The following is a 508,974-nucleotide window of genomic DNA, read 5'->3' as shown; positions in this document are numbered from 1 at the left end:
AACCTGCATTAGAGGAGAATTTAAGTGGATGTTTTCTTAAGGATAGCCTGTGGTAGCACAGGAGACCCGTGCAGACCTTACCTCATACTGTGCCTTCCTTATCCCTGCAGTAAGAAATCAGGACCCGGGTTTCAAATAAACCACCTCAATTCACTGCAGAGCCTGAAAACGCTTGGGAGATGGAGTCAAGATACAGCTTGTCTTTACAGAAACTGCAAATTTTTAGTCCTAGCAGGTTTGCCACCAAGTCTTATAACAAAAACCAACCCCCCCCAAAACCTCAGATGATTGAAACTGATGGTTATTTTCAGTGTTGTTTTCCTGCCGAGTTTCCGTTTAAATGTAGGCTTAATACAATTTTCCCCCATAAAACAAACTCACTGTCTGGAAAATAGGGAACCTCCTCATCCTGCTTTATTGCTTCAACCAGACCTTCTGGAGACAGTTCTTACTTTGCAAGAAAAACCATGTTAACGGTGACAAATAAGACCAAGATCAATGTTTTATTAAGGACAGACTCCTGCTACAACCTGCACAGATTATTTTAAATCATAGCCTTTGTGTCTAAATTACAATTTTCATTTGAATAGTATTTTTGGATAGAAAAAGGGATTTGTTCTCAGTATCTGGAATCCCTGTCGGGGTACCAAAAAATATAGCAGGAGCTGTTGAGAAAGTATGCATTCTTATATTAAAGCTATTATTCTGACCAGAGCTCTCATATGCAGCACAGTACATATACTCACAGCTATCTTTATTTCCATTTAGATATGTTCTGTAGCAAAAGCAGCTTTGTCCTTGTAGTCACCAGAGTAGCATTGAAGAACTTTTAAAGCAGGAGCAGAAAGAAAGGATTTAATTATTCTTACCTAGGCTGCATGTTCACATGTTTCTCCCTCGAGAAAACAAAAATTCTGCACACACAGTTGTTTGCAAACTAATGTTTTAGATACATTTCTGAGCAGAAGTTAATTTGCTTGCACGCTTACATCCAAACCCAAGCTTGGATATCTTTGAACAAAGAAGCATGCTTGATACATCTGTATTTGCAGCCTTCCAGTACCTGAAAGGGCTCCAAGAAAGCTGAGGAAGGACTTTTTACAAGGAATGTAGTGATAGCATGAGGGTAAATGGCTTAAAATTGGGAGGGGGAAAATTTAGTTTAGACATTAGGAAGAAATTCTTCATGAGGAGGGTGGGGAGGCCCTGGCTGCCCCATCCCTGGAGGGGTTCAAGGCCAGGTTGGATGGGGCTTGGAGCCCCTGATCCAGTGGGAGGTGGAGAACAACCTCCTCCACGGCACAGGGGTGGAACTGGACAAGCTTTAAGGTCCCTTCCAACATAAACCATTCTTTGATCTGAAATCATAGCAGATAAAGGTACGTGCACTTATGCAATATGGGAGGGTGAGCTGGTAGGGCAGCCTGCTCAGCAGGAAGCCAGTTAAGATAACACAGTAGTGAAAAGCAGCGTAGATTTCAGAGTGTACAACCAACAGATACTTATATTTCATCTGTTTTATAAAATGCATCTAGATCACAGCTAAAACATTAAGCATAGTGAACTGCTCTGACAGCTGCCAACATCAGCCTCTGTTCTCCTGCTGCAAGTGCACAACTTGCCCAAACAGCACGGCTGAGGGAGAACTGCCCACAGATCAGCTCTTGGCTTATTTTGGGAGATGTACAAAAAAAACCTCATCTGGGCTCTGCAAAAAATTCATCACCCTCAGGGACAGAACGCTTCATGTTATCTGTTGTACTGCTGCGCAGGTACCAGAACAGTGGAAAAGGCACAAATACAGGAAACAAAAGGACTTGTGGGATTTGGGGATGACTGCTGGAGAACAAGCCTTATGAGAGGCAGCTGAGGGACCTGGGGTTGCTTAGCCAGGAGAAAAGGAGGCTGAGGGGAGACCTTATCACTGGCTACAAATGCCTGAAAGGAGGTTGTAGCAAGGTGGGTGTTGGTCTCTTCTCCCAGGTGACAAGCAACAGGATGAGAGGCTGCAGGAGGCTGTTTCCTCTGGGTGCAGATGACAGCCACACCGTCCTGCTGAAAAGCTCAGTAGGTGTGTGAAACTTCATTTGAACTTGGAAGTGCTGAAACATCGCTCCAGATTCAAGGAAGATAATTTTAAAAGCCTGGTCGAGAATTCTATCAGAATATGGAAATTACATGCAAAAATTTGGTTTCTCTACAAAGTGACACATGCTCCAAGCTTCCTATTGACATGTTTTCTGTACCAAATTCCCTCTTGAGCTTGGAAAATTCAGAGCTCCCAGCTACAGGTTTCTGACTTCCATTCTGCTATACGTACTATATTGGTGCAGATTAGCACAGAAGAAAATGAACATTTCCACAAACCAGAAAGCTCATATTAAGGTCACGTAACAGGTATTTATGGTCTCATTACTATTTAGTACCTGGTAAATAACTGTGATATAACAACCACCAAAACCACATTCCTACGAGTTACAGTGTAGAAAGTGAATAACGGCATGGTTCAAATCTCCTCCATGGAAGCTCTGAAGAAAAGCCAGAAGAAGAGGGGGATGATGAAACACAGATCTGAAAGCACAGCACATCCCGCTGTCTCGCTGTGTGGAGATTAGTGGCCCACCATGGCCCAGTGGAATTGCTTCAGTTTTACACTGCACTAGGAGGAAGAGAGCAAGGAAAATTAAGAGGGAAAGTGCCATTTGGATTTGCGCAGTAGCGAGTAATATAACCCCAAAAGTTCATGAATTCAGGTTATAATTCCATCTTAGATTATGATCACATGAATAAATAGTTCCTTCTGGTCTCTCAGGGAATTAAAACATCTCCAGCCAGACTCAGAGGAATGAGATGCTCACTGTGGGCAGTGTGGGGGTGTTGCCAGCTCTGCTAGTTGTAATCTTCCTGAGCTCCTTCTCCTTCCACAGCACCCCCCGCCCCCATTTTCCCCTCCTCCTTTGCACATACAAGACAAACCTCCTTCATTTTCCCTCCACAATACCACATTGTTTTGCTGCTTATGCGGAAAGATGGAGCCAAGAGGCCAAAAGTTTAGCTTCATTCCACAGCAGAGAGATGGGGGAAAAGATAAATTTATGGCAAATGATGAAGCGTTATCCTGCAAACTGGAGAAGGTGCAAAGCAGAGCCATCTGGCAGCCTCTCCTTCCTCCCTCTGAATTGCTGTCACATTTCAAGATCTGCCTGTGTTTTTCCATCAAAAATCGGGAAGCCACAGGCCACGGTCTAGGAAATATCTATGGAGTAGGTGGAACGGGGGGGCAGGAAGCTTGAATCCTTACTTGATACTTTATTTTGTGTTGATTTACTTCCAATCTGCTGCTTCCACTTTTCCTCAGAGAGGCAGAGGAGATGGCAGCTGGTGGGCAGGCAGGCAACTGGTCCTTTAGCCACAGCCACCAACGCTGGAGGGGGAGGCAGGACTGGACCCCAAAATTTCCTTGAGGTCCTTCATTTCAGCAAGATCACGAGACCAATGCAGTCAGTCTACTGCAGGAGACCTCTCCTCTGAGGAAAAAGCAGCAGCTATGCTGACATTCAGCTCCATGTTACTGCATTTGAGTAAACAAGCTTCTGCAGAGAGACCGAGAGGAGCGTGAACATAAAATTCATCTCTTCTGATGAAAAGAGAATTTTCCTCTGTGTAGCTATGTGACTGTTCAGGCTCTGTCTGAGCAGAGTTCATGGATAAGCACAGGTACCCATGACAACGCGGTGCACACAGGCCTGGATGTTCTGCATGGGGACAGACGGGTTAGGACATCCACAATGAGGAGCATCTTCTAAGTGAGGGATGACAGCAAATCACTTCCATCTGTGATGTAAAGGAAAACCTTGCCATTTCATTCTACATACTTGATCTCCTTTAAGTACCTTCCCATTTGTCCTAAAAATAAAAGTTTTACTGTGAATATGCTGTTCTCACAGGTAAGTGGAAAAGGCTTGTTCCCTTAACAAGCAGGAAAAAGATATTGGCTATAGGAACATAAACAGGGCGACATTTGAACAGCCAAAAAAGCCCTGGGAAAGAAAAGAAAATAGAAAAATGATACATAGAGTGGCTCCAAGTTTACTTTTTTTTTTCTGTTCTCCAATCTTCTCATTTCTGTTGCCAATCCAATATTCTTGAATCTTAGGGGTAAAACCCTGGCTTAACAAGTAAAGCAAAATCACACCGTAATCGCAGTCCTCATCCAGTTATTTCACTCTGCTTGGCAATCATTCCCTTCCGTAGGTGACGGCTGCGATGTAGAACAGTACTCTGCAGTGAAAAATCAGGACATGATTATGCCCTAGTTTATGTTTTTCTTTACTTTCTTGTGCAACCACAAGAACTGTTGCATTGCAGCCTTTGGATAGGTCTGTGTGGGGACACAGCACATGAAGGCAGGTACTTCCACGCATTTGCTTATGAATCACAGAATGGTTTGGGTTGGAAGGGACCACGAGGACCATCCAGTTCCACCCCCCTGCAGCGAGCAGGGACAACTTCAACCGGACCAGGTTGCTCAGAGCCCCCTCCAACCTGGCCTTGAATGTTTCCAGGGATGGGGCATCTAACACCTCTCTGGACAACCTGTGGCAGTGTTTCCCCACCTTCAGCATAACAAATTTCTTCCTAATATCTAGTCTAAACTTCTCTTTTAATTTTAAACCATTCCCCCTTGTCCTATTGCTACAGGCCCTGCTAAAAAGCTTTTCCACCCCATCTTTTTTATAAGCTCCCTCCTGTAATCTTATTGAAAGGCTGCAACAGAGGATTTAATTCGTATCTTAGTTCTATAACTCTTCCACAGAAGAAGTGCTATTTTTATATTTGTAAACACAAACCACAAATTCTTGATCCAAACATCATGCTTAAGTGGGACTTGTTCTCATGTCGGAGACTGCATCACAACATGAAGAGAAAGAACGCGTCCTTTAAATGCTGTGGAAATATTGCGCATCACAACGGTGCACAAAATGCCACAGAAAGCACTTATGTCACTCTCATTCGTACCAAGGTCTTTGAATAGTTCTTCTATTACCATTTATTTGATTGAGGCAGTATTTACTGCAACATATGCATGCTGATTTTCAGGCAACTGCCTCAGTCTGATTTATGATGCAAGTTCTTTCTTTTTTTAAGCAATTCACGCAGGCTTTTCATTAAAGTAGAAGAGAATCCATAATGGATTCAATATGTAATGCAAAGATTAGCTTTGAAAATAGACTTATTTCTGCCTAAGTCATCAAATATTACATGTACATGAGTAAATTCTGAGAAAGCCAACTGAAATAAGAAGCTGCCTCTGAAGACGATACTCAGGGTGCTGGGTATTAGAGAGATTTTCTATTTGTTCAAGGTCTCCTTTCAACTTCTGCACTCAGACCTTCCTTCCCAAATCTGCATATTCTGCCTTTCCGTATCCTGCAGCCTCTTTGCCACCTCTGCTCCCTAAGAGTCCCTGACATCTCCTCCTTTCGGTGAGCTTGTCTCAGGAACGATGTGATATGTCTAAACAATATGCCTAAGGAGAGATACAAAATATGGCTTCCCAATATTTCCACAGCATCAAAACCGCTAACTAGGCAAACTCCTCCATCCTCATTTAGCAAAGCTTCCATTGAAGTTAACAGTTCAATAGTCAATGACTGATTTTGCCTGATTTGGCCTTAAATTCTGTGTATATTAAAATGGAAAGGAAAGCAAGGAGATGCTGTCAGTTAGCATCCCAGTATTTGGGTACAAAATTAAGATTCAAAGTCTTTCCTCAAATCAGAGCAGACATGAACTCTTAAGAACAGGGTAGAGCCTACCAGCAAAACATATAAATGACTTCTGAAAAGCTGTTTCTACTAATAATGAGCCATCAGTCCATATGCACAAGATTTTTAGGTTCTCAGGGGCATTACGGACTACTAACTAAATCAAATTGGGTGACACGGAGATGAAGAAACAGAAATATTCAAGGCATTAGCACAGTAAATGGAAGCGAATGGGAAGATGGTCACAGAAATGGGTGTTCAGAAAACAGTTTGCTAGGAAGGATCGGCCAAGGGCATAAAGTAAAACTGAACACTTCAGGAGTAAACCCAACAATAACACACATCTTTTTGTCTCTCCATCAACATGTGGCCAAATGAACAAATTCATTAAGAATCTGAGCAGCTTTGTATGTTCACCTGCAGATTTTCAAGGCCAAGACAACATGCACAGGTGAGACAATGCTAGTTAAGCATAGTTCTCAACATACAGCTACCAAGGACCAAAACATTGCTCCATTCCTGTTTGACAAAACTGATCTGACAACTTTGATTTATTTGGAATGAGGTGTATAATAAGTCACCTTCCTCTTTCCCATCTTTATTTTCAGCATATAGAGCTGCATAAGTGACTAGTGAATATATTCATCGGATGTTTTATTGGATCAATTCTTCAAAAATGCTTATAGACATCCAATGTTTTTCCTTTTCATTCTCTTGCTCATGTCACACCGCTACACTGAGAGTTACAGATGGCCAGGAGCATGGGCACCTGAGCCCTGGGGAGCGCTTGGCCGTCTTGGTTACAAACGGCAGCAGCACCACCTCTCCGTTACCAGCAAGGAAAAGACTTACAACACACTGGTGGCAACCCCAACTTCATTTATCAGGACCATTTCCCTCTTACCCTAGGGATACACACCCCCTGCAACAGTCTTGCAAGCAAGAAGCATATTTCCATACTGCCAGAGCCTCAAGTATTCTAGCGACAGAAATTTTAAGATGCTTAACACTTGGCATTTATTTTTAATGTTACCCTGTAAAATCAGAACCATTAAAATTCTTGCTGTAAAGATATTTCAGCAAAAGCTTTGCTGGTAAGATGAGAAGATGCCTGTTGGTTAATCCCCTGTATTTTGCTGTATTTTTCCTGTTGTTCCTATTGTGTTCCATTCTTTTGCTACTGGCTCAGTAAAACAGCATGATGCTACTAGATGCCTAAGTATGTTTGGGGGAAAAAGCAAGCCCCCTCCAAAACCCTGACTAACAGGATTGCTGTAAGCCCTGAGGAGCTGCAGCATCGCCTCTGCACGTAGGTGGCCTGAGCAAACTGCAGACACAAAGCACCAGGAACCTAAATGCTACTGCAGAGTTGAGGATCAAACTCAGTTCAAGTGTAAGCAAGTGTAACTACATCCAAATCAGTAGCTGTGCCTGCTTTTCGCAGTATGATTTTCTGCCAAACACATGTACCAGCAGCACATCCCTGCTGGCCAGCAAGGAGGGACTGCGCTGGGAAGCTCAGTTAGCCAAAACCTGCTGCTTTACAGACATTGTTGTTTAGCAGAATTGTTATTGCTTCTCTTCATTGTGGGCTACGAGGTCTGTACTGCTCGAGAAGGGCTCAAAATGACAAACTCTTACACAAAAACCATGTTTGCATGACACACTTGAACATCACCTTTCCTCTGCAGGCAGCAAGGCGAGGACCAGATCAGAGCTGGAAGTTCAGTAACAGGCAAGGTCCCCTGAGATTCCCCTCTGAAGCACTAACACAGCAGGTACTACAAGCAGAAGTTGCAGGATGCAGAAAATCAAGCAGCTGTACAAACCATACCAAAGCCCAGCTCAAAATTGGTGAAGGTCGTGCCATGCTCTTTTTCAAAGCTTTCTGTTTCGCATGGCAGAGATTACAGTGATGTTGGGTCAAACCCTGAAGCGGATCAAAGCTCAGAGCGACTGCTCTCACACAGACATCCTCCTTCAAACAGAGAAATCAGAGAAGGGGAGCAAGGGATAAAACATACTCCAAATTCCCACATTCACCCCCCAGTTACCGCTGAGCCAGAGGCACAGATTAAGTTGCCATGACACGCAGGGACCAACGGCATCACCAGACCAAGCAATCCAACGTCAGCCTTTGATACTGCTTAATCATAATGAAAGATGTTCAGCCTGTCTACCATGTGTCCCCCAATCAGAGATTCTCCACGCTTTTACAGCAGCCATACTCATCTTTCTTCCTAAAACAAATAATCCCTCAGTCTCATTGGAAACCACCAGTGACACTTGGTATTCCGATCACTCCACACAAGTCCACCTAGTATATAGTGTTTTAAATCCAAGTGCTGTTATGGCTATGCATTTTCACTAGCTCCACGCTACAACACGATAGCTCTATTCAGTAAGAAGTAAATCTAAATTTCAATCCTCAGCTGATGAGGGGTTTATAGGTATTTTTTCTTTTTTAGACTTTTATGCATCTTGAAACCATATCTGTCAAACCACGTTAACTAAACAATGGGATACTTAAACCACTCGCTGCAATTTCAAGCGGCTTTTTCTTCTTCCCACTGCACTGATTACAAACCTTTTTGATCTTAAATGGTGACAAAGGATCATTGAAAAAGTCCCCACTGTCTGGTAACGCCTGGAAACCACTATTTATCCCAGACAGTTTATCAATGTGTCATTTAGCTCAAGGAGATTATAAAAGGGGATGAAATACCAGCTCCAGAGGGACTTCCAGAAATCCTGGCAACACCCCCACACCCCAGCAAAAAAGGATCCTACCAAGATTTCTACTCTTCTACCGTATGGATGGAGCTGTGCAATGCACCCTTGTGATTGGCTGTGGGTGAAATCCCTGCCTCAGCATCCCCTGAGCATGAGGTGTGAACCAGACCAAGAAGGATCAAGGAGCACAAGGTACTTCAACAAAGGGAAGCAAAATACAGGGTCTGCTCTGAGGACCACTACCATCACCTGGAGTTTCTGTGAGGACCCCGTGTCCTTTGTGAACGTTTTACTGTATGTTTAAGCTGCAGTCACTGAAAAAAGCAGAAGGATAAATGTGAATCCAGGTCTGCCTAAGCTGCCAGGCCTAAATGGTGTCTAGATAAAAATTATAACTTCCTGTAATCCTGGAGACTCTTCTTACATCTAACTTCTCTCATTTACCATCATCCTGATCTCCTGCTTTTAGGTACTGCCCATACTTCCCCATTAGCCTCCCTAGCAAAGAGCAAACTTTTGTGTCACATAACACCTCGCTGTGATTTATAAAGCTATCTAACTTGTTTTCTTTCCAGCATTTCTCGTGTAACCTATTTGTCTTTTTATCACAGCATCTTATCTGCCCCTTATTTGCTGTAGCTATTTATCAAAGACTTACAATAATATCCATTCCTCTACTGTTATTGATGCGCGTGCCACCACAATCAAAATCCAGGCTTCGTCACAGACTGGCCACGCTGCTGCAATGCTGATGGAGCACAGGCTGTGACCCCACACCAGCGATCCCCTCCCAACTCCTCCTTATCAGCCTGTACGCACACACACACCTCGAGCGAAACCCCTGTTTGTTGTGCGTAACACGGAGCCCAGGGGGATGCCCCTTCGAGCCTCTGCACCCAGAGATCAGCAAGGCATCAGCTGGCAGGAGGTCGCTTTGCTTTTTGGAGACTGACTCACATCCTCCACCTTAGCTTGTCTGTTGCGAGTGAGTTATACTGGTATTTTGTTGTATGACAAAAGATTTACAAGGCTTAGATCATTCAGTATGTAGAGCCCTCCAGAGATGGGCTTAGTTTTATTACTCTACTGCCAATGCTAGTGCTGTGACACTTAGTTATTTCCAATCAAATATCGTGCTGCCCTGCATCACTCAGCAACAGCTTTCTGTGCTTGGTTTGGGGTCTAATTTGCTCATTAATATCAGCTGTAAAGAGGTAATGAAAAGCAAAATAGTGACAAAAATGTTGATGTTTAATATTCAATCAAGGTAATAGCAGAAACTGCTTTATAGTGTGCATGTACATTTGTGTATGTGTGAACACAACCAAGGGCAGAGAAATGTTTCAAGATGTGTGGTCAGTACTCCCATATCAGCTCTCCCAGAAAGAAGGGCTTTGTCCTGTGCCCTGGGAGCACAAAGCACAAACTCCTTCAGAGCCTTATTCTGCTGTTTAATACCGAAAGGTGTATAAAACTGAAATCCATCAGGCTGGATGTTCTCATGAAGAGATCTCTCAAGTCTTCTCTGAAGTAGAGAAGCCAGTTTTACCATCCTGAAGAAAGCCAAGAGGCCCATGTCAGTGGGCTGCCTAAAAAGCTCTATGCTTTCATCAGCCAGGAGGAGCCTTTAGGAGTCCCTTCCAATCCAAAGCATTCTATGATTTTATCCAAAAGCAGCGAGTTTTGATGTTTATTTTCAATGCAATTAAACTTACCACATCCTTTTATTTTTTAAAACAGTAAATAGGAAGAAATTTTACTGCAAATTCTGATTTATAACTTAACTCCTACTAGTCTTCTTCAGAACCAGCTAGTCTTGACCTTCTAACCCTGTCTTTGCAAGCATTCAACTCATCATTAGCAATCCAATTCTTATTTCCCAGATCTATCAGGCACAGAAAAAAAATCTTAAAATGGGCAAGTAACAAACATGAGCGGAATAATAAGAAAGAAAATGAGATGGAAGTGTTACAAGTAAAGAAAGCTCCAACAGAGGTGCAGAGAGAAAAGCACAGGGTGAGAGTATCAGCACTTTATCAGTTGTAAAGGCTTTATTAGTTTTTTTCCAGCTCAGGCACCAAGCAACAGAAAGGAGGCAGTGAAAGTAAAACAAAACCCAAGATTTGGGAATGGATCCTGCTCAGAAGAGTTAGGAAGGCCAGAGGAGGAAGAAAACAACATTTCCTAGAGATAGGGGATTATATTATGCCCTAGGGAAGACTCCTGTCCAGCTGCTAGGCAGGCTGAAGTCCTACCAAGGTTATGGCCACTCCAGGCAAACGCTCCCACAATGAGAAGGGGGATGTCAGGACCTGAAAGAGTGTCTCTTTAAATTGTCCACAAAAGCTTCCTCACACACTGGCTGAGCCCACAAAAATTGAGACAGAGAGATGTGGATGGCACAGTAAAAGGCAAGGTCAAGCTGCAACAAGGGGAAACAAAAGGCACTAGTCTATCTGCAGCAGAAAAGCAGTGGTATGCAGATGCTTCAGGTATCGAGTGACTTGACTGGAGAATACAATAAGCATGAAATCTGTAGTAAGGAGGGAGAATAATTTCTTCTTTTCTAAGTCAAATTCAAGTAGAAGCAGCCTTAGAAAAAGCCACTTTATATAAATTAACACAATTCTTGCATATATCACAATGAGTGGTCCAGCCAGAGGACTTGCATTGTCTGCAATTTCCTCCCAGCCGCGGTCCCTTGGCTCTGCCGTCCACGGCCGTGTGCGACAGAAGAGCTCTAGAGCACCTCGGCATGAAGACAAGGGCTGTCTGCGATATTCACCAGTTGCCTTCTGCCTCCTAAATGGTAAAATGAGGGCCAGATCATCTAATTAGTCTACCCTGACGTGGCACAGCCTTGGAACAAGGGATGGAAATGACTTTAAGACACACTTATTTCTGTATGATTGCTGAGTGACTCCAGACGAGCAGAAGCAAAGTCGGCAGCAAAGCCCCAGTGATCCCACCACAGGGTCTCCCCTCGATGTTCCCTGCTGGTCTGCATGATGTGGCTTTACAAAGCACCTGATCCTACCAAGGCAGAATTAACAAATTGCAGAGTAGGCTGGAACGAGGTCAGTGAAATCACAAAACAAACAATCAAGAAATTTGGTAAGTAACTGAATAAGCAGAGGAAAACCAGAAGCGTCATTCAGCAGCAGTAAATGCTGGTGATTTTGAGGCTTTCTTTTGAGCAATAATCACCTTCAAAAGGTCAATACTATGTAGATAGTTAATGATCAAGACCTGTAATGGAAGCAACTATCACCGTCTACATTAAGGGAAATAAAAAATAACCAGCACAGACCTGATGGTACTTGGGTAAGCTAGATCTTTGTAATTGCTTCAGCCAATCAGTCCCTGGGATAAATAATCTGTAGGTCATCACACAGAACCAGTCAGTTCCACCACTAGGAGTTCACCTTCAAGAAGTCACAGAGGAGGCACAGGACAGCTGGAAAATGACAGCACCCACGCTGAGCAAAGGGGAGGATGGCAGACTGAGGAATGAAAGGGCAGTCAAGAACGCTGGAACAAATAAACAAGTGATTTGTAAGGTCATGGAGGATGGGGAGGAGATGAACAGCACCACACATGAATCTGTCACATAAAAATAATGTCAAAACAATGCCATTTAATTCTGCAAGAAGGTAGCAGGGAGAAGGGTAAATGTCATACTTCACCCAGTAAGCCTCTGAAACTGCTTCCCCCGGTGTATTTATATAAGCTATGGATACACAACATAGGTGAAACTATCTAGGTGGATGCAGGAAAGACAGAGTGACTTAAGCCAGGGAGGAGTTATTGATTGTTTACTGTCAGAATGGAAGGATGCAGAAAACAAAGGTGTTCCTTGGGGATTTGTCCCCAGCCAGCTCTGCTCAATGCCATATTATAGTGACCTGGAAGGTAAGATATAGAGTATTCTCAGTACATTTGCAAATGACCTCCAGCCAGAAGGGACTGCAAATGTGTGAGAGGATAGGATCAGAATTGCAAATGGCCCCGACAAGCTGGGGAACCAGCAAAACCCAAACAATAGGGTGCATTTTAATTAGAGCATGCAAAAATATCTCACTGCAGAAATACAGGCTGGGGGAAAATTGATTAGTTGGAAGTTCTTTAGAAAAGGATCTAGCAATTATGGTAAATTGCACTGTGTGGGAATCAAGAACACCCTGATTTTGAAAGAGACAAACATACATGCATAAATAAGGGGATAGTCTGCAAGTCTACAGAGCAACAAGGCTTTAGGTGGGAAGGTTTAGCCAGCGTGGGCCGTCGCCCCTCAGGAGAGCCCTGGAGCACTCAGTAAGAGTCTGCAGGAGAGCGGTGGAAAAGGTCAAAGCCCAGGAGACAGACCACAAGGAAACTGTGAATGAGTATTTTTGTTTACCCTAACGTCCTGGTGCAAAGACACAAGGACTCAAATGCTTTCTTTGTCCCCAGCAGACAGACTGGGAAGCAGTGGGAACCCAGCAACTCAGGCCCTGCACTAAGAGAGAGGTCACAGAGCTGGCCAATAATGACCATGCGGAAGGGCCTTGTCTTCAAAGAGGAGGAAAACCCCAAACCACTCTGATAACCTGAAACCGGTTTAGCGGGTGCTCACACAACTACTTCAGACTTCAACTAATCCATCCTATGCTGAGAAGGGCACAGCCAAGACCAGCATACAATGATTGGGGAGTGATAACCACAAGTTCAAGGAGTGCCAGTCAACTTGGGGAAAATAATGAAAAACATATCCTACCTCAAGGATATAAAAAGCCATAATTTGTATGTTCAGGTGATTGCAATATTATTGCAGAGGTCACGACATTTAATATTCATAGATTGCCCTAGGCAAGGGCTTTAAGTGGTCAGAGAAGTCAGACTACCCAGCAATATAAGTTTATTTGCTCTTAATCAAATCTTAAGGAACAGACAAGCTTGTGTAATTGCACTTAAAATGCTCCCTTGCTGGACATCTATCCCGTTCAAACTCACCTCTTATTGTCTGTCCCTGTTTCCGGGGGATTGCTCTTGTGTTAGCTGCACAGAGCCTGCTCCAAAGCCGACAGAAGACAGCTTCTTAAAGCACAGGCAGTGGCAAGGAGCCCTTCATCACCATCCCAGACCCCCTAAACTCCTGCAAACAGTCAATAAGGTCGAACAGAGTGAGAGCCGTGGCTCTTTAGCTGACGCACACTACCACAGCCACCAGAACCCACCTCCACATCCAGCAAAACACAGCACCCTTGGCACAGCAGCCTGCTTGGATCCCACAGAGACATCACTAGTCTGGAGCTGCATTGAACCATCTAGACACAACCATAACGACTCAAACTCATTTCTAGCACAAACCCCACAAAGCCTGATTCACAATCACCTTGCTTTTTGCTGCTCATAGCCATAATGATAATATTCACTCCAAGAAACACCCACATCTTATTCTGACAGTGACACACAGCACCATAACATTAATGAATTAGCAGTAGGAGGAAGCTACTCATTTGGAGGAGCTTCTGGAGCAATAGAAAGCTGCAGGAAACCTGACCATTTTGTCTTTTGGCAGGTTCTGCTGCTGGCTTTAAATTAACACTGCAAGTGTTCTCACCTGGCTCTCTACGGGAGCTGGGGGAATGAACCTGAGCACACCTGCAATTGCATGTTAAAGTCACACAGACCTCAGGTTTCTGTCCCGGAACAAATCAGGTTTATTTTTAGGTCTTTGTCTCCACCTGAATCCAAAGCTCGAGCCACAGCATTGTAATGTTAAACCCACAAAGGTCAAAATCAGAAGAAAGTCATCACAGCAGCCCTTATGAAGTGAAACACATATTTTACAGAGCTCTGCTAGTAACTTTTTGTTCTGCTTCTCTGTTGCTTCACAATTCTCTGTGCACAGAGACTACTTTGACATTGGCTTTGTATTCTATGAACGCTGGCTAGGAACAACTTCTTCAACCTACACAAGCTTCTTAAAACTAAGATCTGTTCAGAAAGATCTTCATTCCTCCCATGTCCACTGAGCAGCTATTGGGAAAGGCTAATTGGGTTTGTTGGGCTTTCCTTACATCTTGAGTGCTTTGCCAGATAAAGGTGGATAAAAAATATCACAACAGCTAAGAAAATATATAAGTTATTACAGCTCCTATATCCTCATATATGAATATCATAATATGTGATGATCAGGAGGAAACTTTCAAATGTGGTAAAGCTTGTGGAAGTCTGAGAGCTTTTAAAAACTAAAATTAATAACTCATCCAACACACTTGCTACCATAGCCAAGAGCAATCTGGAAGCTAAAGTTAACAAAAACTCTCATCCGAAGTTATCCATGTCTCAGTCACTATCAAAACCTTGGAAGTATATGAGGTCTTCCAGGCAGCTCTAATTAGGAGCACTTTGGAGTCAGAGACAGAAATTAATTCCTCCTAATCTTGGTAGCACAGAACCCACGTTTTATTTGAGCTTTTTTCTTTAAGCATCACACTCTGCTGTTTCACCTACCAGCCTTGGGGTCCGCATTCCCAGACCCTGCTGTCCTTTGTGGTGCTCTTCTAGAGGCTGGCATTGACTAGAGATGTTCAGAGCAGCCCTCAGACTGTTTATACTCCCACCAAGAGACTTACTCAGTGTTAAGGAAGCAGAAAATGGAGCAGACATAGAGAGGGTTTCAGCTGTGTCTCCACTAGCAAGTTATTTGGTACAGCTGGAGTGGGTTCAGCAGATTCTGAGACCCTTCGCATCTCCAGCATGTGTGGGTCATTGGTTTAATTTGGATTAGATTTAGCGTGATCACTTAGAACACATCTTCCCCTTGCTCAGGAAATCAAAGTTTTCTGAAGAGAAAAAGCATTAGGTACACTCTAAAATAATCTCATGGTCGACAGCATGGGTCAGATCCCAGTGTCCCATTAAACACTAGAGATCATCAGAATGCTCACCTCAAAGCACGCCACTGCCCATACCTAAACCACTGTGTAGAAAATCTATCTTCCTCAATTCTCCTCTGTCCCAAACTACTGGAAAGCTTCTTAAGGTGATTTGGTTCATTTCGGGAGGAATCATAGAATCCTTTGATTGGAAAAGACCTATGAGATCACCAAGTCCAACTGTACATGTCCACCACTAAACCATCCCTGAGCAGCTCATCTACCCATCTTCTAAGTACCCAGGGATGGTGACTCAACCACCTCCCTGGGCACCTGAATGTTGCAGGTGCCTTAAAAATGGGGGTATTGAGCAAATCTAACAATCTCAGTTATGAAGCACCTTAATTATGCACCACTGCTCTGTGTTATGTAGGTCTAATTCACATTTGAAATGCATTCAGCTTCCAGCACAAACATTACATTCAATTACCACATGAGTTTTAAGAATGGTAATGTTGCCAGCTAGCAGAGTCTACCTGAGCTATTTCAGCCTGTTTGATTAAAGCAATACCACGTTTCCCTTCTCTATGCATTCCAAACTTCATCTGCCTGCTCTTAGTTACAAAGTTGAGATCTATAAAGGAAAAACACCTGAAGTTTACACAGAAAAGCTCCTTGCCTTATAATCTCAAGATACAAGAAGTAGAGTTCCAGTACAGTTACCCACCCCGCTGCAGTTATTCGGTGTTAAAACTCCCCGTGCACCAAGCAGAAAATTTGCCCCTAAGCAATTTTTAATTTTTTTTTTCCATTCTGCAACCTGCCAGAATACTAAACAGATTTTTAGGAAATTGCTCTCTGCGGTAAAAATTCACCATCTGATCTCCTAACAGAATTACGAGCCTCACACACAGAGGCTCTCTAATTAGGAGTGAGCAGGGGATTTTCTGGCAAAACATGTCTTGCCAGAAAACATCAATTAGTCAACTTCTCCCCCCACCAAAATAAAAGGAGAATTTATCTATTTCATTGAAAGTTTCCTTAGAGAAGAGCCTGAGTGCCAGCATGGACAGCGCAGGCTCCTTTCCCCATGCGCATCCCCCAGGAGAATCAGAATGGGAGGTTCCCAGGCTGGGGGTCTTCCAGCCTCCCCTTTTCCCATGTGCATTATTTACAGAATAATTCCCCATTTAGTGGCTCCAGGAGCCCACGGAGCAGCCCAGAGGTTCCAACACTCTTGAAGGAACAGCAGATTAGAAGGCTGTGTCCTCGTCTACCCTAATTGTAAACCATAGGCACTGTGTGCTTAACACTGGTGCACTGGAACGTGGCTTGGTCCCAGTGTTCCCACCTTAAATGGCAAATTCAGTGAACATATTGTAAGTCGCGGTGAGCTTTGGCTTGGTGCAGAGGGAAGCTCTGGGCTACGGCGAGGTATTTAAGGACAGTAAATAATACAGAATTGTCATTTCTTCTGCAAAACAGGAGGAAGGCTACCTGCCAATCTCTCCGTGCTGCAGCGCTATCAGCATCCCGCTCTCCTGACCAGAGTTTGGCCAATGCATCACAAACCAATTCCCGTGGCTGAAATTCATTAGAAGAGAGATATCTGGGTTCCTTCTTCCACAAGAAGGGGATTTTCTTCTGCAAACTGAGAGCTGATAAAAATTCCCTTTGTAAATAGCAAGGTTGCTTGAAATTTTTCTTTCTAATTTTCTTTTATGAATGTGTTGGGGGATTTGTGGGGGGAGTGTCTGAGGAGAGAATTACAGAACAGGGAATGGCAGAAGTAGGGCTTTTTTCTCCTGAAGAAGTCTGCTTTTTACAGGAAAGCTGAAAACATTTTAATTTTCTCCAGCTCTGAACTAAAAATATTTATTTTTTTGCAGCTATTTAAGGCTTCTATGAGAAATCAAAATTCTCCTTCACAATAATAATAATTTGACCAAAGCAGGGCAGTGTCTCCCAAGGGGATGAATAGCAGCCTGTTACAGCTGCGCTTCCCAGCCCTGCTCGGCACATTCTGCATATCAGAAAGAGAGAAAGATGTGAAGAGCTATTGATCACCGCTGCTTAAATGCACTGAAATTCTCAATTTAACAAAAGCAGAGGCCTGACACTGGGAAATTCTGTATGTCCCCGATAAAAAAGCACTATAAGAATGGCTTGTGGCCTTCCAGTACCTGAAGGGGGCTACAAGAAAGCTGGGGAGGAAATTTTTAGGAGGGCATGGAGTGATAAATGAGAGGGAATGACTTTAAATTGGAAGGGAGAAGATATAGGTTAGACATTATGAAGAAATTTTTCACAATGAGGGTGAGGAGGCCCTGGCCCAGGCTGCCCAGAGCAGGGGTGGCTGCCCCATCCCTGGAGGGGTTCAGGGCCAGGCTGGATGGGGCTTGGAGCCCCTGATCCCGTGGGAGGTGTCCCTGCCCATGGCAGGGGTGGGACTGGATGGACTTTGAGGTCCCTTCCACCCCAAACCATTCTGTGATTCTATGACTTCCTCACAGTGCCCTAGGTTTAGTTCTCTTCCCCAGAAACAAACCTGCCTCAGTCCTGGTGCAGATCAGAATCGGGGCCATCCAACATTAATGTTCGGCTTGGAAGATGTTTACCATGTCCATAAAGAACCCGATGGTGGCCACTGCACTCTGATGCTGAATCAAATGGGAGTTATACAGAGTCAGAGCAAGCCTGAAATAGTGCCTTGCTGGTAATCTAGCTATATTCTTTTAATTCTCTCTAAATCTCTGTGCTCCTGGAAATCCCACAAGAGTAAAATCTAAATGAATGACTCATAATGATAAATGTTGTTTATATAATTGGTAAATGATGCAGAGATAAGTGAGCACTACTAATTCCTACACAAACACACATAAAATATGGACAATGCCCCAAACATGTGCCCTCTGGAAGTCCAAATTTAGAAAGGTCCAAAGATTAGAATCGCAGTCCACTCCCATGATTTGCATCTCTTTCTGTCACACCAGCCCCTTCCATCGAAGCAACCCGATAAACCAACGGTCCCAAACAGGGACTGTGGATCAGGTATTTTCAAGAAAACACAAGAACCACATTTTTCACATTCCAAGTAAAAAGAGAAAGGGCAAGATAATTCGCCAGCAAGCTGACCTCTTATCAGGATCATAGGCAGTCCCATTACTGCTATGACAACTAGCTCCGCTGCGAGCCAAGTGCCTGGGAAAGGCCAGCCAAAAATCCATCAGTAAAAACTCATTTATCACAGCTAAAGCAAAAACCCGCGCTGCCATGCGAGGCCAGCAGCCACGGAGCCAGCCAGCCCTCCTCCACAAAGCCAGGCTGCAGAGCACGGGGCTGTGCAGCACAGCCAGCCCTTGGGGCTCATCGAGGAGCTGCACGCAGCCACGTTTCAATTCAAAACAAAGTCTGTTAAAGCAGAAATAATTAGCGCAGGCCATAGTCATTTGCAAAGCTCAGAGGTCAGTGCGCTGTCGCTGAGTCACCCTGAGCCTGCTATGCAGAGAGGACCCACAATGCATTGATTTTCATATTTTACCAAATGAACTTCAGGAATTCAGAAGATGGGTTGTTTGGTGGAGTGGGAAAGCCTATAAATAGTAGCAAGTGGGGTTTTTGAGCACATCTCAACTTTTTTTTTTTTCAACTCTGCACTCCAAGGAAGCTCAATGCATCCATATCTTTCTTTAAAAACATCTTTTTTAGGGACTTCAGTGCTGGTGGAGGCACCGGATTGACAGCTCTGGAGATTCATTCTGCTGTTTACCCACTGAACGCGTAATGCAGGCAGCACAACCTTCGCTGAGCCTGCCCTACCAGTGTGCCTTTGGCACTTATTAAAAAATTTAACACCCTCAAATATGTTGTATGCATTGCAAAGGGAAGCAGGGTAGAGCACCGCGTGTCTGAGCTGGCGGCAGCGACCCACTTTAGGGCAGTGCTAATCACACATGGACTCACACCCTATGGGCTTTCCACGCAATGTTCACCTGCGCTCACAGGCAGCGCGAGAGACGCAGAGATGTTCAGTATTACGGGTGTATTAAAGTTAGTGTCAATGCAGCGCCAAGCCCCAAGCAGGGTTTCGGAGCAGCACTTTGGTGGATGAGAAGCTCGACATGAGCCAGCAACGTGTGCTTGCAGCCCAGAAAGCCAAACGTAACCTGGGCTGCATCAGAAGTGTGACCTGCAGGGTGAGGGAGGGGATTCTGCCCCTCTACACCACTACAGTGAGACCTCACCTGGAGTCCTGCAGTCGCTTCTGGAGCTCTCAGCACAGGAAGGACACGGATCTGTTAGTTCAGAGGAGGCCATAAATATGATTTGAGGGCTCGAGCACCTCCCCTAAGAGGGCAGGCCAAGAGAGTTGGGGTTGTTCAACATGGAGAAGAGAAGGCTCTGGGGAGACCTTAGAGCAACTTCCAGTGCTGAAAGGGGCTCCAGGAAAGCCAGGGAAGGGGCTCTACAAGCCCCTTTGCACAGAAAAGTCTGGGGCGATGTTCCTGTCCTGCAGAAAGGCAATAACATTTATTTCCCTTTCGCACAGACATGGAGCAAGGGCGCAGAAGAGAAGTGATGGGCAGTGGCCTCCCAGGGCTGGGGGAGCAGATGCACGGCCACATCCCTGTCCCTCGTCCCCCCCAGAAATTCACTGTTCCCAGGACTGCTACTCAGGCCTCTTCCAGGATGTATCCCAGAGCTGAGTGGGAAGAAGGGCACAAAAGCCACACAAATTCAGTAGTCTTCATCTTCAGTAAGAAACCCACATTTAGCCTCTTAAAACTGGTGCCAGACAATTCGCCCGAGGAACCTGGTACAGAGCAAATTCTCAAATTCACCATTTCTTCAGCAGAAGACTGGCAGTCATTACAAAAGCAAGACAGTGATGTAGGAGCCAGCAGACAAGAGCAGGAGATTGAAGTCTGCTATTTAAATATCTTCGGTACACTGTGCAAGCAGATAAAAGCTCAGCTTCCTCAAATTGCTTTACTAACCACATTAACCTCCGGGACTCCCCTTTGTTTCCTGGGGTGAATGAGTAATAACTCAGGGACACAGCAGTAATGGCTGAGCTCACTTTCCAGTGAGCATCCTACGAGACGACTGGTACAGCGTGCCCTACATCTGAAGCTGTGGGTTTCAGAAATGATGTATTATTAGCGCTGCATCTGAAATAACCCAGTAATTGCTTAATGTTTTATATTTACATGGGCTGTACATCATGTTTGCTCTGAGAGAGGGAAGGAGAACTAAGCAGGAAAGGAGTTTGCAATAAACCTACAGTAAGCAATAAAGAGCTATAAACGGTAATCTGTCAATAGCATCGGCTTCGCTAAGGGCTTGATTCAGAAAAAGAGGAGCATTCTCAGCTCCCAACAGATCTAAAGGAGCTCAGATTGGATGTAGTACCGAGCAGGATTGAGCCCTTCCTGAAGGATGGGCTATTAAATTTAAACATACATAAAATCTTATTTGAAAGACCATATTCATTATTAATAAGAGGAAAGATGATCTTTCAGATAAGGCACTGCTGCACGGGGACTCTGCAGTGAGCTCCAGCTCTGCCACAGATTCCTTGCTTCATCTTGAGTGACTTTCTCAAGGTCCCCGTTCCTCACGTCTTCATCCTCACAATGGGGTAATCCCTTTCCTTCCCTCCCTATACTGGGCTGTGTTGCTCTTCTGTGACCCTGTGCGGTTCCTGAGTAAAAGCAGGCCCTGCAGCTCAGCTGTAAAGTAAAAAATCATAGAATGGTCTGGGGTGAAAGGGACCTTAAAACCCATCCAGTTCCACACCCTGCTGCGGGCAGGGACACCTCCCACTGGACCAGGGGCTCCAAGCCCCATCCAACCTGGCCTCGAACCCCTCCAGGGATGGGGCAGCCACCCCTGCTCTGGGCAGCCTGGGCCAGGGCCTCCCCACCCTCACAGCAAAACATTTCTCCCTAAGGTCTCATCTCAATCTCCCCTCTTTCAGCTGAAAACCGTGCCCCCTCATCCTATCCCTGCACTCTCTGATCAAGAGCCCCTCACCAACTTTCCTGGAGCCCCGTTCAGTACTGGAAGCTGCTCTAAGGTCTCCCCAGAGCCCTCTCTTCTCCAGAGGGAACAACCCCAACTCTCTCAGTGTGTTCTCGTACGGGAGGTGCTCCAACCCTCAGACCATCTTCATGGCCTCCTCTGGACTCTAGCAGATCCATGTCCTTCCTGTGCCGATATAACAAATAATGATTGGTAGTAATAAACTGTGAGTATTTCTTCTTTCTTTCCATCCTAATAGTTGTTTCCTACACCACCATACATCACAGGGATATTGAGTGACAGTGGATTGGATTTATGCAGTGGAAGAAAGGGGCAAGGACCCATTTTATTTCATCTGCGTAGTCAATGAATAATTTTGCAGAGTTCACCATATTCCCTAAGAAACTGAGACTAAACCAGCTTCTTGCTGGGTCTCCATTTTGTTCACTAAGATGTTTGGTCTCTTCTGAGTTTGCTGGCTACATTTAAGCTTCTGTCACCGGGGAAGGGAGAAGAATAGAGTCACGTATGCCAGCTTGCAGGTGTTCATCTGTTTGTAAAAACAAAAACTAATGCAGAATTTAATAGCAAAACTGTCTGCGCTGAGAAAGAACCACACCCTAGTGAGTAAGTAAGCAAGGACGTGTCCATGTTGGTGCAGCGTGGTGTGAATACAAACTCACAGTGGCAGTGGATACCCAAAGTCTGCAATCTACTTGTTGCCCAGGTCTTCAATTCATGTTTTATTGAACACAAAATGAAACAGCTCTTTGCTGTATAGACTGAAGAACACCCCTGATGTCAGCTACAATAGCTAAAAGATTTTAGGGTGGGAATTACATGTGCAGTGTGGGAGAAACCCACCAGAGAGAGGATTCTGCATGAACTAGCAGCTGGGGTGGAGGGTGGAAAGGAAGGTAAGAGGAGGAGCACAACCTCCCACCAACCACACGCTGCCATATGGTGCGCGGCACCGCACAGAGAAACTGGCAGGTATGAGGATGTAGAACTGGGAGCTATAAAATCTGTGAAGATATCACACAAGGATTACTGTGTTATACATATTGCAGGCAAAACAAAGTAAAAAAAAAAAGAAAGAAAGAAAAAGCCCAACCAAAGCTAATTCCCTCCATTTCCATACAGCTGTGTCTTGCAAGTGAAATACGAGATTCAGCCATTCCCGGCTTCTTGTGATTCCAAGCGAAAAGCTGCGTGAGAGGTAGAAAGGTTGTACAAGGGTAAACAGCAACCAGAGCAGGAGAAGCTGTGAGGAAGAGTCTGGGGCGGGAGGGGGCAAAGGGCTGAGATCCAAGATTATAAATCCCAGGTAGGTCTTGCATTACCGTGACAGTGGCCTCCTGAAGGGTTGTGGCTGAGCTCAGTGCCACCTGGTGCTGGGACCAGAGGGGCCTGTAGGTCCCAGCATCCCCACACTCCAGGCGGCGTGGGCAGCACATGGGGCCAGGGCTCAGTCAAGTGGCCCACGACTGATTCCTCGGTTCTGGCTCGCCTACTCAGGGATTATCTCAAGGTACAGACAACCATGCAAAATAAGTTTGTAAACCAAAATCACTTTGGTCCTGGTCTTCACAGGGATCTCCCACTGACGCGCTCTCCCCTGGCCTCTGCACCCCGCAACTGCTGGAGCCAACTAGCAGGGTGGGTGGCAGCAAGCCTCGGTGCGGCCCAAGGCTCTCCACAGGGACAAGCCACCAGCGACCCAGCGACCAGCGACCAGCCTACCAGACCACATCGACCTGTCCTTCATGCACATGGGCACTCTCTAGGCTAAAATCCAGCACAAGATATGCAGGACTTGGGTCATACAACATAGGAGTCACGGCCCTGACTTCCTTGACATCAGAAACCAGGATGGGGTGATAGACTTAGAGTGAAACAGAGCTCTCGCTTCCCCGTGTCTTCTCTACGCCTTTTCAATAATTCACACATAGGATGATTGTGTGAATACAGAAGAGCCAGGGGAGGTGACAGGACCCTCTTCTATGTGATCACATAAAACACTTCTACAGTGACAGCACTGTACACTGCAGAAGGTAAGAAAACCTGTGGGAGATGCCACCACACATGGATACTGAGAAAGCTTTATCAAAATTATGGGGAGAAAGAACTAATTAGCAGTGAGTAGTAGGAGCAGATGAACTCTTCAAAAGGTAAGACCTTACTTTTCTGTCTCTGGCACCTCAGTAACCAGCAGAAGGGAAAAGAAATAAAGAAAGTACATGAGGCTGATGAGAAATTATTTGAAAATTCATAGAGCAGGACTGGGCATTTAGTTACAGCGACTGAACAAGAAATGCGTTAGCTGCTCTGTCCTAGGAGTTGCTGCCCAGAGGGAAGCCTCTCGGACTCCAGCATGCCTTTACTAGGGTTTTCAGCCGGTTTGTAGCGCAGACAAGAACAGGGCAGCACCCCAGGGAACGGTATCCATATCCCTCCTTGCCAAGCTGTCAGTAGCTACAAATAGTATCCAGAGCTCAGGGAACGAGAGAGAGATCATACTAACCTAATAAATCCACCAAATTCAGTCTGAGCCCTACTACAGTATATCCAGTTACAAACCAACCCAACCAGCAGCAAACACAAAGCAAAGACCTCACTGATGCCAGGGGGAAAGAGCCAAGTCCCAAAGGGCATGTCCCAGAGACAAAGCATAGCATCACAGAATCACAGAATGGTTTGGGGTGGAAGGGACCTCAAAGCCCATCCAGTTCCACCCCTGCCCTGGGCAGGGACACCTCCCATGGGATCAGGGGCTCCAAGCCCCATCCAGCCTGGCCTTGAACCCCTCCAGGGATGGGGCAGCCATGGCTTCTCTGGGCAACCTGGGCCAGGGCCTCCCCACCCTCATCATGAAAATTTTTTCCTAATGACTAATCTAAATCTCTCCTCTTTCAGGTTAAAGCCATTCCCCCTTATCCTATCACATCATGTCCTTGTAAAAAGTCCCTCTCCAGGTTTCCTGGAGCCCCTTTCAGCACTGGAAGCTGCTCTAAGGTCTCCCTGGCACATTCTCTTTTCCAGGCTGAACAAACTCCCTCAGCCTGTCCTCATAGCAGAGGTGCTCCAGCCCCCATAGCTCAAACACCTCCTAGTGGGACAGTCAGCAGAAGCCTCTGCACACAACTCGAGGGGAAGCAAATCAGGATCCTTGTGGTGAGATAGAAATGGTGATGCTGAAAACATGCCCTCCCCGGAGACTTAAGACCCCTTTGCAGGGCTTCATGACAGTGATTATGTCTCTATGGACACATCCACAGACAGCACTACAAAAACTGAAGAATCTGGTTTAACAAAGAGAAAAATACTTTTCTGAAAAGACTTCATGCCCACCCCACACATAAAAGATGTGCAACAAGATACTATTAAAATAGCATGCGGGAAAATCTTCCTGTTGGTCAGCCCAGCCCACGGATCTGAGTAGCCTGAGAAGTCTGAATATATTTAATTTCTTATTTTCACCATGGAAACGCTCAACAAAACTGACCTTTTCAGTTTCAATAAAACTGGATTTTCCTGTAGGTCCCCTGTCAGCCACTGAAATAATAAGGGGAAGTGCTAAAACCCAGAGTTATGAAAAACCCAAAAAGAGGAAAATGGCACCTGAGCTCCTGGGCTGTATCCGACTGCCCTCCATCTGCCGGGAGACACGTCCTCTCCTCCAGACATTTCAGAAAACCCATCTGTGATTTTGGTGGTGCAAATCTGGAACATCGGCTGAGTTCCATGAAGTTAATGCTGGTTTGCTGGGTTCCACTCAGAGCAGGCGATGGCCATTACATCCCTGCTGACATGCTATGATTCTGGGATTCTACACTGCAGCTACTTTCACCTAAGACATCCCATTTATGGGGCATCTTTGGTACTGCTGTCTGTTCTGGTGTACTTACCCTTCCCCGTCAGGCTCTTCATTTCCCTATGCAGAGCTCCAACACAGTCTGCAGGCCCTGAGGGAGGAGATGCAGCTCCCTCTCCTCTCCAAAACACCACTTCCCTCTGGCCGGCCAGGGCCATGATGGGCTAAGGGTGCAGTGGAGGAATGGAGAAGGATGGGGGCCGATGTGGAGAGGGGCATGGATGGACATTCACAGAAGTACTTTAAACCCCCAGGTTTATGTTTTTTACCAAGGAATTTCGGCATGCCTGTCCTTCACAATACATCCAGTCTCCAGAGCAATAGCTTACAAAATATGGCTAGAAAAATATTGAAGATGTTTGTTTAGATGTGTGCTTTGTTAAGAATCCATCGTTTGGCAGCAGTTGAACAAATAAATTATTTCTCCCTTGCCTCTAACTTCCTCCAGTGGCCAGGCAGCCTGTCTTTGTTCAGGAAGGTATGCTCTAGCCTGATGAAATTCAAGCGTTCACATCTAAGTCAATGCTCCTAGAACCGGGAGGTTTTGAAGTCTCCTAATCTACATTTCACATGTCACGTTTTTAGTAAAATATAGATATAGGTAGACAAGATGTGAAACACAGCAGCTTTTCATAACCCTCTCAGATTCCAGGCAAACTGCATTGTTAACAACAGCTACAATCATCTTCCAGCGTGTCCCTCTCCTCCTGCGCCGCTCACTGTATTGGCTCAAAAGGCTTTATTTCCTCTCGAGACTCAAAATGAGTTAACATGCCAGGGGTACTTCATTCAGTTATTTCACACGTCAGACAGGCAACGACACCTGACTCGGAACAGGAGCCACTGCACACGCACCTGGGAGCGGGGTGAGGATCACTGTGTGGCTGTGGGTGCGGGGAGGCTGGGGATGTGGCCCTGCTCCAGCTGGCTCATGGGGTGCTGCACAACCGCTCTCCTGCCACCCTTCCCCATCCCTAACACACATGAGGATGCATTAAACCAGGCCTGCATTTTGCTCTGCTTTCAGTGAAATACTACACGGCTATGCAGGCAGGCTATTACAGGGACAAGATACGGCGATTACCCAGTATTAGCACTGACATTTCCACTTGAAGTGTGCTTTGAAGCAGGCTTCTGTGCATGCTGCCTCCTTGCCTAAAAGAAAGATGCAGAACCGGACCAAACCTTTTTTCTTGGCAGCTTTACAGTCCCTTTGGACTTCCCAAAATACAAAATCATGCAAGTAGTATCTGATCTCACATCACTTTTTTCCTTTTGCTTTTATGACAGAAGCTTTGGCTCTCTCCGCAGTGGAATTAATCCCTGGAGGCCCAGCCTCAGCTGAACTTCACTCAATATTTGTTGGCTGGGGCAGCAGCAGCAGTAGATGCTGCTCATTAGCAAGGCCACAGCTTTCGATGGTGCTACCCTGCTCTCCCTTGTACAGAGACATGAAAAGAGAAATAGCTGCCTTCTGCTCCCAGGTACCATGGACTGGTCACGGATGGAGCACTGCTCCATCCGGAGCCCTCCTGTCTCTTCCTGCTGCCTCCTGATGTCCAAGTGTCCCAGCCCTCTTCCAGTTGGGCACCTGCAGCTCTGGACTAAACCTGGCTGGAGCAGAAAGCTGCAGGAGGGGGAACCACCCTTTCAACTCCTGCTCCACCTGAGATGTCTTGAGCTTGGCCTCTGCCTCCATTTTTCTTGACAGACTGAGCAAAATTACCTCTTGTTGTTCTGAAGACTATTGAAAGTAAAAATCAACAAAAATTAACATCCTCTTCCTATTTCCCACTGTCATTTTTGCAACAGCTTTACAGCAAAATGGCTGAGGTAGTTGGCATGGTAATAGCTTTCACTAATATTGGATGAGGGTTTGAGAAACCTGATCAGTGGGAGGTGTCCCTGCCGATAGCCGGGGCATTGGAACTGGATCATCTCTAAGGCCCCTTCCAAACCAAATCACTCTATGATTCTGTGACTACCATTTCCTCAATTTCGTTATCGCATCACTGATTGTGAACGCCCAACGCTGCAGCAGCTCCTAGAGCTGCATGTGGGTTGAGGTCACTGGGCAGCACGGTTGTCACAGTTCCACGGGATGAGATGGTCCGTGCCCTGGAGAACATATAGCACAAGGGTGTAATGGCATCCTTGGGACTGCCAGGACATCTTCAGGGAGTTCTGGGTCCGGAGAGGCCTCAATAAAAGCAACTTTTTGCAGAGTTAATTCCTCGTGTTCCGTTCACCAGAATGAGTAGTATTATGTTCCCAGCCAAGAGCCATCTCCAGCAGCCACGTCTGCGTTGGTGAGCCAGCAGTGCCTTCAGCGGGGAAGCTATCAGGCTTTGTCAATACCGGGCAAATTACAGCGGTAAAGATTTTCATTATTTATTTCATACCCTTAAGCGTAAAGAATGTTACTGAAAACCCCTAGCAAAGCCAGCCGAAGAACGAAGGGAATAAAGGGAGCAAGTGAAAAGCTAATCCTGGAGCAGGGACAAGGACAAGCCCATCCACAAGCTCTGAATTAAAACATTTTTATTTTAGGCCTTTTATCTGTTGTTTTGTTCTATTTATCGGAGCTTTATCCCTTTGATCCTACTGTTGCATTTGCTAAAGGCAGTACGGATGATTGCACCTGCCTCGTCCCCTCCACTGGTGACATTCAGACGCCTCTGGGCCGTACGATCAGTGCAGCTACAGGGCAGGATGCTGGGTGGGAAGTGCATTAGGAGACTGCTCACCCTCTTGGAAATCCCACCTGGGACACATGCTAAACCCTGCGTCAGATGGAGAGACCAGGGCATTTTGCACAGATTGGGAATTTGGTTTAATTGTCACAGTTCACAGCTTGGGCAGGCAACCCCAGGCAGGAGCCTGCTGCTTCACACTCTGACAAGAAGCATAAGAAAACAACCCAGAGGTTTTTAAAATAAGCCTGGCACCCCAGGCAACGTCTGTGACAGGGAGAGGGAAGATCCCAGAGCTTCCATGTCCTAGCCCCATGCCAGGCTGCATGCACTCACAGAAAGGGGATTTGAGCAGCACCAGCCTCTCAGAGAGGCGCTAGCTCTGAACTCCCTACCAGCAATCTGGCAAGTGAGTCAGAGCTGATTTTGAGCCAAGTGCTTGTGATGGGGGAGAGGGGAAACCTCTTCACAGTTTGTTCTGCAGGAATGAAAGGTCTGATATGGTTCCTCATTTCAGCCCTGCTCGATAAACACATCATCTTCAGAAGGAGGCTTCTCCACACACTGAGCCAAATGCCCTGCTGGTGCCACCCCTCGGTCCCTGTGGTACCCAGGAGTGGATGTGGCCCCACTCTCCCAAAGGAAATGTGATGGCTGTTGCTTTCACAAGGCAACTTTACACGAAGCTGGGCTCAAAGGAACTGTGCAAAATCAAAGCTTGGCTCAAAGGAACTGTGCAAAATCAAAGCTTGCCTTGGGGACATTAAGCAGGCCCCTTTCTGCAAGTCATTAAAGCCCAAATTCTGAGGCAATAACCTTGTGCACCGCAGACAGTTTGTTTCGCGCTGCTGGCTCTTCAAATGACTTTAAATTACACATGCTCAAATAAAAAAGGATGGCAGTAAACAGGATGCTGTAACTAAAGATCACTCCTTAACAGGTAGCTGATGAGATGCCAGCCATACCATACAATGCCATAAAATCCAAACAGATTTTCCTAATACCTCTCCTTCACTTCCATTCAAGAAAAAGAAGGCTCCTATTTGCGGCTGGTCATGGAGAACTCTGAACACTGCTGGACCTCCCCTTTGGATCATTATTATTTATGTCATTTTCTAAGTACATTTCTTAAAAATCATCCATGGACATTTCTAAGTTTTTAAATCTATGCCAGTTTTCTCAGTGCCAGTGTTCCCATAGGAATTAAAGCAACTGAACACACAATCCTCACCCTCGCTGATCTGATTTGTTTTCAGAGACACAGCTCATTGTCCAGACAAAGACAACGACTCCAGACGTCTGCTCTACACCGAAACCTGTCCTTCTCACTCCTCTGTGTAGTCATCAGCTCTGCTCATTTGGTATCTGCTCCCTGGGTAAGATTACCATGCACGGCAGCGCGGATACAAAGAGAGAAGGCGAGGGCTGTTGTGACAACACATGGTTAGCATCAGCAAGGCAGTCTGATTCATGTAGGCTAAGACAAGCCCTGGGTCAGGAAGTCTGAGTCCCCAGTAAATTGAATTACAGCCACTAGCATGTGCTGGCGCAAACGCCCACACAAGGAGGCCCATCGCTAGGATTACGCTGTATTAAATGTCCCAGAAACACCACCTCACCTGTACAGAGGCCAAAGGGAGAGGCTCCCCAAGACCCATCACCACTGGGAGAACTGCTAGCAGTGTTTTGGCACCTCAGTGCCAGCTGTTGCTGGGAGCCCGAGCAGCCCATGCTTCTGCAGGTATGCACCTTGAAGGAGAGATTTCAAAAGAGCTCCAAAATAAAAGCTAAGCTGCTAGATCTATGTGCTGGCCCAGCGGCCACTGCTCTCGCTTGCCAGGCACGCGAAGCTGGCTCACTCAGACCTCACTGCAGCTTGCTGCCTTCTCTCCTTCAGCTACACTCCTTCATTAAGCATGCTAAGGAAATCAGACGCTTTCTTTTATAAATTAGGCTATTAGCTCTGATTCACTTTCTCTCTTCACTTAATGAAAAGCAAGTTTCTACAGCATGTCAAATAAATAGCCCATAAGTACAATATAGTCAAGTTCTTTTAACGTATTTCTTAGAAAACAGGGAGTTCTTGTGGTAGGTCCAGCTTCACGTTTATACTCGTCACAGTCCTCAGCAAAAGGACAACCAGCATCTTCACACTCTCGTAGAAAGAAGCACCACCTCCCTTGTGTTACCAGCTGCACCTGCTTTCAAAAGCACTCTGCCTTTTTTTTCATCAATTCACCTTTGGGCTCCCCTTCCCACCCCGCCGTTGCTCAGCCCATGAGGCAATGCTCTACCCTCATGTCTTGCTCTGGTTCCTGGAGAGTCTCAGTTTTTGGAAGGATGTGATTTCCCAGCATCCTTCATGCCTTCCCTTCTATATTCTAACATATGGTCTATCCCTTCATTCTTGCTCAGCACTTTTATCCCCTTTACTACTTTTTCCCCATTTTTCTATTGATCCATTTTTCTCTTCTCCCTCCTCCCTCCAGCTCTTTGCCTCCTTGCCCCATCCAACCGAAGCTTTCCAGCTAGATATCTTAACGGCTGCGGTGAGGGGAAGCAGTGTACCTGAATTCAAGTTGCATGATACAACTAAAGCTACACTATATACACACTTACAGAAACAACAATACATAACCTTAGTGTTCCCCTCTCCCTGTGCCAAATTCCCAAATCCAGAAGCCTCCCATTATCAAAACAATTTTAAATCAAGCTAAGGAGAGAAGTAAATGGAAAATAGATGGGGCATTTACTACACTCAGCTTCAAGAGCCGTACCACACACCTTTCATCAGGCTCAAGCTCTGCAGAGGTGTCTCTATTTGCCTGCATGTTCCTCACTCTTCCAAAGAAGATATGGACATCTTGTATTGCCAGATAAGCAATATATGTCACTCTTCCCTGCCTAAGATTAAAATGAGTATGTTAATTTATTTTCTATTACAGGCTGCAGCACAAATGAGAGAGGGAGATGGAGTGTGTTCTGCTCTCAGCTTTCTGCTCAGAACCACTCATCACCCCACAGACTCTACACACACCTGGCCGACCAGTCCCTTGCTTCCATGGCAAACTCTTAGATACATGTGTCAGTAAATAGCTACTACTCTTGAGATCACACAATTTTGTACTTTTTATACCTAGAGCAAGTGAATCTAAGCCTGCCTTCCACCCACATCCTTTTAGAACAGACCCCCGCTGGCTGGAGAGGGGAAGAGCCCATCAGGGTGACATCCGTTACGATCATAATCAATACAGTGCTGTCTGTGACATGAAAGCGCTTTAATTGAAAGTCATGTCAGAGAGTGCTGCCAAGAGATCATTTTTTCTGCCCTAAAGATGATCAGAATAGAAATGTTGAAAGTAGTTGTTCAGAGGGTGGAAGAGAACTGCCTAGAAGGAGATAATACTGTAAGTTTATACATTCTGTATATTTTCTTTCCATTTTATAGAGAATCATTTCTAAACTGGCTGCCACCCGAGCATGAATTATTACATCAGGCTTGGGAAGTTGTAGATACAGACAGAGACTAAACACACATACACTGCACTCATACATGCAGACAGGTAACTCTTTCTTGCACTGCTAAATGGATCCAGAGGAAGTAACAAAGAAAGGTGTTTCTCACATTTAAATTAAGTCAGAAAAGGGAAGTCGTCTTGCCAGTGAAAAGCTACAGAATATTTAGATATGTCTTCACACTCATGCATACATACAGGCACATATATCTGTACACACTGCGGGAAGAAAGGAAGGACAATGAGACAAGGGAAGAATCATCAAGATCTTCCTGCTGCCAGCAAAACACAATTCTTCTGTTAATAGGAAATAGCCAGTCCTTGTATACAAGCAGATCTCCCAAGATGCAGTCTAACACGTATCTCGTTTTCTATTTAGATGTACTCTTGGACTGCTGAATTATAGATTTAAAATACACAGAATCAGTGCAGGAAACTGGGGAGGAAGGCAGAAATAGGTTCCTCCTGAAGACTCAATTGAATTACTCTGAAAAGATTAATTAAAATTGAATTCTCTTTTGACACAAAATCTCCTGTCTGCTAGTTCTTGGTATACCTATTACCTCATTTCCATTAGAAGATATTATACTCTGTAATGAAATAAGCTCCAAGGGCCCTGTGGGATCAAACAAAAAGTTTACCAGTTTGTGACAGCAGCAGCAGAGAGGTTACAAAGCAAGCTGGCACGTTTAATGAAAAAGCGTTGACATATTATCACTGACTTCCTATCTGTGATCTTGATCACTGCTTTTTAAGGTACAGAAGGGCAAGTAATTGAGTGTTTTGTTAATTAGAAAACAGCTTGATTTGCAATGTGACAGCCTAGAGTCAGGTCATCATTCGGTCTCTCCAAAAATCTGGGGAGGGGAAGGGGTAGAAGGGAGTTCCTTCAACCTTTAGAGCAGCTTCATGACTAGAAGAGGGCTTATTAAAAAAGAAAGGCTAACGGCATGTCCAGCATAAGGGTGTGGTTTCGCCATCAGCAGCTGGGGAAGCCAGCCATCACCTGTATGAGGGACCAGTGTGAATGAATTAGACACAAAAGTGAGAGCATTTACATTGCAATTGGTGCTTTAAGTCATCCACACCATAAAATATTGCTTCATGCTTTACTATATCGCACTTGGAACCTAACAAGACATTTGCCATAGAACCCATCCAGAACAAAGGCGAGGCTGGATATCAAGGAGAATGTCAATGCATTGTTGAATTAATAGTAGCACAAAGAGTCACTGACCACTTCCACAATACAAAGAAAATAAGTCTGAGGGAACCCAGGCAAACATTTGTGTCTCTCTTCTTTCTGCATATTCTCCTTTTCTGGCACTTACAAAGACAGAATGAAATCCCCAGTACAGCAGCCTTTGCCCCAGAAGCTGGCACTCATATCAAGAGAAGGTTTTTGTGTTGGCTCTTTGGGGCACAGTAACAGCGCCCACAAAACAGGTACTTGCCACATCCTAAATCTGCACTTCCAGCTCCACAGCCAGCAGCCTCGTAATGCAAAGTTAAAATGTAAACACAAGCTGCTATTTTAGTGCAATCACACAAATGCAGCAGCTTGTGTTCTCTCTTTCTTTATTTCCAGAATGGACAGAATCAACCTTGAATCAAGCTACAGACATTCCTTTTTCTTTTTTCCTTCCTCTTTTTCCTTCTCCCTAAGTGCCCGGTCAATTAAATCTTCCTCACACAAGAAATTCTTACCCACCTCATTCCTACAATGACAGCTGACAGCATTCAGACTTGAGGATGCCAGAATCTGTTTTTCCCTAGATGGTAAAAATACAAATAGAAATCAAAATCAGGCAGGCTAATAAAGGATTATAAGAGCTGACAGTGCTTTGTGAATTTGAAAGGTTACATTGCTCAGTTCAAAACAAAACTAAAATCCTGATTCTGCCCTGAGATTTTGCCATCCCTTTTCATGGTGTTTAAAGATGCTCTTCCCTCGTCACATGGAGGGTTGCTCACAAAGGAGTTCACTGGTATCACCTTGCTCATCTAGTCCAGATGGCCCAAAGTGATGAAAATCCAGAAGTCTTCCAGGAAGTGACCTTGGAGATGCTTTTGTGATTCAAAATTCAGGGAAGACTGGAAGCCTGATTCAAGAAGCATCACCGCTTTAGCTCTAAAGAAAACCAGTGCACCTAGACAGCAGCTGATTTTTAAAGGACAACAGCAGACTTTCCACAGCTGACGAGACTTCTGCTACAGCATCCCACAGTCCCCGGGTTAGAAAGGAATAAGAGATATTTTGCATCATGTATGTCAATAGCCTGGATTTTTGCTTCTTACCCTTCAGATTCAGTTACCTCTAATGAGACATGATGATGATGCCTCTTCAGAAATGAAAACCGAGAGGGAAGAATCAGTGGAAAATACGTTTAGTTGTTTTTTCCCTAAACTGACCTGCTAGCCTGCCTCAGAGAAGTTGGCCAAACTAAGAGCCCAGGTCCTGCTGCCCTCACCCTCTGGGCATTAAGATCTAAGGAACTTCTGCCCAAACCACACCTGGGCCTGCAGAATAAAAATCAAATCAACAGGGTTTTGCAACACAAAGGCCACCCTCTCGCTTTTGTTGAGAACCACGTGAAATAAAGATGGATCATAATGTGAGTCATTTATCTCTCCTCTCTGATGCATTCACACACACGCCTACCACTGCAGGGGGATTGAGAGGAGTGACCTGAATCTCAAGCACCCTTGGGTTTGCAAACAAAACCCAACCACTGAGGTTATGCAAAGCCAGACCTAAATCTATGCCTTTCCCTTTACCCCTGTTAGTGAGGGGAAGGACAGGAGGAACAAGGAATGGTACCACATACTGAAACCACATATCATTTAGCGGCTCCCAGAGTAAGGCACTCCCATCTCAGGGAAGGATATTCAAGCAAGCAGACTAGGTGAAATCCCAGGGGATTGCATTATTTGTGCTTATATTAACTGTTCATTGAAAACAACCCAAAAGATGCAAAAGAATGGTAGAAGAACAAACAAGAAATATGGCTTCATTCAGGCTCAGCCCCTCCCCGCATGAACCACGAGCAAAATCAATCCTTCACATTTTATGTTATAGAGAGAAAAAAAATAGTAGAGCTGGAAATAGTAACATGAGAGGGAAAAGGGAGTAGCAGCAAAGGAAGAGAGGTGGAAGGGAGAGTTGGGCAGACGCAATTTTGTTTCCACAGTGGGTGTGTGGGATGGACGGCTCTCCAGGGCAAAGGAGCAGAAGGCAAGAGAGATTGAAGAAAGACAAGGTCCATGAGAAGGGCGCAGGAGCCAGGCCTTACCTGAGGATGGGAAGAGTGTTGTTTGTTACACATGGTAGTTATTTGCTTTGGTTGGTCCTCAGAAGGGTTCTTCAGGAGCAGCTTACACGCCTGCGCTGTGCTCCCTCTCTGCTGAGTCACATCACAACTTACAGAACGCGTAAAACCAAGACGAATGAGTGCACGTGTCAGGAGACCTGCCCCTGCTCCTGGCAGCCTAAGAAGGGACTTGTTGATGTCACCTGTGAAAGAGCAATGGAGTGATGCCACTAGGATCACTTTTACTGGTCAGCATTAAGCGTATTTTTCTCCAATTCATCCTTCCAGCATGATTCATTCCATGCATCCGCTTGGAACAACATGCTTAGGGTCATCCCAGCTGCTGCACAGCAAAGCCCCTCACTGTACTGATAGATTAAGGCTCCATTTCTTGCCCAAACATGGACACCAAGGAGCTGCGTACACGGTGCATACAAATTCTGTCCCTGAGTTTTACTGTGTCTGGCAATGACAAAGCAAATCCAGCCAGGACAGCCAAGTCATTCCTAAGAAGCCCAAGCCCAGTGCCAGAACTGGATAGCATTTGAATAAATCTTGTGGAGATCCTAAGTTAGAACAGCACAGCATTTCACTCACAACAAATTATGCCTTAGTGAGTGACACTGCCCAACAGAACCAACCCTTCAGGTTCCATGCTTCAACGGGCCATGAGAAATTATCCATCTCAATCACTGTTCTTCAAGGATGGACTAAACAGGATCAATAAAATACTTTGCCCCCCTCCTTGCACCCTTATATGTTGTTGTTTTGGGGAGCATCTCAACATACTTCCTTGAATATTCTGCTCAAACAAACCCTTCCAGCACCCAGCCAGCATGCTGAGGCCAAAAGCTACAGCTCCAGATCACTCCAGGTTATCAATGGAGTTATCAAAGAGCAGTTTGGAGGATGATTGTACTCTGAGTGTGGCAGGTCTCATTGTTCTCAGACTACATCAAATGCTTCTCAGACTTCCATACTTAACCCATATTGTTTGTTCTGGGCCTTTTGGCTATATTTTATGAAATAACTTATGTCCCCTGTCTCTGGAGGACAATTTGCTGCTGCTACCAAAGGAAGAACCCTATGATCTAATACACCTCTGCCAGCTCTGTCTGTCTTTTGAGGTTTCTCACTTTTCCAGAGATTTTTATTTTGTTCTCAGATAATAGTTTGTGCACCCAACAGTTTGTCCCAGTGATATTCCTTGGTCTGATAAAGATATTGCCTCTCCATACAAACCTTAGAATCATAGAATCATTAAGGTTGGAAAAGACCTGTAGGATCATCGAGTCCAACCAATGCCACCATGCCTACTAAATCACATCCCGAGGTGCCACGGATACATGCTTTCTGAACCCCTCTAGGGATGGAGACTCCATCGCTGCCCTGGGCAGCCTCTGCCAGTGCTTCACCACTCTCTCAGTAAATAAATGTTTCCTAATATCCAGTCTAACCCTCCCCTGGCTCAACTTGAGGCCATTTCCTATCACTTGTTAGTTGGGAAAAGAGACCCCTATCCATCCAGTTCCATCCCCTGCCATGGGCAGGGACACCTCCCTCTGGGTAAGGCTGCTCATAGCAGCCTATGACCCTGGCTGACACTGTCCCACTGCCAAACCTGCCAAGATCTCCCTCGCTGGCTGGCTGCAGCATAAGCAATTTTTAGGAAATTATCCTTAGAGGAAAGCTCTGTTTCCACAGTCAGGCATGGCTACTCTAAAGCAGTATCACTAAAACAATATCAGATCCTGGGACTGGTCATAGAGGAAATTTAACTCTAGCCTGAGCATCTACATAGTTCCAGGGAGCTGTTTGAACTGTGGTTTTACCAACCCATATGCACTTATATCCACTGGGCATCAAAAGGAAAGGAGCTTGCCATGCGGTTTACATATGGGGCTCAGTTCCAGGTGCGTTAGCATCCTGTTACGAGCTGCTTTTTGAGGGAAGGATCCAAAGGGAATGAAGGATTAGAGATCTGGGAGTAAATCTGGCCTAGATTTGCTTTAGACTTTCCCATAAGGCTCCTCATTTTCTGCTTTGCTGAGCTATTCTGGAGGTACCTCTCGGGAAGCTTTATTCACAAGGTCTCCCTTTGGGTCTCGGTGTTTTTCAACAGCACTGGGGGGGAGGAGCAGGGGGGAGAAAAGAGAGAGGAAAAGAAAAGAACATTCTTTTTTTTCTAGCCTGAGGACTTGCCTGATATCAGGAAACCCACCAGGCTGCAGATAAACATGTATGTAGAATTATGAAATTGTTTGGGTTGGAAGGGACCTCAAAGCCCATCCAGTTCCACCCCCTGCCGTGGGCAGGGACACCTCTCATTAGATCAGGTCGCTCCAAGCCCCATCCAACCTGGCCTCAAACACCTCCAGGGATGGGGCAGCCACCACCGATCTGGGCAACCTGGGCCAGCACCTCTCCACCCTCATTGGGAAGAATTTCTTCCTAATGTCTAATCTAAATCTGCTCCCTTCCAGTTTAAAGCCCCCTCATCCGAACACTGCATCCCTTGCAAAAAGTCCCTCCCCAGCTTTCCTGGAGCTCCTTTCAGTGCTGGAAGTTGCACTAAGGTCTCCCCTCTACCTTTTCCTCCTACAAACCTCAGCTGCCTTTGCTGCTTGTCAAGGAGGTTGATTTTGAACCATCCTTTCCAAAACTGGGAGGGACGTTTCCCGTGCTGGGCTTTATTAAGTTCCTGTGGCAGCTACTTCCAAGGCAGCTTTGTCATATAGTTCTTTGCAAGGCACTTTAAGAACGGCAGCGAGGCTTTGCAGATAAGGATTTGAATTGCAACCTTTACACTCCAAGTGTAATAGGAACATCAGGGAATTAAATAAAATTATATTTTTCCTAGATGTCTGCTTAAAAAAGGAAATTCAGGATTTTATGGATGCCCCAGAGACAAACTATTACATTTCATTCCTTGCCGTTCTTATTTGAGAACTGTCTGTTTGAGCACCTCAAATAGCACGGAATCATTCATAAAGAATGGGCGAGAGGGACTGTGGCCCATCAATATTTCAAGCTTGGTTATCAAATCAAGAGAAATGCATGAGTTCTGCTCCGGCTCAGCATTTGCAGGTTTGATGCTATTGTTTGACAGTTTAGGGGTTTTTCCCTCTGCATTTTCATTGCCTTCAATATTTTATATAATCCTCCAGTCGATGCTAGTGTAATACTTATTTTTTGACTTGGCTGCACTAACCAGTTTTCTCTTTTCTCTTTCAGCAGGGAGAAATTCGCACTCATTTGCTATTTGTGGGGTGATGACATAGTGTGAAGAAGCAGTAATGATGACTGACTGATAGAAGACACCATATGTTCTCTTCATTTTTCTCTGTGCTGTTTTCTGAGAGATGAATAAAGACTTGATATAAGATGAACTTTCCTCTAATATCGAATAAAAAAATCGTTGGCTTTTATTTTCTAAATAATTGGCAGGATGGGGAAATAATCTTTTTTCTAAAGCACTCAGATTATATTGCTATAAATATCAAGCTCCAAATCACTGAGATAAATAATTGCCAATCTTTTCCACCAGAAATATTTTACATGTGTCTAAGCACCAAAACTAAATTTACAATTAATTTCACCCTAATTCTTTTCCAGCCTTCCACAGCAAATATTCTGAAAATATCAGCTGTATTTGCTCTTGACTAAACAAAAGTAAACAATTCCTGCCAATCTTAAAAGAATTAAGATTATTTATAGGATTTTAAGCGGCAATTCATAATGTATGATAACTAGCAATCCTGATGATGAGCACAGCGCTGGTGTCACTGGGTCACAGCAACAACACTAGATTATATGCTGGGATGTAGGATGAGAGGAATGGCTTTAAATTGGATTTAGATTAGACATTAGGAAGAAATTCTTCCTGAGGAGGGTGGGGAGGCCCTGGCCCAGGCTGCCCAGAGCAGCGGTGGCTGCCCCATCCCTGGAGGGGCTCAAGGCCAGGCTGGATGGGGCTTGAAGCCCCTGATCCAGTGGGAGGTGTCCCTGCCCAGGGCAGGGGTGGGACTGGATGAGCTTTAAGGTTCCTTGCAACTTAAACCATTCCGTGATTCTACGGTTCTTTATACCCTGAGCGTATGTGCCGGTACAACTCAGAACACAGAAGATTCCCTTCACAAAATATTGCTTTAACATGTTTTAATCTCAAAACAATTAGAAATCTCATTTCATATGAACAGCTGAATGAAAATCTTCTATTGTTATAGCGTGCATTTACCAAATATATTCTTTTCTTACATATTTTTTTTTCATTCTGTTCTCTTATGTCATTCTGCTCCCTCAAAACCAGGATTTTTTGATTGTTACTCTTCCTCCCAGATCCAAAATAGCCACTAACTCGCACCAGACTACAGCCAGAGCCACACACGTATCTGCTCATATTATTAAGCAGTCAGAAGCAGAAACAAAGAAGTAAACAAAAGGGACTCACGTTGCCTTCTGTTCCATTGGAGACAGAGAGGGGAAAAATAAACCTCAGTCTTCCCAAACACAAAAATAAACCCTAGACATCATTGTTTCATCTTATTTTTCGCACTTCCAAGAATGTTTTGCAAGCAACAGAGACAAAAATTGATGAAAAATGTGAGTCCTAGAGGGAGTGGGGAGAGACCTCACTGTAACTGGACCCAGTGCCAGGTCTCTTATTGGGGCTTTGTTTTCAAGGTCACTCATTTAAAACATTTTTTGTAACACAACCCACATGAAGAACACAGAGCCACGTTCTACTCACCCCGCTCACAAGAGCAGCTACCACAGATGTAGCAGAGGAGTTTCCTGATGCCTTGTGAACAGGAGTTGGCCCTCTGAAGAGAGTATTCCTCTTCGCGGTCACCTGCCATAGCAACAGACATCGAGGAAGGTTTTACATTTAGAGTGGGTAACCTGATACACTTTCCCCAGTTAGATTTCTTTATTTTTGCCATTAAAGCCTGTGTGCCCTGCATCACAAAGAATATGTCAGAAGGCGCTCAAGTAAAACAACGATTGCCATTTCCATGTGTGTTATTCTTCCTTTGAACTCCACATGGCATGAATGCACCTCCCTATGGAAAGCTGTACCACTTGCACTTTTTTTCCTATGACAATGGAATGACACAGTCTGACCTCAAAACTCACAGTCAAACATTCCATGCACCAGCAAAGAGTTGGTTGGCTTGGAGACTACAGGATTGGGTCCTTAATCAATACTTTTAATTTAATAAATAACACCCACTTAGTCAGAACAATTGATTGCTAGGGAACAGACTAAGTATAACACATTTCTTTTGATTTAAACAAAGGATGAATGTCATTACTTACAAGACACACCTGGAATTGTTCTGAAGATTGTAGATAGGATCCATCTGGACACACGTTTAACAGCATATGCACACAGCGCCTTTGTGAGGGTGGATGGTGGGTACGTTAACATAATGCAGCAGGCTTTGTTTTTCAGTAACCCAGCTCCTGCTCCCTCCGCGCTGCCAAAGCTCAGCTCCACCATTCCCTGGCTGAAAGGGCAGCTCCCAGAACCCACCCCTTCCAAGGTGCGGAGTGGGTGCAGGGCACAGCATGCTTCCTTGATGCACAGGCTCTGGGGCACCACCTCATCTCACTCTGGTGTTTCTTAATTTCATCCACGGGCCACTTCATTACATCTTGCCATAGCCAAGCACTCCACAGAGGCTGTTCTTGGGGATTACAGTCATACCCTGGTTTTGCTGTTACTAGACCATTTATTCTGCCACACAGTTGTGCAGCAAAAGTCTCTTGGTGTTTTAGGGTGGAAAATAGCCAGCAGAGTGCAAGAAGCACCTTTTTGCAGTTACACCACAGTTCATGTTCCAGGCTCCAGACAAGTCACCTTGGTCCCCACCATGCCCTGCCTACATTGCATCTATTCCAATTCATTATTCAAGAGCATCATTGCGTTCTCAATTACTTCTACTGTTACCCCCTTCACAACCACCTTCTTTTGGGACTAAGTATGGAGCAGTGATCACCCCACCTAGTCTTCAAAACACATCTATTTTCATTAATGCTAGATGTCAGCCCAGAGGAGGACAGGACTGGAAGACACTAGGAACATACAATTATAGAACCATTAGGTTGGAAAAGACCTTCAAGATCATCAATTCCAACCATACTAAATCATATCCCTAAGCATTTCATCTTTTTAAACACCTCCAGGGATGGTGGATCAACAAACCTCCCTGGGCAGCCTGTTCCAGTGCTTGACAATGCTTTCTGTGAAGAGATTTTTCCTAATGTCCAATCTAAACTTCTCCTGGCGCAGCTTGCGGCCATTCCCTCTCATCCTATCACCTCACCCCTGGGAGAAGACATCAACAGTCCCCTCTCTGCAACCTCCTTTCAGGTAGTTGCAGACAGCAATGAGGTCTCCCCTCAGCATCTCCTTCTCCAGGCTCAACTCCCCGGCTCCCTCAGCTGCTCCTTGTTCTTCAGCCCCTTTCCCCGAGGCTGCTGGGTCCCTCCCGCACTCTGAGCAGCTTCCCTATCCTCTCCTCCTTTCCCTCTTCTCCCTTTCCCTCTCCCCCTTTACCTCTCCACCTTCCCCTTCCCTTCTCCCCCTTCCTTTCCCTTTTCCCTCTCCCATTCCTCCCTTCCATATCCCCCTTCCCCTCTCCCCCCTTTCCCTCTTCCTTCCCCTTTTCTCCTTCCCTCTCCCCCTTCCCCTCCCCATTTTCCCTCTCCAATTTCCCTTTTTCTCTCCTCCCTTCCCTCTCCCCCTTTTCTCTCTTCCCTTTCCCCCTTTCCCTCTCCCTTTTCCCTTTCCCCTTTCCTTCTCCTCCCTTCCCCCCTTCTCCCTTCCCCTCTCCCTTTTCCCTTTCCCCTTTCCTTCTCCTCCCTTCCCCCCTTCTCCCTTCCCCTCTCCCTTTTCCCTTCTCCTTTTCCTCTCCCTCCTTCCCCTCTCGTTTTCTCCTTCCCCTCTTGTTTTCTCCTTCCCCTCTCGTTTTCTCCTTCCCCTCTCGTTTTCTCCTTCCCCTCTCCCTTTTCCCTTCCCCTCTCCTTTTCTCCCTCTCCCTTTCCCCTTCCCCTCTCCTCCCCCTCTCCTTTTCTCCCTCTCCCTTTCCCCTCTCCCTTTCCCCTCTCCTTTTCTCCCTCTCCCTTTCCCCTTCCCCCTCCCTTTCCCCTTCCCCCTCCCTTTTCCCCTTCCCCTCTCCCTCTCCCTTTCCCCTCTCCCTCTCCCTCTCTCCCCCTCCCTTTCCCTTTCCCCTTTCCCCTTCCCCTCTCCCTCTCCCTTTCCCCTCTCCCTTTTCCCTTTCCCTTTTCCCTTTCCCCCTCTCCCTCTCTCCCCCTCCCTCTCCCTCTCTCCCCCTCCCTCTTCCTTTCCCCTTTCCCTTTCCCCTCTCCCTTTCCCTCACCCCCCTCTCCCCTCGGCTCCCGCCGCCCCCGCCCCGGCTGCCGTTCCCGCCGCCGCCCGCGCTGCCGCCGCCCCGTTCCGCGGGGATGGGGCCGCTCCGGGGCCCTCGGGGGCGGCTCCCCCTGCGCGGGGGGACGCGGGGCGCTGCGGGGCGGGGAGGGAGGGGGCCGGGGGCGGGGAGGGGGCGGCGGCTGCCGCCCGTCCCGCTCGGCTCTGCCCTCCCCTCCGTCCCCTCCCCGCGCGGCGCAGAGCGGGCGGCGGCGGCGCGGAGGATGCGCGGGGCGCGGCAGGTCAGTGGCGGCTCCGCGTCCCTCTCCCCGACTTCCACAAAGTGCCCCAACTTGCGCGCTGAACCCCTTAACGCCCCCCCCCCCCGCCCCCCGGCTTCGGGGACACCCCTCATTAGCAGCGCCGGTGACGGGGGGAGCTCGGACACGGGCTCCGGGGAGGGATGCGCCCGGGCAGAAGGCGGCGGCAGCCGGAGCGAAGTAGTTGGTGGCTCCGGGAGCGGGTCTGGCTGCGGCTGCGGGACCCAAAACACCGGGAGCCGGAGCGAAGCGGTCAAGGAATCGGCGGCTTCGGGAGCGGGGGGCGAGTTCCCCGGCAGCCGGCACCGAGACGCCGGCTCCGGGCGCGGGGCGAGCCCAGCGGAGCCGCCGGTGAAGCCCCCGTCCCCGCGGCGGGGTCCGGGCCGCCCCGGCTCGGGGAGCGGCTCTGGCTCGGGGTCGCGGCTGGAAATCACACGATGCGAAGCGAAGCGGTCGGTAAATGCCGTGTCCCCGGAGCGGGGTCCGCTGCGCCCCGGCCCCGGCGCTGCTGGAGGGAGGAGCGGGAGCCTGAACCGAGAATAACGGGATCTGATGCGAAGTAGTTGATAAATCCCTATTGCTCTGTAGTGGGGTTCGGATCATCCCAGACGCTGGCACCGGGACCCTGGTCCCAGGTGAGGATGGAGCCAGCAGCTCTGGGTACCAGTCTGGCTCTGGCTTCGGGACCGAAAATAACAGGATCCGAAGTGAAGTAGCTGATAAATCCTATCTGATAAATCCTATCTGCCTAGAGTGGGGGTCCAGTTCACTCTGTGAGCGAGCAGGATTGGGTATTAAGGCACTTTCCCGTCTCTGGAGTTGCTGTGTTGGGAGGCAGGGGCTGCTTTAGGTGCTGATCCCTTCCTGGCGCGCTGCTCGGGACGGTGATGCTGGCAACTGGGACCTGGCCACGCTGCCCTGCCTCTTGCTCAGCCCCTGATGTACAAAACCAAAACACAGCAAGGAACGATCGCGTCCAAGCACGTTGGCACCAGTGGGATGGTGATGGGCGACCGGACAGCGCAGGCACCTCGCCGACCGCCGGGATTCCCTGTGCTGGCTGTGGGAGTAGCCAGGAACAATGGGATACCCACTCGTAGCTGCGTCTGTTTTCTTTTTGAAGCTTTTTGAGGGGTTAGGAAAGCCCCTTGATACAGTTGTATTATAACATCACTTTCTGTCCGTGGCTGACTTGTGGTGTGCGCAGTTAACATGCTGTAAAAACCCAAAGATGCTCATTTTTTCATGTTAGATGCTTACCCCGAAATGCTTGTGTTTTATTGCAAGATTTAAAAGTTGTGGCTCTTCAGAGACCAGGCTGTGTGCGTGGTGCCAGAGGGGGGAGGAGGAGGGGCAGAAGCTTGAATGGTCTCCGAAGCGAAAATCAGAAATGCAGTTGTTAAATCCATGTTGTTTATTAATGACGCTCACCATTTGATGAGAAAGTGATCCCTAGTTTATCCCAAGAAGATTTTGTTGTGCCAGATGCCTGGCGTCTCATCAATTCCTTTCATGTCCCTGGGATTTTCTCTTTTCCAGGCGCAGGCCACAGCAGCTCTCTGTGTCGGGGATAACCGTTAAGCTCTTCTTTGGAATTCATGAGCTTCCAAATTAAACTTTTGCTGACACCTGCTACCTAGCCTGGTTGAGCAGGATGGCAGCATCACCCAGGCTATGGGAGCTCTGCCACCCGGTGAAGTAGATCTTGAACAAAAAGAGATGCAAAGCGCCCTGGCTGGGTCACACAGGGATTTGGGGAGCTCTGGGACAGTCCGGCTACTGGAAACGTAATCAAAATCTGCTTCTGAGGGAGCAACCTTTCCCACAGCAGTCACAGGCAGGACTTAAATCCATAGACTAGGCAACAACAGAGATTAATAATCATCATCATCAATTAGCTGATGGACTCAAACAGAACAAAATGAGGGTACACAAAAACCTGGCTCTGTCTCCCCCTCAAATCTACTCCCACCTTTATTTATCTGGTGTCAAAGATCTCTCCTGGGCGCTGGGTTCAGATGCCAAAAAATTTAGCAGGTGTCATAACATAAGGTCAAGACTTAATTATTTATATGGAGACATCAATCATCGTGTGAGATGATTTATTTATAAAGCACCAGAGCTGTAAAACGAGACAGTGAATTCTGATTTTCCGCTCGTTCCTGAAGGGGACCAGGAAGGTTTGAGCTGCGGCTGAGTGACCTTTGGAGCCTGCAGAAGTTTCTGCCTGGCCCCGCGTGGAGGAGGGCTGTGCTACGCCTTTTAAATCCTGTAACCAAAATGTCACTGGGGAAATCTCATGCATATTTGCTACATCTCAGTAATGAACATTTACTGATTATGGATTATCTGGAGAATTTAGTTTTTTAAACATTATTCAAATTTTTATGTTTATGTAAGCTAATAAGACTGAGGAGATTCAGTAACTACTCTTTGCCTTATGGTATTTGAAAAGTATGTCCGCTGGGCTTAGCTCGGCATCTTCCAGAATCACTTTTAAAATACTAAAATAGATTTTTTCTGCCTGAAAAAAAAAAAAAAAAACCAAAAAAGCAAACCCTATCTGTACTCAGTGTAATACTCTCTGCTCACAATTAATGCCAAAAATCAATTTGCTAACATGCTTTTTATGTTTCTGCTGATCACAAACAGGATGGCACAGTAAAAGCTTTTATTGCCATCTGATTAGTCCACAGTGGTGGTGAGTAAATAGCTTGGGCCAGCCTGGCTGTGAGACTCGAGTGCAGATACAGAGACGAGCACGGGGGCTGAGCACCAGGCACCGTCCTGCTCTCATTGTCACGCAGAGAAATTTTATCCACCCCATGAGCAGAACAGGAGGGGGCCGTAGGTTTCCCGATAGTTGGATGAAGTACAGGGAGACCTTCTCACTGTCCACAGCTGCCTGGAAGGAGGTTGTAGTGAGGTGGGTGCTGGGATCTTCTCCCAAGTGACAGGTAACAGGACGAGAGGGAATTGCCTCAAGTTGTGCCAGAGAAGTTCAGATTAGACATCAGGAAAAATTTCTCAGGCTCTAGCAGAGGCTGCCCGGGGAGGTGGTGGAGTCGCCATCCCTGGAGGGGTTTAATAGAAGAGTAGATGAGGTGCTCGGGGATGGTTCAGCAGTGGACAGGTACAGTTGGACTCTATGATCTCAAAGGTCTTTGCCAACCAAGCGGTTCTATGACTTTATAAAGTAATGAAGGCACACGTGGGATGTTCCTGAGCCTCCTCCTCTAGGTTTCTAATCAAGGGTTAATTGCAGCCAGGGACTCTCAGAGATTTGTCAGTTTATTTATCTGTTAATAGAAACAGTGCTGCCGATCTTATTTGCATTTCAGACAGGAGGTGATTGACTTTGATTTGTGTGAAACTGGTAAAAAAAAAGAAGGCAGAATACAGTAAAAAAAAGAGATGCAAAGGAGAGTTATGGTGAAGACAAGTAGAGCTAGGAGGGAAGGGTTCTTCTGCTCTCCTCTCATTATCTCATAAAACTCTGTGTAGCACAAACCCTTACCATCACAAAGGACTGTTCGAAGAACAAGGAGTATCCAGGGCAGCTCGTGATCCTTCTGAACTTCGTGGCAGGGCTCCATTTTGGCAGAAGCAAGTCAATAAGCTCTCCTGCACATCCATTATGCCATTCCCACTGATCTTAAAAGAGGACCATTTATCACTGTGTTTCAGTGGCAGAAATACTAAAATAATATTTCACTGGGTTTGTAAGAGGGTGTAAATTATGGGTAAAAGGATGGATGAGCTGGCAACGTCTGCAAAGAACAATTAAGACATTAAGAGTGGGGGGAAAATATTTTTAGACGTTAACTGATCAGAGAAAATTGGAATTTAGGACCCGATTCAGTTATGCGATGTTCCTCGAGCACCCTCTGGATCTTGCCCAGAGCATGTGAAAAATGAAAGATTAATGGTATTTCTTGTAGGCAAGACCAGTCAGCTGCTTGTGTGTTTTTACGGTATACTGGGTACATTTATAGCATTTAGTAATGCCAGCAATGTTCAATATAAAGAGTAACAGATGAACGTATCGTGAAACAAGGCACTGGCAAGGCAGGTGGGAAATGATTTCCAAAATATTGCAGCAACCAGGCTGGGAGAAGCGTAGTAAGGATGGTAAACATGATATAGTAGACCAAAGGGGCTTTAACCAAAGCCAGGGTTGAAGTCTCAAGTTGTGTTCCATCGATGCAAGGCTGAGCCCTACCCAGAAGCTGCGCAGAGGAGGAAAGCCAGGGCTCGGTCTGTGCAAGCCCCAGTGAGGATGGCTCCCACGCCGCTCCGTCCCCATCGCATCCAGAGGCAGAAGTGGTGATGAAATCACAGTTGAGTGCAAAGAGGAGAAAGGAGGGGAATGAGATTGTATTGGCTGAACTGCAAGAAACAAATGACAGATTTCCCTGCTCAGACAGATGATGCCTAACTAGGGCACGGAGCGAACCATGGAGGAAGGTGGCAGATTTCACGGATTAGTCATGGCAAAACCGGTGAATTTCACAGCTTGAAGTGAATTCATGTTAGAGGATGAAACAGCACAAAGTGATTAAGAGCTCTAACTGATAGAAGTAATAAGCATGTGAGCCTTAGTCATCGTACGGAAGCCAACATTTCTCCCCGGCGGTAGCTGAGCGGCAGGAGCAGCTCCTTCGTCTGCCGCTTCCTGTTTCTGATGCTGAGTAGGAACTGGTGGGGACCACCAAACGAGGCCCTATGGATGGTTCTGCGAGTTTTCCGTCTCTGGGAGGCCCAACCACAAAAGTCCAACGAGAGCTGGAGCAGCAACTCTGCAAGGAGATGTTCTGCAGGTGCTGTCTCCGCTCCCAGTGCCACCACCAAAACCTGGAGCCATGGCTTTAGTGGTGGAGCATGTGCCGTAAGAAGAGCAAGTCAGGGGCCAGTATGACCCCGCTGGTGAAGAGCAGAGCACGAGGATGGCTGAGAAAGGTTGGAACAGGGTGGGACGATGTTGGAGCACACTCCCTGCCACGCTGAGGACAACCTTCCTGGTCTGCAAGTGCAGCTTTTGGAACCTTTAGGTGCTGGCACGTGCCACCTCATGATAACCATGGCACAGCACGCATCCCTAATAGCAAGCGACCATGGAACAGCCCACTCAATGGCTTTCTTCCAAAAGCCACTCAATTTCCATTCTTTCAGGGGATAAAAACCAACGTCACGAGCCTCTCCCACAGGTGCTCTTACATGACTTCTGCTGGCAAAACATTTCAGTAGCTGTTACAGCGCGTTTTCAAGGAAAGCTCTGAGATTTGACACTGGAACCTTAACCTGCCGCTTGTAGCCTTGCTTAGAAAAAAAGGAACAATTCTGGAGAAAAACATCACCACTGTATCTTAATTCTTTTGTGTCAATGTTCGCTCTTCTATCATAGAAAATCCACAGAGCAAAATGCAAGACAAGGGAGTTAAAACCACCAGGACGTGCAGTGTAAACCTTCTGACTCTTCCCCTTCGCGGCAGCGTGGCAGCCAGCCTCCGCCTGTCCCCCAGCGTCGCCCTCCCAAGCAGAGGCTGCCAGGGAGGTTAACAAACCCCAGCGCTGGCAGACGGTGCTGAAGCTGCAGCGGAGTCATGAACCCTTCAGAGAGCAGAGTGTGCCAGCTTTCCTCTGTTTATTGAGGGTGTTCCAGCACAGTTGGGCCCGCTGAGTGCAGCTGTATTAATATCACGCAGGGAGAGGGGAAGCTGTTGAAGTTGCCAGGACCAAAGCCACAGAGGAATGTAATGGGCAGTGCCAGTTCCTTCAAATCCCACCTGGAAGCTGCTGGCCATCCACTGGAGGCAGCGGAGCACCTGCATCCCAGAATATCAAATGTGCATCGTCCGCACAGATCCCAGCTGAACCTTGGCTGGGCACCGCGCCGTCACCGCTCGGCTTCCTTACGACCTGCAGCGAGCGGGAGAGGATTTGAAATTGTACGCCACAGAAACTTCCTAAGAGGAATCGATCGCTCTTGAATGAGGATGGGAAAACAAAGTTTGAAAAGAATTAACATTTCTAAAGCATTTCTGCAGGGATGCACTTGGACTCAAGGCATTAGAAAGGACTGAGAAAAGGCAGGCTGGGGGGAGAAGCCTTCTTCTCCCAAACTGCTTTCAAAACCTGGCAGATTTAAGAACCCTTTCAGTAACATTTTGCGGATCAATGCTAATTTGATACGTTGGAGCTCAGCACTGTGCCAATTCACTGTCAAATTGGTATTAACCAGGCACTTTTCGAGCATGTTTATAGCTCAGGGTCCATTAGATATGCAGACCTGACAGTTATTGCACCTCCCTTCAAATGCTTAATCTGAAATGCCTACACACCATAAGTGGTCTTTCATTCTTCATCAGAAAGAAGCCTCACTTATTCAGAGATGTGAGCCCTTGCTGCGGGAGAAGGAACTGGAGGTTGTGCCCACGAGGAAGACAGAAGGCAGGGAGGGGGTCTGGTTTCTGTCCTCAGTACGGAATTGCTGCACAAACATCCTAAGATCTCCTAGGGCCTGGCCTTCCAACCCCTCTTCATACAGTAACCAACCTCAGGAAAGACAGTTAATGGAAGTAAACGCTGCTCATTGAGAGAGCGGTAATTACTCGTGTTGGGAAAAGTGGCAGGATCAGTTACATAAACATTTCTGAGTGGTTTTTGAAGTCTAATGCCTGCAATCTGACATCCACTTACAGCTTGGAGCTAAATAAAAGTTGCCTTATTCTTTAACAGTTGCTAATTTGAGCCAAAGCTGCAGGAGATCTTGGTTTTTAAAGTTGGGTCCCTTTAATACCTGCGCTGTAGTAGTTGGAGAAGTGTTGATTTCTCGTGCTATTCAGTGTGACCCTCAAGTGCAAAATTCTCCCTTCTGAGTTGGGAGAATCAAAGCAGTAGTTAGCTGGTGACTTGTATATTTAGATGACTTAACTTTAAGCACCTGTGTTTGAATATTTGATTTCATAGGCCTTCATTTTTATATCCTGAAATGGGGATAACTACTTAGCTCAAAGAAGATCAATTAATTTTTCTGTTGCTTTTAAGTTCTTTAATGGAAGATGTTACATAAATAATTATTTAATATACTTTTAACAGGATTTTTTTTTTGCATGAGCTCCTTGATCTCCTTAAAGCATATAAATCAGTATGAGCTGAATTAGTAAAATAAATTCAGAAATCTAAAGGGTGCATCAAGAGTTAGACTAGTGCGTAAGGGATAAAAACTGCATTGCTCTTTCATTTGGCAAAAAAACACAAAGACGGTTTTGTGAACCTTCAGACATCTCATTTCTTAGGGATCACAAAATCCATTTGTGAAAAGATCTATGAAACAAAGGAAGAAATTGTAAAAGTAGCATCCCAGTCAATAAACCATATGAATCTGCAGGCGCATGCACAGGAGGCTGCCATGAATCCCTTCTTTGTGTTGCAGTTCAGAAGAGCAGTTATTTTCTTCATTTTAGCAGATGCCAAAGGCTCAGAGAAAGGAGGACTCGCACAACGCAGCCCTTCCTTTCTTGCAGCATTAACGTATTTGCCTGGTTTCTCAAGTAGGAGAAGAGCTAATCCTGTCCTGATCGGCAGTGACCCAAACCCGTTCAGCTGGTGGCTGTCACAGCACTGGGGTGTGAGACAGCACATGACCAACTATCATTGCATCCTAGTGTCTCCCACTCCAGAACTTAGTCCATCCAACACCGATTGCCACATCCGCCACTTCTAGGGAACGTCCATTCCCTGCCATCTCCAGAGTTTTATGAAAACAAGGTTTTTCCCAGCTTTCCCCAAAAGTAGACTTTATCACACTTGCATCCAAATACCCAACTCTCCAACTCCAGAAGCCAGTATGTTACTTCTCTGGCTTTCTTTCACGACAGCTATTCAGCTCACATTGTTAGTATTTCTTGCTAATAGTACCTTCCCTGGTCACAAAGCCCTGCCAGAGAATCAGTTATAACTTACTTGCAAAAGGGCTCACAGCTCCTGGTTATAGCTGTACGATCCATCCTAACAAGCTGCTGTCCAATAAATCACTGCTCTCACCTGCCTTTACACAGCCCTCCCCAAAACCTCCAGCATCTCTTCACTGCTTTCCATCACCCAACATGGTGCCAAGATGGAAGGGTGGCAGCTGCCTCAGCACTTAATGCCAGTATTATTCCTTCGCAGACAAGGGGAAGGGATTTGCTTTCAAGCTGCCCCTCTTCCCACAGCAACTGTCCATAATATTATCTCACATCTTTAAATACAGGTCTTGGAGTTAATGGTGTGATAGCAAGATGCAGAGGGTTCGTATTTGTGATACAGATTATTTCTTTTTTTTTTTGCATTTTTTCAACATTTAAAATCTAAAGTAACTTTTGCATCATTAAAATCATTAATTCTTCCTTTTCTCATTGAAAACTCTATTTTTTAATGCTTTGGAATAGCACTGCCCATGTTGTTTTGTGTCTGCTGCAACTTCTGGAGGGCTCAGCATCTTCCCACAGCGTTAGATATTGTATGTGCACGTAACACGTGGGAGCCAAGGAGCCAGTAGCTCACATTAAGTTCTAATTCTGCTCCTTACCAAGGAGATCGGCAGCCCCAGTGGCAGTGTGTAAATAGTATCTACAAGTAATAAATCATCGCACTTACCTGCACTGTATCATTCTAAGTATGTTGCTGTTAGCCTCTTTTGCAGTGTTTGTACTTCAAAATCCTCAAATCAGCTGCTTGTTCAGTCTTTGGTTTTACCTGGGAGAAACGGGAGCTTAGGTTAATGCCAGGAGTTTATTTGAGGTCTCTGTTATCATATCAGCATGTCGCTAGCACAGAAACTCATCTGTTTTTCATAAAAATCTGATAGGGCTCTATCATCATCCTCATCGTCATTGGGGGCTGGTTGCAAGAGGATTCTCCCCACAATTGCAACCCGCTTCCGAGTCGTCACGGAAAGCCAGTTAGTGATATTTCAATCAGAGGGCTCTGAGAGCAAATTCCATTCAAGTTCTGTCTGAAAGGGAGGTTAGGTTTCATCCTGCTGCTTCGAGAATGATACGCTAAATGCAGCTTCCCATGGGCTTGGCTGCACTCCAGCGCTTTGTCATTTATAGCTCTCCTTCCCCATTCTGGTGTGACCTTGGGACCTAACTCTGAAGCTCCCCCGGCCGCCTGTGCTCGCTGTGAAGCTCCCCTGGCCGCATCCCCACCCCGCGATCGCAGCTCTCGGAAACCCAGGGGCAGCGGATCGCCAGCACGCGGGGAGTGCAGGGAGCCTCCTTTCCTCGCTTTTACTAATGGGAGCAAATCACAGAGCGTTGTTCTTAAATGACAGAAATTATTAGCTGACTTCAAAGCATGAAATGCATTTACAGAAGAGGTTTAAATTATATTGGCCAAAGGCACTTTCTGCAGAGATAGCCACAAACCAGCTCTCGTTGGAGATCTCCAAACAGCTGTTGTGCCCGATGTATTTAGAGTGGAAAAACAACTTGAAAGAGTATGTTAACATGTGATTGAAAAAAAAAGGAGTTTTAACGCAATTACTGATCTCATTGATAAAATACTGGGGTGCCTGATGCTTTACTGAGAAATGTGCGTGCCCGTGGCCAGGGGAACTGACAACCTAGATTGGAACACGTGCCATTTTTAACAGAAAAATGGTCTAACAGGGAAAAGTTATTGCCCCTTGAAGATTACATTCATTATAGATTGTAACAGAGATATGACTTTAGAATGACTGTAGTTCCCTTCAGTTAAATAGCTATTCAGAAATGGGATCATTTGAGCTTATGTCTGGAACTGTCGATTGTTTTAACGAAGTTATTGAATGAAGGCAACTTTGGGGAAGGCGCCGCAGACCCGTGCAGCTCTTTTGTCCCTTTATTCTTTCCAGATTTTTCAAGGACATACCTTCTGGAAATGCTTGTTTGCACATACCTATCTGATGCCTTAAGGATTTAAAATCAAAAGGGTGACTTTTGAAATAATTTTAAAAGTCTTCTATATTTCTTATTTCACTAGTAATTGTCAGCGGTTTTTAGCACAGCATGTGTTACAGATGCGGATTTAAAACAAAGAAAAGCAAAGTTGTCATTGTTTTTGGTCTTCAAAATCCTGCATCTGCTATTTTTAGTGACTGGCATTTACCTTAGTCAAACTTTCTCCGTAACCCATTCGTACCCAACTTTACACAGATCTCTTCTGAAATGCTACTTCTGTTATCTGCTCTGAAGACATAGGAGAATCATTACGTTAAATAGTTCTTTGTAAACATGGAATCAACAAACTCCCTCTGCAAGATGCTCATCACTATGTTACCACTGGCAAAACATTCATCAGCTGTCGGGATTGGTCTTAAAAGTGCTGACCTTCAACTGGAGAACTTCAGCAGAGATTCATCAGGCTTTTCCTTTTCAATAACACCACAACTAAAATAAAACCAGTAAAAGGGTACAGAATTGTTTCAGATACAACTGCACTGCTGCTTCTGGACAACATGAAATCACGGCAGGCTCACATTTAGCATCTCCTGTTTGCTTTTGCACAATGTGCTGCAGCTCCTGGTTCTTCCCCAGCCCAGCAAGCGTTGGTGGCAGCTGCCGAGCAGTCACACGGTGACGCTCTGTGGGTGCTTCATGGTAAAGAAAGCAACAAGAGGGGTGTCCAACAAAAAGCCCTCTCTTCTCTGGCAACGTAGGGGCAACGACCTCAAGGGAGCTTTGCGGAGAGACCCTTAGACGGCAGCAGGGGTGGGTGTGTGGGTACTTCTGCTGTGGTTCCCTGGAGAGAAAGGGCAACAGGCAGTATTTATGGAAGGTTATAAGAGGTTTCTCTGCTCTACATCAAATATTTATTTTGGCAGCAGCTCTATAACTGTGCTGCAAAACCACCCTGGGTATTGGTTGCTGTGTACCCAGGAGCTTGAGTAGATGCCAACCATCAGCGAATTGTGATAATCATGCATCATTTCACAGCGGGAGCCCCCTACCCATGGGTAGAACAACATCCCTGCTGTCATTTGTTATTGGCACACCTTACGAAGGGTGGGGCACGCGTTAGAAACACCTTTCTCTCACCTGTTAGAGAATTCGTATCAGCCTCAGACCTGGCTGACCCCATTCCCTTGTCTCTCCAGGGCAAAGGGAAGTAGTGGGGAGAGCTTTCCTGGTGGGCACTCACCACCAGAGCTCATAGGAACCTAAAAATATCGTTCATTTCCTCCAGGGAAAGTCCCACTCAGTTCTGGAAAGCTCATTCTTTCAATTAAGAACATTGAGAGTTGGCTTTTGAGGTGCTCTGAGCAGAGGCAGCAGTTTCTTCGAGCTTTTCATCATTGCAGAGTTTTTTATACGATTATCGGTATTACTCATGCAAACCTTCAGCTCGTCATCTTTAAATGACTTTGAGATTTCCTTCTATAATCCATCATATCAGCAGCCCTCTTGGCTGGACTTCCCTTCTGCTCCTTCCTGCAGTTCTCCCGACACCTCTGTCAGCAGGACAGAAAACCAAACTCTGTGAGAGGGGAAGACATGGAATTCATCCCTGTTTGGATGGGAAGTGGGGTGGGTTACACGATGGATGAAGCAAATATGTAAGATTAAGCAAGAGAGGAAGAGCTGAGCTAGTTCAAAGGAACAGCTCTGCCTTGTAGTTCTATGCAGCGCTGTAAGGCTTTACGTGGAGCCTAGCCTGTGAGACCAAGTACTCCTTCAGTCTGCTCCGGCTCTTGTGTGTCTGATTAAAGCCTCTCTCTCTCTTTCTTTTCCAGCCACCTCACTGGCTGCATAAACCTGACAGTTGTGCTACACCAGGCACTTCCCCTCCTTGGCTATTTGACTGTGCTTTCGTGTTCTTTTTTCCAGGGTTCTTCTCCCACCTATAATATCTCACCTAAACTTTTTCTTTCTTAGCTTCAGGCCATTGCTCCCTGGCCTACAATTTCCTTAGACTGTGAATAATTCCCTCCCTTTATTTCTGTTGTTACCTTGAAGGTATTTATAGACTGTGATCATGTTCCCCCCGAGCCATCTCTTTCACTGGACTCTATGAATTCAGCTTGCCCAGCCTCTTCACGTTACGTTCTCTAATCCATGTATCCTTGCCGTCCTTTGTTTTCATCATCTTCTCTTGAAGGTTGGTCACTAGAAATACACAGTGCTGTGGTTTTACACTGCTGTTATTTCTGTGGATTTCCACGCGCTCTCTCAGTGATCTGTATCTTCTTTCCCAGCAGGGCAATTGTTGGTTATATTGGTTTATTTTATGAAAAATCTCCCTCCTCTCCAAATTTAATTTGGCAAATGAAAACATACCAAATAACTCTATAATGTGCTGCCAAGTTATAAACAGAAAAGTACTGCCTACAGAAAGCAGAAGGCTAAAGAAGGAAGCTGACAGTAAAGACTCCTAAGGTCAGTTTTGGTTTGCATTAAAAGCCTTGCCTGAGTTAGGAGCAGGCGTCTGCGCAGGGCAGCTGCTGGGGAGGAGGAAGGGTTGTCTTCTGCACGGTGCCAGTGCCCCATGTAAGGGCCACTCTGCCATTTTGGAAAGTAAAATTAGCTACTTGTAGCCTGGTTTCATCTGTTTTATCACTGAAAGATGGATTTGTTCCCCATGGAAGATCATGGAGGATGATCCAAGGGCTGGAGCATCTCTGCTATGAGGACAAGCTGAGAGAGTTGGGCTTGTTCCCTCTGGAGAAGTGAAGGCTCTGGGGAGACCTTAGAGCAACTTTCAGTGCAGAAAGGGGCTCCAGGAAAGCTGGGGAGCAGCTCTTGATCAAGGAGTGCAGGGATAGGATGAGGGGGAATGGCTTTTAATTGCAAGAGGGGAGATTGAGATGAGATCTTAGGAAGAAATGTTTTGCTGTGAGGGTGGGGAGGCCCCGGCCCAGGCTGCCCAGAGCAGGGGTGGCTGCCCCATCCCTGGAGGGGTTCAAGGCCAGGCTGGATGGGGCTGGAGCCCCTGATCCAGTGGGAGGTGTCCCTGCTCATGGCAGGGGTGGGACTGGATGGCTTTAAGGTCCCTTCCAACCCAAACCATTCTATAGTTCTTTAATTCTATGGAGAATTCTAATTCTGGTTTTAAAAATTGTCATGAAATAAACAATTATTGGGAAGGAAATTAAATTGGTGGGAAGTAGAAATGCTCCACCTAGATGATTTTCATCTAATCTGGGTACTACGATTTGGCTGAACTGACTCTCCCTGTAACCTCTCAGCTCAGCCCCCCAGCTCAGCCCCCACAGGCCAGATCCCAGCCCCGCTGCCCCCACCAAACCCCACAGCTCAGCCAGGCTCTGGGCTCCACCATGCAGCGCTGCCTCTTTTCAGCTTGCTGCTTTTTCTAAAGTTTAGAACAAATCTACAAATGTGACAAATGTAAAAAGCAAAAAGCCTCAGGAAAAGGCTGACTCACGTCATGGAAAAGGAGACGACGCCTGGGAGTGAGACCTTCGCAAGGAGATAGAACTGCAGCTCCCCCAAAGCAACAAGAAGGCCGAGATGAAGGGAGAAGTTTGAATGTAAATTTGTGAAATTAGATTATATTAAGACTTCTAACAAAGTCAAAGTACCGGAAGATGGAAACAACTTCCTTCACCTTAGGGTGTGTGGCGCTGCAGGTGTGCCCAGGATTAGATTTCTGCACATGTCCCATTCACTCTGATGCCTGGGTAGAACCTGACACTAATAACGTCCTTTGTAAGACACTAATCTATCAAACTAACCAATACTACTTCAACTTATTCCTTGTACTGCCCCATCCCTTGGTGCCAGCCCTTTGGTTTTCCTTAGTTCTTTTTGTTGGAGATAACTGTCTCTTATTGTCCTGGGTTTATATGCATGTAGGGTCTCAGTTCTGAAAGATCATGAGAAATAAAGTACCCCTACCAATAATACTATGTTGAAAATAACTAATTCTTCGCTCTCAATTGGTTCATTGAAAAAAACTCCTCCAATAAGCAATAAGAGCAATGTGTCTTAGGACTGCTGTCTTACAGGACATGACAGATTTCCTAACATACTGTACAAATATTTATTCTCAGCAATACCTCTGCATCTTACTAGCACTTCACCTCACTCTGTTTCAGCAGAGCCAAGACAGGCTTCATATGACAGTACAACGCGGACTACTAACATCTGCAGGGCTCATTCCTGTAAGAAAAATTGAGCTCTCCAAATAATTAATTTTTTTATTCAGTGGTTGAACCAAAATTAGTGGGGAAAGAATTGCTTCAGGGATGTCCAACAGACAAGCAAGTGTTTCATTTTTCTCACTGAAGCAGGAATCTTCCAAATTAAAAATACCTTCCGATGCAAAGATCTTTATTTGCTTGCAGTATCACGGTATCAGGGAGTGGTTTGGGCTGGAAGGGACCTCAAAGCCCATCCAGTCCCCCCCTGCCCTGGGCAGGGACACCTCCCACTGGATCAGGGGCTCCAAGCCCCATCCAGGCCTTGAACCCCTCCAGGGATGGGGCAGCCACCCCTGCTCTGGGCAGCCTGGGCCAGAGCCTCCCCAGCCTCACAGCAAAATAGTTCTTCCTAATTTCTCATCTCAATGTCCCCTCTTTCATCTTCAAATATCAAATTGCAGCATTTGGGGGTTTTTAACTTTAATTTGTAAGATGTTGAGTCAGTTGCTACCCTCATTTAAAAAGAAACAAACACACAGTGCAATTTACAAACATTTTGTAAATTAAATCCTAGCAAGAATTACAAGAAGCTATAATGCCCTGCCTTTCAGAGAATCAGTGTTGTGTAATGGACACCGAAATGCACTCTGGAAGCTGCTGCCTCGGCCTTTCAGTTAATTATTAAATTAAAAATGTTTAAAACATGCATTGCAAGAGACTTTATTTTCATTTTCCCAGAAGAGACATTGACAGCTCCTGGATGATACCGCACTGAACTGTCCTCTTTAATGACATTTTCTTTTTAATAATCATTGATCCACAGAAATTTGTCAGTTCCTAAATAGGAGCTCATCACTCACATTGCTTGCAAGAGCTCCGTCAAGGGCCGAGGTGGCGCAGAGGATCTCCGGCTCTACACGTTTGCCCTGTCATCACATGATAGCTTGGATATGATTTAGATCCTAATTTTTTGTGGCTGTGCTAAACACAGTGTACCAAAACACCACGGCTCTCGTCCCTGTGCGCTGACAGCAGAAAGGAAAGGTAAAATACACAAAGGAGTCAGGCAAAGGCAGCACAACAGGCAACCACCAAGGGCAAGAAAGGGGGATCTGGGCTGTTGAGAGGCTCTGCTGAGGCATCAGACTTGGGGCAAAGGAGGGGGAAAGCGAGCAAGAGGAAGGTGTAAATTTGAGAGCAAGAGCTGAGACTTGAATGTAGGAGTGAGAAGGAGCCCTAGCATCTGTGCCCCAAGGGACTCCTAAGCGGAGGACAGGAGGCTGCCTGACCATGAAAGTCCCTGCCGAAGGACACCAAGAAGGACAGGGGAACAGTTTGCAGCAGTTCAGGGGCAGGGTGTTTTATGAGTTTCCCAAAGCCTGGACATCTTGGATCAATCAAGTCACAGCAAAGCCTTGCTTTTCCCTCACTGCCCTAGGTCTTGTTCTAGGCTCACCTTGAATGATACGGAAGCAAAGAACTGCTGGAAATTAAATTGTAACCTGTGGCATAAAAGCATGTGTGAAGCCCTGAAAAACCATTGCTGACCTTACAAAATGTCTGAGAGGCTCTGGTGCTAAGAAAAAAACGTAGCATCCAGCTTCATACGGAGCCTTGTGTTGGTTAATCCTCTTTACAACTTTAGGCAGAAAAAGAGATCAGCACTGTGTGACTTCTTTTCTGAGTCTGATAGGGACAAGAGATGTGGAAGAAAAGGACTCTCAGTCTTTTCCCCCAAGGCCCCCTGGAGTAGGGGAGGAGAATCCTTTAGGATAGATTTAGATGAAATATCAGGATGAAATTCGTTACTGTTAGGGTGGGGAGAGCTCTGCTGCACTTACTCCTTTTCCAGTGATTCCAACTCCATTTTCTCCTGTCCCTTCCCTCATCACCTTCTCTGAGGTGGCATCCTTGGGCAGGAGGAAGGCTGACAGTTCTTCCCTCCTTTTTGTCTCATAAGCTCTTCCCTGAATTGGTTCTCTACTACTGCACAAACAATAAAACCAGGCACCTGAGCATGGTTTATCTTAGTAATATTCCATTTCAGACCGTCAGGCTTCAGGTCAGCTGGTAATTTTGGGCGAGGTATCATCTGCAAAGACAACAAATGCAAGAAGCAATCTTTCTCCCAGCAAAGGATAAACCAGATGACCCAAGCGATTTTCTCTGTCACTACTGTCTATGTTTCTATTATGGAATAAACCGCTGGACAAGGAGGAGGATTTAACGTTTTGACTGCAGTGATGGATAGTATCAAAAAGCTCAGCTTAGTTCATCTCCTCACTGCCTTTAAGGGGCACTTATGTGTCCAGTATCTCTCTCTTCTGGGCAGAGGTGATCTACAGAACACAGCATATTCCCTTGAAGGGTATCATGGATTGCAAAGGTACTTGGCTTGGATGGCTCAGGTGTTGAATATCTGTATGAACTTAAGAGGCAAGTTTTGGCTCTCTTTCCTTATCTTCAGTCTGTCTGAGACCTATTTCAGTCCAGAACAAATTCCTAGGACTCGTGTACTGTCCCTACAGCTCTAGAAATGCTAAAATAGGGAGAGGAGAGGCCAGGTTCCAGCATTGCCCTTCCCTGGAAGCCTGAGGACTACCTCACACATGAAGCTTATTCAGAGACTGTCCATGACCTATCTCAGGCTAAGAAGATTAAATTCCTGATGCCAGAAGAGTCCTCCACCAAACAATCTGCTATTAAGATCCTATTTATTATATGGTAAAGGTCTTACAGATCTGTTGTTTTACTTTTCAGATGAGAATACCATTGTCCAGCTCTCACTGAGAGCCACCTACCTGCCTTCAGTCTTGTATATTCACTTATCTAGGCAACTGAAAAAAAAAATCTTTTCTGAGTAGGTTTAACAAAGGGAACCAAAATTAATTACGTTTATAGTTTATAAATATGAAGGTGACTCATGAGTGTTATTACTGCCCAGACTGAGAAATGTTGCTAAAGGGAACACAACATCTCAATCCTACAGCACCCTGTTTTTTTCTGCCCATAGTACCAGCGGGTGAACAACCATTTTCTGCTGTTAGCCCCTCAATTCTATTAAGAAATTCTTGAATATTATTTCCCTGCCTCTGTCTAGTTTTGTTTACTAGAGAGAAATGCTTCACTTAAAACCCCACTGTAGTCAGTGAGCGTCTCTAGCTGACACTGGATAACATTGTCATTATGATTTAGGGTTTTGCTGTTCGTGCTTTATTATTTTTGTATTTTGCAGAAGGTTTTAACTCTCATTTTATGTGTTTGTCGAATTGTTTAAAGTGAAGGGGCTCTCAGTCTCCATTGCCACACTAAAAGGCAATAGAGGAGAGCTTGCCGTTATTACCATGCAAGCGAGACAGTCTGAATAGTGTCTTTTAGCCAGATGTAAATCCACAATTATAAATCACCATGGGAAGAGGAATGGCAATCACTGCATTTTGATTTATTGCCACAATACTTTTTATATACAAACACAGACCAGAATAGGGAATTTAGGTGTATTTTCTATGTCTTTATGCAGTAAGCGTATCTCTTCAAAGCACCGTTTGTGCTAGAAGTCAAAAGACCCTCTCTGAATAAGAACTACTCACAAAAGAAAGAGTGCCAAGCTTATAGAATCACAGAATCGCTTGGTTGGAAAAGACCCTTGAGATCATTGAGTCCAACCATACCTGTCCACTGCCAAACCAGATCCCTGAGCACCTCATCTACCCGTCTTTTAAACCCCTCCAGGGACGGGGACTCCACCACCTCCCTGGAGCCTCTGCCAGTGCCCGAGCACCTTATGCAGAGCAGAGGGATAAAACTCCTCTGCTGTGCGATATAACTGGGTAGGGCTGTGATTGGGATGTGCACCACGTGTAGCTGTGGTCACAGAATGCAGAATAGTCCCCCCCAACATCAAAGAGAAGGGCTGTCCTGGGAGCCACGGGGCAATCAGAGTTTTAGTTCCTACTTTTCCACAGACTTCTGGGGTATTTTCTGCAAGTCATTTCATTTCATTGCGCCTAAGTTTCTTCAACTGTAAAATAAATCCTTCAAATACAATTGGATCAGCTTCATGCAGCAAATTACATCTGATGCTGAATCATGTCTTTTATCTCTCTGGCTGCTTATTTTTATTGTGAGCTCCTCAGGGCAAAGACTATCACTTGAAGTCTCATATATAATAAAAGTGTCTTTAGCACCGCAGATCCCATTCTCAGGGACTGGAGGCTTACTGTAATAAAAATAAACAAATGTGATCAGCCACTGGAATTAAAATAAAGCATCCAAACCAAAGAAAATCTATACTTATGACCCTCTGTCATTAATATACTGCCCCCCATTAGATGCACTGTTTCGGTGCATCCCTGGGCAGATGTAAAACACTGGCTACACTTCAGCCTTTGGACAACTGGAAATGTTAAAAGTGGTTTTCTTGTTACAGCAGAGCCATTTTAGAATAAAATAATGAAGACCAGAGGCTAGGAAATGAAGTACTCGACAGTTCAATGACCTTAGCAAGAGATGGGAAAGGAACATGAATATTCCAGAACCATTGTTTTCAATTGTAGGATGAGGTTGGCTAATCGAAACGTAACTGTGCTGAAGAAAAACCTAAAAAAGAATGGTTTGGGCAATACAGACACACAGGAGCTACCTGGAAAAGAGGGTTGAGAGCACAAAGAGGTATGCCTCTTCCTAGAAGGTTTTGTAGCATGGCCACATAGCATGGAAAGACTCATCAAGAAAATGCTTTCTTAGAAGACAGAAGAAAAAAATCTTGATCTTACTGAAAACATCATTTCCAGATACAGAATAGAGATATAATCCAAATAGAAACGTGACAGGGATGTGGTCTGCTGAGCAGTTTCAGAGCGTGTTTACCACCCTTCACCTGGTCAAAGAAACAAAAGAATGGCAGAGGGGGAAATATTTTCTGTCGTTAATGCCTAGAGTTGATAGCTCTGACCATTAATTACAAATAAATACAGAGGGGAGAATAGGCTCAGTAGGTTACAGAAACCCTCCCTGGTGGGAGGAGATGTGGGGATGCGGGGTCTGTCCCTTCAGTTTAAACACGACCTTCTTTGCTCAGGCAAAACTTAGTGTCTCCCCCCAGAGTTGGTTGCAAGTCCTGAGCCCAGGGTTGTGCCCTAATGAGAGGTTCACAATATGTTGCTCATTACTTTTCATACATATCATACTAATTTTGCTCACGGAAGAGGTTTCTGGGGTCAGCAAACACCTCATGATGCTCATTGCCCTTAATGGCATTAACACCTTGTGTGCCAGTCATTGCATTTCTGCTTTCTGTGCCTACCTTTTAAAGAACATTATTTTCCTCCAGAAAAACATTTCAGCTTTTGCAATCAGCGCTCATTTTTGTAAATTAAGGAAAGAATTGTGCCAAATTGTTCTCCTATTTTTCTCTCTCCCAGGGATATTTGCATGTAGCTTATGCTCCTGTCTGTGTATCTACTGCGTGCTTTACAGGAAGATGAAATCATTACACACAACACAAATTACTACACCTCTTTCAAAATCACACACTCTTAATTGGCATGGAAGCACTGAGATCACTGTAATACATGCAGTAAAACATCTCCGACTCATTTTTTTCTCCCAGGTTTAAAGGTCAACGAGAATATTTTTCTTTAATTTGACAGGCACACAAGAAATAATGCAAGACTCATTTATGGTCAGGTAATGCACAAAGAAATCTATAAATCAAGCTAAGGGGAATATTAGATCATGCTCATATCTGAACCCATCTGGCTTAGTTCACGAGAGAATCAATATGAGGCAGACAGCTCAGTATTACTTGTGATTTATGCTCGCGCATCTAACGGGAGAAACATTTGCAATTTTAAAGTCGCTTCATCTAAAACAGAAGGATATGAAAAAGAAACTAGATTTGGCTATTAGAACATATGCATTAGGTAAGTAATTTGATGACAGGTTGTAGCTGCTGGAGGAAAGGAATGAACCACTAGAACCGTACGCTTTATGACTCAGCACCTTGGTTTAGTGTTCTGAATTTCCTCTCCACAAGGTGTATTATTATAGAGCTGTTAAGAAGGAAAATTAGCAGATTTCGACATCTGATTTTTGTAGATGAACTGCAATTGATAGTTCTCAGGCATGGTGCTGTTAGAAAACACAGCCTATTGTAACATACGGCCTTCCTTCATTGCCTTCTTTCAAATACTACCTTCACCGATAAAATCCACACCTAGAAACATGTTGTGGCCAAATAGTAATCCTACCCCATCCCCTGTTATACCTGTAAGCTTTTGAGCCTTTTGTGAGCATCCAGGATTTACGCGAAAGCTTTCTGCCTAGATCATCCATCTCTCAACTAAATAAAATCTCCAGTTGGCCTTAAGTTCAGCCTCCCCAAGAGGCAGGAGGAGACGCGTCAGGCTGCCTCGCGGTACGAACGCACAGGGGTGGAGGCAGAAGAGGAGCGCGAGATCTCACAAAGCAATTAGGGTATGACAAACAGATACTGCAGGGGTGGGTGCCATAAAAGCCTCAGGGGAACTGGGGCAAGTAAAACATCCATTTCAGCTACAGTGATTTGTTTTACGTACAGTGCTAATATCCTTCATACAAATACCAAATGCAGCTTAATTTAAATCTAGAAAGGCATTTGGACCAAAGGGAGAGCCTGACATATTTTTTCTTGCAGCTAACGCATACAAGTAGAATCAATAATTTTCCCAGTATATGTTGATAAATTATTACATCAGACATTATTGATCGGGCCAAAGGAGGAGGAGGAGGTCAGAATAATGGCAGTCAGATGGCTGTGGTTAGAAATACTTGGGATACTCATTTGGAATAGGATGATAACAATAACAGTCTACGGGCTTTACAGTTATTGATTTAATAAATAGAATAAGCCTTGCTGATCCAAAACAAGGTTACTTGTATAGGCATTTCAGGGGCTTGTGCTACAGAAAGCCAGTCTTTATGTCTTCTGTACGTGTTTGAATTATATTTTGGTCCAGCACACTAAAAGAATTCATTTTAAACATCAATTCCTTTCAGCCATAATTTTCTACTGCATTTCGCTGCCGAGAACCCTTAGGCTTCGTTCTGGTAGTAGGCTTAGTACTCTTTCAAGTGTTTATTTAAAAGGTTTTCATATGTTTGTGTCATTATTAATAATGAATATGCTCATTAATTTACACATGCTTTACAAACACTGGGCAGGATCCAAGAGCCTCCCGTGTGAGAAGGGATGTGTTGGGACTACGATATTGACTCTTTCTTGGGTGTATCCTTTTAGCAGAGAATAAAACACCAGCATTGCGCCTCTCAACCCAAAATTCCAAGAAGCTTTCCAAACGGAGGAGGCCAGCCTGCCTGCTAGCAGAGATCCCATCACCATCCCAGGAAGGCAGCACCTTCGAGGTGTTGTTTGGCAACAGCCTGGCAGTGCAGAGCACTCAGGAGCTGCCCAGGCAGGGAGCAGAGGCTGCTGTATCACTCACAACACACAACAGAGAAAGAAAAAACATAGGTTTACCTGAGTAGGACATGGCCAGGTTACAAAATCCACAGCTTTCTCTCCTTTTGTGTTCTGGGAGACCCCCTAGTCTCTTTGTCTCTTCCCTCACTAGCTTTCCTATCCAGGCACTACTCCCTCACCTGAAGCTCAGTTTCCCCTTTACAATCTCAGCCTGCTTCTTCCACCCTTTTGCTGTTAGCGTGGTGTCCAGCAGCCTCTTCGCACTAACTCTCCCACACCGTGCACCCTCCAGCCCCCTTCTTGCCCTTCCCACCCCATCTGGGATGAGCTGAGCCCCTCCTGCCCCCCATGCTGGCTCTACCCCACAGCCTCACCAAGCGTGTCAGAGGGAGCAGCCACCCAGGGGCTGCAGCAAAGACGAGGAAACAACTTCATCCCATCCCTCATAAGGACTTTGAATGCTCTTGATAAGAGAGATACCACCCAGCTGCAGCTTGTAAGGATGGTGAGGACCAGAATCTCTTCCACCTGCTCTCTCACACCGTTTTCCTGGCACCCACAGGAGCAGGCTTGAGCGTTGCTCTGGGAAGGGTGATTTAACCGAGCATACAACATCAGTATTATTACCATAGCCCAGAATTATAAAAGAGAAGCAGAGCTCCACTACATCTCTGAGACACGGTGGGGGAGGTCACATCTTATTGGTTCCAAAAGTCCTTCTAAAATATGGGAACACAGGAAACGTGTATCTGCAGGTACAGCTCATAGAAAGTCAGAAATTCTTATCCCATTTCTTTCCACGCTTGAGATTTTTCTAAAGTTTCTCTCTAGCATGAGAAACCAAACGTGTTTTCCTCAAGTTCTTTAGAAATTCCTTGCTGTGGTTCAGGTGTAATGAATACCAACTGACTGTTGAGTTGACATGAGTGCCGAAGCCTGGGCCACGTGGGACAGCAGCACAGCGTGAGTAATGAAAGCATCCACATGTACTTCTCATTTGCTGTGAGTAGAAGGTGATCCTGAAAATGAATTCAGTATTTCTTCCCCATCATCCTTCACCAGGGCCAGCCCCTAGCCAGCTGTGTGTTTTCCCCTGGCAGCAGCGCGTCCAGCAGTCAGAGCAGCCGCACGGGAGTTAGATTGTTGGGGGACAAAAGTCATCTTCCAGACAGGTAGAAAATGATACAAGCTCCCAAGCGCGTGGCTGGATCTCTCGTAGCCACTCTGCGTTATTTAAAGGCACCACAGTATGGAACAACACGTTTGATTGGGCACCTCCGTACAGCAGCGTCACAGCCTCTCTGTCAGCTCACGCTTACCAATCTCCTTCGGACAGTAAATGCAACTGCTTCTTCTGGATAAGACCTATTCTGGTTGTTACCTGCTCTCTACTAAGATCTGAGCCATTGTTATCCCACACCAACTTCATAGGTTCTTTGGCCTTACCACCTTCTTTCATCCTAAACGTCACCAGAACGAGCAGCGCGAGAATGAAAAGGGCTGGGCTGGGGTGAAACGGGAGGGAAACACTCGTCCCCTGTTCCTGCACGTCCTGCAGGAGACTCTTGAGTTAGTGCAGTGGGATGTGGCACAGCCTTCTGCTCCTTTCTAATCAGCCTAAACTTCTCTGATGTGAGGCAGGGCTGTAAACTCTAAGAAGACAGAGGGTGCTCAGCAGGCCATTGCTAAACATCTCCTTTGCCTTCCAGGCGCTACATTCAGCTTGGGACATTTACGTGCAGTGGTAGTTTAGGATGAGATTAAGAAGTTCTTCATGCCTGGGATTATTCCCAAATGGGGGAAGTGGTTTCAGATCTCTGAGGAGCAATTGTAGCCTAAAGCAGAAAGGCAGTCGTCCTGAACAGGGTGAGGTGCCAAGCACTGAGCACTTTCAAGGCAACAGAGGGTACTTTGTTGTCCCTCAACCTAAATGAGCCATGGTTCCCCTAGCAGGGAGTCTGGAATTTGTACTATATTCAGGTGATAGTGTTATATATCTCTGTTAAAATGGCATATTATTCCCAATGCTGATATCTTTCTGGCCACAGAGGCTAAACTATTATTTCTTGTTCATACCTTTTTTTTCCCCTTGCAAAGCTCCACTTCTTTATTGCTTATTATTTAGAAAGTTTGTGTTATGTAAATAAAAGCTGCGACCTTTACCTTTCCACAGGCTGGAGCTAAGTTGGTGTAGAACTGTGCCAACAGAGAGTAGGAGCAAACAGGTTTAGAGCACATCTTAAAAATGCCATTTTCTTGCTTGTAATTTATTCTTCCTACCTCTAGTGTTCCTCTGCAGAGATATTTATAAAAATAGGTGTTCCAGGCACTGTATATCACAGGTTTATTTAGGACTGTTGTTGAAGATTTACACTGCTCAAAAGAGCAGTCATAGCAGATAATTCCATTTGCAAGCTTCAACAAAATGTTCCAGGGAAAGTGTTGCTATCACCGTGGAGAATTTTAATGATGGCAGAGTTTACAGACAACTTATTTGGCAAACAAGGCTGCAGCAGCAGACACCTCAGCGCGTTCTTTTGCCAGTGGTGCTTTTCCGATTGTCGCTGCTGCCTGTTAAACACACTTTGCATCTGCCTCCCAGCCCGCTCCAGAAACTTCCTTTATCCTGCAGTGCCAACCTTGCTCCTCATAAAACACCTACCAGGAACTCATCTAAATCGGTTGCTGAGTCCCTCACAGACCCAACTGGGGAAGTCGGTCATTCTGTTATAAAACTTCTTGTTATGTAAATGAAAGTTTTGGCTTTGCCACTGCAATAAGGAAAATTAATAATAACTTCATTAATAATGTGATGTGATGCAAGGTGACCATGGGAGAAGCTGGGTTAAGGTACCTCCTGCTTCTTGGGAGACGCCTCGTTAATTCACATCTCACTCACCGCAGGATTCGCTATTGCAATAAATTAATACAGTGCTTTAGTAACCTGTTACCAGCTGCTGGAGGGAGTGAGAAAAAGTGTTTGCAACAGTTTACAACTGTTCACCAGTGCCTGGAAAAGGGACTTTGAGCTGCTCCCTCTCATATCGTTCCTTTTCAGTCAATACACCACATCTTGGTGTTGCCAGTCTGACTCTGACACCCCTTCATTAGCACTAGAAAAGCCGATGAGCATAATCCTGTGTCTACTGCACTGGAAACCTTGCAAGATGCCACACTGCTCCCCAGTGAATTTTTTCCCTTTCTCTCATTGCTTTTATGTTGTCAGCTAGAACAAAAGGGGTTTCACTTAATTATCTGTGTATTTGCTGAAACCACTAACCTACATCCCAGCTCACGCAAAACAGTTGCTTCACTGAAGTTCTTGGCAGATTTACACACCTTCTGCTTGTAAGGATAAAAAAATCCATTCCCATTTTCAGATTTGCATATTCAATCTCCTCTTGTATAAAAAAATAAACATTTTACCTTTTTCATTATTCTCCGGTACCTAAGGAAGAGGAGGAGGAATCAGTAGCTGGAATATTAACTTGAACTGTGAAAGCCCAAGCTCAGCTTTTCCTTTTCCACAGATTTCCCACTTCTTCAAGTTTCTCTGCCTCAGCTTCTTATTTGTAAAGTGGGAGCAAGAACATTGTTTTCCCAGCTATAGATCGGGAAAGTCTCGGCTCTTACAGTGACAGGGACGGTGCAGGTGACTAAACAAACTGTACTGCACAAACAAAACACGGAGGGGCTTCATCTGATTTACTGTTTGGAAAATATATTTATCTCCCTGAATATGACTTTCTTTTGGTGCCATTCTCTTTTGATGGACTGTTCCTCAGCTAAATCCGTTTCCTCAGCTCAAAGACATTATTCCCAAATAATGTATCAGGCAGGACGAGATGGTGAGAAGCAATAACTGCTCTAGTCGTACCACCACCAAGCAGCAAATCATGGCCCTAGAGTTTCAAGAATCATTTCTTTTGCACAGCAGCATGTGACATAGTTGGAACTCAATTAACGTTTCCACTGATGTTGCACAGAGCTGTGACCTTGCATGCAATATCCAACCAGATCACATGCAAAGTCACAGCCACCTCACTGGCAGAGACAAACCCAATGTCACCGTCTCTGCACCCACCATGTTGTCCTCCCCCTTGATGGTAATTAAATGTGATTTTTCTCCTCCTGGGTAAAAAATGAAATGAATGCGAGACGTGGTGATTTTATTGTGGGTGTGGAAGGAGAGGGTTCACATGTCTCACTTCTTGCAGATAATTACTTGGTTTAATGAGGAAGTTTTGCTGAATTTGTAACCGTTGCTTCTGTGCCTTGTTTAATTATTTGCATATGGCATCATCAAGTTAAAAAGAGCGTGTGTGTACAGCACTTCTCATTCTTGTGTAGACATTAATGAAAGGAAGCACGAGGATAAGTTTCTCGCTAATGATGATGGAAAATTAGTTTCAAAACCCCAAAGGTGTCTTGAAAGATAAACCAATGATATATACAGGTCTAAGGAGAGAGATTCAGTACAAAATATTGCCAAGGCCCTTTTGGGCTCTTCCTCCCAGAGATCCTGTTCCTGTGTAGTTTTGTAGTTCCAGGGGAGGGTGACAAAGAGTAAATACAGAAGGATCTAAGGGACTGCCATGCACACAGCACGTAAGCGAGGCTGATAAACACAGCGCAGACAGGAGAACGAATGCCAGCCTGGCATATACAGGAAAGGTTACACGCCTGGAGACCCACAGCCAAAGACAGATTCACGGTGCTTTTTTTAAGTCTCAAGCTAGTGAAAAGTTGAGCGTCTGGAGAGGAGCAACGCTTTATGCATTAGTCATAACATTTTGAAGGGCGGCAAATCCACAGTCAGGGGTGCACAGAAGGAGAAAACCAGCTGCTAATTCTTTTCCTCCCTCATTGTGCAAGATGCAGTCTCCAGGTGCTCTGGGGCATCTCAGCAAAGCAACAAGAAGCCAGTTCAGAGAGGATCGCTCTCTACTTGCACGCTGTGCTCCCATATGGTCATTTGCAATCGTGTGTTTCTTCTCTGATAAGAGTTTGAGCTTCCTAGTGGGTTTCAGTGTGAAAGGAAGAGATGGTGTTCATCATTAGGACTTTGTGTTTGAGTCGGTGTAAGCAGCCGGTCAGGTACAGAATTCAAGTCCCATTTAACAGAGGGGGATCTGCTTGCCCAGCTCCACCCTTCCCTGCAGCTGAACTGGGAAGAGCTGTGGGAGTGAGGGTCAGACCATGCTGCTGACACAGCTCAGCTGTTTCACTGCCTCAGACACATCTTCATTCTGGAGGTTTATTTTCCTGATTGATGGATGCCTAATTCTTTCTTAAGAGTGCCCGAGTCCCTCTGCAGGTAAAAAAGTTTGTGGCAATAAGGCTGCTTTTCACAGCTACTTTTCAGAGCAGTTTAGAAATAGCCCAGGTATACTCAGCTTGACAATTCCTCCACCACACAGTCGCTACTCTTTGCTGAGGGTTACTGGTTGTCTCTGTTGTCTCCCAAGTCCCCTGGGTTATCGCTGTAATGTCCTTGACATTAAGACACTTTAGCAAGAAGTTGTTCACTATACATAGGCAGAATAGGAAAAAAGGGTGAGGCACAAAGCAGAAAAAGATAAATGGAGATGGCAAAGTAGCTACCACTAACGGTTCAAGCCAAAATAGCATTTTTTATGTTTGAATAGGTCTCTAAACGCAAATGCATCACGCCCATTATCCATCAGATGCACAGTTTACTTCTGTTAGGCTTGATGCTCTCGATTCATTCTGTTTTACTGATCTCTAATAATATTTTACACACAGTTATGGTATTGTAGTTACGGTATACTTATGCGGGGAACAAGCTCTTCAGTGCTTTCTTCACACAGTGTGCACTGGAAGTGTGTTTAAACCAGTGCTAATGGTTTGAAGAGGTCTCAGATCTTCCCGGTGTCGCAATGCAAGATTTAATAACACAGTCATAATGCTACTGAAAAGCAATGTAAAATTGATCTGTAAAAACAAATAATAAGAAAAGATTAACAAAAGCAACAGAGTGGGTTGGCTGTAAGCTGGGGAAGTCCAGAATGAAGCCTGAAACGGGGCACGTAACCCCTCTGTTACACCTGGGTATCTCAAGGATCTAACTGCGGTCCAGCCACTCTTGGGCACACACAGCAACATGGGGCAAAGCTGGGATTTTCACTGCAGTCACTGTGCACGAATTCCAGTCCTAGTTAGGGCTGCAGAGCTGAAACATCGCTATCTGGAACCACAGAAGTTCCTCTAAGGGCTTCTCCAGTTTGGTAGATTGAATTTACACAGCAACGTGTGACAGCCAGAGGGCACAGCATAAGCACAGCTTATTGCTAGTGAGGAGCCCACGCGCTGCTAATTGCAAGTCGGATAGAAATAATGGGCAGCCTGATTTGACTTAAGAAAATAGATTTCCTCAAATCCTATGCTGTTGTTCCTCTATTGGATTCACACAACCATGAGCTGTCATCTGATGAGGCTGCAGAACATACAGTCGTTACTAAAAGGTAGATTCAGGTCTTTGAATATTTTCCATCCCTCTGGAAAGAAAAGCACTAAGGAGCCAGGGGTTGCTTTCAGTGGACCTGTGCAAGACTTTTGATCCTAGCTTAGGGTGTCAGGAAGCATCCCCTGGGAGACACCGACCAGAGCGCTGATGGAGAATGCTAGAATTCATTACCTAAAACAAGGACAAGGGAAGAACTTAAGAAATAGAACTGAGCCAGGCTGGGATGTATGGTTATGAGCAGAACATGCTTTTGGTGTACCAGAGCCCCACCACCCGAGAGCTGACACGCTCCCTCCTGTTCCAGTAGACACCAGTGGGGAATCCCCAGCAGCAGAATGAGCCACCGGTCACAGTTGTTGAGACTGGAAGGCGCGCAGTCTGTTGTGTAACCAAAATTAGTCCAGCTAAAGAGTATGTAGTGACTGGGCAGCGTCTGGATCAGCCTAAGGGAAATGAACAGCAAGAATATCCTGCCTTCTTAAAAAAAAACTCACCAGCCTTTTCTGTGCCGAGAAGCGTTATGGCTTGGATTTACAGCCTCAGACTGATGCAGCTCCAGGCTTTTTTCTAGAGGCTGGAGTCCTTACGAGTACTTCGTATCGATATACCAAATATCACGCAATGTGTATGTATTATAAAATTACAATGCCATTCATGGTATTAGTTTTGGCAATATGGGATACAGAACTTGTGGAAAGCACCTCTTACATCACAAAGTTATGACGAACAAATAAATTTTCTGAAAGGGATCATTTTGTTAGAAAGCTGTTTTGGCAAAGAAAATTGACTTGCTCTAATCAAAGCCACAATGCTATTCCAACACGAAATAACAGAGAGGTGACTGTACCTTTATGGGCACTCGAGCATAAAACACTGAAACAAGATTACCTGCGAAATGAAGGAATGGAAGGGCGCTCGCTGTTACCTGGGTCAGGTAAAGAAGAATCCTGCGCTGTTTCATTTTACTGATTTCAAGTCTTTTAAATTCTTGAATGATGCTCTCCAGTATAATGAGGTTTAAAAATAGCAAGTGTCATAAACGCTTTCTGGATTTTATTTCATAATCAAAACAATTACCCCACTAGTCAAGGTTAAGTGCCTTAATATTATTAATCATTCATTACATGTGATTGAATTAAGGGCCAGCAGCACTCGCCCAGTCCTGCAGACACTGCGAGCTGCCTACTACCCTTTCTTAATAGAAGTAGCACAGCTTGTCCATCTCCAGGGACTCTTGCAAAACATTAGCTTTTGTAACATGACTGGAAAGTCACCAAGTTTGGGTTATTTTCAGTTTATGTGGGAGTAAGTTCCAGAAAAAGAGCTGGTTGGGGAATTCACCAGCAGAAGGATTTTCAGTAAGAAAATGCCCTTTTCACGGAACCAAGGTTTTCAATGTGGAAAAACAGCTTGGAAAAATACATTTTTCCCTGGGAGAATCACAAAGAAGGCTCTCCCAGCTGCTGCCTGCTACGCGCTCCTCAGTTCCACCTTCTGCAAAAAGTGGATTTAACATAAAATCACAGAATGGTTTAGGTTGGAAGGAACCTCAAAGCCCATCCAGTCCCACCCCTGCCATGGGCAGGGACACCTCCCACTGGATCAGGGGCTCCAAGCCCCATCCAGCCTGGCCCTGAACCCCTCCAGGGATGGGGCAGCCACCCCTGCTCTGGGCAGCCTGGGCCAGGGCCTCCCCACCCTCACAGCAAAACATTTCTGCCAAAGATGTCATCTCAACCTCCTCTCTTTCAGCTCAAAACCATTCCTCTTCACCCTGCCCCTGCACTCCCTGATCAAGAGCTGCTCCCCAGCTTTCCTGCAGCCCCTTTCAGTGCTGCGAGGCTGGGGGCTAACAAATCCCAGCTCTCTGCCCTCCTGGCCTGTCCGAGTAAGCAGTTAGCAAACAGGCCTTAACATCGTAGTTGAGATCAGAAGAAAAGCTCAAAACCTTCTACCAGCAGAGCTATGAAACGTTTCCTCCAGCCACAGCAGAGAAATATGGGTTGAATGGCACTTAAATAAATCCACATCTTACAGCATTCTAGGACATGAATATGTTAAAAGACGGGTAGGTGGTGTGCTTAGGGATATGGTTTAGTAGTGGACACGTACGGTTGGGCTTGATCTCAAGATTCTTTTCCAATCAAAGGAGTCTATGATTGTATGGTTTTATGTTTGTTTCTGTGCGTACTCACAGGAAACCGCAGTGTTGGGTTGAGCCCCCTGATCCAGCGGGAGGCGTCCCTGCTCATGGCAGGGGATGGAACTGGAGGGGCTTTAAGTCCCTTCCAACCCAAACCGCTCCATGATTCTGTGATTGACATCATTTTATAATTGCATGCGATGCACAAACAAAACAGAGGCCCAGGCAGCGAGCTGCAGTCTAACTAAATTCTTGATAGTTTTTAATAACAGAAGTTCAGCTTGTATGATATAAGAACTGCACATATAGGATGAACTATTAATTTACTATGCTTCAGTTGAGATTTTTAAGGTGGTCTTATTTTCCTTGAGTGCGTGGGTTTATCATTATCAGCCTGAAGACAACTAACACTCTTCAAGGTCTCCTGCTGAAAAGAAATTGAGCGTGCAAATACTCTTTCATCATAATCACACTGGCTGTACAGAGTAATTCATAAAAAAGCCAGAAAGATATTGAAATTCAATATTGTTTTAGTCCAAATCAATATTAATAATTGTTTGCATTTTTAAAGTGAAATTTACAATTGAAAATTGTACAGAGATCAACCCATAGCTGCTAACGCATCAAATTTTCCTATTAAAGCACAGTAATTTTACTTAAAAATGTTTCTTATCAAGCAGGAAAAGGCATTGATCTGTGAAAATGGCTATCTATTATTTATTTGCACAACATTAGAATGTGTTTTAATTATAAATGAGCTAAAAGGTCAGTAACTTATTTTATTTTTAAGGTCTTGATTTTAAATTTGGATAGCTTAGTACAAATATTTACGCAGTGTGGGCTTAGCAGTTTCTCTCAGTGGAAAGTGCACAGAGGGATTAGCCAAGGTGAATTCTCAGGAACTGGAGCAAAGGAGAGTCTCTGCTCCCGTCTGCTTCGTGGGAGAGTACGGTATCTGTGAAATGCTTCTTGAAAGGCTCTGAAGTGAAACCGTGAAGCGCTGCTGGATAGCACAGGAAATGCAAATAATCAGAATTAAGCAGCAGAGGATTTTGCCAGCATCAGCGCTGGGGCTGAGGTGGGGGGAAAGAAGCAGTGCGGCCAGCAGGGCGAGGGAGGGGATTCTCCCCCTCTACTCTGCTTTCCTGAGACCCCACCTGGAGTCCTGTGTCAGGTTCTGGAATCCCCAACATAAGAAGGAGATGGAACTGTTGGAGCAGAAGTAGAGGAGGCCACCAAGATGATCTGAGGGCTGGAGAACCTCTGCTGTGAGGACAGACTGAGAGAGTTGTAGCCAACTAAATCTGAAACTAAGCCGTCAGGCTAACTCAAACAATATCTGTGCCAAACCAGTGCAGAAAGGAGGAGAATTAGACATCCCTTAATTGCTCCGAGAGCTGCAGTGCTCAGCAGGTTGCAGGTGTGGAACAAGACCTACAGCATATGGCAGTACCCCTGGTCCGTAACTCTAGCCTTGACTTTTCACCGGTCACCTTTTGCGTTACAGCAGTATTTGCTTTTTTCTTTAACCAAGAATCTTCAGGCTTTGTGGAATTAAGATTTTATCAGTAGGGCTACTATGCTAGTAATATTACTAGTAGGAAATGCCCCCCTCAGATACACATTCTGCTCCTATGGGGTTTGTATTTTAAAGACAAATGCATGATCAAGCCTTTGGAAAAACAAAAAGCATGTAAAAATAGTAGCTCAATTTCATCTGTCACTAATAAAGTCATGATTAGCCTTTATCTGTGGTGTGAGAAAGCCAATATCAGCTATTGCTTTCATAAGAAATATCCTGAATGACTTCATGCAAATCACACAACTCCTCCCTGTACAACAGTGCATTTATATACAAAAAATCAATGCAATTACTTCTTTCCTTCAGACAAGTGCTGCAAGGGGCAAAGCTGAAGATTACGAGGCACAGATAATTGCAATGATGTGAACCATAAAACCAACCAGATAAAAACCCAAGGTAGACTTCAGTGTTTCTTATTGGTGCCAGGACAAATAAGGATGCTTCTCTGTGTGCAGAATGTGTTTGAAATCTGTCTTCCCAAGATTTATCTGGGCAAGTCATCTTTAGAATCATAGAATCCCTAGGTTGGAAAAGACCTCTTAGATCATCGAGTCCAGCCATTCCTATCTTTGCACATATTGAGTCTCAGCCTTCCTTTACGCTTGGAAACACACAACACACTACGGTCAAACCTCAATTCTTTTGGTACCTTTTACAGAGCCATTAAATGTGAGTGACTTTTGTAAACTAACTCTTAATTTCTCTGAGCTTCTGTCAGGTTCTTTAAATGTGAATACCTCAATTTCAGTAACAAATGCAAATATTTGTGTTTGTGGTAGCACAACGCCTCCCTTTTCCCCTCCCCGATCAGTGCCAACCCCCAGGAGAGATGGTGCAGGGACAATATAGTAATGCCAGCCCCGAGAGGCATCCCCCAGCATCCCAATAACCCTGCCTGCTACAGGGCTAAACCCAACAGGACAAGCTCCCTGTTTTATATTATCTCCACTGCGTGGTTGCCTGAGCCCAGTGCACCAGCACCGCCGAGCTGGTGTCTCACCAGTACATCCTGAGCATCGGTGCTGGAGGGGGAACACCAGAAACCCTTTGTCTTCCTCAGGAGGATTCCTCTGTGTCCCAAATACCTTGACAACTGTTCCATCTCCCGGAGCAGGCATCGTTATGCCTCTCCACCTTACCACAAAAACAGGGAGGAAAGGACAAGTTCTGAGGCTACGTCTGCCTTCCCCTCACTGAATGCAGAAGCTGAGGAGGGATGGAGTTACAAACGGAGTCTGATCGAGTCAATAGAGTATATCCATTCCTATAGAGTATTAATGTAACAACAGGAGTTTTCCCAGTGACATGTAATGATCTCCGATATTTACAGCACACGAGTGTGCCTGGCAGCTAGTTGCCTTATCTGTTCTTATCACAAATCTGACGAAAGGTGCTTAAAAATAATTGAATAACAGCAAACTGACTAATAATATTCTCCCACCGCACCGGCATTACAGAACTGATTTTAAAGAGAGTTCATGCCTATTGAGGATTCTCATTACAGCTCAATATTGAAAATTGCCTGTTTAAAAATCTGAGTAATTGCGCTGAAATCCATGTGTTTCCTCTGACTGCTCTGAAATTCTGGAGCATAGTAGCAAGCAGATAAGGAGGAACTAGAAGTGCATTGCATGTAGGTGCCCCGGTTCCTTACCTAGTGACCATCCTACTGGTGTTTCTGGTCCTCTGTGTAAATGGGGACCTGCAGTCCTTTCCCTGACAGCCTTGCACCTCCTTTCTCACGCTGTTCTACACTTACCGCAGCCACCACCTAATGAAACAGTCGCATTTCTGACCACGGGCCACGTCTCTGTCCTTGTGGCTCTCTTGGCAGCTACACACTCCTGCCTTTCCAAAAATGACTGTGCTGAAGCTGCAGGTGGTATCGCACCCCTTCCCCAACGCTGACGTGGCCAAAATCTGAACTTTTGGAAGCCAAGGAGTGCAAGGGTTGGGCAAATCCTCACCACTCTGCGTAAGCAGCGCTCCACTATAATGGTGATAAACACCCCCTCCTGCTGCCTTTGGACAGGCATCATCTACCCCCACGCTCAGCCTGCTTCCCTGGGCGATTCCTGCCCACATCACAGCTCTGCCTCTCTACGAGTCCACCAGCTTCCTCAGGTGCTCCCCTCCCTCACCATTACACAGAACTATTTCACTCCTCTTCAAGTGATGGCAAAGCCCCCAGGTATTCCTCTTCCCCAGACGCCTAAGAGAGATCTCAGTGGGCAGAAGATCTTCTCTTTGGTCCCAGGTGGCGTGTGAGCTGGAGGGGCTCAGTCCCAGCTATGCCTCTGCCCACCCAGCTGGCTAACCCTCCAGCACGCGGTGCAGCTTCTCTTTATATGCTGCAGTTACATGACAACTGAACTAAAAACAGAAATCCTATTTCCTTTTGTTTAGAAATTGCACTTCAAAATAAAATGCAAATATTTCTTTCTGTTTGCTTTGCAATACAGCCTGGGTAAAAAATTCCAGCTGGAAAGAAAATGTAAGAGGTATCTTAGAGAAGAAAAAAAAAATAGTATTCCAACTAGAACTAGTTACAGAATATTTCCTTTTCATTAGCTGCTGGGCTTCATCTGCCCAAATCAAGAACAAGAGGAGTGACTTATCTCTGACACACAGGCAGAGTCGAAGTGAGAAAGCACCTTCACTAACAGAGGTGATCTTTCAGTGGGGAGAAAGCATTTGTAAAATTTCAATAAGAAACAAAGTAGTGATCATGGCTGGAAGGATTCAGAGGCAGCAATAGGTGAAAATAGTGAGATGTACACCATTACAGAAGTTGCTGGAGTCAATAAAGGAACCTGCTCCACTGCCACAGCAAAATGTTCCATTTCAAGATTACGAGGGCTGTTTTCTTCTTCCTGAAGTAACCATAGTAGCATCACAATGTACTCGACACAGTGTGAGCCAGGAGCTTGTTTTCTTTCAGCTTTTGCAGAAATTTTGCTGTGTTTTGTTTCCTCAAGTGCAGAATTAAACCCACCCTCATTTGTGATAAACGTTTTTCATTCCTAGCTTACGGAGGCCATTCCAGTTCTCCTTTTTCTCTTGCTTGCTTATGACTCCCAGACAAAAAATCTCCACATCAAAGGAAATAACATTGAGAAATCACGAGTCTCCACACGGTGTTACAATGGACCATATTACATCAGGCACAAAATTAAGTCATGATGTTGGAGGACAGGATCCCAAATCTATATTTACATAAAGCTACTCAGAATTGTTGTTATGAAAACTTTTTTAAATTCCATAATGTCAAGAGATTTTTCATGTGGATAAAACTTTTGCCTAATGGCTAGGAATGTACTGTTCAAGTTTATATATATAAAATGTATTATGTATTTTTATATATATATATAAAATATAGAGAGAGAAGCAGATAAACTTTTATGCTCTCTCATCTTTTTCTCCTTACCACAACACACCTAAAACTGCACGGAAAAATTAATGTCTAAAGCAAACTCCATTTGCTTCAACTAACAGAAAGAAGGGAATATGTCTGGGGTGGTTACTTTTTGGTACCTCTGGAAGTCCAGCTGACTCCACGTGCATCATCTCTTCTGAACGAAGGCATTTTTGTTCAGGATAGCCAGGAAACCTATAGAAGAGAGAAATGAAGCACCTTCAGGATAACTGAAGAAGAGTATTTCAGGGATGTGCAACCACTTCTGTCACACAACGGTGCAATCATCTAAACAAACCTTTAAAGTGTGATAGTTGCTTTAAATAGAAGACAGATCAAGGCAAGTGGAAGGAGAGAGAGCATTTCAGGCAGGGCTCTAACTGGAACCAGTGGGCATCTAAAAGCTAAGAACTTTTCCACTGTATTTTACGACAGAGTTCACAGCATTCAGCCCAGTTTTTATATGAAATATTGTAAGTGGGACAATATCACTATAAATCCTGCTGCCAGGCAGAGCCTGGGAGAGCTGGGCTGCCTGTGCCTGAGATCTACCAGGCAAACTGCGCTGCTTCTGCTCTGGTGCGTCTGCTGGACGGGTTCATCATTGATGCTCCCTATTTACACTGTCACTGTACAACACCTGTGAGACGTTAATTTGAAACAAAGCAAAGAAGACCTTTTTAATTTCAAATACAAACTGCTTTAGAGATTATAGTTTCACTTAGGAATAGCATTCTAAGCCCTCGAGGATCTCAGAGAGGTGTGCGTATTAACTTGCTCCGGACCTGCTGCACTGCTGAGGAGATTAGTAACACATGACTCCTGCTACAATTTGCACCCAGAAAGATAGGAAAGAAATCTTCTTGACTTTGAAAGGATTATTTTGGTTGTTTACTGAGTGCTGTCCCTTTTGGTCTTGAATTGTACATGAAAGTGGAAAGTGCCTGCTTCCTATCGCAACACGTGATGGAAATGAGGGGACCGGCTTTAGCAGCTTTGCTGGGGGGTTGGAATAGGAAAAAGGGGTCATGTGCTATCACTGTGACTTCAGCTACATAAAACAATAACCTAGCTTTTTGCACCTATGCCAAAATATCGGCTGGAAACAGATTTGTCCTCTACAAATCTCCAGGAATTATGAAAGTTTTTGTTCTGTTGATACACCAGCAAGAATTTAGTGACAGAAAACCCAGCACCCAAACAAGAACATCTGGTGAATAGAAGCAGCCACAGGAATAATAGTTTCCTCCTACTTTCTACGCTACAGAAGCTAGAGGATTTGGGACATAATACTTGGGATTCATTTGCATTTCTTATTTCCAAGAAGAAGTGCTGACAGCTACAGAATAACATGACTTTTTATATTTCCACCTCTAGTACAGTGCCTGCATTTGTAACACTGCTATAAAAAGTTAGTTTTACCGGTGAATACAAATAATGTTTATAAATCCTTTTTTTCTTTTGTAAATGTGATGATAAGCCAGATCTAGAAGTCAGGAGCAAAGCAGAGAGTGGACACTCGAGTGATGGGAAAACTTAGTGCCCTGCGTTTGAAGGCATTTTATCTCTCTAAGTGCTTTTCAGCAAGGAAGCACATGCTTGGCTCAGCTTCAGATGAGAAGCAGCCGTTGTTCACACAACCCGTAGAAACACAGCTAATGTATCTAAGAGCGATCATTTCAGTAATAATAGCAAATCTTTTTCTAATATTCTTGTAGTAATACTATTCAATTTCTTTTTCTATTCAGCTAATTGCCTGCTGTCGCTATCCCGGTCTCTGGCTATATTACACAATCTAAGGAAAATTATCTTAATAATGCACAAAGTGTGTGCTCCATTGCTGCTCCTTTTCAGAACACACAAAACAAAACCGAGTACAAAACAAAAACCCATCACAGCTCCCAGCTGCCAACAACTCGCGGTTCAACCTCCTCAGATCAGAGCGTGGCCACCAGGTTAAGGGAGGGGATACCCCCTGCTCTGCTCTCCTGAGACCCCACCTGGAGTCCCGTGTCCAGTTCTGGAAACCCCAGCATAAGGAGGAGATGGAACTGTTGGAAAAGGTCCAGAGGAGGCCATGAAGATGATGCGAGGGCTGGAGCATCTCCCATACGAGGACAGGCTGAGAGAGTTGGGGTTGCTCAGCCTGGAGAAGAGAAGGCTCTGAGGAGACCTTAGAGCAGCTTCCAGTGCTGGAAGGGGCTCCAGGAAAGCTGGGGAGGGGCTTTTTACAAGGGCATGGGGTGACAGGACAAGGGGGAATGGCTTTAAATTGGAGGGGGGAAGATTTAGATTAGACATTAGGAAGAAATTCTTTGCTGTGAGGGTGGGGAGACCCTGGCCCAGGTTGCCCAGAGCAGGGGTGGCTGCCCCATCCCTGGAGGTGTCCAAGGCCAGGTTGAATGGGGCTGGGAGACCCTGATCCAGTGGGAGGTGTCCCTGCCCAGGGCAGGGGTGGGACTGGATGGGCATTAAGGTCCTTTCCAATCCAACCATTCTATGATTCATCTAGGGGATTGTTGAAATTTAACATCTAACTTTTACCGGGTTAAGATTGATTCATAAAAATAGTTATGCATTTAGAAACACCTCATGAACTGGCAATTCCACCAGTCAGTGCCTGCATTCAGCAAAGATAAAAGGCGGCGCGGAGGCCGTGTCCGTGCGGTGCCGTGTTTCTCCGTACAGCGAGGCAGGACCCTCCGCAGGGAGCTGCACAGCACCGTGGGGACATCCCAGTTTGGCAGAACCACAGCAGCAGGAGCTCGTGCCCCAGCCAATCTCTGCTGCTTTAATACTGGGCTATTCAGCAGCAAACAAAGCACCTGGTGAGAACGCACCTCTCCCTGCTTTTAAAGCTACCTGCATAGTGCTGCCCTCTTCGGAACAGGCAGCCTGCTATCAGCTAAAGGAATAGCAGCTAAAGCTTGCACAGCATGAGAAATGAAGCTTACCGTGTACATGTGAACCAGGCATTTACATTCATTCATAGGTGATTTGTAATTGTCCAATTTAGCAATCAGGAGGTGTTTGCAAACAACTTGGATGTTTTGTTGACTTGCTAATGTACATGGTAATGTAAACCTGATGCTGGCATTAGTTTGTGTTCCTTGATTCACTGGGATTTACGTCAGTGCCTTGCAGTGAAACCCAGAAAGGGAGAGTATAAAGGTGCCCTGCAGTGGGCAGGAGCTTCACGGGATCTCTGGCCCGCCTTGGTTCTTCCCTTTCTCTGGTGCCACAAAGGAAAAAAGTCTCTCCCGTCCTCATCTTGGCACAGACCCTTCCATCTTCAGGCTGATGTTGCTGTGCTGGTCACCAGTGAGCCAGGGGAGTGAAAGCACACAGGCACCCAATTGCCCACAGGGTCAGGTAGAGCAGCTTCTGCCAACGTCTCTTTGAGCAGCCAACAGAGAGCAATGAGGAGCTGTAGCCAGCTAGTCCTGTTTCTGTGTTCTTAAGTAAAATACTTGGTGCCTGAAATTGTTGCTGTAATATTCAGATATTTTCCACAAATATATTTGGATGTTTTGATTTCCTAAAACTGTCCACCTTTTCCCTTACAAGGATTGCTTTAATGATGCAACACCTATTCTCCTACCCAGTGCTATTACTTCTTCACCCCACCATTCCTAGGAGTACTATGGTGATTAATGAACATCTTTGAACTGGAAAGTGCTATCTGAGAGCTAATATTTGCATCTACACATAGTTCTGCTGCTTTCAAGGGCAGAGCATTCACATACGTTGTAATGGGAAAGCTCAGAAAAACATATATTGATACCTAAGAGTTTTATCCTCCACAGAAATGTATAAAGGAGGAATAAATAAAAAGTTAGATATTTCAATTCATTATTGCACGTTCTAGTGAACCGCTCTCCGTCTGTTTAATGAGTTCAGGGCAGCTGAAAATGGAGTTTAGATTGGAAGTTGCTTGCAACCTTATCTGCTTGCACTCTCAGTAATGCTAATAAGAATTATAACAGTACGTTATTGCCCATTGTGAGGAGCACAGTTGAAGAAGTGACTGCAAATCTGAAGTGTAAGTTGAAGGCTACGGATTTCTCCAAATTCTGCCTCCCAGACTGATCAGTCCAAAGCTCCCACATGCGTGGTGAAGCATTGCCTGAAGAAACCCTTAGCTGATGCTCCACTAAGGCTTTTTGTAGGGTTTTTTATTTTGTCTATCTTTAAAATTGTCATTAAAGCGTAAACATTTTTTTCCAATGTTTCCTTAGTGAGGATGCTTTGTTCACATTTATAAGTCAGTGCTAACTGCTTTCAGAGTTCCTCTGCTCCTGCAGCTCAACTAGGCCTGGGAGGGCTCCGGAAGCACACGCTCAGCAGGCAGAAAACAGCCCTTCCCATTCACCAGCTTTGCTCTCCTAGGACACGTTAATTAAAGTCAACTGATTGAAAAAATAATTACAGGAGAACAGGGAAGGGGGAAGCCTAGACCCATAATTTAAAGGTCTCTGAAGTCTGTGTTTTGCTGAGAGGTAATAATTCTGTTGCGGGGAAAGAGGTGCGCTCTCCTTGGACTCCCTCTCACCCTGTGCAAAGCTGTGTTAAGGCAACAGGCAGTAAGCACTCTGGCTTTGGAGTGCAAGTACTTTTTCTTTCAATGTCTGTCTTCATCTAACATTCTCTTGTGTCTCGAACAGTCCTGAAGACATTGCAGTGTCTCACCTGAAAGGTGATGTGATCCTGAACACAATTGTCTTATAGGATGTGGAATAAAGTAAACATTATAACTGTTAAAAACTGCTACTGTAGCATTTCTTCCACTAATTAAAAACTGGCTAGGGATCTTCTTTCTTGCTGCTGCCTTTACTTCAAACAAAACCAATTCAACAAATCAAAACCAAAGAAAATGGTTTAGCATTTTAAGCTAATAATAATTGTTTTAGAAACCCATATTTGCTCAAGGGTATAATTCATTCAAAAAATGACCTTAAAACTCAGCGTTAAGCAAATATAAACCCCTTGTTATTTGTGAGTGGATGTTTTTAAGCTGCTCTCTCTAATTATGATCAGGCATTTCTTGGCAGCTCTGTCTCCCACCAGCTGCCAGGGCATTCCCGGCAGAGAACGGCAGCGCCACGGCTGGGAGACCCTTCAGCTCCCTGCTCCGTCACAGCCTTTCTGATCCTCACCCCTGTGACCAGTTGCTGATCTCCAGCCTGAGCCCTTGTATTCAATCATTTCCTTCAGTAAGGGAACTGATTACAATTTTGGGAACCAGTTCTATTGCCTGTGCTCTTCTGGACTTTTCTTCGTATTACCAAAAAGAAGGACCAAGGTTGTGTGGCAAAAGCAACCATTTTTCCCAAACGGCACTTTTTAATGATATTCTTTATTATTTTTTCAATGCATTAAATCAGTGACATATAACTAAAGGCAAAGCGATGGGGCAGAAATTGACTGCATGACTGCAATTAACTGTACCAAATAAATGCTTGAGACATCAACTATTTGATCTGAACAGAGACTTAAGTCTACTAACTTGTATTGAAAAAATAAATGTTCTGTGTATTAAGTTATAGGGCTTTGGGTTTTTTACCTCTTGTAGATGTATTACGCCAGACTTCCAGATGAGAGGACGAGGCTATGAGTGAAGAGTGTCCTGGAGATCGCCTGCAGTTCTTTTCCTGGCTCAGAACTGCATTGATCTGAGAACAATAATTATGAGGCTGACGTGTATGTTCTCCTTCATCTTGCTGTTTGGAGCAGCAGGACTCGTTGTCTTCATTCACCTGCAGGATCCAGAAGAAATCGTTCATCAGCAGACACCAGGTTAGCATTCCTCTTTATATTTGACTGTCTGACTCGCTCATGTCCAACGTTTTGTACTTACACCATCACATTTTACATATTTCACATAGGTATACCTCAACAAAGGTATTTAAGTTTTTTTATAAAGGCTATTATGAAACTAGGTAACTATTTCTGTAAAGAAAAAAGAGAAGTTTGCTTAAGAAACAGTTTCAAGAAGCATTTGGCTCCTGAAAGAGAAGGAATTTCTAGTGGTGTCTCAAAAGCAGTGCAATTTCTTCACCTTTTTTCATTATTGGTGCTTCATCTTGACCAATCGTACCTCTGTTCTCTCCTTCACCAACTTCTTGAACACTGACTGCTGATTGTAGCACACTGTGAAGTGATTTCTGAGAGGGGTGCACCTGTAGAAGGGGATGCCTAAGCTTATTTAAATAAAAGCAGATTTGACCAGAGCTCCTACACCCAGCAGGGAAACCTGCTCCTTGACATCCTCGACTGCTGCGGGCAGGGTCCTGCACAGCAAAAAATGAACATCCCATGCTGCTGCCGAAGGGGTGTCATCAACTGCTCGATTCTCTCCTTCAATTACAATTTATGTTAGCAGAACCACACTACACCCTTGAGTAAAAGGTGCTCAATACAATTACTCTTATTTCTGTTTGGCTGATTTTCATGTGTGTTAAGTGCTTTCAGCTCCCAGTGGACTCGGGAACTCCTCACATCCCCTGCTTCTGAAAATGATACCCGTTATCACTAAATCCTATTAGGTGGCTTAAAGGACACAGGAAAATATATCCATTCATTTGATTAAAAAGAGAGGTGGGAATATCTCACCACTCCACAGTCTCCTGTGAAAACCAGTCATTCACAAGCAGCTTTTTTGGTGAGCTGGGAAGGAGCCTTCCCCTGCCCAGAGTGTTTGTAATGGAGATTGGATATTGCTATCATTTGCTTCTCTGATTGCTCCCTCAATAGAATTGAACAAATTCATGTGTCATTAAGCTACTTAGGACAAGAGATTCTGCATGGAGAAGTCTTATTGGATTAGCCTTGGCTTTTGTGTTTCTCATGTAGTTACTACACATTCGCCAGGCGCTGGAATCTCATCAGGAAAGCCGGAGAAAAGTCAGTAACATTCATTTTTCCACTGAAAAGCAGCGTAGGAGAATTTCACATTGTCCAAAAGGACATTTTTCACTGTTAGTACATCCAGTCATCTTTAATTTAAGAAAGTACAACTTATGAAACAAGATTAATAAAAATAGTTTGGTCCTTTAGTTTTATCTGTCTGTTCAGGAAATTGTTCTTGATTGTTTTAAGTCCTAGCAAGCCTGACGGCGAGACCTTGATGTACTACTTACACCAGTATAAAACCCACAGTCATAAAACCTTAAGTAATGCTTACATTACTTTCACTGAGCAAAGTACTCCTGACAGTTGCTGTTTGTGTTGATTTGTTACTATTCATTTATTCTTTCCCTGTGCCTCACATTGCTACCTAATTGTGATGCTGTACCGAGAAAGCAATATCAAAGTAATTTTCCACAACATTAGTTACAATTTTCTTCTGATCTTTCGAGTGAAACAATCCCATCCTGTTGGCTTCTGTGAGCATATAAACCTTGATTACATTTATCTGTTGGAAACCAATGCTTACAAAGTATATGTGCCCAGGATAGCGGGTGTAGAGCCTTTTTTGCTGATTGACAAACATGCTGTCTGTGTAGCTTTATTTATATAATGCACATCTCTCTGAGCAGATGTATTTAAGACAGACAGCCATTTAGGGTGGGCAAAACAGATTTCCCAAGCCAATATATTAAATTGAGTGGGTATTCCTGTCGTCGTTAAAGAGACAATAACTTCACTTATGACAGTTGTTTGCTGGGCGTCATGAAGAGTGCTTTGCTATGGAGAATGCAGGATAAAGCAGTGGCTGGGTTGAGAGGTGGTATCGATCATAGTCATCCAATGCACAGAAACACAATGCCTTGCTAATAATTCTCCTGTATAATTATATAAAACTTGGCTTCTGCAGTAATTGTGCCATTATTCTTAGACACAGTAAAGGATTTGGTTTGGGCAAGTCAAGCACATTTGCACACAGTGCACAGGAAAAAATTAATAGATATATTCCCATCCTAATGCTAATGACACTCGAATGTGTGAATCTCCTGTCTGTGACAGGATATTAAACACGCAAAAACTTTACAGTAACTAACCGTGCAGCCACTCTGCTGCTGCATTTGTCCTGGAACCCTAGAAGCAGCTGGGTTCGCAGGAGGCTCCCTCAGTACAGCAGTACGCTCTTTCTCTCTTGGGATTTACAGTGGAAGGGCTGATAGGGCTAACGAGCACCTTTACAGCCTTGGCCCGGGCCACTGCAGTTTATGAGATCACTGACAGCACAGAAATCTGGGATTTGTGGGAGCTGCAGTCGGGTGGGACGAGAGAGAGCAGCTTGGACACACAGCGTCAGCACGCGAGAGAGGAGCCTGGGGATGCCACCCATCCTGACAGCTCTCAGGCGGATTTCAAACACTGGCACAAACTTCTGAGCTGCAGACTTACCAGTCCATGGACCGGAGACAGGACTGTGGCCATGAAGAGCAGGGGGGCAGGTGAGGACATGAGTACAAGGACCACTCCTTCCAAGGTGCAGAGCACCTATAGCTCTACTACAGTGCCTGTAGCTGTACTGAAAGCCAGGTTTGCTATGGATCTTCATCAGAAGAGAAAGGGTATCTAAGATGGTATATACTTTTCTTATAGGAGGCTTTGCCAAATAAAAACCAGGGACAGTTTTAATAATTCTCTATGCCTCTATTCATGTCTCAAATTTCTCACCTGCAAGTGATTGCAGTTAGAACTTTTAAGATGAATATATATGGCCACACACTCATCTGGGAGCTGGTAAAAGGTGGAAAATGCATCTCAAAGGATGCATATTATGAAAGTTCTTAGAAAGTGAAAAGAAGGAGTAGAGTAGAAATGCAGTCTAACTGTATCAGATTTCGGTAGTTGGGTATGAATATAACCAAGTCTGAAGCTCATCTGACTGAGATCCTGCAGTGATTGCTCTCCTTACCTCATCTACCAATTCCTAACATCGTGCTGTCGGCTTCTTTGTTTTCTGCTTTACTAAGGGTGCGATGGGGAGGAGAGGGAGGGAGGAGAGACAATGGAAGGGCTGCCATGCGGATACCATTGCAAACCTGATGGCACAAGGGAGCCACGGTGCAGAAATTTTACTGTATATTGCAGTAGCCTTAGAGCAAATACCAATATTACAGCTATACTGAAATTTTCTTAATTGCCTATTCAGAGCACATATACCTTGTTACTCACAAATTACAGTCATGTGCACATCTCTGTGTTAGCTGAGCATTTCCATAATGCTATCCTAGTGCACAATGCACCGCTTGTTTGTCGTACTGGAAACTTTTCATATATACAATTGAAAATGAACTAGCATTGATATATAATTTCAGAAGTAATTTTCCTACAATTTGCAACTTACTTCTCTTTATAAACCGGGAGCCATTTAGTCGGTAACAGCATCAGCAGAAATCATGAACAAAAGGATCTGGTGACTGCAGTGGAGGCGAGGGGGCTCGCCGATAAGCTTTTCAAGAAGCAGCATACTGTTAGGCACATAAGGGTAGCTTCTACCAACTCAAGAGTGGATGAATCTTCCACACTCACATCCTCTGAGTCTTCTTTAGCCAAACTTCCCCCAGCAAAGAACCTCCCTGTCCACAGACCAGTTCCCAATGGTTTGCATTTACTGGGATGAAAGGAACATCATCTATTTCCTCATCTGCTGAGGAAAGGCAATTATAAGGGGAATGCAGTCTTATAGACATGATATTCCCTTTTCTGTTGCTTGAAATGCTTGTGTTTTAGCCTGACTGTGACTGTGAACCCGGTTACTGTGCACATTGGAACTTCACCAGTGTGCTGCTACAGGGGGATCAGATGCAGTCCAGATGGTGATAAAGGAACCCTACACCACACTGCCAGCACAATCCTATTCAAAAGAAATGCAGCCTAGTGCTGAAAGCAATTATGTCTAAGCTGTTTTGTCACGAGTAATATACAGAGATTGTCTCCTACAACACTTTCCCCTGCTTTCATGACAATACCATACCCTTGGCAGTCCTGTGAAAAATGGAGCATTTATTTATTCCATGGTATTGAGAGAGCACTACTTATTTTTTTCTTTCTTTTTTTCCTAACAGTTCCTCTTAACATGCTTTAGCAGTTAGAAAGCCGGTACTTTTTCCAGCCTAAAGCCCATTAAAGCAAATACAGCTCTTAAGCTATAGCATCACAGGCCAGCATTTATAGGACCAGTATTTCCTGTTGACCATCAGCAAATGCTTCACAGCCTTGGAGCACTTTGGTGTTTGACTGTGGAATTGGGATCCAAAGCTGCTGCAGTTTGTTCCCTGTCCTGCCTTGCTGCTCATAGATTGTGCTATATTGTGTTAAATCGAGTGATTCACCTGCTAAACGTTTCCGTTTCCTTTTATTATGGGGGTTCTCTGCAGGGAATTCAAGGTGCCCAAGGACTGCAGGATCCAACAACAAAAATGCAAGACCAAAGCATATTAACTGTGAGATTGTCACAAAATCAAGTGTGTTATTGGCGGCAGTATTTATCCCACCACACTGGTGCGTGTGCACACACATATCAGATGACTGAACCCATTTATTTGACAGCATAAAGTCTACGTCACCTAATCCCAAAAGTATTTATCAGCATAAACCCAGTGCTAAATCACTCCCACAAATTTCTCTCTTTTTCTGTGAGCATTTCTTCTCAGATACTGACTGGTTAAAAAAAGAAAAAAAAAAGCTTTGATATTTCTTTTAAAGCCTACTTTTAAAAACCTGTCAGAGGTTGACACTTCTTTGTTGTGCCTGGCAAAATAAAAAGTGACCTGCCATCTCAGAGCTGCAGTCAGTTACGGTGCTTGGCAACATATCACAGGCAAACCTCAGCCGCGCCGCGATATGTCAGGAGACTGGCCGAGTGGCAGCTTTGTGAAAGTACATTCCTAGGGAACAAGCCTGGATGCCTCTCCGGTTCTCCTGGAAATTTGCAGAGGCATTAAAGAAATGTGCAAAAGTTGGTCAGCAGACTCTCACTTCACCTCAAAACGTTGATTCTAAACACAAGGCTATATCGAATTCCTCATAGCAAATGCATTAGTACTAGAAAGACTCTTTCCATGCATCAGCTACCATTCATTTTGCTTCATTTTTAAAGCTTGATCCCACGTTCAGGAACTTAGGTCATTTTAAAATACTTTCTGGATTTTCTAAACTTTATGCCATTTTAAACGCATTTTATAATATATGTTTCCGTTTCTCAAAGTTATTAATGTTCCCCTAAAAGCTTAACCAAAACTTCCTCTCTCCAGCAATATCATCCTTTTTCACTTAGTAAACATTAATTTTCCTTTCATGATTCTAGTGGAGCTTGAAATTAAAGGCGGCTTTCTTCTCTATTACAGCTTGCTTTGTGTCTCCGCATCAAAACTGCCAGTTAACTTCTGCTTTAGCACCAGTCAGGAAAGCATAAAAAGCCAAATAATTGATCTCCTGTAGGCCCGACACAAGAGCAACTGCTTGTAGACATCTTTATCATTTTCTCCAAATGAATAATCTATCTGGTTTTGAAAGTAAGGGACCGGTTTGGGATCCATCACCACTTGACAGACTCAAGGTGATTAATTGATTTTGAATTTACTCTGTACCGGCCCCATCCAACGAGATGCTAGCTCGTGGCATCAGTGCCAAAGAGCACTGTGGGGTCAATGAAGTGGCTCGACTGTCAGCTCTGCTCCGGTGCCAGGAGTGCTCTGCTGCTCGAGAGCCAGAATATTCAGTATCGTGTAAAATTAAGTCCCTTTTTGGTCTCAGCCACTTCAGGACATCAGGGCAATTCAGACACGCTCCTTCCCGCTGTTTTGAGGATCGTCCTCCGCTGGCTGTTCATGCCTACAGAAATGAAACCTTTGGGGGCTTCTGGTCCTGCTTCTTAGTTGGAAACCATATATTTTCCCATAAAACTCTTTGCAGGGACTGGATGTCTGATGTTTTGCTCTTTGTAGAGCATTAGCCAAGAGATCAGTGTTTACAGCCCTCGGGTGTCCCTACACGAGGAAAGTGAAACGTGCTGTGCCACCGCGTACGTGCACGCACACAAGGAGAGCTACACGGGCTGGGAGGAAATGAAGGGACGTCGAATCCCTTTATGGAGCAGTGGGAACTCAACAGCCTCAGGAGGGGAAACAAAGCAGCTTGTAAATGAAATTCCTTATCCTTCAAGAAGGCGCCTGTGCTCCGGTGCCCTGTTCCTTCTCTTTCCTAATTCATTTACCTCTTTCCATTTGGCATAAAGATTGGCTGAGCTTTCGGTAAGGATGGCACAGATAACGCTTGGGATAAGCAAAGGGATATTTGGCTTTAGAATCATTTTAGGCTTGCATTCTCAGGAGTCTTTGGATGACCTACACCCGTGGCGGTCAGAGCGGCTGGCATGGGGGCAGAGACACACAAATACTTCTCAGGGCTAGGAAAACACAAGCCTCAACAGAGGAACCTGGGCGTTTGCCCAGTGAGATGGTGAGAGGGGAGGCTCCTTTTCTTGAGCTGTAGGCAGCGCACAATGGCCGAGATCCTACGTACCAGTTTCCAGCTTGTTGCAGGGTTTTTTCTTGATTTGTTTGACTTGACTTTATTTGTTAATAAAGTGCTGCACAGCTCAGTGCCCATAAGTCAAACCACAGGAGAAATTATAGACAGCAATCACTGCCGCTCTGTGTGAACCGAATGCAGCTTTAATTGGATCCTCCTAATTGTGCATGCAGCTGCTAGGAAAAACACGATGATGCTTATCTCACACAAGAAAATAAATTCCTCTCACTACTCCATTGTAAACAAATGAAATGGCATGTATTGAGCCACAAAAGGAAATGTATACACCTGCAGGTAGATACCTTGAATTTTATGCCATAGAAAGCAATTCTGTACTCATTGACACTTTAATGCAGTTCGTGGTAATTGTTTAAAAATTGTCCTAAAGACTTTGGTGGGAACTTCCACAGGGCTGGGACACCATTCACGTGCCCAAAATAAATATCGGCACCTCAGCCATCAAGTTCATGTAGATCCTATGAACAGCCAAGATTAAGAGTGGGAACCAATCAACTGATTGTTTATAAGCTGTTAAATTGAAACCTGCCCCTCCATTCTTTTAGCTCAAGAGACGTTATTACCTTGTAAACAGGAGTCATCCTTAAGTCACTACCTAATTAAAATTCCAATTATTCTGCATTAATGAGCTGCTCATTCTCATGCTATTGAAGGGAATTAAGTTACTTAAGAACGTACAAAGACAGGTATTGTTTAACACCCATATATTGATGGTGTGTTCCCTGCTGCTTGTTAAAAGGGCTGTGTCCCTGCCTATCCCAGTAGGTATTTCACCCATACCTGCAGAATGCTTCTTGGGATGACGTATTTTGTAGGAGAAAAACAAAATGAACAGACCTTAGCAAATGATTGTAACCCCAGTGTTAGGAAAGGGAAGTATGTAAATGGGAGAGAAACAAACAAAAAAAAAAGAATGGTAGGAAAGTAGGTTTGAGAAACAAAAGATGAGGTAACTTCCTTTTCTGTTCTTCACATTTGAAATTATTTAATGGAAGGAGATTTGAGGGTTTTTTTAGAAAAACATCCATAGAGACTAGTTCTGCTAGAGACTTTAAACAGTTTTTTAAAGGAAAATTTTAAAATATTATTAAAATCCAAATGTTGAATTAAATTATAATGTAACAGAAAATTTGCTGCAGTTTTCCGTATTAACAGACAGTGGGCCCAGAATCAGCATGATTGCAGTTCCCAGGGGTGCTAAAATGGAAACAAGGGAAGCAGTAAGGAAAACAAATATTTACTACTGTAAATTTACAGTGGGTAAGGAACTTAGAAAGAACATGTTACATTTTTTAAAGCATTAAATAATCCTAACGAACAATAATGATCTAATTATATTATACCTCTATGTACAAATCTTGGAGATATAACACATTCTTTACGTCTACACATTTGCACACCATGTTTTCCCTCGTGCTGGTTTCCAGAGATCCAATTATATATTCAGTATATTCTGATTGTTCTCTGCCTTTCCCTCTAAAGGCACTGGCTTCACTTCTTAATTGAGACCCAGTGGAGATAAGTTCACCACAACATAATTTAATGAACTATGGAAGAGTTACCTTTTACTGCATGAAGTATCAAGCTGCATGGCAGAGAAAGAATATCTCCTAGTGATGTTTCAATAGATAATTAACTAAGACGTCTCCTGAAATAATATCACCCACCCATGAACGCAGCCCTCTTCCCCTTTGAAACTGGACAAAACATGAAGCGAGTTAATAAGCCGAGGACACTTTTCCTAAAAGGAGTTTGGTGACACAATTTCCTCCATGAAATCACAGATAAGAAATCTTAGAGTAGAAATGAGTTAATCTTACTCTTTTTCCCCTTGAACTTCAAAGGCAGAGTTGTACTTGATTTACCCTTCACGTTAGTCTTGGACGTGCCATCACCACGGTCCCTGCCAAGTGCGAGGATGTTCCTTTTCACTCTGCGTGATGTTGCACAGATCAGCAGAGGTGCTCTCACCACACGCCGCTCTCAGCTCAGCGCCTCCTGCTTCTTTGGGCCTTTGGGGAGAAACCTCTGCAGCATCAAACCTGCTCTACTTTTTTGGTTATTTACTTATATTTTTGTGTAGGGGAAAAAAACCCTGACTTTCAAACATCTCGCGTGATGCAGCGTGGAGAGCAGGACTTTCAGCGAAAGCATCCTTCTGTCCCTTAATCTTTGTGCATTTTGGTTGCACTTTAATGTTAATTAGATTTCAAATTCCTCAAATTAGGGAGTGTGAGTCAATCACCGGCTCCTACAGAGTTCAGAAGGGTATATGTGTTTGTAAGCATTTTTACAGCATTCAGCCGCTTTGATCAAAGCCCTCCACAGCACCACAAACAGATACTCATTTGATTAGAATGAAAGAAGTTTCACAAGGAACTGCTGAGACAGCATTTCAAGAATTCTGAATATTTTAATATACATTAATTAAACGTTTCTGAGTTTCCGTCCTTTTAGCGAGCAACCATTCATGTTGTAAAAAGATTCAAGTGAAGGGCAAATTGTTAATATTCCGAGAGAAACCCTATTTGCAATGAGAGCAGCTCTAATTAACAAGACAAACCATCTTCTTGTAGCCATTTAGAGGAATCAGAAGCAAGCACAGCAACACCGGCCTCGGTAGCAGCAAAATATGTACCATCTCCTTCCTCAGCAGAGAAGGTGCCCAGAGTTAGGGGCTTACCTTGGGAGAAGGTAATTGTGTTCCCTCTCATTCACTTGGCTCCCTAAACAAAGCACTCATTAGAGCTGTTGCAGGTAATAACTTCATATTTTTAGCCTACTTGCATGAATCTGTCTCTATTACTTTTATCCAACAAGATGGGAAGTCCTGTGGCAGGCCTGGAGCGCATAGCCACGCTTTGCTGTCTCTCCGTACTATTTTAATTTACATTTTTTTAATGTCCCCTCTCTCACCCCAGCAGGCCTGGGCAGTGCCTAATGAGTTCATTGATTGATGTAGCTGGTTCCTTCTCTCTGCAACAGGTTTAATGATTGCACAAGTCTTTGGGTGAGATCAGGTCCTAAAGATGATAGGATTTTTATCCCTCAGCATAGAATTAGCAATAAAAGCAGACCTGAAGTCTCTCCATCCTCACAGACAGCTGCTGTGGTGTCAGGGTCAAATATAACTTGGACAAGACAGACAATACCAGCAGGATTCTCAGCAGGGGTGAAGGCAATACAAGTTGTTTCTTTAAATCAATATATTTATACTAATAAAGCTGAAACAGGGTAGATTGACATGAGATCTTAGGAAGAAATGTTTTGCTGTGAGGGTGGGGAGGCCCTGGTCCAGGCTGCCCAGAGCAGGGGTGGCTGCCCCATCCCTGGAGATGTTCAGGGCCAGGCTGGATGGGGCTTGGAGCCCCTGATCCAGTGGGAGGGGTCCCTGCCCAGGGCAGGGGTGGGACTGGATGGGCTCTGAGGTCCCTTCCAGCCCAAACCGTTCTATGATTCTAATATACTAAGGGGGAAGAGCAAAGGTTCCAACACATCCCAAACCAGAACGATGAATTCGGGATTAAACAAAATGATCTACACAAGAAGGTAATTGATAGTGCAGCAGGGAAAAAGCCCTCAGGTTGTTCTTTACCCAACTTTTTCCAGTTTAGCTACTAGTTCAAAATGTTGACCTAGTCCACTTTAGTGGCATTTCAAAGGAAACCTGGTCTCATGAAGTGAATTGTCACCCTCTTTTAGACATGGCATTAACTTCAATTTGCTCCCCTTCTCTGCTGAGCTCTTTTCTCTGCTTCTCATGAAGCAAGAGCACTGAATGGGTCTTCCGGAGACCTGATATGAAGTAGGAGGTGTAAAAAATATTATTTTTAAATAAAGAATTTTAGTACAGTAAAGATATAATCCTTTCCTCAAGCATTATAGTCCTAAACAAAGTAATTACTGCCCAAGAATGTCTTCTTTCTCCCTAAAACACATATAGCAAAACCCCACTCCAAGCCCAGCAACCATCAAATATCCTGCAGGTAACCTCCCACCACTGCCTGTTTTCCAAAGCCAAAAGCAAAACTCTGCATACACACATATATGAAAACTAATGAGCTCCAACACCCGACTGCAAAATGTTTAGCCAAAGCTTTATAGAGAAGCTTATAGTTTTTTAAGTGCCGCATAAATTTATCGAACCGAAAAGAGTATTAACATGATATGCTAATGAAATCGGCATTTAATAAGATATATATCCATTCAAATTCCCTGCACCTTTCTGTCAACACAGCATATTGCAAAAATGAGCCATCGAGACTGCAGTTTAATCTGATATAAAGTCAAATGATCCATGTTAACAAGACAATTAAATAACCGTTGGAAACTAAAGAAAAAATTATCAGAAGTTCACCAAATAGAAATGGGTTTGAATGATGTGAAAGCACAATTACACAGTATGCAGACTGAAAGTTGTTGCTGTGATTAGAATAATACGGGTGGTAAATTAGATATCAATTTTATTGTGAAAAAAGCATCCAGTTCAGGTGCTTCAAAAAAAGAAAGCAGAACTGCAGATTACACGCTGTTTATGTTGGCCTGTTTAAAATGACTGGAGGATGCATTACAAGGGAATTAGCATTTGGAAAGGGTATTTGAAGGCAGTAAAACTGAAAGTTATGGCAGCTGCTTTTCTGCTGGCCACGGCAAACAAAATGATGCACCATATATATATGTTACATAGGGGGCTGGTAGATACTGTTTCGCACCACAAAACATTGCCATGCGATGGGTACAAACCATGGGAATTAAACCTTATGCTCAAAATTCAACAGCTTTGAGCTAGTGATATTGCATCCCCACTGTCTGAAGATGTGATATTTTATACTAGAGGCGACACAGTCTTGTACAGCTCCCTCACAGGCACATCAGTCAACTCTGCTTTTGCAAAACCAGCCCAGATGTTGGATGCCAAACAGCACGGAGCAGATCTGTGAGCGCAGCTCTGGCTTCCCTGCTCCGGCCTCTTCACAATCACGTTAGTGCAGTAGCTGTCAGTAAGTCAGTGTGGTTTGTAAACACCTGGAAGTTAGTAGATTGCTTTTAAGGTAACTAAAACTAGGCTTACACCTAACAGACCTCAGTATAAAGAGGTCTGTATGTCCCCAGAATAATTTTAGAGGCTCACACGCTAGTTGAAACGACTGCTGTAAGGGTATCATTACCAGAAATGTACCTAAACTACGCATTTGGTTTGAACCACAATTCAGAAATGATCTCTCTAGAAGAAGATGGAAGTAAAACACAGCCCTTCCTGCATGTGTAATAGAAGGAGTGCCCTACACCAAACATAAATAACCACAGAGCTGAAAAGCTGTATTATCTCCCCGTGCCAGCGCAGGAGCAGGGTCAGCAGTACATGTGCCTGCACTTAATGGCCCTTTTTGCAGCCTCACTCAGCTTCAAGGGGGAGGAAAACCCAGCACAACATTTCTTCAGAAGGCACACAGCATTTGCTTTGTCTTTCTTCAGGGAACTTTTGAGAATGACTCTCCATGGAGGTCTTCTCTTCCCCTCCCCGTGATTACCCACACCACCATCCATCTCCCCGGAGCAAACATTTAACCCTCCTTGCAAATGTCAATCTCTCAGACCTCTTCTAACATTTATTTATGTATCAGAAACAACAGAAAGGGAAAGATATATCTGGGGAGATAACCAAAGCTTCACAATTACCAGTTTGGTTAAAACTCAGCTTCCCCCCCAAAGGATGCAGAAGCAGTTGTTTTAGTGCTAGTCACTCCATGTGTTTCCCCGCTACAGCTGGTAGCTTAAGTGGATGGTTCAGCCAGCGTTCCTGTGCCCAGACAGCAGTGCAAGCCCTCACGGAGCATCACTGGCTGGGGACAGCACCTAGCAATCCTACAGGCAAGGTAGAGCCTTCCCACATCCCCACCCGCATCCCCAGCGGTCAGTCTCAGCAGTCCCAGCGGCACCCCTGCCGTCAGCCTTCTGGGCACACAGATCTTGCCAGGATTGTTCCATCCACGCCTGCACATAAATAGCTAATTTGTTCAACAATTATGTTAGCTCCTAATGCAGGTGAAGATTCATATACGTTCAAGGGCTTTTAAAATAGCTTTAAAAAACTTGACTCAAAGCCCATTGAAGTCAGCAGGAACTTCTCCACTGACACGTTTTGGACTGTGTCCCGGGTATTTATCACTTCCCTCAGCCCCTGTGCTTCTATTGAGTTGAACTCTGCTTGCTGAAGACGATACTCTGCTTTTTTCTTATTACTAGTTAAAATTCACATTCACAGCAGCACTTTGAAGGAGCGGTTTTCCCCAGATGCTCCTGATGCTTATCCTCCTTTGTTAGAGAGAATGCTGCTTCATAGAACAGAGCCAGTAGCCTCTATTCAGACTCTGCCATGCTGCAAAGGATGATGTTGTCAGACAGACTGATCTTTCTCCAATAGCTTTTTCAGCACTTTTGTTATAAAGATGTTAAAGATAACATGGAAGAGAAAAGGAACAGATTTAGAGTTTGGGGATAACAAAATACAAAGCACATCAAAGAATCATAATACCAATACAAGTAATTGAAAGAGCTACAGAGAAAGTGTATCCTGGGCTTTGGGGAAGAATAAGGGAAACGAGTAATATAAGCTGCTGAAAAAATAAATAGTTTTTTGTGAAAAAAAGGATAAAACATTTTGAAGGATTGTTTTGTTTCACTGTTGTAATTGATATTTAATTGTGATAACTGGAAAGAGCATCAGTCCAAGAGAGCACACCTTCAGGAGCCTGAGCCCCCAACTCACAATTAAACTAGCCCAGGAAACTGTTAAGTGCAATAAAAGACCAGGTATAGCACGTATGTCATGACAGCAGAGATTCACAGAGTTCTAGCTCCGTAAAATAGAAATTATAAAGAATAGATTTTAAAATGCATCGATGTCAAGAGTCTTTAGTAACATTACACTATCGTAACATCATGGTGCAGCCTTTAAGGCCAGATTCTGCTTCAGGGTCAAGGTTTGTATGCAGACCCTCAGGCAGCATTTTCCAAAGCAACAACTACAGTCACATCTCCGTCTCCCACCACTAAGCTTCAGCTGGTAACTCTACAGGTAGCAGCTTTGTGCTAGTGCTAAATCCTCTGCAGAACTTCAGATACTGAAGAGCAGAAAATTGCATAGAGAAGAGCCATTAAACAAACAGAGGAAAAAGTGGAAGATTTATTATGCAATCTACACATTCAGCTTAGCAAGGGTGGAAGGGCTTCTTCCGATACAAGCATCAGCCTTCATGGCGATTGTTCTGTGCTCCAGCTAAACAGAAAGTACAGATTGCCCTTAGCTCATCTTCTTTTGGTTAGATTTCATATTTCTTGGAGTTAGCCTTTTGCCTTCCTATTACAAAGAAAGCCAAATCCCAACCAAACGAGAAGTCCTAAGACAGTAGCTACTAAATAAAAACTGAATTTCCTCATTGCTGAGTAACTGGACATGGTGATGGGCGGTTCCATGGCTGAATGCACTGCAGTGCGCAACCACGTTCCCTCGCATTCCCCCTGCTACATTTCTCTCTCCCTGCTACACCTAATGAACAAGTTTAAAAGGATCAAACCACCTTGTGGGTAATGTACCTGGTGGGCTTTCTCCAAGTATCTTTTTCTTGCTTTCTACCTTTGTAAACAAGTTAAAAATGCGGCAGAGAGGAAAATTGCTAGTGACACTTCAGACCTTTCTGGCTTTCCTGCATTACCACAGGTTGTAAAAAGCCACTCTGAACAGCACAGAAATGTAGTTATGCCAATTAAAAGGGCTAGAGTAATAATTTTGAGTAGCAGATGTCTAACTTGTCCTTTTCAAGTGAAACCTTCTAACACAATTTCTGTATTTTCCGGAATTTCAGCACCAAGTATTGTAGCTGACAAAAGACTTATAATTAAACACCTATCGTGGAAAATAGCATGTACTGGAGTGGAGGATTAGGTGATCTTATTCCTGTAATAGGATTTGCCTGCTAATTGTCACTGAAATGACAGCAGCCTCTGTTAATAAGAGCATAGGAATTGCCATAGCGACTCAGATCAGCAGCCCATCTATCTATTAAAATATCCTGTTATAACACTGGACAGCATGATATGACGTAGAGGAAGATGCAAGGTAATCCGCTATGGAATAAACTACTGTCCAGTAAAGTCTCTTCAATATTCTCATTAGCTCCTTTTACTTTGGCTAGGAAGCCAAATCTTTTTAATTTCTCTTTTTTAATTTTAATTTCTCTCCATAGAATAGAATTTGTTTCTCCATAGAATTCTCTTTCCATGACTCCTGAACAATCTCATAATTCAGATCTCTGGAGCGATGCCTCTCCTTGTTCTTCATTTGAATTTGCTTTCAGCATCACAGTCGTGCCCAGAGCACCTCATGGTGGTTGCATATTTAGAAACTGATGGGTTTCAAACATGGTGATGAGCTGCATAGAGAAGACGTTCCTACAGCCTGTTGCTGAAATAACTGAGCTTTGGGATGCATTCAAGAAACCTTGGAACTCAGAAAACAAAAGCAACAGTAGTGGAAACTGCAACTGAATTCAGTAGTAACTCCTACTGACTATAGGAAAGCAGCTCAAACCATTAGGGAGGGCTGTCAAGAAGGATGTGAGCAGCTTCCCTGGGCATATCGGTAGGATGAGATCCAGAAGGAACTAAGAACCACCTCTGCTGCACCAGTGGTCCTACCCTGTGCCAGGCAAGGAAAGAGGATATCGATGAGGGAGAGCAATGGACATGAGTGATGCTAGAAGAGCAGCACTCTGAGCATGTGTCTCATCGTGGCTCAAAATAACATCTGGGCTGTGTCACAGATCAGTCCATTCCTGACTTCACTTGTAAGCTGCAGTCATTTAATGATTGGGGAGCTTGTTTCTTTATACCCACAAAACCAAGCGATCATTCAGGAAACTCAGACCGCAACCCTTGCATTATTGTTACTGCTGCAAGAAGACAAAAGCTCTGCAAGCACTGCTGTATCAGGTAATTATATCGCAATACACTCCAGCTCTTTCAAATAATTAGTTAGTCAAACATCTGCTACAAATTAATATTGGGCCAAACTTGTCTCTTGGGTAACCCAATGGACTTCAGTACCATGAGGTGAGAGATGATCTGTTCCAACACATTTACTCTCTGCAGATAATTTTCTCGGGTTTAGAGCTTCTTCCTTGCATTGCTCTAGCTTGAAATCTTCTTGCAGTGCAGTTGCTATTTACTGACTTGTGCTGATGCATCCACTTTTTCTGGCTTAACTCGAGAAAATTCAAAATGCACACACTGCCAAGGAAACGAATTTATTCAATAAGCCCTGCAATGTCAACTCTTGCTAATTCTGTAATGCTGGAATAAATGAAGGCAGAAATTATGCTTGGCTTTCTAGTCATCAATAAAACCTTATAAATCTGTAAGGACTCATAAATTTCACTGTACAAAAACTGATACTAAGGCGACTCTTAACTTAGAAAATTCAAATTGCATTTTAACAAAACGGGAAACGAAGCTAATACGTATTGACTGCATTAACAATTCAGAAAAGAAATAAACAGCCTTTATAACGTTGCCATGTCTTTGAGGCATCGATTAAACTCTGCGGATGCCGGTCTGTCACTTCCGCAGCTATTCAGTAAGCCCAATGTTTGCCCATCGCTGTCTTTTGTCATCGCTCTGACTGTCCTCCTCCTGCTCAGGTTGGCAGCTATTTCAAAAAATGAACTGTCACCAGGGGATAATCAATTAATCAAGCATGAATTGCTTGACCGAGTCTTCTAATGACTGTTAGCATGTAAACACTTGTCAGACGCCTCGCAGACCAGAGGGTTTGTGTGGTTACAGTCGTATTGGGGAAGCTGACTGGCAGCAAAGCCCACGAGCACAGACCTATCTTATTGTGTTAATAATACACATCCCTTACAAGGATTTTGTTAAAATAGATTAGCTAAAACCATAATGATTTTATTGGTTTTACGGTCTTTTCCCCTTCTACGGAAATGAATCTTTGCAGGACAGAGCCGGTACCCTGCAGGAGCGTGGTGAGCGTTCATCGCCGCACGCCCGGTGTGAAAGGTTAATACATTTTCATGAACCATTTCCTCCACACACAAGAGCAATTTACACCCAACCACAGCGTTACAAAACTACATAGCAACACCCAAAAAATTCTAGTGCTGTTTCAGTGATAAACCTCGTTCTTAGGGATTACATTTGTCAAATTGATAGTCAACCTATGCAACAGTTCTCTGCGAAGATGCACATTTGTGTTGGTTTTGTAACAGGGGGTTAAATCACCGCGGCTGTTGTTTCCAGGAGAGCAGAGGGAAAATATTTCTGTAAGCAGCATTTATTGTCTGCTAAGCTACTGGATCCTAAGGCTAGCTAAAGTATCAATTTTGTTTCCTAAAATTAGTCTTGAACCTTTAAATGCATCATTTTCTTATCTAAGCTGGTGATCAGAATGGGTTAAAGACTTTTCTAGACAAACTAAAGCCTTTTATTTCCAAGGGAACTCGATTTCAAAAGCCAAACACTAGATTTTGCCCCTCAGAAGTTTTCTTTTTTTCTTCCTACTGAAACCTCCAACAAAACCCAGAGAAGAAAAAAATCAATACATTATTTCTGTACATACAAACACAAGCGTTTCACATATATGGAGAACAAGCCTTATGAGGAGCGGCTGAGGGAACTGGGGAGTTTAGCCTGGAGAAAAGGAGGCTGAGGGAGACCTCATCACTGTCTACAACTGCCTGAGAGGTGGGTTCTGGGCTCTTCTCCCAAATAACAAGTGATAGGATGAGAGGAAATGGCCTCAAGTTGCACCAGAGCAGGTTCAGATCAGACATCAGGAAAAATTTCTTCCCCCAAAGGGTTCTCAGGCCCTGCAGAGGCTGCCCGGGGAGGTGGTGGAGCCACCATCCCTGCAGGGATATAAAAGACAAGTAGATGAGGTGCTCAGGGGTGGTTCAGTAGTGAACAGGTATGGTTGGACTTGATGATCTCAAAGGTCTTTTCCAACCAAACAATTCAATGAAGTTCTATAAATACACATCTTTTTGAGGCACTTCCCCTCCTAAACAACGCCCACTGAACAAAATTGCACCTTTTAAACTGACAACACTTGTTTAGTTGCAGGATTATGGAATTAGGAGTCCAACTTCGGTGTGCTGGAGACTGGCTGGATAACACAGCCAAGCAGCAGTGAGATTTTGCATACAGAAAAGATTTTACAATATGGCCTTTTTAAAATTCAAAAAATCACAATTTATGGACAGGAACTCCCTTTTAATTTCTGTTTAAGTACTGCCTCTGCTCTGAGCGCATTTCTGAAAATGCCTGGAGCTCATGTAAACATGCAAAATGTCACTCTGTACCTCCGTGCCACATGTCAGCGCGTGCACGCCTGCAGGAAAGGGCGCCCGTAGGAACGGGACCATGGGATGGGTTCCCTTCTGGTACTGGCACACACGAGCGAGGCATATGGGAATGCGTGCAACCCACGGTACACACCCTTCGTTTGGCAGATCTGACATTTATGAACTTGGATTACACTGCTTCTCATGATAACAGATTCACGTTTCTGGATGACTTTATTAGAAGCATCCTGCCTGGAACGCTGCGGGACTGCTCCACAAGGCACCAGGAGGGTAGCAGCACGTCTCGTCTGCTTAGCATCGGATCTCTGTGAATCTGAGCAAATGACACACAGCAATCCTTCAAGGAAAATGCCATTTTAATTAAATCATAGAATCATAAAACGTTTTGGGTTGGAAAAGACCTTAAAGATCATGCAGTCCCACCCCTGCCATGGGCAGGGACACCTCCCACTGCATCAGGGGCTCCAAGCCCCATCCAGCCTGGCCTGGAACCCCTCCAGGGATGGGGCAGCCACCCCTGCTCTGGGCAGCCTGGGCCAGGGCCTCCCCACCCTCACAGCACGATCTTTCTAACCAAGATCTTATCTCAATCTCCCCTCTTTCAGCTTAAAACCATCACCCCTTGTTCTATTCCTGCGTTCCCTGATCAAGAGCCCCTCCCCAGCTTTCCTAGAGCCCCTTTCAGTGCTGGAAAAAATAAATAACTCCTATGTAGCAAATTCCGTTTATGAAAACAGCATGGAATCATGTGCATGGGGCTCCTTCAGGCACTAAGGACTCAAGTAGTGCTGCATGGGGATAAAAGCAAGGTTGTTTATAGGTATGGACATTCACAACCTAATTTAATAACTCTGATGAACTCTATCTAATGGCCACAGAGGCAAGTTTCCATATCCACGTGCTAGAGGATATGTAGAGGATAACTTATACGTAGTCTGCTACAATTTAGAAAACAAGAAAAAAAAATTTAAAAATCTGTTTTTACCTTGTGATCCTACCATCGCTTGTTAGTGACCTAATATCTTGAGCAGACTTCTGTGAAAATAATGTATTTTGCAACAGTAGTTCTGGGGCCAAGACTGGAGTTCCGTTTCGGAAGTTAATCCCAATGAGATCACTGTTCCTGCATTTTGGCTGGCCAAACCAATTTCATGAGTTTTCACTTCCAGTGCCGAGTCAGTTGTTTACAGAACTGTTACAAATGAAAAATAACTTTTTTTTTTTTCCCTGAGTTATAACAAGTCCCACTGAGTTCCTGCACCTGCCTCCCCCTCCTGGATTACAGCACTATCTCACTGAGGTGAGCTGCTCGAACCAGCCCAGATCCCAGCTTAAAACAATCTTGCAACCAAACTAAAGCAATAGCAGAATGGGCTTGCGGGTTAGTTTAAACTGGCATTAACTTAAGCCACAAATAAAGCTGCTTTGAGCCAAGATTACTGATTACGCCCCATGCAATCAAACAAAAACAAATGGATAAAGGGTAGTGGCATCTTAAAATGCCACCGTCTCTACTATTTATTATATTACCTGGCAACTCAGTCACTGTCCAGAGGCTTTAGAGATAAAACACTGCAGTGAGTACATGGATTAGTCCGTTGCAAAATGAAGCCGTATGGTTTTTTTATGCCTCCCAAATCACACCGTGTTATTAATGTAATATAAAAAGCATCAAAGAATGAAAGTGCTATCTGAGACAGCAAATACCAAGCTATATACATGCTTTTGAAAGCATAAGTTTAGCATTGGAAATATGCTTCCATTAGTTCTAATGCTAGTTACCCTACATATTTCTTTTTTGCTACATTGTTGTAATCGAATATTTACTTACATTATTTTATTCACTGCAAACACCTGAAATCAGTTTCCAGAAAGACATTATACTTATAAAACTCGGGCTTTATCAACTTTCAGGTTTCTGAAGCTTGAAGATAGATCAGCCAACGTGCAGCTATTTTGTTTTAATCAAAATTGATTTTTTAATATTATTGCCACTTCCCTAGATTTCCAGGAACCGCATGAGTGATAGTGCAAAGCAGCACGTTTTGTTCATTCCTTAGATTACAGTTGGTAATGCAAGTGCTTTCTCTGAACAGCCATGAAATTAAAATGTATGTGAAGTAGCAGCTATTTTCTCAAGAAAGAGAAATGTCTTTGGAGGAGAGGCAAGCAAGAAAATCCCACCCAGGCTGCATAAAATGCTCTCTACCTGTGCCCTCTTGAGTGTGCTCTTCAGAATAAAATGAAAAAGAGAAAGGAGGTATTCAAGCATGGCAAAAAGGTATCAGCAGAGCTATAGAGTTTAGTTTGCTTAACGTCAGAGAGCATGATTCTTGTTTATGCTTTTCCACTATAATTTATACCCTGGCAAAGTTCATGTAAATTGCTAGAAAGTATAGAGGGGCGTTAATGTGACCAAAACTAAGGCTCACACAACGCCATTTTTTTCATAGAGCAGCCTGGAATCTTCTGACATTACTTACAAGTTTTATGTAAGGAACAGGCATTTTTGCTGCTTCCCTGGGTTTAACAAAGTCAATAGAAGATACACAGAGATGTAAAGGATTGAAAAGCCATTCCCTAAATTTATGAAGCCAGAGATCTCCCCACGTGGGATTCTCAATCCATTCAAATTCCACGATGGCATTTCTGGGTTGATAATAACGGCTCTACAAGATCATCCAGGCTTTGCTCCCGAGCCCGTTTCAGTTTGCAATACCTGCACAGCTGCCAGAAGAAAAGTTTCAGATAGAAAGGCGAATTGTAGCAACTGCATTAAATCTGTGACTTGAGCGGAACCACAGTGCTGCGCACGAGCTCGTAATTCAGCCGGCTGCCTCTCTCCGATGCTCCTACCAGGCAACACTGCACATGATTTCCTGTCCCATCGAGGGGTTTCTCATTTCCAGGCGGCCCGTGGCCTGAACAGATGGATTCAGCAAACCCAGTTCAGCACTAGGGTTTAATGAAAGATGGCCAGATTAAACGTGCGTGAAAACTCCATTGCAGCAGTGCTGGGGAGGACCATCTATTTGCAGCGGCGTTCACTTTCATTTATGGAAGAGCAGGGACATTTCTGACACTCGCTGTGTTGATGCTCTAACGTTTTCCCTTAGCCTTTTACCAGAGGCACCTGGGGCTGGGAGCTCCCCCTCCTCCTGCTGCAGGTTCCAACCCAGCCCAACCCAACCCACCAGGGTGGTTATTCCCTGTCAGCCTCCTGCATTTTCTTCTCTAACAGTCTTGATCTTGGGCAATCTGAGGTGTGTTTCATAAGGTTTCAAACCTGGTTCCATACATTCGAAAGTGATTTATCCCCAGCGCATCGAGGATTACCCAACCCTGCAAGGATCTTTTTGGAAAGTCTTTGCCTGAAGCATTGATTCTGGGGACGCAGTCACGTGTTGTACACCTGAACCACGTGCCTCCTCCTGTGGAAACCACTGACACAATGTGAATATTTGCTTTATACTTAATTCGCTACAGAGTGATTTAACAAGGCCAAAAAAGCACCTCTGTGCAAGCAGACTAAGATTGCGAGAGACTGAAGCAAAGAAACCATACCTACACTTCTCCCTTCCTCCCTCATCACAGAAGCGTTTTCCCCTCTCTTATGGTATTGGTGTATATTTCAGCTTTTACTTTTCTGAAGCTTTTTTTAATTCAGTGTTTTCATTTTAAAATGCTGGCTGAAGATATACGGAACCTATAACATCTATAATTTGAAGGCTAATGGAGCTCACAGTATCAATTTACAAGATATTTCTTCATACTTTTGTATTTATTTGGTTAATCTTAACAAGAGTAGAGGGGTTTTGTCTATAGTCATCTCTAATTTTTTCCTGTTAATATGAAGGCAGAACGCTTATTTTGTGAAAAATAAAATAAGAACTACTCACAAAATTACCTGATTGCAGGAACAAGGGATTTGGGTAAAGGCCCATGAATTTAAACAAATTGTTTAAATCACGTTTAAAATACGGCAACTAGGAATCATTTTTAAATTACTATTACTATTATTATTAAAACCACCTTCCCCTGAGGCCGCCCCGCGCGCTATCGTGGAGCACAGAGCCAAGTGCCGGCTGCTTCCCTGTGCGCCGAGCGGGAATGCCAAGCGGGGGGAGTGCCAGGCTGGGGGAGCCCGGCAGAGGGAGGGGAGCACAGCTGCAGGAACGATGCACAGTCCTTATGGATTTGAGCTTCCCTCGCTGCTGCCTGAAAGCCTTGGCTTGTCAAGGAGCCAGGATTGGATGTCAAGGGAAAGCGGCAGCCCAGGCTGTCGGGAGGGCTGAGTCCAGCGATGCCAGCAGCAATCGCGATGAAATTCTGTCCCTCCAGCTACAGCCCAGTGGCTCCTGATGCCTCAGGCAGGCAGCGATGTCCCCAGACTCCATCAGCATGCCAGACTTTAATGTCAACTTTCTACTACTGCTCTTTGAGATAAATACAGCATGCTCCTTAATCCGACCAGTGGCTTAGCTGTGCTTTTTCGCTACCTACAGCTTACGGGATCAAGCTCTGGGTTGTTAAATGATCCCAGAGAAAGGTGTTTCAGGATTTTCCGACCTTCAGGATTTGCAAAAAGGCTATTGGTGATAAAGACAGTGAATGATCATATTTGTTCTGCTATTAAGTGGCCAAATAACCAATAAAACGTTATCCGAATTGGATCAATTCAATATGTTTCTGGTGCTGCTGAATGCCACCTCCCTATAGCTGGGTGGGTTGGTTGACAGATGGAATTCACCTCAGGTTCCGTGTTGGAGGTACCAGAGAGTGGAAACCCCTCAGCAGCAGAGCAGTACTGGAGAGGCCAGGCTGGATGGGGCTTGGAGCCCCTGATCCCATGGGATCCCAGGGCAGGGGTGGGACTGGATGGGCTTTAGGGTCCCTTCCAACCCAAACTATTCTATGATCAGATTTTCAGTTACTGTAAATCTGTCAAAGAAGTCCTTGCCCGAGGCTAAGGAGCTAGTTACCTGCTTGATTTCTTTGGTTAATTAAGTCTTCTACACAAAGTTGTGTCTTGCAGACAGCACTGCACTCATGCTGAAAAGCAATAAACCAGGAGAGCTATTTGTGTTAAGCATTTGTACTGCTTGTACTTTGGTTAAAGAAAGTGTAAATCTAGAAGAGGGATCATTGCTATCAAACAGGAAATTAGCTCAAGGATAGCTTATTTGTCAACTAAATATATACCTGTATCTTCCCTCTCCCCACACATAGCTATAAAAGGATGGAAATTATCCTCTTTGTGGGTTTTATTTGTTCTTCCTCTAAGTTAACACCTTTGTGTCTTTCTAAAAGGAACCCCTGGCACAGTTCTGGTTTGAACTTGTACCAGGAACCTTGAGGTTGCCGTGGTTTTTTTCATTTCAGATTTGCAATCCTTGCTACCCAGACCTCTCGATCAATGAGCAATTCCAAACGCAACACAGATTATAATATCGACTGATTTTTTTTGCTTGTTTTTTTCAGCAGTTCAATCCTTGCACAAATGCAATTTGACAGGCTCCCCTGCTTCCCAGTCTATGTGCTCAAGGCCAAAGGAAGAACTCCCTCACACTTTTTATCACATCATATCACATCACAACAATGTCACGCTGACTTAAAACTTTGGGTGGAAGACGTAAGCACCAGTAATGTGGAAGGTCTATCAGCAGCAGTAGGAGACCTTCTACAATCCTAAAATGAATTTAACTGGGGCCCCTAATTTTCATAAATGTCACCAGTGGTACAAAAGCAAAGCTTTCTGCTGTATTTAACAAACAGCACATGTCGACGTGCTGCCAGCCTTCACACGGGCCAGGGGACACGCAGTAAATCCTTACAGCTTTAGTGTTTACTTCACGGCTCCTTTGGAAACAACGGTGGCTAACTATGTTGATGGAAGTCTTGCCTGAGGTCCCCGAACAGTCATTAAACTCTTAGCCTTCTGTTCAATATAAAATGACGTGCTCGTTCTGCATTTCTTTCGCCGAGCTGCTATGGAGGAGCCATGTTTCGATTGATATGCCTGGCTCCAGCCCAAAAATGATTGCATTGCACTTTCCCGTCGCAGGCTGTCAGCTCACATTCAGAGAGCCATACAGGAGGCAATTGTCTGGTCACCAAAAATAGCTTCGGTGCATATTTAAGCCATTTCGATGTGGCAATATGAGAATTAATTTTCCCTTCTCCTTCTGGAACTTTATCATTTGCATGGCAGTGCTGTTCAGCGTGCACAGAATCATCGCAGCCCACAACATATTAATATTGCAGTTTGTTATCTCTTCAGATATTTTTAGCAGCCAACTGTCCTTGTGCGAAGCTCAGGGCTGCAGCAAGATGCTTGGGCATGTTCTGTGCGTGGTCAAGGACGGATCGTCACACATCTGCTCAGCAGGCTGCAACCTTCTCTATTATTAAAGTAATCTCAGAACTGCTACAGTAACACATGTAATCATCAGACGCAGGATGTCTTTTCCCACCTGCTCTCTATTTATTACCCTGTAGTTTTAACAGTAACTTGCATTTCCATGATAATACCTAGAAATGAGACTCACTGTAACAAAGCACAGAGTACTTTGTGATTCTTTTTTTTTTTTTTTTTGAGCTACTAGAGCATATTCGCAGCTTTTCACTACTATTTTTAGCGTTCGTTTAAGGACACAGAACTGTTAAATGATAAAACGTAATTGAACATCAATAAACTGGATTTACAGGCCGGAATCACATTTAATAACCAAGCAGGTAATAGATTCTATTGCTTTGTCTTGCTTTTTGAAAATGCACAGTTTTCCTATAGGAACCAAAGTATTCGAATCAAAGAATCACAGAATGGTTTGGGTTGGAAGGGACCTCAGAGCCCATCCAGTCCCACCTCCTGCCACCAGCAGCGCCACCTCCCACAGGATCAGGGGCTCCAAGCCCCATCCAGCCCTGGAAGCTGCTCTAAGGTCTCCCTGGAGCCTTCTCTTCTCCAGGCTGAACAACCCCAACTCTCTCAGCCTGGCCTCACAGCAGAGGTGCTCCAGAATACACAGTTTGGAAATGGATTTATGTCACATTTTACATGCTTAAAAGATCAGCAGTCCCCACCTGAAAGCTTTGCAGCTTTTTCGTGGCATAGTAAAGGGCTCAACAAGGTCTATAGTGTGTTGGCTGCTCATATACTCCCCTGCCAATATATTAACTATCTCATTTTTCTACCCTTTGAAAGCAGAACTTCTGCATTTTGGCAAGTATAGCACAGTGCATGGAGGTATTAAGGGATAAATTAATTTTCTTATTTCCCCCTTTCCTGTTCAACACAGAGAGCAAGACTATGAGTCGAAACCATCAACAAGCATTAATGTTCAGCTTTTGAATGTGTTGGGCATTCTCTCAGAAAACAAGGGAAATAACAATGTCACTGGAGGTGCTCCACAGGCTACCAACCTCCCGGGTTTCACCTTCAGGAACCAACCTTTCTGCAATTACGGATTGATTCATTCAGCTGGCTTGCCCCACTCCAACTAACTGTACTACACTCATGTTGTTCTCTGCGAAGAAAAGAGGAGATTCCAATTTTCTGAGAATACAGAAGGAAAATTCTCCTATTCCCCTTCAAAATGGAACCTAAATGATTCCGTGATTCCATGATCTGATCCCGATAAACAAGTGAAAAGCAATACGGCTGGAATTTTCCTCCTCAGGCAGAGGTGAGGGCCAGCTGATGCCCTCCTCAGTGACAAGTGGCTGCTAGAGCAGCAGGACAAGAAGCATTTGCACCAATTACTCTCAGCTCCAGACAGCACAGGTTTGCATCACCACTAAACCAGAGACTACAGCACATCTTTCAATTGATTGTGTTTAAACAGTGCTAAAGGACAAGGGATGAGAAAACAAGAATCAGAAAACAAATAATTTATAATCCATGCATTTCACAAAGCTGCTTTATTTTACGGTAGGAAGAGCAAAGTGCTGGATCCTACAGGTGTGAGACATTGTAGAGACTGTTATACATAGTCAAGGTTAGGTAAATATTTTACAAAAATGCTAATGAAGTATTTATTGCTCATTCAGCTTCAGCAATTTATTTCCAGGCAATTTCAGGGGGAGGTTGTTTTTCTTTCTTCAGTCCCTACTTACAGAACACACTCATGTTCACCATCTCACACAGTGTTTGATGTCTAAAAGTTTAAAATTAATATATTTTAGCAGAAAAAACAGATTAATGTCTTATGTCTGTAGTCATTATGTGATGCAACAAATACTACAAAACAGGTATAAAAGGAATTTAAAATCCTAATTCATACTATGCAAATCAAATAATAAGAAAGCGCATCCTGAGCAAATGCTGTTCTCAAGGAAAGAGACCCAGATGATCACTACTATTTCCTAATAATAATTTTATAATCATCCTATAATTCTGTAATATATTACAAAAAAAAAATCAGAGGCTCAGCATTAAACTATCGGTTCATACTACAAGCGGCATAGGACAAAGTATTTATAGAATTGCCTTAGCACAGTAGTTTTCAGGAAGGATTTGAAAACGTAATTAATTGGTTCATAAGTTATTAATAGAAGAACAGAGTTGGAAGGAATGGCTTTGTTTAAAACACCTTGACTTCACTGTAACCACATGTTAAAATCTCAGCGGGACTGCTTTTAAGAGGAAATGGGATAAAATCACATAATTAATTAACTTATAATTTATTCATTAAAAAAGAGTTGGAAGAGACAGCGTTGTTTAAAACATTGAGGCACCACTGCTACCAAATCTACAAGCTCAGGGAGGCAATCCAGTCCTCCTCTACCCAATGTGCAGACCAAGGACTGTGCCAGATTCTGGGCACCTCTCTGGGCACGTGCACACACGGGCTCTTGACACAGAAGAACTGATAACCAAAATCTGCATTTAAATGACAAAAAAGGCAGTGCTTGATGGAAAATGAAGACTGTGCTGTAGTACAAGCACAGGCAGATTGCCTCTCCCACCCCCCCGAAATTCCCAGGTTGTGAAAAACTTGCTAGAAGTCAGCAATAGGACCAACATGCAAATTGTGTCAGGGTCTTTGGGCTGAAAAAAAATGGGATGAGCACTTAAACCTAGCTAAAAACACACAGCATTTGGTAATTCAAGTTGATAATGGCCGACTGCAGGTCTGACTCTAGGAAGCTCTTCGATCCATGCTAAGCTTGAAGTAATTAGCTATGCTTACATGCTTAAACAAAGTTAGATGGATGACTTCTGAACTAAGCTGAGGCTCACTTTGAAAAGACAGATTTCTCAAAGCAGCCAGCAGTTTTGTTCCCTTCCGTTTCTCCATCCCTCATATTCCAACCTCATTGTTCGGTCTTATAAGGCAGATAAGAAGATAATACGGCAGCACATCCGAACACAGCCATTCACTGCTTAAAGTCACCACATCTCCTAAGCAACCCAATAAACAAAGGGGTTTGGGTGCTCAGCAACACTTGCTGGGGTGAAGCTGGTAATGAGGAGCGGCTGTTTGTATGGTGTGCTGGCTCAGTAATGAACAGGAAAAGATGAGAGCTCTTGCTTGGACTCATCTGCAGTAAAAACAGTCCAGGCTGCAGCCCTCAGCTAATTCCAAAAATCAGGTTCCATTGTTGAGAACAGTAAGAAGGCATCAGCCCCATCTGAAAGTCTAGCTCTGTCATTTCTTTTCCTGTGACAGCAGCACAAGTGTGACATGGCTAGTTCTGTATTAGACACCCGGAGGAACGCAGCCTGCTTGTGCTCTGCAGTTTGAGTGTGGATTGGGGAGCAGCTATGCCAGACAGAACATGTCCTGTGAAAAAGGGCAGTATTTACCGTGGCTCCTGACTTATGAGCAATGAATTCATGACTGATGGGCATCGCTTCAAACGAGTGTCATTTGTGCCTCCCTACAAGCTGATGGACTTGCCATGTACTGCCCAGAAAAGTGTTTAGTATGTATTTCTGTAAATACATACTGATGGAAATGGTGCTTGCTAGCAAGGACTCTCCTGTCCATGGCTTTTAGTGGTGAGTGAAGTGATCCTGTGCTTTTCTGTGCAGCACAGATGGAGCTCATCGCTGCACTGCAAAGCCTGCGCTCACACTCGTGTCAAAAGAAAAAGTTCAGCGAGGCTCGGTTTCACGTCCAACTGTGAAGGCAAATACCATAGTTACACATGTCCCAGAGCAGGAGAATCCAAGATCCAACAAAACAATCTCCAAATGCCATAGTTATACGTGTCCCAGGGCAGGAAAATCCACAAGAGCCAACAAAATCTCTGAGCATGATCTCCAAAGAGCTTTCCTAAACGTCAAAGTCACAGCCTTAGCAGAGTATCTATAATTAATGAAATCATTAAATTAGCTTTATATAGAGGCAATCCAAGACATTGCTCCCAGATAAATGGGTGATTAGTTTTAAATGACTAATCATGACCACAGTAATGACTGCAGACCAGAGCAGCTCCCACCCTGTGCCTCTGCCTGACCACAGCGAGGGCCCCACAGCCGCGGAGTGGGGCTACAGCACCTTCCAGCAGACCTGGAAAGAGAGACCCGGGAATGCTGGCTGGGTGAACGGAAGGCACAGCCCTAGTTCCATTCACACATTGCAGTTATTTTATGCTTTGTCTTCAGTTCAGTCCAAACCAAACTCTGTAACCCTAGCCAAACACTCCCTGAGACCTGGCATCCCTCTGGTGTAGGTGAATGTATTTGTACCGGAGCGCACTTTTATATCAGGTTTGACTTTCTCAGAGATTCATTTCCAGTCTTTTATTACCCATTGTCTATAAAACAGCACCTCGTAGTAACGTATGATGAACTTGCAGAGTTTCGCAGCAGGAGCTAAACAAAACGGTGTCACCAATGCACGTTAGTGCAGAGCAACCAGAACCACTCATATCAGACAAATGGATATTAAAGTTCCTCTTGTCTAAATAACTGAGACAAACTCATCTGCTGCATAAATCTCATTGGTATCAAGGGGTCAACATGCAGGCAGATACTGTATTAGGAACTAAATCTCAAAACAGCCAAGTTAAAACCTCTATAATAGGAGATCCTTACTGTTCAGAAAACACAACTGCCTGGCAATTACATCTTCTAAAATAATATGTTTTTTTCAAAACTAGCAAGCAGAAAGCTGAAGGGAAATACAGTTTTTAAAGCATTTAAATATTAGTGTACTTGCTGATTCAAAGGAAAGAGGAGTTGCCTGACAAAAGGATCCAGGTTGCCTAAGAAAAGCAACATTCAGAATAATAATAGGACAGGACAGGAGCAACGACTTTAAACTGAAAGAGGGGTGATTTAGATTACACAGAAGGAAGAAATTCTACACTATGGGGTGGGGAGGCACTGGCTTGGATTGCTCAGAGCAGTGGTGGCTGCCCCATCCCTGGAGGGGTTCAAGGCCAGGTTGGATGGGGCTTGGAGCCCCTGATCCCGTGGGAGGTGTCCCTGCACATGGCAGGGGTGGAATTGGATGGGCTTTGAGGTCCTTTCTGACCCAAACCATTCTGTGATTCCATAATGTAAATCTCTTCTCTGCTATGTGCTGCTTGCAGTATCGGGATAATTAGGTCCCTGTGTTTAATTTCCCCAGACAGCTGGGTCATTTGCCAAACGGAACCCTTCTGCTGTTTTCCACAGCCACCCAACCCTTCCCGTCAATTTTTTATGAAAGCGTACCCCAGGTACAGTGAGCCAAGAAAGGGTTAAGAAGAAAATCTGGTCTTCATACTTTTTTGATTTTGTGAGCATGAATCTCTTTCACGGAACAGCTGTCAAGTCAGCCAACGAAACAGGTCTGCTCAGGTCTCCTGATAATACCAACTGCTGTTGTTCATGTATCCTCAGTGACAGCAGCAAGATGAAAATCGAAATGAATCGCTCTACAAATGAGACACTTTTCTGCTTTGACTTTCCAAATGTGACAGTGGTGTTTGTTTTCTCAGTCAGCAACATTTAGAGATGTTAGACGGCTCTGGTATCAGAAAGTTGCTCAGAGGGCAGTTTCAAATAGAAAAAAAAAAAAAAAGGAGAAATCTGCATAACAGTCACTTGTACAATTATGTTTAAATTTCTGTCCATTAGTACTGCTTCCACTAAACTGACCTGCAAAAATATTCCTAGCAATACAAACTACTGCAGGCTTTGAGTGGCAGCTGCTATCATTCCACATCTCTCTGTAAAGTATTTACTCAATATCCTTACTGAGCTGCAGATACAAACATTGGTTTTCACCACAAGAGCCACTGATCAGCTTTCACTCCCCCGATGAGCTGCAATAGCACGGATGCAGAACCTTCCATCCGTCTGCTTGGGAGAAAAGTGTTTCTCAACAGATCACACATTACAGAGAAAAAAGATTTTTAAAAGCGTTCTTTCTTTAATATGAGTTTGAAATACGAATATTTGCCCTTCCATCCAGAGAGCTGACACCCTCCACATATAAATGAATTAAGCTTCTGCTGTATATGTGAAGCAAATATTTCTCTCCAGCTTTCACACAGAAAGAACCTAAGGCACAGGGTACCTGCTGGAACTCATCAGTTACTCTCTTGTTTACTGCACTGTGTAGCTAGAAACAGAAATTAAATTTGTAGAAGACGTTATTTTTTAAAAAAACAATGGCATTAAAACTCACAGCTCATCTGAAACACTGAAACATATTCTTATTTGTCCAAAGGAAACTTTTCTTTTAAAATATAATCAATACAACAATACCTAATACCAGAAGCACAGTCCAACATTCAGATTTCCCACAGTTTTGAGAGCAGAAGAACTTTAACACTTTTCCATTACACACATATATATATATAAAGGAGGAGGCTTCTAAAAGATGTGTTATGTATTGAGTTGAGCTGGCTCCAAAGGAACATAGCCCTCACAGGTTTATCTGCCTGGTGGTTACAGACATGCCTGTAGAACAGATCAGCTCGGGGCAGTACAGCACTAGCACAAAGAAAAACCTCTCACAGCAGCACGCTTTTGGAGCGTACAGAGGGATTTCATGTGTATCTACTCCAGTTACACAGCAATATCCCAAATCTCTCAAAATCTTTTTGGAGTTTTATTCTCAATCCACCGAGCCAGAATCTGTTCTCAGTCCGCAAACATCTCCAAAGTCCTCCCTGGTCAAATTATCAACCTTGAAACATCGTGCTCTGTCAAGCCACCCCAAATTCCTGACCATGCAGGTGCCAGCTGTGAGACATCCACAGAGCCCAATTATGATTTAATAATTAATACCAGTACTATGTGCTAACAGCACTTCCAGAGAGTCTTCAGGTGCTTTGCAAATACGACTCAAGCCTCCAACCACGCTACAAGTGGCCCCACGTTACCAATGAAGGATGCGATACTGAGTCTTTTGGTCACTTTATAGAGAAAATCTGTGGGAAAGCAAAAATACTGTCAAGAACCCCACAATCCCAGTTCCGTACCCTAGTACAAGGGGGTTCTAAGCTACTTTCTGATTATGTAGAAACAATTTTATCTTGAACCACGCAGGTAGATAAAGCAACAAGATCCACAAATTCTCCATCTTGAACCAGGTTATGTATGATAATGAGGTTATTTTGCAAGAATTTTTGTCACCTGGTCTTCTCTGAAACTGAGGGATATGTGAAGATGAGTACATCACTGTGTTTACCCAGCACTGCCCTGGAAGATCTTGTACTTTTGCTGCTAAACTTCAAATACGTTCTTTAAAATTGTCCATGCTGAGAATTTCTAGTTGGGGTAATTATTTTTTTTGTTTGTTTTTATTTCAAAATAAATTATCATAGAGCCAGAGAAGGGTTGAGGTTGGAAGGGACCTCAAAGCCCATCCAGTTCCACCTCCTGCCATGGGCAGGGACACCTCCCGCTGGATTGGGGGCTCCAAGCCCCATCCAACCTGGCCTTGAACCCCTCCAGGGATGGGGCAGCCACCCCTGCTCTGGGCAGCCTGGGCCAGGGCCTCCCCACCCTCACAGCAAAACATTTCTTCCTCATTTCTCATCTCAATCTCCCCTCTTTCAGCTTAAAACCATCCCCCCTCATCCCTACCCCTACACTCCCTGATCTTCAGCCCCTCTCCAGCTTTCCTGGAGCCCCTTTCTGTACTGGAAGGATGATCCAGCAGTTTTAAAAAATTAGCTGGGGGGAGGCAATTTTGCCAAGTCAACATTTCCAATTTTGGTTTCAGCTGAAATCAGGTGTATATTCTGCTGAACAAGGGGCATTGTTGCTAGTAAAGGGCTAGTGCTGGTGTTAAAAAGATTTGCCATTTACTCTCAGTGTTGAAAGGTACTCACACCTGACCCTCTGCTCCCAAAGACAATGTCCTGACATTTCTAAGCTGAAGACCTGAGGGTCAGCCTAAGCTCAGAACACTAACACTCAGACAATGTACAGGATAGTCAAGGATATAAAATCCTCATCAAATGATTGAGGACAGTGCTGCTAACATGTTTTCTCTTCTTGGTTTTAGTCCTAATGCTTTTGCATCACAAACCTCCCTCAGTCCATCTGTGGAGAATGCCAAAGCAGAAGTATGAACTATTTTGGTTAGACGCTCTCGATTCACTTATAAACAAGCACGAGGTAGCTCAATTAACAGCACCACGCTCCTGATAATGCGAGATACAGAACAAAGTAACAAGCGATCCGGAAGCGTACGCAAATGCTTTCAGCACTGATCAATCATTTCACGTCCCTTCCTAAAGAAAGAGAGCTGGTGCTACGCGGCACGGTGCCGGCACTCCCAACTGGCACCAAAATAATGAGCTAAACCTGCCGAGTCCCCAGCCCAGATGCTGCGGGAAAGGCTCACGTGGCCACTCTCGGGTGACTTCAACAAGTCACCCTACAGGCAGTATATGAAATTTAAATGGGAAGGTGGTTGATAGGTAACGCAACAGAGTTTAATTCTTGGAGTTTTGGCATCACTGAGCTAAAACAAAAAAAAATTAAGCAGGAGATCCCTTAGCTGGTAGTAACAGGATGCTGCTTTCCTCTGTGGCAAGCCATGACACGAGGACACACATCAAATGAGCAGGGAAACCACTAAAGATTTCAACCTATTGATATTAGGCCATTGCTTCCCCCCTCCAGATAATTTCCATATGCCTTCCTCTCCTTCCTAGAACCCCAAGCCTCATTTTTTTAAGCCTCCCATGTTCACCCTGGTACATCTGGTCCCTTTCCATCCGACCTCCCCACCTGAAAAGCAATCCCATCCATGGGATATCTCTGTGCTCCCCCCATCTGCTAAAGCAGTAGGGCCACAATTGCAAATTACTCCATTGTGCCCCAAAGCTGGCAGTCGAGGCTGCTTGCTGATACAGAGAATCTTCCCATCCTGGCCCTCCATGTGCAGTCTGGAGCTGAGGTGGAAGAGCAAGCCTGGCCAAAGCCAGCCTTTTCCTGCCAAAGGGATCCCCCTGAGCACATCAGGTTTGCCAGCAAGCCCTGTTCGAAGAGATCAGTGGCTTTCCATAACATTTTAAATGTATAAAGAAGTTGCTGCTGCAGAATTGAGTTGGGTTTGGGGCTGCAAAAAGGAGGAGATTGTCACATCTGTCAGGTTAATTTAAATCAGGTTGGTTAGTCAGAGCAGTTCAGTGGTTTGGAAAGTCAAAATAAGTCCTTAAGAGAAGAGTGGGGCCTCAGGGAAATCTAGGATACACACGCTTACCAGCGGGCTGTGCCATTTACTGTACCTGACGATATACAGGAGTGAAAGCCATGTGTGTCCCTGCAGTTTGCATGAGCCTGCACACATTAACGAATCAAACTTTAAAGCGAAAGTGAGGGGTCTTTTGTCCCCTAACACATTAGAACTGAATGGATTTAATCAGCAGGTTGATAAATAATACGCCTGCTTAATTAGCTTAATTGCCAGGGCATAGATTTTGTGGAGTGCGTTGCAGTGTCTCTGGACAATGGATGAAAGGCAGTTCCACAGTCCTAGAAGTGGCATTCCTGCCCTGACCCACGAGCTGTATGCAGAGGTATTTGCCACCATGAATTCCCTGCTGTGTGGTCCCTTTTCCGTGGCAGGATACCTCTTTGCTTTGTTGTAGCCTCTAAATTAATCGTACAGTTTTCATACTTGATAGTTTTTACACTGTTTTTATGTTTTGAACTAAGTATTTGAAGAATCCAAATCTGAAATATAATCTTATCATTTATGATGTATTTTGATATTATATTTAAGCAATGATGGAACAAGGTAACATTGACTTTTCCTCAGCATTTTACAGAACCCCAGGATGCTCTCTTTTGCTTTCTACCTGAGTATTTCTTTTCCAAGCCCAGTGTTTTTCTGCATGTAAAACTATAAAGAAGCAAGTCTTTCCAGGATTATAAAGCGGGTACATCACAGGGTTCAAGCACCAGCTTTTGATCTTTGCTCTCATACTTTGTTATAGCATTACTGCAGCCCCTAAATAACACATGGGTGAATTGCTGAACTGTAAACACACCATTTCTAAAGATTCTCTGTGACAAAGACAGCAGAACCCAAATTGCTGGGTAATTCAGCTTCTTCTAATAGCGCATAGCATAGAGCAAGCCACCAGATTGTCATCTCTTTCAGACCAGCATAAATAACTAGATATGAACTGTTGCAAGAGAGATAAGAATCTGATCCACAAAGTACACACAGTTATCCTTGTTCATTTTCTCTGCGCTAAGGGTGATAGAAGATCCTCTGAAGCAGCGTGCGCTGATAGTCAGGGAAATGTGCTAGCAAAGTGCTCATCCTAGCCTCCAGCCTGGCTAGAAGACATCTCCTAATGGGAGACCTTTTTCAGACTATCAGAGAGTCTCTGACAAGGGCTAAAATTGCCCACATAGCATTAAATTTGAAAGACATAAGGAAAGTTGTTCTAAATTCTGTACGTTACAGAAAATCAAAAACCATACACCACAGGTGAATCATGTATTGTTCGGAAGTCAAACACACAAGAAGGTGAGACAGGACAGCATGTGGTCACAGCCACATTCTCGTAAACCGCCCGTACCCTCTGAGGCAGCCTGTGTGATCCCTGCCCCTGCACTCAGTGTCAGCAGACGATCTCTTACTACTTTTGTTGAAGATGTGAGAGCACTTAACTAAATTCAAATATTGTCTTGGTATTTTGGTCCTGTGATAGATCCTACGTATGATTTCATTTAAAAAAAAAAAAAATGAGGCATTGATTGTATAGGTAGTCTATATAGTGCAGAAACATTTCTGATTGTGCAAGAAGCAGCGATTTGAGTGTAGACAAGAGTAGGAGACATTAACTTTTGTTGTTCTCCTGATTTTGTTTTGCTGTTGTCTTTTGCTTAGTTTTGACATACACCGTGTTAACTAAACTGTAGTGAAAAGTTATAAAGAAGCTGCTTTACATCACAGTCACCGCCCTTACCTCCCTCATAAAGGAGATTTCTCTGGGAAGCTTTGTTTCTCCTGCTTGCAGCTTCGCTGTTCTGTTGCTGCAGCAAAGTAGTCATATAGCAGTTGTTCTTCTGATAGGAGGCTGACTTCTGTCAGTCCACTGCACACCACGTTTTTCGCACTGTAAATTTAAGAGAAGGTAACCTCATTATGCAATCCTTCCGCGAACATTAGGAAAGCTATTAAAATTTGATGTGATCATTCATCACAAGCATATTTATTGCAAAAACTAGTACAACAGATGTGATTATGGTTTACAAGTCAGTGCTACAAGATAGAATGAGATGTTGGCATTTGTTGTTTGTCACACTTGGCTTAGAATTAATTCATATTAAATAATATTTTAAATGCATCGTTTTGTTTTTTCCACCGTGCTCCCAGATGGATACTTGTCTTCTCATAGCTCACTGCTTAAGTTCCGTAAACAGTTGTAACTTCTGATTGAAAATGGGTAAATTACCAAATAATGCCAAATATTACTGCTCCGCTTGTCAAACAGTTTGATGCAGAGAATTGTTTGTGCATTTTTCAGAGTGCAGGGTACATTGTACAAATCAGCCAGCTTTACAAGGAAATGTTCCTTCTGCCTCCACATTAGAAATTATGTGCTCTGAAATAGATTTATTTGTTTGTTTGTTTTTAAGAATTCCAGTCCACCCCTATGGTTTCATTTCAAACACGCAGTGTCAGTCAGACACACTCTGTTAGCCAAGAGCATTTGCCTGTCCTATGTCGTCTGTACAAACCCTTGTGTTCCATGTTTACATTCCAGACAGCATCTTCTAGACATAAATATTTGCTAATATCAAAACGCTAAATAAATCAATAATACATCAGACCTTGTGTGAACAGTAACAGAAGATGGGGTGTCCCAGCATTAACCAAGCCACATAATTGACAGTTAATCATTTCCTACCTAGCGATCTATAGATATGCTCATTTTTGCTTCCATCTAAATACCAGAATGCTCTACAGAGAGCAGCAGAAATACCTCTCCTACATTGTCATGCGTTGCAACTCTTGCGCTCAACTGATCCAATAACCTCATTCATCAGATACTATCAGAAATATGCAGCTTAATAAGAGTACCTCATAAGTTACCAGAACTAATTTCTAAGGGCCTAATTCTTACCTTTCATTCCCTATGGGAGCTGAACTATGATCTCTGTCAAATACAGGCAAATCAATATAATTTAGCTTTTTAAATCTTTGGTGGTACCCACAATCTGAGTAGTTCCCTATCCTACACGTGCTACTCAATTTCCATACATGTAGAGGTTTTTGAACAATGTCTTTAAAACCCTGATAAGGAATGAGTCCTGATACCAGACAGATGGAAAATAAAGTTTAAGGTTGTATGAATAACCTTGGTATTTAAGCTGCTGAGATAAAACAGAACAGCTACCTTTCAGTATGAAGCTATCTTTGAGAGCTGCCGAGTTCATTACAATCTCACTGCTTAGAGCTACAGAATCTACTGCTTAGAATCTACCCCCGTAGAACTACAGCAGGTAAGCTCCTGCTTTGACTTCTGACAATCACTGTAAAAAACGCACTTTTTTTTGTTACACCCCAAAAGACAACTTGAGGAGAAGAGAGGGCTGAGAAGACTCTCTGCCGTGGCAGATGTGGCATTCCTGTGGGATACAGATAACCTAAGATCCTGTCCTTGCACCAAATTAAACCCAACGGGGGGTGGTCTGAACTTTGCGCATCCTTGTCAGCCACATGCTTTCTGACTCGATGGGTATTTAATTCTTTTTGCAAAGGGACACTGTTGTTGTAGATGTGTTTGAGAGCAGGAGCCTGCATCTGCTGGACCTCAGAGGGCAAGTTAGCCCTGAGTATTCACACTGTTAGAAAAGAGACAGAGTAACCTTGGGAAGCTGAGCTTCTGACCAACCAATGTGTTCTCAAGGTATCATCCATTATCACAGGCATTAAAATATGTTTTGTCAGCTATCTAGAGTTCGCTTCTCTAGGAAAAGGCACAAACACCCTATACAAATAAAATTGTATCCATTCCCAAATCTGCCAGCTCCACAGCCGGTTGCTCACCCATGTGTGCAGCTCGAGGGGACCATTTCAGTTCACTCCAGCATCTCCCCTGCTTCTCCCAGTTGCCACCAGCTCCTGCATCACCTGCGGAGCGGCTGCCCCCAGGACACAGCCAGAGGCCGGCTCGGCAGGGCTGGGGGTCTTTGCCCTCACTGAGCAACCTTCCCTCTGCCTCGGGTAATTGCTGAGACACAGCTCTACTTCATCTGCCTTTGAAATTGCTAATAGCGTCTGTTTGCTTTAAAATGCCTGAGTTTGGAGGCAGGATGAAGGGCATGCTTCACTTTTATGGAAATGTTATTAAAAGCCTTTTCAAAAGATGCATCTGTGGTAAAAAAAAAGAAAGGGGAAGAGAGTTTTGTTAACAAAACAAAACCCCCTGAGACATGTTTTATTTGCCAAGCAATGTACACAAAAACCTGATTAATTTAAAGTTACATTCATATATTTTAAACAGTCTTAAATTATTCATTTCCATTTTAAAAAATATATCCAAGCACAATCGCCTCAGTAATAAATTTTTAAGGTAGTGGGACATTTTACATCATACTCTTCCCCAGAGACTTTTCTTTGCATCTTGGGTTGTTGATGAAGCCAGGAAGACTGGAATAGGAAGGACTGTGCAATGCCGAGTGAAACATTTCTGGGTCTGGAGTCACTGGGCACAAACACTGGAAGCAGTTGAAGAGGGAATTGGAGGGCCCGCGCGCTGTCGAGCTGGCACACACTTCAAGAACGAGGGCCAGTGTTGTTCGTGCGATTCCACGGGGACGCCCACGGCACGTTTACTACTGCTGGCAGCTGCTGCAGTCACTGCCTATCTAGAGTATAGAGCTTATTGGCAAAAGCAGAGAATTCAAACTCTTCTGCTGCGACCCCTGAGCGAGCCTTTGAAGCCCAGGGCTCATGTGTGCTCTCCTCCCTGCCAGTCTGGGCACTGAGATGATGTCCCCACTACTGCTTCCCAGAGAAACTGTTTAGACTGCTGCTGAAGAAAAGACCTTCCCTGCTTATGCTAAGAAGCACCTCACATATAAAGAGTCCTGTTGCCAGTTTTAGAATCCCCAACATAAGAAAGATATGGAACTGTTGGAATGAGTCCAGAGGAGGCCACGAAGACAATCCGAGGGCTGGAGCGCCTCTGCTCTGAGGACAGGCTGAGAGAGCTGGGGTTGTTCAGCCTGGAGAAGAGAAGGCTCTGGGGAGACCTTAGAGCAGCTTCCAGCACTGAAAGGGGCTCCAGGAAAGCTGGGGAGGGGCTTTTTACAAGGGCAGGGAGTGATAGGACAGGAGAGAACAGCTTTAAACTGGAAGGGAAAGATTTAGGTTAGCTATTGGGAAGAAATTCATGATGAGGGTGGGGAGGCCCTGGCCCAGGTTGCCCAGAGCAGGGGTGGCTGCCCCATCCCTGGAGGGGTTCAAGGCCAGGTTGGATGGAGCCCCTGATCCAGTGGGAGGTGTCCCTGCCTATGGCAAGGGGTGGAACTGGATGAGCTTTACGGTTCCTTCCATCCCAAACCATTCTATGATTCTCTGATTTCCTACCATTTTTGTGCACAAATCAAGCCACTCTTTCTCAGGGCACCATCTCTTGCCATTCCAAAATTTTCCAAAGCAAGTATTATAACAAAGCGAGCTACAAATCTGCACAGAATTGTTGATATAACGATGCACATACTGCTTTACTTCTCAAGCTGCAAATCCAGTGAAGTTTTACACACGGCTGATATACAGAAAAGCCTTCATAGGCTGAGATACATGTCAGCAAGTTCTTGCAATTTGTTTTCAAAGACTGGGGACAATAAAAAGCATCTAAAGCTGCTTCTCCCCAACTCCAGGGAGTGAGCAGAATGCACAATGAAGCACTGTCTGAATTGGTACTTGACATGGAGTACAGCTACCAAAGCTGAAGCTTTTGAGTTTTTGACAATTAGAGCTCTACCCTGCCATCCTTATACAGTGGAGCTGATGGGAGTTTTGCCTGAAATTGGTTCTGTGAAGCCAGCAATGTGAGACTGCCATGAATATTTTAAAGTAAAGGAGTTGGAATACTCTAATGATCTTATGTAAATCTAGTCTATGAATTTCATTGGAAATTTTTTTTAATGGGTCATTAAGCAGGGAAGAAAAGGTTGGAAAGCAGCCTGAGAAGGAGAACATTTTCAAAAGCCAGAATACTCCCTGCATTCTTCAGAGGTGTCCAATTAGCCCAGCTTGGGGAAGGCAAGGAAGAGCAAAGTGACAGAGCATCAAGTGTATGAGTAACTATAGGCAGACCCTCCAGTTTGTCAGGGGACAGCAGAAAGACAGTGAAATGCAGTTAGCAAGCTTAGATGCTAAATTTGAACCTTAGATGCAGTTAAGAGCACCTAAAGATACAGCATTTTTCTCCTTGTCATTAGTGCAAAATAACCACAATTCCTGCACAGATCCAGAATTAAGCAACTGCAAGAAGGTGGCGGGGGGTGCGATAGCATCGGTGGGAGGGCAAGCGCCTCATGGTTCCCTTCAGGCCATGGCTCCTGGCTCACCTGAAGCATTCACCACCATAGAGGCTGGGGCAGGAGACCTGTTTGATTACCTGTCGACTAATTCTGTTTTTCTTGTGAAGCAGCCCAAATATTTCATAAGGAATTGCTTTTAAAAAAAAAAAAAAAAAAAACCACAAACTTGTCCTTGGCAGCTGAAGGAGTTTTCATGCCTGATTTCTGTAGTCTTTATGTGGATGCATACCATAATTTGCAGTGTGGGAAGAGCGTATTTATGAATATTTTTGGTGAAGAAGTGATTAGGATAAAGCTATATATGCACAGTAGGCAAACAGTTCTACAATACGCGTCTGGCACAGCTCACTCATTAAATCTCATCAGTTTTCTGTTGACTTTTCTCTTGAAAATTTATTCCAAGACCAGCACTATGTCAGCAGCATCTATGCTGCATTACCAATTACTTATATGTACTTGGAACGTTGCAATTAATAAATACTTATTCAGCACATACCCAGGTAAAGGACTTTTCTTTGATATAAGGTCTTATTTAGCTGCCCAGCCCCATTCCTGTCCTGCAAAGGGGCTGCAGTCAGTTTTCTCCTAGGTTCATGAGTTTCAAGCCAAAGACTAATAGCACCTTGTGCCCAATTTTCATTTTAATTGCCACTATTGCTTGTTCAGGGTGATGGAAAGCCTCCGTAACGGGCATACATTCCAAACACCTTCCCACATACGGACACTAGAGAATATTTTTCTTCTCCTATCTCCTCTGCATCACCGTAGCACAACAGCCAAGTTCCTCACAACCTCCAAGACGCCACCTTTACCTCCATGAGGTAAAAAAGGGCCATTATCCTCATCTGATAGTGGGGAACTGAGGTTCTGTGAGGACGACTGTCCCCCCCAGGGCCACAGGGACAGCAGGGAGTGTGTAACACTATGTCAAGTTCACATTTAGCTTGTCAAGCAGCGGTCACAGAACCATTAGAAAAGACTGCCCAACAGCAGCAGTGCACAGATTTAGGAGCTCTCCCTCTATTTCTAGGGATCAGCAAATTTTTTAATGAAGCAGTCATCTGAAAGGCTTGGACCATTACAATGGATCAGCTATTACACACGCTGAATTAGCTGAATACTTGAATTAGCTTCAAAGCATTAGATGTCTTTGAAGCATGGATGCTAGTATAAATGCCAAATGTTTTTACAAGGAAAAAACCAAAAATAAGGTTTTACCCAGAGGTAGTGCTGATGCCAGAAATCCTGGGAAAAGACAAGTTTGGGTTTATGCGACAGGCAAATCTTCACAGCCTGCTTTGTCAGAAAATGATGACCCGCTGAAATTATTCATGCAATAAACAGATAAGATCTGGGACCATTCCAGTGTTTTAGTAAGACAAGAACAATGCCAAGTACAAACAGAAGTAAAGTTTGGAATAAACCATAACAGTCAAGCCTCCTGCAGATAGCAAACCCGATGATTAAGCCAGAAATCCATTAAGATAATTCTCCTTCCTGATAACGTACTTCGAGACACCACAAAGAACTCAAAACACACGGAAGGCAGCATTTATGCCGCCTTCAGCAGGGTGAGTAAAACAGAAGTTTCAGTGGCACGTTGGGAAGAGTAACTAAAACAGGTCAGGAAAAGTTAATCTAAACCACCAGTTACAGATCCGATGCTTGGGAATGTCATTCTCCACACTTCTGATCGAGGAACTCAAATCCTCTCTGCTTCTTTTCCGCATATCAAGCATCTGCCTTGGCCTCTAACAGAATGCTGTCCTAAACGAGGCTCGTAAAGCGAAACAGCCCTTCCCAGCCATGCATCAAGAGGTACACGTCTAACAGGAGATGGCAGTTGAATGCAAAATGACTTAACGTAGAGACAACCAATATGTTTCCTACATAAATACAAGGGTTGAAAATACCACACTGATTAGGACGCCCATCGCTTTGCATGCCATCAAGCATCAGAAGCTTTTCTGTCATTCTTGTTAGGAATTAGGGAGTAGAAAATAACTCTCAATGCCATTGATAGGGATGGAAAGCGTTGCCTGTATTTAGACATTACAATAATCTCCCTTTCACAATCCTTTAAACTAAAGGTCAGCACGTGTACTGAATATTTGTAAACTGGTTCATTAGTTGATTGTTTCTTCTTTCCCTCCCATATCAAGCTACACAAAGAACGACAAGAGAGGGAAAACTCACATAGGGCCAAGATATTATTGATCATAATCATAATGTTATAATGTCATCTCCTTACATTTACTACTGCACTAAATATTAATAAGAGTTAATTCTAAGTTATTGGCATTACTGCAGGAAGAAATTGGATATCATATATCTATGTAAATTCCACCTTTTCATCCTGCAAATACCAGTGCATGTTAAATATTTGAATTTTCACTGCATTAAAGGTTCTAAAGTTCAACGGTAATTAGTGCGATCAGGTGCCAAATGATTCAATCCCCAAGAGAGCAGTACCATAGAAGGAATTATGGCAAAATCCCAGGGACTGAATCTAGAGTATAATTAGTATAAAACTCACATTTTTGGCATGATACAATAATTAGATAATTCATTCTATGGACTCTGCAAAGCACCACCTATAAAGAAATTTTTAAAGCACTTTAATTTGACAAAAACTAGAGTAACATTATCTTATAATGCTGATGTTAACGTTTGAGGGAGAAAGGGGAAAGGGTGGCTGGTTGGGTAGATGTTACTGCAGCACAATTCAGAAATCAGAATTACACAACTGTAAGTGCTGTCTAATTTTCCTTAATATTTACTGTCACTTGCGTTTTCCTCCCACCAGACTCATTTCTATTTCACGTGTTTGATAACAATCAGGCTATCAGCAAGAGGCAGCGCTCCAGAACCAAGAGCGCACCTACCACTCACCAAAGGGAAATAACAAACCGGTGTGCAATAATTAGCAGCCATCAGTTCAAAACCTAATTTTAGATCCTTGCTTCTGGAAAGCCTGACAAACAGTTGTGATCTCACCCACACAAACAGCACTAAGGGATCAGTGAGACAACATAGTTAAGGCCTTGTATATTTGGAATTATATCCTTCTGGACATTATTTGATTCCAAAGCTAAATTCAAAGATCCCTAGTGCTTCCTCTCTTATTTAAAAAATGAATCTCTGAAAAAAAAAAAAATTTAATCCAAGCAATATCATTTCCTGGAATACACAACGGGCGCTGCTCTCACCATCTCTCAGCCGTGGCCCATCGCTTGGTGCGGGTGTTCACAGGGCTTTTTTACTCAGTTACCCATTTCCATGAAGCTGGTAAAAGCCTAATTATTGCCGAGATCCTTCTGCTCCTTCTACTTGATCCCAATGGTGGGTTCGACAATTATTAGGGGCATGAAAACACACACAGACATACATTACACTTGAATAAATCTTTTCTCCACGTAGAACTAAGTTTTTAAACCAAATGACTGTATGAGCCGTGCAGGGAAAGATTATGTAGGGAACTCTTGTTTGGTGAATATGAGTATCATGCAGCTGCTTGCTGCCAGGGTTATGACTGGAAACATAACTAACAGCTTTCTTCTGCCCCAATCCCACCTTTATTCAGCATCCCTCAGCCTTATTAGGGTAGTCCACCACGGGAATCAATGTGACACCTTTCAATCCTGCTCACTCCAAAGCACCTTAGAATTCAGCCATTCCCCCAGGTAGCCTCAAAAGGGAGATGTGATTGCACAAGGCTGATTAGTACTTAAAATGAACCAACGTGAACGTACTAGCTCTGCTGAAAGCAGATCTTTTTACGAGCGAGTTTCACAACACATTCATCAAATATGCTGTCTACACTGCAATTTGTTTGATTGATAATTTAATATCTTTTAGGGGCTTTTTGGGTTTGTTTTTTTTTTTTTTGTCCTCCTGAAAAAGGTTCACCACTTCTAATGAAGTACACTGTGCGTTTAATTAAATGTCAGGTTTGAACATCTCAGCTCAAGTCCTTTGGTGGAATGCAGTTGGCAATGCAGGGCATGTCAAATTGAATAGAGCCATAACAGTCCAGTGGAGGCAGAGCACTCCCAAATATGTTCTCCTGCTCCAAGGTTATCTCTTAGATTGTAGATTAGATGTTCATTTGCCTTGGCTTGTGTCAGGGAGTGCTGTCCCAGACTTTGAGAAGGACTTCTGTTCCCTCCAAGTGCAGACTGGGCTATATTTAAGGCTGAAATCTTGAACAAAACTAGATAACCTGGGGGAGAAAGGTATGAACTAGCCCGTGTTTGCTCCTCGCATTCAGATACTTTCCTACCACTGCAACACTTGAGCCGAGTCTCCCATTAAAATCTCTTGTCCTCCTCCCAGAGAAGGTTTATGTAAATCCTCATTACCGCATCACAGTTTCAATATTTACTGACACGCTGTAAATCCGTTGTGTACAAAGCAAAGCAGGATCCAATAATACAGAGGCAGTGCTTAATTATACGTTTATTAGAGCAGTAAAACTAATAATCCCCACTAAAATCTTTGAAAATTATCCAGTCATGATAGAGCAATCACTCTCCTTTCAGAGCAGGATAAAAACACAGCAAACAGACATGACTGTAGCACAAAGCTGAATCAGGCACAGTTACAGGGCCCCGTGCTGCCAGCCTCACACAATCAGCGTATTTAAAAACACGCATTAGAAAAGCAATTGAATAATTCAAGTTTTCAAGATTATTTCATTTCAATGGGTCTAACTCACAGGGAATGGATTCTAGAAGCTCATTTTACACACATAACTCCGATCCAAAGCCAGTAACACTTAGGAGAGCCTTTTTCTTTGTATCAGCTGCCTAAGGGTGAGGCCAATCCTGACAAGCCCCCTCTGTGGCAATTCATCAGGTTTCTGGCAAGATTTTTCTCATATGCAGAGTACATCCTTGTTCAGACAGAATAACATAAGGGCATTTCGCTTTTGGTTACTGTGCGCATGTCCTCTTGGCTACAGTGTCCCATAGTGCTTGAAAGAATGCAAGTTGCTCATGTATCATAAAAGAAAATGTATATTCATCCTAGGCTTTCCCTCTAAACTCTCTCTAATGGGGAGGAGAAAACTTAATAAAATGTGCATGTATTTTTCCATGTGGAGACAAAGCATCAATGTCTCTTTATCCGCTTGCGAGTTAAGAAGCTGTTCTTTAGTTTGTGGGATGTGGCTGTTGCTAAGACAACTGCGGTGCAGCCGCTTACAATGTCCGTGATCATGCACCACAAGCTGCAATTTACCCACAGGTTCCTCATTTATTAGAGCAGAGAAACAGCAGGACGGTTGCTGCACCGTGTCCCGCATGATGCAGCGAGGTGCGAGTGGCTGTCACTGGCTGCTCTGTGTCTAAAGTGATGCTGCATATGAAAGGAAACCAAAAACTGCAGTAAATGCTTTGTCAAAGCAAAGCGTAACCTCTAAACGTGGGGAAAAAAAAAAAAATGAAGGAAAGCCCTACCACTTTGCAGTTGCCTCAAATAAAATACCACTTTCCACGTTACAGACTTTTGAAGGTTGTACTAGATTTTGACACATGCCTTGTAGTGTGGTCTAAGCGTAAGAGTCCTTCAGAGCCTGAGGAAACAAGCGCAAACCAGCACAGTCTGGACCTTTACGCTTGGTCAGTCCATTGCAAGGCAAAGAACAGGCTCGTAATTAGGATTCTCACGCAGAGCAAACTGTACCTCATGTAGTGTTTGACCACTTAGGAGGACGAGCTGACATCAAGACTCCTTTGCTTTGTGGTTGGTCTGCTCCACGCTGTTTACTTTGAGAACACCTTCAGGATCAGTCACCGATGTTCCATTCCAGACTTGCCCCAGGGAGCACGCCTACAGAAAATCCTCACCTACTGCTAGCAGGTTTCTACAATGCACAAAGTTAATTTGGCCATCGTAGTCTTACATGTGCTGGCTAGGAAATGCAGTTCTCTTGGGGGCATTCCTAAAGCCTGCGTGTTATAACCCTATGTCCTCGCAAAAGGAAGCATTAAGTCACTTAAGGAAGCATTAAGTACGAGGAGCGGCTGAGAGAGCTGGGAGTGTTTAGCCTGGAGAAGAGGAGGCTGAGGGGAGACCTCATTGCTCTCTACAACTACCTGAAAGGAGGTTGTGGAGAGGAGGGAGCTGGGCTCTTCTCCCAAGTGACAGGGGACAGGACAAGAGGGAATGGCCTCAAGCTCCCCCAGGGGAGGTTTAGGCTGGACATTAGGAAAAAATTCTTCACAGAAAGGGTCACTGGGCACTGGCAGAGGCTGCCCAGGGAGGGGGTTGAGTCACCTTCCCTGGAGGGGTTTAAGGGACGGGTGGACGAGGTGCTGAGGGACATGGGTTAGTGATTGATGGGAATGGTTGGACTCGATGATCCGGTGGGTCTCTTCCAACCTGGTCATTCTATGATTCTACTATTACTATATATTGATAAGGTCAGAGAGACACATCCGCTACGGATGGGTCAGACTGAGCTGTCACCTACTTTCCCAAAGGCACCACTGGTAGAAATGCTGGGCCCCAGGCTGGAGAGAAAGTCAATGCAGCAGATGAGAAAAAGAAGAGCGCATGAACACAGACAGGCTACTACCTGCTGGAGGAGCTACCAGGGCAGCAGCACCTGCCACTGGAATTCAGTAAAGCACCTTGGCGGATCCGAATTTCAGGTTTAGAAACCTCCCAGCACTTGCAGTGCGCAATGGTGTCGTATCGCCACTGCAGTGACACTGAGATAGGCAGAAAAAAGCTGTTCCCTGTCTTGTTTTGTATATCCAGTCTTAATAGACATGCACCTTGTGTTCAGTAGCGTGTCAGTGCTGAGCAGTCCTGTCTGCATTACTACTGATAACAAGCGTCAGGGAGGGAGGAATTGAAAGACAACTACAGAAGATAACTATGAAATGCATGTCAAATATTCATTTCTTTGTAATCCAGTACTTCCATTTCTTTCTTAGAGTCTCACACATAATCAAGACATTTGTAAGTACAGGTTCCTACTCAGACTTTCATATGGACAGCAACTAAGCCAGTCATGTTATTCAAACAATGTTTCACACTCCGTGGTATATAGGTCTTTAAGATTTTTTTTTTCTACCTCCCTGTTTTGCTATGTATTTATTAGGTGCATAACTGTTTTAGTTTACTGCAATAAAATCCATTCTCCTTAAGGCACATTCTCTAATGAAAAAATAAAAAATGTTATTTTCTTCACAATGTGCTTGGAACAGCTTAGTATCAATTTTAAAGAAGTGTGACTAGCTTCTTAATGGCCTCTTATTTCAGTTATTTCTAGCTGCAACTAAGCCAGAAAAATGCTTTAAAATCATTCTTATTAAAGCATTTTGAGAAGTTTTTAGCAATGCCTGGATGCGCCACGAGTATAACATTTTAAATAACATACCTAAAAATAGAACTGTTTCTAGAAATCATACAAGAAATGTGCTGTAAGGGAAATAGCGTATGATAAAAGAGAACTCGAATACACATTCTTAGCTTCATAAAACCACTTGAGAATCCCAGCTTAGCGACAGGAAAGTTATGTATCCTAATCCTTACTTATGTTGCTTTAAAATTGGGCTGATCCTACAAGCTGCCCACGTTTGAATGCTCTGGTTAAGTCCATGATTGTTGCTAAAGGTTCAGCACTTTGGGGAAAATTCCTGTCTTGAATGACCCCAATTTCAGATTTAATTTGAGTATTATTTTCCATACTCACAGTGGAATCTGATATATCTGATTGAGTAACTAGCCCAGATTTTCCTGCAGTGATTCACATCTCCTAGGCTTCAACATATACTTTGACCCATCTTTCCATTCCCTGATTTCAACTTCATAACGGAGTTCCCCATTACTTAGAAGCGTATTAGTCCTATTTTGACTCTTTCAAACATAATTCAGTTAGAATCAGCTCTTAAAGTGATACAAATATGCAAATACAAGGAGTAATTCCTATTGCTCTGTTTTGTTTGCGAACAGTTCTAGTACCCAGTCATTCACTTCCCCACGCTTGTATTTCCCTGGCATCACTGTAGCTGAGCAACTTCTGCAGAAAATAGCCAGGCAAGTCTGCTGGGCTCCACAGATTACCTGGTTCTGTGAGGGAACCCAGTTCAAGGGAGAGAAAAACTGTATTTTTAGGTAGAGGAGAGTGGGTATTTGACACTGATTGAACTGTTCTCATCTAACCAACAGGAAATACCTACTTTAGTAATGCCTATTAGTAAATGAAAACCCAAGCATATCCCTGGGATTTCTGTTCCTTACATTCTCCCAGCAGCTTGTAAGATGATGCATTATGATGTCTGAGTATACTGAACACTGGCCAGAAGACTCTGAAATGCAGTCTTTACAATAGAATTTGCAACTGCTCAAGAGCATGGTCAAACTCTCCTTGAAATACAATGGAAGAGTGAAGACCATATCAAGCACACGTAGTAGGTCCTTCATTTTCCTCATAACAGTACCTATAAATAAGCAACTGTCAGCTCAAGGTCTGCCATAATGCCCCCACAAATAAGTTACTCACAACTAGTATAAAAATTTCTAGAGAACGTCTTATGTGTCTCCTAACTGCAGGAGTCATTCTTAAAAAGAATGACTGTTCCTTCTTCTACCTGGCTGGACAGCTGATGAAGATGGATTTTGGCATGATTTGTATTAATGATAGTCTATTTCTGCCAAAAGACCAAAGCTGAGTCCTGTCTGCACCTATCTTTTGAGATTATGGTATAGATCACTGTCTTTTTCCAGAGGAAGAAAAAAAAAAACCACCCCTAAATTCCCTTAGATGTGGGTATTCAGCTTTCTGTGCATCACTATTTTTTTTTTTCAATTTTAAGCACAGTGTGTCGTTTCTATTTATCAATAACTTTTTTTCCCTTCAAAGGTATTATATTTAAAAATCCATTCCAGAGTGTGATACCTAATTCAGTTTGATAAAACATGATGCATTAAGGTATTGCATTAAATCCTTACAAGCACCTTGTCTGTCATCAAAAAGGTACTGAACATCATGCTGGTGCATCCATCTTCTACTCAGTCAGAAAAGAAAGAGTTAATTCCAGTACAGAAGAATGAGGTTCCTTTCTCATTGACTCATTCTTTGGTTTAAACCAGCTCAAAAGTCGGTGCTTGGTTTCAAGAATTAACCCACAGTTTCTTTTTGGAAAGGCAACCCCTGTCAGCCTTACTCGTATGCATGTGAAAGGGGTCGTGAAAATTCATATCTGCTTGAGTCCCTGTAGGGTGATAATTATCACTCTTGGGTCAGCTGCAGAATTACTCAATACAAAAGTAAAAGGATGTGATAAATGTCAGTAACGGCTGGACCAGGAGTAGCTAGAAGTAAAATGAGATGAAATGGAGTAGACAGCCCCAAAAAGCAAGATTTCTTTTTATAACTATATAGATGAAAATTGTGTCTACACAATTTGTATTGAAGTGGTGTAATCATAAGTCAGTCAATAATTCAAGGAGGAAGACGTGTAGCACCTTTTTACACTTAAGTGTCTACAGTAAAACTCTATGACTAACAAAATCCAGATCATCAAAGAGCTTGTTATAAGTCTAAAACATTCCAAATAAAAACAGATTAGGTAAACTGCAACCCCCTAAGCACAGTTAAGGGTCTTCATAGTCCAGTAAATCACTCCACTAATGGATGAAATACAACAAAACTGCCTAAATAACTTTTCAACAACCATCACCAGTGAACTTTCAAAAAGAACAATTTTTAAAATGTTTTAATTAAAAAAAGAAATGGAAAGTATTCTTATAGAGCAATCGTAGGATTCTTTGTCTAACGTGCCTTCACTAATGAGGAAAGATAATTGAGTTAATTTTTATAAAAGTTCTTGTCATGTAATATTATTAAATTGGACCAGCTTTCAGTGGCCTCATAAACAATTTATTGGAACTGAATTCAAAGGCTGATGTTCTGAATTATAAGTACTATAAAATTTTGGAACAGAGGCACAGAGAACATTTCTCGCTCCTGCTATTATTTACTATGCAAAATTTGTATTTTGTGTTATTCATTTTTATATTACCAAGTTATACTTGTAAGAATATAGATTGTCATGAAATAACTGAAAAGGCAGCAAAAACTCAAGAACCGAAGAAATCTATTTTATGTTTGCAAAGAGGACATTAGAATCTGTGCTTATAACATTCAGAAAAGGTTACTTCTTCCAATTAGCAAACCATGAAATACCAAGTATTTGTTCAAATAAAGGACAATACAATTCTGTTTTTAAAATTGGGGGGTTTAATATTTAGCATCAGTAGTCAGGAACTTGCTAGTATGCTGAAATAAAAGAGGCATTCCTGGATTTAGTTAGGAAATACTGATAAAATAAACGAAATGCCAATAGATCAGCTCTCCTCAGTGCAAACCACACAGTAACGACTGAGACGAAGAAAGAAGCAGTCACATGGGATGAGAACCGTTTCTGAACTGATTATTCTCCCCTGCTTCTGAAGTTTACGTGTAATCAATGAAAAGGTTTAACTCACTTTTTTGGTGAGGTGTCCCTTTGTTATCTCTGCAACAGGGTAAGCGTTTTAACAGTAGCACAAGGTACTGCTTTCAGAAGAAATAACATTCAAAGATAAGAGCAGCTGACATATTGCACGAGGGTCGCACACCAGCGTACAGCAAAGGGAAGCCCAGCAGTACAGCTGCAGTTGTGTTTATTACAGATTCAACAGATTTCTGGTTTCCCCACAAGGATTCGGTGGTTTGGATCAGCCAAATTCTCCCCTCGCCTGCCCCAAAAGCAGCTGATGCCAATGGACTGGCCGCGTTCCATCCATCTCCTGAACTGCCCAGCTTCTCTGCCCTGATCTGGCCCACACAGACTTCATATTTCATCTGACCAAGTCTGGGAGTGCTATAAAAGCTATAACTAGGACTGTTTTATACAGAGTTGGGTTTTCCTATTAGAGCTTTGTGCAGCTGTAAGAGCATAAAACCACCATAATCTGGATATAGCTTTGCAATTTTTTCAAAAACTGCTTTAAAACCAGCTATTTTTCCCCTCCTTTGTGCGTTGTCATGTCATCCTGCCCTCACCTAGCGTATATTTTGGTGACTTTTTCCTAAAGAATTCCATGACCTTGATGAGTATTTTCCTTTTTTCCCCTTATCCTACTCTTTTTCTGTCTCCCTAAAAAGACTTTGCAGTTTAATTTCTTCAAAGAAGAAAATAATAACTGAAAGCAATTCTATAAGACTTGAATTATTTTTTCAAGAAGGTCAGATACTGAGCCTTATTTGTCCCTTGACCTTGGCTTTGTCCCTTTAGCTTAAGACCCGTAGCCCCATAAGCAAAGCAGTTGCCTTGCACACAGCACGTATGGGCCATTTTAAACAAGAATTGACACGGTCAGCAAACACATCCAGCTGAAATGAAAACAGTCTCTGAAAGGCACTAGTTACGGGAAGGACGGGAAGGGAGCAATTTCAGACAGCAGGAGCCAGAAGGAAGAGTGCTGTGACGGTACCTGCAAAAAGGGGGGATCTATAGCATGTTCATTTAGTAAAGCCCAGCACCCCACTGCTCCTGCAGTGCAGGGTTTAGACACAAAAGTAGAGCCCTGGCATGGAAGCTGCTTTCAGAAATGAAAACAGTGGTTTTCAAAGAAAATTGTTAGAAAGCAAAGCTAGCTTACAGCATTAAATAGCTTGGTTAGATGCTAGAGGTCTTTGATTCCTCCACTAAGCGTCCACACAGCCCGCACTGCCCAGCATCCAGGTACCAACACCACATGCACACAAACATCTGAGGGTACCAGCTTTGTAAAGACCTTGGAGAGGAGAGCTGTGATCAGACGACGATTAAACCCCTCCTAATGGCTTGGTAAGTAATAAAAAAGGTGCAGGAGAGACCCTGTGAACTGATTAAACAAGAAGGTGTCAGATGCAGCGCTGAGGATATGAGAGAAGGAGTTTACATGTCAGGCAAAGTATTTTAACTTTCTCCCCATACTCCTCTATCGAAGCAAAATCTGCAGCACAACTCCCCACAATTTAGCCTCCAGATCAACCTCAGAGCAAATGGGCTCACTGTGCTCTACTAAGAAATGGAAATTACTTTCTTCCCTACACTGGAAGTGATAAAATTTACCCATAATATGAATCATTTTACTGATTCAAAATCTCCTAGCCAGAAGTTTTTACTGATAGGATAAGGACAACTGTTTCTATTTAAGTAACAACTTTATAGCCTGTTATCAAAATTATGATTTATTTCATTTTACAAGCAAACAAACAGCACTCTGAAAGAGAAATGTTCTGTACAGGTCTGTCAAGCGCTGAGCTTTGGTAAGGTAGGGGAAACCAAGCAGTGAGAGTGCTGGGAAGGTGAAGTGAATACTGTGAGCTACCTAGGAGTGCCAGCCGGGCGCAGCCGAGTGATGCTCCTTAGGAGAAGTTCTGGTGCTTCCACTGCTCTCCCTTCCCTGCATCACAGCCCTGCAGAACAAACACCCAATTGGACACAACAGCAGAACTTGAGAAAGCAGGGGGAAAGTGGGTTTAAATGCCAGCTTTTCTATATCTGCAGCATTTGGTGCCAAGTGATAGATGGGATAGAAATCATTAGTCAGTCTTATGTCATTTTATTAGTTGTATTTCATGTTTTACTTTAATTCTAACATAGTCTCTGACATAACATTTCCCATTTAAGAGTAATGTATTTTTACTGTTCCTCCACAGTTCATTACAAAGAGCATTCAACAATTTGGTGTTGTATTACTGGCACTGATTTTCCCAAATCAGACTGCTTTTATGAAAGCCTTGCTTTTAATTTCCAGTAGGATGTAAATTAGGATAGATATTAGACTACAGTGAGCTCAAAAGCTTTCGTGACAATGGTCACAAAAAGCGCCAAGCTGATAAAACTGGGAATTGATATTCTGCATTTATCTGCATAAAAGAAGCAGCTGAGAAAACAGACTTGAACATCTCCCTCTCCCCTAACTCGGGCCTCACCTGCCATTCAAACCAGCCGCTCCAGAGGTGAGGGAAGGTGAGCAGCTCAAGTTTCTTCTGCTCTACCAAAACTGCATCCCAGCTGGAGTGACTCTACTTTGTTAGCAAAACTTACTAACAGCCAAAAGTTGAGGTAGAAATCAAAATATTAAATTCGGAATTCCCTCTCCCAGCATTATTTTAAATCAGTGCCCATTGAGAAATTGAGAAACAACGGCGAAGCAGCTGGGATACGCCTCTTTCAGGAGTAGCTGCAGAATGAAAAGACCTTCACTTGGGCATACGCAGTCAAGTTGTGATGCCACATGATCTTTTCTACTACAGCATTGACAAATTACATGAGAGGCACAACAGATTTAAATGAGGGAGCAACTAATTTACACTTTTTGAAGCAATTTTTGTTGCTCAGGTTTTATCTAGCTACACAACAACATTCTCAAAATACAGCTGAGGAAAGCTGGCATTTCTTCCACAAGTGAACCCACGTACCGCTCAGAGGGCATCTCAGACTACTTGCTACCCTTAGCAGATGGCAAATCACTGACAGCTTTAGATGTTCTAAATTAAATGAATCAAGATACCACTTGTTCCAAGTGAGTGGGTGGCTAATCACATTCACCTTGTGTATTGTTGACAGGTAATGTTGATTCTGGTAACAAGAAAACTGAGAATTTTGCAGGAGATGGGAATGTGTTTTAAATTCAGAACAAAAGGTCATTTTTCTACTCACAATCAACTCTTCCATTCTCCTATCAAACCACATTTGAAGTAAAGGAAAAATAGCATTTTAGAATGTACAAAAATCTGGGATTTTCCACAGTGAAGGTCAGGAAATCAATTGTTAAAAGGTTGCGTGCACCTAATTCTTTCTTTTACTCAGAACTACAACGTAGATCATCATCTCAGATTTCACTTTAGGCACCCCAATCTGCGTGTCAAAATTCACATGAAAATCTATTTCCATGTTCAATTACCATATGAAGCAGCATGGCACTCATTTGTACACATCTATTTCATTATTCTTATACTATTGATAGATATTTTAACTCGTATTGTTGGCCTCCATATGTAGGATAGGAACCCAAAGGCTGAATGAACAATTGTAAGATTTCAGTAAATCTGAAATAAAACCAAAAAAAAAAATCATTATTGTGTTTTTCATGTGTGTTCAGATACATGAAAAATGAAGCTATCTTCAGAGGATTCAAGGCCTGATTTAGGGCCTTGAACAGTCACCAAAGGAATCTGTGGCATGATCAATAGCATCAGGAGTGCAGCAGACTACTCTGCTAGTCAGAATTCTCTTAATTGGGCTCCCCTCAAGGAAAGCAATTCTGTTTCATGATACTAACTGACAATAGCTGCTGCTTGGGCATGACAGCAGTATCAAATATTCTGCTTAATGGCAACTTTTGGTCATCACTGAGAAGCAAAGTGGTGTTTTACCAGGTGTTGATTAGGCATGAAATGCTCATCTCTTGTCTTTTATCAAATAAGCTACCCTGAAAAGACTAAAAAATACAAAACAAGAAATGAAATGCAGTGAATATTTTATGAATTTACTTTAATTGATGTTGTATTTTGCCTTTTTAGACTTATCAACTGCCCATGAATTCTTCCCACCACATGCAAACGTTCTACATTCAAAGCGCCACAGAATAAATTACTTTCCCTTTAAGGGAGATAATGGCTCCTCTGTGGTGTCCCAATTAAGAGAATTCTCCTGTACTAATTTTACGCTTTCTAATTAAGGCTCAGTTATGGCTGTAGGAGGGTAGCCTGGACTCAGGTTGAGTGGCAAAGAATTTGAACCATCAAGGCTGGAGACATTCAGCCTTCGAGGTGGTAAGCAGCCTTAACATCCCCCTGGAGGCAGCGGCAGCGATGCTGCGGGTAGGGCAGACGTAGTACAGATGTTGAGCACGCTCTCCGGAGACAGCCCTCAGCCAACTGCCAAACCAGCGCACAGCGTCTTCGCTCACCATGAAGAGCAAACCCAGCTCCAGCAGCCCTTAGACAACCAAGTCCTTTCTGGCAGGTAGAACGCTGGGCACCTGGACCAAAAGCAGGGCTCTCAACCCTTTGAGATGAGGCCTTGAGGAAGGCATAATAACTCCTTACACAGACCAAACGCGTGAGGGACAAAAGCTCACAGATATTCCAGCAACCAACCGTTTTGTGGTAAGAGTCCACAAATGCAAAACACTCAGGGAAAAAAAAAAAGAGGAAAAGCAAGCACTCTCTTTGGAGTCACTGCAGTGTAAGGGTCTTAACACTTTGTCCGTCGCTGAAGGACTGTCCAAAAGAAGACATCTGCTTCGTGTTAAGAATAGAAACAGGTATTTATTGTGTCACTATACCTGAGACAAGGACAGACACTGAAGTAAAGCTTCCAAGGACTTCACTGGTTTGGAAATGCATCCCCGGGCAGCAGCCAACCGCAGCCAACAGTGACCTTGGTGCAACAGAAGGCTAATGTTTTCACAAGGATGAGCTAACTGTTCCTGAACAAGCTCTTCAGCGTATTGAAGCACAAATAGGCACCGATTTAAAGTCAGCCACATATGTCTTCAGCTCCAAACTATTTTCCTCAAGAGGGCAGATTTATGGGAGCCAATACAGAATGTCACTGACTACTTGGATTGGAGTTCTCCTTGTGCTTCCAGCAGCACTGAATATTATTGCTAGAGCACATTCGCACACATATATTGAGTGTATAGAGCTTTATACACACATGCATTAGTCACATCTGTTGTTACTGAGCCACAGACCAGCACATCCACATTCACAGATCTGTGAACCTTTCCAGAGGCAGCAAATGCATTTACTCATCTCTGGGACACTAAGGAGAGCTCTCAGAGATGAGAGCACACATTTCCCCAGCTCTCTCCACATCCCCAGCTCTCCACGTGCCTCTGCAACTGCCACAAGAGTCATTACTGAGTGCCTGACCAGCCTCCCGCTCCCACAAAACTCATTACCTCCTCTGGACAATCATTCCAGCAAAGAGCAGAAAATACTATAGGACTAAAGACAGACGAGAGTTGGTAAGACTACAAAGATTAGATGGGTTTGTTAGACTGGGAACAAAATCAGGTTTCCTGTTAGGAAAGAGAGAACAAAGAGGCACAATTCCAACCGTAATTCCAGCCCTTTCTGGAAAGGTTGTAATGGGTTTGGAGGAAAATGCCTTCCTCAACAAGATTTCTCCTGCTTCAGTTGAAATTCCACCAGGCAGTCTGGAAGCGTGCTAGAGACACCCAACGCATTAATTTTTATTTTATGTTATAAATAAACAATACTATGAAAGAGAGAAAAATGCAAACTGAAATGTCTGTGTTTACAGTGCACGTATAACAATTCGTGGGCAGAAATAGAGAAGCTGTCAAAGCACAGCGACACAGATGCACTTCTCTTGCTGTGACACCTTGCTTCATTTTATTTGAGCGTGATAGCAGGGAAGGAAAGCAGCACAGGGAGAGAAAACACACTAGTTATTACAGCTACAGCTCCAATGAAACCTCAAATAAAATAAAAATTTGAGCATCCAGGAATAGTAAGTCTCTTCTGTCTCCACACTGGAATAACATTAAAATGAGAACAAACCATAACGGCATTGTGTAACTATAAGCCTTGTCTCTGCTGCAACAGATTGAAAGGGTAGCTCACCTGCTAATGCTCTTGTTGCCCAGAAGTATGTTTTTCTTAGTCCTGACTCTAAGCCTCTACTTGGATGAAAAAAACTGGAGTTATGTAATTCCACTAATTAAAGATGGCCCATGACTCCACAGGTTTTTGCAGTGTTTTGTTTTGCTAGGAATCCAAAGGAAGGTATTCACATCTTGTAATCTGCCTCTCTCTTCCTTCAATACACAGAACGCCCAGTTTCCTAACAAAAATACCTGAATTGGCTACCAAAGGAAAGATAAAATGAGTCCTCACCAAAAAAAAACAAACCAAAACCAAACAACTATTTCTTGAAAGACAGAAATCCACAACTCAGAGTTGTGTTGGCAGCGTACATCTTTGGGAGTAGTACAGCAAGCACATAAATATCCAAAGGCAAAGAAGTGATATGACTGCTATCTATAAATACACAATATAGATTTTACCCCTAATCTCCATGCCTCTGCTGAAACTTTTGTGCTCTAGATATTAAGTTTTCCTTTTCACATTTTAAACCTGCTGGAACAGACCTTAGCTTGGTCCCCCAAGGGACTGCTAAAGGCACAGATTCCAATGATTCTGCGCATGAAGATCCAGCTGAAGGTTAGGATGCGATCTGGTGTGGGCAGTCAGCAACTGCAGGTTTTGCTTGTCTTTGCTGCAGAAGAATTTACATGTTACAAAATAACTGTGGGCTGGATCTTCAAAAGCATCTTATTGACTTTCAAGTCAATGCTACTTGTGGTCTTAAACTACTTAAGAGCTTTCAGAAATCCAACACAAGTCTGTAAATCACATTTGTTCTGTCCAGTTTGCCCAAGAGGCAGCACTTTCAAGTTTTCCCTGAGCCCCAGGATCAGTAAGCAGCACAACTAGTTTCTTTATCCTTCAATACTCATGGGTCACATACAGAAAGTGAAGACTGTCTGAATCGAGAAACCCGTAATACTCAAAACTGCTGAAACTCATGCTTCAGGTATGACAAATGACTACTTTAAATGTGCTTACTAGAAGTAAAAATTAGAAACAATTCTTTTTGAAAAATTTTTGTGTATCTCTACAACAGCAATATCATCAGACAAGTGGGAGATCCAGCTTTTAGAGCTCTTTCAGTCATTAGCACCACTCTCTATTAGCCTTTGCAATTAATATTTATATGCTCGTGGTTATTTTCACCCACTGGAAATATTTTTTCTGAGCTTGGTTTGCCTCTGGCCTCAAGGCTTGACTCTCCCAGGTGTTTTGACATTTACTGTCTCTAGAGAATTTCTCACAGCATAGAACGACCACTGTGCCAAGGACAGATTGATGAAGACAACCTACAGACAAGCAGTGCCCACCTGCTGAAAACACCCTGCTGGTCTCCAGACACTGGAAGCAAATCTGCTCTTACTGATCTCAGAGGTCAGGAATCCACCCGAGCTGTGTCAGAAACGCATTGAATTTCATTCAGTGACAAAATCATGCAACCTTTTCCATTAATTTCCAAGGAAGACAAAGGTACAATCAGAACTCATTCAAAGCTTTGAGCTTTTATAGTGTCAAAGGTAATGGAGAAGTAATTCAAAGACTTGCAATTCTGATGACCTTTTTGTCAGTCAGAAATACTGGCCATGAAACGCAATCGGCAGGATCAGAGAATTCCAGACAAGTTCAGAGACTGCCAAGACAGGCAACTAAATAAATACCCAACAGATGCCCACTGCAGCTCTGTGTTTCCCTGTGTTCACACAGTGCGTCCCGAGAGCACCATCCCTCTCGCACACAGCTCCTACCAGAGCACGCCTGGTTAAATCACATGCAGCTATTTGAAACACAGGGGCAAAATCCATTGCAACAGTAATACTTCAAAATGCCCTCTTAAAACTGGGCCAAAAGATATAAGATTACTTATTCCATCCAAATTCCTGTGGCTTCTATAGAACAAGAGAGGAATTGCACTCACTACATGGATTACTGGATTATAAATGGAAACTGATAACTGCAATTACACATGGCAGAAAACAAGCTCGCAGATACATCAGTATATTATGAGGCTTTCTTTGTATTTCCATCCCTCCTTTTCCTTGTAATGAAGAAGCTGTTACTGGCAGATGGAATTAAGCATGAGCTGCTTTGAATGCTTTTAGTCTGTCACTTGGCTTTATGCTCAAGAGCTGACACTGAAAGTAACTCCTTTCTAATAACTCCGCAGCATATTTCCCAAGTACTCCACTCTCTAATCAAAACCTGTGGGCATTTTCCAAATGAGGTCTGACAGACCTTAGCATCGCACCGGCCTCATTCAAGAAAGGCACCTACAATGCATCTCATTTCATCAGATCTATTTTTCAGTCTACATTTGAGCCCATTAACAAAATACGTGAACAGACACTGCCAAGTTTATCGGCATTCAGGAAAATAAATAAAATTCCCTGTTGTATTTCATTGCATTTTGACTCTTTCGCACACCTCTCACCTTGTATATTCATCAACCTTTCAACAGCTGCAGGGATCTACGGGCTCTGGAAGCAGTTCAGCTGGTACCAAGGATGCAGTTTACACTGCAGTGTTTTAACACTCTGACCTCTGCTCTTAGAAATGTATGTGCACCTGCAGCCATCTAAATACTGGATGTGTCATGCTGAACGTGAAGCTAGAACAGAATGATTTGTTTTCTCTCTGAAGTTTCACATTCACATGCAGCATCAACCTGGGCTGCAGGCTGCAAGAGTGGGGTTTCTTTCACTGCCCAGAAGCTGGTTTGGTGACCAGAAATATAAATGCATGGTCTATCACACCAGGTAATGAAATTTCACAACATCAAAGATGTCTTGAAATTCAAGAAAGCAAAGAGCTATCAGGTTATCCAAGCCACCGTCCTCTAAATACTGGGCTGTTCTTGGTAGTGTTTTTTTGAAAAGCAGCTTGTGAAAGAGCAAAGTGATGATTTTTTTCAGCACTTCCCTTGCAGCAGAGACAGGAATCTGTATCATCCCTGGCAAAGGGCACAGAAATAGCCAAGGTTCTTCACACTGCTGAGATCCAGAGCACAGAGGCAGCTCTGTCAGCAGCACAGACGCCAGGGACACCCCTGCAATATAGAGACAGAGGATGGCCAACCACATCCCAGGCTGCATCAAAAGTAGCGTGGCCAGCAGGACAAGGGAGAGGATTCTGTCCCTGTGCTCTCTTGAGACCCCACCTGGAGCCCTGCAACAAGAGTGCCACACTTTTTAGAGACTCTCTATACCATAGGTATCCTAAAATAACAACAGTATAGAAGTAATTTATTAGAATTTTCAGCCACTTGAGGCTTTCCAGAAAGAGAAAAAGAACAGACTGGAGATGCAGGTGCATTTCAGACTTCGGTGCCCAATTCCATAATTTTAACTTCAGCACCTTTCAAATCAAGCCTTTACTTTTCTCTTAAGGTGTGGCAGGTGGCCAGTTTGATCATTACCCGCGTGTGACACTCCTTTGTGCGTTCGCAGTATTGTCCTCTGATACAAATACAGAAGGAATTGTGGCTTAGAAATAAATGAACATTGTGCAGCATGGGGAGCTGATGTCAAAGCAGACTGAATAGGTTTTTATCTAATACTGAAGTCTGTGCTTCCTAAAGCTTCTAGCTCAAGGCATAGCAATTCAATGGCAAATTAACATAAAGTAGACTCAAAACAGACTTTGAAAATGAGCATTATATGCCTTCCACCACACAGACAAAAGAAATATCTTGCTGTAATACGTGAGATTTTCCAGCTCCGATACCCTGGTGGGAAACAAAAAAAAACCTCATGTACACACTGAGCACTATTAGAGCTCAGCTGCAGCACACCTGAGCAAGAAAGAACAAATACCTTTAGCAGGGGGTGAAATTTTGAAGAAAAAGCAACAGGATTGACACAGAGTTAAAAAATGGGTATGAAATGTATTGGTGATTCAGCAACGTAAACCCAACACGGCATGGGTAGAGACACTTGATCATGGTATCCAGGCTCAGGAAAGTGGTTAATGGATGCCCTGGTTGAGAGAACACGAATGGTGAGGGAGCTCAAAACACTTAAACAACTAAGTTAGCAGGAGAAAAAGCAAAATTACCAGTCAAGGGGAAACAGTATCTTCCATAGGAGTTCTGCAGTATGGTATTAATATAATTTACACTGCTGTAAACAAATGACAATCTGGTCTCCTGTCATATCCCCTTTACGCAGATCTGCTCACAGAATCCAAGGGTTCCTACCAAACCCTTGGTCTTTGAGATAAGACAGATGGATGCTGGAACAGTTCATAGAATGGTTTGGGTTGGAAAGGACCTTAAGGCTCGTCCAGTTCCACTCCCACTATCACAGGCAGGGACTCTTCCCACTGGACCAGGTTGCAGAAAGCCTCATCCAACCTGGCCCTGAACACCTCCAGGGATGGGGAACACCTAGGCTCGTGTGTGTTGGTTGCTGTTAGCCCGCACTGAACCTGGCATCACCAGAGCCATGCCTGCCCATCTCACAGCCCACCAGACCCCTTCCTCCTCTATCACTTCCTATAGCTTTTTGCTCATAGCATAAAGTTATGTTTGAACCTTGAAAGGGCAACAATAGTAAATCTGTGCTATTACTTTTGTGTGCGCTGTTGTGGTCACCAGTGTTTGCAGCACCTCTCTCCATTCACACCGTCCACACTCATCATTAACTGATCCAAGCAGCAGGTTTAAGCCAATAGTAAATGCCATCTCATAATATCCCTTTTAATAGGATCTGTTGCAATCTTCTCTTTAGGTCATTCTCTGCACACGCTACAATCCTTGCACTGATTATTCTGTCTTCGAAAAGGAGAAACTGCATGCATAGGTATCACACTATCAGCACACAACTGCTTATCTCTCATTCTAGATTTATTTCTAAGCTGACTGGCAGGTGTGGTACCTGCCCATAAATTACAGGGGATACATTTTTTTAAATAATCTTACTCCTTATTTGATTGCAAAATCTGCAAAATCATTTTGTTGCCCATAATTTTGAAGGTGGCTGCTGCTGACAGCACTTCCACCAGCCTGGCCAGCTGTATTCTAATTTAAAGTTACTCTGGAATCTCTAATCCCATATTTGAAATTCCTATTACTGAGGACTCTCATCACAATTGGCTTGGCAAGAAATGTGTTTACACAGCTCCGCTCTGTTAGTGCCAACCTAGTCCCAGACCCCATCAAAAGCTACCTTTACGCACACACAGATGTGCACTCACCCACAGTCAAATCATTATTACTTATAGTGTTCCTTGAACCAGTAGCTTTTTTTCTGCCAACGTTATAAAAATCAGGATTTCTTGGGTGTTATTAGATATTAACAGGAAAGCTAAAATGTTAAACCATTATTTTCTCATTCTTTCTTCTTCACCTGGACAGAGTCTCTTTACAGATTCTTTTTGATGAGTAAAAGCTAAAATAAACAGAACTCTAATCAAGCAGTTTTAACTTCATCCTTTCAAGCAGGAACACCACTATATAACTGCATTTGACACGATTTAGCCACTCCTAAAAATATCTCCTGCAGATATCTCACTTTTTTCCTTTCTTCACACACCCAGAGCTTCCACTCAGGCTGTTCATTCATTCACTACCTCCCTCTCTCCAGTATCACAGCTGAATATAAAAGATATTACATCTTTTCCAAACTGGCTGCCTGCATTTCATTTTTCAAACTCTTGATTAATCTCAACTCTCATGCTGGAAATAATTGAAAACATCCTTCCCGAACAAGATGAGTTCCAAGTTACAACAAACTAATTCATCCCTAATCTCATGCTTACCCTTTCCCTGAAGCTCATATTAAGCTGCCATACAGTACCTCAGTCTTTCTTGCATTTACAGATCACATCCACACCGCTCCAGGTAAAGGTCATTCTACAGGTTTGTGTCAGTCTTTTCCTACAGGAGCTTTTGCTCACAGCTGCTCCACTTTACTCTTAAAATCCAAAATCCACAGCCTTGATGTTTTTTCTTTGTCCTGTTTCTCTTTCCCTCTTTGGCATAATTTTCAAAGCATTTCACTGCAGAACTGCATGTCAAAACCACTTTAGCATCTATAGGGGTTCTGCAGGGGCAGCAGAAGGGTCAAGTCTTTCAGTCCTAACATTAATACCCTCACCGTCAGACATCTAAAACATAAAATATTCATGCATGTAGATAACACCATTAAAGAGTTTATTGCAAATGTTATGTCCGCCTCAAACATGCCTGCTTCTCCAATGACACAGGGGATCGATAGTTGGCTTGATAATCAGCTACAAACTCTATTCCAGGCTATTGGTATGCTGATTTCTTTCTGCCAGGACATTCAGCCCAGCAGGTGCCTGTACAGTATGCACTGAAAATTCTCCTCCAGTCCGTGCCACATTTAACAAAGGCCTTAAAGCAAAACCTTGCGAAGATCCTGTCCTTTGACAAACACATGGCTTGCATGACATACTCTATCCTCATTTAAAAGGCTCTCTATGAAGAACTAAATATTTACTGATCCATACAAGGTAACAGAGTCATTTTTGTCCTGAAGAATGAGAATCAATTCTTTTAGTACGGCATTTTACTCAGCTGGCATAGTTAACAGAAAACACTCTAACACAATCAGAGTGGGAATGAGTGAATTTCAAATGTCAGTCCATGCGCAGGCATATAACAACACACGCTTCTCCACCAGTGTGAAGGACTTGGGCTGGATGGCTGAAAGCTAAAGTGCTGGAGGGGAAAGGGGGTGGTGGGGTGGGGTGTTACAAAACCAGGAAACAAACACCTCATTTCAACACAAGCATCCTTTTTCCTGGCAAACAGTCAGAGAAGGATGCAAAGAAGAGTACACACTTCAACAGAATGTGAACTGACTCCCTTGATGTCAAGCATCAAATAAGGTTGTTTTAGTTAAGTATACTTTCACACAATAGATCTACTACTTTATGTACTTAAGAGTCTTCATAATATAGCACACTAGCTATAAGTTATTATTATAACCATGCCGAAGTGTCTAACTACCTGCATTAAAAAGGAAAAGAAAGACGCTAGGGAATTTGTTTTCCTGTTTAAACAAAACATTTGCTCAAACCAAAAGAGAGATCTATCACGTGGCAAACATACATAAGTAACTCATTTGCTAGGGAGATTTATATTTAACATCTAAATGTATTACTGGATGGGGAGCAGAGAAGAAAGGTCATCATTCATTAAGTAAAATGAGGAAGGAAGAATTCATCTGATTAAACATTAGCATATAAATACGATAGGAATCCTGAACTTCAATGCATTCCAAAAACAATCGCAAGTTCTTCAGGGTATAAGTCATGCCTAGGAGACATAATACAGCAGCAATCAGAGTGGCATAGATCCGCTAGCAGGAAGGAAATAGCACCAGCTTTGAGAAAAAGGTAGCTTTAACTTAAGTCCTTTCCAGAATTTTGTCATGTACCACTGAAATGCATCACAAGTTCCAGAGCCTGTTGAATATAATGCCTGGGAAGAGAAGGGTACAAACTCACAACTGAAGTACAAGTGAATTACAAAAGCTTTATGAGCTACTGCTCCCCATTTCAGCCGCCACAACTGGCTGTGCAGGCTTTCAATCCACTTCGGGGTGCTGCAAACCTCCGTAAGGATTGTTTCAGCAAATAGATTGCAGTTCACCATTGCCATGGCACGGAGCACATCCAAAGGCAGCGACAGCAGCTCAGCTGAAAGCAGGAACACAGGAAAGCACCACAACCTGGTCACATGCCACTGCAAGTCCGCCTGCTGAAGGGGGTTTGCTATGGAGCAATGTGAAAAATTTATCAAATGCTGCTGCTATGAGACAGAACTTCATAAAGGAAAATAACTTCCCTTACCCAAACCCACCTTCTACTTTATATCTAGTTGGTGACAGACTTAGCTGAAAATACAGTATATAATTGGTGCATACAAATCTCCGATAAGAAAATATTGCTATTACCTCAATATTCCTTTGATTTTTTTTTTTTACTGTTGTGAAAGGGGGCTGCATGTAAACCCTATTTTCACAAAATGTTCAGAAACAAATTCATTCTCGACCTCCATTATCTTACATCTCTGCAGTGAGCAAACTCATCCATAGACTTCTGAATCCTGCTTCCTAATAAGAGATTAGGCATCCCGACAATCCTCACAAGCAGCAAGAAATTGTTTGGGTTTCTTTATCCGCCATTCTCCAGCCCTCAGATTCATCCAACAAAACAAACAAACAAATCCATCTGATATAACTAAGCCTCTCCATAAATCCACCCCCACAATTATCTTAATGTAGAGATAAAGAAATAACTGCTCTGCACTTTATATTCACAGGTCCAGAGATTAAATGAACTCGGTGCATAAACAAGCTGTAGCTTTCTTACACGCTGCAAGCCAGATTCCTCTTCTGCTTAAGATATTGCCAGGGATATCAGCTATGGTAAAGTGAAGATAAATTAATAGGATTACAGGAAGTAATCAATCTTATAATTCACAGAAGAAGGAACCAGTAACAGAAATGTGTTGCCTTGGCTGTCGCTGATTAAGGACACTGTCAATACAATAAAGTGAATTGGAGAAACTGGGCTGATGCTGCTGCAAATAAAGCAAGAGTGCTGGGGAGGGCAATGGGCAAGAACACAGAGTCAGTATAACTACTCTGACAGCAACCCTAAAACTGAAGATTAAAGATAGGCAGCTGAAATCTAAATGCAGTATTCATTTCATATTGTCATTGTTAAAACAGAGCTCTCTCTGCTCAGCTCCCAGTCCCAACTCAGTGCTCGTTTGTTCCTGCAAAGAGTCCTCGGACGAGCAGTGTCAACGGGAACACCCTGCACAGCTCGGCACGAGGCTGCGGAACAGAAAGGCCCCATAGGAGCCTGCAGAAATTAAAGGTTGTTTTAAGGGGACATGACTAAAGAGGCTGACTGGCAGAAACTCAACTCAGTTTCCTGGATTCACTAGAACAAAAAGGTGGAAGTAACCCAATAACAGCTGTACATCCAGCCTCAAAGCTCAACATGCGGGTTTTGCTAGGATGTAACTTTTATCTTTACATAATTGGTAACATTTTTCTTCAGCAATTATATTTTTATTTAGATTAATTCCTTCAGAAATTAGAAGCTGGACAGCCTGTGCAAACTAGAGATTTTTATTTAAAATATTTGATACAACTGGGACAAAGCCAGAAAATGGATTGTCCCTAACTTTCAGGGCTTTGAGCCAAAGGTCTTTAAAACCTTCTCTATTTTTCATTTCATATTTGTCATTTATGAAACATCTTTCAAAGCCACAGTCACGTGGACATTTCAAGTTTCTGAAAATTACATTCCCAACATAAAATCACAACTGCGGACAAGAGCAAAGATGGAGCCGAATCTCACTTTTATGTTGGGAAGGACATTAGTTCTCATCAGCATTGTTCTAGAAAACAGTAATCTCTAATGACCTCGTTACCATACTGAATTTCCTCCCTTATTTGGTGGGATTTTACAAGTATAATGAAGTCTGCCCCATTACATAATGCAATTATCTTCAAGTAAATAATTATCTCCATGATTTACAAATTATGTGAGAGCATAATGAATAGTTCGGTCACTTGGGATTTAGAGCAAGCCATCATCACTAAAGATGATTAATACCCCAAACATGAAAATTGTGATGTTCTTGCATCAGTGTTGATAAAACATTGTCAGTCAAAATAGCAGTCACAACAACTAAAAAAAAAATGTATTTATTTCAGTATTTGTTAATCTATAGTGATTCAGTGGGATAATAACTACAAAAGCAAAGAGGGGACCTGCTATATTTTTCAAAATTTCGTAATTTAATAATCTCCAACTTCATCAATCATTGACCACATAGCACATCTACGTACCATGTGGTACATAGAGCCTACCACTGGCACTCAAACGTTACAGAGAGCAGAAAAAAGGAGTGATAGAAAACAAGAGTATTTTCTAGCTGACCCTCCACAGAAACATACTTCTGGGGAATTCCCTTTGTTCCACAGCACCACTCCTGTACTGAGCTCATTGCTTGTGCTGTCTCTGAACATTCTATAAAACAGAGGGGAGGAAAAAAAACCATGATAAGTTATTATTGTAAAGACCAGTTACAGAAGAGAAGATCTGCCTAAATGAGGAGTTGTTATATAGTCACTGATTGCTAGGACCAGGCATCCTAAAGATCTGGAGTGAGAAGTGAATCTCTTTGGCTCCTAGACACACCCTGTCAGAGCAAGCAGATCAGAAGAGGGAGTTTCAGGCAAGTTAGTAAGAATGCTAAAAGCTTTGGAAAGAAACAGAGGAAAATTCAGAGGTTTGGTTGTTCTTTTTCCTCCTTCATGTAGGAAAGAGGAGGACGTGAGACGAATGGTCGTAATGTAAAAGGCTCTTACCAAGAGGGAGTTTGATGAATTATTCTCTGTGTCTGCTGAGGAGAGGACAAGACATAATTGCCTTAATTTTCAGTGAAAAGAATTTAGATCGGGGAAAAAAACTCTATACATCAAAAGGTAATTATAATGGCACAGGTGGCTAAGTGAGGTTATGGAAACCTCATCACTCTTTATAGAGCTGGGTTAGGCAGACAGCTGTCAGGCATCGCAGACGTATGCCCCGTCCTCCCAGGAGCTGCTGTTCCTAAATTTTGTGAGCCTAGAAAAACTTTTCATACACCCTAGATTTCAGATTGCCCCTAAACCCACCATGTGACCCTTTATAAAGCATTTGGAAATTAAGAGAGTATCAAAGAGGGATGACCCCATGGACCTTCTCCCTGGCCCTTGCAGGCCCCTTTTTGCAATCTACATGAATTGAGGAGGAGGAGAGGAAAAAAAAGAGTAAGATTCCACAGCTTTAAAAATAGCGACTGATTAATTCTGTCTGGCTCTCTGGAGTGACGGCTGCAGAAGGGCTGCAGGCTCTCTGCCCTTACTCTGCACATTTTCAGCACAGGAAAGGAAACACATAAGATAGGAAACCTCTATTTTGCTCAGGTCACTCAAGGCCTCAGGTTTTTCGATCATCCTGCTAATATGCTGCCAACTGCTTTAAAATGTACCTCCATTTCACTAAGTTCCCCGTGCAACAGGCAGGAGCGCTTCCCTCAGCAGCAGCCAACGCTTGCATGACTTCTCCTTCCATCCTGTTCAGCCTTATTAAAGTAAGGTGCTTAGCTCTGTCTGGGAAAAGAAATGCCATGGAAAAAAGAATCCCCAGGATTTCCTCATGCCTTTAATGAGTAGATGAGCATTTAATGGGTCTAAGTCAATTTAAACTGGCTGGATGTTCTTCTAAACCTTAGCTCCTGGTGTTCCTTCTTAACTGAACACCATGGGAATAACAATGAAGTTGGAACTCCGTCACATCTTCTGGGTGTCCCAGTATCAGGGGCAGGGATGAGCCTGACAGGAATTTGTACTGCCTGCATAGAAGCGGTGGGATTTAAAATATAGCTTCAGGGATTGAATTAAATACATGTGAAATATGGTGTTAAACAACAGAAGGAACTGTACCAAGTACACCAGTCAGTCCAAACTGGTAGAAAAGGAGAGGTTTCATTTCCTTAGCAAATATAAATTTAACAATAATTTTTTTAAAAAGGAGGAAAAAACCAAAACAAACCACAGCCTGAAGCTCGCATCCAACTAGGAATTCAAAGTCAGACGTACAGGCAACAATTTATCTTGATACTCAGCAAGGAAAGGTATAAAAACAATTCTTTAAGTAACAGCCCAGCGAATAATGATATACATGGGCCTGCAAATGATGATGTGCAGGGATGGTAAAATGAAAAAATAAAGCCACATTCTTAATTCAGTTGCTATAATCCACAAACACTGGTAAAAATGTATAAAAAAAGATTGTAGTTTTTCATCCTTAAATAAAAATGACTAAAATCCACTTTACTGATTATCCACGGTCTGGAGGAAGCCATGCTTACGATGCACAGATAGGAAAGCTCGTTTGGAGCTAGTTGTAAGAACAGTGATTTGCACTTGTGTCTTTGGTAATAATCACAGCCACATGCTTACCCTGCCACACGTAATCTATCATCTCATTACTACTGCCCACCCACTGAATTTTAGTGGTGCTGAACTCTTGTCATTACCAAGGACACTGGAACTGGAAGGCGCTGTAAAAGCAAAAGACAGGACTATCAAACAGTATCAACAACGGCAGGTTATTTGATCTCTCTCCATCCCAGCCCCACTACCTCTTATGAATTGTTTTCATTAAGTAACTCAGAAACTTGAGGTTATTTCCAAATTTGTAGCTGTCAAATTAGACTCTGGTGCATCCACACTATGGCACCGGGAGAGAGAGCTGGAGGAGGAAGAGCAGAAACACTCCCCAGATGCCTGTCATTCACCCACTGCACTTGGAGTTTAGAGGAACATCAGAACATTTCCTCTCCTCTTCTCCATGAGGAGCTTTGCAAATCAGCCCCAGCCCCAGACTACGTTCATGTATTCCCACCTTCTTTTCATTGAACTGTCAAATGCTCAGGAAGGAGGAAAACTGCACAAATCACCTGTACTGAATTGCTGAGGAAAGCACAGTTTTTAACCTGTGAAAGAATAAGTGTTATGCCTGAGCTCAGCTAAAGGAGCTACTTAGGAACAGCAGCACCGAGTCTGTGTTTTCACAAATCCAAGCAAGCCCCACAGAATCAACTTGTTTTGCATCAGTAACTGTAGTTTTCGGTCTCTTCGTGCTGTGCCACGGGGTTTGGCCACCAGGGTCTGAACAAAGGCTGAGGTCCCTAGCCCAAATGCAGTCTGTAAGCCCAGCTCTTCTGACAGAGGACAACGGGCTGTGGTGCTTAGAAACATGGTTTAGTGGTGGATTCGGCAGGCTTAGCTTAACATATGAACTCAATGATCTTAAAGGTCTTTTCCAGCCTAAATGATTGCACGATGCTACGATTCTAAGCTCCATTGGGAGCTGTCCCAATACACTGCATAGCACACCAGTTCATTGGAACAAGGTTTCTAAGCTCTACCACTACCACCAGGTTTCTAAACACCCTTCAATTATAAGATAAAAGCAGAAGAAATAGAAATCTATTAGAAACAAACTAGGGCTATGCTGAATGCTGGTGGTCAGGGCTGGTCAGATTGCTGGTCAATGTAGCTTCCCCTCATGCACTGGCTTTACAATCCTCTTGCCCTCTGGGGTATGAATTCTCCTGATCTGACCCAACAGGCAACCGCAGATCCCCAGTTCTTTCCCTGATGCTCAGTGCTCTTTTTGTTAAACCAAGGTACAGTCTTACATACTGGAGCCTTTCATGTTGCTGGATCTTTAAGATACGAGCTCAGGGGTGAAAAAAAGGACAGAATAAGAGAAAGCAAAGACAATGCATATTCAAAACAGAGTGTATAGACTGATGGAAATGCACAAATTTACCTTAGTACCAAACAGTATCCATAAACCAACATTTCCTAAAGCATTACAAGCATCCTTAAAAAAAAATGAGCTATAAAAGGAAAAATAACAAATATACAGAGAACAGTTCTTGTAAAACAAAATTCTGGCAAGACTGGTCTATTATAAGCCTATTTAGTATCACTATAACAAACATCACACACAGGAGCACAACTGAAATTATGCTGTCCTGGTTTACAAGATGCATTTTTACACATTTAATCAGCTAGAGCTGAAAAGGGCACACACCAGGGATAGGAACCAACGCTGGTAGAAGAAGGTACAGAGGTTCTCCTTGTACTTCAGCAACGCAAGAGAAGCCCCCTGGGTTCTCCTCCAACTTAGAGAGAGTCTCAGAAAGCAACATAGCCCAGACACCCTATCCCAATACAGACGCTGAAGGAAGATGATGATTCTAACTTAGCCAACTTTACTAAATGATAATTAGTATTAACTATGCTGCTGAAGCTATTTTTTAGCTCAGCAGGAATCAGGAGAAGCCAACATCTACTGAACAGCAGTGAGGGTCAAATGCATGGAACAGAATTGCTGCCAAGGGAATCAAATTGGGAGCTATCTGCACATTTCTGTATCGTTTATTAAAACCCCTTTTTATTCCTATTTTAAACACACCCACAAGTGCCATTCTAGGGCAATAGCTGAAGATCTAGGAACATCTCATTTTATTTCCTTCTGAATATCTAGAAAAATGTGTGGGATTGAAAAACAAATCTGCCAGTGTTTTCCTCCTGTAGGACACCACGTCCTCACCTTTGGGCATTTGAATCTATATTTTCCTGAATTAGAAATCTGTTGCTGGATTAATCTTTCTTAGCTTTAGCTGGGTTGCTTCTTAGTGAAGTCACTATTTCACCTACAATCTATCAAATCCAATGGAATAATTTATTTCTCGTCTGTACCCATGGTTTTGTGTTGCTTGTGTCAAACTGTCAGGTTACGGTTCAGCATTTAACTCACTCTGAGAAAATTCTTTGCTGTCATCTGCAGTGACAAGTGGGTGCAGTTTTCATAATCATAAGCAAAAGCTGTAGCTGAGAAAATAGATGTGTGACTTCAAACCTACATAAGGAACATCTTGACATTTAAATCCAATTACCCTTTCTCCCTCCTGATCCAAATATGATACCCAGCTTGTGGGAAATTCTGCTAGACAAATATATCTTATTCTCCAGCTCCTGCGATCTTTCCAGCACCACTTCTGGCATCACACATTGCATTCTTTATCGGTCATTTTTGCACAATAAGGGGTTACAAGTGTGTAGTAATTGAGAGCAGATGCCAAGAAGTCCATACAAATTTTGTTTGGAAAGTCCTCCTAGAACAATGATCTTCTCCCCAGCTGAAGTCATTAATTACAAAACTGAATGAATTCTAAGGTAAGACAGACTACTGCTCTTTGTAATAAATTAAACTGTCAGTCACTCAAAGCACCCTTAATATCATACTATTTCCCCAAGCTCTTAAATTACAGGCTGAATTTCATTTATCAGCCTGCTGTATGTGAAAAAGGATTAATTAAACTCATTTCAGTATTACAGTAAGGCTCTATTTCTCTTAGCACTAAAAAATAATTGACTCCAAATGAATTGGAAAGCAGGTAAGTAATTGTAGTTATTATTCTGATGTAAATATTAGTTCTCTTTTGACATTTCAAAAGATTTAGTAGAGGCACTTTAGCGATAAGACAGATCATTACCCTGGCCAGGAAGAAGAGATAGCACAGGGAAAGTGAAATTACAATAATTAGCTTATATACCTAAAAATATCCCTATCATTTTTTATATAGTTATGTTCCTTACAGTACATTTTCATTAACTGTTGCTCCTGATTTATTGTATTAAGCATCCTGCAGTAAAGTCAATGCATTATGTCCTGTTGCTTTGGAAAGAATTCATTCGTAATACGAGTTCTCATTCTGGAAGAGGAATTGGTGGCAATTTTGTCTCTGAGACAGTTATGACACTGCCACTGCTATAAAATTTAAATCAACTGATTGCCACTGTGAATGGCTAATTGTGATGAAAAAAATGGTACTGACAGACACATTGAACAGCAAGAAATCACCTTTTAATTGGACAAATCAAACTAGCTCAGACAAGAAACTGCAGCACCTCCAGAATATACAAAAGGTTTGGCCATTAAGAATTGTGGGTAACATGAGATCACCAAAGCAGTTTTCTAAATATAGCATCTCCTAACACTTAGCTCGGGAGCAGGACCACACAGTCAGAATTAGCAGCTCAAAATTTAGTTTCCAAGTCTGCATTTTCATTTTGGGATAGGCAGACTGATTTCAGCAATTCTTTGTGCACTAAAGACTATTTTCCAAGACATCCTTGTAAAGAAAATGTGATAAAAAAAACCTGAACTCTACCCTGGTTTCAACTAGGAGAGAGTTCATTTTCTTCCTGGTAGCTGTTACAGTGCTGTGTTTTGTATTTAGCGTGCAAATGATGTTGATAGTACTCTGATGGCGTTAGTTGTTGCTAGGCAGTGCTTTCATTAAGTCAAGGTCTTTTCCCCTTCCCGTGCTGTGCCAGCAGGGAGGGGCTCCAGAAGCTGGGAGGGAGCTCAGCCAGGACAGCTGACCCAGACTGGTCAAGAGGAGATTCCATGCCACAGACCATTATGTTCAGTATATAAACTGGGAGGAGGGAGCTGAGGGAGGAGAACCACTGCTCAGGAACGGTCAGCAGGTGGTGAGCAATTGCACTGTGCACCACTTGTTTTGTACATTCTGTTGTTATTATTCTCACTCCCCTCTGCTGTCCTACTGAACTGTCTTTATCTCAACCCATGAGTTGTACTTTGTTCCATCCTCCTCCCCAGCCCAGCCAGGGGAGCAGGAGGAGGTGAGTGAGCATGGGGCTTAGTTGCCAGCTGGGGTTAAACCACAACAAGTCAAAGACTCTGAATCTGTTTTTTTCAAGTTTTACTTCTTTTCTCCTTTAACTTCTTAACTTCTCTACAGTTTTGATTCTCAGCCTCTCAATAGAAGATCACAAGAGAACTTCAGAGCAGTTTTAGCAATCTGGCCTCTTGAGCAGTGATTGAAATCTAGCATTTCATTCCCCAAGACGAATTGGGTCCTGGCTGTTTTGACTGAATTGTCAGTACAAGCTCAGCACTTACCAGACTATTAGAATGAAGTAGCAGCAGTTTAGACAGACTTTGCTCATTAGAGTTTCTCTCTTATTCTTTTTGCAGGCTAAAATAGGTAGTTTACCTCAAAGAACTTTAAATAAGTGTTTCTTCCCCAAGCACACAACATACATTCTCAGAGAAATTTAATACTGTCCCTAGTGCTTTCCATTCCACGACTGGTTTCTATCTGTTCTTTAAAGATGCCTTCTTTTCTTTCTTTTTTCTCCATTAATTAAAGAAACTTCTTCATCAGTTTAGATTAACACTTACTTTTGCACATCTTTGAAAGCAGAGAGCTGTAAAACAGATGCAGTTGAATATTTGGTACTGATAGGCTTTCTAGTAGACTGTGGATAACAGGAACAGGTGGATAAATGCAAGGTAGCTCTGCACTATCATAAAGATACCCGGGGTAAGTAGAACCAGAAAGGCATTTACATCAGTTAATTCAGGTAGTCAAACAGCAGCTGAAGTCTGGGCATGGAAGAATCTTGCACAATCAATGGTAAATGAACTTCAGCAACAAGAACATTCTTCTTCACCAAACTGTAAATATAAATGCCATGTTTTTCAATAGCTCAAAGTAGTCAAGACACAATTGAGACTAAGCAGATGAACGCCAATTAGTATGCTGGAGTGGGTAATTAGTTTATTTGCAGCTATACCATAAAGACCATTAGTATCAGAGAGGTTTGCATTTCCTCCTTAGAGGTTTGTTATGAAGTCGTGCATTTTCTAGATACTAAACCATTCTGTAACTAGATAATTAAGTTTGTTCATATTTTGTTGCACATTAAGGTATCAGATCAATGTGGCCATTGAAGCAAAGGGATTCTTTAAATAAAAACCAAATGTGTCTGTAATTTGGGTTTTTCCACTACCCGCCCTGCCTAACTTTCACCAACTGTTTCAAACGGGCACTGCGATATAGCGGTCATCAGACAGTTTAAAAACCTGGCAGGAGACAATTAAAATAGCTCCATCCTTGTTACCTAGTTGCCCCAGAATTGCCCCAGAATATGGAAATAGGCAAAAGGAGAAATAAAAATGGATTACAAACCAGAAGTGATAATTGCTGTAAGACAAATGAGCCATGACATTTGGGACGGATCACTTACAGTCCATGGAAAGTTCAATACTAAGTAAACCTTTGAAAAGGTCATTTAAAACTCTATAAAACCCCTCCTGTTTGTCAAAAGATAAGTATCCGCTCAAAAGTAGAAACCAAAGGATCAGAGAGATTTCAGAAACTTGTACATGAGTTTTATATAAACCTGCAGCACTGCTAGAAATCAGGTGTAGTTCTTATTATGAAGAAGGAATTGGGGGGAATAAATGTATAGCAATCCCAGAAAAAAAAATACCAAATATAGATTGCAAAAATAACATTAGCCAGATAGAGTTGCACTCATCATGCAGGCATACAAAGATTAATGCAAAGAGCAACACTTGAGATAAACCAGTCATCACTTAATCAAGGCCTCAGTGAAAGATGATGAAGGATATTTTTGGAAATAGTTTAATTTCTATTTGCTGAAGTTTGGCTGATTAAATAACTAGTTTCAATATTTTGTCCAATTACTGTTCACTGGCAGATGGAACAGTAGGAAGTGCAGGGTGAACTCTCTGACCACTTTGCCTCAAAACAATCATCTGTTTTCACAAGCTCTGCATAACTTTCACAGCCACACATCTCTTTTGAACACTTCAGCAATATCACACACAGCTGCACAAAGTCACAACACTTTGCTGCAGAAGGCACGCAAACTAAAAATCACAGTCTGTAAGCAAATCCCGAGACGTGTTCCTAGGGAAATAACTCAGTCCAGTAAGAATGTGCATATTTCATAGAGTAGGTAATATCTAAGACCCAAGCTTCTCAAACATCTGAGGAATATTGCATATCAGATGGAGTTACAGCAACAAAATGTAAAAGGAGATGGGAATAGGATTGCCTGGGAGGTCTGTTGCAGGAACGGGACAGGCAGGTTCTCCTCCTGGCTGAGCACAGACGGGCATCGGTGGGTTCAGGCAAAACCTGGAGCTTTGTGCTTCCATTTTCCCACTGTGCAGTTTGGGGAAATCCTCCCTCTCTAAGACAGTGGGATTTCTCAGACGGTGCTGTGTAATGCAAGAGCCTTCCCAGGCTGTATAGTACTGTTAGTGCTAGGGCAAACACATGGAAGCAGAAATGCAAACAATTGGATTTTATTTGAAGGAACAGTTAAGAAATGTGGAAAAGCACAGCCAAGGAAACACTTCGAGGCATCCCATGTGCAATAACTTCAGGCAAATATCCAGAATGAAATAAAGTAGGTAAGGTTCTTGCTGACCCTGAATGGCTCAGGCATTCATTCAACAGAAGCAGGCATAAGAGCGTTCTGGTTATTTAAATAAGTTATCATAAAATTGAAGTAATATTTGCATCCAATACAGATTCAAATTGAATCGGGTGAAAAGCACTCATTCACTTCTGCAGAATTAATATACAGACTATTCCATTAAACTGTATGGATAGTCATACATAAGCAAGACTGTAACAAGGTGGTACCGTTGATGCTTAAATTATACATAGAGTTTGAATTGTGAACTACTCAAAAACTTTAACATCATTAAAATGTAGAATTTTAGCAGGTAACAACTAGAATCTGTATCTATGTGCTGCTGTTCCTTTGTGTGTTTTCCATTGTGAATGATTCCCTAGCACGAGCTTCTGCCCGTGTGTGTGAGCAGGTGGTACCCAGTTGGCTGAAGCGCATCTTTTTGCCTCCTATGACACACAGCCATCAATTGCTGATACCAGCTGAAAAGAGAGGGTGCAGGTGAGATTGCACAGCACATTTCAAAACCAGTGTTACGTTAATGACATGGTTAAGGTTAACCACATTGTTTAAGATTTTCATTGCATAAAAGGTCTGGGAGAATCTTCAGACTGCAGTCAAAAGCAAAGGTTTAACAATGCCTGGCAGGCTTCTTTCTTTTGTAGTTACATTTTGTGATCTTCACTCTAGTGACACCTCATTACCCAAATAGTCTGTACTGCCAACTTGAAATATCATCAAGCTCGTGCTTATCGCGCTCTTTGATCTAATTGTTGTGTATGTGCACAGGAGGAGTGGGTGCTCTTTTATATTCAGCATTCAATTTTTTATCTCTCATCCCCCTTCTCGTCCTTCTATAGTAGGATTTATATATTTATATACACACACATAATATAATATAATATAATTAAAAGCCCTAATGAGAATTGAGCATGGCATCACGGGTACACTGTTCACATCTCAGCTCTGACCAAGCTGACAACAGATAACATGGCTCGTTATTACCCCAAAGAGGTTGGAAAGTGGAACAAAACAACCCCACTGCGTTATCTAGGGCCAATGCCTGCAGCTCTGCCACTGCTTAGGTTCTACCACTGAGTTCTGTGGGCGATGGGGCCAAGATAGCGCTACAGACCGAGCACCAAAACAGGGAATTCTGTTCTGTGAACTATTTCAACGCAGCTTCTTCAAATAGTGAAGGGAACAGAATAAAGTTAATTGGAGAGAAGAGACTGTACTGAAATATGCATAGCACAGAGAGATGAAAGAGGACAGAGTGCTACCAAAATTAAATCGTGAACAAAACAGGGCAGGCATGCTGATAAAGGGGTTAGGAGCTGGATAAAGAAGGGCATTAAGACCAGAGGGGAAAAAGCTGATCAGCTCTTAATATACAAGTAGATCTGAAATTATAAAGTAATTGTTTTAGGAAGTGAGAGAGACTTAAAACAGACACACAGTCACGATACTGAGTACAGAAAACCCTTTGAAAAGAAAAAAAATCTTTTTTATTGAGAGCTTTCTACAAAAAAAAGAACTAAGAATGGACTGAGGCTGTGATAGAGAAAAGAATTCAGAAATGGCAAAAGAAATCTGAGCAAAAGGAAAGCCACAGGAAAAGATCCAAATGTGCAACTTATTTAACATCAGCTACCCAGCATCTGCAATGTCACAGTATTGATGTTAGGTGTCCTGGAGCTTTCCCTTTCAGCTGAGGGGGAAATCAATTGAACCTCAAATAGCAAAATTTTGGCTCCGCAGAACATTGCTTTAGGCACCACTTAGAGGCAAAATTCTTGCAGAAAGGAAACAGCAGACAGTTAATTTAAATCATTATCACACTGAAATGAGTGAGGAAGCACAGCTTCAGAGAACAATCACCTCTTAAGTACTAGGGTTCAACTTACATTTTCTTTAGGATCCTTTATTCGCCTGTCCCTACCAACACCCACAAAGTCCCTAAACCCAGCCATATCTTGTAGCTCTGCTCAAAAATACTGTTCAAAGTAATTCATAAAAAAAAAAACCACCTTTCTAATTCTTTCCAGAATCACTGAAAGTGCAGAGCCCTTAATGTTTCCAAAGGAAGGCAAAGTGTTTTACTGCAGAGCTGTGAAAGGCAGCATTAAGCAGTACAAAATTTGAACAGGGTAGAAACGTGATGACCTGCTAAATTTCCAGGGTGTCACAGAATCACAGAATGATTCAGGTGGTTGAGCACCTCTGGAGGTCTCCTGTGCAAACTCCTGCTCAAAGCTGAGCAGGCTTCAAAGTTAGATCAGGCTGCCCTGGCCTATTGCGCCTCCATGAGAGATCATCACAGAGATGAAGAATAAGCAGATATTTCTAGGAGCCAATTTTCTTCTGTTGTCTCTGACAAAACAGAAATAGGGGTCTCTGAATTCTGCAAAGCAGCCTCACACATCAGAGAAGAAACAGACTTCACTGTTCATGGGGCAAATGCATTCGTTCCAAGTAGATGATGCTTCACGTGGATGAAGCGACAGCCCCGATGTGGCCAATGGCATAAATCTCTTGGATGAAGAACACGTGGGTCACAACGGCAGCAAACGGAGGCTGTTAGAGCCCTTCCTGCTATCAACTCATTTACAGCTATGCACCAGCTCAGGAGAACTGAGCATTGCTTTGTATTGGCATTTCTCTTTGGAAGAAGAAAGTGAAGTGCTCCTGACCCCAAAAGCTAAGTTTTGTAGAAACTGGTTCTCCTGCAGATTATTAATCCATTTCTTTTGCATAAAGCAATGTCCTCGTAGCTAGTATGACCTTCAGAGGAAGAAGAGAGGGCAGGAAGCTTCAGCCCCAGTCCCATCAAAATTTCAGGGATGTTTAAAGGCTACATGAACCACAACTAAGGCTGACCTCGGACACCAAGAGTTCTAGTGAACTGCAGACACAGTGAACCAACATTTTGCCCAGCATCAGAGTCCCAGAAACACAGAAGCAGCCTGGACTGCTCTTACCAGGCATGGGGGCAGGAGGGTGGTGGCTTTAGTGAGCACCCCAGCTCTCCACACTAAGTAGTCACTGTGCCACGCTGAGAAAAACAAAACAAGAACTTTGGCAAAGCAGTCACTATTTCCTTGAAAAAGATGTTAAAAATAGGCCTTATTGAACACAGTAAAAGCTGTGAGAGCGCCCTTTTTCCTCCATTTTTACCAAGACTTCCATTAAGTGATGCTGTCATGCAATTATTAGTGTTAAATGCCAGGCTACTGCTGTGCTTTGTTTAAAGGCCACTAATGCACATACTGGCAAACAGGCACTGGATCATTGTCAGTGCTGAGGAAGGCAAAGAGAACTTCAGTCTTAATCAAAACCGCACTAACTTTCTATTTACCACTGTTTTGATAGAGGTACACCTGGAGGTGTTCAAGGCCGGGTTGGATGGGGCTTGGAGCTCCTGATCCAGTGGGAGGTGTCCCTGCTCATGGCAGGGGGTAGAACTGGACGAGCTTTAAGGTCCTTTCCAACCCAAACCATTCTATGGTTCTATGATCACTAATAGCGTGGTCTGGATGGGACAGATGGCAGTGCACACCACTAGGGAAGATTCCTGCACCGAAGCGGGGGAGACTGAACAGCCGTCCTTTCTTCCCAGGCTACCACGCTGTATTAGTTCTCTCAAATGGTTTTGATCAGATAAGGCAGCACTACAGGAAAACTGTTGCTCACTCATCAATGCCTCTGAAAGACGACGACATAAACAAGCACCATTTAGGCTGTCAGAACAGTCACACCCCCATGTATTTTATTTAATGCAGTTTTATTAATCCACTTTAACAGTAAAGTGTAAACCTTTTGTTATAAGGGGAAAAGGAATGGGATACCAGAAGCTTTTCAAACTCCTACGAAGGCTACTGAGCATAGGACAATATTATGAAAACACTTATTTCAGAATTTCTACAAAAGAATTAAGCTGTTTCTAATGTGAAACACATTAAACTCTTCTGTTATTTAAAATTCAATGTGAAAGAAATATCTGCCTGAGGCAAAATAGTATAAACAGAGACGCTTCAAAATACTTGAGCATGAATCCAGGGCTCTCCTTACAGAAGGATTTGCATAATGGGCCTGTCCACGTTCCCTGCACAGAGCCCGAGGAAGCTGGCTGTGGGCTGGGATGCTTCCCCAGGCTGTGGAACAGGACAGCAGAGTCCTGATGTTCAGCATCTGCCACCTCCCGTTCTTGGCTCCTGTATTTGTTTGCCAGCTCTGCAAGAGGCCAACCAGCAGCAGAGCACAAAATAGCAACCTGTACCCCGCCTTTCCCACAGAAACATCACAACACACTCAGACCCTCTCCAGCAGCCAAGCTGTGGTGCTGGGCTTTAGTGCCCGTGGTTGACAGACCTGCTGGGTGCACACTGCTGCGTCCTGCTCCCACACTGACCAGAACAACCGCGCCAGCCTGGCTGTCTGAAAGGGGCAATTTGTCCTCATTGAGCTTCATTGTCAAAGCATCATTCTTGACTTAGATTTAAGGCTTGGACTACTTTAACTGGGACAAAATGACCCCGTTAAGTTACACAGTGTAACAGAAAAGCACAGATTGCTTTGTTAGGCTCACAAATGCTGACAAACACTAAATTTCACACGAAACGTCTACTGTGCAAGCTGTAGAAGCTTTAATTCTGCTTTGCCCTTTTCCTGATCAAAATGCAGTCTCTGAACCGATTTTACTGGGCAAGCAAGCAAAGCAAAATATTATATGGCAGTCCAAAGTTAAGAATCCCATAGCAAAGACAGGAATAAAACCTCAGCGTTGGATGTGCCTCCTATCGTAACCTCACCCTTGGAAGTCAAAGGCATGACATTCTTCTGAACCTTAGTCCTGTGAGCTCCAACCCATTGTACTTTTTGTGATCAGCCTTTGTAGCTTGCAAGAAAAGTTCTGAGGGTTTTTTTTCCAATAAAGTACAGAAAATAAACCATATTGCAAGTCTACATTTATTAACTTTCTTGAAATGACACACAAATCAAAATAATTCAGTTACAAGAACTCGGTTGACTGCCATCTTCAGCAGCTGCAAGATATAGCTATATTGTAAAATACATTAATTTGGGTTTGGAGTTTAATCGCGATCTATCATTCCCCATTTCAGTAGCATTTGGATACTACCCTAGATTTGTAATATTAATAACATCATAATCTTCATTAGTATGTAAATCTATACCATCTGACAAGCTCCTGTTCTCTTCCATGAGCTCCTTTGTCATTGTGGCCTCATGAATTTCATTATAAGCCTAGATTATTATCAAACACTGGAAAGGGGGTGGTGAGGAATAGAGAGAATGATGTGGAAATTATAATCTCTTGTTTTAATAACAAACCCAGTTTCACATCACAGTTTGTTCTTGCGCCAGATGCTGCTGAGAGAAAAGGAAGCAGAAGGGAGGAAATTCTTATTCACAGTAACCTTTCCTGCAGATGTCACTGGAGGGGTGGACTGGAGGGAGATGTTCCCCAACCCTATGTCTCATTTACATTTCAGATATCAGCCATGATCCTATGCGTATGGTTTTACAATTCATATCTTTACGGACACCAAAAGAAAATGAAACAAAACTAGTTTCTGCCATTCAAGAACTGGTGGCCATTTCTTCTCCAATCGAACCAAACAATCATCAGTTTTTATGTCATCATAATAATTGTATAAAATACCCAAATGCTAATATAAAAAATGTTTAGATTTAAAATGCAAACTAGTGATTCATAGCTACACATTAATTAAGCCACTTCCAGTTTCCCTGTTTTCCTACTGGGGGCTGTCAAAAATCAGAACTTTCGTCATACTGAAGTCACACTGACATGCTCAGAGTTCCCTTTGTTCTCCTCCTCATTAAGGAAAAACCTGTCATTAGGAGAATCTATTTAAAGCAAGGAGGGAAATGTGCTTGGATTTTGATTATGGCAATTAAAAAAAACCTGCTATTCAAAGATGGTGCTTTTTTATTTTTTAAATAACATTGCACATTAATCCAAGACATTTTACCAAGAAGATCATTAAATTAGGTGATAAAAGGTCACTTTTGTCTTTGAAGCTGAAATATGTAACTATTATTTCTTATCTGTATGGAATTAGAAGAGCTTCAATCTCATATATTTTAAAGGAACCATTATCGAATTCAGCAGACTTCATAAAACAAACAAATGCTTCACTTCCTGCCCTTATTTAATCCCAGCCAGACAATTTCTTCTGCTCTTTGAAAAGGAAGATTTCTTTCAACATTTGACAGTGCAATATCTTTTTGTTTTCAAATTGCATAGAGTGTGGTTGGGAAGCCGTAACCACCACCTTTTCAAAGCCCAAGAAATGGGACAGTTGTCAGGGATATATTTTAAGAAGAAGGCTCAGACAGAATAGGGTGGGTAAAGAAAAACAATGTTCTTATCTTTTTTTCTAAAGCCAGAAAACGACTAGCATGTAACTGAAAGAGGCCAAGTAGGACAGATCACAATGCAGAAGAAAGTACGATAACGCAAAATCTTAATTCTCTTTACCTCCTACAGATTTGAATGTTGGAAAATTATTTATACACCCCCCACACACAAATTTCTACTGACAATTCAGAGAGCTGAAAAATCCTATCATGAATTACATTTTCATGTGCTTTCAAAGTTTTGACTACTAATCCATCCTGCTGAAATTACATCAGTGCAGATCTGAGCAGAATTGCAAAGTACTATCAGTTTTTAGATGGCCCAACCAGAATATTTCCATCACTGACCTTCAAATCTGTATTTCCCACTAAAACCCAAATGATGTTGGTCTCACAACGTCAGGATGCTGCATACTCCCTCCTGGACAGATAAGACAGTTTTGATCAGAAGGAAAAGCACAAAATCCATGAGCAACATGTAATGAAAGAAACAGCCTGAAGGATAAAGACCATGCATGTACATGTATGCTTTATTTTCCCAAATCAACATGGAAACAGTTGCATGAAAGACATTTACAGGAGCTGCTGAACTTAAGCTCCTGAATTTCTCACCCGCTGTTTATGTAAAAGGCTCTCTACTGCGAAATAATAAGAGTGTTATAGAAACACATACTGGATTTCCTTCTCCGCCCCGCAGCAGCCATCGAAAGGCTTGCTGACCTCTTGTCAGTGCCAAGGAAGCCACAGTTTCAAGAAGGAACACGGCTGTATGTGACACTCACCACGTGCACACGAATCTGCAGAACCAGCAGTAATATCCTTAACAGAAAACACAGAGAACTGTGTTTCTGCTTCTTCCCTGCATCCCCAGGGCCCTTCCTGCATACCCTCAAGCTGGCCCACGCTCTCCCACCCAGCAGGGCCTTGGAAAGATAGGGCACAGCAGGTTCCAGCTACCCTGGCCAGCACTCCCAAAGCAACGCCCCAGCACTGGCCAGGGAGGATCATGTTCACAAAGAAGTTTGATTCTTCTCCCTCTGCCTTCTATCTTTCCAAGATGAGCCATTGCCTTCTTCCAGACTTAACCATCCCCAGTCGCATCCTCTGATAAGCCAGTCCAGCACTAATATGTTTTTGCCTGAGCTGTTTCAGCATCTAGGAAGTCCGACGATTCAGTTATGAAATCATATCAATAGAGATAAACGTAAAATAGGAAGCCTCCAAATTCAACTGCTACCCTGCATTCTAACTGCTCTAACGGGCTCTGAAGCTTGTGACCCATAGCACGTTAAATTTCCCAATATTTCTGCAAGATTAACTACAGAAACAAGGGTCTGAGTGTCAAGGAAGCACAAACAGGCACACAGTCTAGAGAAAGAAACTCAAAAGTTTAAATTTATATGATTTTCTTTCTGGCACTCGTTTCAGAGGTCCTATTTTCACCTTCCTAAGGCTCATACAGTTATACCTTAATAATCAAAAAGAGAGTAAGATAAACTACTTCTCAATGACAATGCATATTAATGAGGAACTGCAAAATACATTAGACTGTATTACCTTTCCGTATTCACATTTAAAAAGCATAAAAGGATTGGCCCTTCAGAAACAGAGCCCTTTCTAACAGGCTCTCTTCTGCGACCCTGGGTTAGAGAAGTCTCATCATTTCTTGTTGACTCCAAAACCAGAGCATGTCACCCTCTTACGAATATTGTTCTAAATAGCAGCAAGCCATTTGTTTTTCCTCTGTGCTTTAATTAAAGGGCATCTCGCAACAGATACTTAATAGCAGGCGATTTTTTTTTTTTTTGAGACCTAGTACACTGAGCTTGTCTTGCAGGGACTACATGTTAATAGACTGTAAAGACTGCAAAGTCCTAGTAGAGAGAATAATTATAAGTGACTTAATGTCAAAGAACTACTGAAAATCCCTTAAAAGAAGTAGCTTAGTAAAAGAGAGGAGGAATTGTAATTGTAGTTCTTTTACTTATTCCTAACCCAGGGAAACACCGTATTTGTTTAAAAGAAAGATAAGCCATACAGTAATCATACTTTAGTTAGTAAAACCAACTTATTTCTCATGTTATTGAAAAGAATGCTATCTAATCCCTGAGAAAATTTTGTGTTAAATTGGATTAATTAAAATGAATATCATTACTTTTACAAAGGATGTTTTATCCCATTTTTACATCCATTTCAATTCTTAATTAAAACAGATGCAATAAATGTATCAAATAAAAACAACTTAATACTTAAATCTGAAAAAAATGTTTCCTTTTCCCTATTAATGAATGGACCCAATAGGCTTATAAATAGTCAGTAATACATGGCCTGTCAAACGTCCACAGTTAATTATGGTATTTTAACTCTCCAAACCAGAAGCATTTTAGTCTCAGTCTCTGCTTTGAGAGCATATAGAGTAATGCTGACAGCTGCAGGATGCGTTCTACTTCAAAGGAAGCAAGAAACCAGTCTGGGATGCCTTTTCTCGTCCACCCCCTTGTGACCTCCTGCCATCCCGATAGCCATCCATGAAACCAGCCTGACACCACATTTGCAAGCTGACGGCTCCTATTTCACAGAGGGTTTCTGGAGATGTTATGGTAAAAGGCAATGAAAAATATAAGCCTTAAACAGAAACACTGTCAGGCTTTATCATGAACCAATTTCTCTTTTAGTTTGGGAATAAAAAGTAATACAGTGAAGGTTTTCCAGCCCTTTTGTTGTTTCTATTGCCTCCAAGTTTCTTCTCAGGCAGTAAGGTCTGTGGCCCAAGCTTTTGATTTTGTCCAGAAGTCCTACTTCTCCAGAAACAGGGGCAAACGTTTTAGAGTCGCTTACACTAAAACAAGTATAACAAAGTTCTGTGCAAAACCTCACCTCTTCAAAAAGCAGGAATAATGAAGTGCATCTGGAGCTTTACTCATAAGTCTTGAAAATGGCCACCTAAAGAGCTGCTACCAGAACTTTGGGAATGAAAGGACCCCACATCAAACTCCAGAAAAGCTGCTGGGGAATCCTTACCTCTGCTCGAGGATGAATATCAGCATGTCCAAAAGAATCAGCTCATTTTAGAGACCATAGTCCTTTCATTCAAACCAGGAAGAGTTTAAATGGGAATCTAAACCTAAAACACGGCTTGGGATTTTTGACTGAACAGTCAGACTTTTCTAATTTAAAAAAATAAAACCTTTCCAGTGCTATTTAAACCTATTTTAATAATCCAACTCTCAAAAGATTTTTTTTCAAGCATTTCCTCCTTTTAGGAGAGCACTTTGTTTAATAAGCAAGACATCAGTGAAAAATAAAATAAACCGCATTTCAAACCCAAGTTAATGCATACTTTAAACGGAAAAATCACTTCCTTAGACGTGCTTATAATCAGCTCAACAATATTACCCAACAGCTCTCCTTTAAACATTAATCATACTACAGTGCTTGCTTGCTCTCAGATTTTTGCTTCATGTAGGCTTTGTTCCCTTTTCCCCGCTACTTCCAGAAAATACAACACAGAGCACATAACTACATATCAATAAAGTAATTCTGCATTAAGGAGGGTGGGCTGGTTACACTTATGCAAAATCTTCAAGTACATCTTCCTTCTGTTGAAAGCAGATGTACATCTATCCTGGTTGGAAACAACAGCCCATTTTATCAAGAAAACATGAAATTTGGAGAAAAATGTAGTTAGAAATCACCTGGAAATACACAAAACACCAACTTCATCAACAATTCAAAGATAATGCTGCTTCTCTCTTCTCCACTTATGACAGCAAGTGAAAATGTCTTTAATTGTGCAATATTGACTCTTCCAATAAATAGACTTTAGAAAGCTTTTACGTCCACTTATTTTCCTCTTTCTCAGGAAGGTGGCATTTGTCTGAGTCATTACTAGTTTAGGTACAGCCACTACAACCATCTCTAAATCTAATTAATAAGGTATATGTGAAAAAATATTTACCAGAAGATGTCCATTTTCCAAAGTGTGTAACTACTCTATATAGTACTTTAGGAGCTTCCTCTCTCGGTTCATTGCAACTCTATGGATTTCTAATGATATTTGTGTGCTTCAGGAGAAATAATCCTGCAATTAGTGTTACCTAATGGGTACTTCAGAACTTGTCCTCCCATTGCAAAGCTCTATACACGTCCTCCAGATTCCTGCCTCAACCATATATTCTGAAAAACGTACCTTGAAAATTTCATTATTATTGACTGCTACCCACTTTCTGCAATGCACAGGGTGTCCTGCTGCCTCACAATCCTTCCTATTCTGAGTTGGGAAAAAATGTGGTTTTAATATCTTTCTTTGTCCTCATCTCAGTTTCATAGGCAATGAGGAAGAAAAGAAACAGGAGGCAAAGAAAAGGAGGGGGGGTGCTTGTCAAGTTGAGCTCCCAGGACTCCCCTTATACAATACAAAAATCTGAAATACATGTAACTCTTGCTGTTTCTTATATCTATAATTCATTTCATCAAGGCTTTCTTTCACATATCCATAAAGTGATTCAAACAACAGGCACGGTCTCAGTAAATACAGAGTTGGTTTTCATTTTATGCCTGGAACAACTAGGCTCGCAGATATGAAATGTTAGTTATTACATTTAACAGAGAACTATAGCCTTTCAAACATATAAAGTTATAGTAATCTCCAGCAAATGGGACTTTGGCCCTGACACAGGGTAAATCATTATGCAGTGCTACTTCCATAATAGCTTTAATTAAATCTCTTCTCTCTGTGGTCAGATTGGAGACCACAGAAGGACACAGTTGGCTGTCTGAGCCTTTTGGCTACGGCGGTACTAACAGTCAAAGCATCACACAAGCCAGTGTCAGTTTTTAATGTGCCTTGCTTCATTTCTACCCACAGTACAGCAGCAAGAGGCAAAACGAAACAACCAAGGTAACGCACATCTAACGCACTAATTCACTTGGTAGCTGGCCAAGTGAAAAGCACATCTTCAGAAACAGCAGAGCAATCCGGTGCTGCTAAGCGTGAAAAGCATCTTTTGGCTTAAAACGTGGTTAATACAGCTACCACCAGCTTGGATAGAGTGGGTCTTTCACCAGTGGGTTATGTTTGTAGACACTTCTATGTACTCAGATACTCAAAATTAATCTTTCTCTACTCATTTACAAGGCAAATTCCACAGGTTAAGACAGGTACAGCTCAGGTAGAAACAATGAAGATGGTGACAATGAACCAGATTTGGTTCATCTCCATGGCAGTCCTCCCCATCTGGGATCCAGTTCAGGACTCTGTAGTAGGTATGAGTTCAACAGCTCAAAAAAAAAATTTCTCTGGCCCAAATATTTTACACCTGAAGCAGAAAATGAGCCAAACAGCAAAAGAATCATTATTCCCACTTGCAGTAAGGAATGAATCACACAATATCCCACAGGGAATCTAGAGTAGGACTGAAACTCAAAGCTGGTAAGCCCAGCTTGCTCCATCAGCTACCTACAGAAGATGGTGCAGGCATGATACTACTGAAATTAAAAGGATTTTGACCCCACACAGAGTTAGAGGTATTCAGAACCCACAAAAAATAAGAACTACATAAGAAGGACTAAGCAAGACAGACAGAAAGAAAATGCATATGCTTTTAATGGAGGTTACAGGAATAGATTTTCCTTTTTTAACTATGCTGTGGAGCTCGGTAGGAAAGCTGATTTATCCTGTGAGTGCACAGCAGTCGCCCCCTGCTAGAGCTGCTGTTTAAGTTTAATTGGAATACACAGCACTTTTATATCACTGAGAACGTTTAAGGAAAGCAGAAAGACCCTTTCAGTTCAACACACTTATTTCTGGTGCGATCCTGATCCCTGAACCCAAGTGGAAATGTGAGCTGCTGAATTTTTTTGCTGCCTGTTTCCATCAGGAACCCAGAGGGAGAAGTCGCTGTTTGCAGAGGAGAAAAATGGGCCAAGACTGGCTAACCGGGGGCACTGGCAATGGGAAGTGGAGCCTTTCATCCACAGGTCACTGCTCTGAATCCAGAACAGCAATCAAAGTTACTGCCATCAAATGGAAGTTCAGTGGCCTAAGAGAAATCATTTCAGTGGCTTCAGATTCACACAGGCACTCACAGCAGAGAAAGTATCATTAGAATCAGCAAAACTGCACAGTCAGCAGCATGGAAGCTTCTAGTGTTTTCCTGCATTCGCAGAAACCAAACAGTGTCACTGAAAAAATCCTGGAATGCTTCTTTTGACCAAGGAAATTTATCGTAAAACTGAATACTTAATTTTACCTGCATTTCTATCATTATTTTTACTTTTATTTAGCCTCCTTTGGTAGCTTTCTTTGCCTTTCTCCATTCTGTACATCAGAAGATAAAAGTCTTCCAGAAATTACTTTTCCTTAGAAGTAATTCGCACGAAATACTGCAAAGTGAAAAATTGCAGCATCTTCAAAGGCCAGAGAAGGAGAAAATTCTTCTGAGGAAAATTGCATCAACTTTGCAGAGAAACAAGATTATAACCCAAGTAACCATCTTTCCGTGTGGATATATGAACTGCTTCATGCACATGGATAAGTCATTCTCTAGCCCGTAAGCAGCACAACACTGGCTGTCCCTCTGTTTCCATTCAGAGCACTGCACGTGAAAATCATAGCTGAAAATCTCTCTGTTATTATAACAAAACCTGCCAAAAATCATTGCTTTTTTTTTTTCTACCCTTTTGAACAAATCATCACAGAAAGGATCACTCAGCCCTTTCTATTTAATGGTATCACTTTCAGCAATTAATGATAAGCCCGGTGGCAGGACTCTGCTGTGATCTGTAAGTGAGACAGCAGCCTCCAGAATCACCATACAGAGTTAACACATGCTTGGTAACCAAGAAGCAACTAACCACATGGCCACCAAAACACTCAGGAAAGCTAAAGTCAAGATTGGATTCGGGCAGAGACATTCCTGTTGTATTTTGCATTCCGGTTAATATTTCTGGCTTTATCAATCACACGACGTAGGTGCAAATGTTACCGCAGAGGCCATGTAATTATTCAGAGTTTAACAGCTAAAGAGATGCTTGTGCTAAATAAATTTGTGCAGTTCCACTGTGAAAATTCAGCGTTCAATAGGTCTCATCACATCTTGTTGCCTGGCATGCCTGGATTGCTTTAATAGCATGTTCAGCTGCAGAACAAAACACGCAAGGGCAACAGTTCAACAGCCTTGATCAGTCCTTTTCTGCTCCGCAGGTACACGTAATGCTTCTGCAGTTAGAAAACTCATATATATAGACTCATGCTCACTGGATTTCTTTGTTGATGGAAAAAAAAATTTATTTATGATAACAGCTCTGCAAAGTACTCTGAGCATCGTGTAATTTAAAGCCATATGAGTTCCCAAATGTAAGACTTTTTTAAACAAATATTACTCCAAATATTACAAGATGCAAAGAGATTGTGGAAAAGCTGTCATTACGTGACAATAAAAATGCTATATTCACTGTGAAACTCCACATGCTTCACACTACAAAGCATTACACAACGGCATTAAAGATATGTAACACAGATAGTTAGAACTTAATTCAGAGGATGATAGACACCCAAGTCCGTAACAGTCACTCCAGGAAGCACCCGTTCAGGTGTATCCACAAAAGCATATAATAATGCCTTTCCTATTTAAAAATAGGAGAGAGACTACAAAAGAGTCAACCTCTAGTGAAGCATATGAATGGAAATCCCAAGGTCTCTTTCTGGAAGATAGAGAACTACTAAAGCAAGCTGGGATTTTGTGAAGGTTAGGCTTTACAATTCTGCCTTTTGATCATCTTGGAATAAGTGGCCCATTTATTTGGACTTTTTGGTCTCTTTCTGACATATTAGTTAGGTGCACAATGCAGTTTGACCTATAATTCTCAGCTCAGAGGCCAGGCATATCTCCCAGAGAGTGCTCTTCACATTTAGGTATGACTGTAGAACAATAGCTGGTTCTATTATATGAGCCAATTTTTAGCACTGTAGATAAAAGTCTGGTCCCAATGAAGCAAGTATCATGGCTTCGGCATAACAGATATTATCCCATATATTAGGTAATTACATTCCTGTAGTAAGGAAGAAACAAAAACTATCTCCATGAAGTACAAAAGCAATTATGTTAATTGCTATCCTATAATGCTTTAAGGGAATGCTATCCTTTCCCAAGCCCTCTGGTAGGTTTCCACAGCGATGACTCGTATACTGTACTCAGCTTCGTAGGGTGACTGTAAAAACCTACAGGAGATCACCAGCTTGGATACAGAAGAGACTGAAGTGGAGGCTTTTCTTTAATAAATTAAGATCTGCACAGATTTACACAACTATCCAGCATACCCCATGACCTGTGCTTTTACTTTCCAGACGCGAGGGGCCATGCCAAACTCTGTACCTGCCAATTTCTTTAATCACAAGAAGAAATCCAGTTTCCTAATACACAACTTGCACAAATTTTTCTATTTCTCTCCCATTCTATCCAGTCTGTTGCTTGTACTTGGAACCCTTTCAGTCTTGTTCCTCTGTGTGCATTATCCACTAAATATTATTCCTCCGTGATACCTACTGAATTAAGTAGCTTACATTAAGATAAACACCCAGCATAGAATCACAGAATGGCTTGGATTGGAAGGCAAAGTGTGAGCTGGGAGCATAATGTATGGCCACACAGCATGGAAGAGTTTACCAGATATTAAAGACAGGACTGTATCAGTAGCCTTACTAGCTCATTCTCCATGAAATTCTACTGGGTAAAAAATGAGAAAAAAGGAGAACGACAACAACAAAACAGGAAAAGAGCAAGCCTGTGCTCTAAGTAAATTCATTATTTCCATTTTCAAGTAAGCATGTTCCTGCATTCTCCAGGTCTCCAGAGCACAAACAATCCACAGCTAATGCTAGATTTCTCATAAAAGCAAGATCAATAATTGAGCTATAACTGTGATATGGTTTGAACACTATTCAAATTTCAGACTTGGTAATTACTTCAGATCACCCATCAATGGCTGTTCACTAGCTGCAAGTTTTCTCACACTGTCAGCACAGCAGGCTCCCTTCCTGAAAAAGAGGCTGCTTAAAAAACATTTGGCCACCCTTACATTAATGCGTGACTTAATTTTATCCTGTGGTAACAGAAAGAAAAAGAATTGGGCTACAGGTCAGGTGGAGTAGTGGCACCCGGAATTGTCCCCTGCTTTATGCTTAATATAAGAAATGGTAGAACTGCAGCAGCTGTACCTACAGTCACTTGCTAATAATTAAGTATTTATGATTTCATCTCCTTGCCAATTTTATACTGTGGCAAAGGAGGCAAACTGTACTAATCCGATACAAAAACCTATTGTTTGGAAAAATAAAGTCCCTCTTCAGGAGCTCTGCATAGATGCCTGAAATACTGTTCATTTCCCTCTCCAGCTCTGTTCAATATGTATTTGGGACTATACCGTTCCATTTAATCGTTGTCTCAAGTGTGATCCTGTTCTCCCTGCTGGTTGTAGAAAAGAGATTTTTTTTTTTTCCCATGCAGCATCGAAAGTTGAAAGGAGGTCATGACATTCTGGTGGGCTTTTTTATGGTTTATGAAACCTTCATTAAACTTTTAGAAGACACAGCCTTGAGTAGCTTGGGAGAAAGCAAAAGCCTCCAAGTGCTTCTGGGGAGCATCACCTGTAATTTATTCACTTTGAGTGCTTTTCATGGCACAGCTCAAGACAGATGCATGACATGATTCCAACATCTACAAACCCGAGGCATGAAGTAATTGAATCCATAACCAGAAGCTGGTAAATGGGTAGTCTTAGGAGTTATTCTTTAAGTGCTACATGGAGAACAGCTTGCTTCACAATCATTATTTTGCTGTAGTGCAGAAATCACGTAATGAGGGCTTCGTGCTGTTGGGATCCTAACCTTTGATTGTTAGAACATTTCAGTCATATTAAAAAAAAATATATACTGCAAGCAGATAGGGAGAAAAATAGTAATTGGAAGCTCAGCAGTGGGTTAAAGCCACAATTTATTTACCATTTCCCTCACATTAGATGAAACATTAATAGGATTATTAATAAGGATTCTGCATTCTGTTTGTGACACAGCAGTAATGTATCAAACTATGCTGCTGCCGGAAGCACGTGGGCATACTTTTCTTGGGGCTACAAAGAAATATTATCTATTCTAAAATTACTTTAAAAAAATTTAATGTTTACAGTTGCTTGAGTTAGGATGTGACCTTTAAAGCACAGAGGCAAAACCAATGCACCCATCCAATCCTATTGATTTCTCAGTTCCACAAGGTGAATGCATTAAGGAAACTGAATTACAAATTAAAACTCTGCACCGATTTATTCAAAATAAGGTGCTGATGAAAAGTAATTCTCTTTACAAGATGCTTTACTAATTTCCATTGTAATTGTTATCACCACTGTAGTCATCAGATCCCAGAAAAGCTGGTTCTGGTTTTGGTCATGAAGTTATAATTCAGAATTGTTTCAGCCTTTTGTGTGTTACTTTCCTATTTAATTTAGCTTAATTCTTTAGTATGTGACACTGAAAAAATAAACTAACCCAGTGGCACATGTGCCTGGAGCAATTTCAGAAATGGGAAGGGGAAAAGGGAATAGAGGGATGTCTTGTCCAAAGCCTTTGACCTCCACATGTGTGAGCATATTTTGTTGTGGCAGTATAGTACCTCCTAACAGTTCACTTCACATTGTTTGCCACTTGGACTTTAAAGAAAATTCACTGTTACAGGATAAAAATAACAAAAACATTCCTCTAAAAAATATCTCCAGTGGAATCAGTCAAATTGATTCAGGCTGCCGCTGTGGCAACTTTCCAGACAGATGCTGTGTGGCACTTATTTTTAAATTCCCTAGATAAAATAATTACAGAAAGTATTCATTTTAATACTTCATAGATTCACTGAAAGACAAGCTCATAAAAATAATTTGTGTGTATGACAATTAAGTATAAAAAATACCCTATAATTTTAAGCTATTCCCAGTTTATTTACTTGAAGTAGAAGTGTACTTTGGAACAGATTTTAATTTGTTACTTCTATATAGAGATACATATACACACATATACATTTTTTTTTTTCCAAGCAATGCACCTTAGGCCCATCTCAGAAAACTAACTTTTAACATGAACCCAGCTGCTGCAGATAATGATTAGATAAAAAGCCACGAAACAATAAGCAGGAAGAGTTCTGATCTCAGGTTAGGGATGAGAAAGAAGGAGCTTGCTTTGAAATAATTATTTTACTGCAGAGCAGAAATGCCATAATGAGAACTTCACGCTGCCAGAAGCTGTAACCCTTGATTGCTGGAATGCAGGTGTCACATTAAGAGTGACACATTGCCAGGAGACTGGCACAGCTGCAGTCATCGTAGACCTCACATCTGTGCTACGTTTGCCCACTTAAGGAGATTTTTAGTGCAAGTCTAGGCCAAGCTTAATGAAATTATTTTATATGCTTTATTACAGCAAGGGTGTTAAAAAAAAGTACATTAAAACTTATTATTCTGCTTGAAAACAGAAAAAAATTGAAAAGCTAGTACCTGTTGTTCTACCAAACCACCTTTAAGAAACTATCGCACAGAAGTACAGGTAGTTTAAATTGTTCTGCTAGAGTGATATACTATGAAAATAAACGCTTAAGCCAAACCACAAAACAGCTTTCAACATGACACTGACCCAGGAAAAACATGCTTAAGCACATCTTCAATGCAGATCACATTTCTACCTGAAATCCAACGTCTCTAGATGAAATCCTGCTCCTGCAAAACCCAGGCAGCCTTAGTCAAATCTCAGCGCTTCAGTGAGAGTGAAATAACGAACCTAATGTAACGATCCTAAGTGACGCTTGCAGGCCAACAGCATTATAGCTGCCAACAGGAAGAGCAACTGGCCCAGGGCTGAGCTGCAGGCGTTCAAAACAGAACAAAAGGGATTCCCCTTCATTGCTTATACCCAACAAAATGCCATCTTACACAGGAACTTGCTTGTAAACATTCACATTTCAGGAAGAGGGGAGAAACATACTGAAGTTTCACCAATCAGAATTTCATTAGTGTCAATATCCTCCTTATCACATTTGTAACAATTCTAAATATTTGGACATGCTTCTCTATCTTGAGGGTGAGACAACCTCTAGTTGTGAAAATAAATGCCTTTTTTTAAAAGGCCCAGTCAGAACCCACTTGAAATCAACTCACATTTACAATGAAGTCTTCCAATTACCTAGACAATTGTTTTTCTTTCCCTGTATTTACTCACCTAGAGTGAGTTAGTACTGCATGCAAAGCACATCATGCCCCATCACGATCATCTTTGTTTCACTAAAATTTGGCAATAACAGACAACCACTGAGTAAGTTAAACACCAACGCCTCTCAACATGAATGAGGAATTCCTGTGGTATTGCAAGCACACTACCATCCAGCAGAAAAAAAACCAAACAAATACATCAGCTGTAGCAGAACTGGATATAACTACATTAGTTTTCCAATAATTTGGGCTTGAACCATTAGTTGGTACCAACAAAAAAAGCTCATGAACCCAATCATTATGATTTTAATGGATATGCAGCCACTTCTATCAGTGCAGACTTCGCTCACCAAGCAGTTTCATATTTGCATGCCCCATTAAATACATACACTTACAATTTACAATTGCAGGGAAAAACTGATGTATTGTTAATGTTTCTTTTTTAAAAGAGCTTAACCTATAGCATCACATTGTGTCATGCATTGCCAAGTAAAGATAGCATTGTCAATCAGTCCTCATTTGATATGCAGCTACAAACAAAGGGGGTTCCAAGCACCAGGGCAAAGATGCTGGCACTGTGCAGCTGAGCTGCCTGCAGCTATTGCTGGGACAGGCTGTCAGTCACAGGAGTTTGTTAAAAATGCTGTAAAATGTGACAAGCTCCATTTAAGAGACTGTTTTCTACAATTAATGCTCCTGTTACTTTATTTCTCCTAGTTTAAGGGTAGAGAAGGCCGCCTGGGCAATGAGGATTAACAAAGATAGAGGGAAAAAATAAAGTTGCATTTCCAATGTTTTGTTATTAGGCCTTAGCGAAGAATTTAATAAGTTGATTTTTCTTATTAATGCAATTGAAAATTTAATGAGGTTCTTAATTTATGACTTCACTTATAAAACAATAACACAAGCAGCGCTCTAATTGCCTGAGTGTGTCTGAAGATGACAGTGTGTTTAGGCTTTCCCTTTAACATCTAATCTAAATATATTAACAAACAGCACAAAAATCATCGCAGTTGTTTGAAGACGGGACAGAATTAATTAATATTTGTGACAAAAGAAAACATGCTATTAAAGCATTATCCTTACAGTTTTATGCCACTTGGTGGTGGAGAATCACCAAGCTCTCACTTAATATTACTGAAGCTTTGTAGCACCCTTGAGAACTTGTTAAGAAAGATTATTCCCACTAAACCAATAATCAGAAACGAGATAGAGTTCATCACATCATGAAAATTTAGGGTCTGATCGAAGTCTTAGAAGGTACTGGATGCAGTCAGCTCTTAAATGTGCCTGGAGTTGTGAGCAGATGCTTCATCAGAAGCCAGAGCCTGTTCTCTGCCCTGTTGTGAGACACTGCAGCCCTTTCCTTGAGGGACACCCCCCACATTCCCAGAGCTCCTGGGGCTATGCAGTTACTAGGAAGGTCACCATGCTGGTCTGCTGCGGGTCAAAGCGTTACACAGCTTAGGGTCCCTGGGTCTAACACAGGGCAGCTCCCTGCAATGCCTTAAGCTCTACCCGATCAGCTGCAGAGCGAGCGATGCACAACAGCTCAGCTCACTCAGACCACACCACCTCACCAGCACAGATCCCCACTGCAGCAGACTGGGCACAAAGGGTATTTGCTGTATGAAACTGAGCTTTGGAGATTTATCTCCCCTTATCCTAAACAAAAGTTTTCCTGTCAATGGATACTAATTCTTAGATTTTTGTTTTTCCGGTTTTATTTTGACGGTTTGATGCTGTTTCATGACAGATCACTGTAGCGTTAACGCAAAATACTTGCATTACACAGAGGCTGACGCATTCCCCTAACTTTTTTATAATTGTCTGTACTGTTTTCAAAACAGAAGATACCCAAAGAAAATTAAAAGACCTCATACTGCATCAGTAGAATTGGTTTGGAGGTTTTTAAACATGCTATGCATCAATACCTGACAGTCATCAAAATCGTATTCTGTGAAATACCATTATAAGAGAAACTGAGTATTCCCAAAATCAGAGTTTCCTAATTTAATCTTGTATCTTCATTTCACTAATTTACATTCTAACCTTGAATCAAAATCCTGTTTTCGCTTGGATCTTGACTGCAAAAAGCAGTACATTTTTTTTATTTTGTCCTTGGAAAGACAGGGTTACTGCTCAATTCCATCTACCTTCACGCTTTGACACCTGGAACATCACTATTCATAAATGTGAGTTGTTCTTGTACCTGCCTGCCAGTCTTCCCATCAGGTGGTGGTAGAGGTGGGGCAGACCCAGAGCTTTCAGACAAGTTCATTCCAGTCCAACACAAATCAGCTACTTCGGTGACATCCATTAACTCCCACTTGTCCTATGACAACAGTTCTCTCTCCAATATGAAAGCTGGCAACTTTTTTTGCCACAGAGGTTTAGAAACTTTAAAATGGAACATGTTTCTGGACTTCCTGGCTGCTGTAAGAAGGCGTGCATCACTTTCAATCATACAGGCTGTGCTATCAGACAATTTATCACAAGAGTAAACTCCTTGCAAGTAATCTCAATAGCACAACATAGTTCCTACTTCAGGAGCCAGTGTACACACTTCAGATGCTTAATATGCATTTTTGTCACAACTAAATGATCTGGAAAGCTGCAGATTGTTAACTGATCATCTAACATTGCTTAATTTCCTACCAAGACAAGTGAATTGTTTATATCAGTCAATTTACTGATTTTTTAAATGTATTTTTTAAGATGGAGACTTCTAGTTTTTCCAGACACGCTCAGAGTTTGAGGAAGAAGAGGAAGAGAAGGAAGCCGTTTACGGACATCGGTATTCAAGCTGTCTTCCCCAGCCTGTCCCTTTCCCCTCCTCCTACCTCTAAGAAAACACAGAGGGAAGAACATGACCAGAAGTAGTTGCAGGGTCTAACAGTGCCATTTGTCACTGCCAAGATTCATCACTGATACAGGACTACAAGAAGGAACAGCTGAAAGGTTAAAGATTTATCTAGAACATCTGAAACGGTTATTAAACTGAGATTTATAGCAAAGTGCTTAGTGAAAATTAATGTTTACTGTCTTAGCTATTGTAATACTAGCAACAAATTTATTCCTTTCCCAGGAGCCACCAGGGACCCCTGCCCCTGGTCAGCAACGCCTAAGAGTGGGCACATATATTTAACATCGTGCATTCTGACTGCACTGGGCAGAAACTTTGAAGCAAAAGCACTATGTTCACAAGGGTGGAGCACTAAGTGCAGGGGCGAAGGTTTCTGGAGATACCTGCGAAAACGAAGTCTTAAGTGCCTCAATGTGCTTCACCGCTAGCTGAGACTAAGACCCTATGAGCAGTAAAGACCTTTTAAAAGCTAATAAAGGCAGCTTTATTGGTTCTGTAGAGCCATCATCAGCATTTTCCTTTCAATAGCTACCTAATGACATGCTTTTTAGAAGAGTTATAGGCTTGTAAAGATCAATGAAAAAATAACGGACCGTGAGCAGAAGTATTACCTTGCCTGACATCTTCATGCCCACGCGGTTCTGCTGGCTCACCTGAGGCTGCTGAGGGATGGAGGAACTACTGCACAAGCCAACAGTTAGGAGCTCAGCCACATACACCAGGCAGGTTTTTAGCTTCACTACATAAACCACTTATGAATTGCATAGAGTTCTAGAAGAATAGTGTTTGGTATTTTTAATATTATATTGCAAAATGAAGGCTTTCATGTACATAAGAAATAGCAGCTCCAACTGTACAATAAAAAAAGAAAGAAAAACATTACAGATTTCCACATTGTTCTTTTTGTAGTAACCGTACCTTCTCTGTTTTCTCTTTGAATTGGGACAAAGAAAATCAACTAGAATATTCTATTATTAAACGATGCTTAACAAGATTCAGGTTCTTAATGCTGTAACTTCCTGTCTAAAACATTACACATTTTATTTAACTTAAATTAACTTTTACTTGCAATTAAATCAGCAGTAATTTTATCAAAATATAGGATAAGACATGTTCATTACTACCTTTCTCTCAATTTCAGTAAAAGGGATCCAAAGAAAGGAATTTTTATTCAACAGTTATGAACCAGTAGCAACATCGTACACATCATGAACATCTGAACATTTATTTCCATTAAAGGAAACGTTAAATACAGATAATTAAAGCCACTTGAAACAAATGGGTTTCTTCAGTTAATGCAGTGCTTTTGTAATACTTTAGTCTAGTATTCAGTAATCCAGTAACAAGCGAGTTGAGGTTCCTCAGTCTGTGTGTAGTTTTAAAGGTAAGAGAAATCTCTATCTGGTTTCTAATTATTTGCAAGTTTTTTACTTAAGCAAAGCCAAACGCAGATAAGGGAAGGCAGAAAAATGTTCAAAACATCAGAAATCCTAATAGGCATTTGTCTCAAGATGTTTGTGTATATTTATTTTGGTTATTGTGATGCCTTTAGGGTGTTGAAAGAAAAGAAAGAGAACACAAAGAACAAGGAGGCAGCACAGTTCTATGGGGAATATCAGTGCATAGCAATAAAACAGACCAATTCCTTTCAGAGGCCTAGCAGAGGAGTGTGGTTTAAGCAAAGATACCTCAGCTGATTTTAGAGCTCTGTGACCTTAATAAGAATCTCTGCGTTATCTTGCTGACAAAGGAGAAATCATCACTAAGGATGACTGAAACGGCTTATTTTAAACAGTGGTAGTCACACAGCTTTTCAGCATATGACCAGAAAGTAGTATTTAAAAAAAAAAAAAAAAAAAAACCTCTTGATTTCATAGAAACCTAGAATCACTGTATCACTTTGTCCTCCCTCCAACGGAAAGGCCACTGAAGCTTTAGTGTCCCACTTGCACACTTTCTTGAACCATTTCAGGGTCCTAGGTGAGCTACCCTGGGTAGCCGACTCCACCACCACAGTCATAAGTTACATGAAGTGCTTGCGTGAGTCACTGGAACTCCTCTGGTTACCTGTATCACTCTTACAGGCTCCTAAATATAAATGTAGTGCTACGTTTTAAACCTGAGCTTTTGCTTTTTCATAAACCTGAGTGAAGTGTAATGTCCTTGTCAAAGTCATGCTATGAAGGCGATATGCAAATATTAAATATGAGAATGGAGAATAGCTGAAAGGTATTAAGTAGAAATTGCAAGCAACTGCTGACAGTGCCTGAAAGCTAATGATGCTAATTAACGATATTCCCAGAGATGGGTCCACAAAAGGAACAGGGAATGCAATAGCACAGGCTTGACTTTTCTGCTTTCTTATAGTCTATAAATTAAGACAAAAAATGGTACTCTAATTAGGATAGCTAAATAGCAAAGAGAATTTAAAGTAAACAAGTAGTGGTACCTTCCTCATAATAAATTCACAACCAGCTTCTCACATTCATTCAATTAAGCTTGCAATATAGAGGTACCATGCATTTCCCTTTCCTTTATCAGTTATCAAGGAAACAGAGCGAGTGTAAATTACACGATTGATTAGTCACAGAGGAGGAATCAGCATATTTTAGAGCATAAGAACATTATTTACAAACACAGTAGTATCCATCTTTAAGGGTCCACACACCTGTTCTAGTAGCACATCGCAGGTCAAAGAAGTATCTGGGGTTTTGAATTCCAAGTAATACAAGAAGCTTCTCTTCAAACAACGTATGATCTCAACAATGGAATGGAGGACAGATGAAAGAAAGCCTCATTACAAAGTCTGAATGTAAATCAATAACTTTCTGGACACAACTAACATCAGATTCAAACAATACTCAGCTAACAAAGTCACTGCAGATCCATAGGTGATAGGACTTGCCATGACAGCAGCACTAACTTGGTTTTGATTCAAAAGGAATTTAATTCTCCAACATACTACCATTTCTGCTTCTGCTTCTCTCGTTTGGACCTTAATGAGTCAAAAAAATTGCAGGGAAAGCTATATCAAAACAATTATTTCTCACCTGAATTTGTGTTTAAAATAATGAAAAAAAAACCCAGCAGTTTTAAGAGATGGTATTTCTTACTGGTACACTTAAACACATACAGCAAAACAGACGTGAGGCAAACTGTCCAAGGGGTACAATGTCTTCATGAGTGGGAAACAGCAGCAGGAGGATAGGCTTGGTATTTTGTCAGAGAAACATTGCATAGACTCAAACACTACACTCGGGTGACACCCACACGTAGAAACAGCAGGAACCGGCTCCTTATTGTGGTCTTCTGCTAAAGAACCCCTCACTGGAAAAGGCAGGGAAAGCTGTGCACAAAGGGCATTGTAATGTAGGCACATTACAATGTCAGGAGGGCTGTTACATCAAGAGTGTTGGCTACAAGGGAATTAATTAAGGAATCAAGAAGGGAGCAGTGACAACACGACAGCAGCCACAACCTGGCGAGCTCTGTGCTTCGGAATGATGCTCAGTTGGGATTTGTAGGTTTGGCTACTGGTACCACAAACAAACTGGGAATATCAAGTTCTTCGACAGTATGGAAGCCCAAGTGGCAAACATTAAAAGTCACTTAGTATGTGTGCTGAGCTCTGCTTTGGCTCCCCCATTTGTAATTTTTCTCTTGTTCAAACTGATGGATGAACTGAACGCTTTTAATTATTTCCAGGGTATGCCCTTCAGAACCGCACTGCTTTCCCCACATACAGTTCTTCTGCCCAGAGACTCCCTTACTTCATTAAGATGGAAAGTCATTTCACTCACAAAAAGCCAGAGTAATCATGCTTTAATCAACTGAAGTGCACACAAGCTGCCACCACCATAAGTGCCCCATGACACAAGTGCAGCACAACACCACATTGCCTGCTGCGTGCGGGATGGAGAAACAGCCAATTTGCCTGGCTTAGAAATACGAAGTTAACAGTTCCACTTAGATTCAATGCCTACCTCTCTGAAGGTGACTTGGATTGAAAAGCACAAGATCAATATGAAGTAATTCAGTTTGTGCACAATACTGGCACAAGAGAGGGGAAAACAAGGGTGAATGGCTATTTTTTTGAAAAATATTCTACATTGCCACAAGAACCGCTTAAAGAATGAGCCACATGTCAGAGTTCAAAGTTTCTCAAATAGATTGCATTTAAACTATTACAAATTGCATACTTGGCAATGGTAGGATTGAAACAAAAACCTAGGAACTCAGGAAGAGTGAGTTATCTGGTTTAAAAAGGAACTCAGAAGAGAAAGAAGGCCCACAGACATTTAAAAAAACCTGATCTTCAGTAGCTTGGCGAACTTCTTATGCCTTCCCAAAATGGGGAAAAACTTTCTTCACTCAAAGAGTCATGCTTAACTACTCAGAGCTCCAAAGGGCTACTTAGGAGACTGGGGAACAGCCACAGGAACACTCTGTCCATCTCCCTCTGTGCAAATGAACTAGCCATCCAACCTCTCTGTAAGGTTTTCGGCTCCTTTATGTCAGCAAAATGGACTTAGGGAATCAGGTCCTTTGCTACAGTTGGTTATGGGTAGCTGAGAACCCAACACATTGAGATGTACAGCAGCCTCTGAGCCTCAAAACCTTAGTCTTCAGTGGATAAACTACTGGGTTTGACTGCTCTCGTTTTAAGAGTGACAGACAGGTTCTTTGGTCAAATTGCAGGAGGCTTGAGATTTTCCTGCATGCAACCTGTCATCTTAGAGACTACACCAAGACTTATTTGTGTTATCTTTATCATTGCTACAATTAGCATGAAACAGATACGAAAACTACATCTCAGAAATCATGACTTCACAAGTCTGTAAACCACAGCGATGCGAGCCCTGTCAGTAAGCATTTAGCTTTGACAAGGGCTTGGCAGGGCATCATTTAACCCCAGCAGTCACTGTAAAAGTTTACTCATCTGTACGAAATGAGACTGCAGCTTTGCTGGGGACTCAAAGAGGTTTGATGATGTACATCCACTCTAGGTTTGCTTCTTTCTCTGTGTGCAATTTAAGATGTGCTACAGCTTTGCTGAGAATTCTCTGCTTTCCCTTATTAAGATTAGGTATTGTTTATTTAGTTTAGATGAAGAGGGAAGGGAGTGGCCCATAATCAAAAAAACTATAAATTTTAGATACAAAAAGGATATAAGCATAGCATACACTTAAAAGATATGCACATATGAAGTTTGTTCTAGTAATTAGGTCTCAATGTCAAAGTAAACCTCTTGCTAGAAAATGCTTTCATCTATTTAACAAGTATTCAAATATGTACACTACATCTATATTTTACATAGATGTATAAAATCTATGTGTAAAAACAAATAACAATGATAGCCATGTTTAAAACAATTAGATTACTTTAATTGCTTACAGATTTAATTTGCTCCTTAAACACCAGAGTAATTAGGATCAGAAAAAGGCAGTAGTTCAGCAGTGCACAAGCAGAGTTCAGTTTAAAGGACAAAAGAAACGGAAAAGATGATCTGACCGGAAGTTTGAAAAGGTTTTTCCTCAAAATAATAGTTTTTCATGCTAATCAGAATCCTGAGCAGCAGCCTATTATTCATTCTGCAATTATGTATGTGCTGTTGTCTTTGAGTAAAGACCCAAGACTAGAGCACATGCAGATAAAACGCTTGCTGCAGATCTTCATGCCCTTCCAGACTGCATTTCACAGATCGGTTTGGATGGAGCAAACAAGCACACACTGCCCACAGATGCCCGTTAAGGGATGGAGTTTCAGATGCAGAGCTGAAGTTATCATTTTTATTAAAAAATATTTCAGCTGTAGTGTAGTCTCAGAACACAAAACACCAGAGGCAAATCAAAATGAGGTCTTGAAGCAGAGAGAGGAGAAGGCAGGAGGCAAAGCTGTATGATATTACACAGGGAAGATGAAGGCCATTTTATTGTGTTGCTTGTAGCATTTTAACCAAAAAGAAAAGCCCACAATGGGTTTGAGTGTATGGTAGGGCTGGAGGAAGCATAAGGCTCGTATTTCATGAAAGACAACTAGACATAAAACACAGGCCAAGCTCAGCTCTGGAAAATCAGGGGTGCACAGGGGGAAGAGAAAGAACACCATGAAAACTGACATAAACGATGTACAATTGATAGAATGATTCTGCCTCTCAGCTATCCTCTCTGCCTGAGCACTGGTGAGATATCAGGCAGCTGGGCATTGTTGCACCTGGCCCCAAGCACTTACTGATCACTGCCCTCACCCGCGTGCCGCAGACCCTAGTGGGTTATTTCTGTTATCATTTCAGCAACACCATCCAAGAGCTGGTAGGTAACACAGCCAGAAATGATGTAGCATAACAATAAATTCAGGTTTTGATTAGTACAGTAGATGTGTGCAATGAAACTTCCGAGTTCACTGCACTTAAGAGGTTCTTTCCATGTAGCTTTATATCTGAAGTGACAGACTGTAGCATGAGACAGCTAAAAGAAGCCAACTTTAGAAGTCACAAAATCAGAAAACATTGAAGAGACTGGCAAGTGCTTCACCAAACATTTACATTAAACATGAATTGTTGTGATTACATCTTAGATCCAGTAAAAGAAGATTTTTTTAAAGTTACTCATCTCCTACTAGCATTTATTTTAAAATATTTAAAGCACATCAGATCAGTGCAAAGTATTAATCCCTCCAATAAGTTACCTTTATGAAACAATACAGCAAAAACCTATTAGTAGTCATAATTAAACACGAAAGAGACAAGTATCATATCTGCTCTTTGCACTTCTCAGAAGTTTAATAATTAGCATTCGTGGCAGAGACAAACCAACTTTAACAGGCAGCTACGCAAAGCGTGAGTTTGCTACAAGCTATAGCTGCTCCCCTTAGAAGCCAGGACAGACTATCACAGCTAAACAAATCTGGGGGAAAAAACCTAACCCTACCTTTTACATCACAATTTGGGCGCAGCAAATACTCCAACATTTGCATCTGATTCTGCCCAAAGTACTTGCTCAGTTTTCCGATTGGTGACCAAGTCTTTTCTCACCTCTATGTTTCCAGTTGTGAGAAGCTCAAAATGTTTTTAGAAATGGATTGGATTTGTAGACATTACATGACTTTATATTTTGGGGAAGGCTGCACAACCATTCCCCTATCTTACACTGGTAGGCATAACTATTTCACAGTAGTAGAACTATTTAAATATGTAAAATCCCATCTATGCATGTTGACAGTATTGCAGCCAAAGTAAATCGGTGACAGGGGACAAGGTAAGACTTAACACTACTCAATGCAGTTTAAAGAGCAGAACTGACCAATCCACAGCATCAAACTAAGTTTCTCAACAGTGTTAACTTGTCAAAGCTGTACCTGACACATGATTTCTGCCTGTAAGAAAAGGGAGCATAACAACATCCTGAATTTATAAGGAAAATAATATTTAATTTCAAGCTCTGCTGCAAGAAAGCCTAAAGTAAAAGTTAAGCAACAACTCCAACAAGCTGTATTAATGATGCCTTAGAGCAGAGGCCAAGCAACCAACGCAAATTGAGCTCAAGTGGCTTAAAATTATGCCTTTAGGGTTAGCAAAAAAGAAGACGTTACATCTGTGGACAAAGAGAACACTTTCATGGTTTAACCAGATCGCCCATGCTCTACTATCAACTCTTTCAAAGTCCTGGTGCTCATTTTTTGCTGTTCTTTGTGGACAGCAGTTCCCATACCTGCATTCTCTGTAATATGTTACACAGCAGTAGGATAAATGTGGTTCTTTAATTGATCACATTATGAAGCCTGGTGCAATAGAATCAGTTTAATCCTCCTGAACCCATACAAGGATGCTATAGATTAGCTCTATTTCTCTTTACAATGTTCCTTCCAACTTAATTTTGCAGCTAAGCATTTTTGAGAAACAGCTAGGAAAAGGCTTACAACTCCTTCTATAAAATGTCTGGAATTTATTTCTGATGAAGTAAACATAATATGCTCTTTGCTTTAATTGGCACAGAATCACAATATCGCCATCCACCTTAACTTGAGCTTATTGCTAACAAATTGCTGCAGTGCAATCAAAGCTCAAATACGAGCCAAGAGTAATGAGCGCTGCGAGATGAGCTCTGACAGCATAGAAACAACCACAGCAATTTTACTCAGACTCTACTACAAACACCAGCTTGTAAATCCGATTTTTAAAAAAACAAAACACAATTGATCACATAAGGTAGACTTGGCTGCTTTAGCTGCAATAAGGTGCAATGGGAACTACGTATTCCCAGTGTTTGAGCTTTCATAGCACCATGGAAATTAATCTGATGGGGCTGAGCTATCCGAGTAATGCTTTTACCTGTCATTGTCCTTGTCAGAAAGGCTGTGGATTCATAATGCAGACTTATTTAACTGTAGCCTTCAGGCAACTGAAGTTCTCAAGCAACAGCGACAGTGATGATAGCAGCTGTACAAGTTGAAAAGCCCCAACTAATTTCATAATTAAGAAGTGTTTGCCATTATACATTCCTGTCTTTATAGCTTATACTTAGAAGTGAAGAACAGTATAGAAATGCTACACATCTGATAAAGCTGCCCTCTAGGATTGTCACATCTTTATTATCATATTTTCAGGGAGACATCACTGTAGACACCAGAAGATGCATCAAAGCACAATTCTGTATTGTTTTGTCCCTCACACTCTACAAACTTCACCTCACTTACACAACTCCACTGCCTGTGCTGTTTTACACAGTAAAGGACAGTACTCAGCGCAAGCTGTTACTGTAATTAAGTTCTATACCATCCAATGCTGGGGAAGGGAGGAGAAACCACACAGCTTTAGGTAAGTACATAAAGAACAGCTTTTTTTAGAGCTCTGACCTGGGATCACAAACTTCAGCTGCTTCTCATTCTGCTACTGGCTGTTTAGCTGAGGTTAAGCATTCACTCATCTCTACCTCAGCTTCCCTGTCTGTGAAGGCGAGTAGATACATTCACTCCATAGTTATGACATCTGTAAATAAAGAGGCCTTCTAAGAATCATTTTTACTGTGAAATACACATTAATTATTATTAGTCATTGGTCTATTTATCATTGCATTAATAGAACTTGTTCCTGTTTTCCTTTCAGTTACTGAGAGGACATACTGTCATCAGTCCAACAAAAAAAGATGAAACTCATGCTTTTATTTTTACTAAATAATGATTTTCATTTCTTTCTTTGTTTAGGGATAAAATATAACATGGGATTCCAGCAACCAAAAAAAGTAAGTTTTCAGAAGGACATAAGGAAAATTGTTCCCATATTCTGAGTATGGATAAAGATGGCTTAGATAAAGCCACTAGACTGGAGATGAAGCACTTAAAAGGAAAGATGCATCAAAGCTTTGCCATGAAGTACAAGTTTCTCTGTTAAAATATGAATCTGATAAGCTATGCAACTTTAGTTTTATGAGTTCTTTCCTAGACTGGATACCACTGAAAGGCACTGTAAACTTTGCATATGTTAATATTCCATATGAAATCGTACGGATCAAATGAATGTCCTAAGAGGTACTGAAAAATATGCTAAAGACAAATACTGGTGGAATTCCTCCATCTAGTGGCTGTTGGCACCCTCACAGCAGCCGTGAACAGCTTCGGTGGGCTGCCACTATTCCATTGTTAAAGGACACATGGAAAATAGGCAAAGGACCAACTGTGCAGCCGCCAGCTGTTCCCCAAATGCCATCGCCTGCCGAAACCAGTGCAATGTGATTGACATCATCCCATCACTACAACTCCAGCCTGACCACCTGAGTGGAAGGCCACATCTTAAGTGCATAAGATTGAACTTCACCTGCCTTGTAAGGAGTAATTATTTAGAAATACAACTTGAATTTTACCTAGACAGGAACTTCAATAGATGTTTGGCTACTGGAAAGAGCCTCTGAAGATTAGAGCAGAGTACAACAATCACTCCCAACAACTGAATACCTGGTGTCTTGTATGACAAATTATCAGGTGGCATCCCAGTCTGCACCTCCATCCCACCCCTGCTACCAGAAGAGCGAGCAAAATGTTTTAGAAGCCCAAGATCTGCAACAACTTGCATAGTACTCTAAAAATTGTTTCATATTGAAATATTGCATTTCAGTTTTGTAAAACAGTTATCAATTTAAGCAAGTCGCCATCTCTCTTTTTCAGCTAAACAGACCTGTAAAATCACTATTACAATTAAGATTTCATCTACCACCTTGATAGAGCATGACCCTACTAATCCCCAGGCTGTACACTTTAAAACTCATCCAGTATCTTATTCCTAAAGCCAGTTTTAAGTACTATTAGAGAAAGTAAACACTGAAAATCAGAATCTTACAATTTATAAAACCTATAAACAAACATTAAGTGTTTTAAGTGAAAACTAAGCATTCTGCAACTACATCTGCCTCCCCTGTCAAAATGCTCCCTAGTGGTTCACGTGCCACTCGGCAGGCGCGTTCTCAAAACAGAGATGACATGTAGTTAAACTGTGTCCAGAACCTAATTTCAGACTTGGAGGCATAGACATGGAGACAGGGATTTAATTCAGCTGCTTTAAGAAGCAGGAGGTGATGCAGCGTATCTGGGCTGCGTGCCAGAAGAATCATTAACATATGATATCGACCTAATGAAAAAGGGCAGGTCCCAGAAGCCCCCTGCCCATAGACCCACTCTGCTAACTCCGTTTTCACTTGTCTGATCCCAGCCACAGCTCCCTTCCCACCCATGCCCTATGCTCATCCAGTCAGTCCTCAGGACACCCAGATACCTTTTGTGATATTTCAAAGACAGCATATCCAAGACTAAAGATTCTATCAAAGTCAGTATAGGCACCATCTAAGAGACAGTTAAACTCACACCTGAACTGGAATTTACCAGTTCAGGCTCATCTCAGCTTTTGGATTTCTGTAAGCATGGAACAGGATGGGAATTCCATGCCACAGCACCAGCGCAGCACCAAGGGCTCACAGCAATGTGTGGTTGTACAATTCTGCAGAACACCCAGTGCATAAACAGATCCCTATTAAGATGTACAAGCTGTTAACAGTGACGCTCTCTCAGTTACTAACATTTTTCATCTATTTTTCCTCAACAGGACTGTGTTTCCAGCAATAACCCGGATAGAGGATTAAGAAAGAATATTGCAGACAGTATAGCAAAACAAAGCGATTCATTACACCTACCTGAAAACATGCCCACTAACCTCCAAAGCACAGACAGAAGGCAAAGCAGCATCATGTTTGCCGTGAAAGATCAACAGAAAGGTGAAGAAATTAATTCCATCAGGCTCCATAAACGGAGGAGGAGATTTATTATTAAGAAGAGCCCAATTCTGATTTCCATGAACAGCTCCATTCTCAACCTGCCCACACTTAAACCCGAGGATAGAAACAGCAAGTGGAAAAGTCTCTATCAGATCCAAAGAGAAAGAAAGCGGATAATGAGGGAGACTTGTTCTAAATACAAGAGTAATAATAGAAGAATAATCACTCCTTATCACGTTTCTAGAATATTTGTAGAAGATAAATACAGAGTCCTATATTGCGAGGTACCAAAAGCCGGCTGCTCTAACTGGAAACGGGTGCTCATGGTTCTTAACGGGCTGGCTTCTTCCACAAAAGACATACAGCACAACACAGTGCACTATGGAAACTATTTAAAGAGGCTGGATGGGTTTGACCACAAAGGAATTTACCATAGGCTCAACAGTTACACAAAGATGCTTTTTATTCGTGAACCTTTTGAAAAGCTGGTATCTGCATTTCGGGACAAGTTTGAACATCCAAACAATTACTACCACCCGGTTTTTGGAAAAGCCATCATTTCCAGATACCGTGTCAATGCCACCAAAGAAGCATTAAGGACAGGCTCTGGGGTCAAATTTAAAGAGTTCATTCAGTATCTCCTGGATGTACACAGGCCAGTGGGTATGGATATCCACTGGGATCACGTCAATAGGCTTTGCAGCCCATGTTTAATAGACTACGACTTTGTTGGGAAATTCGAAAGTATGGAAGAAGACGCCAACTTTTTCTTGCACTTAATTGGCGCTCCGCAAAATTTAACTTTTCCCAAGTTTAAAGACAGGCACTCTGATGAAGAAAGAACTACCACTAAAATTACACAGCAGTACTTTGCACAGCTTTCTCCTTCTCAACGACAGCGAAGCTATGACTTTTACTATATGGATTATTTGATGTTTAACTATTCAAAACCTTTTGAAGATTTATATTGATTGGAGAGCTGGGACGCTCCCAGTCATATTGGTGGAATTGCATAACAAACCTAGGTGGCTGCTGTTTATATATACGTCTGTTAGCAAAAAAATGGTTGAGGAGCAGGAAAAAACCCAAACCAGAACATAAATGGCTAGTGATGTTTACATCTTCTCACCTTAATTGCCTCCTTTTTCAAATCATATTTTTTCTATAATTTCTCCACATTATATGTATGTACATATATGTATAATATAATATGTCAGGGCTCCCAAATAAAGCACATAATTTTCCATGCTGGTGTGGCCTGTGTTTGCACTGGAAGAGTGGTTTGATACTGGGGAAACACAGCTGAGGGTTCTACAGCAGAGTCAGTATTTCAAGCTCTTTACTATTTAGAAAATAAGTCTAAAAGGGACAGAGCAGCAAGAAAAAACAGAAATATTTACCATTACTTGAAACCCACAACAAGGGAAGCCACACACTAAAGAGGCACTACATATTTGAAGTTGGCCACAGATTGTCATTTACTGATATTTGTAACTTAGTTAGGGCAAAAATCTCTATCCCACTGCTCAGAAACACACCAGTAAACGCAACTAGTACTTATTGACCATGTGAGTGCAGTATGAAACCAGATGTTGCAATTCAGAGTGAGGATGAGTTCTCTCCCTTCAATATTTCCCTTATGGCACATTCATCTGCAAAAAGATAAAATGCAGGCGAACATTTGCATCTTTATAAATGTTATTAAGATTCTTTTAATCCTTTGCATTAACATAAATCTCTGGTTTAATCTTCATAGTCACCAGGAATATCAAATCTTTCCTTCATAATAACAAGCAAGAATAAATGAAACTTTCTGCCCAACAGGCTAGCTCTTTTCATTTGCTACAAACAGTTTGCACTTGTTTATTTCAGTAACAATTGGATCTGACTTCATACACAAGAAATATTCCAGGTGTCTTAGTTTAGTTGTTTGCTTTCTATACTTAATCTCTTGGGAGAATCAGATACTGGACCTTCCACTGGTTTGGTATATCTTCACACTGATTCTGTATATAGTACTCTTGTCTACACATCACCATTCACTTAAAATGACAACAACATTTAAATTGGCCATATTGGAAAAAAAAGTCTCAAAATACACCACAATGCCAAACTTGACCTCCTCAGTAATTTCTACAGTTTGTCTTTTACAACTAAGGATTCTGCTGCAACAGGCACAAAAAAAAAAAAAAAAAGCATACAAACACCTAAGAAGAAACACTTGCAGCTTCACATTTACAAATTCAGATCCAAAAAAGTTTACTCACACAAATAGTTTCAGGCATCACCACCACTGGTATTACAGTTTCCCCAGAAATATCCTATATCTTTTTCGGATTTTTTTACATTTTAACAAGGAAAAAGTTGTTTTAAAATACCTTTCACTGAAAGCTTTACTGACAAATACTTCACTCCTCATGTCTAACATCAGACTTTCATTTCTTGTTCAGAGAAAAATTATCTGCATTAAAAAGGTAACATGGCACTTACCTTGTTCCATGAGGCCACCAACCATTCCCAGTCTGCCCCAGGCTCCTCATCACCACCTTGCTGCTGCAGCTGACCACCTACTCCACCCCCTTAAATGCTTGTTGATCTGCACACCTGACTAGGGAACAGCCCTTGTATTCAAAGTAATTCTGCTAGCCTAGATCAGGTGTAACAGGCTGGGGGTACTCACCTGGGCTGCCTGGCCAATGGGTAAGTGTGGCAGACACCCTCGCTCAGCAGGTCACGTGGAGGAGAATCTAGGGGAAAAGGGTGCACGTTAATCACCTTCTAGTGCAGACAGAGGAGAACAGTGATGCTGATAGTGGTGGGATTTACTGGGGGGGTAGAGGCATAGTCAAGACCACCACTAGGAATTCGAGTCATGCTATCCTTAGCATTTAACAATATCAAGTGCTTTAAAAGGTGATGGCATTATAATTGTTACAATTGATTTTCAGTAGCTACGGAAATCACAGATAATCACCAACACAAGGAAAGGATATAATAAATACTGGAGCCTTCATAGTTGCTTCTTCAGACTAATCTAGCAAGCAGGTCAGTGTCCCAGGGCACGGTGTATTATCACTGCTGCTGCAGACCAGCACTGAATTTCCATTGAGTGAAGAATCTCAGCTCACCTTATTGCAGCACCGTTACAGCAGAAAAGAACACGCAGACCCACAGGTTAGTTATATGATGCCATCAGAGTAAAGCTGGAAATCATTTCTATTCAGACCTCTGCTAGTTTTAGAGAGCTCCAAGGGAAACATTGAAGAACTCAATTCTACAGCTGTATTCACACTGAAGCCCTGACTTCCTCCTTCCTCCTCCCTCACCTCAGTTCCTTTTCAGCTTAATCTACATGTTTATACTTGGCTGGTACAGTTACACACCAGTAAAGAGTTGATTGTATGAGTGAAAAACAATACCAAAAGCAACGTGGCGTTGTATTTTAAATACTAGTTCCTGGTTTCGTTGTACTATAATACAGATTAGTTGGGCCAACTCAAACAGTACCACATCATCTGGAATTACCAGATAAAAACTGACAAGGAGTTTCTTGTTGTTGTTTTGCTTAATAATTATTCCCTTATTACTGACACAAGTTGCTTTAAATCACAGAGCTGACAGACATTCTTTATCTGCCCCCTACAAGAGATCAAACAGATAACTGGGCATAGCCCAGCTAAACATTTGGAAGAGAAACATAACTGTGCAAATTTCTGCCTCATCTGTTCGTTTTCATTTCAGTGATACCAGAACAACAGCATCTGCATGCAGCAGGAGCTTGTTCCCAGAACACCCCACAAGAGACAAGGCAGAGCACAGCCTGCTCGAGCCGATGCTGCTTCAGGGGATTATTTTCAGGTTGGCATTGTTATTTGTGGTGACTTCAAAGCCTCAGCATGCACCTGCACACTCTTGAACAATGACTTGGGAAACATCCCAAGCTGCATATTTATAATTTTCGTCCCAAGACAACAGCTGCTGGTTAAGAAGGGCAAGCAATTTTCTTAGCTTTCATCAATGGAACCTAGCAAACCAGCCTGTAAACAAGCATCTCTAACAGCCTCCAGACTGCTGTAAGAACACCCTGGAGCCAAGTACAGGAGCGGGTGAGATTTCACAGGAGCTGTACCAGGGACAACCAATACATACCACTGGCAAGTCACTTTTGCCAGAACTACCCAGAATTAAACATGCACTTAGACTCAGAGTGGATTCAAGTTTTAAGAACAGCAGGCACTCACCTATACCACACTTCACTTAATCCTGAAATACGTGGAAGCTTTATACATAATGCATCGCTTAAGCAGTAAGGGTGAGACAGTACAGAATATAGTGGCACAGAATGGGAAAACTGACGTGATCAAGCCTTGCTCACTGCCATCAAGCTATTTGGTTAACGTATCATGAAGCAATTGATACACTTAGTTGGGACTCGTGCTCAAGAATTAGAATTTTTGAAGTTTGCTTAGTCTAATAGAAACATTCAGCCTGGTAAAAAATATTTTCTGGTCCGGTTTAGTTTTCTGGAAGTGTTCAAGGCCAGGTTGGTAGGGGTCCTGGGGAGCCTGATCCATGGCAGGGGGTTGAAAATGAATGGGCTTTAAGGTCCCTTCCATCCCATCCCTCCAGTGGGATGAGGACAGGAGTTGAAAAAGAAAAGATACAGCTCGTGGGCTGGGATAAACACAGTTGAACAGAGTAGCAAGGGAAGATAAAATACAACATACTAACAATAAAAAGAATATACAAAACAGATGATACACAATGCAAATCACTCACTGCCCAGGAACCAACTACCACACGTGCTCCCAATCTGGAATCCGTGAGCTCAGCCAGGAGCCGTGCCAAGGGGGCCTCAGCTCCCCACATATATATACTGAGCATCACATCATGGTATGGAACATCCCCTTGGCCAGTCTGTGCCAGCTGAATGGCTGTGTTCCTCCCCAGCTTCCTGTGAAAATTTACTCTTTCTCCACCAAAACCAGGTAATAACCCTCTCCCAGCTGAGACTAAGGCACATCCAGGAAGAAATGGGACTGCCCTGTCCAGCTAGCGCTCTGGTTTTAAACAGTTTGAATCTGCTCAGCACTTTTTAAATACATCTGTATTTGGACTAATTTGGACTAACTTTTGCAGGTTTAGCCCGCGGCATAAATATTACATGATGCAAAATAGACAGGTCTGCCAGTTTTCAAAAGCTCATAACATGGATTCACGTTCTTCCTGAGAGTGATTAAGACCTGCAGATACACTCAGCCTCACTAATCCAAGTCTGTGGAAGAAATGCTAATGCAAATTCAAGTATATACATCCGCACTTCACTTCTGCCTTCATTGACTGTTTGATTGGTAATTAAGGCATATATTTGGTTCCAGAGATATACGAAAAACTCAAATCCCAAAGGAAGCTGTCGAATCTGAGCCCAAGGTTATTAATCACACTGCCTCTAATTGTATATAAAGTATCTTTACTCCCTCAAAAATGATTTTTTTAAATATTATGGGATTTAAATATGTCACAATATTCTGGATATCTTGATTAGATCTCCTTTAATATACTGCCTCTGAATAATTCTTAATTTATTTAACACCACTATAAATCTCACAGAAATGAAGAACTCTTACTAATCATTAAGATTAGGCAGAATTTTTAGCCTGACTAGACTCGCAACAAAATTTGATAAGGGGATTTTTTTTCCTCAAACAGTGCTTTTTACTGTCTTCTTGTAATTAAAGTTTCAACCAAGGTCCCATTAGGCCAATACCGATCCCCCCTGTGAATCAGACAGACCCTCAAGTCTTCACATTTCAGAGTTAAGTCTCACTGGTAACCAGCATCCGGGAAGGTTTTGACTAAATCAAGCGAGAACTCACAAAGATTAAAAGCCTAAAGAATTTTATTCCTCACTGACATTTAAAAAATTTTCTACATCATTCCCCCAATTCAGCAAGATCACATGTCTGCTCAAAACACCGCACGGGCTACTTCGCAGCGTTGACTGCAAGGGAAGGTAAGTGACAGTGGCTTGAATTTCAAGTCAGGGAGCCAAAGTACATTAAAGCTCACTATGGATGCCCTCCCTTCATTCAGCGATCCCTCAAGACTAGGGCTTAAAAATCAGTACAGTGAAGTAAGGAAGGGACAGAACCTGTGCTGAGCAGAAAGCTACAGGGCAAAAGGAAAGGAAGGGCTATGCAGAATCCCTGGAAGTAGGAAGAACTGGCTTGGAGGCAGCACTATGGGATCTGCCTAAGGGAGAACACACTAAACTGGGCACCTGGGCCAGGACTGGTAATGCAGTGGAACCACTTTACATGCACTCCTCTCACCTACAGAAGCTGTAACAGGGATATTCTTGCGTCTTTTATGGCTTCTGTGTCCCTTACATCTTCATAGTTCTTCCACAAGTGTCTCTATGTTGGTAAAAGCTACCACATCCCTCCTGCCTCTGGCAAGAGCACTTCCAAATTTCCTTTTTCAAACTACAATCACACGTGTTCTGGGGCTTCATCCATTGGTCACTTTCTGATTCTGGCTTTCACAGTTTCTCCTCTGTGTTACCCTTGCAATTCCAATAAGAATGTCTCCCTTAGTCCCTCCCCATCCCCTTGATCTTGCAGACTTGTGCCAGTCTGCAAGATCCAATCCAGGCTGTCAGACTATCTCCTTCACAGTAATGACATTTTAGAACCAACTGGACTACTGGTCTACTAGATCAGCCAAATCAGCTTCCTCCATTCCTTATTTCATTCAGTTTCTCCACCTTACAGCTCATCTGTAGATATTTGCATACCTATAAATAAGCATATCTTTGCCATCTTCCAAGTCATGCTTATGTACCCTGAGGAAGCTCGACTTAAAATCCTTATTCCCAATACTTATTTCTCTCCACAAATTCTGAAGACTAGCCCCCAAATGAAAGAATGGGCTAGAAGAGAAGATCTACTAAAGCCTCAAACTCACAACACAAATGATCGCAGTCTTGTCTACCCATCAAGGGCTTTGACTGTATTAAAGACAGTTGTGCAGTCTGTCCAGAGCTGTGGATAGTCAATGCAAGAGAGGCTATTTGTTTAAGTAAGAAAGGGTTCCCCAGACCCAGGCAATGAAAGTCTTGCTGTTACCTTAAATATGCAAACCAGCTTGGTGCATGGCTTTTCTTTTAAGCTTTTGCCAAGCACAGCTCAAAATAAGCATTAGCTTTGATCAAAGACAGCTCTTAAGCAAGCATTAGAATAAAAAGGATGTTCTACCTTTTACCATACCATAACAGTGTGAGATCTTATTATATTTACTAGAAAACAGGAACAACCATGTATATGGCATTTGATCAGCTACAGAGTTCACCAATACCAGTTTTACGTGTTTGTTAGTTTTTTTCTGCTCCAAAGTACTGAAAAAACTAACATCATTGTAGCACAACCTGTCAAGACAAAGGGAAAGAAAATCAAAGCACCAAATGGAGAAGAGGCAGAAATCCACACATACCAGCTCTGCATTCAAAGTTACCTTCCTGCTTAGAGAAAGGTTTTCCCTTTCATTCCCTTCTGAAGCATTCAATATAACTCAGTGCCAAAGGCAAGATTTCATACTCAGAACAACTCGGATGCTCTATGGGAAGTCTTATGTAGCTTGTCCTAGCATATTTCTCTTGCATCCTACTGCCTGCTGGTAGCCTTAAAGAATAAGGACTTTTTATTACATGGGCAACCCGGTGACAGAAAGGTATAAACTATTCACGTAAAATGTCTTGCTGCAGTTTTAATATCTGCAGACTCCCATGTTCCAGGTTTGGGGAAGATAAGGTATCTTGCTGGAAAAAGAAAGATTTTAAGATGTAATTAAATTCCTTCACCAAAAGTATTTAAGTTACGACACTTCACGCTGCAGGTACTTAATAGACCTATGATCCAAGAAGAGCAATTTTTTTTTAGTACACTCTGTTCTTTCAAAAAGGAGTGAATGTAGGAAGATGCTGTCTTCATTCTCTTCTCTAGGCTAAACAAGTCCAACCCTCAGCCTGTCCTCACATGAGAGGTGCTCCAGCCCCCTGATCATCTCTGTGGCTTCCTCTGGACTCGCTCTAACAGCTCCATGTCCTTTCTGTGCTGAGGATTCCAGAGCTGGACACAGTACTCCAGGTGAGGTTCACGAGAACTGAGCAGAGGGGCAGAATCCCCTCCTTCACCCTGCTGCTTTGGATGCAGCCCAAGATACAATTGGCTCTCTGGGCTGCAAGTGCACATTGCTGCACATGACTCTAAAGAAGAGTCACTGTCCCCTGCCATGCCCCTCACCCCCAAGGACAGCAGTTCTTACACACCGCACAGCGTTTCACACTGAATGCCAGTGAAAACGTCAGAGAAGTTTCCTAATGGCCACCGATGGTGCAAGGCCACTTGAACAATGAATTTATTGTAAATAAGAAAATGGACGCACAAACTTAGTATTGAAGCTATTTGATCTGTCACTGATCCTTTGCACAATGCTGTAAATGGATGCATAGGAAGCCTGTCAGAGGTTTTTGTAACTTCAGAATCAGCACTTCTTACAAGACAGACAATCAACCACAACAGCGACACGGTACACTCCAGCAGAAAGTCACCTAGTAGTCAGCTCTGTGTTGGACCATGGACCATTTGGATATTTCCAAATACCACATAAATCCAGCTTAGAATGGTAAGAAAGAAGAACAAACCAAACCCCCATATTTCTCATAGGAGGTACCTACTCAGTCCCCCAGGATGCATCTCTCAAAATGCTTTACCATTGCTTACTGCAATCCTTTACCCTACTGTCATTCAAACTTATGAAACAAAAGGCGCCTGAAATACAACGAGGAAAATACATCTGATAAATTATTTATTTATCCATACAGAACTTACCACACTGTAAGACAGCTACTGCCTTAGCGTGCTGTCCTGTCATCTCCGCTTCATTCTTGCCATAGTCTCCAGTGTCTCTTCCCTTACATGGTTATGATACCAACAACTATTTGTAGCCCCCCAGCCACAGGCGACTTAAATATCTGTCTCGGAGGAGGTGGCCTTCTCCTTTGAAAACTGGAAACATTAGTTTGCATCTCAAGAAATAGTGATATCAAGTTTAAAAAGAAAGAGGAAAAACTTTACCCTTTATAATCTTCCCCAGTGGTTTCTAAAGATCTGGCAGCTGCCCAAGAGGGAAAAATTGTCCCAGTAATTGAGACTATGCTGCTGGAAAACATAATTTTTAAAACTGTTGATCTTCAGTGAAACACCATAGATCAGGATCTTTCTAACCAACAGCACTAGAACAACTCAAGAGGGTGGCTAAAGCCAGTGAACAGGGGTTTCCCCGTAATTACTGAAAAATTGAGCTAATTTCTTTTCACCCTGGATGGCTTCCACCTCTTGCCAGCAGCATTAATGTAGAACATGGATGCTGATAATGAGGAGAATAGCAACTGGAAGTGTTTAAGATTTAAAGGCTGATTTTAATGGTGTTCATGTGTAGAGTGCCATGGCATATAATTAATACAACTCTTTTTTACCAATTCAAAATATGTACTTCTTTACACAGAGCTGCAGTTCTGATGATATTTAGGGCAACACTTGGCCCTTCTGCATTCTCTCTTGTCTCAGATCATTATGTACTTTGGAAGAAATGATAGTAATGTGGCTTACTTTCATTTGGTGAGGTCTTTTACTTTTCAAAAACAATGTAGCCAGACCCTTAGGATGTTTTAGGTACTCAGCCCCCCATCTAATAAATAAGAAGACTGATTGGCAAAGTATTCAGTAGAAACGGACACATTAAATCTTTCCTACCTTTCTCTAAGCACTGCCTACTTGTCTTGTGCTGCTCTCACTCACAATTGCAATCACTCTCATTCAAGAAAACTAGCCTGGGTACGAAAAACAAAATTGGAGCAGAATGCACTAGCACAGAAAGCACAGAATTTTCCACATTTTGAAACACTCTTGGGCTGCTTACATTGAAATCTAGACAGTCTGATGTTCAGAGAGGTATTTGTAATAGCTATGCAGAAGTTATCAGGGCTTACCTGTCCCTGTCGCAACCCCTCCTCCCATACAAATGCTTTCAGATCTGCACAGTGACTGGCAGGTTCACTAAGCCCTTATCCTCTTCTGCAAATCAGTGCTTTGAATCACATAGTCTTCCTCCCTCCTAAGTTTTCTTGCAAAAAAAACACCAACAAAAAAAAAAAAAACCAAGCAAAAAAACCCCAAACCAATTGTAAGACCAAATTTTCAACATTCCCTATTTCTCCTCAAAACCAAAAACCACATCCCTGGGGAATATAAACCTGTTATAAAACACCAGTACCAAATCCCTAAACATCTAGTCCGTAGCAAGGCCAACAGGGAAAGGCTTCTAGAAGTCAGCTAGGAGCTTCACCTTTCCCATGGGCTTTTACTCAATTCCTTATTAAAAAAAAATTGCCTACAAATGTCTATTCTGTATCTTCTTTAAGTGATAACATTCCCACAAATAGAACAAGTTGATGGGGAAAACGCCTTCTCTAATTACTCACTACAAAAGCAAAGAGTCCAAACTGGAATTCACAATCAGCTTAAATAATAATCAGCCTAATGACTAGGCTGGCAAGACAGAGAGGAGCTTGAAGGAACAAAATAAGTGGCTGCAGGGTTATCACGGGGGAAGCTTTTGCTTATGAGCTAGAAGCTGTTGAAAAAACTCCTCTGAGAGATTGAACAGACTTGCAGCGAAGAACCACAGAGATCCAGCACCAAGTGAAGGAGTTATAAATAATTTTGTACGATGTACTTCCCATATACCAGCAGCCAGAGGATGCAACAACCCCTAAGAGACCAGAGAACTTTACAGACACCACCCCCATAGAAAAGGAAGCTGCAAACAATCATGCTCACATTTTTAACATATTGCAGCAGCACGAAAGACAAGGACTGTAGAATGAAGGCCTAGGTTGTGAAGATGTAACCTTTATGATTTACACAAACATTAAACCGTGAAGGTTACAAAAAAAGCAAAAAGAATGAGTTGCTGCTTCAAACAGATAGCAAGCATAGGTTTACATGGATTAAAAACAATTGGTTTCTGCATTGTAATGATCCATGGCTGTAAACACAGAGCCATATGCACATGCCTGACAATGCCTGTGGCATGGAGAAGCACTCACATCTCTGCCCCAACACAGATTGCTCTGTGTCTATTGCCTCTTGTAAGAGACACAGAACCTTTCTTTGCCATTTCTGGATTTACTGTATAGATGTAGTAAGATTTCCAGTTAACAAATATGTTGCAGCTATGAATCGGTAATTTTCATCTTTAAGAGGCTCCTGATGCAGTAGGGACTGAATTCTGAACAGACGAACACTCAAAAGGAGATCAGCTGTGGAAGCATTCCTGAACTTTGCATGCATATATAAATATACACATGCCAGTAAGGAAGCCCGGGGACCATGTTCAGCAGTGGTCTCCTGCATTCACTCACAAGGGATGAAGCAAACAAACTCTGGGGAAAAAGAGCGAGCAGCAGCTCAAGTATTTAATTTGCATGCCATGCTTTTTTAATTCTTCTCTAGCTTTGCCCTCCACATTAGGTAGATAGCTAACTGCACCACAACCTCTCCAGAACCCAGGCTTGAATTCTGCTCTGTTCCATCTTACTTCTCACCAGAGCACGCTACAAGTAAAACCCAGGCTTTCTCTTGCCAGCTGCAAACCACAAAAGATAGTTATATTCTATTTAGGCTGTTGTCCAAAGATACCAGCAAGACGTCTGCTTCTTTCATCTTGCTGTACCTCACACTTTATCATTTGAGCAAGCCCACAATACCAAGCCACAGCACGGCCACTTGGTGCTCTTCAGCAATGAAACCAGTCCTACTGCAAGCCAGTAAGAACAAGGAGAACCTTCTCTCTGCATGGTGTAATATAAATGAGAACTTGGGATTTCAGCCTCAGGACAGAGATGAGATGAAAACACAGATGACTGCAGAGCTACATGAGGGATCATTTAAACACTAGCCCTCTTCCAGGACTAGGCCAGAAGTAGGAACAGAGCAGAGGGAGGTAGATAAGGGGAGAGTGCACAAAAGTGCTCTCCAGAGAGCTGTCATGCTTAGATGACTGCCAGGAATTCCCAACAGACACAGCAGGCAACCATTTGGGAGAGCTCCTTTAATAAGTACAAAAAATGACCACAATTTCCAGATCATTGCCAGCACTGTGTATTTTCTGAACCCACGTACACGACTGGTTCATAACTGAGCAAACCCAGCGAGTCCCCAGCCCGTCAGCGATGGGTCGGCTTCCTGGGTGGATAGGGCTTAAGGGCAGGTACCGCGGCACAGCTGGAGCTCCGTGAGGGGCTGCGGGAGACATTTATTTCTCCTGACACTGTAACTTACTGTGTCAGTCACAATGTTATCTGGGTCACCGCTATAAGTTTATGCGGCATCAACAGCAGTAGCAGCTCTGCTGGCAGGCTTCCCTTCAGTACCTACAGTGATGTTGCATTAGCATCCAGTCCTGATCCCTGGAAAACTTCGATTACATCGACTAATCCAGGCGAAACTTCAGCCCAGGTTCCAGAAGAGAGAGGAGAGTTATCAGCAAGAGAGAGGAGAGTCATCAGTGAACAGCTGCATAATTAAACTGCATTCTGGCTGTCAGACATCCAGCACAGGGATCGTGCTGCGGATGCCAGCACGCCTTCCACAATAAACTTCACACATTGACTTGTTTCTTCTCCTCTCCCCTATAATTTGCCTCACAAACCGGCTGAGAAGCAGCAGAACGGCCACGCATTTTAACCTTCCCCCTCCTGCAGCCCCACACAGGTTGCGTGGGTGCTGCTGCCTCTAAATCCGCAGCAGAACCACCACAAGGCCCAGAGCGCCGGAGGGATGCGATGCTCCTGTGCCGTTTCCATGGCACTGCGGAGGCCTGCGGGCTGAAGCCCTGCTGTCTGCCTTCTCCCGCCCAGCTTGCAGAGAGAGAATAAACGTGCTTTCTCAGGGCTACATGGTTATTGCTTCTTTTTCCTTCAGAGCCCTCTCAACAGCTCTTTTCCATTGTGTTTGCCTCCTCTCCGCATTGCCGCTGTCATTAATTAGGCTGGCACTTCATGGAACTAACAATATTTGGGGCTCTCCCAATTAAGCAGGCTCGCAGCAGGTCGTCCCTGTCCCTGCAGAAGCTAGGCTAGCAGGCTGCATCCTCCACCATGACACTAGGAAAAGCTCATCTCTCAGGGTTTTTTTTCCAACATATATTTTTTCACCTACAGGAATTGGGTGCACACGGAATACAAAACCCAAACCATGTGAAAATGAGGCTTATGATTTTTGGATTTTTCTTTTCATTTAATTAAATTTTGGGGGTTGCTTGGGTCAAAAAAAAAAAGCCACAAAAAATCCCCACTGTATGACTTAGAGAAAAGTCTCAGAGTCGGTAATCAAGTGGTTACAAATGAGCCTGTGAAAACAAGCAACAGCCATCACAAACTCACCTGATGACCTTCACCCTCCCTGCTTCCCCCAAGGAGGGAAAAACTGTAACAAGCAAAAAACATTCTTTCAAGTACAAAATGCCCAACCCTTGGGAAAGGAAATAAACAGGCATTTGTGAAAGCGACCTCCTGCCCTGCTCTCTAGGATATTAAAACAGGAATAAAGGATCAGCGTCCAAATCGAGTTGTGATTAACACAGGATTCAGAGCTAGAGAGAAGGAATTTAGTTACAAGGAAAATTGGCTGCTCTTTCATCTGAACCTTTCTTCTTTTCAAGAAGATTCTACCTTAGAAGAAGGGAAAAAAAATGACAAAACTTTGTCATTCCCTTTTCTTTCCTGTGACAAGCTGTCACTTCTAGATATGGGAACTGTATCGCCATGCTGCTGAAGAGAATAAGTGGGGCATGATTTCTCCTCTCCTTTGATATGAACAAAGATTAAAGTAATAAAGAACTACGAAGATGAGAGTGAAGGAAAAGCAGAATTTTTCGAATAAGCAGAGCCAATGTTATTTTAGTAGGACATTCCATGAAGCAACAGTGGCATCCAGTGGTATATTTCAACAAGCAAGTTCCATAGCCTCTTTCACTAACTTTTAGCTTCCATCAGAATTTATTGATTTTCGTGACAGGTTCTCAAGGAGCCCTTCCTCCTCCGCCCCCAGCATACACGATCACAACAGCCACAGCACAGCCACAGCCACCAGTACCAGTAAAGGAGACCATAAAGCACAAATGCAAGCTCTCAGCTTTCTCAAAGGCTGTATGATTCATATCTGGAGAGTCAAAAACTTAAAACTGTTACTAAGAACATTGATACAAATACATTTTTAAATTATTCTCAGAAAAACAAAGGACATTTTTCTCCTGACGACCACAGGTGTGTAACAAATACTATCCTGTACTGTTCCCCTCCCCAGTCCCTCTCCATGTTTTATTTCTCTTCAAGGAAATATGTTAATTTTTTTTCTCATTTAATGACATTAGGATTGTTTTTGTTTTATTACATGCAAGTGCATACTCCGGGCAAAAATGAAAAGCTTAATTGTAAGAGTATACCACAGAATGAAGCCCATTCAGTGAACTTATTTCAGACTGAAATCACATTTGCAGTTAAGAAACCCCCCTGTGCTAGCACAAGCTCAGTATTATCACCAGTTATAATTTAGCAAGGAGAATTGTCTCCTCACCAACACAGAGCTGAGTACCAAAACTTGTCATTCCTGCTCTCAGATCAACCAAAACTCCTGGGATTGTTTTTTAGATTAGGTCTAGAGATCCTTTAAAATAATCAGGCCTTAAGTTCATTAAAAACTGTGACTTAGATACAAAACAGTTAAACTTGAGGATCTGCCCCTTTTTAATAGGACCATCTCTCTGTCTAAACACCCCACAATCATCTACAATAATATTACCAGGTTCCCTGAAGGAAAGCATAAGGCTTGTTTCCCTCACACCCAGTAAAATGCAAACCGAGCATCTCCTGAGGAAACAGAAGCCTGGTCTCCATCCATCCTTTGTGCGACACTGCAGTAACTGGGAGATTAACTGATATCCATCGATGTGGTTCCACAAGCATGGGAGCACCTACACAATCTGTCCCAGCAAATGCAGACAGAATGGGGTAATTCCTGTCACACTGATGAGGAGGAGGTAGATTGGGAAGGAAGTGTTCAACGCTGAACTAAACTACACTAGAATGTACCAGCAAACTCTTTCACACAGGCCTCCTTCTTTCACACAGGCTCATTTAGATCAGCAAGAGCTCTGACTAACAGAAGCTGCATTTCAGTGCTGCTAGCACAGCAGAGCAGTTCGCTCTGTGGAGCAAACCACGTATTTTATTCATCCTGATACTAAAATGTTACAGTTCAGAAACATCACCCAATTTGTGACAAACAATTAGGAGACCCAAAGGAACAGGTTACTCTTTCATGCAGATGTTAAGTACTCGATGCAGCTGACCAAGAAACCAACTACCTCAGATGGGTCTGTCCCATTTCAATGTTGCTCCATTCCAGCTGGGACTGAATGACTGAACTGCTGGATTTGTGGGTTTAGGTATTTACTTACCAACTAGTTTCCGTGCTTGAACTGGCCAGTTCCCAAAAAGCATCATTTCTGAGCAGGCAGGCAAAAATTTGCAGATGGAGTCTGCCTCCAAAGCAAGAAGAAGCCACTGTCAATAGCGATACAGAACTCTTTTATACGCTATTGTTCCAGCAAGTGATAAGCTATCATTAAAAATAGAAGAAAAAAAGCATAAAGAACAAGATAAGCTCAAGACCTATTGCCTTTTGATGAAGTGGAAAATCCCACATGACTGGGAAGGGGGTGGGAGGGGCAGTTATGCACAGGAGATGAGTCTGAACTACAAAGCAGAACTGTGATTGAACTTGCACCACAGTTAGGATAAAGCAGTCTCTCAGTAGCAAAGTCATAACACAGAAAAATCTCAGAGTGACACGGGATTATCAATACCATATGCAATGAAAGCTCAGAAGAATAAGACATTTTAAAGCAGAGCTGAAGGACTAAGATTAATTTTCTTATTTTCTTTCCCCTCTGCCTCTCAGCTGAACTAAGAGCTTCTGGAACATCCTTAATACAAAGGTTTTCCAATTAATTGCAGACTGGTTTTCCACAACATATTATAACATTTTGGCGATAAATATAATAAAGCAAGATCTCCACAGTTCTGAGCCCACACCATTTTCACGCAAGTTCTACTGGCTGTGTTACAGCAAGTTCTAACTCCAGCAACTTGACATCAAGCACGTTTTCCTCACACCTCTTCTACAGGGTTCTTCCCCTTTTTCTTCCCCCCTCATGCACGCAATATTACATTATTTCTGCACTCACATTATCCTACCAGCTGTAAGGGAACAGAAACCACATGAGGGCCCCAATCCCAGGCTCCTGCAATTGCAGGAGCATCTCCATTGCATCCTGCAATTGTGTCTCCAAGTCGGTATCAGACCTATATCTCCCAGACTAGCAAGCAGGACAACGCAGCAGTAGACAGTCCTGGTAATTTGGAACCCGTACCTGGACATAGCACTGCAGAAGACTCAGTAAAGAGTTCAACTTTCAAATTAAAAAACTGCTAGGAAATGTCATTTAAGGAGTTAGGATTATGTTTTCTGAAAAATTACTTGGCTCTTCAAACATAGTTAAGCCTGTACCATATTAATTTATTTTTAATGTAGATGAAGGGCTTGGAGAAGCTACTTAACAACATAAGCTTTCTCTGGTATCTCAGAAAGAGAGATCACTATTTGTTAAGAATATAATCGGCTTGCCACATTCACTGGTTTGGACAGTATGAACTACCAGATCTCAGCATAAGTCACTCATCCTTGTATCATCTCCAGCAGTGGCATACAGGTTTCCAAACATCGCAGAATGCATCTTCCTGTCAAACAAGCCCGTTTATCATTCACGGATCTCTTGCTCTCGATACCATCTTTCCACCAGGTGTCACACTTCCCCTTCATTTCTTGCCTAACCTTTACCTGGTCACTTCAAACCCCGTTAACATAAGCCTATCCGCGGATGGATTTGCTGCTTTACTAACCACTTCCAGTGTCTCTCCTTAATTAAATATTAGTTCTTCTATCTGATTTGCAGTAACAACACTGGAGTTAAACACCAAATCATGCCTTACCTGTGTAGCTATGTTCCAGGCCTTACACAGTAGCGCCTGCACTGTCATCACCAGGAAAAAAACCTGCATTGCCCTGTTACGGTCAAAAAACCCACACATTTGTATGCATCAACAGGTTATTTAAGGTCTCTTTCCCAATGCCCTGTTTTTAAATAGGGTCTTCTCTTAGTGGTTTTATTTTTCAGCCCTCCAATACTTACTCTAGAGAAAAAGAGAAAATATTCCATTTGCATTGGTTAAATACACAAAGTGGTAACGTTATTTTCAAACCCAAACACCTAAAACAGCATTAAATGAATGTTTTGTGGGATGATTTAACACTTGAAAAAATAGTTATTTGAAGTCATTAATATTTTAAGCATAAGAACAAAGTTCAGTTCAACCCTGCTACCTTCCAAGACGACTACTGGTTTGTTTCACTTTGAGAACGGTTTTCAAAGTGTTGTGTGAGGAGTAAACCATTAGCATTCACTGTCTTTAGAGCGTGCAACCCACCTTCTTCTAATCTAATAAATGCAATGTTAATATAGTATTCTAGAAAAATAATCCATGGAACACTATAACTTTGAACACAGCATTACCTCAGCTTCACTAGACTGCAACGGTTTCATTTGTAAGTTTGTACAGTTCCTTTCCTGTCCTTTGACAATGACCTATTTTTAGACACGCATCACACTGAGTGGGTATGTCACTTGATAGAATACCATCCTCAAGATTCAAGTCTATCAGAAATAAATATGTAAGACAAACTGGTACATACAAGTTGCCTCTGAGACCTGCTTTCAAGTCCATTCCAGAATGCAGTGAATGAAAATCATTTCAAATGAATGTCTGCTGGTCTCTGCCATGTTTCTTCTCCAAGAATTGCACATCACAACACAGCTGAGCATCACCAAACAGACAGCTCTAAGAAGGTACAGAGGGAGGAAGACCCAAAGGAAACCTTCCGCTAACCAGGTGACAACCCTTTCCTGCCTCTTCCTGCCCCTCAGAGGGGAAGGTACATATTGGGATTCGGTTGATGATTCTCCTATTAATTCTGCAGAAAGGAGACATTACCATCTAATAAAAAAAAAAACAAACCCAGAACAACAATCAGTATCAAGACAATCTACAAGAAGTATTATTCTGAGGAGACAATGAGTTTGAGGGGGTTTGTTTGGGCTTTTTGTTGGTTTTTTTTTAACTCTACCTCAGAAATATTGCCTAGCAACAATGGGAGAACCCTCCTAACAAAATGAATCATGCAGGTATTGGCTGTTTATTCCCATGAAGGGCTGTGTTTCCACCCTGTCAAATGACATCAAGGCCATGTTGCCAGAGGCATTGGGAGTTTTGACCTCTAAAAGGCAATTTTCTCACTGTCTGCTCAGAAATGTAACATTTTTCATATTGAAGGCTTTTATATCATATCTTGTAGGTTTCAGATCTATAAATAACATACCAAAAATCTCCTACATGATAAAGCCATAGCCATCATGTTTTGCTATTAACATTGTAAACATTAAATATCACAAAATTAGCACTCTATTAGCATCCCTATCAGGCACTACAAAAAAAAACACATTAAATTGCATGACTGAGTTTACTGTAGATGAACAGAGGCCAGAACTCGGTTCATACAAGTTCTGTATTTCAGAAAGAAATTATCCACTAGATCAGCAGACACTCCTGAAAGACTTTGGTCTTCCTCACTTAAGTAGTTCCTCCCTTGATTTCTTAATGGAACTGCTACAGTGAGGAGTTTTAAGGTATAGGATGTACACAGGTTCACAACAGCATGTGAACAGAAGAGCCAAGAACTGTTACTTGCACGGAATGTCACAACTGTGCTATAGTTCTCACCCATAAATGGCCATGTACATTTTCATCCTCCCTCCAATTAATTCTTATTAAAAGCTTCCTATGTTTTAACTGCAGCAGCTCTTTGGTCCTAAAATCATTGTTTCCCCAGCTGCTCTGCGAAGGATGAAATATCCTTCCATGCAGCTTGTGACAACTCAATTTGTCCAATAAACGTAGTTAACTACAGCTCCGTACACCTCTTGAACCGATACAAGGTTTTTCAAGTAAGGAGATAATGAGCAGCAGGACTCCCAGAAGACAACCAGCGCTGCTCTGCTGACTGCACTGTTAAATACCATCAGGGATTTTTTGTTTGCATGCTTTTTTCCTGTGTTAAAAGAGCCATCAAATCCATAGGAGGATCAGGATTTGGAAGCCATACAAAGGCGAGCAGTTGTCCCTGAAAATATCAGCGTTTTCACAAGATTGTTTTATACTGATACTGTCAGTCTTTTTCACAAAACTATTCTGCGCAGCACACAGAGGCTGGGGATACAGATATCAACACAAGTATTTGTGGTGCTTTCCCCAGACTGAAGATGTTTTAAGCTACACAAGGAGATGGCCAAGAAATTAAGTTTCTAAGACTACAAATCAACTTCCACAATCAGAGGCAATCTTTGTAAGAGGCATTTCTCAAATGAGATAGAAGCACTCAGTGGGGTTTTTTAAACAATCAGCAACTGTTCTCAAAATAATAGAAAGTAGTCTTGCATGATTAAGTAATCTTTTTCCTCAAAAGTACTCAAGAAAGATCATGTTTTGCTTCCAAACATCAACTGCAGATTAGCAAGCTTTCCCAGATACCTGTACACAGGAACAGGGGGTTTTGGCTACATTCTTCAACAAAGATAACTAATTCTTCGTGTATTTATGGAAGAAAAGTACAAAAACTCAAAAAGTACTCCTTGGAACATTTTTTTTATAACAGCAAAATATTAAAGTGCTTATTGTCCTATTTAGGAAGTTTACTCTGACATTTTCTTAGAACTAACTAGTAATTACCAATACTGTATATTTTCTATCCTAGGAATGCAGTATTTCTCTTCATCAAACAGAATTTTACTTATTACTCTGTTAATTTGTATAGACCACCAAGAATTCAAGAAATTGTAACATGCTTTCAGTATTCAACCACTTGAATTCAAGATCTATTTCTGGGAAGTCAGGTGTCACTAGTGTTAGCACAGTATTCCTTGAAGGAAAAAAAAAAAAAAAGAAACCCCAAAAGCTGAGAAAAGATTGCTGTGCTTTGCCATGCAGCGTGAAACTCCAGAGCTCACAGATATCGGGATGGCTAGATTTATTCAGTCACCATACACACCAAATCCAACTTCCAGATTACTTCCTTTCTATTTAGCTTGTTGGAAGAGAGCTTCTCCCTTATTATCAATCTCAAAAAGGAATTAATTCCAAAATAAAAATGTACACACACTCATATGTAAAAATCATGCCTTTTTAATCAAGTTATTTGCTTGAAGCACACTACTGCATACAAGTCAGGCACATCCTCACTACAAACTATTGTCAGTGCCCTGACAATGTTAAGTTTATAATACACGTATCTCTATATAGGTAAAGAAAACACCTTAGACACATCTGTATGTATCATCTTACCATTTCTCCTGAGAATTCCTAACAAAATTTTATCCCAGCATGTCGGCATATCCAAAATCTTAAGCCCGCCTCAAAATTTAGTCCTACAAGCTCAGTTAGAAGAGCGGCGTATGCCACTCCCTGAGAGCAAGGCCTGCAGCAGGAACCAGCACTGCTGCTCTTCCCAGGGATCTAGGGAGATGCTCTCCTACCGATGGATAAAAGCAGGTGTAAGCCCTACCTTTCCTGCTACGACGAGTCCAAGTGACAGGAGGAGGAGAGCAAGCATGGAGTATCTGATGAGGAGGGACTGCAACATGCAGGGAAGGAGCTCTACAGGAGGTTACTCAAGCTCTCGCTGGAACTGTATAAATATGATAGATTTCTTCTGTGGCACAACAGCAGAGTTAAGTACAACACAGGACCTAGGAAGATTAATAAGCAATTTTTAATTAACTGAACCCTAAAATATACCTTTGTTGCTACAATACTCCTGAGAGCCCCATAACACAGATTAGGCTGCCACACAGCCATTGATCAGCACCACGAATTCCTACCTCTGAGGGCCGCGCTCTCGAGTGTCTCCCCACACACCTCTTGCCACGCAGCCTCGCAGACGGCTGGGAGCTGGGGTCAGAAGCTGGCTGGGAGCTGGGATGGGTGGCTGGTTCAGATCTGAGGTCGGGCGCTGGCTGGGATCTGGGATGAGCAGCTGGCTTGGATCTGGGGTCCAAGGCTGGCTGGGATCTGGGATGAGCAGCTGGCTTGGATCTGGGGTCCAAGGCTGGCTGAGATCTGGGGTCCGAGGCTGGCTGGGATCTGGGATGAGCAGCTGGTTTGGATCTGGGGTCCGAGGCTGGCTGGGATCTGGGATGAGCAGCTGGTTTGGATCTGGGGTCCGAGGCTGCCTGGGATCTGGGATGAGTGGCTGATTTGGATCTGGGGTCCGAGGCTGCCTGGGATCTGGGATGAGTGGCTGATTTGGATCTGGGATCTGAGGTTGGCTGGGATCTGGGATGAGCGGCTGATTTGGATCTGGGGTCCGAGGCTGGCTGGGATCTGGGATGAGTGGCTGATTTGGATCTGGGGTCCGAGGCTGGCTGGGATCTGGGATGAGCGGCTGATTTGGATCTGGGATCTGAGGTTGGCTGGGATCTGGGATGAGCGGCTGATTTGGATCTGGGGTCTGAGGTTGGCTGGGATCTGGGGTTTGAGGCTGGCTGGGATCTGGGAGAAGCGGCTGGCTTGGATCTGGGGTCCAAGGCTGGCTGGGATCTGGGGTCTGAGGCCGGCTGGGATCTGGGGTCCAAGGCTGGCTGGGATCTGGGGTCCAAGGCCGGCTGGGATCTGGGGTCCGAGGCTGGCTGGGAACCAGTGTCAGTGGCAGTCTGGGACCTGGAATGCGCGGCCGTCTGGGAGTCGAGGCCAGGGGCTGGGGCAGTGGGGGTCAGCCGGGAGCCCCATCCCGCAGCCCCCCCCCCCTTCCCCGCGGTGCCCCCGCCCCGGGGCTCCATCCCCGCCGCCCCGGGAGCAGCCGCCGGTTTCCACGGCAACGGGAACGGCGGGAGATGCGGCCGCCCCGGGTCAGCCCGGCACCCCCGGCTCTGCCTACAGAACCGTGGAACAGAGCGCAGCACCGCTGGGTTGGAAAAGAGCTTTGAGATCATCGACTCCGACCGCACCTGCCCGCTGCTGAGCCCGTGTCACAGAATCATAGAACGAGTTGGGTTGGGAGGGACCTTAAAGCTCACCCACCGCCATCATATCGCACCGATCGCCTGCCCCTCAGCACCTCACCCACCCGCCTTGTGCACCCCTCCAGGGACGGGGACTCGCCACCTCCCTGGGCAGCCTCTTCAGGGCCTGAGAACCCTTTCTGTGAAGGAATTTTTCTCGATATCCAATCCAAACCTCCCCTTGAGGCCATTTCCTCTCATCCTATCCCTTCTTACTTGAGGGAAGAGCCCAGCACTCCCCTCACGGCAGCCTCCATTCCGGGAGCTGCAGAGAGCGATGAGGACTCCTCTCAGCCTCCTCTTCTCCAGACTAAACAACCGAGGGTCCCTCAGACACTCTCATAACATTCGTTCTCCACCCCCTTCCCCAACTCTGTTCCCTTCTCCAGACACACTCCAGACCCTCAATGTCCTTCTTGTAGTGAGGAACCCAAAATGGACACAAGATTCGAGGCGCAGCATCACCAGTGCCGAGTACAGGGAGACGATCCCTCCCCTGGTCCCGTCGGCCATGCTGTTTCTGATCCAAGCCAGGCCGGGGTTGGCCTTGTTGGCCACCTGGGCCACTGCTGGCTCGTGTTCAGCTGCTGTCAGCCAGCAGCCCCAGGTCTTTCTGTGCCAGGCAGCAGAGAATTCCTCCCGGCCCTCCCGTTATCCCAGCCCTCCAGTCACGCCGACCCTCCGGTTCCCCCCACCTGCCCTGTCTGGCCTTCCGCAACACAACGTGGGAGCCACAGCACTTACCCTGCGCTATTCACACTCTCAGCACCAGAAAGGGGCGAGAAAACACCCTGATATATATATATTAATTTAAAACTATTTTTCAGATTGCTTCAAAATTCAAATTAATTAAGATTAATTAAAAATTAAACTAAAAAAGCTCTGAAAGTGGTTTTTCTTCCACTTACATCTTTAATGTAGAAGCAACTCCAGTGGGGTTGGTATTTTTAGTTCCTTGTCGCATAACAAGAGAGACGGGGACTTGTTATTCCACCGTGGCGGAGCTGCCACGCGGGAGGACAATGTGGAAGGGGGTCTTCGTTTGGAGAAACGAAGGGCAAAACTTGTGTAGTGGGCCAAAGGCAGGACACAGAAGTGACACTGCAGCCAAAATGTCCTCTAAGAGCAGCCTCCAGTCCTTCCCCTAATCCAGAACTATTCCCTACCAGGTCCACCAAATGGAGAGAGACGAGGGGAAAAGAAAGGAGAGTGGCTTCCCTGCCTCTCCCTCCAGCGACCCTGGGAAAGCCACTGCAGCAGTCACCCACCCTGCTTCATCCTTCCCCTGATGCATGCAAGAAGAACCTTTAATCCACTTAGAAAAACTGCCCTTTTCATAGTCAAAACATCTGTGTTCACCACCATCGTTCTGGGAATATGGATGTAGATGCTCGTGAAAAGCAAGTAAACATCTGGCCCACCTGGGGGAAAAGTCTGCGTTTGCATTTCAGGCCTGGGACCGAAGAACGTAACTCTGCAAAGCAGTAAATGCAGAAGAAATATGGGATACTAGCGCAGACCCAAGTGTAATTTTTAGTCACAACCCTTATCATTTCATCATCTCACCAGAGTTGATGACACAATTGTTACAACCAATCATGTGGTGAACGCTGGCAGCCAAGTAAGAAACTGGTTCCTGGTGTGTTGGGCCACATAAAAGCATTGCTGCTCCAAAAATTCCCAGTATCGTCTGAAATGAGATGAAAGACTTGAACAGAAAAGTAGTGAAAGGAAGGGACTGGAGGGTCGTGTTGATATAGACGGGATTATGTGGCCTTGGACACCTTTATGTTCCTGCTGACTGAAGATCATTTCTGCTTGTTCAGTTAATTTACTCTTTTACTATTATATCACCAGTTCTTCTGAGGAAAATTACATGGTAACTCAGGAATATCTTGTGAGGAAATATAGGTGGTCTAGAAAACTAACTCCAAGATGAGGTCCTACAAGAAGAGCCACTTCTGAGCAAGTGGATGAGCAGCCAAGGCTGATCTCCTCAGCTACTGATAACACAGCGCATTCAGAAATAAGGGATTAATGTGCAACTGATGCTAGGACTTTTTGAATACCTTTGTTCACCAAAGAATCTCATGTCTGAAAATCTTCCTGCACTTTTTTCCAAGAAGATGTCTTGATGACAGAAAGCTTCACCGAATAACATTCAAAAACATACTAAACATGCACAATGTTCCTTTGCATAAAGCAGAATGAGTATAATGTTCCAAAAATGGACAAAACCGTAACTGTGTAATTGCTGCCACAAGCCATTTTAACAAGGGCACTATGCTGGGTCCAGTAGCATCAAATCATTTTTATTTCGAATTGTATTGAATTCATCTGTTTACAGATTCCTTCTGCGTGTTCCACATCTCAAAGGCTAATTGGAACCTAAACACCGGATGTAAAAATACAAATTTGAGATCCTTTAATAACCTTTCAAACTGAAGATGGACAACGAGGTGGCAAAAGCTGTGCCACTGTAATAAAACACTAGAACTAAAGGTTAAACAAGTGTTCAACAAAGACTTTTTTTCCTCTGTGCACCATTCCATATGTACTTTGTGATGAAAAATAAACCGCATATTTAAGGAGTTTCTTCCAACCAGGAAAAGGCGTCCCATTCTTCTCTGGGAAGAAATCCATAACAGAAACATGGAAAAATCCAAGCCTTAAGAAGTTAAGAGCACAAACCCGTGAAAAATGACACTGCAGCACATGCATCCTCAAAAATACAGAACAGGTAAGTGCAATTTCTACTACTTGGGAATGCTGTTTCTACCGCAGACATTTGGGGACGCTTGTTTTATTACCTTCACATCCTTGCACAACATCTGAGGTGATACCATGGATATTAAAAATTTTACAGGGCCAGGATTCTGAAATGTTGCTCTCACAGAATATTGGTCTCTGCTTTTTCAACCAAACACACCGTTTAGGTGAAGAAGCGTATGCCCCTGTGTCTGCCCGTAAGGATGCCAGGCAGGGGAAACGACAATCTCTGAATATCTGCATATCTGAAATCAGTGAAGCAAAGGAGAAGAGACCATCAGGGAGATTGCTAAGGTCCCTGATTCTCAGGCCCAGTGTAAATTAGAGCCCAGCTGGCAGTGGTACTCGGGAGACCATACGCTAGCCGAGGATGGCTGGAGCACAGCATGTTTCAACCATATGTCTGACATACTGCCTCCCTTCCAAGGGTCTCTGGCATAGCGAGATTTGGATAGGCTCTCGCTCAGCTGGCCAGGTTCAGAGCTCTCATCTTCTTTGTGCTAGAACAATGGCGCCGAGGCTGCTGCGAGCTCTCCTCCTCCAGCAGCCCAGGAGCAGCAGCACCGCTCGGCATCACCCATTTGGTAGGAGCATGTTTCCACCACGGCATGTGGTGGAAACGCTCCAGCTGAGCCTGCCTGCATCACAGGTGGGTAGGGATAACATCGAGGGGGGGTAGGATGCAGAAATCCTAGACTGCAACACTGTTATTGCTCCCCTTCCATACTATTAGCAGCAATGAGTTTTGTTCTGTGGTGCGTCTCATTTTGCGAGTTAGTCACAGTCCCACAAACTCCAACTCACTATTTATTTCATTCAACAGGGGAACATCATGACCCTAAATTAATTTTTTAGTTTCTCCCTTCCAGTTGTGGGGTTTTTTTGTCTATTATTTAGATATTTTGCAACATAAGTGTGTGCTTAATTCTATCTTCACATGCTGTTAGACTCAGCTTCTGTTTTAGCAGACAAGAAGTTATTCCCTTGGCTCCCAGAATTTATTTATCTACTCAGCTTGTTTTCTGGGGGTCACAACAGCTCGTACCACCTTTCATTTAGAGCAGATCTGAAAGTGGAGCAGTTGAAAATATTCCCTTCCCTGCCACTAATATTAGACTTTGGCTGGTCTTTCTTTGACTACCCTGTCCCTTTCTGGAATCTGTCTCTGGAGGGCCTCCATCTCTGGAAGAATTTGTTCCGTTTTCTTTTTCTTCCATTTTCATGTCATTGTCACGATGCTTTATTGAGCTGCTGCTCTCTCAGGTTCTGTCCCAGCCATGCATGATCCAGACCCCTCAGTCTGCTATTTGCCAAAGAAAAAGCATGCTGAAGTGCTGCTACGTAAATAAGAAGCAGTTCGTCTATGATTCTAGATGTGTCTGTGCCCAAAGATCCTAAAAACAGTAAATCATTTGCTACAAAAGGATCATTATGGCTCTTTTCTTCGTTCTCTGTATTCTGTTAAGTGATATTTTTGCAGTTTAACATATTCCAGACCTTTGCTGGCAGAAGCAATGCATATAACCTCCCTTAGAAGTGTATTCAGCTGGGAGCTGCCTGGCTACACAGAATTTTATACATCGTTCAGCTAAGTCAGCGATCCATATGCAAAAATCAAGCTCTCAGGGACACTGTGTGGATTTGTGACATTCTTCAGAGTACTTTGTGTCTCTAATAAACCAATGAATGGATTACACTCAGCCATAAAAATGTTTTTTTTCCTCTCTGTGACATATATAATATGGGTAAGCTGCATTTAATAAGTAGCTAAAAACTAACGCCAGGCACACTACTTAGACAGGTTAAAAATATTCCTCAGTATTGTAACCGCTTAAGAGGAGGTGCGAGAGCACACAACAAAATGGCAATATATAAAGCTGAATGCTAACATGGGACATCTTGATTAAGCAAATTTCATTCTGGAAACTCTTTTTGGCTTTTAACAGTTGAAAGCAGAAGAGACAGGCAAACCTTTCCTATCCTGTATTTCCTGACAGGATATTTCATCTTGGCCTTCCAGGGCAGATGATTTCTTTGTATCACGCTGTTGTCATGAGCTAGACGCTGGATAATGGATAGTTTTAAAAACAATCCATCTGTAGTTAGTCAATAAAGTAATGGTTTGTAAAGTCACTCAGCAGCAAGCTGTTTCTTGAAAAGAATAGAAGAGCATTCAAGGGAAAAGAGTGACAAGACTTGGTGATTTCCTAATGATCAGATTTTGTTCTTTGCACAGTCATGCTCACTGCTCCCAGGAACCCCCTTATCTGCCTACAAATGACAAACAATTATTTCACTTAATTAGCCAACCTTGGCTCGAGTTCCTGTTCCAGAATGATTGGCACTGCAACTGGCTTAAAAACTTGCTTCAACTGGAGATGCCCTTAATTCTTCCTCTTTATTATTCCTTAGATGTCAACTGACTGTAGCGAGTGTTGGGAATTCAAGGTACTTAATGTTTTCAGGTTTCTCACAAGAACAAACCTTTCCGGCAGCTCAACGCATTCGTAACATCAGCCTTCCACACCTTCTGCTTCCATCTCATTTTCAGTGACGGGAGCGATGGTGCTAGTCACAAGATCCACGGCCGCCTGCTCTCTGCATTCGGATGCGTTCCTCCCCGGTGCCCCTGTGGTCTAGGAGACAGGGCTAAACACAGTCACAGCCATGGAATCTTGCTGAAGGCAACAAAGTCACGTAGGCTCTGCTGACTGAAGGTGCGCCAGAGTCCATCTTTAGAAGCACCAATTTCTTACTTAAAACTTCTCTCCCTAAACAAAGTCCATCTAGACCACAGTGGTGTCTTAACCGTTGCGACCGGGAAGAGAATTAATCTACATATAGACATTGATTCCTGCATTTTAAAAGAATAAACTCCTGATCTTCATTTATCTGCTTTAAACATGTCATGAAATGATCCATTTTCTCTCTTATTTACTGTTTTATCATTAAAAGCATGGTGTGCTTTAGAGGGGAGGGTCAGGCAGTCCAAGGATTTCCTCCTGCATTTTTTGTAGTTGCTGGGAATATCGGTATCATCACCAAGGAGCGAGGATCAAGCCTCAGGTTAAGATATGTAATATAAGAAGTCCTGAGGTCAGGCTCAAACCTCAAGATAAGACACTTAAGGAAAACAGCAAGGACTAAGGGAGGACGAGGGCTACTAGATTAAATTCATACAAGGCCTTCAAGAACAATACCAGCTGGAAGCTGTTGTTACTCTAATTCATACAGCACAGTGTAGAAGAGGTTGGCGTTATTTTTCAATTCATGATACTTTTTTCACACAGTCAATAAATTTCAAATCTGATCATTTCAAAATATATTTGGAATATCTTTTTGATAGGAAATTTATATTCCTTCAAATCTGCTTCTTTACTGAATCTAGTCATTTTCTGTCCTGTAAAAGATACACAGTTTGTTGGCTTTGGAAAACACAAAATAAATGGGGGGAAATGAGCCGGTGTTCTTTATGGCTTCTCCTTCCCACTGTCTTAAGAGTGTCAATAAATGATTTACCTGCTCATAGAAAAAAAGATGGGAGCGAGCTATGGAACAATTAGATAAAAGAACAGCTTACAGAAGGATTCTGTCCAATTCAATTTTTAAGCACCCGCATAGAATACAAAGAACGGCCAGTAAGAAAAAAATCCAAAGTATTTATTTTGAAGTATTTATTATCTTAATAAACACATGCTGGGCGTTTGGCCAAGAACTTTTAAAACACCTATGATAAGTTATAACTTATCACTTTTAATTACAATATCCTGCAACCCAGCTCAGGAATCTTCTGCTGTAAATTTTATATTGCTTTCTAGGGAGGATAATAGAGTTGTTGAGAAAATAAGTTATGTTCCGTTCTAACAGTATTTGTTCTCTTTTGTTCACTACATGCTATTTAATATTTTCCTTTGTGCACGTCTTAATAGTTGAGCTTTAAGTGAAACTCTGAAAAACAACATTAGGATTCAATATACAGTGGAAGATTTTATTTTCGGGGTCACAAGTAGCATAGCGAGATTTCTCTCTTAAACAATGACACTTAGTATCTCTGTAGTTCTATGAATACTTTTGAAGTGTCATATTAAAACCAATCTCTTGGCCTTCAGGCAAAGAGAAGCAATTAGTCTTGGAGTTGTGAATAAATAAAAATCCATTTATATACCCGTCCTTGACACGTACCTTGCAAATCTTAGAAACTTCATCTAGTGGGAAAAGAAATGTTAAATCGCGAACACCAATACTAATCATATTGCAATGCTACTTCCTAAAACTGTTTAGTTTATATCATTCTTTTAAGTATTAATTCATATGTATATATTCATACATATTGAAACACGACAACAGAAAGGCGTTCACACACTTGAGTGAGAAGAAAGACCGGCACGAGCGCACACAGAGCTGTAACGCGTACCTTTATTACCCTCCGCGTTAAGCAAGGAAAAACTCAAAGCTCTCAAGCACGTTGTCCTTTTCTTAGGTACCATTAAAAGTTGTGTAGCACGCGCATGCCTTTCTCATCGCAAGTGCTACCATGTCTTTGCTTTAATCTGCAAGCAAACAAACCAACCTGATCTTCATCAGCCGTGCGCCCCACTGCCGTCCAGCACAACGAGATGGTACCTGTCGCAGACGTGTCAGGATGAGCCAGAAAACTATCCCTGCTTATCATTCAGCGTAATATTCTTAGATCTTCTCTCTCCTCTGCCAAAATGCAGAAGCAGCCTATTTTTACGATGCTCTGATTGCTGTCGGAGATTCTCTTATTTATTTTTCATTTAGCAGTCAGCAATTCGTTGAGGAAGTGCAAATTATGATGCCGAGTCACCCCAAATAGCCCCTAGAGAAAAGCTGAGTGGAACTCGGGCTGCGGGACAGGTAAACGAGTCTTGGTGGAGCTCATCCTCCCCGAATCCACCTGTTGATCCAAGTGCTGGGGACACGAGCCCGCAGAGGCCCCAGCCTTGCCCCGCAACCAGGTGAAGCTGCTGTCTGGGGACAAGCTCGTGTCCGGGGGTTCTTTTAGAATAAAACCCACCCATTTACACTGCGCTCCCACAAGCAAGAGGAGAATCCCAGCACGGAGGTCAGAGGTGACCCCGCCAAGGCGCACACCTGGGCCGCTGGGATGGTCAAGGAAAACAAATTTTAGTCTGTTCTGGATGCAAATCTCTCCGCTGACCTAGTTCTCATTCTCCTTTTCATTTCAGAAGCTCAGCTAAAAATCCATAAATTAAGGAAATTAACTGATGGAGCCTCCGGCATCTTTGTAAGCTATTTAAATCTTTAAATTTACAACATCTTCTGCATATATCAAGTAATTGAACTAACTGCAGGGATGTAACTTTAATGAGAAAATTTCCCTCTTCTCCTGTAGTTTGTACTCTAAAAAAAAAAAAAAAAAAGCTCCCCTTAGGAGGAAACTTTCTGTTTATTCCTGAAGTTTAAAAAAATAGAAAAGGGGGGGGGCGCCTCCCGCTGCCGCCGGGGTGGGGGGGGCTCCCCGGGCCGAGCTGCGGGGCAGGTTGCGTAAGGCCCCGCGCGGCCGCGCTCCGCCAGGGGGCGCTGCGGCTCCGCGGGGCGCGGGGGGATCCGCTCTTGGGGGGGGGGGGGCGCCTCCCCCCGGCTCTGACACCCGCGTCTCTAGCTGAAAGTTAAGGGAGGGCTTGATATTTTTGAACCCTCTTTTTTTTTGTGTTTTTTCTTTTCTCTGGGGGGGTTCCCTGCCCTCCCCCCCCACCCCGCGCCGCGCTCTCTAATTGAAATGGCGCTTTTGGCCGGGGGCGGGTGGCAGGGCGCTCCGCACTAGCACAATGCATGTCGATAGACGTCATTTGGTTTTAATGGCCTACAGGAAATTTGGCGTTTACAATGCGAGACATTAGCGAAGGGTGAAAGGGAGGGGGAGGGCTGGATGGGAGCCGGCAAGGTCCCCGGCCCCTCGGGGCGGCCCCCTCCGCGCACCCCGGGGCGCTGCAGGGGCGGAGGGGCTACCTTTCATTAGCATTATTATCATTATTTTCTCGAACTTGATCTAGTTTATCAACAAGTGCAGAGTGGGTGCTACCCTAATTGTCACAGAGGAGTCAAAGAGATGTGAGAAACGTGCCCTGTGTTACTTATTTGGGAGCTGAAAATTTATGCCTAGTTGAAAATGCCTGGGGAAATATTACATCAGACCAAATGACAATGATTAAAATCAGCTTTCCCCCCCCAACCCCCCCTCTTTTTTTCCTCCCTTCTTCTTTTCACTAAGTCTGTTGAAGGACGTGACAGTGGCTGATCCTCCCCAGCACCGTTATCCCCGGGCAGGGTCGGGGGCTGCGGGGCTCGCACCGGGGGGGGCTCTGCGGGCGCCCTCCGCAGCCTTATTGCATTCCCAGGGCTTCTATTTTATTTTATTCAAGGGGGGGGGGGAGAAGAATAAATCTGGAGACGTTCACCAAAAGGAGGGAAAAATATCCAATTTTCATCGCAAAATTAGCTCGGGCGAGAGCAAAGGGCTGAGCTAATTGTAGCCTAATCCTCTGCCCTGCAGGCGTTTGCAAAGCCCTGAGCAAGAATTCGCTTTTTTTCCTCCTCTTCTCCCTTCCCTCTGTTATTTAGAGACGGGATTATTGCCTTTCTTCTCATAACAGCCTCGGCAGTTTCATTTAAAGGCTTTGCCCCCCCCCCTCACGCACACACACATCCGCGCACCCACAAAATAAACAGAAAAGCAGCAAAAAGCCGAGCGAGGGGGAGCGAGCGAGAGGAGCTTTAAAAATAATAACAATCGCAGCAGGATCCGCGGAGCGAGGCTAGTGAGGAAAAAGCCCAAAAGCTGCGCCCATCCCCGCACGAACCCACCGGAGCCCAGAGCCAGAGGGGGGCTCCGCATCTCCGCGTTCTCAGAGGTAAGGAGCGAGCGTGCGGAGGAGCGAAGCGAAGCGATGCGCGTTCGCTCCTTCTTCTTTTTTTTTTTTTTTTTTTTTCGGAAAGTGCCTTTTTTTTTTTTTTTTTCAAACTAACTGCGGAGGAGAAGCGGCGGAGGGGTGTTTTTTTAAAGCGACAGGACGCGTTGGCAGCCTCCCTCTCTCTTTCTGTGTGTGTGTGTGCATGGTTTGTTTTGCTCCGCTCCAGCATGGGCAGCACCGGCGGAGCCCCCGGGGTGCCGCCCCGGCTCTGAGGACGCGGCCAGAGCCCCGAAGCCGGCGGACGCAGCGCGGTGGCTCCGCGGGCGCGCATGGTAACGCGGGGGGCGCCGGCACAAAGGGAAGGGAGGAGGGGGAAGGGGGGGTGGGGGGGGGAAGGCGGCGGGGAGCGGAGCTGTGAATGAAACTCTGGCGCCAGTGAGAGTGGAAGGGTTGGGGTAGACTTCAAACCACTCTAGGCTATAGTTTGCATTTCTGCTCCTGCATGCGATGTGCGCGCTCCTGCAAAATTAATGCATGAGCCTGGCTAATGCTCGACACCATTGGATGGTCAGGATCGGGAATTCGCGGCTGCCTTTTTTTTTCTTTGCCTCTTTTCTTGCGTTCATCTAAGACATCTCCTTTCTTGTTCTGTGGGAATAAGTAAAGGACGCCATGTTGTGCCTTTTTTTTTTTTTTTTTTTTTTTTTCCCTCCTCCTTTTGCTTGGGTTTCACCTCTGGGCAGACACCGTGTTCCCAGGGAAAGGCACCAAGTTGAGTGACCGGCTGGCTGCCTCGCCGGTGATTTCCCTGACCATGAGCAGGGAAAGGCGTTTGGGTGACGTGAAACTCGCTCTCAATGGGCTGGAGACCTCACGGGGGGGGGGGGGGGGGGGAGGCGGAGAGCAGGAAAAACCCTTTTTCTTTTTATTTTTTTTTTTCCTCCCCCCCCCGCTTTGGAGCTCCCCCCTTCCCCTTCAAAAGTTTTTGGGCACCGGCTCTTGTCACTCGCTTCAGTGAAGAAGCGGGTGAGGATGTTGACGGAGTTTGAATTGCGCGTGGGGCCTGGGGGGGGTGGGTGGGTGTTGCAGCCTCCCCCCCCCCACCCCAACCTTTGTCTTTAGGCCGGGATCGGGGCTCCCCGCCGCTCTTGGGGCTCTGGGTACAGACAAAGGTAATCGTCGAGCCCGTGGCTGCGACCCTCAGGCCGGGGGGAGCCCCGCAGCCCCCCCCGGCAGCGGGGACCCCGCTGCCGGGGGGGCTGCGGGGCTCCCCCCGGCCCCCCTAGGCCTCTCTCCCCCCCCCCCCCTCAGCGCCCTGGCAGCTCCTTATAAACCTGCCGTCTGCAGCCTGCGTGAAGGAATTCAACCGCGCGAGTGAATAACAGCATTAGTTTCAATTAATTTTTATCATAAACTTTAGAAACAAAGCGCTTTTACGTCCTTAATTAGCCCCGCTCCCCATCTGTAGCCTCTCTAAGTGCCTGCTCCTCGATTTAACTTCGTCTCTCCTTCAGAGCCGCCTCCTTTTTCGTTCTTTCCCCCCTTTTTTTTTTCTCGTTATCCCTTCCAGACTGCCGCCTGCTTCTTTTCCTGCAACCTTTCACCTCCCTCGTCCCTCTCTGTCTGCTCTGCGCGGTTTATTTCTCTCTATTTTCCCAACATCAACAGCAGTGTTGGTTACCATGGCCCCCAGCTATGTGCAGAGGTGGGAAAGCTTCATCCGCCCAAAACTTCTTAGACTTTTGAAGTCTTTCTTTTAGCAGGATCTGAAATGTATCATCTAGAGTGTGTATTAAATGAACAGTATTCCTGAAGGCTTTAGAGCAAGAAAGGCAACACCCTGGAAAATTCTGCAGTCTTTCAGCATTCTCTGCCCTAGGGTTATAGCCCTGGGCACGGAGCTGAATGGAGCTCTTACAACTGCCTTCTGTTTACCTTTTATGGTTAAAATAACAGCTTAGCAAAGAAGCAACTTCATGGAGAAACGATTCAGTGAAATCATCTCAAGCTGTAGCAGCATAGCTAGTTTAATCACCCCTAGAGAGCTGAACAACTGTGAGCACAATGGGACACAAAATCATTTTGTGTGTAAATGAGCATGGCATTGTGATTATTTCACTTTGCATGGGCAAATAGTTTTTACAAGCAGCACTTATGCAGTTAGCTTAGAAAGGCAGAAAAAGATAAGCTGGCTCTGAAAGATCTTGGTGTGTAATGTTTGAAAAACTAAATATTCAGATAATTTGGGAATCAGACTCTATTGATTTTGCCTTCAGCAGGTTCCTGTGTTACTTATTAGAGCGGGGTTATTGCCTGTGCCAGTGGTTGGGATGCTGTATCCTGTTGTAGGCAACTGAAGAGCAAGGATTATTTTACATGGTTTAATAAATGAAGTTTGTTAGTGTTTCTGCGATATTTACCCTTAAGGTTTTAATTTTCACATCAGTATTAGAAAATATGTGCATAAAGACTTTTACTGGATAAATACGTTTAGGATTTTGCTTTGTGCATAAAATAAGTGCATTACTCAGTGTGATGAATTTTAGCTGCGTTTTCCATTAAGAAGAGGAAAGAGCCATTAGAAATAGGGTTACGGTACCTTAAGAAATAGGGAGTATTTATTTTTTTGGAGCGATAGGAGTGTTTTCAGTGCCCTTTGTGTAGTGCTTAGCAATTACACCCCTTGATAATTTGCCCATACGAAAATGATTGAATTCCACAACTTCAATAAAAACGGTGGGTTCATTTTCTTAATACGAATCCTCTCCAGCCAGGGGAAAAGCCTGTGTTTTAATTCCCCCTCCTTCCCTTCCCCTCCCCCAAAAAGCCAGTGGCACCCTCAATAAGTAAGAAAAGCCATAAAAGTTTGAGAACTATTTTAGCTTTCCAGTGATTTTCTATAATTAAGTGTTTTTTCAACACATGCTCTAGCTGAGAGATGCCAAAAGCAGAGGATTGTTCAAAAGGTCCCTCCAGTGAATAGTATAAATTAAATATCTACTGTGTGAGTATGGCCTCAGTGAGAATCTCAGACTCTACAGATCAAGGAATTTACTCGTATACTAACATTAAACAAAATCCTAAGACAGCAGCAGTGTTTAAATATGCACAAATAGATTCAGATCACTTGATCTTGAGCTATCTGTGCATATTTTAAAATTGAAGTCTGTATTTCAAGACAAACGGTTAAATGGAAGGCGCGTTTACAGAGGACTGGAAGTGCTTTGATTTCATTTCGAAATTGTAACACAGGGTGCAGATAAGCCCTAATTAGGCACTTGTTTTGTGAAACTGCGTGAGATTTATTTCTAAGGCAGCTCTGTACCGTGCGAGGTCTGTACCTTCATCATCAGTGATAATAGTTGGGATCTGAACAAAGGCAGGGTTGACATTCAGCCTGGATCTCCTGACCCTTTCATTTAAGTGAAGGAGTAGAGAGTGAACATGAGTTTACAGTGCTCTTTGGTAAGAAAAAAAACCCCTTTGTCTGTGTTGGCAGACAGCTGAGGCACCCACGGATTAATAAACACACCGCTAAAATACTGTAGGTGCTTGCGTACTAAGTTGTTTTTAAAAGTTGCTTCTTTTATTTATGCTATATGACATGTTTACTGAAGATTGCCCGCGACAGGCTCTTGTGGGAAACTAGAAAGCATCGTCTTCAGTCATGAAAGGATTCAATCACTTTCCTTGAAGGTGGTGCTGTAGTAAAAATGTTAATGCCCAATTTTGCATCGGCTGACACAGGAGTCCTAGGACAGAGTTGGTGTTTGCTCCGTGTTCAGTGCAGATGTCCGTCCAGCCTCCGAAGAGGAAAGGATGTGGATTCATAATGGGGTGATGTATTTCTGTGCTGTAGATGCAGGGAAGTCTTAAGAACTAACCGAGATGAAATACAGTAAATGGAGATGTTGTGATGACTTTGTGAAGCTGTCCAGATCTAACAACATTTTTCAATCCCTTTCAATATACCTCAGTGGTTTTGGTTTTTTTTTTTTTTTTGCAAAGACTGTTGCTAATTGTATGTTCATCGAGTGGCGTAGCCGGGCGTCTTGTGGGGAATACTTGCTGCTAAGGGAAAGGCGAGACCAGCTTTAGATTTCTGAGAAACATTGCCAAAGTAATGTGGGAGAAATGGGAATTCACTTTGCAGTGCTGTGTGTGAAGTGCTTGTCAGATGTAAGGAAGAGGCTGAGTGCTTGGTAGCTCGCTTGCAGAACAGAATAGCGAGGAAATTAGATTATATTCAGAAATTTCTTTGGCTGTAATGTTTTGCATATGTTGCTTTACCCATGGGGGGAGGATGGATGGACATTCTCTTAAACTTTTATAAAAGGTTTTTTTCCATTTGACATGTCTACTGTCTCTACCAATTTAACTGAAATCAGCTTTGAGACACACGTTTCATGCAGAATAAGCTCTGCTTTTCTTACAGAAGAGAATTGAGGAATTCTCTTTTGCTATGGTTGTCCTGTTCAGTTTTCAGGCGTTTTGGTACTTTTTGTTTTGTACGTCAGCTGAAGATTTTGGGTCTTGAAATTTCACGAGTTTTCAGATATTTTTAGGGCAGCGAGCATGAGGTGGGTTGTTGGATTTGTAATTTCACATGCCATATTGTACAGTAATTGCTAACATGTCTTGTCATGAAAGTGTGGGTCAGTTTATGTATTTTCCTGTTTTTGGTGCTCCCAGGTATTAATTGCCTTCAGTTTGATGGCTTATTAATTTGTTGTGTCTAATATTCACAATTATTGAAAATAAACCAGAAAATTGATCTTAGTTTGATGTGAAATTTACTGCGTGTATAATCTAAATGCCTTAGGTACTGAGGAAGTCACTAATTTAGAGGTGTCTTGTTGCTGAGACAAACTTGCAAAAACCCCCTGAATCCCAATTCACAAATTGGTTATTCGTTTGTCAGGGGATATTTCACATCTAACACATAAGCCCGCGACCTTTAATTAGAATTTTGCAGTTTGTTTTATGCCCCTTGAGGCTGACACCTTGAAAAATTTTTATTTCTGGATTTCTTATTGCTAATAAGCATCTTTCTCTTCCCCTCTGGTACTTTGAAGAAAATGATGCAAATACACTTAATTACAGTGGTGGCAATAATTTGTTAGCCGAATATGTGATCAGGCAGATGCAAAAATGATCTGATTAGATCTCTGATCACACTGGAAAGAGAGGTAACGCACTGCTGCATTTAAGAGAAACTGTTCTTTTTTGCCTCCCCTTTGCAGGAGGGAAGAAGCATGTCCCGTCTGTCTCTAACACGGTCCCCGGTTTCTCCTTTGGCTGCTCAAGGAATTCCTCTCCCAGCTCAGCTCACCAAGTCGAACGCTCCCGTGCACATCGATGTAGGAGGACACATGTACACCAGCAGCCTGGCTACCCTGACGAAGTACCCAGACTCCAGGTAAGACCTTGGTGTTTTCGGGCTCGCTGCCTGCTTCTGGTCATGGCGTGGGAAGAGGTTTGTACCTGTGAGGAATATTTCAAGGCGAAATACGATTTATTATATATTCACCACTGATGAATTATTCAGTTTCTGATTTATACAGTAACTTCACTGGGGTTCTACAGTAAAAAAAAGCTTGTAAAATGTATGTGTTATTGAAGGATTCTGTTCTTTTTCTCTCTCGATGTCTGCTGATGCTTTTGAAGCACCTGTTGGTTTGCTGCCCTAGATTATTTCCAACCATACCAAGCAACTTCTTCCTTTCAGATTTAAGGGGGAAAAGGTTCATTTTTCGTTCCTTAAGGAAACAGAACGGCTCTGTTACACTGGGACTAGTGGTTGCTTCTGTCGGCGAGCCACATTCCTAATCTCAGAGTCAGCCACGTGCCTCGGTGTCAGCAGCCCTTTCCTTTGGTGCTGGCCAGCCTGTGTTGTCTGCCTGCACCTGCACCCTGCATTGATCCTGTGCCTGCTTCAGGGTGGCCTATTGGTGCTGGATGGGCCGGTGATGGCTGGCAAGATGTATTTAGATCTGGCCAGTATTATCTCTGAGTAGACTCCAGATGTGCCAAAGAACGAATAGATGTGGCGTGAGAGTACGTTTGTATATTATTTGCTTGGCTCCCGGTGCCCAGAGAGACCGGGAAGGATGGATGATTCTAGGCAGCGTGGAAGGGACCGCTGCGTTAAGGGTTAAAGCACATTCATTGGAGCAGTACGTTAAGACATACCTGATTTTGATTTACAGTTACAATCGCTAAATTCAGCTTTTTGTCATTCAGACTGCTTATTTTTCTGAAGGGTAAGTGCCTCCTGTGTAACCAAGGGAAGGTGAGGATGTGCATCGCCAGGGTGCCCAGTGGACTAGTCAAAGGAGGCACTGTTGGCTCAGAAGCAAACCAGAGCCCAGGCCAGCAGATTTCGTTGCCAGAGGTTTCGCTACCTGCATGGCCAGTGTTTCCATGAAGGATAGATTTATTTTTTTGGTATGACAACCAGTGTACAGTTCTAGTTTCATTGGAAGATTTTTCCTTTAAAAGAACTAGGGATTTTTGCACAGATTTGGCAGATTCCCAAGCGATGAATGACATTTATGGAAACACCTTGAAACGCCTCTGATGTCATAAAGCATATGGCTGTGATTTCATTCCAAGAAAAGGGAGCTCTGAAATTCTCTATGGAAATTATTGGAATGCCTGTATTTTATAGTCAGGCCAAACCAATATGATTTTTCTGGACAGTGTCTGTTCAGTGATGTCTGTGTGGTACTGCTTTAATCATAGAAAAGAAATCTGTTCAGTGGGGAGTGATTTATAACAGGGAAGCAGACAAATGCTTCATAGTATAAAATAAAACAGAGAAGATTCAGTGGTAGTGATAGAGTAGCACATCTGTTTCCACATTTTAAAATATCCCTGTTGACACTATTTTAAAAATATGCCCCATATCAGGCTTACTTAATAAAAGCTTCAGTTATGGAAGCCTTGGGAGAATATACATGAATTCACAGGTTTTATTTAAAGAGAAAAGATTACTGATCTAAACCCATATTTTTTCCTGTTTGATAAAGTGTATTTCTTTACTTTTCGTATTTTGTTTGATCAGAAAGTACAAAACTGACCAAAGCTCATATGCTGCCTGATGTTCTGCTGTGTTCTGCCTTCCGTTTGTGTCGCTGTGTTATCTCATAAGGCTCGAGTGCTTTTTCAGCTGCTCAAACATCAGTTCTTGCTGGAGTAAGAGCTTACAGGATGAGACCAGTAAATCACATATACTTTTATAGCAACAGATAACCTTTCACCAGCATCCCAAGTGGGACGTATTGCTACATACATTTTAAAGCTTGATGAAGGACGCACCTTAATTTATTGTTTTTTCCTTTTTTTGTTTTTTAAAGGTTTTTTTAATTAGTTTTCCCGCAGTGCTGTGTAGCAGGCGTGGTTGGTTACCCCACATTGAGTCTGTCCGGCTTTCATTCCTGGTTAATGCAAAGGAGGAGGCCCAGTCCTGTTAGGTCCTGAGCAAACTCAGCTCAACGTTGACTTCAGTGGGAGGGAAGAGCTCCCAGCAGCTTGCCAGATCAGGCCCAGCAGGAGCAAGTATGGGTATGACCAGTTCCTGCCTCTACCTGCTCTCCAGTCACCCCTTTGGTATGATACAAATTACACCTGACAGCAGGCAGCGTGATACATTTCTTATTGTAATTTGTTAGGATTGACTGTGCTCAGCCCACTCGTCCGGCTCTGCTTGGCTGTTCCCAGGTTACGTGGTTGGCTCTAGTTCAGGGAGAGAAGGATCCCATTTGGGAAGTCTCATGTAAGTGAACGGCTGGTGGTGTGAAGTCAGAGGCTGAATCTTGCGTTCTGTGATCCCAGAGTTCTTTCAGAGCAGCTTTGACGAAGTCTTTGATGTTGTTTATATTAGTGCAGCTGCTGTGAGAAGAGCATTTGTCCAGTGATTACATTTGCATAAGTAAAGGTTGCCAGGTTAGGCATTAAAGGGGGTAGACGCCCTCTTTCCAGTAAATTTTTTATGGGGACATAAATTCTCTCATTTAAAAAGGAGAAGATGTAAGCAGCGCACGACTGGTGTGACAAAGGGGAAGAAGGTTAAACAGCCGCTGTCAAAGATAGTTTCTAAACCACTCACGCTCACCGTGGGCACTGCTCTTACACACCTTTACAGCTGGCTTTTTGAGTGAAAAACCATACAGGAGAGAAAGCTGACCTTTCAGAGGGTGAAAGTCAAAAAGAATAAGAGATATAACAGAAATTGTCATCAACAAGAGAAAAACAATAGTAGTAATGGAATTATCTCAGAAATAATATTGTTAATCCCTCTTCCTGTAGTACTTTGAGGTTGCTTTTATGCATACCTAGAATTGCCATTACAGTTAACAAGCTCAGAGGTACAAGGAGATGATGTTGTCTTAGCTGGATCCAAGGCTCAATTTCAATAGTTCATTTTCAGCAAGTTCTCCTGCCAAAACTCCCGACTCTGGTAGCTGTGACTTACAGGGAGAAAGAAAGGACCACTTGTTGAATTCAGGCTAGTGATTCTTACCATCAAAATCTTATTTCTAGAGTAACTAGCTAGGATGACAAATTATTCATCTTTGAGAGCATTTCCTCTAGAAATTCCATTCATGTTTTCACCCAGAGGACCTCTAAAGCAGCCCCTTCTCACATTGACACTTGAATATGGGTTTATATGACAGGCTGGAAAGGGTGCAGAAGCTCTAGCACAGCTATGAAGTGAGTTGCAAATTGTGCTTATCCAAAGGAGTGAGACAATTCTTACAGTTAAAAACGAAACCCACACCAAAAGTCCCAGCTCCTAACGTGCAGCCAGGAACACCCAAAGATGTTGCCGGATTCTCCAGTCTTACTCCCATGGGACTCAGTGGTTTTTAATTCTGTTTTCCTCCAGCATCTCAATCACTCTAGTTGCTGGAGGTCAGCACTGGCAGGTGAGATCTGCTTCTCTCCCAGTTTCTGCAGGCACATCAGGCTGGACTCAGTTGAAGGGAATGCTCTTCTCCAAGTTTTAGGACTGCTCTGTTCCTGACAAGACACGATTGCTGACCACATGTAGCCAGATACGATGGTTTCTGAGATCTACCAGGCAGATTTTCCACATCATTCTTTGGACTAAGGGCTCTGTACTGGGTCCTGCTCTGCACTTCGTGGGAGGGAGCAGGGAAACACTTAATTTGGATTAGTTTAGGACGTACAATTCAGCATACCTGAGAACATCTCACATTTCTTGCTCCTATAGGATCAATCCAGTGTCACTGTTCTAATAACTGATTTGCTAATTTCCCATCAAATCTGTGTATTGTTGATGTTATTGCTTGGAAACAAGGTCCAATCAGCAAATTCTGTCACTTACCCCATGCTGGCAGTTACGACGTAAATCAGCCCTTAGACAAGGCTTGGACGCAGGACACATCACGTGGAGTGAAGACCAGATCTGTTCATAACCAGAGGTTGCTGGTGGCTGTGAAAATGCAGCACACTTGAGGGCAGGATCCTGATGTAGGGCAGGATCCTGATGTGGAGCAGAAGTGGTTCCAGGTCTCCTGGGCCAGCACAACTTCCACTGCGGCATCGGTAGCACCCGTCCTGGCTTGGGTGTCTCCCAAACGTCTCCAGCCACCACCATTTCATGCTGCTCACCCACCCCACACCTGTATGGTGCCTTCAGTCCCTCTCTCATCCCTGCCCATCTGCTAAACGAAGCCGTTTTAAGTACAGCGAAGGACGTAGGCAGGCGTGCTGCCGTGGCATGTTTTGCCTTTCATTAGGTACCACTCTTGCTGCTGAGGTCAGGTGTTAAGCGCCCTGTCTGTGGGGTGACACTGGGCTGTGACACTCGTGGGCTGTCAACTGCTGCGTGTCACCCAAAAGGCAAAGAGTTTCTGAGTCGGAGCCAGCGGCCAACATTCAGGCAAATCGCTACAAGATGCTCCTGCATGTGAGCTGCAGTGCAAAGCTCATTAATTTTAATAGGTATTGTGAACTTCAACCATACGCAGACTTTAAAGCAGAACACCCGAAGAGTCAGGAGCAAGTGTTTTTACTGTATGTTACAAATGCTCAGAGATGCAGGTGACGGGCGTGGCGCGTGAGCTCTGCGCACACCTAGCGACACGGCGCAGCGGTGTGGCAGGTCTGCAGCGCAGGGAGAACCTGCCAGGGCTCCCTGGGGCTCTACTGTTGTTTGAGGCGATCAGGTGTATGCTGCAGATGAGAAGTAAAAGAGGAGAAACACAGAGGTTTTGGTTATACATAGTGCCTTTTCTGCATTAACACAAGAATTTTTGTGGAGATTAAAATCATTTGGGGTTTCATTTCATGCATCTGTGGTTTAGAGAAAATCTTGTGAGTTTTTCTTATTTGGTTGCTGACTGGGCAAATCCCCTCTTCAGTTTTAAAGGGAATTTTGACCAGCACAACACTTAAGGAAAAAATCTTTTAAAAAGGGCCTTTTCCATCCTCTGTCTCTCCCTAGCCTGCACACAGACCTGCAGGTGCACTTAGTGGAGTGGGAGCTGGAGCAAGTGATGAAACCCTTGTTCCCAGGTTTCTGAATCAGATAGTGTGAGAGAATCCAGTCTTTCCCATCTGTGAAGCCAAGGATTGCTGTTTTGCACACGTGCTGCATGGCTGAGGTCACACAAGTCCATGCAGCGCTTCGGTGAGCTCTGGGAAAGGTGTGAAGCCTCAGTCCCTATGGGCAGGCGTGTGTTGCTGCAAGGATGATATCCCAGCTCCTGGGCAATGTGCAGGGCAGAGCGCAGCGGGTGGAGGCAAGGAACCCTTTCCCTGTGCAGACTCTAGGCCTCTAGGGAAAAGCAAAATAAGCTGTAACAGGGATGTAGTTATAGCTGGGAATGGTTATTGAGATACGCTGTCTCTAGCTTTCAGTAGTGGGGAAAAAAATCCCGGATTCAGGGTCCGGAGAGCCCATGGAAGTACACTGTGATAACCTGGCATTTTCAAGGCCTGTTGTTGCACAGCTGGAACGGTGGCTTTGGCCATAAAGGAGAACAGTCCCTGTAACCCTAGCCCTGAGCTTCACTGACCCGGGGAGACAGGAGAAAAGGGATTTATATGGGAAGTGATCCCTCAGACCTGTCTGTGTCCACCTTTCCAGGATCTCCTGCTGTCTGGCATGCAGGGAGCCACAACAGAGCTGGGCTGTCCGCTATGATAAAGGTGTTTACTCCACATGGGCTTCATAAGCGCTGCCTTGCCCAGCACAGCTGCTGCTCGGGGACTGCCCATGGGCTCTGGAGAGGAAAGCAGAGTTTTCCCTTCGGGAGTACAAATCTTCCTGTAATTGGGTGCTGATACTGGGCCTTTTTGATGAATGAATTATTTGTGTGTTTACTTGGAATAGCTGATGAAATGTACAAGAAAATATTGCCTGGCTGGTCTCTGATGAACAGTTTTTCAAAAACTGCGGTTTCTCTGTGTATATTTACAGCCTGGTTGTATGGAGTTCTAGGCGTGAATGGATATTACAGCATCTAGGATGGAGCAGACCTTGCTAGCCATGGAGAGAAGACAGCAAATCATACTCGTCTGACTTATAGAAAGAAAATTATGGCTGTGTTGCTGCACCTGGTATGGGCTGCTCAAAACCCCTAAATCTGAGAAAATTGCCCATCCCTATCCATATACTAGCTTTTTCAGCTCAGCCGGTCAAAGGGAAGAACAAGTATCTCTATGCAGCTTGTGCATCCCGGCTGTGGTCAGAAGGGGTGTCCCTTCCAGCCTCTGAGAGCAGTCCAGAAGAGCAGTGTTGAACAGTGGCTCCTGTACCTTTGGTGCAAACCTCAGCTGACCTTGTGTCCTTCTCTGCTCTTCCTTTCTTCTGCAATGATAACAGGACTGCAGTTGAGTTGCTTAGCGCACTAATAATTCCCACCCTTCCTGCATACAATGGGTTGAAACCTAGTCTAGTTTACAAAAAAAAAAAATCGGCTTTTTTTTTTTTTTTGGCTTAGCTCTCTCTACCAGCTTGCGAGGTTAAGCTGGTCAGGTGCTTTACAGTTTTGTTCCTTGCTTCTTTTGCTTACTGCTCACCTAACAGGGCACTTTGGTGCCAGCAGCACAAATTTAAGTATTTTCAGCAGTCATTTTCAGGGCAGTAACATGAAAAGCAGTAGCAGCATATTTTGAGAAGCCACTCCCATAGGATGCTGTGGAAGCAACCTGTCTCCTTTTATGTGCTGCTGGTGGAGGCTGCTTTCCTGCTGATGAGCGAGCTGTAAAGTGCTGTGCCCAGGTTCACAGCTGCAGCCACTTTACACTTCAAGCAAAGGGGAAGCTCCTTTATTGATTGCTCTGCACCCAGCTCCCTCATAGCTAGGAGAGAGTTATGTAAAGATGTGGATTCAGTAGCTTTGTGCTGGAAATCGCATCCGGAGGTCACAGATAACCACTATATGGTGGAGCAAAGGAGATGTTACCTCTTTTTATTGGTCTTTGAATACACGTCACTGCTATTTGGCCTTTTATTTATACATTTTTGATTTATAAAGACCCTGCAGTGGCAAGTAGATTTGGTCTGCTTAGGGGGATATTTCATGAAGTACTTACAAAGTTTATTAAACAGACTGCCTAGATTATGAAGCAAGGGGGTATCTGTTTTGTAAGGAACATGTTATGAAACGAATTTGTCTCTAGGCCTAATTTAATTATAATGATCCCACTGGTGGTTGTCGTAGGTGTCTTTCTGTGTATATATTGTGACCTACATGCTTGCGATCATTTATGAAATCTAAGATTTAAAAATACATTGGACCTTACTAATTCCTTGCCTGCTTTCACTGAAATAAATGGAGGTGGTTTGGATAGTGGTGTGTTGGGCCAAGTATCTCTTCCAGTGAAGTCAATGAGAGTTTTACCATAAGCTTAAATGGAAGCAAAATAGACTCCATTCCCCTAAAAAACTGCCCTAGTAATAAACCTGGCCAAAACAACCTCTTGTGGAAGCCTGTTGACCTCTGAGGAGTTCCATCAGCGATGTGTACTGATGTGATCTTTGGAGAGGAGTTAGGAGAACCTGAGCGGTGTAGGGAGATCCTTCTGCTGGGTGTCCGGAGGGCCTGGGCTCTGAAACAGCTGAAGGTGTAAAACTAGCAGGCAAATGGAGACAAAGCTACGTGCGCACGGGTGCGTGCGTGTGCCTTTCCTGGTAGGCAGCCTTCTCAAAGAGATGACTCTGCTGGTTTAGAAGGAGTTATCCCACGTTTGTACTCGGGTAACTGAAATCAGAATTAATCTGTTCATGGGTTAATAAAATCTTTAAGAACAAAGTGCATATTTAAATAGAAGAAATCGGCAGGCATGCAAACATGGGATTCATATGTGAAAGCATAAGGAAAGCTGGGTCTCTCGAGCCCAGAGAAGCAAAATGATGTGGAGGATGCCAGACTGTAGCTGACATGGGTCGTGCCCCGCGCTGCTGCCAGCTGCATAGGCTTTGCCGAGTTTCTCTGTTATGTGGAATGTAATGAAGTGATGAGTGTACCTAGTCCTTGCAGCACATCAGCCTGTTGCCTGGTGCTGTACTGACTCTGAATGCATGAAGTGGTGCCTGGAACAGGTAAGTATGGTCAATCACTCTCATCCCTGGTGTAACTCCGTTGCTAGTGAGTTACACTAGCTTGGTGGCTCTTCTATCCCAATTTGACAGCTTGGAGAAGCTGCAGAGCTGGAATTAAACTCCAATTATAAACTGGTATCTCCGTGCTCTGTCCACCAAGCTGCCTGCTCCTTTACTTTATCTACTGTGGCCAGCATGTATTTCAGTCATTTGGTGCTTAAAAGAAAACTGTCTCCTGTAAACATTTTAGAGGGGTCTGATTTGGAGTTGTACTTGATTTGCTCTCACTTGAAACTCTGCCAGGCGGGATGGCTGTTAGCTTCACGTGGGTGCACGATCGCGTTCCTTATTGATGCTGTCACTGTGCTGACTGCCTGCCTGTCAGAGCTGGGCAGCACGGCAGGCAGGCTGAGCCAGATGTATTCCTGTGTTCGCTCTACTGTGTTGATCTCACTCTCCTGCAGTATGGTATGCATTCAAAGGCTAAAATTGCTGCTTTTTTATCTGCTGAGGACTACATAAAGCACAGCCTGAAAGGAGTCCTGCACGTGGATGCTGGGAAGCTATTATGCAGCGTTTGCACCGTTACTCTCGGTCAGACTCAGGAGGGATCTGTTGGCAAGCACTGGAAACTGAGATTTGCACCGTAAAGCTGAAACGCTGAAGGAATCCCAGTCCAAAGGGCAGGCTCCCATTACGCCTCTCTCCTAATGGAGTGCAGATGCTGCCAGTGCTGCAGGTAATCCATTTAGATCTGGTAGATGCTTTTGCAGCAGCAAATCTCTCTTTTGAGAAATCAGACGGTGAAAACCAGGGACTCTTTATGCTCTCTGGTGTCACACTGTGTTACACCAACAAGTTGTACCAGTACAATATAAACCAAAGGCTGCAGCTTTGGTGTTTGGGGAACGTGGTGTGCCTTCTGGGAGAATGCAGCCTAAATTCTGCCATTGCAAAACTTACATACAATTTCACAGACAAATTTGGTGAGTGAAACTGTATGGGAACCAGGAGGTAACAATAGAGAGAAACCGGGTCCTCTGCTCGTGCTGGGATTGTCTGGGAGGCAACAAGGGCTGAATTTGGGACAGTAGTACTTAATGCTGCTGCTGGATGAGGGAAAAAAATACCGTAACTGCTTTTTAATATTGTGGGGGGAGAGGAAGAATGATGCATGGATTTGAAGAAGTTCCGAGCATATTCTTTCTGCTGTGCACATCCAGTTATAGTCTGTTTGCAGACGTGAGGGTTAAAGTGGGAGCCTGCTTCTGCTTTCAATTAAATCAAAGGATGCTTTGGCCTTGACTTCACTGGGACCAGAATCAAACCCATGACCGTAGTATTGTATTTAAGAATGAATCTCTTGCAGTCACATAAAAAAGCCAGGTTCAGCTTTCAGTAACTCATCAAAATCCAGCAGTTAATGTTTTTCTGATTACTTTGAAGTTTGTCCAAGCTTCATTCTGTAGGGCCAGTGTCCTCTCCAGCAGGTGTATTGCTCTGTCCTTGGATGGAGGTTCCCTGTCCGTTGCCCTTAGACAGGGGCTCCTGCTTTTTTGGGGAATGTGGCTGTGGGGCTAGGCTCTTTGCAGCAAACATGTCAGCTGGTCGCTTCCTCTCTGTGCCTGCTCTCTGGCTGCAATACCAAAACACCTACTGGAAATTCCTCTTCAGTTCTTCCTTTCCTCTGCCAATGGCTCAGGCTCACCAGCAAAAACCGTTACACGAGTCTTCCTACTTGGTGGGATATATGGACTTCAGTGTTGTTTTCCCTTCAAAATAGCTTTTAACAAATCGTTCTTGACATGTTCAGTTTATTTAAGTGAACAGCCAGGAAAAATATGTTGGCTACAGCTTAATCAAATGTAAAGATAAACAGTGTCATTGATTCAGGAATTTCTTTACTGAAAGGGTTGTCAAGCATTGGAATCAGCTGCCCAGGGAGATGGTTGAGTCACCATCCCTGGAGATGTTTAAAAGACAAGTAGATGTACTTGGGAATGTGGTCTGGTGGCAGACTTAGGATGGCCGGATCGATGGTTGGACTCGATGATCTTAAAGGCCTTTTCAAGCCGATATCATTCTATGATTCTGTGATCATTTAAAGTGCGATAGCAAAAACATGGGTAGAGACTTCCCAGTTGCATACCTGCTTGCAGAGAACTACAATCACAGTCCACCTGTAACTCCCCATGATGTCTTTGTGCCAGAGCGAGCAGTGCTGGGAGCTGTACGGGAGCTGTACAGTAGGATAATTGCAGCAGTGTTACATTCTGGGACTGGGCAAAATTGGAGTGGTTACTCACTGGGGGCCAGAAGGATAGGCTGCAGGAGAAGCAAACAGAGGAAAACTGTATGATAAATTGGTCTTTATTGTGTTATCATTGTCAGTAACAGAGGAGCTTTACCAGTTTAGCAAATTGGCCTGCCAACCAAATGCCCAGGCAGCCTAGGCAGTTTCTTTTAAGCAGAAAGCTGGTTTATCTCTACCTGGAGAGGCTGATATCGTTCCTGTTCAGAGCAGTGGAGAGTGTCCTGATGCGGCAGAGGCAGGTGTGAGCACCGAGGGTCGCCTGGTATTCCTGCTCATCCCAGACAGCACAGTGCTGCAGGCTCCCAGGCAACCCATGCCTGGGAACTTCTTCCTGTGGACCTGGAGATAAGTAAAAGGATCACAGGAAAAATGTGTATCTAGGATCAGAAGTTAAGGGCTGTGGCTCAAGCAGAGTAAATACTCTAGGTGTTTGCACAAGCAGTAGGTACTGAAGTAAATGTATTAGCTGTCACCATTCGCACTTAGAAAAGGTTGTGTGGCTCTTGAGTATCCGTCCCGGTTTCTCCTGCTGCATACTGAAACATAAAGATTTCGCACCACCCAAACGTGCAAAGGGTGCGGAGGACCAACCTCACACTCTGTTGGGTAAATGAGTTACTGCTGAAGTTTTCCCTGCCTTCGCTGAGTCCCGGTGGGAGTTTCGCTCTTGACTTCAGTGAGCAAGGATTTAGCCCATTTATATTAAAATAAAACTAGTATCTGCGTGTCTTCCAACCTCCTGGCATGCCCAGTTGTATGAGGATGATGTTAATGGAAGCGTGTGTCCAGATCCAGTCAGGTTTGAAAATCTCAGTAAGAACACAGAGTTAGCTCCCACTTGAAGTTAACAGTGAGTGGGTGAGGAGCTGAAGAGATTTTATTTGGTATAGGCCTATTCTCACTGGGGCCATCGCAGCACCAGGATTTAGGGTGAAGGGATGGTTAAAGGAGTAACAAGAAAAGGCTTGTATAGGCAGGAATGTTTTATTTGAATTGTGCATCTTCTCATGTATTAACAACTTAATTCTGTTGGGTGCCCACAACTCCCACAGAGTTTGAACTGAAATGCACTCCTTGCAGGACTGGGACCTTTGGGAAACTAGGGAATGCTTTGGGAAAACAAGATGCTAGTTTAGGAATTAAAGAATTAAAGAATTTTTGTTCCTGCGTTGATTTTCATGGCCAAAATGTAGTGTAATTTCTCTGTTGAGAAAACAAAGGCCAAGAACCCTTACAGGGCTCAGATCAGAGCAGCAGCAACAATAGTATAATAACAAAACCAGGATACTTAGCAACACAAATTTGTGTTAATATTTTCAATCTTCACCAACTATTTAGACAAAAGTTAGTTAGAATGAAGTAGAAGACACAAGAAAAGCAAAAGTAACCTGAACTTCATACTGGAAATACAGCTAGCCTGTACTTCTTCGACTTCAAGCCCACAATTTGAATTAAAGAGAGGAATTCCCAAATAGATGGGCACTCCCTACAGCATACGAACTGCTGTGCAGTTACCTGGGCTTCAGCATATTTCACAGGAAGGCTAATATTTCGGTCCTGCCGCTAACAAGCTCTATGTTTGAGGGTTCATATTATTAATATTATTTGGTTACTTTCATTAAAAGTATGTGAGGCAGCCAGACTCTGCCCTGCTCCCTCTCCCCAGGTTGTTACTGCTCTTCAGGAACAGAGGTGGCAGAACTGGCCTGTCCTGAACTACGGTAACGGCAACCTTCCTGCTTACATTGGACTGCCCTGTGTCTGTGCCCCCGCCCGCAGTGACAGCTTCTACTCTGGTCATGACAGAGCAGCTCAGCCAGACCAAACTCATGCAAACCGTGAGGTTAAGCATCCATCAAATAGTGAGAGGCTGTTAGTCCCTGTTACCAAGATTCAAGCCGTATCAACAGCACTGAGGGAACTTTTAATAGAGAAATGCAAATCCTACCTGTATTTGAAAGTTACATTTTTTTTCTTGTTGAGCACAGCAAAAGCATTTAGTGACTGAAGACTAAATAAATGTGGCAGGATGCTGATATGTGTAGTGAATGAGTGCCGTTCTGGCTCTGTGTGTCTCCTTATCCTGCCTATAAATGTGGTTATACACAGAATGCAATGAAAAGGTTCGTAATACAGCAATTAACATAGTAGAAATTGTTTGTTTATTGCAGTCTTTTTATAGCTGTTAAAATAACACACTAAAATATACAAACACTACTTTAATAAGGGAAAATAAAATCATTAGCGTGACAGAGGGCTGGATTCTGCTGCTGTTACTCATGGTTAAGCCATGCTTTGCTCCCAAGCCACTGACGTCCTGTGAGAGGGGTGGCAGAAGCCCAACCCCAGGGAAAGAACACGCTGCTGATAAATACAGGACGAGCAGCCAGCGCTGATGGATCTAATCTCAGTATCCCAGTGAGGTGATAGGCTTAGGGTTAATACCCTCGTAAACCTGGTGGGGATGAAAAAGCCTAGAGCCTGAGTTCCCCCAGCCGTCAGTTGTTAGACCACTTTTTCTCCCTCAAGACCTGGCAGGATGCACGGCCGCCCGGATGCAGGACCAGGGTGGCTCTTGGCTACAAGAGAATTTTTTAATGCAGGAAAAGACTGTGGCTCCTCTACCTGGGATTAACATTCCCAATTTCTGTCTTAACTGCTAGTTCATGTATAGGTGATACTGTCTGTGTCTTAGAATCTGAAAATACATACATATTCCCATGAAAATGTGTATCGGTCAGTCACCTGTCAAAGTGTCTTAATCGTGGAGACTGGCTGTTAGCAACAGGTGGAAGAGAAAGACCTGTAGGATATCTTATCCTTACTATGAATGCTTTGCGGTGTTTCAAAAATAACAGGTAGTTTCTGCTGCTGTGGGTTTTATTATCTATTGCTTCCATGGACTTTAATTGATAGTAACAGAGACTTGAAAACATAATTGTCCATGCCTTTGTTGTAACTACAAAATCCATTACGTATCTAATTTTGCTTTTTGGTGATAGTATAAAAAGAGAAAAATAAATCCTTCCGTAATTTCCTAAGAATGATTATGCATGGTAGATGATAATGTTCTTTCTGGATTATTGACTTTTAAAAATACATGTTGATACTATATAGACTAGCTCTGATCTGTCGCAAAAGTAGATATTCTAGCCTGAACAGCAAAATATGAAGTATTAAATCTAGGAAATAGATCCTGCGGTTCCTTCAGGTGCTTAATAGTTAATGACTGTAATATCCTTCAAAAGCACTACAACGAGCATATGGTTCAAAATACTCCTATGGCATTGCAGGATCAGCATTGGGAGGCAGGAGCAGAAGGTTATAGGAGTTGGAGGTGGATGAACCTGTTGCCTTGGGAGTTACGTCCCCTATCCCTCTGCTGAGGTTGGACCACGCAGCTCGATGCTCTTTTCTTGTTAAAAATGGAGAGAGGGCTTTAGTATCTCCTTCTCACAGGTCAGTGTTGTGCTTGAATATCTGTGGCTGCTCACTTGTGCCATCAGGACTGAAAGGTCTAGGGCTGAGCGATGCCTTTACGGGGCCAGGTGGTTCCTGTTGGACACTGGCATCTGGGCTGCTCTGCTGAAACACAGATGCTCTGGTCTTGTAGGAGTGGTAGAAGGAGGACCAAGTGTTGGAGGGGGCTCGAGCACACACGGAGCAGTGACGTGCCTGGCACTGCAGGCTTGATGCCTGCACCCCATTTGGGACTGGAAATCTGTGCCTGATCTGGGCTTACGCACAGCAGAAACCCCCTTTGGGGCACCTCTCTGTGTCTTCAGGCACATGAACCAGTGCCAAAGCACACACGGCTGCTTGGATTTCATAGTTTGCAGAGCAGCAGTTTATACCCCCACTTTAAGGCTTAGACTCCCCTCCCTTCCTTTTTCCCATCACTGTACAAATAAAAGATTTAAAAGATGCTTACAACAAAATTCTCCCCAGCTCGAACACCCTCTGAGCCAAGCGTACGCCTGAAGCGATCCGAGGTGGTCAGGATGTTATCTTTGATTGGAATGGGAACTGTGGCAGAGCCGAAAGAGCAAAGCCTGCGCAGCGTTTCTGCCCCATGCCCCAGCGGGTCCCGTGTGCCGAGCCGCGCTGTGCTCGGTGCCTCTCTTAGCGCTGTTTTCCTGTAACGGGAAATGGCTGAAAATCCCTGGGCAGGTAGCAGAGTGTGAAGATATGGTATAACCATACAATAGAGTTTTGTTTATGAACTTTGCACTAATTAAAACTGCAGTTTTAAATTTAGGCAGATCAGAAAAGCTACTGCAGCCGGGTGCAACCTTTAGCCACGTTGCTTGCTGTACAGGGCACGAGTGAGGATGTGTCCTGCAGAGACAGAGTTTTCACATCTCTCCCTCAGAACTACCATCAAGCGAGCAGGCAGACACCCGTCGTGCTGCTCAGCTGGGTTATCCCTGGCCTTCTCTGGCCAGCCTGGCCTGCTCTTTGGATGGGTTGGGTTTTCTTAACGTATTGCCCTGGGGAAATAAGCTGCAGATGCTGTCTCCGTTACAGTTTGCTTTACTGGGAACTTACACACAGGCCCAGTCAGTTTTACAGTAAGAGTAATGGAAATACAAAACATACTACTGTAAAGATCACAGAGTCATAGAATGGGTTGGGTTGGAAGGGAGCGTGCTGCTGTGGCTGGGATGTAGCGGTGCCAGCAAAGAGCTGGCTCCCAGCACAGGGTGCTGCCGCTCCAGCGGCTTTCCGCTGGTCTTTCCCAGCGGTTACTTTCTTGTGATGGGACAAGTCGACAGACTTAGAATAGACATAGCTATACGGGCAGCAGTGCCAGGTGGTGTAAAGCGCTCTGATCTCTTGAGCACCTCTGCTCCAGTTCACAGCGTTTTTTTTCTCTCCCAAGCAGATAACAGTATCTATCCTACCCACCTTGAGCAAATATTTGAGAGATAAGCAGCACTGTTTATGCTCGGCAGCAATGACTGGACTCTGCTCGTACACCTGGGACACTTTGCTAACGTGTGCCGCAGGGCAGTTTCAGGTCATGCTTGGTGCCCCGGCTCTAAACAACCCTCTTGCTCCTCTCTGTGGCATTTCCCACAACCGCTGCCTCCTCCAGCTCTGCAGCAAGGCCCGACAGCCAAGTACAACTGAGAGCCGATGTATACGGTGCTGGGAGAGTGCAGAGCTCACTTCGGCTTCGCTGCGTGTTTGTGCCGAGTGGAGCAGGAGGGTGCACATGGGGTGGCAGAGACAGTGGAGAGCACTGAGTGGAGCACAGACCTGTGCACTTGCAGGACTCGCAGTCAGGCATTTCTCTATTCCTCCCCTCTCCTTCCATGAAATTAAGAGCGAGACACATGTTGATGACAGCTTGCTGAAATGTGCGCTCCCTGCTGATGTGACATTGGGCAGAAAAAGTGTCTACAGAATCAATTTTTAATCCATGTAAACAACTGAATTATGAATGACAAAAATATCACTGAACAGTTAAATATTAATCATGTAATTACTTAAATTAATACTTTTAGTGCAGTGTTGTGATAGAGTTTTACTTACATGGCGTCACTGCATTGGTTGGGCGTGCACGCAGGGGATGGGACCGCAGCAGCCCCCTGCTCCCCACCTCTCCCGTTCCAACGTGCCATTAACCCCCCTGACAGCATGTGTGTGATGTGCAGAGCTGTAGCTGTGCCTGGCAATCATCTGGAGTAGACTAAGGGTGCTCCAGAGTGAGCTTTGAGGTGTAAAAATCCCTGGCTGCTTCTAAGATGGAGTTGGGTGAGTTGATGAGAGAGATCATAGAATGATTTGGATTGGAAAGGATCTTACAGATTCCCTAGTTCCAACCCCCTGCCACTGGCAGCAACACCTCCCGCTGCATCAGGGGCTCCAAGCGCCATCCAACCTGGCCTTGAACCCCTCCAGGGATGGGGCAGCCACCCCTGCTCTGGGCAACCTGGGCCAGGGCCTCCCCACCCTCACAGCAAAATGTTTCTTCCTAAGATCTCATCTAAATCTATGGTGCGCTGCGAGCTCTACTGTGAGGATGGAGTCACTGCCCTGCAGGCCCCTCTGTGCTTCCATCTCGACAGGCGCTGCAGGGAGCTTGTGTGGTGGAAAATTGGTCTCCAGCACCGCGGGGGTGTGGGTAGCAGCAGCCGTCTGTAGGTACTTGCACGCAGCAGCATCCTCTGCTCAAGAAACTAAGAAAAGAATTTACTGGTGCTCTTGGCCTTGTGGGTTGGCTGGCTGCATTGTTTGTTTTTAATCTAATAAAAGGAGATCTTAATATCATAGTAAAATCAGTACAAAGCTAGAAACTCGCCTCTTGGCGTTTTGGCGAAACATTATTGAAAATGTAAAAGCCTTTAGCTGGAACGGCAGAATCTCAAAGCAATTGTAGCAGTAGGATCAACAGGTTGCGTTCTGGATGTCGGCAGGAGCAGGGAAGAGCATCCAGCTGGGGCTCAAGGTGCCAGCGAGACTGGCTGTGCTGGAGGCTGGCTCCATTGCGGCTCTGCTCCGCAGGGACGTGGCGCAGCGGTGGCCAGGAGCAGGGAACCTGCCAGGGTTGGCGTGGGCAACGCTGTGGGGCAGAGGCCGGGCAGTAAGCACATTGCTAGGAGGGCAGAAGCAACAGAGGAGGAGAAACAGAGAGCCAGGAAGAGCCGTGCACTGGGAAGATGGTGTGGGAGCATAGCAGGACCTGGCCAGGGGGGTCGGAGGCAATGGAAAGGCAAGTTCAACATCCCTAGGTTTGCAACTGCTTGGACTGATTCTGGCCCCATCTCCTTCCTGTCTGGAAATTAAATCCTGGACAGAAATTTCAAGTGTGTTTTTAAATTAGGAAGTGAAGCATGTCTTATAAAAGGTGGGAATGCTGAAGAAGCATTCATTGCTTAGACTCACCCATCGCTGTACGCTCCAAGTGCGGCTTTTTTTGCCTTGTCTCTGTTTTCCTGTGCCTTCCACCTTTTCACAAATACCACTGGAAGCACCATTCCTGTATGGCCATAAGCAATTACATCCTGAAATCACCATTAACCAGTTTGTCAACCACTACAGGACTGGGCACCATGGCTGCTCTTAAACACAGACATTTTTGGGATGACCACTGCCCGGTCTGAGATCTCCAGCCACTCACATCACGTGGCAGGGAGCTGGAGAGAGTAGCTTCCTGGGGCCGCTGGCCAGACTGGTACCTAATTTCTGATTAAACAACAAGTTTACGTGGTGCAGAACCATTCCCATCCCCTTGTGCTCACTGACTTGCCAGCCCTGACAGTGCATGTGCGTTTTGCTTCCGTGTTTCCGTGCGCAGTGTTATGTTCTGGCCACCCAAGACCCGTCCACCGAGTGCATCAGGTCCCGGTGGAGCTGCTCCCGGTCACTGTGCTCTTTTTCCATCTTATCTGACGGGTCAACCTGTCGGTCAGGTTGTCTTTTGGAAGCTGCCATTTGAGTTCAGCTTGTGCTCTCCCAGCACTGTGGTTTCTGATGGCCTTTCTATAGGTACAGTTTGTACTGGTGAGAAGGGAGAAGCAGGAGTGCTTTCCACATGCAGCGTTACAACATGCTGCAGTGAAGTTGATTCTTGGAACATAGCAGCCCCCTGAAATGTCAAATAAATCCTTAAACTATTCATCACTGTGTTTTTGGGGTGGCAGTTAAGTCTTTCAACGCTCTGCAAGTTTCTTTCCCCAGCAGTAATTTCGCTGGTGAAGAAATACAGCTCAGGGCACTCCACAAAGGCCTCAAAATTCATGTTTTGTTTTCATTACCAAAAAAATGCTTCACTACATTAAAGAGTGGCCCATTAAAATGTTGTACCCTGTCTTCCCTGTGCCGTGTCTTTGTTGGCAAACCTTCCCCATCCGCATGGCAGAGCCAAACAGCGGCCAGCCAGTTGCTTTTGCAGACTTCACAGAGGAAGGGGAGGAGGCTTAAGGCACAACCCATCTTGTTTAGGTGTGAGATCACAAAACTTTCAATAGCCGTGCAAGTTTACTCAATAAATGCACTGCACTGAACCTTAAGCTGCTCTGTCAGTGCTTCCTCTGCTTTCAGTCTAACCCAGCACAGCAGACTGGCACGCGTGCATGTCTATGGAAATAAATTAACTGGTTCCTGGAATAAAATTTAACACCATGCAAAGCAATATATGTAACCATCTCGGGGAAACAGCCCTAAAATAACAGAAAAGAAAATAATGGATTACTGGAGGCTGACTGAACCTTGGGATTATATAAATTAAATATTGCAGTGTGAACTGGGTGTTTTCTGATACTGTTGAAGAGCTAGAGATGGAAGAAAAATTGGTAAATCTATTATAATTAGGGTCTAGGGGAACGTTTCGTTATTCTTGTAAGTAACGCAGTGTAGCTGAATGCTGGCACGGACATGAGGGCAGGCAAGGAAACCTGGAGTGTGCTTAAGAGGGCAGAAATGTTTTTAGCAAAGTTCAGTGGGGATTGCAAAGTCCAGGTTTTATTTAATATTGCCACAGTTATTTTAGAAATAAACAGCACGTTAATTAAATTAGGGAGTTAGGAGATCAGAGCGAGGTGCAGCTGTGGAGAACAAGTCTTGCCGTGCTGCACATACCCACAAGTCACAGTACTGCGAGCAGTGGCTGGGGAGCCCCTTCCCATCCCCTTCCCCAGCCAAGCTGGGCTTCTCCCATCTGCTCCCCTCGCTGCCGGGCTGGAAGGCTTGAGGTGGAGATGCTGGAAGAAAGGAAGCAGCAGCACTGGCGAGCAGTCCTGGCCATTGCCTTTGGCAGGGTCTGGTGAGCTTATTATCCGTGAGAGGAGAAAGCCCTGCCCTGGTCACAGCGAGAGACGCAGAGGGATTGCACAGCCAAGCCGAAGGGACAGCTCGCCAGTGAAATCCAGCAGGCCACGGGACAGTCTCTTTGGGAAATAGAGGAGTCCCTCACTGGCAGTGTTGTTTAAGACTCGACTTTGAAACACGAGACACTCTGCAGTTGGGAACAATGCTGCACTGTCAGAGAGATGGACTCAATTACTTAATAGGTCGTTGCTGTCTGTCTCCTGCGATTTTCCTTTCAAGAACATATATTCAGCTGGGTTACTTCTCATGGGAAGACAAAGCATTCTGAGAGAAGCCAGACGTTTGGAGGGGAGAGGCAGGAGGAGCGGCAGCCAGGCAGATGCCCTGTTTGCTTTCTGCAGACCATGCTGCTTAGGACCTGGAGAGACCTGGAGTGGAGTAGCTGATGTGGTGTTCTGGTCCTGTAACCAGCTGATCGCCTGGGTTCATAGGTCTCGCTTTCTTTTCTTTGCTCACAAAAGATTTGCCACGTTGCTTTCTTCTGCCCGACTCTGATCCCCAGGACTGCCGGTGGTGGGGCTGTGGTCCTTCAGGCAGGTGCTGCATAGGCCAGTGGCTGCTGGTTTGCCAAAGCATTTGGCGCTGGATGGCCCCATACCCAGCACTGGCAGGTCCGTACAGCTCATCTCGGTGTATCGACAACCTGTTCTCTAGCACAGAAAGGCTTTGAAAGTGTTTGATCAAAATGACAGCCAAGATAGAAGAAAAGCTCATGGCCAGGTACCTACCTTTGAGTAACCATTCAGTTCTCCATTAGCAGGACATGGTGGCCAGGGATGTAGAGTGGAGCCCATGAGGCATGTTCTCACCAAATTGCTCTCCAGCTGTGGGGTGAGCACTTCATAGGCACTTGGGGCCAGGGGCCTGATTGGCAGCCCTGAAGCGGGGCAGGGTGAGCTTAGCACCAGGGTGAGTGCGTCTGAGGTGCCCACGCGCTCCGTGTGTGTGACTGCAAGTGCCCATACGTCTTTAAGGCATCGATCTTTGTGCACTGTTTGTCACCAAATTAGGGTACTATGTTACCTTATGCACATTGAATTGATGCGACTAAATTGGCTGGATGTTCTTAATCCCTGAGGGTGTAATGAGTTTTTTGTCTCTTTTGCCCATTTCTTTTTTCTTTTCTTTTTTCAGAATAAGTCGTCTCTTTAATGGCACAGAGCCTATTGTCTTGGACAGTTTAAAACAACATTATTTCATTGATCGAGATGGTGAAATTTTCAGATATATATTAAGCTTCCTAAGGACATCTAAGCTACTGCTCCCAGATGACTTTAAGGTAAGGAAAGCTATAGTCTGCAATCCATTTTTTCCTCCCGTTCTGTCATTTGTTTTGGTGCAGGTTGGTTTGTGTGCTTGATCTAAACACACTTCACTAAATGTTGCTGTTTATTGTTAGGATTTTTAGTACTTGGGTATTACACCAGGGATGCTATTATTTAATAAATCGACCGATGGTTGTCATGGATACCACAAAAAGTTAAACGATGAAGCTTATGGCTAAATCAGTTATTCTAAACTAATTGTATTTTCTCACATTTTTAGCTTATTTATCAGGGTATAACAACAATTAAGCAGCAGCATCAGCAACTAGCGCTTACCAGGCTTTAATGCTCAGAATCTGAAAGAAACGTTTTACATTTGATACTTCGAGGACTTAAATTGTATAAATCTTTTTCTTGTTGGTATAAAAAAGAAGCAGCTTTAAACAAGCATTTAGATATAACTGATACAGATTTTGGTTTTAGGATTTTACACAATGCACAAATGTCAAAATATTCTTGGGAGAGGGAATTTACTGAGGGTTTTTAAGGAGCAGTACATGTTTTCTATGAAATAATGGGTCTGGTGGTTGCTTTGCAAATCCTGATTGTTTAAACGCTCTCCTCGTAGCCTTGTTTATTTGGCTTTGCCCTTACGAAACTTGCAACATTGTCGTCCTTATGGATGAAAATTAGAAGACAAAAGTGTCCCAACTGTAGATGACAAGATTCAACAAAAGCACTAACTCCAGGATGAAATGATGAATAGATTGGGATGGCAATGGGGATCTGCTGAGACTTAGAGAATGTGGAGCGTTGTTGGAGAGGAAAGTTCCTGCATTGAGCAGCAAGATCTCACTTGGCATGTTGGACTAGGTAGGCGAGACAATTTGGGCAGTCATTGCCGTGTCAGTCCAGATTTGTGGTTGCTGTGGCAGCTTTAGCTTTGACTGGCAGCTGATCCTCGTGCTGCAAACCACTCCTCAGCCATTCTTGCCCGAGTATAATTGGATTTGACCCCAGCACGAGAGCATTTACAGTTCAGGCTGGGCAGGCGGGCTGTGCGATGGGAGCACACATCTAGTCCCGAGACAGGGAGGAGTTTTGGCACCCACGGTGGTGTTGGTGCTCCAGCTGAGAAGGGCTGTCCCGAGCGCTGGTGTTGCTGGGGACCAGCAGCCAGGCTGGGGAGGTTGGCTTGTGGGTTGGGGCGCCGGGAAGCAGGGTGAGAAGCAGAGCATTAAGGGATAGGTATGAGAAAAGCTTTTACAGAGAAATGAGGGAGAACACACGGATAGGACTGAAATGAATAACCAGACCAGGTCTGTGGATTCTAAGATAGATCGAGTAAAGGGAGTGGACGGAGATGCGATATAAATTAAATTCCAGAGAGATGCTTAGCAGCAGCTTTTTAGACAATCTGGTGGGACAAGAAGGTGTGAGGAGAAAGGATAGAAGAGGTGTAGTTAGAGCTGATCGTGGCCTCAACTGGCATCCAGATTTCAGAGGTGCTGTGAAACAAAACCAGCAGGATTCTGCAGGAGCCTGGAGGTGAGAGTGGTGGTGGATGCCAAGGACTTGTCTGCGCAGTGAGCCGCTGGCAGGGCTGGGAGAGACTCGGGAGAGCCGGCGCTGTGCCCAGGCTCAGTCCGTTGTTCCAGACCATCTCTTTGCATAGGGTTAACTGTATTTTATTTAGTTCCTCCCTGGGAGAGCTTTAGAGCAAACCCCAGGCTAATGAGGGCTCAAGAACAAAGCAAAGTATTGCTAGGTAGGGAGTAACTAAATAAAAATGCGTAGAAGAATGTGCTGCAAAGCTATATTAAAACTGCATTGTAAACGGATTTGACTTCACAGAAATCGTGTAATTTTACCAGCATGATTAAAGTGACAGAAGACAATAATCAAAGGCAGCAAATGGAGTCACTTGGTGTTTCTAAATACAAAACTCTATTTAAGGTATAAAACCTGACAGGTTTTCCAGCGAGACTTGCATTAAGTGTTCTTTATGTCAAACAAAGCATTATCAAGTGTTTTGAATATTTTTTATTTTTTACCCCTTAATTTAATCAAGCAGTTTATTAGCCTCAAGGTTTAGCTGAGTTGCTTTTCAACTTGAATTGCTGCTCAGATGGTTATTTTGGAAAGTTTCGAATGTTGGTACTGCACCAGCGTTATTGTGTTTGCTATTTAAGTGTTGTTTTTAGACTAAGTTAACACTGAATCGCAGAGAAAGTCGGGTATGTGTTCCTAGGCTAGTGATTCTTTATTATCAAGTCTGGCTGGTGTGTTTACAGTGAATATTAATTACACTTCCAACTACTAATAAGCCAGAACTTGAAAATGCTTAGTATCTGACAAGTCTCCCTGCTGAAAGCAGCGCTCATAGTTATAGAGATTTCCTGGGTGTGGGGGATTTTAAGCCACATTTAAGTATGATGAGAATACCTTGAGTTGTTCGGCTTAGTTCCTCAACTAGTGCTTATAGCTTTTGTTTCAGCATAGCTGCTCCAGTGCCTGTTCAGGGCACTGTGCCTCTTTTAGATAAGTCTAGGAAGATTCATATCTGGAGCAGCTCAGAGATGTTTTCTTGCAGCTCCTGTGGCACCTCCCCAGCGAGGTCCCTTGTGAGTCATGTTCTTCTGCTTGACATTTCATGTTAAATTTCTGCAACTCATCAGGGTAGGATTTTATATCTGCAGTGCAAGGGTGGAAATACCTATGTCAGTATTATCCAGGCATCCTGAGCATCCTGTGTAGACAATCCAGAGCTGGGCATCGCTTGCAGTCCAGTCACAGCCACACAGTACTCTGAATGGTGTGTAGAAGAAGGAGATCTTAGCAGCGTGTCGGTCGGTTACTTTGCCCAAGCACGGGCTTTAGGGCACTGGACTCCCCCGTGCTGGGAGCCATTCCTTCTTTGTTCGTGGTTTTGCAAATCCTCTCCCTCCCTAAATCCATTGTCAAAGTCAGTAGTGGTACTCAGTTCCTCAGCACAGAAAAGGTAGATTTCCCGTTGCAGGAGCCAGAGGAGGGGTGGGCAGTGGGGCCGGCCGTGGGGTGGGGCTGGTCAGGGGCAGTGCAGGTCACACAAGGGGTCCCTTCCCAAGGGGAAGAGTCTTATTTTAAAAATTAATCCTAGCGCCTTGCCTTAACCCAGGCAGTTCATGACCAGGTGCGTCCCAGTGAGCGCAGGATGCCCCAGTGTGGGTCTGGTTTCTACACAGCCGTCTGAAGCACAGCCACGTAGTTCTGAAGAGCTGTTTCATCTGATAACTGGGGGTCTTATCACAAAGTGATGTCAGAATATAAAATATATCTTGTTTATTTAGGACAAATGATGGTTAGTGGGAGTCACTAAGGAGTTGTATTTGATGCAGTGGGCTAAGAGCTGGCTGTGGGGAGGTAGAGGTGCTGTGATCCTGGTTTTTTGTTTGCTTTATGACATTACTGTTTTGGCCCGGGGGTGCTAGACCATTGAACTCCTGTGATTCAGGATACTGTCAGCCTAGTCCAAAGCCCAGTGAAGTCAGTCGAAAAGACTCTCACAAATGTAATGGGCTTTGCATCCAGCCTCAGGAGCACTGTACCTCTCATTACTTTCAGAAATGAAGGACTGGTTTTTATGCGGCTGTACCACCTCTTCTGGGTTTTACTGTTGAGTTTTCTTAGCACATATTCAATTGATTGGCCTTACAAATAATATGTTACCATGAACACAGGTATTCTAAAGCTGTTTTTTCAGGACCTTTTGAAAACAGTGGGAGGCTTTCCGTTGCCTTCAGTAAGCACTGGACGCTCCTGTTTACTCTGCAGCATTATACTACATCTTACCTTAGCATTGCATGTTTCCTTTGCTCAAAAAAGAGATACATGGGACCAGCAGATGCCCAGGGAACGTTTAGTATCCTGCACATGCCTCTGTAATAACTGCAGTTAACTGGTAGACTGTTGCTGCAGTGTCCCACACAAAGACAGTGTGGGGCAGGGTTTGTTCATTTAGGTCACTAGTCTCTATAGGTTTAAACCAGACCTGTGCTCAGTAGCCAGGGAGCTTCACCAGTGGACAGAGGAAAGCTGTAGTGGTTCAGCAAAGTGCTGATTTTGGGGAGGGAATATGAAATACCTTCCATCAGAGGATGAGGTGGCTTCTTTAATCTCCCTATTGGTTTTCATCTTCCTGTGTCCTTCCCATGAGTGTGTTTGTTGCCCTCATTTCTTCTCACCTTGTTCTTCTCACCCTTTTTTTCCTCTATCTAAGGTCCTTTTTTTCCTCCCTTATTGTCCCAGCCTTAACAGACATCAAAGAGATGTAAAGGATGGGATGTCCCTTTTGTAATGATAACCTGTCACTGTGAATATTCATACCTCTCCAAGCTGCAGGCAGCCCTGGGGTGAAGGAGCACCTCTCCACTACCAGCGGTGGGTCTGTGGTGCCAAATTTGAACACAACTCACTGCTTTGGTTCCATTATATCCTGCAGCAGCAGATTTTACAAGTTCATTCTAAGCTGTTAGGAAGAGTCACACCTTTTTGTGCTGCACGTTCATTGGCCTTTGATTTCCCCTCTTTCCTGAGTCCTGGAGCAGCAACACTGCCATTATTTTTGAGGTATTTTTAGTGCCTATTTGTTGATTACTTCTTGTCATCCCCTTCTTTCCAGCCTAAATGATTCCAGTCGTTTCACTGTTGTGATGTTTCATTTCATTGCATTGAAGTGGTGGAGAACTTCCCTTTATGTTCAGGTGTTAACTCCACAAAAGTCACAGTGCAGCATTTCCATGGCTAAGCAGGCGTAAGAGCCAGGAAAGCAAACTGTGGGTCTTCAGAGACAGGAGCTGGTGTTGTACTCTTGTTTGTCATCTTCCCTTCAGGAGGCAAGGAGGTGGTGGGGCTGGTGTAAACAAACTGCCCACCACATGCTTCCCCCTCTGTTTCTCCTCTGCTGCTGACACCCTCTGCCTCAATGTACCCTCATGCAGTTAACTGAGGTGGGAAGGTCTGCTGGAAATTTGATGCAAAGTTATTAATGAGGATATGCAGAAGATATCTCAATCTGTGACCTAGGAATTTGATCAAATTGGGAATTTTAGTTGCCCAAAGGCCAAGTAAGGTGATGAACAAATGGTTGGGAAGAATGGTTCCTTTTAAGGTGTTGGAGTGTACATCTGAGCTTCCTGCCAGCAGGATGGTCACTACCTCAGTATAATTTACTAGGCTCCACAGTACGCTTTGAACACATGAATAATCATGAAATGCAGGGAGCAGCTGAGCTGCTGCAGCTGAATTTCAGACTCAGCAAAGGCAGGTGAGAAGTGAAGCAGAACTGACATCTCCGTCTTGTAACGTGTGCGAGAGGTGACGGTGAAGCCTGAGATCTCATGTTGTAAGATCAGAAGTGAATATCTGAGGCCAAGAGTGAAGATTAGGGCTTGGGACATCTTCTCTTACATCAGCTGGCTTTGCTTATTGCAACCAGTTATTTTGATTTCTTAATCCAAAAGTAAAGCCTTCTGGCGTCGAGCTTGTGGGATAATAAATGGAAGAATAATTCAGTGCAATGGGAACTTCACGGTCAGCGCAGATAGATTCAACACTAACACAGTGTGGTTTTCTGTGTAGGTGTAAGACGAAGACAAAGTGTGTGGATACCTGTTGCCTTTGCACTCTTGCTGACAATACATAAGCCTAAGTAGGTCAAACAGGAACAATACTAGTTTTTAAAAGAGAACTATAAGCATTTCTAGTTTCTCTCTCTCTGCCTCTCTTTTTTTTTTCCCTTTCCAGGACTTTAATCTTTTATATGAAGAAGCAAAGTATTACCAGCTGCAGCCAATGATTAAGGAACTTGAGCGATGGAAACAAGAGAAAGAACAAAGGAAACATTTCCAGCCTTGTGACTGCTTGGTCGTAAGAGTGACTCCAGATCTGGGGGAGAGAATTGCGTTGAGCGGGGAGAAAGCTTTAATAGAAGAGATCTTCCCAGAGACCGGGGACGTCATGTGCAACTCCGTAAACGCAGGCTGGAACCAGGACCCTACCCACGTTATTAGGTTTCCTTTGAACGGATACTGCCGGTTGAATTCAGTGCAGGTAATGGCCTTTTGGTGCTGGCTCATCTGTTTGCTGGGGTGCGTGGTTTTTTTATTTCTTGTTCCAATTATATGCAAATTATTTGCTTCTACCCAATTACCTTCAGTGCTTATACTGCAAGGAGACATTTTCTGCCTAGTGAGATCACAGTCTTTCAGGTTTTCCTAAGTCTAAGCAGAAAAACAGATTTAGATTTTGTGTATGTTAGTGCCATGCTGGTCTCATAATGGTGTTATACTGATAAATGCTAATTTTTTCATCAATGTATAGCCTGCAGCAGTTTTTTTTCCCTCCAAAGTGCCCCCAGGAAGAAAGAGAGAGTTCCAAAAACTACAAAAAAAAATCTCCACACCATTTTATAGAAAATGCAACAATGTGTAAATGCATAATTTATGTCTCACTCATAATTAAATGATGGTGCCTGCGGGATGGACTTAAAAAAATTGATCTCTGCACTTTTTTTTTTTCAAAAGGATGTTCTATAAAAATTGCCCAGAGTATTTTAAACAAAATGTATTTCATTTTATACTCAGAGTTTTGACATTAGGTTTAAAATTAAACATATGAAACAAAAGAAGATAACTGGACAGATAGGTGGATGGTATTAGAAATAAATATGTGGCTTGTGTTTAGGCAGCAGCCTTATAGGCAAGAAATGCCATTTCACGAGGGATCAGCGCCACTGCGGTCAAAGCTTTGGTGTTGTAGCTGTCCTTGGGCCGCAGAGAAGGAGCAGTTAACTTGTGACTTAATTAACCAGGGCAAAACAGAGCTCTTGTTTTTTGCATGTACTCCTTTCCAGTATGTTGCAAGTACTTGTATTAGGAAAGTGAATTCAACCTATAGGGAGTATGTCCAAAGGTCCTGTCCTGCAGGGCGGCCGATGGGGCTGTGGGCAATGCCCTAGGGGTCCTCAAACTTCCCTGTGGGCAGAGAGGTTGGGGAGGGAGGTGTAAAGGCAGGGGAGGCAGGGACCTGGAGCCCTTCTTTTCCTCTGTTGTTGTGACACGGCAAGCTGCAGCACCCTCCATCTCCCAGGCTGCCAGTTAAGAACTTTTGTGGTAGACCTGAAGCTACCAGGGTAATGTAGAGATGGATGGAGCCGTTTTTACAACCTGCATTGGCCATGGACACCTTCCTTGGGGCTGCATTCCCCGAGGCAGGGATTTTTGGTTCAAGACACCCAACTGTTCTGTTTGGTTGAATGTCAGCAGTCCATTGCCTGTGGTTAATTTTGCACAGTCCTTAGCAATTTCACGTTTGGCAAGGTTTAGAGTGGGCTGCCTCAAAAATAGAAGGCTGGAGGTGGGTCGGAGGCAGATCTGTTTGCTGGCAGTAGGAGCAGTGCTGAATCCGTCACTGTGCTGGGTGGAGAAGGGAGCAGCCGCAGTTCAGTAAGAGGATGGGGCAGCATGTTTGTGTCTCAGCCACACTCTCCCTGTGATGTCAATAGATGCATCCAAGGAATTAGAATAACCAAACCAGTAAAGGGTCTCTGAGCAGGCAGTTAGAGTGCTGGATGCCCCCATGGCTTAGCACTTGGCTCTCAAAGTGGAGTACTGGTAGGTAACATGTGCTTGTAATAAAAGCCGAATGCTAATTACTGTTATTATTTGAATGTGTTTTGAATTCAGTCAAAATTTAGACAGAATCAAAGAGTCTCTTTGGAGGTTCATGTCGTGAAAAAAAAAATTCTGTCAAAGAGTACAGCCTAAATAATATTATTAAATTACATCGTTTTACTAAATTACATCATTTTACTATATAATTAATAGGAGGTATTTTCAAACACTTTCTGGAGAATGATGCATTTCTGAGACCAAAGGCTGATGAAATCAGCAGCTCATTATCGTGGGCTCCGATGGGCTCTGGTGAGTGCAAAGGCGCTGCCCTGCCCCTTCCCAGGAGTTTTGGGCAAAACAATATTAAGTCAGAAGCAGGAAATACAGTGAAGCAAAGACAGAGACTTAGGGGAGGTGGGTTAGAAGGGGTAGTATGTGGAAGAACAGAATCATTTCCAAAGAATTGCAAAGAACGAGGCGGAAGGTCTGCCTGCTGTTTGCTGAGATCCATCCGTCCTGTCGCTCTGTGCCCTGTCCAGTCTGTTTGGTGCCAAACTGCAATACTTATCAATCCTTGGATCTTCAAAACATACTTGGATTAAATGCTCTTTGTCAAGAATGGTGCCTGTAAAACAAAGAGTGTCAACACTGAGTAGGTAGTGGTAGCCAAAAACATCCAGTAATTTAAATAATTTAACACTCGTTACATAGAGGTATAGAGTTTTCTTAAGCTAACACTGTTTTTTCAGCTCCTCACGACAGGTTCTGGTGCAATAGGTGAGCTTACCTTAGAGAAAATTCTGTGATCCCTGTATATGTTGAACACTGAGTCTTCATAATTAAGATTTGTTTTCGTTAGTATTCTGCAAAATTTAAATGAAATGCAATAAGTGAAGGTATCGTGTTTCTGTGTGGAAAACCTTCCAACAAAATCAGAGCCTGTATCTCGATGTGCTTGGAATACTGGCAGGCGGAGTATATTAAATCCTAGCACAAATCCTCTAGTTAATATTGTGTGTGTCTCCCCATCCGTCGGAGAATCACAGCTGATACTCATTTACTTCTTGGCATATTCCCTTTGGAGATTTACAGGAAAGTAGCTCTGATTTGATTCAGAGGTGCTTACTGGTTTCCCTGTGTCTGTCTCTTACCTTCAGAAAAAGCAGCTCGCACAGAGCCAGGTTCACTAAATGGCATTTAAATCCCTTCATGTTCAACGTGGTCTTGTGCACGCACCGGCGCATACAAACCAGCGCTCGTAGAACCCGCCTTGAGGAGCCCTTCTCCATAGACCTGGGGTCAACCTCATCCAAGTTTCACTTAAAACTCTACAATATTTAAACATTCCCTGCATTGTTTACAGCATTTGGCCTGTTTTGTTTCTTGCTGAGAAAATTGATGATACCAAGGTTTCTAGCACTCGATTGTAGCCTGCAGTCTAGTCCTTGGAGCGCGTAGGGAGCAAAAATGAATCGCTTTGTTGTGCGTGCGGTGCTCTGAGGTGCAATGTCTACCTGGATTGTGTGTTCGCAGAGAGCTGGCTCGGTAGAGAGGAGCCCTGTGTTAACACGCAGCCTTCCCTAGCTTTGGTCCGAGGCAAGCCAAGGGCACCCCCGCTTGCTTTGTCTTACAAGCAGATTGATTTAAAAAAGTTTTTAGCAAGGGTTTTGAAGTCCCGTCTCTCTCTGAAATCTTACCTGCCTCCTCTGCTTTGCTCTCCAGTTAGGTGGAAGAAGCTTCCTTTCCTGTGGCTGGGCTGCCTCTCATCTTCATCTTGCCAAGTCTAGGAACAGGGATGCACAAAGCAATGAAAATAACACACCATCCTGTTGAAAGAGCACTCTGATGAGGTCTTAGTCCTCCTTTAGTGACCACAAGAAACCCAAGCCATGGATTAAAAAGCAGATGGGTGGCACAGGAGAGTTCCCACAGACTAACAGCAGCAAGTGCTGCCAGCGTTTGCACTGCAGTACGGTACCACTGTGGATGCAGTTGTGCTTTTGAGATTAATTACCCTTAATAAAGGCTCCAAACTGATGTGTGAGGGTGGGGAGGCCCTGGCCCAGGTTGCCCAGAGAAGTCATGGAAGCCTCATGCCTGGAGGTGTTCAAGGCCAGGTTGGATGAGGCTTTGAGCAAACAGATCCAGCGAGAGGTGTCCCTGCTTACGGCAGGGGGTGGGACTGGATGGGTTTGAGGTCCATCCCTTCCAGCCCAAACCATTCTGTGATTCTGTGTTTCTGGAGAACATTCATTCAGAAGGAGCAATGCACTAAGAAATACACCTTGGCCTCAGGTGGGGCTGTGTGTGAGGACAAGGGCAGAGGCTTGATCCTTATCCCAGTCACCTTGTGCCTCGAAACACTGGGCTGTTAACTCATGCTGCAGTAGGCGTAGCTTAAATGGTTCCCGGGACTACTTAATCCAGAATCTTTCATAGCCTAAACCTGTGACAGCATCCGAGTTGGTCCCCTCTGAGGTCCTGGATATCGCTTTGATGCTTCTCTGGGTGGAGTGGCAGGTTTTTGCGCAGCGTGGTCCCTGTCAGGGGTGGCAGAGGGCTGGCGCCCAGGGATGCTGCTGTGAGTAAGTGCATCATGTTAGTGAAGTGCCGGGTTCCCTTCCCAGCGCAGGGGGTAGCGATGGCAGCGGGACCTTGGGCAAGGCTCTTAGAGAACAGGACAGGCTGTTCCCCCTTGGTGGCATTGATCGGCAGAGAAAAACTCAGGAACGCTTTTCCCAGGCTTCTGCCAGCGGGAGGGAGAAGGGAGCACAGCATCTCCTCTGGAGGAGCTGCCCTTGCAGATCTGCCAAAGGGGGATCTGGTATCTGCTCCCACCTAATGCTGGGAAGGGTCTATGTGTGCCCTGCTCTGCTGGGGAGGCGTTCGTCAACACGCTCGCCCCTGCAAAATCACGGCCCCTATCGCAGCGCCAGGATCACCGTGTCCCGGGGTGATGTGCTGTGTGACAGCCTCAGAAATTAAAGTCGCCTCTGGATTCCTTAAATTCATCCATCTAAATTGCACCAACTTTTCTTTAGAAGGAGAAGGAGAAAATACATATTTGGACAATGCAAATGAACCTCTTCCCTGGGCCAGAACGTTGCCATGTCATCCCCGCCACGCGCGGCTGAGAGCCGCACTCCCTGCCCAGCAAGGGAACATCACAGCCACACTATTCCTTAAGATCTGGGAAGTGTCACTCAGGCTCCTAATACATTTTCCTCTGCCAGGGAAGAGCCGAGAAGCATTTTCAACCCCTTTCTGTGAGGCTGTTCGTGTTACTAATGAATAATGGGTGCTTTTTATTACAACTTAAACCCGATGTTGCTTTCCATAAGCAGTAAGAGAGAGCATCAATATCACTGCAGTCCAGTATTTTACTATATAATGTACTACGCTGCTCTGCAGAGTGCTTATTTGTTTGATTAATTTTTGTTTTCTACAGAGGTTTGCTGAGAGCGAGACTTTAATCACAGTGTAGTCATTTAAGAATAAGTTACGGAATTATAGCTGAATAATATTCATTCAATGAGGGCTCGAAAGAGCGAATCCATCATTTGGCTTCGGTGCCACTGAATGCTTTTATCCCTAAAATTTCCTAAAAATTAACCTGATCTTTTTTCCCCACCTTGCAGGTGCTCGAAAGATTATTTCAGAAGGGATTTAGCGTGGCAGCTTCATGCGGCGGTGGGGTGGATTCCTCTCAGTTCAGTGAATACGTTCTGTGTCGTGAAGACAGACGACCACAACCTACCCCAACGATCAGAATAAAACAGGAGCCCCTGGACTAGACCCTACCCACACCCCTTTGTAACCGTAGAAGTGTTCAATAGTCCCTTATGTGAAACACTAAGGATTTGCAAAACAGTATTAGCAAACAGATCTTGACTTTATGTTGCCAATTAGTGGTATTCTGAAACTACCTGTCACATAGCCAGCCATGAAATGCATTTGAAAAACCAGTTGTCTGTTTTTTCACGATGAAATCCCTGCGCGTGCTCAGCGCAGCAGCCCTGCTGGGGATGTACTTTGGGCTGTGGTGGTGAAACAGGCAAAGCTTCGTGAGCCCCTGACCCCCATCGGACTTCTGCAGAACGAGCAATTGGAACAGAGCAGCAGGAACAAGTGTTCTGCCGGCCTTTCCAACGATCCCCCCGTGCTGTGACGCGTGGAAGTGGGCGCCTCCGAGAGGAAGATGATTACACTACAAACTGCACTGAGCATCTTCCCGCGCTGCGACCTCCTGCATATCAGCCGTGCTTTACAGCCCCCTCCACGCCGTTGCACTGCCCTGATTGTACTCACGCGTGCTAGCAAATGGCTTATTTTTATACATTTCCAACTGAAATCTCTCTGTGGACAGAATCCCGAATCAGAAATGGACCAACTTACAGTCAACTGGTGCTCAGTTCAAAAAACCCCATGGGAATGAAACACAAACATGACACAAAAAATTGCCGAGGCCGATTATGGGAATATCCACGAAAGTTGGGATCTGGAAGCACAAAATGAAATGCCATCCACCATCACACAAGGGTCACACACCGACCGTGGAGCTGTAGTTCTCTTAAAGCCAGTCTTGTTTTGACTCAGAAACTGTTGTGTTTCGCATCGTCAGAGCAGCTGTTTCTGCCACCCCTCGTTACTCATTGCAAACCACTTTGTAAGCCCACCCTTAGGAGGAAACGTTGAGAATTTTGGACAAGCCTACTCTTCGTGGGTCTCCTGCCATTGCCCAATGGAAGCAGGCCACCTTTTGGTTAGATTGGCTTTTCCTCTATTATGTTAAGCTATTATTAAAATGCCAATTCTGTCGCTGCCCTCTAGCTGTAAGTTTCTCTCTCTCTCAGCCCGCTGTCCGCAGGCCACTGCTCCTGCCAGGAACCAGTGTCGACTCGGCCTTGCGGGGCTTCCTAACTCAGGAGACAGCACCACGTTGCAGGTGCGAGGTTATACATAGCGTTCTGCTAAGTCCTGTTTAGTGCTGTTTAGCAGGATTGGGTCCTCAATAATGAATTTACGTGTTCATCACAATTTAGTTTCCCCCACATTAATTTATAGAATACTGTTTTAGATGATGAATTTTAATTAAACTCTTTTTAGATGCCTAAATCCGGCCACATAGAACAAGGGACCGAGTATGAAATGGTCCACAATTATTTAATGCCAAATGATTACAGTCAGGCAAAATACATCATGTTTCAGACTAATATTTTCAAAAGCGATGAGCCGTGCTGAGTAGCCAAGGCACAAGCTAGGCAGGGGTCTGGTTTTTGGAAGAGGGCTGGATACCTGTCCACGGAAAATCAGACCTCGGCAGGTTTTTCTCTCCTTGGTTATGCAATTCCGTAATCTCTTCTGGGAACCTTAGCCAACACCAATTGGCCTCCTACCTTAGCAGAGCAGCTGAGCGAATCTGTCTAGTTTAAAAGAGTTGTAAAGTTATTTTATTTTGTGGTTTTATACTTGTACGACATTCTAAAGTTGCTAGGCATTGCCGTGTTGGAAGATACGGCCCACCATTCACCTTTGTATGTAAGATATCTGTAGAATTGTATATTATACATTTAATATTGTAAAGAACTTAACGTATAATTGTCATGTATTTGTGTATGCACATTTCTTATACAGTACTTCATGCCATAAACATTTCTGTAAAGTAAATGATCGAAAATAAGCAAGTAGGGTAGAACACTCACTGTTATCTCCCACGTTGTTCGAAAGAGGCGAGAACTCTGGATTGCGTCCCCTCTGGCCTTTTACTCTCTTCAGCCTGATGTAGCCATCATCTCTTGCAACAAGAAAAAAAACCCGAGTTTTATTTATTGCTTTGATACATTGACTTCACTTTAAGTTCAAAATATCCTTAAATAATCGGTTTAGCTTCGAGTTCTTATCCCAGACACACCTGGGTCCTGCTGCCCCGCACAGGGAGGGTCGGCTGCGGGCACGTGGCTGTCGGCGCATCCTCTCCGCTTGTTCCTGTTTGAGGACGGGGCCGGTTCTGCCCCCGGTTCCGAGCCCGGGCGCGGGACGATGCTTCTGGCCACGCGCAGGGCGCTGCCTGCGGGGCTGTGCCCGGCTGGGGTGATTTTCTTCCCTCTGGCGTTGACTGTGTTTTGTTATCACTCACTAAAGTGGCTCCGGGGCTTGGGGCAGCTGCCCAGGTGGCATCGAAAAGGGGCGCGGGCTGCGCCAGCCCAGTGAAATGTGAATTTGAGACGGAAGGTTTGAGCCATGACATCACATGGACTGCAACCCAGCGCCGAGGCAACATGTGGAATCACTTTGTTGGAAGAAAGATGCCTTGAAAAAAACTTAAGCTAGGCCACGCTCTTTGAGTTAGTAACTTCGGGTCACTTTGAAAGTTTATTGCAGTTTCATTTCTATCTTTTATACCTCTTTCCCTATATTTTTAGGCAGCGATGTCAGTGAAAACTTATTTGAATTTTTACGTCTGGCCTTAAACTGCATGGTCCAGCTTTGCTGGCCTGGCAGCTGTTCTTCTTATGAAGGCCAGAAAGTAAACGCAGCCCGGTCAGTTGCCTCATTCGATTGAACAAAATTGTTGAGATTCTCTCTTACCGAGCACTAAAACTGCCATAAGGACAGAAGCCTCGGCGAGAGGCGAGAGGGGATGTTCTGTTGTGCTTGTGGGAGGAATCGTGGCCGAGCACCCGTTCGCTGCGTTAGCGGCAGCCGGGGCTGTTGACAATTTTATTAGATGTTTGACAGAGGATAAGGATCAGCACAACAAAACATTGAAGGATTTGGTTTTAATATTTCTTTGTGGATATTCTGTTAATATTTTAATGCAAAATGTTTCCGAGCAGCGCTTAAGAGCTACGAGACAATGTGAAATTCCTGTCTATAAATTAATACTGTCCGCCACTCGACGTGTTACTTTAGTAAATTGTTTTATTTCTTTACAAAATAAGTACAAATAAGGGAGTATGTTTTCACACAAATTGGGGGTATTTACGAGTATGTACAGAAATCATCAAAATAACGTAATTCTAATAAACACAAGGCCTTTATAAACAATATGTACAAATTATCAATACATTTAAAACATAACTTTACACTTCCTGGCCTTAAATACCTTATGAATAATCTTTTGGCTAAATAGCAGCAGTATAAATTTTCTTCTGCTTTTCATAAACCTTAAAAAATAATTAAAACTTCTGTTTTTAAAACTATTGGACAAATAGTTCTATTTGTGCTTTTGCTATGGTTCCCCATCAAAAAAAAAAAAAAATTGCCTCAAAAAAGTGGCAAGCGTAACATAGTGAAAATGGAAAAGATAAATAAGCAAACGTCTCCCCTCCACGGTTACGGGTAATACTGTTCTGATGGGAGCACAAGCCGTGCCCCCTGCTCCTTCCAGGGACTCACACCCGCGTCGCTTGGCTTCGGTGTGGGTCCCTTCAATTCCAACTCAGCAAAGTGTTTAAAAAGCATCCATCCCACCTTCAAGTACTTCAAGTTATTCCCTACGCTTAACGTCAGGCGCTTGTTCACGAGCGTCTCCGGGCCGGAGCCCGCGGGTCCCATCGTCCGAGGCAGAGGCAGCGCCAGCCCCTGCCCAGGGCTCCTGCGAGCCTCCCAGAGCGGAGCCCCAACCCCGGCCTTTACCACGACTTTTAAAATTCCATCTAGAATACTCTAAAATCTTCACTGAATAATACTCTCTTTTAAAACCACCATTAAACCGTGCTCTTTGCAATAAATAAATTAAGATATTTTTTAGAAAATAAAGCCCGGTTTGACTCCTGTTCCTCACCAGCTGCTACAAATGTGCAAAAGGTTGATGAGATGGAGCGAACGCCTGGCAGCCGCGCGAGGTGACCCAGCTGGGACCCCAGCGCTCGGGATTTGGTTCGGCAAATGGCTCGGGCCGGGAGCTGCGCAGTAAAAGCAGAAACCCTAGAGACACAAAACCGGAGAGGGGGCGCGGCGCCTGCTCTCTTAGCTGTGCAAAAAACTGCAATTAGAACTAATCTAACCCAACCCCGGGTATCGCCACGGTGAGCGGAAACAGCGCCAGCACAACTAGCAAGAAAACAAACCCAGCGCCGTGAGGGAGCGCCCCGGCCGGCCCCAGCCCCGCGATGCTCTCCCGGCCTCCTCACCCGGGATGGTTCGGTGAAGCCGCCGGTCGCGGCACCTCCTGGTCGCAGCTCCTCGACGCCATCGACTTCAGCCTTACCCAAAACGGCCAAATGTAGCAAGATGTGGATGTCGGTTCTATCTGTGGATTTAACGTTTTAAACCTTTTGCACATTTTTTTTTGTGTGTTTTATATATATATATTTTTTTTTTACATAAAGGGAATTTATTGCATGTGTCTGACAATTTTACAAAACAAAATTACTGGAACGTTGACTTCTGAAAAAAATAGAAGGCACATTCAAATGAGAGCTTTTCGATGACGTTGAGCTTCTGTATGGAGAAATCAGTACAATCCTTGGCTTTATTTAAGCAGAGCTCGATAGAGCAGGAGAGAATGGCTCGTCTCTCTCTCCTGTTCCATGTAGAAGATGAAGTCCCTGAGGTTTACGCGTGTTATTTTCTGCCGTGCGTACTGCCTGGAGGAAGGAGCCCCCAGGCCGGCCTGGCCCCCGCCGGACACACCGAGGCCCTGCAAGGAGAAGAGAAGAGTCACAAGTCCTGCGACAGTCAAGTGTCCTCCTACTCTCAGGTTTACAACCACTAACTGCTGGATTACTTTAACCGTCTGGAATGGGTTGTTACGAGCCTAATTCTGAAAGTATTACGTGAGGGTTTTTTTTCTGTTCCTCTGAGTCTCACCAGGTTACCCTGAGTAAAGAAACTGAAGTGAAAACCCACGGGCGGCTGGACCTTGTTCATTTACCACTCGTGACAAGTATCTCTGCCTAATTCCGACACGGGCACGTTAACCACAGACCCATTTGACCAGTTTAATGTCAGGACAACGCGATCTGCAGCAGATAAAGCGTCTTAGTGCACCAAGCGTGGGCACAATCTATTCCCTAGCCCGGGTCTAGGACAGGGAAGGGCTGGATCGGGTGTTGCTGCTGCCATCGCCTCCTCAGCCGAGACCCACAGGGACCCCAACTCGCTCCTCAGGGTCCGCGGAGAGCAGGGCTCAGTGCGGGGACAGCCTGAACCGTCTCGCCGAGCGCACAACCCGCTCAGCTCAGAGCTGGAAACTGAACAGCTATATCACAGCCCGGCCACCGCGCGATAAGGACAGACACTGGTTTTCCATTTTCTAAAGCCAAAGTTAAATAATGGTTTGTTCTTTAAATCGGTTCAAAGGCACCGAATGGCAGAAACCCCTCATCCTGGCGTTCTCTATTGAGAAGGAATTCACAAACCGGGCTGTGATCTCGATATTTAGAAATGGAAAGGACACAATTACAGACTCCGCAGTCTCCTCGAGTTTCAAACTGAAACCCGATACCTGCACACACTCAGCCCTTTTTTCATCCTTAGGAGACCATTGTTTTTATTAATTCCAATTGATTTCTGGCAAAAATAAACTGTTCTAACTTAGAAAAATAGTTTTTAATCTCTACAAAGATCTAAATTATTTTTCAAACCTCTAAGACATCTGGCAAAGTTTTCAATACTTTTAAAATCCCAAATTTACTTAGTGCTGCTTTTAATAATCTACCTTTCTTTCCCCAGGAAATACTTATTCTGGGATCTTGATTCTAGCCATTAAGAATAGAGTTAAGCGTAATTTTACTAGTGAAAGATGGTTGGGGAAGCTGCCTGCTGCGCGGGGGTGGGACGTGGCCGCGCTGCTCCCGGCGCCCCAGCAGGCAGCCCCCGCGCAGCCCCACGCCAACCACCCCGGTTCCTGCTCCTGCACCCGGTGACTGAATTACAGCAGTGGGGCAAATCCTGCTCTTTCCTAACCACAAACACAAAAGGCTTTAATGCACCGAAATGAACGTGGCCGAGCCTGCAGCGAGAGAGGGAGAAGCCCCCGACCTTTGAGCACCGGGAGCACGGGGTCTGAGGGATCCTGTTCTCCGGTACGGAGTAGTTTTTGTTAATAGAGTAATTGATTTCCCACCTAACCTCGCTGCTCACACGGAAGGCCCCACGCTGCAGCTGCAAGGGCTGCTCATCCGCGCTGAAGCCAGACACATCCCCAGCGCACAATCCATTTATTTAGCGATGCTCTGAATTCAGCCTTTACACCAAAAAGCTTCACATTCCTAAAAGAAACAGCACCATAGGGACTCGCGCTCTTTTATCTTCCACGGGTCTGGAACGGTGCCCTGTGTTAGCTGCCTCTCGCCTGCACTGACCGCGCCTCCGCTCTGCCAGGGCTGGTCCACTGTTTCCAACTCTCCCAGCAACCACTTTATATATATTTATTTTCAATCAAGCTGACCATCCATAGTACAACGACAAACACGCTTGTAAGAAGTGCAGCCACCTGAACCCCATCACACAGCACCGTCCAGAGTGCCCCGGCCTAGATCTGTCCTGCACGCACTTATCGAGGGTTAACAGAAAAGCTACTTCATTTTTCCTTTCTATAAAACCACTTTTTCTATCAGTTGTGGTACATTTGCAGCAAGTAACTGCTTTCAACTTGGACAGAGCAGCTGGAATTAAGGTGCGGTAAGGGGTGTTCATTGCAGTCATCGCTTGAGATACTGAGCTCTGACGTAGGAAGAGCCACATACGCAACATCAGACCACGACACGAAGCTGCGCTCGCTCCGAGCCGCACCTGTCGGCACATCCGTTACCTGATAATGTCCCGTAAATCGTTTTACAAGGCGGAAAAAATCCCAAGAAGGGTTTTCAAAGGTGCAGCAGCCCATCTGCAAACTGACAGCACGGTGATTTGTATCTGTCAATAGGATCTCTAATTGAAAGTTAAGAGCAATTTGTTTGGTACTGCGAAGTTATTCCGCAGATGCTATATAAAACAATGTAGACTACTACATGCCACAATTTTTTAATTATAGATGTGAATGCGAGCATAGTTAAAACTAATCACCAAGAATCATGGAACGGAAGTAACGCAGATTTTTCTCAAGAAAGATCCCGTCTTGTATCCGTGCAGCAGACTTTTCATCAGCCCGTCCAAGCCCCGTGTTGCGTGTGGCTGTGGCAACTAATAACTTACAAAGATAAACGCTCAAATAAAGACACAAATGGATGTAAATTGTTTACATCCTTTAGGTCCTGGCCTGCCACACCCCAGCTATTCCCAAATCACACCCACTCAAACACACATCAGCACTCGCTTTTGTATCGGTCATGTTCTTTTTATAACTGAAGGGAAATTTAAGATGCTCCAGACCAGAAAAAACCCACTTAATTTATAGATGAACTCTTTCTGCCTCTTCGTTGTGCGACTGCCTGCGTACTTGAGCTACGGCGCCTTCTGATCCCTTCCCGGCTTGGCCTCTCCTTTCCCCGCTGCCTCTTCTCCCGTGCTGCTTCAATCCTAAAATCAGATGCTGGGATCTGCCCAAGCGCTACGGTGCCGTGCTCCCTGTAACCTGGAATCCAAGACCCACTGGAACAGCAGAGTCCGTCTGCTCCACTGGGCTTTAACGCATGTCAGCTCCGCACAGCTGAGGGACAGGCAGCTCGGAGTATTTTAAGTAAGTGTCTGACTATCAAGCTTAATCCAGCTGCTGGAAGGGACCTAGCTTGAAATTATGGCTTAGGAAGAAGATTCAGAGTAGGTATTGGTTCAGGATGCACATTTTGAACCAATTCTGAATCGATGTCATTTGTGACACAAGATCTGGGCCACCCATCTCAGCAGTTTGCGAGCGGCATGACTGTCCTCTAGGAGCAAACTCAGGCTGCTGGATAAGAAGAATAAAACGGGTTCAAAACAAAATACTGACCAAAGACTTGGTAGATCTCCAGGTAAATACACAACAATCTACCAAAGAAATCCAGTGATAAAAAGAATAAAGCGATAGGGTAGAAATTTAAACAAATAGTCCTGGGTACAGAGCAGATAACGAAGCCTCACTCTGACCGACGGGTCGTATTTCTCTGGTGCTACTGACCACAATAAACCTGGTTCCTCTACAGAGCACTGATCACACCTCTCACCTCCTCCAGCAGTGTCCTCAGCCCCCTGTGCTTCCCTCCACCTATCAAACTGCCCTCACCTCCCAAACCTTCACCTTTCCATGAATGACTCCACAGCTGTCAGCTCTTCTCCCACCCTCCCTTACCTGCTAACCAAGCCCTGTCCCACCAGGTGGGCGACCGGCATCGTCCCACGGGGAGGACAACTCACCCAAACTTACCCCAGAGCTTGCTGAGCTCACGCCGCAGCCTGTTCCTCGCTGGCGAAACCAGCACGTCTCTCTTCCCTGTACCCAAGGCAACACTTCACATCGAAGTTGTAGGGACTCAAAAGCTCAAGGTCCTTCCTACCTCTGTCCCCCACCACCAGATTTGATCAGCATTTCCCAAAAGAGGACTCAGAGAGACAGACACACCTCTTCGGAAATTTTCTGCTCCGAGAGAAGTGTCTTTGTGCATTAAATTACAATAATTACAGCAGCAGGTGTATGAAAATTAAACCGAGGAACTCTCCAAAGTGCGCTGTTCCTTGCTCGAGACAGAAGTGCTTTCACGTAAGTGAACACATCTAATACAGTCTACACTTATTTTTATACTAATGACTTCTACTGTTGAACAATTAAATCCATTTTTTCACCAACCTGTATACCTTCAGCTTTGAGTTACAGCGCCATGGAAATGCGGCACAATATTCTTGTCGGGAACACAAAGATACAGGCGAACAGAAGATTGCATTTAATATTTTATCCCGACTTTCTTCACCACAAAACAAGCCCGTCCTGACATCTCTCCTTTGAACACAGTCAGAACTGCGGCTCTTGCTTCTCTGTGACCCACAGAGACAAGGCAATAAGGATAAAAGAACCGCTGGTTTTCTTCCCAGGCTGGATGACGCATCCTTGCACTTCAAGCCAGAGTCTGAAAGTGGGAATCACACACTAACAATTCAAAAAATACCAGGAATTTTGTCTCTCCAACCTCCACACACTGAGGAGGAATGGGAAGGTAAGGTATAAATTAGTCTGCTCTTCTGAATAACAGGTCTTGGATCATAAGAAATAATCTGGAGATATTCAGCAATGATATTTACTTGCATAAAGTGCATTAGATCTTTGGCTGAGAGGCACTTTGTACATGAAAAACAGGTATAATGCTATGTATGATTAGCTGCCCCACGTAATTTAGGGTTTAATTCAGCACCTACTGAGGCTAATAGTAATGATTTTACTGATCTAAATGAGAGCCGAAACATCCTTAAATCAGTATTCCCCCAAAGTACAGAAAAGTAAGTAATAACTGTTTGTCAGCACCTCAAAGATGAACAATACTACACAAAATATAATTAGATGTACAAAAAGATTGAGCATCTTCATATGCACAATACGGTGGCTTTACAAGTGGCTCTGGAGAGATTCATCACCAAAAGCTACCATTTAGGCCCTCAGATCAGCAGCGTTTACAGGGATTAGGTACCATTATTCCTTCGGAAGCCAGTTATTTTCATCTGCAGACATTTTTATCCTGTACTATTTTAGTGCAACTGTTCCTACAGACTCCGTTTTGGCACGCGTTAGCTTGCTGCACCCTCTTGGATGTAAATGCATCTCGTTTCCCCTGGGCACATAAACACACACCTCGCCCCGCAGACAAACATCAGAAAAACCTGATTTGCACAAGTATTTACAAGTACTTCAAATACCAACACAATTGCAACATTTCAAAGACAGCAGGCAGTAATTTTTATATTAAGAAATAGCAGGAGGAAGGTAAATCATACTAAGACATGGATACGGTGGAAATCTTTTCTTTAGATGAGATCGCTTTAGTTTGTAATTACACGGTGTTATTTCAACCCAAAGAAATGGGCTGCGATTACAAGAACGCTTTATATGTACCTGCTCTTTATTATGTTAAGCTGAGTCTGATATGCAAGTATTATTATAATTGAAAACTTGCTTTGTAAAGCAGCATCACACCAAAACCTTCCAGTTGGGAGAACTTGGTGTCTGTAACCAACCTGAGCCCCTGTTTTTCCTCCAAGACATCTTTTCCCCCAGACTGAATGGCAGCAGTGGCAAGAAGCAGGTGATGTGGCATTTTGGGGAGAGAAGTCCGCTCCAGTGGAAATAAATAATGCAGGTGAAGTGCAGCTGGCTGTGTGCTGAGACATTCCCCTGCCCCTGGGAGAGGGGCATTCAGCTGCCCAGCCCTCAACTGGTCATCCTCAGGAAGAAACCGGACTGCAGCTGATTTTAAGTTCTTAACCAATGTATCCACACAGAGCTCTGAATAATCACTGCGTTAATGTGAGAAAGAAACACTCGAGTTCTTCCTGCACAGATCCTTCTGCATCCCTCACTGCTCACCTGGGGTGTGATATAAACGGATGCCTTGGACCCTGGCATCCTGCAGCACGCGAGTTCCTCGGTGGTGCAGACTCCAGGTCTTTTCATTTTCTTTGTTCATGGACCTGCTCTCCGCTGCGGCTCTAGATCTTGCCAACACCTTTATCCACAAACATCTCGTACCTACCACAATTCCTTGCCTTACTTGGACTTAAAAGCAATGACAATTTTACATGATTAAGAACTCTAAGTTTGGGCTGCATTCTTGCCGTGGTAATTATAAGTGGAATATTCTATTTATCCTGTTTCCATCATACACGTATATTTTCATTTTGCTTGGAATGTTTCTCCTCCCATGCTTTCCAAATGTTTAATCAAGTGCTGCTCCCTTTGAAATACTAATCCTGCCAAATTTTTTAATTGTTATTTTTCAAGCATTGTGGTGCTTTTCCCTTCTCATCTTTCAATATCAGCATGCAGGGGTTTTTGGTCGTTCTCTCTCTCTTTTTAAAGGACTTGCCCATCTTACTCCAGCCCCGTCATGCTGTACGTCCCTATCTTCTCTCCCACTGGGTGTCTAGAAACGTCAAACCAACTTTGGAAGAAGCCCTACAGCCGACTTGCAAGATTCGCATTTTCCTTGAGTCATACTTGATTCCCATCTGAATTTTCTCTTGCGGTAATCCATGGTATTAGTTCTAAACTACCTCGGTTTTACATAGTGGGTGGCCCTTTCTTTTCTAACCTGCATGATTGTGACTTTAATTTAACCAGAAACTTAAAATAATTAAAATATTCTTGACATTCATCAATCTCCAGACACATATAACTGTAAGATTTAATTGTTTAAATATCTAATTAACATATACATAATTGCTATCCAGTAAAGGTTGCTTTTTTGGTCTACCTCTTACTGAAGACATGCTGAGCAGAACTGGGGTGTGTGTGGGGGGGGGGTGTTTAAATCAATCCATAACAGGGCTTTATTAAATAAAAATCAGCACTAAGAAGTGCCACGTGACACTTACGTGTGCGAGCCAGATCTCACCTATGCAAAGTGAGACACAGGTATCATACAGCTGCTTCAAATATTGCCAGTTCTCCTGTGGGAGTGGGAAAAGCAGGAGAGACAGAGGAAAATACCTAAATCTCAACGCTCACGGGGGAAAAAAAAAATAAAAATCTTACAAATGCAAGATTTTAATACAGAATCACTCTCTCTTCTCTTGAGAGCATGAATTGCCCTCATCCATCTCAACTGACTCTCAGTTCGTAAGCCTAATTATGATGTATAACACCCAGACTTTACAATAATTCTATTTGCAACTGTTGGCCATCCCGTGCACTCCCAGCAATTGTGCAAGTGCCAATCAAGCCACTTTATGCACCACTTGCTGCACAAAGGGCAAAACCAGCCACGGATCTACCAGCTCTTGGCAAATCCTATTCCCGTGTAAAATTTGCTCACGGATTAGTCACTATCTATGCACAGCGGTATAAACCTTCCCCTGTAATTACCAGAGGCTCCTCTGTGGATTGAGGGCAGTCTACGGCCCTAATTTGTACACCCGGCCCATTAAATAAAACAAAACAAAGCAGGCAATGCGGTTATCTGCACTGAGTGGCAATAAAATTACGCCCTAAATGTTAATACCTTCGGTTTGCAGGATAAACGCACTGTCAGAACGGAGCCCAGTCTGCGGGAAATAAGACATTAACATTTGTAAAGAAAACGTAGAAGACGGCTAACACTCTATTACTGCAAATACCATGGAATACAATTAAGGCCTGGTGCACTTCAGGTAGCAGAGAGAGGTGATGGAGTTCAGCAGGGAGCAGTTGCTGAATCATTCAGCCACTCGTTTCTCCATTTCTTAACATTTCTATATTTTACAGCTGAGACTCACTCTTGACTCTTTTTAGTGGCTTTGTTTGTTCAAAAACTATTTGTAAAACGTGAATCAAATCACCATAAATAAATGTTGGAAGAACGGCTCCAGAAAGGACACAAGGTGGGTTTTCTTTCCTACAGACATTAGTGAGTCTATAGGAGCCCCCATTCCATGTGTTCTTTCATTTCCCCTCCTACCTTAGGAAGAGTCCCTCGCGCACCACCGTCACCTCGTGCCGTCTATCATGCCGTACTCCTCCTTAAATCCTTTTCTACATCACCTGCCTCCCCTCTCTTCCTTCCACAGCAGCATCACTTCTCCAGGACTCAGAGCAGATACACGTCATGACCTGCATGTCTCCATCACTCTTCACTGCTTTCTCTCCTCCAGACTGCAATCTTATCTGCCTACAAACTGCTTCAGTACACCTGCTTCCATCACCTTTAGTTAAAAGAACAAACCAACCCTCTGCTTCACACTGTCCTCGACCCTCTTCGTGTCAGTCCAGCTTTTTACATTTTCTCTCTTCCATTATCAGACCAAACAACACCGCCAAGCTTTGAATAAAAACCAGGTTCGTTTAACTTATAAACACTATACTGACAATTTAAACACGGTGCTAACATTTTAAAACCCCTGTGATTCACTTTTACTTCATGAATTCCCAAATCCTTATCTTCCTCCAACCCATTTCACCACAGAGCAACCAACCTTTGAGACACTTTTATTCAACACAGCCAACAACAGAGAAGAAACCCTGCAGTTCAAACTAAGCCATTTGGAAAAAAAAACCCAACAGCCTATGTGCTTCTGGTAAACTTAATCCTTTCACAGTCTCACAATTAGACCAGATCCATGTCTTTTTATAAAATGCATCATAAAAACGTTCAAGAAGATCCTTTAACCAATTGTACCGTGCTGTAACAAAATGATTGAGCAATCCATATCAACACCTATAAGTAAATCTCTTCAATCAACAGATGATAATGGAGGGACATGGTGATATACAAAACCATTTTTCAGATGTTAAAGCTCTGCTCTTGATTATCTCATCTTTACTATCCTGGTAAGCCTGGATACTACTCCAATTATCTCAAGACAAGAAGAATTAACAATATCACAACTATCACCACCTTTCCTTTACTAGGAAAAAAACACAAGAGTTATTTTTTAAATTAAATTGAAAAGAAGATAGCCATAATCAAAGGCTCCATTACAGAAAAACTCTAATTAAAACAGATATTATAACATATAAAAGGAAATAAGTCTAAAACAGACACAAAACCACCTAATAACACAAATCATCTGATATGTACTGAATAGCCATTACTAACAGGTCACAACAGTTGACAACGATCAGTGTATAAACTGAGACGTCTCTCATATCTAGTTACTCCCAAAATAAACAAACATGAATATTATATTAAAAATGAGGGCTGCAACTACAGAAGAAAGCCCATTCCCTAAGTAGCAGCCAAAAGCAGAGGCTCGTGATGGAGTTTTCTCGCAAAGTTAAACAAAAGGCAGCAGTGTGTAACATCTTCACCGTCTTTGGAGGGAGCTGGCACAACCAATCATCAGCAACGTGAGAACCCGAACAGATGACGGAAGAGGGCAACCGCGCAGACATACGCCGACGTACACGTGCACCCACCCTGAAGAGGATTACTACATTAATTAGAGAGGCAAGTGAAAAAACAACGTGGGATTCAGAACACGCTCAATAGTATGGAATGATGCTACTGGCCTATTTTTACCATTGGCGGTGAGGGAGGAGGAACCGCTCGCTCCAGGAGGAACAAGTGCATTATGATACAACACAACATGAGCATTATAAAATGCGAGATGAATCTCAAGCCCAGAGGCTCTTTAGCACCACTCCAAATCACAACTCTCTGCCTTCATTTTTCTTCTTTGCTACCATTCTACTTCTTCTCCCAGTCCTTCTGACTTGATTAACCCTTTTTTCTCTTTCTACCTCCCTATTTTCACGGTATCACATCAGATCCTTTCAAAAGCGTCCGAGTAATAATAGCAGCAGCAACTACGTATCAGGAGTCAGATTTTCTGAAGCACCTGGTGCAGCTCCAGTTGTTTCCAATGAGGAATTTATCACTTCACTGGCACCTTAATAAGATAGCACACTCTTCTGCAAATCTAGCCTCTGTTAAGAGTTATAAAAATCATAAATCAAATCGCAACCTGTTTTTAATGGTCTGAAATCAAGTGCTGTGGATTTGTTTTTTCTTCAAACACTTCCCCCAGAAATTCAAGTATAACAAGCCTCAAACAGACTTCCTGAAATACAAGCTTTTAGTTTTTTGGGAATCAGAAAAGGTACAGTTGCATGCTTATACTAATGTTTTGTATCCCTTTCTGGACTAGGGAGTTCTGTTGTGCAGTTTAACCAGTTATGGCTTTCTCATTAACCTGGCCTGAAATTATGAAATAAATTTTTTAAGGGCTTTTTTTCTCTTTTAAAAAACCTGCATTAGGATCACTGATCTTTCCACACAAAACGTATAATGCGCTACCTGAACGTATGCAGCAGTAACATATGGTGCTGTAGGTTATAACTATTTTACCATCTGCTCTATCTGAACTCTAACCTTGATAATCCCATATCAGCTTTCCCCACTAACTGCCACGGTTCTTAGATCCTGGCTTCTACTCATCCTTCTAAAATTAAATCACAGCAAAATGCACAGCCAGATTATATGCTGCTCTTTGGAAGCCTTCACTGCTCCCCAGGTGCCTTACTTTGGTCAGGATCTTGAAACAAGTAATTCCTTGGAGACTACCAGCTTTTCTTTTTTTCCAGTTAATAAGACAAATCCATAACCAGGACATTCTTTATTCTGAAAATTACCGCTCAAGATCCTGCCATATTCTTCACAAAGTCCTTTATAAAGTACTTTATTGCTATCACACTCTTGCTCAGAAAGTGGATCACCTTCAGTGGAATTCCAGAGGACTCAGTACTTCCCAAAAGCCAACTTCAGTTTTTTAGCCATGTCCCCCACAGGGCTCGACTCACCAATTCACATTACGAAGCAGGCTGGGTCTCATTTGGCTTTTGCACAAACAGCAATGTTACTACAACATCGTACCATCTTGCTGCTCTGCATACCTATCAAACCTAAACAGCAGCGTCACATTGAAAAAAGAAATGTTAATTTTATGGCAATGAACATAAGTTCTCCCTAAAGTTTGGAGAACTGGACAGACTCTGTAAATCGAGAGAGGACATTTGAAACTTTTATTCTTATTGGGAGGTTTTTAATTGTTCATGTGTTGTGTTTGGGTAGGGGTTTTGGTGTGTGTTGGCTGTTGGGTTGTTTCTAAATGACTTGCACCTCATATCATCAAGTTCTACTTCATATAGATCGTTTGAAAGTCTAAGCTTTAATTCTAGGGACTGCCAGAATAGCTCATTTGGCAGACTGCTTTCAAATTTAAAGTCTGCCTTGTTTACAAAATCTCAAAGAATAGCTAGACAGTAATTAAAATCCATGAAAGACGGTGGCTTTGGTATAATTTATACATACCCATACAAAACTGCTATATACACACAGACATATGAAAAACATAAGCATATATTTAATAAATACTAATGACAGCCACAAGAACATAAGCACCTCTCATTTTTATTATATGTAAATAAAGCGTTAACACTTGACGGTACTCGTTCCCATGGATTATGAAATTGAAGAAAGAATCAAATATGGTTATCGCCAATCACTATTTCACAGAATCTAGACACAACCCAAAATATTAAATCATAACAGCTCAGTAACTTCTCTGACTCATTATCAGCTGAATCAGACCATAATGCCTACACAATGAAAACCACAGTTGTGAAAGAATATCTTTGTAAAATGATTCAGCTTATAAAATCTGTATAATCTTTTCTCATTGAGAGTATTCACATCATCTCCATTTTTAAATACCATAGCATTTCTAAAAGCATTGTCTCCCTTCTGATTTTGGTTTAGCATCCGAACAAAAAGGGAATTTGATTTTTTGAATGTGTGAAGAATCAGTTCATGGCTATAATTTTGCTTTTTCACACATGAGTACTTTAAATATGTTATTCAATATTATCTTGAGGCATAAACATAAGGCATGTAGGTTAGAGAAGTCAAAACTATGTACTAGTCTGCTACTTTAAATGTCTTTCAAAACATGCAACCAAAGGATTTCATGGAAACTATTATTTAATTAAAGAATATTGGATTTAGTCGCAATTAGGGTCCTATTACACAAATAGCATACAGTGACTACAGAAATACACAGAAGCCCTGAATATACAAACACAGTTCTATACGTGTTTTCCAGCTACACAAAACCACCTATATTTTATAGCTCTACTTTGGGGGGAGACAGAAGTTCTTGTTTTCTTCTGGAGCTTATGCTAAAATAGCCTCTTCCTTCCCTATCCTAAGCAAGAGAAAGAAAAGCTTCAATGGATAACAACTAGAGTTTACACTTCACTCTTCCTCTCCAAATACATGAGGACATCAGCTCCCCCCATCTGCCCCCAATTTCTCTTTTGCATTCAAATATTTCCACTTCTGCATAAAAAAGACTTTTATTATGCAGTTTCTCAGACTTCCCTAGCTTGGCACCCCAGGAGCACAATCCTGATTCACAAAACAAAACATCTCATTACCCCAGCTACATAATTCATTGGCCCCAAAGTAGAAATTGGCCAACCCATGATCTTATCTGACTGGCTCTAAGGAGCAGGTGTGGGAATCCCACTTCAGGCTTTGCAACCTGGAGGTCAAGCGCGTCTTGGTCTCACCACGGTGCACGAGGGCAAAGGAGAGAGAGAGGCTGCGTCCTTGCAGCCTGGAACTTGTACACCCACCTTTGGTCCCTCAGTCTGTCTGCGGGTGAATCATTTAACGAGAGGTTTCTACCCGAGCTGTGATCCTCCACACGCTGCAATAAGCCACACATGCTTTGTGATTAACTGGATCGCAGCAGTAATGAGCAAGAGAAAATCCTTGACCTGGCAATACTGTAAGTATACGCTACGGGTTTGCTTCAACTGCACCGAGAGGCAACACTGTAATTTGGAAATCAGACACTGCTCAGATGACAGAACCGAAACACACTTATCGAGTATTCCCCACTTTGCATCTATTTTTCCTACAAAGCTGATGAAAACCTGCATACGTCCACACTACTCTGGCAAACTTCCCAACACAAATAGAAACCTTTTAGATACCGTCTATAGAGATTCTGCAGGTCCTTTTATTATGGCTTGTTTGTTTTAATTTACCAGAGTCGCTCTTAACTTCCAGCGAACCTTTGACAAACAGCATCCTGTTTGCTTTTGTGATCAAGCATCTGCAATTCGCTAAATCACAAATGAGGTTGAGACCTGGGCCACACTTGGTGGCAGCCAGCAAAACACCTCACGGTCTCACATGAACTTCCAATGGACAGAAATTATTTTTAAGAGATTAGGCTCTAACACATAACGTTTTACCGCATAATAAAGACTGAGCCAGAGAACATTTCGACTCTCAACGACGTTTTCCTTCTGCGTTATAACAAACACGAGTGGCAGAGAGACTCGACAACCCAGTGGCTAAGGCACTAATCATCTTTCATCTCCCAGATCTGGGCTGCAACCACTCAGCAATAGACTCACTTTCTCACTGAAGTGTCATCTTGGAGCTGAGAAACCTTCTTGACAAATATGTTTTTGAAACAGATGTATTTTTGCTAAACATTTTATCTTTGACAAAAATATATTTTGACAAGAGAAGGTTTCGTTGCAGATTTTTTTTTCACCAGCTCTAATAACAAGAAGTTAGACTTTCAGGGCTTGAGTGGGGAAAGCTGCTCACACTCTGCCTTGTTGGTTGAGATGAGGTCTCCCTGGCTGCAGCAATGACTGCTGCTGTAACTACAATAATGGAAAGATATGTTAATTATCCACCGCTCCATCCGGAGTTACCTGTGTCTACCCTCACACAACAGGCTGCAGGCCCCCCTCACCTTGGCACTCAGAGCAAGGCTCAGATTGAGACCTAAACCTCTCTCATCCTCCTGGGCTGGTCTTCACAGCTATGTCTGAGCGACTACTTCATGTACTTAAGTAGTAATTAACAACAGAAATGTTTAGAATAAACGAGTAAGGACAGGGCATTTGAAAAAAGAGTTAACAGATGTCCTTAGCATTGCTGCTGGCCTAATAACATTGCTGCAGTAATTTATTTGATGTGGAGTTTATTTAGCTGCTGCAAACATATAGGGTTATAATAATCACAAGCAGGTTGCATTAAGCACAATACGTCTTGGATGTGTAACATAGTGTTAAAAATCATCCCAGAAACAGAATGCCTTAAAGATATTGTGTGTGCAATATCTTCTACAATCTGATTGCAAAAAGTAAGCCAGAAAGCATCTTTCAGACTTAAAAAACGATTAAAAAATATATATATAAAGGCCAAGACTTCTTTTACAGAGAATTCTGCCTATATTTTGGGATAGCAAACATTCAATTCAAACATCAAATCTGGCATACTTCAGCAAGCTATCAGCACAGCAGTGCTGCCTTTTTTTCCTTTGAAAAATGAAAGAATTAAATTCAAAACAAACAACTTCAATTTAACACCAAACTACAGGATAACCAATCTTAAAAATGTCAAATTGTAATGGATCTTAATACCCATATAAAACACAAAAATAGTGGCATTGTTCCTTGGTAATGCATAGCAACCTTACAGAATTTCAGTGAAGGAGAAAGAAGGGAAAAACACCTTATTACTTCTAACTCCTGCGAGCCATTTTGGTCTCCAAAGGTTTTAGACTGCCTGAGGCCATGTGTCTGCAGTGTTTCGGGAAATGACTTGCCTTCTCACGAACACTGCTATGTTCTGCAGCACTGCTGCCCCCCAGCATCCCCGCTCAATTCCTATTTAACTCTTCCTTACCTGTATCAGCCTTTTTCCCCCTTCTTCTTCTTTTTTTTTTTTTTTTCTGCAGCAAGATTATAGAAAGGTTTTGTGTTTCAGACCCCAAACCCCTCTGCTTTTTCTGGCAAGTTCGCTCAGGAATAGACAGGAGCAGGATTTCTCCCTGTAAATCTTTTGGGAGGGAAAGGAAATCAATTTTAAACTAAAATATTTGGTAACAAAACTAGTGGAGCTAGCAACCATCACAGAGCTTTGAAGTTTGATATTGCTCAAACGTTTGTCTGCTTTACCCCAGCTAACAGAGGATAGTTAGAAAGCAAATAGTCATCAACACCCCCGCAGAAAACAACGGCGCTGCTGAAATCCTTCTCCTATCACTGTATTTAGATTTTTAATTACACTCTCAACTCCACCTAACAGGATACAATTAAGTCCCTGGATAAGGCCTTATAACTATTAACTAATTTGTCTGACTAGCAGCGTATTAAAGGTAATAGGAAATAACCCATCTCACGTAGAGAGAAAGAGAAAAAAAATTAACCCTCCTCCTAGTTTTTTAAACTCACTTAGCAGAGATGTTGAGTGTTTCTCCCCGTTTTCTGTAGATTCAAGGCTCTGCGCAGTGAGCTATTTTGCTTGATAGCTTTTTTTACAAACCTCTAGAAAATTCTGAGCCAAGGTCACTGCTGATTGACTCAAAATATGACAGTGGATGAGGCTACTAAAATATTCTGCTCATCTCAGAGGTTGAGTAAGCAGCTCTAACTAAGAGGAAAATCAATATAATACTTCACAGTGAGGAGGGAAATGGAAAATAGTTTAGCAGTTAAGTGGTTAATGCAATTCCTAAGTGTTCAGCAATCATTGCAATTTAGTGCCATTTCGATTATTACACAATAAACAGACCATGTTGTCTGGAAGCAAATTTTTATGAGTATAGCTGAAGGGGTTGCAACTTATTTAGCTGCTGAAACTCTAAGGGAAAGAACATTTCTGAATGCTAACACTACAGATCAGAAATACACAGGTACACTAGAAAGGTTATTTTTAGGTCACTACTATGGTAACTAACCAGACTGACCTTTAAAATTAGTATGCAGTTCAAGAAAAACGAAGTTCAGTAAAATGTTCTTTAAAGAGGATCATTTTAATAAACAATATTGCATATCCTTACAGCAGAATGTTGACACTTTGTACAGCTATTAATTTTACTTCTGGATCATAGCATCATAACATCACATATAGCAACATCATGATGCTGAACTGACTAGGAAAAAAACATTTAAACAGCCAGAAAACTGACTTAACTATCATTAATTTATGATTAAAGAATTTTCTTTTTTTTAAAATGAAGAATGGCTATATTTAATTTTTGCAGAAAAAATAAAACTGCCATCTAGAGAAGGACAGTTTTCCATATAATGTGAAGTCACGGAAACATTCAGAATAAGTACAGTTAAAATCATATTATTTTGTCTCATTTTGTTGAAATACAGAATTTTAAGTGGATTTCAAAAGCAAACCCAGTTCTGCAATTTATAAATTCAAAGACAAACAGGTGAGAGTTATGTTCAGGGCGCATGAGATAAACAGCATGAGATGAAGAGTGTATGGTTGATGGCAGCAAGAACTCAATAAAGGAAACAATATTTTCCACAAAAGTACCATTTGAATCCAATATACTAATGTTTACTTAGACAAAACCTCAATTAGAATCATGGTTTTAATAAATAATGCACTATATGTCAGCCCATTAGGTAAGACACGGAAATCAAATTTTGGCTGGTCATAAAGGTGTGCTGGCTGTTCAACAAAACCACCAGTACGGGGAACGCATTAACGAGGAGCGTGCTGGAACTTGGGAAGAGCCCATTTACCCCGTCAACTCACAATCAAAAAACACAGAACACAACGGTTCTTATTCCATTAGCTTTAGTCTAGGGAAAACAGAAAATATTATATATGCCTGTATGTGTGTATGTAAGAGAGAGAGATAGACACAAGCACTTTAGTCTAGTTATATATATATCATATATATATATATATATATATAAAAGAGCCTTTTTCAAATTGTGGCTCTTCCAAAAGAATAAAAATTGAATTTTAAAAAGAAGAAATTACATCTGCATTTTTTCAAGATTCAACATGCCTCTGAGTGACATTGCTCTTCAAGTGGCTTTTCAAAGCCTAGACCACAATTTCTATGAAAAAGGAGAAAAAAATATCTGTACAGCTAATGGCATTTTGGGTCTCCAGTAGTTTTCCTGCGTTCCTTGAATACCACATTCTACCCGCACCTCTCTGTTAGTCACAGGTGGGATAGAGGGATGCTGGTCAATCAGTAACTACATCCACTTTTCAGCCCCACCTGAAAACGAGCTCTCTTGTGATACATAAAGATAAAGCAAGGGACAGCCATAATCAGCAATCTAACAGAAAAACAGACATCCAGTCTGTCCATGTTAAAAACCAGACACCAAAGGCAAGCTGATTTCCCTCCATTGATGCTCATGGAGCTACACTAGAAGCCACACTCCTTTGTTTTTTTCTATCTAACTAGTATTTACAATAAATTTTCTTACTAAAAAAAAATTAAGCAGTGACATGGTACTGGTTATCCTCCCCTACCTTTCCTACCTTTTACCTCCCCTGATAGTAAATCATTAAAATTGTTGCTTTCTGAAAGGCAACCTAGACCAAGCATTCTTCTTGACATCTTTTCAGCCAAGACTGCTTATAGGTGTTGGCTTCTTTAAGGAAGGTTGCGAGTGTGCCAGCCAGAGGAGAACACTAAGCAGGAAAGGAAGAAGCCAATACAACAGGTAGACTGCCTGTACAGAAAACCTGTCCCCAAAATAAGTCTCTTATCAGCAAAGAGCATCAACAAAGCCACACGTTCTGCCGTACTGGATGTTGCAATCTCCAAATTTATGTTAAAATAGATCCAGGTTCTGTCAGGTCATTTTTCTTTTTACTACTTGACTGGTATTTATACAAACAAAACCAAATTTTGGTTAAAACAAAGCAAAACAAAAAAGCACATGTAGGTGGTAATTCAAAGTAAAATTCCACCAATATTACATTTTCCAGCCTGACGCAATAAGAGAAACATGAAACAGAAATAATTATTGTCTGATACTAGGAATTAACTGTGATTAACTACAGAGATTCAGCTTTAAAACAGAAATTTCACTGCAATACCACAGCCACAAAAAGAGTATCTAGCTTTAAAAAGAAACTGCTAATTCAAAGAAGACAGCAGAGGGGGTGTGGTGTGTATAAATATATATTCTTTGCATCTATTTAGTGTGCAAATTTATTTAAAATACAATAAAATGACAAGGAGGGCTAAAGACTAAATACAAAAATATAAGAATGTCAAATGAACAAACTTTTTCCCTCTGCAGTTTTTATTTTATTATTAGATGCTATTCCTAACTTGTTAAAATTGATCAAATAGAAAGCCATGAATAGAGAAAAAATTAAGCCAACTAGAAAAGTGTGACTTGGATTTAATATTTTATAATTGCCAAGGGACATACTGAGATCAATGAATTTTTGCCCGAGATGAACGTCAGAAAGAGATGTACTTCAGTCTTTTAGGGAACATTGGTCTATTTAATTCTTGTGTCTGATGCATGTGAAATATGCCTGTCTTGGCCTTCTCTCTCGCCCGGAGGCCGCGCCGGAGGCAGACATTACCACTTTTAATAGGCCGCCATCTGAGGAATGGCAAGGGATCCAATAACCCATCGACTCTAATGGATTTGCCTGTTTATTCACTTACACCTTTTTTTCAGCTAATTTTAGTTTTGCATGCTGAGTTGTTTCACTTTAAATTAAATGAATAGAAACAAAGGGGAGAAGACTGTGCAGCTAATAAACCATGATTATTTCCGAAGTTCTTCGCAACGGGATCCTCCATATACTAAGGTATCTCACTTGAGAACAGCTTCACTGCTGTGTTTTTCCACTTGTTGTCAAAATTAACCGAGCTTCTTTTAAATGTAGTGAGACGAAAAGTAGGTTATTATAAACTCCTGCTTATAATGTACTAATGATTTGCAGCATCAGAAAGCACCCAGCTTCAAATCATTACCAGGGCTGGGAGCATCTTCAAAGAATGCAGGTGAAGTTAATGATTGTACAGTATTATCACCAACAAAAGTAGTATACAGCTTAATCTAGCCCTTCATGTATACTTTGAAGATGATACATAATAATGCATTACTTACAAACCGAATGGAGTCCCTCTAGATACGGAGGAACTGCGTGATAATAATTTTCACCACATTCACTTAGGAAAAATATACATTACAGGCTAAAACTTATTGGGGGCTATAATCTCTATATTTGGATTGCATTAAGATTTTGCTCCTCTACAGCAAAGTCCTCCCCCCTTACCCTGGGAGGAATCCTCCTGCATCTTGCCCTCCACAATGTGCGGGTCCTCTGCAAAAGCCACTGTTCATCAGCCTATTTTTTCCAGACCCATCAGTTCAGAAACTCACTCAGGGACCATGGCCGAGCACCTCAGCTCCAAAACAGCCTTTAGTTAGTGACAAAGAGGCCTCTCCTCCAAACTGGGATGAATCTGCCATTCGTGAATCAGTTAAGAGAGCAGCAGACAAGGGCCAGGTGTCCCCTGCTGAGGACAGGTCATTCACTGTCCCCAGCCTGGGGACACGCATCCCTTCTGGGGACACGCATCCCTTCTGGGGACACCAGCAGCCTGCTGACAACCGCCTGCCCCGAGGGAATCACCCTCAGCTTTTCCAGCAGCAAGGAATCAAATCCAGTCAGGAGTCACCTTATTTTAAAGGCATAAAAATAACAGGGCTTCAGCTTCAGGAAAGAACAGACCAGGCTGACTCCCCCAGGTAACCAAAATGCAGCACCTCCGGGGTCACGGCAGCAAAAACAACTGCTGAGCTCCATCAATCCCTGGAGACTCCTGCTTCACTGCTGGAAAAAACTTCTCCTTTTCTATAATAAAATTGCATTAAATACAGCAGCACTTGTCATTCATTCCGCCTTCATGACAGAAATCTAAATGCGGGATGTCTACAAAAGACCGTGGCACGCTGCAATGTTTGCTGACCGAACCACAGGAACGTGGCTATGAAAAAGTAACACTAAGGGCCAGAAAGTTGAGAGCCAGAACTCTGCACCACTGCGCGCCGCGGCCGCCAGCGAGAGCAGAGACGCACGCGAAGATGCAACAACCTGCCTGCAGTTTCAGGGGGGTTTGGGTACCCCTCCTTTAGAAAAAAAAAGTTTTGTTAGGAAGCTTCTGTCCCAGTAAAACAGTGTCTGTAATACTAAATAGCCACAAAATAACGTAAAAACACTCTTTGGAGAGAAGCAGACAGAACAAAAAGGCCTGTACCATTTAGTAGGGTCCATAGCCACACCAATTACTAATGCAGAAGGAAAGTGAAGCAGCTCCAAGCAAGCTGCTTTTCTTCTCTAGCTGGTTTTATTTCCTTTTAAGAGATCACATTATGAGTCTGGAATCTTCCTATTTTTGCTACAAAGGCTTCCCCTCTGTTTATACCGTTTGCTGATCTCTTACGGATTCCTTAATAACATGGTGTGACATGGAATCAAGTTGAGGCTTCTACCAGGGCACTGGGGCTGGATTTGGGGCTCGATTTTTTGCCACTCAGTGGCTTACAAGACCTAGAAGTCTGTATTTCAAAGGATGATCCACCCATTATGAAAATTAGCATCATTGCTCTGCATTCATTTTTATTGCTAGCGAATTCGTTTTCTCTCAGAATCGAGATTGCAGCGGGAGACCTTCTTTTCTGACACAGAATTGCTATTGGTATCCTCTCAAATCTACAGCTTAAAATAAGGCTCCTCAAATAATTTCAAACAGATCTACATTCCTCAAGCATAAATTTGTTAACGAGACGAATATTTTGGGATAGTTACAAATCCAGCTTTCCTTTAAAAAGGGTAGCTCAGGCCTATTATTTAAATGCCTCTAAAGCATCCAAACTAATAGGACCTTTTACAAGTGCACAGACAAGTTAAAATAATGTCTGCTTTCAAGATGTTTAAGTGAATCTGCAAAACAGGAGAAGTTACATAGCAGCAGAACAATTTTTTTCCCCCAAAATCGCATTTGTAGACCTGGATCCTAACTCCCAGACACACTGTGCAAAGAAAAATGGGAACAACAGACTGAAGTTGGGATTGATTTACTTCATTAGCTGGGATTACAAGTTTAACTTACAAACCAGAGGTCAAAATTTCTCATTAACAAGGGGGCCATGAATCGCTGCAGGGCTTGGTTCAAGAGGAGACCACTCTTATTACTAACTACACATTTCAATCTGTCTTTGATGTTCTCCTTCTACCCTCCTCCCTTTTATTTTTTGGCAGAGGAGTTGATTTTAATTGTAGCTATACAACACAGCTCAGTTTGCCTGAGAGCCAGCCTCCACATCTGCAGTGAGTGCAGTTCTAGTGATATTGGGTGCAGTCCATAGCTTAGGGCTAATTTTAATGGCTCCCCTTTTCATACAAGGCTCAGATTGTTTTCCACGTGATTCCTGTTAATTTAGCTGCAGGAAAGGGCATCAGTTTTCCTTGTGAGTTTCTGATCCATACTTCTAAACTAGGTGAAATGTATTAGAGAAGAAAAATGATCACAAAATGAGCGATTCAATTTTCTACCGCCTCCTTAAACTGATAAAGCAAGTAATCCCACTGTTTTAATACCCAAAAGAGAAATGCGAGATATAAACAGTATTTTTCTTATGTCTGCCTTTTGATAAGCCTTTAATTTGTGAAACGCGGTGAAGAAGGCTCTTTAAATCTCTAGCACTGCTAAGGGTTAAAAAAGGAATGCCCACCCGTCTGTATACTGTATATTTTCAAAATCTAGGGATTCAAACCAAGATTTCACAGTACATTTCTCCAAAGAAGTAAGAGTTGAGTGTATTATGGCAGCAGATGGTGTCGTACACCATCAAATAATAATATGTTTAATGCATATTTTCTATTTTTGATGAAGAGAACTGAAATTACTAAACAGTCAAAGGTGGAACATGCCAACAGCTGAAAAGTGCTTGTTCTACGGGACCTACTTCAGTTTTACAGGGAAACATGCCACTGATGCTGGTGAAACAGCTGAAATATTCATATATTAAGTATAGTTAAAATCATAATCAAATCTGCCTCAGCAAAGTTAGGCTCTAGACAACTGCAACTGCCTTAAAGCACTGAAAAATTTAAAAACCCTGAAAAATTGAGCAGAGACAATTTTTACAAGTAAAAAATGACACAGATATCATTTCAACAGAAATAGACGATGATGATCATATTTTTTCATCATTTAAATGTAAAAAAACAATTGCTAAGAGTAATGGTTACCAAAATAATTTTTCCTAGATATCCAGTGTCTCGCCTTTGTTTACATGCACCTATTTTGACTACAAAGAGATACCATCTCCGGCTTCATACCTATTTATTACTGGTAATGAAAGACAATTTTGCACACAGTACATTCATACAGGCTTGTGATGCAAAACCCTAAGGTGAAAAGGCAGGAACAATTAGGCGAATAATTTTGACTTAGGACCAATATAAATTTCTGTTTATTCCACTAGACAACAACTTCCTCTACATTCCACGGATCTATTCTCTGTTTCCCATTTTCTACCGGGCCAGTTGTCACTTCAGCTGTAACACTTGAGGGCAGCGTATATGAAATCGCTTTCTTTTCTTTGTTTATATTAAGAGTTGCTGTTAATACTCCATTTTCCAAGCTCTTCCAGCCACCAGCCAGTGCTAAAGCATTAAAAGATAGGCTTTTAATTCACACTCTGAGCCGAGTGTTAACTTTTTCTGATGGCCAAGTCAGTCCCCCTTTGTCTTCTATTACTAGTTTGTAACTAATCTGCCTGCTGGAACTTCATAAAGACCCTTTGTTTGCTTCTGGAACTGAGATTTAGGGAGATAGAAGGCGAGGCGGGCTTGGTCAGCTATCGGTTTCATTCCTGATGGCAGCACAGGTCAAGTCACCGGCCGTGACTTCAGGTCACCTTTACAAAATCTGCTCAAGCCTCAGTAACGTCTTATCAACGCGGGGAGCGACGGCTACCTTCAAGTTTCAACAGGGGGTTATCTTAACAACTAGACATCTTAAAAAGGTCATTATTGCAGTCTAATTTCAAACTGGCACCAAAATGAAGGGTTGTCTTTGTGTGGGATTAATTTAAAAACCTCAGGATTTGATGTCAGTGGGAAATAACCAGCGTGGGACTCATAATGCTGCCTTCTCCTGCTTCTGGCCAGCACCTAGGGCTAATTTCTTAGGAGATGAAAACTATGACAAGCCCTTCAGTTAAGCTGAAAGCAGGCAGCAGTCCAGTAACACCCACAGGCCTCAGAGGCATCCTGTGACCCCCTTAGAAAAGTCACATTCACTTTGCTCTTGAGAAAGGAAAAATAATGCTGGAGGCATTTTGTTTTAAACCATGTGAAATAAGGAAATGTGAGGATGTGAAAATGAAGTGAAAAAAGTTAGAATTCATTTCCTCCCTTTGCAATGGCTTAGAAGCAAAAACTGGTTCATTTTGAAAGTGTGTGTAAAAATCTGATACATTCACCAGTAGGCAGAGACTACAAAATGCTTAAGGTAAAATATGTAAATATGTAAAATAATCTCTTGAAAACCATCTCCTTTTGTGCTTGAAAGCATTTTGTAAAAGCATCTTTATTTCTCAGTAGCATTAATCGACAGTCAGAAAGAAAAGTTACTCCTTGTTACAACAAAAAATAACAACAAAATTCAAGGTACTAGAAAAATATTTTGAAACCAATCCGCAGAGTAGTGAAAGGAAAGAAAATTAATGCCTAAGTTCCTTGGATGACTTCTGCCCTTTCAGTATTAATCTGAATAATAATACCGGAACATGTAAATTACAGTTTCAAAAATTTTAAACGGGGTTATTTTAACTATCGCAGACTTAAGGCAAACCTAATCTGCCAAGTCTTCGCTCTCATTTCATTCTAAAACGGTGCCTCACTTTTTTGCTCCTATTATGCCTTTTAACTTCCATAGGCTTTTCATCTCCTAGCAAAGCAGATCCAATCTCATTTCCTCGTTCACATTAAAGAGGTCTCCACAAATGTACATTCAGCCTGTTTATTACTTGCTATAGACTGCTAATCTTGTTCCAAAATATCCTCATTAATAAAAGGTTATGCTTGGAGGACCCATTAGAATGCTCAAATTAAGAGTACATGAATACTTAAAACTTTTATTCTTTGTCCTAAATTCCTGAGCCATATTAGCACATTATCAACTATATCATCAAACCCAAGCAACAGAGAATTCATTAAGATTAATAAAATTTCCAAAAAATGTTTCACAAGTGAGGTCTCCATTCTGGTAAAAGAACTCCAGCCTCAAAACACATCTGCCTTTATTCCTTATTTGAAGAAAAAGAAGAATAGGTAGGGAAAGCTAAGGCAGGGAATACACATGGAAGAAGATGGGAAACAAAGGCAAAAGATGAGAGTCTTGAGTTACAGCAACACACAGGCACTAAATGATACAATAGGAGGACTGGGAGCTGGCTGGAAAAATTCATGTGGCATCAGACTCCAACACTGTAATGTAACTGCAGAAACATCTAAGCTACAAAGGAAATACTGATAAATGGGGGTTATTTTTGAGACACAGCTGAATTTATACAGCCTAGTTTCTTTTTTAAAAAAAAACCCAAAAACTCTTTCAAATTAAAAATTCAACATCAACAATGAATTATAAAAAAATATATTTGCACCATCACAGCTGACCCCACAACCAGGATCCTTCATTTATCCATTTATAGAGAGATAGCCATCATTACTATGCTGTAGAAAACTCCTTTCTACCATCCCAAAATCTTAACACAACGCTATCAGGAGCTGAAAGACAATTTGAGGAGTTAATAATGCCAAAGCATGACATCTCCAAAGCCTTCGCCATTCCCTTTTCCACAGCACTGCAGTTAAATGGATAAACAGTAGGGACAGCAAAATCATCATCTGCATCTATATGAAAAGGAATCAAAACACTCAGCTCGATTTTTCTACACACACACATACCCCCTTGCCCCGTCATCCACTCAAAGCTTTAATTTTTCAGTAGACAGAGGATGGATGTTAAGCATCACATGTTGAAGTCTGAAGTGCTTGCTTAAATTAAAGTATCGGTGGGTTTTTTCTACCAAAGACAGCTATGGTTAATGGGTCAAACCATAATTTGCCTGTCCTGTTTGGGCTCACAGACGTCTGTACAAGTGTCACAATCATTCATGTGACACTTGTCTGCTTTATTATTCCATGCCAAAGCCAAGCATATGTTTACAAGATCTGTTTTTCTGAAACATATAGTGAACATATAAGAAAAGGGAAAGACATAAATAAGTGTATGCAAGAAAGCTTAATAGATACCAAGACTGCCACTTCACAACGTTGCTTTTTTAATCCAAGCTTCCCCTCCCTGCGTTCTCTATCGTCGTTAATTTATGATAAGGATGTTTGTAATCAACTCAGTTATGGTCAAGCGTGCGTTGGCCTGTAAATGCAAACCTCCTGTCCATCCATCAACCGTTCGCTTCCTCACAGGCACGGAGGAGTTTCATGACTGTAGGAACCTGAAATATCCTGAATACCCTCATCGTCATCCATTCTGAGTGAGAAAGAGTGAGCACGTATCTGCTCTCCTTGATGACAATCGCAACGCATCTAAACAGCTTCTTTCTGTAATTCCTGTATTTTAATTTCACAGCTGCTCTTTAGACTTACACATATAACCATCGCTAGGAAAGTATAGGAAAGTTAATAATTGTTAAAGGGTTACATGAAGATAATTGTTCTATTTCTTCTGAATTGCCCATACGGATTTTGCTGTGAGGGGGGATTATGGAAAGAAATGGAACACTAGAGACAGGAAAGTACTGCTACCAAAATAATCTAACAAATGCAAATACAGCGCACAGTATTAACAAAAGTGTCGAGTCTAAGACTATAGACAGATGTTAGCTCTGGATCCAGCTGTGCTGATCAGAGGCTTTATGCCCCCCAGCTGCTCCCCACCGCCCCCTGCTGAAGTTATTATCCCAAAGATCTGCCAGCAGAGGAGCTCCTATGAGCGCTCCCTAATTCACTCCAGGCAGTACCAGCCCATCCAACCCACACCACCTATTTACATTATTGAGAATAATCCAGTTGATTTTGTCTAAAGTGAGTGCACTTGCACGAACCACCCCACTGTCAGCATGTGACAGTGGTGACCTCCACAAGAAGTCACGGATGGCAACCAGTGTAGTTACTTGCACCACGATTGTCTTTCTGAAGCCCTAGAAAAGTCACTGCTGAAATACCGTCTCCCTCAACAACATAAATTAACGGCATGTTAAAAATCACCTAAGCAAATACAGCAGTGTCTAAGACCTGAGTATTTTTTTCCCCAACAATAAAACTCATGGAACGTTCTTACTGAACTACAGGCAGGATTTACAACAGCACTGACGTTTGAAAACAGCACCAACAATAATGATAGAGATCTCCCATAACTTGAAATGTGCACAGCATCAAACTCATCACCTTTGTTCAAATAACGCTTGTAAGATCACTAGAAGTAACAACTTAAACCACAAGCCTAAGCATGGTTTTGTTTGGTGATTCTTGATTTCGAGGGCCCAGATTATGCCTGACTCAACATTCATATTAAAACGAGCTAAGATTTGTGTTAGCAAAGACGAAATTCAATATATGAATCAGAGAAGACTTAGATCTGCAGAGTCCTTTTCTAGATATGACGTATTCCCCTTCCCAGCTATAAAATCCATCATAAAATGTATTTCTTTCATTTTAAATTTGCAGGAGAATTTTGAATTCCATTTGTTTTGGAAGTATATTTCAAAGCACACAAAACCTATTTCCCAACCTTACCGAAAGGTGTCTGCTGTTACACTACACATGTAAACCAGTTATTTAAATACCAAATAATAATCGCAACCATATTTTCAATTGGATTTCAGCCTGCTCTGGTAACTTCTCTCTTGAGGTGACAAACCAGCAGTACCTGAATTCATTACAGTCTGATTAATTATGCTGCTTTCATACAAAGGTGAAAGAGACTTCAATCGTAAACGGTAACCTTATACAGTACCTGCGCAGCAGCATATTGGAATATCAATCCCAAATCCGAGGACCTTTCATTTGCTTTGCGAATTCTTAGTAATTACTTCACCCTTACCTGTCACAGAGGTCAGCTCAACCGCAACCGGTTGAGTAACTAAAGGAGGAGATTTGATGTGTTTTAGTTCTAGCTGATAGAATAAATACAAGCTAGCAGAAGATACTGAAAAGCGTATCTCCACCTGCTTACCACAACCAAACTCCACTACGCAATCAGGCTTCTTCTCTCCCAACTTAACAGTCATCACAGCAGGCGTCTGAGGAGTGAATGGGGGAGAGGGGAATGGAGCCAAATGTCCAAGACCTCTTTTCTCACACAGCTGAACACTTGCCAAATCTTCATCTTCTCCATCTTCGGAGGTGAATCCCAAATGGATGATTTAAATCTTCCTTAAATTATCCTGAAACTGCAATACCACCTGGCTCTTCCCTCCCTCTAAAGCAGCCCTGCCACCAGCACGTGCAGATGGCCCAGAACATCTCCGTACCTAGAGAGCAGCACGGTTTCCGCTCGCTTTCTTCTCAGGCTTGTTAACATGCAAAGGTAAATTAACACAAGACAAGAATCAGACGTATGTGTCTAAAACACACGCTGCATAATTAGACTGAGAATGAAAACAAATCAAAGGTATATATGTTCAAATAGTATTTATTGTTCCTTTACATAAAGGAACAAGGAACTTGGCAAATATTTCTTATGAATAAAGGCCCATCTTCACACAAGTATGGGTTATGAATAGCAATGAACAAGATAAGAGTACGTAAGATAAAGTCAACTCCTGTCAGCCACAGAGAGAAGCAGAGCCAGACTGACAATGGAAGAATTCCCATCCTACTGGGCTACAGAGCGTTCTCTGCACAATCGTTTAATGCCAACGCACATCAGCATTTATACGGAAAGAGACACGCTAGAGAAATATTTTTAAATGCAAAGTTTGGGATAGCTCTTTTTTTTATATGGATAATACTCAAAGCATATTTCTCTCTACAGACTTAGGTCTCTCGTGCTTCAAGTCTGTAACACGCCTCTGTGCTCTGCTGCTAACGGCGATTTAAAGAATTTGCTGTACCTACAGAATCATATTACAGAGATCCTAGAGGGTATGACTAAAACTTGTTGAAATTAAGTTCTAAGAAAATATATAAATGTAGGTGATTGGTTAGGGTTTGGTTAAAGTCAAGAACAGGAGGTGCTCCCGGGTCTCCCTCCCATAGCCTCTAATAATAAACACGCAGGGTTTGACTGCAGGGTTAGGTGCTTTGGAGAGAAATACTAATGTATTAACAATATCGCTAGATCAACAGCTTCCCTCCCTGATTCAAAGCCACATTGTCCTGTATGAGTAAGAACTGCAGGAAGACAGCTTAGACTGTCACACTGAGGCAAAAGGAGCTGGCTCTGCCTGCAAACTAAACACAGTGACACAATATCATCCCTCCTCTTCTTCACCTAGGGATGCCACTGCATTAGACTTATGGACACAGGTTGCCACATCCCTCTTTTAACCAGTTAAAATAATGCTACAGCTAGTGCACATCAAAAGAATTTACACTCTTGAAGTGTAAGTGGGAGAAGTACCAGCTTGCAGGAGAAAAAAATAGACTTTAAAAGATATTCTTTAATAAATAGTGTCACTTAAATACTTAGGGCAGCTCCTCCTATAAATTCTCATCTTATCCGATTTCTGTAGACAAAAATCAGATTTTTGTCATGGATAAGAGATTTGCAAACAGAATAAAAAGCAATCTGAAAATGTTTTGTGAATTAATTATAACAAGATGCGAAACTATATTGTTCATTAAATCACTAATACATTCTTTGAAGGAGAAGGAAATATAAATAAAAATTCTCTGGGTGTATTTTCAATTGCACGGTTGCCTTCTTTTCAACATTATCCTCAAAAATTGACCATGAAAAAGATTCCTTTATATGTCTGAACAACAGGGACAAAAAGACACATTTAGTATTTCATCGAACTTTGATATTGGCACATGTATTCAAAGATGAAAATATGTCTTACAAAGATATATAAGCCAGCCACAAATTCATGTTAAAAAATGCAACTGAGCTCCCTGATGCGAAGCCTCTGCGATTTGCCTGGCTCAGCCAATCTGCTGTGGCCATTCAACCAGTTCAGTAAATTTCTATAATGATTTCACCATTTTAGGCTGCCTATCTGCAAGTTGTTACTGTCAACATGAATTACTGTGTATGCTGCAATTCCCCCATCAACTGAGACAAAGTATGACTGTTGTAGCGCTCTGTTAACATGACAAGCGTCTCGTGTATCTGTATTCCAAATGTCAAGATGATATGGCACAGCCAGCCAGAAGTGTTCTCTTATCAGATCCAGGAGAACAATTCACACTAAAGGCTAGACTTCAGAATAGGTAGGTAAAGCATTTTCTTTGATATGCAATCTCTAGTTTGGTGTCAATTCTGAACAACTTCTCCATGTTATGGTGACTTTCTATGCAACTGGAGTGTAAGCCGCTTAAGGAGGATTAATCTGACACAGCTTGATTTGTCTGTTTTACGTGAGGCTCATTCTAACCAGACAGAAGTCAGGTAGCTTTGTCTTGAGAAGGAGAGAGCAGAAAGGGTGGGAAAAGGTTTTAATGAGCCGCTTTTGGGTTTGCTTTTCTAGAGGAAAATTGTATCAGAAATCTGGTACAAATCAGAAATGTTCAGAAAAGAGCTACTTGGATATATCAGCTGAATGCTGGAGATAAAACATACCTCTGAAAGCCTTAAAAATGTATAGAAGGTTTATTACGGTTTATATGATTACCCATTTAAATTAAGAAGCAATGACTATGCAGTCTAATGAAAGAACTCTAAGGTAAGTAGAGACAATACGGCCTTGTTAAAGAATTATTTTGAAATTCAAAGACTTACATTAAATTTGCCATTTCAACAAGAAAAGCAAAAATCTAATTTTGTAGAATCTGTAGTTGGAGAAACATTTTTACAAGAAGAAACACTGCTTCACTTTCTCGCGCCCACTCCCTCACTACTACTTATTAAATTTGCCAAAGCAGTGTGTAATACTCACATATGAAAGGCAGAAATACAGAAAATTACATTAAAAAGTAATTGGTATAGATCACCACCAGGATAAATGACTGTAAATGCAATGCATAACCTTGTTGTCCAAAGTCCAGAAAACATTGTGTCTCAGCAGAGCTAGTGTAAAAAGTGCCTTTGACTTCACACCAACCAGGACTGGCTCAACAGAGGCTGAATGAGCTGAATTATGAATTATATCACATTTTTTATATAAAGCACTGTAGAAAAGAAATGTCAATAGGTTCAACTGGCTTATTAATCACTATAGCTAAAATAAATACTGTGAATAACGCCAACTTATGGGCTACGAACTACATCTAGGTGAGTCTTGTGAAGACACTTGGAATGGTGCAGTCTCCTGTCCATATCAAGAATGTCAACTAAAAAATGTAAAAAGTTCATTAAGCACTCTTAACTTCTGTTAATTGTTGCAAACTGATCAGATGTCGAAGTGAAATGCACCTGTAGGTCTAATTACATACAGACCAGAGCCAACAGAAACAGAGTTGACTCAAGTCTATTGCTTTAGGACTTTATTCTCAACTGTTCAGTCAGATCTTCATTAAAAGTTTTCTAAAATAATGTATTATTGCTTAGGTGGTTTAGACACTGAGAAATTAAAATTATGTTCCGGCATGGAACCAGATCACCTGCTGAGCTTCTTCTTGCCGTTCACCAAGAAAAACCCCAGAACACGTCAAACGAATGAACATTTTGCAACACCAAGAACTAATTGAAGATTCAGACTCAAAGTACTACTTGAACTAAACAAAATTCTTCTTCTGGATTCTCAATCAAGAAATGAGTCACTCTGAAGTCAAGTATTTCCAAAGACACGATTTCTATTTACAATTTTTTCAGAGAAAATCTACTTTCTATTTTAACTTTCTTCTCCTGGAAGCCCTTCCATCTTGGTTCTAAGGTATTTAAGGTATATTATGAAATGAAAAGAATACTTGAAATCTTGATAACTCCCCCTCCCCAACATCACTGGCAATTATAATCACTTTGACTACCTGCATAGCTGACAACAATGCTAGGAACAGCACCTGCAGTTCTTCATTACAGATTTGTTCTGTTACTTAGGAAGATAAAAGCTAAGCCAACAGCAGCATAAAATTCATCCCATCTCATCTTTTGATAAAAGAATTTTCTGGCAACACAAGTTTTACAAAAAGGCAACAGACTTCCAGTTCTCAATGCTGCCCAAGGGAAACAGAAGAAGAGGCTGAGAAGACTGTAATTTGAGGCTGAACTCAAGGAGGGACAGGGAAACCATGCACTGAACTTGCGTTTATGTTATTCATAATGAATTACTTATAGATGTGAGGAAAGTAATTGTGGCTTTGGAGACAAGCATTTTTTCCAGGTCCATCAGATTTCGCTCGCTTCCTGCCTTGTAAAAATGATTCTTGATTTTCTTTTTAACTTGTAATAGCATAAAAATGAAAACAAATAAAAAGACGAAAAAGAGGGATTAACAGAACTTTGATAGAGAAATGCAGGTGGCTTCTTTCATACCTTGGGAAAAATGTATCACAGGACAGTGATGTGGCCTGGGAAAAGAAATGCCCTCTGCCAACACCTCCCCTATAGATAAAGCAGGCTGCAGTGCTGCTGTCTTTTTGATCAAGAGAAGAAATCCCACGCCAATGACTGTTTCCCCTGACAGACTGCTTGTCCTTTTTAATGTTACATGAGAGCACCAGCCTGAATTTCCCTCCCCTCAGAGCTAGTACCACTACCACTGATTAGAGATGCTGGTCTGCCTAGGGGTACTCACTTCTTCGGCCAATGCTGTTTAACCTGTTGTGCTCCTTTTACTCCCTACCTCCTCCTTCAGAGACAGAAACTTTGCCTTTTTAATGGATCTTACAGTACGCTCATTCTCCTAACAGAGCTTCCTCTAAATTGTTCAGTAATTGGTCCATCGTAGACAGGTTCAGCTCTTGTCATGCTCCTGGCTTCGCAAGAGACTGTCATGCTCGAAAAGACTGGGGAAATGTCTCTTTTATTGATAATTATAGCACGGGCCAATACTATTTCCATGCTCCTAAAGCATGGAATCACTATTTGTGATACCTTCTACCTTCTCAGACACAGCTGCAGAAAAGCTCATCTTTCTCTTCTTTTGTCTCCCCACACAACGGGACTGTTCTTTGTTCTTTTGTTTGCCTAGATAATTATTATACCAAGACCACTACAAATAGAATAACAAAAGCAACAGCAACACTAGCAGTGGAACTAGGTCTGCTGCTGTTCCTCCTTCAGACAGGGAATCCCTGTGCCCTGCCCAAAGCTCATCGTGGAAATGAGTGGGTGAATTAGGGTAAGTTTCCCCAAGGTGGTTCAATGGCCTAGGATGCCAACTGTTAAAGATTAGGACTGTTAAATGACCTCAGATCTCCACACACAATTGTTATACTAGCTTCACTTAGTTTTAGTAAACCATGTGAAACAAGAGTGTGTGGATTCACTCATGCTTGGAAAAGTGCTGATATGGAACTAACTTACCAGCTAGTGGAACTGCCCCGTGAAACTAACTCCAGATTCCACCGAAGTCGTACCAGTTAAAAAAAAAGGTATAAAAATCGTAATTCTGTTCATATCAGTGTAACTGCACATAGACCAAAAACTGAGATTTTTGCTCCAAAAACAGGAGGGAAAGGAAGGAAACCCCCCAGCGACTGATCAGTCACGGAGACACCCATGATAATTCCATCACTGCAGTTGCTCCAGACTGTCAAAAATCTCCTTAAGTTGTTCCCGTTTTTTAACCTGCCTGCTTTTCTTTTTGCCTGTCTCTCCCATTGTCTATATTTAAAAAAAACCCAACAACCCATTTAAGAAGCAGGCCAAGGTCGGGAGCTGCAGTACTGCAGGATGCCCTTCCCTTCCCATTGCACCTCCCCTGTGGCAACTGGCTGCAAGCCTGTAACTTGAAGGCAAGCAGTAACTAAGTAACTAATAAATAAGGAGTATACCACTAAAGTAAACAGTACCCTAGCTATAATTAGCTAGCACAGACAAGCTGCTGGTGGTAGATGTCTCTCCGAGTTCCCTCAGGCCCTCTCCAGCCTGACTCCCCCACAGAATCCCTTTAACCAGCATGCTCCTGTTTGACTCCAGGCAAAACAAAGACAAAAAACCCTTTTTTCCTAGTCACTCACTAGAACAGAGTATGTAACAAAAGGAGGACCAAGATGAAGATCCCACTATCAGATATTTGTACTATATTATTTCTTTGAAAGCAAAATACAGTCTGTGATATTCAAGACACGTTGGGAAACTTCATAAACCTGCATTAACACACAGCGATAGTCACAAAGACTTTCGTAGTCAAATAATGTGAGACTTTTCCAATTTCCAGAAAGCAATCCCTGGTTTTACCGCTGGAAAGAAGAAATAAAGCGTTTCCTACATCAGACATGGTTGGAGAGGAGCAAACCCAGGTTCGTGCAGAAGGAAACATGATGGGATTGACAGGAACACCGACATACAGCAATCCAACAAAAGCTTATTGCACGTAATTAATGTTCTACAGGAGGCATGTAACTAACTTCAAACAAACTGTGCTTAAAGTTAAGCATGTGCACATGTCCTTGCAGGTCTGGAGCTCAAGCACTCGTCTTCTGGTGAACGTGGCCAAACAGGACCCGTATTATTCTCTCTGTTGCAAAGAAAGGATGTGCAGCACACACTGTTCACATCAACTTGTACACAGTTTTTAACAAAGCTGAAATACAACTTTCAGTCCTAGGTCTAAATATTTGAGCCACACCTTTGAATTTTATCATTGGCTAATTGTAACCAAATCCTGAAAGGAATGTGGACAGTAGGAGACCGGTCAACAAGCATGGAAGAAGAGTCAACTTTCATTTCCAAATTAAACAAGTGTTTTCTCAAAATACTCTTGCAATACAGAAAAGATCATAGGAAATAAAAAATACCACGTTCATGGAACAGCAGAGTTGATCACAATAAATGTGCCTGCACCACAAAGCGCTGATACTGTGTCATTTCATACTGACATCATTTAGAAACCTGTAGCAGAGACAGGCTTCTAAAATTTGTGCACCTCTACATACGAATGATATGAACACATTAAAGTCTCCCAAACTGATAAAGAAACCATTCAGACATACAGTACAACCTTGGAAGACTTGGTAAGAGGAAACCATGAAAGGCTTGCCTTCATTCCTCTTTCTTACACACTGAGCTTTGTTTCGATTAGGACTATTTAAAATAAAAGGATAATTCTTTACTACATGCAGTAAGGTCTGAATGAAATGTTTATCAGACTTTTTTCTTTCTTTTTTTTGAGGTTCAAGAACATCTTCTCTTCAACAGAATAACATGAGGCAACATTCCACTGCCACATAATGCATAGTGGTGGCAAGGTCCATTTAAAGAGCATTAACGCAGAGCTCCTGTAAGACTTGAGAAAGCTTGTACAGAAAACTCCACACTTTCAAGAAAGAGGAACTTGTCTGGTTATTCCAAACTCTTTTCTCGGGGTCTTACATTATGAAATATAAACGGAACTCCCAGATAGATTTCATTACCCTGTAAGAAGAGGTTCTCTGAAATAGCCAAAACTAAACAGAAGCAGAGTTTAGATACAGTTGTTTGGGAGGGAGGCTCGGACAATTGCTTGGTCCCACAATATTCATCAGGTAAAATAACACAATGTTTTGTTCTGTACTTCTAGGTAACACGTTTACAATAGAAGCTGGCAACAGGATTCCCTTGAAGTTCAAGCCTGTTTGCCTAAAGGTAATGCAAACATTACATTACGGCTCCTCTAACTGTCACTCTTTGTATGACTGATACATTACTTGACTTTCTGTAAAGGATCAGTCTGGGAATATCCAAGAATGGACATCCTAACGAAATTCAAGTTCTTTAGACTTCTTAAAAATCTCAGCTTCAGTAAAGCATTCTTTAGCCAAAAGGTAAAAAAAAACCAAAAAAACATTCCACAAAATTTCTCTGGCACTGAATGGGATGCAAGGGAGAAGGAAAATTAATGTGTGTGATGATTCATCTGTCTCTTCTAGAGAAGGATCAATTAAAAGGGAAACATGGCTGCTTTAAAATGCAGCCTAAACCTTTGCATGCATATGTTGAAAAGTTACACCTTGGAAATTTTCTGGTCAGGTTTTAAGAATTATTTTCCCTGACATCTAAAAATGTCACAGCACCTTGGGCCTTACTGTCTGAAGTCAATGGAGAGACTCAAGTCAATTCTGACAAACCCTCAGCTAAACCCTTTCAGACTTTCTTTCTCCTAGTCTTATCAGTTTTATTTAGCCAGAGGAAAGAAGAATTCTGGAATTATAAGTGTCAGAAAAACATAGGCTGCAAAATATACTTTATCCTTCAGCGCCTGAAAATCAGGAAGACAAACGGAGAGTACAATTGAAAATACAGGAACTCCCAACCCAAAACCAACCCCAAACAAAAACCAAGCTCGTGTACCCTCTTGTCCCCACAAATCCTCAAGGTAGCTGCCTTTTGCAGGAAGAAAAAACAAGACTCTTTTACAGTAACAGCAGCAGAGCTCTACAGAGATTGACAAATAATGGATGAACTATTAACTACTCAGAAGTCATTTTGTCAACTTCTAATTTTCCATGCTAATAATCCCCATGCTACATTTACAAAGTACCATAAATAAAAAGACTATTTAACATTACCACATTGATAAAATTACTTAAGACTTCAGTAAGAAACCTTGGAAAAGCCGAGACAGGAATGCTGTCATGGTCTCCTGCGTGCTAGATAAACGTCATGCAGTCAGGAGGGATCAGCTACAACTTCCATCTCCAAATGAAGTAAAAATCAAATTTGTCTTGGCCAATAAGGAAAAAATGATTAATATCATTGAACCTCTGTCAGAATATTTTGTGTTACATAGATCAAAGGAATACATACAGTACAGAAACCTGTTCTACTAGTGAAAAAGAATGTTTTTGCTGGCACAGAGCCACTTTCTATTTTTTGCATTGCTACCTGTTTTTTTTTTCCTCCTGTCAACTGAGATCCATGGAAAATTATTCCACTGCCTCGTAATTCACTGTGTTCCTGCCTGTTTGCAACAGGCATGGAAATGTACTTCTATATATTCACTCCACATCAAAATTATTAATCATCAGTGTAAACATAACATTATCCATCACCATTAATGTCTTCCTACTTCTTACTCTAAGTCTGTAAAATGCACTAGAGTAATTCTTAGAAATCTTGCTTCACAAACAAAACCAGAATTCTAAAAAAACCAGAATGTGTTTGTCATGAGCAAGAAACCAGTTTGAATTTGAATTTCTAAAAATAGAAATCCATCATTGGATCAATTTATTTTTAAACTGAAATCTCAGTTATTTAAGAGATTTAAGAATGAGAAAATGGGTGCAATTATTAATTAGAAGAACATCTATATAGTTTTTCAAAAGACTGATTTTCAAATAGATATTAACACATTTTTTTGTGATTTATTTTAATATTTACTTGACTTTTGGATACAAAAGTTAAAGCAAGCACAGAGGCTGAAGCTAAACTTGAGATTTTCGAAGACTGATCAAGTAGTATGCATGTAATTCCATAACAAAATATAAGGACAGACTCCTTAACTTTCTTCTGTCTCCTTAAAAATTCAAACCCATATATTTAATTGTTTTGGGATACCTCAAATGATATCATAACTGTCTGCAGCAGCGACATCCTACACCAAAACAGGTCTGAGATAACCACTACATTCTATCACATCAGTGATGCATGGAGCAAAGAGTGCTTGAAAAGGCAATGATACAATAAATCATAAAAATTCCTCCTGTTCTGCTCTTGGTTTACAGGTTTAAAAGCGCAAAAGCAAGCTATAGCTTCTTGGACCATAACACTTGCAGAAGGTGTTCTGGTCCATTGTATCTGCTTTCACATAACTCAAGCTTAACAAGAGTGAAGGATCTTTAGGTTCTAGCGCTTTCTAAATATATCTTGACCACTTTAGAAGTAATTTAACAAGAGCTGGCTAATGAGGGGGAAGACCAAGCCGAGACTTGAGTTGTAGAACAAGGATCTTTGAAAGTGGATGTCATAAAATTACTTTAGTTCCAAAAAGGTGAAGGAATAGCTTAAAGATTCGCTCAGAGCGCGGCAATCCCACCGACTGGTGTTTTTCCCCAAACTATAAGACTATTCATTGGTTCTAATTCTTTCAGATCTGCCAGAAGCAGTTATGCCTCACAGTTATGTTGGCTGATTCACGAACTTCTAAATCTGCATGATATTCTTCGAGCAGACACTTTGGAGAGAACCCAACTAACAACCCTTCTGTTACAGACTCCTGCAAGACGAGCTACTTAAATCTTTTGGTTTAAAAGGGCAAGAAAGGAGTGGAGCAAGGTCTGGTTTTCCAAGAGACAGCTCTGTTGTACTTTTTATCATGTCTGACCCATTCCAAAAAGAAAATTACCTAGTGTCCTGATTTCTTCTTAATATTCTTAAAATATTTAAGGAATAACTGCAGAGGTTGCTGAAATGTCTATGGATAACCCAAGCATAAAGTGAGAATGCCAGCTGGAATGTGTGCGAACAAATGAATCGTGCTCAGTCCTGGATAACTAAAAAGCGACTGCAGTCAAAAGTACTTTTTTCCAACTGTGTCAGAGTGCCCAAGTGCCTCCCAAATAACGATGAATTCATTCTTACATTTCCACACAGGAATCAGGAATTACTAGTAGTATAAAGAGCTGATGGAAAGGAATACTCAAGGAATCTTTCTATGTTTGCATTGGAAATCTCTGGCATAGCACAGATTTCCAAGTCTCAAACCAGAATCTTAGTGGTGTTTTATACAAAACCTTAACATGACAAGAGCTTTAAAATGCTCAAATTATACCATCTAAAAAAATAAACTTAATTAAAAAAAATGTGGTGCCTTGTACCCAAAATACATTTTGCAATCACTTCAGTAATTAGCTTTGCTCTACACAAAACATCGCTGCTTTAACTGTAGTTGGTTTGGGACTTTCCAGGTCTGCAAGAACATCATTTTTCTTGACTGTTATAATGGTTGGAATAAACTGGAAGAGGAAAGACACCAAGTATCTGATCTCCCTTGAGCACTGGCCCACACGGTCCTGCAAATTGTGGAAGATGGTGTTTGGTGTAGTTGGCTGAATATCCTTAAGATGACTGCTCCTCCGCTACGTGAGAAAGAAGGTTTTTTCTTATCCCTAAAATGACTGTCTTCAATAAGCAGTGATTCACTGAACTAGCCCTGAAGCTGCCTCTGGAAGCTCAGTATTCAAAAACCATCTGTGCCAGCAAGTACCAGGAGAGGGCTTTCACTTGATATTTAAACAAATTATACCCTCAGATATTTCAAACACACACTCTGTATTTATGTATTTTGGGATACTAGCCATAGGTCTGGATGAAAAGCCAAATTATTTAATTGTTATTATCATTAAATACAGAAAAATACTTGCATTTAACCTCGACGCTTTAATTCCACAGTAAAAAATGAGGGACTTCAAAATGGGCCAATTCTGCATTCATGCCATCTTAGCGCCACACAAATATTTAACTTGGAAAGCTACCTGACCAAGACTTGTGATGGTTAATGCTTTTCTTATAGCCTGAACTCATACAATTACATGAAAGTATCTACTTCATAAACAAAACAAATTTTTTATCCTAATTCTTAAAAGCCTTAGAATTCAAGAAAAAGGTTTGAAAATGGGAAAAGGGATAGATTACAAACGCATAAGGTAAACAAAAGCAACTAAATAATTATTATTTTTAATTTGACATTAAAGATGGTTAAGGATAATAACTAATGGACATGAATTTAGGCTGCCTTCCCTTTCCTGAATGCCATCCACTGCCCTGCCTTTGCCATCCTCTGCTGTGTACCAAGACAAGCATTACTGGGACCCACACAGCAAAGCAGAATTAGGCCGTACTGCTGCTAATTGCACAACACGGTTCAGGATGGTTAGACACCTAACTTGATAATCATACATTAAATTCCAAAAAGCAGCACCACTTGAAGATATTTTTCCAATATTTTTGTCTAGCATCATTAAATAAATGTAAAAGACTATAAAATCCTGCAAATGTAATATTCTCAACTCTGCAAGGCAGAGAAGCTAAACTCTTCCCAAGGTATCTCGTTTCTCTTTACCCCTTCTCTTTTACTCTTGATCTAAACCACATTATAATAATAAGCAGGTGGAATTACTGATGAGCTGCTGGCTGCTACAGAGGAAGCTGTGTTTCTAGCAGACTATCTAAAATCCAAGACGAGAAAGATACTAAAAAGAAAGCGAATGAAGAGCAGGTGATCTCAAGTTTGCTGCCTCTGCCTTGTTGGAAGTTCCTTTTCCAGCGCTCACTGGGCTCTAGGCCAAACTACTTCAGCAAGCTAAGCAGAAACAATTCACTTTTTATTGTTGTTAGGTTCATTTTCTGCCAATTTATCAAATGGAAACGGGTTAGCACAGGGTGCAACAAAAGCCAGAGTCAATGAACAGGAAGAGGCAGGAACGCACAACCAGAGACTGGGATACAGATGCCAGTCAGATTAGCTCCAACTACTGTGTAATCACGGTCTGAATCGAGTCCCATGTTTGGTGGCAGTGCCACTCGAGCACGGCTCACCCCTACTCACCCACTTTTCTGTCAAATCTTTTTTCCCGTTTTTCAGAAAGGAATTTTTTATACGGCTGCATGGAGATGAGAATCAAAGACTACATATGATGTAAAAATAACCTCACTGCAAAACTGCTGATTTTCTATCTCCTCTGAAAAGGTAATCAAAAAATCCAGCCGTGCTCGTGCAGAAGAGGTGAGCGATGGGCTGGGCCTTGGTAACTTCAGCTCATCCTGCCATCCAAAACCAAAGTCTGGTTAGCTATAGCTTGAAATGAGCCTGGCAACATGAGACAGAGAACAAGCTTAATGAAATCACTCCTGAACAAAGCGCTGGTGGAAAAATATTTGCAATTATGAGCCCAAGCTTTTTCACATTTATAAAAGCCGTGTAAGAGCCATTTCTCTGTACACAACAAACAGTATTTGATCACAGATACACTATGCTTTTCCATCAACTTTTTCTCTAAAGCAACATAACTATCACTACTCCCTGAATTGACCTCCTGCTCAGATCAAAATGTTATTATTAAAAAGATCTGATATCCAAAAAGAAACTGTGAGCAAGTATTTCTGTTGAACCAACAAGTTGGATGGAAATTTAACATGTTTTTTTAAAAAATAAGGCCCAATGCAACTAAGTAAAACAGCAAACGAGAGAGTTCAGAAAAGGAAAAAAAAAAGTAACATGCAGGGGCAGAATGACTTGTAAATGGTATCTCTTTAGGTCAGTGAATGTGCCGTGTCCCAGCTGCAAAATAAAGCAAAAATATATGTCAAAAGACATTCATGAGGAGACCAGGAAATTCAATGACAAAAACTGGACATTCTGACAAAAAAAGAAAGGGCAGGCCAAGGAAGTTCTTGCAAACAAAGATTATCGGTAGCAAGAACTCAAGATGCTTAGAAATTGTGTGGAGAAATCAGAGGGTCACAGACCATAGTGGAAGTCAGACATTGGAAGGTGGAATTGGGCGAAGGGGATGTTTGTAAGGCAGGACATAGTCTTATAATGGGTAAATTTAGATTAAATCTTAGGAAGAAATGTTTCCCTATGAGGGTGGGGAGGCCCTGGCCCAGGCTGCCCAGAGCAGGGGTGACTGCCCCATCCCTGGAGGGGTTTAAGGCCAGGTTGGATGGGGCTTGGAGCCCCTGATCCAGTGGGAGGTGTCCCTGCTCATGGCAGGGGATGGAACTGGACAAGCTCTCAAGGTCCTTTCCAACCCAATGCATTCTACGATTATATAATTGTTCAGTGTTGTTTATAATCTTCAGAAGTCCAAAGAAGAGAAATCAGATAGTCTTAGACAAACAATGCAAATTTCCAGCACCTTTTTAGAGTGAAATGTATTTGAGGAGCTGAGTTAATGTCTACCTAGTGGCCCCAGTAAGTACCTCAGAAGAATAACACAAAGAGGGAGTTTCCAGCAGCCAAACTGCATGACACAGCTTCTACAATACTTTAGATCTTATCCCCAGAAAAGACATCGAATAATCCAGATACAGCATCCAAGTCCTTGAAATCAGCTTGCAGCCACGCACCGATGAGAGTTGGCCAAGACGGTTAGATGCTAGGAGCAGAGGGATGGGAGTAATTCAGTTTGAACTGGCAGAAGATCCACACAATTCACGACTCCAGGAAACCCATGTATCGGCAAAAACTTCAAGGATAATTTGTCAGTTGTGTAACACAAAAGTTCAGCACAATCTGGGCTATAGGAGCAACAAAAGGAAGGAAAAATCTCCAGAAGCCTTTGGGATTTGCCTCAGACCTTCTACTTTTCCTGAAGCAGAATACCAGGAGAGTAAAGAGCTTCTAGAGGGAGAGAGAAGCTATTCACCGCAACCCATTCGGGCCTATAGCTGAATAAAATGGTCCACCAAAAGCAACCACAATTTAATTCATCAAACTACAAAGCTTAAAAAAGGAACATTTTTAAAAGAAGTAATAGATAATAAAAAATTCTGATACTTAGGAGGAAATATTCCTTTGGTCAAGTAAAGACAAGCAATGTACATTTGTTAAAATCTGAAGGGATCCATGTTTTATTATAAGTATGGAGACTGAAAGGAAGGGAATGTGACAGGACAACACAAACGCCAGGAAGCTCCCTCAGTCTGAAACTAATTTGATCAGAAAACGAGAGCACCTCCTACATATATGAAGTCATAAAACATCTTTAGAGTATAAACAAGATCCACCTCTATTCCTAGCTCAGCTAATTCCTTAGCACTAATCTTAGCACATGAAAAGAGGGAGAAGCCAGATAAAAGCTACCCAAACCAGGAAATAAAAAGGCCTTTGGAAATGCCTGGCATTTAGACAGTCGAATGTCTGAGCCAAAACTGTTAGTCAGCTATTCAAAACAAAATGTTTGCATTTTCCTCAGAACAGACATATAATAGGGAAAATTACTTTGACTCCTATTGTGAAGGCATATTTAGTAGAAACAAAAGAAGCCCAACTCTATCTGTACTAACAACTCCGTACTCTTACAGAGTTATCCAAGGTAATGCAACTACGTCATCCTAGTTCTCCACCTTGGTTAATATCTATCACACTCCTCATGATTTTCCATTCCATCGTGTAGTACAGGTGCTTCTCTATTTAAGACAATGGGAGAATCATGCTACCAAAACAGAGTCTACCCCTAGAGCACAGTATTCTTATGAAAATTACATACAATTTAGCATGGTTACAAACTCGTTTGTGCATTTGGAGGGGACAATCAGCCATTCTGTGAGAAGTTCTGACACACAATTGACACAAAACCACACTTACTGGTGTACGACAAGCTCTTAGCCCAAACTGTAAGCAAGACTACAGTTATGTTTTTCCAGATATTTCTTCACGCTCTACTCTTTTTTCTGTTTTCCTTTGGATTATGAAGAGGAGAAAACCAGTATAAAGGCAGGAAACGGATTAATGGGAAGACCTATACTTCACATGTAACTTACTTCTACAATATTCCTTAATTATCTGTTGGAAGGTAACACCTGAAAATACGACTACAAGAAGGTGCCATTTTAACTGGATGCAAGGCAAACTGGAGTCACAGTCCTTCTAATTCAGTAATTTGCATCATGTTTTCCAAGTTACACAATTCACTGAAAATACTGGCGTGTAGCACCTCTACTTATTCTTACCAGGTTTTGAAACAATAAATTCTCTTACTATGAGCACAGACACATACCTCTCCTCCTGTAGAAAGCAGTCCAGGTGAATCAAGCTTCCGTTTCTTCCGGGGACCGATAGCTGCCAACGCAGTTAGATTGGCATCCCTCTGCCTCATTTGTGCAAGTTCTTGTTGCTGCATCTATGAGATGGAGAAAAACCTGGTTAGTTTTTATTCTGTTGTCATTTCAAAAAGTTATTCTCAGACTTGTAAGCATGAAGTAAAAGTCACACATGAGCAATCCCTAAGAGTACTTTGCTGTTCCAAGAAATACCATTTTAGCAGCTCAAGCGTGCAGCCTTGCAGTACAGTAATAACAAAAGTAGAGAAGTTGTCTTGACTTTCCACAGGATTTCTCCACGTAATTTTTTCCACATAACTCAATTGCTTTTGAAAACTCCATCCTTGTCCTTGAAAACTACCTCACTTGAAAACTACTACACTACACGGTAATTACACATCTCCAGTAAGACTGATATGAACAATGTAAATACCAATTCAAATCCTCAAATTATATCTCATTTTCTTTCATCTCAGATTTAATTTGAGTATTTCAAATATACACTTGATATTTGCTTTATAAAACATCATATCTAAATGAATAAGAGATCTGTATCTAAACATTAGCAGAAGGTAATGCTGACGCAAAAACCCTATGAACTGAATTTACAGCTGTTTTCCGTGGTTAGGATTCAGGTAACGCTGCATTTGACTGGTCTGAGACTAAGAAAACAACCTGTCAGCTCCACTATGTAACGGTGTAGAGTGCTACAGGAAAGAGAAAATACTCTGTTCAATGCATGAGGAAGAGGTACGATTGCATATTCATTATAAACTGTATGATCCTATTAGAGAGTTAATGATGAGACATATTCCCACTAACAATATCACTTAAATAAATATTCTGATCGCCAACACTACACAATGATAAGCACTTGGGTAACACAACATATGATTCTAATTAGATGAAAGCCTTCATTGCTCTTAGTAATCATTCTTACTAATTTCAAAACTTTGAGTTTGCAAAATGCTTCAGTTCAGAGGAGGTATTTGGTTTCTAATCCCGTGGATGTTGTACTTGCTCCCCTTTCAACAGAACGCACAGATTACCTCAAGAAATGCAGCAGTGGTAATAGAAACATTGGATGGTACAGGCACAATTCTTCATTAAATCCAAACTGAACCGACAAGCATAGGTAGAATTGTCTCAGCCGTTACTGATATGTAACTGCACATAGAAGAGGGGCCTGAACTACACTGGCCAGTGCTAAAAGGAAAGGAGGCTTAAACAAAAAAGTACCAACAGGCAGTATCTCTTCGCCATTCACTTCTGCCTGGACAAAGCAGGGCCGTTTCATGCATCCTAATTAGTGCATTTTTCAAGTTTATCCATTTAGCCATGCAACATATTTTCAGGTTCCTCAGAATGAGCAAATTCAGTGCATTTAGAGTTTGCAAACTCACTTTTTACATTTTTATGCTCTGTATTTCACAGCTTCAGTTATTATCCTAACTTCAGTATAACATTATCTACCAATACACATCTTGTTTATCTACAGGATAAAAGAATTTCCTAAATATAAAAAAGGAAATGTGGAAAAATGCCTAAATAATAGTGCAAAGGTCTATACATACTTCTCTTTGCCAACTCATATTAGGTTTTTAGCTCAAATATCTTTGGCTCTCTTCCAGATTAAATGCCAGTTAGACAGACCTGCCCGCTTACCCTTTCAAGGTAGATAGCAACAGTGGTGAGCTCTAATCATTTACAAAGGTCATGATCGGAAGCTAGCCCGTAAGCAGTCATTTAAAATTCGATTGATCCCTATTTGTAGTCAGGGAAAGAAAATGGACATTTCAGCTGTATTGTAATTATGAGGCTTCAAGGCAACTGTAAATAGATGTGCAAATCCAGATACTGGCAAATACCTTAGAGAAGAAATTATTACTATAGTATAACATATATCCAGGAAAGGTTGAAGATAAAACTGCATATAAAAAAAGATCAATCATCTTTTTGCTAATTTGCCATGCTTGCAGCCTATAAGGGTTATCACAATTATCAGAAGCCTGATGAATATTTAAGCGAGGGCCAAGTGGCTCGAAGTGATCTAAGACAAAGTTGTGAAGCGGGTGGCTTCGCAGAGTCAGAAATTTTGCACTGCGGTAAGTATCCATTTCCTGGGAGATGTGGTCAGGAATGTAGTCCGATAGATAACTGGTATACAAAGATGTGATCGGCTTAGCCAAAGTCCCTCTTTTCAAACCAACAGCACCCTAACACGTGGCTCCCTGTTCCACCTATGCTGCTCTGTACAGCGATTGCACCAACAAGAGCACCCAGTGCCTCTGGAAAGTTGCTCCAAGAACTATAATTGAAGATTCTTTTCATTTTGCACATACAAATGGTAAGGCAAAACATGTCATTTCTCTAAATTCCAGACAAATCTTGCCTTCACTTCAAAACCTGCAAAACGTCTGGTGTTCTTTTACCAGAAAAACATGGAATAGATTCAGGAGTTTGCAGAAGGGTCTGCACTCATTTATTCCTCATGTTCTCCCTTCTGTCTTCTTTATTCAGTGACAAGAACTAAAGGTATTTCTTGATATAACATACTAACTCTCGACAGTTGTGTTAGCCTGGTTGCACTGACAGACCAAAAAAATGGTCAAGATTTTCAGCTCTAACTTAGCACATGCTGATGGGACTAACAGATGCTAACACAAATAAGGAATATACTGCCAGGTATGAAAACACGAGGCAGTTTCTGATCCTGGCTTTACAGTACACATCTTGGTACACCACAAGAGAAAAGAACAACCTTCTTATGTAAACCTTAATGAATGCTGATCAAAAAATATCAAACACATCAAACACACGTGCATCATCAGTAATACTGCAGTATCCTGGTGTTTTATAAACTAAGGGACGCGATCCCCTTCATAAAGACACTTACACATGCTGCTAACATCTGGTTCAACAGGACCTTTTCCCAATTACTGCTACGGAGATATGAGCTATTTTTAATAGTCAGAAAACTTGATTATAGTTACTGCAGGTATCTTGCAAGAAGTTCCAAAATAGCCAAATAGTTCTTGGGAGCTGTGTAATTAACAGAGATTGAATTACTCTGCTTTGGTGTCCACCTGTAAGACGTACCTCTCCTACCACCAGCTGCCAGGTGCTGGACCCAGACCAGTGGAGGCTCTTTTCCTCAGTATCCTCTGTCTCTGCATGAAGCAGAAATGCTTTGCAATCAGTTTTGCATACATAGTTCCAAAGTAATCACCCTCTGAATTCTCAGTGCTAAGAATAACATTAATTATACGTAGCCACCTTCAGTGCTCTGAAATTATTCTGAAAAGCACTTGTGAAATTAAAGCTACAGAAGCTTCTTACTTTACCCGATCAATTAAGTCTTGAAGTAACAAAGCATCCTGTTATTACAGTATCGCTTATCTTCTAAGCCAGTTAATAATTCCTAGATATTTGAACAAATGAAACACCTGTAAATATCTCAACATCCTGAGAACAGAAATACAACTTCTGTTAATCAAGGTGATTTAGCAGAAATGAATCTAACTCTCTAAATCAACCAACAAGATGCAACTGCTTGACAGCTGCATTCATTCACACTCTCATTTTCATATCGGATCGGTTATGCAATATCGTTCTTTAACTTGCCTCCACCACAATTAATATGGATATATTTATCAATAACATGTTAAAATTTCTGCCCTCTGGGAAGGAAGCAGTGCTTCATTCAGAACCACAATAATCAACAACAATTAGCTTTTTTGAAAGTAAAAATATTTATCTAAAACAGATAAATATTCCAATATGTATTATACAAGAAAAAAGCTCACAAGTGAGATGCTGTTCCTTGCTTCTTATCTAATCCCAACTCATTTTTAGCATGCTATTTAGTTACTGAGAAGTATTTTATTATTTAATGACAACTTTAACTTAAAAAGATCCCTTTGATGAGAAGTACAGTATAAGAATTAGGCACCAATATTATTTCACATAAACAAGTTTTCTTCTCTGTGACAGCTGTGTAACACTAAAACCACAGAAAAAGCACTACTTTACTACTTCACTAAAGTAAAGCTAACAACAGAGGTTCTAAAATTTGAGTTTGTTTTCCTGAGATCATTATTTGCTATGATACACTTAGGTATTCCAGAAAGCAGTGCCACGAGCCATATGCCACAAGGAAGACAGCCATATGTCTAGCTGATGTATCAACATTACATCTTAAAATCTAGTTTAATAATTTCCAAAACCCAAGAACATGCTTATTCAGTGCGTGCTTTGTAAGTAATTTTGCAACAGAATCCTAGAGTTTACTTCAAGCCTTTTGTGCACTATAAGCCATCATAAGAACAGGCACTGAGACACTAATAAATAAACACAAGGTGGGAATACATGCTCAGTGAAGTTTTTCTTTAGTTTCCACTTCTACTGGCAGTTGTGGTAGTTCACTCAACAGGAAGAAACCACCTGATTCACAAATGAGCATGGATACATTTTCAAGACTTCTTTAAGAACTAAATCCCCCACAGAATCACTGAATAGTTTGGGTTGGAAGGGACCTTAAAGCTCATCCAGTTCCAACCCCCTGACGTGGGCAGAGACACCTCCCAGCAGATCAGGTTGCCCAAGGCCCCATCCAACCTGGCCCAGCCATTACTCTAACTAGTACTGTAATCACCACAGAGAACACTGAAGATTATGTTCACTTTTCTACCAGATCAACTAAACCGAGAGCAAATTCAAAGAAGTTATGGCTAGAGAGAAAAGTTCTATGGATTTGTTCGAGGCATGAATTTGGTCTGCAAAGACAATTGTAAAACGAACGCTGGATTCTTGCATGAACACCTACAGATGAAGTCAAACTCCTTCTCCAGTGGAAAAAATGGAACAGCCTAGCAGCGGTTGCAATCTCTACTGTCGATCCTTCTCCTCAGCGAGCACAGAAGTCTGTTTACATTAGCTATGCAAAAAACCCAGTGAATCTCTCCCGCTCACCTGAATCAACAGGAAAAGGGAATGTCAACCAGCAAATGAGGCACTGCGCTACTCATCAGAAAGATAGTTGTTCAGAACCATGAGTAAAAAGCATCTCCACAAGAAGGTGAAACATGCTCCAAATGGAGGGAAAACCTAAGCAAAAGATGTAGATGAAATATGTGCCTGAGCTGTAGCTGCTAAGGATGGAACTAGGAGAAAGTTCCTTCAATATGAGCAGAAAGCAAGAGGATGACTGGAAATATTAATAATTAGGTCTACAAATAAATATCATCAAAAAATAAAAAGGAATTGAGGGAGTGGCATCACATTAGACAGAAAGCTCAAGGAGATGTTTCCCTACCCACAGGAGAAAATCAGGGATGTGGTTTTGGCTGGAAGGAAAATAACCCAATGATAAAGAGACAGAGATGATTGTGGAGATAAAGAAGGAGCTTGAGAAAGCAGTCAAGTATGTTTAAATATTGTCAGTATTGGACTGATAATGGAATAAAAGTTGAGTTACAGAAGTTTCTGTAGTCACAGAGCCAACTCACCCCACAAAGAACCAGATTTTAGCTACTTATGGTTCCCACCACAGTTCAGAAATACAACCTAAGAAGAAACAAGGACAGAGAAGAGGCTAACAGCACAACAGAAGCTATAAATATTGACAGACTGTAAACCGCAATCGAGAATGAAGACAGCCAGGAACAAATGTTGAACAGGAAATTGGCAACGGAGAGCATTAAATGGCAGAAATGCTTGATGAAAGCAAGATCATATAAACAATGATTTAGGCATTGATTTCTAGCCAATAGGCATCAATGGAGATCCCTCCTAATTCTGTTTGCGATGGATGGTTTAATTCCTGATAACAGGGTCATATGCTTGGAAAAGCTTGTCTTAATTGATGGTTCTGCAACATGTATCTATCAGTCTCAGACAGTGATTACACCCCCTGGAAAAACATCTTTTTTTGCTGAGGAGAGCCTGAAATGTGGAACCATTACACACGTCCTAAGACGCCCACAACAGAAGGTGCAATGAAAAAAATGAAGCTCATTAAAAATGCCAGTAGTAACCTCAACAAGTTCAGGACAATGATGAAGAAGGATCGGTACGTCAGTGAACTTCAGAGAGAGCGCTGAAAACCAGACAGTGTCTGCAGGATGCCCATGCTGTGCTCCCGCCTCTCTCCCGCGTTACCGGAGTCTCCAAAGGTCAGCACAACTCCTACAGCAACAGCACGCCAGCTGGGAAGAAAGTGCCCCAAAGCAGCTGAAGTTTAGAAGTAGTGCAGCAAAAAATGCAATACCAGAGAACCTTTACACGTGTAAGAGCAAATCAAACGCTGAACGCATTCTGTAAGACTTTAAAACAATTCCAGCTCTGCCAAATTACATCTGATTTTCTTCATTACAAAGGAGGATGCTCCTTCTCCACAAGTGTTCCATCATCACTTGCAATGGCTGCACAGACACTGGAAGCAGATCAAGATTTTACTTTACTTCTCTTCCTTTTTTTTTCCCTCACCTTTCTCTTTCCCACACACTTTTAACAACGGCTGAAAATTAGTTCATAGTGTTTAAAAAAATCTCCCTAGGCAAAGAATAAGTTGGGAACACTTCAGCCCCTAAAATGAATGTTTTTCAAAATAATGAGCAACCAAATACAGTTCTGGAACCTTAACTGGGGTCCTTTTGACCAAGTGCCTTTCTTACAATAGAGATTTATGTTTATTATCTCTGATTTCATTATGTTTCTGAAGTTTATTCAAATCTTCCATTTACGTTTGCCCTACCTATTACTTTCAACACAACACGTCAAACTTCTGATAGAGAAAATGCCAAGTGTATCCTGCCTTTTATTTTTACTTTTTCTCTGAAGAAAAGCCTTAACTGTAATTTTCTCAAGTTACATACATTGCCTACTTAAGTGCAATCTTTTAAATAATTATCAGTAGAACTACAATTTTATCTCCTACTCAAAACCATACATATACTACTCAAGACCATAAACTGTTAGAACTGATCCAGATATATTTATACTCCTAGATATAATTTTCTTGGAAGTCTCCTTAAAAGATTACTTACAGCTTATAAAAAACCTAAAGCATGAAGAATTTTGAGAGCGACTTTAAAAAGCCCTGTGATTTTTTAACATACTATGTCTCTGGTACCATTTTATTCCTCAAATACTTAGAAGTTCTCCTCGTGCCATTAGTGCCTCTTATCAACTAATGCTCTTTATGTTTATCTGCAAACTTCTTTTGCTTAGTTCTGTATGTTCCTGGTCGGTTGGCTTTTTGATTTTCCAAATGAAACACACTACTTTAGCTTAACTTAAACCATTTATATCTTCAATTCTACTACCATCTCATGCCTTTTGTTACTTTTATTTCTATTCCATCTCTGGCACATGCTTGAAATGTGAAATAGTTAAGAAACAATTACACCAGAACTGTACCAAAACCATGAGGAAAGCACATTCTCAGTTAGCACATCAATGGAATCAACCGAAGACTGAGGCACGTAGAAAGCTCTCAGTTTTGGGGACGTGAAGAGTGACAGTCATGCTACAAAATCTCCAGTCAGTCTAAAGCATTTTCCTCATTTTTCCAAATTAATATTTCTATTATTTTGGTAAAATTTCTCTCCCTACATGCCATTATCACAAAACCTCAGAACAGCAGCATTTGAAATACCAGTTAGGAGGAAAGTCTGGCAAGAGGCTTTATTTTAACTAGGTTATTCTGACAAAACATGCCCAGATTTTGATACCAATCCCTTACCACTCTTATGGGAAATGCACGTCTTGAAACTGCCAGCCTCATTTGAGGAAATGAGGCAAATGGAGCAGTCTACTAAAAATCACTTGGCTGTACTAAGTAATTTTAATCAAACAGTTAGAGAGAATGGCATTGAAGTTAATTTCTGAAATGTTGTAAACAGATGGGAAATGTGTAGTGGAGAGACTGGTTGTGCACTTTTAACGCAATATCCTTTTCTGCAGTCTGGGCTGTGGTTTGATCAAGTCTAAGTGACACGACAAAATGAATCTTCATTTATTCTGAAACTATATTCGACTGAAGAACAGACAATATAGCAAGTGTGCTCCTCTCTTTCCAAAGTAGGATTGGAGGCAGAGCAGTACAGGGAACGAAAATAGCCAGACGCCCACCTTCTTCTCCCCCTTGAAAGTTGTGAGGGTAGTCCTGGGGGTTCACTTCCAAAATGGAAGTTCCACTGGGGATGCAAAACAAGCTCAAAATTTAAATAATCTACATTTTTTTCTATTTCAGATTTAACTACGGCAAGCCTGCCCCTGCTCATTTCTCCTGCAGATCAAGGGAACAACACACCACGGTGTGGGGACAAAATATTCCAAGCAATTTTTCATACACTGACAAGTAGTAAATTAGGGAATCTTGTAAGTACAATACAGTAGTCATCCCCTTCTATTGATCACATATAATTTACATCTTACAAAGATGTGAATTCTTGCATTCTCACTCCACAAGGAAAATCTCAATGATTTATTCATTTCAAATAAAAAATAGAAGGTAGATGAGAAGAATTACTTCACAGGCTGTAGCTTTCTCAGGGCACTAGTGCTAGGCTCTTCTTTCGCACTGCCCGAAGGGCCTTTGTGTGCAAGTCCCTCTAATTAACAAGGTGAATCATGCAGCAGTTCCCTAATTAGTGAACATGACAAGCCAATGGAAACAAGCAGACAGACCTGGCGTACAGATATGGTCAACAAAAGGCACAGCAACACACCATTAAAAAAGGGCTATTTCATATAAATAAAATACAAAAAGTAAGACAACTAGTGTAATATCTAACCTCCCCTTTCGTGTTTTATGCTTATTCCTCATTTATTGCAGATATAAATAACGACACGATAAATCACGGTTTCCAACTGCAAGTCACATCACCTCTCCAAAATCAAAGCAGCTATCCTACATGAATAAGCATCTGCTTAAGGGGCAGTATTTGTTTTCTCTCTTGTTTTTCTGCTTTAAAGAACTGCAGTCACTTTAAGCTTAGAACTTTAAGAATCCCTTAATTAATTCTATTCAAAATTACTTTTTCTTGAAATGCTTTTTCACCAATGAATAAACCGGGTGCGGTAGTTGCATTATTATTATTGCATTATAAAAATGCCTACATTCCCAATATGTAATGATTTCTAACTTTCGTGTAAGGATAAATAAATAAATAATAAAAGTGAATAATCAAAGAATCAGATTTGCATTAAAAAGGAAACGAGATGATCTAAAATGTACCTCCTTACAGTCATCTTTTCAAGTAAAATAGTTTTAATCTTTCACTTTTCCTTCTGCTTTTCCCAAAAATACTCTCCCCATCTCCAAAACAACACATGGGGGGTTAATTAATTTTCATTTTATTGAACCTTTGATTTAGATCTTAACAATCCTTCAGCATACTAAAAGTCTAAAATGTGTGTCACCAACAGCAGAATGTAATTCTTCACAGAAAAATTCCACTATATTCTTTGCTCTCTATTCCTTGGCTCATTTTAATAAGTGGGGAAAGCTACAGATTATCCCTTCAGTACAGGTTCCTCATCCTCACAGTTCTGAAAACAAGTATTTGTGACTTTCCTCTTCTAATTGGGTAAGATTTCCTTACATTCCAAAACTGATGTTCGAAATACCAATGTTTAAAAACCCTTTAATTTTCTGGCCAGTCCAGTTTTAAAATTATGGAACTAAAATTCTGGCTTCTAAGTAATAACGGTCCTACCGGCCTTTAAAGGTTCCTTTTTGGCTATAAAAGAATATTTAATGATGATCTATCATAGAACTGATTAACTGTTTCCAAGCAGCTAGAAATTCAGTGGAAAAATTCACGATAAATACACTCAGAGATCACAAGCCGAAAGCTGAAATCACTACAAGCTCTTTGCCGGGTTCATTTTTTTCCCTTCCTAGTCTATGGGAACTTGCCCTAACTTCTCTCAGATGCCACCGTTCTTAGGACAGTGCAGAAAAGCTTCAAACCCAGCCTGAAAAGGATCCTCTTGTAACATCAAGGCACAACGGATAATCTGCTAACAACTGAACTATGATCTGCCATATGCACAGAGGAAGTGTTCAGCAAACAACCTGTCACAAACGCTTATTGTTTCCATAACCAACTCACCAAAGGACTCCGCTTTATAAAATATACGGCAAACTCTGCAACACAATTTATTATCAAAGACAGCTGTAATTAAATGTGAAACTACTGCAACAAGAAAACAGATCCGGTGCATTAAAAAAGAACTTCGCGTCCTTCTTTGCTTCTTAAATGAGAAAAACAGAGGGAGGAGACTGGAAATAGGTGTTAAATGTGCAACAGCAGAAATTAATGCAAAATCACAAACTTTTTAGTTGATTTTCCAATAAATGGCACACAAACATAGATTGGTTTATATATAATTACAAAAATACTTTGCATTTAAGTAAAAATGTTAAATGTAGCTGCTAATAAAAAAATCGTAACTGTCCACAAGAGATGTTTTGACAGATTGTATCCAACAGCAGAGGGACAAATTTTCCTTTTTTTGAATACTGCTGCTGATGTCAGTAATTGCTCCAGAATTAAAACAGTGTGAAAGAGAAGAATTCCATTTCCAATATTTTAAAGATGAGGAATCTACATTCAATAGGTGACAGGAGCAAAAATGCTCTAGGACGCAAAAAGGACAAAAATAAAACTCCCTAAGACAGAATAGTCTGATCATTCTCCTATTTGCCCCACCGTCTCCCACACTCTCAGCGTTCCTGAACGTCGGCATATCTGCTAAGGCAGAGATTTCCTTCTCCATCAGGTTTAGAGGGTTTGTTTTTCAAATTTCAGTGCTAACTAGAAATAATCTCTCCACATGGATAGATGGGCAGATGAGCAGTATTCACTCAGGAATTATTTTTAATGCCTCAGTTACAATTACCCAAGGCTATTGATGAACTGCACATTTATGACTTTTCTTCTTTTGTACAGCTGAGCAGATCACAAATCACCAGATACGGGAACGCTCACAGAATTGTCCATTGACAAATTTAAGAAACGTGCATTTTAGGTAACATGACAAGATATTTCAGTATGCATTACGGATTGTTCTATATTCAAGAGCAGAATGGCATCACACATTACTGAAATCCCAGCACCTTGACTGCCCACAACACACACAAGTTCAGCTGTTTTATCTCTATGTAAATAACTGAGATTAAACCTTGACAAAACTGGGATTAACAAATGGTTTTAGAACACTGTGCCAGTGCCCCATGACCTGAAGTTACCTCCCTCCCCTGAGAAGTGCCAGCTCCAGTATAATCCAGACCATTGTTCAACTTACATTCTAATCTAAGGTGCAAATTTTCAGCTCGAGACTATATTACAGAAGTTTATGGGGTTAGTGAGTGTAGCTGCGTGTTCTTCCGATGTATTCCAGGAAGGGAAAGGTCTGCAGTCATCTAGATCATTAAAAAGGTAAAATAGTTAAAGGATGCTAATCATTTATATTCTTAGAGGGGAAAAGAAATCATCCCGCGTTTGTGTTTTCTGACACATCCTAGTAAACCATGAATTCCCTGAACTTCAGAAGGAAAAACTGGCAACTGCTAACAACAGACCATTATTAAAATATGAAATAATTTTGTTGAATACTGAATTTACTCCTTCTCAAAGTAGGAAGCTGAAGGTGTTTTACTTAATTAAACAGCACCATATGAAGTGAAGTAATAATGTATATTCAATGACCTTCTTAATTCCAACCTGGTGATTCTATGATTATTACCTCTAAGACCCAATGGACATTCCTAGAGGTTCTACAAGCACCCTATACTGGGGAGCCAACCCCACTGCTCCACAGCTGGTAGATGCCCATTAGAGCCACAAAGGGTCGACTCCCTTAAGACTAGGGGCTCCTTACGAAAATATATATTAAAGTTTCCCAAAATTTAAGCACAGGCTTTGAAAATAGAAAGCCAGAATCACCCTATTTCTCATAAAATGTTCTCACCAATTTCACTTCTATTATGTTTCTTACGAAGTGAACATTCTCCCTCACTCCTATCTTCCTATATAAAATTGATAACCAAGTTCAGTTTTTATTTTCAATCTAATTTTCCATTTTGAATATCTGACACCTTCCTCAAGCTTACCTAACTTGTCAGACACGTTTGTCAGATACGAGCACTTGTTTCAGGACAGACTGTCTTTTTTAAAATTTTTTTTATATAAATCATTCTTACTTTGGGAGAAATTAATAGATTTTCATGCACCTTGTCATGTGAATATGACTTTTGGCCATATAGGTTAAAACCCCTTTAAAATCCTGATAGTAGGTCAAACAAGAAGATGGAAGAGAAATCTCCAGGAGTCTGCGTGGTGTTATTTCTGTTTCAAGAATATAAATATCTGTTCTGAACAAAACCAGATTTAACAGTTGCAAAAGGAAAGGACACAGAAGTGTAAGGAAGCCTGCTCTGTACTTTTGATTGCTTATTGAGACGTTTGCCTAGCTGTGCAGGGTCAACAAATCCATTGCATCATACTGGTTTCCAGTTCCCTTTGCTCTGCTCCTGCAGACACCAAGATACCAGTTTCAAGGAAGTTGTAACACCTCAGTACAGATGCTCATCAGCACAAATATATAACATACTTCCCCATTCCAGAACATCCGATTCATATGTTTCTGAATATTTCCATGGAAAACTAGAAGTCAACAACCAATTTGACGACAATTTTCAACACTAAATGAAATCAGAAGTCTTACAAGTCGTTACTCAACCAGCTAATAACATTAAAAATACAGAAATACCTTTCGAGTGTTTACATTTTAGAGATAACAATATCTACCTTCAGTAAAGATGTACCAGAGGGAAAAACGACTACCCTGTTTACACTGTGAATGGCAATAATACATTTTATTTACTTAAAAAAATTACTGTTACTAAAGAGGAACTACTTTTTGGGGGTAAGTTAAGCAGCATCTCATTATTCAACTATGACTTAACTACCAGGAGACTCTTTCACAGGCTGACACAAAGGTATTTTTTTATGACAAGACTGAACTAAAAATAGGAAAGAGATGCTAACACACCTATCATGATCTCTGCACGTCACTGACTAACCTTGTAGTTTATGAGGAGAGGAGATATATAAATATAGAATCATAGAATAGTTTGGGTTGGAAGGGACCTTAAAGATCATGCAGTCCCACCCCTGCCATGCGCAGGGGCACTTCCCACTGGATCAGGGGCTCCAAGCCCCATCCAACCTGGCCTTGAACCCCTCCAGGGATGGGGCAGCCACCACTTCCCTGGGCAAAATACATATATATATGTGGGGGGGGTGTTTATATATAGAAACAGATATAAAAATCTAGCTACAGAATGAAATGTTTAGGATTTACTCAGTAAAAACTTACTTATTTTCAACCTATTGTTAACTGTAATAAATATTCCTTACAACTCTACCATGATAAACTCCTGAAAATGCCAACAAAGCTCCTGTTCACATGATGCTCCAATAAATACTTTCATAGGTAAGTACATAACCATACATCGCCACATCCCAGCACAGACCGGAGATGCTGACCAACCTTGTAGGAAAGTTTTCACATACCTTTACAAAACAGATTTGCCAAATCCAGTTATTTCTTTGTATCTGATTTTACAATCTGCTAAATAAAATACACTTCAAGAGAGCTGTGAGAATGAATGTCTTGTGTATCTTCTCAATTACCTGCAGATACACAGAACTATTGTATGCACTTGTATCAACTCTCTCAAAAATGGGCCGGCAACGAAGTTTGAAATGACTCTTTCTGAGATTTTAATATTATGGTTCCAACCTTAGCTTTTTAACTCTGCTCCCGTGAACTCTTTCATCTTCCACTAAGAGGCTAGAAACAGATCACAGATTTTATGAAGCGCATGCATTTCAAACGAGGTCCTGCCATTGTGAGATGACAGCACATGCAAATGCTCCTCCGGACCGCAGCCGGGAAGGAGATGTGGGGACCAGGGGCAGATCTTTGTCTGGGGGTCTCGCACAAAGACGAGAGGGAAGATTTGTCCGCAGGAGGCACGCAGCTGATCGCTGCCGGCCAGCTGCTGGTGCAACGCGCAGCACCCAGACCGAGTGGGCAAAGGAACAGAAGATTTAGGAGGTGCGCCCCGATCCCCTGCGGTTATAGCATGTGATGGGGAGCGCCCGCGGGAACTGGGGGCAGATGAAAGCTGGCAGCTGTGCGCTGCCTCGGGCGCTCCGAGGCTGCCAAACAGGGCTTACAAACATGTTAGCTCAGCGGCAGAATTAAAGCCCTCATTCAGGTTTATTTTGGAGCAAGAAACCAATGTGCATACAGAGGATGGGGGAAAACTTGCCCTGCAGGCTGAAGCCTAAGTACACCTTGACCTCTCCTTGCAAGCTTCTATATTGTAGGGCAGGCTTGACTACGGGACCAAAACATCTAAATAATCATTTAGACTGTTGTCCAAGCAACCTCCTCTGCTCCTGACAAGCAGGCACAGCTGACGTTTGCTGCCCTCTACTTACTAAATAGGCTTAAATCATATTCTGAAGTCTCAAGCGCGATTATTTTGCCAAATCAGCAGGGAAGTAAATCTGTTGCAGTGTTTAGATAAAACAGTTATGTGATTTTTCCACATTCACGGCTTGCTCCAGATGAAAACATCTATTCCACCCCACCCTCCCCTTTCTTTTTTTTCCCCGGTTGTGCCAGAGTGACATACTAAGCACGAGGCTGTTTCTACCTCAGGAAGACTCATATTTAGACAAAATACCACTGAGGCAGAAGAACAACTGGAAATTCAGTCTTGACAGCTTCCTTGCAGAAACTGATCCAGTACCTATATCTATACCTATATGTGTATATCTTTAGGTATACAAAAAGGTTATAAAGAATCTTTCAGAAAAGGAAGTACTATTGTATGCATCCCTCACCGCCTCTCCTGGAACCTCTGGACCCACAGCACTGTTAGTACTCAGGAGAGGCAAAGCCTTGTGATCTTCATCACAAATCTCACACCACAAAGGTGGAAGAAAACAGTTTCCTTATCTCTTCACCAAGCTCTGTTGCCTGAGCATCCAAAAGCGATCAGAGAAGAGGGCTGCCACCCTCCACTCTTTAGCAGTGCCTCAAATTCCAAAAGCAGCAGCACTGGTTATTCCTACAGACATGGGAAGAAAACTGCAGGGGATCTGAAGGGCTGAAAATACTGCTGTTACTCTCCTGCAGTGGAAAAGTTAGAGATCACCTTCAGGGAATTAATTTTACAAGAGAAAGTTTCTGCTGGAGCATTTTGGTGAGATTCAGAAAAGCGAATTTCAGCTTCAGGAATCCTTTACCGAAAGCTTACACCATGCTAAAGCCAAGCTCTGGAAATCCACACTTAAGTAGTCCTGTTGGTTTGTAATGAGAGACTACTTGTTACAGCAATCTTTTATTAGACAGGACTCCATCGGTGCGTACACACCCCTGAAGACAAAGCAAACAACGCGGCTGAATTTCTCCTCCCCTGCCTCCTTATATCAGCTTCTCAAAAAAAGCAATGTAGAATTTGTAATGGGTTTTGCTCTTTGGGAAATACTCAAACACAAACCAAATATATTTCACAACAGAGCTAAATGCTAATTTAAAAATTACTCTCAAGTCTTTCTCATTAGTTTTATTTGAAAATTATATTATTAAATTACACATTTCTCATAGAAAATCTAAGGAAATGACACCGCTGCTGCATTAATTTGAAGGCTGCTATCTTTCAAATACCTCTTCTAGATTCAGTGAGATTTCAGCTAAGCCACAAACAACGCTTGACTGGACAGCCTGCTTTCTTGTTCCTTTCTCTTGTTATGCTTACCCACCCCATTTTGTTTCTTGTTAGACCCCGTTCTCCAAGGCATGAAACCTCACTTAGCTGTGCTTACAAACACCCCTAAACAACTCACAAACCTGACATGGGTCTTGCTGAGGTAGCACAACACGTGGATACGATACTCCTGATCCTCACACAATGCAGTCAAGATTTGTATGGACCTCTAGGGAGGGAGTAAATACAGGTCCAAGAGTTGTTTTTTAGATAGCAAGTATAAACAAACATTATCATAGAATAGTTTTGGATGGAAGGGCCCTTAAAGATCATCCAGCTCCAATTCCCCTGCCACGCGCAGGGACACCTCCCACTAGATCAGGCCCACGTTAAGAGAGCACTCTTATTTTACATTATAAAGACACATGAAATATAAAAAGAATATCTTACTTAAGAAAGGCTGTGTATTTAGCTCTTATACCAATACAACACTATTTGGTTTTAGAACGTTAAAATCAACAGTTACAGTCAGTCACAAAAAATAAGCACTTTAACTAAACAAGAGCTAGGGAGTACATGTAGCCTAAAATCATGCATCGCTGTGGAATTCCACCAACGTGATTTTGTAAAAGGAAATTATTATGTAGGATAGGATTGGCTTTAATTTAGATTTCTGCTAGACTAATGAGGTAATCTTGGGTCAAGCTTGGGTTAGAGAAAATAAAAAAACCTAGCCCTTGACTCAACTCTAATTAATATATGTTCTACCTAAGCGGGAATAAAACAAGCTGACTCAGTTGGAAAATATCATGGCCATTTCTTTGATCTCCTGGCATTTTTCCGTCAATTACCCAGTTTTCTGAGTCTGTGCAGCAAGGGTAACACCACACTTCATCTCCAGCCAAAGAGCTGCCATCACTTCTGCTCCAAGCACAGGAAAACAGGTTGGAAGTGTCATGGTCTTCAATTTTACAGAGAGCTAGGCAATACGTTCTGCTGAATAGTAGTACTACTACTGCCCGAAGGTCTTCAGGACTTAAAGGGGGCCTACAGGAAAGCTGGGGAGCGGCTCTTGATCAGGGAATGCACGGATAGGAGGTGGGGAACGGTTTTGAGCTGAAAGAGGGGAGGTTGAGAGGATATCTTAGGAAGAAATGTTTTTCTGTGAGGGTGGGGAGGCCCTGGCCCAGGCTGCCCAGAGAAGGGGTGGCTGCCCCATCCCTGGAGGGGTTCAAGGCCAGGTTGGATGGGGCTTGGAGCCCCTGATCCCGTGGGAGGTGTCCCTGCCCATGGCAGGGGGGGGACTGGATGGGCTTTGAGGCACCTTCCAACCCAAACCGTTCTATGGTTCTATGATGATTCTGACTTGGAAAATTCATGGCACGGTAATACCTTATCCTTGGTGACAGGAAAATTTTGGCAAATTCCCCTATCTTTAAACTAATATGAAACTTTGAAGATCTACACACCAGGCCTCATATGCAGTAAATTTATTATTACTGGCTAGATATCATCGTGTTTCTTCAGCAGCAGTATTTGCACATGCAAATCTAATACCACTCCTCTCCTGTCCTTCCCAGCAGTTCATAATCAACTCCAGTTATCAGAATTTGTGACTGTTATCTTTACATCTAAAGTATTATCTACTCAAAGGAAAAAAAAAACAGTTAACATAAAAGCAGTAAGCTCGATTACACGGCAGGATGTTCACAAGAGTATTCTGACTGATAACACACTGGACCACTTCTCTCTGAGATGCAAGTTTCATACCAACATTTGAAGCCACTGCAACAGCTTCATAACTTCAGGAAAACATTTTACAGTAAAGCCAAACCCATGGCAGCGGTGCATGGGCTCAGACAGCACCACAACAGCCCAAGCATTTTTCTGAAGCATTTTCCTGGGTACAAACCACAGACCTGTGGTAAAGGGAGAGCATAAACAAAGTGACTCTGTTATCTAACCTTCTACATGTATTGACAAAGAAGGTTGCATTCCTTCTGCATCACAGCTAGAGCGTTTGTAACCTGCAGAAAAATATTTATGAAACAACTAGGTTCTGAGGAATCCTTATTACCCGTGTTGCACTATCATCACTCCAGGTATCCCATTCCCAGCTTTTCCTTCTTTCCACTTACTGACCCTCAGATGGGTTAGAGAGCTAAGTGGAAATTTAATTTAAACGTATTTCTGTCTAAGTGCTCCATTTCTCAGTGGAATGGTTTATGAGAAACCTTTTTAAGAGAAGATTGTTGCTTTTCAATCAATATTTTTATGTCAGGAATGATGGAATAGAAAACTCCTTCAGACTTCGCATCACGAGAAATACTGCATTAACACATATAGTCTTTAGGACTTTGGTTTTGCTGAAGAGGTGAATGAATGAACATGCCAAACAAAAAATCTTTTTCACATTCAGTAACACCTTATGAAAACTGGGATAAGTGCAGTAAACTATTAAGTTAAATATTTCAAAAGCAACTGCTCCAACTGAGTTGATATTAATGTGGTGACAAAAAACTATTTAGAGTAAAACCATTTTCATAATCTAATTGTTAAATATATATGATGCTGGAGTTTCAGTAATTCTGCTAAGGCAATTTACCTTATGTGGGACAAAGCTTCTAAGGCAGTGTTAGAGCCACGTAAGATATACATTACAGGACATACATATTTTATTACTATTTTTAAGTAAAAGAAAGATCCTATGGCTTCTTGCAGGACTCTGTCTGCTAACAGTCCAGATATTTTTGTGCATATGACTCAGAAAAGGTATCTATGCTGTCTGATTCAGATTATTATTATTATGCAATATTCTTGGTTGGTGATGACAAAGATTTCAACCAAGTGAGTCTTTCACAGCTACTTGATGTTTAAATGAAAAGATTTTTAGCCAACAGATAGTGAATGTGTAGAAGAATAGCCATGACAGAAAGGACACAAAGGATCTTATCTTCCATGCCTCTCATTTAAAAAACTTGTGCTATTAATTTCTAGGTGCTGACTCAATTATTCCAAATCCTGACCTCTTCCTGCTATCAGTCATATTGCCTGTTCTATATCCTATTTAATGAAGTCTTTTAATGGAAATCGGAGAATTCACAATTTCTTTAAGTTAGCTTCCAACAGGCTACAGAAATCAGTGTATTTTTTAAAACTTGCTCTTAAAAGCTTTAATCATGCAATAAGACGTAAAAAGAGCTCACAAATGATGCCATTTCTCACATTAAGCTGTACTGAGAATCAAACATTTCAGAATTTGTTACAAAATAAAGTAATAGCTGAAGAGCAGCATTTTTCTCTGATATAGTCCTGATGGAAAATATTTTTCACTGGCTTATTAAATAGGTTTACCATTAAAACAATCATATAATGTTCAATGACAGAAAACTGCATTGATTCAAAAGTGTGAAAGTAAATGGTGAGTTTTAAGCAATATAAACTCCCGCAGGCGCGTTCTCCTACTGCTTTCACTCAAGTCCATTGGAAACAGGTTAATGCTGAAGCCAAATAAGTCAATCAAACTGAAACAAGAGTGGCTTTGCACTGACTTCACCCAAACAGCGCTGTCTGTGTGTGAACAAAACCTGCCTGTTATGTCTAGTCTCTGCAGTAAGACCAGATGTAGATGGACCTTCTGTTTGTTTTGCTAAGCATTTAATCGCAATTTAAACCTGACTTATGCCAGTTTGGTTTAAACAACACGCAGAGTGGTTTGAGGACTGGCTAACAGACAGAGTAAGATGGAGTTAGAGAACAGAACAACCATCTTCACCCTGCCAAATTAATTTTTAAACGTGCTCAAGAACACAGCAATCGCCCTGTACATTTTCTCCACGACATCAATAAGCAAGAAGGGGATTTCTTAGTGGTAGAAGCTTTGTGAAAACAACTGAACTATTTTATTCTTTTTAAATTAGAGAGAAATTCAGAGCTTTGTGGAATGCAAAACTCCAAAGTATCCATTAAAGAGAATGTTTTGGAACAAATACCCTTTGTTAGTCTTCCCTCATCATTCTTCCTGTGTTGGTACCTTTATTTTGAATTCCAAAACATTTTCTAGAGTTCTTCCAATGTTTTGAAAAGTTTTTTCTTAACAATTTAAAAGACTTCAGTAAAGACTTTAAATTACTTCTTTTGGTATTTCGCTTTCTCCCTCTGACTTTGTCTTCGTTAAATATTTTGGGCTGTATTTTCTTTATCAGATTTCATCTATTGGTTACATGTGGTTTAGATATTCATCCATATCTGTCTGGCAGGGAACCAGGGTACAGAACTGATGACAGTTTTGAAGAGGAGGGTTCCAGACTGTCTGGTTAGCAGAAGCAATGCAGTGGTGTCACTGTTCAAACGCAGCCACACTGCAGGGTCTGAAACATCATCCATATCTAGAACGTGTTAACGAAATTAGTAGCTGCTTTGCTGGTATGAAAAAACAAAATATTTGACAATCATCTCATTAAACAAGTAACACAAGCTAAAAAGCTGGAGGTTTCTTGGATGCCCTCTTTGTGCTTTTTAAAACACTACCTACTAGCCAGAAGAACGGCTCAGCAACAAAGGTCTTCAGGCAATATCCAAGATATGGAAATCATGGAAACACATCTACAAATCCGGCATATTATCAAAGCTGACAGTATTATATTCATCAGCTTACACAAAACCTGGAAGAAACCTGATTTCTCTCTCCGTTATGGGTCATACACACATTTAAGAGTAGCTCAGCAGGCAGTGAAGCTTTGAAATTTTTACATTCTTTTAGGAGTTATTTCAAAGCTCTTAATTTCAAATAATAAGGCTATGCCAAAGATACTCTATCCAATCAACCTTTTATACCACAAAACTGGTTGGTTTTTATTTTGGCAGTGCCAATACAAAATATACGAACAAGATTAAACCAAAATCTTCCAGTCTCAGTTCCCCACTCTCCGTCACAAAAGTTAACACAAAGAATATGCTTTTATTAATTATATTTGAATACTTTAGGTGAAAGTCTCTAGTTGAATAAAGTGTTTTAGAGCCCTAATTACTAAAAGCAGATACATGCTCATATTTCTGCTGGTTTCAAATATGTAGAATGAAATTCAATTTCACAGGGAGGCACAGTGCCAGCAAATTATACACCTTCATTAGCAGGGTGGGAAAAAAGGCAGGGCTAATGCACAAAAGAATAGGGTGCAGCACTCAAACAGAAAAGCCAGTGTTCTTTCGACATTTACTCAAATATGTTATCATAGAGGAACACCACTTCTGTAAAATCATACACTACTTTGATCACAGCATTTTTAATTAGGTTACCACCGAAATATTTACCACCTCATTATTGATACCACTTTTATCAATACACAGAATACATTTCATACACTTGCTTTCACTCAGATGTCAGCACAGTGTCACTCCCTCTAGTGGGTGAGAAACACAGCTTATAGGCACAACCTGCATTTTCATACAAGGGAGAAGTACTGCAGCTATACTGAGAGCACAAGTCTTCCATCACAGCTATAAAGAGAACCATTATTTCACACTGACTACTAGAAAATGTGTTTTTACTAACCCAGTTGTTTGGTTTTCCTTCCTCAGGTTTCCAATGGCCAAAAAAAAAAAAGAGTACAATGAATGTAAATACTGTGACAGCAAGAAATGTATTTATTTCCAGGCTGGTTTCACTTCCAGCAGCATGGAAGCTCTAGTTCTCAGCTCAACAGCAAGCTTTGCCTGCCATCAATTATTTTCACAAATCTGATTCTTCCTTTGCATCCACTGGCTACACACTGAACTCATAGTATTAAAATCCTGTGTCTTTTCATGCCAAATAATTTGATTACTCTATTTCATTTGAATACTTGCTTGACAAACCCAGCCCTGGAAACAGTAAGGCACAGCCTGATGCTTACAAGAACTCTCCCAGGAAATCTTACCACAGAACTACATGAGGGGGGAAAAAAAGACAAATAAAACTTAACCGTTTACGTGGATTTATTTGACTGTTATATATAAGATATGTATAGTTAACAGAAATATAGAATACTGTCAGTAGGAAAGCAAACAGGAAGAAATGGTCAGTACAAAAGAACTTGTTATACGCTTTTTTCTCTTTTTTCTGTAAGTGTTGCCTTCTATTGTGTTATTACCTCCTAATGCACTTATCTCCAAAGAAGCTGGCTAAAGAAAACCAGCATAAGTTTGCTGCAAATGATGTTACTAATTTTTAAAAATAGGAATGACTTTCAACTGACAGATATTTTAGTCTTTCTAATTGATTTAAGTTGCAACCCGATCCTAAGCCATGAGATGCCTTAAGCAAAGGAGAGCCGCTCACATTTACAGCAAATTAAGGTACCCAGTAGTTCCCAAATCATGACTCTTAGGAGAACAAATCAAAACTTCATCTGAAATAATTTGATCAGTTTTAGACTATTGTAATTTAGACCAATGAGTAAATAGTCCACTGAGTGGGGAAATGACTGGTGATTACATTACTTGAACAACTGTCACCAGAACAAAACTGTTAAGTAACACATTTCTAAGAAAGTGACATTTTACAAAAAGACAAAGGCATATATTTTCCACCAAAATCTAATGCTGCTGTCATCAACAACTCAACAAAAGCTACAGCTACCTAAAATGGAAATGAAAACGTAATGTATGGAAATATTCTCTTATAAAATCTCCTTAGGCTTCACATGTATTAATGTATTAGTTTGCAAACATTAAGATCAAAGGCAAAGCAACAAATACATCCTAAAAAGTTTTTAGTCAGATTTTTATTAACGATATACAAGTAGCAAGGCATAAAAAATTAATATGTTCAAGCCTTGAAATGTCAAGTGTAACGATCTCTAGCTCTGCTTACCTCCTTTGCTTTTTGTTTCAGCCTAGCTTGCTCTGGGTCTTCTTGCCTCGAGCGACTCTACATGTTTAAAAAAAAATGGGGAAAAAAGGTTAACAGATGGTTTAAGAACCCCTCATCTGTTGCAGTAGGTTAAAAATAGCAAAGAAAGGGGAACAGGATCCAAGGTGTCAGAGATGGGATGCTTAAATTCACAGAAGTGCAATTTCAAACCCGCAGGCCTCACCCAAAAGACTGTTAAATATTCAGCTGTGAAAAAGATCTACCCTAGATCTAAACTAAAAAAAACCAAACCCCTGGTTTTTTGTCAATGCTAAAGTTTCAATACAGGCTTATATTTCAACTATTTAATACAAACAAATTGAAGCATCCAAGAGCAAAAGTGACACCCCTTTCCATTACCTGATCTTTCCAATTTAAATTCCATACAGTCACCAATTTTAAAATAATTTACTGTTTGCAACTAAGGTTTCACTCAGCTGTTGGTAGAAATTGTGGAGAAAAGTTGTAAAGTCACCTCCCAAGCAGCGAATCTTCATAGTAAAGATGTTAAAAATCCATACGAGTACGACATGGAAACCCACAGAAGTTCAACTCAATCATGCACTACTAATATTAATTTTTGAAACTGAAGAAATATTGCCAAATGGCAATTTTGTATTTTCCTTCAAACCACACTAAGAAAAACTGTTTAACTGCAATAACAACCCACAACAGTACATTTTTTCGGACTGTTTTATAACCATACATTAAAACTGCATTCTTATTTGTGCTCACTAAGCATCCTCAAACAGATGGGATTCAAAACTCAAGGGGTAGATAAGACATGCATTATACTTTAATAAGATGATTGGTCAGTATTCAGAAAAGGTTGCATAAAAAGCTGTAAGAAGCTACAATAAAACCTTCGAAATCCATGGAAAATTGTTGTTCCAGACACCTGAAAGATGTGATTGTTTTATTCTGGTATTTCTTCAAGATTTAAAGTGATATCATGTACACAACTCCTAAAGGAATAAGAATATCTATGCTCTCTCCCATCTGACTGTCTCTGCCTCTTCCCACGCTGAATGCAGACCTGAAAGTATATCAGCTTGCAAACTTACATTTGCTCAGTTTTTTTCCCATTGACTGAATTTTTCATAACATCTTCTGTTCAGAAGTTAAAAATCCATGATGTAAACCAAATGGAGAGGGGTTTAAAGGGCAATGGGGACGTAATGTTGCTGATGCACCTGGAGAGAGCTCTGACTGCAATTTGGCAGACGGGGCACCCACCACACTGAGTTTTCTATCCGTTTCCCTCTTTTTTTTTTTTCAACTGGGACTATTTTTTCAGCTAACATAGCACATATAGAATCACAGAACAGAATCACAGAATAGTTTGGGTTGGAAGGGACCTTAAAGATCAGCCAAAGCCATGGGCAGGGACACTGTTCTGCTCCCTCGTCCCCGAGGACCGTGTCCCGCAGGGTCCTACTGAGTAACTCCTTGAAGAGCTGGAATTCTGCTCTCCTGGAATTTAGAGTCTTAACTACACTCCTTGCCTGCCACATATCCCTCAGGACCTTGAACTCTACCAGCGCGTGATCAGAGCAGCCCAGGCTGCCTCCAACCCTGATGTCACTGACGAGCTCACTCGTCTTGGTGATCACCAGCTCCGGTGTTGCATCCCCTTGGGTGGGGGTCTCTATTAGCTGGATTAAGAAACTATCTTCAATGCACTCACATACAGAACAAAGTGATGACAAAGCACAGCCAAATTAAACAATAATAAGATTTTTAGATGTGCTTGACTCTTCCACTGTGCACTTCAGCTTCCAGCACCACCTACCAGTGATTTTGTGCCCATTAGCATAAAAGGCAGTTTGACAGAATAGTGTCTGGGAGAAAGCAAGGAGAAATTAAAATCTGGAGAGAGGTAATGACCAAATTAGACTCCCATGTTGTAGCTGTACCAACCAAGAAAGAAACTCCAGTGATTCCCTTTAACTGCTGTGGTCAGACAAAACAAAAAATGTAGACACCAATCTAGTTAATGTTTAAAGAACAAAAAGGCATTTCACGGAATACATGGATCTGCCAGAGAGCTGGGACTGTACTCAGTAGAGCAACTACTAAAAATTCAACTATATCTATACCTATTAGGGCAAAAATAACAGCCAAAAAACCCCATTCAATGAGCTGCTTCTCTAGCAGATGGAGCTCACTAAGTATGTACGAACTGAGCTGAATTAGGTCCTTGCTCTGTCACTTCGTGATGACAGTTCAATCGTCTTGTGCCTCAGTTTCTCCGGTACGATGTACGGAAAATCATATTTAGCCCTTTCACGGGTTTTGATGATAAATTTATAAATGTACAATGAAATTCTACTGCCTTCTGAGTTTCGCAGTGAAAGCAGGACAGAAATACAAAGTGTTGTGATACTGCTGTATGAAGCTGAATAATTTGCCAAATGCAAAGTACAAGTTAAAAGCACTTCAGCTTAAGGAGAAAGCAGAGTGTCCTGGGAGAATCAGCCCAGACTTCTAATATTGTTACCAAGTTTCCACAAGAAAGTGAGAGAATCCTGGAAAACAGACCAGATCTACAGCGCGTTTGGGGACAGTGAGAAAAAGTAAAGCAACGGATGCAAAGTAACATTGCGATTCCTGGAGTCCATGAGTGAAGGAAAAACTCTGAAAGTGCTACAGATTAAAAATAACACATTTAAAAGTTGCAGAGTGCAGGATAATTGGAAAGAGCAGACCCCACAAGCAGAGATCTGCTCTGTGTAAACCTCCAGCTCATTCACAATAGATAAACAATAACATTTGTAGCAGAAGTTTTCAACTCCTGCCTGGTATCAAAGACAGGAAATTTTTTAGTAATAGGGATTTAAAAGGTGATGTTAGATATATAAACCCAGATTGACAGTGAAGGTAGAACTATTTTCACATTCAGAATAACTCAATGAGTTGCCAATTATTCCTTGAATTCACACCAAACGGCCTTTCCAGAGAGCTCATGTCAGACGCATGGAAAACCAGCTTTGCATCCGATGTGTCATTACTGGGATAAGTAACACTAACAAAATTAAAGAATTTAACTGTTACATTCTGGTTCTCTTTATGTTCAAGTAAGTTAATAGCTTTTCTTTTTTAAAATAAGCAGATTATCAAGACTAAACCACCTTCCTGCTGACTACTGTGTCCGTTTGCAAATGACTAAGCTTCAGAAGTGAAATCGGCAGCATATGGAGGCTAAAACGTGTTAAAGGAGAAGAAAAAGTATCAACATGGACTATTTTGTTAATACTTCACTTTGCAAGCTAATATAAATTATGAAAGGTTTCTTCAGTGCCAATGCAACACAGATTAAAGCAAATTTAAGCAATGAAAATGTCAGGCTTAATAGAGGTGCCTAGATAAGCTTTAAAAATGTCACTGGCTTCTCTTTACACTCCATTCCACACGTGAATATCTTTTCCTTCCTCTGAAGTTTGAACAATTTTGCCACTGCTTGGCTCTCGTGGTGCTTGTCTATCTCTCACCATTTTTACTGATCAATTATTTTAATATTTTACAGTCATTTTCATCAACCTACTGAATTCCTAGCATTTTTTAATCCCATTTTTTCATCTCTTATTTTTGGGTTTGCCTTCCTTTCTCCCCTCTAATATCCAAATCTTAATACACTGCATCTAAACTGTTAGGTGAAATGTGTGTTCCCAAAATCTTTTAATGTCCCAATGCCTCCTTCCTCTAAAGCTACCCACCCATTGCAGAACCCCCCAGCTCAATCACTTTCACGAGTTCAGCTCAGCTCCTTTCCCTTCTCCTTCCTTTTCTCCATATCTAGATCTGTAAGCAGAGAAATCTGATATTTTAATTGTTTAGAATGAAAATGCTTGGTGCTACAGAACCTGCTGTCCTATTTATCGGTAAACTACATAGATCACATTAGGTCTATGGAAATATTGGACTTTGAAAGTATGAAAAGCAGCACATGTTAAATGTGTATTCAAAACACATTAGAAATATGGGATTTCATTTACATGTTAGCCAACTCCCTAATGTTCCAAACCTCAGCTTTTCCCTTTGCTTGTGTTAGGGAAGAATGCCACAAAAACAGACATCTAATTGCATATGTAACAGCACGGTTTTAGGGAGGGGTTTTGTATTTCACAGAATTCTCTTAAAATTAGAAGACAACAGTGTTTTTTAAACAATTAGGGTACCTACAACTCATGTAACACTTCGATATATGCAACAACAGCTTTTAGAACTGGAGGATGTTCTGCGTCTGTGCAGATGGGCAGACCAAGAGTCCTTCTGCTGTAATTAATGATAATCATTAGTGTTTTGTTCAAATTTCTAATGTCAAAGCTGCACTGTTGTTACATTTTGCCCAAGTAACAATATTTTCTCTTAGATTTACAAGAATTTTGAAGTCTTAGCTTGTTAAACCTGTGTTAGAAAATGTCTCACGCGGTGTCTCCTCCTACATACATCTCCTGCACTGAGCAATATCTGATCCCAGTTAAGGGACTTACAGCTCTATTCCCCCTTCCCAATCCTTATACTGGGAGCCTTTAATGCTTCAAATTCATCTTTTTTCATTAAATAAAGAGTCACAACTGCAGGTGCTGTGCTATTGAGAGCCACTGCTGTGCCAACAGTTTCAATTTGAAACCTATTTTTCCCCATTGATGACATTAGAACTTCACCCACGGCTGTACCAGCTTATAACTTTCACTTTTAATTAAAGAAATTAAATTGGCAACATGAAACACTTTGCTTTCACATTAGCTTTGTTAATAAAAAGTGAAAGTTAAAAGCAGCATAGCTGAGGGTAAAACCCTATTCAGAGCTCCGACCACCGTGAGGCGGAATGTGAGAGCTCAGGTCTAAAAAAAGATTTATTTTAAAATCGTTAAAATTGAAATAACAAATTTCTAAGAATTCAGAAAACTATCTTAACACAATAATTCCCTCTTTGCTCTCCTCTCATCAGAACTGAGTGATAAGTTTCTGTTCAGAGCACTTCATCTCGCAGAGAGCTGCGTTACATCCTCCGTCTGTCAGAAGAGAGGGGAAGAACTAAATCAGCATGACGAAGGCCCTTCAAGTAACAACAGGACGTGGGTGTGAGGAAATCTGCATTGCCAAATTCCAGTGATCTCTCCCCAATAAAAAAAAAAAAATCCTTCAGCCTACAGCACTATAAAATCACTACCATCCATAAATACTAATTATCTTCGCAAACAACACTAACTGTGATTTTCCATATACTTGTGCAGTTACTCTTTTTGTAGAATACATCTTCCTCCTGCAATAGCTGTATTTAATATCTCAAAAATTGACAAGTTTGTGCTACCAACACTCAAAATAACAGACTAATAGAAGGTATATATTGGAAATTAATTTTTAAAATTGATTTTATAATAAGCTTTTATATAGCCAGCTCGAGTAGATAAATTAACACAGTAATTTTAACATGATCCACTTTATTACAGACTCTATCGTAGAAATATTATTCATTGATTTTCTGAAAACAAGGACAACTCCAAGCTGCACCTTTATTGTAGACAGCATCACTCTCTCCAAAATTAAACCAATCAAATAAATTAACTACAAAGTCCTGTTCTTCCTGCTGCCAGAAATATTCCCATTTTTAGCCCAGAAGTAGAACCTCATTCAATCTGACACACACAACCTGCATTTTCCAGGTTTGTGAAAGCAGCAAGAACACGTTTTTTACAAGAGCAAAACCTGTGCTTTGTTTTTTCTTTTTCAGAAAGTCCACACACCATGTCAACTGTAAAGGTAAATTACTCAAGTGATTTTTGTTTGGCTTTTGACCTTTCTGCCATCCAAAGACTCTCCTCAGCTCTTCTTGCGATGCCCCATCTCAGCCACCAAACGCCCTGTACTTCTGCCAAGCTGCCTCCTATCACTTCCTGCTTATGAAGTTGATTCATTATTTTCATTAATCTAATTTCTTCCAATCAAGTAGAGGAAGAACTGGCAATTAACTGAAGACAGGCAGGAATCAGTTAAATAAAGCATTATATAGAGGTGACCGGAACACCAACTGGGACACACAGTATTTAAAGTAAAATAAACAAACGAACAAAACTAGTTTTTAAACAGAAGTCTAGAAATTCAAAAAGTAAAAAACCTCAAAATCTTCAAGAAATAAAGTAAAAAGCCTCAAAAAAATCCATGACAATTTGCTGAATTGCCTTTAAATACCAGGAGCGTAGTCTATGGTTTTCAATTGCACAGAAACTTTGGCATTGATTAAATTTCAAAGGCAATTGTGAAAATGATTTCACCAAGTTATTTTCAAAATGTTAGTCATTGTCTCCTATATTGCCCAGAACTCATCAGATTTGGAGCTGAATCTTAAAAATGCAGGAGTGTTCCAGCCAAGTAGGGCTGGAGTCACTGTAGATAAGAAACTGTGACTTAATGAATTAAAAGTGTGATGCCACAACAAAAATATCTTCTTGTTATAAGAAACAAAAAGTGATTAGATTTAACGAAATTAAGTAACTGTTTGAAAACTATGAATTGTTACGTAATTATAAAAACAGTAAGCCAGCTACCTTGGCAGCCTTTAGCAAGATCTCCCTCTCTTGTTCATCTTTCCTTTGCTTTTCTAAGCGCTCCAGCTGTTCAAAAAACTTTAACTGGGATCGGACATCTGTAGCTTGTTCGTACCATTCATCATCCTGCAAAATAAGAACAAAGTTTTATAAATACATGCATTTTCATCGAGACTGTGCATTTAAAGAAGACTATAAATGTTATACACTATAATCTTTCCATTGTCCTAACAAGAAAAAAAAATATATATCTTTTTTTTTTCTTTTTTTAAAAGCTCGCGAGAACAAAGCCAGGCTATGGTTAATAATACAGCTAGAATCTGATTACGTAATTAAAATCTAAGCAATTAAAAAAAACAAGGATTGATTTATCAACACTAGAGACATTAAGAGTTAAAAAAAAAAAAACAACAAACCAACAGACTTACTGATTAAAAGCCTCATAAGATGTTTAACCTTCTTACTGAACAATCCCAGATATAGGAGCTAAGCCTGGTTATGAACTGCACTCCCTGCGTTTGTACTCACCTTGAACCAGTAACACACGATCAAGACACAGCCTTATAAAAACATTAAAAGCTAAAAGTGTAGTTTAAAATAAGCCTCTAATTACAATTCAAATAGAAGAACTTTATAACAACTAGGAGCACACAAGCTTTCCTCGTACCCAACAGACAGGAAGTTTACGCATAAAGAACACTAAGAATGTCAGTCAGAAAAATAAGTTATCCATATTATACACTTCCATCTCATTTATCTGCTTAATATTTTCCTTTTTGACTGCGATGCCTAAGATCAAACAAAACCATTAACCAAGAATATATGGAAGAAGGGAAAATGCTATGGTTCAATCAGAAACAATGTTAGTTTTTTTCTTCAGAATCTGTTAAGATATTGTTTTAAATACATCTCTGGTTTAACACAGACTAAGCAACGTGTTTTCTTCTCAGACATCATCCTGGGGAGAGGTAAGGAGGGATTTTACACTGCTGGAGCTGATGAAGAACACTGGAAAGAAGGATTCCTATATGTTGAAGCAATTTTGATCCAACCAAGGCATATCTTGGTCAAAGAGATCTCAAGAATGCACGGCATTAGTTGTAATCGATGAGCAGGAACAGCTGACAGATGCTCCATGCTCATGGACACTTGAGACAGAAGGATGGAAATACAACTCTACAGGCAAACTCCATCACAGAAGAGGAAGACAGATCTGGCAAGCAGAGCTATCACCCCACAGCTTTCGATTTGCTGAGACAGACCAACCTGCAATTAACACATGCTTTGCACACAGAATGAACACAAAACACCTACCGTGCTAAGACAAAGAGACATCTCACTGCACAGCTCTGTAACTTACCATCCCTTTCTTGGCACACTTACTTTATAGGATTCCATTCGGTGCTGGGTTATCACCGTTACTTTTTCTATCACTGTTCTTAATCTGTTTTGTGTTGCATGGGAAATAAAAGTAACGACCTCAGCTGGCACATCAGTAATTCCTAGTTTTTTAGCTAAAGTAGAAAAACAAAAAAAAAATCAGAATTAGCTTATTCCCCACAAAAATCCCAAACCTCTAAAGAACATAGTCATAACTTAGTTTTACTGAGCAGCAAAATCTGTGACAGTATATTTACGTAGCCTCAGTGAGACATTCATGACCCCCCGACAAGAAGCGTGACTACACTGTAAAGTTTGAAAGAGAAATCAGAGCACATTTTTTTACCATTTAGAAAACATTTAAGAGCTTTACTGACATTTATCCCAGTATTTTAAGACAAAGCATAACAGAGTATGGGACAACTGGAGCTCTCAGTTGTTCTGCACAAGGAAGAGCAGTTCCTTTACTCTCAGAAGCACCAGTACAGATTCATTTCAGTGTTGATGAGACAAGGTTGCAGCTCAAATCATATCAGTGCATACTTCAGTGCACACTATTGGCATACAACTGATGATAAAAATTCCTTAGGAAAAAATCCCTATTAATTGAATATGAGGAAATACAGTCATACTAACAATAATTATTTTAAACCACCGATTTTTAAATAAAAGCTATTTCATTTGGATATTTAATACTTTGTGTGCTGAGTTTATACAACAAGCAAACACTCTACAGTCTAATGTACTGATATATGAAAAAAATACCTAAGCTACAGATACAAAAATAGAGACATCAAAGTAATTACTAAGTACTGGATATAATTCTGTAGATACACGAGCATGCGTACTAATCCAAGTGATACAAAGCCATATACACGAGTAATCCCAGCAGGACAGTCTTCTTGATAGAAAACTCCGTGCACACACACACACACATATATTTGACATATGTAAAAAAACCAGAGGTTGCATTTTTGATGGATTATTGGATTTGACCCACCATGAGAGAGTAAGGACTCTGATTCCACTGAATCAGTTTTCCATTGAATGAACACGAGACTTCTTAAAAGTGTTTGTGAGTATGTTTGTTCATGATGCGTTAACAGGTATGCAAATCACTACAGGAAATTGGTTTGAGAATATTTTGGAGAGCCTTTACTGAATGGCTGATTTCAGAAGTCATCTTCGTTTGCAGGAGGGGCCCCTGAGCAAATACAAACCTGAGAGGCTTACAAATGAGTATTTGTTTCACGAGGCATTCCTATCTTTTCCCGGCCAAATTCAAGAGCAAGAAACCATCACACGTCTAAAAAATGAAGACGAACAAGTGAGCAGTGGTCTTACATGGATGTGCACTTCTGCTATTTTAATGATGTGATCTGAGCCGAAGTGGCAGCGTTCAGCATCACCGTGGGCTTCTGTCAGGGCCGGGCTGGGGCCGCTCAATCACGGCGCTGGCTGCACCGCCGGCAGAGGGCACCGCGCTCGCCCTGCCCGCAGTGGCCACAGCTCCGCGCTCCGGCCCTCCATACGGCCGTTACCACTGCTTCTGCGCTAACCTGTGCAAAAAAGATGATGTTTCCTGCCGCTCTCCCTCGCCTCGGCTCATCCTCATGGTTTTTTTTTGATCTACAGCGCCTATTTAAATGTATATTTTATTACATCACCACCGTACATCATTCCCATACTTCCCAGAGCTGAATTCTCTAGGTCATATATTTCTGATATTACTTTTTTTAATGATTCTTTGAAGTTGTTATCTCTTAAACTAACTTGAGCCACCGCCGACTCCATATTGTGCATGTTACCTTAAGGATTTTAGCAATAGGTGTATGTGCCTTTTAACTGATTTCTGCTTTATCGCTAAAAAAAAAAAATTAAATCTATCCTGGTGCCCAATTTGTCGTCTGTAATAGAGATGGAACTCGGCTGAAGTTGCTGAAAGCTGAACTTATAATGGAAAGCAGACATAGGCATTAAGATCCCAACGCTGCAACTGTTACTCATGCAAATTAAGTCCTTGAAGTCAGCAGGACTATTCATATTGGTAGGAGCTATTTGTGCAAGTCAGACGTGCAATATCACGACCTCTTTGAGCACGCACCATTTTACTATGCAAACATGTGTAAGCAAAGCTATCAATCAAAAAAACCAGTCCGAAAGATAAAATGGAAGGAAGAAGGGAAATTTAATTAACTAGTAACCAGAAAAGAGGTCTGAGATGGAAAACGCTGCCGAGTACTCTAGGTAAGGGTATGAATGAATAATTGTTAAAATAATAATTCTTTGAATTTCAGCAGCGTAACTACAGCTACCCAGCTTCCCTGAACATACACACAAACCTTCCGTAACAAAGAACAATCACCATCTTGGCTTTCTCATAACACAGGTTCTCCTAATTTTAACAACTTTGGTTCTAAGTAAATTCAATCATTATATATGGCTTGTTCTGCCTATTCAACTCTTGATATTCATTCAAAATCAATCACAGAACCACAGAATCATGGGATGGATTGGGATGGAAGGGGCCTCAGAGATCATTCAGTTCCAGCCCCCCTGCCATGGGCAGGGACACCTCCCACCTCTCGCTGGATCAGGCTGCTCAACCTGGCCTTGAACACCTCCAGGGATGGGGCAGCCACAACTTCTCTGGGCAACCTGGGCCACTGGAAAACATTTCTTCCTCAAATCTAATCTAAATCTCCCCTCTTCCAGCTTAAAACTGTTACCCCTCCACCCTACACAGTCCCTCCTCCCCCATAATTAAAGAGCCATTCACCGAGGGGCCTCACTCAGCACTCCTTCTGCAGAATACAGTGGTCAGTTTTGGGTCACCCAGTACAAGGAAGACTTGGAAAAACTTGAGTTCAGTGAAAAGTCCCCAATTTGGTTATGGGGTGGGAGCATCCGACCTACATGAGAAGAACCTGAAGGTGCTTTATGCTGGAGAAGGGAAGGCTTAGGGGGGAGATAATTGAGAAGATGGAGCCAGACACTTTAGTAAAGATGTCTGGAAGAAGAATGAGAAATAAATTAATAAAATGAAACAGCAGAGGTTCTGACTGAATAAAGAGAAGAATTCTTCATTATGAAGATAATTTAAGTACTGGAACACTTTGCATAAAAATGCTGTAGACTCTCCCGCCTTCCAGGTTTTTAAGATTCGGCCAGACAATGCCCTGAGCCCCCTTGTCTGAATTTAGTGTTGACCCAGCTTTGAGCAAGAGGCTGGACAAGATGACCACTCAAGTTCTCTTCCAACCTGAGCGATTCGATGACCCCTGTCCTCCTGCATAGCTTCAGCTTCCTCCCATCTTCCTGTCAGAAGCAGCGTGCATTCCAAAGCCATATACTACAGGAATATTCGGCACGTTACTCAAATACTTGGATTGTACTTGGGATGAGGATGGGAAAAATGTGCCCTGAAACAACAATCTGACTACAGGTGGAAAGGCTGGCTTCGTTGTACTTTCATCAACAGTGCCATATACCACTGTATTGATCCACCGACCTAAGAAAAATTCCAATATCATTGCTTAAAGACTTCCTGTTTTGCTTTCTGCTGCTCAGAAAAAAACACCGAGTCGAAACTGAATTTATGCAAAGGGCTGGAAACTGTTCGTTTTCATATGTTTCTATATTAAAGCCTTAGTATCTTTTTCTTCATGGCTACTCCCCCTGAGTTTCAGCTGCTCACAGTTACAAAATACATGCTGGAATTCTGTCTGCCACCAAAGGAAAATAATTTACATGCCTAAATAAGAAATTCTCTAATTAAGATATTCTTCTAGTCTGCATAATTACTTTTCCCAGTTTTAATACAGAAAGGCTTCATTTCCAGTTGCAATATCTCCTAGACTGATGATAATATGGGAAAAGAAACATAATTTATAACTTCCAGAAATGTGTATATGCGCATATAGGTATTCCGTAACACTCTACATACTTAACTGTATCACAAAATATCCTCAATATATCATTCATCTTTCTGACCAAGACCCTGAACAGTGGCTCCATCTACAGATACTTTTATTTAGGTCCTAGCATTCTGGATTCTGGTCTTGATTGCACCATCTGATCACTGCCATAATAATTTGTAACATATACACATACGTATGTACAGAAACGCAAAACTCAAAGAGAAAATTAAGATTAAACAAAAAATAATATATTTCTATCAAGAAGCTGCTACCACCTGTCTTTTGTTCAAAAAAAAAAAAAGTTGAACTTGTTTCTGACTTTCAGGAGATCTCCCTAATGTGCTTTAAAATGTATAACGTGGCCATACTAAGTTGTAGCTTTGTGACCAAAATTCTGGATTTAAATCAGTAACAAGCCACACACTTAAGACTAAAACATCAAGAAATACATTATTTGAAAAATGTTGCTTGCTTTTAAATAATACATTTGTTAAATTTAGCCATTTTTGATAACAAGTATATCCTTCAAGTCTGTGAAATTACTTTCCCAATGTAATTCTGAACTTTTCCTACAGCTATGATAAAAACATCATCAAGGATAACAACAAAAATGGAGCTGGAGCAAAGCAATGCTCCAAGCTATAATTTTAACCAATCTCTCCACTTGAATTTGAGTTTTTATATTTTGAAAGACAGAACTAAGGTCACATTCTTCATTCAAGTGTTCTTGCCAGATCTCTGCTACACCAGAACTATACAAGACTATGAAGAATTGATGACTGATTCCACGAACACTTCAATTCTTTGAGGCAGGACTGAGTTTCAACACATCCTCAGAGGCATCAAGTGCTACTTAAAGCACTCAGCTGAATCACACTATCCCATATGAAAAATACGAGGGATCACAAATTAATATCCCCAATATAAGGAAAACTCTAATCTCCCAAGCACTTACAGATCAACACAAGAAAGCCTGCTTAGATATCAATTCTTAATTACACATTTGGAACCTTTAATAGCAAACCACGGTTCGATCAGCATTTAATAACAATATACAGGGTACGAGACAGCATGCAAAGGAAACAAGTGTTACAAATAAACTATATTCTAGTTAAAAGTTTGAGATATTGCAATAGAGTTTTTATGAAGTTAGAACTTGTATGTAAGTTCCAAAAACCTTGAGGGAAAAAACGTTCAGCAATATTATTCTGATATTGGCATACGTGTCACTAGAAGAAGATTGTTTTTTCACAAACATAAAAGCACCTAAACCTTGTCATTGAAAACTTCCAGGTCCCAAGAAGTGAAAATTCTGAAGAGCACTATCGTCTGCCTCACTACCTGAAAGGTACTGGCTTTGCTGCACTTTCAAAGTTTAATTATATTTTATTGATCAAACAAACTGAAATAAATTGTAAGAAGAGCACTGTCCTATTTGAGAAGCAGAAGAGAAATACTATCTTTGCAGATAGGCTTTCAAAGAATCAAAAAGTTACTTTAATAATTTATACTTTAAGAGGACTGACAGGATCGAGATCAAAGATTAAAAAAATTACTTGTAAAACATTAGGTCTGACTGATTATTGATGTGATAAATTATTGAGTGCCTGTACAAAATCTCTTTATGTTCACACTTAAAACAGAAAACCCTTGAAGAACTGGTTTTAAACAGTTAAACAGCATGTATTTAGGACTTGAATTTGTCTTGTCCTTCAACAGAAACATTAGGAGAGTGCATAATCAGTCTCTATCTGCCCTAACCACAGGTCAGCAAGAACTGCAGAAAGCACTCTCAGCTCTCATCTTAAAATCAGAAGCAACTTTTTAAACTTCAAATTCTGTACCTGAAATACTGGCCCAAAATGCAACTGGATCCAGAATTCTTCGGTCCAAGCCTCTTCCGCTGTTCCTGCTGGCTTACATACTATGAAACGGAAACAAATCACTGAAGTCCATCCCCCTGAAAACTAGGGCATTTTGTTTAAACTTTTATTTAACCTCACTCAACAGCATCAGATCTAGAACAACACCACAAAGACGAATATGGTCTTATCTATACCCACATCCATCTATCCGCACCCAATCCCCACAGCACAGTAAGTATTAAGCTGTGCCTTGGGTTCCATCTCCAGTTTTAGGCTCAAGCCCCTTCATTCCTCTTTTATCCCAACAGAAGCTCCACAGTTTTGCACCTCTCTGCAATCTTGCCCATCAGGGAAAGCAAAGTATTGGAAAAACTACCACTTAAATTTCTGCAGCCTTCCAAACGAGGCAATTCTTTATCACCCATTTCAACAGCGTAAGGGAAAAAGATGATTTTATAGTTCTGCTGTAGGTGTCAGTAGTGAAACATTTAAAATAGCTTAATCTCCGTAAACGTACATGTAATTAAACACAAGATTATCAGTTAAGTGATCACTGTTTAAGACTTCAGTCTCTGGAAATACCTGTATAGCCTAACAGCTGAAAAAACATGGGTGGAAAGGGGGAGAAGAGCTCACCTTCTAAAACCAGATCCGCAATACTGGCATGTGCTAAGACACACCCCCGCGTGGTCTCTACAGAAAGCAGGTAACGAAATCAACAGAAAGCAATAGGTGCTTAGTTTAATACTTTTATATTAATAACTCTAAACAGAGCAATAGCGTTTAATTATCAAGCTGACTAAACACAAAGGGGAAACAACTCTAAAGCACTAAGGGCCCTTGGCACCTGAGTAGCCATAAATGGCTATTACTGAACTTACTTGTCCCAACCTGATCAGTTGGGACTTAAGAAGAGGGTACATCTCCCATCTACAGTGTCCTCAGCCTACAAAGCAATCCATCAATGCCACATCCAGAGCACTATCAAAGGGAAAACCCGATCTTAGATGTTAAACTAGAGAATGGGGGATGGAACACAACAAAGGAAAAAAATGAGACTGTTTGGGTACAAAATACCCTGGAGTTGCTCTGGGGGGACTATCAGAGCCCCAGACAGATTTTATGTATTAAAAACTGAAGGAAATGCTTGTTAAACAGTGATAGCACAAATAACAAATCACTGGCTCTGATGATTAGGATTAAAGATTCCTAGGGGTATAAGATGACCCAGTGATCCCAAGCAAAAGAAACAGTAGGATAATTTTAGCTGTAATTTTCTGTCTTCAGTGCTCTAAAGAAAAGCTTCACTTTAAGGCTTACTAGCTAAATGCATAAATAATCTAATAAATGTTGACTTGCTATACTGTTAAGCCTGCCTGGTACTGGAAGACAAGATGAAGAAACGAGAAACCAAAGAACTTTAGTTGCTACTTTACATAAATGGCCAATCCAAATGAAACTGTTTGAGCAGGCGCCTCAGAGGAACCTATAACCTGGAGTGTGTTTAGGGAAGCCACAGGCTAGGGAGTGTTTCCTGTGAAACTAGACAGAAACCATGCCAAGCGCTTTGAGATCTGGTAAACTATTCCCTCCAGCAGGTACAAACCAGCATCCCTCTGAAGGGGCAGATGGCCAAGATATATTCCATAGCTCCAAACCAGCCCTAAACTGGAACGAGAAAGATGTTGTAAACTAGTACCTGGTATTGCTCCACACTCTACTTCCAGTTTACCTTCATCTGCAATAAACTGACTTCATTAAAGAGAATTACTTTTTATCACCATGTAATTGTTATTTACAAAATAACAGAAGACCCTACATTAATTACTTCAGTAAGTCTGTTTGTAAAAGAACATTCCTCTTCTCACAGGATAAACATAATTTCATGAGGCGGCTTCTGGATGCACATGGACAGTCTTCTTGAGAACTCAAGACTTGCTGGCTGTAGTATTTGTTCTACACTTCTTCGGAACTATCCACCTTGAGACGATGCCCCAGGAAGCGTCTTGTGAAATGGAGAAACTGGTGAAACATCAGTTACTTTTAAAAATAAACTAATAACTCCCAAACTTACAGATTAAAACCCTCAAAATACATAGCCCTTCTCAGTGAAAGACAAGGCAGAAAAAAAGATAACCAGACAGACAATCGTAACGTGACCTGAAGGAATAGCAATTCTGAATAAATGTTACACAAATTTTAATACTCCCTCCAAAGTAAATGCCAACCAAATTATTTTCGCAAAGTAAGATTGAGGCAAGACTCATAAGTTCTGTAGTGCCAATGCAGTGCTACAAAACTACTCAAAGCTCACTTCAGGTACTATATTGGATTTAACTTATTCATTACAAGCTGTACTATAATAAAGGGTTATGTATTTATATAATTCTGTATGAAGTTAAGAAAAGCTACACTGGGTAATGTAGTCCGGCATCCTCTAACTTCAGTAGCAGGAGATGCTACTGGAAGACTATGGAAAAAGAAAGCATGCAGTGATAACTTTGTGACAATCTTAAGTAAGAGAAGCTTATCTTTCTCTCTATTACATCAGGATGAAATTTTTTTTGCTATTAATTTTCCCAGTAATTTTTTGAACCTGCAACAACTTAAAATGAAGGGTTCCACACCTTAACTACTCCCCTGGCAAAAAAATAGCTCTTTTGCTTGTTTTGAGCTTTTCCCGATTTCCCGATTTCGATATCCCTAATTCTTGTAAAGAAAAAAAACAGGAAAGTAGTTCCATTCCAAGAAGCAATTTTGGTATTATTACTTCAACACAACGGAGCCAGAAGAAATAGTTGTACCCACACAAAATTTATGTGTAATCCAGGCCAAAACATCTGATCTTATTTTCTGTGCTGATTCAAAGCTCCTCTGCAAGTCAGTGTGATTTGGGACAGGACAAAAAAAAATTCATCAGGCAGAAGAAAGAATTCTCAAGAATCCCACTTAACCCTACTTACACAATTAGTGTTTTTTGATTAAAGTAACTGAGAATGACCAAAAAAAAAGCCCTCAATTCTCTAAGAATTCACAACTAGGTGGGTAAGACTGGGAACCCACACCTAATTCACACTTCTTGGCAAAGAGAAAGAACTAATTTGAGAAGAGGTCTGCCCTAAAATACTTGCAACCAGACAATCCAGTTTCCAAAACTCTAAGCTAGATAATTAAACAGTAGAAAGACAGCTATTAATCATCCCTAAAGAGTCTTTTCATTGTCCTCAGTGGTTTGCCTCTAACCGAATCCAGCTCATCACCAAACAACATTATGCACAGGTATGTGGAGGCTTGGAAAATGGAAGGAGTCGCCACAATTCATGGCAGAATGAACATAGGCATTGCATCTAGGAGGAGAGAGATCCGGTATTCAGACAGCAAGAAGCCTTACAGCTCGATCAGCGATGACAGAAAGAACCTATACTCTGAAGGAACAGAAGCTATAAACCTTTCCCCTATTGTTTTTTTTCTGTAACTAAGCTGTTTATTACCTAATTTCTTCTAGAAGAAATCAAAATCTCAATGTGCTAAGGAAACACATTATCCTTATTTTTTTGTTTAATTCCTCCCCTTTTAATAATTCCTCAATAAGATCACTTCTGTGCAATATCTTGTTTAAATCCTATTAGAAGGGAGGATGTTAAAGTTATTAAAAGGGAGGCACTGAAGGTTAAAGAATTCTTGAGAACTACATCCAGATCCTACCCTATATTCCCAGTAACGTGTGCTGCAGTGACTGAACAGTGGGAGGAAAATGTAAAAGACAGAGGAGAGGATGAGAACTGAAATAGGTGCAGGTCTCAACAAGTCAAAGGAGAATATATAGATTACAGTTCTAGGATCTTCTTCATTTTCTCAAAACATAACAACAACACAACATAATAAGTGTGTCCAAAGACATTCAGGAACATTCAAGAATAAACGCAGAGCAACTGCAGAGAACTGGAAAACGTGTTCACTGTTTTAATGCGTAACAATACGCCTCAATGGACTGTTGTGTTTGGTTACTCCTACTGAGTCAAATCAAAAGAGATCAATAGAGGGACCAGATGAGAAAGAACAGCGCGATGACACCAATAAGTGAAGAGGCCTTCAAAAAACAACAGAGAAGTTGTTAGTGTGTATTTATTCCCTACCTGTTGTCACGCAGGCTAGAAGTATGTGTCTCTTGGGCTAAGCTCAAGATCAAAAGATACTAAACAATTACAGGACCTCAGGCTTAAACGCAAGAAGTACACGATTATGGCATATGTCAGGTGAGACATGGATGGAGAAGTGCTGTTGTAAGAATGTCAGAGATGACAAACACATGTGGAGGCATCGATGGCAGCATCCTGTAAAATGGCCCTCACAGTAACAGAACACACTCTCAATCACATCCACACAACGATTAAAAGGATTACCAAGTGTAATAGTTTGCCTGTGTGCTCCTGTTGTTCTAAAGCAACTTCTGGAAACAATGCAGACATTTCTCCTGAAGAAATAATCTCTGTGACACTATAAAATTCTTGTTGGTGACCTGTCTGAACAGGTATCACAGTCATCCACTACAAGCCAGGCAGACTAACTCAACATGAGGCCTCATCTTAAGGAGGTGGGATGGGTATGCCAGCTGGAAAGGATATACATGAAGAATACAAGGAACTGGAAAGGATACTGGAAGGGTAGACTGAAGGCCATAAACTGAACTTCAAAATGTCAGCGCCTTCATCCATGTATGTCCAGGATTAGAGGAGAAGCTGTCAAGATCAGGACATCATACCACATTCATTAATACCAAAGTCATGCATCACCAAATCGTCCACCACTACAAAGTTTATCTGGATCTGACATTGTCACTGGATTTTGTCACCACAGCTTAGTTTATGACAGTGTACATTATTGTGCAAGAACAGATGGAGGTACCTCATCTGGAATAACATCCAGTGGGGCAGCTACTTCCTTAAAAACAATTGCCCTTTCGTTACCAGTGGAATGTCTTTGTACCACTTCACAACATTTGGCTGTGACTTATTTTATTTAACAACAGACACTGCAAAACTCATTTAACCACAGACTAACACTCTCCATACGATAAGCACTGACAAGAAGTGTCAAATTGCTAAAGAGTTGTAGTAGAATCTGGACTTTGGATGCAGTAGGCTCAGAACATGACAGAGGCTAACCGATGCAATTCAGACTCATGGGAGAAGGAGACTGAAGTGAAGTTTACGAGGCTTTTCAATAATTTTAAGAAACAAAAACATTACAACCTTAGTATGAGCAGCAGGATTGCCAAATAAACGTAATGAACAAACATTTTGACATATTTTAGAAAATATTACCTTTTACTTTTTCCCCCTTAAACGATCCTTGAAGATGCTGCTCACTGATCAATGACTTCCTCCTCCACAAAGATGTTCCAACATGTGTTGAGAGTTGGGGACATTAGTACCACCTCTAGAGCATGGAGTTTGCCTACAGGGATAATTTAAGTCAGCTTTATTGCAATATTGAATGGTTCTCTAAGGTTTTCTTTTTATTGTTCTTATTTCACATCCAATATTTATTACCGAAGTCTCTTTATGAGATGGACTTTCTAAACAAATCTGGTAGAGAAAGCATCTGCACAGAATGATGATCTTAATTTTACTCTCCTTTGCAGAGACCAAGAAATTTAAGCCATTGAAGTCCCAGATACAAACTTATTCTGAGGCTGGGCAACGTATTATGGTAGGCCTTGAAGGCCAGAACTGTCTTCCAGAAACAGCAAGACCTTTTAAAGAATGTCCTTCCACTATATTAATAAAACAGAATCAAGGTATTACGTTGAAAACAAAACCTGAATTCTCCCAATATTTTTCGGAGCAAATAGCACAGCCGTGCGCTCAGTTCATAGAATCATAGACTGGTTTGGGTCAGAAGGGACTTTAAAGATCATCCCGTTCCAACTCCCCTGCCACGGACAGGGACACCTTCCGCTGGATCAGGGTGCTCAAAGCCTCATCCAGCCTGGCCTTGAAAGTTCAATTGGAGTAAAACCTTTGAAAATTATGTCTGAAGAAACAGCTTCATTTTCTTCATAATGTATCACAGTTTGAACATATCTACATTTGTTTTGAGAAATTACTGCTTGAGGAAATAACGTCAGTTCTGGCACTTAAGAGGTGACACTGCTAAAAGCATAACTCGGATTCTGTAGTGTTGCAGAACCAATAAGATTAATAAAAAGAAAACCTTAGAAATACACAAAAAATATTGAACAGAAGCTGCCCTACCTTTCACAGAAAGGCAGACTCCAAGCTCTCAGGTGGTACTGAAGTTACCATTCCAACACATGTTGGGACATCTCATAAAACAGGAAGTCTAAGCATGGACCTATTAAAGAAAGAACAACAAGATGGTTTAACATTCTGCTGAAATACCTACGGGTTATGTTTATTTGGCAACACTGCTGCTGATACTAAGATGGGAAGGTATTCCCACCTATTTTGAAAAGGAAATAATAAATGTAAATAACATATAATTGTTGTATAATACTGTAATATTAGCAATTATTAAGTTGGACTATAAAATCAGATTCTCTATTGAACATGTACAATAAACTCCACTCTCAACATAAGAAAATAAATTAACACAATTAAGGACATTAATAAGAAGATTGGGAGCAGTGCACACCTACTTGTAATCAAACATCTAGAAAACTGCTTGGTTTACACTAAAGAAAACAGCCCCTAACGATGCACTAAGTTACAGGAGTGTTCCAGATGTTAGAACACAGACACATCTCTACAGCGGCCACATCTCTGCAGGTGACGTGCTGAAGTTTACAGGAACTAGAGAAAGTCAACATACTTGGCACATACCACAACTTGCAATTTGGATTACACAATAACCAACACAACTTTTTTGTCTGAGAAATAGCAACTAGAATCAGAGCAAATGCCTCTCTAGGTACAGTTTCAGTGGGCTGAGCACGTCACTAGGACAATGTATGACTTCAAAACGCTACACCTAAGAACAAGTGTACGTTAGAACTAGCTCCAAACACAAGCGATGTCCACAGGTATTTATGGAGGTCATCCTGGTAGAAAGACGCTGGTGGAAAAACTGATATTAAATGGGATATTTCAGTTTGAAGACAAATCAACGCATGGATAAAAAGCTTAAAGTCAATAGTGAAAACAACTGAGTTGCATTAACAAAAAGCGCACTGAAAACAAAAAATTATGTTCACAGGCAATCTGATAGCTCAGAATTTCAGAACCTACAATGACGTAATCTGAGCAGCTATAAAACCCTCTAAAGTAAACCAACCAGAGAAATAACTATACTTTTATGTTAGAACTGCTCTATATAAAAAGAGCCATCATCAATAGTAGTTTCATCTCATTCAAACACGAACACAACTGTTGACAAACAAACAGATGAAACAAGGATGACAGAATGACTCTTATTAAACTAGTAACAAACACTTTAAATAGAGGCTCTGAAATCTACTGGCTTGGCTCCATGAAAGATATCCCAATCAGTTCTTAGATGGTTTAGCAATACAAAATGCCCTCTAGAGTATTCAAATTTTTTATTTAAAATATATACATATGCATACAACTGGGCTGCCACTGCAATACCACACAGACTCAATATACTTCAGAATACAGAGAACACAGATAAGCTACTTCCTTATGGTTTAACACGCATTTTTACAGCACACATGCAATTCAAGTGTGACTGAAGAAAAAGAATCAAGGCTGAACAATCATCAATATTTCATCAGTCAGAATTAAAACATATATTACATGTAAAACAGCAAAAGAGTAAATCTATAAATTACATTGAGCCTAATCCTACAGCTGTTACACTGACAGAGACAGTGGCTTATGTCTATCAAGCCAGGCTTTTCTGAAGCTGTTTTAAGGAAGACTGTACGCCTTTTAACTACTAGACTAGGAGAATTTGGATTCATCAGCATGTTTTCAAGCTTCCTAACAACTGGCTTTCAGCACTGCGTGTGTTCTAGCCTAAAATCCAGTACTAGCCTAGAATCCAGTACTATTTTGTGACAAGAAGTGTCACAGGTGTATGCCATGTTGTCAATGTAATAGATCTTTTCCCAAGGAAATTTACAGCAATGCTAGATAACAGCCATAAATACACTATTTCATAAAATCAAAAACTGACTTCCTAATGCAGGTGTAAAAATAATTCTGAATGTGAAATAAAAATATCATCCATGATTCTCCAATATATTTTTATCATACATATTTAAAGAAAAATAACTTGAAAACACAAGATGGACAGTTAAAATGTATTCAATATGGCCAAACCAGTCCCACATTTCTTAGAATGTTACATTTGTAATTATTCTATTCAGTCAATCCTCTGCAACAATAAGACTGAAGTGGCAAAACTGAGTGAAGAACACTGAAAATGAAGAGAAGGAGAGAAACAAAGAATCTGAGTCAAAGAATACAGTGTGCCAAACTTATGTTTCATTATTATTGCATTAAGACAGTTAATTTATAGTTAATACTCTCCACAAGTTATGACATTTTAGAAATAGCCAACGAAAAGAAAAATAGCATTATCTGGTTGGAGAAGAAATCGGTTATAATTAAAACAAAAGCTGTGGGCACTGAAAAGCAGCTGCAGATTCTAAGCTTGTGAGGATATCTTGCTCCGTTGACTGCAAAATAAAAAGCAAAGTTTTTTGCAACCACTGGCAGAGGTTCTAGAGCTGACCAATTCCCAGTCAAAAGACTTCTTAGGAAAGTAAACAACATATCTGTTCTCTTTTATCCCACCCTTCACTCCCTCCTGCTACCTTTCACTAATACTAAATGCAAAATCCAGTGCAGCCTAATTCTCATCCAGCCTCAGAAACAACACTGTGATGAGGTGAAGTTCCGGAGTCAAGGAGTTTGTTTTCATGAGATGGTTACAAACCAGAAAAAACCAACACACTTAAACAACCTGCTAAGTCACAACAGTTTAGTCCTTACAGTGTTGCCCCTTTTGGTAAACTGTGGCAAGTCAGAAGTCAAGAACTAGCTCCTAAACCTAACTAACACAGCATTCTTAACCACTACAAAACAGTTTATGAATGAATAAGAGTGAAACAATTACAAATTACTATGGTTATTTTTCTTGTTTCTTTACCATAAAATCACATGAAAAAGCAAGTTTTTCAGCATTATTTACTTCTGAGGGTCTAATCGGCTTATCTCACCCTTGAAAGAAATACTTCCCATTTTACTCATAAAGCTAAAGATCTAGACAGCTTTAAGAGTCTGTATGCACATCAGCATGCACATGCATGAAGAATATCGACCTCTGCGCCTCGGCTTCCCAAAAAGAGAAACAAAAGCCTTACAGTTCTGTGCATATTTTTCATTGTGCTGTGATGTAGAAAGATCAGGGTTTAATGTTTTATGATCCTGAATGGAAGAGCAAAGGAAATGGATTATCTGTTGAGAAATACCCACTCTTGACTTTGCATCAAGGGAGAATTTGAAACAGTCACAGCCCTGTCTTCCTACACGAACAAATGGCAACGATTACAGCCAGAGCTGACTCGATACAGAGCTGGATAAGGACACACGTGGGAAGTGGGTGAATATCTTAGCATTAATTACCTCTCAGTTACTCCTTCCATTAAAAGGATCAATAATAACATTAGTCATTTAGATTTAAAATAAACGCTGGATGATACCACTGCCAAGTTACAGTAGAGATAAGAACACACAATATATTAAGAAACCTCTTTCACTATAACTTTGAGGCATTTGGCTGGTGGTTACTGCCAAAGACTGAAGCATCTGCTCTCACTTTAGCAGTTTATATTCTGACTCTGGTGAATGGAAGCACAATCTCTGAAACAGCCTTTGGGGAACACTACCGAGTTGCTCGACAGAGCTCTTACTCAGAAAAGCAAGAAGGAGATTAATATTACAGAAAACTTGAAAGATCTAGCTTCTGAGAAAGGAGAGAAGAGCAGTTTCCTAATACTGTACATACCACAAATCTCTCTTTTACTAAAACATAAGAAACGTGCCCTAAAACTAAAGCAATCATTAAATATGAATAGATTTAAAGGTAGAAAATAAGGTCTGTTTAAGTCATATTCAGGTAAAAGTAAGAAGAAACAATGTATTTTATCTCATTTGTCAACAGGGACAACGAAAACAGGAGAATGAGGACTCAGTAACATACTTTCTTTGTCCTAATGCTCTTGAGAAGGTGAATCTCCTTTGCTTACTCCTGGTGTGTCCAGGTACAACATATAGTAAGGCTGAGTGTTGTCATGAACTTAAAATGCCATTATTTTAAGTGCCCTGTAGCACCAACTACTAAATTTGTGTGTGGTCCTATGCAAACAACAAATCTGACCACACACAGTGAAAACCAAGCTTCTAAACTTCAAAATCAGCTGAAGGAATTCTCTCCTCAAGAGGCATAGATCCCAGATGATAGCCACTGGTGAACCCCATAGCCACTTTCAAAACTCACCAAAGGCTTCATGTAAAGCCAAAATAAAGCTCTAAAAGTGGCTGCAGGAGATCCCTAGGAGTGGTCGTTCTTCTGGATTCGCTGCTTTTGAGAAGTAAATCCCTGCAGCTGCTTTTAAAAGCTTTGAAAGTTTCATTTCAATTATCAAAGCCAATAAAGCTTCAAAAACAGCCATAGGGATTTGTTCCTCAGAGGAGCAAGCCCCAAAAGGCAGTGATGAATAGTGTGACGGGTTTGGTGGCTCTGAAAGTATGTACAGACTCCTGTAAGCCCTACACTTGTAATTACAGCTCCATGTTGTGCAGCAATTGTTACAGCCAGACAGTTCATTAAGGCTTATATGGCAAATTCATTACTGATTCCCCATTGTTTTAAACAGTTTTATGTCTGTTACCTTTTTGTTTTCTTACACCTGTGTAAACTATTACGCAAGCATCCCTCACTGTTTCTCAAACAGGTTTCATTACAACCTCCCCAACTTCCATTCTTGGGTGGTGCTAAACCATCTCACAAGATGCACTCAGGTTTTCCCATCAACTCAACATAACCACAACATGCAAAATAATTCATTTCTCTGAATGGGAGTTTGAAAGGGCATTAATTGAAACACAAAAAGGAAGCTTGACAATAAGTCAATGAAGAACTTTGCCTGCAACTGCAATATAAAAAGGCTTCCATAATTCAATGAACATAAACACAAATAACATTTCAGAAGTAACGGCACAATTTAAGAACCTAACTGTCCTGATTTGTAACAAGATCTTGGTCTTGCCTTTAAAATTATGAGAACTAGATCCCCCAAAATTTTACTAATTTAATTAGTGATGTAAGCATAGATCTAAAAGAAATGTATGATTCATACCCCTGAACAACCCTAAACAACTTGACCTTTGTATCTTAAGATACTGATGGCTCTGAAAATATTACCAGACTTACATTGAAAAAGATACATTTAGCTACTAGAACACACATAATATATAAATGTCATATAAAATCCATTCTGAGCATACTTACTAACCTTGAAACATCACTAATTTGGAAGAGGTTTTTTCTACTGAAGTTTTTAACTTCTATTTTCAAATGGTAGAATAAATAAATACATCTTTTTGAAAAAACACTCTCAGAAAATCACTATGAACTTAAATAGATTCAGGTGTTAAGAACTGAATAACCATTTTGTACGGGGAAAGAAAGTCTTGACAGATAACTTCAACATTCTGTTAAATGTTATTCGCAGGTGTCCTCTGTGACCTGTACTACTTACTTTACCTCTCTGCTTCAATCTTCTCATGTGTAAAACATGAAGGAGGATTGTGAGAAATAATTAATGTTTGCAAAGAGCTTTGAGATCTTTGGTTATAAAAACATGGGGAAAGCATGAAGTATAAAAGTACCGGCATATTATTTTTTTTCCAACTTGAGATAACTCAGTTACTTTTATCTCAAAAACCTTGAAAGTTCTTTAACACAAAATTATCTAATAAAATGCTTAAAAAATAATCTTAAGTGCTAAGCATATTCTGTTACTCAGAACAGTGTAACTCAAAAGGAAGCACTACCAAAAGGAAAGGACACATTTCTCACCCATTTCAAGTATGCGTTTATGTAGAGGTACAGCAGCAAGAAAGGGTTCATCTTTACAGGACTGTATCTGGGTTCCAACCAAATCAGAGTTGGTAGCCATAATCCGGGCACTTTCTTCATTAAGATTAACGCCAGCCATAGAGGTAACATCATTGATGTCATCATCATCTCTATAATGAAAAAAAAAAAACCAAAAACCACAAATAAAAATAATTCTGTGGGCGATATATTCATTTTGTATATCATCTGCTTCTCCAAAAATGTCATCATGCATCATGCCTGGTGGCTGGGCCAGCTCAGGGTACCACCACTAGGGTCTCCGTTTCCAGAGAATATATTCTACAGTCAGAAATCACTAAACGGTTCTCTAATCGCGTTAGGAAAACATTAGAAGCAGGACAATTTGCCTGTAACAGAAGATGTGACAGAAGTGTCTTTTCCTCATCAGAGATATCAATGAAATCAGGATGGTTGGGAGACTAAAGGCAACGATTGCCAACAAAGAGCATTTGGCTAGTCTCTCTTTGCTGAAAATCAGCAGTAAAATGACAAAACAAATCAAAACCTCACAGACGTGAAAAGCAAAATATGAATTTGAAATCCTGCATTCTTTCACAAGCACCTATCAAAACGGGCACCAAAGCACTTTCAAAAATAGGCAGGAAAGATTCTTTAACCATGATGAATTCTCAGGTAAGTTCCAAGAGTGGTTCTAATATGCATTGGTATTTTCTCTGACAATGTCCAAAAATAACTTGAACATGTCAAGTAGTTTTAGAAAAATGAGCTGTATTTGAGATGATGGCAGCATCTCAGGCCACTACGTGCCCCGCAATATCCTCCTGCACAGCTCGAGGAAGTACGGACTAACCAATCTGCATTTTTATACCTGCATCTTTCCCTCCTGCCTCTCTGAGGAATGACTCAGAATTGTGGAAACCATCACTTTAGCACATTCTGTTCAGGAGCAATTACTGACATGACCGCTGTATTTCAGCACATTCTAGGAGTGATTACACAACGTTTGAAAAAAAAAATATATATGGATATGTACATATACACATATATATGGAGAAGATCCAGACATCCAAGTCCAGAGTCCTACGACTGCATAAAGCAAACAAGTAAAAGCTTACGCACACATTGTCCTATGCACCCTTGGACACTTTCAATCATTTGTCAATTTAACGCCTACAGTAAAAAAAAAAAGCTACAAGTAAAGTCTAAGGACAAAAGGAGAGAAATTTAGAAATCCATCATTTAGGTCCTCCCTGTCCTCCCATCCTCTCCTTGATATCTGCACTAGAGCAGCCAGTCTTGGTGGAAGACTTCCATCGGATTTGTTCTCTTTGCAGAAAGACATTAAGAAGGGATTTACGTTTGTACAGACTTGGAGAAACATGCTGAACGCTTCAAGAATAAAATGGAAAATCTTAAACTGACTGTCAGAGAAATGCTACATAAATGAGCCATTGGTACTTTCCACAGGTGCTAAGCTCTTCATGTCTTCTCTTAAAATGAAATTCCTCTGCATAGTGCCACAAAACTGATCTCCTGCCTTGATGGTTTTCACGCTGAGTGTAAGGGATCTTCATTTTTACATTTCACGTGGTATGTACAGGGCACTCCTGAGGGTCACAGGAGCCGCCATGAAGAAACTGGACTCTGCATTCAGTGTGTAGATGATGAAACTACTCCTCAGCCTTGTCCAACTGGTTATGAAACTGCTCCTAAATATCACAGCTGAGAAATGTACTTGGCCACACAACTAACAGTGACTTAAATATTCAGTGACAAGTTCCAAACAGCCTAACTACACATGGAAAACAGCAACTAAAACTGAACGAGGAGGGAAAACTAAGAGTTAAAAATCTCAGCGCTTGAAATGGAATGAGCATCACTCAAGGCAATCTACCCAGGACTCACAAAACCCAACCCCAGGAGGCCCTTTAAACCATGGAAAAAACAAATTCACATAAAGGTTGTTAGAACGCAAACTTATAACTTTGTAAGACGTGGAAGCTACTGCAAAACAGACTTGAGCACAGAATTTCAAAATTAAAGCTAAACCAAATAAACTACCAAACATTAACCAGCTTGTGCTGTTAAAAAACCCAAAATGCCATGTTGATTGCCAGGGCCCCTCACGTCTCCGTGGGCAGGAAGGCAGCACTGTTGCCCTTTGGGGGTCTGGCAGAGCCCAGGTACCAGTGCCTGCCAAGGGGACCCGAGCACAGGGACTCACAGGATCTAGATAACCTACTAACCGAGCAGGATATGTGGATGCTTTCTCTACGTACAGCCCTGATCGTCTCACTCACTTTGGCAAGCATTTATCACACAGTTAGAATCATAGAACCATAGAATAGTTAGGGTTGGAAGGGACCTTAAAGATCATGTAGTTCCACCCCCTGCCATGGGCAGGGACACCTCCTAATGGATCAGGGGTCCATCCAACCTGGCCTTGAACACCTCCAGGGATGGGGCAGCCACAACTTCCCTTAGTAACTTGTTCCAGTGTCTCACCACTCTCATAGTGAAGAAATTTTTTCCTCATGTCTAGTCCAAATCTGCCCCTCTCCAGTTTATACACGTTCCCCCGCATCCAATCAGCACAATCCTTTATGAAAAGTCCCTCTCCAGCTTTCTTATAGCCCCCTTTCAGGTACTGGAAGGTCACTATAAGATCTCCTCAAAGCCTTCTCTTCTACAGACTGAACAACCCCAACTGTCTCACCCTGGCCTCATATGGGAGCTGCTCCAGCCCTCCGATCATCTTTGTAGCCTCCTCTGGACCCGTTCTAACAGTTCCATCTCCCTCCTATGTTGATGATTCCAGAACTGGACACAATACTCCAGATGAGGTCTCACAAGACAGGGATAGAGGGACAGAATCACTTCCACAAATCTGCTGGCCATGTTGCTTTTGGTGCAGCCCAGGATATTGTTGGCTTTCTGGCCAATGCCAACCTGGCCAGCAGTAATACAGTCTCAATCCCATCTTTCCAGATCAAGTTGCTGACACTGAGGTACTTACATGTCCTTTGAGTAATTACCTATAACAAAATCAAAATAGCACTCTTAACTTCAAGAACTCAATTTTTAAGTGAAGTTTATACTTATGTCTACTTTCACTTAGTAGCTGAAATAAGTGCAATCAATCTTTTACTCCCTACTGCTTAGCATTTCAGCTAGTCCAATTTTTACTTAGAGTACAGAGCCATGACCACGTTATAAATAAACAAATTGTCTGAAATAAAAACAGACAACTAATTTGGGCACAAGCTAGGATGCCAATGAAATTATCAAAACCAATGCAACAGCACTTAAAGACCACCCCTGTAACTCCTGGACAGCATAATTTCCTTCCATCTTACACTGGCAATCTGCTATCTGTGGGCACATCTATTTTTTTTTTTTTTTTAATCATAGTTGGGACTACAATTTTTTCAGTCTAATGGGAAAAACTCAATCAATACATCCTTTTTGTCTTTGAGGCACTTTATAACAAAGCAAAGGACTTGGGTTTGGATACTGAAATGCTCACACGTTTATATATAGAGAGAGTTGGCATTCTTGCCAAACCATTTCCTATAAAAGTCAACTTTTAAGTTCAGATGAGTGAGTTTTTAGAAGTCATTCCATGGAACAAAGATGCCATCCAGTGGTTGTCCAGATTGATGACTGCTGTCTATCCAATTTCATCTCAGCACAATATTTGACAATTTCATGTTTCTTGGTATATGTTACTCTGCTCACACTAACAATACAGTTTCAGTAATTATTTCTGGATTTTACCAAATTATATTCCGAATCTTACAGGATAAATCTAACATTCCAACACGCACATTTCCTTTAAGACAACAGCATGGGTTCTAAAACTCCTTCTCAAACACAAGCTATATCTTAAAGTAGTCTAGGAGTTCAATTCTTCCTCCTATATTCAACCTCTAACACCTCTCCCTCTCCTCTTCCTTAAAAACATTCAAACAATGAGAAACAAAAAAAAGGTTATTTGAAAATGAGAAAGAAAAAAGTATTTGCACAGTTGTCCACAACATGCTTCAAAGATTTTGTTTGAACTAAGGCAAGCCATTATAGAATTCTGGTAGCATTTTCTTTGGGAACAAATCTTAACTGCACCATTTTTCTTTCTCATGCACTTTGTAAGATTTGAGCCAACGACTCTGAGCAAGCCTACAAATTCCACGGGTCAGAAAATCAGAGATCAACGACAATACACTGGATATAAGCAATGACTTGAAATCATAGTAAAAGCCATTATTACATTATCTAACGGCATAAATTCGATTTGCACAAATTTATTATAATGCTTATTCTGATTTTCAAGCTTTAACTTGAAATTTCTCCCCAAGACTGCTTTGTTATACAATTCATTTGCAGTCTTTGTTGGATCTTCTCACTGACAAGCAAAAGGGATGACAGAATGTGCCACATTTGTGGCCGGCATTTCTTTCTTGTTTTGAAAAATACAGAAAAAAATATATCATCACTTTATAGCTTAAAATATTTGTTTGGAAAAGAAAAAAAGAAACAAAGCTTAAGGTTTTATGTCAAATACCATTTTGAAATGAAAACTTCGAAGTTATCCATTTAAGAACTACATTAGCTTTCTACCTCTCCTTAAAGGACAAGCTGCTTTGTAAATAGAGTTGTCTGTAGTTCTCTCTGAAAAAAAAAAATCTAACAATAGAGTTTAATACCAGAAAGGATGACATAAAATTTTACTAACACAACTTGCAGAAGTCTTGGGTTGAAAAAAACCCGGTGTCCTACAACAGCTACTATAATACCCAGTGAACTCATGTAAGCAGTCTTACAGTTCATTAATAAATGCTGACATTAAAGGATAAGCTGTAATTTGCAAAATTCCTAATTGCTGTGTCTCTTATGCAAGTCCTTCTTGTATTTTCCACAGTCCAGGACAGACAAAGCTGAAAATAAAGTTCACATTTCCATTTCTAGTGACCAACACTTAGTTCACAAGAGTGAAAAGCTTAAGTAAGTTATTTTAAAGAAAGCAGAACACAAAATAATGAAACAAATATGCAATAATAAAACACTAAGGGCAAAATAAATTTATACATAACACAACTATTTTTCAAAATTCTTGCTTTGCTTTAGATGCCAGTTTGCCTTCTGGCTAAAAACACATTCTTCACACATGCTGGGAATGTTGAGGAAAACTAGTCAGCATTCAGAGGATTAATACAGATTTCCAGCTCTGTGCCTTCAGGCTTAATAGTCAGACATCTATTTGTCCTCAGGAGAGGTTAGGGGTTGAAATGCAAATATGCAAACAACTGAATTCTTTGTTAAGATATCAAGAAAAAGCTTGATCTTTGCTGCTGTTTAATAAATCCTTGCAATTTTATGGACTTATTTAAATGCAGCCTTGTGTCTTACTATTTTCAAGGAGAAAACAATGCAAGGAAACAAACACATTCATTCTGACTAAAATTTGCTCTCTAGAGGAAAAATGACATACACCCTTGACAGCTTATTTACCAAACTCACTAAAGATTTATTGATTTATCAATCAGTGCCTTGAGCATTTGCTTCTCCCCAAGGGAAAATTAACAATTCCAGCTAACCTAATATATTCTATGTATAAACTAAGTGAATGCAAGAATCAATCCTGGCACAGTTTGCAACATCCAGTTAAAAAAATGCTGTCCCTTTTGGTGTATGTAAAATTGAAAGCTATACTAACGAAGAATAAATGCTCATGTTGCTTACAAACATAAAAAAATACTTATTAAGACAGTACAATTGAACCCAACAGACATTCTAAATCATTTAAATACTCAGTGGGAGGCAAAAGCATTGGAAAATAAAAAATTGAATGATTTTGCTTCTAGATTAATACTAAGTACTACCACTATTAGTTGCAATACTGACATGCCTCAAAGCAGAGATATTTCACAGTGCTACAAATTCTCTTTTACTTCACCTGCAAAAGCATAAGCTTGAAAATTAATTACTGGTTCAATGGGTGTCAGAGCAACATAATTCCAGCAGATAAAAATAAAAATCTAAGAATACTGTGTTACTTAGCAAAGAAAGAAAATATTTCAACACAAATAAAATGTACTTGCATGAGAGGAAAAAACTGAAATGATGGCAGAGAAAGCAAAATGCCCTACACCTAAGACTAGCTTGTCACTACAAAGAGTAAAGATATCCAAAGCATATTTAAAATTAAAGTCTGAAGTACAAAAGAACTGGAATAGCAGCTCAATGCATCAATGCTACTGTGTTGAACCTGTGCAGCACCCGATTACTATGGGGACCCAGAGAACTCCCCATCCTCTGTCAGCGATGAACAGATACAGCAATGTCTGGTCCCTAAAACCAAGCACAACAATCTGACACACACACAACGAAACAAACCCCACTATCAAAACCACAGAGTGGTTACGAGGGGTATAGAAGCCTATCGACAGGGTGTCTTGTCTTCACAATTAGTATCTCTCTGCGAGAGACGTTCCATGTGAACGATCAAATTCGACACATAAAACCAACCACGTATATTTTTAAAACTTCACACGCATCATTCCATTTACTATAAGTTTCATTACAACCTGCAGAATTGAGGCTCTATTAGATATTACAAAGTGCATTTAGAGAAAAATCCTCAAGACATGTCATGATCCCCTCCCTTTATTTAAAGCAGAGCTAAGTAAGAAAATTGCCACCAAACGCCAGTAAAGCAAAGACAAGAATCCTTGTAGAACACTGCCCTCTGGTGTTACGCCAATTCTAATGTCTATTTCACATTTAAGATTCCCCCCAACCACCCCCCTTGCAATTTTTTTTTTTATTTTTTTACCTGAAAGAACCACCTCCAGGGTCATTCAGCTTGTTTTTCTGATTTGCAGAGACCTGAACACCAAAGCCCCCAGGACTTCTGCTGGCTTGTATTGTTGGTGCCTTCCCTACTGTGCCTGAAAAACACCAAGCAATGTTATTATGAGCTGTCTTAGACAATTTACATCAAAGAACCTTCTGTCCAGGAACTAAATTTAACTGTCTGTAAATTGCAAACAAAGGAAGTTATTATTTTTTAAAGATTACACAGCTGGAGAAGAACAATTTAAAATACAAAATTTATAATAACGTTACAGTTTGTTCAATATTTATAGAATACTGAAGATAGCAAAAGTTAAAACCATTAGCTGTAAGTGGTTAGAATACACATAATGGCTATAAGTGTGTGCAACTGCCAGTAAAACACTTGATCTAGATAATCTGCACAGAATAAAGAAGTAAAATTTGAAATGTTCTTAATATAGATGCTTTAAGTCAGTCACTCATTACTCATTAACTATGCCTTTTTTTATATCATCATTGTTCTCACTGTAGTGAAAAACATGCACTTTTCATGAAAGCATGTATTTTGAAAACATTATTTTAAATATTTTTTAAAGTTTTCTATTTTAAATGAAATAGAAAAAGCACTACTGGTTGCCTCTTATATATTTATTTTGAAAATGATGATTTAGAAGACTGATTCATCTCTGTCTCTAGACCTGACAGGTTTGTATGTATAAGTAAAATTGGGCTTTCTAAACGAGCCAGTGTGGTGGACATGCAGCTTCTTGTGACAGTAAATTGAAAAATGCCTATAAATTCTTCTCTGACATTTGGAAAAATCAAACTAAAAGTAATTACAAATTTAGGTTGTTAATTAGTAAATCAACAGATGTGAATTATTACTAAAAACATCGTACCAGTATGCAACTCAAAAAGCACTGACAAATGAAACTTTGTGAGTCAAGTCCTACTTTACTGCTTGAACACATTTGCTTGGGTTAATTTTGTGTTTTCTTCAATCACACTAAGGTTTTGCAATGTGAAATTTATTAATCTTCCATATCACTTGATTTTATCAAGTGTTACACACATGTAGTGTTGGAGACATTGGAAAGTCCATGACAGTTATTCCTGCTCATCTATGACTCCACTGCTCACAGATGGCACGGTATGAACCGCAGTAGAGCTACATCATCTTTCTTTCATGAATCAAAATAACCTGAAACACAACTACCCTGATAAATCCTTTTAAAATCACTTCTTTGCTAAAACAAAATTGTTCACTCTTAATGACTCCAATATTACTTTTTTTATCTTGAAGTCTTCATCAACTTCAACATATGAACTTAAAGCAAAGATAATTTGATGGTGGTGGTTCGTTTCTGTATAAAATACTGTTGTGTGGCCTCTCAATATCAGCAAACAGAAAACAAGATTTAGGACTTCAGGCCCCAAATCTGGGGAACAAATATATTTTATCAGCAGAATATTCAAGGTCCATGAGATGTCACAGACAGCGTTAGTCCTTGGATCAGACAATTCATTTGGCTATCTCACATTAACTAATTGAAAGGTTTTCTACTAAGTGAACTGGAAGGTAAGAAATATTACAATAATAAAAATTAGCAGATCTCTGCCAATTAGCATATAGAAGCTTAAACGTGTGTTAACCTTGAAAATTATTGCAAAGGAAAAAGCGGCACACCTCCAGAATTATTACTATGTTCCTTTAAAACTGGTATCGATGGTTTGTTTTCTACAGATGATAACTTCTGATTGGGGAAAAGCCCCAAAAGGTACAGCAACAGAGCAGCTAACTAGTTGGTCTCAGGAAAATAGCACATCTACACTGGATACAGAAAAATTAAGTCTCACTCTCTTCTCCCCATGTTCATGTAATTCTTCTCAAATGGATCTGACAAAGTAAATATAAGTTTTGGGATGACATGCAAGTTTTCCAGTTTAAATCAGATGTGCATGACTAAGTAGGTAGACACACAATACGGTAAAACATCTATTTCTATTATGAGACAGGGCATATTTTGAAAATTCTAAATCCTGTGGGCCTAGATATTTCATGGGATTGGTAATGACATACAGAGTCTTTCACCACTGGGTCCCCATTTGAAATTTCAAGTAGCATGATCTAGAGAAATTAGCCCAAATTTAGGTGTTTATCAATTCTGAGTTGTATCTCTGCACAGGTTAAATATCTGCAATGAGTACTCTGGCTAATTATTTTTTACTATTTGACTCAATTCCCTCATCTACAAGATCAGCTAACTATTACACTGATAACGAGTGTGAATTTTTCGTACAGTAACTAAAGCATTATTTCCCCTGGCATGAAAGTAATTTTATTAATATACAAGTCCTTAAAGACTGTCAACTGTATCTATACTACTGTTTTAAAAAGCATTACTGTCTGTTTACATGGATGCATTAATACCAATGTAAAGATACACTACGCTAGGAGATTCACTCCTATCAGAGAAGAAAAACACACTATTCTGTGGAAGTCAGCTCAGTTCTCCTGTAATTAACCTTAAAAAGACACATTCCACAGAATTCTAGTACTGTAATTTTCTGTACAGACCACATCCTACTCCAATATCTTACCTCATTCTACAAGCCAGTAAACAATTACCATCATACTGGTGTTTACAGTAGAAAGTTTTAACAATAGATCAAGATGAAAATAAGCTGCTATCTGACAGTTTGCATAGTGGCATTCCTTAGAGCTGCAAGCACACAGACAGGCTTTCCCTAGATTTGGGCTGCAGGATAAGTAGTTTTGAAATGGGATATCCTCTGAATTTCTATTCTGTCTGCTTCGCCTGTGTTAATAAAACAACATATTGGTGGGTTTAAAGCTTGTAAACAGGAATAAGTTCACCTGAAAGTAGGACTTTGCCTTCATGAACCATTATCTTTCTTAAGCCAAACTGCCAGTTAAGTTGCACTTTGTTGGCTGATCAACAGCTATCACAAATAAATTCATACTCTGAACCCACTGTTTAAAAGACAGATGCCAGCTTCATGCAAATTCTTGGCAAACTGTTGGCACTCAACAAGCAAAGAAATTAAATCAGCCTTCTCTCTCTGACACGTTAGTCAGAAGTGAAAGTTCATGCTGTAAGATGCCAAATACCTTTCCTGTTAATAAACTCAGGACATGAGTGTCAACGCTATCAAATATACACCTTTTACGACAAGTAAATGCATTTCTTCCTAACTTGGAAAAGCAGCCTATGGGATTACAGTGACAGCCTAGTCTCTATGTCCATTCAACCTTTGGGTTCTCTGAAGAGAACAGAGCAAGCAGAACGTCAGCCGCTATTAACTGTGATCACTGGGGATTTTGATGCTTTCCTTTCTCAAGGAAAATAGAAAAGAACAAGCAATAAAGTCAAATAGGCAGCAATAGCCTTTAAGTGCATTTAAACCAGTTTTATTTCTGATTCAATACCTGAAGATGGCAAGCTCTGTATTCCATTACAAACCCTCGATCATCTAAATGCCCACATCCATAAAAGATACTCTCACATGTAATCAGGAAAAATAAAAACTGAGCCTCACAGGTCTAACAGTGAAAAGAAAAAAACGGGTATTCATTAGAAAGCAAGAAGGCTTCAAGAACCCTCTTAAAACATGGGCTGTATCAGCCAAACGTCAATCCACCTGTGCACAGACAGATGAGGAAACTGGAAAACCACCCCTCTAGTTTCCCTGGCTGATGGCATGTTGGGGTGCTACAGTCTATCTCTGACCTCAAAGACCAAACATACTGGTTGGGAAAGAAATAAAAGGCATGAGAGTTGAGAACTTCTCTAGGACTCCTACCTTGACCTCAGCAGCAGCAGAGACAGTGACTACCATGTTCCACTTCAGGTTTAAGAGTTATAAGTAGGATTATTAAATTGAGGCATCCTCTAGGCTTGAGGGAAAAATGCAGAATTGCTTTCTTGGCCCAGAGTTAGAACTTAGGACAGTTACGAGTCAAGTTCCTGACTTCTTTCACAACCTTCCATGAAGAACTGCTGAGTGAGGAGCTCGTCACATGTGAGTTTACTCCTAAGGTCGTTTCAAAACATTTCACAGTGTTGGTCTGAAATACCTTGAAACTGCATAGTGAAAGCATGCATTCCTCAGCCAGCATGAAGGGAAAAAAGAAAGGTCAAGCCTGCCAATGTCAACACTGTAAGTCTTTCCCATGCTGCTAGTTTGTAATGACAATGAAATTCATACAAAGGTAACAATCTCACTAAAACATTTAAACCCATACCTTGTGGTCTAATGGTCTGAGTTATTACCACTGGCATCCTAATCTGGGTAGTCTGGCAAGCAGGGTTTCGTTTCACAGTTTGAGCAGATGTTGACTGGATAATCTGCTATTATTAAAAAAAAGTATACTTATATTATACTCTTTATACACAAACACACACAACGTAAATACACTGATACCTGTAATTACTAATACAAGCACGGGGATCTCTACAAGCACAACCAGCTAGTGACAAAAGTCATATTTGTGTAATGCCTGTGGTTGTGTGTGTGTGTATATACCTGTTTTGCTATTATGCTCTGAAAAAGTAAAATAATATTCGACACATGTCATATGTCACAACCTTCATCAGAAGTATATTTCAAAGGTGAATATTATACTTTTGTCTTTGGAAAATTTACTAGGCAGAAAAGCATTTTTCTAGAACAAAATGCTGCAGCAGTTTTAGCGGTATCCACCTATAACCTTTACGCTTTTAATTATGTATCTATGCTTTTTAAAGAAAATATATATACTAGAAGTAAATTCCAAAATATTACAGGTTCCAAAGACAGATATACACAAGAAAGAAAACAATGCTTTGTGGTTATCATATACTATTCATCTTTCAAATGTAAACTGGGTATTATTGAAGTTTCACTCACTACTAAGCCAAGTTCTCAAGTCCTTACCCAAAGCTGGGTTAGGAACTTAGAATGTGACCCCTAAACAAAGCAAACCAAAAAGGAAAAAGCCTGTGAGGGTCACATCTAAGCAACACCAAAATGTACATTCATGAAATCAGAGATGAGGTAGGCATGGATGTAATGAGCAGAAGATTCAGAAAGATGTGTCGAGGCTGCAGAGCTGGAAAGAAGAAATCCATAAATAAATTTGAAAGCAAAACACAGGCAAACAGCTGTGAATAAGATTGCAGCCACAACTCAGGCAGGACATCTCCAGAAGTCACGTGCTTTTCACAGTCACAACTACGTGACTGGTCTGCTGCTCTGAACTCCGGGGCTCAGACTCACATCCAGAGGATGCAACACTCCCTCCTGAAGAAAACACAACAGGCTACGCACAGCTCTGTGAAGCCAACAGGAACCACCGCATCCCAATTTCGGCACCAGTCAGCATTTTTCTCACAAAGTATATCTAAAACCATCTAAAACCACATTATTTCGTTGAATAATGTATGGCCGAATCTCTGACTTCCAAGTGTGCTATGGAGAAAAGGAAAGGAGAAAGAGTATTTTCAAACGAGACATAAAAGTAGAGAAGGAAGAGGCCATGGAATAAAGAGCAAACTGTTTTGTCAGTAGGAACCAAGGCTCCCAAGTTGGAAGAAAGAGGTGAAAACTACAAACAAGAAAAGAGTATTGGGAGAACAAGGCCTGTAACATAAGCTGGAGAAAAACCAAATAGGGCTATTTTGAACTTGCATTCTGTACGTCCTAAAATATTAAAAGCTGAAATGTCATAATAAGCCTGTGGATGTAGAAGTATTGGCAATAGGCACCTTGCAGAAAGAGAAAAGAAAAAAAAAGAGTAAGGATACAGCTTCAACTATGGACACCGAAGGAAAATGGAGCATTTGTACCAAGCACAGAAATAGAGAAAATGGATGTAAATTTACTTGGTCAAGACAGGCAGTGAGTAAATAGTGACACTCAGAAAGGAAGGAATAAAGTAGCAACCATGCTTAAAAACAGGAAAGAAACAGAGGCAATAAGTGAAAATGAGGGAAGAAGCTGAATTTGACTGCATTTTGACACAGGAAACCTGTACAAGTGTATTGTAATAAGGAAATAGAAAAGCCCACAGAAAAAAAAGAAGACCACACTGGCACGAAAAAGGACAGTGTTGCCACTTTTAATACAAGGAAAAAAATTGCCCATGAAGGTGGGCAATGCAACTCCAACGCTTGCCCAGAGAGGGGGTGTAATTCCAACTCGAAGATACTCAAAATAAAACTGCTCAAGGCCCCGGGCAACACCCTAACTTGTAAGCAGGAGGTTGGACCAGACACTTCAGAAGTCCTTTCCCACATTTTACCACAGCACCCACCATAATAGCATCAATGATCTTACAGAAGTGCTGAGTCAGAAAAGATAACAAGACAGAATGTACAATATGACAGATAACAAGACTTCAGAGTGTACAGAAACTAAACTTTTTCCACTAAAAAGAAGACATTGCTTCTCCTAGTGCAAGACATGAAAGGTTACCTAGATTTTTCTCTATAAAATACCATTTTTCTGCAAAACAAGATGCGTGTTTCTCACAATAGAAAGTATTCTCCCTCCTTTTTCATCTCATCTCCCCACTTCTCCCTTCAACCTTCACCTTTCTAATTTACTAGTCAGGCTCACTTCAATTCACCATTTGTCTGTTCCTCCATACTTCCCAAAAGTTTGAGACCACTACTCCATCCCTTTCTAAAGTTTACTTTATTTTCACACCTGTATAAAAAGAAGTTTATACGAAAACAAAACAAGCAGACTTAAGAAGATGAAAAACGCTACTTAACAGTCACATTATTGATAACCAGAACAACAAAGTGGTGGCAGCTGAAATACCCACTGTTCCTAAGGCCCTTTTTCAAAAAGTTTAGATTCCATAACTACATGAGAATAAAGTAATAGTGCTCTCTCGTCCTAATCTCAAGCCAAAAGGTGATAAGGTGGAAATCTTCTACCGAGTATGGTATTGTAGAACAAAGAAGATTGCAGATGTGAACACAGGCAAATAATTAACAGTACAAATGACCAAATACAGACTGAGAAAGAAGTCAGGCAAATCACACATACGTAGAAAAGTAGAAAGAATGATAACTTCTGTTCTCTTACCTGAACAGGAGATACTAAATAAAAATGAAAGTTACTGCCTACGAACCACTGAAAGGAAAAGACCTTGAGGACAGACAGATTGGAACTCACTGCTAAAGTGTTTGAGGACTAGGATTTTGCGATCTAGATGCTCCTTTAGCCATGCAGATGCGTGGGGTCCCAAGGACACGCTTCCCCTCACTTGACAAGGGCTGCAGAATCAGCCAGACTCAATTTACTCAAATCACACTTTGCAGCAAAATCATCTGACGCAAAAGCTTAAGCATTTACACAATATGCATAAGCATATAAAAAATAAAAGCAATAAAAGTAATAAATACAAAAGCATAAGAAATAGAAGCTTCTGCAAAGAATGGAAAATAAAAACAAATACAGAAAACATAACCTTTATCAAGTGTTTTTTTTGTCTCAATTAAGTTTAAAAAAAATATTGTGGAAGGAAGAAACAAGCCACTTGTAAATGTACAAAATTCAGAATGGCTATGGTCTGATATGACATTTATCTTCACTCATGAGTAAACACTTGCTAACTCACTTGTGGCTATGCCACTTGTGATTTATCAGTCTACTCACTCCTGAAGATAAATGTCATATCAAACCTCAGCTATCATGTAATCTGGCAGCATTAACTTACAATGTTCATGCTTTTATGGGCCCAGAATTCATATTTACCGTTGTTTACCAGGCTGCAATAGTAAGTTACAATTTTTCAACAGTGCCTCAAAATTCGCACAATTAATTATTTTTCCTCCCAAATAAAAAAAAATTGACTTTTTTGAAGCTCAGCATGTATTTTTCACAGTTAATAAGACAATAATATTGTTCCATTGAGTACACATTTTCAAAGAAACAATGAAGAAAAATCAAACCAAAAGCCACCGGATCATTTGTCCCAGTTGCTCCCCAATTTTTTTTTATACAATTCTCCCTACAGTCTGAACTTGGATGTTTTCAATGATGTTTTTTTTATCACTGCATTTGGGAGTCTGATCTACCATCCAATAATCTGTCTTACTGCAAGGATATTTTGCCTTATATCCTGTCTAAATCCTATTTTGCCTTATTATATCCTGTTACTCGTATTTATACTCTCTTAGACTGCACAAGTTATGCATGTTTAATTCTCTTAAGCTTTTCTTTTAGTCTTTGCTTTCAGGTCTGTCCTTTAACTGCCGTTCTCTGTTACCAGTTTCCAAACGATGTTCATTGCCAATATCCTCCTTATATTAAGGTACAGCCCACAAAATTCTGAACGTAAAGTCCACAGTAATAACTCAGAAAACTACTGGGCCATATTTCAAACAGGCATAGAATTTGTTAAGTATACACTTTGTTCCTGCTAATGGAGCCAAAACTTCTACTGCTTGACAGCGATTTTCATTTAAATTTTATTGCACACCAAATTCCAAATTAGCCAGCCAATCTTTATTAGTTCATTAATAGAAACAACTCCTTTTATGAAAACAGCCATCTCGTACTCTTCCATTTCTAAGGCGTCTTGCACACAGGACAAAAAGAAAATTATTTCCTGTGAATCATTAAATCATGTAGCATCATTCAACAACAGAAAACTGATGTCAGTAAAGACTTCAGCAGAGAATAAAAAACAAAGCAGAACATCCCTATAGAACATAATGTTCATTTTGTCATTATATCTTGTTTCCAAACTCCATTACTCTATCACACCTTCCAGGAGCCTCCAACCACTATGGAAAAGCATTAGTAGATGTATTAGCAAACACTATTCTAATGGAACTTAAGACAGCAAGATCTCCCCTCTGGACACTGTGCATGGTTTACTACAGCAACAACAGTTCAGCTCTGTCTCTATACATCCTCCCTAATCCTAGACCTGCATGGATCTTTATATTGCTTTGCATATAATTAAATTTGTTTTAATTAGGATGAATCATTTTGAATTTCTTACTGTTTCTTTATCATTTAAATTTAATAATGGGCTTCAACCTCAAAGACTAATTTCTCCTTACGATGCAGTGTCCATGCTATATATTGAGTGCAAATCAATCTCCAGCACTCATCAATCCACTTACAACTTCAACACCTTTAATAAAGGACACCTCTCTTATCCATAGAAATTTTATTTGCGGTAACACCCAGAACAAGACAGGTCACGTCTCCATATGTTAGGTTGTGTACAGCTCCTGCCCCCCAAGAATGACAATTTAGACAAACTTCGAACATTGCACTTAGAACAATTAAAAAAATTGATTGCTGCCTTATCTCATTAGTGTCCCATCAATAAAATATTAGCCTAAGATTAGTCCCCTTTTCCCTAGCTAGAAGTAGTTACCAGAACAGCACTATCCAGCTCTTTAGAGCACAGCTTCTCCATAGTTTTGGAACCCAATTCCAACACTTCACAAAACAGATTAGTAGAATAATCTCCTCTTTCATCTCTACCAGCGCTATACATCTGAATGCTAAGGTCTCCTCTGCACAACCTACATCACATGCTGAACAGAGCACACAATTCCTACACTGCAAGACACCTCAACACAACTGGAAGAAGTACCAACACTTCTGACCCCCTGGTAAAACAGCAAAGTCAAAAGAAAGGAACAACTAGCAGATTCTCTGTATTTTTGAAGAACCTAGGCTCCTGTAAACTGGTATGGAAGGATCTATATCGGAAAACAGGCCTGCCCTTCTGCAGCTGGACAGTCTGCAAAGCCAGCTGGAATGCGTTCCAGTGAGCTTCAGGCTTGGAAAATCTGGAGCTCAGCCAGTTTCCTCCATCAGCGCTGGCCACCCTTAGGCAAGCCAGCTGTAATCTTCTCCTTTCCCAGACAAGTCCCAGGCAAGATGGCCAGCAGCTCTTTGCTGTGCTCTGATTTCGGGGAGCACTAAGAAATGTGAAGAGGGTGATCACTGTCACCACAAAAAAAGCAATTCTTAGGAACAATTAGTGTGACAGAGATGCCAGTGGGTTTTCTGCCTGACACCTGAGCTGATGGTGGTTGCGGTAGAAACTCTTACTGTCTGATGCTGCTTCTGTCTGTCTAGAACTAATCTGAAGGCCTTTAAGAAATGCTTGATTAATGAAATGTTTGGCTCTGTTAACTAATTACTGGTAAATCAAAAGCAAATACACAAAGCCAGTTGTGCGATAAAGCAAATAAATTATAGCTTTTTAATGTACTCAATCTCCCCTAAATATTTTGTAGAACAGGAACAGTATTAAGCATAGTTTTGCTCCACACTGTTTACTGCCTTTTGAAAATGTAGCAGTCATTTCAGCTACACTAAAAACTACGGTCTTGCCTGTAAGTCTTGAAAAACCTTCTGATCTACATTTGTAATAAACACAAATTTCACTGCGCTCATGTAACAACTGCATTCCAGACAAAACGGCCAAGAGGGTACCTTCTTAAACTCAAGCTGTGTTAATAATGTTACCTAAAGTAATGGTTGAGCACAAAGGTGGAACATACATATGAACTGCCATAAAATGAGGTACTACTGAAGATCACAGAAAATGATACATACAAACAAGCTGAAATAAAGTAACATTGAAAACTGGTATTAGTTTGTTAAGAAATTCTCTTTTATAGTACAGTACCTACCAGTTGAGAACTCTGATTTGACTGTACCACCTTAACCTGAGGAGGTTGCACTGTATTTGATACAGACACTGTGCAAATGTTGTTTGGTTGCCTTATTCCTATTGTCTGCGTTGTGACAACAGAGGAAATGCTTCCAGAGGCAGATTGAGGTATAACTTGTGATAGCTTGGTTTGCTGAAGTGACTGCTGAGACGGCTGTCCTTGCAAAACTGAATGCTGACTATTCAGTAACGATTGTCTCAAGGCAGGTAGACTTTTCTAAAAACAGAAGAAAATCTATGAAATACCACATTTAGCAAGTTGATAAAAATTATTTTTAAATTCCTGTAAACATAGTTAAAAGAATGCAGCTTTCTGTATGATATTACTACCCAACTATTAGTCAAAAAGAAATATGACTGAAGATATTATCTACGAGAAAAATTCAGTTTACACTTTTATTAAGCTTTCTATTTGGATTTAGCAACCCTGTAGATGCTGATGTGCCCCAATTCCACCACAGCAATAAAACGTAACACTCCCCTTCTCAAGACTATCTAGAACTTGTAACTTAGGTCTTCGGAAGGGCAAAAAATGTAAATAGGAAAAGCAGAACCGCACTAACAACCTTATTCCCTTTGCATGCTAGAAGAAGTAAACTGCGCCAATTTATTTCTCCTGATATGCCCCAGTCCCTAGAACAAGATGATTTAACTGTTGATGCCCTACAGCAATAGCTGTTTACTGTATTCTTACAGGTCTAATGTATCCTGACTGGATTAGAAAAGTGTACTATTGTATGCTTCACGTCGAGACCCGTTCAACTAAAAAAAAACCACAGTTCTACAAGGCTGTACTGTACCTTCATGAACAAACTTTTTGCTTTTTAAGTGGTAGTAGAGTTCTTTTGAAGTACTCCCCTCAGGCAGCTGTAGAACACAACAGTGTTTAGCCCAAGCTACAGTCCTTTCTAAACTTCTACTATTTATTTTAAAACTGAATGCCTGTTGCCAAGAAAGGACTTCAAAGAAAAGAAACAAGTTAAAACTTATCATGATGCTAGAAGTGACTGCAGTATAAAAGCAGGAAAAGACAGAAATAGGGGTTAATGATAACTTGAAAACGCAGAAGCAGAGGGAGAGAGTTGTGAGGAAAAGTTGGAGAGAAAGAGGGGAAATCCACCCTAAAGAGAGAAGTTTTGGACTAGAAGAAAAATGCTTTCAAAATTATAGTGCGGTTTCATTGGGGCATAATTAAACATGCTTTGTGTGTATGTATATAATTTCACATATGGAAGCTATTGTAGCTGATGTGAAAGAATCAATTACAAGTTAGTTATCCCAAAGTATACTAACTTAGGACTCAACAATAAATCCATTTGGTATCACATTAGGACTTGCATTACAGATAAGTTCCAGATTACAAGCAGGATCAGCCTATCAAGTATTTCAACAGCATCATCTAGTTCAGCTTTTCATCATCACCATTACACATGCACTGAAAGTTATCAATGACTCAAGCGGAGATTACAAAAACAATATAAGAAAAGCTTATTAAATCACTTGAAACACTCCATACAGAAATAACTCGTGACTCTTCTAAATGTGAATGCTGTGCTTCTTCACAAACAATGACCTACCACCACAGAAAAGTATTAAGCATTATAACAATAAAGGATCACTACAGAACAGACAAAGAATGATCTCCAGGCTGGGAAGTGACAGGGTTTTTTATGTAAATTTAATTACCAAAACATTTTATCTCAGGGCTACTGAAGCAGTAAACTCCTGACCAGCTCTAGATGACAAACAGTTTTTTCTCAAACTTAAACCAAGCCCCAAACACACGAGGTCTCCCTCCTGTACTTTATGTACTACATTTGCATTGAAATAAATTTATCTAAACAATATTCACAATACCTTAAGGAAAGGAACAAGATATGGCTGAGGAGATGATTTGAGTTCTGATTGAAGGCGGCCTGTAAATTCTTCTGGATCAATCTTTGCATCCTTCAAGGGGAAGGAAAAAAGCATCAACAATTCAGTTCCATTGTTTAGTTGTGGATTAGGGTTTTTTTTTTTCACATAATATACACGTATATACGTCTAGCTAAATAGACTACCACATCAAGAAGAACTTCCAAAGCTGAAATCCCTCAACTCCTCTGTATCTATAAAATCCTTCTATCAAGAACTAATTTATATATGTAACACATCACTCGGAACACAGGGAGCTCCCCCGGGGATGCACAATTTCAGACACAAAGAAATCCCACTCTCAAAGTCTCTTTGGGTTTCCATTCTCTTCCTAACGCTTAGACAGTGATATCTTTACTTAATTCCAAAACCAACTGTGAAGGTTCACTTTAACTTCATTGAACACGTGGATGTGCATATGTAAAACTATACATTTAAAGCATATGCATATATAAAAAGCACACATATAAAAGTTTCACACAGATAAATATGTATGTATATGTATATATACATGTATACTCACAAAATATACACTTATATGAAACACGCATTCAGTAGTTAACACAGGAGAACTCTATAACCCAGATGTATTTTATAACGCTTCTAAAGCACCATAAGTTACAACCTCAGGTTCTAAGAAAAATATTCATTAGCTTTCTTGGACTGATATAAAATAAGAACAAAGAAACCAAAACAACCTTCCATAAACAAGATCAGCTCAGTAGTCTTCAGTACATGTAAATAACAACCTTAACAGAAAATGAAAGGTAACTAAACGCTTACCAACAAATCTTGAACCAGAGCTTTCACATTACGGGATGTTTCTGGAGATGGTGAATTATGAGAAGCAAGTTTTATAAGGGTAGCTAAAAAGTTTTTGCATTTTTTCACATTCTCTTGCATTTCCTGCAAAAGCCAAAGAAAACAAATATCAGACCCAGGTTATTTTTCCATCAGGATTAATGCACGCTCTCATCACTGTTAAAACAGAAAATGATGAGATTGGTCTAATTCAGGCAGGACACATTTGAAATACTTCTGCAGCTGTTTTACTATTGCTGCTAGTTAACTGACATTTTCTTCACCTCTTGATGTAACTGAACATCATATCTTACACATACTAACAAAAAGAAAACCAATTAAAGAAAAGCTTTTAATATCATATACACAGTTTTGATAAAAATAACCTTAAATGTGATACGTAACCCAAGTTGTGGGAGATGCATTCTTCTTCCAGATGCCCAATACACAATGTACAATATTCCCCAAGCTACCTTAATTTGTTAAATTATTGATTTGGTATATTCTTGCACACAGTGGCTACAAAACCAAATCAAATTAGAAATAGTCTTAAAACAACACCATATCATCAGTAGAAAAGCAGATGCTTTACTTTTTTCAAGCCATTGTCTTTATATGGTGTAATTACTCTGAGAAACAGAAACATTACACTTTAGTGTAACCACAGTTTTGAGTCCCAGCACTATAATAACGAAGTCCATAGCCTGAAGGCCTGATTGTTCTGCCTACAGAAACAGACAAGTTCTTTCACTACTGACACATCCATGGCAGGATGGGAAAGCTGACCAACAGTGTTCTTCCTCCTCCTCTGAATTTGAATCCCATTTAGTTGAAACGAGGGGAAGGGTTTCTTGTTTGTAAAAGTACCTGTTCCATCACAAGAACCGCGGTTGCATGAAGAAAAGGTTCTGTTTCTGAATACACCCAGTAAGTTCATAAAATGTTCTAGAAAATGAACTATCTAGTATTTCAAAACTTACTTGTGATACTACTGTAGTGCCGGGTACAGGAGAGCTCGGGATGACCTGGGGCTGTGCTGGTACTTGCGCTGCTGTGTGAGGGGGAAGTGGCAGCCGAGGCTGACCCTGGTTTTGTGCTGAAGCTTGAGTCTGTCCACCAGTAATTACTGCGGGCTGTTGAGAAGCTGATGTTCCAGTTGCTACTGTTGTCTTGAATAGATTTTGAGCATTCGTTGTAGCTACTGATACCTGTTAAATTTTATATTGAAAAGACAGGTAATTACCATCTTTCAATTCCTTTACTCAGCCATAAAGTTCTTTGAAGTCTGACAAGAAATTTATTCCCTTTCAAATACACCCACTTGTTTCCTTACAAATACACCCCACTAACAAAATAAACCCGTTTACGTATTATAATCATAATTTTGTCACCCTTTACTGAACAGTGAAAGTCCTCATTTAAAGCTCATTTAAAAAATAAATGTACCACTAAAAAAAAGTTTCTATCATCCAGTCGTTTAAATCGCATGAAGATGTGACTTCAGGAACAGCTTTCTGCAAATTTGGCCCTTAATATAAAGAAGTCAATCTCCAATGATCTGTGGTCATAAAAATGAATCAATACAACCCCCAAACTACGGTGGGGTCACCATCCCTGGAGGTATTTAAAAGCCATGTGAATGTGGTGCTGAGAGACATGGCTTAGTGCTGGGGCTGGCAGTGTGACGTTGGAGTCAACAATTGGAAAGGTCTTTTCCAGCCTAAAAAAACTCTGTGATTCTGCAAAACTGCAGAAAACAAGAGCTAGGCTATCATTCAGCACCTGCATAACAGTCTGACTAAACATTCATTATTAATTTCTGGGATCACGTTTGCAGCAAAAGCAAACATAAGAACATTAAAATTCACTTTCGAAAATAACAGGTAATTACAAACACCCTTTTTCTCATCCATCCTTTGCTTTTTATGTTCTTGCTACTCACGGTGGTGTGTGAAAGAATAGAGCTTCCTGGCAGGGTCACCGCAGACGTCGCGCTGACAGGGGCAGCAGTTGACTGAACAACTTTGGCTTGCACTGGGAGTCCCAGGCGGACAGTAGATGTGGCTACAGACGTTGGTTGCTGATAAAGAAAAAATAAGCATTTTAATGTTTTTCTCCCTAGTAACTTGATTACTGAGACTTTTTAATAATAAACAAAACCAAATGCTCTAAATGGCTGGAGTAATAAATCATGGACAATATTGTTTCTCACAAGATAAAACTAATTTTCCTTGATTTATATTTTATGTCTCCATAATTAATATTTTCATAAAGAACTACTTATTTTAGATTTTACATTGTCTATTAAACCTACATAAAATGCTTCTTCAAAGAATATCCAGTATACTTATGAGATCTCCAAAAGGAACAAAGGCCCAGGCAGGCCTTCCAAGCCCCAGGCATTTCTTACCAATCAGTCCAGCAACATCAGCTACTGGATACCAGTCTTCTGTACTTGGGGGAAAAAAAGGGAAAAAATAAAAGAATATACCTGACATCTGAACAAAACCTTGTTTTGTTGGGATAGCTTTCAAGATTTTTAAAATCTTGACTAGGGACGTCTTTCATACTGAGACAGCCTCGAGGCAATAAACAACACCATCGTGAATAGGTAGAACCAGCTGGGGTTTTGGAAGAAGGATCATAGAAGCTTTTTCTCATTTGAAATACCATACCTCTTTTCTCCATTGGAAAGAAGATCACTTGCTTTGATTTCCTTGAAACACTGGCTAAATGAAACTATATTTACATGATGAATGTTTGCATTTAAAAACAAATAAATAAGCACCGTAAATGCCGTATCTTATTAATTTGTTTAAAATTCGTGTTTATGACCTAAAAATTCAGTATGCCTCTGTGATCTGCCCCCTTCCTGTCAGTAAGTGCTCCAAGAGGTGAGGATTTACAAAGCAAGCAGGTAACCAGGCAAACTTCTGGAAGCTGCTCAGTCCCAGGAAAGATCTGAGGCCAGATATCAACACATACACAACTCAGACCAACAGCTAGAGAACTTTTTCTCAGCTACCAAATGCTGAGAACCATCACAGGAATATATTTGATCCACCACACATTCCATCACAGGAATCTACTTCAAAGCAAAACTGCGTATTCTTTCTTTATCAGAGACTGCAGGGATAGGATGAGGGAGGGGGTAGTTTTAAGCTGAAAGAGGGGAGGATTGAGAGTAGATCTTAGGAAGAAATGTTTTGCTGTGAGGGTGGGGCCAGGTTGCCCAGAGCAGTGGTGGCTGCCCCATCCCTGGAGGGGTTCAAGGCCAGGTTGGATGGGGCTTGGAGCCCCTGATCCAGTGGGAGGTGTCCCTGCCCGTGGCAGGGGGTGCAACTGGATGGGCTTTGAGGTCCCTTCCAAACAGAACAGGAGCAAATTGCAACATGAAGACTAAATTCACCCTGTTTTAAAGCTCAATAGGTGACAAAAGCCCTTGATACAAAAAGGCAGTAAAGTCTATTAATGTGCTGGATAGGAAGACAAAGCCCTGCTACAAAAGAACTGCAAACAAAGTTAACACAACTGTCGACAGACATGGTTCCAAACCCCATAATTGTTCAAAAGATAAGAATGAAATGAGCAGATGTCAAACACAACAAGGAACTAGCCTAGAGAAATTCTTAGTTATCATGAAAATGATCTTCAAATGATAGCTACAGGTTGCCAAAAGACTCTATAAGGACTCCCGATACAAATACTTCAAGAAGAACTGCTAAAAACTATTTAGAAATAAATAGCTGTGTTTGGTGGGAAAGGAAAACTGTAAACAGATCTCATGAGAAATCCATCAAAAAGAAAACACAAATTATCAACATTATATAAAAAAATCATAACCCAATGCGTCAAGATCCTACTGGAACAATCTAAAAGAATTTATGATGTTCTTTAAAGAAAAAGAGCTAAGGTTTGCTGTGATGCTATTAAATTCCCAAATTACCATGACAGACTTAGTAAGGAATAGATTTTCAAAAACTGTATTATTTTATTAAAAGCATCACATATTTTTACATTTCCTAAATCTATGAAAGTAATGTTGAAGAGGTTTTTCCCTTGTACTCAGACTGAGTGTTTTCTTAGAGATTTTAAAAGATATGTTAATGCTATGAAAATGTAAACAATAGAATTTGGAAGTAGTAAGAACTGATCATCTGCTTATACACAAAAGATTCACTCACTATGAAGAAAAGGAAGGAAAATGGTTTTGTGGTTAAAGCACAGCCAAGACCACACATTTCGCACCTTCTCCAGCCTTTCAACCTACCTGCCCTTCTAACACAAATGTCTCCTCCAGAATACTGCACAAGAAGCCAAAAAACTGTCTACACAAAATAAATAGTATAGAACAGCTTATTTGGTCAGAGCAGGCAACAACGCGCCTCAGGCAACAACAAATATTTGTCGTATTTTTTTTTTCAGAAATTTTAAGCAAAATAAGCATTGGTCAGAGAAGCAGAAATGGTGTGAAAAACAGTAAAAAAAAAAAGAGAGAGCTCAATAAGTAAGAAAAAGTAACCAAAATTAAAAGATGTCATAAAAATACAAACCCTGCTGAAAACACAGGCATAGCATATTATCAGAACTAGCTCGGATTTTAAAGGCTCTGCTTTAGCAAGAACAGCTCGTGAAACTTCAGCCAAGTTAGAACCGCTCTCAGCATCACGTGTGATGGCAAAGACCAAGCTGCTGTTGTCTGTGTCACTGATTTCACGGCAAAATATCACCACTTCCAGAGCAGGCGATTCAGCACTTGTCATAAGTTCAAAAGACTTTGTTTTTTCATTTTAATAAAGCATCGTAAAGTGAAACTTAACAGAAAATAGACACAGAAAACACGTCCATAAAGTTTATACGATGAATTTGAAATTCTGAAGAGTAGAAGTTGGAAAAATGCCTAACGCAAGAAAAAACAAAGCTAGAAATGAATTGTCATGGTTTTAAAAATACATCCATGTGTATTAATTGGACTATTTATGCAATGAAAAGAAACCTCAAGTGACTGGTAAATGTTTTTGTGGCATAAGAATTGTTAAGTAGCCCACTTATGTGCTTAAATATTTGGACTAAACCACCAAACTTTACCTATAATTTTATACTTCCTTTTCTGATTGCTAAAAATATACAAAGCAACTTAATAATGGAAAACAAAATATTTTTCACTAAAAATAATTTAAAATAAGTAGCTTATTTTTTGCTTTTTGGTTATGAATGTAAAACCAACTGGGTATTAAGATACCGAAACCAGCAAACAAAGTCTGCTTTAAAAGCCTGACAAGCAATAAACTGTACAAATGAAAACCGTAGGTAAACAAAAGAAACTCACCAAAGTAAAACTAGATGGCAGCACCTACCTATTTTTCCTAATTTCACAAGTATAAGCTTCAAAACAAGATTCGGAGGCAAACATTTAATGCAATCTAAATAATCAGTTTTAAAAGATTTTTGAATTTACTTACTACTCCTAAAGAATACAGTAATGCAACCCGATGCTTAATTGTCCTGCTTGTAATACAAGGATTCCAAACAAACTGAAGTTCCATAAAATTACAACTTGTTTCCTGAAAATCCTGTACCTTAACTGAGATCCCACTACAGATAAAATTTTTGGCACCATTAATCACTTCTTAATATTCAGCTAAATTAATATGAATCAAGAACTGTAACTAAAATCACGAAGGAAAAAATGGTTCAATTTAAATTACATACACTTACCACAAACCACTGTTTGCTTTAAACATCCAAATCGTTTTTATTTCATTAAATACATTTTTTCAAACAAGCATGTTACCACTGAAAATGTATTCACAGTACAAAAAAGTGCACTTTCTAATGAATCCAAAACTATTATCATCTCCTGTAAGATTGAGTACTTGCATGTAAAACATAGGATACTCATTTTAAAAAGTCAAGCCTCCAGCAGCTGCAACAAGAAGATGAATTTATAGTCACAATCTGAAAAATTATTTTTCAGTACACACAATTCCCTGGTTTTTAGAACTTGATCATTTTTTTGATTAATTATAATGACTACTCAAGCAAGTAACTGACAGATCTGTGGATGTGGCGCTTACGGACACGGTTCAGTGGTGGACTTGGCAGCCTTTGGTTTACAGTTAGACCCGAAGATCTTAAAGGTCTTTTCCAACCCAAACAATTCTGTGATCACTTCTAAAATCTTAGCACAATATTTGTCATTGGACATTCCTCCACAAATAAATGAATAGTTTATGTTTATAAAGCATCTACCTGATGAAATAGAAGTCTGGCATCTAGCTCTGATATGACAAATCTTTAGAATTTAAACCTTTACAATCTAGTTTTAAGGTCAAACATATACAAAGCATAGGCAGAGTCTGCAGCCCACATACATAGTCGTGGAAGGTCAATGTGCTTCTCCCCAAGACAAGATTAATTTTTAATTATTTCTTATTCTTGTTAATCACAACAAATAAAGAAATCATGCAGTAAAGTTTGTACAGCTGCCACAAAGATCTGTCAAAGGAGACAAATCCTGACAAGCTACAAGACCATGATTCTAATCCTGCCACACTAAAATAATCAAACTGCTGCATCCTGCAAGACATTTATCATTCCCAAGGCCTTGCTGGTTTCCTCTGTTCTCAACCAGCTTATTAGCACTGACAAGTGTCAAGGAATACGTATAACACAGTGGGGTATTTACTTGGGCAGAACTCGGCACAAAAGCTCTTACATCTTTCTAATACTCAAACCCTTCCAGATTTTAGGTATCTCAACAAACACAAGAACGTGCAGGATCCTCATAGGTTTATTGTTATATAAATCCAGCAAGTCAGATAACATACTTCCTGCAACTTTAACTGCTTCATACAACTAGAGAACAGCTGCCTGCGGCCAAGACGATCAACTCCCAACATCTGCTGTGCACACATCTTCAAGCTGACTTTGGGATCCGAACTCCAGCCTTCAAATAAAGACTGAACACACAAAACCAAGCAGTAGGTCCACTTTTTTGTCTACTTCCTAAGATTCTATGTACAATAAAGGTGTATTCCTCAAATGCTTTCAAACTACAAACAATTTATTAATATCTAATTTGTTATGTAAGTTTCCACTCTGAATTTTAAATCTGTGTGCTGGCCACAGCAGTTAAAGATACATGAAAACTAAGAGTATGAAACAGAGCTCAAACCAAACTCATTTTAACAGACTGAGATCATAGTTTTGGTACAGTCCCACCCCACAACTTCTGTTTTGCATTCATGCTGTGCACTTGCCCCAGGATCCATTGCTAAAGCGCGCTATACAGTCCCTTGCAGTCACTACTAAAGCAGAGATTGTACTTATTTACAAAGAAAGACCCAAACAACCAAAGACAGACAAACTGAAAAGAAGAACTTGTCTGGATTTCTGTTGTCATCAAACTAGTCAAAAAATGTGAACATTAACACAGGTTTACCTCTGTGTTTATTTTTCCTGAAATACATTTATCTTTGAAGGCTTCTACAAGTCTTCTTATGCTTCCAGATATCATAAATTCAAACATTATGTAGCTGCCTTTTCTGTGAAGAGTTCTTTTACGAATTCCATCCAATACTGCACTTATCTCTTTTCTGAGAGCATAAAGTTCTTTAAGTGTTTCCAGGCTTTTATTTATGCCTTTCCATTCCACTGAGATACAATCGTCCCAGCAACACTCATCTCTAAATCCTTCATTCTAGTTGGCTACTCTGTGCTTTAGATTGCCACATGTTAGCAATTTCTTTTCAAGCGTCCAATTTTATGCTGGCTTCCTTCTCTTCCAAGAAGTTTACCATTGTTTTTGGTTTTGAATTAAATTTCATGATCTTTTAGACTATAAATATGGTGTAATGCACCAAGCATTACTGGGATGGCAATCGAGGGTTAAACATCAGGAAATACATGTTTAAGTTCTTTCATGCAACCTATACAACAATCAACTAAAAAAATATGAAGATACCCTCCTCACCTCTTTCTACAAGGAATCACTTGCCACTTCTGCAGACAAAAACCTTTCATAAAGCTATCTGAAACTCCACGATTATTATGGCACAGCTGCCCTGTACTAACATCCAAAGATATTTGCCTTTACATTTCAGTATCATAACTCAGCTCTAGTCCCAGAGCCTGAAGCTGACCAACCTCCCTATAAAATTTTAAACCAATGCAGCCTACAAAGTAATCTATAAAGCAATACACCTTGAAAAGAGATCACTTCTGAGTTGAAATAAACACACTCCACTGAAGAGTTTGGGGTAGGAAAGCACACTAACCTGTCAATCCATATTAAAAAAAAAAGAAAACGTAGGCATAACGGACAAAACTTGAAGTGTAGACAGACCATAGCCAGAGGTGAATCAAAGGAATCAAACCTTTCTCTGGAATGCAGTATATTAGAAAAGTTAATTCTTGTAAATCCTACTACGGAACGTGCTTAGCTTTTTCTTTTCTGCTTTCTAGGAAAATCTAGCTACCCTGTGCACCCACCCAGTGCCCTGGGATTTCACCATGCTCCTGATTCAGAGGAACACGGTGCTTTCAGAACCAGTGGCATACAGTCCAACCAGTTCTTGATAAGACTGAGCCTTTAAGCCTCCAGTGATCTCAGCCTGAAAAAGTCCTTGAGAGTCTCTACAAAGTAGGTTTTTTTCTTAAATACAAAGAAAATTCCTAGGCTTCAGAAAATAAGCTACACTTGAGTATTTCTTGCTTTCACAACAAAAAAAAGGAGAGGAAAACATATTTGCAAAAACATAGGGGCTAATGATGTGTAAGAGAGAGGAAAACATCGTGTATAAAAGTAAAGCTGAAATCAAGTCAGGCTTACCTGAGTTGTTGACAGGCGGAAAACTGGACCAGTTGTGGGCACTGAAAGTCTCGGTGAAATGCTGGTGGGACCCTGTCCCTGCGTTTGCACCTGAGCCTGCATCTGCGCCTGCGCCAGAGCCTGCTGAGGCACCATCACAAGCTGCCCAGCGTCCGTGCGCACCAAGACCATGCCTGATGAGAACGAAGGAACAATAAAGAATAACGTGAAGAATAACACATAAAGGACTATTTAACCACACAATACAGAATAAACACAACACATAGCACCGTACTTTTTTCATTATGTTGTAACTTTTTTTTTCATTCTCGTGTAAAGTGAGATTTTATTTCAAAGGAGAAAAGGAGCCCTACTAGCGGATAAAAACTAACACCCAATTCAGACAGCGCATGTCGTGCTTCCCCTGGATCTCTCAGAATTAAGAAGCAGCTCCCCAGCCAGATTATTTTACAGGAATTTCCAAGTTAGTTCCAGAATACTTTTTAATAATTTAACCTAGATAGGATACAATGTGGGATACAATTTGTCTATTAATAGAAAAACGTCTTGCCTGTAGCTACTGGAGAACCAAAAAACAAGAGGATCTAGGAAATCAACTTTTATTCTCTTCATAAAGTCAGTGGGCATTGTTTCCGCAACTTACTCGTTTGTGCAAATTACTTCACCTATATTTTTTAACTTTTCAAGGGCAAATAAAACCAGTAAAATCTTACGTTTGCTTCTAATTTTTAGCTTCCTAGGAAAAAAAGACACTTCAGTAATTGGACACAGTTTGCAACGTATCATGAAGGTAAAGAAATTTGAATTGTATTATATCAAGCAAGCAAAAAATTTCAGAAGTACTCAATATCAAGAAAGTCTTTCTTTCAGTGTCTGACACAGAAAGACAAACTCCAGCCTCAGGATGAACATGAGTGAAAGGCAGTACCAATAATGAGATGCTCCCTGCCAACCACGCCAAGCTTTACGGTAAAAGGCAGAGAGCTACAGCAAAGACTACCTCTCAAAGACACACTCCTAACTCTTTCAAACAACAGAGAGTCATTTTTAAAAGAGTTGGGGTGGGAAGTTTTAAAGAAAAGAAAAGAAAAAAAAAAAGAAAAGGAATAAAGGACATTGTTTTAGATTCACCAGCCCTTCAAGCACCAAAATTGTAGAGAACTCTGTATTTGGTACTTGCCATTCCCAAACCATCTGGACACACAAAAATGAGCATGTTGCCAACTGGCCAAACAGGCATCACTTCCCTGATTGTGTGGTGAAGCTTATCTAAAAGTCCTCATAGGATAATGCCTACCATACATTAAAAAACACATGCTCTGTTTGCACCACACTGATTCACGGGTGTTCTGTTAATTTATCTTCTAGTTTTCTAAAACTCCTTCTCAATAAAAAAAAATTGAATGGAATGGACAAAACAATTGCAACACATGCCACAGAGTTTCAATAAAAGCTGCAGACGTAACCGCCACTATATAAGCATAAATGTTCACATATTAATGTCATGTTTAAATTCAATTTGGAAAACTCGAAATTTGTTTTACTGAATAAAATGCATGAACCAGAATCTGGTTTACGATTCTAGTAATTACAAGATTGATTTTTCCTTACTGTGACTCCCGTAAAGATGAAGTACACAACTTACGAGTATTCTATGCTAAAATAGCCTATTTTAAAAAACTGATTCCAAATTTCTGCTTTAGACAGAAGTTTGTAATACAGGAGCTTCAAAAGTAATTAGAAATGATCCACTAATTTAAAGAGTAAAAACTCAAAAACAACATTGTCTTTTCAGAATACCTTCATCTCAGACTACGCTATCTTCATGTTTATACAAATTTAGTGGATTTCAAACTAGCTTGTAATAAAATAAAATTATAATTTTTCACAGTATTAGTTCCAGAACACTTTTCTAAACCTGGGTCCACATTGCTCTCAAGGGCTCTGTTCTCATCTTCTACTTGAAAATTAGGCAGCAGAACAAGGTACGGACAGAATAAGCTTCAGAAACTGTATGCAAAGTTATGATACACGTTATCATATGTGTATATTAACTGTCAAACAGATTAACAGCAGGAAATCAAAGGCTTAAGGCGCTAACACAGTCTGAATAGCAACCTCTCATCTGTTTTAAGTCAGTCTTCACAGAATCACCAAGCTTCACCTGGCTGGGGCATCAGAATTTGGAGCAGGAGTTTCATAAACAGTGGTCAAAGACACAAGTCGTCAAAGTCCTCTTAGAAGCACCTTTTACACCATCACATTTTTGCTTTACTTAGCTAATAAATATCAGTTATTTTCAGAAACATGGTGGAAGGAACAAGCTATTTCAAGCTACACCGATATCTCTGTGCATCCTATCAATATTTATACCAAAAAATAAATTGGCTCCTAAATCAAAAAGGCACAAACTTACCAACTTTTCACAATACGTAGGGGGCCAGAGAACATTTCCCAATTTCAGATTAAATGATACACAGACAGAGTGGGAATGGCTGGGGTGAAGGGACACAGCTTGGTTAGTTAGCAACCTTGCCAAACTGATTTTTTGGTGATGAAAGTTAAGAAACTAAGAGGAGAACAGACAGAACGCAGCAGTCGCTTCAGACATGATAAAATCAGTGATGTAAGGGCTGCCCAGATGCAGCAGAGAATGGCACCATCACTCACCCAAATTAAACATTTGGGATAAAGTGACACAAATTAGCCAGGATTCACAGCAGAAGGCACTCTCTGAGGAAGCAAAACTTTTCAAGACTATCAAAGAGTAAAACAGAAAGTAGAGCCCTTCAAAACAACGATGCTAACAGCCCAGAGTCCCACGGAACACACAGAAAGGGATGCGAACAGCGCAGAGTCCTTTAAAACACACAGAAAAGGGTAAGAACAGCGCAGAGTCCTTTAAAACACACAGAAAAGGGTAAGAACAGCGCAGAGTCCTTTAAAACACACAGAAAAGGGTAAGAACAGCACTGAGTCCTTTAAAACACACAGAAAAGGATAAGAACAACTCGGACTCCTTTAAAACACACAGAAAGGGATGCGAACAGCCCAGAGTCCTTTAAAACAGATCGAAAAGGCTAAGAACAGCGCAGAGTCCCTCACAACACGCAGAAGAGGATGCCCACAGCCCGGACTCCTTCCAAACCCAGGGAGGAGGCTGCCAGCACCCGGGTTTGCCCCTCTCCAGGCCAGCACGAACTCACCGTGACCGCCGCCCCCTCCCTCACCGAGTAACTCATTAACCTGCCCCCCCAATTACTCTGCATCCTCATCAAGGGCCGCCCGCCGGTCAGACGTCGCCCCGGGGCGGGCGGCTCCTCTCCAGCTCGGCGGGAGGGCGGGAAGGTCCCGCGGGCAGGAGGCGCCGGAGGGAGCGGCCGCACTTACCGGGCGGGATGGTGAAGCCGGGGGGCAGCTGGATGGTGGTTTGCTGGGGCGGCCGGACGATCAGCTGCGGGGCCACCAGGCGCGGGGCGGGCGGCGCGGGCCGGGGCGACAGAGCCTGGGGGGCGGCGGGGAGGGCGCCGCCCGGCTTGGAGGCGCCGCCCGCCGCCGCTTTGGCCGCCGCGGCGCAGTTGGCGAGCGCGGCGGCGGGTCCCGGCGCGGCGGCGGGTCCGGGCGCGGGGCTGGCGGAGGCGTTGGCCGCGGGGAGCTTGGGCTGCGGGTCGGCGGCTCGCACGGCCGCCGCCGGGGAGGCGTCGCCGGGGTCGCCGTCGGCGGAGCCCGCGGGCTGGGCGCGCTGCGGCGGGGCGGGGGCGGCGGCGGCGGGGGGGCTGCCGCCGGGGCTGGCGGCGTCGCGGGCGGGCACGTGGTGGTTGAGGGGCCGGGCGGGGGGCGCGGCGGGGCTGGGGGCGCGCGGGAGTGATTGCTGCACGCTACTACTGTTTACACTCGCTGCCCGCCCCGCTCCCGCCGCCGCCGGGGCTCGCGGCTCCGCGGCGCCGCCCGCCGCCCGCTCGGGAGCGGGGGGCGGCGCGGGGCGCCCCGGGGGCTGCGGGACGGGGCTGCCCTGGCGCTGCGGCTGCTGGGACGGGGCGGAGGTCCTGGGCTGGGGCGCCTCGGCCGAGCTCCGTCCGGCGGCCAGCTGCGATTCCAAGGAGCCCACCAGGTCGCTGACCGCCTTCTCGTCCACCTCGTCGGAGAAGAGCAGCATCTCTTCCAGGGGGTCGGAGGCGCCCGCCGCCATCTTGCGCTGAGCTGGGAGCCGGCGGCGCAGCGCGCAGGCGCGCCGGGCTCTGCCGCGCGCGGGGCACGCTGGGAGGGGCCGCCGGGCAACGCCCCCGCCGGCGGGGCGGGGCCCCTGTGGGCGCGACTGAGGTGGTGGGCGGGGCCTGGGCTGTGGGCGGGGTCTCCGTGTCGGGTATTGGGTGGTGGGCGGGGCCAGGGCCGGGATGGCGGGAGCCTCTCTGCCGCTGCGGGCGGGAAGCGGGGACGGGGCGGGCGGCTCCCCCCGAGCCGAGGGGCTGCAGTTTAGGGGTGCATAGGAGGCATTCGGTGTGTCTCCCTGTGTCCGCAGGGAGGTCACAGGCAGGGCTTGGACAGGCAGCTCTTCGCTGGTAAATAGAGTCCTAGAATGGTTTGGGTTTATGGTTGGAATCGCTGATCCAGTGGGTCCTTTCCAACCTTGTGATTCTGTGGGTTGGAAGGGACCTCAAATCCCATCCAGTTCCACCCCTACCATGAGCAGGGACACCTCCCACTAGATCAGGGGCTCCAGCCCCATCCAACCCGGCCTTGAATCCCTCCAGGGATGGGGCAGCCACCCCTGCTCTGGGCAAGCCGCCGCCTCTGGGCCTCCCCACCCTCAGGTGACCAAGAAAGCCAGTGACATCCTGGCTTGTATCAGCCATGGTGTGGCCAGCAGGAGCAGGGCAGGGATCGTCCCTGTGTACTTGGCGCTTGGTGCACCTCAAATCTTGTGTTTAGTTTTGAGCCCATCACTACAAGAAAGACACTGAGGGGCTGCTGAGGTGGTTGCTGGTCTCTTCTCCCCAGTAGCCAGTGATAGGATGAGAGGAAACGGCCTTAAGTTGTGCTGGGGGGTTATGTTGGATATTAGGAAAAACGTCTTCACTGAAAGAGCGATGAAGCATTGGAGCAGGCTGCCCAGGGATGTGGTGCCATCACCATCCCTGGAGTGATTTAAAAGATGTGTAGATGTGGTGCTTTGGGACACAGTTTAGTAGGCACAGTGGTGTTGAGCTGATGGTTGGACTCTGAGATCTTAGAGATCTTTTGTGTTCTTCACTGTGTGATTTTCAGGGTTTTCCACAAAACAGAAAAAGGTGTCAGTGAATAACCCAACTGAATTGCACAATGTGCTGATGGAGACGCGTGAGGGGCTCACGGTGCACGTGTGCACACAGCTTTCCTCCATTCCCAGGCTCAATCTGTTACATCATACATCATATGACCTGCTTCAGTCACAAGAATAAACCACTAATAACTGCTGGTCTGTTGCCATCTGTTTCCTCACAATGTAGGTTACTTTTTTATTCAGGGTAGTTTATCCTGAGGATCTGTTTATACATTTAGGAGCGGGTTTATGATGAATCAAAATAAACCGCTTTTTAAATGCATTAAAAATGGGTTGCATCAGTTTATTGGGATAAGTTTAAATGTCTCTGGAAATTAAACCAGTACGCATTTCTTAAATAAGTACAGAAGGCCCAAAGGTGTGGTCAGGATGCATAAACAGGAGAGGGTGCAGTGAGTCCATGCAAAAGCACAGTAGGGCTTATGGAAAAGAGGATTAAGGATAGGCAGATCTATACATCAAAGAATTGCTTAGCAAATGAGTGTTCCTTTTATGGAATGATATAGCTGACTTAAACTTGGAGTTTGAACAAATGTTTCTACTTGGAAATTCTGCCAGTGCCTGAGAACCTTTTTGGTGAAGGAACTTTTCCTGATGTCTGATCTGAACCTGCTCTGGTGTAACTTGAGGCCATTTCCTCTCACCCCATCACCTTGTTACTTGGGAGAAGAGCCCAGCACCCACCTCTCTACAACCTCCTTTCAGGGAGCTGCAGACACTAATAAGGTTTGGGTCAGAAGGGACCTCAAATCCCGTCCGTTTCAACTGGACACCTCCCACTGGATCAGGTTGCTCCGAGCCCCAGCCAACCTGGCCTTGAACCCCTCCAGGGATGGGGCAGCCACCACTACTCTGGGCAACTTGTGCCAGGGCCTCCCCACCCTCACAGGCAAACATTTCTCCCTTGAGAAGCTTGATATGAGCCAGCAATGTGCACTTATAGCCCAGAATGCCAACCGTATCCTGGGCTGCATCAAAAGCAGTGTGGCCAGCACACTGAGGGAAGTGGTTCTGCCCCTCTGTTCCTCTCTTGTGGGACCTCATCTGGAGTACTGTGTCCAGTTCTGGAATCCTCAATGTAAGAAGGAGATGGAACTGTTGGAACGGGTCCAGAGGAGGCTATGAAGATGATCGAGCACCTCCCATGGGAGGACAGGCTGAGAAAGTTGGGCTTGTTCAGCTTGGAGAATGCTCTGAGATCTCATAGCAGCCTTCCAGTACCTGAAAGGGCTACAAGAAAAATGGGGAGGGACTGTTCACAAAGGCTTGTAGTGATTGGACGAGGGGTAATGGGTATAAACTGGAGCAGGACAGATTTAGACTAGATACAAGGAGAAATTTCTTCACCATGACAGCGGGGAGGCCCCGGCCCAGGCTGCCCAGGGAAGTTGTGGCTGCCCCATCCCTGGAGGGGTTCAAGGCCAGGTTGGATGAGGCTTGGAGCAACCTGATCCAGTGGGAGGTGTCCCTGCCCAGGGCAGGGGTGGGACTGGCTGGACTCTGAGGTCCTTTCCAACTCTAACCATTCTATTTCAGCTTAAACCCGCTCCCCCTCGCCCTGTGCCCTCACTCTCCGCTCAGGACCCCCTCCCTCTCTCCCGCCAGGGGCTCAGGAGGGCTCTGGGACCTGCGCGGATCCGCGCGCCCCGCCCGTTCTCGCGAGATCTGCGCTGCCTCTCGCGAGACCCGCGCGGCTCCCGGCATCCATTTCGCGGCCGGAGCGAAGCGGGGAAGGGGGGGGGCGGCGGCTGTGAGGGAAGATGAAGGCGGCGGCCATGTTGGGCGGCTCGGGGCGCTGTGGGTGCGGGCTGTGCTGAGGGAGTCTGCGCGGGGAGAGCCGGCGCCCGGGGATCGGCGGGAGGTCGCGCTCGACGCGGGAGGAGAAGAGCGCCTGCTGCGACTCGGAGCCGAGCTCGTTCGGCTGTTTGCGCTCGGCAGGGGAGGAGGCGGGGGGGGGTCCCTGACCGAGCAGCCGGCACCATGAGCGGGGGGACGCCCTACATCGGCAGCAAGATCAGCCTCATCTCCAAGGCCGAGATCCGCTACGAGGGGATCCTGTACACCATCGACACCGAGAACTCCACGGTGGCGCTGGCCAAGGGTGAGGGCCGGGCGGGGGGGGACGCGGGGGAGGCCTGAAATCCCCCGAGGGAGGGCCCAGCCGCGGCTTCGGGGCTCGGCGGGCGTCGTAGAGCCGTGGAATGGGTTGGGTTGGAAAGAACCTCAAAACCTAGGCAGTCCCACCCCTTGCTATAGGCAGGGACAACTCCCACTGGATCAGGGGTCTCCAAGCCCCATCCAACCTGGCCTTGAACATTTCCAGGGATGGGGCAGCCACGGCTTCTCTGGGCAACCTGGGCCAGAGACTCCCCACCCTCCTCGTGAAGAATTTTTCCCTAGTGTCTAATCTAAATCTTCCCCCTTCCAATTTAAAGCCATTTTTTCTTGTGCTCTCACTCCATGTCCTCATAAAAAAATTCCAGCTTTCTTGGAGCCCCTTTTAGTAGGGGCTCCAAGGCCACTATGAGGTCTCCTCAGAGCCTTCTCTAGGCTGAACAACCCTAACTGCCTCAGCCTGTTCTCATAACAGGGGTGATCCAGCCCTTAGATCGTCTTCATGGCCTCCTCTGGGCTCGTTCCAACCCTTCCATGTTGTTCTCGTGTTTGGGGTTCCAGAACTGGGCACAGGGCTGCAGGTGGAGTCTCATGAGAGCGGAGTAGAGGGACGGAATCCCTTCCCTCACCCTGCTGGCCACACTTGTTTAGGTGCAGCCCAGAATGCAGTTGGCGTTCTGGGCTCTGAGTGCATATTGCTGGCTCTTGTTGAGCTGCTCATCACAGTCCAGTTTCAGTGGGAGCCTGCGTAGTTTTGGCCACAACTGCATCCTCGCGCCATCCTTCCGGATGGAGCAACTTCCTGGCTGAGGTGGAGGTAAGCAAGGACTTTGGGAGCAAAGGGACCCGCTCCTACCACTCTCTGGGTCACAGAGAGGTTGCAAGCAGCGGCAGAGGCACAAAGAAGAAGAGGGGCACGCTCTCAGCCACTAAAGGGAGGCCTGGATAGAGTGAAAGGGTGAAGCCCATGGTGGAGGAAGTTGTCCAGAGTTAGTGCGTAAAAGAGTGGGAGGGGGAGGCTGGAAAGAGGATTTCTTTGCATCTAAGAATTCCAGCCCTGCAGGGTACAGGGCTGCGTACAACTGAACTCTTCTGCATACTGAGGTGGGAGGCAACTGAGGTATAAAGCGGATTCCATGAGTGCTGGGTTATCGCCAAAGAAACGTTGCAACCTCTTCGTTTCAGAGGTTGCTGTATGGTGTTGTGTAAATGCAAATTGTGTACAGACGCCAGCGGAGACTATATGTGCGGATGTATAAGAAAATTAGGAAGATGAGTTTACCGAGAAGAGAGTCAGGGACTTGGGGATAAAAAAGAAAAGCTTTGAAACTGGGCATCTGGAGGACTTTGCTGGTTTTTGTGCATGACAATGCATTCAACACAAGTATATCAGCCATGGCAGTGAACGTGCAATATTCATGTAGAACATTAAGTCAGAATTTTTAATAGCTTCTTTATGATAGGTTCTGCAGAACTCAATGATTCTTTGCTTTTCATTTTTTGACTCTGTGAATTATTGCTAGATAATCTAAATGCCTAAATAAAAGCAGAGTTTATCCAGGCATTAAGTAAGGGGGAAAATTGATCCTCATGGTAATTAAATATTTGAGACTGAAAGTATTCCAAACCTCAGTTCCTGTTTGATACCATAGGCTTAGGAGTCTAGCGTAAGGGCAGTTTGTTATGTTTATACATAGTTGGTGTGTGTGATAGCCGATCTTCGGAGCCAATACTGTGTAGCCATTGATTTGCTTTCATCTGGCATTGGCCTTTGTGGTAATTCTGGTTCGTGTGCCTTGCCACTTTAAGGCCATTTTTCCCCCCCCTCTCCCTCCTGATAATTATTATTTAAGAAATAGTTCGCTTTGTTTCATAAATTCTTACATGTATGTTTTGAAATACCTTATTGTAGGTTTGGTCCCAGGCCTGCACAGTTCATTTATGGAGCATTTAGCTTTCATAATGTGAATTTACTTACTTCTAGAGTTGCCTTTAGGTTAAATTACCTTGCTGGCATTGCATTATCTGTTTAAAAAGGACAGCATTTGCTCATATGAGAAAAAGATGAGCAGCGCAATTAGAAATAAATGTTAAGAAATTCAGTTGCATGCTATGATTGGTAGTGGTTGTACAAAAGCACTTAGAAGAATCTCATCCTTGAGGACCTTGTGGTAGTCTTGGCCTAAATTAGAGAGATTTAGTGCTGACCAAGCCAATTTTGCATGGCTTCTGAAGAGTGGTTCAGTCATATTATGGCATATTTGCCAAAGTGTGTGTAGTTAAGACAGATCAAGCTACAGCTACAAATCTAATCTGCTCTCTTTCCATAGCTCTCATCACAAATGTAAATCTAAACCATTGCATTTGCTTGAATAAAACTTGCCTGAGTTAGCTGAAGAATGTGTTTTGTAATACAGTGTTGTGATTCAGAAGAGAGTAAACCAGTATTTCTAGGCCACCTGGCACCAAAAATCTGGAGATTAATCTGGAAGCTGATAACAACCGTATTAGACTGCAAAACAGTTCATTGTGCTTGTGAACAAAATGCTTAACTCTATAGAGTTTTCCGGTTTCTGAATAAGTGCAGGTTTAGGTCGTGTAAATGTGGTCTGATAGCATGTGTATAAGGTGACAGATGTGGCAGGGTCTGTGTGTGAAAGCAACAGATCTTCCTTCTGAACTATCTGTAGATGTAAATATGTTGATCGGGCAGCAGTTGTCTCCTCTTCCTGTAGTGAGTCCAGAAGTCAAACCAGAACCGTTTACTGTGGATCTTCACCACGAATGTATATTTTTCTGCCAGAAAAAGAGACAACCTCCCCCCCCGCCCCCAACCCTCCAAAAGATGACTTGATGCTTTCAGTTGCTCTGCTGTGTAGCTGGCATTACCTGGGTTGAGTGCAGGGAGGCTTATTGCTATTCATTTCCTAACTTAAATTGTGTAATTAAGTACAAAAGCAGAGGTAGAATCTGTTCTTGAGGAACTACAGATTTGCCTAACGGTAGGACTTCAGTGGCCTAAACTGAAGCCTGAGATTAATCTCATGAAGTTGCACATATGGGATGTTTTAATTTATCTTAAATCTTCTGGGGTTTTAGACAGAAATAAGATTTTTTTTTTTTTTTGATTTCTAACAGGGTACTGATTACAGTCTTCACTTACTGAGGGGCAATCTCCTATAGTTTTCTAATCAGCATTTTATTTACAAAGCTGTGATCCTTTCACTAGCAAATATTGTGGCCTCTGTCTCATGAGGGAAACGGCAACTGTTTAAATATTGAGCATAACACTTTTATTATAAGCTGGAATCTGATAGGGGAAAGCAATGCAGCCTTTCATGAAGTGTTTTGTTATTTAACTAACAGTGAAAACTCACAGATTTATCAGATGCCAAGTATTAAGCAAGCTAAACAGTTATGTGAGGGTTTTGTATGTTATTGGTGTGTACATTTTTTTCTTTGCTGGCTTTTAAGAGTGAGTGTTTGGAACCACTGTTCTCAAGTTTCAAGTTAAATTAACTTGCAATGTCCTTTTAATTCATGCTTCTAATTTGTACCTTTTCAGACATGATTTAGTCCAACCAGTTGAAGAATAGAGCATTTGCAGGTCATGGTTAGGAGTAAAATTTCTTGCTGTAAAGTGATTGCTGCCCTACCTGAGGGCAGCTGTAATCATGGCCAATTGTGCTTGGTCTAACATGTTGCAGCATTAAAAACTGCCCGTGATTGTTCATGCTAGTAATATATAATGTCTTTCTATTTCAAGGCCCTGATTTAAAGAGATGGTTTTTTAATGTTGGTAAGGACACCCTTATCGGATCAGAAAAGGTTTTGCCAACAGCAGGGAATCTTTAGGCATGTGAGTATAAGAAACAGAAAAATATATACTGTGTTTCTAGTATAATGCATCATTTTTCACTTATCAGCTGTTGGACCGTTGAGAGTTGCTTTTGGAACTATTATAATTAATAGATACTAATGAAATGCTTTCAGTAATTTAAGAAGTAGTTCAACTTCTGGCATTTTCCACCATCTGGAACAGTGCGTTCCATAGCTTAATGACACTTAAAAGAGAGAACTTCCTTTTCTCTTAGGCTTTTTCACTCAGTTAATGTTGTGTAAGACTTGGAAATGGAGACAGAAAAAAAAAAAGAATTCTTGTGATGATTTGAACCTTCCCTGTTGTTCAGGGTGGGAGCAGGAACAGTAGTGGTTAAGTTTTTACCAAATTTTTATAAAGTTATTTTTCAGGCAGTTAAGCGCCATGGTGCCTCTGTGCCTTGAGGTTTAAAGCATGTGTGCCAAAACAGCCCTGTGCTCAGTGTGTCACAGAAAAAAAACCCTCTTCTTGTCAAAGCCCCCTCCAGGATACTTCCCTCATAAGTGTCTCCCTGTTAACTCACCACCCCTGCAAGTAAGGGAATGCAAACCGAATTAATTGTTTGGAAGGAGTGAGTCTGCCACAAGCTGGCTCCTTTACATTACTGCTTTTCCTGTAATGTTGTGTGAGGCATGTGAGCATGTTTACTGGGAAAGGGTTGTGATGTGTTGAAGAGAGACAGCAGTTGCAATTAGCTGTTCTGGTAGTTGTGGTCTCATTTCAGTTGTCTCGTGGGTATCTAAAGAGTGAGGAAAGACTGGTTGCTCTGTATGTATGCTACATAGGAAGTAAGGCCGACAAGATTGTGTCAGTGCTGTGTACAGAGGCTGTACTACATATTTGCAACAATTCACATTATATGGGAACAGAGGCCTTTTTTGCTAGCCGAATATGTTGCTTGGCTTCTGAATAATGCTGTTTTTTTTCTTTGTTAATCAACAGGTAATAATTTCTGTTAACTGATAGGGAAAGTTGCAATGCTTTTCTTGGATGCTGTGGTGGTATAATGTAGTGTGCATTAAAATATAGCATAGTAGTAACGTTGAGGCCAGTTAAAATCTGTACAAAAATTTCCTTGTGGTGCTTTAATATGAAATTAGTAGATCTACTGGGGCATAAGGTCATGTATGTGAATCCTGTTAGGCTCAACAGTGTTAGTTTTCTTCTAGCTAGCTGCTTAAGTGTGCGTGTTACACTGACAAAAACTTAAGTTTCTTTTTAACATGTTATGTTTGCTTTTTGTTTGCAAGTCATAAAGCCAGTTTGGCTTATTTAAAAAACAAAATAACAAAAGACTTGAATTGACAAGGTCAGCTTAAATGGATTTGCCATAGTCCTGGGCAGTGTAATAAGGTTATGTTATCTGTCACGTTGCTTATTTTCATTTCCTCTCACTCTTCAGTATTTTGCTGTTTAGGAACCACTGTACCTTGTTCTGGACAAAGGATGTAGTCTTAGGAAGTAGTCCAGGAGAGCTCTAAGACCGCTGCAGCTCAAATACCTTGTCTTTTTGAGACTGGCAACTTGGTATTTCTAATTGTGCAAAACTATGCTAAAAGCCATTTATTTCTAAAATCTTGCTGTGCTTGCCACCTTTAATATTAGACTTCTTACTTTAGTGGATTCAGATTGTGTCAAATCCTGTTCCAGACTAGGAAAGAAAAAACTGTAATGATAACTATCCCTTTGCAAAATGTTAAAAGTAACAGTCAACTCTTTCTGTTGTGCTACTTTCTGAAGGACCTAGTTGGGATAGACACCGCAAAAAAAAACATTGAGCAGCCCTTATAGTAAACTGCTTTCTTAGATTGCTGCACATGCGGCTCTGGTTCCTTGCTTTAGAAGAAATTGGACTCAGGGATAGTTATTTTATTGCTTTGCGTGTGAAGGGAAGGTTGAACCCCAAATCAGAGGAGTTTGCTTATCCCTTCCCAGCAGAGGTAACATCATTGGACAAAATTGTCTTCATGTTTTGCAGAAAATTGCACAAAGACCAGTTTGGTTTGGGGCAATGGAGAGGTAGAGAAAAAAACCCAAACTCTTAGTAGCAACTGTTGATGTGTTTTATTGCAAAACCATTGTTTACTTTATCAATGTCATGATCTGGTTGCATACGCAGCTGAGTATCTCAAGGGTGGCTTCTAATTTTTGTTATTGAAAATGAAAATACTTCCTTTTGATATTTTCATAGTTTTATGATGAGGAGAGAAAGAAATTCTGTGTGACATACAGTAAAATCTCTTTACTTGTTAGAAGGTATTGTTAGATTGTTCTTTTTTTTGTTGCTTTAGAATGGATAAAGGTAATTGCCAGGTGTTAAAACTGTTCCTATATGTCTTGTGATGCTGGCGTTAATAGTAAAATACTTATCTGTACAGTATAGCTCTGATTTAGAAAAGAAGTACTTTCAAGCTAGACTTCTTCCATAGTTCTTCAGATTTTTATTTCTATGTAGACATGAGATGGCATTCTGTAGTTGTGGCGTTGCTGCTGCTTAGTTCCTTCACTTTAGCTAGAAAGTAAAGTACTTACTGATCACACTGTGGCTGGTTTTGTGTGACTTTGTACACAAAATGGCTACTGGAGCAACCATTTCTGTGTGACAGAGAGAACCGATACAAAATCAACTGGTTGTACTTACCAAGACAGCAAGCCAAATGATGGAATGAAGGACCAAGTTAATTTAATAGTTGTCTGATAATCGGAGCATCTGCAGACAAGACGGTGAAATAGAAAGATGTGATGAATGAGAAGTTGCAGAATAATCTACAGTAGTACATGACCAATTGATAATGTTAAGGTATTGTGTATTACTTTGAGTTAATTCCTGCAAATTCTTCAGCTTCAGGTATTTTTTGCTGTAGAGGAAGAAAAGACATCTATTTCACAACAAAAGTTTGAAATTCTTATAACTGGATATGCTTTTCTACATTGTTTACCTTTTATAGTACCATTCGGAGCAGACATTTGGATGCCCAGCAATAGAAAAATTGATTAATTTCAGCTCAGTAGATGATCTAAGTATGAAGAAAATAATTGTAACCACTTCATGTGTTTTTTCATTGTAGTGTGGAGTTGATCTCTTGCCCCTGAATTATGCTTCTCAAAGATTTGTAATGTTTGGCTGATGAGCTCTGTTTGCGTAGTACCAGAAGAAACAAGTGATGGGAAGTGGTTGGTGAAGCCTGAGAAGTGACTCAGTATCACTTCATACAGCTCTACAGGAAGCTCTGCTTTTCTTGACTAATGGCTTTATGGCTGCAAATAAGTGCCTAATGACATCTCCAAATTGTTGATGCATCTGAAAATGGAGGGAAAACTAATTCTGGTAAATTAAAGCAAAATGCAGATGTTTACTCAGCGTGACCTGGAATACCTTGTAAAGCGAAGAAAAACCTCTTAAAAGGGTGGAGCTAGGACAGTGACGATGGATTGTTTAAGTTGGTGTTCAGTAGAATGTGACTGCCTTATTTTTTTTCTTATCTGGTTTGAATTCACTCTTCAGTTTTTGCTTACAAAACTCTAGCTCTTGAAGTCATATCTTTTCAGATTAGTTTGTTTCACTTGTTCACCTGGAGTTGGCAGCCTGGTGAGGAAAAGTCTTGGAGAGTGTAGTGAAAGTAGTGATGCTATCCATATGCAGTGGTAGTGATCATATGTAGCACGAACAGAAATGCGTGATAAGCTTCATCACTATGCACTCTGAAAAGTGTTGGAATTCAATGAATCAAATAAATTTAATATCTCAAGTGTGTTGCAGGATAGCAGGATGCTTAGGAAGATAGTTATGCCTCAGTGAGTTTGCTCAATTTGACAGAGAGCATGTGGAACTTAGACCTACAGGAAGAATGCATTTTTCTTAGTGAAAATTGTCTCTATATGCACTACTAAATTCCTGATTTTTATTTAAATATTGACTCAGACCTTGAATCTATGGAAAAATACTTCACCTAAGGTAATTTTTAATATTCTAGTTTCTAGTAGTATTAACAATTTTTTCCTGATTTACAAGTGCAGAATATCAAGTATCTGAACTCATGTAATCCTTGATTCACTGGACTGGCTTGCTAGCCTTTGTTGGTGTTCCTGTTGCTATAATATACAGTAAGTGTTAACTGTAGCAAAAAAAAATGCTTCACTGTTTCCCCTTATCTTCACAAAACAGTTGAAATATTCAACACCTGACTGTTAGCATAAGTGATGTCTCAGTAAGGAAATGAAGACATGTCTTTCTGCTTGATTTTTAACTGAAATGTGTAAGATCGAATTATTTGTTTATGCCCAAGCAGTTGATAATGGCGAAGAATATGCTGCCTAATTAATAAGCTTTTTTTTCCCCTTTGAGAAAATGTTGCTGTTTTTATCTAAAGCTGTTGGTCTCTGCAGTATATTTGAAACAGTTTTGTTGAATGTGGGGTGTTTTTTATTTTTTTCTCCCTTCCCAATTTTGCAGTTCGCTCCTTCGGTACAGAAGATAGACCAACCGATAGACCCATACCCCCTCGTGATGAAGTCTTTGAGTATATTATATTCCGTGGTAGTGACATTAAAGACCTAACTGTCTGTGAGCCACCAAAGCCTCAGTGCTCTTTGCCACAGGACCCTGCTATTGTCCAGGTAAGTGAAAACATTTTTAGGTGTTTGTTGCTGCAGATGTAACCTGATAGCTTTTAAGTGCTCTCTTGCTGAGTGTTTAAAATCAAAATGTTTGCTGCTGTGAAGTTCACAACCCATTGTGAAGAACTCTGGAAAGATTTTCCTTGTTTGAATCTTGTGGTTAACTGTGGAAATCAAGGTTGAACTCTAACTCTAGCACGATGCGCTGGATGCCAAAGCTGCCTCTTTTTCAGAAATAACTAATGACTTCTGGTAGACCTTGATGCCATTTTTGAAAGGCACTTGGCTTAGAAGGACCTCCCCAAATTGCTAGTGATTTTTTGTTTGGTTTTGTTTCCTTTTGGATTTTACTGTGCAACTTTTGCTGACTACGACTTTTAAAAGAGTGTTTCTTCTAGCAATGTGTTTTAAAAAGGCTTTATACTAAAGGGCAGTTATTTGAATAGGAAGTGCTTGCTTGCTGAAGAAAAAGGAATTTACAGCTTGAAGCCTTCAGGGTTAATTAATCTGTTGTTTTGTAATATAAATGGACTGACAGAAATAATTATTTGTGATCTCTGAAATTTGTTGGTTTGTTGATTGTGCTTGTGGAGTGTCTTAAAATAATCCGTGAGAACAAGATGGAAATTTTTGGTTCAAATGGAACTTGATAATTCCATGAAAGTGTTTGTTTCTAGTGTTTAACTAGTTCCTGAGATAAAATCCTTGGTGCTTCCTTACAAAGTACACTTGCGATCCTCTAAGGTCTTTTGCTATATGTGGTGCAACTCCTGCTGGTGGTACTTGAGAGCTGTGAAACTGCATTTCTGTTTCTGTATTTCTTGCCTTACAGAACTGTTTCCTACTTTTTGTGTAAACATGAATTATCTGCAAATGTGTTTTGTCTTCAGTCCTCACTAGGATCTTCGACTACATCTTCGTTCCAGTCTGTGGGGTCCTATGGTCCTTTTGGCAGAATGCCTGCCTACAGTCAGTTTAGTCCGAGCCCACTGGTGGGGCAGCAGTTTGGTGCTGTTGGAGTTGGTATGTTCCTTTCTGTTATTTGGTCTTTTCGAAGTTATTTGGTCTAGGCGAAGTTCCATGTGTGTGCATAGACAGTAATCAGCGTTTACAATTCCATCAACATCCAAAGTCTTCAATTTGTGTCAGCCCCCCAGATCAGCTCAAAAGTGGAAAGTTTCTCATAGCCTTTGCCACTCAAATCAAAACAATTACGATTGAGAACCGAATACCCTATCTTGGAGAGACAAGCGTGGAAAGGTTCATGTAGTCAGGAATTTTTTTTGTATATATTCATTACATTCATCATGTGTTCATTATGTTTCACTAGCGGTAGAGGCAGCTTCTCCACAAAAGCCCAATAGCCGTGCTGTGGACATCTGGTATCCCAGGTTGTCCAGGTGGTTTGTGCCTTAACCAAGAGTTTGGATTATTCAGCAGCCCGTGTGCCAGCACAGTCCTCCAGCCATTTGTGAGAGGTCAGCTTGGCACTAAGTACAGGCTTGAAGCATTTGTGAGCTACACGGGTAGCTGCTTCTTTATATTGTAGGTGCTCTTTGAGTCTCACCAGCCTACTGTCATTCCTCTTTCAAAGGTTTCTATTTCACCTTTTAGTTTCTCACACAGCAACTTATGTAGTCTTGTAACTGTTACGGTGACGGTGTTATTCCTGGTACTGAAAATGTTGTGCTGTATGAAAGGAAGGCTACGGAATTGACCATAACTGGATATCAGTTAATAAGATTGGACAGTCATAGTTATTTTTTAAAAGATGTTAAGTAGAAATATTTGTTTATTACTCTGTAAGATGCTGTCATGACTATGCTGTGTTAGTACTTGTGATAGTAAAGTTAGCAGTGTTCTCTTTTTCTTTTTTTTTTTTTTTTTAGAGAAAACCCATCAAAATATTCCAACCTTACCAATTTATTATGAATACATACAATACATTGAACTTACGTAGTATGTGGAAAGGAAGAGCAGACCTCTGTATTTTAGAATAACTGCCCAATATGGCCTCACTAATGATGTAGTGCTAATTTAAAAATAAAAAGCAGAGGCCAGAAAGAAGTCTAAACTAGGTTTTATAACTATCTTATTTCTTTCAAAGCAGGAGGCTCTTTAACATCTTTTGGAACAGACTCTTCAGCCAGTGCTAGCATGTCCCAAAGCACTACAGTTGGTTCTGCATTTACAACAGATGCAAGATCACTAAAAACACAAATGTCTCAAGGTAAATGTTTTTTAATTACTCTGTTCTTGATTTATTCTAATTTCTTAGTAAATTTACCTGTACCGTGTCATAAACTTGTCTGGCTGGGTCAAATATCTCTATTCTAAACATGTTTCTGGCTCCAGTCACTCATGCTGCAAATTGGAATGTATGAACAGCGCTTTGTGGGGAAGCTCTTATAGCTCCTTCATCTGCATTACACCTGCACTAGCTATCGCTATTCATTTATTTTGTGGTGATCGTACAGTGGAGTGTGCTGGATGAAATGAAATTTCAGTGTCATAACTCTATCTCTGCCTTTGGGAGCAGTCACTTTCCACTTGGCTTTCCAGGGAGGCAGAAAGAGAAGTTTTACCTCCAGTCAATCAAAAAATTTCATTCCACAGCTAAATGCACATCATGCATGGGTTGATAGGGTTTCATTGTCCTCCCACTTATTTCTTTTAGACTAGTGGAAGGGGAAATTGCTAAATAACCTTCATTCTGGATTAGAGAATCTGAGGGTGCAGAAATATTTATTTCTTCTTTGGACACAGCTGCCTTGACTGGTAAGGCAGATAGACCTGTCAGTCAAAATTTGTTGCCTACAGTAACTCAAATCCACAGTTATTTGTGGATAACTGTCCGGGTTTTGTTCTGTTTTGTTCCCAGGTCGTTCGAGCCCTCCAGTAGATCACTTAAGGAGGAGCCCCACCATGGAACAAGCCGTACAAACAGCTTCAGCCCACTTGCCCACTCCAGCACCAGTTGGGAGGAGGAGTCCTGTACCAGCCAGACCCTTGGTGTCTGCCGGCCAAAAATCACTAGAGAATCAAGAGCACAGACGAGGTAGCTTTGGGGGATTTTCATATGGCTTATTTTCTCCCATACATCTGTGAAGCGCTCCTATTAAGGGTAACGCGTAGGAGTTTTCCTGCTGTCCATTACCAGTAGGCTGGCGAGCAGAGACCTGGATTATATATATTTGTTTTGAAGTCAAACATATATTCTAAATTATCTTGGTTTCCTTTTATGAAGTGGGTTTGTTTTATAGGTTTGGTTTTTTCTGAAATCTGAACCGTACAACTATATACAAAAGTATGATCAAAAATACCTAATTGGATAAACAAATAATTTTTTTATTTCCAACTTTAGCTGAAGCACACAAGGTTTCAAGATCAGAAAATGAACTCAGAAATGAAAACAAACGACAAAGTGGTAAATCTTGTTTTGAGAAATAGCTATCATTGTTTTCAGACTTCCTTAGGGTTTTAATAAGTCTGCTCAAATACAACATTGTGTATAGTTTGTGGAGTGCTAGGACATCCATTTCTAGTGTCCAGGCATCTTGCAGTTCAGATTAAGGTAATAAAAAATTGCTTCTAGTGGATAACAACTTTGCATTGTGTCAGAGTAACACGAGCACAAAAAGTCAACGTTGGAGAGAAAATCTCTTCTGGCTGCTCTCTGTGTTGAGTGGTTTGAATAAAAATGCAAAACCAAGCAGTATTCCTGGATTTCTAAATGAAATAGCATGAAATAAAACCTGTTAACCTTTCTATGAAAATACTTGACTGAAAATCTACTAACATTTTAACTCTTCAGAAAGCCTTTAATGATTTCTAGAAAGTTGTTTAGTACTGTCGTGCTCTCTGTTGTCACTGCCGTAATTATGGTAAGTGAATCTACAAATTACAAGCTGCTCTGACAGGACTTTTAACAACAGTGCAGGAAGAGGATGCATGAACTCCCAACCTGTTACCTCAGGAATTATAAACCAACCCAACCAAACAAAAACCCCACCCCAAAGACCAACCACCTGCACCCACGCTGCCCTCAAATTAAAAACAGTCTACCAAACAAAACCAAACAGAATTTCCCTCTTTTCAGTTCCAGGTGCACCCGCAGCACGGAGAGGCCGCGGAGGCCACAGAGGAGGCCGAGGAAGATTTGGTATTAGGAGGGATGGTCCAATGAAGTTTGAGAAGGACTTTGACTTTGAAAGTGCAAATGCACAATTCAACAAGGAGGAAATTGATAGAGAATTTCATAATAAACTCAAACTAAAAGGTAACCCAATTTTTGCTTTAGATTTGAGAATGAGAAAAACTGTCTTGCAGTTTTAATGCTACCTTGGAGAACAGCTTTTTAAATGCATAGTGTACTGAGTCATGGTAGTGGTCATTAAAAAAAGGGTAGAAAGTATCAATGAGCAAGTGAACTGGAGTAATCCAATTAATTAACTTAATACTTGAATCAATATTTGAGTTTTGACAGAATTTTAGCCATCAGCTATTATACATCATGTTCTAAGAAGTCTGTTGGTTAAAAATGCAGGTTATTTGAGCAGAAGTCCTGGTAGTGCAAGTTCACTTTTGAGTTGTGGAAAAGATACATTAAAAGAAAACCTGTATTTTATGTTTTCAATTATCAATGGACCAAAAGCAATCAGGAGGATGCGTAAGACTTGCAATTTAAGAAAGTTTCTGTCATATCTTTGCTTTTACCCTTTTCCAAAGAGAAACAGGAATCATTCAGACCCATACTGCCAGCACTTCTGTTTTGTTTTCTAGCAGGCTTCTGTTTTAATTACCTCATTCTCTCGTGACCAGCCACCTGCTCATTACGCTGCTGCTGCTATTTTTGGACAAAACTGTTACAGGTTAATATAGGCAGTTCCTATTTCAGTAAGCGGTTCACTAAAAGCTGGGAAACAAAAGGTAGGGATAAACGGTCAGATTTCAGCGTAGAGAAGAAACACCAGTGGAGCACCATAGGATTTGTTCTCTGCAGTTTGCCTCTTTCTGGATCATTTTTAAATGAGTTGTCAGTTTGCTGTTGATACTAATCTTTTTCAGAATAATAAAGAGGAGAGGGAAAGCTAACCGTGAAGAGCTATGGAAATATTTTATGAGGCAGAGTGGTAATTCTTGTGTGTGTGTTGTGGAAGGGTTATTGCAGCCTTCATTTCAGTACCTAAAGGGGACTTAAACAAAAGATGGAAAGGGGCTCTTTATCAGGGAGTGTAGTGGTAGGACAAGGGGTAATGATTTTAGACTAAAACAGGGGAGATTTAGATGAGATACGAGTATGAATCTTTTTGCTGAGGATGGTAGAGCACTGGCAGAGATTGCCCAGAGCGGTAGTAGAAGCCCCATCCCTGGAAACATTCAAGGTCATGTTGGACGCGGCTCTGAGCAACCTGGTGTGGTTGAAGCTGTCCATGCTCGCTGCAAGGGGGTTGGACTGGATGGACTTTTCAAGATCCTTTCCACCCTAAAGCATTCTCTGATAAGATAGTGATAGCTAGTTCTGTTGAACGATCAGCTGCTTTCTCAGTACCAGTCAAAACAGTGAGCTGAACTTCAGGCATTATTAGGAAAGAAATATATGATAAAATCTGTTCACAGCATATAATGAATGCAGGCCCTGTGTCTCAAAGGGGATAACAGCAAAGCCAGAAGACAAAGGAAAAGGAAGGGTAATATGGATGAGCAGAAATATGGAATGTTTTTTATATGGGGAATGACTGAGTGAGGCTTTTAATTCTGGAAAGGAAGAAGCTAGGAGGTTATAAAAAAGTATGACCAAATCCATCTGACCACAGGTTTTTTTTGTTAATTAAACCCACAGAGAATATAGAGGATGTTGATCTCCCAGACAGCAACAGCCAAACCTCCTGATTTGCAGAAATCAGTCTGACGCACATTACAGTTTGGAGGGATTTTGGTATTTTTGAGCTTTGAGTATTGTTTGTGTCTGTCTGGGAATAAGTTAACAGTGCTGTTTTGCTAAGTACGATGGTGTGGAAGGCTTCTGTTTACTTTTATTTTCCAGAAGATAAGCTTGAGAAACCAGAGAAGCCTGTAAATGGAGAAGACAAAGGTGACTCAGGTGTTGATACCCAAAATAGCGAAGGGAATGCAGATGAGGAAGACCCACTTGGACCCAACTGCTACTATGACAAAACCAAATCCTTCTTTGATAACATCTCCTGCGATGACAATAGGTATGGCCTGCAGGCGCAAGCTTCTTGGAATCCTTGGTGCATGTTTGTGTCACAGGGCAGCAGTGGTCATTACAGCAAACACTGGATCAAAAGAAAGTAAAGCTTATTTCCACATGCAGTGGACAAAAATGAATATGAAGCGCACAATTTCCTTGTAGGCTTTTACTTTCTGCTTCTTGTTTTAAATTGCAGGCAGCTTTTATTTATTTATTTTCATATGTGATGGCTGTGTGCAGAGGATACAGACTGTTTACTTCCATATGGGAAACTCTTACAGCATTGTTGATCTATCATTGATACTGTAGCACATCCCTTTTTGTTGAGTTAAATTAATTTTGGCAGGCACGTAGATCCTTGCAGAAGGGATAATGTGGAGATTTACAATGTGACTAATGTATCATTTCTCATTTAATGGGCTTTCTGGCGATTTTAATTGAGGCAGATCTTCCTTCTGAAGTGTACTTTAAAACTTCTTGTTCCTTTTGTGTGGCAGAGAACGGCGACCCACTTGGGCTGAGGAAAGAAGACTAAATGCAGAGACCTTCGGAATACCACTGCGTCCCAATCGTGGCCGTGGCGGGTTCAGAGGCAGAGGGGCAATTGGCTTCCGAGGTGGAAGAGGACGAGGAGGTGGAAGAGGTGGTTTCACTGCCCCGCGAGGATTCCGTGGGGGATTCAGAGGAGGTCGCGGAGGCAGGGAGTTTGCTGACTTTGAGTATAGGGTAAAGTATATTTATCTTCCTGTGACCTGATATACTGTTCTTGGAAACGAGTGGTAGAAAAGTCCTGCTGATAGATTGGATGTTGAACTAGAATTTGTTGAATAAGGTTTTGCAGGTACTCTGAGCTGCTTAACTGAAAGTCTATTAATGCTGACATTTTAGTTACATGGCATCATTTTACAATCAACAGTAGCAAAAGTAAAAGCAGCCTTTGTGCGTGTGCCCTAAATATTTGTTCTGTACCTGGAACTGGGAGGTGGGGAGGATGTAGAAGTTCTGCAGATTTAATACAAGTGTTAGACATGTGAATCACAACCATTTTCTAAGCAACATTGGAAGACTGAGAGTAATTTAACTGATTCTAGTGTGCAACAGATTTTTTTTTAATTCCTTGTGAATGAGCTGGCACAAAGCCAGTAGACATCTAAGATCCCATATAACTCCTAGAAGAGAGTAATTGAAGTTACTGAAGAATAGCCATGTCCCTTTACAAAAAGGAAGGTCAAATATTTGAGTTCTGTAAGGTCTTGTTACGTGCTTGTTTTTTTAAACTTAACTCCCCAGAGCTACGTGCAGTAGCTGCTGGGAAAGCTAAGGCAGGATTGACTTTGTCAGCTAGTCATTCAGCAAAGGAACTGCGGGAGGCAGGGCATAAAAGAGGTGAAAGAAAAGGTCCCTGTCATAAGAAAAGTGTCTTTAGAAGATTAAAATAGGTACTACTGCTCCATTTTTAGTTAAACATGAACAGAGCTTAAAGTTCCTTTCAGCATTGTGCACAAGCCCCTGTCTAAGTCTGCTAACCTGGTGCACAAATGTGCTTTCATCATCATGTAAGCATAGAAATAGTATTTCGTTCTGTAAGAACCATGGTGACTAAAAAGCAGAATCTTCCTTTGTGGTACAGTTATGCAATTTGTTGCTTCTGTAACTGTTGCATCCTTTTCTCTGTTTCCCTTGATCTTAACTCTTCCTCCTGCCAGCAGTTCAGAGGAGGGGCAGAATAGTTGTCAGCGGTGTGTTCTGTGCTAGTGGTGTCGCAGGGAAGCAACAGAGGTTCTACTCTTGCGGAAGCTCGCTGATCATACAGATTATGTGAATCAGCACAGTTCAGTTTCTTGCAGACCCAAAATATTTTAATAACTCCAGTACAAGCTGTTTTTCATGGCATTAAGTGTGTGTATTCAGCTCCGAACGTTGGCTTGTTAAGGAACAGCAGTAATCCTGGCATATTGTTCAGAATCATTAACGAATACAATGAAGCAGAGTGGTGGAAGTAAATGCAGGCTTTTACGTTTCTGACTGGGACAGAAGAACTTTCTCTGGGAGTTCACTGCATGAGCAGTTAGACTTTTGCAACGCAACCTTTTTCAGTTTGAAAATTTAAATGTATTTACTGGAGAAAAAGAAAAAACAGGGTGGGGGGGAGCCACAGAGATTTCTGAGTGTCCCTTATACTCCTCAATCCATTTGCAACAACAAGTCCTGTGATTTAATGGAGTCTTTGGTAGCTGAGCATGAGTTGAAGTGAAGAGTTAAGGATCAAAGATTTGAATTTCTGAAGGAAAGACTTTACCAGCCTTCTAGATGAGAAGGAGGCGGTGCTGAAGGTGACGAGCTGAGCGAGCTGAGCGGTGTGTGCCAGCCTGGGCGTGTTCTGACCAGGCACCAACCTGATTGCACAGGGAGGGCTCTGTTCTGACAGGAGCCGTCGCAGTGCGTCTTCTCTGGCTGCTGTCACCTGGATTAATTGGCAATTTTGGTTTTGCAAAATTAATTTTGTCTTTCTGCTGTTGTTCCCTCTAGAAAGACAACAAAGTTGCTGCGTAGTCTACAAGAAAGCTGAGGCCCGGTGAACGTCCAGACCTTCTTGATCCGGAGAATTAGTTTCTATCTCTGCAAAGAATGAAGTTAATTTGCTGTATACTTGTCACCAGCACTGGGATTTAACTATTTAATTTCAAAGGGGTGTAATGCAGTTACTTTTGAAAAATGGCCGTCTTTGAAAACCGTGAGCATTAAATATATTTGAGACAGAAGGATAAGTAATTTCTTATGTATAGTTAATTATAAAGCAGTACTTCGATGGAGTTTAAGTATTTTTTCATCACTGAAAGGATTTTTCTTATTACTAAAGTGTATTTGATAATTGCTTCACGCTGTAAGGACAATTGTATGCAGAAGGCCGTCGATACTGTGAGTGTTTTGATCCACTGAAGGTTGTTTTTTGGGAATCCTGTAATATCCCTTTGGAGATAGTTGTACTTTTATCAACTAGGGTGCTGGACAGTAGGGAACTTGCTTTGTCAGTCAGATATGTACACACAGTAAATACTGTTTCTTAGGCAAAGGAAACTTTTTATATAGTTGTAAAATTCCATTATATCCCATTGCCAAAGAAACACGACAAACTTTGTATAGCTGTATAAAAAGCAACTAATTTTTTAAAGAATAAACATTTTTAAGTCGGCAAACATACTGTGTTATTGCAGAATTTGAGATGCTGAAGAACACTGAATTAGTTGGGTTTTTTCTTTAGCAGCTTTTCAGGCTTAAAGGTTTGATTTTATATTTGGACTGTAATAAGGATTTGACAATGTTCTTCCATGACACGGAACTGGATATGCTCCGCACTTCTCCTGCGAGAGTGGGATTTTGTAGGTTCTGGCATATCACAGGATTTGACCAAATTAAGGAGATATTTTCAAATAAGGAGAGAAGAAATTTTCGTATGTCAAAATTTGCAATTAATTTTACTTAGTGATAATTATTAACTTTTTTTAATAACGGACCAGGCAGACGCGTTCACGGTTCTCCCGGAGCGCCTGGGACAAACCTGCGTCGTCTCCATTTGTCAATCCTTGCGATGTTAACTTTGTTGTAATACCTGTAGACATAAGCGATTTAAAGAATTCTTAGTGTTTGAAGTTGTTTGCGTTTTGATAGCCCATAGCTCGGAGACATCGCCCCTCTGGTTCTCGGCCCCTGCAGTCACAGCCGCCGGAGGACGGACGCCTGGCCGGGTCGGGGGGACGAGGCTCGACACGCCGGAGCGGAACCTGGTCACTTGTGTCTGTATTTGTATATGAAGGCCACAGGAATAAAGGGATCCAAAGATTAAAACCTTTTCAGCTAATGGGTCGATTTCTCTTCTTTCTTTGCTTTCTTCTCAGAACTTGGAGGGCAGGAAAACGGGATAAGGGAGTAGTTCAAAGTGGGTGACTAAATCTTAGCTTTATAACGTCGCTAGGGGCTGGAGGGCCCGGTTTTATCGCGGTTTTCTGGTCCGAGGTCGGGGCCTGGCGCCGCGCGGCTCGCCGAGCGCTGGATGCGGGCGCTGGGCGGGGCCACGTGACGGGGGTGGGCGGGGGGAGGTCACGTGCTCAGCGGGGCGCCGGGGGCGGGCGTCACGTGACGGGCGGGGCGGGGAGCCGGGAGCGGCGCTCGCCGGGCCATGTCGGTGGCGTTCGTGCCGGAGCGGCTGCGCGGGAAGGCGGAGGTGAACCAGGAGACGCTGCAGCGGGTGAGCGCGGCCGGGAGGCGCCGCGGCGGCGGGAGGGGACGCGACGGGGACGCGAGGCGCGGGCGGGGAACGGGGCCGGGGGGGGCGGGGCTGAGGCGAGAGCTGTGGGCGGGGCGCGAGGCGGGAGGTGAGGCGGGAGATGAGGCGGGAGGCGCCTGAGGCGCGGGGCGAGGCGGGAGGCGCGAGGCGAGGCGGGAGGCGAGCGGTGAGGCGGGAGGCGCCTGAGGCGCGAGGCGGGCGGTGCCTGAGGCGGGCGGTGACCGAGGCGCCTCCCCTCCCGCAGCTGCTGGAGGAGAACGACCAGCTGATCCGGTGCATCGTGGAGTACCAGAGCAAGGGCCGCGCCACCGACTGCGTGCAGTGAGTACGCCCCGGCCCCTGCACTCCCCCGTGTGTCATTTCCGTCTTTTGCTCTTTCTTTAGCAGCTGATCAAATTAATGAAATTTGCTGCTGAAGTCGGGGCGGTTCACGTGAAGGGAACTTTTCCCAGAGAATGCCTCCTCCTCTCGCAGGTACCAGCACATACTGCATAGAAACCTCATCTATTTAGCTACCATTGCGGATGCGACGCCACCTGCCACACAGAAACCTGCGGAGTGACTGCACACACCTGGATGCGAGCAGTGGTGCCTTCAGAATCGGTAGAAATACTTAATTCAGCCCCACTTTGAGAGCTGAGAAGGTGCAATCTTGAAAGGCAGGTAAAAAGTCATCCGTACTTCTGTGTTAAAAACATGGATGTAGATTTGGATGTGGTATTAGGGTGTTTTCCCCCCCCCCATTACTCTAAGCGGTATTTAGGGGTGATAATTATTTGATCACACTTCTCTTTTCCCCCTGGAAAAACTTGATGTGGAACTAACACACCTCTGAGAACAGCCTCGTTGTCAGGGCAGCGCCCCAGCGATGCCCCAGGGAGGGTTCCTGCAGCCTCCCTGGAGCAGAGGCTGCGCAGCCACAGGGTAAGATTTACCTTCAGCGCCACGTCTCTGCCTCCCATGTGACGGTGTCAGTCACCCCAGATAAAGCAGCAGGCAGTTGTGTTGTTTCATGGGAATTGCACGTAATAAACTAAAAGATGTTCGTTGTTAATATACTTCACAAAGGAGCAGCTCGGTGATTTAGTGAACCAGAAATGTTAACTTCTGTAGGAAAGCTGGGACTGTTGCATAACTTGGAGCAATTAAGTGCAAAGGAGAATCTGAGTATTTCAGCAAGGGAGGGCTGCGCGTTTGCCCCAGTTGTGTCACCTTTTCCTTTTTGCTTGAAATGTTCTGTACTGCAGACTCTGTAAACAAGTAAATTCTTGCATAATCAACATGGATTCACATGCTTCTTTGGTATCTGTCAGCTTCTGTGCACACCTTGGCTAGTGCATTTCAGGGGCACAATTAACAAGAGCTAAACTATAAGCACAGGTAGTGGTTCCAGGGCAGGCGGCTGGCAGTCTAGGTCTCGCTCATTACCATGGAAGCTCTTCACTGGGGGACTGACTGCTAAGAACTGAGGGCACGTGGGTCCTCCACTCTGCTCATTCCGAGCCAGTGGCTGAGGCAGCACGGCTGTCGTTCCTCTGCACTCTGCTGGAAGAAGCACCTTTAAAGAGGCTTGAGATTGTACAATGCGTAACGTTTGTTTTTATACGCTGACTCAGTAAGTAGGCAGTTGACAATGTTCAGACTGTTAAATAATCCCATGTTAATGAAATAAGATCTTTGTTTACAAACCAAAGGTACAGTTTAAGGTGCTGCTCATTTTCACCGAGGTGCATATTTTCAACAGGTATGACCTAGTAAATGTGTATCTTTAATAAAGCAAATAGTTTACTTTTACAGAAGCTTTAAAATACAAAATGTACAGTTCCAGTTCAGAAGCATTCGCTATTCACATGAAGCACTGCGATCAGGTAAGTTCACCAAGCACCAAACCCTTGCACTTGGCAGCGTAAGTGAAGTTTAATGGCAAGACTCATTTGCCAAGTGCAACAATTCTTAAAATTACCAGTGTTCAGAACAATCGGAAGCAAAGGACAGAGTAGCACCTACGTAGTCAAAATGCAGACAAACTGTCTTTGTGTTTGCAATTCACGGATGTAGGTCCAGAAACGCGCCAGCATTTTTAATTATGAAGTAACTGCAAAAATTATAGCAATCATTTTGGCACTTGTTAGAAAAAAGTTCAAAATTAAGTGTTTTCGTTAACTCCCATTTTGGTCTTAGTATGAATAACCAGTAACTACAACCCAATTTAGGATTTAATATTAGCTCTAACTGACAAGATTTAGGAACTCAAAACCATTCATCAAGTTAAATAACCACTAACATTTTCAGCAGAGGGTTCTCAAAATTATAGTAGTACAGACCATTAACAATTTACAGACAGAAGCCACACTGATTGTGCAAAGCACGGTACTGTAAAAAGTCTATGTACAGCAAACAAATCTCTGTAAACATGGTAAGTATGAAGTTTCAGAAAACATGGTGACAATATCATAAATACAGGCAACATTGGCATCCTCAAACAGCACAAAAAGGTAACAATTTGGGCTTGCAAATGCAACCCGTCACCATACAAACAAAAAAGGTGGATGGGTTGTAAACACCCAACTGTTTAATAGTTTTAGTGTTGTGTATAATTCTTATTTTTATATATATATAATGTATTTATTTTTTGGTATCTTCAGATATAGATGTACTTAGTTTGTAAAAACAAAAACAACAAATGTGCTTTATCTTCATTGAAAAATTATGTAGTTAGAACTAATAATCCATTTTACTAGTAGTTAACATATTAGAATGATATGACTTAAGAAAAATACAAAAATAAGATTAATACTGTCAAAACTCTTATACCAGAAAATATTGTGGTTTTTAGACTCTTTCAAAGATGAAATATGAAAATTTAAATAAGCTCTAACTATATAAAGAATCTTCTGTAATCTCAATTAATATACAGTGGGATAGCTATACATATATTTACCATTGTTCTTCAGTTTTTAAGCACCAGTCACTCTCCCGGATCCACTTTGGTTGGAAGATTATTCCCAATTCCACAGGTTCATTTAATGGCACATTGACTTGCAAATAATTACTTTATCCTTTTAAAAAAAATAATGTTCTTTTCACTAACTGCTACCCCACGTTTCAGTTTAGAATCTTCTGAGCCAGCTCACAAGTTTTAATCACCTGTAGCATCTGAAATAAGACTTTAAATATCTGCGAGTAGTCTTTTAGGCTGTGCTTTTTGCACACGTAAGGAGCGCTGTGTGGGTAATGCCTTTGGTCAAATGAAGCAGTAAGAAACTGTTTATTTGAAAGAAAACCAACCAGTGTCTCACTACCCCCACAGGCGCCATCTACTTTAAGCAGCTCAGGTAACGCTTGTGACACAAGGTTGAGTGGTTCTGCTGATCTTTACTCAGAGTAAGGAAACTACCACAAAACTCCACTTCCCAACTGTTCCTGCAACAGTTTTATAACGAACTCACTTGTGTGGCACGCAAAAAGCTGCTGTTTGCACTTCATTTAAAAAAGCTGCCCACAGGCCATTTAGGGAGAATACAAAGGCTTTGCAGCGTGTCCGGTAGAAATTTAAACACAGTGTTGAGCAAAGTGACCACTATATATTTGCTTCAACATATTCAAATGTGTCTCTAAGATGTTTAACTATAAATCTATGAAAAATAGCTATAAAATACAGTGTTTCTGGTATGGTAGTCCTTCAGCAGTTCTTTAAAAAAAAGGTTTTGAAAGGAAAGGCAATATACACATTTTCAAAAGCATTTCTGCATCACAGTTTTGGGCTGTTTCATGTACATCAAACAAACATATCGGCCATATTTGCTCAGCACTGTAAATCAGAACTCAAGAGCTTCTGTATCTCGCCCAATCCCCCCCTCCATATTTAATGAGATTAACAGGCTATAGCCAATACACAATTGTGAAAACACGTGTATGTCATCTCTGATCAGCCCCATGCTGCTTTTCCCAACATGAAAGCAATTAGTACTGATGCAGGTAAGACGGCCTGCGCTCATGCTTCACTGGAAAAGATTTAAAGCCCTTGTTCATCTGTTTGTGCTGGGAAGCCTGTTGCTGTGATTGCTGCTGCTGCGCGTAGGCAAAGCTGGAGGAGATCCCTGCTGCCGGAGTGCAGTCGTTGGCTGCTGCCCAGACAGGCGACGGGAGGATCGGCATCGTGTCACCCCACTGGCTGGCAGGGCTGCTCATGGGGTACAGGGATGAACTCTGGCCGGGAAGCGTGGCTGTGACAGAGGATGTGTGTTGCCAGGGTGCCTTGGGAGGCCAGGTTTTGGTTTTATTGTCCTGAGAAAACAAAGTTCGTTGGGGTTGGGTTCTGGGGTTTGGTTTGGGGTTTTTTCAGGACTTTTTGTTTTAGTACAAGGAACACTTTTGTTTTTTTGAGACAATACTTAAACACATCATCTTGCCCCCGCCTTAATACTTTCTCAGCAGATCAGTTTATATGTTTGAAAGCAGAATTGATGCACGGATATATATATATATATGGGACTCTCAGTTCTTAAAATACCTGCCTAGCGAAACCCCCTTTTATTTACTCTGGCACATATGCTTGAGACACAGCAATGTCGAAGTTAAAATCTTTAGCAAGAAGGGTAACAAGAAATCTGCTGATACTTTCTTTGCACAGACAAGTAAAATTGACTGCCTTGCCTCTTAGCTTAACTTGCAATCTTGGGTTTTGTTTTAATTGCTGCTACAAGAGGAAGAAAAAAGTGATTTCCAACTGTAATATCTCAACTTGGTAACTTCAATAACAGCAGCTGGTACTACTTAAGTGCAGGTGGTTTGGGGATTCACTGAGGTAAGCACTCTGGAGCTAGAGATGCTGTTCTGGTGGTTTTCCCAGTGTAAACCACCCTACAATGCCAACAGGAAAAGCAAAGCTGTTCTCACTTTACCTGATTACGGTCATCTGCTGCAGAAAGAAGAGGTGGGGATGGTAGCGTACTGGGTTCCTGCTCACCACTGCTGTGTTTCCTGCCCAAAAAAAGAGAGTGATATTTACTTTTGTTTAAAGTGAGTTGCCCACATCCATCTGCCACTGGCACGAACCATTCTGTAGTTCCACTCTGTCCTATATCTCAGCCTAGAATAGGTACCGATGCTTCCTCTTGTTTCAGGTAAAAGTAGCAATGCAGAAAGTAGCTCAGTACAGGTAAAAGCAGCAACAACAGTTAAGCAAGTGAAATGTCTGCTGAAACACAGTGGCTTTGCTAAGGAAAAATCCTACATCTTCGGTATCAATGTGATCTCATACCTAGTACCAAACAGTCCTCGAGGACACGTGCATTCTGGAAGGGCTTAGTTTTCTCTTGGTGTTGTTTTGGGGTTTTAGCAGGGGGAGATAAGTGCGTTTAATTTAAAGCAGGATCCTTAATCCTTTCATCCTTCTTTTAAAAAAATTACCATGCTCCAGCCACCATGGCTGCACAGGTAGGCAGCGCTCTGCAGGTTGGCTTTAGAGCGCTCAGCGTTTTTGCCTTCTCTGACAGTACAGTTTTAGCTGTCACATTTTGTCAAGCCCTTGCCTGTAGGATATTCTCCTTTCTCAAGTAACACAAGACAGTAGTGCTGTGCCTTCAGCTTAAGTTTTTCTTTATGAGGCACACACTTCAGAAACTTCCTTCCGGTCCTCTCTTCACACTACACAAGTACAGGCCTTTGTTCTTTCTTTGTGATTAATCTAGATATCTGACAGCTTGGCAGATTTACTCACCCATTATGTGTTAATTGTGTTTTCCAATCCCTGCTTCTTCTTCAAAAAACATATTATGACTGGTTTTTCTTTAACTGTTTACTAGATAACTCCCTTCCCTTTGTTTCAATTTAGCCTTTACTGAAGGTCAGTTCCTGTCCCCTCTAGATGAAGTCTTGGTACGTGTAAAAATTCAGAAAACAACTCTTTTGGTCAATTCCTTTCAACCTGCTTGCCTTAGTCTCATTATTTTCCTCTCCCATACACTTCCTTTCTGGCAGTGCATACAGAAATAGCTGTCCAGGTATAGTTGGCAGGAAACTGGTAGTACATCCACTGACTTATTCCTGGCACCAAAAAGCAAACCAGCAGTCTTGTATCTAAATGTACTGAATCTGAATTAATCTCTGTTCTGAACAAAAACAGAGTACTTGGTCACAGAGCCAGCTTGTTTTATTTTTAGAGAAGGGTCTAAAAAATATTTTGATGGAATGATCCCAGATTGAAATTAAGAGTCCATGCTTCACTTTGTACCCTTTATTATATTAATGACCCTCTATTATAGAACCACCAATTCCAAAGATACCCAAGCTTCTAGCCCTTTTGAAAAAGCAGAAAGTGATAGCTGTCATTCATACTGCTGCTCTCAAGTGGATTGTTCACGTAGTTGAAAATCCTGGCTTAGTTTTTAAGTTACTAAGCTTAAATACGAATGTGATTAAGCCTTTTCATATTCTCAGAAATAAAGGACTAAAGAGACATGTATTTACAACTACTGACAAGACGGTGGTAGGCAAGGCGACACAGAATCAGCAGTATTTTTTGAGTGCCACCAAGTTGCAGTAGAAGCCTGGAAATAAGATCTCGGTGGCGTTAAATTCACAAAGTTTGGGCATGACAAAGCCACAGTGAAAGGACCGTTCAGAAAAGCAGTTCTAAGGTGACCTCTAAGGCCTCATTAGTTTAGACGTAAGTGGCATCCAAAATAATCTTGAAAGAGAGAAAGCATCAAATCTTTTCCAGACATACTCAGTGTCAGCTAACAACCAGCTTTCTGCACAGGCTGTAGTTTGTGTAAGGAGAGAGCTACTAAAAGAACTAATACATACAAATAGAACTCACCTTGGGAACCCCTAGCATTACAGCCAGATACACTGATCCACATGCCAGTGTGGTATGCAAAATGACAATCATAACCATCCGATTAGCAGGAATTTCTTTTGGCTCCTCAAATGAAATTAAAAAAAAAAAAAAAAAAAAGAACAATCTAACAGAGCGCTACATCTCTGTCATTCTGCTCACCTTCTCTGCTTTACAGCAGCAACAAGGTCTGGCCCTGAGAACATGGAGAACAAACTGTCTCCGTTAGCTGAGGAGGTCTCGTCACTGGAGCTGGCGGAGTCTCCTTGAGTACCAGACCAGCTGTTTGTCACATCACTGCAAGACAAGAAGCTGCATTAGTTCTGGTATTTATAGTGCCTGCTCCTGAATCACAGCTATTGCATCATGGACAAATGGACGGAGGCTCTTGAAACACCACTGTTGCAAGAAATAGTTACGATTTAGAAAAGGTTAACGACTGCTAACATACTTGCTGTAAGGTACATGCCCTATAGTAGCAAGATCAAGCAGCTACAATCTGGTGAGCTAAATTCAGTCAGGCACTGCAACTGTGATAGCAGCACTTCATCAAAACCAGGTTTTAAAGGCTTTCAATATACTGAAAGAAAATGGTTCTGAATTAATCTGTGCTATAAATTCCTCATTTCCCCCATTTGAATCACAGTCAGTCTACGTTCCGCTCTAAAGAAGACATGAAACAACTGTCAGTGCCTCAGTATCAGCAAAGCAGGAAGGGCCTGGATTTCTCACTTGGCATAATGAAGTGCAGCTTTCATGGATGCAGCCACACCTGGAAAAAACAGCCAGTATTCCCACATTCTGCCAAGTCTGAGTGTAAAACAGACTTGCATACAATAAAACCACATAGCCTGTCCAGTCTCTTACCCTTCTGTGAAATACTCTGGAAAGGGCCAAGTTTTATGAGGATCATCAGGAAGAGGCCAGTTGCTCCGCGTGGTGTTGCTTGGACGACGGATGTGCTGCGCTTGCCTTTTCTGTTGCATAGCCTGGTTGACTCCAGCAACATAGCGGGCGAATTCGGGATCGGAGCCAACTGAATAAAAGAAACCAAGTCAGTTGCTGACATTCAGCTCTTCCTGCTGCAGTTATCCCCCTCATTTAATCCTTTCAGCTTGACCATGCCCCACCACAGAAAATAATTCCCTCCCTGATAATAAACGCCAGCCCGAGTTGACACCTCTTCAGGGAGCAGTGAAGAACACAGAACGGGAGAAGTTTTTAAGTAGATACGCGCTGTCTGCACATGGTGGATAATGACTCTCACATAAGGCATGCCTGCCCCTTCCATTCCATCAGGGAAATTGTGCTTGTCACTGATCATGTCTATACACAGAAAGGTCCAGCAGACACTGACAGAGTTCAAGCCTGTACGTTTAGCCAATCTCCAAGAAAAAAGGACCCACTCAGAAAAAGGCAGCTCCACAATCTTTTGTTTGATGCAAATTAGAACAGCAGTGAAAAAAATTTGGTTGCTGTATGTTCTTTATGATACAAGTACAGTATGGAACAATCTGACAGCTTACAGAGACAAAGTATTCCCATTAATACGTGTTCTCTTTGAGAAATAGCTTTATGTCTGTTTAGGAGGAGGCTGGAAGCTCGACAGATCCTCAGGGCTAAGGACAGATTCTAAGAGAGAGCCTGAATGGTGTGCAGGGATTTTTTCTTGTCCATAGCAGTAAGTGTTAAATTACTGTCACATTCAAACCGGCAACCCGGGTTGATTTTTACCTCAATGAAAAAGTGTCAGGTAAATGGCTTTCCACCAGATGTGGTTCTGACTTTATTCTTTCACATCTGTGAAAATAATTCAGAAGACCTAAAGGTACCAATGTTCTTTCTACCCATTCTTACTGCAACACTCAATTGACTTCTTAGAGGTGATAAAAGTACTGCAAAATGCATTTTCAGTAGCTGCTTAAGGTTCTGACATGAAAATCCATCAATTCTATAAATTCTTAATTAGCGGTTTGCACCTGAAGAGAGACATCATTTTCAGGCTCTAAAAATATTTATCAAAAAGTAAGGGCGTTTCTTTTAGATGACAAATGAACAACGTCCTAATCAAGTCTGGAAATCTGCCTTTTAAAGCTTTCTGTACTGGGCTAACAAGAGCTTAAACTGAAAATTCCTACATTACAGCTTAATCTGGCAAGTTATCTTTCCAAAGCAAAAAAAACTGATTAGTAGACAAACTGATTTTTGTTTGGTTTTGGTTTTTTGAAACCCCAGTTCTGGGGAAAGTATTATTTACTTATCACTTAACCTGAAGAAACACGTAGCACAGAGCACCATTCATCATCTCGGCTAAGTCACCTTTTCCAAGCATTGCTTTCAAAGCCCTTGATATTCATCATATCAAATGGAACAAAGCAAGTAGCTTCATGTGCATTGTAAGGAAAAAACTACAGAAACATAATGAATTCAAAATGCTACTAACGCCCATCCTTAGTTTATGTTATTTCCCCTACACATACGTGTCCTTGGTGCTTGCTGAAACTCATTTTATCCTTCTTGCAAGGCTGTGGTAATCCTTGAGCAAATACTGGAAGTACAGTTAATAAGATGATGCTATCTCAGACTAACAATTGTCAAGAAGCTCTTGATAACATAACTATGATGCCTGTTTTTGCCTTATAAACTCCAGTAATTTATCAACTAAGTTGACAAAATAACTATCAAAATTATGAGTCAAATTAGCTGGTTTGAGGCACCTACGCAGCCCTAACATGCACACGTGCAAACGATTCATGGTTTGATAAAGGGCTTTCCTGTTCATTCTCTTGCTGCCTCTCTCCAGTCAAGATTCATAAATGCATACTGCAAGGTTTCTGTAGCCGTTCCAGGGCAACCGAAATTATGAGACAATAGATATGCAAGTTGTTGTTAGTAGTGCTACCAGAAGAATTCATTAATCTCCTCTCAGACACTACAGTCAATTCCATCGTCTTTAGCTATTTGCTTATGGCTAGAAAATGTTATCTCACTTCATCTCTGACAATAATTCCTCTACATTTATAATTTATTGGCGGTTCAAACCCATCTGGCAAACCACATGGCACTTGCTCTTTAGTCTCTAATCCTTCAGCATCCAAGCTTGTCACTGCTGTAAGAGCTGTAGAACAGGAACCACCATGATTCCCATGGAACTGCACAGTAATGGGGGGGAAACGCAGGGATATGGGAAACACGCAATCGGGCTGTATCTCTAGATTGCAAGACTGGTAAAGAGCAGGAAGGGTCATTTTGGGGAGAGGTAAAATACCTAAGGGCAGGACTTAATAGTTTTAAATCATTTCACAAGTTAACAATAGGAGGAACATCACTAAGTGTCTGTTACAGTACTCGGATGTCTATATCAGGTCAGATATGAACAGATAAGGTCAGAACTACTGCAACTGGGACAAGAAACAAGGCATTTGTTTGCATTCTTACTTAGTAATGGCAGTTGCTGTTCTTTAGTTCCCCTTCTGGTAAAAAAAGAGGAGAGGCATACATATAAATCCCTGTGTGCCTTTGTGAGCACCCTTGTGGACGGACTAGGAAACAACGGTCACTGCTGGCAATATTGAACAGTGTTCTTCGTACCATACAAGGACATAATAAACAAAAAAACCCCAAACCATCATCATAATAAAGGAAAAGACACACACCTGCAGGGTCAAAAGGCAGGATTTCTCCCAACATCCCGAACACTCCATCAGTTTGGTCACGATTCGGCCATGTGTTGTTTCTAGGTCCTTGTGGTTTCTGTCCCAACATCTCTGACATCATATTGTCCATGTAGCTGCTCACCAGACCCAAGCTGTACAAATCCGAGCTTAAATCAGGAAAACCAGGATTGTTCCACTGGTTGATATGAGACAATCCAGCTCCAACGGCTTGGGCTGGCTGCTGGGAGGAATTAGTCAGCCACTTGGCAGGTACGCGTTGCTGTGGTCCAATAGGTTGAAGCAAGTGTTGGTAATACTGCATCTGCTGCTGCTGCTTCTGTGACTGCTGCTGCTGCGACAGGCCTGGCTGAGAAGGATGCAGCGGTGTGTGAGAGAGAGACTGCGGCTGCTGTTGGACTGTTCCTGATTTTTGTTCCACTGCTGTAGAGGATGCGACAGAGTTCCTTCTTTTCACCATCGGAGAAGTCTGCTGGGATTTGCCCATGTTAAAACCAGACAAGAAATCTATAACATCCTGCATTTCTTGGTCAGTTGGTAAATTCATACCTTTGTCATCCTTGCCGTCATCTGATTTGAAGAAGTTGCCCCATCTTTCAACTAGAAACCCATTCACTAGCTGATTATTTGTGCTCTGAATCGACTGCAGCGGATCTGTGGTCCTCGGAAAATTGCTGATGTTCAAAACGCTTTGCAACCGTGCATCCATGTTCGCAGGCATTTTTGCTTTCTCCTCTGAGTTGGAACTGATGAAGACATTTTTGGAAGGTGTACTGGGGATTGAATAACTTCCAGTGTTACTTGTAGTGGTGCAGGAAGTTTTTTTTGTAAACCGGGAAGTCAGTTTTGAGAACGTCTTTTGCAGACCACCTGAAGACTTGCTTCCATTTCCAGATGGCATGTCAGCTTGATTCCCAAAGTCTGAGATCTCGCGCTGTAACTGGATCTGAATACAAGGCAAGGCTTGCTCCCTGCATTGACAGAAACACGTAAATCAAACCACCTACGGCAAAACTAAGTGTGCACTTTGGAGGAAGACGTGTAATTGGGCAATAGCTGGTGGGAAAAACAAACCCAAAGACTGCCAAGCTCATCATCCGCTTCTTATGGTAACATGAACATTATTGCTAGTGTTTGCAATAGCATGAGCAGCTTCCCATTCCTTAAGACATTTTAATTGTGCTTCAATACCTAAATGGAGGCTACTTCAATCAAGTATTTTTGTAATAGAGAAACAAATACTTTTGTCCACTGGGATAAGCCCCTCGTTTACTTTGAAGAGATTGCAGTACCTCTGTATGGGCCCAGGAGGTACCTATGGAGATGAACAATTTCTTGCTCTCAGCTCATTTTCCTGTTCTGATGAACTGGTGCTATCGAATTCCACAGTACAGACCTTTCAATGATAGCTTTGTTTAAACCAAGAAAGTAGCACACAAGGCTCAAGAGGAAACATACCTTCCTTCCTTCCACCTCTGTATGTCAAACACAGCAGTGTAGAGCACGTCCACCAGTCCCAACGTCTTCTCAGGATCCAGGCTCCTCTGTAGCAAAGACATTGTTGCTGGATCTTCTTTCAGACACCTGTAACCAATAAGTTTAACTTAAAAATCAACATTCTGGGTTTTTACGTTACACAATTTTACCCTGCTGGTCAGATAACTGATGCACCACTCCCGCTCCTACAGAGGGGCAACTCAAAGGCAGCTCAATGTGCGAGTACCTAAGAGTTCTAGACTATGACCACAACCCCAGTTAATTAACAACTAATCTGACTGTAAGGGTTATATAGTTTACTTTAAAATCACGATTAATGATTAACCCTTTAGCTGAGCAGGCATAGTTCAGCTGACAAATACACAAAGCCTGTCTGTGGAAAATGGCAACAGCACTCAACAAACCTGACACAAACCACTGGCACATGGGTGCATGACAGAGCCCAGCACCGAGAACCCCAGCTTGCCAGGCTCCCTGTGGAAAATCATTCTGCATATCCAACGGTCTGAGGAAGATTCAACTCAGCTGTGAAGACGCAGGATTACTGAGCTTTCTTCATTAGTGGCTCAGAATTAAGACTGAATTTGAGATGAAATCAGAATAACTGAAATGTAAACATTGGCCCATTGTCAAGTCCTCGAGGAGCGCCTACAGTGAGGGAAAAGGAGCCCTCGCTGCGCGTCAGCAGGCGGAGCTCTTCCCAAGCGCCCAGAGCCCGGCTCAGCGTGCTGTGCAGTATCCATGAAGCGCCAGTTTATGCTCCGCAGAGGAACCGATGGTCCATTTGGGTAAACAGACCATTGGTTGACTCGCACTTCTGGACATGCACTGGTACCACTGGTAACAGGCGCTCACGCTACGGAGTCAGATGAATGAACTCTGTTGTACTGTTGAATGAACTCTGTTGTACTGAAACTCATAACACCGAGTACTCCGAAGGAAGAGAGAAAGGAAGTGTTCTATCCGCATGTAAACCTGACAGTTAATCCTAAAATTCTTTGCTAGGCAATCAGCTAAACTGGTAGGAACAGCACCTCTTGGACCACAGAGCTCTGTGGTGCATGGCAGCGCTTAAAGAATAGCTCGGGGAAGAAAGAGCCAAAGCTCTCGTATTCATCTCCTCTAATTCCTGGCCTTTCTGAGGTAACAGCTGGGAGGACCTGCCAGGGAGAAGCACAGTCCCAACCTTATCAGATTTATTTTTGATTAAAGCTTCTCTTTCCTCATCACACTTCTTGTTCTTTAACAGCATGTCTCAGCACTGCCTCGCTCCTATCACCTCCAACAGAGGCAGCACTAGTGTGGAGACGACAAATGTACAACGGCGGGTCTGTCAGGAACAGTGGTGTTCAAACAATTCCAGATAAAGGAACTTCGGAAGATACACCAGAACTGCACAGCGTTCTCTCTGCTGTTTATACAGCAGTGTTTGCCCTCTCTGTCTCAATCGTAGCTCTTAGTATAACCAGAAATTCAGTATTTTTATTTACCAAGTTGATGGAACTTGCACCACAATTCTGGATCCTTCTAAACTTATCTGAGGCGCGTAGGCTTCTTTATTTTCAATCTGTGCTGTGTCCACAACCACCTAGCCAATAAAATGAAAAGGGAAATGATTTTAAGAATTAGTTCTATTTTATCGTAGTTAAGATGCAGTAGTCTCGCCTCCCTGCCATGCTACAGGTGCAAAAAATAACCAGATAAAACCAAATCAAGTCACAAAATTATTATTAGTATTACAAAAAGAAACAGTATAAAATTGTTAGGGTAATACAGTCACCTACATTTCAGGGTCTTTGTTCTTCTCATTGACACAGTGTAGCTACGCATCACCCCATAGTTACTGACTGCTTTACTTGCCAGCTGGTGGTTACCAAAGCTTTTGTCTAGCAGCCCTTGCACTTGAAAGCTCTGGCATGATTCCTGCTTTAATAGCTCCCAAACACCTATACATCAAAATACTTTAAATAATGTAACTGCAGTATGTGGTACGATGCAGACAAGCAGTATTCTGTCTGAAAAGCTGCACACGGCTCACAATTCTTAACACCTCCCTCTTTTTAAGGTTATAAAATCCCACACTGACATTTCTCTGTTCTAATGGAAATGTACGATTATTAATCCTCTACTACCTAAAGGGAAGAAGAGTGACTGCTCAGTTTGCTAAATTCTGCACATTCTATAAGACATCATGAATATATGTGGAAGATGAGACTCTCGAAAATTAACCTTGTGTCCTGAACCTTTCTTTTTATGGAACTGAGAAGAAATGAATTCACTTCAGCTTCATTTAAACCTCAACAGCAGTGATAGTATGTTCCTTATTTGGTTCGTGGTTTCTGTTGTTGTCCACTCGGCATGGGTTGGCCTTTTTGATCATTTCCATAATTTCCTATTTTGGTCATGCTGAACCAGCAGCTTTTTGGCAGCGGTCAGCAGTTCTTGCTTCAGTGACTGGCATATTAGCTGGACCATTTATCCTGGAAATGGCAAAAGTCTGCTGGTATAAATAAGCCTTAAGGGATATTACTAGCTTGTTTTCAATCATCCTGCACTGGTGCTTCCTCTAACGGGTTGTCTGATACTGGTTATGAAGAAACGTGAAATGAGTAGTGCCAAAAGTCTCTTCTCTTTAACAAAAGCATCCAATGACACCTGAACACAATTATTTCCCACCTTTAGATATTTTAGCACAAGATCATGGTTCTCCTCCAGATGACTCCAAGCATTTTCTTGAGTTTATTCAAACTTGCAAAACACGTCTAAGCACTATTATCCACTCATAAAAATGTCTCTCGTCTAATCACAAGGCAGTTCCATTACCTTTTTCCCCTGTATTTGCACCATTTTAATTTTCTATAATTTGGCAATCTGCAATTCAGCCACATTGCAATTCTATCCGGGATAAGGAGAGATTAATGTAGGAGTTATTTTTGTCAACTGTCAAGAAAAATACTGTCTGCACCTCAGACCTGTCAGAACCAGAACTGAGTGGTGCTCCTGGGCAGGGCTTTGCTGGGGGATTTCACACCCATCCCCTCCCACCCCTTATTTTTTTTTTTACATTAAAATTTTTTTACATTTCTCAATATTTGGCCACTTACAACATCTGCAATTTAAACTTTACCAAGAGATTTAGTGCTTCTGCATGTTGTATTTTGCTACAGAACAATCTCCTAGCACAAAAAAAGATGGGTAGGGACTCCATTAGACTTCCTCAGGACTTTGCATGAGGCCAATTTGAGGTATTAGCTGAGTTCAGAGGATGAGTGGGAATATTTTCATACACACTACTTTTACTCAAACATGGAGAGCTCTTCAGCTGACCCAAATCTGACAATGCAATCCTTGCTGTATTCATTAAGGTAAAAACTGAAAAAACGGCACTTGAAACTATTTCTCATGTTAAAAAACTGAAGCCTAGAATAACCAAGCAAACCAAGTCACATCTCATTGTGTTTTCCACTCCTAGCGAGTTTCTTCTTAAAAGGCCCATAGCAGGACAGGCTGAAGATGGTGGGACTGTCCAGGGAGGTTCTTTTTTAACTGTGGCATTTAAAGGAGAGATTTACACACGACTGCACTAATGCGGACAGCTCAGTTTCTAAAAGCAGTAACGACTATGTAACATTGCCCCATGATTAATTTATCCGAGTTCTACACAAAATAAACTTAAAATAACAGCGTTCCTCCTCCCCGCCTGGCGGGTGCTTGCAGGATAGCTTCCTGTGCCTCAGACAGCTATTGTTCCTGCTTTACAGGTGTTTCCTCTCTCATCTCCACCCAAAGAACATTTTAAAGCAGCAAACTGCCATTTCTCATCACTGCATGAGGCTACATACGAGCCTAATTGAATCTTTATAAATTACGTGCCATAGTTCTATACAAGAAAAACCTCAACTCTCGCACCCTTCTGAACTGTAAAGTGAGAATGAATGAAGGAGAGGCTTGCAATTATTTTGCCATGTGTACAGCTCATTTTTGTGTCTTTGAAGACAGAAACCTGCCACTTTGAACACCTGAGGTTCATACTAAAACCTTTGGAGACATTCATGATTCAGCACAAGCAATGTTCCTTCTATCAGCACTGTCATTTGGGAAAACGTGTAAGGAGCTTATGCTGACAGCTCTCCAAATGTGATGATAAACCTGAAGAATATCAGCGCTTTAATTACCAGCAGGTCTAACTTGTTATGTCTAGACTAGGGGACACCAGATTTCCAGACTCCTGAGTCCAAATGTGCCTCAGGCCACTCCTCACATCTCATCAGGGCAGGACTTGGGTGTGCACAACCCTGACACCCCTGGAAAGGAAGCGGCGGGAGGTGCAGCATCCTCCCAGGCAATCCTCACCCAGACACTCAGGAGCCAGGAACCCCTCCTGAGTTATGGCACAGGGTTGCCGAGAAAGACTTTCTTTCTTGGCTTCACTTCCCATACCCTGCTGCTGACTCCCAACATCGCACCATAAGCTATGGCAGGTGAAGATACAATCCCATTTAAACACACCCTCTTTTTCTAGTTCTTTTTGTATTTATTAAAATTCAATACATGTTTTTCTTGAAAGCACCTAAATAGAAATGCCATCAATCCTACTACTCCACAGTTGCTTTCTCTCCCTGCAAAGATACCACCTTGCAAAACTTCCTTAACACACCACCGCCTCCTGTCCTTAAATCCCAGTATCACTGTGTGTCCTGAATGAACACCTTATTAATGAAGAGATTGCAGGAATTAGTTGGGGGAGCACAAATGCAGTTTTTTAGAGTATGTTTCAAGCATCTATTTTTGGCAACTGTTTAGATACTGTAAAATCCATGAGGTCTACAAGTTACTTCATTGCTCTGTTCTCTGTTGGAGATGTCGTGCAGCACTACTTGGTGCAGAGAACTTCCTGGTTTACGCTGGGCAGGAAACAGCTTCCATTCAAAGCAGAGGAAATGAAAAAGATGGCAGTTTCTAAAGCTAATCAGAGGAGGAGGAAGGAGTGTTCTCTTTTTAACGTGGCCATCTAGAAATCTGAAAAATCTATTTCACTATAAATTAGAAGATTAATTTCTTGTGTTCTCTCTAATTGCTAAGAGTACGGAGTGCACAGTCACCAACAGATACCATCTACGAACATGCATTCCACAAGGATACAATTTGTTCACAAATCAAGTTAGCTGCAGTGTTAAAAATGGAGAAGCACGAAGTAAGACACTGGTAAGTGATTTCCCAGCTCTTTAAAATATCTAATTTCTCTTCAGGATGTTTAAGTAGCCTGGTTTTTGCTAAGCCTATTCATATTCACTTACCAGCCCAGCTTGACCAAACAACAATTGCACAGCAGTTTTGCAGGCTCCTCGCCAAGTGGAAGGGCAAACCTGATTTAGTACTTCAGTAACAGGAGAGTCATCCCGGGGCGTAAGCCCATTATGGCATCCAGCTTCCTTAATCAACTGCAGCATTGTGTGCTGAGAAAAAAGAACAACTTCGTCACACCGAGAACACAATCCAGCCATGTTCGTGGCAATGCTTCCATCTGTATTTATCATTGCTCTACACGATCTTCAAACAACTGCAACGTCTGTTACCTCTGAACAGTCTGATATTACTAGAAGAGCTCAACTGCCAAACAGAAATGCAGAAGATAGTCTCTAATATCTGAACATGGCACTTCTCCAAAGTCATAAATAATATTTTTGCATATATTCTTACAAAACGGTTTAATCAAAAACTACATAAAGCACTGCAGAGGCAGCTGAAAAGCAGATTTTGAACTGTGGATTTTTTAAACTCTTCCAGGAGCAAGGAACTCTGCTTACCTAAAAATAGTGAAAATGCTGATTAAAATTGCCCAGTTTAATTCCAAATGGACAGCTTTTCCAATCTTTTATACTGAAAACAATTAACTGCTCCACAATTCTAAAGTCACTTTTGAAAAACTGACTGCAATTTTTAAGAAGACATTGAAAGAAGCTTTGTTACAAAACATTTCTTAAGTACCTCCCTTGGCACTGGAGTGGCTTGGGCCAGACTAATTTTGGCACCCAAGAAGACAACCTCTGAAACCCGTCACCTGGTTGGTGCATCTGTCAGGGCTCACTTCTCTCTGCACTACCCAAGCCGTCTATTTTCAAAAACGTCACAGAAGCTTGATCACCTCCCAGACTTGCACACTTCCCTCAGTTTGATCTGAATTTGCCCAGGTGGTTGAAACGTTATCAGGCGTGGACCTACAATGCTATCAGCATCTTGTTTCCATAGGAAGTCAGGCTAAAAATATGCACTTTTAAATGCACATTTGGCACCGAACTTGTACCGCGGTTGTTCCCTGAATTTTAAGGAGGAGCTGTTTTTCTCCCTCCCCTCCTGCGGTTTGGTTCAGGGTTATTACCGTTTTCAGCTTCAGGTTTTCTGCTGCAGACTCATTAAAGGATATTCCTTTCAGGAAATGTGATCCAATCTGAACAGGTACGGTGGGCAGTTCACACTGAATTGGCTGAGGTGGAGTCTGTCTCCTGCCTGTTTGCTGAGCTTCAGCTTCACTGCAACAGCCCTGAAATATCAAAGAACAGATCAATTAAAAGAATTAGAGATGTTAAGAAACTCTAAAATTAGTCCTTTTGTTCAACAGTTATTTTCAAGGAGAGGAGAGCAGGTTTAACAGATCCTACCTGAAGACTTGCTTCGATAGCTTTTGGGTTCAAGTGGAAGCCAGCCTTCATTGCATATTCACAATGGCCTAAGCTCTCCAACGCCACTTTGTAAGCCTGACATTAAACAAAAAGTTAGAAGAGGCATATCAGCAGTACGTATGCGGCCATTGTGTCTGGGTGCATAATAATAACTGTTCTTTGGGTTTACCCTACTCGGTTCCACAGCACACACGCATTTAGAGTAACATTCCAATGCTGTAATTCTTGACTGCCTCAAGGCTGCCTGTGGTACTCCTTCCCATTTCATTCTTTGGCTCTCTGGCTGCACCGTGTGCATATGGAAGCAGCAGGCTTTAACACCTCACCTGCAAAGCGCTGTCAATTTTCATGTTTAGTTCTTTGAGCTGATGCTCAGGAATTGCCACACTCTGTGCGCAGAAAAGTTGCTGTACTTCAATTCCTGCCAAACATCCATCGCAGCCTCTTTCTCGCAGCCGAGAAGTGGCCTGTAATGGAAAATAAAAATTCAGGGTAAGAAGGTTCAAAATTAAACCAGGTCAAGCTTGATTAAATTTTAAAAAGAGAGCAAAAGGAAAAAAAAAAAAAAAGAAACCCACAGTTTAAAGCATTATAAAGAAGATGAGAAGCAGGACCTGGCAGAAAGGATCTGAAGGAGATTATTTATTGCTTATTAAACCTCTGCTGGTACTTTGGAAGTACAAATCTCACGTAATTTGTATGGCACATAGGTGTTGGCTGGCAACTCAATTCAACATTGTTTGCTGTTGCTATTTTAGCTCCCTCTCAGGATGAAGGATCCTGTTACACAGGCCACATAAGGACTGCAGTTACGGAGGAGGGACTTGGAACTTCAACACAAAGGATGGCCTTGCCGCAGAAACAAAAGATACATTTAATCATGTGTACAAATCACACCACAAAGAACACTTTAGAGGGCAAAGACAGTAATCACCATAAAAGTAACACAAGTTTAGCATCTGGAACTAACTGCACCAGGTGCAGCATGACTTTAAAACCAGAGATTTTCTTCCTCCCTTAGGGCATCCAGCCCGAGTCCAGGTTTCACTGACTCTATCGTATCACTAAACACGTTGTCACTCCAGCAAGATGCCCGTACCTCTGCTGCTCCTCTCCATGATCTTATTGCATCTTCCAGCTCATTCGTGGGACCTGAATTTGAGGCTCCAGCCCCACTAACGTTCTTCCTCTCCTGAGCTACAGCTTCAAAGCAGGAGTGAGCCACTGGCTGGACCTTCTGCAACGCCTGCGAGAGGAACTGGAAGTGGACCTGCATCACTGTCAGGAAACATCGCCCGAGTACCTGTGGGAGAAGAGACAAACCAGTTTCAAGCACACAGAAGACTTCAAAGAAGTTTCCCTTCTTCCTTTTCATTCAGCATAAGGAACTAAGTTATATGCAGACTATTTTCATTAAAATAACACTTCAGACCACAAGTAGCACAGGGTATTTAACCATTTACTTAAAATCAGGTAAGCAGGGTGTAAGCAGTGGTTTCTGTAAATTAAAGGGAGGATCAGACTGATACCAGGCCATTCTCACTTCTGCATCAAAGTTATGGTTATCAGGAATGAAGAGCTGAAGTGCCTTAGCAATACTGAGCAGTGAAAACAATACAAAACTACAAAACGCAAACACTATCACAAGGACAAAGTCAACAGAAAAACCCGCTTGCACACAGACCTCACTGAACTGATGCTAAAAACCCAAACCTAAAAATCTGAACAATTCTGAAACATCAGCATAAACAGAGAAGTTTAATCCAGCAGCTTATGTTCCAAGGAGAGACATAACCAGCAACAACATCAAACCCACATGCCACAAACTACGGCGGCAGACAGCGCCATTTTTAGCACGTAACAGCGACTGCAGAACGCGCACATGGAGTCGCAGCCCTGTCACTGGCATTGTCTGACGAGAACTGCTAACACGGGCACAAATCCTCTCTGCAGAGCATTGCACTGAAACGGGTCACGCAATACTCGCTCGGAAAGCTCGAGGAAAGATGGGGAAGCAGAGGGCTGCCAGCCCCTCGCCGTGTGCCCTGGGCAGCACCAACCTCAGCCAGTCAGAGGGGACTCTGCCTCCTGCACCTCCTTCCCCGCACGTTTCCACAAGGAGAACTATGACTGAAGACACACGGGTGCCTCAGTTACCACGTGCGAAACAAAGCAGGTCACACATACAGAGGATTTTGGTGTGAAAGAACCTAAGAGTCATGCAGCCACCCAGGACAAGCTGAGGAGCAAAGCAGCTGGAGCAGGAGGGCTCCGTGTGCTGCCAGGGCCACGCTCGCCGAGGCGGGTGAAAGCTCACAGCAGAGCACAACCAGAAGGCAGCACACCGAGTATTGTCCAAAGTGCTGCGCGAGTATTTAAATGCCAGCCAGTGTGTTTTGTTTCTTTTACCGAGTTGGTCACATCAATGGGTTTAAAATGCAGATTCGACTTGGATTTATTAAAAAAGACTCAACTTGAATTCCATTTTAGGAATAATGCATAGAACACGCAGATAACGCACAAAGCCATCATGCCTTGGAGCAAATACATCTGCTGGCTTATTTTCAGCTACATTCTTCTGGAATAAAAATATTCAGACACAAAGATCTTACTGGCAGGACTCTGCAGTCACACGCACAGCTATATGCATTAACTATCTACTTCAGAGAACCAGTGGTGGCAACGCTTTTTTCCACTCCATCCGGACTCCTTTTGACATTCCATTCTGGTTCAATCACTTCCCTTCTTTGTACAAGACATAAAATTAAACATTTTTGGTACTTTGACCTCTGAAAGTGGAGTCTGCCTTATTAAAAAGGCAGTCAGCAAATGATAAAACTAATAGAACTCCAATTTTCCTGGCTACAAGATTAGAAAATTTTATAAGAAAACTGCGGGAAAAGACAACTGGCAGTCTGAATATTTCTGTGTAGGAAGAATGCAGTTCTCAGGGGAAGAAGAAACTAGGACTCATTAGGAATTTCAAGCCGATTAAGTTTCAAAGAATATTTAAGGTACAGAGGTTGAAGTTTCCCCTGCTTGGGAATAATGCTCAAAATAAACAAATGATTTAGTTTTTAAGTGGCAGCATACAACATTCCTGGTATAATTTACAACGTCAAGCAGCAGAGATAAACAGTAACATCTGCTTTGCTGAACTTCATTCTGTTTGAAAAATAATCTATTGCAGTCTTCCTCAGAATGGGTAAGAGCAGTTTAACTGCTTAAATAAAACCCAAGAGGTGGTGGATTTTTGCACTGTTGAACACTCACTGCAGATGCCAAACTCGTTTTGCTTTAAAGTTCACTTCTTGATGATCTTCTGAAGAGCTGAAAATCTATGTGAACTGTGGGAAAGAAGAGCAGCCACCACCAGTTTAACACACACAGCTGGGGCTCCAGTAGTTACCAAGTGCGGAAAGCAACGCACCAAAACCTCTGTTGCAAAACCTGCAGAACAAAATCAGCACACAGACATGTTTTTTCCACAGTTATAAACAACCACCATCTCTTTTTTAGTTTATTTTTCCCTGCTTTCACCATGCAGAATTGTTTGCCTCTCCTGCTTTAGACCACAATAAGAATGAACCAAAACCTACAGACTACATAGCGACCAAAGATGAACTGGAATCACCACAGATGTCAGCCACTAAGGTTTTTCTTGGTAGTGGTGGTGTTTTATTAATACATTCCTTAGAATCATTCATACTGTATACACAATGATGTCATCAGCTTGCAAACTTCTGCCTCAAGAAACAGCTCCTGCACCTTGGCTTCCCCAACCCGTCACAAGGCAGACGGCCGCCTACCTCAGCCACCGAATAACCTCACCTCAAGGAATCTCTCTGTCTGGTTAGGCAGAGGGAAGCAATGAGGCTTTGTGAGGAGGTCTCCCTTCAGACTTCCTTGTCTCTGAAACAGGACGAGTTTAATCCAACTGGTTACACACCAACAGGAGCATCAGGTGGAGGTGCAGGGCTGGGTTACCCAGTCCCATATCATCCTCACACAATCCACTTGGGAATAGCTGGCTGGATAAAGCGTACATATAGAACATCTGGATTTCACCATTGAACAGAGATGCCACAGAAATTCCCTAGCAAGTGAATCATATACAATAGCTTCCTTAAAACAGAACACTACTGCTAATGAGGTTAGCAAATAACCAGTGTCAGCCTTCCAAACCCAACACAAACACTGACCTGCAGTTCCAAGTACCATTTTATGTAGTGGCATTTATTTTCGTTTTTTTTTTCTTTTGTTTGGGGGGTGAGGGCAAAGGGGGATAGGACCATTTCCATGATTAAGTAAAACTTTCAAAAAACCAAAACCCTGACAAACTCATTCTGTGGTTCTGTGGGTTCCCACTCCCTTCATTTCCCTTTGAAGGGTTCTTAATGGTTTTCACTAACGACAAGCCCTAAGCACAACCTGTGTACCCTCTGTAGAGACCAGATTAAAACAGGAATATAATGAAGTTAACTATGAGCTGTGACTCAAACCAGTGAACCAGATGGTGAGATAACCCCCTTTCCCACATTACTGGAAGGGGGCAGAATATTATTAATTTTCACTACGTAGCAATGCCACGCAGTCTGGAAGAGAGATGTCTTGACCAATACCTCCAAGGGAAAGAAATCCTGCCCAGTGAAAGAGTTAACTGCTAGATAAACCAGATTCCAGGAGAAACTGCACCTTAGCAGCAACAGTGTTGGGAGACACAGACAACCCAACAGACTGTTCTGCTAAGAGTCAACCTGAAAGCCCAGTAGTGATAACCTGATGTTGACTGATACCAAAATACTAACTACAATTTCGCAAAAAAACCCCAAAACATCCAAGTACTAAGTATTTTAGGAATAAAAACCAACAACGAAAATGGAATACAAAATATTTCTGAGGACAATGCTAGCAGATCTGAGAGCAGACTGAGATGATCGACCAAGACAAACAGTACAATGTCATCCCAGCAAGCCACAGCATTTTCTCCTCATTTCAAGTAGGGTTTTGCTACTAACAGTTTGCCACCTCAGAAAACAGAAAACTGAGGCCAATCCCTGCAAGTCACAGGAAAGATCATAATTAAAATAAATACTTAAGCTGGGCTTTCCAATGTTTGCTAAGGAAAGCCCACATTTTACATTTACTCAGACATTTTTGTCCCACAAGCTTCTTGTTAAAAAAATCTTCAGTTACTTAATACACATAAAAGCCAAAAATTATCTCCATTTAATACAAAACAGAGGATCCAAGTAACTACCTTGTGCCCACTTGTGCTTCCCTGTTCTTCAGGACCACCACTTCTAAGACTTTTTACACAAGCTCCAGGTAACTAAATCGAGATTCCTTCTTTGTATTTTGCAGCACTGAGGCTGCTGCAAGGCATCACCAAAGCTGAGGAAATACACAAACTTGTTTCTAGTTTTAAATTTTTTCCCCTCATAGGATTTCCTTTAGCACTTTCATTAACAGAAGCGCAGTTTTACTGCATTCTGCCAGGTAACAAACCTTTAACAGCAGATCTGGAAAATTTGACATAAAGCACAGTTTTGTTCCCCCCGATTTCCAAGCGGTTCCTCACCCACACAGGAACAAAGCACTTGAGAATTCATAGGTTTTTGACAGAGGAAAAGGAAAGGTCAAGAATCAAATTCAGCATTTACATTTCTGACACCGACCTCGGGAAATTCCATCCACCATCATCCCTTTGATCAAGAAAAGTCAGCTTACACACCTTGGCAGACAGCTCTGCACTAGCAAGTTCTGCTCTGCTAAAACCCAATAAACTAAAACCTCACCCGATGCTGCTTTAAGTCCAGGTTGAGCAACGTTTTTTAGTCCAAATCCATCAGCATATGCTTATCAGAACTTGAAGGTTTCTTGATATCACATTCTCTGGGCTAGAGCACGTTGCATCAAAATGTGTGGGGCACCTCGGAAAAGCTACAGCTTTCTCCTAAATTTCTAAAGCCAGATCCACCCTGCTTGTTTTTCTCTTTCAACCATCTACCAGAGAAGCTGCAAAACCATCTCCAGATTTTACTGTACTCCCTCCTTCTGTTTTCTCAGGACAAAATTACACTGCCTCTCACACTTTTTTCCCTCATTTCCCTGGTCAGTGAACTCAAAGTCAAGCGAGCCCTTTGTAGTTTTCTCCTTCCAATGTAAGTTTTTCAATCCTGTTGGTAGTTTTATGAAATGTTAACCTTTCTGTAGATCAGGGGAAAAAACCACCCAAACCACGCTTTTTTTTTCTTTAGAATTTCAGCATAAGTAGCTCAGCCCTCAAATCACAGAAAAGCAGAGCAGGAAAGAGTCTTGAAAGGTCATCCTAGCAAGGAGCAATTCCACCTGGGTCAGATTTACTCACTGCAGGTTTAACCTGTTCTGTAAGTCCATCATGGTGGAGGCTCCCTACCTTTGTAGCAATCATTCACTAACATTACAAAGCACTTCCACAACATCTAATATGAATCTTTCCTTCTGAAGTTTAAGTTCATTACTTACGTGTGGACACAAAGAAAACACTGCTATGTCTGCTGGTGGCTTCTTACATACCTGAATAATTCCGATTTCCCCTCTCAGCTTTTTCTTCTGGAGTGTCAGCCTTCTCACCATGTCCTGTTTCTGCAGCCTTGTTTCCTGGGTGTCTGATCACTCTTGCGACTCCCCTCTGGAGTCTCTCCAGTTGTTCACTATTTCTCAAAGTGCAGCAGCACCGGCGTGTGGGTGCACTGGTGAGTTTAAGGCCGTAATGACCAAAGTGAAGAGACTTCAATCACTATTTCATGGTTCTCGCAGGTTATAGTCATGTTAAATACATGACAGCTGTGTCTTTGCGCAACAGCACTGGTTTTGTATTTAGAACTGCACGACACCAGCTCCTACTCAACACACAACTGCTCTGAGCCCTAGAGCTGCTCTCGGAACCCCTGCACAGTGGGTTCCGTTTCTGAAACTGAACACTTGTACATAAATACTGCATCACTCCATTGTCCCTTCTGAATTCCATTCCAACTGCAAAACTCAGCTGTTTATTTTTAATTCAGCAGGTCTTCCAGCACGCTTATATCACGTACTTTCAAGTCACCTACAAACTTAAATTTATTCTCTATACCGGCCTTACCCAGGTCCTTTTCAAGAGCGAGCAGCTGATAACAGCCTCCTGGGTACAGTCACTCATCTGGCTTGCCCAGTCACCTAAACCACGCTCCCTGGCTAACAACCGCATGAGTCAGTAACAAACCCTTACATTTCACTGGCACTTAAGCAAAAGCAGAGTGAAATACTTGTCTAATTATGCAAAAGTTCACAAAAATCTTGGATACTGACACAGTTTTAATTAAGAAAAGCCTATTTCCACAAGATATGCCTAAAAAGAATATAAAGCAACCCAGCCCTTCTGCCTGCATTCTCTTGAGACGTGCTCCCACCACAGAGCTGCCCGGTGGAGAGAGGAGCGCAGGCGCACATGGAGCTGCAGAACAAGGGTGAGGTCCATACAGGTCAAGCCGGGACTAAAGCAGGATTCTCTGCCTTGGCTTCAAGCTGGCAGGACAGGCAGTACCTGATGCAAACCAGGCTTTGCTTTTGCCTGTGACCTCCACTCCCTGCTGAAGCAGCGTTCTACCCACAGGGTGTGGGGCAGGCTGTGAATTAGCACCTAGAAGCGCTTGCCCAGGTTAGAAAACCAGAAAACAGACAGTTGCAAACACTATGTAAGACAGAGCTTCAGAAAAACTCTGAGAACTGGTAGTGCTTCATATGTTTTAACTTTTTATTTAAGTCTTTCAGCCCAGGTGTTCCCAAAGTCTTTAATCACAAACTCACACCAATAGTTGAATTTTAGAAACATATTCTTTCCTACAACCTTCGCTAAATGTAGTGATGCTGTTAGTTTGCTTTCCCAAATACCTGTCTGCAGAAGACATTTACAATCACTAGAGAGACAACCTTACCTCACACTACACTAAACACACAGTGAAACTGTCAGTCATATTTCTTACTACAATTACGTACTAAAATAGTGCTTTACTTTTAACTGCTTGATAAGTTGTGCAGTTATAGAAAGCAGATAATGTTTGAAGCACGTGTGTACAACATTCAGCCTTACAAAGTCCCCTGAAATACACATAAAAACTAACATAACCCAAAACCACGTTTTCCACTCAGGATGGAATTCTGTAGGAATAACATTGCTAAGACTGCTGTAAAGTAAAGAAATTGGTCAAAACATGAGGAAAGACCTAAAACACCAGGGAGCTGTATGTGACTATCACCTGACACTACCTGTTACAGAATTAAGAGACTTATAACAGGAGGAATACCCAGACATACTCAGCCCAGCATGATGAGAGCTGGGAATGTTCTCTTGACTTCAAAACCTGCCAATTCTGACTGTTGGGCACTTGCTGCCAGTGTATAGAAATTATAAGATCAATTTTCACAGCACAAATCTCACTCAAACATCATATTTTCCTTTTCAGCACAACAGCTAAAACAACAAAAATGTTCTGAAGAGTACTAAAACATTATTTTAAACAAATTTTGATTGTTAGTCAACCAATATGCAGTTCTACACAAATATTGAGGACAACACGCCTCTTCCAAGTGTTCAGATGGCCCCTCAGAATGGGTAGCACTCAAGGAAGCATTAATTTAAAATACGATGGCTTAATATCTCTAGAAAATTGCTTAAAACTTGCGTTTAGTTGGTTTGAGAGGTAGGATGTTGGGTTTTCCTTTGTTCAGCATTATCAGAATTTCAAGACTAAGCATCATTTCCCCAAAGACAACAGGTTGCTGCATTGCTGGTTACACATTTAGATCATAGAGTAGATTACCATTTAGAACTACATAGGTAGTCCACCTGAATTCTAAGTCATCTTCCCTCATGAAATCTTCAAATAGAGTACGAGTTCTGATTCAGGAATCCCCACTAAAGACCTAATTCAATACAGCTGGAAGTCAGGCCCTGCAAACGACCTCATACTTTCAAGAGGAGAACATCAGAAATGAAGAGTTTCTCTTTTTACCAGCATTGCCCACAAATACAAAGCAAGGTAGAGAGAATTTTTGGTGTAGAAAAGACCAGCGAAAAAGGAATGACACAAATTCTCATGCAAAACAGTATCCCCCAAGGTAGCTTACCTCAATGTCTTGTAGGCTGAACTCTTTTTGATCTTTAAAGTTCGCAGCTCCTGCGCTCAGTTCCATCAGCATTTTTGCTATTTCTGGTTTTATTGCTGCTGTGAGTCGACTCGCTGCTTCCATGACATGTTCCTGCACGTCTTTCAGTTGCATAGCTGCCTTAGAATAGTGCGAGTTCCTAAATACACTGCTGAAAAGGTCTGTAAGGAAAGTGCTCGTACGGCAAAACACGTTGAGTGCATCCAGATATTTGGAGATTCCCTGCTGGATGTCTGCAATCGGAGTAGTGTGGGACACCGGGAGGTTGCAGCTGCCCGCAGCAGCTGAGGAGACCAAAGGGGACGCTGGGGTCGTAGATGCCAGCGGTGCGCTCAGGGTCCTGCCCAGCTCAGGGATTTGATACTGCTGGTGTTGCTGCACTTTCTGCTTGGACCCGCCAAGCAAAAAGCGCCGCTTATAGTCCATTTTGCTCTCTTGTGCACTACAGCAATACATAAGTGAGTGCTTGTCCAAAGATTTCTCCAATTAACAATCACTTGTCAAATTCCTTCCTCAAACACAGAGTTACGTACAGTAACAGTGGAGGACTGTGTACATAGGTCTCACAAAAGGCATTTCAAAAAGGCAAGCGTCTGTATAATCTGTATCAGCAGTGAGAAAGGCAGCAGATTTGCTGACTTCGTAGTTTCAGTGTTCAGTGCAGCCCCGCTGCAGTTACAAACTGTACTCAAAAAGCAAGCCGAAGTATCTTAATAATGCTCTGTCTCTGGTTTGGTATTTCACTCCGCACACAGAAAAGCGACGCTGGAGCAGAGATGTTTTCGCCTACAATTTCTTCATGAGCATATTACTGTCACTTGCTGTTAAGTCTACAAAAGTTATTTCTGTCAATGCAAATAATAAGTTTAGAAGCAATACCTTAATACAATTTTCCCATTATTAGTATCAGGAAAAGTGGAGCAAACCACCGATCAACAGCGATTATAAAAGCAGTGCAGAGGCTCCTTCCTTGAAAAAGCAACTCCTTATGTCAGCAGATCAAATATCTTAAAATGTCTCGACAGATCCAGTCTGCCAAATTACTTTACTTGTAGTGTCTCTTCTTAATACTGGAGGGGGGGAAATCTGGACTCTGTTTACAGAAGACTTAGCAAGTATAAGCTATTAAAAACTAGAGTATTTATTATTGCAAGCCTTCTTCCCCTTTCCGTGTGTGTTGAGGTAGTTGTTTCCGTTGTAACGTTAAGAAGTGGTGGTTCCAGACTGCATTTGCCCTCAATTGTAGACTCAGAACAAATGTATTTGTAAGGCCTCTAGGTCATTTCCTGTGAAGGGAAAAAAAAAAGGTATAAAATGTTATGGAATGTTATGAGAAGGTTTAAGCTTTTAGCTCCCGCAGGGTCCCGGTGTACTCCTTTGGGCACGCGTTGTCAACACAATCCACAAGATCAAAGGGGAGGGAGAGTCGCATACAGTTTAAAAGGCAGGACAAGTTGGTGTCATCCTGTTAATAAACTCAACACTGCTGATGTTTTCTTAGTAGTTCTCCCACCCTAGACTGTCAAACTATAGTGAATCCCCACTGCAACCCTTACACAGCTAACAACAGGGCAGGGGCTGTTCATGCAGAGCTCAAGGGGAGTTGATCACATTTTCTAACCTCATCCTTTTAAAATAACTTAAGAATTGTCAATGAAACCTTTCCTCATGCATGATAATTTATTTTGGAAATCTGAGACTCTCTGTCATTTTAATACTTTACTATACCAACAAATACAGGTCCTTATTTTTTTTCCCAATAGGACAGCAGACGTTTGCCTAAAGCCCAACTGAGATGAGCTAAAAAATACAAACACATCCCATTTTGGGATGACAGACAGCATCTACCACATGCAAGGCAGAGTTGCCCAACAGATCGGTCTAAACAACACTCTCAAAAGACATTAAAGGAGGGAGGGAATACAGCTTCTAGCACTGCCCTGCTCACCAACTCCAGTGCAGCCAGCCAGAGTGCTTTCTTTTTAAGGCCTTTGTGGGAAGGTGAACAGCGCCTGAGAAGTGAGGAAGCGCCAGTTTGCAGCAGGAGATACTCTAGGCCAGGCTGGAGGAACTGGAAGATTGTTAAGCCCTTACCCTTGGCCACAAACAACTCTTAACTGGACAGGGCCCGGCCTCTCCTGATCATGTTCACAGGTCAGAGTCAGGTATCCACACCACAGCCACAGCTAGGAGCTTGTTCGCATATCTGTATATACAAACTTTATATAAACATACACATGTATATCTATACACGTGTGACATGAGACTTTTGAATACACTATTAATTTATAGCTTGTTAATTAATTCCAGCTCAGTCACCTCCCTTTCTTTTGTGCCCACCAGAACTGCATGGGCCTCAGCACCTCTCACCCCAGGAGCTGGATCAGGGTGGAAACCCCACACAGGGTCCTGGACAGGGAGCTTCTGACAGCTGCAAGGCAGAAGAGTGCTGTAACATTTCTTGAGACTGCAAAGGACACTGATGAACCATGGCAGGACATTATCAGAAGAAAACCATAATGCAGGGCAATACAATTTGTTCAATCAGTTTATCCAGTCCTAGCTATTAGTCACGCTTCAGGCCACTCACTCTCCTATGCACACATGTAACATGATTTCATCAAATAAGGACATTCTTATCTTTATCACAGAGTACTAGGCTAATATCAAATACTAATTCATTATAGGGTTTTCTCCCTGAGCACTTAAAAACAATCTGGTCATAACAGGAAGGAACCCTTTAATTCAACAACAAAATGTTCCTTTAGCTTTATATTTGAGATATGAACCTGTATTAATATTGTCAAAATGACTGGGGAACGTAGATTTTATCTTCAGTCAAAATTTCTTATTTCCAACCTGTCTGAAGAAACAAGATATCAATTCCTTCCCATAATGTGTTTTGACACGTATGGATGATACAAAATCCCACAGATAGTGAAGCCAGCAAGGCGCCAGCAAGGCTTCAGCAAGACAGAGCAGGACAAAACCACAACAGAGCCAGAGCCTCACACTTGCTGAAACAACGGACACACAAGTTCTTCAGGAAGTCGAGGCTGCAGACAGTTCTGCTTCCGAAATCCAGAGTAAATATTCTTCTGTATCGCCATTTGTAAAAACACGATAAAGAGATTAAACAGAGCAGAAATTCCCATACACATTACAGCACCCCTTATTAAAATACTTCAAGCTGATTACTTTCTTTCGTAATTACTTCATACTTCTCTCGATATTCACATTGACGGTGTCAAAACGCAATAAACCCATTAAAAATGGAATTTGCTGGGAGATCTTCATATCATACACATAACTGAAAATATCTACCTTTCTCCTTGCTGTACACGCTGTGCTGCCTTACCGTGGAAAGCACGATTAAATTGGTTTTCTTGACTGCATATAAATGTAGATGGAACAAAAGAAATTGTTAATTTATACGCATTGTGTAAGTAAATTGGTGATTATTTTCCCTAAGTAGACATGAATTTCATATCACAGAGAAACTTAAGAAATGATCGTGAAACACTGAAATGTTAATTTGCACCAAAACTAGCAAAAGCTAAGCAGCAGTTTTCAAGCTATGGAGCTCTGAATTAGAGAAGCACATTGGAGAGGCACTGCAATTGGGTGGTTCCGATCATACACCGAGTCCTCCAGGATCAAACTAAGACACTGAACTGATAATTTAAAGTGCTCTGATATGAAGGGAACACATAAAACAGTTACAACCTAGAAGAACAAAAAGGCATTTAACAGGAAAAAATGGTGTTTTCATGTTCTCCACAGCTACAAACACAAGGCTGCATTGTTTTTCATTTTACAGACAATTTCTTAGCCCAACCTGCAGGTACTTAACTTATTAAATTCTCCATCTTCAATATTCCCTTGTAATAAAACCAACACAAAAGCTTAAAGAGGACAGCTTATATCATCAGCATCTAAAGAGAGATTTTTCAGAGAGGAGAGCTGCAGTTTGACAGCAGGCATGTGGGTAACACTGCCCTTCTTACACTGTCTGTAATGAGATCCTCAACATGCTACGCACAAAATAAACATTCTTCCTTTTGCATCTTCTCCTGAACAAGTGAAGCGGGGAATGTTCCCACGCTCTCCCCTACCTTCCCCAGTGCTATGGTTCCACCAACCGGAACCAGGGGCTCTGCACTGTAACCCTATCAACTTTATACTAATCTAACTCTTGGCATATTAGGAAAAACCCTAACTACCACTAGTTAGTTCAGTTACCTAACTGCCCACAATGTCAGCTCCCTCTCAGCCAGCTTCTTTACTAGCTACCTGAATGTTTTGCAAGACAGACCGGTCAAATTTTTGATCAAAAAATGTTTTATGCTTTAAAAAGGGTTCCAATCTCTATTTTTAAAACTGCTGGCAAAGGCATTTTTTCACAAATTCTGCTCAGTGGATGTACAGGGTAACATACATGAGTGAGCTGATCCAAAATACCTGAGCTCAACTTCTTGCGAGTAACACTGCCAGACCTAGTACTTTGGTTTTAATTTTATGAGATACAGAATCCATATGTCAGGATAAGCTGAACACCACAAGCACCGTTCATGTAAAACGACCAAACATGAAAGAAATTGGATTCAATTCATGTCCCCCAAAAAGTAACTCCAGAAAGAACAACCCAGAAGAGTGAGATCACTTACCAGGGAAAACCCTGAACAAACACAGCCTGCTGCAAGACCAAAAGGTCAGGAAGCTGCCAGAGGCAAGGGCCCCCGGAGAGAACAGCCTGATTCCCTCTCACATTTACTCACACAAGCCTTGTGCAAATCCAAAGGCTACTCCACCATGAGAGGCAAAATTCCACCTCCAAATTCTGCTGTCACCAACGAGTACACCAGATCCATCGCTCGGCCAGTCTACTCCAAGTCCAAGGGGGACACCTTAAAGAAATCTCCAAGCAGCGTTTGGCACCCGAGCAGCACGCTGAGCAGGCGGCAGGGGAAGCCCCCACACCACCTCCTGCCGGCCAGCCTCCCACTGCCCCACAACTCAGTTACCAGTCGAGGCCCAAGCAACGTAATTTAGTGTATTCAGCAACGCAGCTACAAACGTCCTGGCCAAAGAAAGAGTGGCCCAAAGCAGCGGGGAAGCCATCCGGCCAGGAATGCTCAGACCCAAAGCCGAGCAAGCAGTGCCACACGCCAGCTCTCCTGCCCCGATCACCTTGAGCACACGGGAGAGGACACAGCATGGACAGAAGAGACAACAGCAGGGAACCCTGGAGAAGGCAGCACCTAGAGGCACAACTATAAAAAGGTTTTAAACCAGCAGACTGCACAAAAGCTCAGCCTCGGGAGTTCAACAGGACCAATGGAATGTCAGTCGCAGGCAGGAGCCTTGCAACGTGGACTGTCGCGGAGCACTCAAGGCACAACTGAACCTCACCAAACCTTCACCTGGGGAACAAGCACACCGCGTGCCCTCTAAGAGGCTGTTGCTGGCTTCTTCTTTTAGTCAGGCTCCTAATTGAATACAAGTTAGTTAAGAGAGATGGTGGAAACACTTTCCAGCAAGTAAATTTTCCAGGATCCTTGTAAATGAAGAGGTTAAGGAATCAATCAAGTGGTCCCAACCACTTTCGGAGGGGAATTTTAAGACAGACATCAATGTAGCGTTCTACAGATGTTTAAATGGGAGTTCATTCAGTTCACACTCTCCCAAACCGAAGACTGATCACATCCACAGCTACAGCGCGTCTAGCATTTACAAAACATACCTATTCAAAAATACACACACCAGAGAGAAATACTAAGAATACCACAATTTCAGCAACAAATCCCATGACCCGAGAAACTAAACACCGATTTCGTCTTCATCTCCAACACTCCCAATTAATACACCACAACTATTAATACTAAAATTGCCTTAAGAATGACAACCTGAGAATATGAAGGGGTTTTACAACTTTATCATATATACAATCTATCCATAAAAATCATAGACTAAATTGTCGGGGCTGTTTTTAAACTTGTTTTCATTTTTAAACACTGTCTTGGACATAAAACTTCTCAGAACAGTACAGGAGCTGAAACTGTTTGGAAAACTAAAACTTTTCAGTCGACAAGAACAGCCACCTCCATGTACTGCTGACTGGCAGAAAATACACATTAATCTCTGACACCAAGTTATTTTGCACCTGCAATTTCATACCAACACATCATAAATCCTTAAAGCATGCAAATGCTTTTACAGGGGTTGACAAGCATCATTATCTTCACCATCAGGGCAAATGAGGCTCACGGCTCCTCCGGACTCTCTCCACGCAGCTGTCAGGACCCAGGCACACGACAAAAATCCCAGCAGCCCGTGAGCACCAGCAGGGAAAGGACACACGGCCCGGCAGCTCAGCCCACTGACAGGCAACCCACGGCACCAAACACCGACTGCTTCTGCTCAGGTGCCCGTAGTGAGGCTACAAAGCCAGAACAGAAAAGCAACCTCACTTTTCAAGGCCGACAGCCTTTCTAATGGGGGGGGGCTACAGCCACTAGAAGACCTGGGCACCTCCTGTATTGTTTTGTGGGTGGTCTTTTTGGTCATTCAAGTTGTAAAATCTCCTACTCGATGAGGATGGGGAGAGAACGGGGAAGAGAGACAGAAATAGCTTATTATACCAGTACCATTTTAGTTCTTGTTAGCTCATGAATTGCTTATTGGGATTCCTTTTTGGCTGCCTGCCCAGAACAGTTGGAGGAAAAAACCAAAACAAAACAAGTAGGCAAGCCAATCCTCAGTGAACCCATGAAGCTCCTGTTAGAAACACACTCCTTCCAGTGTCTCCTCTTCCTAATACTGACTCACCACCCACTGTCCTGGGTAGTCCAGGGTGGGCTGGGGTGGGTGTGGAAACCGATGCAGAGTCTTCCCACCGCCTGGGAACTACAGCTTCCAGGACACACCCCACACAGACCAGGTAGTTTGTATAGTTAACTGGAATAATCGACTTGAGCCTCCTATTTAAAAGTGCACATGTCTAAACATGAACTTATCAGTACAGAAGTGGATCCAATTTACCAGCAAAGCAACTATAAACAGAAGCATGGAGATCAGTTAAATCTACGTGGACACCAGCAATTTGACTTTATTAACTCAAAGACCAATTTCACTGATTAGATGTTTACCTAATACTTACAGACAGTCTCTGGACAAAGACATCATAAATTGGTTTAGAGTTTTTTTCCTTCAAAATTACTCTCCTTAAAACAAAGCTATTAACTTCTTTATGCCAGTTGGTATCTTTTGCATTTATGCAGAAAAATCCTCTAGAGGCACATGTATACTAGACGCCCTACACAAGCAAGGGCAAAAGTACCCCCGTGCCCTGCTGAAAAAAACAAATCAGAGACTGTTGTGAAAACTGCCCGGCAACAGAGAACTGGAAAAGGCTGAAGAAAGCCAAATTTCTGGAGCTAGGTAAGAACTGAGGGCCTCGGCCGCTCAGCACACCACCACCTCACTTCCAACCCCTAACCTCCCAGAAAAGCCCATAGCCCGGAACTGTGTAACTACACTCCCGGCAAAACACACTTGGGAGGTGGGTATCCCTGAATCACATTCAGAGTTGAAAGTATACGGAGCTGGATTTTTCCACGGCTGAGCCTGCGGTGCGTCAGGAGGCTTCATACATTGTGTCTGAAGTAAAACACGGAACGTACCAACGCACTAACTCAAGTCTCAGCAATAAGACATGACAGCAAAAGGAGAAGCTACTGAAAGGAATGTGTTAAACCAGACGTTCTTTCAGACTTGGGTGCCTCCCTGAATGTCAAAAATAGATGCCTGTGTCAGATCAGGATCACTGTTTCAATCCTCCCTTGGCAATAGGTGCTTACGTTATCTATTTTGAAAGCAGGACTAGTTCCCTTTTGAAAGGGAGCTGTGGGTGCAGAAGAAAAGGAAAAGAAAATCACATCCATCCTTTTAATACAGGAGCCTAGCAAAGTGTTTGCACACAGCATGAAAAATTCCCACACAATGCAACTGTCAGCCAGAGGAGCCTCGGGACTCCATCTCTCATCTCCCAAAAGGACGCACTTAACACCAGCTAGAAGCACACTCTCTCAGAGCTCTAACGTGCTAGGATGAAGAACAGGCTCACAGGACCACAGCGAGAGCAAGGAGGAACAACCCAGACTTTGTGCAGAGAAGGCACAGCTCCACCTCCCAGAACTGGTCACCACAGAAGCCTGATTCTGGCCACTGCCTGCAGGGCTGCTTGAGGGGGACACCCGCTCACACCCAAAGCCACCCGCCCGCAGCCGCCCTCAATGAAAACACCCTTCAAGATGGAGTGAAGAACTGAAAGCCGCACTTTTGAGGAAGGGATGAAAAACTGACTATCTCTAGAAAGTCTTCAGAATGAGCTAACATCTATTGCTACAAATGGTCTTTTTCAGGCACAGACTTCACTTCCCACTGAGAGAAAGGCAGGAAGAAAAGGCTGAACTAGAGAACTATTCAATTAGAGCATGTGTGGAACAGGAATATTACTTGGTCAGACCCGTGCAAGTTAGTCATTTGAGATAATCCTCTGCAGTCTCTCCTTAAAAAACCACCCAGCCCATCAGCATGTAAAATCTAAGCAACAGCAGACTGCACTGATCTCAGACTATTCTTCTCCACACTGCCATTCCTGATTAGATTCACTCCTAAATACAGTAAGCACAAAGAGTTCAGGATGGTGTTGCCTTGCTAAAACTTAACAGAGCAAACAAGCATTAAGGAAACAACACTTAATTGTTTCTCGGTTCTGTAATGATAGCTACAAAAAGCACAATCTCCTATGTTTCTGCAGAAGACTACAGGAACACAATACAACAAACAACGAGAAGAACCCACCAAAGAAACCCTTACGATCCTACAATCTCATAGGGGACACCTTAGACCTTTGGGCTCACTTCAGCAACAGATGTAAACGTAGAATTAGTTCCAGTGAAGCCAGCAGCATCTCTCACACAAGTGAGAGTTAAAGCTCCTTGTTAAATCACAAATTGCAACTTTCTGGCATGAGCAAACGCCGCATGTATTTTCCAGTACCATTCACTGGGAGCAGTTTTTTAATACTTATTTTAAAATAATGTGTGCTAAAAATTTCTACTAAAATTTGTTGAAGAGGTTTAGGAAAACTCCTCAAAGAGCTTTGTTATTGCTGAGTCAGTGCAGATAAAGAAATCGAGCAGATGGCTCTATGTAGAGCTTTATTCCTACCAGCTTAAAACGATTTCTCCATGGACACAAATACCGCATAAAAAGTTTCTGCATCTAGAAAAACAGGAATAATTCCCACCCTTCGGCAAAGTATTTAGAGAAATAATTGAAAGACGTTCTACAAATGCTGCCTTTTATACATATTCTTTCAAAAGTTAAGGTCTTCTGAGGAAATTTTCATTGCCCTATATAAACTATACCTTAAACAAGACTTGGAAAGACAAGTGGGAGTCAGAGCCCGAGTTGAATACTACAGCATTCAGGCATGACATACTACACGCATTAACACAGATATAGATAGATAGATAGATATACACATACACCCAAAGAACAGCATATCTTTGCAGGAGTGTGGGACTAAAATAACAGACTAAATTCATTATAGATAAATTTGTCAGCTCATACATGGAAAAAGATCCTAGACTGATACACAAAACGATGGGCTCTGGCCTGATCATTACCACTTTGGAAGACAATCTCTGTGTTAACACTGACAGTTTTTGCTAAGATATCAGCCTGATGCTAAGTGATCAAGTCAGAAGAGCAAATCTCATGTTAAAAAGTATTAGCAAAGGAACTCGGAATGGAGCGGTAGCGTTGGGAAAGCCAGAAACATAATTATGCCACTGCATAAACCTATGGTTTACCCACACTTCAAATTTAGCGTGCAGTTCCGGTCTCCTTATCACTCTCTCTTCCAGAGGGGCTCATTTGGCTTACTAAACAGACTAACCACAGGCTCAGGAAATCCTATATCCTCAGCAAATCACTGAAGACAGTTTTAAATGAGCGCAGCCCACAAATTCACCCTGCTCTTGCCTTTCCCTGGGTATCCATCTATAACCACCATGGAATAAAGAAGGCTGACTTGGATCAATTGTGAAGGTTGAATCAGCGCAGCTACTTTTTCCTTCTTATTCTCCCCGACTCGCCGATCACCGAGCGCAGTATATCACAGTGACATACTGTTCACAACTGCTCTGGAAGCAGCAGCGCTTCCTCATCGATAAATCGGCTGTTCACTTCTAGAAGGCTCACAGCCATTTCGCTGCTCATGCAAACAGAGATGCTACATTTCATAAATATTAATATTCACTTAATATTAAGCATATCCACATTTGCATCTTTTTCACTGAAATAAATATCCTCCAACCAAATTTCTGGAGTGTTACAACAGTTTGTGATGCAATGCAACTTGAAAAAAAAAAAAAGAACCCAAGCTTCAGTACACATTTTAATTGTTTCAGTAGTGCCAGACAAAAGTAGTAATTCAAGACAGTGAAAACTACAGATCATCTACACATTTAAAGCTTTCCTATGAAGAAGGAAGTTTTGAGTACTAGCAACAAGACAGATGATGTACGGAAAATCCTGCAAAGCCTTTATGTGATTTTTCATCTTTTTTTTTTTTGCCTGGTTGCAGCAAGGATGATGAAAGCTTTCAAAACATTTGGAGTAACTTGACACCAACAATCTTTCCTTTCCCAAATTACTGTGCTTCTTCTGAATTCTCAACACTTGCCACAGAACACATTCATGATGTTCTCTTGATACTAGACTACATCAAAAGGAGAAAGAAAAAGCCCTGCAAATGTGTTTTCTCAGTCACATTAAATACACCACTCCTAATCCACTCATATAAATGAAGTGGCTACTATTAGCATGCATTTCCACATGTAAAATATTCACTTTATCATATTTAATAAGTATATTACCATATTATTTCTTTGTGACCAAAATTAAAACCTAATCCAATATCTACTAATCATTTATTCTCTTCAGTGGATGGTAGAAGCTTTCCCTTAATGTTCACCTTCTCCCCAAACTCAAAGTCTCCTACTTGAAAAGTATGAAGCATTCTGAAGTGATCCAAATTTCATTTCCAAAAATATAATAGGAAACAGGAGTACGTATCAGAAAACCCGACATCAGCACATACACTTCTGCCTCATGACAGTCGCAGCCACGAGCGTTTTTGTCATCCAGCTAATAAAGATTCATGCCTCCGCACCGCAGTGCCTGCGTTCCCAAAGCAGACTTTCCAAACGCTTTATGGGCTTTACTGTGTTTGAGTAGCAGTAGATTCATCACTGAGCAGCTGGAGTTTTGCCCAGGAAAACAAACTATAGTCTATACTGAAGAGAGGGACACGATGATTAGGCCTTTCATATCCCTCTCATGCCGAGAATTATGGAATTATCAGAAAACTGTAATCATGAAAATGTTAAACTAAGGCAAATGTATTTCTGCAGCAAATGAACATAATTATGTTTACCATATTTGGGCCCAAAGTTGGCTGGCAATTCAGTCTGTATATAGACAGCAAGATCTGATTCACTGTCACAGGATATGAATAAACTGGAGCAATCCAGTGTGAATAACAGGCTGCCTCCTGTAACAAAACCAAACACCAGAGTGTACACAAAACTCCAAAAGCAGCAGACAATACTGCTGTAAATAGGGAGTTCATGAATAGTAGTAGCCGAACAGTTTTAATCTTAATTTTAGAATTCTTAATTCCTGAACTAGATCTTTGTCACAGGAGACTTTTGGAACTGTCAAAAATGCTTTATTTTTAACAAATCTATGGCCTTTAATATATTAGATTATTCAGAAGTAATTTCAGTAGCTGATGAAAGAACAGTGGTGACAAGAAATTTGAGATCATAAAGATTAAAACACTAGAAATGGTAGCATGCATACTTCATAAACTTTCCTCATTTTTTCTAATCAAAAAAGCTGCTTGTGTGTCTTGGGGACAGCGTTCCCCTCCTCATTAAGACCAGAATTTATAAGTCTTAATTAAATATAGATGAGATTTTTAAAATAGCACTAACTCATCTTGCACAGTTAGGGTCAAAACATGATTAGTTATAAGATCAAACGTAGCACTCTTCCAGTTTATAAGTCTCTAATACAAATCAAAAGGGAAAAATAAACCCAACTCTTGCCTACTATAACCTCTCCCCCTTCAAGAACACCCAAAGCTCAGCGCTTATCTGGTTCTTCTGCCTGCTTTACACAGCAGACAACTAAAAATCCCTCCCAAGTTGCTCAATCTTTTGCAAATGCCATTAGCAAATAGGTTCAAACACAAGCCAAGCGCCAGGGACAAAAGGATTCTCCTCTTGCCCTTCTTCAGCAAGCCCCTGAGTTCCAGCAGCACCACCCACCTTCACAGCAGCAACTGCTCACGTCTCCGACTCCAGTACCCGCACCTCCCATTAGCTGCTTCAGTAATCCTGCTTTCTATTTCAGTCTGCAGAATAATTTGTTGCCTGTATCCACACAATGTAAATGCCAAACCAGGCTACAGGTCAGCTGAAAATCAAAAAGCGATGGACTGAAGGCTGAGGAACGCTAGAGCAACCCTAGGTCTCCTCCATCTGCTCCTTACACTGACATGGCTCTAAGAAATGGCTGGGTTTAAAAGCAATTCATTACTCAGCTAGTGCATTTTATGTTCTCTCTAGGAAGACCAGCTTGGTTAGTTATTTTCCTTTTATTAAGAAAAGGAAAAGACTATAATATCTTAACAGACTATTGTTCCCTGCCTCTTTAAAAACAGAGTTAACTCTCTTAGTAACCAAGTTCAATTTCTTTCAATACAAATGAATTTACACATTTGGAAAACAAATCTAATTTTTTTTATCTAGTGTGGATGCTACCAAGGAATATAAATAACTTCACACAAGAGCTATTTGCTAACAAATGCATACATGGAATTCTGCCGGCACGTCTCAGCAGCACCCAAGGCTTTTCTAGCTTCCGGCTTTAAGCTGCTACGTTAAGTATATGGCATGGAAAGGCATATGACAGTCAGACTGATGTTCAGATAAATACTGATGTGATTTGACTGATGTACCGTGATTTTTCCTTTAAAGAAATGCATTGTTCTTAGATTAAGAAATATTCCCCAAAGAACTCTCTGAATATTTCCCAATGAAATTATCAATTGTTAAATAATTATCAATCCTAATTTACAACATATAAAGCACAGTCAGACCACCTGAGCATGTCCTAGAAGTAGAAGTACCAGTAGTTTTAAATAAACAACTAAGCCCTCAATCACAAGCACGATTTGTCACCAGGTTCTGTGCCAAAGTTTCTGCACTGAGTTGTGCAAGAAATGCTTTGCCCGGCAGAGGATACAATGGGACATTTATCCTGGTCTAATACAGCTTGAAAGAAAAACAGATGTAATGTTTTAATCCATAAGCCATATTAACATAGTGCGACTGATCCATCTAGGAGAAATCAAACATCCACGAGGAAACCTGAAGACTCAAGTTGAAACTTTCATAATTTGTTAGATCTCTCTGAGCACTCACAGGTGTGTTCCGCCCCAGAGCGCCCCGTTCCAGCAGTCCAAGGCATCTTACATGTGCATCCATGGAAGATCCTAACTTCATACCTAACTAAGGACATGCACTGCTCTATGTCAATATTCATTAACAAAGCTGAACGTTGTTCACAAATGAAGACTGGAAATACTTAAAATTCTAAGTGCTATCTTCTGATGTGGCAATTATACCTAAAAATTACCATCATCATGAAAGACTAGGCTTACGTTAAGTGATGTTTGGGTGATTTAAGCCATCCTGACACTCCTTCCCAGTGGCTTCTGTTGACAAAGGGCTTTCTGCTGCAGAAATTGCAACACAGTAAGGCTCTGCCAGCCTTAAGTCACTGCAAAGATGCCAAATACCTTTAAGCAATGTTTCAGTACTCGCTGATGCATCTATTACAGAGCTGGCTAGACCCCTTTCAAAGCTATTTCTTAAGTATGAGATTTAGAAAAAGTGACCTTTCTGCCACCAAGACTGTTTCCTGAAGCCAGGACTCCCCCCAGACACTGGAACCAAGGCCTGGCCACGGCTCCTCTGGCACCAGCAAGTGGTGGTAAGAAGGCCACAACACTAAGTACCTAGTTGATGCCTGGCAATTTCTATTTTATATATCACCACAGCCTCCCCCCCACCCCCTGCACCACTTTTAGCTGCTGTTGGATTTCCTCCCTTCTCCCCATCCCCCAACCAGACTGCAAACCTTGAAGTAACCTTGTTCTGTTCCCCCCCCAGAGACAGCTCCATGCCTGAAACATAACCTCTAATCTTATTTTCTATTTCTAGCATACAATTCACGACCCTTATCCCAATTTTTTAAATTAAATATCCTCCACATTGCAGACTCTGCTTCCTATGGCCAGGACAGTGCATAAACTATATCAGAATTTATGACCATATGTTTCTTGTTGAGGACAATTTTATATGACTTTTAAGAGCTTCAGAAACACATAGTATTTATACAATACAGGTTTAAAAGTCTTCTCTGAACAAGAAGTTTCTGGTATTACTGTCAGTACTCAACTGCAACCAAAGGGCTGTATTTGTTAGAAGGTTGAGATAAAGACCTTAAAACACAACAGGTCTGCACTTCAGGGCAGTTTGCAAAGCAAAGCATTAACTTCCAGCAACTATTGATACTTAGAGTGTGGAAATTAAGCCCAAGTCTCACAGATTACAGGGTTTTATTACAAAAGAAGCCTTCTCATCTGACAATGTCAATTTAGAGGGGCTTTGCTTAATCTTGCTCGTTTTTTTGCAACAACAAGAACATATAGTTTCTTCATCATTGATTCTGTAACCCTTCTTACACAAAACGAATTGAAATAAAAAAGGCCTATTGGATCGGATCCCACCTAGGCCACAGCAGCAGTGGTCAAAATTGATACTTCTAGTTAATAAGCATTTCCCATAACTCTTCCAGATCTTTATCAGTTATACCCAATTCTTGCAGTTGCTAGGGCAAAATGTTCCTCTGCACAAAAATTCTCCCACAAAAGCGCTTTGATACAGAACAGCTCCCTGAAGAATGAAAAAATATTTTTCTGTCTCCAAAGTGCTAAAACACAAGAAGTTTCCAGGATGCGGCCCAAGCCGGGAGGCTGCAGCCAGACACAGTCATGCCCTCTCAGAGCTGCAAGTACCCCGCTGCGATGGCATCGGCCACATGCTTACACTCCTCTGCCTACCCCAAAAATAAGCTATTTCAGTTCAGAAAACACGTCCCTACAGAGCACGGAGGGAACGTCTGTCACCGTTCAGCCGGCTGCGTGCTGAACTGCTCTGGTCACTGTGCATCGCTGACTACCTGCACTGTATCCATGTATCAAAATATTTATCATGGTTACACCAAGCCAGTAGCTAGATAGCCTTTCAAAACAAGGACAATCACATTGATATGAGTTGGTTGATTAATCAGAAAATTAATCAGCCTAGGACACTAACAGCAAAGAAACTGCCCCTGGTACTTCACAAAATTATATTCAGTTACAGGACAACATGACCCCACCAGCAAAATTAGAAGAGGAGGAATAATCCTTGAACTAAGACATGAAGTGTTATGGTGCGTTTTGTTAAATCTGTATATAGCTTATCAACATGTTTTACAACCAACACGATTTGTTTTTCATTGTCTGCAGAGGCAGTTCTAGTAAATACTCTCAGTTTGCTCTACTTTATCTCTCCCACTCCTTCAGCTTCCACCCTGTTCTCAGCAGGGCACCATCTGAATTCGCGGTAGATCCACAGAACCCAACAGTGCAAGCGGGAAGACGGCCTCTAGCAATTAGGGATAAAAAAGATAATTAACATAAATCAGACCAGAGAAAAAGCAATAGTGAGAACTTTTCAAGGTAGCAGAGCTGGATTTTGAAAAGGTCTGTAAAACAATTAATATAGAAATTAAATCAATAGTAATCAGTGTACTTATGAGATCAATTAATACTATGAAGTACATAGCACTATCGCAGGAGCAGCACCATCAGAAGTAGCTTGACATGACATTCGTTCCTGCGTGGCTGAGGGAGTAATAGTACTTTCTTTACTTCTTACTGAAAAATAAATAAAATTCCATTGCCAACATAAACGATAATAGCAAGTAAGGATTCCCAGTCCCTCTGCAAAAAAAGGATGTTATATAAACATTTTGCACAATAACTTCATTGAGTCTTAAGGGTCAATTTTTGAAAGCTTCTCCACCCCACCCCAAAAGGGGGACTAGAAACATCTCAGGAAACCTCACTGAAATTATCATGTCAGTGAATGACAGCCACAAAAATTCATCATAGCACTAGGAAAATATTTGTGAGTATGTTTTCAAAAGGACGTTGTTATTCAAATGGAAAAAGAGTATCACACCACCCCTGTCCGACAGCCGAACTATTTCAAAATATTAAATTGACTGAGCATTCTATTACTGTGGCATCCATAGAACACACAAATAAAGAACTAATATAATATTCTTTGTCTATGTAAATATAACTTCAAAACTGTTTTTCCAGTACTTGCTTTTGGCCTGGAAGTTACAGAAGCAATTCTCAAGTCCTCACTGAGGACAATATTAAGGTCTTTACCTTTTCAAAACTGTGCCCACTCCCATCTTTCATGAACTTGTGGGAACACAGTATAGGTGGGTTTAGTCATGTAGGAATATTCTTCATTAGTCATAAAGAACGAAGAACAAGTAAATCCACACTTGACATCATCTAAAACCCTTACTTCATTGGGAAAGGGCTCTTGGATTACAGTCACTGATGCAGGCTGGAGATGCACGATAATTTGTGCCTTAATTTTGGATAAAGCATGCGATAAACATTCTGCTAAGTCAAAAAAAAACTTTTTAACACACCAGTTTATATGACACATTCGAATTGCTCAATGATCATCTGAAAAAATCATTGAAGCTCACTGAAAATGTAGGGATTTTTCAAAAAAAATTGGAAAAGAAATCTAAGGATTAGTGAAAACAAATGCCTTTCACTTACAACGCACCAGTATCATCAGGTGAGGTCATCCTGGTCCTAACAGCAGTACTGTTAGTGCTTCTGTCAGTGCCGGAGCTTAAGGAAATGAACACTGATCATAATGGCTGATTAATTGTTTTGTTTGGTATTTAACAATACAGTTATTAAATTATCTTTTGAAAATTAATTTAATAACTCCGTTTTAAATATCAAGTAGATCTACACTATCTACAAGAACACTAACATGTCCTAGTAAACATTATGTTTAGGATGAGCTTTGTGGCCAAACCAGACACTGTGCCCCCTCTGGCTCCCCAAGCCCCCCTGACAGGGGAAAACCCCACCTTCCCTCAAAAGCCAGGCCCTGCTGTCACCCGTGCCTCCCAAGGGATCTTCCATCTGAACACAGCTCTGTCTAAGGCATTCCTGCATGTTCCCTACTTTCAAGTTCTGCCAACCCCAACGGGACCGTCAAGCAGCAGCTCTGGCTCAGCCAGACTGATCCTGGACAAAACTCAATGCCCACTGCTACTCTGTAATCAATATTAGGAATCATGCACGTCTGAGGAGAAGCTAGATGAAATTATAACTTACACAAAAAGTTCACTTTGCACCTGCTCCACGATAAACACCGCGGTAACAGACCCTGTGGAACAGTTAATTGCTTGGAAGGAGCCCTCCTGCCAGGCCCCGAGACCCAAGGCTCCAATTTCCACCACAGTTCTTCACTATGTTCTCCCTTTACAGAGAATACCTCTTCATCCACATTTTTTCCCCATTAGGCAAGCTCTGACAAAAACCTGAACCTGCGTGTGCTGTGCTCTGGAATTACCGATGGCAGCAGAAAGCGCAAATCGCTCCGGCACAATCAAACAAAACAGCTCGCAGGCTTCTGTGGGAAGGATTAGACTCACTCTGGCAAGCCTAGAGATGCATCCTCACAGAAGTGTTTATAGATTTGGTTTCACCCACAAGTACCACAAAATACCTATTTCCTGCAGACACGTAGCAGTACCTGCTATGTGCACATCACACGATGTATGTTCTCCTTTATGAAAGGAGATGAATCTCAGTGAGTCATTTTCTCAGAATTTCCATTCTAGAAATAAATAAAATCATCACCTTCCTTCAAAGGGCCCGGGAACACTGTGCAGCCGGAGCAGACCGTACCACTTTTTGCATTTCCTATTTTATTAGGAACAACGTGTACTCCAGTCAGAACCAAGACTAACCACAACCAGAGTATCATGTGATACATGCAGGGATTTTGACCCTCAACTACCACTCCTGTATTTCTGAGCAGCAGGAGTTTTAGCAGCGCCTCAGCTGCAGGGACACTAACATTCATCCAAACTCAGTTTAGAACAACAGGAAATCTTTCGCATTTTCGGCACAGCACACTTCTCTCCCCATCTTTCAGCTAACATTCCAGTCCTCACTGTGTAATACACACCACCGGGAGAGCTTTAAATGTGAATTAACATGTAGGTCAGGAGAAAAAAAGCAGTAAAGTAGGAACAAAAATAATCAGAGGGAAAAAAGGAGAGTGACTGGATTGAGCAGCGTAGAAAATATGATGGTTGTGGCCTTGGCAATGAAACTGATCATATTCTTTACAGCATATCAATACCATGATATTCAAAATAGAGGCTGAACTATATTTTAGGGCTCTAAAACGCTATTAGTAAGGCATTCTGCTGCTTTTTGAATGGCTGCATGCATATCAGCAAATCATTTTAAGCAGTACAGCCACTTGTAAAATGGAGTCTTATCTCCTCTTACAGCTAACGCGTTATTCTCTGCCTGGAATAGAAAGTTGTTCCACAGACTGCTTTTCCTATCTTTCAGGTGATTATGCTGGCATTTCTTTGCCTCTGAAATTGAAATACATGGACTCCATTTATGTAGACATTTCTTTTTCCGTACTTTGGACAAGATAGTGGATTTTTATGGGTCAGAAGCAGTGTGCATTCACTAATAAAGACAATTTCTATGTTGTATTAAGCATTCTATACTAGCAAGCTCCTAGGCGAGAACTACTCAAGACAAAACAACAATGAAAAAATCTTGTGGCATGTAGGCTTTGACAACATGTCGGTGCTGTAAAAATCTGAGTATCTTATCCTCATTTGTGCCAGATTTAACTTGTTATTTGGAAGTGATCAAAAAGTTTTTTACCTTATTACCTGATAATTCTAGAAGATTACACTAAGCAATCCAAACGATTACTCACGGAGTTTATGACTGAGTAGTCACTTAGCTATCTTCCTTACCGCAATCTTCAATACGAAGGTATTTAACAAGAAACCAAAAGCTTTGAACAGAGAAAAGAAAATAAACAACAAAAGAAGAAAGCAGAAGGTGAGGCATTCCAGTGTAAGTGCAAGTAAGCCACAAGTACCTGCCACACGACCCACAGCTCACCACCAGGCCAAGCTGAGGCAACACCTTCCATACAGAAGAATACAAACAGCAGGTTTAGAAAAAGCAATAATTTCACCAGTGAAAACTAGACAGCTCTTGCCACATCAGTTTTCCAAACATTAGTTCGTAAAACGCTAGCTCTTACCTAGAAGACACAGAAGGTCTTATCAGTGCTGGCATACACAGAGGTTCCAAGACTGCATTCTTGCATTTGAGGACACATACTGGTCTACATAAGCCAACTTGTCAAATGCTTTCCCTCACTTAGGGATATTCTAGAGCTGCAATTACTATTCCTTGCTTTTTTTTTTCCAGAGTGTAAAGCGGCTCTTCTAAGACCCCCAGGCCTGGAAGGCTTCAGATGGAGCACGGTCCCTTGCGATACCGTCATTCGGTCAAAACACTATCTACCTGTGACAGAGTGAGGTAAGTGGAAGCCACTGAAACACATCTTAGGTCAACAGTATGGTGTAAAATAAGAAAAACTCCTCACAACACAAACCTTTAGAGACAGCTAAATAAGGGATAAGTATTGCACTAAGTTAACAGTGTTCTGAGGCATAATCTGGTTTTTTGTGTGCCATCAGGCACTACAATCAATATTCACACGTATCTACTTGCATAGTAGTTGCTCTGAGTCTACTGTTCCAAATTACAGTAGTTTAAACGTTCACATTAGGATTCATTTTAGCAAAAAATATTTAGCACAGACATAGCACACAAGATGCCCTGCATTAATATGGTAATTTATTCCTCAGTACACTGAACAACTGGATCAAAATACAGTGTACCTTCCTATCTACGCTTGTAATTATGAGGCTGTATCACTTACAAAACCTTAAGCTAAAAGGAAAAGGAGTATAATTATGTAGTGTAGAAAATTTCATAAATATGCTTACCCTTGTTTTTCTTGAGGTATGATTTAATGTGCAGTGAAAGACAATCAATGCAGCAGAGAGGAGCAACCTGTGCTCCAAAACAGAATATATCAAATAGCATATGCAAGGAAGACACAATATATTTTTTCCCCAAAACCACAAGAATTTTTGAAAAAGAAACTGCCTCATTTGTGCTAAAAGAATTTCAGAACAAAATACCAATACAAATTTTTAGGACAAAGTGAATGAAATACATAATTTTCTCCCATTTCTGGATGCAACTTAAAATATCAGTAACAGACTCTCGGAGAGAGAAAAGCATCCGCTGGCTGCACTGTGAGGCTGAAAAAGCCCATAAAACTGTGAATGTCTCAGCAAAAAGAACAAACAAACCACAACTTAATGTCAAGTCAAATTTTATCAGCCATATTAGCAGCAGGCTTCTCCATCTATCGCAATGCACAAAACTGAGGGCCAAGAAGGCCATTCAAGCAGAACAAACACAGCACAAGGTGCTGAAACACAAGAGAAGGCAGAGTCCAGACAGACTTTTCCATCAATAATCCCACAAAGCACAAGGGAAAGAGAAGCACATATTGAAGTACAAAACAACGAATAAAAACAGGTGATTCTGTAAAGACCAACAGCAACATGCTCATCTATAGGTATTTCCTCAAAAACTGACTTGAAAAGTTTAGTTTAAAACCACACTAAATTGTCACCAAACCCCACAGGTCTACGTACTGCACAAGCAACAAACTCTGTGCAGCAATTTAAGAACAAATTGAACTGAATCTATTGTACCTTTAAAGCCAGATGAGCTATTCAACCATAAACCTGTAAGCCACAACCATTCACACAGCCAGCATTCAGTCCAATGGGTCCGATTAAAGCATTCTCTTCAGAAAAGCATCCAAAATCAAAGACACCATGAAAGCTTCTGGAGTAGTAACTCTGACATCTGACCAGAAACAACTTAAACAACACTAGAGATTCAGTGACAAAAACACCTCCTGATGCTTGAAAGACAGCAACGACAATTTGAAAGGGACCTCTGCAGCCCTCACGGTCACCCTGATGTGGAAAGAGGAGGCAGAGCGAGAGGAGAGCTGGAATCTTTTAACACACATTTAGGGGAAACAAGAGGCAAATCAGTGTCTGTTATTCATTTGTCTGACTATATCAGACAATCCTAATCAAACCCCTGAAAACCCAGCTGTTCCAGAAACTAAAATGGAAAAAAGTCTTTTCCTGCTGTGTCTTCAAAGGGAGAAAATGCACTTCTCCCAAAAAACATTTCACTAAATCTTGCGTGTCAACTCCAGATTTACTCTATCATACCAATCTGTCACCACAAAAATGTAACATTCCTATATAAAAACAAAAAATGTATCATTAGTGGCTTCCAACAGATTTCATGTCCAGCAACATCTGCAGAGCAATAGATTTCACTCAACCAGACCGGGATCTTTTCTAACCACAAAACCAAGCAACAGATTAATTTCAAAATAGCACAGGTCAGACGCACGGCTTTTCCACACGGAGAAAGCGGTAACTGTACTTGACCCAAGACTGCCAAACCAGACCATACGCTGTCCCATGACCCATTACTATTGCAGTTTTAAGACCAAATATTCGATGACAGTTAACATTTAAATTCAGGTGGATAACTTGGATTTGTAGAATAGCTTTGCTAAGAACTTGGGAACAAACATGCATTAAATTAATGGCCAAGTTTTTATTTAAGTGTTTGCTAATTACTGAAGTTATTTTGTAATAACCTGCCTCAAACTTCACCATACTCGCTCCTCTTTGGACCTGAAATGAGGTCAAAGTGCTGAATTCAACATCACAATCTGTTGCGCTGGAACTTACTGCAATATTTAAACAAAGAAGTTTATTGAGATCTAATAGGATTGCCTGAGAGAAAATGTTTTCATTCCTTTCCCGAAAGCAACACCAGACAGAAAGACTGGAAGCTCTGACCAAGTCCAACATTCTAGTACAGAACCAAGCACGTTCCAAATAACAGTGTACGTGCTCTGTTTTCAGGGTTTTGTTCTGTAATAGGCATTTCCTCCCAGCACCCCATTTTTTATCAGCGTGGAAGTCTCTTAAGAAGCATAAGCCACAGAATTACAAGTCCACTTACATCTGCATTAATTTAGAAAATCTAATTTTTAGCTAACGTACCCTGTTCTTCTAAAGAAAAACTTCAGCAGCTTCTCATCAAAAAGAGCTGAAACAGCAGTACAAGCTCTAATACTGCCAAAACCTTACCCTTGCTTGTATCACAACTTGTGCATCCACACTGGGAGCTGGCCAGAAAGGCAGCTTATTTGTACTCCACTGAGTTAGCAAGGTACGCCCAGTTTGCTCTCTGTAGGTGAAGAATGTACAAGCATCCACTTAAACCTCTGCTTTCCTGCCCACAACAGCGGCAGCCTGGCAGTCCTGATGATTTCATTTGCACTACTCAGAACTGAACTCAGAAAAACAAAATTCTGATCACTACCTAACCTTACACATCTCTAACCTTCTTTTATTTAATAAATGAAAAGATTTAGCTGTTCTAAAAGATACACCCATAGTTAGTGGCAGACCTATTTTTCAGCAACATATTGAAGTTCCTGGGATTACATAATCTGGTTGCAAACGTTCATCATAAGAAGGAAAAAGGTATATCTTATTTCCTTATTATTTTAACATTCCCAAACTGCGTGGCTCAGCCAGAAAAACACAAATATCTAACCATGTCTTTAGTAAAAGGCTGAATAAAATTTATTCTGGGGCTATGAAACACGTGCTGATGAAGCTGGATTCTGCAACAACATATTTGCACAGTTTTATTTAACACTGTTTTACACTACCTGGCCTTTAATTCCTGTTGGGACAAAGAACTGCAGATGATTCCACAGCGGGCACCACTGCTATTCCTCTTCCTGCCAAAATATGCCCTATCCTCAGGATCTTTCCATGTTTCACTAAACACAGGTGCCTTTAAAAAACGATGAAAAGCTCCATTCATTTTCACCTCCATTTGACAAACATGGTTTCTTCTAAGCATGTGGAGGTGACGAACTCATTCGACATCGAAGTTACCCTGCAAGATGGATGCAGAAGAACGTATTGAGCTGGACGAATGAGATGTTTAGGTAGCCCCTTCCTCCTTGTGTTCTTCCTCCTCCTCCTCCACAGTACCATCTGGTGCAAGACTTGCACATGGCATTCTGAGAAAAATTTTGAAATACTCAACAGAATGAGATTATGTTCCTCAAATCTTTTGGAGTCTGGCACAAAATTACGTTTACCCAAAGTGATCTTTCCCTTGTGATACTCAGTCTTCTACTCAAGGTGAGAGAATGCATATATGAGAAAAGTCTTTCAATGAGAGGAGCGTTTCTGTGTTGGTCTTCCCTAGCCACTACAGCTTTCCCTGCTTTCCAGCATTTCTGTTGTACATGTTTACATGTGGCCATGTAAAAAGGAACACCCAGCTTCTTCAGGACAAGACTGCCAGCTTCAAGTATTTTTAAGGAACTTTTAAAAATATTACCTTGTACTTAAGGCTCTTAGGAAGCAACACTTAAGTTCTCCAGATTTTTCTGGAATGTGAGCTGCAGACATTCAGGTTGCTTTATCTTTCTCTGGGGAAGCTCTTGTGCTTGGACTCAAACTGTTCTTCTAAGCCACAATCAGACAAGTTCTGTAATCTGTACAGAAGAGCAGGAAGTTCAGCTTTCATAAACAAAAAAAGTACACAGGAATATTGCTCTGAATATCCTGGTATCAGACAGACCATGTGGACATGCTTCAAAGGATCTAATTATACCTCAGTAAATCCAGAGGAATTCCCAATCCCATCCAGACACCCTCAAACACACCAAGTTATCACAGTGAGGTAATCTGCTTGGGAAACTAAAAACATTCTGTTACTGACAGGATCAAAGACTTATTTTCCACTGCTAGGTAACTGTCACACGAATGAATCCCACAGGGATGCCTGTGGAGAAGTGGAAAAAAGGTCCATCACAGTCCTTTATCCCTACTCTTCTCCCCTCTCCTCTACAGCACATTCCATATGCTGCTTTGAAGTCCCCAAAATGCAGCATGTTCAAATAAAGCACTGAAGAACTAAAGTTAAATGTTATTTCTACCAAGGGAAACAAACTTGGCCCTGCAATCAGAAATCATAGAAGTTGAGGAGTTTTGTTCCACTCCCAGATCACAGAGTCTGCTGCACAGAGCCTGTGAAGAATTTTCTGTAAGCGGACAGTACCATTTATAGGTCAGCTTTGAGTGCACAACTAAACAAGAATCACACCTAAATTGTTGTTAAACCAGCAGCTGATGTGTAACCTTACCACTTCCTAACCAACACACATGCAGTGTCAGGAAAGAACAAAAGTAAACTACCCAAACCTGAAAAGGGGTGGTGACTGGCAAGGTGGTAGAAGGACCTTCCTGATAAAATTTCCCAAATAATCTGGGTTTTGCAATGCTGTTGTCCAGAAAAACTTACCAGAAAGCATTAACATCTGACAAGCAGCCCACTAAAACATGACTTATCTAACAAACCATAAAAAGTCACATTGATCAAAAACCCTCAACCACTTGAAAAAGCAAAAAAATGTTAGAAAAGCAAGAAACAAAAGACCACAAAGAAGGAATACAGCTATGTTGCAAGACAATGGAAACCTAGCCAGCCTAGAACTCAAAACATGCATCAGTCACTTCAAGGAGAAAATTGCACTAAAAACAGGAGCAGGAATGGGTCACAATTTAGGAAGGAATTGTTAAGATGTTTCCTAAGGAATTCTTCTCTCTGATGTAACCCTTTAGCAGTAAAACACATAAGGTAACTTTATTTTAAGAAACAGACAGCTACTTTACAGCAAAAACTTTTTAAAGTCCTTGGTTTGATTTTTAGCTAATACAGCAAAAATTGTATCTACTGGTTGTAGATTAAAAATTCTATCTGCTGTGGTTCTCCCGTAAGGGGTCTCATTACAAGGGGGTGTATTTATTTTCTTCATTAAATTAGTTCTGCAACAGAAAGCCATAAGATTTCCCACTTCAAACTTGATTTGTTTGTATAAAAAGTTATACCAGGCACTTGCCCTGATAAGCCACTGCAGGTTATCATTAGACTGAAGCCCGTGTACCACCGATGGTATGCAAGTCCTCAGATGGAAAAACATCTGACTTGCTCCAAAGGCTCTTGAACATCCCTGAAAGCCTCACAGAACCTCAGTTACACCCACCTCAAATACACCCATACAGATGATCGCTCACACACCTCAGAATTCCCCCCAGCCACACCTACAGCATTTCACAGCCCCCCTTCCAGCCTTTTTCTCTCATTCTTCAAAGCTTAACCAGCATTTCTAGACCTGCTGTTCTGCTGCTTCCCACACATCCTACTCTTCTTGTACGCCAAGGCTGCTCCAACACAGGTCCCCGGATGTCAGTTTGTCTCATGCGAAGTTTATGACCTTAACAGAACCACACAGATCAATCCCTCCGAATTTATCTTCAGTAATCAACACACTAATCTTCATTAATTACAGCAGAGTAAGACAAGACTGATATTTCAAGACCCCAGTTCTCAAATTAATGTCTTGTCACCTTATAGCACTTCAAAGTGAAACAAGACTCATTAACACCAACGTCATCTTTTTGAAGTTCCATACTTTTTTAAATTACCTTTTTGGCAAAATTCAAGGACTGGACCAAGATGGTTTATTTACAGAACACCAGAAAGGCTGGGATCATACCAGACCAATTAACCCATGAAGCAGTATCTGTGAACCTAACGAAGGCCTCCTACTCCCCCCACGCACAGCCCTTAACAGTTTCTTTGGGGGCAGAAGGGATGAATGACTAAACTCCTCCTGCCATAAAACTACCCTGAGGTACAAAAATGGCAGAAAAAAAAGAAATCCACACAAACAGGCACAAGAAAACACAACTACTACTAGCTGCTTCTCAGTGAGTTTGGATTCCATCTTCAATACATTTTACTGGACTTTGAGAATATTTTTTCATCCTACCAGGTAGAATTTAAAACTTCACAGATATTAAGAAACAGCACCTTCTATGGTTGAGAGCTGCAGTCCCCATATAAGCTTCCAACCACAATACACAGAAAATCTAAACAGAATCCGGAATACAGTATTGCCCGGGGAGCACAAGATTGCCTGCAGCGTGTTACTAATAAATTGTTGTTACCCGAAGGCCAGTGAAGGTTAAGAAACACAAACCGAGACTTAGGAACGAACTCTAGGAGGACTGGTGCAATTGTAACGCTGATTTTGTCAAGCCTAGCAGAGCCAGTTGCCCTCTGAGCCAGATGCAGCGCAACCTTTTGTGATGAGGTTACCCGTACTGCTGGAAATGTCATCGTTCATGTATGATATAAAACCCCTTCTATAGCTACTAACAATACCCTGGCATTGTGTGCAACGTGGAGGGTGGTGTTCTGGCTGACATCCAGTTCCAGTAATAATATTCTATCTACCTACAGCAACCACAAGGAGATATTCTTCATTTCCAGCCCCAAGTGGTTTTGCAGCACAGCAGCCAGCTCTTAAAAGAATTGCCACACTCCACTGCAAGTTCCGCATTTTGCTGTGCATTTATCTGTCTGCACAGATCAGGCTTTTCTCTAAAACTGGAGAAACACCTTGAGATTAGTGGGAATAAAGGAGCTCTTTTCACATGGCACAATTAGTCATATCAGCAGTGATAGCTATTTTGAGCAGCACCCATTAATCACTATCATTAGCAGGATTTCTGGTGTACCAGCATTCATTGTACCAAGAACAAGTCTTTTCCTATTACAGTACTACTATATAAACAAAGGCTGCAGCATAATTTCTCTTGACACAATCCTGTTTTGAGGAACAGGAGGCAAGTGGCAGCAATTTAAGCCACCATCAAGTCAGGGTATGAAGGGAAGCATAGTTATACTTTACAGGACAGCAAAAATACAGATTTGCTGCAAAGGAAAACTGGCTGCCATTTGTACTCTGGGGAAGAAAAACACTGAAAAATAAGATTCGAGCGATCAAATGCAAGTTGATATCTAAAAATGTGAAGAAACCCAGACTTCTCTTTTAAACATCTGTAGCAGACATTTTCATACTACTTTGCAAGAAGGACTATTTAACTGTTAATGAAATTTCAGTCTCACAAGAGACTTCCAGTAGAAAAATATTCCCTGCAAGCATTATTTCTTGTTTCCTAACACTCCTGAGGAATTCCTGATGCAGAACACAAAATGCCAGCAGAAGGATCTATGCCTTGCACTGACCTAGGAAGCAGTACCACAAGGCACACAGGAAGCAGTGGCTCTGTGCTGCTTCCCACCCAGCTCCTCACACCCCAAAGCTTCCACAAAGCACCAGAAACGCTTATGTTGACCTGAACCACACCTTTACAACTGCAGATTAAATAATTCAGAGAACTCTTCCTTCTAGGAGGAAAAGTACAGAACAGAAAACAAAGGAAGAAAATAAAGCCTTGTGCAAGATTTGAACTTCGAAAAATAGCAGTTCTTTGCAGAAGGGTCCATCTCATTTTCTGTAGAAGTGTTGCCTAGTAGAAGAGTCCAGCCAAGTGCAAAGTCACACTGATACCCATGGTACACAAACAGCACACGTGCGCATTCCGAGACCAACCGACACTCCTGATCCCATGAGCTGCAGAGCAAAACCGTCCTGTGGCTGGGAGCTACACAACACACACCTCTGAGGGGAAGGAAGAAGACACTACTGAGGGAGCTTCACCCACAGAGCACGGCAGTTCCTTCAGAGCCCCTTTGCAAGACAGCACCAGGCTGAGAAAACAGAAACATCAAGAAAAATCCACAATAACCTCTTCCCTAACCTCTAGATTTACGATTATCCAACAGCCACACTGGCTGTTATGAGCTGCAGTGCCATTTTGGGAACTGAGCCTCAGCCTTTTGCCGTCTGCGTGTGCCTCCGGAGCCACAAGCTGACCGACTCGGAAAAGCCAAGTTGTTTATCGTGGCCACACACGACTGACGTTCGCCGCTTCCCAAGCCACCCCAACATCTGTCCCTCTATAAAACCAATAATGACGATAACAACAGCCGACTTATACCTGTAACTACGCTTATAATCTCTCATAAAACAAACAAGTAAGACCTTCTGACTTCTTTCAGATGTCCAAGCCAACATCCGCCCGGTGTACACATACCTGCACCATTTCCTCGCCAGCCAAACCATAAAACTGCTCAAGCAGGAGGATATTCTGAAAGTTGAAGCTACAGCCCAAGACCAGTTATTCGCTGCTGCTGCTCGCAGGCACCACAGGCACCCAAGGCAGCAGCCGCAGGGCTGGCTAACAGCACTGCCAGCGAGCACCAGCCGAACCGTGGGGACGAGCAGAGAGGAGAGGGCGGGGGGCTGGATGGAGACCCCCCCGGGAGCTGCGGCCGCTCACGGCTCAGCGGGAAGGGGAGCGGGCGCCGCTGCGGTCGCGGCGGCGGGAGGGGAGGGACGGGGACCCCCGGGGTCACGGAGGCTGGAGAAGGAGAGGGAAGGGAGGCAAGCGGAGCGAGGCCCGGGGTGCCGCCCCGGGGGTGCCGGCAGCGGGAGGGGAGAGAGGAGAGAAGGAGAGCGCTGCCCGCACCCGGGGGCTCCGGGGAACGGAGGGGAGGCAGGCGGAGGGCGGCCCCGGCCCCGCCACCGACTCCTGGCGCCCGCACTCGGGGTCCCGGAGGCGGCAGGAGAGAGAGAGAAGGAGCCCCCGGCGCCCCGGGGGCCCGGCCCCAGGGTCACGGCGGCGGGAGAGGAAGGGGAGGGAAGGGGCGGGCGGCCCGCAGCCCAGCGCGCCCGCACCCGGGCTCTGGGCGGCGGGAAGGGGAAGGGAAGCGGGGAAAGGAGCGCGGCCCCGCCGCAAGGCGCTGCCCCCAGCCCGGGCCCGGCCGAGAGGCGGCGGGGAGGCGCTCGCTCACCTGCCCGCCACGGCCCCAGGCGCGGCCGGCCCCGCGCTGAGCGCTCCGGAAACGGCGGCGGCTCCGCCGGGCGCGGGGAGGGGCGGGGGAGGGGCCGCCATGACAGCGGGGGCGGGGAGGGAGGGGCCAGGGCACGGGAGGGGGAGAGAGAGAGAGAGAGGGCGGGAGGGGTCTGTGGGGAAGAGAGAGGGTGAGGGGAGATGCGGGCTGAGGGGCAAGGGGAGAGGGAAGGAGAAGGGGCGATAGGGAAGAGAGGGGAAAGGGGATGAGGGGAAAATGGGGAGGAGGGGGCTCTGGGGGGTCGAGGGGATGGGAGGGGGCGATGGGGAAGAGGAGGCTCCTGGGGCAGGGGGAGAAGAGAGGGGGTGATGGGGAGGAGGGGGCGATGGGGAGTCCTGAGGAGGTGAGAGGATGATGGGGAGGAGGGGGTCCCTGGGGGCTTGAGGGGAGATGGGTGGTCAGCAGGGAGGAGCGGGGGGCAAGGGGGGCAGCAGGGTTGTCCCAGTGAGGGGGTGACAGGCACTGCCTGGCGAGGGGAACAGGGCGAGGGTGGCCACACAGGAGAGGAGAAATGGGAAAAATAATCAGGGAATATTCCATAGGTGCTTAAAATAACAGGGGGCTTCGTTGTGGTGGTGTGTGCTGAAGTGCAGCATCCTTCCTCAGAATCGCTGCAGCTGTTGGTGAGGAGGGTCACCAGTGGCAACTGCGATGTCCAATATTCTTCCTCCGATCAACACCGCTAGCAGGAGAAGCGGCAGAATCCAACACTGCTGATACGTGGATTTAATTGGGAGTTAGGTAAAAAACACAAATATTATCTCACACAGATCCCCTAGATGTAATTGCCACAGTGCAATTGTTCACCAAAAGGCCTGGCTTGTGAGTTCAAACTGGGGAGGGACTTCTTATCAGGGAGTGCAGGGATAGGGTGAGGGGAGTGGTTTTAAGATGAAAATTTTGATTAAATTTTAGGAAGAGATGTTTTCTTGTGAGGGTGGGGAGGCCCTGGCCCAGGTTGCCCAGAGAAGTGGTGGCTGCCCCATCCCTGGAAGTGTTCAAGGCCAGGTTGGATGGGGCTTGGAGCAACGTGGTCCAGTGGGTTGGAACTGGATGGGCTTTAAGGTCCCTTCCCACCTAAACCATTCCATGATTCTATGGTCTGTAATTATTTCTCATGCTTAATGCAGAATTTATACAGAAAAGTTTGCTGTGCGATACAATGTATTTTCAAATCCTATTTCCATACTAATATTCTTCTGTTAATCCTGTCTTTCTTATTAGAAGGTGATTATTTTTTATTTCCAAGGCTTATTTAGATTCCTACATTTGAAATGAGGCAAGCATTTAGTAACTTACTGAAATGTCTGGCAGAAGTTAGAAAATAAGATAACGTGTGATACAGGAGAGTAATTAAAAATTGTTGGAATATACGTAAGCAAAAACTTTGTATACAGGGCTAAGCATCCTATCATCTGGCTCTAATTCCATCCCCCAAAAACCCCAACATCACGCACTTGGATATGATACTAATACAGCAAAAATAATAGCAATTTCCACCAGTTTCAGTGCTGCTAATCTGAAAACTCTGTGGGAAGAAGTGAAATTGTCAATTTATTGGACACCTTCTAGCCACAAGCTAGAAATAGGCCTCAAGTAGTGTCTGTGGGGAGCTGCCTAGGAGCAATCTGCGGCTTTGTTTCCTTCTCTGTAACAGATGGTTGCTGGCAGCCAGGGCTTCTCATCAGTGTGTTCCCTCCGAACTTTTCTTATTATTGCGTGTCTACTAAGCATGCCTCTTGCTAGTAAATTTAGTTCTCAAATTAAGAGATACCTGGGAAATACTTGGAAAGCATGCAAGGGAACAGAAGGCTGTCATATTGTTGGCTCCTTCAAGAGACAGGGCTGTTGGAGTATTCTTTGTACTAGAAAAGTCCGATAAAGGCCTCGAGAAGGAACGTCCTTTTTGTGCTGCTTTTAACTAAATGGTAGATTAAATACTGATTAAAAAAAAAAAAAAGATAAAAAAGACTCTGATGGGGTTTCAACAAGTTCCTGTTTGGAAGGAAGTATAGGTATGAAGTGGAAAAACTATGTAAAGGAAGTCAAAGGAGCTGAAGAGGAAGGGGAAGAGAAAAGAAAATACCGGGATAGATTTTGCTTCCTCCTAGGCCGGATACTGAAGTTACACCTTTTTAATTAAAATAAAACCCCCATAGAATGACTCCTGGTTTGTTGGGTGTTTTTTTGGTTTTGTGTTGTTTGGGTTTTTTTTAAGGATAAAGAGAGAGAGAGAGTAACACGCATAAAGACTTGCCTGATCTATTTAGATATTGCCGTTTTTTTACATTACTGCTTGTGCAACTTTTAAGACGTAACTGCCCTAAAGATCAGACATTTCATTTGGAATTCATTACAGGTGAAGTTTATAGATCAAGAGCAACAAGGCACAGAAGACTGGTAAGAATCTTAGCCTTAAAGCTAATGTCTTAACCAGATGGTAGAAAATTAAGACAGACTGAGAAATAAATAGGAAGTTTACACTTCTTAATATGAACAGAGTATGAAAACATTCAATTCAGCAGAATTGTGTAATAAACAATGCAGTCCTCTTAAGGACTAGAAAATATGCAGTGTAGATATCTGTTGTGATGTACATTAAAATTGTTTTCCTGAATGCTATATATTTTACTTATTTTGTGAATTTTAAGTATTTTGAGAGACAGTAGTATAATTAACTATTTAGCAAAGTCATATGTAAATCAGTGTAGAATAGATGTGTTCAGTTATATTTATTATTTTCCTATTGATGTTACGTATATGTGAAAAGTGCTTCCCAGGACCTCCATTGAATAGGAGGGGAAGGAAACCGGTGTACTGTTTAAACAAAAAATCTAACAATGTTGTTTAGAGAGAGGGGAAAACAGCTTTGAAATGTATTATGAGTGCAACTTGATGTCATGGGCTGCAGGAGGAAGAACTCATTAGCTCAGGAAAAAAATCAGCCCTGGCACAATAGCCATGTGCAAAAGTTAATAAGGATATGCTTATCAGCAAGGTGTGGGATAAGATTAGGAGGATGAATGTCAGTAATAAAATCCCTCAAGAGTGGGTTGTCTCGTTGAAGGAAAAAGCTATTTTACAAGAGATTGTTGTTTCTGTTAATCAGATAGAGATATATTTAGGAAAAGGAAATGTGTGGAGAACCAGGGTGATTTTGGGAAACAGGCTCAATCACTGATGTCCTATTGTATCAGCAGTGATTTTCCCTTTGTGGTTACTAATTCCTGTGAATGCTGTAGTGATAGGATATTGAAGTACAGGAAGAACAGCGTTAACATTTGAGTGGTATATTTGCAGTTGGGAGTGAGAAGTAATGAAAATGCAGGTTTAGACTTGGATATGCCCTACAGTTCGCACAGTGTGTCGCAGTCCTCATGGCTTGCAGCCTAACTTGCTCTTGCTGTCTGAATGTTTGGCAATGCAGGCATACACGCAGGCAAATAAGACTTCTAAAAATACATTTCACAAATCATCCATTCCAGCTGTCAGGGTGAGAACAGTTCCTTTGTCCTGCAGCCCTGGACAACTGAAATCCTATTTCAGACAAGTGAAATTTAGTTATTTGCTGCCTGACAGGAAAGCTGCTGACCTGTGCTTTATATCCTCCAGCACATTGACTGACCATTGTGTCCATCCTGTGGCTTAAAATGAGAGTTGGCCTCTTGCCCAGCTGCTTTGTAAACACTACCAAATGGCAAAAGAAACGCGTGGTCAGAACCCCTGCCTGCTGTTTGGGAACATTCTTGCCTGTTACCTCCACAGGGCAAGTCCCACTTTGGAAAGAGTGAGCATGACTGACTATATATGGCCACCTAAAAATAAAAATAGGGACAATCACCTTTTCTTGTCAGACAAAGATCCAGGTCACCTTAGAAAACCCTAGGCTGAAAGTCAGTGATACTGGCTATAGGAGAAATAAATATATAGTTATATGTATCTTAATCCTACATGGATCAGTCCAGTTTCGATTGAAGTGGATGAAGGCCATTGACTTCAGTTGATGTTGGATGTGTCCCATGACCTTCTCATTCATATATTTAGACTCCCCATGCTAGTCTTCTCTTCTACAAGTCTGGTGTCATCACCATTATTATAAGCAGAACTTGTTACTTGAGTGACAGCAAATAACCTTTCCAAAAAGTAGCCAATGAGTAAGAATGTTTTCTGAGAGTGACGTATGATCATGACTGCCTGCAGTCCATTTTTGTTTACAGTGTGGGGAAGAATTTCAGATATTTTTAAGGTCAGTGTCCTGCATCCAGAGATGAAGGAGAAGATGTATTTGGGTTTAAATTGCTGTTCTGCATTATAAAACTGTCTCCCAGTTGTGCTGCAATGGAGGACTGGACTCTGAAATAAATTCTTTGCCTGTTGCGATCAGCTAGATGGGCACAGGGATGGAGTAATACCAACTACCTGCACAAAATGGTCATTGGCATTTCATATTTTCATTTCTGGAAGCCAACTACTTCAACATATGTATAATTTTTTTCTTATGCCTGGTGATTCAGATGTCTGGGATCTCATTTTGCTTGTTTTCTTGAAAACTTTCACAAAAAGTAATCAGCTTGCAAAACCACAAAAATGTACTTCCCAGACAGCTGTGGTAAAATTGTTTGCATGGCCAGCTCAATACTGGAGAATTTTTTCTATTGAAAAAAATTATTCTGATGAGTAAGGAATAATTATGAATTCATTATTAGTTGGCCATTAGCAGCTGGCTTAGAACTGTCCAAAGTATGCAGCAAGGATGGAGGTGTTGAGAGAATATTTGAGAGACACAAAGAACCGGTGTTGACATTTTGTAATACTAGATCCTAGGAGATCGTTATAAACCAGATATGCTGTAAATGTGGGAAGGTGAACCAGTCTGAGGGGTTTTTTGACTTAGAAATGAAAATGACATTTAAGCATAAGCCCTTGTAAGGTTGTGATTTAAAATGAAATACAGTTCTATGTAACGGACCCAACACTAAGAGGGCAATTAGGGCTTCCCATATAATGAAGTCTAAACACTATTTAAGAAGTGAAACAAAATTTAGAATCAATTCTAGAACATTTATAAGCAGGTAAAGAAAAATAGCATCTCTTCTACAAAATATTTGTAATTAAAGGCAACCTGCTGAATTATGTTTCATTAGTTGTACGGCTGACTGCAATAAGGTGTTATGTCTGATTTAGATAGCAGAATCTGACCTCTTTAGTAATTATCTTATATTTGACATATAATTGGTGTTTTAATAGCCTATACTAAACATTTTACCATATAAATTGTGAATTTTAGATTATTTATTTTAACTGACATTTATATAGATATGCAAATATATATATATGTTTATAAATATACATAAATGTTTGAAGTGGTCTAGAAAGAAGCCTAAATGGTAGTTTTAAAGAATTTCCGTGTGGTAGTTCTTGCAACACAGGATTGCTGCGGGGGAACTGAACAAGGGACCGAGTGCTATTGCATTGCCCTAGTTTCTGTTAGGGCACTGTAACAAAGGCAACTTAATTTCAACTGCCTTGGTGGTACTGTTACTACCTTTTGCCTCTATAGATTATTTTGTGTTGTGGAAAACTGCCAAATAAGGAGTAATTTTGCAATGGAGAACATGGAGTTGTGAAAGCAGGCTGAACAGAAGGAAAACAGAGAAACACGTAAGCCAATATTTTATGGTTGAAACTTTGCTAAGTCAATTGGTAGCACACAGAAAAGTGTAGTGGATAAAGCTGTGATCTGATGCAGGCGTGACCCATGAATGAGCTACCCTTTTCTCTAGATTTTCTTCATTAATTATAGAAATACTCAAAGACCATGAATGGCATTGGAATTTAAGCAGTCTACTTGAAAGAAGGCATTTGTCAGGAACAACAAAATCTGAGACTGGCAAAGCTTCCTTCAGAACCTATTCTTGCTAAACCCCTCAGTACAGAGCCTCTATTGGGTGTTTCGTCCAAACCACTCTAGGTCTCCTGGTGACATCATGAAATGCGAGATGCCTATGAGCTAGTCTTTGGCCGCGATGGGGCTTTGGCCACCTGTCGGTCCTGTGCTGGAGAAGGTATTCAGGATGTTGACAGACACAAGTGGGACTTATCTACTAAAACTTGGCAACCCCGTCTCATCTGCTTCCCAAGTGCAGCTAGCGAGGCTTGGTTGGCCGAGTATCATTCAAAGCCAGCATAGCTGACCTCAGTGGCCTGTTTCAGGTTCTTGATTTGTTTAGTCAGCTTCTAGTGCTTTCGTACTTTCTCTGTAACTGCAGCCAAGAGTGTGTTTGGTTTGCTCACATTGTGGTCCACCGCCCGGGCCTGGTTCTCCTTGACAAATCTGCCAGCAGATTTGAGGATCTCACTCTGCTCATCACTGAGCTAAAGTTGATGGTGCAGTTCCTGGTGATTTTTCACTTTGTTTGCTTGATTTTTTAACTTCCTCAGCCAAAATGGTCTGCAACTGACTGCGTTATTAGAAGCAAATATCCTGCATGGCTGGACACGTGCCAGGGATGCAGGAGCTGGTCTCACAGTGTTTAAGGTTCACTCTGCTGCTGTCTTTTTCACAGCCCAGAAATTCCTTGCTTGGGTATTTATTTGCTTGGAGTTTAAGGGCCACATGCAATTATTTCTCTGGCATCCCACAATAATTTTAGATCCTTCCTTTACCATCTTCCAAATGCGCCAGGGCAGCTGGGACAGGTAGATGGCCTTTATGTCTGAGCAGGCTAGTTAAAGGTTCTCTCTGCATCCCTTGTCTCAATTTCTATGTCTGTGTTTCAAGAGACACAGACAAAACTCTCAACTGTTGTTGGACTCGAAAGGTCCCAATTCATCTGTCGTTAATATAAGCTGCGTGTAGCTTTCTTGAAGTTGATAGTTGTGGTTCCCAGCTCTTTTCCATGACATCTGATCAATCACAGTATTGTAAAAGGAGGCATAAAAAACTTCCAAATCTATGTCAGACTACTGGATTAGAGTTCTCGCTGGTGTGAGAGGCAGGAAACAAAACATCAGTCCCACAAGAGCTGCACACAGGCAGCATGCAACCCTTGTATAGATTATCATGTCATGTCTGTCAGCGCAAGGGACCATAAGACAACAGCCCTGTGGTAGCAGCTGACAATGAGGTTTGAGGGGAAGAAAGATTTTCAGTTTTTTAATTCAAAGCAGCAGATAAACAGTATGTACAGGTGCGTTTTTTTAATTTCACACTGATGAATCAAGATACTATCTCAAATATCCATACTTCACATCCTTTTAGACAGACAACATCAAGCTAACAGTTACTGACAGATAAGGAAGTAGTATAACAACCTGTAAGCCATACAAATTCTCTACGTCAGTTGTTTTCTCTTGTTGGATTTTGCATATGTTAGTTTTCTTTTGGAATTCCAAATGTTAGAGTGGAGAAATGGTATGATATTGATCTTTCACATTAAGCTTTGATAGTGGTGTTGAATGCCAACACACCTTACCTAAAGGATCTTTGTAATTCCAAGAACTGGAAGATGAGAAGGCAATAAACAACAGGATATGGAGTATCTCCTTTTTCTTTGTAATGGGAGAATATTTCAGGCATATTGATGCAGTTGACAGATGTTCAGTTTAGCATAAAAGAAAAATAAGAAGAAAAAAGATTGAAATGCATAGTCATGCGGGAAATAAAAACCTAATCCGTAAGGGAACTAATTAGTAAGGGAATCTATTGTGAATTTATCACAATGAAGTAGCTTATGCTTAGCTTCCTCCAAGTAAGCTAAATCCGTGCTGGCTCAATATGAAATTAAGGTAATGTAGAGGGATAGGTCTATCATTTTTGGTACTTCACTAATTCTGGCTGTTTTATGCAGTTTTATCCAGCTCAGAGACAACCTTAAGACATGCTAAGAAACATATATGTACATGCACAGGTACACACCCGTATTTGTCTTGTCTTTAATTGTTACCACAGATATAGTGAGAAATAAAGGAATTACCGGTTTTTACAAAGTTTGATATGATAAAAATATACACAGGGTAGATATGTTGCATTTATCTGTTTATCACCATACCAAAGGCTACCAATAGAAGATGGTAAATACACTACAGTAGCATCGGGCTTATAAATAGCATTCTGAGCTGGGGACACAATGCAGATCTAAATATTTTCTCTTCTATACAACTTTGGAGGCAATTCTGTCCTGACATAAAGACTGTGTCAGATAATAATCATAAAAGTAGCGAAAAGTGTCTCTTATTGTGTTCTTAAATTAAAATGTTCAACATGCACATCTATCCCCAAGCTACTCAGTATTGCTTCTAGAGAACAAATACTCTGTAGAGTTGCGGAGATAATATAATTTCTTATTGCCTGGAATAGCTGTGCACAAACATGAGCTTGACTCCTGTGCCAACTCACAAACTCTTGACTGTGTACACAGGGTGACCCCAATGGGGGTTTCGGAAGGGTAGCATTTGGGGATTAGACACATTTATCCTTGACCAGAGTTGTGGTTTTCTCCTCATGTGGACTCAATAACATATTGATGGTCTTCAAAGTTGCTAATTTTGGCCCTCTCGTTGTAAGTTCCATGCAACTTCATGTTTGCTTCGTCTCACAATTCTAGGAATGGTGGTTTCCTGAGAAAATGAAGCCCATAATACTTTGGGACACTCTCTCTTACGGTTTGTATGCATGTGGAATTGGCAGACCAGCAGAATACATAAGAATGAAGTTCAATCTGCACTGGCTTTATACCCTGTGTTTTTAAGAGTGTGTAATTATTTTTTCTGAAAATATATAAACAGAAATCTTTGTAAAGCTCATTTTTCCAGCTGTACAATGGCAAACATGTAATTTGGGGGTTTCCAGCCATAACTATAGTAGCAGTAACAAAAGATATTTAAAGCCTGTTAGCCTCAGTCATGTTTTTACTTAATGATTTTTAAAAATCATGGTGCTGATCTTGTGGTGAGATCCATTCACACACAGATCATTGAAGGCCCAGGACCTGCAGTTGCTATTATTCCATTCTGTGTCTAATTGCACTCCCATTTTACATAAAATCAATATGGGTGTTTCTTTCAAAGCCAGCTATTTATAAATTAAGAATAATATTTGTAAATAAATATCCTCAAAATCCAATGCAATAGGAATTTGACAACTGCAAAAATACGAAAATCTTAAGAGATTTTCCCCTGCCAAATTGTATGGTAGCATGAAGCATGAGGTACAAGGTTGTATCTTTAATTTAAGAGCCTGCAATTATTTGCATTGTAGTCATTTGTGCCCTCTGTGTGACCATACCCTTTAATTTCACAGAGTGTGGTAATACACACAAGCCAGTAACACAGGCAGGTATTTAAAAGAGAAAGTGTAGGGAGAACAACATTAATAGGCAGATCTTTTTGAAAAGAGTCAGTCTACAGAATTGGGATGATAAAGAGAGTTACTGGCTTATCTGATACGCACCGGAAAAAATGCTAGCTTGAAGGGTAGAGAAATCTTCTAAACCAAAATCCACATTACCAGAGAACCTCCTTGAACCAAAACAACCTTCAAGATGGTCTGATTCCTGAACAGATTAATAGTAAATTTTGAGGAGATGTTCTCATTATGCTTTCACTGATAGAAATTCATTGCAATGATTCATTGCAAATTCAAATTGCAACGATAATAAATCTTGAGAAATTAAGTTTATAAATAAATACCGAAGGATGGTTTCTGGGTTTTCCAAGACCCCGCGGTTTGTTCGGCTTGTAGCTGAACAATCATTTCTCTCTGCTGACAGCCTGCTTTGCATTACTGGACTGTGAGCTGCTGCACACCAAATGGCACTGTCCAATTGGGCTTTATTTTTAGGTTGCTTTGCAGCAGATGCAGACTGGCACATCGCTGCTTACTCCAGTGATGTGTGTTACATTCCCGGCAGGAGCCCCACTGAGAGGGGAGGAAGGGAACTTGTCACAGAAATGATAGCGGAGCAAAGCACGAGTCTCAAAACTCTGCTTTAGTGGGTCAGCTGCCAAGAATTACTGCACGTGAACAGTACTTTAAAGCTGCCTTTGCTTCCCATGAGGGTCTCCACTTGCAATCGAACAATCATACATAGAGAATTTGCTAGAACTTGCAAATAATGTGCACATTGCCAAAACAACATAAGGTAAAGTCACCTTCTGTTTGATAGTGTAAATTCCTAATCCTCGAACGTGGATTGACTGCAGCAGTGGTGAACATTTAAATGGTAAACATATTTTAAAGAATGTATTCTGAGGCTTGGTTCTGCTGCTTTTAAAGTGAGTGGCAATCTTTGTGTTAAACTTAATGGGAGTAGATCAGACCCTATGGCTGGAAAAAAATATTTTTTTCTAGAACCAAAGTAACTTAAATGTCTGTATTAAACCATTTCCATTGTGTAAAGTATTTTTAACCTGGAAATATGTAGCATTTTCTCTAAACAACATGTTTTAAGACCTTTCCTCTCTATTGTATATGTGCAAAGTACGATATGTAATATTTATATTATTATAATTGCACATAATTATAATAATTAATATTTAATTATGGCTAATATAATATATAATAAGTATAACAATTACATGAAAAATGAATAGTTATGGGAACCGACATAAATCCACTGATGTCAAAATGAATTTCGCATTGCTTTCAGCAGAACCGTGTTTTACCTAACTGATTGGCTCGCCTTGTAAAAACAAGAGACAGCGACGGCTGGATCACAGACCTGCGAACCAGGCTTGCGCAATGATCTCCTTGGTGAACTTGGCAAGTGGTTTTACTGTGAACATAGGCAAAACAGGTACATAATTTAACAACTTCACTATCCTTCTACATGAAAAAAAAAATCTGCTTGCTTTGGTTTTAGATGAGCATCTTTCCTGCTGATTTGTCTTATGAGTGTGACACCATAATGCAGTTATAGCAGACTAAGCTTCCTGGCCGTTGCATCATTAGCAGGATTGTTAATTGTTCTTCCTAAATTTCTATTCATTTTCATATTGAAGTCAGCATTGGTAGTGTTTAATATTAAATCAGCAAGGCTGACAGCTTGTAAATAAATAAATCTTTATTGAAATTGTAAATGAAATAGAATATAAAAATAAGAGGTACTACTGCTGTTCTTCCCAGCTTTCAGAGTAAAAATGTTATTTCAGCTTCTCTGCTTGTAAAGGGCAAGAAACACTGACTTTCAAGAGAGTGGGTGAAGTTTATATGTAATGTCTAAAAATACTTCAGAAGGAATTTACCTGTCAGTATCGATTACACAAAAAAAGGCAGACAAAGCTTTCTGCCTGCATCTGGTTTGCTAGGATACATGAAAAGAATCCGTGTGCTCAGAGCTGCTTTAGGGTGGCCACTGGTACACTGGAAGGTCATCATCGCGTGGTCTTTCTGGTCCTAGAGAAGGCTCAGCTGCCTCTGAAAGGGGCAATCCCACCGTGCCCTCAGCCCCTGACTTGGCTGATGCTTGCACTGTGCATGAAGTGACATTCCTGATGCTCTGTGCTGTGCCAGATGATGAGGCTTTAATAATAATGTTCTGCTGTGTATTATCTGTCTTGCCAGAGGTCTTCTGGAAAAGATTTTTTGCATGGACACTGAACTGGAGCGCAAGTAAGCAGTCTGATGCTCCATACTGTCACCTGCAGCTTACAAACAATTATTGCATGGGGCCTGATTTTATTGCCATTGAAGTCACTGGTGTCTCAACATTTTCAGTTGTGTTCCTGTATTAATGTTTATGGCACAATTGCCAAATGGCCATGAAATTTTAGCCTCAAGACACACATATCTATCTGAAGTGATTTTGTACTATTCAAATAAGTGTTCTTGACCACCGTTAAAAGCTGTGATTGCAGTAGCAGTGAACTTGACTGAAAATGCATAGTTCTTTGTTTATTATTCACAAGAATATCTTTGCTTTCTGCAATATCTGATAGAAAATAACATTAAATCATAAATTAATTTCCTGCCTTGTTAAAATCCACTGTGTATAGAGGAATTGTAATCAAGAAGAATGTATACATAGAATCATAGAATTATTAAGGCTGGAAAGACCTCTAAGATCATCAAGTCCAACCATCAACACAACATCACTGTGGCTACTAAACCTTGTCCCAAAGTGCTGTGGCTATACACTTTTTGAACACTGCCAGGGATGGTGACTCCACCGCTGCCCTGGGCAGCCTCCTTCAGAGATTCACCACTCTTTCAGGAAAGAATTTTTTTCTAATATCTGATCTAAACCTCCCCTGGTGCAGCTTGAGGCCTTTTCCTCTCATCCTATCACCTGTTGCTTGGGAGAAGAGACCAGCACCCACCTTGCTACAACCTCCTTCCAGGGAGCTGCGGAGAGTGATGAGGTCTCCCCTCAGCCTCCTCTCCTCCAGGCTAAATAATCACAGTTCCCTCAGCATCTCCTGCAAGGCTTGTTCTCCAGACCCTTCACCAGCCTCATTGTCCTTCCCTTGACACATTCCAGCAACTCAATGACCTTCTTGTACTGTGCTACCAAAACAATTTAAATCTGGTAGCCAGTAATCATTTAATATAACAAAAAATAGTGGTCCTTGTTAGAAACAAGACATTTTAGAGACACTGACGCTTGGCAGCTTTAGCAAAACAGTAATTAACTGAAAAAGAGACTTTTTAATGTACTAATAGGAGTGATATAGTGTCATAAATTATAAATTCAGGAAAACATATCTTCTAAAAATAACTCTTAAGACAACTATAGACCTCTCTGAAGTGTAGGATTCCACTGTTTGGTTTGGTTCCCGTGATCATATAAGCAGTAGTACCTATGCTTCTCTCAAATTAAATACATGCTTTAACTACACATGCATCTTAGCAGAGACAAGACACCAAAATGTAAGAAAAACCAAATTGCTCTCATCTTACAGAGTTTGATTAAAGCTTTAGGCATAGAGCTTTTTAAATGACAAATGTTCAATGAAATAATATTATGTCTTTATACTCCAGAGCACTATTAATCTGAGGTTTCAGGACTTTAAGAAATGTTAATTAACTAGTTACCATTCATGCAAAATGTTAGCATTACAGTCATTTTGTGGGCTGATGACTGAAGCATGGATATATTGATTTCTTCAGAAAGGATGAGGTTGGGGTTCTCTTCCATGCATATTCCCTATCAGGTATTTACAGAGATGGTAATTGCTTATGCAGTAGTGATCTCCATGGATCCTCCATCAAATTAGCCCAAAAGGAGCAAGAATAATTTTGGGAGAGGCTGTGAACAACTTCAGCTGTACCCAAAGCAGGATGTTAATGCAGCCTTAAGCCTTGTGTTGGACACTTGGGAGCCCAAATATGATGGCTGAGAAGCCAGGCAGTGTTCTTAAGGATTTGGAGAAGTTATGTATTCAAGGGAAGAATAGAGATGCTGTTGGCTTTTCTGCAGGATGGTAAAGGTTTGCATCACTTACATATTTTTCAGAAAGTACCGTGGTAAATAATGCGCAGATTAGAAAGCCAGTGTTAGGTCTATGGAAATGTATCAAGTTTACTTAATTTGACCACAGCTAAACATGACCTCAGTTTGCTTTTTAAGCTGATACATTTTTTAGAATGCTATAAATCCCATAAATAACTTTTTTCCTTCTATAGCACAATACTTATCAAAACTGAGTTTTGCTTTCCATCAGCTTGCCCATGTGATATTGTCTAATTAGGTCTTTTGAAGTTCTTTGTAGTCCTCTCTAACCGTAGTATAAATAACCTGTCAACTACAGATCTTGCTGCTCCTTTTTCAGATCTTTGTTTTCTTTCCAGATAAGTAACAAGTATATTAATTCACAGAGAACTAGTATTTGACTTAGTAAAACTGCTAATATAAAAAGCTCTAGTTTTATATTTTGTGCCTCTGAGAAAGTTAGTGCATTCCTTACCTCTCTTTTAAACTTTACTGCCATTACCCAATTTAGAATGCCAAGTAATTAAAATGTGGTGGCCTAATGCTCATTTATACTCTGGCTCCCTTTTTTGTAGCAGGAAAGCTATTTGTAACAATAAGATGCTTATGGAAAATATCTCTATTACGGACCACGCCTCTGACAGCTACAATTTATGTTCTTGGGATGCCTGTGTTGGGGGGTGGGGGGTGGGGCTTATGTAAGTATTTCTTAAAATTAATAAGGTGCCTCATTAAAAAAAGTATAGTTTCCGACTGTTGAAACTTCAGTTTTACATGTATTACAAAAGGAATTTGGTGCTTGCTACAAACCTGTAGTATGTTAAGGGTGTCATCTTTAAAAATGTTGATTATTAACTGAACCAGCAGTGAAACTACCGAGTTTTCCATTACCTTCAGTAGATTAAGAGATAAAAGCGCTGCCCCTGTGTGTCATCATCAAAACACGTGATGTTTGGATTTTTTTTTTTTCCTGAACGACTGTGTTTGTGTGACATCATCACGAGAGGAGTTTAAAACAAGACAGTAACCACTCTGCAGTTCCCTGGGAAGGACAGAGGAAAGTCCAGAGGGTGGCACACAGGTACAGAATTCTCAGTGCAGTATTGCCATCTGTTGGTATCAGTTAGCAAAGCTGCAGAACTGCTATGAAGCCTTTGGGCTGCCACTCTGACTTGCTGTAGGCTTTTACCCTTTTCTGCTTCCAGAGACCGTGTTTTCCTAGCAGGGCGTTTGCCCTGGGCTGCGGCATCACTGGGGAACCAGCTGGACAGGACAGGGAAGCCTCTTCCAGTGTGTAGCAGGAATATTTAAGAACCCCCCCACGCCCTCCCCTCCCCGAGATGGAAAGAGAAGGGAGTGGAATCTGCACAATTTCTCCATGTGAGTTTTAAAACCTTATAAAGATCATATGAACCATTCAATGACTATAACCAGCCAATTAGTACATACAGAAACTCATTCCAATAGGCAAGCAATAAAGCACAGAAAGAATTGGCAGCGGGAGCCAGAAACAAAGTAACCACCACCTGCGGTCCCTGTCCTGACCATCAAGAAAGATTTTAAAAGTATACTGAAAAGGCAAGCCCAGAACAAAAATGACAAGGCAGGAAAACCATGGATATAATGGAGACACTGACTTCACCATATACATTGGCACTTTCCACACACCATATTTCTCCATGGCTGTTCTCTGTTCTGTGTAAGACCTGTGTTACTTCTTCCCTTACAAGTTTCCTCTGCTGTCGCATATGCCAGGTCCCTGTTTTTCCCCTCAAATAGTTAACTGCTTTACCCAGCACAGTTTAGAGCAATTTCTCCCTGTCTGCCCTTAGCATGAGGTTTGCTCCCTCTGTGCTGCCTCTGAAGAAGAGTTTGTATCTGACTATCACAGTTTGAGTAGAAAAATCACCCCTCCATGTAAGGCACCCTTTCTAAAAATGGAGGGCACCTGAATTTGTTAGAAATACTTAAAAATGTAGGCATAGACAATCAGCTTAAATATTTCAGAATTAGTACACTGGGATGGTCAGTCCTGACATCAGGTTGCTGCATGCTGTGTTCCTGAAGCTTTGTTCCTGACCCTGCCTCGATTTGTTCCAATCTCATAAAAGGTAGGAGTTCCTTTGCTGATCCAAGTGAGCCCTGTTCCACCTAGCCCACTGTAGTGAGCGTGCAATCAGTTTTCTCCTGCTGCTAAACCCAAAAGCTGGTGGCTGTGCAGCACTCTCCAAATCTGGCTCCTTTTTTTTTATTTGAAATCTGGGACTGGATTTGAAGATGTGGTCCCATTTCTTATTATCAGCCCTCAGAAGAACCCTCTTACTCCTTTCTCTGCGGCCACTCAAGTATCTCATTCCATTACTGAGAAACGAAAGCAGGATTCAAGACTGTAGTTTTGTTTGCTTTCACATAATAAAATAAGTTAGTACAATAGATTTGAATGGAAGTGGAATTATATATGAAATTTTTTTATCATGCCAGAAAATTTCAATTAGGGGAAATTAGCCACTTGGTTCTTTCTGATAAATTAATCATTGAGATTATCTATTAAACATGCCACTTAACCTTTTTGGCATAAGTGCCTGAGGCAGCAGTATTTAGGCTCTACACATTCATTAGGAAATATTAATGTCTATGCAGCTGTCTTCCAAAATGGAATTTTCACTTGTCTTTTTTATAAGTGGGTCATTGTGCAGCTGTTGTTAATGGAGGCTGGCATTTGTAAAATGGTAAATCCACCATTGTACCCTACAGGTCACAAAACTGATCTCCATCCATTACAGAATATCCTTTACTAAAATGCCCTTTCTTAGCCCTGAAGGGTGTCATCCCTTGCTATGATAGCCTTTGGCCTTTTTGGAATGGGAATGTTTTCCAGCTGGTTATTTTGCAGAGCTGAAGCACCGCTATGTTCACACTATCTGTCTTCCATTAGTTTAAGGTTTTGCCTTGACTTGACATTATTGCTTCCATCCATTAGAGCTGCCTTGGAATTAATCTTGAGGGAAATTGGTATGACAGCTATCAGCTGCCAGAGAAACAGCTGGCTCAGCTGCAGAACCTCCCAGGTCCAAATCCTCCTGCCCTCCACAATGAAATCAATTGGTCTTTTCAGAGTAGACAAGGCCCTACTGTCCCTGTAGAGGTCAGCTGTTGCACAGCTTATGGAGAGATGAGCAACTCCTGGAACAGCTACAGACCTTATCCAATGGTCTTTAAAGATTAGAATTAGGACCTTGGCCTGGATATCTTTCTCATATGCCATAAAATTTGCATAGTCTGTTGCAGGAGTAGTTTGAACTCTAGAACTCTCCAAGGTGTGTGCATAATTCTAGGGAAAGAAGAGAGGAAGTCGGAAGGGAGGAGGTCTAAGGACAGAAAACATGAATGGCAGATAATTTGTAAACTTTAAGGTTAACGAAATGAGAGATGGCATCTCAGAATCTTAGAACTGAGTATTAAAACAGAAAGTAAATGAAATTTACACTCTTTGGGCAGCAAGCATGTTAGTACTGGGCAACAAAATTAGTATTTTACAAAATGGAATTGGTAGCAAGACAGTGATTTTACAGTCACAGTGTGTCCATGCTGTGAACTGGAATTAATACATTATTAATACATTATTGATGAATTTATTGATTACCTGAGCCTATGCATTCTTGCACAGATACAATTAAGTGTAAGAATGCTTGTAGATTCGCAATGTGAAGCCAACAAAACCCTGCTGACTTTGGGCTTGGGTCTTCTAGGTTTAAGATCTCGAGGATTTGGAGACAATTCAAGTAGTGCAAAGATCATGATAAAAAAATACAAGGAAGGGGAAAGAAGATTGGAGAAAGCTGAGTGAGGAGCTCACGGCTGACTATCAAATGCTGTCAGTAAAGCTAACGTTGTAAAAAGGACATTTGTTCTCTCCCTGTGATTAATCGGAGATATTTATTAGGACCAAGAACTTTACATCCTGGGTTACAGTGTGACTATGAACAGGAGTATGGGATTACTGAGGGTTTTATCGTTAAGGTCTTGAAAAGGATGGAAATCATGTAAAGTGTACACGGCAGTGTGCATGGTGAGGTAAGTGGTTCCTTAAAGACTTACAGTGCTTCTCTGTGGAATCAAGTCCATAGTCCAGTTGTTACTTGTAATTTCATTTTCCTTCCTTACCTGAAGGTGTGTCAGGAAGCGCTGATGGATGGTCAGGGGGTTGGGGAGCTTTGCCTTGGAGAAATTCCCCAAACCTGTGACTGGCTGGGATGAGAGGGGCCTCCAAAAATGTAAACAAAATGAAAACATAAAAAGCAATTAAGGTTTATTTTGCTGAAGAAAATGGCTTTTGCCTATTGTTTTAAGACTGAAAAAGCAAACCTCAGTAACAAGGAAATGTAAGGAAGGGCCTTTTTTAGCCAGTCTGTTATCTCGATACCAGAGATACGTATTTTTTAATGTAATTAAGGATCAACTAACAATATTTGTTTTGCAGCAAAGAAAAAGTGCTGATTCTGCTGCTTAAGACTTTAGCTGTGATTATAGCGATCTGAGTCAAGTTCATGCTCTGTAACTCTAATTTAGGCCCAGATCCATAAAGGGGCTTAGGTGCTTAAAATATGACTTTGCTGGGATTTATTCACCTAAGCCGCATAGTGCGATCTCTGGAATTTGACATACTCCCCTCCACACCCATCTTCACATAGCATTCTGCTTTGTGCCCACAGCAGTGTTTTTTCTCCCCGCAGAAGGGTGCAGCTGCCGTCCCGCCTGCCCTGGCCTGCCTGCCGACCGAGCACGCCCCTGCCACGCAGCTCCATCCTGTAAGCTCCTTATGGAACAGCTGCTGGAGAAGCCAAGGTTCTGGGAGAGCAAACTGGAGCAGCCACGGTGCAGGGGCTGTCTAAGGAGCGTGCAGATGTTGCTGGCAGAAAAGGTGGGGACCCCTTTGGAGGGGTCAGCAGGTTTTGCGGTGCTGATGATGCCAGGCTGGGGTTCAGAGCCACATGTGGGACCCCCACCCCTGGAGGTGCTCAAGGCCAGGTTGGATGGACCATTCTATGATTCCATGATCCTTGCCCCATGGCCTGGCACTGGGACCACAGAGCGAGCGGCCAACCCTGCCCACCTGTCCCTGTCCTTCCTCCCCTTGTTGTTTTCATCCTGCCCAGCTCCCCACGCACAGTGGCCCTGAGGCCACGGGAACACTGCACTTCCCTCCACATGGGATTCACAACCACTGCACAGCCTGGAGGGCTGGAGAGCCCTCTGATCATTTTGGGTCCAGAGGAGGCTGTGAAGATGATCAAAGGCTGGAGCATCTCTGCTGCAGAGACACGATGAGAGAGCTGGGCTTGCTCAGCTTGGAGAAGAGAAGCTGGAAGGGGCTGCAGGAAAGCTGAGGAGGGGTTTTTACAAGGACACGGAGTGACAGGACGAGAGACAACAGCTTTAAAGTGGAACAGGGAAGATTTAGATTAGATATAAGGAAGAAATGTTTTCCCGTGAGGATGGGGAGGCCCAGGCTGCCCAGAGCAGGGGTGGCTGCCCCGTCCCTGGAGGGGTTCAAGGCCAGGTTGGATGGGGCTTGGAGCCCCTGATGCAGCAGCAGGTGTCGCTGCCCGCGGCAGGGGTAGGACTGGCTGGGCTCTGAGGTCCCAGGGGTGGAGCTGGCTGGGCTCTGAGGTCCCTTCAGCCCAGCCGGTTCCCGGCAGGGGCGGGGCCCGGCGGTTCTGCCCTGTGGGGCGGGGCCGCTGCCGCCATAAGAGCCTCGCAGGCCGCGCTGCCCCCGCCCGCCGGCATGGCGCTCTCCGCGGACCCCAGCTTCAAGAAGCTGCTCGAGTGGCACAAGGCGAACTCCTCCAAGCTCGTCCTGCGGCAGCTCTTCGAGGCGGACAAGGATCGCTTCCAGAAGCTCAGGTGAGGGGGGTCCCTGCCCACCCGCTTTCCCCGTGCGGCGGGTGGGAGCGGGGCGGGGGTGCGGCGTGTCCTCCCGGGGGGACAGGGAGGCAGCGGGGGTGGATGCGCCCTCCCGGGGCGGGGGGAGCAGCGACGGAGGGAGGGAGGCGCCGTCCGGGGGCCGAGGGATGCGCCCTCCCGGGTGGGAGCGAGGGAGGGATGGATGCCTCTTCCTGGGGGTCGCGGGAGGCAGGGAGGGACGCGTGGATGTGCCTTGTCGTGGGGTGAGGGAGGGATGGCTGTGCTCTCTGGAGGCAAGGGAAGCAGGGATGGAGAGAGGGAGGGAGGGATGTACCCTCCTGGGGGCGAGGGAGGGAGGGATGCGTCCTCCCGCGTGGGAGCGAAGGAAGAGGGATGCGCCTCCTTGTGGGGCGGGGGAGGGAGAGATGGATGTGAGTCTCTACTCTCCTGGGTGGGAGCGAGCGAGGCAGGGAGGGATGGATCCCCCCCCTCCCCGTGGTGGGGAGCGAGGCAGGGAGGGATGGGCCCCCCCCCTCCCCGTGGTGGGGAGCGAGGCAGGGAGGGATGGATCCCCCCCTCCCCGTGGTGGGGAGCGAGGCAGGGAGGGATGGGCCCCCCCCTTCCCGTGGAGGGGATAGCGAGGCAGGGAGGGATGGATCCCCCCTTCCCGTGGAGGGGATAGCGAGGCAGGGAGGGATGGATCCCCCCTTCCCGTGGAGGGGATAGCGAGGCAGGGAGGGATGGATCCCCCCTTCCCGTGGAGGGGATAGCGAGGCAGGGAGGGATGGATCCCCCCTTCCCGTGGAGGGGATAGCGAGGCAGGGAGGGATGGATCCCCCCTTCCCGTGGAGGGGATAGCGAGGCAGGGAGGGATGGATCCCCCCCTTCCCGTGAGGGGGGAGCGAGGCAGGGAGGGATGGATCCCCCCCCTTCCCGTGGTGGGGAGCGAGGCAGGGAGGGATGGATCCCCCCTTCCCGTGAGGGGGGGAGCGAGGCAGGGAGGGATGGATCCCCCCCCTCCCCGTGGTGGGGAGCGAGGCAGGGAGGGATGGGCCCCCCCCCTCCCCGTGGTGGGGAGCGAGGCAGGGAGGGATGGGCCCCCCCCTTCCCGTGGAGGGGATAGCGAGGCAGGGAGGGATGGATCCCCCCTTCCCGTGGAGGGGATAGCGAGGCAGGGAGGGATGGATCCCCCCCTTCCCGTGAGGGGGGAGCGAGGCAGGGAGGGATGGATCCCCCCCCTCCCGTGAGGGGGGAGCGAGGCAGGGAGGGATGGATCCCCCCCCTCCCGTGAGGGGATAGCGAGGCAGGGAGGGATGGATCCCCCCCCTTCCCGTGGTGGGGAGCGAGGCAGGGAGGGATGGATCCCCCCCTTCCCGTGGTGGGGAGCGAGGCAGGGAGGGATGGATCCCCCCCCCTCCCGTGAGGGGATAGCGAGGCAGGGAGGGATGGATCCCCCCTTCCCGTGAGGGGGGAGCGAGGCAGGGAGGGATGGATCCCCCCTCCCGTGGTGGGGAGCGAGGCAGGGAGGGGTGCGCGGCCCCGCGGTGTGGCGCAGGCCGGTGCGGAGCCCCCGCGGAGGCGGCCGCCGGCGCGTCCTTGACTCCTCCTTGCAGCCGGGTACGTGCCGGGCCGCACAGCGCGGGCCGCGGCTCTCGCACAGCCGCACTGGGGGCCGCTCGCCGCAAGCCTCGCGATACGCTGCTCTCGGGGGCCGGGATCGCACTTGTTGCATCCATCCAGCGTTTCGTTAGCGTCTTGGCTTGAGTGACGCTTAGAATCGTAAAATAGTTGGGGTTGGAAGGGGCCTCACAGCTCACCCCGCTCTGACCCGCCTGCCCTGGGCTCCAGCCCTGTCCAGCCTGGCCCTGAGCCCCTCCAGGGATGGGGCATCGCCTCCCAGATGCTCCTTGGGTATTCTTGATGCAAATATTATGACTAGTGCAAGATGTAACGCCTTAGTACTAAACCCCTGATAGGTGACTTGTCCATTGGAGGATCAGAAGGGGCCTCCAATCTAAATGGCAGACGTGGCACCAGGGAATCCGTGTGTGGTGTCTAGTTAGGGGTTGCATACAGCTTCAGTTGGTGTTTAGATGGGGGATAAAATCCTTCTGAGATGCTGCAGGTGACCTTAGCGTTGCCGCTGAAGTGTGGATGTGGCTTACGTGACAAGTCTCCTGTTCCAGCCGGGTAGCGCTCCCGTTAGCTGCTGCATTGCAGAGTGGGTAGAGAAGCAGAGTGCAGCTGAGCTGCAGGGTTTGGGGATCCATTTTAAATAAAGGATGGCTCCCTTGGGGTAGGGGTTTAACATGAGCTTGCAGTGCACGCTGTGTTCCACCTTGTGTGCTCAGAAGTTGGATCTGGGTAGCTGTTGCTTGCTTTTTGGCATGAAATGTCTTGGATGCCGTCTTCCTGCAGCTCTTTCAAAGGAGTAGTGGTTTGAACATCAGCAGAGTTCCATGGGATACTCTATCCTCTGGGTCTAGTGAGATTGATTTTTTTTTTTGTCCTAATTCATATAAGTAAAATAATGATGGATTGTAGAACTAAGGCTGCGTCAGGCAAACATAAAGCAAAGATTGGCATTCATGGAACAGAACACTGTGAAGATTATCTGTGTTTTCCCTGAAGTTAATGAAGGCACCCAATTATCTAGGCTGTGCTGGTTATTGCTGTTATTACAAGTTCAGCTTTGTTCTTTCGTTGTGGACTCTGCCTGCTCTGTCATATTAGATCTGTTTGGAATAGCAAGTATGCAGTGGTTTGTTCCTGTGAAGTCTCTGGCATAGGTGGTCACTAAAATATCATTGCATATTTCTGTGCTCAACTGTTGGGAAAGAGAAAGCTGGGGGGATGGAGCAACATGGAAGCTTTGAGGTTTGAGATGTAATTTCCTGTGGCATGTGTGTCTGAAGCGAGTGAGCGAGCTGTGAAAGACTTTCTGTGCTTTCATAGCAAGCCTGCTGAGTTACTTCCAGGACTTGGATTTTTCGGTTTAGAGTAAATGTGTATATTTGACTGTAAATTAGTAAAACATGGGTAGAAAACTGTGGTAGAGCACTAGAGGGGCTATGGAACTTCTACTTACAAGGGTAGTAAAGAGAAGCGGGCTCATTTGCTTTCTGTTGGACTGCTTGGGTGTTGCATCTCGGGTGTAAAACCAGAAGTGCTTGTGTTCTGAAGTCTTGGGCTGTAGCTTTTGGATAAGGATTATTTAATGAATTCAGACTTCCACAGAGTCAGTGTGGACGATAAGACTCCACAAATGGGATTTAAGTCTGTGCAGTGGTTTACAGTGTTTCTGTACATGAAGTTGTACTGATATTGACAGGGGACAGGACAAGAGGGAATGGCCTCAAGCTCCGCCAGGGGAGGTTTAGGTTGGACATTAGGAAAAAATTCTTCACAGAAAGGGTCATTGGGCACTGGAACAGGCTGCCCAGGGAGGGGGTTGAGTCACCTTCCCTGGAGGGGTTTAAGGCACGGGTGGACGAGGCGCTGAGGGACATGGGTTAGTGTCTGATAGGAATGGTTGGACTCGATGATCCGGTGGGTCTCTTCCAACCTGGTCATTCTATGATTCTATGATTCAAGTCTCCATATCAAAGAATGGCTATAGTTATTGAAAGTATCCGTAGGAAGAGAGTTTAATTCTTGAGCAGCAATAGTGTGGTAAGATTTTTGCCTATGATATATTGGGGGAAGGTTATTATTGACAGAATATTGGTGGCTCAGTGAAAACAATGTGGTTGTCCAACTATGTATTAAATACTTAATCTTATTTGGACTTTCACAAGCAGAAAGTGGACACTATAATATAGCTTGTTGAAGCAGTCACTAAAGTCATTATATGACGCTTGTGGGGCGATTTGGCCCTCAGGTCATCTTTACTGACATAGTGTAATTAGGGTTCCAATTATTTTGTAGTCTGTGGAGGAGTTAGAGTTGTCTTGCTTAAAACAGTGACTCTTCAGGAACATGCAATTAAAGGACCTGTTTGTTTTGACAGCTTGACTCTGAATTCTGATCATGGGGATATCTTGCTGGATTATTCAAAGAACCTTGTTACAGAAGAAGTGATGAAGATGCTGATGGAACTGGTAGGTCTTTAAAATCTTGAATTAATAAAGCAATTTATTTGAATTACTTAACTTTCACCTGCTACTGATCATTCTCCCATTGCTTATACGCGCTTAGCTCTGAGTTTGGGAGGCCACATTTAGAAATCTTGGCACTGTCCAGAGTTTTGCATTGTGCTTTAACCCCAAGGTACAAGGCTGTTTTTCAATGCGCAGTTACCTCTTGTGCTCGCTGAAAAGACTGTGTTTAACAACCCTGCTGGCGTGTGGCGTTGTTAGAGATCTGCAATAAAATAGTTGATAGAAATATACAATATGATAATTATAATAAATACAATATATGTATTTTTCTGTGTGGAGTTGTAAGAGAAGGTGATGTCTTCTATACTTGCAGTTGAAACAATATTTCATATTTCATGCAGTCTGAGTTTTATCAGTTTGTTTCACTGTCTTGTGGTAAATGTTGACACTCTTTAGTGTTGCTGGACCTTTGCAGTGCATGTTGACTTCTTACTATTTTTAAGAGGAATCTATTTTTACATTCCTCAGGCAAAGTCAAGGGGTGTGGAAAGTGCCCGAGAGCGCATGTTTAGCGGAGAGAAGATCAACTTCACTGAGGTAAGGCTATTTCTGTCCATGGTTCTTCCCCTCAGTGGTGTGTTTGTTACGGATGTTCATGCATCTGCGTAAGAAGCCTTGAAAAACCTCATTCTAATTGCTACTCAGAAATGCTGAGGAGCTGTAATGTTTGCGTTGCTACTTAACATTAGAAATTTTTACAGCTTTGACAAAGACAGAGGAAGATTTGTTAAGAATGAAGCTATTCAGTCCTCCCTTCAACACATGTTAACTTTTTCATGGATTTTTTGGTGGCCTATTTTTTCTTTTCTTCCCTCTTTTGTAGAGAGCAAGATAAGTTAGGTCTTGCAAAGGGCATGGAGCAGAATATTCTATTCCAAGTATCCCTTATATGCTTCTGTTTAATGTTAGTATTCATTAAGCTTGATACACTACCTACAAAGTATTAGTGAGAATTGTATGAGGCTTTTGCTTTAGTTTGTTGATGCTGCCTATCTTTGGTTATGTTTAACAGCAGAGACTACAAACAATCTTGGGAAATTGGCCTCCTGTTTCAGTAAGAGGATGTGCATCTTCCTCTTTTTGTAGATTTGAAGGTTATAATTACAGCTAAATCTTCACTGAACCAGCTCTACATTTTTCTGCAATTAAATATAACATGAAAGCTGGAAGCTCAACAGTATAGTGTGATTTGTTAGTCTACCTTAAATACTAAAGGCTGTTTAAGTTTGAGCTGGATTCACAGAAATCAGTATTTCCTTTGACTTGGTTATTGACTGTTTTAGGTGTTGCACAAGGTGTTTGCACAAGCAGACAGAAAAGCTTAATTGAGAAATGGTTCCCCTTCCTTTTCTATTAATGTTGTCAATCCCTCAGATGTAATTCTAACTAGTGAAAAAAGGAAGTGAGGAAAGAGAATGATAAATCTTAAATCTGTCTGGAGGACTTTTCTTCTGTATTGCCTCTCAGTAGCCTCATGTAACTCCAGTTATTACAGGGTTGGCCCATCTTGGACCGTTTATTATGGAGTTACTCTTCATTATCCACATGAAAGCAAATGTAGCAACTGAAGTCTTCTCAGGAGGATGCAGTTTTCACAGAAAGCACTTTAACTGATGTTTGGCTTTTAGCTAGTAGCTCCCTGTTTTGCCTCTGTCTTGATATGGCAACTCTATGTAGCAATTACCAGCATGAAGAGTCCAGAAACATCATTTTCATTACTGGACTGTTTCTCCTTTTCAGTCAGAAGTTAACAAACCAAATCTAATTCGAAGTCTAACTTTCTCTGTTGGTGTAGAATATCAAATCAGTTTGGTTTGGCTCTGGAATATGAGCACATGGACAATGTGAAATTGTCATGAGACCTTAAAAACGGGATGCTGTCAAACAGCATGACTGAATAAAGCAATAAGTCAGAAGGGTCTGCTTAATTGCAAGAACAGACTTGTCTGCTACTGTTGTTCTGATTTACAACATTTTTTAGCTATTTGTCTTAAGTTCTTTGGACTTGTCTGTACTGGGTGCTGCAGGCATTGGCTGCGTGGTGTGTGCTTATGTGGAAATCCTTCGCAGTGCACCCAAGCGTGTCACTGCCAGGTGTTTGTCCTGGATGAGTTAAAACTTGCAGCTTCATGTGGCAAGATACGCATTACAAGAGGACTTGTGTCTGACCACTCATCATGGGAACAGCCTTCACAGCCCACCCCACATCTAGGAAATACTTCTGTTTAACTGCTTAATGACTGCCTCTCTTGATTGATATGAAGCTTCTTTCAAGCCTCATGGTGAGCAGTATTTACCAGACGATAACATTCTGTGGCTGAGTGCTGTGTAGAGATTACCTCCGTTCATCACAGATTTCCCTGAGTACACTTTGATAATTAGCAATGGAAAGAGGTTTTTCATATTCAGAGTCAGTAACCACAAACTCGGTGATTTTTGAATTAGCGTTTGGTATTTAAATCATAACTTGGCAGTTCACATTGTCTGTGTTGTCTTTGTCTCACGATGCCTTTCATTGTAGTGAGGAACAATGAGGCAGAGCAGACAAATCTTTTAATTTGTTCATTAGTATTGACTAACTCCTTCATGCTTCTGAACAGGCGAGTCACAGGCCAAATTTCACTGCTTTAACTTGTGTGTAACTGGAGAATTAATGTCACATAGTGCATGCTAGCACATTTTTTCAGTTAACACAGCTACCACCTATTAATCTTGTGTGCAAGTATTCTGGGAACACTTAATTGTGGGCAGTGGATAGAATGTGGCTCTTGTATTCCTTCTTTGTCACATGTTTAAATACATATTTATCTCTTCCTATATGAAATGAAGTACTCAAGGTAATTGAGAATGCCAGAGTAAATAACTTTGGTTGCTTGTTATAATTGAGTTTTCAGTGTTTTCATGGGTTTAATTTTGGCGTAGCTTAATTGTTTTTTTCCTTTCTTATTTCAGAACCGAGCTGTACTTCATATTGCTCTGAGAAATCGTTCCAATACACCAATACTTGTAGATGGCAAGGATGTTGTTCCAGAAGTAAACAAAGTGCTGGACAAAATGAAACACTTCTGCCAGGTATGGAGTACCACTAAAGCTTATTTTTCATGCATTTCTTCTATACCCAGCAAGGTTCTTACATGTGTATTGTGAAGCATTGACTGCAGCCTGCTTCACAGGAGTTATTATGCCTTTGTTTTATCATAGGTCAGGCTCAAGCATGGAGTTGGAGTTGGTTTTAGTATGATTAATTCTTTTTCTATTTCCACTTGTTTTTTTCTTTAATTGGCTCTCTAGTTCTTGTTAATCATTAAGCACCATTCAAATTTTGCCTTATTTTTTGCTAATTTTTCAACTACTTGACTCTGAGTAGAAACTATTAACTTGTGTAAAACTAGGAGAGAGGTAGAAGCTTCCAGGTCACTTGTAGTACTTAAATAATTTCTTAAAGATATTCTTATTTTAGGTCAGATCTTTCTGGTTGTATCCTGTTTGTAGCTTTAGCAGCATGGAAGCTTTTTGTTCCCTAGTTAAGTACAGCAGTGAACAGTTCTCTTCAAATTTTGATTTGATTCTATACATCTTTAAAATGTAGGCATCCACCAGATCAGTGGATGAAACTATCTGAAGAACTTCATAGAGCACTCCAACAAAGTCAAATTTATGTGATAATCTGATCACCAAGTTGTTTTAGTGCATTTGCAATGTGCCTGTGTGGAACTGGCCCTGCTTGGTTGCTGTTCTAAGTCCTGTCTGAGTGGCAATGGCCAGTATCACTGCCAACTCCTATTTGTTAATCTACACAAAATGAGCCTGGATCGTGTCCAGTCCCAACCAGATAAATGCCAAAGCCACAATAACTGACACTAATTGGTCTGAATTTGGTAGTTTCTTCACATAACGTAAGAATTGAATGGCCGCAGAAATTCATTGCTCTCTTTTCCATGGTAGGGTTTTCAGTTAATTAAGATTTTGGTAGCACAAACCAAGATTTTTCACTGGTGCCACTATCTTAGGCTGACCTAATGTCTGGCTGAGAAGGTAGCTTTGATGGAGGGTAGGCGTCAAAATCTGGAAGCTTGCAAGTTGTTTTCTGAGTCTTTCTGCAACAATGCCTGAAAAAACCAGCCTATTTCTGGTGTTAGAATCGCTGACTTCAGTGGGAGTATACAATAGTCATTCAATATTTTCTTTTGTCAGAGAGTCCGTAGCGGTGAGTGGAAAGGCTACACTGGAAAGGCAATCACTGATGTGGTCAATATTGGCATTGGTGGCTCTGACTTGGTAAGCTTCAGTCATATTCATCTTCCGCATCTTTTTTTGTGTGTATGCCTGCAATAAAGATAAAATCTGATTGTTGCTTCTATCCAGGGCCCTCTGATGGTAACTGAAGCCTTGAAACCATACTCCAAGGGAGGCCCTCGTGTTTGGTTTGTGTCCAACATTGATGGTACTCATATAGCCAAAACACTGGCTGAGCTTAAACCAGAGACTACGCTCTTCATCATCGCATCAAAGGTATGTTTAATACACGCACTGGGGTGTGATGTTCTCCAGCTGTGAAGGATTCAGTCAGAGTAGAGATCTGTCCACAGGAAGGTCTAGAGCAGGGGCTTCTAGCGCGGACTGTTTCTAAACAGGCCTGTTGTGATTCATCCTAAATGTGCAGTACAAGCTTGTAGCGCTGCTGAAATACTTAGGGACCCAGAAGTGAAGTGCTGAAAGTGACTTAATCTGAACAAGTAAGAAAGACACTTGAGCAGTTTTGTTTCGTCTAGAGTGTATTTCTCAGTCAACGTAAGTTGAAGCTGTTTTCACAAAAATCTTTTTTTACTGTAGTCTGTGGGTAGAATGTAGCATCCTATGTAGTTATTTCTTTGAAATTCAAGATCAGTTGTCTCATTTCTTACTTCTAAGGCTACTTTTTAATCCTTTGGCTTTTGTGTTAATGAATTGCTGCCTTTAAGTCTTGCCTTGCTAATAACTTGTTCTGTAAGCATACTTGCTCGCTGCCATTTTCCTTTGAGGAATGTTTCTATCTTAGCTGAGGGAACTGATGAAGACAGACTTGTCCAAACTATGTTACTGAGGTCACTGACATTTGTAAAGCGCAGTCAAACCTTTTTGCTCCTGAAGACCAACTGCAACAAATGAGCATGTGTAGCGCTGGCCACGCTCTATGGTGATGCTCATTATCTTATCTTGGCAATGCTGCAGCCAAGCAACAGCTTATGGAATAACAAGGGAGCTTCCCAAACTAATGGTCACTTTGAATAAGTGAGTTCAGGGATTACGGTTCAAAGGCTTAGACTGCAAGACTGAAAGAGTAACACTTCAGTTCCTGTTTGCCAGACTGTAATTAGATAATTGGATATATTTGGAAGAGGATGAATAGCATTTTTTATTTTGTATAAAAGGCTTGTGTTTCATAATGAAGTATTTCTGGAGATGGGTGAGAGTAGATTGAATCTAGTGTTCACCCCTTAAAGCTAAATTTTGATGGTTGAGTAAATCAGAATGGTTGTAGATACTTGCAAAACTGCATGACTGAACTTCTGTCTACACTTCGTGAAGCAGGAAATGTTTTCCTCTAATCAGCAGAACAAAATTATGGCAAGAGTGTTGGCAGAAATGTGTCCCTCCATGAAAAAGTAGGAATTGAACAAGTGGACAGTCCAGCTAGGCTATCCTGTTCTAATGCTTAATTAATTCCTTTTTAGTTGAATGGTGAAACATACTTAGTGAGACTAAAGTAGAATATTTTAGCATCAAGGTTTTGCCTAAGTTTGGGGTAAGGAACGTAGGAAATGGGGAATAACTATTCTGATTCCAGATATCAGCTATTTTAAATCTATGGGTAAATATAGCAGCAGATTTTACTGGATTGGTAAAACTGTGTTTTTGCTGTAATCTAACAGCAGCTGTCTGTTATTAATGTCTAGAGTACTCTGATTATCTGGAACATACGATGTTTTAGTGTTTTAGCAGCCTGAACTTGTTTCAAGTACAGTGTTTTATGTACTACTTTGTTTTCTGTTGCACAGACTTTCACCACCCAAGAAACTATCACTAATGCAGAAACGGCCAAAGAGTGGTTCTTACATGCTGCTAATGATGTAAGTCTGATTTGTTTGGGTTATGTAATGGAATGCAGCATCTTGTCTGTGTGTTTTTTCCCTGGTCATTGTGTGCTTTGGAGCAGAGCCAGTAGCTGCCCAAACTTAAGCTGTATAGCTCTGCAAATGTGGTTCACAGAACATTTCAATGCTTCGTGGTTAGTGACAGGCTGTTGTCTAATCAAGATGATAAAAACACCAGGTTTTCATTACGAGTTACTGTCATGTGGTGTTCCCCCAAATCTTACCTGTGAAGTACTGGAGTGTAGCACTTGGGTTAGAGCTGGCTAATAATTTGGTGGAACCACTGATGCAGAAATTCAGGAGTAAGGTGTTTGTGGTTTTATCTTCCAGTTCTGGGCAAATCTTTAAAAACTAGAGATGAAGCTATGGTTGGAGTGGTAGCTGACAATTCTATGGCAGGTGGCTGTGCCAAGAATAGAAACCTTCTATTTGGCTCATTCTCCTCTGTTTCTGGCCTTTAAAAGAAAAAAAGCAGGTACTGCCTGCTTAGGTAATAAAGATGCTTCTTAACCTGTTCTGGTCAGAGTAGCTGTACTGAGTTTAGAAAATGGGCTTTGAAATTTCTTGTTTCACTGTTGCAGACCACTCATCTTTGTTTATCAGAACACCTACTGAAAGACTAAGGTCTAAATCTGGAGCTTGAGGTTCATCAGTAATTCCGGTTGTCTTGACCCTAGCTGCAAGGGTGGTGCCTCTACAGCAGACTCCATCTGCTCCCAAGTGGTGATAGTGCTATTCCAAGCTGATAACATCCTCCTAAGGAAACAGTGCACTGCTCTAGGCGGTGACGGCTTTGAGGGCTCGGAATGTTACTGGAATGCTTTCTTCAGGCAGGCATGCTGCCAGATCCCCCAGTCTGTGCTTAAGATTTCCAGTTGATAGCATGAGAAATAACTGATGATTGTCAACAATATTGTTTGTCTGTAAATGGTAGTAGATCAGCTTTATGACTAGAAATCAGCAATTTAGATCTAACAGTCTTGTTTCTTTTTAAGCCTTCGGCTGTGGCCAAGCACTTTGTTGCCTTGTCTACCAATGCTGTAAGTATAACAAATCTGTTTTATTTCTCTGTGCTGTTAAGATGGCCTCATCTTAAAATCCAGTAAGGAAGCATGTCATTGAAAACTGTTACATGAGTACCAGTAATTAACCTTCCTCTTAAAAGGAAGCGTGTTTTTTTTCTACTGAAAATAACTGAAACACTCCTAGGTTAATGAGCTGTAGCAAGATTGGACCTTTGTGCTTTCTGCTAGAGCCTTAAATATGAAAACAAGATCTCTTGTACTTGATGACTGTCCTGTTATTGTGTAGTTCCTGTAATTGCTTAAGTGTGTGTGAATGCAGTTATGTAAACAAGTATTACTATTCTAGACCACTCAAGCGTTGAAGTGATGCAGGTAGCTTCTGTGAATAATCTGCAGCATATGATGAGTATAATACACCCTGATGTGCTGCTTCATGCTGAAGTTTGAAGTAGAAATACCAACAACAGTTTGGAAAAGAGTAACTGAGGCTGTTGGGTACTGTGGTGTAAAGTTCCTTTCTTCCATTCTGGTTCTGTTAAATGAAGTGCATGTCGGCCCTGCTCCTGACTGTATTGATATTTAGATTGATTGGAAAATGAGTCCATGTAATTTGTTTTTGAAACTGTGAAATCGTGATTTCTGGAAATGAAGGTATACTTTTTTCTGGTAGATGTTATGTATTTAGAGGATGTAATTTTGCAATTGTGTATTGAATAGGTACCCTACTTGTGTTTTATATTTGCCAGAACAAAGTTTTTTAGGAATGTTAGGTCTAATTATGTTCTTAATATGCTTTTTTTTTTATTCTAGCCTAAAGTTAAAGACTTTGGAATTGACCCACAGAACATGTTTGAGTTTTGGGATGTAAGTAAATGTCTAATGTTGTGTGGCAGATGTTAACTGCTGGAATAATCTAACTTCAGAAAATACTGACAGTTAAGTAACTGCTGGAATGCCTAGATTATTATAGTGGTGGCCTTTGTACTGAAACATCTGGAAACTTGTTCGCTAAAGGCAAATTGAGAACAGGTCAGGCAAGCAAAACAGCTTGCCTCTTGGCCATTTCATTAAAATCCTCCAGTCACAGGCCTGAACAGGAGCCTTCTGTATTCTTGCCTGGGAAATCAGCTGTTGAGTAACAGGAGATATAGGTCTTAGCTTATTCCTCCGTTCAAGTAGTTATTATAAGCTGTGACATTTGACTGCTGGGGTCTACTGTATGTAATCTAAGCCAGTAAAGGTCAAACATCAGAAATGGGAGCTTAATTTGATATTTGGTGGCAGATGCATAATTCAAGTATACTGCCCTTAGTCATGGCGCTTGTGCTTGATCAGGAACAGGCTGGTGTATGTCTTATTGACAGTGTTGCTGGTAAATGAGATTTTAAAGGTGTTTAGGAATTACCTAGAGCATTACCTTTCTCTGGATAGTGTTATGGTCTTGCTGGAGCAGGCTTTACCATTAGAGGGGTTGTATTAAGAAAGCAGTTAAAACGTGCTGTGAATTCAGTATTTGGAAGGGAACTGGAATCCTCAATATATCTGCTTCAACAGGTGTTAAGTAATTCAGACAAGTAGGGTAACTTTCATCTCAGGTGCCTGCCTAAGGCTTCATTAAGGGACTGCTCTCAGTTGCGGGTCCCCTTGACTGTGCTGTGTAATGTATACTGAATTATCACTAGAAAGAATATTGATTTTGCTGAAAACTGTCTGAACGCATGCTGATATTTCCTAGTAGTTTGAGTTTTAAATCCTTGCACTTGTATCTAAACCAGTCTCTTGTTTTCAGTGGGTTGGTGGCCGCTACTCTCTGTGGTCTGCCATCGGTCTCTCCATTGCCCTGCATATCGGTAGGTATGCTTATGGTGTATCGATGCCAAAAATGAATCTTTCTGAAGGAATATAACTATGGAATGCATTAACAGGAGCGGATTGTGGATCACATTTGGGGCAAATATGATTTTACCTAGCCTGCTCTGAGTGTTTGGATGTTTGTGCTAAAAACAATCTGTAATGCAGTGGAAACATTGATATTTTACTGCTGTGAATGCAGTTTTGGGAATTGCCCCTACTTAGGTACAAATAGTCTAATTCTGTCTCTTTAACTGTTTGCATAGCTAGAAGTGTCTCCTTGATGAGGAGCTGTGTCAGTGTTGAAAATTAGACCTTGCAACCTGCAGCCCTAAACTTTTTAAGAGTAGAATATTTAGTTTTTGTGAATACATACTAAACATAGAAATCCTGTCTCCAGTTTGGTGAGCTCTGTTTAGCATTATTAGCTGTGTCCCTCTCTCATTATTTCCTTTTTCTGCCAGTGCCTCTTCTAGTCTATAGGGCCTGATGATCCAGCAATGCTTTTTGTATGTGCAGTTGATTGCAGAGCAAACAGACCTGCTAAACTGATTCCTACCTAATTGTTGTTATGGGGTAGCATTGGCATTTCTGATGCAGATCTGAAAAGCAGGTGGGGAGTATGCAATGTATGTGAAAGGGATCTGAGAATTGCTGCTTGTTGGTGAGCAGGCTGTCCAGTAGCTTTGCATTTATTGCCTTATCACTCTTGTCAGATACTGAAAGTCTAAAACCATGTTTATTTTTCTAAATAAAATCTGGAACTCCCTTAGGCTGAGGTTAGAATAAATACCTGGGGTTTGGTGGTTTTGGAATTCTGTGGAATTCCTCTGTAGAAAAACTAGGTGAACAGCAAAATAAACTTCAGGCAGATGCTTCCTGTTTTGTCTGCAATGAACTGTTCATCTCTGCTGTCAGACAGATCTGTTGTTGACTGCTAACACGCCAGTCTATTTGCACTCCTTGCTTTTACAGTCTTCATTTCCCGAAGATGGGAGAGCTGCTGCTTTGATTGCTGCCTACTTCACCTCCTTTTTTTTTTCCTGTAGAAGACAGGATTTCTGGCTTTGCAGGAAAGGATGGTATTAGGGAAAGGACTCAGTGAAAATTAATACCGTAATTGTAGAGCAAATTAAAAATCAGGTGAATTGTTAAGAACAGGGAAGGGGAGAAACCTATTTCTTCCAGAAGACCTTGTTACAATAGTTTCCCCAGACCAACACAGGCATCCCTGCTGTACTAGCCTTCCCCTGTGTTTTGGGGGGGGATGTCTCTCCACTGTCGCTATGAAGTGACTAAATGTTCAAACTTGCTGAAAGCTGTGTAGCTTTAATGCAGAATCTAGTTTTAATGCCTCTGTGTTCCTTCCAGTTGCTCATTCCAACTGAGGGGGCATTTTTGGCAAAGGTTTTTGAAGTATGTTTCATGAAGTTGGACTTACTTTGAAGTCCAGACTTTAATCATAACTTTAAAATGTCTGGCTTATGGGATGCAAATTTCAGGAGAAGTCAAAGGACAACTTTAAATTCAATTAGTAGTTCAGAGCTTGGCTGCATACAAAGGCATCTCAACTGTTCTATGACTACTTCTACAAGAAAAATCAAGTATGAGTTGTAATAGTTAATACAGCCTGACTTTTTCTATTTTTAGGTTTTGACAACTTTGAGAACCTGCTTGCAGGAGCCCACTGGATGGTGAGTATGGAATGCTGATCTCGGATTTGCTCCACATAAGAATTCTTGGTAAGATAACTGGAGGCAGGTTGGTTGCTGAAGTTCAGCTCACTGCGTTCTCTCAACGCTTCTAAAACAACTGCTTGGGAAACTTTTCCTGGATTAAAACAACAGTAAAAACAATTTAAAAGCTGGGAGGGGGATGAAGATCACTTTATCAAAAGTGTAATTCATTTCCTTTGTCACATAGGATAATCACTTCCACACTGCCCCGCTGGAGAAGAATATGCCTGTTCTGCTGGCCATGCTGGGGGTCTGGTATATAAACTGCTATGGATGTGAAACCCACGCCCTTCTGCCCTACGACCAATACATGCACCGCTTCGCTGCCTACTTCCAGCAGGTAAGGCCTCAGTAAAGGTTCCAGGAGGCAAATTAGATGTACAGCTGTCTTGGTTCTAGAACCTGAGTGCTTGTTCCTAGGTGAAAATTGTAACTGCCTTAGTTGATGTAATTGAGGGCCTAAAGAGGCTGGTGCCAAGATTGCTATCAGCTTATTTGCTTAGTTGATTTAGATTACTTTGTTCATCCCCTCAGACCTCCAGCATCTTAGTGTCTATAAATTAAGCAGCTGTATCCCTGATATTATGGACTTTCCATAAGCAAGCAGCATTAGTTCAAGCATGTATGGAAGTTAGTACAAACACTGTTGTTCTGTACAAAGGTGATACTGCCCTTCCTTTCTTTTAGGGTGATATGGAATCTAATGGCAAATACATTACCAAGAAAGGCTCTCGTGTGAGCTACAATACTGGCCCTATTGTGTGGGGAGAGCCTGGCACCAATGGGCAGCATGCTTTTTACCAGCTCATTCATCAAGGTAAGCCAAAACTGGTCAGTCATTTGTTTTGGAATTGATTTCTGAATGGTTGGAAGAGCAGAGAAAATATTGATGCTGGTTTAGAGGTTGGGCTCTTATCTAACCTAGCATTACACTGCTATGGTGCTCTTAATTAGTGACTGCATGAGGCCACAAGATGAAGGTTTTAACTCTTCAGTAAGGAGGGTCAACTGAAGCTGAAACGAAACTACTGAACTGCCTTGTCACTTGACCCTGCTGTTAAAACAAAAGACCTTTAAAAAAATTCTCTTAAGGAGCTGAATCTTCTGGTAATTCTGACAGTGGGGTGAGAATTGAAGATTTTGTAGGACTTTTCCTGTCGGAGGGATGTTAACTTGATTTTTCTTATAGGAACTCGCATGATTCCCTGTGACTTTCTGATCCCAGTCCAGACCCAACATCCAATCAGGAATGGCTTGCATCACAAGGTAATAAGACTTTTGTCAGGGCACCTAAATTCTCCTGTGACTGAAGGCATTGAAGTGTATTCAGTATTGCAGTGTGTGAAACTTCTAAAATGTCCCTGCAAAACTACTCATTTAGGCTCTGTGAATGTTCACAGTAGGTTTGCAAATATCTCAATTATAATGACATATTAAGTGTAATGGAGTGATGTTTTTCTTCTTGAAGAAATTGCAGCTGTAGTTCTTGAGGCAGATCAGTGGTGTGGGCTGCTGGCCTCCTGAGGCTGGAGAGTTTCCTCACTGCATTTTAAAAAACATGTTTCTTCGCTGAATTTCAGTCTTGTCATGGTTTTAGATTACAAGTGCTGTTTAAGTTGTGTAATAGTAATTTTTTTGTTAAGTAGCACCAAGTACAGCTGGAAGCTTTAGAAGATGACTTTTTGTAAAAGAGGAGGAAAAGATTTCACTGAACTAAATATATAGTGAGAGTTCATCTTCAACTGGTAGGATACAACTGCATAAGGATTTGCAAGCTAACATAAGGCAGGGAATAGAAAACTAAAAACTCCTATATTGGTAGGGATTGGTATAGGGCATGCTGTGGGGATTTGCCTTCATATTAAGTACATCTTAGCTGGTAACCTTTAAATAGTCTTTGCACCTGGCTTTCAGGTATATGGTATAGCATGGGATAGAAGTATAGGTTGTACTGAGTGAAAGATGTGTGGAGTGTGGACTCCTTTTCTCCCTGGGAGGATAACTGTCAGTGTCAGCAGGCGCAGCAGGGTCCTGCAGAACACTCCTGGTTGTTGGATGCGTGTGCTATGAAAATGGTAATTAAGTCTCTTAGCACTCTGAGGTAAAAAGCATTAGTGGGTGTTACAGATTGTAAACACTACTGCACATTTTACTGCTGTAGTGCTAAAAACAAGAGTTGTAACTGTAGACCAGGTAGGTCTCTGTCTAGATTCCAGTACCGGGTATTACTATTCCTGCTAAAACAGTAGCTTGAGCTGTTTGTATTTCTTCCTGGTAGATCCTTTTGGCCAACTTCCTTGCTCAGACTGAGGCTCTGATGAAAGGGAAGACAGCTGATGAAGCTCGGAAGGAACTGCAAGCGGCAGGACTGAGTGGAGATGCCCTGGAGAAGCTGCTTCCCCATAAGGTAGTGGAGTTCTGGCACTGGCCAGCTGTCCTGTGGTGGGAAGGGCCTTGTGTCCGGCTCTGCTGGGTGCAGTTTGCTGATGGGGCAGTGCCCTCCGGTGGCTGCGAGGTGCCACTGGCCTCATGGCTCTGAGGGTTTGTTAAAGGCTCTACCGCAGCAGGGCTGGTGGAGCAGGCTGCCAGCGGCACCTCTGCTAAAGCGTGCTAGTCTGGAAGCCTTTCGAGGCATTTCAGAAAAGGTGGGCTGTCGTATCACATTAGAGATTTTTTAATTGTGTTTTCATAAAATGTGAAAGTGATATAATTTTATGGTTGAAGCTTTCAGGATCTTGTGCTGCTTATTTTTACAGTGTGATAGATAAAACTGTTTAACTCTTGTTTTGAAAGGTCTTTGAGGGAAATCGACCAACCAATTCCATCATGTTTACAAAACTCAACCCATTCACTCTGGGAGCCATCATTGGTAAGTAAGCAGATCTCTAATCCATGAGTGCTTATTAAGATTTTCTCATGAAGTTTATTAACAAATCTTTCTGTTTATAGCCATGTATGAACACAAGATATTTGTCCAAGGAATTGTCTGGGATATTAACAGTTACGACCAGTGGGGGTAAGTCACCTTGTTCTGTTTGTTGTATACTTGACTGTGGTGTTCTTGAATCTGTCATGCAGAGAAAACAGTGAAAAAAAGTGTTGTACTTAGAGTGAGTGATTCCAGGGTAGTTTTAAATGAAAACAGACTTTTTGGGGGGTAAGTCACTATATATCCTTGTTCAATGTCATTTACAATAACTTTGTAAATGCAGCTTCATCTAAGGACATTTGTTCAGTTTGATTTAATAAAAAATTATACAGAAAAGAGGCAGTAATAATGAGTAAAATAGTCAAGCAGGCTAAACACATTCTTACGTAAGTAAGATTTTTAACATTTTTTTTCAGGCAAAGCCTGCCTGTGCCATGAGGAGTTATTTGGAAGAGGACGCTTGCTCTACATGCCTAGAACATCAGTTTTAGTAATGCTATAATTTGAGAGCTGTTTAGCTAGGCAGCTGTTAGAACTCCAGTTGTTCATGTTGAATAGTAGTTACTTCATCAGTAATTTCTGAAGGGCAATACATTCATCAGTGTTCACTGTCAAGATGCTTTTTTACTGGCACCTATTTTTAATGACTGATAGTAAATAATGTAAATTGCGAGCACTAATGTTTTTCTTTTCTTCTTCTGTTTTCATAAATGCAGGGTTGAGCTTGGAAAACAACTTGCCAAGAAAATTGAGCCTGAACTGGAGTCAGATGCTCCAGTGACATCTCATGATAGCTCAACAAATGGGCTTATCAATTTCATCAAGAAACACAGAGCCTGAAATGAAAGATTTGGAGGACATCGACAATCTAACCACCAAATACCCAAATCTGTTGTAGTTGTGCTTTTTTTAGCCACTTGTAACAAAAATAGCACTTTACAGATGTAGCTTTTTCCTCACTTGTTGCAGTTAATATTGTTGCGTCAAGTGTTACGAATGATGACTAGTTCTGTGAAACCCAGAGATTGTATAGTTGCTTTATTTTTGTGGCTGGTAATCTGTAAAGTGCTGCTGTTATGGTCCTCAGTTCTTATCCCTCAACTTCCTTAAAGATAATCACGATATTAGAAAATAAAAGTTATAATGGATGAGTAAAACTACTTCACTCTCTTTAAAGTACAGGCCTAGTAGCATTTGCCTCGCAGACTGACAGGTCCCCTGGAGCCAAGTAAACCAACTTCTTTTTGGACCGATTCTGCTGTAAGCTGGCAACTAGAATGTTCAAAGAATCAAATCTACAGCTGAAGATATGTTCAGATTGCATAGTTTGCCCTTGAACAAGATACAGGTTTTCTTCTGATACTAATGTGAAAAGGCAAGTTTACTAATGTTTGGTGAAAGATCTCTATTCATTCTCCATAAGCTGTGGAAGCCCATTGTGGGCAACTATCCAAAAAGGAAGATTGTTTCTGGAGTGTCTGATATGTTCATCTTCCAAACACTTCAAGTGTTTGAAGTGTAAGCTTGGGATCACTTGCAGAAGAAATGTCTTTGCTGG

The 508,974-nt window shown here is 42.1% G+C and overlaps 8 protein-coding genes and 2 long non-coding RNA genes across 15 annotated transcripts; 7 read left to right on the top strand and 3 right to left on the bottom strand.

Moving 5' to 3' along the window:
• Positions 1-42,431: 42,431 nt before the first annotated feature.
• On the top strand, positions 42,432-193,094 carry CHST8 (carbohydrate sulfotransferase 8). The gene is made up of 4 exons (XM_069868515.1): positions 42,432-42,455; positions 83,260-83,483; positions 189,808-189,845; positions 191,696-193,094. The coding sequence occupies exons 2-4, from the start codon at positions 83,375-83,377 to the stop codon at positions 192,833-192,835; spliced, it is 1,287 nt and encodes a 428-aa protein (XP_069724616.1). The 5' UTR covers positions 42,432-42,455; positions 83,260-83,374; the 3' UTR covers positions 192,836-193,094.
• Positions 193,095-213,031: 19,937 nt separating this feature from the next.
• LOC138726808 (proteoglycan 4-like) lies at positions 213,032-214,471 on the bottom strand. Its single transcript, XM_069868819.1, has 2 exons — positions 214,431-214,471; positions 213,032-213,842 (listed from the first exon to the last, which is right to left on the bottom strand). The coding sequence occupies exons 1-2, from the start codon at positions 214,469-214,471 to the stop codon at positions 213,032-213,034; spliced, it is 852 nt and encodes a 283-aa protein (XP_069724920.1).
• A 9,606-nt stretch (positions 214,472-224,077) lies between these two features.
• On the top strand, positions 224,078-263,444 carry KCTD15 (potassium channel tetramerization domain containing 15). 2 transcript variants are annotated; one of them, XM_069868530.1, is made up of 5 exons: positions 224,078-224,211; positions 229,123-229,298; positions 249,742-249,886; positions 255,657-255,962; positions 261,163-263,444. In XM_069868530.1, the coding sequence occupies exons 1-5, from the start codon at positions 224,209-224,211 to the stop codon at positions 261,316-261,318; spliced, it is 786 nt and encodes a 261-aa protein (XP_069724631.1). In that variant the 5' UTR covers positions 224,078-224,208; the 3' UTR covers positions 261,319-263,444. The 2 variants fall into 2 exon arrangements, with proteins under 2 accessions (XP_069724631.1, XP_069724630.1); XM_069868529.1 differs by lacking the exon at positions 224,078-224,211 and adding an exon at positions 227,618-227,716.
• A 1,316-nt stretch (positions 263,445-264,760) lies between these two features.
• Positions 264,761-390,755, bottom strand: LOC138726807 (transcription initiation factor TFIID subunit 4-like). The gene is made up of 15 exons (XM_069868818.1): positions 389,937-390,755; positions 386,547-386,719; positions 379,656-379,793; positions 378,694-378,921; positions 377,696-377,818; positions 376,856-376,945; positions 374,958-375,215; positions 368,543-368,648; positions 364,274-364,388; positions 357,421-357,590; positions 339,567-339,697; positions 338,184-338,309; positions 331,594-331,650; positions 308,899-309,021; positions 264,761-266,168 (listed from the first exon to the last, which is right to left on the bottom strand). Exons 1-15 carry the CDS (start codon positions 390,733-390,735, stop codon positions 266,001-266,003), a joined length of 2,805 nt encoding a protein of 934 aa, XP_069724919.1. The 5' UTR covers positions 390,736-390,755; the 3' UTR covers positions 264,761-266,000.
• A 2,851-nt stretch (positions 390,756-393,606) lies between these two features.
• LSM14A (LSM14A mRNA processing body assembly factor) lies at positions 393,607-412,551 on the top strand. Of its 3 annotated transcripts, none has more exons than XM_069868556.1 (10): positions 393,607-393,967; positions 402,315-402,478; positions 403,369-403,501; positions 404,589-404,708; positions 405,360-405,536; positions 405,843-405,905; positions 406,578-406,757; positions 408,525-408,696; positions 409,190-409,418; positions 411,222-412,551. In XM_069868556.1, exons 1-10 carry the CDS (start codon positions 393,847-393,849, stop codon positions 411,243-411,245), a joined length of 1,383 nt encoding a protein of 460 aa, XP_069724657.1. In that variant the 5' UTR covers positions 393,607-393,846; the 3' UTR covers positions 411,246-412,551. The 3 variants fall into 3 exon arrangements, with proteins under 3 accessions (XP_069724657.1, XP_069724656.1, XP_069724658.1); XM_069868555.1 differs by having other exon boundaries at positions 393,608-393,967; positions 404,586-404,708; XM_069868557.1 differs by lacking the exon at positions 405,843-405,905 and having other exon boundaries at positions 393,609-393,967; positions 404,586-404,708.
• Positions 412,552-412,865: 314 nt separating this feature from the next.
• On the top strand, positions 412,866-414,263 carry SS18L2 (SS18 like 2). Its single transcript, XM_069868558.1, has 3 exons — positions 412,866-412,938; positions 413,222-413,298; positions 413,452-414,263. The coding sequence occupies exons 1-3, from the start codon at positions 412,870-412,872 to the stop codon at positions 413,537-413,539; spliced, it is 234 nt and encodes a 77-aa protein (XP_069724659.1). The 5' UTR covers positions 412,866-412,869; the 3' UTR covers positions 413,540-414,263.
• Positions 414,264-414,613: 350 nt separating this feature from the next.
• On the bottom strand, positions 414,614-470,275 carry GARRE1 (granule associated Rac and RHOG effector 1). 3 transcript variants are annotated; one of them, XM_069868551.1, is made up of 15 exons: positions 464,758-464,897; positions 464,072-464,304; positions 440,820-442,144; positions 432,769-432,972; positions 431,996-432,136; positions 431,649-431,744; positions 431,369-431,530; positions 430,287-430,445; positions 426,480-426,577; positions 424,951-425,076; positions 423,475-424,463; positions 420,686-420,854; positions 419,981-420,115; positions 417,882-417,960; positions 414,614-417,264 (listed from the first exon to the last, which is right to left on the bottom strand). In XM_069868551.1, exons 3-15 carry the CDS (start codon positions 441,312-441,314, stop codon positions 416,941-416,943), a joined length of 3,177 nt encoding a protein of 1,058 aa, XP_069724652.1. In that variant the 5' UTR covers positions 441,315-442,144; positions 464,072-464,304; positions 464,758-464,897; the 3' UTR covers positions 414,614-416,940. The 3 variants fall into 3 exon arrangements, with proteins under 3 accessions (XP_069724652.1, XP_069724651.1, XP_069724654.1); XM_069868550.1 differs by lacking the exons at positions 464,072-464,304; positions 464,758-464,897 and adding an exon at positions 470,188-470,275; XM_069868553.1 differs by lacking the exons at positions 464,072-464,304; positions 464,758-464,897 and adding an exon at positions 469,428-469,524.
• A 476-nt stretch (positions 470,276-470,751) lies between these two features.
• LOC138726641 (uncharacterized) lies at positions 470,752-476,008 on the top strand. The gene is made up of 3 exons (XR_011338462.1): positions 470,752-470,988; positions 472,607-472,647; positions 475,808-476,008. It is a non-coding gene; the product is annotated as an uncharacterized lncRNA (long non-coding RNA).
• An 8,379-nt stretch (positions 476,009-484,387) lies between these two features.
• Positions 484,388-487,495, top strand: LOC138726642 (uncharacterized). Its single transcript, XR_011338463.1, has 3 exons — positions 484,388-484,758; positions 484,883-485,057; positions 487,427-487,495. It is a non-coding gene; the product is annotated as an uncharacterized lncRNA (long non-coding RNA).
• Positions 487,496-489,428: 1,933 nt separating this feature from the next.
• Positions 489,429-508,576, top strand: GPI (glucose-6-phosphate isomerase). Its single transcript, XM_069868554.1, has 18 exons — positions 489,429-489,581; positions 493,591-493,681; positions 494,210-494,278; positions 496,694-496,813; positions 497,936-498,019; positions 498,107-498,253; positions 499,780-499,851; positions 500,871-500,915; positions 501,711-501,764; positions 502,690-502,750; positions 504,402-504,445; positions 504,675-504,827; positions 505,175-505,304; positions 505,677-505,753; positions 506,766-506,894; positions 507,281-507,356; positions 507,437-507,503; positions 508,133-508,576. Exons 1-18 carry the CDS (start codon positions 489,463-489,465, stop codon positions 508,254-508,256), a joined length of 1,662 nt encoding a protein of 553 aa, XP_069724655.1. The 5' UTR covers positions 489,429-489,462; the 3' UTR covers positions 508,257-508,576.
• Positions 508,577-508,974: the final 398 nt, after the last annotated feature.

Source organism: Phaenicophaeus curvirostris, chromosome 14, assembly GCF_032191515.1.
Source record: "Phaenicophaeus curvirostris isolate KB17595 chromosome 14, BPBGC_Pcur_1.0, whole genome shotgun sequence".
Classification (NCBI taxonomy): domain Eukaryota; kingdom Metazoa; phylum Chordata; class Aves; order Cuculiformes; family Cuculidae; genus Phaenicophaeus; species Phaenicophaeus curvirostris.
Note: the sequence above shows the minus strand (reverse complement) of the source record. Positions and strands in the feature narration are given on the sequence as shown.

What these genes read in the sequence shown, in the direction of transcription:
- LOC138726808 (XM_069868819.1), bottom strand. Translation starts at nt 214,471, where the DNA reads ATGGAGGCTGCCGTGAGGGGAGTGCTGGGCTCTTCCCTCAA. An exon ending in GTGCTGGGCTCTTCCCTCAA is followed by an intron (nt 213,843 to 214,430) that starts GTAAGAAGGGAT and finishes ACTGGTTCCCAG; the next exon opens with CCAGCCTCGGACCCCAGATC.
- LOC138726807 (XM_069868818.1), bottom strand. Translation starts at nt 390,735, where the DNA reads ATGGCGGCGGGCGCCTCCGACCCCCTGGAAGAGATGCTGCTCTTCTCC. An exon ending in CGGCTTCACCATCCCGCCCG is followed by an intron (nt 386,720 to 389,936) that starts GTAAGTGCGGCC and finishes CGTTCTCATCAG; the next exon opens with GCATGGTCTTGGTGCGCACG. An exon ending in TCTTGCTAAAGGCTGCCAAG is followed by an intron (nt 331,651 to 338,183) that starts GTAGCTGGCTTA and finishes TTAAACATGTAG; the next exon opens with AGTCGCTCGAGGCAAGAAGA.
- GPI (XM_069868554.1), top strand. Translation starts at nt 489,463, where the DNA reads ATGGCGCTCTCCGCGGACCCCAGCTTCAAGAAGCTGCTCGAGTGGCAC. An exon ending in GATCGCTTCCAGAAGCTCAG is followed by an intron (nt 489,582 to 493,590) that starts GTGAGGGGGGTC and finishes TTGTTTTGACAG; the next exon opens with CTTGACTCTGAATTCTGATC. An exon ending in AGAAGCTGCTTCCCCATAAG is followed by an intron (nt 506,895 to 507,280) that starts GTAGTGGAGTTC and finishes TTGTTTTGAAAG; the next exon opens with GTCTTTGAGGGAAATCGACC.
- SS18L2 (XM_069868558.1), top strand. Translation starts at nt 412,870, where the DNA reads ATGTCGGTGGCGTTCGTGCCGGAGCGGCTGCGCGGGAAGGCGGAGGTG. An exon ending in ACCAGGAGACGCTGCAGCGG is followed by an intron (nt 412,939 to 413,221) that starts GTGAGCGCGGCC and finishes CCCCTCCCGCAG; the next exon opens with CTGCTGGAGGAGAACGACCA. An exon ending in CGCGCCACCGACTGCGTGCA is followed by an intron (nt 413,299 to 413,451) that starts GTGAGTACGCCC and finishes CTCCTCTCGCAG; the next exon opens with GTACCAGCACATACTGCATA.
- KCTD15 (XM_069868529.1), top strand. An exon ending in ACGAAGTACCCAGACTCCAG is followed by an intron (nt 229,299 to 249,741) that starts GTAAGACCTTGG and finishes TTCTTTTTTCAG; the next exon opens with AATAAGTCGTCTCTTTAATG. An exon ending in TGCTCCCAGATGACTTTAAG is followed by an intron (nt 249,887 to 255,656) that starts GTAAGGAAAGCT and finishes TTCCCTTTCCAG; the next exon opens with GACTTTAATCTTTTATATGA.
- GARRE1 (XM_069868550.1), bottom strand. Translation starts at nt 441,314, where the DNA reads ATGTATTGCTGTAGTGCACAAGAGAGCAAAATGGACTATAAGCGGCGC. An exon ending in TGTTTGGTCAAGCTGGGCTG is followed by an intron (nt 426,578 to 430,286) that starts GTAAGTGAATAT and finishes TTTATTGGCTAG; the next exon opens with GTGGTTGTGGACACAGCACA. An exon ending in GCTGCTGTAAAGCAGAGAAG is followed by an intron (nt 417,961 to 419,980) that starts GTGAGCAGAATG and finishes TTTTTTGGGCAG; the next exon opens with GAAACACAGCAGTGGTGAGC.
- LSM14A (XM_069868555.1), top strand. Translation starts at nt 393,847, where the DNA reads ATGAGCGGGGGGACGCCCTACATCGGCAGCAAGATCAGCCTCATCTCC. An exon ending in TAATAAACTCAAACTAAAAG is followed by an intron (nt 406,758 to 408,524) that starts GTAACCCAATTT and finishes TTTATTTTCCAG; the next exon opens with AAGATAAGCTTGAGAAACCA. An exon ending in TTGCTGACTTTGAGTATAGG is followed by an intron (nt 409,419 to 411,221) that starts GTAAAGTATATT and finishes TGTTCCCTCTAG; the next exon opens with AAAGACAACAAAGTTGCTGC.
- CHST8 (XM_069868515.1), top strand. Translation starts at nt 83,375, where the DNA reads ATGAGGCTGACGTGTATGTTCTCCTTCATCTTGCTGTTTGGAGCAGCA. An exon ending in CGTTCATCAGCAGACACCAG is followed by an intron (nt 83,484 to 189,807) that starts GTTAGCATTCCT and finishes TTCTTTGTTTAG; the next exon opens with GGATAAAATATAACATGGGA. An exon ending in GATTCCAGCAACCAAAAAAA is followed by an intron (nt 189,846 to 191,695) that starts GTAAGTTTTCAG and finishes TTTCCTCAACAG; the next exon opens with GACTGTGTTTCCAGCAATAA.